The sequence below is a fragment of the Nomascus leucogenys genome, chromosome 13 (genome assembly GCF_006542625.1).
Source record: "Nomascus leucogenys isolate Asia chromosome 13, Asia_NLE_v1, whole genome shotgun sequence".
NCBI classification, from domain to species: domain Eukaryota; kingdom Metazoa; phylum Chordata; class Mammalia; order Primates; family Hylobatidae; genus Nomascus; species Nomascus leucogenys.
The window spans coordinates 28,882,540-29,361,598 of record NC_044393.1 but is presented as its reverse complement, the minus strand read 5'-3'; the positions used below and the strand labels follow the sequence as shown (position 1 = coordinate 29,361,598).

At 45.3% G+C, this 479,059-nt stretch overlaps 8 protein-coding genes, 2 non-coding genes and 1 pseudogene across 29 annotated transcripts; 3 read left to right on the top strand and 8 right to left on the bottom strand.

Moving 5' to 3' along the window:
* The first annotated feature begins 14,907 nt into the window (after nucleotides 1–14,907).
* Nucleotides 14,908–24,060, top strand: TP53INP2 (tumor protein p53 inducible nuclear protein 2). 3 transcript variants are annotated; one of them, XM_003273556.4, is made up of 5 exons: nucleotides 14,908–15,130; nucleotides 15,976–16,092; nucleotides 19,321–19,493; nucleotides 19,861–20,149; nucleotides 20,683–24,060. In XM_003273556.4, the coding sequence occupies exons 3-5, from the start codon at nucleotides 19,370–19,372 to the stop codon at nucleotides 20,930–20,932; spliced, it is 663 nt and encodes a 220-aa protein (XP_003273604.1). In that variant the 5' UTR covers nucleotides 14,908–15,130; nucleotides 15,976–16,092; nucleotides 19,321–19,369; the 3' UTR covers nucleotides 20,933–24,060. The 3 variants fall into 3 exon arrangements, with proteins under 3 accessions (XP_003273604.1, XP_030681068.1, XP_030681067.1); XM_030825208.1 differs by having other exon boundaries at nucleotides 14,926–15,130; nucleotides 19,981–20,149; XM_030825207.1 differs by lacking the exon at nucleotides 14,908–15,130 and adding an exon at nucleotides 15,336–15,396.
* A 1,682-nt stretch (nucleotides 24,061–25,742) lies between these two features.
* NCOA6 (nuclear receptor coactivator 6) lies at nucleotides 25,743–139,681 on the bottom strand. Of its 5 annotated transcripts, none has more exons than XM_030825203.1 (16): nucleotides 139,499–139,681; nucleotides 123,871–123,940; nucleotides 103,597–103,710; nucleotides 93,268–93,551; nucleotides 87,476–87,631; nucleotides 79,627–79,749; nucleotides 69,649–69,777; nucleotides 68,039–68,953; nucleotides 65,545–65,691; nucleotides 60,521–61,637; nucleotides 57,929–58,050; nucleotides 51,475–54,456; nucleotides 47,805–47,873; nucleotides 43,666–43,702; nucleotides 38,388–38,536; nucleotides 25,743–26,307 (listed from the first exon to the last, which is right to left on the bottom strand). In XM_030825203.1, the coding sequence occupies exons 4-16, from the start codon at nucleotides 93,500–93,502 to the stop codon at nucleotides 26,264–26,266; spliced, it is 6,225 nt and encodes a 2,074-aa protein (XP_030681063.1). In that variant the 5' UTR covers nucleotides 93,503–93,551; nucleotides 103,597–103,710; nucleotides 123,871–123,940; nucleotides 139,499–139,681; the 3' UTR covers nucleotides 25,743–26,263. The 5 variants fall into 5 exon arrangements, with proteins under 5 accessions (XP_030681063.1, XP_030681064.1, XP_030681065.1 ...); XM_030825204.1 differs by lacking the exon at nucleotides 139,499–139,681 and adding an exon at nucleotides 133,134–133,149; XM_012511984.2 differs by lacking the exon at nucleotides 123,871–123,940 and having other exon boundaries at nucleotides 25,744–26,307.
* Nucleotides 139,682–147,608: 7,927 nt separating this feature from the next.
* On the bottom strand, nucleotides 147,609–148,497 carry LOC100603815 (annotated as a pseudogene). The gene has a single exon (XR_001116735.2). The product of XR_001116735.2 is annotated as a high mobility group protein B3 pseudogene (transcript).
* A 10,469-nt stretch (nucleotides 148,498–158,966) lies between these two features.
* GGT7 (gamma-glutamyltransferase 7) lies at nucleotides 158,967–187,733 on the bottom strand. Of its 5 annotated transcripts, none has more exons than XR_004032998.1 (15): nucleotides 187,453–187,731; nucleotides 177,608–177,843; nucleotides 177,100–177,251; nucleotides 175,734–175,851; nucleotides 174,755–174,822; nucleotides 174,469–174,542; nucleotides 173,943–174,187; nucleotides 171,285–171,372; nucleotides 169,245–169,372; nucleotides 168,980–169,068; nucleotides 166,504–166,653; nucleotides 166,270–166,387; nucleotides 165,359–165,444; nucleotides 164,146–164,245; nucleotides 158,967–159,704 (listed from the first exon to the last, which is right to left on the bottom strand). XR_004032998.1 is itself a non-coding variant. In XM_030825877.1 (15 exons), the coding sequence occupies exons 1-15, from the start codon at nucleotides 187,619–187,621 to the stop codon at nucleotides 159,541–159,543; spliced, it is 2,037 nt and encodes a 678-aa protein (XP_030681737.1). In that variant the 5' UTR covers nucleotides 187,622–187,726; the 3' UTR covers nucleotides 158,967–159,540. The 5 variants fall into 5 exon arrangements, 3 of the variants coding, with proteins under 3 accessions (XP_030681737.1, XP_030681739.1, XP_012367283.2); XM_030825877.1 differs by having other exon boundaries at nucleotides 165,359–165,496; nucleotides 187,453–187,726; XM_030825879.1 differs by having other exon boundaries at nucleotides 164,153–164,245; nucleotides 165,359–165,496; nucleotides 173,943–174,139; nucleotides 187,453–187,726.
* A 3,555-nt stretch (nucleotides 187,734–191,288) lies between these two features.
* ACSS2 (acyl-CoA synthetase short chain family member 2) lies at nucleotides 191,289–242,476 on the top strand. 2 transcript variants are annotated; one of them, XM_003273560.3, is made up of 19 exons: nucleotides 191,289–191,674; nucleotides 197,305–197,500; nucleotides 227,352–227,443; nucleotides 227,641–227,744; nucleotides 228,002–228,074; nucleotides 228,345–228,420; nucleotides 228,572–228,686; nucleotides 229,467–229,505; nucleotides 233,986–234,123; nucleotides 235,066–235,236; nucleotides 235,533–235,666; nucleotides 235,856–235,988; nucleotides 236,070–236,126; nucleotides 236,312–236,392; nucleotides 237,849–237,957; nucleotides 240,223–240,291; nucleotides 240,630–240,806; nucleotides 241,394–241,468; nucleotides 241,604–242,476. In XM_003273560.3, the coding sequence occupies exons 1-19, from the start codon at nucleotides 191,497–191,499 to the stop codon at nucleotides 241,729–241,731; spliced, it is 2,145 nt and encodes a 714-aa protein (XP_003273608.1). In that variant the 5' UTR covers nucleotides 191,289–191,496; the 3' UTR covers nucleotides 241,732–242,476. The 2 variants fall into 2 exon arrangements, with proteins under 2 accessions (XP_003273608.1, XP_003273607.1); XM_003273559.3 differs by lacking the exon at nucleotides 229,467–229,505.
* Nucleotides 242,477–242,947: 471 nt separating this feature from the next.
* On the bottom strand, nucleotides 242,948–270,617 carry GSS (glutathione synthetase). 4 transcript variants are annotated; one of them, XM_030825880.1, is made up of 13 exons: nucleotides 270,527–270,617; nucleotides 266,549–266,685; nucleotides 260,770–260,915; nucleotides 257,743–257,818; nucleotides 257,301–257,440; nucleotides 256,526–256,642; nucleotides 251,756–251,836; nucleotides 251,576–251,653; nucleotides 250,389–250,455; nucleotides 246,748–246,942; nucleotides 246,164–246,245; nucleotides 244,205–244,394; nucleotides 242,948–243,466 (listed from the first exon to the last, which is right to left on the bottom strand). In XM_030825880.1, exons 2-13 carry the CDS (start codon nucleotides 266,675–266,677, stop codon nucleotides 243,343–243,345), a joined length of 1,425 nt encoding a protein of 474 aa, XP_030681740.1. In that variant the 5' UTR covers nucleotides 266,678–266,685; nucleotides 270,527–270,617; the 3' UTR covers nucleotides 242,948–243,342. The 4 variants fall into 4 exon arrangements, with proteins under 4 accessions (XP_030681740.1, XP_030681741.1, XP_030681743.1 ...); XM_030825881.1 differs by having other exon boundaries at nucleotides 270,523–270,601; XM_030825883.1 differs by lacking the exon at nucleotides 270,527–270,617 and adding an exon at nucleotides 270,403–270,488.
* Nucleotides 270,618–271,019: 402 nt separating this feature from the next.
* Nucleotides 271,020–317,255, top strand: MYH7B (myosin heavy chain 7B). Of its 2 annotated transcripts, XM_030825873.1 has the most exons (45): nucleotides 271,020–271,417; nucleotides 272,896–273,010; nucleotides 276,056–276,123; nucleotides 292,836–292,884; nucleotides 293,138–293,300; nucleotides 294,558–294,664; nucleotides 294,830–294,973; nucleotides 295,806–295,962; nucleotides 296,261–296,288; nucleotides 297,670–297,766; nucleotides 299,873–299,896; nucleotides 300,034–300,126; nucleotides 300,246–300,309; nucleotides 301,299–301,397; nucleotides 302,084–302,187; nucleotides 302,347–302,485; nucleotides 302,753–302,871; nucleotides 302,964–303,113; nucleotides 303,298–303,468; nucleotides 304,935–305,114; nucleotides 305,209–305,341; nucleotides 305,429–305,505; nucleotides 305,933–306,020; nucleotides 306,164–306,281; nucleotides 307,959–308,082; nucleotides 308,191–308,327; nucleotides 308,997–309,252; nucleotides 310,193–310,435; nucleotides 311,201–311,377; nucleotides 311,468–311,613; nucleotides 311,941–312,031; nucleotides 312,109–312,498; nucleotides 313,139–313,265; nucleotides 313,347–313,465; nucleotides 313,555–313,751; nucleotides 313,892–314,241; nucleotides 314,408–314,532; nucleotides 314,627–314,742; nucleotides 315,119–315,515; nucleotides 315,590–315,715; nucleotides 315,810–315,980; nucleotides 316,067–316,171; nucleotides 316,253–316,348; nucleotides 316,770–316,907; nucleotides 316,980–317,255. In XM_030825873.1, exons 2-45 carry the CDS (start codon nucleotides 273,002–273,004, stop codon nucleotides 317,007–317,009), a joined length of 6,042 nt encoding a protein of 2,013 aa, XP_030681733.1. In that variant the 5' UTR covers nucleotides 271,020–271,417; nucleotides 272,896–273,001; the 3' UTR covers nucleotides 317,010–317,255. The 2 variants fall into 2 exon arrangements, with proteins under 2 accessions (XP_030681733.1, XP_030681732.1); XM_030825872.1 differs by lacking the exons at nucleotides 271,020–271,417; nucleotides 272,896–273,010; nucleotides 276,056–276,123; ... (5 more) ...; nucleotides 296,261–296,288; nucleotides 297,670–297,766 and having other exon boundaries at nucleotides 299,130–299,896; nucleotides 316,998–317,250.
* TRPC4AP (transient receptor potential cation channel subfamily C member 4 associated protein) lies at nucleotides 317,217–411,019 on the bottom strand. Of its 3 annotated transcripts, none has more exons than XM_030825875.1 (19): nucleotides 406,217–406,434; nucleotides 391,100–391,228; nucleotides 382,385–382,501; nucleotides 370,911–370,968; nucleotides 368,370–368,425; nucleotides 363,228–363,356; nucleotides 357,857–358,064; nucleotides 348,475–348,660; nucleotides 334,950–335,092; nucleotides 329,638–329,769; nucleotides 327,781–327,839; nucleotides 324,983–325,084; nucleotides 323,451–323,534; nucleotides 322,339–322,429; nucleotides 321,236–321,376; nucleotides 320,500–320,608; nucleotides 319,253–319,365; nucleotides 318,211–318,417; nucleotides 317,217–318,083 (listed from the first exon to the last, which is right to left on the bottom strand). In XM_030825875.1, the coding sequence occupies exons 1-19, from the start codon at nucleotides 406,382–406,384 to the stop codon at nucleotides 317,946–317,948; spliced, it is 2,370 nt and encodes a 789-aa protein (XP_030681735.1). In that variant the 5' UTR covers nucleotides 406,385–406,434; the 3' UTR covers nucleotides 317,217–317,945. The 3 variants fall into 3 exon arrangements, with proteins under 3 accessions (XP_030681735.1, XP_030681734.1, XP_030681736.1); XM_030825874.1 differs by having other exon boundaries at nucleotides 317,220–318,083; nucleotides 334,950–335,116; nucleotides 406,217–406,468; XM_030825876.1 differs by lacking the exon at nucleotides 406,217–406,434 and adding an exon at nucleotides 411,006–411,019 and having other exon boundaries at nucleotides 317,237–318,083; nucleotides 334,950–335,116.
* On the bottom strand, nucleotides 344,114–344,215 carry LOC115838087. Its single transcript, XR_004033139.1, has one exon. It is a non-coding gene; the product is annotated as a U6 spliceosomal RNA (small nuclear RNA).
* Nucleotides 411,020–428,941: 17,922 nt separating the features above from the next.
* Nucleotides 428,942–478,196, bottom strand: LOC100606026 (ER degradation-enhancing alpha-mannosidase-like protein 2). Of its 2 annotated transcripts, none has more exons than XM_030825689.1 (11): nucleotides 478,119–478,196; nucleotides 460,757–460,867; nucleotides 458,604–458,643; nucleotides 455,692–455,797; nucleotides 451,528–451,653; nucleotides 448,391–448,602; nucleotides 445,297–445,438; nucleotides 439,864–439,988; nucleotides 437,472–437,616; nucleotides 432,189–432,310; nucleotides 428,942–429,511 (listed from the first exon to the last, which is right to left on the bottom strand). In XM_030825689.1, exons 2-11 carry the CDS (start codon nucleotides 460,849–460,851, stop codon nucleotides 429,011–429,013), a joined length of 1,614 nt encoding a protein of 537 aa, XP_030681549.1. In that variant the 5' UTR covers nucleotides 460,852–460,867; nucleotides 478,119–478,196; the 3' UTR covers nucleotides 428,942–429,010. The 2 variants fall into 2 exon arrangements, with proteins under 2 accessions (XP_030681549.1, XP_030681548.1); XM_030825688.1 differs by lacking the exon at nucleotides 478,119–478,196 and adding an exon at nucleotides 461,097–461,303.
* LOC115838128 lies at nucleotides 430,723–430,798 on the bottom strand. The gene has a single exon (XR_004033171.1). It is a non-coding gene; the product is annotated as a small nucleolar RNA SNORD56 (small nucleolar RNA).
* Nucleotides 478,197–479,059: the final 863 nt, after the last annotated feature.

Below are 479,059 nucleotides of genomic sequence, written 5' to 3'. Positions count from 1 at the left end.
ATTTATTTCTTCCAGGCATCTGAGAGATCATTTCAGAGTGGGTCGCTTTTTATATTAATTTCTCAGCTTCGAGATTCCCAGCCATGCAGGTGATGCAAATGTGAACGCCAGACTCATGGAGGGTAGGCATGTGGTTTCAAATTCTCAGGAGATTATTTTCCCTCCTACCCAAAGACCAGGTCAAGATGGACACATCCTTTTTGTCTCCCTTCGCTAGTAGGTGTTTGATTTTCCCCTAGTTTGTTCTTTCACTGTGGGTGTAGCCCTTCAAGGGTCCTAGATTTATCAAGGGTCTCAGTTGCAACCTCTAATTTCATATAAGCCCAAAGCTTCAACTCCCCAAATGTTTGTTTAAAAACACAAGCTATTGCAGATTCAGTTGTGCATTTTAAAGGATGTTTGTTGTTTTTATTTCCAGCATCTCCTTGGGTTGTGTAGCAGAAAGTTCCTGATATTGTCAGAAAAGGAAGTCCAACTCAGTATTTAGTACAACTGTCTGTTTACATGTCTATTTTCTCCATGAGTGTCAAGCTCTGGGAGGTCAGGAACTAAGGCTGACTCATCTCTGGGACAAAACACCAGGCCCAAGATCTGGCACAAAGTAAATGCTCAGTGCATTTGTTGATACTGAACCTCCACTTGGTCACTTCTAATGATGGGGAGCTCACTTTTTCCCAAGGTGACCTCTTTCCTTTAGAGAGGGTGTGTGACCTGAGTGACCACCGGGCTAATGGGGGACAGCCTGCCCCTCATTTATGTACAACCTTCCCAAAACTCAGCTTGTCCATCCAGATTCTGCAGAAGGGGGCTCAGGGCTTAGACATCCCAGTGATAACTGAGACTTTGAGCTTTGACTCAGAGGGAAGCACACGGGCCAGTTCCAGATGACACCCTAAGGCTCATCTTCGGGTGGAAGTCTAAAGTGGTACAGCATTTGGGAGAGTAATTTGAAATGTACATACCTATCAATCTTGCAATTCACTTCTCTGAAACTATCCTATATATCCAAGGATAGTCACTGTAGCATTATTTGTGGCAGCAAACAATTGAAAACCACCCAAATGTCTATCAATAAGAAGAACTAAATAAATTCTCTAAAGTCAAGTCATACAGTGGAAAACTGTGAGCCTTTTATTTTTGTTTTTTTGAGACAGGGTCTCACTCTGTTGCCCAGACTAGACTGCAGTGGCTCCATCACGGCTTACTGCAGCTTCAACTTTCTGGGCTCAAATGATCTTCCCACCTTAGCCTCCCAAGTAGCTGGGACTACAGGTGCACACTACCACACTTGGCTAATTACTTTATTTTTATTTTTGTAGAGACGAGGTCTCACTATATTGCCCAGGCTGGTCTCAAACTCCTGGGCTCAAGAGATCCTCCTACCTAGGCCTCCCAGTGTTGGGATTACATGCGTGAGCCACCACACCTGACCTATTTTTTTTTTTTTTTTGAGATGGAGTCTCACTCGGAGTCTCGCTCTTGTCGCCCAGGCTGGAGTGCTGTGGCGCGATCCCGGCTCACTGCAACGTCTGCCTCCCGGGTTCAAGTGATCCTCCTGCCTCAGCCTCCTGAGTAGCTGGGATTGCAGGCGCGCCACCACACCCGGCTAATTTTTGTACTTTTAGTAGAGACGGGGTTTCGCCATGTTCGCCAGGCTTGTCTCAAACCCCTGACCTCAGGTGATCCAGCTGCCTCAGCCTCCCAAAGTGCTGGGATTACAGGTGTGAGCCACCCTGCCCGGCATGTTTTTTTTTTTCAATAAGGTAGATCTATGTATATTGACATAAGTAGAATTCCAAGACATGTTGCTGTGAGTCTGTAAGACAGAGTGTATAATATCAAGAAAACAGAGAAACCTACAAGCAGTGTAAATTGGTACATCATGTAGGCTATTTGGTAATATCAGTCACCTTTTTTTTTTTTGAGATGGAGTCTTGCTCTGTCACCCAGGCTGGAGTGCAGTGGCGTGATCTTGGCTCACTTTAACCTCCACTCCCGGGTTCAAGCAATTCTCCTGCCTTAGCCTCCTGAGTAGCTGGGAATACAGGTATGCGCCACCATGGCCAGCTAATTTTTTTTTTTTTTTTTTTGAGACAGAGTCTTGCTGTCGCCCAAGCTGGAGTGCAATGGCGCGATCTCGGCTCACTGCAGGCTCCGCCCTCCGGGGTTCACGCCATTCTCCTGCCTCAGCCTCCCGAGTAGCTGGGACTACAGGCGCCCGCCACCACGTCCGGCTAATTTTTTGTATTTTTAGTAGAGATGGGGTTTCACCGTGGTCTCGATCTCCTGACCTTGTGATCCGCCCGCCTCGGCCTCCCAAAGTGCTGGGATTACAAGCGTGAGCCACCGTGCCCGGCCGCCAGCTAATTTTCGTATTTTTAATAGAGACGGGGTTTCGCCATGTTGGCCAGGCTGGTCACAAACTCCTGACCTCAGGTGATCTACCTGCCTTGGCCTTCCAAAGTGCTGGGAGGTGTGAGTCACCGTGCCCGGCCTAAGTCAACTTTTAAAATGCTGTTTAAACTTTTAAAATAACCTCAACTGACTAATCCCCACTAATAGATATTTATATTACAAATAAATATGCAAAATAATGGGTAAAAATACTAATTGCCACATTGTTTGTAATAACAAAATATTGGAAACAAACTTTTTCTCCTTTTGAGACTGGATATATAGAGTGCATGTATTTGATGGGATACTATGCAGGTTTGAAATAAAATGAGGCTGCTCTCCATATCGATATGGAAAGGTCTGCAAGATAGAGTATGAAGTGATGAAAAAAACAAGGTGCAGAATAATGTCTATATGCTTATGAAAAATACATTATATTTTTTTATTATACGTTGGATTTTATTATTTTATTTTATTATTAATATTATTTTATTTTATTATTAATTTTTTGAGACAGCATCTCACTGTGTCACCCAGGCCAGAGTGCAGTGGTGTAGTCATGGCTCACTGCAGCCTCAACCTCCTGGGCTCAAGCAATCCTCCCACCTGAGCCTCCTGAGTAGCTGGGACCACAGGGCTACACCACCACGCCCAGCTAATTTTTGTATTTTTTGTAAAAACAGGGTTTCACCATGTTGCCCAGGCTGGTCTCAAACTCCTGGGCTCAAGTGATGCTCTCGCTTTAGCCTCCCAAAGTGCTGGGATTACAGGTATGAGCCAACACGCCCACTCTGCATCGGATTTGAAATGCATAGAATTCCTGTGGAAGGAATCACAGGGAACTGGAATTGGTTACCTCCAGGAATGAGAACAATAATTGGCAACGGGGAAGGGAAGGACACCTGCTTTTCACTGTACTCCCTATTGAAGCTTTGTAATTTTGAACTGTTTCCTTACAATTAAGGAAGTAAAAAATGTTAAACCATAATTGTAAAACTGGAAGCAAAACAAGCTGTACAAAACAAAACACTTTCTATATGTACATATACATGTTGTGTAGAAAAAGAAAAGAAGGATACACTTCAAACTGGTGGCAGTGGCAGAAGTTCTATGGGACTGGATAACGAAGGGTGGGCAAGGGTGACCTTGACTTTATCTTTTTGTTGTTGTTGGGCTTTTTGTTTGTTTGTTTGCTTGTCTTGCTCTGTCGCCAGGCTGGAGTGCAGTGGCACGATCTCAGCTCACTGCAACCTCCGCCTCCTGGGTTCAAGCGATTCCCCTACTTCAGCCTCCCAAGCAGCTGGGACTACAGGCGTGCACCACTACGCCCGGCTAAATTTTTGCATTTTAGTAGAGTTAGAGTTTCACCATGTTGGCCAGGATGGTCTGGATCTCCTGACCTTGTGATCCACCCGCCTCAGCCTCCCAAAGTGCTGGGATTACAGGCGTGAGCCACCGGGCCCGGCCTTGCTCTGCTTTTTTTGCTTGTTTTCTTTGGGGTTTTATTTTTGTTTGTTTTGGAGTTTTTTGTTTATTTGTTTTGAGATGTCATCCAGGCTGCAGTACATGGTGCTGCATGACATTTTGAGATGTCATCCAGGTGCAATCATGGCTCTCTGCAGCCTCAACCTTCCAGGCTCCAGCAATCCTCCTACCTCAGCCTCTGGAATAGCTGGGACTACAAATGCATGTCACCACATGTAGCTTTTATTTTTATTTTTATTTTTTGTAGAGACAGGGGTTTCATCATGTTGCCCAGGCTGGTCTTGAATTCCTGGGCTCAAGCAGTCTTCCTGCCTCAGCCTCCCATAGGGCTGGGATCACAGGTGTGAACCACCATGCCTGGCCTTGCTCAGATTTTTATGTAATATTTCTGTTAATTGTTACTTTTTTTTTTTTTTTGAGATGGAATCTAGCTAGCTCTGTCACCCTGGAGTGCAGTGGCATGATCTCGGCTCGTTGCAACCTCTGCCTCCCGGGTTCAAGTGATTCTCCTGCCTCAGCCTCCTGAGTAGCTGCGATCACAGGCACCTGCCACTACACCTGGCTAATATTTGTATTTTTAGTAGAGGTGGGGTTTTGCCATGTTGGCCAGGCGGCTGGCTGGTCTCAAACTTCTGACCTCAAGTGATTTGCTCACCTCGGCCTCCCAAACTGCTGGGATTACAGGCGTGAGCCACCATGCCCAGCCTGTTACATCATTTAAAATCCATTTTAATCTTTAAAAGTAGGCTTCAGGTGGAAGGAATACAACCACAGTCTGGCAAAGGAATAAGGCTGACTCTCCTCCTTCTGAGGAAAGGATTCATGTTGTGCTCTTTGTCCCACTTGCCTTCCCCAAGGACAGCCTGGCTCAGTGGAGGCATGGGGGCTACTCCTGGCATCATTCCAGAGAGCCTTTCTTGTCACCTCTTACCCACTTGGCTCCCTATCACCAGTGTTCTGGGCTGGGCTGAGAAGCAGCACAGATTGACTATCAGGTTGTATCTCCAGAAGCCCCATCGATGTCAGGTTGGGCAGAGCCAGCCCAGGAAACAAGGAACGTCTGCCTCTGGCCTCTCACCTCTTTGTTCTCCTATGAAGCCCGGCTTTTTTTTTCTTTTTTTTTTTGAGATAGAGTCTTGCTCTGTCGCCCAGGCTGGAGTGCAGTGGTGCGGTCTCGGCTCACTGCAAGCTCCGCCTCCCAGGTTCATCCCATTCTCCTGCCTCAGCCTCCCGAGTAGCAGGGACTACAGGCGCCCGCCACCACACCCAGCTAATTTTTTGTATTTTTAGTAGAGACAGGGTTTCACCGTGTTAGCCAGGATGGGTCTCGATCTCCTGACTTCGTGATCCACCCGCCTCGGCCTCCCAAAGTGCTGGGATTACAGGCGTGAGCCACTGTACCCAGCCCGCTTTTTTTTTTTTTTTTTTTTTTTTTTTTAGATTTTGGCAGTTACTTGGAATATTCTTTCCCTTTGATACTCCACTACCTTTTTCCTCATATCCCAATTTATAGTTCTGTCTCATCTCATTCAGTGGAGAGGAGGCATCTGAAAAACCCATCAACTAGATATGTAGGGATTTAATGTTACTACATTAATTGTATTTTAGGAGGCATCTAAAAAGGACGATGCTTAACTATGAGGAAAGACACAATAATGATGGAATTCCTGGCACTGGTGGAGAAGAGATCCTGAGGTAGAAAGGCCTTGCTATCACTATTCAGTCATGTTGATAGGCAATGCCACAAAGGGCTTAAGAACGTGGCACTGAGGCTGGGCACCGTGGCTCACGCCTGTAATCCTAACACTTTGGGAGGCCCAGGCAGGAGGACTGCTTGAGCCCAGGAGCTCAAGACCAACATGGGCAATATAGGGAGACCCCATCTCTATACACAACAACAACAACAAAAATTAGCCAGGCATGGTGATGCATGCATGTAGTCTCAGCTAATGGGGAGGCAGAGGTGGGAGGATTGCTTGAGCCGAGGAGGTTGAGACTTCAGTGAGCTGTGATTGCACCACTGCACTCCAGCCTGGGCAACAGAGTGAGACCCCATCTTAAAAAAAAAAAGGCCGGGCCCGGTGGCTCACGCTTGTAATCCTAGCACTTTGGGAGGCCAAGGTGGGCAGATCACGAGGTCAGGAGATCGAGACCATCCTGGCTAACATGGTGAAATCCCGTCTCTACTAAAAATACAAAAAAATTAGCCAGGCGTGGCAGTGTGCACCTGTAGTCCCAGCTGCTGGGGAGGCTGAGACAGGAGAATGGCATGAACCCAGGGCCGAGATCGCTCCACTGCACTCCAGCCTGGGTGACAGAGCAAGACTCCGTCTCAAAAAAAAAAAAGAAAGTGGGCACTGGAGCCAGGCCGCAGGCTGAAAGATTCGTATCTGTCACTTAGCAGCTGTTGAACCTTTGACAAATAACCTGTCTGTGCCTCAGTTTCCAAATCTGCAAGATGGAGATAAGAGTAGCTCCTTTATAGGACTGTTGTGAGGCTGTAATGAGATATTACATGAGAAGCCTGTCGTCTCAGCTACTCAAGAGGCTGAGGCCGGAGTACCACTTGAGCCCAGGAGTTCAAGTCCAGCCTGGACAACATAGTGAGACCCTCATCTCCAATTAAAGAAGAAAAAGAGAGAGAGATTTAATCTCTCTGTAATCCCCATCACTTTGGGAGTCTGAGACAATTGGATCTCTGGAGCCTGGGAGTTTGAGACCAGCCTGGGCAACACAGTGAAACCCCATCTCTACTAAAAATACAAAAATTAGCTGGGCATGGTGGCTTATGCCCATAGTCCCATATACTCAGCAGGCTGAGGCACAAAGAATTGCTCCAGCCCAGGAGGCAGAAGTTGCAGTGAGCCGAGATCGCACTTGGGTAACACAGCAAGTCTCTTTCTAAAAAAAAAAAAAAATCAAAGGGCCTCCAATCTATGCCAGCCACTCCTTAAAATCCCTTTGGTTCTCACCAATCTCTCATATCCCACCACTGCCTCTCAGTGGCCTTCACTCACCAAACCTGTTACTCTTCATCAAAAACTGTACCCCTAGGCCTTTCCCTCAGGCCTCGCTTTTTTTCTTTTTTTCCTCTCACCTCTCCATCCTGTCTCTGTGACCCTGTTATCTCAGTTCCATATCTCAAAAGCCTAGAAAGGCAGACAAGACAGAACTCTCCTTAAAAAGCGATGGGCAGGCCAGCTGTGGTGGCTTACGCCTATAATCCTAGCACTTCGGGAGATCAACGCAGGAAGATAACTTGAGACCAGGAATTGGGCAACATAGTGAGACGCGGTCTCTACACAAAATTTTAAAAATTAGCTGGGCATGGCGGTGTGTGCTGTAGTCCCAGCTACTCAGGAGGCTGAGGCAGGAAGATTGCTTGAGCCCAGGAGTTTGAGGCTGCAGTGAGCCATGATTACACCACTGCACTCTAGCCTGGGTGTCAGAGACTCCATCTCTAAAAAATTAAAAAAGTGAAGGCCAGGCGCAGTGGCTCACACCTGTAATCCCAGCACATCAGGAGGCCAAAGTGGGAGGACTGCTTGAGCCCAGGAATTCAAGATCAGCCTGAGCAACAAAGTGAGATCTCATCCAAAAAAAAAAAAAGAAAGAAAGAGAGAGAGAGAGAGAGAAAGGAAGGGAGGGAGGGAGGGGGAGAGCGAGAGAAAAAAAGAAAGAAAAAGAAAAGAAAAGAAAGAAAGAAAAAAGAAAAGAAAAGAGAAAGAAAAATAAATTAGCCCGGCATGGTGGCACAGGCTTGGATAATTTTTTTAAAATTATTTGTATAGAAGGGGTCCCACTGTGTTGTCCAGGCTGGTCTTGAATTCCTGGCCTCAAACAATCCTCCTACCTTGGCTTCCCAAAGTTCTGGGTTTACAGGCGTGAAGCCTGTGTGTATCGATTTTCTATTGCTGTGTAACAAACAAAACCTCCACAGACCTAGGGGCTCATGACAGCACCTGTTTATTAGCTCAAAATTCTCTAAGTCAGAAGTCTGGGCACAGCTCATCTGGGTTCTCTGCTTGGGATCCCACAAGTCTGAAATCAAGGTGTTGGCCAGGTGTGTCCTCATATGGAGGCTTGACTAGAGAAAGATCAACTTCCAAGCTCCCTCTGGATGTTGGAAGAATTCATTTTCTTGTGACCATATTAGTGAGGCCCTGTTTTCTCACTTTCTGTTGGCAGGGGACCACTTTCAACTCTCAGCTTGTAGAGGTCCCTCTTGGGTCCTCCTCTTGTGGCCCTCTCCACACATGGCATTTGGTCCTTAATGGGAGAACCAGCTGCTCGACAAAATGATTCTGTTAGGTAAAAATACTGTACATTTTTGAAACATGCACCAATTGTTTAGCTCTGTGATTGTGGGCAAGTTTCTTCAAGCAGCCTGAGCCTCAATTTCCTTATTTGTAAAGCTGGGAAAACAATGATGCCCATCTTGGAGGGTTACAGGCACATGGAAAAACAATCAATAAATATAAGCTGCTGTTTACATTTGTTCTTTTTTTAAATTTTTAAATTTTATTTATTTATTTTTTTGAGACAGAGTCTTGCTCTGTCACCCAGGCTGGAGTGCAGTGGCATGATCTCGGCTCACTGCAACCTCCGCCTCCCCGGTTCAAGCGATTGTCCTGCCTCAGCCTCCCAAGTAGCTGGGATTACAGGTGCACACCACCATGCCCGGCTAATTTTTGTGTTTTTAGTAGAGACGGGTTTTCACCATGTTGGCCAGGCTAGTCTCAAACTCCTGACCCCAGGGCATCCACTGCCTCCCAAAGTGCTGGGATTACAGGTGTGAGCCACCACACCAAGCCTACATTAGTTCTAACGAATAGACAGGGTCTAGACACAGAGAGATTAGATGAGTGAGGGGCAGGGTTCCCTACATGGAGAAAACTGCAAGAGCCAAATACTGGAAGCAGGAAAGCTGATGGTTTATTTGCGAAGGGTGTGCGTGTGCGTGTGTACAGAGAACGGTGAAAGAGTAGGTGAACACAGTTTTGCTTATCCCTCCAGTCAGAATTTACCGGATGCTTACTGTGTACCCAGTACCATGAAAGGGTGCCCGGCCAGCAGTGTGAATTCAGCCTGGAAGTGGGAGGGAGCCAAGGAAGAGCTCTGAGTTGGAGAGGGAAGTGGTCTGAGCTTCGGGAAGTTTATCTGCTCCTAGCAGAGTGGTTGACTCAGCAGGAGGGAACCCCCTTCTCTTCTGCACCCTCTCCTCCCTAGCCTCAAAGCTTGCTAAGGACCCAGTTCCCAAGCAGAGACCCAGAAGGGAGTTGCAGAATCTGGCCCTGTCTGGTTAAGACAGACAGAGTGCAACTCCAGATGCCAGTTCCTTTCTTTCTGCTCCTGGATGGCCCCAAAGCTATCCCTTCTCACCACGATGGCCAAGGAGGGATACAGCAATTTCTCTTTTAAATGTTACACGTAGGGCTGGGCACGGTGGCCTCTAATCCCAGCACTTCAGGAGGCCTAGGTAGGAGGATTGCTTGAGCCCAGGAGTTCGAGACCAGCCTGGGCAACATAGGAAGACCCCTGTCTCTAAAAACAAAATTAGAAAAATAAAGTTCTAAATGTGGGAAATCATGCTGGGCACTCAACTACAGCAGCTCACTTGGGCACTTGTCCACACTCACAAATATAGCCCTGGGACCCCAAAGTCACTGTCCCACCCTCACACCATGGGCAGATGGACTCAAACTAAGCCAGGCTTTTGGCTTTCTGCCACTCGCCTCTTCTCTCTGAAATGAATCCTGTCCTGATCATCAGTTCCTTGCTCACAGGGCCATTAAGCGCAGTTCACACAAACAAGCCACGATGCCTTGAGGTTGAGACTGGGAGGTATGTTAAGGGAGCATGGAGCCAGCCATTCTGCAGATGGGGAAACTGAGGCAAAGAAAAAGGAAGTGACTTGCCCAGGCTCAGGCAGTGAGCCCAGGACAGACCAAGACTGAAATCTGACAATCATCCCAGGGTTTATACACATACACACACACACACACACACACACACACACACACCCCACAATTTGAGTTACTCTCAAATTCAGACATCTGTGGGTTGAACAAAGCTTTTTTTTTTTGAGCCAGAGTCTTGCTGTGTTGCCCAGGCTGGAGTGCAGTGGTGCGATCTCGGCTCACTGCAACCTCCACCTCCTGGGTTCAAGTGATTCTCCTGCCTCAGCCTCCTGAGTAGCTGGGATTAAAAGCACCCACCACCATTCCTGGCTAATTTTTGTATTTTTAGTAGAGACAGGGTTTCACCATGTTGGCCAAGCTGGTCTTAAACTCCTGAGCTCAAGTTATGTGCTGGCCTTAGCCTCCCAAAGTGCTGGGATTACAAGTGTAAGCCACCACACCTGGGCCACAACAAAGCTTTTTGAATAGAAGTTCTTGGAATATGGCCTCTTGTTAATGTGTAGGCCCATCTGTTGGGGGAATTTGGGGATTATACCTGCTCTAGCTGGCTTTACCAATTAAATGTTTTCCCCTCTCTGTCTCGGTTTTTTCACCGTTAAGATAGGAAGAATTTATTATCTATGTCAGAGGGATTCCTCTCAGCCTCACTGTCTATCTCAGGGCGGGAGGCAGGGGAGAGTGGGGAAGGAAGGGAGTGGTGAGCCAGTTCTCCAGCCAAGCACACAGCTGGCCCATACCCCCAAGTACGCGCAAGGTCCCTTGAGTGACACACCCAGGCTGACACATCACTTTAAGGGGGCAAGGAGGGGGGCAGGCAATGGGAGGTGCAAGCCAGTGGGGAGCCCCCAGGTGAGGGCAAGCCCGAGGAATAGGAGGGTGGCCTCTTTTTTTTTTTTTTTTTGAGATGGAGTCTTGCTCTGTTGCCCAGGCTGTAGTTCAGTGGCGCAATCTCTGCTCACTGCAACCTCTGCCACCCGAGTTCAAGCAATTCTCCTGCCTCAGCCTCCCAAGTAGCTGGGACCAGAAGTGCATGCCACCACGCCTGGCTAGTTTTTTGGTATTTTTTAGTAGAGACAGGGTTTCACTATGTTGGCCAGGCTGGTCTCGAACTCCCGACCTCAGGTGATCTACCTGCCTCGGCCTCCCAAAGTGCTGGGATTACAGGTGTGAGCCACTGCGCCCGGCCTGAAGGGTGGCCTTTTGACTTCCAGTCCTGCAGCCCATGAAATTGGGCAGGTACTCACACCTGGGCATGGGTTAGATGGGCGTGGGTCCCTATTAACTCTGAGTATGAGCTCATGTGCACGTGTGTATATGTTTATATATGGATGCCTTCATTGTATGCACAGATACCCATGATTATCCATGTGTGTACATAGGAATGGCACCCTCTATCTGATTGGAAATGAGACTCCAGAGTTACCCCAGCATGATGTTCACTGCCTCTTTTTTTTTTTTTTTGAGACAGTGTCTCCCTATGTTGCCTAGGCTGAAGTGCAGTGGCATGATCACACCTCACTGCAGCCTCAACCACCCAGGCTCAATTGATCCTCCCACCTCAGCCTCCTAAGTAGCTGGGTTTTCAGGTGCAGGCCACCACACCTAGCTAATTTTTGTATTTTTAATAGAGACAGGATTTTGTCATGTTGGCCAGGCCAGGGCTTAAGCGATCCTCCTGCCTTGGCCTCCCAAAGTGCTATGATTACTGGCCTGCACTGCCGCGCCCAGCTCTGCTGCCTCTTTTTACAGCCTGCCAGCCCAGACCGGGGTCTCAGAATACTAAGCCCACTTTCTGGGGCCAGGGTCAGTACATAGCTTTGCTGCTGTATGATTCTAAGCAAGTATCTTGACCTGCGTGTGCCTCATTGCACCTCAGTTTCCTCACCTATAAAATGAGGGGTTTAGATGAGTTGAGGTCTGAGGCCCCCTCCAGCCCAGGTAATAAATCTTTGTAGTGGACAGGAGGAATGGGTCCTAGGGGTTTCAGGAGGGGACTTCCATGGGTACCTCTGACTCTACAGAGAAATGGAAGACTGAGATCTGACTTAGCAGCCTAGAAAGACTTAGCAGCCTAGAAATGGGGTTCAGCTAATTCTGGGAACAGAGTCCGGTCACTTAGGGTACCAGAGTGTAGCCAAGAGCCCCCTTTACTGGGCTTGGGGAACTAGAACCATGTGCTCAACAGACCATTGCCTGTACACAGGGTAGAGAGTGCAGGTGTATACTCCTGAACCAGCCACCCTTTTTTTTTTTTTTTTTTTTGAGATAGAGTCTCACTCTGTCGCCCAGGCTGGAGTGCAGTGGCGCTATCTCCGCTCACTGCAAGCTGTCTCCTGGGTTCACGCCATTCTCCTGCCTCAGCCTCCCGAGTAGCTGGGACTACAGGTGCCCGCCACCATGCCCAGCTAATTTCTTGTATTTTTAGTAGAGGCGGGGTTTCACCGTGTTAGCCAGAATGGTCTCGATCTCCTGACCTCTTGATTCGCCCGCTTCGGACTCCCAAAGTGCTGGGATTACAGGCGTGAACCACCACGCCCACCCCCCCAGCCACCCTTCTTAAGCTTCAAGCTGTAACTACTGAGCCTTTGATGAAAGTCTACTCTATGCCAGACCCCCACAAGCTGGGTGGGGGCAGTACAGGGACAAAGACTCTGCCCTTGGGATGCCAACCATCCACTTGAGAAGACACATACACATACAATGAGTCATCATCACTTACTGTTTATGGAACAAATAAATGACTGTCCATCAAGGTAGCCATCAGCTCATGGGTAGGGACAAGGAAGGCTACCTAGAGGAAAAAAGGGTGAGTAGCATCTCTCTCTTTCTCTCTCTCTTTTTTCTTTTTTTAAGAGACGGGGTCTGGCTCTGTCATCCAAGCTGGAATGCAGTGGCTTGATCATAGCACATTGTAACCTAAACCCAAGTGATCTTCCTATCTCAGCCTCCCAAGCAGCTGGGACTACAGGTGCATGGCATCTGGCTAGTTTTCTCATTTTTTGCAGATAAGTGGTCTCGCTATGTTGGCCAGGCTGGTCTCAAACTCCTGGCCCCAAGCAATCCTCCTGCCTTGGCCTCCCAAAGTGCTGGGATTATGGGTGTGAGCCACCGCACCTGGCCAAGTAGCATCTTGAAGACAGGAAAGATCTGGATTTCAGAAAGTTCTGAAGAAGGCATTCCAGGCAGGGGAAACAGCTTGAGCAAAAGGGTGGAGGTGGGAGAGCGCTGTAGAGTCAACAAGGAGTTTGACTTTAGCACCAGATGAGTGTAGGAGAAGGGGAGGTGAAGCTGGAGAGAACTGGGGCTGGAGCATGGGGGGCATGAGTGCTGTGTTAGGAGTGTGGGGCTTTAGGAGCCACATCAGGTTTTAGAACAAACAAGTGGCTGGACAGGAGAGACCTGTTAGGGATTATTTAGTTAAAGTCAGCAAGTAAGTCTGAAAGGGTATGAGGTTAGCAGGAAGTGGCTGTGATGGGCAGAGGCTCAGAGTTGCATGGAATGAGGACACTTCGGGTATAACACTCCAAGGGCCACAATGCCACTCCCCTCTCCACCCCTCAGCCTTGGGTTATTTTTTTCTGGCTTCTTCCCCTGTCGCTAGGGTTAAGGAGTCCCTTGGGGGTTTCAGATGAGGTTGGGACAGAGTTTTATCACTAGAGCATTAACCTCTGGGCTAGGTCACCTCCAGCCTCCTTTTGGGCTAGGTGGGCAGTTCTCGGACCCTCCCCCACCAGCGCTGCTCTGCTGACCTAGAACCTCTGGCCCTGGAGATTCTGATATGTGTATTTGTGGTCTCTTCTCAGGCATCTCCCAGGCCACTGGGAGAGCTGGGGCCTAGAGCGTGGGGTGTGCGGAATCCTGAGGGCAGAGACTTTGGAAGAATCTTACAATGGCAGCTCTAGAGGGAAGCCTGGATATGTTGTTTGACGAACTGAGACCCAGAGAGGTAACATGACTTGAAGTCACACAGCAAGTCTAGGGCACAGTCAGGACTGAAAGCCAGGATTCTGGGGAGGCTGAAGCGCCTTGAGGTTTAGACCATCTGGTGCATGTAGAGAATAGAGAGGGTCAGGGCTGGGGACTATGGGTTCAAATCCTGGCTCTGCCATTGACTATACTTTTGTGACCTAAGAAAGTCACTTGAGCTCTCTGAGTCTGTTTCCTCAACTGTAAAACGGAACAATAGCTACCTTTTGGGTTGTTGTGAAGATAAAATAAACACACCCATAGCACAGGTCGTGGCATACAGTAAGTGTTCAATACATGTCAGCTAGTGGTATGATGGTGCAATAGTAGGTGCCTAATAAATGTCGAATGCATTGTTGAACATGAGTTCACATGCTCACAGTGAGATTGTGAGACTCAGCTTTCCCACGTGTAAATCAGGACTCATAATCAGTCCCTGTCCTGCCACTTCTGTACAGCCCCGGTAGCAACGTAGATTAAATAAGGTGTGTAAACGTTCAAGTGCAGAGCCGTCTCAGGTCAATGTCTACTCAGCCCAGGGCAATTCCTCTCCAAGTCCTACTCTGCGAAATTTCACGTCAGCTTCACTAACTTCTCTACATTCCCAGATGCTCCCCCGGAACCGGGGGTGGGGGATGTCCCTCTTCTCTCAAGCCTGCCGAGCTGAGGAAAAACGGGGTGGGAAAGCAGAAAGTGTGTAGGGCTGAGGAGGTGAGCCAGAGGAAGGAGGGAGAGCAGGGAGAAGGGCAGTGGGGAGAATGGAGGTGCACGGACGTGGTGTGGATCGAGAACAGGGTCCGCATCGGGGGACTTGGATATAGGATGCAGGGAAAGGATTTGGGGAGCAGTGGGAGAGGTGAGGGCGCTGCGATCCGGGAAGAGTGAGGAAAACGAGGAGCCGGTAGGAGGGAGTGGAGATCCTCCTCGCGGAGAGCTCACCGCGGCGCAGGGCTCCCAGCTCCCCGCAGCTGCTTCCCCGAACACTCACCCTCCCGGTTCCGAGAACGTTTCCCGGCCAGGGCGCCTGGCCCGCAAACCGGGAGGGGAGGGCAGGGGCGGGGCAGGGGGGGATCCGCAGCCCGGGATTGGCCGCCGCCCGGCCAGCCGGTGACGTGAGGCGGGCGGGCCCCTTTGTGACGTCACAATCAGCTGTTTGAACGTTCCAATTTGTGCAGTGAGCCCCGCCGCAGCGGCCGCACAGACTCAAAGCCCCGCGGGCGAGCTCAGCAGCCCGGAGCGACCGCGGCCCCGCCGCCTCCCCCGCGAGCCCCGGCGATGCGGCCCGGCCTGTGAGCGGCCGGCGACCCTGGGGCGCCCCGCCGCACAACTACCTCAACGTCGCGCCGCCCGCCTCCCGCCCCCAGGTGAGTCCCGACCCGGGTGGGCCTGGGGGCTCCCCCGCCACGGACACGCCCTGCGCCCCCCGCGTCCGGGCCTTTGTCTGTCTCCGCCGGCGGCCGCCGGGGCCGCGTTCCCGGCTCCCGATTGGTTGCCGTACGCCCGGTAGACCATGACGTCGTTCTATTTGCATATGACATTGAGACGTCACCAAGGCCGGCACCGCCCCCACAGGCTCGGGTCGCTTGTCCTCCCGTGACCCGGTAGCCGCTGTGTCGGGGCTGGGCCCTGGGTGAGACGCTGCAATTCAAAGGGGGCTGCAGGGGGGTTGGCGATTTCCTAGGCTAATCCAGGGTCTGGGGTCAGGCCTCTGATCCCCTACTTTCTCTTTGCAACCTGAGAAGGAGTCAGACGGCGCTGCTGGGCCTAGGTTGAGGGGGTCGTCAGGAGTTCAGGGCTGCCTGGGACTCCAGGTGGTTGGGACAGCACCAGATGGTGGTGGGATCCCCTCCCTCTGGCTCCAGACTCCGCCCCCAGGGACTAACAGAATAACATCCTCCTAATCCCTGATTTGTGTGCAGCGCCTTAGCTGATGTCACTCCCAGACCCAAAATGAGGGGTCTTAGACCCCAGTGCACGGAAGGGGCAACAGGCCCAGAGAGGAGGATTAGCTCCCTCGAGGTCACACAACCAATTAGAGTCATGCTCACTGAGTGACAGATGCATTATTAGCCAGGGGCATAGACAGAATAGGGGCTCAATACAAGTGGTAAGATACACATCCTCCTTCCACTGGGAACCCGATCTTGGGCTCAGCCTCATCACGGTTTGACAGGCTCCCAGGTCTCCTTACTGCTGGACCTTTTTCCAGGGAATCTCTGGAGATTGGTTCACCTTTTGTGGTCCTGACCCCTTCTGTCCTCACTGTACCTTGGAGTCCTAGAGTCCAATAAAATCGCTGCCTCCCAGCTGTTTGGATCACAGAGAGGTGAGTCATTGGCTGCCTCGGGGTGTCTCCAGGGCTGATGTTGGGGTGGAGGGTGGGGTGAGAGTTCCCTCTATTGGCCCTTTACCTCCCCAACTTCCTAGGTTGTCAGCTAGGAATGGCCTGACCTGGCCTAGTGCAGACAATTGCAGGTGTTTTGCTGCTCCCTCCTCACCTCTGCCCACAGAGAGTATAGGAGAAGGGACAGGATAAGGAGAGTTTCTGACTTAACAAGCGGATGGGCCTAGAGGCTGAACCAGGAACTCCATTCCTGCTGGGAGTTTGCTCAAGGATGGGCTGGGGGTAGGGGTGGCTTAGGGCACAAATGCTATTCTGGGCAGAGCTGCTGTAGTTATTAAAGGGAATGGTTCTCCCTGGAGCAGAACTGGGAATGTGAGAACCAGGAAGCTGGCAGGGCTGGGAAAGGAAATCTGGGAGGCTCCCCAAGTAGTCAGGAGAGGGGGCAGGCACTGGCTGGCTGGTGCTGCTGTCACTCCTGGCTGTCACTGACTTGCTGTGTGACCTCAGGCAGGGAGCTTTTCCCCTGAGCCTCCCTCCCCTAAACCTATCTGAAATTTGAAGAGGCACAGTGCAGGCTCTGGTACACAGTGGGTCTTTAGTAAATGCATGCTAAATCTTGGTGCCAGTAACCCCAGACCCTTTTGTAGCTAGGTGAGGGGTGGTGTGGCTAGGTCAAGGTCTTTTTCACCTCCCTGTACCCCTGCATCATTGTATTCTTGGGGATTGTTTGCTGAGTCTTTCCTGACTGTGTACACTCTGGACTGGATGCACAGTAACGTGGGACTAGGTCTGCCCTGCCACTATCTAGCCATGTATTTTTGGATAGATTTATGTCTTCTTTCTGATCATCAGATTGTAAAATGGGCTGGGTGAATATGATGGTCCCTGAAACAGCTCTTAACTTCTCTTTCATATTCCATGAAGTACTAGGTTCTTGGAAGGAGGATGTGCCTCATCAAGGCCTCGATATTCCCTTCCTTCAAGAGGGGCCAAACTTTCTGGGCTTTTGGTAATGGAGTCACTAGCTCCCTGTGGCTACAGATGGGTTGGGATATGTGAATTGTGCTGGGTGGACACTAGTTGGGGGTGGCCCCACCTTCTTAATCCCTGTAGATCTCCCACCCCCATCCCACCAGGGAAGCCAGCATCTTAAGCCTACTGTGAGTCTGCAAATGTGGAAATATTCTCAGGGTATGGAAGTGAGGTGATTCTGCAGCAAGTGTGAAAACATTTCCAGGGAATGGGGGAGGTAGCAATAAGCATGGCAATACTGCAGGTGGATTAGTAGAAAGAGGAGAAATGCCTTCAGGGAAGTCTGGACATGCCCCCAGCAAGTTCTACAGGAAGTGTGGAAACACCCTTAGAGAATGGTGACAAGTGTCTCCGCAGCAAAACCATTGAGCATCTTTAGGGAACAGGTGTGGAGAGTCAGTCAGGCTTCACGTACTGGGGGAGTATGGCCAGCAGCCCCCAGCCAAGCTCTAGTCCTGAGGTAGGTTGGCATGGGGAGGGGGTAGATCTAGAGCTACCACCTTGGTGTTTCCATTTCTGCAGTAGGAGGCCTCCCTCTTCATCTTCACCCAGGGAAGGATTGGTTAAGGGCTTACCTGGGTCTGGGTCCAACCCTCAGTGCTCATCCTTAAGGGCCCCTGGAAACTGACAGCTCCCTCCCTCCATCATCACCTCCCACTGACCTGCTGTCTCCCTGAGCCCAAGCAACCTGATCTTCCTCCTACCCTGGGATGCTGCCCTTGAACAGGAGCCCGGGAAAAGGGGGTCAGAGGGGGGAGGGCCTGCCGGCATGCCATCTTTACACCTCATATGACAGACACAACTGAGACGTGCCAAATCACATGGTAAGATGGTAGCAGTTCTATGGGATTTCTGCTGGCCAGTGCTTTTCAAACCACACAGGCTCCAGGAGTGGTTCTTAATCTCTGGGGTCAAAGATTGCTGTTTAGGAAATCATGATGAAAACCAAGGTCCTTTTTCCCAGAAAAATACATATGGACCATGACCCCTGGTCACCAAGTTGAAAATATCAAATTCAGACAGACACCCAGAAAAAGCAATAGAATATAGTGATTCTGGGTGCTGCCTCTGGAATCTGATTGCGTGGATTAAATCCCACCTTTGTCTCTTACTAGCTCTGAGACTTTGGGACAGTTAACTTCTCTGAGCCTCAATTTCTTAACTGTAAAGTAAGGATAGTAATTATCCACTTCCTGTAGTTGTCGTGAGGATTACATGAGGTAATATAGGTAAAGCTGCTTAGTATAGTGCCTGGAACATAAATGTTAGCTATATTATTATTATTATTTTGAGACCGAGTTTCGCTCTGTCGCCCAGGCTGGAGTGCAGTGGCACCTCGCAGGTTCCAGTGATTCTCCTGCCTCAGCCTGGGATTACAGGCACCTGCCACCACGCCCAGCTAATTTTTGTATTATTAGTAGAGACAGGGTTCACCATGTTGGCCAGGCTGGTCTTGAACTCCTGGCCTCAGGTGATTCACCCACTTCTGCCTCCCAAAGTGCTGGGATTACAGGCGTGAGCCACTGTGCCCGGCCTAGCTATATTATGATGATAACAAGCAGACAATATGGGCAATTTCCTCCCTGCCTGGAGAACTCCTATTTACTCCTCAGAGTCCAGCTTGGATGTCCAATTCTCTGGAGACCTTCCCTGGCAGAGCTGTGTCATGTGTCACTCTTTCCATGTTCCTAAAGCACCCTGTAATAATAACTAATTTATTAGTTTTTTGAGTGCTTACCATATGCCCAGACATAGTTCTAAGCACTTTATAAGTGTTTAGCTCATTTAGTTCTTCACCCCCACCTTTTTTTCTCATTCAATAACTTTGGTATAGCTCATTTAATTCTTATTAGAGCCTGGAGGAGGATACTATTATTAGCTTATTTAATTCTTGTAAGAGCCTGGAGGAAGGTACTATTATCATTGTCTTTTGACAGATGAGAAAACTAAGGCACAGATAAGTTAAATAACTTCCTAAAATCGTACAGAAGATAAAAAAAAAAAAACACCTAGATTTGAATGCAGAAAGCACATCTCCCCAAAGCGTCCGCACACATCCCCGTTGTGTGTACCCTTCTCTCTGCTCTGGGGGTGTCATATTTTCTGTCCTCTGCCCCAGGCCAGGAGTGTGGTGAACCTCAATCAGTAGTGGCTCTCACGTCCTTCTATGATTCCCAGGTTTTTGCACTGCCATAGGGCGCCCCCGTGAGGCGCTTCACCCCCCACCATGTTCCAGCGCCTCACCAGCCTCTTCTTCAGCACCCCCTCGCCCCCCGAAGACCTCGACTGCCCCCGCGCCTTCGTGTCGGAGGAGGATGAAGTGGACGGCTGGCTCATCATTGACCTGCCGGGTGAGGCCTGGGTCTGCCTCCTGGGCCTGTGAAGTCGTTCTAAGGGCAGATGGCCAAGCAGCGGAGGGGAAGGGCGCTGCTGGGGGACGGGGGAGTCCCCCAAGCCTACTGGAGGTGGGGTCACGGGGCCCCTTCCCATGAAAGCCGGGGCCCTCTCCTGGCGGCCCAGGAGAGGCCGCACGTCAGGTTCCCTAGGGCAGCAGGGCGAGACTCCTGGCCTGTGGGTGCCCTGGGGCGCTGCGGACGGGCTGCGGGTCTGACTAACGATGCCCTTTCTCTCCCCGCCCCCTTGTCCGGTGTGTGTGTGTGTGTGTGTCCCTCCTCGCTGCTCCCCTCCTCTGCACGGCTCCCATCCCGCGCCCCGTAGACAGCTACGCGGCTCCACCCAGGCCCGGGGCCGCCCCTGCCCCCGCGGGCCGCCCTCCGCCCGCGCCCTCCTTGATGGACGAGAGCTGGTTTGTTACCCCTCCCGCCTGTTTTACTGCAGAGGGGCCTGGACTCGGTCCCGCCCGCCTCCAGAGCAGCCCCCTGGAGGACCTCCTCATCGAGCACCCCAGCATGTCCGTTTACGTCACCGGCAGCACCATAGTGCTAGAGCCCGGGCCCCCTTCCCCGCTCCCGGACGCGGCCCTGCCTGACGGCGACCTCAGCGAAGGGTGAGCAGGCCGGGGGCGTAGCCTGGAGGCCCAGGGAGACGGATCTTGGAGGCCAGGGTCCAGGCTAGGAGGCTGGGGGAGTGGGGCCAGGAGCCCGCCCCGCGTTCGAAGGGGTAGCGGCCTTGGGAGGGTTGCCTTTGAGACAAAGTGGGGGGCCGGTCGGCCTCTGGGAGAGGCTAGAAGCGGGCCTGAGGATGGAGGGGCGGGGCTTGGGAAGGAGGGGCGTGGCAAAGAGGCCGGGGCCGGGGTTGGAGGCTTGAGGAGCGTGGCTGGAGCGCCTAGGGAGCGGGACTTAAACAGAAAGGCCAGGGTGGAATAGGGGGTGGGGGTCCAGTCTTCCCCGAGGTCCAGTTTACGTGTTAAGGGCTAGAACCGAGGAGACACCTCCGGGTTGGTACCCACAAGAAGGGCGTCGGGCACCCCAATGTGAACAGACACAGAACTGCGCCGAAGCAAGGGTGGGAGATGGCAGCGCCCTCTAGCCCCCCCGCCCAGCTTACCCGGCTTGACCGAGCCTGGCTCTGTCCTCACAGGGAATTGACGCCCGCCCGCCGCGAGCCGCGGGCCGCGCGCCACGCCGCTCCTCTCCCAGCGCGGGCGGCGCTGCTGGAGAAGGCGGGCCAGGTGCGGCGGCTTCAGCGGGCCCGGCAGCGGGCAGAGCGCCACGCGCTGAGCGCCAAGGCGGTGCAGCGGCAGAACCGAGCCCGCGAGAGCCGTCCGCGCCGGTCCAAGAACCAGGGCAGCTTCATCTACCAGCCGTGCCAGCGCCAGTTCAACTACTGAGCGTCCACCGGCCGCGCCGCGAACCCCTTGCCGACTCCCGATCCCTGTCGGGCTCCTCCGACTCCTCGGGCTGGACACCGAAACCTCCCTTCTTAAAGCGTGTGAGGTTGGGTGATAGCCGTTCCTTCCCCTACACCCTCAATTTCCCCATCTCTGGTCCTCTAATCTGCCTCTGAACCCATTCACCCTTCACCCTGGCTCCTTCTGGCCCCCATACCCAGCGTCTAATCATCCATGCCCCCTACTCCTGACCCCTCCATCCTTTCTTCTCTGGTCCCCATCCCTGTCTCTCCCCTTCACCCTTGCCCTCCAGTCCTCTACCTCTGGCCTGCCCCTATTTCTGAAAGCTTCTTCTAGTCCCTGATCTGGCTCATTCCCCACCTTCAACTCCCACCTTACATGACTCACACTATCCCATGGTTGGCATTACACTCACTCCTTTTCCCTTATTCTTCATTCCCAGTAATTCCCTACCAAATGGTGGGGACCCTGAGCCCAGCTCTGACCAGGTAGAGCCTGTGCAGCCTGGCCTGCTGTCATTGCCCTCTAGTAAGGGCTCAGGGTTTTGCTTTTAGTCTCCCCCTCCTTCTGCCTTGGGGGCAGTACTCTGTGGAGCTGCTTAGGCCTGGAAAGGTACAGTATGTAGAAGAGGACTGTGAGACGTGAGTTAGAGGGAGAAGATGGAGGGAATCTAGGGAACGAGGCAACCTACTGGAGATGCAGACAGGACAGACACGTTGAGAAGCTGCAGGGAGCAGGGCACCAAAGGAATGCACTGTGCTTGCTCAGAGAGGCCAAACCCTGCTCCCAGGCTGAAGCCTGGAGTCTGCCCCCACTTCCCTTTTCTATAATCCACCCTTCTGCAGGCCCTGAAATCTGAAGGGCTTAGTTAGTACCTTGCCACTCTACCCCCGACATGTCACCCGAGTAGAAGCTGGGCAAGGCCCCACCATCCTGGCCGTCTGTTCACAAGCCCAAGGTGCTAGAACTAGCTTAGGAGACATGCAGGCCACAGGGCTTCTAGGCAGGGAAAGGGCACACACCCTAGGTCAGAGTGCAGAGCAGTGATGCTGGAGGACACACCATGGGGTGAAGCCATCCCAAGGCTGACAGCTCAGCCTTCACCTTGCCTCTGGCCTTGTATTTCACACCCTGCTCAGTATGGCTAGCCAGCAGTCCTGAGTAGGAGTCCAGGACCCCCACTGTCCCAATCTGCAAATTGTTCCTATCCAGGTTCAGGGCCTTCAGGGGGCCTCTTTTCATTTTCTCCCACAGGCCTCTCTTTCTTTCTAGGTTGCTGGGGAGAAATGGGTACCCTATGGTCCCCCTCCCCTTCTCCTCCAGTAAGAGGGAACCTGAATCCCTGGGGGAGACAGAAGGGGCAGGGGCCACCAGCCTCCCCTTCTTGTGGTGAGACTGAATTTTGGGCTCAGACACCAGCAACAACCTCTTGCGATGCCCCGAGTTGCTTCCCATTTCCTCTTTCTAGCCGTTCTTTTCTAGTGTGTGCTCACTCTTCCTTGGAACTTTTAAGACTTCTTGGTACATATGAACATAGGTCCTCCCCTCACCCCAACTCTAGGTTTCCAGGCCTCACAGCCAAGCTGAGGCTTGGAGAAAACTCTGCATTCCCATAAGGGCAAAGGCAGCTGCCCTCCCTGACCCTATAGCCCCAGGCCTCATAGGGGGTATGTGGGGAAGGGATGGGGTATCCCCATGGATGCTGGGATGAGGACAGAGGAAGACCTGATGGGGTCTCCTATTCCAGGGAATAAGCCAAATTAACACTAAAAACAGATCAAAGCTCCCACGCCCGTCCACTAGGGCCCCAGTAGTTGACAGCCTTGCTCCTCTCCCAAGTTCTCCTTCAGAACCTAGTTGCTTTTATTCTTCCAGCTACCACTTGGGCACTTCACAGCCAGCCTAGGGTCTTTGGCACCTCGAAGAGCTGAATCTCCCTCCAACCCTTCTTGCCTACTCCTCACTGCCAGCTGGGACCTAGGCTCAGTCCTGTGTGGTGCCCATGATCCTTCTGGTGGGGGAAGAGTTTAAGTTATAGGGCATTTGGCTCAAATTTTAAAAGGTCTTTTGTTTACCCATATTTCTGGAGGCTCCTGTAGTTCTAGAACCCAATCTCTCACCTGGTTGGTTGCAAGGCTCATATTTTTTTGTACCTTTCCTATAGATTCTGTAGCATTTGGGTGTGGCAATATTTTAATTGTGTATAGATTTCTAAGAACCAACACTACTCAGTCTCCTGCTAGTCTGACTCCTGAAGCATCAGCCCTTGTCATACTGTATTGACTGTGTATGTGCCTTTCACCTTGAGCATGCTTCAGGATTTTTTTTTAAACCACAGAACTTGAATACATGAGGGAACCAGAGTTCAAAGTCCTATGCAACCTTAGGAGGGGGTTAGACAGTCTGTTTTGATTGATGTTTTCTGAGGCCCTAGAGGAGTTTGTACCAATTTGTGAGTATTAATGTCAGTACTACCAGCACTTTGCCAAAACTGTGTCAGAGGGACCCCTGTTTCTAGAGTGAGTCCCAGTTACATCAAAGAGTGACTTCCAGTTATTCCCCAGCAAGTCTGAGTGGTTCCTTCAAGCTGGGTGTCTTTCCAGCCTTTGCCAGTCTAGCCCCAGCAGGGCACCGTGTGTGTATGAATGCAGTTTGGTGCTGTTTTAGAGTATGCCTGCTCCCCAGCCCCCTGCCTGGAACCCTCTGAGCAACTTGCTCTGACCTATAATGTCTTAGGTGCAACACGGACCCCACCAGAGCTCTTGGATACCCCCCTAGATCCATGTGGCTTTACGTGAGGGGACTGAATGCAGACACAGCATAGCCCCCTTCTACTACTTTCCCTCTCGCCCTGCCAGCTAGTTCCACATGGAACCAACAAGTTGAGTGCATCCCTGTTGGGTGTTTTGTGTTGAGACTGGCTGAAATGAGGAGACTTTGACCATGTGACGTGTCAACAGACTCAAGGAAACAACCACCTCAGCTGGGTCATGTGGCATGCCTGTGTGTGTGTGTAACAGAATTTGATTGTCAGACTGTAATGCTATTCCTCTACGGGAGAAAAAATTAATATAAAGAAAAACAAATAAAAATCTATTTAAAGCACATGATCCTTTCTGCCTGAGTTGAGCTTAAGTATGAGAAGCTTGTAATCTTAAGCACAGTAGTGGCATAGGATATTATGATAAAGCTGGCTTTGATTCTGGTGTGTGTGTCATATGGGAGAGGAAGAGGGGAGTAAGCTTACTGGGAACAGAGCCAGACAATGGGGTCTGACTCAAATGACTACTTTTAGAGGATCCTTATAATGCAAGACACATACATGAAGACAGCTGAAATAGAGATGAGAATAAGAGCATGACAGAATGACCAAACTCATCCTTTTGGTCTCAGGCACTGGGTTAGAGCAAGGGCAAGTAGCCACTGGAGGGGAAAGGATGAAGTCTAACCCTGGGGGAGATGCAGCAGAAGGCTGAAACCCACGCTGAGACAAGGCCAGGGCCCCAAGCATCAGAGTCTCCTGAAAGTTGCAGGTAGGGTGGGGCAGAAGCAGCTGGCTTTGGAGACTACACACATTTTGAAGCAGGACAGCCAGAGTGAAATGTAGTGGACATCTCTGAAATACGTAACACAAAATGACCCCTTTAATTTGGGAGCTGCTCTAACCACAGAACTGAAGGTGGAAACCTGACCTAAACAGGACTAGATTTTTTTTTTTTTTTTTTTTTGAGACGGAGTTTCACTCATTGCCCAGGCTGGAGTGCAATAGCGCAATCTTGGCTCACTGCAACCTCCACCTACTGGGTTCTAGCGATTCTCCTGCCTCAGCCTCTCCAGTAGCTGGGATTACACACGCCACCATGCCCAGCTAATTTTGCACTTTTTTTTTTTTTTTTTTTTTGAGACGGAGTCTCACTCTGTCACACAGGCTGGAGTGCAGTGGCGCCATCTCGGCTCACTGCAAGCTCCGCCTCCCGGGTTCACGCCATTCTTCTGCCTCAGCCTCCCGAGTAGCTGGGATTACAGGCGCATGCCACCACGCCCGGCTAATTTTTTGTATTTTTTAGTAGAGACAGGGTTTCACCATGTTAGCCAGGATGGTCTCTATCTCCTGACCTCGTGATCCGCCTGCCTCGGCCTCCCAAAGTGCTGGGATTACAGGCATGAGCCACCCCGCCAGGCCTAATTTTGTATTTTTAGTAGAGACGGGGTTTCTCCATGTTGGTCAGGCTGGTCTCAAACTCCCGACCTCAGGTGATCCGCCCACCTCAGCCTTCCAAAGTGCTGGGATTACAGGTGTGAGCCACCACACCCAGCCCTGGACTAGATTCTTGATGCTGGCACAATCTTACAGGCCAGTTTGGGCTTACCTCCTGCAAGGAGGAGATGTCAGCACAATTGTTTTGGAGCAATCCACCATGCAAATGGAGGAGCAGATGTGTGACATGGTGAAAAAGTGCCATCTCACCTGCTGACAGCTTCCTGTCCCTAGAAAATCCTGGGTGGCCAATGATCTTCTCTAAGTTGGTTTTGTTATTTGCATCAAAAGAAATTTGAGCAATATATATCAAAATACCTGGCACAGTGCTGAACAGGGCTAGTTTCTTCAAAGCCAAGAATGAGGTGAGGGAGCAAGTATGTACATTTTCCTCAACTTGCCAGGCGGGCATCTCAGGTTCAATGAGGACTAGATGGGAATTCCATTCACAAAGAAGGCTGTGTCTGCTTATTTAAGGTCCAAAGAAAGAGCTTATCCCCCAAAAATCCCTTACCAATAACATAACTTTATGTTCTATGACAATGACATTTATTTAACACATTATTTCACATTGTACAAATCCTTAGATTCTCTTTATTCACTGGTCCATTTCTACAACAAATACATCCAAAACACTATATCATAAAATTATTTACAACGTTTCCAAATGAGAAGATTGCTTTTGCCCCCACTACTGCTATTCACACATAGTACTTCCACGGCACAATACATCATTAGGAGATCTAAAAATGCTCACCCTGTACTCTAGGCTGCTTAGGAAATGTGAAAACTAATAACATTTATAATGGCATTAGCTCCTTTCAATACAAGACAACATTTTAGAAACCTTGAACTTCAACTCGCAACACCAAAAGGGCTCAACAATCCTGCTTTCCCCATTGCACTTTATGAAACAGGTTGCAGGGACTAGGAAAAGGGCCACATTATTAAAATTACTAATTGTACATAAATTGATTTAAAAAAGTCACAGCTCAAAATTGCTCTTTGTAAAAGTCACACATTTACAAGTATCAAGTCGCCGTCCTGCTTGTTTACTTGGATTTTCTTCGCTTGGATTGCACCGCACTGGTTATGTCTGTGGGGTAAAGAAAGGACATGTTCAGTGGAGGTAACTCTTTACAGCAGTGCCCTTTAGACAGTCCACAACAAGCAGGGTAGACCTAAGGGGAGCCCTGCTCAACTCGGAATCTGTCTAAGGGGTGCTCTGAAGGGAGAGAGTCACAGGCTTTGCTTATGTGGGAAGAGGGTGTGGTCCTGCATTGGGCAGAACTGGGGGAATGTGACAAAGGTGGTGGGCAATGAAGCACACTGACTAGAGAAAGTGCAGGGTGGAGAGAGCCTGTGTAGCTGGGCAATTCACCCACTGTTTCCCTCACCAGTTCTCATCATAAAACGAAGTGTGAATAGACAGATTGACAATGCTTTTGGTGAGAAATCAACGGGTAATGCCATAAGCAAATGAGTAAATTGTGTTAGAGTGCAAAAAAAAACCCACCTTGGGATCCCTTTTGGAGCCAAGCTATTGTTTCACAGTAAGGAACCATTTTTGTCATGCTATAGTCAAGGTCTAAACAACATGACCATGGGCCTTCGTCAATGAGTGTCCACTATGGCCCAGCCAGTTATATCAAGACTGTGGAAGGCTGGGCGTGGTGGCTCACGCCTGTAATCCCAGCACTTTGGGAGGCTGAGGCGGGCGGATTGCCTGAGGTGAGGAGTTGGAGACTAGTTTGGTCAACGTGGCGAAACCCCGTCTCTACTAAAAATACATGAAAATTAGCCAGGCGTGGTGGCGTGCGCCTTAATCTCAGCTACTCAGGAGGCTGAGGCAGGGGAATTGCTTGAACCAGGGAGGTGAAGGTTGCAGTAAGCCAAGATCCCACCACTGTACTGCAGCCTGGGCGACAGAGCGAGACTCCATCTCAAAAAATAAAAATAAATAAATAAATAGACTGTGGATATATACAGTCATGAATGCAATTCAGAACAAGCAATGGCCTGCTCTGAGCCCAAGTGAGCCTGAAGGCTTCATGGAAGAGGTGGGAACTGAGTGATTTACACACAGAATGACAGTGACATAAAGGGAAATGACTATGTTTTGATTCCTTTAGTTTCTCTTGTACTATCAGTGTCTTGTCTTAATCTTATGCCAGACTTAAACCATGTTTCTTAAAAACGTTTTGGCCAGGTGTGATGGCTCACCCCTGTAATTCCAACACTTTGGAAGACTGAGGCAGGAGGCTCACTTGAGCCCAGAAGTTTTGAGGCCAGCCTGGGCAAGATGGTGAGAACCCATCTCTACAAAAGAAAAGAATTAGCTGGGCGTGGTGGCACATGCCTGTAGTCCCAGCTACTCAGGAGACCAAGGTGGGAGGATCACTTGAGCCCAGGAGTTCGTGGCTGAAGGAGTTCAAGGCTGAAGTGAGCTATGTTCATGCCACTGTACTCCAGCCTGGGTAACAGAGACCCTGTCTCTATTAAAAAAAAAAAAAAATTCTACACAAAGTTATGGCAGAGTACAGTGAATAGCTTGAAGCTCTCCAAAGGTAAACACTTCTTTAGAATCTCACATTGACTTCAAAAGGTCACCTTTATTTCATATTCCGGTTTTAATATGAAAGTAATGTTCTAAAATTACTTCTCATCAAGGAGAAAAAAAATGCTTCTAATATATCAATACAAAAGATGAATCAGATTTACCCATTTCTGGTAACTAGGCTGAATTTTCTGATACTGCATGTTAGGTTGTATTCAAGGCAAATTTTCCTTTGTCTTTTGTATCATAATATTTTGTGAACCCAGACTCTAATAAATATGTAGATTGTAAGGAAAAATTTTACTACTCTGTTAGCTAAGGTGACTGCTAAGAAGTGAGGCCTAGGCCAGGTGCGGTGGCTCATGCCTGTAATCCCAGCACTTTGGGAGGCCGAGGCGGGCAGATCACGAGGTCAGGAGATCGAGACCACGGTGAAATCCCGTCTCTACTAAAAATACAAAAATTAGCCAGGCGTGGTGGCGGGTGCCTGTAGTCCCAGCTACTCAGAGAGGCTGAGGCAGGAGAATGGCGTGAACCCGGGAGGCGGAGCTTGCAGTGAGCCGAGATCGTGCCACTGCACTCCAGCCTGGGCGACAGAGCGAGACTCCGTCTCAAAAAAAAAAAAAAAATAAAAATAAATAAATAAATAAAAAGCACTGAGGTCTAGATGAATTTCCAAGAGGTGCCCAGTACAGTAATTTCATTCAGGCCTCTGTTGGTGGAAATTTCAGTATGTTTGTCTTCTCAAAGGTCATGTTTTTTTTTTGTGCCATGTGGTAGAATCAGTCTTTCTGATTTACTCATTAGTCTTTTACTAATCAGAAGACAGTTAATCTGCTGGGATGTTAATAATGGTATTCTTTATTTTAATTCATGTAAATTAAGAGTCTCACACAGCCCACATAACTCCCTAAAATCAACTCTTTAGGTCCAAATCTCAAGCTTTATTTTCACTGCAGCAGATTTGTCATTTGCAGTAAAAATAGGGTTTTTGTCTTGACAATGTTCATCCTCAGAAAAACATTCATTAATTAGGTCAATTTTGGAAGCTTATCCCTTGTTGTGATATGAAGGATCAAGTGGTATGTCTGAGAAACATATGTGGCTGGGAAAAGAAGTGGGTAGTGGGGTGTGGGGGAGAAGATCCCCCTCCTTCCTTGCTTGTTCCCATTTGTCACTGCTCCGAAGCACCCAATGAACTGGCAGGTTGCCTCTGAGCGTGAATCAATGAGTGGGGTCAGGAATAAACAAATGACTTGTGCTAGAAACTGCAAAAAAACCACAAACACACCATTAAAAACCCTCATCTTTTGGATACTGTGGTTGGTGGGGAGAAGGATGTACTTTCATACTTCCATGAGGAAAAAAATAAATTTTAAACTGAGTTTGAAGTCTCTATCACCTTCCCTGGATAAATCCAGTCAATCTGAGACATAGAGCAAACCTCAGACTCAACATGTCTGAAACCAAACTTGGGATTTTCACCTCCAACAGTGAGGTCCTTTGCCACTGTTCCCCATCATGTCTGAAAAAAAATCTGTCTGAAAAAAACATTTTTTTTTTTTTTTTTTTTTTGAGATGGAGTCTTGCTCTGTCGCCCAGGCTGGAGTGCAGTGGTGCAATCTTGGCTCACTGCAAGCTCCGCCTCCCGGGTTCACGCCATTCTCCTGCCTCAGCCTCTCCGAGTAGTTGGGACTACAGGCACCCGCCACCACGCCCGGCTAATTTTTTTGTATTTTTAGTAGAGATGGGGTTTCACCGTGGTCTCGATCTCCTGACCTCGTGATCCGCCTACGTCGGCCTCCCAAAGTGCTGGGATTACAAGCATGAGCCACCGCGCCCGGCCAGAAAAAAACATTTTTTGATGAGTTATTTTGTTTTGGTAGTCGATTTTATACTCCCTCCAAAATGCTACCACTTTTACTACTCTAATGAATAGGCAAATTACCTTTTTTTTTTTTGAGATGGAGTCTTGCAAATTACTTTTTTTTTTTTTTTTTTTTGAGACAGTCTTGCACTGTCACCCAGGCTGGAGTGCAGTGGTGCGATCTGAACTCACTGCAACCTCCACCCCCTGGGTTCAAGCAATTCTCCTGCCTCAGCCTCCCTAGTAGCTGGGATTACAGGCATGCACTACCACGCCCAGCTAATGCTTGTATTTTTAGTAGAGATGGGGTTTCGCCATGTTGGCCAGGCTGATCTCAAATTCCTCAACTCAACTGATCTGTCCGCCTCGGCCTCCCAGAGCGTTGGGATTACAGAAGTGAGCCACTGAGCCTGGCCACAGATTAAGGTAAGAAATTCTAGGTGAGTGATGTAGAGGCTAATGATCCAGTCAGGGTGTACCTCAGACTGTGATTGGCACACTGTTCCTAAAGGCTGCCTGGCCTGACTGTGAACCTACCTTCAGTTTTTTAACCACCAGGGATTTTACAAAATTAGTGTCTCTTCACAGATAGACAAATAGTTCAAACCCTAGCAGTGTAGTCAGATCATTTATATCCATGTCTTAGAACCAACTGGGTGATAAAGAACTGGGTCAATAATAGTCTTTTAGGTGACTATCCAACTATGTCACTGGGGGAACATTTAAATTTGTAACCTAACAAAGGGATCTGTTTTTCAGCCTGGTTGCCTCATTTTGACCTTAAGCAAATTTGACCAAATCTACAGTACAAGGCTCTACTTAATCCTCTAGTATGTGACCTCTACCATCCAAGGAGCTTTAGAAATGGACTTTGACCTTGCTCACATCATTGTGCCTTTCACTGTACTATTTCTACCCGAGACATCTAACTGTAAAAAATTCTGGAAATCGGCGAGATGTGGTGGCTCACACTTGTAATCCCAGCACTTTGATTAGCAGAGGTGGGCAGATCACTTGAGGTCAGGAGTTCAAGACCAGCCTGGTCAACAAGGCGAATCCCCATCTCTTCTGAAAATACAAAAATTAGCTGGGCGTGGTGGTGCACGCCTGTAGTCCCAGCTATTCGGGAGGCTGAGCCAGGAGAATCACTTGAACCCAGGAGGCAGAGGTTGCAGTGAGCCTAGATCAAGTCACTGCACTCCAGCCTGGGTGACAGAGCAAGACTCTGTCTCAAAACAAACAAACAAACAAACAAAAAAATTCTGGAAATTTTCCTTCACAATTTGCATGGTTGGTTTCTAAATGAAGCTACTAGAGTACAGTTTCAGGTGGTTACTCTTCAGGGTTTTCTCCCACAACATTATCAATGTATGTTCACTTGCATATCTACAATAATACTTCTGTTTTAATTCAGTATATCTTTATACCCTGTGTTTTTTTAGACAGTTGCTTCACTGGCTGTGGGTAGGGTGGGGCTATCACCTACTTTGTTGTCAGAGGGACACCCAGGGCTGCTGATAATTACAGATTGCTCTCAACTTTCCTTAACATATTTTCCTGGTTCCAAACTTATGCTCTGAACTTCATGTTTTTAACTACCTTTTAAAAAAATAATTACCTTTTTCCCAGTGGAAAATATAACAAAAACTATTCTAAATGGACGAGTAAATAATGATAAAGAAAGCTAGAAAAATCATTTGTGTTTTTGTGGCAAATTCACCATGTCAGGAAGGAGAACTACTCATTTGCATGTTTGTAAACCACACATCTGATCAGGTGCAATTTTAAAAAGTGATTTGTGGTAGCTAATTTTTTTGTAATTATAAGTGGCCCAACCAACCAAAACAATGGACCAAAGAATGACCAAAAACCATGTGGGCCTTCCTGAACTTGCCTAGAAATCATCCATCCCACCTGCTCTGATCTGGCAGTCTGGCAGGCCTTGGCCAGCATGATGTAAGCAAACGGCTCTCGCAGCAGGAGCATGATTAATGTCACTGGTTCTCCAACAATACAAAAACAGCAACACTTTTAATTACAAACTGATCATAGTGTTTCTCAGCTTCAGAGATTTTCATGAAAAACACAGAATGTCTCTGATTTTGTTTGCATATGATATATATGACCAAACTCTTATTAAATGCAAAAAGAAGCCCCCTTTCCCCCTCAAAACTTTACAAAGTGCTGATTCTGCAGGAAGATACTTCATTCATATTTCAGGTACCCAGCACTGCATATGTCCCCACATTTGAGGTGCATCCATTTTATAAACCAGCTTGATATTTGGTGATCACATTCTGGGTATGGGTTTAAATACAATCACAGTAAATTATTTTATAACTTGGTTCACATTTTTGGATACAATATACAGGCCAAAAATATGCATAATTATTCTTTAATTTGGCTCCAAGAGCTTTAATACTGAAAAACCAAAAGAGCTACAGTACTCATTTCTGATTTAAAAGGTAACTGTGATACTATGATATATATTTTTTGGTTTTTGTCCCACATTCCTGGCTCATAGCTCCTATAACTCTTGTAATTTCCTAAGTGAGCAATCTTTTGTTAAAATATTTGGCCTTTTGCCCATGGTTCCTGAAACAGCTCTGAGGTTGAGTTGATCACAAATGGCCAACTCTTTTATCAATCATGCCTATGTAATGAAGCCCCACTAAAAACCCAAAAGGGACCTACCTCTCCTTCCCCTTCTTCACACACACACACACACACACACACACACACACACACACACACAAACCGCAAAACCCACAAAAGGACTGAATTTAGGGGCTTCCCAGAAGGTGAACAAGAACACATCTACCTGCTAAGAGGGTGGTGCACCAACTCCACAGGGATGGAAGCTTCTACACTTGGGACCCATCCTGACCTTGCCCTATGTATCTCTTCATCTGGCTGTTCATTTCTATCCTTTAAAACAGTGGTCCCCAACCTTTTTGGCATGGACTGGGGTTTGCGGGGAGACGGTTTCAGGATGAAACTGTTCCACCTCAGATTATCAGGCATTAGTTAGATTCTCATACGGACCACGCAACCTAGATCCCTCGCATGCACAGTTTACAGTAGGGTTCACACTCCTATGAGAATCTAATGTCACCTCTGATTTGACAGGAGATGGAGCTCAGGCAGTAATGCTTGCTTGCCCACCACTCACCTCCTGCTGTGCGGCCCAGTTCCTAACAGGCCACAGACCACTACCAACCAGTCCATGGCCCGGGGATTGGGGACCACTGCTTTAAAATATCAGCAGGGCATAGTGGCTCACGCCTATAATCCCAGCACTTTGGGAGGCGAAGGTGGGAGGATCACTTGAGCCCAGGAGTTCTAGACCAGCCTGGGCAACATGGTGAGTCCTGTTTCTACAAAACATAAAGAATTTAGCTAGCCATGGTGGTATGTGCCTGTAGTCTCAATTACTCAGGAGGCTTGCTTGAGCCCAAGAGTTTGAGGCTGCAGTGAGTGATGATAGTGTCATTGCACTCTAGCCTGGGTGACACAGTGAGACCCTGTCTCAAAAAAAAAAAAAAAAAAAAGAAAAAAAGAAAAAAAAAAAAGCTGGCTGGGCATGGTGGCTCATGCCTGTAATCCCTGCACTTTGGGTGGCCGAGGCAGGTGGATCATTTGAGGTTAGGAGTTCGAGACCAGCCTGGCCAACATGGTGAAACCCTATCTCTACTAAAAATATAAAAATTAGCTGGGTGTGGTGGTACGCGCCTGTAATCTCAGCTACTTGGGAGGCTGAGGCACAAGAATTGCTTGAACCTGGGAGGCGGAGGTTGCAATGACCCAAGATCACACCATTGCACTCCAGTCTAGGCGATGGAGTGAGACTCCGTCTAAAAAATACATAAATAAAAATAAAATAAAATAAAAGTAAAAATTAAAAAAACCCTTTCATATGGGAGGCCAATGTGGGAGGATCACTTGAGGCTAGGAGCTCAAGATCAACCTGGGCACACAGGGAGACTCCATCTCTACAAAAAAATTAAAAAATTAGCCCAGCATGGTGATGCACACCTGTAGTTCCAGCTACTTGGGAAGCTGAGGCAGAAGGATCATTTAAACTCAGGAGTTCAAGGTTGCAGTGAGCCATGATCATGCCACTGTACTCTAGCCTGGGTGACACAGTGAGAACCTGCCTCAAATGAAAAAAAAAAAAAAAAAAAAAAAAGGCCAGGCACAGTGGCTCACACCAGTAATCCCAGCACTTTGGGAGGCCAAGGCAGGTGAATTAGTTGAGGTCAGGACTTCAAGACCAGCCTGGCCAACATGGCGAAACCCCATCTCTACTAAAAAAAATACACACACACCCACACACACAAATCAGCCAGGAATGGTGGTGCAAGCCTCTGTAATGCCAGCAACCTGGGATGTTGAGGCATAAGAATCGCTTGAACCTGGGAGGTGGAGGTTGCAGTGAGCCGAGATTGTGCCACTGCACTCCGGCCTGGGTGACAGAGTGAGACTTTGTCACAAAACAAAACAAAACAAAGCAAGAAAAAAAAGAAAGAAAAAGCTGTATAATAAACTTGTAAACATGTTTCCCTGAGTTCTATGAGCCACTCTAGCAAATTAACTGAACCTGGTTAGGAGGGGTTCATGGAAACTCCAATTTTTAGCCAGCTAGTCAGAAGCACAGGTAAAACAACCTGGGGCTTGTGCCTGGCATTGGAAGTGGGCAGCAGTCTTGTGGGACTGAGCCCTCAAACCTGTGGATCTGATACTTTCTCCAGGCAGATAGTGTCAGAATTGAATTGGAGGACACCCAGCTGGTGTCTGAGGCAGAACTGATGGCTTGCTTGATGTGTGGGGAAAAAAACACCTGACATCTGGTGTCAGAAGTGTGTTGTGAGAGTATAGCAGGAGAAACTGAGTCTGTTTTTCTACTCATACATAGTAACTTAACCAGGGACAGTTAGAGAATGATGGCCTGAGGTCTTGCGACTGGTGCGGATATCTATACATGACTGTGATTCCAGGGGCAGGCCAGAGCTATGCCAGTCTTTAGGGAGACACTTCGCACCCCTCCATGCAAGACCACAAAGCCTGAGAGTCATTATGGCCTCTTCTAAGCCAACTGCTAAGCCTCAAAGCAAGGATGTGCCAGGCATTCCAACATCACCACTGCCACCGTGGACTATCGACAATGTTCAGTTTAAGTGTACAGGCTTACTCCCCATCCCCAACCCCCTTAAAAACAGGTTCTAGCTTTCCATCTCTTCTTGGCTGGTAGTTCTCTACAGAGCAGTTCTAGTTTGAGCATCTCTTCTTAACTGTCCCAGCTGCTGCTTAGATTCTTTCTGGTGCCCTATAAATAACACCTTTAGTACCTTGAGGCTCTCGGCTGAGGTCAAGGTTCCAAAAATCTGCCGTGTGACATCTCTAAAGGTCAATACCTTTTCCCCGCTTTAAAGGTAAGTACATACCATATTCTATAGCCTAGAAGATCTTGCTCTTTTGGGAAAGTGAAAGGCTACAAGAACATGCAGAACTGAGGGGAAGCAGATTTTCCCACAGAACTCTAGGCATGTTCCCTTTTATGCTTTAAGTTTAGTACTTCAATTTACTGAAAAGTGTGCTCCCTTCCAAACTAGTTTCTGCCTAGAGATGATTCCCAGGGAGGAGGAATGAAGTTATTGGCTTCATGTCTCCACCTAAAATGAGGATACCTAAGAGACCCTGACTGTGGCGTATACAGTATTCCTGGAAAAGAAAGAAGGCTCCTCTCACCTTTGCCCCTTAACTCTCCAGCAGGCTGAGTATGGTGACGGTACTTTGTACACCTCAATTTTACCTGTATATGACCTCTGGCCTATTCCCAGAGGCTCTTGTGAGGCATCGTGACATTCTTGCCTAGAGACATAACCTGCCAACAGCAGCTGAGTCCTCAGATCTGCGTCTAGTGTCTAGTGTGGGTGCACCAGAATCTGCCTGGTCTTTAGGCTGGCATCCCAATGATACTTGACCGTTTCTCAGCAGTCCTGCTGATATCAGGTACTCAGCCAGGATCCCAGCTCTTACCTTACCCAAATTGAACTACTTAAGCTCAGCACATTTCCTAAGAGAATGATCTGGTCACTCCCTCCTCATTCTGATTCTTCAGGTCTCAGCATAAATGTCATGTCATTTTTTTCCAGAAAGCATTCTCTGACCTGGCAGAAGAGCAAGGTATCCCAGCTATATGCTCTTATAGTGCCATGTAATTTTGCTATCATAGCATTTAACATTTAACACAGAGTATTAGAATTCGTCTTTCAATGTGGTGAAGACAGAGACTCTTTTTTTTTTTTTTTTTTTTTTTTTGAGATGGAGACTCACTCTGTTGCCCAGGCTAGAACGCAATGACGCAATCTTGGCTCACTGCAACCTCCACCTCCTGGATTCAAGCAATTCTCCTGCCTCAGCCTCCTGAGTAGCTGGGATTACAGGCGCCCACCACCACACCCAGCTAATTTCTGTATTTTGAGTAGAGACGGGGTTTCACCATGTTGGTCAGGCTGGTCTCGAACTCCTGACCTCAGGTGATTTACCTGCCTCGGCCTCCCAAAGTGCTGGGATTACAGGTGTGAGCCACCGCACGTGGCTGAGACTCTGTCTTTTCGCTATTATAACCTCAGGGCCTGACGTAGTAAATATTTAATACATATTTGATAGATGGTTATTCATCTGATAATTACTGATTGGTACATCTCTGTATATGGCACCATACTAGGCACCAGGGATACAGTAGTTAGCAAAATCAGACATAATCTCCTGCCCTAACCAAGTATACATACTAATTACCTATGTCAAAAACTGGCATAAAAAGTTATAGCTGTGGTATTACGAAGAAGAACCTGGTGCTGTGATTCCCCACAGCAGTGGCAACTAAGCTAAGAAAAGTAGGAAGGGTGGGACGTTAAGGAGAAGAGAGGTGGGCAGAGAGAAGAGCACTCCCTGCAGAAGCTGCAACATATGCACAGGCTTGTGATCAGAGGAATGAGGACGGCATGTCCAACTTGCCAAGGGAAGTGGGATGAGGCTGTGAGATGACAGGGCAGAGACCACACAGAAGCTTGTGGGCTAGGTTGAAGCTTTTGGACTTTAATCCTAATTACAATGGTAAATCATTGAAGGGTTTTAAGCTAGTGGGTAGTAGCTTAAAATGGGCAGTTTTTTGTGATGAATTTGATATAAGGGTGAGGGAGAGAGGTATCAAGGAGGACTTGTCTAATGGATAGATGGTGGTGCCTTTTATTGAGATGGGGTACAATGGCAGAGGACCTCATTGTTGGAGGTGAAAAATCACAAGTTTGGTTTTAGATATGTTGAGTCTGAGGTTCCAATAAGGATGTACATGCAGTTGTCTAAGATCTCTAGGGGTCTGTACTAGAAATAGAAACACAAATTTACAAGTCATCTGTGAAAGGCTGTTACTAAAGAAGGGGGGCATGACTGAGATCCATTAGGGAGAAAATATGAATTTGAAGAGAAAAGGTGACTCAGGATCAAAGTCTGAGGAAGGTCACCATCTAACGGCTGGGAAGGGAGACTGAGGAGGAGCAACTGGAGAGGTGGTAGCAGAAGACAACAGAGAGTTCTTGATCACAGAACCCAAGGGAAAAGTTAATTCAAAAAGGAGATAGTAGTCAACAGAGAACACTTACAGGGTAAGGTTCTTAAGAAGGTCAGAGGAGATGGGATCAAAGGCATGGATGGAGAAACTGGCCTTAGACTTGAGGAAGGACAGCTGCTCTATTATAGGAAGCACAAAGGAGGATACTGGTAGATTTATTTCTTGGTAGTGGGAAGCCGAGGGAATTCTATTTTCTCTGTGAAGAGGTTAGGGTCTCTACCAAGAGAGAGGGGGAGAAAGTATGGATCAGAGGTTTAAAAAGAATAGAGAGTAGGGAAGCGAGTTGACCACGGAAACATGGAAAGATAGCTGGGCCATATTCAGGACCTATCTGAAGTGGGTGATCATGAATTTAAAGTGGAATCAGCTGGGCGTGGTGGCTCAGCCTGTAATCCCAGCACTTTAGGAAGCTGAGGTGGGCAGATCACTTGAGGTTAGGAGTTCAAGACCAGCCTGGCCAATGTGATGAATCCCTGTCTCTACTAAAAATAGAAACATTAGCCAGGTGTGGTGGCACACACCTGTAATCCCAGCTACTGGGGACGCTGAGGCAAGAGAATCACTTGAACCTGGGAGGCGGAGGTTACAGTGAGCTGAGATCACGCCACTGCACTCCAGCCTGGGCAACAGAATGAGACTCCATCTCAAAAAAAAAAAAAAAAAAAAGTGGACTCAAGGCCAGGTGTGGTGGCTCATGCCTGCAATTCCAGCTTTGGAAGGCTGAGGCAGGAGGATTACTTGAGCCCAGGAATTCAAGGCTGCAGTGTGCTGTGATTGTGCCACTGCACTCCAGCCCAGGCAATAAAGTGAGACCCTGTTTCAAAAAAACAAACAAACAAAAAGCAACAACGACAACAAAACCAAAACCCAAAAACCAGTGGAATAAATCTGCCCTGTTATGTTCTTTTTTCCAGCAGTGCTTGTTGCTCTTGAGTACACACACAGAAAACATAGCTCAATGAACAAATAAAGGAAGGATCAAACAGGTAGTAGAAGACAAAGACACTTGACACACTTCAGGAATAGAAGCAAAGATGAAGGACAAAGTCTTCTGCTGCTGTGGTAAGGACTCTATTCCTCTATTTGACCCACAAATAGCACCCACATCCCACCGCTAACCTTTAGTAGAGCTGGAGGCTGAAGCAGGTCGAGAAGATCGTTTACGATGTCCATTTTCCACACTTTCAGAAGCCACAGTTGGCTCTTCAGTTCGGGAGTTTCTTCGGCTCGGGATTTTGGACTTTTCAACTATCTCTTTGGGCTCACTGCTGACAGAGGGAAGCAAAAAGTTTCCAAGCAGGTGAGGGAACCAGGCCACACAAAAAACAGGCTCTTCAGATAGTTTCATTCATAAAGTAGGAGACTAAGAACTATATAGTTATTCTGGAGAGAAAGCAGTTCAACCTGGGGCAATAAGCACTATTGCCTTCTATATTACTGGGGGTTTAAAAGTAAGTCTAGCTTATTACATTAGTAAAAATAAAATAGTAAAGCATAATGTTGGTGAAATTGTAGAAAAACTGGTAAAGGACATAAAAAAATTGGAACAAAACTCCCCTAATTCCTCACCCATTTTCTTTTCTCTTTTTTTCAGACAGAATGTCACTCTGTCGCCCAGGCTGGAGTGCAGTGGCGCTGTCTCAGCTCACTGCGACCCCCACCTCCTGGGTTCAGGCAATTCACCTGCCTCAGCCTCCCGAGTAGCTGGGACTACAGCCATGTGCCACCACGCCCTGCTAATTTTTGTCTTTTCAGTAGAGATGGGGGTTTCACCACACTGGCCAGGATGGTCTTAAACTCCTGACCTCAAGTGATCCACCCACCTTGGCCTCCCAAAGTGCTGGGATTACAGATGTGAGCCGTTGCACCAGGCCCCTCACCCATTTTCCTAAGGTAATAGTTCCCTTCAAAAATTAAAACATTTTGGATTTTGTCATTTTTTAGAATCATGAAAACGGTCTTTAATATACGATGTCTGAAAATTGCTATTAACTCAAAATAGTATATAAACCTAGGAAATTATTAACATATACTGGCATTTACTAATGATCCTGGTAGAGTCAGATAACAGCATATTAGAAGCCACAGTATGGGGATAATTCACAATACACTGCTAGGTATAATGAGTGTCCACACCCCAACCCCCTTTTCTTAGTATATGAAGATTTAAAATTGGTAATATTCACTGTTATTGAGGATACAGGAACAAAAACATTTACATACACTCCTAACTGGACTGTAAATTGTGTAACCCAGTGGTTCTTAAAAGGAGGCAATTTTGCGTCTTAGGGGACATTTAGCAACATCTGGAGACATTTTTGATTGTCACAACTTGGGGAGAGGGGTGCTACTGGAATCTTTTGGGTACAGGCCAGGGATGCCACTAAACGTAAGCCCCACACAACAAACAGTTATCTGGCCCCAAAGGTCAATAATGCTGAGGCTGAGAAACTCTGGTGTAACCCTTGACTCAGCAATCCCACTTCTAGGTGCCTAAGGAAACAAATCTTTTTACAGAGCTCCACACATAAGGAAGTTAAAACATTTTATTTGTACTAGTGAAAACAGACCTAAATACCTAACGATAGTAGATTAGTTGGCTAAATCATGGCATATCCATATGGAGTCATGAAAAATCATGTTTTAGATTATTTAATGACAAAAACGATTTATGACACATTACCAAGTAGGAAAAACTTACCAACATAATGAACAGTATAATTCCATTTTCATTGTTATATGTGTTGAGTATATATGTAACTACATATGAATAAATATGAGCTATATACACATAAATCTTTTGTTGTTGTTGTTTGTTTTTGAGATGAAGTCTTGCTCTGTCCCCCAGGCTGGAGTGCAGTGGCACGATCTCAGCCCAGTGCAAACTCTGCCTCCTGTGTTCAAGTGATTCTCCTGTCTCAGCCTCCTGAGTAGCTGGGATTACAGGCATGCACCACCACGCCCGGCTAATTTTTGTATTTTTAGTAAAGATGGGGTTTCACCATGTTGGCCAGGCTGGTCTCAAACTCCTGACCTCAAATGATCCACCTGCCTTGGCCTCCCAAAGTGCTGGGATTACAGGTGTGAGCCACAACGCCTAGCTTTATACACATAAATCTGACACAATATATTTGGGTGCACACTGTGTGAAAAAGACTAGAAGCAGATGAACTAAAATACATGTACAGTGAATACTGTTGAGTTGTAGGAATACTGGTTTACTGGTGAGTTATTTTCTTCTTTGTAATTCTCTGATCTCAATTTCTGGTTTTCTTTAATAAATTTTTACACTTTCATGGTTCAAAAATGCATGTTAAAATGATCAGAAAAAAAATTCTTTAGAAAATTAAATTTGCTTGCAAGACATGTAACAAATAAAAATAATGCAACAAAACAAAACAATACTGGTCAAAAGGCTGCCTCTTCTAGGAAGTCTTCCATGATCTCATTTCCCAAGTAGAGCTGTCTCTTTTGTCTCTTGGGTTCAGTCTTTATCTGGCATTCTAGAGCACCCATCAGATTGTACATCGTGTTCTATTTTAATGTTTTGTGCCTTCAACTAGACTGTGAGCCTCTTAAGGACACAGACCATAACCTGACTGTCAACTATCGCTACCCTTCCACTGTTCACTCCTGCCAGAGGACCCTTTGCTAGTAGCACCGTGGTTGGGAACTGGGACACACTGTTCACTCCCATAGCTTTATGTATAACAGCTGCCCCACACCCAACCATAAGCCAAGGTAAGTCAAAGAGAGGTGAGGCTGGAGCTGGGGTGGAATTACAAGTCAGGGAGATTTATACCTCCTTTGAGAGGCGGTGAAGATGGCTTTCTGGCTAGGAGCTCAGAAAATGGTCAAAGCTTCTGAGGAAAGAAAATCCTTTTTTTAAAAAAAATTTTTGTTTTTTCTTGAGACAGGATGTCACTCTGTCCCCCAGGCTGGGATGTGGGTAGTGCAATCATGGCTCATTGCAGCCCTGACCTCCCAGGCTCAAGTGATCCTCCCACCTTAGCCTCCTGAGCAGCTGGGACTACAGGCAAGTGCCACCATGACCAGCTAATTTTTTATTAATTTTTTATTTTTTATTTTTTTTCATAGAGACGGGGTGTCCCTATGTTGCCCAGGCTGGGCAACTCCTAAGCTCAAGCAATCCTCCCACCTTGGTCTCCCAAAATGCTGGGGTTACAGGCATGAGCCACGGTACCTGGCTAGATGATTCCTAATGAAAGTGCCCGTTTCTCCTGGCAAAACAAAAGCCACAGCAAGACTATCCTGTTTTTTATGGTCAATGCTCAGGTATCTCTGGAAACAAATACCCCAAATGTATTTTTGGTCTGATTAGCTTCTTTCTCTAGACAAATAGCCGGTGCATGCTTGAGAAATGCAGATGAATTCAAACATTAGCCCGATCCAAATAAAACCAGACAGGCAGAGTGGTATAGTAGGAGTAGCAATGAATTTGGAGTGAGATGAACAGGGGTCAAGTCTTAGCTATGCATTTATTGACTATGCTATTTAATGCTCTATGTTCTAGACTTTTTTTTTTTTTTTTTAAGATAGAGTCTTATTCTGTTGCTCATGTTGGAGTGCAGTGGGCACGACCATGGCTCACTGCAACCTCGACCTCCCTGGGCTCAGGTGATCCTCCCACCTCAGCCTCCCAAGTAGCTGGGACTACAGGCACATACCACTATGCCCAGCTAATTTTTTGTATAGACAGGGTTTCACTATGTTACCCAGGCTGGGTAACACCTGGGCTCAAACACCTGGGCTCAAGCCATCTGCCTACCTCGGCCTCCCAGAGTGTTGGGGGTACAGGTGTGAGCCACTGAGCCTGGCCGTTCTAGACTCTTTTTTCTTTTCTTTTCTTTTAGACAGAATTTCACTCTGTCGCCCAGGCTGGAGTGCAGTGGCATGATCTCAGCTCACTGCAACCTCCGCTTCCCAGGTTTAAGTGACTCTCCTGCCTCAGCCTCCCAAATAGCTGGGATTATAGGCATGCGCCACCATGCCTGGCTAATTTTTGTAGTTTTAGTAGAGACGGGGTCTTACCATGTTGGCCAGGTTGGTATCAAACTCCTAACCTCAAATGATCTGCCTGCCTCGGCCTCCCAAAGTGCTGGGATTACAGGAGTGAGCCACTGCGCCTGGCCTCGTTCTAGACTCTCGATCTATAAATCCCATCTTGTCTGTTGCAATACATAGGTTAAATATCAGGGCTCTGAAGTCAGAAGGCTTGGGTTTGAATCTAACCTTCACCATTTACTAACTGTGACCTTGGGCAATTTAGTTAACCTTTCTGAGCTTTAGATTCCTCATCTATAAGACAGAATTTACTTTTCTAATAGATACTGTGAAAATTAGATGAGATAATACATCTAGGGCTCTTGTAGCTCAATCTATTAAGGATGCATGGCATGGAACAACATTCAAATAAATGGTGGCTATTAACCTCCTCACAGGGATGAAATGAAGATTAAATGAAAAAAATATTGTGAAAGTGTCTTATGAAGTTGCTGTACAATTATGAGAAGTTCTTTAAAATATTATCCAGTGCATTCCAACACTAAAAGAGGCAAGACTGTGCGTGGTGGCTCACACCTGTAATCCCAGAGGCTGAGACGGGTGGATCACTTGAGGTTAGGAGTTTACGACCAGCCTGGCCAATGTGGTGAAACCCCGTCTCTACTAAAAATACAAAAATTAGCTAGGTGTGGTGGTGCATACCTGTAATCCCAGCTACTTGGGAGGCTAAGGCAGGAGAATTGCATCAACCCCAGAGAGGGAGGTTGCAGTGTGCTGAGATCGTGCAACTGCACACCAGCCTGGGTGACAGAGCAAGACTCTGTCTCCAAAAAAAGGCATGACTTTTGGAAAATGGTAATATTCCTCTCCATAGAGCTAATGAAGTTGAAGCCATAGATGTATTTCATTTTGTAGGGTTATGTGGAGCAGCACAGTGTAACAGAAAAAAGCATAGGTTTTGGGTCAGATCCTGCCTGGCTTTCTCCTTCTTTTGCCTTGAGGGTCAAACAACTGTTCTTTAGAAGACAGCTGCAAGGACTATTATTAATATTAATATCAATGGTAACAACAGCTTCCATATATTGAACATTTACTATTTCCTCATTATGCTGAGTGCTTAACGTGTTATCTCACTCAGCTTTGAAAACAACCATAAAAGGTAGAAACTTGGCCTCCAGGTTTTATTCAAAGAAATGTTACCTCTGAGGGATCAGGACCCATGACAGCTCTCTACGTTAGCAGTAAAAACAGACTGGCGCAAGAGTGAAGGAAAAGGACAAGGTGAAGGGAGGTTTAAAGACTGAGAAAGCTGATACCTTTCAAAGAGGCTTATGCTGTGTTCATGCTACATCTGCAGAAATGATCATCTTACCTTTGTCCAGAGACTATGGCAGCATTTACCTCCAGCTCTGTAAAAAAATATAAAGGATAGAAATGAAATGTGGGAGCTGCTACAGAGAGAAGCTAGGAGTCTACGAGAATTCTCAATGCCCTATTTAGGCTAAAGTGTCCCTGTGCACAGCAGGATTCTCACCCTACATGGTATGGAGACAAAGCTGGCACAGATACAACTTGGTTTGTTTGGGACATAAGACACTTGGTCTATTTTTATTTCTACTCCACACTGTGAAATAACTTGTTTGGATTAATAGAACTAAGTTCACCCTTCCTTGTTCATATTTCATCCAGTTACAACCAGGTTAGCAAAATAAGTCTCTTCCTCTCATGTGGAAGAGACTGTTTTCATTTTAAAACATCTCCATCCACCTTCTTGGCACTTTTTTTTTAAAAAAAGCAATCTTCAAATATGTCTTGAACATCTATTAAGGATGCATTCTTCTCCAAAGGACTCCCTCACTGAGTTTTAGAGGGCATAGTGTTTTGCTTTCAGATATTTCCTTTAGACCTCATTCTATTCCTTTCTTTCTCAACCTCCCAGCAATGCCCTCCAAGCAAGGAAAATCTTAGTAATTTGTCTAGCAGGGTTTTGCATCAATGAGCACACTCTGGGTTTACTACGCACTTCTTCCTCAGCACCAGCAGAAAAACATTTGCTTTCTCTATTATGTGCCTTTAGGTAGTTCCATATTTTCCAAAAGCCTTCCCTGATGTACCAGATAGCAGTGATCTATCCTGCCTCTGGCCTCCCACAGCCCTATTCCTGTTCCCCCATTGAGGGAATTCAGCACCTCATTACTCAGTGTACATGTCTAACCTACTCTACTAATTACATGGTAACCTTAAAGGCAATGAAGTCAGAGTGCCTGGTTCAAAATTTTGACTTCAATGCTTATTAGCCATGTGATCTTGGGTAAATTATCTGACATCTCTGTGCTCAATGCCTTATCTAAAAAATGGGAATAATCACATTACCCACTTCAAAGTTAAGAAGATGAAATAACGCATGTAGAAATTTTAGTATGGCACCTGACACTTAGTCATAACTCAATGTTATTAGCTATTATTATTGCTATGAAGATCAGATTGATACAGCCTTCCATGTAAGGAGGTTGGACTACTCTGCCTTTAATGCAAGGTGCTAGTAGAAGGGAATCTTTGATGGGAGGCTGAGGCAGAGGAATCCCTTGAACCCAAGAGGTGGAGACTTCAGTGAACCAAGATCACGCCACTGCACTCCAGCCTGGCGACAGAGCAAGACTCCGTCTCAAAAAAAAAAAAAAAGAAGGGAATCTTTGCTTCTCGTTGTTGTTTAGCTTCCTGTATTTGTACCCACAAAGCCTGAAAACCCGTCCACAAAAAATAGATACCAATTCACTGAGTCTCTGCTACTTTGCTGGCTTGGGTGGAACATATAAACTCAGGTAATGTGCGCTCAAAAACGAAAATGACTCAAGTCAAAAGAGGTGCTCATCCTCATTGTTATTTTTTTGAGACAGGGTCTCACTCTGTCCCCCAGGCTGGGGTGCAGTGGCACTCACTGCAACCCCCACCTCCAGGGTTCAAGCGATTCTCCTGCCTCAGCCTCCCGAGTAGCTGGGACTATAGGCACGCGGTACTATGCCCAGCTAATTTTTGTATTTTTAGTAGAAACAGGGTTTCGCCATGTTGGCCAGGCTTGTCTTCAACTCCTGGCCTCAAGTGATCCGCCCGCCTCGGCCTCCCAAAGTGCTGAGATTACAGGCATAAGCCACCGCACCTGGCCTATTTTTACTTTTTGGGGGACGGTCTCACTCTGTCTCCCAGGCTGGAGTGCAATGGGATCACAGCTCACTGCAGCCTCAACCTCCTTGGGGTCAGGTGATCCTCCTACCTCAGCCTCCCAAGTAGCATGCATGCCAAGCCCAACTAATTTTTAAAAATTTTTTGTAGAGATGGGGTTTTACTATGTTCCCAAGGTAGTCTTGAACCCCTGGGCTCAATCAATCCTCTCGTCTCAGCCTCCTAAAGTGCTGGGGTTACAGGCATGAACCATTACACCTGGCCTAGTTTGCTCTTCTTCTTTTTTTTTTTTTTTGAGACGGAGTTTTGCCTGTTGCCCAGGCTGGAGTTCAATGGTGCAATCTCTGGCTCACCACAACCTCTGCGTCCCAGGTTCAAGCGATTCTCCTGCCTCAGCCTCCCAAGTAGCTGGGATTACAGGCATGTGCCACCACACCCAGCTAATTTTGTATTTGTAGTAGAGACGGGGTTTCTCCATGTTGGTCAGGGTGGTCTCAAACTCCCAACCTCAGGTGATCTGACCGCCTCAGCCTCCCAAAGTGTTGGGATTACAGGTGTGAGCCACCGCGCCTGGCCTAGTTTGCTCTTTTAAAACAAGATGCTTTTGAGAATCTTAACACTATCACTGCTGATTCACAAGTAGAGATCAAGAAGGTTTGATGAAGGTAATCAGTGGCTCTGAGGGATGTTAAGGATAAGGAGATTCATTTACGCCAAACTTCAAAATGGAAGAGGATTCTTCAGCCAATTACTGTGAGAAGGGGGAAAAAATGATATGGTAAACCCTATTTTCTAGAGTAGGGTTGGGGCAGGAAATGGAATTCCCTTTCCCTTTATAGTTACTCCTTTTCTTACCAAAAATGAGTTTTGCTGTATGACCCCTCCTTTAAATAATGTGCTCCATTCCTACCCTTCTCAAATATCCAACACGATGTCAGGTATCATGTGGGCAATTGGCAGCAAAGAAAGAATCTGGGTGGCTGGGCCGGGAGCGGTGGCTCATGCCTGTAATCCCAGCACTTTGGGAGGCCGAGGCGGGTGGATCACGAGGTCAGGAGATCGAGACCATCCTGGCTAACACGGTGAAACCCTGTCTCTACTAAATATACAAAAAATTAGCCAGGCGTGGTGGTGGGCACCTGTAGTCCCAGCTACTCGGGAGGCTGAGGCAGGAGAATGGTGTGAACCCAGGAGGCAGAGCTTGCAGTGAGCCGAGATTGCGCCACTGCACTCCAGCCTGGGTGACAAAGCAAACTCCATCTCAAAAAAAAAAAAAAAAAAAAGAAAAAAAGAAAGAAAAAGAAAAAAAGAAAGACTCTAGGTGGCGGAAATATTTTTTGCTTGCACACTATTTTCAGAGGCCTGATTTTACTCAGAGTGTGCAGTAGAAAGTCCTATCCATCACAGAGGATGTAGCATTCTGAAGTAGGTTTTAAAATAATCACAAACTACACCTTACTTTTACTGGCTCAGACTCATAAAATTAAGCATGGCTACTATTGCTTTTTCTAATTTTGTCAAGTGTGTGAATTGTAGTTTCAATGAGATTCTTACCTCTGTGGGGACCAGTCATACTTTTTTTTTTTTTTTTTAACTCCTCAATAATCTACAGTGACAAAGAATCAGGCGAAACTAAACTGTACCATATCTGTGATATTTATCTGCCTCCACAGTCTATAAAGGCAAAACAAGGGCTGTTGCTGCCATCATCCTCATGTATTCTGAGCTGACCCTTATCCCACAGCAGTTATTTGTCAGGTTACCATGGGCTCCTACTTCCAGAAATATCATCCCTTGTGCTATCTACAATATATTGGTCACGGGGAGAAACTTAATGCCACCCAGAGACGACTGAAATGACTCTGCCTCCCTGGAGGAATGGCTATCACATTGTGGCAGAGACTCTATGAACAAGACTCCACTACTGTCATGATAATAAAATTACGAAGTGCATTAATGCTTGCCAGCCCAGTAAGTCACCATATGCCAGCTATTCAGCTGCCAACCATGGGTGCCAGGGTCATAGAACAGGGAAAACTCCGCAACAGAAACCCATGGCTGGGTGGGAGACAGACAATGGGCACGGAGATGCCCTTCTTGAGTTCCCTAGCTGACACTATGAATGCATAAGAGAGCAAGCTGGTCGGGGGGGAAATAATCTCAAGTAGAACTGCACAAGCTCTGTCACTCAACCAAAGTCTGCTCTGAAGCAAACAGATAAAATAGTTCCAGCCACTTCCTGGCATAAGAACACATGACGTTGAGGACAGCAGTAGTTCCTTCACATGTAACCCATCCCACTCCAAGAAGTTTTTCCAAAGTACGCCTTACCTGATCTGGCAACAGAGGCCTGCAGTGCTGTGGTTGAAGTTTCCTTTGAGACTAAATTCTGCGACGGGGCTAAGGCAAGGAAAAAAAAATTATAGACCTTTTACTTTCTTTTCTAAACAAAAAGAAAGCATTAACCTAATCAAGGGCTAAGTAACTGCTGAAACAATATACTCTTAGAGAGCAGTACTCAAAATTGGCCTCGAAATTACAAGTACATTTTAAAACTTACTACAAAAATTAATTACCATAACACCCAGTACCAATGACTACCATTTAGGGGTATAGGCTTTTCCTTTTTGTATGTATAATAATAAGGGAAAGAGATGGCTATAAGAACATTGCACTCATATTTTCTGCTTCTTGGGGTCAGGTCCTGACCACTACTTGAAAAAGCCCCAAAGCATACCTTAGTAGGCAACCCAAACCATAGAGGTACAATTATATCATTCCCCTCAGCATTTAAAAAATCTAGTCTCACTCCCTAAAGACTATACTCTATGAGAGTGGAAATGCTCACATAGTTTTGTACTTTTCTACAGCACTTAGCAAAAGTGATGGGCATAAAGCAGGCATTCAATTCATACATAATAAATAAATAAATTTGACATGTTATTTACTTATCTAACAAATACTTGCAAAGAACTTACTAGGGGCAAGGCACTGTGCCAGGTACCCTGAGAGACCAAACTACATCCTCTTGCACATCAGGAACTCAGTCTAGTATTAAAGATAAGATACATACATGTGGTGCACTTGAGTGCACTCTGATGTCATATGAAGGAGTCACAAAGTATAAAATACTACAAAAGTCCAAAGCAAGGGTTAGCAATTCTAGGCTGAGAAATCTGAAGGCACATTAAAGGGAGAAACATCAGAATCAGGCTTCAAAGGACACAGAGAACTTAGGCCCTTAAGGAATGGAATAAAATACGTAACCATCCTGGAAGATAAAGATTATGGCATGGATATGCCACAGTCACATCTTGACACCTCAGTCTAAAATCCTAGATAAACTCTGCAACAATATGTTTTACTCTCTTGTGGAAACTGTGAATTTTGTATATTTCCCTCCCTGCTTAACAAAGCAGTAAATTACGCATTTGTGTTTAAGAATTTATTTTGGATGCTTATCTGATAAAGCTTAAAACTATATCTTAACTTCTACTTCTAACTTTAGTGTTCATTTCTCAAATTTCCTTTTCTTTTTCTTCTGAGACAGAGCCTTGCTCTGTTGCCCAGGCTGTAGTGCAATGGCAGGATCTAGGCTCACCACAACCTCTGCCTCCTGGGCTCAAGCAATCCTCCCGCCTCAGCCTTCTGAGTAGCTGGGACCACAGGTGCACGCCACCATGCCCGGCTAATTTTTATGTAATTTTTTTGTAGAGACAGGGTTTCGCCTCATTGCCCGGGATGGTCTCAAACTCCTGGGCTCAAGTGATCCACCAGCCTCGGCCTCTCAACATGCTGAGATTACAGGCATGAGCCACCGTGCCTGGCCAATTTCTCATATTTTCAAAGTAAAAGCGCAGAAGCCCCTTGAAAAAGAACAGAAACAATCACTTATAAGCAAAGTGAGTGTTCTTAACTAAAATTGAGAACTTTTCCCAAGTGCTGGTTCATCTCCTCAAGGCCCACATATTTCTCTAGTATAATATATGATCCAGATAAAAATAATTTCTAATTACTTCATCATTTTTCTCTTGATACCAGAGGGAAAAGTCTCCTGAAAGGAGAAATGGAAATACTTAATAGTGAAGGATATACTTAATTTACACCAGGTTCCCTTTTAATTCTTAGGGTTCATCTACACCAACAGAACTAGAACAATATACAATAAGCACCCAGTCTTGTGAAGACTGTCTCCTGTAACAGCAGCAAACTCCTTGAAGGCCTTTATCCTACCCCCATCTCTCTAACACTGAGGTGAAGAGGCAGAGAGAAGGGGAATTAACCTTTCCAGAGCTCTGCGTGAGGCAGTGTGTTGGCCACTTGACAAATCTTCTCATTGAGTCCTCTCTCAGAATCCTAAATTCTGGGAGGTAGAATGTACAATCTCCATTTTACAAGTGAAGTACATGGCTTAGGAGAGGTTAAGGAACGTATCAAATGTAACTGGTAACCAGTGGGCTAGAATTTGAACTCTGATCTTACCCTGAAGTTTGTGTTCTTTCTGCCTCTCCTCCTGGGTGCTTACCACTCAGTGGTAGGCACTTGAAGCATTTTAGCTGCATAAATAAGATAGGCACTTAATTAGCTGGCCTAGGATATCATAAAGGTCTTTCCCAGCTCTAGCAGTGTGTGACTGACTCCACTCTGGGGAAATAGAGCTTCTTCACTTAAGCCTCACAGGAGGAGGAACATGTGGGGGAAGGGAAGAAAGGAAGAAGGGAAGGAGGGGCAGTTGTAAGGACACCTATGCTTCCATCATTAGCCCATCTTAACAGTACATAGGAAATAGCCTGAACTAGATACACAAATGGAATGCACCAATCAACAAAGAGATTACATCAAAAAGAAACTGGGAATAACAATTTTTTGCCATTTATTGAATAATAATTATATGCTAGGTTCTGTGCTAAGAATGTTATATGTACTACCTTATAATTCTTGAATTCTTACAACTATTATTGTTCCATATTACAAAGGAGGAAACCAAAGTCTGGAGTGGTCAAGTAACTTGCCCAAGCCCATACAGCTGGCAAATGCTGGTATTATAATACCAACCCAAGCCTACTGGCTCTTGACCACTTTGTTTCTACTGTGTCCATTATCATGAAACCCGGTTTTCTTCCAGCTCTCCTCTAGAGTAGCCCAGACAAAAAAAGAATGGTTCCTGAGATAGAGTACAATGAGAATGGGGCTATGAAGACCCACTGTTCTGAAATAGACACGAGCAAATCTTCACCCTGGTAAAGAGAATCTGCAGAAGCTGCTGTTCACACTTAAGGCACAGTGTTAAATGGGAGGTTCACGGTATAGACCCTGAACACTGAATGTCTTTGAGCTTCAATCTTCTCACCCATACAATGGGGTTAAGAATATCTGACATGGTTGGTATAAAGATGATGCAAGACAACATATGTAAAAATGCTTCCTTATAAATTGAAAAACTTTTATATAAATGAAAGGTATCATTATTTCAGGAACTCTTTGTTTTGAGAGCCTTAGCTCTCTTTGTTTTGTTTTTTTGAGACAGAGTCTCGCTCTGTTGCCCAGGCTGGAGTGCAGTGGTGTGATCTCAGCTCACTGCAACCTCTGCTCCCAGGTTCAAGCGATTCTCCTGCCTCAGCCTCCTGAGTAGCTGGGATTACAGGTGTGTGCCATCATGCCTGGCTAATTTTTGTATTTTTAGTAGAGATGGAGTTTCACCATGTTGGCCAGGCTGGTCTCGAATTCCTGACCTCAAGTGATCCATCCGCTTCGGCCTCCCAAAGTGCTGGGATTACAGGCGTGAACCACCGCACCCCGCCCTTAGCTCTCTTTAATGAATGCAAACTTAACATGGGATTTAAAAGCATATTTTCCAACGTACTTTCAATAAATAAAACTACTGCTATTGCCATTTAGCCCATTCTCTTTCCTCCAAGTAAAAAAGAAGTCATGCTTTCTCTTGTGGGATTAGGTCATCAAAAAACTGACACAAAGAGATGATGAAGCCCCAAGTACATACCTATGCTGGGTAGAAGTTCTGGATGGGATCCCACCTTCTCCTCCACTAGGCCACCCGCAAGTGGCTCAGATGCTATGCCACCATGATTGCTTTTTGTGGTCGGTACGGCGGAGATGAGCTCGGAGGGTACCAGAGTGGTTACTATCGAGCGTACACTGGTGGGGAGAGCACCGCCAGGTAAGCTGGGTCCTGCTGAGGCAGTGCCCGGGCCCACGGGGCTAGAGGTCATTTTTAGTAGAGTGGGTGCTGGGGGCGTTGGGGTTTTACTGTCCAGCTCTGTGGATAACTGCTCTGTTCCCGTGAGCCCCGGAGCTGTGGTGTCTAGCCCTTGGCCTTCAGTCTCTCCATCTGCACCATATTGTTCTTCCCCTTTCTCAAGAGAGCCTGTAACTTTCTTACACGCCTTGGTCAACAAAATTTGGCCAATTTTGTCCACTTTTCCTTTGCCCTTACTAGACGAGACTGGGCTTCGCCGGTTGACAGAGGACCCTGGACTACTGGTCAAAAGGGGAGAAACCATTGTGGTTGACTGTGAAGAGGGAAGAGTGTTCTGATCTGCTGAGGTGTTCACTTGAGGGCTAGCCTCATCTGGATTCAATTCTTTCACTTGCTGCACAGGGGGATGAGAAGGGACAACTGGAGAAGATGTACAAGGAGGGGAAGGAAGCTGAACAGGGGTGGCTCGTGAGCTAAGGACCAAAGGTCGACCTGTCTGGATGTTTGGAGCAGGACTACTGGAGAGGGCATTAGGCGGTACAGGAGCAGAAGAAAATTTTATGTTCTGAGGTATGTGTAAAGGGCCAACAACTGCAACAGAGGGAGGCATCAGGCCAGAGTTGGTTGTCAGTGGGGCTGCAGGAATTGTGCTTGGCTGTGATCCTTTCATAACCTGAATTATTGAGGATGAATTGATAAAGACAGGTGTAATGAACTGAGGCCGGGCATTAGACTGAGCAGCTGACTGTCCCTCAGAAACCATAACCTTGCTACCCGCATTAGGCATTGTGACAACTGTTGACATCAATGCAGACTGCAAGTGAGTTGGCAAAGCTGCTGATGTGTTAGCTGAAGTTGTGATGGGATTGGAAGTGACAAATACAGTTATTTGATTTGGGGGCAAGGGAGTGGAAATGGAGGAAGAGCTAACAGGTCTTGACATTACTGGAGGGATGCTTGGTGCAACGTTAGAACTGACCTCACTCAATTCGGGATGCACAAGGGATGAACACGGCTCATTACTGTGAGGTAAGTTTAGGGAATTAGAGGGTTCTTTAGAAGAAGACGGATCCTGCAGTGTGGGAATGACAGATGCTTTTTTGTGGTCCTCCCCAGAAACTACTGGAGGTGTTACTTCCAGATCTGCAAGCCCAGGGGGTTTAATCGTCACATTGGGAGCTCCAGAGTTGTCAAGAAGTTGACTTAACGATGTTGGTGCTTCCCTCATAGCAGGAGACACCAAATTTTTGTTCTCTTCGACACTGGGAAGTTTGTCAGGATCCGAAGGCTGCCCATCCTTTTTGGATTGATCTTCAGGGACAACCATTTTAACTTCTTGGGCAGGGACTGCTTTTAGTTCAATGTTTACCTGTTCCTTCCTACTCTGGGAATTCTGGCAATCACTGTCCTGAGGCACATTCAAGCTCTCCTTGTTATCCTCAACAACACCCCCAACTGCAGCCACAGACACAGTAGGATTCTGAGGATTCAGCCCACTATTGTTAGGAAAGCTCCCAGGTACAGGGGCATTGGCCAGAGGAGTGGGACTGACCAATACATTTCTCGGCAACTCCACATTCTGCAACAGGGCTGCATTTGCCTGAGAGGCCAAAGTAAGTTTAGGGGCTTTTGAATTTTGCCTCCCAGGGCTTGGAGTGGTTTTCCTACTGGACCCAGGACTAGACCTGCGACTGTTGCTTGGACTTGCCCGTTTTGTTGCTCCAGAATTAGACTGCTTTCCGGAATTCACTACCACAGAATCTAATTTGTGAGTTTGTGGGGTAGCAAAATTGGAAGGATTCATGGTAAGATTTGAAGGTGCTTGCCCGATGGCCTTCAAAGTTGTTGGATTTAGGCCTTGTTGATCAAAGCCCCTGTTTAAATTTGGCCTAGGAGGTAAAGGAATATTAATCTGTGGAGGGAAGAGTCCTGCTATGGAGGCATTGAGTCTTTCTGGTGACAGACTGATTTCTGAAGGTTCTGTGCTGGGAGGGCGGTTGTTGGGTGTCTGAGGATAATAGGGTCTGGGGCTGGCTCTGTTTGGTGTTTTGGGCCTAGATGTCTGGGTTGGCGCAGCCACATTTGGAAAGTGGTGGCCGTGAGAGCTGGGCAGGGAATTTACAGGGGGTTGCTGGGGAGTTGCACCTTGAGTTGCTGAAAGGGGCGATGGTCCAGGTTTTGGCCCTGTCATCATTAACTGATTCTGGGGAAGTACTACATGTGAAGGCATGTTGTTTGGGCCTCCTGGGACAGATGGTGCTTCACTGCCACTTGCTTCAGGGAGTGAGGCCATCTCCGCCAGTGGCGAGCTGGAAGGATTCTGCGGGCTCTCCTGATAGACCATTTTCCTTGAATTGCTTCCCAAAGGAGTATTCACAGGCATTGGCATTCTTTGTTTATCAGGTGATGGTGGCATGGAGGCAGGTCCTTGCAGACTGACCATGACAGGCACACTGCCACTCTGTTGCATGGGCATTCTCTGGGAGTCGGGGTTCAGGGGGCCCCTTGGAGGATGGACACTTTGAGAGACTGGAAGCCTAACTGATTTGGGATCCTGCTGCATCATGAGCATCATCATCATTTGTTGCTGCTGCTGCTGCTGCTGCTGCTGAGACTGTGGCTGACTGGGAGGTGGTGGCTGCTGCTGCTGAGGCAGTTGTGGCTGTGGCTGCTGCTGTGGTGGCTGTGGTGGGGGTGCCACATGCTGCATGAGTTGAGGAGGCATCTGCTGAAGTGGCCTCTGTTCAACTGGTTGAGAAGGATAACCTAAAACAAGCCCCCCAAATCAGGGAAGTTAGATTTTTCAGCAAGAAAATGTTGCTACCCTTAGAGTATAGCCAAGCAATACTCATCTAGGTGGCACAGACTATGCACAAACAGCTCAGGCATGCCCACTCCTGGGGCAGGGGGCAGCCCCTCATTACTTGATACAAGCAAAAGGGGCACAGTGCTTAAGGAAGCAAAAAGCAAAGCATCAAAAAACCTGGAGCTCCTCGGTGTGTAGGGTCTGAATGAGCCATAACTGTACTAAGAGCCTGATTTTCTGTGCTATGCACTGAAAATGGCTGTGTCTATACCAGTCAAACATTCGGATGAAATGAGAAAAACTCCATCAACAGCAAGTACCTGGCCACCCAAGATTCAGGTCTCATGTAGTCATAATCAATATTTCAATGTACTTGTGAATGAAGTAAAGCATTTAGGATTCACTTCTTCTGTTAGCACAGGAATAATTTTTTTAAGATGTGGTTTTGTTGAAAATAACAGCGTTGAAGACAGCCTTTTTATTCTTTCAACAGAAGTAAAATATAAAATTCTAGGATTCAGTTCCTTAAGAAAGAGGAATTTAAAATTATTCCAATTCATTGGCTCCATACACTACGCCACATCCTTCAGGCTTAATCTTTTGGGGGAAACCGACTGAATTAAACTTGCCCCTCAGGTGTAAATCAGTTTAATAAACAGTAGGAGCTAACGGAAGCTGATATACACATTGAAAATAAAATTAGGGCACTGAAGTTTTTACGGATATTAATTTGCACTTACTTTCTTACATGCAAATCTCTATTTGGAGAAATATTTTCCATGAATCCACAGTTGGAGAATAAGTAAGGCAGAATCACAGCCCTTAGCAATAAAAAATAATTTTGGGAAAAGAACCCTGAAGGACAATGTCTTCTAGATATGCAGAGGGCAACATCTCAAATTATTCTCTTTTTTGTGAAGATTTTACTTGGCATTTTAGAACCAAAACCTTACAATCAGAAAAGATAAAAAGATACGCAAACCAAGAATAACGGTGGTTCTGTGGGAAAAAGTGGGCATACAGCTGGGCATATATGGGATACAATTCCAGTTCCACAAACTAGATTTATTCCATTGTTGCATGAAGAGTACATTAGGGAGGTTTTAAGAAGGTGTAGGAATAAGAACAATGGGCTCTGGCAGTCAGAAGAAATGCTGACTCAACAGTTTCGTAGAGCAGCTACCAAATTTTGTGGGTCAGACTCAGTACTCAATTAACGTCTTCTGGCCAAAGATTTCCACGGTATCAACGAATACAATGTGTAGAATCCAGTTTTGAAGATTTTCTTTTAAATCCTTTTTTATTTTAGGCCCAAGTAACTTCTTGACCTTTATAAAGCCAATAACATATGGCATTTCTATGGTTCAATTGTCCTTTCGACTACATAGTCAAATACAGTGGGTTCCTATTTTTCACATTCAGTCTGGGGTTCCCACGTTAAGAAAATTGTAATTGCTGCAAAAGCCTGTTGATGTCAGGGTTATGACATGGATGCCTTTTATCTTTAAAATCAGCCCACCAGACAGTAAATACCAAAGAGGACAGCATAGACAATACAGCAGCCTCTCAAAAGTAACAGTTAAGGGCATGGCTGCTACAAAGTCCAGAAGCTGGAGGCAGCAGTCCAAAAGGCACTAATGATAAGACAGATTGGGGTTGACGTGACAGAATGGTGAAGAGGGAAAGCCAGGACACACACAGTGCCCATAACACAATCACAAACCGAATTTATTACTCAGGGAATGCAAACTCCTATGCCTTTAGGGGCCAAGCAGGTAGTAGAGAATAGAAGTGGACTGGTATAAGACAGCAGGAGTCCTGTCAACAGTGCCAAACTGCAGAGCAGATGCCCTCTTTAAAGGCATTTAAATTCAGACTTTTGTTTAAGACACTGCATAGCAACTCAAACCCATTATAGGCCAAATTCAGGCTGCAGTCCCCCAGTTTGCAGAAAGAAGGCAATAAATGTATACAAAGACCCCTGGGATTCATATAAGAAGAGTTCAGATGTGTCTGAGGCAAGAAGGCATGTTCCTGCTCTCAATGCCTTCTGGACATACTCCCCAAAGACTGATGACCTCCCAGTCTCAGCTATGCTGCTGCATCTCACTGAACGGAAGTGTGATATGCCCAAATAATTTGTAATAAATAACACAAAGTATTGATATCATGATGGATTTAGCTTTTTGTTTGGATTCACTTTTAAAATACATAAATTAGCGGTAGATTAAAGTTTATTCCTAAAATAATGTCACTCTCATTTTCATGCCAAAAAGGAGTTGAAATAACTAGTGAGGAAGAAACAAAACATACCCTCTGTACACACAGGGGAGAGTAGCCTAAGTGTGAAGGGTTGTGCATCTTCAACCGTGTCGTAGGGGAATAAAGTTACAAGTCATTGCTCAGGCCAAGATAACCAGGTATAGAGATATTGTGGCAGCTGGCCTTGGTTCTATAATATCTAGGTTTGAATGAATTAATTTTAGGAGCTTTTCCATCTTTGACATAGTTTTTCAACATTTAAAGGATAGTATTATTTTATAATCAGAGAGGATACAACAAAGGGGGCTTCCAATATTGGTCCTATTTATTATAAATTATTAACCTATGTGGTAGATACATGGGTCTCTCTTTTATTCTTTATATCTTCTTTATATTTTAAGGACTCATTAATGAAACTTCCATAAAAAAGATCATCTTGTTTTAAACCCTGGTAGTTCCCTGCTTTGAGAAAGCCCCAGGAAGAAACGCTGCAGGAAAGGAAGGCAAGCAGGATTAGAGTGAAATCATCTTTCCATTTAATCTTATCCTGTTCTGATGCCAACTAGAACCTTGACATTGACAAGAATAAAGAGGCACTTCACATTTCAGGGTTTTTTTTTTGTTTGTTTTGTTTTTTTGAGACAGGGTCCCAGGCTGGAGTGCAGTGGCACGATCACGGCTCACTGCAACTTCGACTTCCTGGGCTCAGGTGATGCTCCCACCTCAGCCTCCTGAGTAGCTGGGACTATAGGTGCGTGTCACCATACCTGGCTAATTTTTAAAAAAATTTTAGTAGAGACAAGGTTTCACCATGTTGCCCAGGCTGGTCTTGAACACTTGGGCTCAAGTGATCTGCTCACCTTGGCCTCCCAAAGTGCTGGGATTACAGGTGGATGAGCCATCGTGCCCAACCACATTTCAGTCCGATTTTATGAGGACTTAAAATAACAAAGACAAATCTGAATAGAATGCGTGTGTGTATGTGCCTTCAAAAGTTATATTTGAAATTTTTACTTAATATCAAGGCAAAGCTTCCAAATACCAGACACATTAAATCACTGAAGTAGACTAGTTAGCAGATAAAATACTATTGTTTCCTCGAAGACATGGAAGCCTTGCAATGCCACATGCACATGTAATAAGTATATAATCTAGCTAACATTTTATCACCTGGTGGCCGGTTTGAAAATTCTGGCAGTTTAGGGCCTGAGTTATCCAAGTTAATTCCTTGTTCTCCAGGCAACGGTGGCTGATCAGCCTCTTCCAGACCAGCTGGGCGAGTATCTGGGGTGCTAAAAAAACAAAAACGAAAAACAAAAGTAACATATTTTAGAATAAGTTGTATAGAAAATACACAAAACTAGCTTAACCCTTCCCCTATTTCTGAAGAACTAAAATGTTTGCATTACCATTATTCATATCTCTCTAGTCTAGATAAAATATTAAATATTGGCATAAAAATAATCTGGCAATTTCATTAAATGTTAAAATCCACTTAATCTAACAGCACTGTATTTACTCAGAATGCTTTCCACAAATTCCTGATGCAATAATTTTCACGTAATCACCCATTCCTTAGCTGTTTTAAGACCTGATCATAGGGCTATCAATGTTATAAGGTAATGTTCCTGTGAAACCACACTATCTTCAATGTAGCAATCAAATTCAACTAGGGGGGCTGATTGTTTCTTTTTTGTGGATATAACAGTGGGGGCTCAATTCATAACAACTTGCAAAAGGTTATATAGGTTGGCTGATGGTATTCAGAGAACAAAGAAAGATTGAGACCACCACAACAAAAATTTTGCTGCAGAATGAGAATTTGCAGACATCTCTATTTGCTTTGAGATGCCTTCACTTTTACCTGGGTGTAGCTTAAAATTTTTAGTGGGGAAGAAAAAAATGAAGAAATTGTAGCTACTAACACCCACATTCTCAAAGAACAAGACTGCTCACAGGCCTCATTTTGTTTGTAATCTCAGTACTAATTGTACTTTTCTATCTTTAGTTTCCCTTTGCCCTGACTTTGTTCACCCACTTTTAGGTAGTGTTTTGTCTCATTATACTCTGTACAGTTTCATAAGCCACCAAAATCGATTTTAAAAGCCCCCCAGCACATGGAAACTTAAAACCTGAAGCAGATCTTCAGCACATCCAGACCCCTATAACAATTTGCTCCTTGTAAGACTTCTCTCTCACTTTAAATTACAGGCAAGGATTCAGTGGTAACCTTTACTTTCATAAAATTGTAGAGCTAAGAAATCTCAGATATCTGGTCCAGCCCCATCATGTTATGAATGAGAAAACAAAGGCCCAAAAAGATGTATGAAACAGGCCCAAGATTCCACAGTGAACTAGTAGTAGAGCTGGAAGCAGGTACTTTTCCTGAAAACCCACTGTCTCCCTTTCCTGGGAGTCCTGATGCTATGTAAGGTCCCTTTCACAATTTGTAGACCTAAGTAAGCAATTTCCCTAAGGGCTGGTGAAGATGGCAAAAAATGCACACTAGAGGCAACTGAATAACCTTGCAATTTTACTCCCAGACTACCGAGAGAATAAAATATTTATTAAATAATTATTCCCATAGGTTGATGCTAGTAAAGAATTTAACTGAGAAAGAGCTATCAGAAAAATTAGATAATTAAGTTTGAATTCAGGAAAATATAGGTTATTATTAATAATATACCATGATTAGCTTTTAAAGTATAATATTCAAGAAGAGGCAAGTGAGCATGATATAATACAGTACAAAGAATGTTGTGGGAAGGCTGGGATAAAGGTAGTTGGTTTAATTTTGAACATTTAAGCTTGTCAAAATAAAGTTTCTTGATTCTTTTTCTATAATTCTAACTATTTCAATTAACCTGTTTTACATTCATTAGCCATTATTTCCTCATTTATTATGTTTTTTTATGATTAAAGGCACAAAATATAGCTCAGTGAATATTCCTTCTGGAAACATTTTATCAAACCCAGAAACATAAATTAATACTTAGCTTCAGGAAATGAAATATAAATTGTTAACTGCCTTTCCTGCTATGATCTTGCAAAATAACTCACCTGGAGAACGTTTACTGAAAGGGTAACTGATTTAAAAGGTCCAATCATCTTAGCGTGGGGTTTTAAGCTTCTAGGGATGATAAAGAGCCTTTAAAGGAAAGGCACCTGTGCAAAAAAACCATTTCTATTTGAGAGACAGCAGTAGTTTTAATTTCCAAAACACATTTGGCCTCTCTGGTTCCCCAATAGCCATCATAGGCCTGAAGTCAGTGCTTTGTGGAGTTGCCATATGGTAGCACTGGTTACTTTTCAGGCTCTGATTGCCAAAACCCCCCGACACTGTAAAATTAAGAGATATACCAGCCAATTGCAACATATGAATCTTGTTTGGATCCTTATTTGAACAAATTGTAAGAAAAAAATTTGAGATAATCAGGGAAGTTTGAACACTGAATGAGAGTACTAAGGAAGTATTAGTTTTCTAGGTGTGCTAACAATATTGTGCAGGCATATTAAAAAGTGTCCTTATCTTTTAGAGACACACACTGAAATATTTACCAAGTGAATTTGCTTTGAAATACTCAAGAGGGTAATGGAAGACAGTACAGATGAGGGCAAGATAGACTATGAGTTGATAATTATTGAAGCAGGGGGATTTCATTATACTATTCTAGTTTTATATTATGTAAAACTTTCCATCAAAAAAGTTATCCACACAGAAAACAAATGAATAAAATTTGAGGCAAAACCATCACAACCTACTTTAGATCTTGCTGACTATTTTTCTTCTTCCGAGGGGGTTTCTTCTTCTTCGGTTTATTTGCGTTGGTATTATTTTGCTTATTGTTTACCCCAAAATGGCCTGCAGATATGTCACTCTGCAATAAGTTGACCAACAATGGGCTTGTTAGTGTGACATCCTTATTGACTGGGAAGCCTGGATTTTGACCACAGGACATCTGATTTCCATTGGGAGCTCCACTGAAAGGTGCATTGAAAGACATCCCATGGCCTGAGAAGTGGTTTCCCGAGGCACTGTTTCCCTGCATGGCCTGCACATGAGGGGGGACCATGTTGGTTTGTTGCATGCTAACATCAGGCATCATCTGAGATAAACTGACATCATTATTTGCTGTAGTAGCAGGATCACCATGCTGCTGGGCCATGTGTGGGCTGGGCCCTGGTGGCCGCAGGACCTGCCCCTGAATGCCCATAACCTGAGATGGACTGTTGTTCACAGGCCCTTGCTGGGGCAGCATCTGTCCTGACATCTGTCCTGTAAACTGCACCATATTTCCTTGCATGTTCGGAGTTGGTCCCCTCATTATCTGGGCTGGTCCCGGCATGACATTGGACTGGTTCTGAGTGTTAAACTGCTGCTTATTCCCCGGCATTTGATTGGTCATGATCTGCTCTATCATTGGGTTCTGTTGGAGCAAAACCTGCCCCTGAGGCCCCATCATCTGGTTATGTGGCGCCATCATTTGTGGGCCCTGCTGGGAAAGCATCTGCTTGGGTGGGGTCATCCTTTGGGGTGAGGGCCCAAGATTTTGGCTCGGAGGGTTCACCATCATCTGGCCCTGTGGCATAAGCTGGGCCCTTGAAAGGATCATAGGGTTCTGAGGGTTCAAGGTTCCTTGTTGCTGGACCATCTGGCCCTGGGAGGGCACGATTTGCTGGTGCATGCCCATCAGCTGAGATGGTGGGCCTTGCTGGGGCTGGCCTTGCATGTTGCTGAGGTTCACTTGAGGAACCCCAGAACTACCAGCCTGCTGATTGTTCATGTTGCCATGAATTCCCATGAGGCTGGGCTGCATCATATTTGGTGGCCCGTGGGACACCTGCATCTGATTTTGAGGAGGACCAGCTCCTTGACCACCTTAAAAAAAAAAAAAAAAGTCATAGTTTCAGAAATCAATATTTTTATCTTATTGGTATTAAGATACTCAAGTTACATTACTCAGAAAGACATCCATCACCCATATATCCACTGACCAACATAAATATGCTGTTGACATACTTTCTGTGAGTTTTCTAAACTATGAAGATGTGGCTGTGGGATAACTGCTTACATTCCCAATGACCATATAATAGAGAAGGAGAAGACAGTTTCTATATTCCCATATGGTATCTTAAAGATTTAACATTTCAAAGATCAAGAAAGTTTACTTTCTTTCAGATTAAATAATGAGAAGGGCAGCATCTCATTGTTTTAAAATAACTTGTAGTGGCCGGGCTCGGGTGGTTCATGCCTGTAATCCCAGCACTTTGGGAGGCTGAGGCAGGCAGATTGCTTGAGCCTGGGAGGCGGAGGTTGAAGTGAGCCAAGATCATGCCATTGCACTCCAGCCTGGTGACAGAGTGAAACCCCGTCTCAAAAAATTAAATTAAATTAAATTTAAAAAGCACTATGGGCTAGTGAAAGAACTCTGCTATAAATGAGCCAGAGAAACAAATAATGTGAAGTGTCCTCTTAGGAAAACCTCAACAATGATGAGAAGACATTTAAAAATGCTTCTTGGAAAACTGTAATAATAATGACTCTCACAAGCTATGTGTGTGATATGTGGATGCTGCATTTCAAAGAAAAGAACACCAAGGACAGGTCTCCTCTGCCCTGATGTGGTAAAAAGCAGTTAATCTTGATCTGGAAGCTGAGCCTCTGGTGGGAGCCAACTGACTAGATGACCCATCTGGAAGCTGCAAATAGAGGAATAACAAAACCTCAGTGACCCTCTCCTGCACAGTCCCTGGTGAATCATGTGGCACATGTTTTAGTCTTCTCAGCTATTTCTAACTTAGACAAAAGTTGCTACCCGCCTTGCTGTAGTGCTTATTTATTTACTGGGTCTTTGGGATTTTCCTATAGCTACTTGCATTATCTCCCCGTTTAATTGAATAACTTTGTAGTTAATTTCATCCCTTTTATTTTTCACTTTTTTTGTTGTTTTGTTTTTGAGACAGAATCTGGCTCTGGTGCAACTTCGGCTCACTGCAACCTCCACCTCCTGGGTTCAAGTGATTTTCATGCCTCAGCCTCCCCAGTAGCTGAAACTACAGGCGCACAACAGCACACCCGGCTAATTTTTGTATTTTTAGTAGAGACAGGGTTTCAGCATGTTGGGCAGGCTAGTCTCGAACTCCTGACCTCAGGTGATCCACCCGCCTTGGCCTCCCAAAGTGCTGGGATTACAGGCATGAGCCACCGCACTTGGCCTTATTTTTCACTTTTAAATGGGGACTAGAAAGTCCCCTATAATGAAGTTATGAAGCCAGTCCATGCTCCAACTCTGAAGACAGGGGGTAAACTACCTTGTTCACACTATCCAGACTTTTCCTGAACTCCAAGGAAGATTTTCTAAACCAGCCTTATAAACTCAAAGTGGAACTCCATGACCACTGTATATGCTTGTATACACTAAATATACTGTGTATATTCATTCAACTGACAATTATTCATTAAGTACCTGATACAAAGAAGGCACTTTGGTGCTGAGGTAACATCAATAAACAAGACAGACCAAATCCCTGCATCCTTGGAGCCTACAGTCTAACTGGCAAGAGACACAATTAACAAACAGACAAGTATTTTTTCAGGAAGCAGTGAAAGCTAACAAGAGAAAGTAGGGTGAGAGAAGAGAAAGCAAGAGATAAGAGTGAAGCTACTTGAGATAGGATAAATGGGGAAATCAAAACATGTACATGTGGGCCGGGCACAGTGGCTCAGGCCTGTAATCCCAGCACTTTAGAAGGCCAAGGTGGGTGGATCACCTGAGGTCAGGAGTTCAAGACCAGCCTGGCCAACATGGTGACACCCCATCTCTACTAAAAATTAAAAAAATAGCAGGGCATGTAATCCCAGCTACTTGGGAAGCTGAAACAGAAATATGCTTGAACCTGGGAGGCAGAGGCTGCAGTGAGCAGAGACTGCGCCACTGCACTCCAGCTCGGGCACAAGAGCAAAACTCCATCTTAAAAAAAAAAAACAAAAAAACAAAGAAAACAAACAACATGTACATGTGGAAGGTACCATATAAAAACACAAAATAGCTGTGATAGGGTGCAAGAATGAGAAATGACTTTGTTATTGTTTTAAAACTTACTTTTTTTTTTTTTTTTTTTTTTGAGATGAAGTCTCTCTCTGTTGTCCAGGCTGGAATGCAATGGCGTGATCTCAGCTCACTGCAACCTCTGCCTCCCAGGTTCAAGTGATCCTCCTGCCTCAGCCTCTTAAGTAGCTGGGATTACAAGTGTCCGCCACCACACCCGGCTAATTTTTTTGTATTTTTAGTAGAGACAGGGTTTCACCACGTTGGTCAGGATGGTCTCAAACTCATGATCTCAAGTGATCCGCATGCCTCGGCCTCTCAAAGTGCTGGGATTACAGGCATGAGCCACCGTGCCTGGCCTGTTTTAAAACTTTCTATAAAAAAACATGAATTTGCCGGGTACGGTGGCTCATGCCTGTAATCTCAGCATTTTGGGAGGCCGAGGCAAGTGGATCACGAGGTCAGGAGTTCAAAGACCAGCCTGGCCAACATGGTGAAATCCCGTCTCTACCAAAAATACAAAAATTAGCCAGGCGTGGTGGCGGGCACCTGTAATACAGCTACTCAGGAGGCTGAGGCAGAGAATTGCTTGAACCTGGGAGGTGGAGGCTGCAGTGAGCCAATATAAAGCCACTGCACTCCAGCCTGGGCGATGGAGCGAGACTCCGTCTCAAAAAACAAAACAAAACAAAATTAAAAAAAAAACATGAATTCATGTAACTCAGGAATGCAGTTTTGCATTAGCAGATAGAGAAATTCAAGCAGTTTGCACTACCCTTCTGTTACTCTGCCAGAAACAGTGTGAACTTTTTTTTTGTAAAAGTCAGATTTTTGTCTCATTCCTTAGTGATTTACAATTAAAGTTGGAGTCACATTACTAAATTAACTCCGGGGGGATGGGAATTCAGAAACTAGTTGCACTATCTCAGTCCAAACTGCTTCAATGAGAAAAGGGAAGAGGATTAGTCTTGTGGTCCTTAAGCAACCAGAAACATGAAGTTTGAGCTTATACATTACTGCTTTGCAAATACTTTTTAGCCATTCCCCCGTATCTTATTTCCACTCCAAAATTTCTTCTTTTTGCAGTATACTGTTGGTATTAAACCTGAACTGATGAAGTTTGAAAAATATCACACTGTAAACCAGAATTCAGACACTCAGCATAAACAAAGCTTAACATGTACCACGTAGAGATTTAAAAAGTTGCAGTTGTCCAAACATGCCTCCATGCCTTTGTGTCTGTGGTTTTCATTTGCCAGAAATGCCTTTTTGCCTTTTACTACCTGAGCAAGCTCTAACTCAGGGGTCAGCAAACTATGGCCCTCTGCTGGTTTGTAAATAAACAAGTGTTTGGAATGCTACCATGCTTGTTTGTTTATCTATTGTCTATGGCTACTTTCTGTGCTATCATAACAAAGTTGAGTAGCTCCAACAAGAGACTATATAACCTGAAAAGCCAAGAATATTTACTATCTGCCCCTTCAGAGAAAAAAAATACTGCTGATTCCTGCTCTAACTCAAGTTCCATCTCCTCTTAGATGTTTCTGAGTTCCTGTGACATTTTACCTACTTTTGATATATTGACAAAAGTTACTGCCCTGAAAGAATAATTATTTACGGGCTTGAAACTAAGAGGAGAGACCAAGACTTACTACTTATCTGTATACTCCTGTTGTCTATCAAGTCTACCACACAATGCTCAATAAATGCTGGCTGTACAAATCACAGAAAACAAACCTGCATGCTGGACATTTTGATTTGCTTGCAGCTGAGGGGCTCCTGAATTCCCAGGGGTGGTTGCTGTGGTCGAAGGCACCTGACCTTGCATAAAGTTCGGATTGGCCTGTCCTGCTGAGAAGCCAGGTGGGAGGCGTTTAGGCATTCCTTAATAGAAAACAATGAGTAAGGCAGTTACCTAGCAAATTTATACTCTTGCTTAGATATGGAATGAATAAGGAAGGATGAGCTGCATGAAGTCTCCACTGGCTTAGCTCTCTCTGTCACACTGGTAGGATCTTTAATAATAAGGTTGGGAAAGATGGTTAAAAAAATCAACACAATCTCTTACATGAGGCATTGTCAAAATGAAAAATAAATACTAAAAAATTTACACTTAGAACATGCCAAGGAAAAGATGGCAATCTGCTCCCTAAATGTGATCTGAGGCCACGCCACAGCAAGGTTTGAGGGCTTTTCTCTGTAATTAACAATGGACCCCAAAACTTTAGATATTTTAACACAGGCACCAAAGGAATATGCTAAATTCTCTCATTTCAAACAAATTGATGTGAAATAGTATAAAACAAAGAGATGGGTCTTGATATTAAGGATAGATTGATTATTTTTCCTTTGAGGGAAACTGATGACAATCTCCTTTGCAGAAATTTCCCCCATTATTGCGCTTGTCTCTTTGGAAGAGACAGGAGATTAGAAACAGTTCATGGGAGCTTCAAAGTGATGCTGTAATAAATCATTATGCTTTCCCCTCATATGGTTTGCTGTGATTCTGACAGCTTTGGTACCAAAAACCATACTCTAATGGAATCTTTCTCAAGTATCAGTTCCTTTTTGGAAGGGCTAATTTTAGAAAACTTGTAATAAGGAGAATCTCAGAACCCACTTATCATTTGCAACACAGGCCTTGATGTGGCCAGATCACCTAGGTGAGCATATCATCTGCTCTATGAAAGCATCAAGACCTAAACTCACTTAAAAATGTATTATATTCATTCATTTATTTATTTACTTTCATTTTTATTTTTTGAGACGGAGTCTCGCTCTGTTGCCCAGGCTGGAGTGTGGTGGCGCAATCTCGGCTCACTGCAACCTCCTCCTCCCAGGTTCAAGCAATCCTCCCTGCCTCAGCCTCCCAAGTAGCTGGGATTACAGGTGTGCACCACCACACCCAGCTAATTTTTGTATTTTTAGTAGAGACAGGGTTTCACCATGTTGGCCAGGCTGGTCTCGAACTCCTGACCTCAGGTGATCTGCCTGCCTTGGCCTCCCAAAGTGCTGGGATTACAGGCGTGAGCCACAGCGCCTGGCCATTTATTTTTTTAAGAGCCAAATTTTCAATGTCCTGAAAAACTCTTTGTAGACAAATATGCATTTGTCCTTTCTTTAACAGTGACAAGTCCCATTTGCATGCTCCCACTGTAATTAAATCAGTAATCACATTTGCAGGAGGGACTACCCAGCTTCCACTGATCCAGGGCTAGATACCCAGAACAGTGAAATTTGGAGCTGAAACATTCTTGCATTTTCTAAGAACTTCTTACGATTCAAATATTACAGCCTGCATGTCAGCAAAATTAATTACAAGAGAGTGAAAGGCTGATGAGCAACTTAACTTCATCAGAAACCATGGGAACATGCCTTTGCTATGTTGCACTAAAGATGCAAGGGGTTTTTTCTGGGTAGGCAATGGGTGTCTTTTGGTGGGGAGTATGTTTATCAGATGACAGTATTACTGATACTCTATACCTTACTGAAAAGCTCCAAGCACATTCATGTGCACTAGATCAATGATTAATAAGAATAAATAATAAACATGGAGATGGATAAGTTTTACTGTAATCGTTTTACCTCTCACACATTAAGCTCCATTGCTTTTTCTTCATACAAGAGGCACCTTACAAAATAAATAAATAAATCTCCTTTAGGTATAACTGGTGGAATTCCCTCTCTAAGGAGCAGGCATTGGCATTATAAAACTATAAAAGTCAATGATTTCTGAACTTATTCCCCTTTAATACTTTAACCAAACTTAACAAGAACCATGCTTACTATTTTATTAACTAGGATTATCAAAATTGATAACTAAAAGGGCCTTTTCTTCAATGAGACCCTGTTCTTTTTATTTTTGCTCTATTGCATAATCTTAATTTTTCAGCGACTGAGAAGTTTAAATTGTTAACAAAATGCATTTTTCTTCTGGACATTTTAATTTACTAGTACAAGATCAAGCAAAAATAATTTGAAAAACAAAATGAACATCTCTACATTGAATTTTACCTGAATTTTACTCCAGAGAGCTAGCTTAAATTTAACCAGTAAGATGCTGCATAATGTATCAAGTTAACTTTAAGTTATATCAAATGTCACCACCATATCCACAAAACCGAATAATTACATCCTTATTTCACTCCCTCCATTAACTCTAAAAACTGAAGTTCTACTAAGATCTAGCTTCAGCAAATTTACCAACACAAATAGCTACAGTGTTCCTCACCTCCTAGGCCTGGATATAAACTCTGTGGCCCCTGGTTTGGTGGTTGCTGCTGCATCACCATGAAGTTAGGTGGCACATTTCCCTGTTGAACCATAGGATTCCGACCCGGAGAGCTGACAGGCTGCTGAAATCCCTGGGGAAGTGGGTTATTTTGAGGTGGCCTTGGTCCCATCTGCTGCTGAGTTTGGTTAACCGTTGGGGAGGATGCAGGGGATCCCTGCTGGAAGGAGGAGGGTGAGGAGGCAGGAGACTTGTTGGTGAGGTGGGGCTGCTGCAGGGGAGTTGGGACCCTAGAGGGCCCTCCCTGCAAACTCTTCATCTGAGGAGCTGTGAACTGGCCTGGGTTGCTCATCTGAGGAAAGTTTGTGTGGGCTTGTGAGGCTTGCTGGCTGCCAAAGGGATATGGAGGGGGAGGGTGGGAAGGCGTCTGTACCGTGGCTAAGGATGGTCTTGCCTGGAGTTGCTGTTGCATTGGGCCGGGCAAGGGAGCCTTCTTCCACCCTTGGTTTGCAGTCATTGTGCCCAGAGAAGCCTGGGCTGGAGGAGGTTGAAGGGCTCCAGAAGGCAGCTGGTTCCAGCCTGGAGGAACAGGCACCTGAGTTGGGGCAGTAAACTGGGGTCGAATTCCCTGTGGCTGTTGCTGCTGATGTTGCTGTGGGGGTCTTGCCTGCAACTGTTGTTGCTGCTGCTGCTGCTGCTGTTGCTGCTGCTGCTGTTGCTGCTGCTGCTGCTGCTGCTGCTGCTGCTGTTGTTGCTGCTGCTGCTGCTGCTGCTGCTGCAGCTGGGGAAAATTAGCTGGGTTCATTTGTCTGTTCACAGAGACAGGCTGCATTGGGTGGTGTGGGGGAGCTAAAGATCCTGAGGGATGACTTTGCTGCTGTATATGGAGCCCAGAGAGGAGTGGATCCATTGCATCTGTTTAAAGATAGTCAACAAAGCAATAATTAACCTACTGCAATCTAGATCCTAGAGCAGTGGCCTTTGTAATTCTGGATATACAGAGTAAAATCTGCTGGTACTATTCGATAAAATAAATGCTTGTGAATACCTTCTATGAAGCAACATACCAAGATGATGAATTCTGCCTTAAAAAGAGCTTGGTCAGTAGTGGATATTAAGAGCGAAATGTAAAACATGGAGACCAGTATTTACCAAATCATATTCTGGAGAACTATGTTAATTAGCGTTATAAGAAAACAAAACAATTAGGTTTGGGAAACACTGAACCTAACAAACTTAGATGGGTTTCTTCACTGTAGGACTTTCAGTGCCTCTAATATGTTACTTTTGAATCTCCAGGAGGGAGGGTAAAGAATGATGCATTTACCAAATTTACTTGACTACCGAATTCTATGTAATGAGCATCTTGCAGGACTACGCAGGCCAAGGCACACTTTTAGAAATGTTGGGGTATAATTGATAAGAAAACAATGAGAAATTCTGAAAAGAAAATAATGCCATTTAGCTTGAAGAAATCAGGTCAGATTTTGTAAAGAAGGTGACATTGTGAGTTTGGAAATTAGAAATTCAGCATCAGAGATAACTGAATTTTGTAATGATCTGTGCAGAAAGTTTCAGACTCTTCATCCTCAAAAATTGGGAGTCATTACCTGACTGAGAAGCAGGGCGAGGAGTCCTGGGCTGCAGCTCTGGATTGGGGCCTGGTGCCATCATGGAAGATGACACATTTCCACCCGGGGGTATCATAACAGTGGCAGGGTTGTTCATCCTTATTATTCCTAGAAAAAAGATCCCTAGAATAGAGTACTGGAATTGGCACAATTTTTGTTTTTTAATGAGTTATTTCAAGAATATGAAAAGATATGGAAAATTTCTTTGTTTTTTTTGACAGGGTCTTGCTCTGTTGCCCAGTCTGCCAAGTGGCACAATCACAGCTCACTGCCATCTCGACTTCCCAGGCCCAAGTGATCCTTCCAAGTCAGCCTCCCAAGTAGCTGGGACCATGCGCACATGCCACTGGGACCACAGGCACACACCACTGTGCCCAGCTCATCGTTCTATATTTTATAGAGATGGGGTCGCTATGTTGCCTAGGCTGGTCTCGAATTCCTGGGCTCAAGTGATCCTCCAGCCCAGCCCTCCCAAAGTGCTGGGACTACAGGCATGAGCTACTGCACCGGCCTGGAAGTTTCTACACCCACCATCTACCTTTTATAAACTGAAAAAATTTGCTCTTATGTCCTTCAGATATATATGTAGACAAAGCAGAAGCCCCCTACTCCTTCCATTCCACTTCCTCCCTCTTATTGCAATTGCAGTTAACAGTTCTGTTCATGTTTATTGACCTTTTCTGTATCTGTAGGTAAACTGCACTTTTTCTGTAGATAAACAGCATTTTTTGTATGCTTTTAATCTTTGTATAAATGGCACCTTACTATATGCATTGTCAGCTTCCTTTTTCACTTAATGTTATTTTTTGAGATTCATCTCTCTTGACTGTTATAAAGGCTCCATTGTACAGAACCATATATCAACCCTTCTGCTGATGAATACTAAGGTTTTATTTTTCCTTTATTCTTTTACGTTTGCAATGTTGTGTATTTGTCCTGAATTCTTGTGGACATATGAGAGTGTCTTTAGACTACATACTTAGAATTGCTAGGTTTTAAAGTCTAAGCATCTTTAATTTTACTAGATATTGGTAAACTGCTCTCAAAAGTGGTTATACCAATTTATACTCAAACTAGCAGTTTGAGAACTCCTCTTTCTCCATATCTGAAAATTTCTGATACTGCTAAACTTTTCTGAATTTATCATCTATGCTCCTAAGTGAGAACAGGCCAGGCATGGTAGCTCATGCCTGTAATCCCAGAGCTTTTGGAGGCCAAGGTGGGAGGACTGCTTGAGGCCAGGAGTTTGAGACCAGCCTGGGCAACATAGCAAGACCGAATCTCTACAAAAAATAAAAAAATCAGCCAGTGTGGTGGCAAGCGCCTGGATTCCTAGCTATTTAGGAAGCTGACGCAGGAGGATCACTTGAGCCCAGGAGTTTGAGGCTGCAGTGAGCTATGATCATGCCACTGCTCTCCAGCCTAGGCAACAGGGCAAGAGTCTGTCTTCAAGAAAAAAAAAGTGACAACCGCCTATACTTATTCTCTTTTCCTTTCCTTGGCTACAGAATTCTCTGTCATGGAGCATCTTGCAGGAGTAAGTAGGCCAAAGCATACTTTTAGGAATGTTGAGGTACGAATAAGAGAACAATGAAAAATTCTAAAAAGAAAATGACATTTAGCTTGAAGGGCAGATTTTGTGACATTTTGATTTTTGGCATCGAGGTGAAAATAACCTCAAAATGAGTTGGAAAGCATCTTTCTTCTTTTTCTATGCTCTGGAAGAATGTGTGTATCTGTTCTTTAAATGTTTGATAAAACTTTCCTGTAAAACCATCTGGGCCTATAGGTCATACTAATTATTAACAGGGAAACAGATTTTTATTTCAATTTCTTAAATGGCTATAGACTTTTCAAGTTTTCAATGTCTTATTGTCAATTTTTATTAAATTATAATTTTGCCAACACTAAAATTAGCATAGTTAATTGTGGAATATATTTTTTCTATTCTTTTTAAAAAATGATACATAACTCAAATACTATAATATTCACCTTTTAAAATTTGTATTTTTTTCATTCTTTACATTGTTTGTGCCCTCTTTTTTTCTTTGGTGGTCTTACCACATTCATCAGTTTTAGCTGTACTTTCAAAGAAACATCTTTTAGGCCAGGCACGGTGGCTCACACCTGTAATCCCAGCACTTTGGGAGGCTGAGGCAGGTGGATCACTTGAGATCAGGGGTTTGGGATCAGCCTGGCCAACATGGTGAAACCCCCGTCTCTACTAAAAATACAAAAATTAGCTGGGCGTGGTGGTGGGCGCCTGTAATCCCAGCTACTCAGGAGGCTGAAGCAGGAGAATCTTTTGGTTTTGCTGTTCTGTTGCTTTTTTCATAGTTTACTTATCTCTATTCTTATCTGTATTATTTCCCTCATAACTTACTGCTCTGCTCAATTCTTAAGTCAGATACTTAGCTTGTTAATTTTCAGCTGGTGTTCTTTCTTCATTAATATAAATTTCTGAAGGCTTAAAATTTCTTCGAAGTGTTGAATTGGCTACATCTCACAAATTTCAGTATATATTATTCTCATAATTCCATTCTAAATATTGTCTAATTTCCATCAGGATTGCTTTTTTAAATCACTAAGTATTTATAATGCATTTTTACATTTCCAAAAATATGAGATATTTTGGTTATGCTTTTTTTTTTTGCCACTGACTTGACCTAACAGCACTGTGGTCAGAGAACAGAATCTATGTGATATTAATATTTGGTATTTACTGAAACTTGCTCTTGGAATAATCCCTGGTCAGTTTGTATAAATTTTCCATTTATGCTTGGAAATATTAAGAATTCTTGAATTATGACTGCATGTTTTTTTTTTTTTTTTTTTTCTCCAAGATGGAGTCTCACTCTTTTGCCCAGGCTGGAGTACAGTGGCACGATCTTGGCTCACCACAACCTCTGCCTCCCGGGTTCAAGCGATTCTCCTGCCTCAGCCTCCTGAGTAGCTGGGACTACAGGCACACGACACCATGCCTGGCTAATTTTTGTATTTTTAGTAGAGACGGGGTTTCACTATGTTGACCAGGCTGGTCTCGAACTCCTGACCTCGTGATCTGCCTGCCTCGGCCTCCCAAAGTGCTGGGATTACAGGCGTGAACTACTGTGCCCGGCTGACTGCATGGTTTCTATATATGTCCATTATATAAAAAGTATTTTGTTATTCAAGCTTTCCTTTGTCCTTACTAATTTTTTACAAACTTGGCCATCAATTACTCACAGAGGTGTGTTAAATCTCCCCTAAGGTTTGCTGTTTACATGCAATTCTTAAATGTCTTGAGGCTAGATTGTTAAGTACATAAGAGTTTAGCAACTTCCTGGTGAATTTTTCCTTTTACATTATATAGTGGCCCTATTTACCTTCAGTGATGCTTTTTATTTTAATGTCTGTTTTATCTGATAAAAATATTATTATACTTTTCTTGGTTAATAATCACCTTGTTAATCTTTCTATCTTTCTAACTTTGAATCTTCTGAGTCCTTATATTTTATGTGTTTCCTGTAACAGCACATAGGTAAACCTGAGAATACTATTCTGATTAATCATTTCATCAGTGTTCATAATCCATTTACCTTTATTGTTAATTACTAGTATATTTTGATTTATTTTGTCATTTTATGATTTCTATTTACCCTTTTTTTCTATGCTGTTTTCCTATTTTCCTGAATTAATTTTTTTCATCATGGTCTTCCTCTTTAATCCTCCACTACTAGTTTAGAAGTTATACATTCCATTCATATTATTTTACTGGTATCTTTAAAATGTCAACAGACATACCTGACTTAAAGTTTAAAGACATATATGATCATCATTATTACTAAATAAGTCAATGCTTATTTAGATTTACCCCATGCTTATCAATTATTTAGCTCACCATTCCTTCTTAGATCTTATTTCTTCCATCTTAGGTTCAATTTTCTTCTTCCTGAAGTACATCCTTGAGCAGTTCAATTAGCAAGGGTCTGTTAATGGTAAATTCTCTTAGTCTCTTTGAAAAGCTCTTTATTTCATACTACTCTTGATAGTATAGCTATGTGTAAAATTCTAGGCTGTCAATTATATCCTCAGCACTTTGAAAAAATTATTCCAATGTTTCCTGGCCTCCAATGCTGCTGTTGAGAAATCAAGAAAAGCTGATAGTCTTTCCTTTGTAAATAATCGGTCTTTTCTTTTGGGTTGCTTTTAACATTCTGTTTTTCAATGTTCTGTAGTCTTACAATATTGTGTCTAGATGTAGATTTATTTTTATTTTGTAGTGCTCAGGATTACTGGGCTTCTGAATCTGAGGACTTACATCTTTCATCCATTCTGGAAAAATTTTAGCCATTCTCTCTTTGACTGTCATCCCTCCTCAATTTCTTTGTCTTCTTCAGGAACTCTTTTCAAACATATGTTAAACCTTCTCATTTTATTCTTCTTGTCTCTTGACCTCTTTCATATTTCCATCTCTTTATTTTTCTCTGCGCATCCTGAGTGATTTATTCAAATTCACCTTTCAATCCAGCTATTTCTAATTTGCTGAATAAGTTATCCACTTTGATGATTTTTAAATTTCTGTAAGTTCTGTTCCCCCCATCTCTCCTTATGTTTTGATAGTGTCTTGTTTTCTTATGATTTTCATAATTGTTAATACCTGATATTCCTATTACCTAAAATTCTAGAGGGAGGGAATCTAATCCTAAATTGTATAAATTCAGAATATAAGCTCATTTATATCAGGCTTTAACTAGAAGTATGCAATGACTTGGGTTGAGAAAATATGCCCCTCCACAGCTTCAACAGTTATCACCAGTCTAGACCTACCTAATGTTAATGACTTAGCCTGGCTGTTAATGGGTATTCACTAACATATTAAATGTCCAAAATGCAAGAGGGTAGAGAAGACAATTCCACAACACCCATTCTCCCATCTAACGTCTAGAGCCCCGGCGAACATAGACAAATTTCCCATTAATTTCCTTATGCCAGAGGGTGACATTTTCCTAATCTATCTTTCACTGAAAATTCTGGCTTCATGAGGAATTCTGAATTCTAACTTGCTTCTTCCTGTTGACCCAAGGCTTTATCTTCTATCCCTTCCCGGCCATTAAAACCCAAATGCTGGCCAGGCGCGGGCTCAAGCCTGTAATCCCAGCACTTTGGGAGGCCAAGGCGGGCGGATCATTAGGTCAGGAGATCGCGACCATCCTGGCTAACACGGTGAAACCCTGTCTCTACTAAAAATACAAAAAATTAGCCGGGCGTGGTGGCGGGCGCCTGTAGTCCCAGCTACTCAGGAGGCTGAGGCAGGAGAATGGCGTGAACCCCGGAGGCGGAGCTTGCAGTGAGCCGAGATCGCGCCACTGCACTGCAGCCTGGGCGACAGAGCGAGACTCCGTCTCGGAAAAAAAACAAAAAACAAAAAACAAAAAAACAAAAAAAAAACCCCAAATGCTTTGGACCCTGTAGAATCTCATTTGTTTACTGCCGTTTAAATATTCACCTTTGACATTTTTTTTTTTTGCCCTAGGGAGTTCCTCTACTTTCCCCACCCCTCTGCTTCCAAGCCCAGCTACATTTTTTTTCGTTTGTTTTTTTGAGAGGGAGTTTTGCTATGTCACCCAGGCTGGAGTGCAGTGGCCGGATCTCGGCTCACTGCAAGCTCCGCCTCCCAGGTTCACGCCATTGTCCTGCCTCAGCCTCCCAAGCAGCTGGGACTACAGGCGCCCGCCACCACATCCGGCTAATTTTTTGTATTTTTAGTAGAGACAGGGTTTCACCATGTTAGCCAGGATGGTCTCCATCTCCTGACCTTGTGATCTGCCCACCTCGGCCTCCCAAAGTGCTGGGATTACCGGCGTAAGCCACCGCGCCCAGCCACCCAGCTACATATTAAATGTTATAGGCCGGGCACGGTGGCTCATGCCTGTAATTCCAGCACTTTGGGAGGCTGAGGCGCGTGGATCACTTGAGGTCAGGAGTTCGAGACCAGCCTGGCCAAGACGGTGAAACTACTAAAAGTACAAAAATTAGCCAGACATGGTGGTGGGCACCTGTAATCCCAGCTACTAGGGAGGGTGAGGCAGGCAGAGAATTGCTTGAACTTGGGAGGCAGAGCTTGCAGTGAGCCAAGATTGCGCAACTGCACTCCAGCTTGGGTGACAGAGCAAGACTCTGTCTCAAAAAAAAAAAAAAGTTATATTTTAAGTTTTGTAGTTGCAGAGGACAGTTAGGCTAATGTTTATCTGTTGAAACTGGATTTGTTTCTGAGGAATCGCACCTGGTTTTTTAAAGATGGTAGTTAGACAGTTAAGAAAGCTCTCATGAGGGCTTGGTGCAGTGGCTCACACCTGTAATCCCAGCACTTTGTGAGGCCCAGGCGGGTGGATCACCTGAGAGCAGGAGTTTGAGACCAGCCTGGCCAACATGGTGAAACCCCATCTCTATTAAAAATACAAAAATTAGCCAATTAGCCGGACGTAGTGGCACCTGTCACTCGCGAGGCTGAGGTGAGAGATCGCTTGAACCCAGGAGGTGGAGGTTGCAGTGAGCTGAGATCACGCCACTGCACGCCAGCCTGGGTGATGGAGTGAGACTGCTTCACAAGAAAAAAAAAAAAAAAAGAGAAAAGTCTCATGAGATAAGAAACAGGTTTTTGGCTGGGCGCGATGGCTCACGCCTGTAATCCCAGCACTTTGGGAGGTCGAGGCAGGAGGATCACGAGGTCAGGAGATCAAGACCATCCTGGCTAACATGGTGAAACCTCGTCTCTACTAAAAATACAAAAAAAAAATTAGCCGGGCATGGTGGCGGTCGCCTGTAGTCCCAGCTACTTGGGAGGCTGAGGCAGGAGAATGGCGTGAACCTGGGAGGCAGAGCTTGCAGTGAGCCGAGATCGTGCCACTGCACTCCAGCCTACGTGACAGAGTGAGAGTCCGTCTCAAAAAAAAAAAAAGAAACAGGTTTTCTTGGTCCATCATGAGCTTCCTAATCCCTGAAAATTTCAAGTATATGCTGACTACATGTCCAATAGTGACACTATAACATGCATTCCAGTACTAGATGGGAATCTGCACAAGATCCAAGGTTCTCACCTAGGGGAAATTTTGTCCCCCAGGGGACATTTGGTAATGTCTGGAGACATTTTTAGGTGGCACAAATGCAGGGAAGTAGTGGTGCTACTGGCATCTGGTGGGTAGAAGCCAGGGATGCTACTAAACATCCCACAACACACAGGACAGCCTCCCACAGCAAAAAATTATTGGCCCCAAATATCAATAGTGTTGAAGTTGGGAAACTTGAATTAAATGACTACTATATTATCCCCACAAATCTGGGAATTCTATAAGGCTATGAAAAAAAAAAAAAAAACAGGCTATGGATTTAGTTTCAGTTGCAAAAGACTCTTGCTTATTAGCTAACTTTCTGTTGCCCATGCTAAGGGAAGAAAGTAGTACTAAGAATAATTGAAAAATCAACTGTTGTAGATACACAATTCTAAAGTTACTTATTATTGTTTTAGAGGGGATTTAAGGTCTCTTTCCCTAGAAAAATTTAGCTGTTCAGTTTAACCTAATATTAAACCTTGTTTGCATCCTTCAAGTCTCAATAGACAACAGAGAAAAGCAATCCTAAAATACGCTTGGCAGTAAAGAGAGATATCTTGGGGGTTAAAATGTTACTGTTACTACAGGTCATTACTAATTGATTATTCCTGAAACTTTATACTATATACATTATCACAATCTGAGTCCTTCATTAAATACCAATCTAACCTGATTTCAACCTAAAGCTTCTCAGTTTCCAACTATAGCACCATAATTGGCTGGGTACGGTGGCTCAGTTCATGCCTGTAATCCCAGCACTTTGGGAGGCTGAGGTGGGCAGATCACTTGAGCCCAGGAGTTCAACCAGCCTGGTCAACATGGCAAAACCCTGTCTCTACAAAAAACAAAACAAAACAAAACAAAACAAAACAAAACAAAGCTGGGTGTGGTAGCGCACGCCTGTAGTCCCAGCTACTGCAGGGCTGAGACAGGAGGAACACTTGACCCTGTCTCAAAAAAAAAAGCACTATAATTTACATGTACTTCTTAGAGATACTTAGTAAACATGCTTGCTATTTGCCAGATACTAGCCTAAGAGAGCTTGTAATTAGGGTACTAATAACAATTAAGTGGAGTCTTAACATTTTAAGCCTAGAAAGGATCTCTAGCATTGTTTCCAGAACATAATTAAAGATGTTTATAGGCAACTAGGGTCAGTAAATATTAAGTCCTTTGGCCAAGAGTTGAGACTAGAACCCAGATTTCCTGATGCTCGTCCCAGGTTTATTCATTCTTTCATTAACTATATCTAACTTGGCTAGGCTTTTCCCACTCTGCTTCTGGCCCATGTCCTTCCAGTGGTGGCAACAGTGTCATCTACCATTTCTCATAAAGCTACCTTAACACCAAATGCTCAGACTTCTGTGGGGAACTACATCTATGTAAACAATACCAGGTTGGATATTTTACATCTATTTTATGGTATTCCACAACAGCCCAACAGCACAGGTCCTGACATATATATCTTCCTAAGTCCTAACAAGAACTTAGGAAATGTTTGCTACACTGCTCAGGGCTCTTCTACCTTCAAGCATGAGCTCAAAAGATGGTAGGTATTATTATTTCATTTTATATGTGAAGAAAGTATTGCTTGGGGAAGTACAGTAACTAGCTTGAGGTAACCAGTAAACGGTAGTACCAGAATAAAAACCTAGTTCCAATTCTATGATCAATTCATTAGCTACAGTTCAGAATAGCATTTTGTTTTGTTTTGTTTTGAGACAGAGTCTCACTCTGTTGCCCAGGCTGGAGTGCAGGGTGCGATCTCGGCTCACTGCAACCTCCGCCTCCCAGGTTCAAGTGATTCTCCTGCCTCAGCTTCCCAAGTAGCTGGGATTACAGGCGACTGCCACCACACCTAGCTAATTTTTGTATTTTTAGTAGAGATGGGGTTTCACCATCTTGGCCAGGCTGGTCTCGAACTCCTGACCTCAGGTGATCCACCCGCCTCAGCCTCCCAAAGTGCTGAGACTACATGCATGAGCAATCGTGCCCGGCCAAGACTAGCATCTTATAAATTGAGCTCCTCTATACTGCTGCATTTCTCCAACAGCTACTCTGGTAGAGTGGGAGGGGAATGACTCGGTAAGCAGGTTCTTACTCTGCTTCAACCATAGCAGCTGTGCTTTTATTTTATTTGAATAAAGGGTCCTGCAGCTGAAAAAATTTGAAAGCCACTAGTGCAGCGAAAAAAGCACTGAACTGGGAGTCAGAAGATCTGTGATACTAGTTTATCGCTCCTTGACCCTGGGCAAATCACTTCCTTTATGTGAGGAAGCCACAGCTTCCTCAGCTTTAAATGACAGCCAACTCAATTCTAATATTCTGAGATTCAATCTCAGAATATTGAGTTCAATCTCTGAAGAAGAAATTTCAGGATTACTAGAAAAGGAAGCAATTTATAACTCTCTCAAATTCTAAACACATAAAAACACATATTCTCCCAGATACATCTTCAGATTCTACATAAGCACACAAGAACTCAATTCACAGATATTCTCCGCCTCAGAGAAAGTGGGAGTTGGAAAGCTACATTCTCCATTGTACTATGAAAATAATGAGGGTAGAAAATGTCTCATTCATTTCTATTTCCAACAGCACAGGTCCTGTCACACAACAGGAAGTCAATAAATGTTTGCTGCATGGCTCAGTGTTCATCAACCTTTAAGCATGAAACCAAAAGATTGCAAAGATGCTTCATGCTGTGACCCCTAGCCTCTGGGAATGACTCATGTCTAGTTTTCCTGATTCAGCAAAGAGATGTAAGTATGCCACGAACCCCCACCTATCTTGCAGGGCTCAAATGATCAAATAAGCCAAAAAAGGAAACTAGTAAAATGTCATACAATTGAGTGGGAGGTCTTACCTGGACCACTTGCCACAGGAAATCCCGCCTCCATCCTAACTGAATTTCCAGCTCCCATGGGTCCATTCATTCTCACATCTTGGCTTCGGTTCTGAGCCAAAGCCAGGTTAATAGCACCTTCCCCTGAAAATGACAGTCAAGTGATAAAATGGAAATCATTAGAATAAAATGCAAATTTTGTTTATAGACAGCTATATAAGTGCTTTAGTTTTCTGTGCTTTTGAAGAATTATGGTTAGTTTACCACCAGAAAAATGGTGGGTTCAATGTAGATGGGTCTTTCTTCAACCCATCTAAGCAGGTTTCATGAAGCACAAGGAGATATAACCAATTCTTACTTGTAATAGGGAAGCAGGGTGACCATGAATGATGCTTAGTATCAATAGAGATCCTGGAACTCTGAATATTTATTTTCAACCATCTTACAATTGTGTGTGTGGGGGGTGTGTGTGTGTGTTATGGAAGAAAATGTTCTCAAAAACTCTCAAAATCCTAGACTTCCTTTTGGTAATTTATGATCAGAAGGTAGATATTAAATATAAGTAGGTTTAATGAAGAAAGAACCTATACTGCTGCGGGGACACTAACACTTGTGAACAAAATACCAATTCCATTCAATAACTGCAATATAAACATATTTCCAGCAGGAAAAAAATCATGCAATGAAGAGGAGATAGGTTGCTACAAATCTACTTTCTGAGACACCTAATGACAGGACCAATATTTTTATAGGTTTTTGTTTTTTGAGATGGGGGTCTCACTTTGTCACCCAGGCTGCAGTGCAGTGGCACAGTCATACAGCTCACCACCACCTTAAATTCCTGGGCCCAAGGGGTCCTCCTGCCTCAGCCTCCTGAGTTGCTGGGACCACAGGCGCACATCACTATGTCCAAGTATGTATAGGATTTTTTTTTCTTTTTTTTTTTAGACGGAGTCTTGCTCTGTCGCTCAGGCTAGAGTGCAGTGGCGTGATCTCGGCTCACTGCAACCTTCGTCTCCTGGGTTCAAGGGATTCTCCTACCTCAGCCTCCCGAGTAGCTGGGATTACAGGCACCCACCAGCACGCCCAGCTAATTTTTGCATTTTTAGTAGAGATGGGGTTTCACTACGTTGGCCAGGCTGGTCTCGAACTTCTGACCTCATGTGATCCACCCACCTCGGCCTCCCAAAGTGCTGGGATTACAGGCGTGAGCCACTGCACCCGGCCTGTATAGGATTTTTAATTTTATCTTATTTGAGCTTCACGGTACCCTCATAGGTAATGTTACTAGAAGTGTTCCAATTAAGTAGACTCTAAACTTAGAGGCAACTTAAATCTTACTTGGTCCAATGATAAAAAGGTCTCTGAAACAAGCAACAGAATGTTTCTTGCACTTAACCCAAAATTTTGACTACTGTTATTATAAGAGAGCACCACCTTGTGGAGAGTTAAAATATAGCTAGTCTGTGGCTGCTGAGCTGAAAGGCTGCACTCACCCAAGTCCTTCTATACTGTAGGGTTCTGATTCACAGGGTCAGATGGTAAACAGAAAGTTAATGAGGTATGGCAGTTTCCTCTGTCCTGTCACTGATCTAGGTCAGCCTTCCCTTTTTTTTTTTTTTTTTTTTTGAGATGGAGTCTCGCTCTGTCGCCAGGCTGAAGCGCAGTGGTACGATCTCGGCTCACTGCCATCTCCACCTCCCAGGTTCAAGCGATTCTCCTGCCTCAGTCTCCCGAGTAGCTGGGATTACAGGCGCGTGCCAACACACCCAGCTAATTTTTGTATTTTTAGTAGAGATTGGGTTTCACCATGTTTATCAGGATGGTCTCGATCTCCTGACCTTGTGATCCGCCCAAAGTGCTGGGATTACAGGCGTGAGCCACCGTGCCTGGCCTAGGTCAACCTTCTATGTCTATTTTAACCAGGGAGGTTTACTGGTCACAGGGAACAAACATCCTACCAAAAAGGAAGGAAACACTGGGAGCTACTAGATGCTCTAGCTTGCCTCTAGAAGTCAGGCATAAAAGAGGAGAATACAGGTCATGAGGGTTTCCACTAAAGGAAGGGAACTATTAATATACAAAATTTGTTAAGATATTCTAAGTAGAAAGAATGTTGTTCTGGAAAAGGACATCAGTTCGTATCATTCCTCTGCTTAAAACAGGTCCATTGCTTCCCACTATTTTAGAAATAAAGGCCAAACTTCTTCTTCTTTTTTTTTTTTTTTTTTTTGAGTTGGAGTCTTGCACTGTTGCCTAGGCTGGAGTGCAATGGCACGATCTCAGATCACTGCAACCTCCGCCTCTGGGTTCAAGTGATTCTCCTGCCTCAGCCTCCCGAGTAGCTGGGATTACAGGTGCTTGCCACCATGCCCGGCTAATTTTTGTATTTTTAATAGAGACGGGGCTTCACCATGTTGGGCAGGATGGTCTTGAACTCCTGACCTCACGCAATCCGCCCGTCTTGGCCTCCCAAAGTGCTGGGATTACAGGCATGAGCCACCGTGCCCGGCCAGGCCAAACTTCTTAAAAGCCTATACAAGGCCTCAAATTATCTACCTAGCCAAGTGTTGTTCAACAGAAATATAATATGAGCCACATATGCAATTTAAAATTTTCTAGAAGCCACAGTAAGAAACAGATGAAATTATCATTTATTTCACTTAATACATTCAATGTATTATTTCAACATGTAATTAATGTAAAAATTATTATTATTTTTTGAAACAGGGTCTCTCTGTTGCTCAGGCTGGAGTGCATTGGTGAGATCACAGTTCAGCAATGACCTAACTGGGCTTAAGTGATCCTCCCACATCAGCTTTCCAAGTAGCTGGGACTACAGGAATATGCCAACATGCCTGGCTAATTTTTTTCAGTTTTAAATTTTTTGTAGAGACAGGGTGTCACTATATTGCTCAGGCTGGTCTCAAACTCCTGCGCTCAAGCAATCCTCCTGGCCTCAGCCTTCCAAAGTGCTGGGATTACAGGTGTGAGCCACTCAGCCCGGCCAATATAAGAATTATTGAGATATTTTACATTCCTTTGGGGAATACCAAATCTTCAAAATGCAATATGTATTTTATACTCACAGCGCATGTCAGTTTTAACTAGCCACATTTTCAGTGCCCAAAAGCAACATACAGTCTGTGGCTACCAATATTGGACTGCCCATATTTAGCCCTGTCTACCTCTTTAAACTCATCTCATGCTATTTTTCTCCTTCAATAGCAAGGATTCAGCCCCAGTGTTTCCTTTTAGTTTCTTAGGCACACAAGGCTGCTTCTCACCCCAAGGCCTTTGCTCATGTGGTTTCCTCTGCCTAGAACAGTTCTCTGCACTCTTCGCATAGCTAGCTTCTCAATTTTCATGTAATCTTAAGTGTCACATGCCCAAAAAGGCCTCTACCAACCATCTTATCCAAGGTTAGGTAACTTTTATCTCCGAACATCTTGTTATTTCTGCAGAGCACATTCCATGTAATCATTCACTCACTCGTTTTCTTGCTTGTCTCCCCCATCACTATACAGGGTTAATTACAAGTCTGTCCTTGTTCCTTCACATCTGTTGTTCCAGAATAATTAATAGCATTCTCTTTCACTTTCAGAAGTGTCCTAATTTAGGCTGGGCATGGTGACTCACGTTTGTTAATCCCAGCACTTTGGGAGGCCAAGGTGGGAGGACTGCTTCAGACCAGGAGTTCAAGACTAGCGACATGGTGAGACCCTGTCTCTATGAAAAATTAGTCAGGTCCGTGGTGGCACGCACCTGTGGTCCTAGCTACTCAGGAGGCTGAGGTGGGAGGATTGCTTGAGCCCAGGAGGCTGAGGCTACAGTAAGTTGTGTTTGTACCACTGCACTCCAACCCAGGCAACACAGTGAGACTTTGTCTCAAAAAAAAAAAAAAAGAAAGAAAAGTGTCCTAATTTAGATGATAAATTACATGACCATCTATATCATTTATACATAAAATAGTGCCTGGTACGTGGCAGGTGCTCATTAGCTATTTATTAAATATAAATGGTCATCTTATAACCTTACAAAGAATTATAGACATTTTTCTATATGACAAATTAATTCCTGGAAAACCTCACATTTATCAAATCTCATACTGACAATAACAGGGTTAGGGCAAACTGAAAACCTATGAGACTTTGTAACCAGAGCTCTAATAAAAACAGTAACTGGTGGAGGCAAAATACCAGAAAAAATGAAGCGGAAATGCCTGGTTAAAGGTGCTGAGATAATGCAGATGTAGTGGAGTTCTGAGCCAGTGGGGCTGCCATTAAGGTGGGCACAGGAAGAAATGCAACCTGTCATGAGCTGAGAGCCACACAAGGCTGGAGGATGCACGTCAGGAAGGCACACGAATATACACTCTCATTCTTAATTTTAATAGAGCTGAAAAGACTCCCACACATGCAACAGCTGAGTGAAAAGCTTTTTCTTGTTGATAATTATAATTCTATTTCTACTATTCCAGCTCCTCTTACCTAAGAAAAAGAATCACATATTAATAAACAGAATTTCCACACCATACTGCTATCATTCCCCTATTTGCCAACTGCATATATGCTAATTCGTGTCAAAGAGAACACTACTGGCTCCCAAACTTGCCAATTAGGGGTCCACAAACTACGTCCTGTGGGCCAAATGCAGCCCACTGCATGTTTATTTAAATAAAGTGTTATTGAAATCCTGCCATGTTTACTTGTTTACATATCACCTATGGCTGTTTTTGCCCTACAAGACGGAACTGAGTACTTGTTGAGTTGAGATCTTATGGCCTGCAAAGCCAAAAATATTTATTCTTGGCCCTTTACAGAAAAAGTTAGCAGACTACTGCTTTAGATCACCATAAATTTACAGAGGGGGCACAAAATGTCCTCAAAAAAGATGTTTCCCCAATTCCCTGGCCAAAATTTAAAAAAGGAAGGGTACAGGGAGTATTCGTCAATGGAGAATGGACTGTCAGGAGCACCAGTCCCTCAAGCCTTGCAGCAGACACGATAGTGGCAACATTCCTTCTTTTTTGTTGTTGTTGTTGTTTTGAGACAAAATTTTGCTCTTGTCGCCCAGGCTGGAGTGCAGTGATGTGATCTCGGCTCACCGCAACCTCCACCCAGGAAAATTTTGCTCTTGTCACCCAGGCTGGAGTGCAGTGGTGTGATCTCGGCTCACCGAAACCGCACCTCCTGGGTTCAAGCAATTCTCCTGCCTTAGCCTCCCGAGTAGCTGGGACTATAGGCACACCCCACCATGCTCGGCTAATTTTTATATTTTTAGTAGAGACGGGGTTCACTATGTTGCCCAGGCTGGTCTGAAACTCCTGCCCTCAAGTGATCCACCCACCTCGGCCTCCCAAAGTGTTGGGATTACAGGTGTGAGCCACTGTGGCTGGCCAACATTCCTTCTTACAACTTACAAAATCAACAGCCCAGTTCCACAAAAGCAATAGCTGCTGCCATCACTTTCACTCCTGCTGAATTCCCAGGAGTGTGGGAACAGAGATCATCTGGGACACACATGTAGCCTAAAAGTTAAAGAACTCTTTCTATATTGTGATAATCATTGTCATATGTGAATTTCATAATTTCTTAAAATATGTTATCTATTTGCTTCCTTGCTAGTACTCATGTTTGAATTTATGGCTATAACGTTAAGGGAGAACCAGCATTTTATCCTTTTAGGAAGTAGGTCTGCTTAAGAAATAAAACTGGTACTTCTTTCTCCAGTGAAAAACGCTATCAATTAAGGGTTTGAAGCCTTTAAATAGGTAACAGAGACCACAAAACATGTGGGGTTTTAAAGAAACCACTTATGTATTCCTTAAAGTATAAACAGCCCACATATTGTTATTTTATCCAATAGTTGTTCGACGTCCACTTTTCCTAATAGTTCATCCTACAGATTGCTGTGAATTAATTGTACTTTTCTGGATCCTTTTAGATAGTTCCACATTTTTCAAATTAAAGTGGTATTGCTTAAGCCACTATTTTCTCATTTATCAAATGGTGAAATTTATCCCATTTCTCAATCTACATATAACCCTTTCTAAATAATTTGTTTGTTGGTATTGCCCCTTTGAGGGCACAGCAACCTACAATGCTAGACTGCATAAAATGTGTCTCACTCCTATAAACAAAATGATGACCTCGGCTGCTGAGGTTTCATGGAGCATTTCGGTTCTACGTAAGCACAGGGCCAGGAGGACCTGGACTTCAGTGGAAGGGAAAGCTGGAATTGCTGGTTGTCACCTGGTTGTATCAACACAGGAGGGGAAGAGAGGGTTCTAGTTCACTGAGCTTCCAAAGAGCTCCCCCACACATGGTAGGTACTTACATCTCTCACAGGTTTGTCTTCCTTACTAAAGTTATAAGCTCTTCCGAGTTTATAACAGTAAGGACAATATTTATCATTGTATTCCAAATGCTAAAGCTTATAGTCTACGGGGATAAAACAATAATCAAATAATTGCTCTAATGAAAGTGTGAGATAAATGATCTGAGGGAGAGAAACAAACTTTTGTGAGAGCACACAGCAAAGGACTCTGACTTGCCAAAGGAGTTCAGAAAATACATCCTCAAGATTTAAGCTGATACTTGAAGGCTGAGCAGACATGAACTAGGGGAAGAGGGGCTGGTAGGGAACAGTATTTCACTTAGAGAAGACATCAATGCAAAGGACCTGTGGCAGGAGGAAGAGAAAGCTGAGAAGCTGAAACACAGGGGGCAAGGGAGGAAAGTTATACAAGATAAGGCTGGATGAGGAAGGTAGAGGTGAGACCATGCAAGGCCTGAGGTCATGGTAAGGAGTTTGGTCTTCATTCTTTGAATAATACCAAGAGATAGCAGGATTTTAATCTAGGGGTGTAGGGGTATAGGGGTATAGGGGTGTGTGTGTGTGTGTGTGTGTGCACATGCACGTGCTCATCCAATTCTCATTTTGAAAAAGATCATTCTGGTAAAAATACTGAAAATGAACACTGCGGGCCAGCGTGATGGCCTGTAATCCCAGCACTTTGGGAGGCTGAAGAAGGTGGATCACCTGAGGTCAGAAGTTTGAGACCAGCCTGGCCAAGATGGTGAAATCCCATCTCTACTAAAAATACAAAAATTAGCTGGGCATGGTGGTACGTGCCTGTAATCCCAGCTACTCGGGAGGCTGAGGCAGGAGAATCACTTGAACCTGGGAGATGGAGGTTGCAGTGAGCTGAGATCACGCCACTACACTCCATCCTGGGACTCTGTCTCAAAAAAAAAAAAAAAAAAGAAAAAAAAAAAAGAAAAGAAAATGAACACTGCTACAAAAGGAAAGGACTGTTGAAGGCTTCATAATCTGTTAGATGAATAAAGAAAATACTAAAGTTTATTTGGTGGAAGGAAGGAAGCAAATTAAATTATATGTTAAGCTGGGCGCAGTGGTATAGGTGTAGTCCCAGCTACTCAGGAGGCTGAGATGGGAGGATCATCTGAGGCCAAGAGTTTGAGTCCAGCCTAGGCAACATAGAAAGACACTGTCTCTAAAAACAAAAACAATAACAAAGAAAACCACACAACTAAATAAATAAATAAGACAAATCAATTCCTAGTCAGGATGCCAGTAAAATCAAAGTCTGAAAGACCGATGGTCAAAATTAGCCAAAGGAATGGAGTCCAAGGCTACAGATGCTAAAGACCATCAGGACCCAGCAATAACCTCAGTCAGTCCCTCTTCATCCTAAGGTGCTGCAAAGTAAAATACAAGTTACATGAGTCGCTTGGCATTCTGAAACACAACAGCAGAGGAACAGACAAAGCAGCATAGAAAATCATGCTATATTCTACTGCTGTAATGATTCTGGTCTAGATGGGCACATGGCAAAGTAAAAGACCTTCAATCTGAACGGAGAGAATCCCTAAATCCCGAAGCTGCTGGTTGTTGCTCTGAGCAAGGATCCGTAGCCGCTCTGCTGCTTCCCGGGGGATGTTGAATGTCACACGCACGCTGTTCCAGGGCTCCACCTTCTGTACTTTTAGCTTGCTGGACTCTTGATTGTGAAAGAAAAAGAATTATATTAATAATCTTTTAGCCACCAGAGGAGATGGAATTAAAAAACAAACCAAAAGAGCAAAAGAATAAGGTGGAGCACCAGCTTGGAATAGCTAACAGAGCATAGGCTTTGGACCTACAGACTCAAATCTAATCTTGGCTTTGCCACTTAGCACCTGGGGGACCATGAACGAGCTATTTAACCTTTCTGAAACTTATCTTTTTCTTTTCTAAAACTATGAAAAAACTACTTCATATGATTTTTGAGTGCAAAATTAGATAATATATGCAAAAAATCTAGCATAGTACCTGGCACACCACAGGCAATGAATAAATGGAAAGCAATAAGATGGAGAAGAGAGAGGTTAAGTTTAAATTAATAGAATAGGCTCATGCCTATAATAATAATATAGGATTATAGGCTCATGCCTATAATCCCAGCACTTCGGGAGGCCGAGGCAGGCGGATCACGAGGTCAGGAGTTCAAGACTAGCCCAGCCAACATAATGAAACCCCGTCTCTACTAAAAATATAAAAATTTGCTGGGCATGGTGGCATGCACCTGTAGTCCCAGCTACTCGGGAGGCTGAGGCAGGAGAATTGCTTGAACCTGGGAAGCGGAGGTTGTGGTGAGCCAAGACTGCGTCACTGCACTCCAGCCTGGGCAACAAAGTGAGACTCCGTCTCAAAAAAAAAAAAAAAAAAAAGGTAAAGGACAGTTCTCCAGAAAAGATACACAAATGGTGGCCAATAAGCACATGAAAAAATGCTTGACATAACTAATCATCAGAGAAATGCAAATCATAATGATAAGATACCACCTCACAACCATTACCAGGGCTACTATCAAAACCACAGAAAATAAACATTGGTGAAGATATGGAGAAATAGAACCCGCGGGGCACGGTGGCTCACACCTATAATCCCAGCACTTTGGGAGGCTGAGGCTGGTGGATCACTTGAGGTCAGGAGTTCAAGATCAGCCTGGCCAACATGGCAAAACCCCATCTCTACCAAAAATACAAAAATTAGCCAGGCATGGTGGTGCACGCCTGTAGTCCCAGCTACTCAGGAGAATCGCTTGAACCCAGGAGGTGGAGGTTGCTGTGAGCCAAGATTGCACTACTGCACTCCAGCCTGGGTGACAGAACAAGACTCTGTCTCAAAAAAAAAAAAGAAAAGAAACTGGAACCCTTGTGCACTGTCAGTGGGAATGTAAAACGATACAAGCTGCTGTGGAAAACAAGTTTCTCAAAAAAAATTAAAAATAGAATTACCACATGATGCAGCAATTCTACTTCGGAGTACACACTCAAATGAACTGAAAGCAGAGTCTCAAAGAGATATTTGTACACCATATTCATAGCAGCATTACCCACAATAGCTAAGATGTGGAAGCAACCCAATGTCTACTGACAGAGGAATGAATCAGTAAAATATGGTATATACATACAATGGATTATTATTATTATTATTATTATTATTATTATTTGAGATAGAATCTTGCTCTGTCACCAGGCTGGAGTGCAGTGGCATGATCTTGGCTCACTGCAACCTCCGCCTCCTGGGTTCGAGCAATTATCCTGCCTCAGCATCCTGAGCTGGGACTACAGGTGCATGCCACCACGCCCAGCTAATTTTTGTATTTTTAGTACAGACAGGGTTTCACCATGTTGGCCAGGATGGTCTTGATCTCCTGACCTCATGATCACCCACCTCGGCCTCCCGAAGTGCTGGGATTACAGGCATGAGCCACTGCGCCCGGCCACAGTGGAATATTATTAAGCCTTAAAAAGGAAGGAAATCCTGCCACATTATGCAACATGAATGGGCTTTGAGCATCTTAGGCTAAGCGAAATAAGCCAGTCACAAAAAGGCAAAATTCCACTTATATGAAGGAAGTAGTCAAAAATCTTAGAAACAGATAGTAGAATGGTGGTTTCCAGGGACTAGGAGCAAGGAGGAAATGGGGAGTTGTTATTTAATGGTTAGAGATGTTCAATTTTTTTTTTTTGAGACGGAGTCTCAATCTGTCGCCAGGCTAGAGTGCAGTGGCACAATCTCGGCTCACTGCAACCTCTGCCTCCCGGCTTCAAGCAATTCTCCTGCCTCAGCCTCCCGAGTAGCTGGGACTATAGGCACCCACCACCATGCCCGGCTAATTTTTGTATTTTCAGTAGAGACGGGGTTTCACCATGTTGGCCAGGATGGTCTCGATCTCTTGACCTCATGATCACCCACCTCGGCCTCCCAAAGTGCTGGGATTACAGGTACGAGCCACTGCACCCAGCCAGAGATGTTTAATTTTACAAGATGAAAAGAGTTACATCCTGGCTAACACGGTGAAACCCCATCTCTACTAAAAAATACAAAAAATTAGCCTGGCGTGGTGGCGGGCGCCTGTAGTCCCAGCTACTCAGGAGGCTGAGGCAGGAGAATGGTGTGAACCCGGGAGATGGAGCTTGCAGAGAGCCGAGATCGCGCCACTGCACTCCAGCCTTGGCGACAGAGCAAGACTCCGTTTCAAAAAAAAAAAAAGAGAAAAGAGGGCAACACATGGTGGTGATGGTTGCACAACATTATGAGTACATTTAATTTCCACTAAACTGTATACTTAATAATGGTTAACATGGTAAATTTTATGTTATGTGTATTATACAATAAAAAATACTTTTTTAAAAAGTTAAGTAATTGAAGAGGTACTATTAATTGTAGTTACATTTTACAGGTTGGAAAGCAAATCCCAGGCACAGTTAGCTGATAAAAAAGTTATCTGGCTGGGTGCAGTGGCGCATGTCCGTAATCCCAGCACTTACGGAGGCCGAGACGGGCAGATCACTTGAGCTCAGGAGTTTGAGATCACCCTGGGCAACATAGTGAGACCTCATCTCTACAAAAAACAAACAGAAAATTAGCCAGGTGCAGTGGCGCGCACCTGTAGTCCCAGCTACTGGGGAAGCTGAGGTGGGAGAATTGCTTGAGCCTGGGAGATCAAGGCTGCAGTGAGCTGAGATCATGCCACTGCATTCCAGCCTGGGTGATGGGGTGAGACACTGCCTCAAAAAATAAATAAAAAACAAAAAAAGTTATTTAACAACCTCAGGCAAAACAATTTTCTCTTTTGTTATTAACTCAGCTAAACTGAATCTTCTGTATCCTTCAGTTATACATTCTAATATTAAGATAATGGTCATTCAACACCTGTGAAAAGAAGGAAAAAAGAGATAACGGTCATAGAGGAATATCCTTTCTCAAAATGAGAAATATCTATGGATAGAGGAAAGTGCCTACATGTTGCCTAAAGCCTCTTCCAGCTCTTAAACCATTGTACATTGAATGTTAACTTTTCCAGACATGGAGTTCACTTGTTGTAATGTGGAAAAAAAAAAAGGGAAAACTTGCTAAAAGGAATGAGATAACACAATCACAGGAATTTAGAAAAGATTAGACAATATCTAGTCCAAGACTATTTTACAGGAGAGGAAACCAAGGCCCAGAAAGGCTAAGTGATTTGCTCAGAATCCTGTGGCTAACTAGTAGCATCAGAGATGACATGAAAACCCAGCTCTGATTCTCAGGGCAATTTCCTTTCCATTACACGTAGGCCTCCAAACAGCAAAAGGCAGGAAGTTTGGGGATCCTGGTTCCACCAATCACAGACACTGCAGGACTTCTTCCCACTCTGAAGTGTGTTGGAATCTTGTACATATTCTACACAAACATCAAATTTGCTTATGGTATTAACACTTGTAATATGCTTGCAGAAAAATCCATATTCATAACAGTTATATCTTATCAAAATCTTTTTGAACTTCCATATTTGAGAGATTTGACTTAAAATATTTTTTGGACCAAGAATATAATCTGACAGCATCATAAATCTAGAGTTGGTTATTTTTTATTTATTTTTATTTTTTTGAGACAGAGTCTCACTCTGTCATCCAGGCTGGAGTGCAGTCGCATGATCTCTGCTCACTGCAACCTCTACCTCCCGGGTTCAAGCAATGCCTCAGCCTCCCGAGTAGCTGGGATTACAGGCGCCTGCCAGCACGCCTGGCTAATTTTTGTACTTTTAGTAGGTGAGGTTTCACCATGTTGGCTGGGCTTGTCTCAAACTCCTGGCCTCAAGTGATCCGCCCACCTCGACCTCCCAAAGTGCTGGGATTACAGGCATGAGCCACTGCGCCCACCTTTATTATTTATTTTTTTAGACAGGGTCTCACTCTGTCACACAGGCTGGAGTGCAGGGGCACTATTAGAGCTCACTGCAGCTTTGACCTCCCTGGGCTCAAGTGATCCTCCGACCTCAGTCTCTTGAGTAGCTGGGACTACAGGCGCACGCCAACATGCCCAGCTAATTTTTGTATTTTCTGTAGAGATGAGGTCTCTCTATATTGTCCAGGCTGGTCTTGAACTCCTGGGTTCAAGTGATCCACCCAACTCAATCTCCCAAAGTGCTGGGATTACAGGCATGAACTACTGTGCCTGGCCTAGGTTTGGTAATTTATTTGAAAGCCATAAATAAATTGAGTTAGCAATATGTAAACAACAGAAAAATGTGGTAATTAATGAAGAGCAATGAACAATTTCAGGCCCAGCTAGACCTTTATAATATATAACTATGATTATGGTTACAATAATGTTGATAACTACATGAAAAATTCTTAATTGTATGCTAAATAACGCATAACTATGGAGAACCTTGTACAACAACAGCTTCCGTCCAGATAACAAATCTCAAAAGATAAAACCCCCAAGCCTTAAAAGAAAGCTAATTAGCTCTTGATCAATTTAGGATTTGTGATAAAAGGAATAAATCTAGGCTTTTCATTATGTCTGAAGGGATTAGATAATTGTGCTAACTAGAATAGAGAACATCTAAATCAAGGTTCAAAACCACAAATGCCCGTAAGATATGGACAGGTAATCTAAATGTGTGAAGAAGCCAGATGGGAACTGTGGTGAAGTGGGGCTGCTCTCAGAAGCAGCTGCTACTTAGTACCATCTGGGAAAGAGGGAGAACTCAGTGTTATTAGATCTTCCTATTTTTAAAGACAAATGTAAAAATCTGGATTGTCATGCAATATATCTCAATTTTTAAAGCACTGGCAATGAAACTTAAACACTGAAAACAAACTAAATCTCAAACACTAATGTGGGCCAAATAACAAATGGCTGCAGACTGGATCCAGCAAGCTGTCAGCTAGTGACTTCTGATATAAAAGTTAAAGGAATAAATTTAAAGTACATTATAAGCAGACTCACGGAATAATAAGTTTTCTAAGCTTTAAGGGTCCTTAAGGATTCAGTTTAACCCTTTCAATTTACAGGTAAGGAAAATGAAGACCAGAGAGTTAAAAACAAATAAATTTGGGTCTTGAGAATTACTTTTATCCACTAGAGAAGATTATTCAACAATTTCCATAATAAGCAATACTTTATGTTCAGTTCTTCTATGTACTTAAAAAGAAAGAAAACATGTATATTTTTAAAATCCTAAAATTCCACCTCTGTGCTTAAATTCAGCCTTTGGACCCAATTTAGCAAACTTGCTTTATAAAATTCAAGATAACCATGGAAGGGCAAACATTTCAAAAACAGTAACAGGAAGAAAAAATAATTAAAGCAAATTACCCATGTGTAACAAATTGGGCACATTTTTCAATATTGCATCTAATTTCCATTTGAAGTCTTTATCATCTATATTTCCTTTGAAGGCCACAAAAATTGTGGAATCCTCCAAAATACTATCACTTTTTGTGTCATCATCTTCTAGTCCAGAGTCAAAATCCATCTCCGAGTCTTCCATTGTTGATGAACACAAGGAAGTATAGATGTCTTCTAAGTTTGGAAGGTCATCCAAAACCATGGTGAATATTATTCCAGAAGCATATGCCAAGAGGACAATAAGAAAACTTCTGAAAAGAGAAGATGCAAAAGAGCATTACAATGCATAGTTATGCATTCAACAATGTATAATTCATAGTTCTATGAAAATTGTAATTTATTTGACAATAAGATACTATAAAAATTAAGAAATTATAGAGAAGATAAGCTATTTTAATTATGATATTCTAAAACAATTAGTTCTTACAGTTACCAAAAATAAAAATACACTAGTCTTAAATTTAACATTCTATTTATTATGTTATATACTACTTTTTTATAAGCTAGAATGTCAGGAGAAGGGAACAAAGGATCACAAGAAAATAAAACAAGCACACACTTTTTGAGAATTATAGGTCTTTGGTTGACCCCACGGAGCAAAGGGCTCCCCAAGACTTCCCCTACTTCTGTCTTGACAAAAGCTTAAAAGGAGCCAAGGTTTCTAAAGCCTTCTTCTTTCTCCAAACTACAAAGCACAACCAGACCTGACTAATAGCAACTGGATGATTACCTAAAATTCTGAAGTCTTTCATGAACCATTTTAAACAACTTTTAAAGGGTTATTAACAGTGGAATGGCTTAAAATAATGATTCTGAAATAAACACTTAAAAATTCTTATATGAAAGGGCTGGGCGCAGTGGCTTACATCTGTAATCCCAGCACTTTGGGAGGCCAAGGTGGGCAGATCACTTGAGGTCAGGAGTTTGACACCAGCCTGGCCAACATAATGAAATCCTGTCGCTACTAAAACACAAAAATAAGCTGGACGTGGTGGTGTATGCCTGTAATCCCAGCTACTAGGGAGGCAGAGGCAGGAGAATTGCTTGAATCCAGGAGCGTAGAGGTTGAAGTGAGCCGAGGTCGCATCACTGCACTCTAGCCTGGGCAAGAGAGCAAGACTCCATCTCAAAAAAAAGAACAAACAAAAAAAAAAGGTGGGGGGGTTGATATGGACAGGTAATCTTTATGGAGGTAAAGAACTGTGTTCTGGACAGAATTAAATTGCTTCCTAAATTTTAGATACAAAGAAGTTACATTTTCTGCTATTTTCAGGTATGCTGCTTACCAAAGAGTACATGCATTAAAGATCACACAGTGTGGCCATTTCCTCTGTTAGCTTGGGGATTGAAGATCACATACTTAACCCAAAAGTAAATGAATGAACATTAATTTTCAGCATTTGTGGTAAGCAAAAATGGCATGGAAACCTAAGAACCTCCCACAAATGTTCTAATAAAATAATTCCTTATAATTTTAACTATAATACAACATTGATTGATTGAGACAGTCTCACTTTTTTGCCCAGGCTGCACTGCGGTGGCACAATCTCGGCTCACTGCAACCTTCACCTCCCAGGTTCAAGCAATTCTCCTGCCTCAGCCTCCTGAGTAGCTGGGACTACACACAAGCACCACCATGCCTGGCTAATCTCTTTTAGTTTTAGTAGAGATGGGGTTTTGCCATGTTGCCCAGGCTGGTCTTGAACTTCTGAGCTCAGGCGAGCCACTCACCTTGGCCTCCCAAAGTGCTAGAATTACAGACATGAGCCACCTTTTATTTATTTGTGGCACTTATTTATGGCACGTGTCCAGCCTTTTATTTATGGCACTTATTTATATTATTAAAGTATTACAAATTATTACTTTAAACTTGTAACTATAATTACAAGTTTCTTAAAAAAAGATGGATAAGAAAATTAATCCCCTAAAAAGCAACTATATTAGGTTGGTAGGATCATTGATACATTTTATTTTCTTATTTTCCAAATATGCTGCAAATCATTAGGAAATACAAAACTGCTGTAATATGGTTATATTCCTTGCATAAATGAAAAAAAGTAACTGAAACACTGTTTAACATTTAAAAAAAAATTTTTTTTTGAGACATGGTCTTTCTCTGTTGCTGGAATGCAGTGGCAAAAACGTGGCTCACTGCAGCCTCAACCTCCTGGGCTCAAGTGATCCTCTCGCCTCAGCTTCCCAAGCAGCTGGGATTACAGGCGTGTACCGCCGTGCCCAGCTAATTTTTAAAATTTTTTGTAGAGATTGCATCTTGCCATATTGCCCAGGCTGGTCTCAAACTCTTAGGCTCAGGTGATCCTCCAACCTTGGCCTCCCAAAGTGCTGGGATTACAGACATGAGCTACCATGTCCAACCAATTTTTCTTTTTTAAATAGTGAGGCTGGTGGATGGCTTGAGGGCAGCAATTTAAGACCAGCCTGGGCAACACAGTGATACCTTGTCTCTACAAAAAACAAAAAAATTAACTGGGTGTGGTGGTGCATGCCTATAGCCCCAGCTACTCAGGAGGCTGAGGCGAGAGGATCCCTCAAACCCAGGAGTTTGAGGCAGCAGTGAGCTACGACAGTGCCACTGCATTCCAGTATGGGTGATAGCAACATTTTTGTCTCTAAAAATAAAAATAAAATAGGCTGGGTGAGGTGGCTCACGCCTGTAATCCCAGCACTTTAGGCGGCTGAGGCGGGCAGATCACCTGAGGTCAGGAGTTCAAGACCAGCCTGGCCAACATGGTGAAACCCTGTCTTTACTGAAAATACAAAAATTAGCCGGGCGTGGTAGCAGGTGCCTATAATCCCAGCTACTTGGGAGGCTGAGGCAGGAGAATCACTTGAACCCGGGAGGCGGAGGCTGCAGTGAGCAGAGATTGCGCCATTGCACTCCAGCCTGGGGGACAAGAGCAAGACTTCGTCTCAAAAATAAATAAATAAAATAAAAAAATTACTAGTGACTAAATTTCAGCAGCAAAGGCTTTCCAAAACCAACCTAAGCAATCCTTGGGGGAAAAATTCCTCTGTTATAAGTAAATATGGCAAAAATACTTCCAAATTTGAGCAGAGCACCTTGTGTTCTGGCAATTATATCCTTTTCTAGTGCTATGACTGTTACAATGAAACTGATTTGGGTGATTAAGAAACAACAGCAGGGTCAGTGGCTCATACCTGTATCCCTAGCACTTTGGGAGGCAGAAGCAGGAGGGCTGTTTGAGCCCAGGAGTTCCAGACCAGGTTGGGTAACAGCAAGACCATGTCTCAATTTTTTAAAAAATTAAAAAAAAAAAAGATACAACAGCAGTCAGAAAATATCAAATTAATACCACTGCCCTTATTTGATTGCCATCTGCATTTTACAGATTTTTAATCAACTTTAGAGGTAATTAAACACAACTAATGAAGATTTTTAGGGCTTAAAAGTTGCTGCTTAGCAGGAAAAATGATGACTGCCTAAAAAACTATAACTATTTAGTAGCTATTCCAAAGTTGGAACAACTGCAAGAAAACAATTTAAAATCTAAGAAACATTTTCCAAAAGAATCTTTAACCAGAAAGGAGACTAACTAAAAAGGCTGGACTTTGATAGTCTCCCTAAACAGGTCATTGGTCATGACATGAGGACTATGTATCTAGATCTGGAAAACCTTCTACTGGCAGATACAGGAATTGTCAGTTTAACAATACTATGGGCATTACACAGTACTTAAAAAAAAAAACAGAGAAATTGAAAGTCAGTCTATGAAAAATTGCTGGCCTTCCCTCCAAAAAAAAAAATAATTTTTAAAGAAACTTCTTTGGTTGGTAGGCTATTTATTACTGCCTCAATTTTGGAACTTGTTAATTGGTATATTCAGAGATTCAATTTTTTCCTGATTCAGTCTTCCTGGTTCAGTTCAGAGTGTATGTGTCCAGGAATTTATCCATTTCTTCTAGATTTTCTAGTTTATGTATATAGAGATGTTTATAGTATTCTCTTATGGTTGTTTGTATTTCTGTGGGGTCAGTGGTGATAGCCCCCTTATCATTTCTGATTGTGTTTATTTAATTCTTCTTTCTTCTTTATTAGGCCTGCTAGCAGTCTATTATAGCTAGTGATCTATCAATTTTTTTTCAAAAAACCAGCTTCTGGATTCACTGATTTTTTGAAGGGTTTTTCGTGTCTCTATCTCCTTCAGTTTAGCTCTATTCTTGTTTATTTCTTGATCTTTTGCTAGCTTTGGGGTTTATTTGCTCTTCATTTTCCAATTCTTTTAGTTGAGATGTTAGGTTGTTAACTTGAGATCTCTCTAGCTTTTTGATGTGGGCATTTAGTGCTATAAATTTCCCACTTAACACTGTTTAACACTGTCCCAGAGATTCTGGTATGTTGTCTCTTTGTTCTCATTAGTTTCAAAGAACTTCTTCATTTCTGCCTTAATTTCATTATTTACCCAAAAGTCATTCACGAGCAGGTTGTTCAATTTCCATACAGTTGTGTGGTTATGAGTGAACTTCTTAATCTTGAGTTCTAATTTGATTGTGCTGTGATCTGAGAGACTGTTATGACTAAATAGGATTCCCTGTTTAATAAATGGTGCTGAGAGAACTGGCTAGCCATATGCAGAAAATTGAAACTGGACCCCTTCCTTACACCATCCTTACAAAAATTAACTCAAAATGGATTAAAGACTTAAATGTAAAACCCAAAACTAAAAAACCTCAGAAGAAAATCTAGACAATACCATTCAGGACATGGGCATGGGCAAAGATTTCATGATAAAAACACCAAAAGCAATTGCAACAAAAAAACTGACAAATGGGATCTAATTAAAATAAAGAGCTTCTGCACAGCAAAAGAAACTATCATCGGAGTGAACAGACAACCTACAGAATGGGACAAAATTTTTGCAATCTACCCATCTGACAAAAGTCTAATATCCACAGCCCACAGGAAACTTAAACAAATTTATGAAAAAAACAAAACAACCCCATTAAAAAGTGGGCTTTCAGGTCTCCCCGGCCTCCAATCTTATCGTCCTCCAATCTGTCTCCAGACAGCAGCCAGAGGGATCTTTTGAAAACAGAAAATAGGCCAGGTGTGGTGGTTCAGGCCTGTAATCCCAGCACTTTGGGAGGCTGAGGTTGGAGGATCGTTTGAGCCCAGGATTTTGAGACCACTCCTGCCAACACAGTAAGACCCTGTCTCTACAAAAAAAATTTAAAAATTAACCAGTTGTGGTGATGCACACCTGTAGTCCCAGCTACACGGGAGGCTACGGTGACAGAACTGCTTGAGCCTGGGAGGTCAAGGCTACAGTGAGCTATGATTGTGCCACTACACTCTAGCCTGGGTAAGAGAGCAAGATCCCGCTCTTAAAAAAAAAAAAAAAAATTAAAAGAGTGAGATCAATTTTGGAGATGGCCTAAAAGGCCTAGGAAACAAGTTATTGAGGAAAAACCTCAAAACAAACTTTGCCATTTACAAATTAACCTGTATTTGATGCAGGACAGGCAAGCCTCCAAAGTGGGGCTTAGCCTTCAAGCATTCTTGGCTTCACCCAGGAAAGAACTTAAGGGTGAGCCAGGGTAGGGTAGAAGAAAACAGCTCTATTGAAGCTGCAGTGTTACAACTCTGTGACTGCTCCTGCAGAGCAGGACTACCCCATAGGCAGTGTGCTGAGACTGGCAGCTCAGAGCAGTTTTGCAATTACATTTATACCTAATTTTTTTTTTTTTTTTTTTTTTGGAGATGAAGTCTCGCCCTGTTACCTAGGCTGGAGTGCAGTGGTGTGATCTCAGCTCACAGCAACCGCCGCCTTCCAGGTTCAAGCAGTTTTCCTGCCTCAGCTTCCCAATTAGCTGAGACTACAGGCAGATGCCACCACGCTTGACTAATTTTTTGTATTTTAGTAGAGATGGAGTTTCACCGTGTTGCCCAGGCTGGTCTCGAACTCCTGAGCTCAAGCAATCCGCCCACCTTGGCCTCCTACTGTACCTGGCCAGCAGTTATATTTATATCTACTTTTATGTATTCATTTATTTTAATTTTTTTGAGATGGAGTCTAGCTCTGTCTCGCCCAGGCTGGAGTTAGGTGACACATTTTAGTAGAGATGGGGTTTCACCATGTTGCCCAGGCTGGTCTTGAACTCCTGACCTCAGGTGATCCACCCGCCTCGGCCTCCCAAAGTGTTGGGATTACAGGCATGAGCCATCGTGCCTGGCCTATACCTACTTTTAAGCATGTAGATTAACAGGTGGTTTATGCAGAAATTGCCAGCAAAAGTATGGTAACTTTTGGGTAGTCAGGTCATTGCCACGGAGAGGGGTGGTAAGTCCTGGGTGTTGTCATGGTAATGGTAAACTGACATGGCACACTGGTGGATGTGTCTTATGGAAAGCTGCTCCTGCTCCATCCCTGTTTTAGCTAGTCCTCAATTTGGTCTGGTGTTCACGCCCTGCCTCTGGAGTCGATTTCCACCTCCTATGTCATATTTAGGCTTAACTGAACGACATGTAGGTTTTAAAGTTGAAGATTAAATAAATAGCCTGTAATCCCAGCACTTTGGGAGGCCAAAGCAGGCGGACTGCCTGAGGTCGGGAGTTTAAGACCAGCCTGACCAACATGGAGAAACCCCGTCTCTATTAAAAATACAAAATTAGCCAGCCATGGTGGCGCATGCCTGTAATCCCAGCTACTGGGAGGCTAAGGCAGGAGAATCACTTGAACCTGGGAGGCGGAGGTTGCGGTGAACATAGATAGTGCCATTGCACTCCAGCCTGGGTAACAAGAGTGAAACTCCGTCTCAAAAATAAATAAATAAATAAATATCTTTAGCAGGTTGATGTTTTGCCTTGGTGTGCCAATGAATTGCTAGATTATGTGTCAAGTTCAAAGCATCTGAAAATTTCAAGTTACAACTTACAAAAAAATATATACCATAGGTTACGTGGGGGCCTGATATTAGGAAATCAACAATTCATCTAAGTGCTATATGAAGCAGCATCTAGAAAGCTTTATTCAACAAACTTTGAGGGAACTATGGTAGTGGTAATGAGAAAAGTTAAGTGAATAGCAGTGATCAAATGCAATTTCTTCAAGTTTCAATCTATGGAAGTCAACCAATGACAACAATGGTATCTTTCTTACTCATCTAACAAATAATTTACCTTTAGAAAAATATAAGGATAAAAACGTTATTGTAAAGCCCTATAAGGAGGAAATCCAACAGTTTTTCTGATTACTGACGCATCAAATGCCTGACATTGTATTTACAGGTATCTTGATATTGTGTCACAGGTTTATCAGCAGTTCCCCAAGTTCCTACTCCAACTTTGCATAAAGGCTTACTATGGCTAGGTGTGGTGGCTCACACCTGTAATCCCAGCACTTTGGGAAGCCGAGGTGGGCAGACGGCTTGAGCTCAGGCTTTTGAGACCAGCCTGGGGAACATGGTGAAACCCCATTTCTACAGAAAGTACAAATATTAGCTGGGCCTGGTGGTGTGTGCCTGTAGTCCCAGCAACTCACGAGGCTGAGGTGAGACAATCCCTTGAGCCTGAGGGGAGTGAGGGGAAGGGTGGAGGTTGTGGTGAGCTGAAATTGTGCTACTGCACTATTGCTGCTCTGAGCAAGAGTGAGACTCTGTCTCAAAAAAATTAAAGGACTAAAAATACTCAGTAAATGTCAAAGTGTTATAGTCACACACAGCATAACAATAAAATAATATTCTTCACGGCAATTATTCCTGCCTTAAATGGAAGGATGTTCACTGAAAAACATTAATGTAAAAACAAAATTTAAGAAAGGCTGGGTGGGCACAGTGGCTCACACCTGTAATCCCAGTACTTTGGGAGGCCAAGGAGGGTGGATCACTTGAGGTCAGGAGTTCGAGACCAGCCTGGCCAACGTGGCAAACCCCATTTCTACTAAAAAAAAAATAATAATAATTAAGAATAACTCTAAATTACACATATATTCACAGCAACATTATTCACAATAGCCGAAAACTCAAATGTCCATTAACAGGTGAATGGATAAATGAAGTGTGGTAGATATATATAGATAGAATATTATTTAGATATAATAAGGAATGAAGTGCTGATACATGCTACAATGTAGATAAACCTCAAAAACTATACGCTAAGTAACAGAAGTCAGACATAAAAGGTCATATATTGCATAATTCCATTTATTTATTTTATTATTATTTATTTATTTATTTTGAAACGGAGTCTCGCTGTGTTGCCCAGGCTGGAATGCAGTGGCGTGACCTCGGCTCACTGCAAGCTCCACCTCCCAGGTTCACGCCATTCTCCTGCCTCAACCTCCCGAATAGCTGGGACCACAGGCACCCACCACTGCGCCCGGCTAATTTTTTGCATTTTTAGTAAAGACCGGGTTTCACTGTGTTTGCCAAGATGGTCTTGATCTCCTGACCTCGTGATGTGCCCGCCTCGGCCTCCCAAAGTGCTGGGACCACAGGCGTGAGCCACCGCGCCTGGCCTATTATTATTATTTTTGAGACAGAGTCTGGCTCTGTCACCCAGGCAGGAGTGCAGTGGAGTGATCTTGGCTCACTGCAACCTCTGCCTCCCAGGTTCAAGTGATTCTCCTGCCTCAGCCTCCCAGGTAGCTGGGATTACAGGCACGCACCACCATGCCTGGCTAATTTTGTTTATTTTTAGGAGAGATGAGGTTTCACCATATTGGCCAGGCTAGTCTCAAACTCCTGACCTCAAGTGATCCACCCGCCTCGGCCTCCCAAAGTGTTGGGATATCAGGCGTGAGCCACCGCACCCGGCCTAATTTGTATGAAATATCTAGAATAGGTAAATTCATAGAGACAGACAGACGGATTAGTGGTTGTGAGCGGGAGGTATAGGGGATTGGGAATGGGACATCTTAATGGTTATGAAGTTTCATTTTGGAGTGACAGACATGTTTTGGAACTAGATAGAAGTGGTGGTTGTACAATGTGAATCTACTAAATGCCACTGAACTGTTCACTTTAAAATGGCTAATTTATGTTATGTGCATTTCAACCTGATGCATTTTTAACAACTCAGAACTCAGCCCACTCCACACAGAAAGTAGCACATTTAATTTCTTCTCAAAACATGCTTTTAGAAAAATATTTTCCCTAGGTAATTTTTCTTGTATCTTTTTATTGCTTTAAAATGTCAATTGTGCACCCATCATGAGTATTCTCTAAGTAGGGAGCAGCAGTCTTTGTCAGTCAGATAAAGATTTACACAGAAGAGTAGCTGCTTGTGGCAACAGCTCTACGGTGCTTGCTTCCTTCTTTGTTCCTAATAGCACTCCTTCTTTCCTCCTAGGATCTGGGAGTGAAGGACTGGTCGTACCTCAATGCACTGCTCACCCTGGCAGAAATGACGGCCTTCTGCTCCTGGCACAAAGCTCTTAAGTCTCAGAATGAAAGAAAAAAAAAACTTTCTAGATACAAAAACTACTTCTCAATAACTTGCAAATGTCAGTGTCTTTAAGGAAAACCAGCAATAAACTCTTAAATTACATTTAATGTAAACAATGACTGCTTGCCAGAGTAGTCATTTCAACAAACTGAGATAAAAATCTAAGGATGTTAGGGCACCAAGAAACATACCCAAGCCCCTGTCATAATACTGTACATGAAGGAAATTCTCAAAAGGAAGAGAGAGGGCAGGGAGATGATGCAAAAAATGTTCTAATATTAGCAACTTCTCATGAGGGCTTATGAAGCACTTCTGAAGAGTACCCTGTGCCAATTTAAACCCATTATGACATAGCTCCCAGCAGGGGACTGCCAGGATCTGTTATTGGAGTGCTATACAAAAGCTAGGAGGGAGGGAAACAGAAATTTCAAGATAAAAACAATCTAATTTTTGCTGGGCTTTAGCTCACCTCAGATCTAAATACAGCATCAAACTAGAGTTATGTTGAGTTTGTAACTTTCAACATATATTTATTTCTATTTTTAATCAAAGGTATTTATTTGAAGTACAATATCCTATTATCATTTTAATCAACATAAATTCTAAAAATAAGTATTGTTTACTGGTCTTTCATTGTCTTCTACAGTGAAACCTAAGATTATCATTTATAAAAAAGATGAGAAACTACATAGTTTGTAGTAAAAACCCCATTTAAAAACAGAAGAATAGCATCTGTATTTTATTAAATGTCTCCAAGAATAATAAATGCATTCTAGACAGTTTTTCCAAAAAAGAGAGACAGTATCAGAAAAACCCAAAAGAATACGCATTAAGTTGGCTTTATTAACTCTCTCACATGAGGTTTCACTCACCAAAATCTCTTTCTTAATTTTTATCATTTATCCAGGTCATCTTCTAAGTCCAAAGAAGCTGGCATTTTTAGGGCTTGGATTTCAAGGTAGCAGCCCAGCAGCCAAACCAAAATTCTAAAAACAAACAACAACAACAACAACATAAAGAGAGAGAGAGAGAAAAATAAAGCCATGGTATTACATAGAAATTACAGACATAACCTATCTTTTCAACAAAAGTCAATGTAAATATCACAAGTTATCAAGTCAACATTGGCATCTTTAGAGAATGTTAAAATAGGGTTTTCATCAAGTCTACAAAGATTATCTTTTTTGATTTTTTTTTTTTTGAGACAGGGTCTCGCTCTGTCACCCAGGTTGGAGTGCAGTAACAGATCATAGCTCACTGCAGCTCAACCTCCTGGGCCCAAGCAATCCTCCCACCTCAGGCTCCCAAGTAGCTGGGACCACAGACGCATGCCACCACATCTGGATAATTTTTTTTGTATTTTTTTGGTAGAGACGGGGTTTCACCATGTTGCCCAGGCTAGTCTTGAACTTCTGGGCTCAAGCGATCCACCCGTCTCAGCCTCCCAAAGTGCTGAGATTACAAGTATGAGCCACTGCCCCCAGCCTTTTTTGAGATTTTAGGCCACTCATCAGCAAGCATTCAAAGATAGTAGAAGCAAAACTCACAGACTTATACAAGCTTCACTTAAGAATCATAAAACTGTCACTTTAAGCCTTAGAGCCCTCTCTATACCTTCATTCTTAATTCTGTCAAGATTAATTAACATCAGGTCACACTATCTGCATATGCTTAGAGCCCAAAACATTTTGTACACATACAAAATATAAGACTTGCTTTTCTAACAGGATTTCAAATTTAGCTTTTTTTAAACTTCACAAAGTTTTAGGTATAAATTTTTTTCCTATTTTATCCATAATATCTATACATTATATTTTTCATTAAATTTTCAGTTTAAGTCTTGAAATATTCTTTACTGTAGACATAAAACTTATGCATGGAACTTGCATGGTGGTGCATGCCGGTGGTCCCAGCTATTCAGGTGACTAAAGCAGGAGGATCACTTGAGGTCAAGAGTTTGAGGTTACAGTGAGCTATGATCATGCCACTGCAATCCAGTATGGGCAAGAAAGCTAGATCCTGTCTCTAAAAAAAAATAATAATAAAGCCATAAGAGAAAAGATTGATAAGTTCAAATGCAAAAAAAAATCAATTCTGCAAAGCAAAAAACATTGTAAGTCAAAAAAAAACTAAGAAAAAAATACTTGCAATCATATCAGTGATAAAAGAACAAATCTCCCTATATAGAATGATATAGAAAAAAATATATGCATAGGTACGTGTATGTATATGTGCTTATACAGACACATAAAATAAAAAGATCAATTTGGACAAGTGTATAAAAATGGACACAGAATATGATCAGAAAATTCACAGAAAAAGAAATACAAATGAACATTCAACATATGAAAAGATGTTTACCCTCACGCAAAAGCAAAAAACAATTTTTCACTCATCAGATTAGCAAAACTCCAAAAATTTGATAATTTACTGTTCCTGGCAAGGTTATGGTGAAACAGCCACTCTTATTTATTGCTGGCGGTAGTGCAAATTGGTACAACACCAGCAATTAGGTAATGTCTTAAAAATCACAATTACAAGCTGGGTGTGCTGGCACACACCTGTAATCCTGGGTACTTGAGGGGCTAAGACAGGAGGACTACTTGAGGCCAGGAGTTCAAGGCTGTGGTGAGCTATAATAGCATCTGTAAATAACTACTGCACTCCAGTCTGGGCAACACAGTGAAACTTCATCTCTTAAAAAAAAATTACAATTGCATAAACTATTAACCTAGCAATTCCACTTCTGGATAGCAATCCTACAGATACACTTATCACCATATAAGATGACATATGTATAGTGTTATGTACTACAGCACTGCTTGTAATAGAAAAGTTAGGAAATTACCCAGATGTCCATCAATGGGACTGATTTAAATTCTAGAACATCCATAAAAATGAAATGTGAAAAAAAAAAAAAAGAAACACAGCAAGAAGGAAAATGCTGTCTGTGTAATGACACAAAAAGATCTCCAAGATATATTTTTGAGAGAAAAAAACAGAGTAAACCATTGAGTACCTTGTTCTACTTTTTTCGGAGAAAGGGGAGAAAAAATATTTTATATATGCTAGTGCTAAAATACTCTAGAGAGAAATATGAGACAAATAAAAATGGTTATCTTACAAGGTGAATTTAAAAAATGATGTTATACCAGAGGGAAGGAAGCACTCATACTAATGAGGAGTGTGTTACAAGAACACAGGAGCCAGTTTTAAGGGTTTTCCACTGGGCAAATTTGAGACAATTTGAGTATCAAAAGAGAATAATGACTAAAATTGACATCATGAATAAGAACCCATGAATTTCCAGCAATAACTCAGAGAGTGAAAAAAACAAAAAAACACCTCTTCCCAAAACACCTCTTCCCATCATTGGAGGTAGCTATGACATTAATGACTTATTCTGAAGATTGATAATTAAAGAGAAAGAAATAAGCAATTTACAGCCTTTTTAGAAGGGTTCATCCTCAGTAGAGCGGCAAAGCTCTCTTTTACAGAAGACTACCAGTTAATAAATGTAGAAGGAAAGAAAGAATGTCAAAATAACCATTTTGCAACCCCGAATGAAATAAATGATTCAGGCAAGGAATGATCACAGGTTGCTAAAAATCATTTTTGCATGATCAAAAATTGTTGGAAAACAGGTCACCACAGTGCCAAAGGATCATTCCAGAGATTACTTCCGAATTGCAAAGGGGAAAAACCGAGTACCGTTATAATGGGAAGATGCGACAGTCACCAGCTTAACCTAGTGATCAAACTCAGCAACAATCAGAGTGAGACTCTTCATTTATGCCTCTTGATGTGATGTAACTTTAAGTACACAGCCTAAGTTATGATGTATTATTACCAAAAGTGCCTAACCTAGGTCTAAACAAGTCTTCAACGTAATTTCTCCTTCATAGGAATTCAAGAGATAGAGCAACAAGAAAAATCACAAGAAAACATAATCTGACAGAACTAGAATATGGAACTTGCTACAATAAAACTGGTCTGGTCTCTTCAAAAAGCCAAAATCTTGGGGGAAAAAATAGGGGAAGGATAGAGTTCTAGATTAAAAGAGACTGAGAGTCATAACACCCAAATGCAATGCAGAAAGGTTACTCAGATCTGGTTTGAAGCAAACAGTTATAAAATAATTTTTTAGGCAGCTGGGGGAAACTGAATGTGAACTGAGTAGAAGGTATTAGGGCATTATTTTTAATTTTCTTGGGTGTGGTAATGTTATTTGTAATTAGGTAGAGAATGTTCTTTATTCTTAGAAGATGCATGCTAAAGCACAGGGATAAAGTGTCATTATGTCTGCAGCTTGTTTTCAAATTATTCAACAAAGGTAGGTATTACAAATATGGCAAAATGTTAACACTTGTTTAAACTACATGGTGTTCATGGTATTATTGTTTCAACTTTTCTATATGTTTGAATTTTTTTTTTTTTTTTTTTTGAGACAGAGTCTTGCTTTGTCACCTAGGCTAGAGTGCCATGGCATGATCACAGCTCACAGCAGCTTCAAACTCCTGGGCTCAAGTAACCTCCCACCTCAGCCCCAGAGTAGCTGGGACTACAGGTGCACAACCACCATGCCCAGCTAACTTTTTGATTATTTGTAGAGACAGGGTCTCCCTATGTTGCCCAGGCTTATCTCAAACTCCTAGGCTCAAGCAATCCTCCTGCCTCGGCCTCCCAAAGTGCTGGGATTATAGGGGTGAGCCACTGCAACCGACCTGAAATTTTTCATATTAAAAAAGTTAGAACCAGGTATAGTGGCTCATGCTTGTAATCCCATCACTTTGGGGGTGCTGAGGAGGGTAGACTGCTTGAGCCCAGGAATTTGAGATCAGCCTGGGCAACATGGTGAAATCCTGCCTCTACAAAAAAATACAAAAAATTAGCTAGGTGTGGTAGTGTGTGCCTGTAGTCCCAGCTACTCAGAAGGCTGAGGTGGGAGAATCACTTGAGCCCGTGAGGCAGAGATTACAGTGAGCCGTGATTGTGCCACTGTGCTCCAGCCTGAGCCTATAAGTTCGAGACCAGCCCAGGCAACATAGTGAGATAGTTTCAACTAAAAAAAATAAATAAATAAAAAACGGACTGGGTTTTGTAGTCCCAGCTACTCAGGAGACTGAATTGGGAGGATCACTTGAACTGAGGAGACTGAGGCTGCAGTGTGCCATGATCAGCATTCCAGCATGCCGGAATTCCACTGCTTTCTAGCCTGGGCAACAGAGTGAGCCTCCCGTCTCAAAAAAAAAAAAAAAAAAAGTTGGAAGAAAAAGAGCATGAAGGTCCATGGGAGCTGAGGGTGACATCAAGACTTCTCACTACGTATCTTTTTGAATAATATTTTTCTTTTTGAACCATGTGAATATATTACCTATTGAAAACAAAAGTTAGCTATCAGTAAAACCTACTAAACCGTTAGTATCAATATTTCTACTCTTACCCCATCTCAGATATGCAACAACAAAAATGTCTCCTGCTTTTTATCTCCTTTTTTGAAGGGGGCTCCTCTGGCCACATTTCCCCATGAGTTCATTTGACTCATGATAAGAACTTGGGCCGGGCGTGGTGGCTCACGCTTGTAATCCCAGCACTTTGGGAGGCCGAGGCGGGCAGATCACGAGGTCAGGAGATCGAGACCATGATGAAACCCCGTCTCTACTAAAAATACAAAAAAAAATTAGCCGGGCGTGGTGGCGGGTGCCTGTAGTCCCAGCTACTCAGAGAGGCTGAGGCAGGAGAATGGCGTGAACCCGGGAGGCGGAGCTTGCAGTGAGCCGAGATTGCGCCACTGCACTCCAGCCTGGGCGACAGAGCGAGACTCCGTCTCCAAAAAAAAAAAAAAAAAAAAAAGAACTTGGACCACATCATTACCAGGTGCCAAGCCACTGCCACCATCTCCAACTCTGTATTCCATTAGGCCAGTCTCTCCTACTTATTCCTACTCAATCCCATCTCACCCCCTTACCTCCAGGTAATAAACCTTCTTATTCACACAGTTTCTTTCCTCTTATCCCACTGTTGGCTCCTCTTGCTCACCTATTCTTCAGGCACACAAAGTCCACCTGCCTCTCTCCCATCCCCACTGGCTCACAAACTTGAAGTTTTAGAGCTAGAAAGAAATTTACAGAATATTAGTCTTATTTTCTCCACTCTTTCAGAGAAGGAAAATGGAAACACAGATAGTGTTTTTTTTTATTTATTTCTTTTTTATAGAGACAGGGTTTTGCCATGTTGGCCAGGCTGGTCTTGAACTCCTGACCTCAAGTTATCTTGCCCACCCCGCCTCCTAAAGTGCTGGGATTACAGGCGTGAGCAGCAGCACCCAGCCTGAAGTAAAGAGAGGGGTTTTGTAACTTGACTAAAGTTACAGACTAAGATTGTAGCAGGATCAGGACTAAATCCTGATCTTCCAACCTCAAGTTCAGTGCTTCTTACACCATATACCAAACTTGCTTCTCACCAGGATGATTCTACCCCACTGTATATACACAGCACACTACTAGTAGAAATATGAGAATGAAGGTGATTCAGTCTATCTAGCCAATACCTCCTAATTAGAACTTCCCTAGCTACTCTGAAATGACTAAAGTCAGAATACCCAAGATCAAATGGGTATGTGCTTTGAAAGAACTTCACTGTCGGAAACTTAAAAATAATAATGCCAGGATCCAACCAGGTCTGCACTATAGCCTGAGCTTTGGGTATTTAAACACTACCCAGGCAATTCTAATATGCAACCTAAGTTTATTTTATTATTATTTTTTCAACTTTTACTTTAGGTTCGGGGGTACATGTGCAGGTTTGTTAAATTGGTAAATTGAGTATCACTGGGGTTTGGTGTATGAATGATCCTATCACCCAGGTACCCAACAATTTTTCAATCCTTACCTCTCTCCCTCCCTCCCTCCAATAGTCCCCAGTGTCTATTGTTCTCGTCTTTACGCCCTTGTGTACTCAATGTTTAGCTCCTACTTACAACTGAGAAAATGCGGTATTTGGTTTTCTGTTCCTGCATTAATTTGCTTAGGATTATGGCCTCTAGCTGCATCCACATGGCTGCAAAAGGCATAATTTCATTCTTTTTTTATGGCTGCATAGTAATCCATGGTGTTTATGTACCACATTTTTTTTTTTTTTTTTGAGACGGAGTCCCGCTCAGTCGCCCAGGCTGGAGTGCAGTGGCGCGATTTCCACTCACTGCAAGCTCCGCCTCCCGGGTTCATGCCATTCTCCTGCCTCAGCCTCCCGAGTGGCTGGGACTACAGGCGCCCACCACCACGCCCAGCTAATTTTTTGAATTTTCAGTAGAGACGGGGTTTCACCGTTAGCCAGGATGGTCTTGATCTCCTGACCTCGTGATCCGCCCGCCTCAGCCTCCCAAAGTGCTGGGATTACGGGCGTGAGCCACCGCGCCCAGCACCACATTTTCTTTATCCAGCCCACCGATGGGCATGTAGGTTGATTCCACATCTTTGCTATTGTGAATAGTACAGCCAAAGTTTAGAACTACACTTTCAACATTATTTATTTTCCCTTTAAATGAGGTAACTGAGTAGGTGGGCAATGTAGCTAAAGAATTTGTCCCAAGGAAGGAGGAGGAGGAGCAGGATGGCCAAATAGAAGCATCCACTGATCATCCTTCCCACAGGAACACCAAATTTACCAATTATCCACACAAAAGGCACCTTGAAAACAACCAAAAGTCAGGTAAGCAATCCCAGTACCTGGTTTTAACTCCGTATCACTGGAGGAACAGCAGAGGGTAGGAAAAACTTGAATTGCCAATACCACCCTTCCCCTAACCCCTGGCAGTGGCTATGTGGCATGGAAAGAGAATTTGTGTACTTGAAGCAGGGAGAGCACAGTTACTGTGGAATTTTGCATGGGAACTCAGTACTACTCTGTCACAGCAGAAAGTAACCCCGGGCAAAACTCAGCCGGTACCCACGGAGGGAGCATTTTAGACCAGCCCCAGCCAGAGGGGAATCATTCATTTCAGTGGCTAGAACCTGAGTTCCAGCTAGCCTTGCTGCCATAGGCTAAAGTGCTCTGGGGTCCTAAATACACTTGAAAGGTAGTCTAAGCCTCAAGGACTGCAATTCCTGGGCAAGTCCTGATGCTGTGCTGGGCTCAGAGCCAGTAGACTTCAGGGACACATAACCTAGTGAGACATTAGGCAGCATGGCCAAGGGAGTAATTGTGCCACCTCTTCCCCAAACCCAGGCAGCACAGCTCACAGCTCCGGGAAAGACTCCCTCCCTCTGCTTGAGGAGAGGAGAGGGAAGAGTAAAAGAGGATTTTGTCTTGCAACTTGGATACCAGCTCAGCCACAGTAGGAGAGGGCAGAGTCCTGAAGTCCCCATTCTAGACCCTAGCTCCTAGATGACATTTCTAGACATACCCTGGGCCAGAAGGGAACCCACTGCCTTGAAAGGAAGGACTCAGCCCTGGCAGCATTCATCACCTGCTGACTAAAGACCCATGAGGCCCCAAATAATCATCACTGGTAGCCAGGTCGTATTTGCCATGGGGCCATGGGTGAGACTGAGACATGCTGTCTTCAAGTATGACCCAGCACATTCCCAGCTGTGGTGGCTACAGGGAGAGACTCCTTCTGCTTGAGAAAAGAAAGAGGAGTAAAGGGGCCGGGTATGGTGGTTCATGCCTATAATTCCCAGCACTTTGGGAGGCCGAGGTGGGTAGATCACCTGAGGTCAGGAGTTCGAGACCAGCCTGGCCAACATGGTAAAACCCCATCTCTACTAAAAATGCAAAAATTAGCTGGGCGTGGTGGTGCATGCCCGTAATCCCAGCTACACGGGAGGCTGAGACAGAAGAATTGCTTGAATCTGAACCTGGGAGGCGGCAGCTGCAGTGAGCCAAGATCACACCATTGTACTCCAGTCTGGGAAACAGAGCTTCCAGCTTAGGTACCAGAGACAATAAGCTACAAGACAAAGTTCCCTTTACTATTTGGGCTACGTAGAGCACTAACCAGGCTCTTGGGGTCCCCAATTCCAGGCCTTGGTTCTTGGATGGCATTTTCATACTTTTTTCTTTTGTCTCCTCTGACTGTGTATTTTCAAAGAGGCTCTGGGCCTGCCCTGGGCCAGACAAGAGCCCATTGTTCTGAAGGGAGAGTCCTAGGCCTGGCAGCATTCATCACAACCTAACTCAAGAGCCCTTGGGGCTTGAGTGAACATTTGCAGTAGCCAGATGGTGCTTGCCGCAGGTCTGGGGTGGTGGTGGCCATAGGGAGAGATGCCTCTGTTTGCAGAAAGAGGACGCAAAAACAGGAAGGACTTTGTCTTGTTACTTGGGTGCCAGCTCAGCTGCAGCAGAACAAAGCATTAGATAGATTCCTAAGGTTTCTGACTTCAGGCCCTGGCTTCCGAACATCTCTGGACCCACCCAGGGCTGGAGAGAACTTGCCACCCTGAAGGGAAGGACACAGCATGGCTGGCTTTGCCACTTGCTGACTGTAAAGCCCTGGAGCCTTGAGTGAAGAACACAGGTGGTAGCCAGGTAGTAGTTACTGCAGGCCTTGGGCGAGAGACCCAGTGCTCTGCTGGCTTTAGGTCTGACCCAGTGTAGTCCCAGTGGTGGGGTGGCCACAGGGGTGCTTGTGTAACCTTTTCCCTAGCTCCAGGTAGCTCAGCATAGACAGACAAATTCTAGTTGTTTGGGAGAGAGTAAGAGGAGAGAACAAGAGTCTCTCCCTGGTAATCCAGAGAATTATACTGGATTTTACCTAAGACCACCAAGGTGGTGCCTCTATGAGTCTGCAAGAGCCACAGTTTTACTACACTTGGGGTGCCACCTAATGTAGATTCAAATGCAGTGACAAGAGACTTAGATCACAACACTCAAGTCCCTTTGAATACTCGGAAAGCCTTCGCAAGAAAGATGGGTAAAAACAAGCCCAGACTGTAAAGACTATAATAAATACCTAACTCTCCAATGCCTAGACACCAACAAACATCCACAAACATCAAGGTAATCCAAGAACACATGACCTCACCAAATGAACTAAATATGGTACCAGAGGCTAATTCCAGAGAGACAGAGATATGTGACCTTTCAGAGAGAGAATTCAAAATAGCTGTTTTGAGGAAACTCAATGAAATTCACGATAGCACACGGAAGGAATTCAGAATCCTGTCAGATAAATTTAACAAAGGGACTGAAATAATTAAAAATAATCAAGCAGAAATTCTGGATTGAAAATGCAACTGACATACTAAAGAATGCATCAGTCTCTTACCAGCAGAATTGATCAAGAAGAAGAAAAAAATGGTGAGCTTGAAGACAGCCTCTTTGAAAATACAAAGTCAGAGGAGACAAAAGAATGAAGCACATCTACGAGATCTATTAATACAAAATAGCCTCAAAAGGGCAAATCTAAGAGTTACTGGCCTTAAAGAGGAGGTAGAGTGAAAGAGGGGGGCAGAAAGTTTATTCAAATGAATAATAACAGAGAATTTCCCAAACCTAGAGAAAGATATCAATATTCAAGTATAAGAAAGTTATAGAACACAAGCCAGTTTAACCCAAAGAGTACTACTTCAAGACATTTAATAATCAAACTCCCAAAGGTCAATGATAAAGAAAGGATCCTAAAAGCAGCAAGACAATAGAAACAAATAACAATTTTAAAAAATACAATGGAGCTCCAATACATCTGGCAGCAGACTTTTTAGTGGAAACTCTATAGGCCAGGAGAGAGTGGTATGACATATTCCAAGTGCAAAAGGAAAAAAAATTTACCCTAGAATAGTATATCCAGTGAAAATATCCTACAAACATGAAGGAGAAATAAAGACTTTCCCAAACAAAAGCTGAGGGATTCATCAACATCAGACCTGTCCTACAAGAAACGCTAAAGGGAATTCTTCAATCTGAAAGCAAAGAACGTTAATGAGCAATAAAAATCATCTGAAGGTACAAAACTCACTGGTAATAGTAAGTACACAGAGAAACACAGAATATTATAACACTGTAATTGTAGTGTATAAACTACTCATATCTTAAGTAGAAAGACTAAGAGACCAATTAAAAATAATAACTACATCAACTTTTCCAGACAGTACAGTAAGATAAAAATACAAACAAAAAGTTTAAAAGTGGGGGGAACAAAGTTAGTATGTAGAGTTTTTATTAGTTTTCTCTTTGTTTATGCAATCAGTGTTGTCATCAGTTTAAAATAATGGTTATGAGACATTATTTGCAACCCTCATGATAAACTCATATAAAAAAATACAATAGATAAGAAATAAAAAGTAAATTAAAAAATACCACTAGAGAAAATCATCTTCACTAAAAGGAACACAGGAAGGAAGAGAAGAAGGAAAAGAAGACCACAAAACAACCAGAAAACCAATAACAAAACAGCAGGAATAGGTCCTTACTTATTAATATTAACACTGAATGTTAATGGACTAAATTCTCCAATGAAAAGACATAGAAAGTGGCTGAATGAACAACAACAAAAAACAAGACCCAATGATCTGTTGACTACAAGAAACACACTTCACCTACAAAGACGCATACAGACTGAAAACAAAGGGACAGAAAAAAATATTCCATGCAAACAGAAACCAAAAAAGAGGAGTAGCTATACTTAGATCAGACAAAATAGACTTCAAGACAGAACTATAAAAAAGAGACAAAGAAGGTTATTATATAATGATAAAGGGGTCAATTCAGCAAGAAGATATAACAATTATAAATATAAATGAACACAATCCTGGAGCACCCAGATATATAAATATTATTAGAGCCAAAGAGAAAGACAGACCCCAATACAATAAGAGCTGGAGGGCCGGGCGCGGTGGCTCATGCCTGTAATCCCAGCACTTTGGGAGGCCGAGGTGGGCGGATCACAAGGTCAGGAGATCGAGACCATCCTGGCTAACACGGTGAAACCCCATCTTTACTAAAAATACAAAAAATTAGCCGGGCCTGGTGGCGGGTGCCTGTAGTCCCAGCTACTCAGGAGGCTGAGGCAGGAGAATGGCATGAACCCAGGAGGTGGAGCTGGCAGTGAGCCGAGACCGCACCACTGCACTCCAGCCTGGGTGACAGAGCAAGACTCCATCTCAAAAAAAAAAAAAAAGAGCTGGAGATTTTAACATCCCATTTTCAGCACTGGACAGATGATCTAGACAGAAAAATCAACCAAGAAAAATCAGATGTAATCTGCACTACAGACTACATGAACTTAATAAGATATTTACAGAACATTTAATCCAATGGCTGCAGAATCCACATTCTTCTCCTCAGCACATGGATCATTCTCAAGAACAGACCATATGTTAGGCTACAAAACAAGTATTAACAATTTTTTTAATTGAAATAATATCAAGTACCTTCTATGACCACAATAAAACTAAAAATCAGTAACAAGTGAAATTTTGGAAACTATACAAACACATGGAAATTAAACACTATGCTCCTCAATGACCACTGGGTCCATGAGGAAATTAAGGAGGAAATTGGAAAATTTCTTGAAATAAATGATAATGAAAACACAACATACCAAAACCTATAAAATACAGTGAAAGCAGGATTAAGAGGGAAGTTCATAGCTATAGGCATTTTCATTAAAAAACTGGAAAAATTTCAAATAAACAACCTAACAATGTATCTTAAAGAACTAGAAAAGCAAGAGCAAACCAAACCCAAAATTAGTAGAAGAAATAATAAAGATGAGAGCAGAAATAAATGAAATTGAAACAATACACAAGATCAGTGAAATGAAAAGCTGCCTTTTTGATAAGATAAACAAAATTGACAACCTTTAACCAGACTAACAAAAAAAGAGAGAAGACCCAAATAAATAAAATCAGAGATGAAAAAGGGGACATTACAACTGATACTTCAGAAATTCAAAGGATCGTTAGAGGCTACTATAAGCAACTGTATGCCAATAAATTGGAAAACCTAGAAGAAATGAATTCTTAGACACATACAACCTACCTAGATTAACCATGAAAAAATCCAAAACCTGAGCAGACCAGTAACAAGTAACAAGATCAGGTGAAACCCTGTCTCTACTAAAAATACAAAAATTAGCCAGGCATGGTGGCACGTGCCTGCAGTCCCATCTACTCAGGAGGCTGAGGCAAGAGAATCACTTGAACCCAGGAGGTGGAGGTTGCAATGAGCCGAGATTGTACCAATGCACTCCAGCCTCAGTGACAGAGATTCCGTCTCAAAAACAAAACAAAACAAAACAAAAAACAAGATCAAAGCCATAAGGAAAAGCCACAATAAAAAGAAGCCTGGGATCCAATGGCTTGACTGCTGAATTCTACCAAACATTTAAGGAAGAACTAATACCAATCCTACTCAACCTGTTCCAAAAAATAGTGAAGAGAATAGTTCCAAACTCATTCTACAAGGCCAATATTACCCTGATACCAAAACCAAAGAAACATCAAAAAAGATGATAAACACGGTGATAAACACTAATGCAAAAATTTTCCTCAACAAAATACTGACAAATCAAATCAACAACACATTAAAACATCATTCGTAGGCTGGGTGCGGTGGCTCACACCTATGATCCCAGCACTTTGGGAGGCCAAGGCAGGCAGATCACCTGAGTTCAGGAGTTCAAGACCAGCCTGGCCAACATGGAGAAACCTCATCTCTACTAAAAATACAAAATTAGCCCCGGCACACTAGCTCACACCTGTAATCTCAGCACTTTGGGAGACCGAGGCAGTTGGATCACGAGGTCAGGAAATCGAGACCATCCTGGCCAACATGGTGAAAGCCCATCTCTACTAAAAATACAAAAATTAGCTGGGCATGGTGGTGCATGCCTGTAATCCCAGCTACTTGGCAGGCTGAGGCAGAAGAATCGCTTGAACCAGGGAGTCGGAGGTTGCAGTGAGCCGAGATTGCACCACTGCACTCCAGCCTGGCAACAGAGCAAGACTCCGTCTCAAAAAAAAAAAAAAAAAAAAAAAAATTGGTGAAAATATAAAAATGAAATAATACTATAATCATATATTGGTTACATATTAAAATATATCAGTTCATGAACTGTGAAACAACTAAGCAAAATATAGGTTTAATTATATAATTACATTATTTTAAAATTTTTGCAAGTCAAAATGCACATGAACTGAAAGGCAAAATGCAAGTTGAGAATTATACATTTTTGTTTGTTTTAGTTTTTTCAGTCAGGGTCTCACCCTGCTGCCCAGGTTAAAGGACAGTGGCACAATTCCCAGCTCAATGCAGCCTTGACCCACCAGGCCCAAGTGATCCTCCCACTTCAGTCTCCCGAGTAGCTGGGCCCAAGTGATCCTCCCACCTCAGCCTCCACCATGCCCGACTAATTTTCGTATTTTTTGTAGAGACAGGGTTTTATCATGTTGCCCAGGCTGGTTTCCAACTCCTGGGCTCAAGTGATCCACCCACCTCAGCCTCCAAAAGTGCTGGAATTACATGCATGAGCCACCATGCCCAGCGATTTATAAAATTAGAAATGAAAATAATCAATGATCAAAAAGCTTGCTACACTTTGTAAGTAATCAAAGAAAAACAGGTCAGGCATGATGGCTCACACCTGTAATCCCAGAACTTTGGAAGGCCGAGGCGACTGCATCACTTGAGGTCAGGAGTTGAAGACCAGCCTGGGCAACATGGTGAAACCTCGTCTCTACTAAAAATACAAAAATTAGTGGGGTGTGGTGGCCCGCACCTGTAATCCCAGCTGCTCGGGAGACTGAGGCAGGAGAATCACATGAACTCAGAGGCAGAGGTTGCAGTGAGCCAATATGGCACCACTGTACTCCAGCCTGGGTGACAGAGCAAGACTTGGTCTAAAAAAAAACAGAAAAAAAGAAAAAGAGTGAAATGTGTCTTTTTTCATCAAACTGGAAGATTTAAAAATAAAATAATTGTGGCAATGTACAATGAAACAGATTAACATTTACATTTTGCTTAAATATAAGCAAATAGAATTATCCTTAACATCTTAACCACAAGCTTAACAATCTAGGAATCTAACCTAATGAAATAACTGATTTTGTGGTCAAAGATTTATATTCAAAGAAGTTCATCACTGACGGGTGCAGAGGCTCACACTTGTAATCCCAGCACTATAGGAGGCTGAGGCAGGAGGATCACTTGAGGTGAGGAGTTCGAGAGACCAGCCTGGCCAACACCATGAAACCCCATCTCTACCCAAAATACAAAAAATTAGCTGGGTGTGGTGGCACACACCTGTAATCCCAGCTACTAGGAGGCTGAAGCAGGAGAAATGCCTGAACCCGGGAGGTGGAGGTTGTGCCACTGCACTCCAGCCTGGGTGACAGGGAGAAACACCGTTTAAAAAACAAAAACAAAACAAAACAAAAAAACAAAACCGTCATCACAGCTTGGACAACACAGTGAGATTCCATCTCTACAAAAATAAAATTTAGGCCAAGTGTGGTGGCTCACGCCTGTAATCCTAGCACTTTGGGAGGCTGAGGCAGGCAAATCACCTGAGGTCGGGAGTTGGAGACCAGTCTGACCAATATGGTGAAACCCCACTATACTAAAAATACAAAAATTAGCCGGGTGTGGTGGCAGGTGCCTGTAGTCCCAGCTATTCAGGAGGCTAAGGCAGGAGAATCATTTGAACCCAGGAGGTGGAGGTTGCAGTGAGCCGAGATCGCGCCACTGTACTCCAGCCTGGGTGACAGAGGGAGACCCTGTCATAAATCAGTAAACAAATAAATAAATAAATAAGCTGGGTGTGGTGGCACACCTGTGGTCTCAGCTACTCAACAGGCTGAGGTGGGAGGATCGCTTGGACCTGGGAGGTTGAGGCTGCAGTGAGCCATGACTGCATCACTGTACTCCAGTGTGGGTAACAGAGTGAGACCCTGTCTCAAAAAAAAAAAAAAAGTTCATCAAAATATTCTGTTGATGGTTCAATAACAGAAGTGGTTAAACAATTTAAATATACTCAAATATTGCTTCCCATTGAGACTAATGTTTTTGAGAATATTTAACATCATGAGAAATATTTATATTTTAAATATAAAATATATAAAACATGTTACTTCAGCTTTCTTTTTCAGAAAAATTATTTTAATCACACATAACTGTACATATATATGGCGTACAGTATATTTTGATATATGTATACAATGTGTAATAATCAAATCAGAGTAATTAATTAGCACATCCATCACCTCATTTATTATTTGTGTTGGGAACATTCAAAATCCTCTCTTCTAGCTATTTGGAAATATACGATAAATTATTTTTATCTATCGGCCGGGCACGGTGGCTCACGCCTGTAATCCCAGCACTTTGGGAGGCCGAGATGGGCGGATCACGAGGTCAGGAGATCGAGACCATCCTGGCTAACACGGTGAAACCCCGTCTCTACTAAAAATACAAAAAAAATTGGCCGGGCGCAGTGGCGGGTGCCTGTAGTCCCAGCTACTCGGGAGGCTGAAGGAGAATGGCGTGAACCCGGGAGGCGGGGCTTGCAGTAAGCCGAGATAGCGCCATTGCACTCCAGACTGGGCGACAGAGCAAGACTCCGCCTCAAAAAAAAAAAACAAAAAAAAACAAAAAAAATTATTTTTATCTATAGTCATCCTACAGTGCTAGAGAACACTAGAACTTACTCGTCCTATCCAGCTATAATTTTGTATCCATTAACCAGTCTTTCCTTTTTACCCTTCCCCTGCTCTTCCCAGACTCTAGTAACCACTGTTCTACTCTCTATTTCTTATAACCTTTTCTTTCTTTTTTTTTTTTTGAGACAGTCTCATTCTGTCACCCAGGCTAGAGTGCAGTGGTACAATCTCAGCTTACTGCAACCTCTGCCTCCTGGTTTCAAGCAATTCTTGTGCCTCAGTCTTCCTAGTAGCTGGATTTTCAGGTGCGCACTACCACGCCCAGCTAATTTTCTTGCGTATTTTTAGTAGAGATGAGGTTTTGCCATGTTGCCCAGGCTGATCTCAAACTCCTGGGCTCAAGCGATCCACCCACCTTGGCCTCTCAAAGTGCTAGGATTACAGGTGTGATCCGCCACACCTGGCCTATTCTACTCTCTACTTCTATTGTGATCAACTTTTTTACCTTCCACATATAAGAACATATGGCATTTATCTTTCTGTGCCTGGCTTATTTCACTTAACATAATGTCCTCCAGGCTGATGCATGTTGCTACAAATGACAAATTTCATTCTTTTATGGTATATATGTGTATATATACCACATTTTCTTTATCTAGTCATGTACTGATGGACACAAGTTGATTCTCTATCTTGGCTATTGTGAATAGTGCTGCAATAAACATGAGAATGCAGATGTCTCTTCGACATACTGATTTCCTTTCCTTTGAATATATACCTATTAGCGGGATTGCTGGATCATATGGTAGTTCTCTTCTTAGCTTTTTTTTTTTTTTTTTTTTGAGACGGAGTCTTACTCTGTTGCCCAGGCCCCAGACTAGTATGCAGTGGCGTGATCTCGGCTCACTGCAACCTCCAACTCCCAAGTTCAAGAGATTCTCCTGCCTCAGCCTCCCTAGTAACTGGGATTACAGGTGCCCGCCACTGCGCCCAGCTAATTTTTGTATTTTTAGTAGAGACAGGGTTTCACCATAGTAGCCTGGCTAGTCTTGAACTCTTGACCTCGTGATCCACCCACCTCAGCCTCCCAAAGTGCTACGATTACAGGCATGAGCCACTGCACCCGGCCCTCTTTTTGGCTTTTTAAGGAACCTCCATAACTATTTTCCATAATGGCTGTACTAATTTACATTCCCATCAACAGTATATGATAGTTGCCTCTTCTCCATCTTTTTGGTAATAGCCACTATTTTAACTGGGGTGAAATAATATCTCATTGTGGTTTTGATTTGCATTTCTTGATGACTAGTGATGTTAAGCAGATTTTCATATACTTGTTGACAATTTTACATTTTCTTTGGAGAAATGTCTATTCAGATCAAGTACCCAATTTTAAAATCAGACTGTTTTTCTGCTGTCGAAATATTTCAGTTCCTTTTTTATTCCAGATATTAATCCCTTGTCACCTGAACAGTCTGCAAGTATTTTCTCCCATTCTGCAGGTTATCTCTTCACTCTGTTTCCTTTGCTGTGCAGAAGCTTTCTTAACTGGATATAATCCTATTTGTCAACTTTTGTTTTTGTTGCCTGTGCTTTTAAGGTCTTATCTATAAAATCTTTGCAGACCAACATCCTGAAGTGTTTCCTCTATGTTTTCTTTTAGTGGTTTCATAGTTTCAGGTCTTACATTTAAGTCTTTAGCTCATTTTGAGTTGATTTTTGTATATGGTGAGAAGGGTCTAGTTTCATTCTTCTCCATGTGGATATCCAGTTTTCTCAGCACATTCATTGAAGAGACTGTCTTTTTATCAATGTATGTTTTGGGTGTCTCTGTTGAAAATCAGTTGGCTGTAAATGTGTGGATTTATTTCTAGGTTCTCGATGGTGTTTCATTGGTCTATGTGTCTGTTTTTATGCCAGTGCCATGCTGCTTTGGTTACAATAGTTTTGTATACTTTCAAGTCAAGAAGTGCACTGCCTCCAGCTTTGCTCTTTTTGCTCAGGATTGCTTTGGCTACTCAAGGTCTTTTGTGGTGCCTGCCATACAAATTTTAGGATTGTTTTTTCTAAAGAAATCTGTGGTAGACAGACTTGTAAAATGGCCACCAATTACTCCAGCCTCCTGGTGTTCACGCCTTTATGTAATCTCTTCCTCCTGAGTATGGACTGGCCTGGTGATCTGCTCCTAACTAACAGACTATGGTAAATGTGATAGGATGCCACTCCATGATTATAAAAAATTGTGACTTCCATCTTCCTAGGAGACTTGCTATTCCTTTCTCAGCTTTGTGATGCCGAAGAAGCTACATGGAAAGGAATTCAGAGCAACCTCCAGCCATCAGCCAGTAAGAAACCAAGCCCTTCAATTCAACATCCCTTCAAAAAGAGAATTCTGTCACCAACCAAGTTAGTTTGGAAACAGATTATTCCTCAGCCAAGCGCTAAGATGAGAAACCAGCCCTGGCTGACACCTTGACTACCTCCTGTGAGAGACCCTGAAACAGAAGACCCATCTAGGCTATGCCGATTCCTGACCCATGGAAACCCATGCCATAATAAAAATGTACGTTGTTTTAAACTGCTAAATTTGTGGTAATCTGTTATGCAACAATAACTATTGTACCCTACATGGAAATCCTGCTGAATAAACTGTCTGACAATTTCCTATGTTTTTAATTTTTGAGATGGAGTCTCGCTCTGTCGCTCAGGCTGGAGTGCAGTGGCGTAATCTCAGCTCACTGCAAGCTCCGCCTCCCGGATTCACGCCATCCTCCTGCCTCAGCCTCCCAAGTGGCTGGGACTACAGGTGCCTGCCACCAGGCCTGGCTAATTTTTTGTAGTTTTAATAGAGACGGGGTTTCACCGTGTTAGCCAGGATGGTCTCGATCTCCTGACCTCATGATCCGCCCTCCTTGGCCTCCCAAAGTGCTAGGATTACAGGCGTGAGCCACCACGCCCGGCTTTTTTTTATTTAGTTTTTGTTTTTTTGTAGAAACAGTATCTTGCTGGCGGGGCCTGGTGGCTCATGCCTGTAATCCCAGCACTTTGGGAGGCTGACGAGAGTGGATCACATGAAGTCGGGAGTTCGAGATCATCTTGGCCAACACGGTGAAACCCCGTCTCTACTAAAAATACAAAAATTAGCTGGGTGTGGTGGCAGGCACCTGTAGTTCCAGCTACTCGGGAGGCTGAGGCACCGAGAATCGCTTGAACCCGGGAGGCGGAGGTTGCAGTGAGCCAAGATGGCACCACTGTACTCCAACCTGGTAAGAGAGAGAGACTCTGTCTCAAAAAGAAAAAAAAAAAAGAAACAGTGTCTTGCTATGTTGCCCAGGCTGATCTCCAACTCCTGGCCTCAAACAATCCTCCTGCCCTACCTTCCCTGGAACTGTGCCCAGCCAGGATTCTTAAATCAAAATATTTTTCCCTCTATTTATAAATATTTATCCATCCAAATATTTACGGGTGGAAAAAAGTCACAGGTCACACAGTGGCCAGTTCTGCTTTAGCTAGCAGTGGTTCCTAAACTTGTCTGTGCTTTTTCTTTTTTTTTTTTTGAGCCGGAGTTTCGCTCTTGTTGTTCAGGCTGGAGTGCAATGGTGCGATCTTGGCTCACCGTAACCTCTGCCTCCCGGGTTCAAGCGATTCTTCTGCCTCAGCCTCCCGAGTAGCTGGGAGTAAAGGCATGAACCACTACGCCTGGCTAATTTTGTATTTTTAGTAGAGACAGGGTTTCTCCATGTTAGTCAGCCTGGTCTTGAACCCCCGAACTCAGGTGATCCGCCCGCCTCGACCTCCCAAAGTGCTGGGATTACAGGCGTGAGCCACCGCGCCCGGCCTTGTCTGCACTTTAGATCATCTTGGGATCTTTTAAAAATTCCAAAGTCCAGGCCATACTCTCAGGACAATTAAATCACAATCTGCTGGGGAAGGGAAAGGGACAATGGCATTGGTTTTCCAAGCTCCACAGGTGATTTCAATGTGAAGACAGGTTTGGGAAATCACTGAGCTAGAGTTTTATCTGTGTGATCAAGAAAAAGTTAATTCAAGATGACAGAGGCAGCTGAATGAAACCAATTATATACACCTGCCCTTCTCTGCGATCGTAAGGTAGCCTTGATTTCCCCCTGCAAAGTTATGAATTCTGAAAACATCAGAGAGAAGGCCAAACAAATGCTTACTTTTCTTTTTGGATTTATCCATGCCTCCATTCGCCTCCAGAATTATGGACAAGTGAGAAATTCACCTTTTCATCTTTTCTTGGTACTTTTCATGGAACCAATAAAGAATTCTGCCATATTACATGTATTCAACATAACTAATAAGACATGACTTGAATGCTTTTTTATTAAGCAGACCTTATTTAATTTAGTCAGTTTTGATCCAACCCACATGCCAAATGCAGCTTGCCAAAGTAAAATACCCTATGGACATTAGGATCAAAATGCCTCCCTTTTAAAAAGTAAAGTCTATTTGTAATCCAATCCTTTAAGTTGAAATTAGGCCTTTTATAAATTGAATTTCATGTATTCTACAGAATCAACAGACCTGCTTAAGAACTCTCTGACCACTCTCAGAAAAGTTAGTCAGTAGGACCCCTCTCCATTCCTCCCAGGACCTTGACAAAAAAGAAAAAGGGCAAGAGGAAGAAGAGAAACATCAGAAGAAAAGACTAAATATAAACCCTTATAAACCTATTCAAAATAAATTTTTGTGATTGGCCAAATTCCTTCTCTCTACCACTGTTTCTGCTAATTTTACTTAGAAAGAGTTGTAAAAGGCCAGGTGCTGTGGCTCACGTCTGTAATCCCAGCACTTTGAGGAGCCAAGGTGGGTGAATCACCTGAGGTAAGGAGTTCGAGACCAACCTAACCAACATGGCGAAACCGCATCTCTATTAAAAATAAAAAAAAATAGCCAGGCATGGTGGCGCACTCCTGTAGTCACAGCTACTCGGGAGGCTGAGGCAGGAGAATCGCTTGAACCTGGGAGGCAGAGGTTGCAGTGAGTGGAGATTGCACCACTGCACTCCAGCCTGGGTGACAGAGCTAGACTGTCTCAAAAAAAAAAAAAAAAAAAAAAAAAAAAGAGTTGTAAAAGACAGATGACATATCTACAATCTCTAGTCCAGTGGCTTTTATTAAGGAAAGCTTATAATCATTAAAGAGGCTCAATATACTTTTGAAATACCACAGTAGTGGTTACACAAGTGTGTTAATTTTATAATTCATTAATCTTATAATTTGTGTGCTTTTCTTTGTATGTTACACATCAATTAACACATTTTTACAATAGATACATTTGTCCTGGGCACAATCTCTGAAAGATTCTAAGCAAGCAGGTATCAGAAATAGTCAAGGTTACATGATTTGTTCTAGGTCACAGATATAGTTAGCTACAAATGAAGTCCTTCATATCATTTTCCTACTCTTTCTGTTATAAATTGTAAATATGTTATTATTATACTTTTTAACATTACTTTCCTACTTACACTATGAAAAAAAGTATTACAAGTGACAACTGCAAAAACAAGCAAACAAGTAAATAGAAAACACACGTCCTGGGTTCATAACTGTGCACTATTGAAGCTGTTGTACCATCCATATGAGGAAATTAAATAAAGCCTAACGCCCGTGCAACTATTCCTTTTTTCTTTTTTTTTTTTTTTTTGTTTTTTGTTTTTGAGACGGAGTCTCGCTCTGTCGCCCAGGCTGGAGTGCAGTGGCACAATCTCGGCTCACTGCAAGCTCCGCCTCCCGGGTTGACGCCATTCTCCTGCCTCAGCTTCTGGAGTAGCTGGGACTACTGGCGCCCGCCACCACACCCAGCTAATTTTTTTGTATTTTTAGAAGAGTCGGGGTTTCACCGTGGTCTCGATCTCCTGACCTTGTGATCTGCCCACCTCGGCCTCCCAAAGTGCTGGGATTACAGGCGTGAGCCACCGCGCCCGAACTCTGCGCAACCATTTAACCTCAATATCCTTTTTAAAATGCTTTCAATGTAGACATATGTCAAACTATTAGTAGTAAAATCAACTGTGTACCTATTCAGATAGACTAGCATTATTTTTGATATGAAAATATAGGGTGATAGAATGGAAAAAGGGCTAGGCTGAGCATGGCAGAGTGGGTTTTAGTCATGGCTGTCCCATAAAGTTGTTTTATGATTTAGGGCAGGACATAAATCTCTCTGGTCTAAGAGTATTAAAATGAGAGGATGGAACACCAGAGCTAGGACTAAACAGAATCTCAGGTTCCTTCCAGGTTTAAGAAAACTCAAGGACTATTTAACAACAACAACAACAACAACAACAAATATATATATATACACACATATATATATATGCCTTTAAAATGCATTTTACAAATGATTATCTCTATTCAAATATGTTTAAAGTAGCTTTGTAAAATACTAGAATTCCTCTGGCACCTGCTTCATAAATACAAGCATATTGTTCAGCTTGTATCAAATGCAAACCTCTCATCTGTGGTCTAGGTGCAACAACCTCTCCCTCTCAGTTGGCTAATAATAACATTGTTGATTCTTTATCATCATGAGACTCTTTTGCCTGCATTTAAAAAACTTCATATTATGAATCAATTTCAGATTTACAGAACATGAGTTATTTTTATGAGAAATATGTATCTCTCAATATGTAACAGAAGTCTCTCTTAATTTCTAATCTATTGTAATTTGAAAACTTTCGATGGATGCATTTATTTGACTACCCTTTACCAACTGCCTACTCGCACTCTGCTAGGCACTTTCCTGCTCCTGAAGTTACTATACAAGAAACCAAAAAAACTGTGGAATGGTTAATTGAAACAACATTATTTCATGAATGCCTCAATCTGAATATTACACTTAAGGTACTTAAAAAATTAAGTTGGCCTTGTAACCACATAACCTTAAATGTTTCAGGATAACTTATAAGACATTGTTAAAGTGTCTAAATAAACAGTTAAATGCCCACTGTTAAAGACAATTTGCCTAGGCATAACTATTATAAGATCCAATTTCATCCTCCCTATACCCTTTCACGAGTTCCTTATAAAACTGTTCATGGTGGCCGGGCACAGTGGCTCATGCCTGTAATCCCAGCACTTTGGGAGGCCGAGGCGGGAGGATCACAAGGTCAAGAGATCGAGACCAGCCTGGCCAACATGGTGAAACCCTGTATCTACTAAAAATACAAAAAGAAATTAGCTGAGCGTGGTGGCATGTGCCTGTATTCCCAGCTACTTGGGAGGCTGAGGCAGAAGAATCTGTTGAACCTGGGAGGCAGAGGTTGCAGTGAGCCGAGATCGCGCCACTGCACTCCAGCGTGGCGACAGATGCAGACTCTGGCTTAAAAAAAAAAACTATTTCATGCTTCTTATTCTCAGGTCTGGGGCTCCCAAGGGAAAATTTGTGCAGCTCTCCAGCCAAATCAGAGAAACTTAATGCTCTGAAAGGATCAACAAAATCCCTGTCAAGGCAACTGGCATTTCAGTACAACAACCCTGGTTTGCTCTTGGTAGGGATAATAGATAATTTAAGGGATTAGGGAATATTAACATTAATTTTTAAACTTCAATCCTAACTTCTTAGTACAAGAAACAAAAGATAAATTAGTAAAACATGAAACTTGAGATTTCCAAAACCACTCATCCCAACACATACTATAAACATATTATAAACCATAAGTCAGAGGCTCAATGAGATTTTTCCCATCTTGTTACACACACAAAAAAAGAAATAAATCTGTGCCCAAATTGCAACAAAGAGAAAAAAATTACAAATGAATAATACAAAAGCAGAAATAAAATCTAGAAGAGGCCAGGCATGGTAGCTCGTGCCTGTAATCCCAGCACTTTGGGAGCCCAAGGCAGGAGGACTGCTTGGCCTACGAGTTTGAGACCAGCCTGGGCAACATAGGGAGACCCCACTTCTACAAAAAAAATTTTAAAATTATGGCCGGTCACAGTGACTCATGCCTATAATCCCAGCACATTGGAAGGCCGAGGTAGGTAGACCACCTGAGGTCAGGGGCTGGAGGCCAGCCTGGCCAACATGGTGAAACCCTGTCTCTATTAAAAATATAAAGTTAGCTGAGCATGGTGGAACACCCCTATAATCCCAGCTACTAGGGAGGCTGAGGCAGGAGAATTGCTTGAACCCGGGAGGAGGAGGTTGCAGTGAGCCGAGATCGCACCATTGCACTTCAGCCTGGGAGACAAGAGTGAAACACCGTCTCAGAAAAAAAAAAAAAAAAGGCTGGGCGCAGTGACTCACACCTGTAATCCCAGCACTTTGGGAGGCCGAGGAGGGTGGATCGCTTTAGGTCGGGAGTTCGAGACCATCTTGGCCAACATGGTGAAACCCTGTCTCTACTGAAAATATAAAAATTAGCCAGGCATGGTGGCGGGCACCTGTAATCCCAGCTACTCGGGAGGCTGAGGCAGGAGAAACTCTTGAACCCAATTAGCCAGGCATGGTGGCGGGCACCTGTAATCCCAGCTACTCGGGAGAGGCTGAGGCAGGAGAAACGCTCGAACCCACGGGGCAGAGGTTGCAGTAAGCTGAGACTGCACCACTGCATTCCAGCCTGGGCAACAGAGCAAGACTCTGTCTTAAAAAAAAAAAAAAAAGGGTCATTTTGGAGACAACTGGCAAAACTTACAGACTTAATGTTAGATAATATTAAGAAATTACTGTTTTGTTAGGTGTTAATAACGGTATTGTGTTTATGCAGAAGAATATCCTTACTTGTAGGTGATGTGTGCTAAAATATTAAAGGCATAGTATCATGATATCTTTATTTTTAGAAGGTTTAACGTAATAAACATATTATTAAGCATATGACAACATGTTGAATATAGACGGTGGGTATAAGGGTGGTTCACTGTACTATTATTTCTGGGGCTTTTTGTATGTTTTAAAGTTTTAATAAAACATTTAAAATATCAAAAAAACCCCCACAAAACTGAAGAACTGCTATTATACTAGAAGAAAAAATTTATGAAATTCAATTTTAACTAGCAGCTAGTGGCACTATAAACTGGTAGTTGTTCTAAAGAATAATCTGACAATGTGGCTAAAAAGTGATAGCCTCAGACCTAATCAAATCATTTTAGGGAATATATTCTAAGAAAAAAACTGGAAGAAAAAAAGATTTATAAAAAGATGTTACAGCACTACAATTTAGAATTGTAAAATAGGGCTAGGCATGGTGGCTAACTCCTGTAATCCCAGCACTTTGGGAGGCTGAGGTGGGCGGATCATGAGGTCAGGAGTTCGAGACCAGCCTGGTCAACATGGTGAAATCCCGTCTCTACTGAAAATACAAAAATTAGCCGGCATGGTGGCGTATGCCTGTAATCCTAGCTACTCAGGAGGCTGAGGTAGGAGAATTGCTTGAACCTGAGAGGTGGAGGTTGCAGTGAGCTGAGATCGCGCCACTACACTCCAGCCTGGGTGACAGAGTAAGACTCCATCTCGGGGAAAAAAAAAAATTGTAAAATATAAATAAAAACGAACTGAAAATCACCCAAATGCCAAATAACCAGAGTATTTTAAACTTCGGTTGTTATATATCCATTAAAAATGATAAATATACAGACATGTGGAAAAGTACGTCAATATATTAACAAATGAAAAAAGACTAAAATAACCTTTATATGAATTAAATTTGTAAAGACTGTATGAATATGAAAATGACTCAGATGTTATATATTTGCAGTATTTAAACATAATTTTTTTGTTGTTTTTTGAGACGGAGTCTCGCTCGTCACCCGGGCTGAAGCGCTATGGTATGATCTTGGCTCACCGCAACCTCTGCCTCCCAGGTTCAAGCAATTTTCCTGCCTGAGCCTCCCAAGTAGCTGGGATTACAGGCACATGCCACCACACCAGGCTAATTTTTGTATTTTTAGGAGAGACGGGGTTTCACCATGTTGGCCAGGCTGGTCACGAACTCCTGACCTCAGGTGATCCACCCGCCTTGGCCTTGCAAAGTGCTGGGATTACAGGTGTGAGCCACAGTGTACAGCCTTAAACATAATTTTTAAAATTTCATGGGGATACGTGCTATTAGAGAAAGTATAAACAATGCAAATATAAAATCAGGAAGAACTGCCTAGGCACAAATAAAGAAAGCACCTGAGGGCTATTACTGACCACAATTCGAATGAGTATTCACAATTTAAATACAGTACTATCCTGGGCAAGGCCAACATAGGTACCATTAAAAAGACACAGGCTGAGCACAGTGGCTCACGCCTGTAATCCCAGCACTTTGGGAGGCAGGAGTATCGCTTAAACCCAGGAGGTTGAGACTGGCCTGGGCAACATAGGAAGACCCATTCTCTACCAAAAAAAAAAGCCAGGTGAGGTGGTGAACACCTGGAATCGCACGTGTTCACTCAGGAGACTGAGGTAAGAGGATCACTTGAGCCTGGGAGGTTGAGGCTGCAGTGAGCCATGATCACACCACTGCACTCCAGCCTGGGTGACAAAGCAAGATTCTATTTTTTTTTCTTAAATAATAATTTAAAAATAAAAAGACACAGAAAAAGAGCATATCATTAGCCTGGACAGTACACAGTCTTCCTCAATTCTATTTGTTATTTTAAAACAATACTCAGTTTTCCTCAATTCTTTCCAATATTTTTTAAAATTATGGAAAAACTGAAGAAGTTTCAGAGAAAAACCAAGAAGTAAAGAATAGGATGGAAAAGAGGTAATTTTGAAGAATGGTTTGAAATCAAATGAAGTGTGACATGACTATTAACATTGAAATATCCATGGGGAGGCTTTTGAATGAGACCCTGAAAAGCTGATGTATCTCTCAATGCCCACAGATGACTTACCAAGAAGAGAGGGCTAACAAAACCCTCAAAGTTTGTTGTTTTACAGAAGAGAGATTTCTTTACTGTGCTGGCAAAAGTTACTGTCATAGGCAAATGAGGGAGGCTGGGTGTGTTAAGTCATTGACCATTTGTTTTTCTACAGGGTGTTTACTTATCCATGATCACCTGATCATATTAGAATGTCTCTAAAACTTGACTCAGTTACTCAAAGCTTGAATCAATTATCTACCATTTCAAAATTCTGCAGTGCCATCCTGCTCCCACCCACTGGTCACTCAGCAATATTCAAATGTCTTAGAGCTGGCATCCAGGGCCCCAAGAAAGTACGCTGGCTTCACTTCTCCACAACTCCTCAACACACCAGCAAATCAGATTTCTCACTATTTCATTACCTAAATATTCCTTACATTTTCCTACGTCCATCGTTCCTTTGGTTACTCTCTCCTTAACCCCATTTGTTGCAATCTTACCTTTCCATTTTAATAAATTTTAATTTAATGCCTCTATGTTATCTCAAACACTACCTATTATGTGTTGACTTGTGCCCCCCAATCCCGTCTCTGCCAAATATGTTAGTCCTAACTCTCAGTACTTCAGAACGTGACCTGATTTGGAAACAGAGTCTCTGCAGAGGTAATCAATTAAGATGAAGTTACTCCTACTGGAGTAGGGTGGGACCTACTAGTGACCTTATAAGGGAAATTTGGACACAGAGACACACAGGGAAAACACCATGTGACAACAGAGGCAAAGATTGGAGTGATGCAGCTACAAGCCAAGGAGCACCAAGAATTGATGGAAGCCTCAGCCTCCCGAGTAGCTGGGATTAGACGCACATGCAAGCACACCTGGCTAATTTTTCTATTTTTAGTAGAGATGGGGTTTTACCATGTTGGCCAGGCTGGTCTCAAACTCCTGAACTCAACTGATCCACCCACCTTGGCCTCCTAAAGTGTTGGGATTACAGGCGTGAGCCAGCTACTTGGAAGGCTGAGGCAGGAGAATCACTTGAACCTGGGAGGCAGAGGTTGCAGTGAGCGAAGTTCACGCCACTGCACTCCAGCCTGGGCAAGGGAGTGAGATGCTGTCTCCAAAAAAAAGCAGCTGGGTGCAGTGGCTCACACCTGCAATCCCAGCACTTTGGGAGGCCGAGGCAGGTGGATCACCTAAGGTCAGGAGTTCGAGACCAGCCTGACCAAGATGGTGAAACCCCGTCTCTACCAAAACTACAAAAAAATTAGCTGGGCGTGGTGGCAGGTGCCTGTAGTCCCAACTACTCAGGAGGCTGAGACAGGAGAATCACTTGAACCCAGGAGGCAGAGGTTGCAGTGAGCCAAGATCTCACCACTGCACTCCAGCCTGGGCAACAGAGTGAGACTCCATCACAAAAAAAAAAGCAAAAGAAAAAGAAAATGTACATAAATGGGTACTATGGAACTGACATTCAACAGATTCAATGTCAGTAAAGGAGCTGATTAATGGAAACTTTTGTTGCCTTTGTGTGTGTGTGTGGGAGGGGTTGCAGCTGGTTAATGCTAAATACAAACTGAAATATCTACTTAAAGTATGAATACCCTCTGAATTTGGTGTTAATATTAACTGATAATGAATATTATAACTGACATAGAATACACAATTCATCACAAGGTAAAGGTATGGTCCTGGCCTCCTGCTTTATAGAGTTTGTATATCAAATAAAGCATATGACCAACTCTAGGGATGCATTCCTCCTTCCATAAAAGCCATAGTACTTCACTTGTGTATACATCTAAATATAACTCTAGTTATTTACTAATTAACTCAGAACGTTTATTGAGCTCCTAGGCAGCCACTCTATGTCCTTTTTAGAATAAGGTGAGGTAGAAAAAGATCACATTTAAAAAAATAAATGAATATACCAGACATCAAAATAGGCAGACACTGGAGCTGAAGGGAGGGAAGGGGGAAGGCAGAGACAGACACCAGCCCAGTCCTAAAGGAGCACCCACCCAATCTAGTGAGAAGTAAGAGAGTAAACTAGTTCTATATCTCTCCTTTCTCCCCGTGCTGATCCTACACTTCACAATCAGGCTTCCTTTCCTAACGTACAGCTTTCATCACATCACTGGCAAAAAACATTTGACGACTTCCCACTATCTAGTCAATCAAGTTCAAACTTCCCAGCTTGGAATAGAAGTGGGTATTCAAAGCCTTCCATGATTTGATTATATGGTATGCAGAGATTACGAAGACAGGCTTTGAAATTAGACTACCTGGACTCAAATACTTTCTGTATCAATTGTTAGCTCTCTTCCTCATTTTGTAAGTAAAAAGGGATTTAAAAACTAGTGCCTACCTCATCAGGTTGTTGTAAGGATTAAATAAAATGCTACTTATGAAATGCTTAGCACATTATCTTGCAAATAGTAAGCATGCAACAAATGTGAGCCATTGGCCAGGCATATGGCTTGTGCCTATAATCCTAGCAATTTGGGAGACCAAGGCAGGAGATCACTTGAGCCCGGGAATTAAAGATTGCAATGAGTTATAATCATGCCACTGCACTCCAGCCTGGGCAACAGAGTGAGACCCTGGTTCTATTTAAAAACAAAACAAAACAAAAAACCCTACCCAAAGAACACTGGGGGAAAAAAAAGCCACTACTACTATTAATTTTTTTAAGTTTTATTTATTTTAGGTTTTATTTTATCTATTATTGTTACTGTTGTTCATCTCCATTTCCAGCCTTAATTCCAACAACACCCTTATAATAATCCTGTTCGCCAAGCAAAGTGGACTCTTTACCATCTCCTAAATGTGCTTATGCTTTCACTCAGCCTGGAAAATACAGCACTGTCTCATCTCCAAGTATTAAGATACTAACTATTCTTGGCAGCTTCATTCACAGGCCACCTCTTTCAGGTACCGTTCTCTAGTATCCCAGCTCCATAACACATTACAGACATTCCTCAGCATACAAACCTTGGCTAGATTCATCTTGGTATCTTGCAGAGTTCTAGCCAGTTTCCAGAATACATGGTAGGGCTCAATAAATGTTTGAGAAAATAATGCCTATATTTCCTCTCTCGTCCAACCACTCTCGGACAACAGCTCCACATTACAAGTAAAAAGAGTTCTTCTACAGTATTTCATAAAGCTGGCCAGCTAATTTTCTATCACCAATGTGGTAATTTCTAATACAGTACCTAATACATAGTAGATGCCTAAATATTCAAGGAGCTAAGCTGAATTTCACCTCATCTTTTAATTTCATTTATCATTCTATTCATGATGATCAAGTATGGCTGATCCTTAGAAATAGATTTTAGTATTTACTTGCCCACAAACTCATCTGTCAATTTCTGGCCATCCTCCCCCTATCCCAATATGTCATTTCCTGGTTTGGGGGAGACAATATTCAAAACCTCAGTAAAGTAAGAATCAGAAAATTAAATGTCTACAGGGCCATAAAAATAAAGAGCAAAGCAAGATAGCAGGGCAGACTATGGAGAACTAGGAAACACATCCCACCTGAAAGTTTCAGCTGGTTACTGCTGTAAGTGAATATGGGCTTGCTGTTGACAGATCTTCCAATTTTTCAAGGTTAAGTCAGAAACTCAGACGTCTGTGTACATTTTTAAGACATTAAAAATATTGTGTAAACCAAACAAAATATGTATACAGGTCAAATCCAACCACAGGTTGCCAGTTTGCAACCTCTGCTACAGAAGTTCTCTGCAAAAGTGATGGCGTGAGAAGAGTTCTTTCCCAGCAGATAATCTAAGGCAGTCCCTAAAACTAAGTAGCTCCTTGGAAGCATCTCCTGCAACACTTAGCCCAACTCTCAACCATTCTGATTGACCTGAAAACCAAATTAATTTGGCAATTTAATTGGGCAAAATGAGCCCCTACTCTGTGCCAGGTGCTGAGGAATCAGAAATGAACAGTAGTGCTAAAGAACAGCTAATATTTTTTGAGCATGTTCTAGGTGCCAAGCACTGTTTTACACGTTACGTATATTGACTCATTTAATCCTCACAAAACCCTATGAGATTACTATTATCCTTAAAGACTGAGGCGCAATGAGGTTTTATTTGTCCAAGGTCACACAATCAGCAAGCAGCAGTGCTTAATAAGGACCTCAGACAGACTCCACCAAAAAGAGCTCACAATTTGAAAGCAAGCGCCATTCAATAAATGATGCTGGGGTCACTGGTTATACATAGGGAAAAAAAATGAAACTGGACCCTACCTTACACTACACATAAGAATCCCTTCCAGATACATTAAAGATCTAACCATTGAAAACAACAGTAGGGATTCCAGAATATAAAGAATAATTGCAGGCTGGGCACGGTAGCTCACACCTGTAATCCCAGCACTTTGGGAGGCTGAAGCAGGTGGACTGCTTGAGCTCAGGAGTTCGAGACTAGCCTGGGCAATATGGCGAAACCCCGTCTCTACAAAAAATGCAAAAAGTAGCAGGGCATGGTGGCACATGCCTGTGGTCTCAACTGGCATGGGAGGTGGGAAGGTTGCTTGAGCCCAGGAGGTTGAGGCTGCAGTGAGCCGAGATCGTGCCACTGCACTCCAGCCTTGGCGACAGAGCGAGACCCTGCCTCAGAACAAAGAATAACTGCAAATCTTTAAGGAAAAGATTGATAAGTTGACACTAAAATTCAGAACTTTTTAACAAATGACACCTTAAAACAGATTTTTTAAAATAAGCAACAGGCCAGGCGCAGTGGCTCACGCCTGTAATCCCAGCACTTTAGGAGGCCAAGACAGGTGGATCACTTGAGGTCAGGAGTTTGAGACCAGCCTGGCCAACATGATGAAACCCCATCCCTACTAAAAACACAAAAATTAGCCAGGTGTGGTGGCACATGCCTGTAGTCCCAGCTACTTGGGAGGCTGAGGCAAGAGAATCACTTGAACCTGGGAGGCGGAGGTTACAATGAGCTGAGATGGCATTACTGCACTCCAGCCTGGGCGACAGAGCAAGACTTTATCTCAAAAAAAAAAAAAAAAAAAAAAATTAAAATAAGTAAGAAACTGGGAAATGACATCTGTAATACCTACCAACAACAAAGGATTAATAATCAGAATATATAAAGAAATCTTTTGTAAAAGACAACCCAATAAGAAAAATGGCAAAACAAGCCCGAGCATTATCTAATCTGTGTAAAGCTGGCACTACCACAGTTACCACACAGTACACTCCAGAACAATAGACCTTGCCATCACTGACTGATATAAATATTCAAGGGTCTGTGTTATGCTGCAGGTACACAGAGCATGGGTAATCCAGCCCAAAGGGCAGAGCCAAGATGTTTATTCATTCTCCATCATCATATAGACATTGGATGGCAAATTAGAGGTTGAACATCCAACACTAAGACACATAGATCAGGGGTTGGCAAATGTTTCTGTAAAGAGTATTTCCATCTTTGTGAGCTGACACAACACATCTCTGTCACGACTACTTAACTCTACTATTGGTACCACAAAAGAAGGTATGGACAATATATAAATAAATGAGTGTGGCTGTGTTCCAATAAAACGTTATTTACAAAAACAGATCGTGGGCCAGATTTGACCTACGGACCACAGTTTGTCGACCCCTGACATAGATAGTTGTGTTTTTTCTACACTATAGGTAGGATACTTCCCAGGTTTTCCCGTCTTTTATGTCTGCTGACACCTCTGATTTCCTTAACCAAAAACTACACCACACTTGACAGCTTTGCAATGGTTTCCAAAACTCTATCACTCTGCCAAATAAACCTTTTCGCCCTTATTATCAATGAGAATTCTCTCCTCATTTTCCTTTCACTTTTTTAAACATCTTTGACAGCCACCACCCCAAACCAGAAATCTAAAAAACTCCCCCTAAGCCACTCACAATGTCAATAATCAACACCTGCAAATTCTAACTCCGCTCAAGGCCCACAGCCTCTTAGTTCAGATCCTCATTACTTCTAACTCTGCTCAATGCCCACAGTCTCTGCCTTAGTTCAGATCTTCATTACCTCTCTGGTCTTCGGTCTACCCTCCTTCCAAAGAACATCCATTTATCTCCTAGAAATTAAACCTCCACCACATACTCCCCTTCTTGAAGATCTTGAATGCCTCTCTCAGCTAAGGATTCAGTCCAAACTCCTTAGCAAGGTCCTTCACAACCAGGTTCCTAACATGGTCTTCCTAGTCTCATCTCTGGCCATGCTTTCATACACATTCTATGCTCCAGCCACATTCAGTTATTAATACATTCCCCGAAAACGTGTCTTTACCTGAAAGGCCCTTCTCTCCATTTCACTGGCAAACCTGTATCTTTTAGGACACATCTCAAATGTCACTCCTTCACAACACCTTCCCTGATTCTTTGAGCAGAGACACACCCATCTCCGTGTCCTTATAGCGTTGAATAACTCTTCTTTGGCATTGACCATCCTGAACTATGATTGTTCACATGTCTACTTCACTCATGGGGCTGCATACCCAAAGTGAAGTGACTCTGCCTTAAAAACCTCTGAATCTACACAGCCCAGCATAATGCTTGACATGCAGCAGATGCCTTGAGGCACAGTAAATGTTTGCTGAATGGAAGACATGCCTGGTAGTGGGAGTAGGGTTTCTTTACCTGGGCTTCATAGACAGGAGTCTATAGATAGGACTTCAGTGGGGCTTGTGAACTTGGATAGGGAGAAAAAAATCTCTTTTACTAACTTCTAACTGAAAATTACCATTCTATTCAAATACGAGTGTAGGTAACATACCATTCTAGTATTAGCAGTATCTGTGACTCTGTAACAACAGAAATATCAAATATCTTTATATCATACTACAGTCGTTGCATACAATCTTGAAGTAGCCTTTATGCGCATCATGTCTTTGAAATTATAATTATCGGATCCATCACTAAATCTGATTTCTTAACGTGCTGATAAACAAGTATATGCATATTAGATTTGTATATTTTGGAAACTATATTTTAATATAATTGGTGTTCCTTATAATTCAATGTACTTTATTTTATACAATTAAAAAATATTATTCTGAAAGGGGTCCATGGCATAGATAAGGTCAGGTCTTCCTGCATTAGAAAAACCCAGAATAGGCTGGGCACGGTGGCTCACGCCTGTAATCCAAGCACTTTGGGAGGCCGAGGTGGGCAGATCACTTGAGCTCAGGAGTTCAAGACCAGCCTGGGCAACATGTTGAAACCCATCTCTACAAATAAAAAAGAAAAAAAAGAAAAGAAAAACCCAGAACAAGTGAATCGTGTTGCTGTATATACACATGGTATTGACAGTCTTATTTTATATATGCCCGCATAATCTTTTTGTTCATTAATTCTCTTTGATTATATGGGGCCCTGGACCTATTTTCCATGACTAATTTGCTTATTTCCTTCAGAACACTCCCATAGCCCATGAGAACTTTGAATTCTTCTCTAACACGATCCAACTTCAATTAACAAAATAGAGACTCCGGGTCTCTACAATTTTTCACTTTTCTTTTTTAGGATTTTGTGTTCCTTTGTAGTAAACACCTAGAAGAGAAGGAGCATCTCTTCTTTTTTTTTTCTTTAGACAGTGTCTTGCTCTGTCGCCCAGGCAGGAATGTCATGGAATGACCATAGCATGGCTCATTGCAGCCTTGACCTCCTGGGCTCAAGCGATCCTCCCACCTCAGCCTCCTGAGTAGCTGGGACTACAAGTACAAGCCACATCAGGTGGCTAATTTTTTAAATTTTTTTTGTACAGATGGGGTCTGCCAGCTCCTGGGCTCAAGCAACCCTCCCGCCTTGGCCTCCCAAAGTGTTGGGATTACAGGCGTGAGCCACTGTGGCTGGCCGGAGCATCTCTTAAAACTCTATAAAGTTAGAAGGTCTCAAAGACAACTTCTTTGCACAATTAGAGATGAACCAGGAAATACCAAATAACTGGCTGCCTATACTTTTTTGTATTCCCTTCAGCCTTTGTATTGCCACACTCATTATAGGAACGAAACAAATTTAATAGTTATCTGGTATAGATTGTTATGCTTTATTTCTTGTTGTTTTTGTTTGTTTGCTTTTAGTTTCATCACAAGAATGTTATGCTTCATTTCTTAACACCTTTCTACCAGCCAGCAAATTCCTTTAAGGCAATGTGTTTAGTGAGGAAGCAGCCAACCATTTCCAGCAGCCCCTCTGCCACTAACTTGTAAGATCCTGAAAAGTCAACTTTACCATTCTATGTTTCAGCTAAAATCACTACCTGATTTGAAATCTTTACTTGATCTCTCAGGCTTTTGTAGTTTTTATACATTCACTCTTCTTCACCATTTTACTGGCTTCAATAACGCCTTTCTGATGACCTCTCCAGGTGACTCTGCTCTTAAGCTGTGGGCTGTCCCCTTCCAGGGAAGACACCTTGGGTCACCGCCCCCAAACAGCCAGGTCCCTCCTTTTAAAGACACACACAACTCCCTAAGTTGATAAAGGTTCTCTCCTTTCTTGCCAACCAGTTCCACTCTCTGTGCCTCTTTTGCCGGCCAGCTCCTGCACCCAAACCTCAGTCTCCCTTTGTCCCCCCTTTCTCTCATCAAACACCTCCTTTTTCCTGTTGCTTCCCCCAACAGGGGGTGGAGGATGCTTGGGACATAAGTCTTCAGAGCCTTGGGAGTTATACAGCTTTGCAATTCAGCCCCAGTACCCCAAGGACTGCCCCAATCTGATACCAGCGTCTGTACCCAAAGGGCCCTCATTCCTCATCACCTCCTGCCCTCCCAGCAAAGAACTGCTCCAGCCCTGACAGCCTGAGCTTGACCCCCATGCCTCCACCCCAATCCCCAGGTCCTACCTGCACTAGGGCTCTAACACCGCGTAAGGCCTAACCCAGTTCCACGTCCTGCCATCCTCTCAGCCCACAGACCCCAATCCCGGTTCCTTTCGGACCCAGTGTTCCTTCTCCGCGACCCTGACCACGACCCCACGACCGGCTCCCGCCTGTTCCCCAGGCCTGGAGCGCCACCCCGTGCAGACCCCGGCCAGCCCTGCACTCCCTCAGTACACCGGCCCCCGCGCCCAGCACCCTCCCCACCCAGCCGGGCCGCCGCTCCCTCCAGCGCCCCCGCCCGCAGGCCTGGGGCCCGCTCCCCAACATGGCGACGGGGACACAAGCGCGGCGGGCGGGGCGGCTCCGGGCCGGGCCCGCACTCAGACCGTGCCACTCGGTCGCCCGGCGCCATTTTTCCGCGCCGGGCCCGGGCGGCGCCTCCTCCCCGCGAAGCCAGCCCGACAAGGACCGCGGACGCCCGGCGGGCCCACCCCTTACGGGCCCGCGCCGCCGTCGCCTCACCTGAGCGCGGCCCCGGCCCTCCCGGGCGGGCCTTGGAGCGCCGGCCCGGGCCGTGCGTGCCCGCCGCCCTCCGTGCGTCCGTCCGTCAGTCCTCGCGTGCGCCCGTCTGTCCGGCCGCCCGCGCCCGGCCGCCCGCAGCCCGACCCGGCAGGGCCTCACGGAGCCGGCGGGGAGGGGGATGGGCCGGACCGGGCCGGGGAGGGAGGGGGAGGGAGGGAGAGAGGGAGGGAGCGCGAGAGGGGGCGGGGCGGACTCGAGGGGCGGGGCATTGCCCACATGACCAGATGTCCCCGGGAGCGCGAGGTGGAGCGCGCGCCAGCTCGCTTCGGTGCTGAGTACCTAGTGCTGGGATCTCGTGGGTCTCTGTCGGCTTCCCAGAGCTATTCTCTCGCCAGTGAGTCCCGCTTCGGAAGCACACACTGCACAGCCTTTTGCGAGCGCTCTGAGTATCCTTGGACATGGCAACTCCAAGCCTCAGTTTACCCATCCGAAATATGGGGAAAATCATAGTGCTTGTGAAGAGCAAATGGAGGTAGGCATGGAAAGCACTTGTCACCGTGCCTGACACATACTGTCTAATAATAAGCTTAATGGGATATAGATAAAAGCTTTCATTATTATTTGCCTTTAAATCCCTCTCTTCTTTTTCCCATCATTACCTCCCTAGCAAGCTAAAATGCTCAGTAAATAGAATTATTGATCGAACGAGTGTGGCCCCTCCCCTCTTCCCAAACGTAGAAAGGCCTCCTCAGCACTGGACTTGATGTCTGTCATACAGGCCTGGATTCATATCTGGCTTTCACTCTTTTTTTAAAATTTTTTGTTTTCTTTTTTCCCACACTACACTGATGTATTTTTTAAATTTTTGTAAGTACGTAGTAGGTGAATATATTTATGGGGTACATGAGATTTTGACACAGGCATGCACGGTGTAATAATCACATCGTGGTAAATGGGGTATCTAGCAACTCAAGCATTTATCCTTTGTGTTACAAACACCCCAATTATACTCTAGTTATTTTAAAATGTACAAGTAAATTGTGTGTGTGTGTGTGGTTTTTGTTTTTTTGGTTTTTGTTTTATTTTTTTTTTTTTTTTTGAGACGGAGTCTCACTCTGTCCTCCAGGCTGGAGTGCAGTGGCGCGATCTCAGCTCACTGCAACTTCCGCCTCCCGGGTTCAAGGGATTCTCCTGCCTCAGCCTCCTGAGTAGCCGGTACTACAGGCGCATGCCACCACGCCCAGCTAATTTTTGTATATTTTTTAAGTAGGGATGGGGTTTCACCATATTGGCCAGGCTGGTCAGGAACTCCTGACCTCATGATCCGCCCGCCTCGGCCCCTCAAAGTGCTGGGATTATAGGCGTGAGCCACCGCGCCCGGCCAATTGTTTTTTACTGTAGTCACCTTCTTGTGCTAGCAAATACTAGGTCTTATTCTTTCTAACTATTCTTTTGTACCCGTTAATCATTCCCACTTCCCACCTACCTCCCCGTTAACCTTACCAGCCTCTGGTAACCCTCCTTCTATTCTCTATCTCCATGAGTTCAATTGTTTTAATTTTTCGCTCCTGGCCGGGCACGGTGGCTCACGCCTGTAATACTAGCACTTTGGGAGGCCAAGATGGGCGGATCACCTGAGGTCAGGAGTTCAAGACCAGCCTGGCCAACATGGTGAAACCCTGTCTCTACTAAAATACAAAAGCTAGCTGGGCATGCTGGCGGGTGCCTGTAATCCCAGCTACTCAGGAGGCTGAGACGGGAGAATCTCTTGAACCTGGGAGATGGTGGTTGCGGTGAGCCGAGCTTGTGCCACTGCACTCCAGCCTGGGCAGCTGAGTGAGACTGTCTCTCAAAAAAAATAAAAAATAAAAAGTTTTTTTACTCCCACAAATAAGTGAGAACATGTGAAGTTTGTCTTTCTGTGCCTGGCTTCTTTCACGTAACATAATGACCTCCAGTTCCATCCATATTGTTGCAAATGACAGGATCTCTTTTTTAATGGCGGAATAGTATTCCATTGTGTATATGTACATTTTATTTATCCATTCATCTGTTGATGGACACTTAGGTTGCTTCCAAATCTTGGCTATTGTGAACAGGGCTGCAGTAAACATGAGAGTGCAGATCTCTTCCATACACTGATTTCCTTTCTTTCCGGTGTATACCTAAGAGTGGGATTGCTGGATTGTATGGCAGCTCTCTTTGGCTTTCCCTCTTGATAGCTGTCCTTGCCTCTCTGAACTTGAGCTTGTTCATCTGTAAAATGGGAGTTAGGGGTCTGTTCTGAGTATCACGGGAGATGGAGGATGAGCAGGTGGATTGTAAACTAATTAAACAGATCAGTCCTACTGATCCCATAGAAGAAAGGGAGTCAGGAACCGTTTCATTCCATCAATATTTATTGAGTACACACAGTGTGCTTGGACTGGTGTAGTAGATACCCACCATCTTTTCACATTACCCTGACCGCCCTCTAATCTATTTTCCACCCTGCTGTCAGAGTAGTGTTTCTAATGATCAGAAATACGATCATGTCACTACTCTACTTAAAAGTAGCTGATGATGGCCAGGTGCAATGGCTCACACCTGTAATCCCAACACTTTGGGAGGCTGAGGCAGGTGGATTGTTTGAGCCCAGGAGTTCGAGACCAGGCTGAGCAACATGGCAAACCCTGTCTCAACAAAAAAATACAAAAATGGCTGGGCTCAGTGGCTCACGCCTGTAATTCCATCACTTTGGGAGGTCGAGGTGGGTGGATCATGTCAGCTCAGAAGTTCGAGACTAGTCTGGGCAACATGGCGAAACCCCATCTCTACTAAAAATACAAAAATTAGCTGGGCATGGTGGTGCACACCTGTAGTCCCAGCTACTCAGGAGGCCGAGGCATTAGGCAAGAATCACTTAAGCCGGGAGATGGAGGCTTCAGTGAGCCGAGATAACATCAGTGCCCTCCTGCCTGGGTGGCAAAGGGAGACCGTGTCTCAAAAAAAACAACAAAAGACAAAAACATAGCAGGCATGGTGCTGCACACCTGTGGCCCCAGCTACTTTGGAGGTTGAGGTGGGAGGATTGCTTGACCCTGGGAGGTTGAGGCTGCAGTAAGCTGAGATCATATCATTGCACTCCAGCCTGGGCAATAGAGTGAGACCCTGTCTCAAAAAAAAAAAAAATCTGATGGCTCTACATTGCTCTTAAGATAAAGGCCAAATAAATGTTGGCCTCCCCACATCTCTAGATTTATCTCAGGGCCCTCTTCCCCTTTCTCTGGGTTGCAACTACAGTGATATTTCTTACACATTGTTCTCCCTCCCTTCCGAGAACCCTTGCACATGCTGATCCCCCTGCCTGCAATGCTCTCCCCACTTAGATAACTCTCAGTCTTCAGATCCCAGTTCAAACAGGGCTACTCCAAGGATACCTTCCCTGACCCATTCCCAGACAGGTTTTCTTAGCACAATAAGCTTGTCCTCAATAGAATGCACTAAGTCATTATTACCTGTCTTTGCCACTAGACTATGGACACCATAAGGAAGAAAACCTTATCCATCTTGTTTAACGTTGTTTTCTCAGCACATAGCACAGTGCCTGGCACAGAGTAGGTGCTCAATAAGTATTTGTTGCGTTTGTGAATCCTAAGGACAATACTAGGTATTGGGCCCAAGAGGGCAGAGCGGAGCAAAGAGAACCACAGGCAACCGCAACAGGAGGGCACCTTAGACCTTTGAGCCTATGAAATTAACACCAAAGAAATTAAAATGTCCTGGAAAAAAAAAACTTTTCTGAAGCTTTTTAACTTTTAAAAACTGAAATATAATTTATATACAATAAAATGAAAAAATATTAAGTGTATATCTAATAATTTTTTTGCCTACATTCCTGTGTTACCACCACCTAGATCAAGTTATAGATCTATCAACCCAGAAAGTTCCCTTTTGTTGTCTTTTGTATGTTCTCTTCCAATAAATACCTGCTCCCCCAGATGTAACCATTATTCTCACTTCTAGCACCGTAGATTAACTTTTTTTTTTTTTTTTTTTTTTTTGAGATGGAGTCTTACTCTGTCGCCCAGGCTGGAGTGCAGTGGTGCAATCTCGGCTCACTGCAAGCTCTGCCTCCTGGGTTCATGCCATTCTCCTGCCTCAGCCTCCTGAGTAGCTGGGACTACAGGCGCCCACCACCACGCCCAGCTAATTTTTAGTATTTTTAGTAGAGACAGGGTTTCACCGTGGTCTTGATCTCCTGACCTCGTGATCCGCCCGCCTCGGCCTCCCAAAGTGCTGGGATTACAGGCATGAGCCACTGCGCCCGGCCGTAGATTAACTTTGACAGTTCTTGATCTCCATAGAAACAGAACCATACAGCTTGTACTCTTGTGTTAGCCTGGAAATCTGACATAGCCAAAGGGTGATTTTTTGGATAAAGATACAATTAATGAATGACTTGATTAATTAACCTGAAAGACTGAATGAAAAGCTCTGGCTACGTCATCCTGCAGACACAGAGGTCCTGACAACAGCCAGCCCAGAGGCTGAGAAGACCTCACTGACATATCTCCAAACCCACAAAGACTTCTAGAGATAAGAAAGCTCTCGAAGATTCCAGAAACTCAGCAATAAGACTGGGTGCTATGGCTCACGCCTGTAATTCCAGCACTTTGGGAGGCCAAGGCAGGAGGATTGCTTGAGTCCATGAGTTCGAGACCAGCCTGGGCAACATAGTAAGACTTCATCTCTACAAAAAATTTAAAAATTAGCTGGCCATGGTTGTGTGTGCCCGTAATCCCAACTACTCATGAGGCTGAAGTGGAAGGATCACTTGAGCCTGGGAATTGGAGGCTACAGTAAGCCAAGATCACATCACTGCTTTCCAGCCTGGGTGACAGAGTGAGACCCTGTCTCAAAAAAAAAAGGCAAAGGACATTTCTTCAAAGATATACAAATGGCTAATAAGCATGTGAAAAGATGTTCAATCTCTGTAGTCATTAAGGAAATGCAAATCAAAACCACAATGAGATACCACTTCATACCTTATTTATTTATTTATTGAGACAGAATCTCACTCTGTCACCCAGACTGGAGTGCAGTGTGGTACGATCTCAGCTCACCGCAACCTCCGCCTCCCAGGTTCAAGCAATTCTTGTACCTCAGCCTCTGAAGTAGCTGGAATTACAGGCGTGCACCACCATGGCCAGCTAATTTTTTTGTATTTTTAGTAGAGGTGGGGTTTTGCCATGTTGTCCAGGCTGGTCTCAAACTCCTGAGCTCAGTCATTCTGCCCGCCTCGGCCTCCCAATGTGTTAGGATTACAGGCGTGAGCCACGGCGCCTGGCTGTTGTTATTTTTTTAAAAGGCAGAAAATAACAAGTTTTGGCAAGGATGTGGAGAAATTAGCACTTTTATGCATTGCTGGTGGAAATGTATTTTGTTTTTGTTTTTTGTTTTTCTTTGAGACAGAGTCTCGCTCTGTCCCCCAGGCTGGAGTGCAGTGGTGCAATCTTGGCTCACTGCAACCTCCGCCTCCCAGGTTCAAGCAATTCTCATGCCCCAGCCTCCAGAGTAGCTGGGATTACAGGCATGCACCACCATGCCCGGCTAATCTTTGCATTTTTTGTAGAGACAGGGTTTCACCCTGTTGCCCAGGCTAGTCTCGAACTCCTGGGCTCAAGTGTTCCACCTGCCTTGGCCTCCCAAAATGCTGGGATTACAGGCGTGAGCCACCGCACCCAGCCAGGAATATAAATTGATGCAGCCATGGTGGAAAACAGTTTGGCATTTCCTCAAAAAGTTAAACATAGGCGCCCCTGTAATCCCAGCTACTTGGGAGGCTAGGGCAGGAGGATCACTTGAACCCAGGAGTTTGAGTCCACCCTGGGCAACATAGCAAGACCCAGTCTCAAGGAAAAAATAAGTTAAACATAGGATTACCCTATGAGCCAGTAATTCCACTTCTGGATATTCATCCAAAATAAGTGAAATCACATTAGTACCACTGTACTCCAGCCTGGGTGACAGATGAGATCCTGTCTCAAAGTTTAAAAATAAATGAATAAACAAGCCAGGTGTGGCAGCACATACCTGTGGTCCCAGCTACCCAGGAGGCTAAGGTGGGAGGATCAGTTGAGCCCAGGAGGTTGAGGTTGCAGTGAGCCATGTTTCCATTCCTGCATTCCAGCCTGGGTGATGGAGCAAAACCCTGTTTCAAAATAAAATTTAAAAAATAAAAAAAGAAGTGAAAGCAGAGTTTCAAAGAGATATTTGTGCACCCCTGTTCACAGCAGCATTGTTTACAATAACCAACATGTGGAAGCAACCTACATATCTATAGACAGTTGAATAGATAAGCAAAATATGGTCTATACATACAATGGAGCATTGCTCAGCCTTCATAAAGGAAGGAAATTCTGACACAACGTACAACATGGATGAACCTTGAAGCTATTATGCTAAGTGAAATAAGTCAGTCACAAAAGGACAAATATTGTATGATTCCTCCTATGTGAGGTTCCTAAAGTAGTCACATTCATAAAGACAGAAAGTAAAGTGGTTGCCAAGGGCTGGAGGGAGAGGGAATGGGAAGTTTGTGCTTAATGGGTACAAAGTTTCAGATGGGGAAAACAAAAACGTTCTGGAGGTAGATGGTGGTGATGGTTGCATGTGAATATACTTAATCCACCGAATTATATGCTTAAAAATGGTTAAAATGGCAAATTTTATGTTATATATGTATTTTACCATACACACGCACAAAATATTCCAGAGCCACTATCCTAATTTTTTCTTTTTTTTTCTTTTTTTTTTTTTTTGAGATGGAGTCTCGCTCTGTCGCCCAGGCTGGAGTGCAGTGGCGCAGTCTCGGCTCACTGCAAGCCCCGCCTCCCGGGTTCACGCCATTCTCCTGCCTCAGCCTCTCGGAGTAGCTGGGACTACAGGCGCCCGCCACCACGCCCGGCTAATTTTTTTGTATTTTTTTTAATAGAGACGGGGTTTCACCGTGGTCTCGATCTCCTGACCTCGTGATCCGCCTGCCTCGGCCTCCCAAAGTGCTGGGATTACAAGCGTGAGCCACCGCGCCCGGCCATAATTTTTTCACCTTGTTGTCCATGTCCTTAAGCCAAGGGTCATGGGTGTTCCTGGGATCTGCAAGAATGCAAAGAGCTGAGAAGACAGGGGCCCACTGGGCACCTGCAGATCCTGTAGGTAAAAATAGCAGGAGCCTAGGCAACACAAATACTTGTTGCCTGCAGGCAGGCAGCAAAGGAACAAAAACAGGCCATAAACTAGCAGATAGTATAGCATAATGATTACAATATTGAGCTCTGAAGCCAAAGTGAATCTGAACACCCAAGTTCGGATTCTAGCTCTGCCATTTATTAGCTATGTGAAGAAACTGCAACCAAAAGGAGATAAATGACTTGTCCATCAGGGTCCAAAGTGTTTTCTCCTTTATATTGTTTAAAAATCTTTACATGGCTTTTGTTTCATTCTGTGTCCCCAGTAGACTGTAAGCTCCCCAAGGAAGCTATGTTTGTAACATCTTCACTTGAAATGTAACTTCTTTGTGCTTCAGTTGCCTCACCTGTGCGATGCAGAGAATAAGGGCTCCTACTTCATAAGGTTGTCAATCATATTAATGAATTTATACCTATAAATGTTTAGGAGAAAGCTTAGTGCATATGATAGTCTCAACATGCAATAGATTGAGAGAGGCTTCTGAAGAGGTTATCAGGCTAGTTCATAAAATGTTTTGAGCAAGAAAAACAGTCCTAAAACATCCAGGATTGTTCTAGATTCGGACTAGAGTGAAGAAAAAGCAAATCAATTGTTCTTTGATAATTTGATTTGTATTTATTGGACTTCTACTTTCATGTGTGTCCAAATAGGCTCAAGCTTTGCAGTGATAAGACTGACAGTGAATACTTCAATGATGTCTTTAAGAAAAACAATAACAAAACGGGAAAAAAGAAAGAACAAAACCATCTAGAAAGTGTCAACATTTTACTCTCTGCAGGGTTCGTCACAACAGTGCCAAATGACAAACTTACCACATTTAGTTGGATGAATTTTGCCCTACAGAAGGATATCTCCTTTTTTTTTGACAGGCAAAGTTTATTTATTCATCCTCCTTCTCCTCTTCCTCCTCATCTTCTTCTTCTTCCATCTTTTCCCAGGCAACTTTAGCAGGACCTTTTGCGTTATCCAACTTTCCTTTTGACTTATAGTCAGCAACATCCTTCTCATACTTCTTCAGCTTTGCCACCTTAGTGACATACGGCTGCTTTTCACTGTCATTTAAGTTATTCCACATCTCACCCAGCTTTTTTGCCACATCTCCAATAGAGATGCCAGGGTTTGTGGATTTGATCTCGGGGCAGAATTCTGAACAGAACAGGAAGAATCCAGACAGTGGCCTTTGGGGGGCATTAGGATCCTTCTTCTTCTTGCCTCCCTTAGCTGGTCCATAATCCTTCATTTCTCTATCATAGTGCACTTTATCCGCCTTTGCCATTTAATCGAATTTAGACTCTCTTTCTCTCTTTTCTTCTTTTCCGAGATGGAGTGTTGCTCTTATTGACCAGGCTGGAGTGCAGTGGCACGATCTCAGCTCACTGCAACCTCTGCCTCCTGGGTTCAAGCCATTCTCCTGCCTCAGCCTCCCCAGTAGCTGGGATTACAGGCACCCACCAACACACCCGGCTAATTTTTTGTATTTTTAGTAGAGACGGGGTTTCACCATGTTGGCCAGGCTGGTCTCAAACTCCTTACCTCAGGTGATCCATCCAACTCACCCTCTCAAAGTGCTGAGATTACAGGCAGAAGCCGCCGTGCCCGGCCTAGACTTCTCTTTCCCAGACATTGTCTTCCACCTCTCAGAGCACTTTTTGGAAAATTCTGCAAAATTGACAGGGACCTCTGGGTTTTTCTTATGCTCTTCTCTGCACGTCTGCACAAAGAAGGCAAAAGCAGACATCTTGCCCCTTCGTTTCCTGGGGTCAACCTTTAGCTATCCTGACTGTATTGTTCACTAGTCTTGAAGGATACCACTTTTAAGTGGACACCATCCACATGACATTGTAATTTGCAAATTTATTATGATAATTTACCAGTAGATGGCAGTAAAATGCCTTGTTATTACAGAATCCGTTCATTGCAACAATTTTCAGATATATGGAAATAAAATGCCTTGAGGAGGGGGTCACTCGTGCTTTGCATAAAGACATACTATGGCGAGGCGCAGTGGCTCATGCCTGTAATCCCAGCACTTTGGGAGGTGGAGGTAGGTGGATTGTGTGAGCCCAGGAATTAGAGACCAGCCAGGGCAACATGGTGAAACCCCGTCCCTACATAAAAATTAGCCAATCGTGGTGGCGCATCATGCCTGTAGTCCCAGCTCCATGGGAGGCTGAGATGGGAGGATCACTTGAGCCTGGGAAGCAGAGGTTGCAGTGAGCTGAGACTGCACCACTGCACTCCAGCCTGGATGACAGAGTGAGACTCTATCTCAAAAAAAAAAAGGGCGGGGGGCTTACTATGGGCAAGCCGTGGCTTGCTCTTCAGGAAAAAAATTATTGAAAAAATAGAAGAAATAGAGTAATAATTACACAATTTTAAAAAATAGAAGAATATCAAGTGACCATACACACACAAAAAGGTGGGGGTAGAGGAGAAAAAAACTGTTTTCAAAAATATTCTGAAATTTTAAAGCTTTTTATTAGAGTATAATATAAAGACATAAAAGTACAGAAATCATAAGTGTAAAGCCTGATGAATTTCCACAAAGCCAATACACATGTCTAACAAACACCCAAATCAAGAAATAGAACATTCAGCCCCACAGAAGCCCCTTCCAGTCATTACCCACAGCCCCCAAGGGTAAACAGTATTTTGACTTCTAACTCCATAGATTGGTCTTGCCAGGAGTTAAACTTATAGATTCATCTACATTGTTGCATGTGGTTGTAGCATGTTCATTTTCATTGCTGGGTAGCATTTCATTATTTATTTTTTATTTTTTTGAGACAGAGTCTTACTCTGTCACCCAGGCTGGAGTGCAGTGGTGGGATCACAGGTCACTGCAGCCTTGACCTCCCAGGCTCCAGTAATCCTTCTGCCTCAGCCTCCCTAGTAGCTAGGACCACAGGTGCATGCCACCACACCATGCTAATTTTTGTATTTTTTGTAGAGACGGGGTTTCACCATGTTGCTCAGGTTGGTCTCAAACTCCTGGGCTCAAGTGATCCTCCCATCTCTGCCACCCAGAGTGCTGGGATTACAGATATGAGCCACCACACCTGGCCAGCATTTTATTGTTTGAATACACCATAATTTATCCATTCTACTGTTAATGAGCATGTGGGTTTCCACATAGGAGCTATTTTATTTTATTTTATTTATTTTTTTAGAGACGGAGTCTTGCTATATCACCCAGGCTGGAGTGCAGTAGTGCAATCTCGGCTCACTGCAACCTTCGCATTCCGGGTTCAAGCAATTCTCTGTCCTCAGCCTCCGGAGGAGCTAGGACTACAGGTGCACGCCACTATGCCCGGTTAATTTCTTTTTTATTTTTTAGTAGAGACGGGGGTTTCATTGTGTTGCCCAGGCTGGTCTCGAACTCCTGAACTCAGGCAATCCGCCTGCCTCGGCCTCCCAAAGTGCTAGGATTACAGGCGTGAGCCACCGCGCCTGGCTGGAGCTTTTTTGGTTTTGTTTTGAGACGGAATTTCGCTCTTGTTGCCGAGGCTGGTGTGCAATGGCGTGATCTCGGCTCACCGCAACCTCTACCTCCTGGGTTCAAATGATTCTCCTGCCTCAGCCTCCCGAGTAGCTGGGATCACAGGCGCCCACCACCGTGCCCGGCTAATTTTTTGCATTTTTAGTAGAGACAGGGTTTCTCCATGGTGGTCAGGCTGGTCTCAAACTCCCGATCTCAAGTGATCCACCCACCTCGGCCTCCCAAAGTGCTGGGATTACAGGCATGAGCCACCGCACCCGGGCCGGAGTTATTTTAAATTTTACTACTATGAACATTCTTGTACATGTCTTTGGATGAACATGTGTACAATGTTTTGCTGGATAAAAACCTAGGACTAGGATTGCTGGGTCACAGAGTTTGCATTCAGCTCTTAGCTGATATTACCAAATCCTATGTCTTTTTAGAACAGCTTTATTGACAGGCTGGGCGCAGTGGTTTATGCCTGTAATTCAAGCACCTTTGGAGGCTGAGGCGGATGGATCACCTGAGGTTAGGAGTTTGAGACCAGCCTGGCCAACGTGGTGAAACTCCATCTCTACTAAAAATACAAAAATTAGCTGGGCCTGGTGGCGGGCGCCTGTAATCCCAGCTACTCGGGAGATTGAGGGAGGAGAATTGCTTGAACCTGGGAGGTGGAGGTTACAGTTAGCTGAGATCCCACCATTCCATTCCAGCCTGGGTGACAAGAGTGAAACTCTGTCTCAAAACAAAAATCAAAAACAAACAAAAAACAATTTTCCAAAACAAAACAAAAAAACAGCTTTTGAGATATAATTGACATACTATACAATTTACTCATTTAAAGCGTATAATTCAGCCGGGTGTGTGGCTCAAGCCTGTGATCCCAGCACTTTGGGAGGCTGAGTCGGTCAGATCGCATATGTCCAGGAGTTCGAGACCAGGCTGGGTGACATGGTGAAACCCCATTTCTACCCAAAATACAAAAATTAGCCGGACGTGGTGCTGTATGCCTGCAGTCCCAGCCGTTGTGGAGACTGAGGTGGGAGGATCACTTGAGCCCAGGAGGCGGAGTTTGCAGTGAGTCGAGATTGCACTACTGTGCTCCAGCCTGGGCGACAAAGCCAGACCCTGTCTCAAAAAAAAAAAAAAGTGTATAATTCTATGGTATTTAGTGTAGTCACAGATATGTGCAACCGTCACCACAGTCAATTTTAGAACATTTTCATTGCCTCAGAAGAAACTCCATACTCTAGGTATCTCCCTCTCCCCAACCCCCCCATTCCCTCAGCCCTGAGGAATCACTAATTGACTTTCTGTCTCTATCAGTTTGCTATTATGGATATTTCATATAAATGGAATCATACAATATGTGACATTTTGGCTTCTCTCACTTGGCACAATGTTTTCAAGGTTCATCCATATTGTAGCACGTATCAGTATCAGTACTTCATTCTTTTTCATAGCTGAATAATATAATATGTATTATTATATGAATATACCACATTTTGTTATCTTTTTGTCCGTTGATGGACATTTGGGTTGTTTTTTACCTTTTGGTATTGTGAATAGTGCTGCTATGAACATTGATGTACAAGTTTTTCTTTGAACACCTGTTTTCAGTGATTTGGGGTTTATGCCTGGGAATGGTATTGCTGGGTCGTATGGTAATTTGGTTTGTCTTATTAAAGAAATGCCAAACTGTTTTCCATAGCTGCTGTACCATTTTACATTTCCACCAACAATGTATGAAGATTCCAGTTTTTCACATCCTGAGCAACACTTGTTATTTCCTTTTTTTTTTTTTTTTTTTTTGAGACGTAGTCTCGCTCTGTCACCCAGGCTGGAGTGCAGTGGCGCAATCTCGGCTCACTGCAAGCTCCACCTCCCGGGTTCACGCCATTCTCCTGCCTCAGCCTCTCCGAGTAGCTGGGGGCGCCCGCCACCACGCCCGGCTAATTTTTTTGTATTTTTAGTAGAGACGGGGTTTCACCGTGGTCTCGATCTCCTGACCTCGTGATCCGCCCGCCTCGGCCTCCCAAAGTGCTGGGATTACAAGCGTGAGCCACCGCGCCCGGCCTTTGTTATTTCCTTTTTAAAAAATTATTGTCGTGGGGGCACAGTGACTCACACCTGTAATCCCAACACTTTGGGAGGCTGAGGCAGGAGGATTGCTTGAGGCCAGGAGTTTGAGACCAGCCTGAGCCACATAGTAAAACTCCATCTCTATTTAAATAAAAGATAAAAAATAATATTTAAGTAAATAAAAAATAAAAATAATATTTATGGCCAGTCTAATTGTTGTGAAGTGGTATCTCATGGTGATTTTGACCTGTTTTAATCTACATTTCCCTAGTGATTATGATATTCAGCATCTTATCATAGACTTATCTTTGAAGAAATGTCTGTTGAAGCCCAGGCACGGTGGCTTACACCTGTAATCCTAGCACTTTGGGAGGCCAAGATGGGAGGATTGCTTGAGTCCAGGAGTTCCAGACCAGCCTAGGCCGCATGGCAAAACCCCATCTCTACAAAAAATACAAAAATTAGCTGGGCGTGGTGACATGCACCTGTAGTCCCAGCTACTCAGGGGGCTGAGGTGGGAGAATCTCTTGAGCCTGGGAGGTGGAGGTTGCAGTGAGCCGAGATGGCGCCACTGCACTCCATCCTGGGTGACAGAGTGAGACTCTGTCTCAGAAAAAAAAAAAAAAAAAAAGTGTCTTTTTTGTTTCGTTTTGAAGCAGGGTTTCACTCCTGTCACCCAGGCTGTAGTACAATGGCACGATCTCAACTCAGTGCAGCCTCGATCTCCTGGGTTCAAGGGATCTTCCTGCCTCAGCTTCCCAAGTAGCTGGGACTACAGGCACATGCCACTGCACCCAGCTAATTTTTTATATTTTTGGTATATACGGGGTTTCACCATTTTGCCCAGGCTGGTCTTGAACTCCTGGACTCAAGCGATCTGCCCACCTTGGCCTCCCAAAGTATTGGGATTACAGGCATGAGCCACTGAACCCTGCCAAGAAATGCCTATTGAAGTCCTTTGCCCATATTTTAATTGAGTTGTTTGTCTTTATGTTGTTGAAGTGTTTTTAATATATTCTGGGTACTATATAAAGTACTCAGATCAGATATAAGATTGCAAATATTTTTCACATTTTTTGGACTGTCTTTTCACTCAAGATTGTCCTTTTATGTACAAAACTTTTTAATTTCAATGACATCCAATTATCTATGTTTGCTTTTGTCACTGTGCTTTCGGTGCCACATCTAAGAAACCATTGCCAAACCCAAGGTATGAGGATTTACACCTATGTTTCCTTCTAAGAGTTTTATAGTTTTGGCTCTTATATTTGGGTCTTTGATCCATTTTGAGTTACTTTTTGTATGTGGTGTGAGGCAAGGCTCAAACTTCATTTTGTGTATGTGAATATGTTAAAGAGAATATTCCTTCTTCATCGAATGATCTTGGCACCCTAGTTGAGATCAATTGGCCATAGATATATTGATTTATTTCTGGACTATCAATTATGTTCCATTGATATGTTTATCCTTATACTTACCACACTGTTTTGATTACTTTGTATTAAGTTTTAAAATCAGGAAATGTGTGTCCTCCAACATTGTTCTTTTTCAAGATTGTTTTGGCTATTCTGAGTCCCTTGCAATTAATTCCATATGAATTTTAGGATCATCCATATTCATCTCTGCAATAAAGTGCTGCTGGAATTTCCATACAGATTGCATTGAATCTGTAGATCAATTGGGAAGTATTGTCATCTTAACAAAATTAAATCTTTCGATTCATAAACACAGAATGTCTTTATATTTATTTAGGTCTTCTTTCATTTCTTTCAACAATGTTTTATAGTTTTAATTTTTATACTTCTTTTATAAAATTTATTCCTAAGTATTTTATTCTTTTTGATGCTTCAGTAAACTGAATTGTTTTCTTTCTTTTTTCTTTTTCTTTCTTTTTTTTTTTTAAGTGTCTCACTCTATCGCCCAGGCTGGAGTGCAGTGGCGCCATCAACCCACCTCCCAGCCTCAAGCTGTTCTCCCACCTCAGCCTCCTGAGGAGCTGGGACTACAGGCACATACCACCACTGTCAGTTAATTTTTGTAGAGACAAAGTTTCACCATGTTGCCCAGGCTGGTCTCCAACTCCTAGGCTCCAGCAATCCTCCAGCCTCCCAAAGTGTTGCAATTCCAGGTGGGAGCCACTGTGCCTGGCCAGAATTATTTTCTTAATTTCATTTACAGGTTTTTTTATTGCAAGCGTACAAAAACTTTATACTGATCTTGTATTAGCAATCTTGCTGAACTCCTTTGTTAGCTGTCATTGTTTTCATGGATTTCTTAGGATTTTTCGTATACAAGATCATGCCATCTGCAAATAAAAATAGTTTTACTTTTTACTTTCCAATCTGGAGGCCTTTTTTTCTGTATCTTGCCTAATTGTCCTGACTAGAACATCCTGTACAATATTGAATAGAAGTAGCAAGAATGGGTATGCTCTAATCTTAGTGGGAAAGCATCCAATCTTTAACTATGATGTTAACTGAGGGTTTTTTATATTTGCCTTTTATCATGTTGAGGAAGTTCCCTTCTATTCCTAGTTTGCTGAGTGTTATTTGCTTGTTTGTTATCATGAAGGGGCGTTGGATTTTGTCAGATGCCTTTTCCGCATCTATTGAGATGATCCTGTGTTTTTTGTTTTTTATTCTACCAAAAAAATATAATGCAGTACTTGATTTTTGAATAGTAAACCAAGCTTGAATTCCTGGAATGTATCCCACTGAGGCAGTGTATACTTCTTTTTATATGTTGTTGGCTAGTATTTTGTTGAGTATTTTGCATCCGTATTCATAAAAGAATATTGATCTGTAGTTTTCCTATTATGTCTTATTTCACTGGATTTTAATTTCAAGGTAAAACTAGCCTCACAGAATAAACTAGAAAGCATTTCTTCCTCTTCTATTAATTGAAAGTTTTTTTATAGAATCGGTATTAATTTTTTAAATGTTTTGTAGAAATCACTAGTGAGGCCATCTGAGACCCGGGCTTTTCTTTGTAAGTAGTTTGCTTTTTAGTATATATTACTAATCTCTTTATTTGTTATGTATCTCTTCAGATTGTCTATTTCTTCTTGAGTCAGCTTTGGTATGTGTCTTTCTAGGAAATGTCATGTTTCATCTAAGTTATCTGATATATTAACATACAGTTGTTCATAGTATTTCTTTATGATCCTTTTTTATTTCTGTAAGATTGTAAGTACTGTCCCATCTTTAATTTCTGATTCTAGTAATTTTGAATCTTCTTTTTTTCTTGATCAATCTGGGACAGCTTTGTCAATTTTGTTGATGTTTTCAAAGAGCCAGGGTTTGGTTTTATTGATTTTCTCTATTGTTTTTCTATTCTCTATTTCACTAATCTCTGCTCCAATCTACCCATTTTATGATATTTTGGTATGGCAGCTCAAATGAACTAAGACACTCTGTCGCTTGAAAGACAGCCTGGGAGAGTTGGTGTGACTACAGGCATGGCTCAAGCACCTAAAGATATCAGGACAAGGATCACCCAAACATCCATCAAAAGGAAACTGGTTAAACCCTTCAGTGAACTACGATGCATTATTATAAATAATGAAGTGCATCCATATATATTAACAGGGGAAAATGCCCATGCTATATTGGTAAGTTAAAAAAAAAAGGAAGTTGTAGACAGTGTGAAAATATAGTCCCATTTTTACTTTTTAAACAGAATATATGTTAATGTACAGAAAAAAGTTGGAGGAATGTGTATTAAATTATTGACAGTGAGATTTTTGGAAAGTTTGGATTTTGAAGGGGTGGATTACAGATATACATTATATATCTATAAAGTATTTGATATTTGAAAAACTGTTACATCTGCAATCCAAAAAAATAATTTAAAAATTTTTAAAGAAGTGGCCAGGTACAGTGGCTTATGCCTATAATCCCAGCACTTTGGGAGACCAAAGCAGGAGAATCACTTGAGGCCAGGAGTTCAAGATCAGCCTGGGCAATATAGTGAGACCCTTATTTCTACAAAAAATGAAAATTAGCCAGGTGTGGTGGTATGCACCTGTAGTCCCAGCTACCTGGGAGTCTGAGGCAGGAGGATTGCTTGACCAAGAAAGTTGAGGCTACAGTGAACAGGGATTGCACCACTGCACTCCAGCCTGGGTGGCAGAGTAAGACCCTGTCTCTAAAAAAAAAAAAAATGAAAGGAAGAGGAGGGAAGGGAAGGGAAAGAAAGGGAGGGAAGGAAGGAAGAAAGAGAAAGAAGGAAAGAGAGAGACAGTGAGACAGAGGGGAAGGAAAGGGGAGGGGAACAAGAGAGGAAGGAGGGGGAGGGGAGGGGAGGAGACGGAAGGGAAGGGAAACAGTCTATGGAGAACAGATGGCTTTTGAATCATGGATCTGTGAAAGGAGGGGAAGGAAGGGAGAAAAGAAGAAAAGAGAAAAGAGAAGGTAGGAAGGAAGGAAAGGAAAAGGAGAAAGAAAGAGAGAGACATAGTCTACGGAGTCGAACAGATGGCTTTTGAATCATGCATCTGCCAACTACCAGCTGGGTGATCTCTGGTAAGTTACTTCGTGTCTTTCATGTCACAATTTTCTCATCAATAAAATGGGGAAATACCAGCCTCATAAGAATGATCTACCTATCTCACCAGTTTCATCTCATCATCCCCTCGGGGTGCTCTAGTGTAGGGGTCAGCACACTACTGCCCTTATGGCAGTAAAGGTCTGTTTTTTTTTTGAGACGGAGTCTCGCTCTGTCACCCAGGCTGGAGTGCAATGGCGCAATCTCGGCTCACTGCAAGCTCCGCCTCCCGGGTTCACGCCATTCTCCTGCCTCAGCCTCCGGAGTAGCTGGGACTACAGGCGCCCGCCGCCACGCCCGGCTAAATTTTTGTTTTTAGTAGAGACAGGGTTTCACCGTGTTAGCCAGGATGGTCTCGATCTCCTGACCTCGTGATCCACCCGCCTCGGCCTTCCAAAGTGCTGGGATTACAGGCGTGAAGGGGTCTGTTTTTAGAAAATAAAGTTCTGGCCAGGCGCGGTAGCTCACGCCTGTAGTCCCAGCATTTTGGGAGGCCGAGGTGGACGGATCACGAGGTCAGGATATCAAGACCATCCTGGCTACACAGTGAAACCCTGTCTCTACTAAAAAAATACAAAAAAAAAAAAAAAAAAAAAAAAATTAGCCTAGCGTGGTGGCCGGCGCCTGTAGTCCCAGCTACTGGGGAGGCTGAGGCAGGAGAATGGCGTGAACCTGGGAGGCGGAGCTTGCAGTGAGCTCCACTTGCAGGCAGAGCTTGCAGATCGCACCACTGCACTCCAGCCTGGGCAACAGAGCGAGACTCTGTCTCAAAAAAATAAAAAAAAGAAAAGAAAGTTCTATTGGAACACATCCACAGCCATCAGGATGTTGTCTTACACATTGTCTATCTATGGCTGCTTTTGCACTTCAGCAACAAAGTTGAGTAATTACTACAGGAACCATATAACCTACAAAGTCTGAAATATTTACTCTCTGGTCCTTTGTAGGAAAACTCTGCCAACCCCTGCTCTAGGAAGAATATATAGGCCTTCTTTCACCTCCTAAAACATGACACGTTCCTTCTCACCACAATACCTTTGAACATACTGTTCCCTTTGCCTAGAATGACATCCCCACATCCCATGTCTAATCCTTTCCTGTCAATCCTATTCATTCTCATGAACTTCTCAGGGAGGCTTTTGCGGATCCCCAAACTAGATTAACTTTCTTCATATACATTCTCTTAGTATCCCTCATAGAGCTTATTGTGATGGCAATTACCCGAATTATCTGTGCTCTTATTTCTTTAACGTTTGACTGTCCCGATAGACTGCAAACCCATTAAAAAGTCTGTCTTGGCTAGGCGTGGTGGCTCATGCCTGTAATCCCGGCACTTTGGGAGGCTGAGGTGGGCAGATCACCTGAGGTCGGGAGTTCGAGACTAGCCTGACCAATATGGAGAAACCCTGTCTCTACTAAAAATACAAAATTAGCCAGGTGTGGTGGTGCACGCCTGTAATCCCAGCTACTCGGGAAGCTGAGGCAGGAGAATCGCTTGAACTGGGGAGGCGGAGGTTGCGGTGAGCTGAGATCATGCCATTGCACTCCAGCCTGGGCAACAAGAGCGAAACTGTCTCAAAAAAAAAAAAAAAAAAAGCCTGTCTTGTTCAGTGCTGAATCCCTAGTGCCTAACAAAGTACCTGGAACGTAATGGATAGAAGCATGTATGCATGAATGATATTATCTATAAAAGGTACTTATTGTCTGACATATACTATATGACATATACTTTATAACAAATAGTTCAACTAATAGGTGTGGAATTGGTTAAGAGCACAAATTCCGGAGTTGGACATGATAAGATGAACCCCAGTTCTTCCATTTAATAGATGAAGAACCTTAGACAAGTCCCTTAACCTCTTTTGGCCTGTTTCCCATCTGTAAAATGGCAATAATATTAGTACCTACTTCATGAGGCTTGTAATAAAGATTCGATGCTAGATATTATAGTTATTGTTGTTATGAATTATTATTATTGGTGCATGTCTTAGCTGGACAGATATTATTATGAGTCCTTCAACGTTGACTCCAGGTTACTCTTGAATCGGTTACTGGGACAGGGTGAGCCGAGGTCTCCTCTCCCACTCCCACTGTCAACCCAGTTAAATATAAATTAAACCAGAGGCATGGTTAAGCAACATTCTTTCTTTAATTCCCCTTTGCAAATGGAAGCCCCTGAGCTGGTCCCCACCCCCACCCCTACCCCATAGCCTGGGGACCCCCAGATGCAAGGCCCCCACCTCAACCTGGTGGGAAAAGAGGAGCACCCCCTCCCTATAATGGTCCATTAAAAAATTCCTAGTCATTTAAGAAATGAGGCTGGGAATAGGAGAAAGGAACTGGAAGACAAGGCCTAGGTCAGGCTAGTCTGAAGATGTTGGGGTTGTGAGAGCCTTGAGAAGGGTTTGCAAGCACATCCCTAAGCTCAGGGCCAGCATGGCTGAAGGAGGAGAGGTGACACACAGACAGACAGTCTGATTCCTCAAGGTCCTGCCTGCCTGGTTGTGGATGCTGACACTCACCACCACCACAGGCCTCCTGATGGAGAATTTTCCAGTTACTCTGGGATTGGGTTTGCTAAGCATCCCCTCTCGCCCCTGATCTGGAGCATCCCTGGGGTCCCCCTGAGACCAAACCTGGGAGAAGGAGGGACTCTGGGAACATGCAAAGTGGGGGAGCAGAGACCCCGCCCCACCCTGCTGCTCTACAGGATGGTGGCTCCAGCTGCATCTGGGCTCCGAGGGTCCTTAACAGCGATGATGAAGTTGTTGGTCCTTCGGCTGCCATGGACCCAGGATAAGACATCTACTTTCTCCACGTGGTGACCCCTGGCTTCCAGGAACTCAATCTCTTCCTCTGTGAACTCACCTGAAAACCATCCCCGACATATGCACATTCAGAATGTACAGAGCACTAGTTCAAGAGTCCTACAGTCAGACCTGAGTCCTCGTCCTGGCTGCTCCACCACAGAGCTGTATGACCTTGGACAAATCACTTTACCTTGCTGAGCCTCAGTTTCCTCATGTATAAATAGGGATTATATGAGAACATGAAGTTGCAGGGACTAAAGGAGATAATGCACACACAGCACTGAACCTTGCATACAGTAAGTGATCAATGATATACAGTCATTCTTAATATTGAAAACAGGACAGGCCGGGTGCAGTGGCTCATGCCTGTAATCCCAGCACTTTGGGAGGCTAAGGTGGGAGGATCACTTGAGCCCAGGAGTTTGAGACTAGCTTGGGCAATATAGGGAGACCCCATCTCTACAGAAAATTTAAAAATTAGCTGAGCGTGGTGGTACACACCTGTAGTCCCAACTACTCAGGAGGCTAAGGTAGGAGGATCGCTTGACCCTGGGAGGCACAAGTTGCAGTAAAGTAAGCTGAGATTGCACCACTGCACTCCAGTCTGGGCAACAGAGCAAAACCCTGTCTCCAAAAAAAAAAAAAAAAAAAAAAAAGAAGAAAGAAAGAAAATGGAAGGGAGGGAGGGAGGGAAAAAAAAGAAAAAGAAAAAGGGGCTTTGTGGGTCTTCATCTCCACCTGCCAAAGTCAAGCTGCCATCATTACTTGCCAGGATTTCTGCATAATCCACTAACTGGTCTCCCTGCTTCCAGCCCTCCCTCCCTCCCTCCCTCCCTCCCTCCCTTTCTTTCTTTCTTTCTTTTTTTTTTTTTTTGAGGCGGAGTTTCACTCTTGTTGCCCAGGCTGGACTGCAATGGCATGATTTTGGCTCACTGCAAGCTCTGCCTCCCAGGTTCAAGCGATTCTCCTGCCTCAGCCTCCCCAGTAGCTGGGATAACAGGCATGCGCCACCACGCCCGGCTAATTTTCTTTTTTTTTTTTTTTTTTGTAGAGATGGGGGTTTATCCATGTTGGTCAGGCTGGTCTCGAACTCCTGACCTCAGGTGATCTGCCCACCTCAGCCTCCCAAAGTGCTAGGATTACAGGCATGAGCCACTGTGCCTGGCCCCCTGCCTTTCTTATAGCCTGTTCAAACAGCAGCCAAGGGGATCCTTTTAAACCATTAGTCAGACCTAGTCACTTCCCCTGCTCAAAGCCCTCCAACAGCTTCAACGGAATTTAGAATAAAATCCAAAGTCCTTACCAAGGTGCCTCTAAGCCCAACATTGTTTGGGACCTTGCTACCTCTCTAAATTCCTCCCCTCATTTCCTCCTATTCCTCACCTTGCTTAACTGTATTCCAGCCACATTGACCTCCTTGCTGTCCCTTTAGAAGGCCAAACATGTTTCTACTTCAGTGCCTTTGCACTTACTGTTCTTTCTGCCTGGAATGCTCTCCTGGAAAGTCACACCGCTGGCCCCCCTTACTTCAGTCCAGTCTTTGGCACCTCTTCAAGAATTTCCTCCACCATTACTAAAACAGCAGTCCCTACCATCTTTACCTTGTTTGGTTTTCTTCCAAAGTACTTACTGCTACCTGTATTTGTTTATTTATTTACTGTGTCCCCTCCACTAGATTATAAGCTTTTTGAAGGTAGGAACGTTGTCTTGTCTGCTACTAATCCCCAGTGCAGGGTCAGTACATAGTAAATACTGAGCAGATACTTACTAGATAGATGAACAAATCCCCATCCCATTGGATAAGTTCAGGCCCTCATCATCTCTTGCCTGGGCCATATCCCAGCTGCTTCTCATTTCCCTGACTTAAATTCTCCTCCCCTTAATCTACCTCCCCTAAATAAGACAAATCAGGTCATGTGTCTCCCCTTCTCAACTGGATAATCTTAAGGCTGACCTCTGTGATAAGCCCTGTAACTCCACACCCTACTGCTTCTCAGTAAAGATCTAGTCTTCTTCTTTCCCTAATAGGAAGACTTTTGGTAGCTCTTGAGATGAAGACCCAACCTTGAATAGCATTAAATCACTTAATCGAAAATCTATTTCCTTTGTGGTTCACTTTCAATCCTTCTGATTATGGCAAGGAACAAGTTTCAGTCTGCTCTCTAACGCTTCCTAATCTCCTTCTTTAATGGAGAAAGCAGTCTCAGAGCCTTCCATGGGCAACAATATTTAACTAAAAACTACACATATCTATTTGTGTAGCTAACAAATAGATGATAACTATTTGTCATCTATGTGTGGCAAATGAAGTCATTTTTCCATTTGTGATTATGATATAAGGTCTATTTTAAAAATACATTTAGGGCTGGGCATGGTGGCTCACGCCTGTAAATCCAGCACTTCAGGAGGCCGAGGCAGGCGGATTACTTGAGGTCAGGAGTTTGAGACCAGCCTGGCCAACATGGTGAAACCCCGTCTCTACAAAAAATGCAAAAATTAGCCGGGTGTGGTGGCATGTGCACCTGTATTCTCAGCTACTCGGGAGGCATGAGAATCGCTTGAACCCAGGAGGCGGAGGTTGAAGTGAACTGAGATTGCACCACTGCACTCCAGCCTGGGCGACAGAGTGAGACTCTATCTCAAAAAAATAATAAAATAAAATACATTTAGGCTAAAAAGGAAGTTCATTTATAGAGATATGTTATGTACATAATGGTTTAGATGGTGTGCAAATGTGGCAAAAGTCACAAAGGTGCTGGGTAAATTGAGAACTCTGGGAAATAGCAGCTAGCCTCCTGGCTGCTCTCTGAGCCTTTCATTCTGGTTTTTGCCTAGGCTGTTCCTCCTGTCCAGAATGTCCTTTACCTCTACATTGCCAACTTCCTACTCATACTTCAAAGCCAAGCTACTTGTCACCTTCTCCATAAAGCCTCCCCAGGGCCTCAGGTAGATGAACTTTCTCTTCACCAAGCCCCCACTCCTTATACCTCCATCTTACACTAAGGCCCCGAAGGCAGGACTTGGCTGAGCACAAATAACTTAGCACAGAGCCTCACATTCAACAGAGACCAGCAGATATTTGTTGAACAAAATTCAATTTCAAGGATGTGGCCTTGTCATCTATCAGCTGGGATCCAAGTGTCGCTGGCCAACTACAGGGTGTGATCGTTGAAGATCGCGGTCTCTGCTTCTGATGTGATTCAGTCCAGGAGATCTCAAGAGCTGTGCAGTAAATAACAGTCTTTGGTATCGGCCAGGTGTATGTCCTAATTGAAGCTCTGCCACTTAGTGGTTGATCTTTGACTAGTTTATAACGTCTGTGAGCCTCAGTTTCTTCCTCTATAGAATGGGGATAATAATATTGAACAGGCAAGGACTGTGTCTCAATCAATTCTGTATTCTTTTGGACTAGTGTCATATTAATACATTGTTGCAATAAAAACTCCTCAAAGGTGCACATACCTTCCTGTTTATAAAATTCAGCTGTGCCAAAATTAAGCCCTTTTCTTAGAGGAAAGTCCATCTCCTCACCATAAGGTCCATGATCTGGCGCCTGCCTGCCTCTCTGATCTAATTTCATCCTTGCTTACCTTGGTCTCCTTTTTATTCCTCAAACTCACCAAACCCATTCCTGCCCTGAGTTCTTTCTACTTGCTCCCCTGACCTACAAAGCTCTGCACCAACTCTTTGTATAGTGGGCTCTCTTTTACTTTTTTTTTTTTTAGGAGATAGGATCTCACTCTGTCACCCAGGCTGTAGGGCAGCGGTGTGATCTCGGCTCACTGTAACCTCTGCCTCCCTGGTTCAAGCAATTCTCCTGCCTCAGCCTCCCGAGTAGCTAGAACCACAGGCACGCACCATGCCTGGCTAATTTAAAACAATTTTTTTATAGACGGTGGGGGGGGGGGGTCTCACTATGTTACTGAGGCTGCTCTTGAACTCTTGGCCTCAAGCAATCCTCCCACCTCAGCCTGGGATTATAGGTCTGAGCCATTGCACCGTTTCTTTCTCACTCTTTAGATCTCAGCTTAAATGTCACCAAAGAGAAGTCTTCCTTGATCATTGAGTCAGTCCTATTATATCACTCTGCTTTGACAGTTGGCAGAGCACTTATTTGTCCCATATTTCTTTGATGACTTATTTTCTTGTTTGCCTGTAAATGCAGAATCCCTAGCACTAGGATGATGCCTGGAACACAGTACGTGTTCAATACAAACTGTTGAGTAAATGAAAGTTTGAAGAATGAACAACTGTGTCTTATTTTACAAATGAGAAAACTGAGGCTCAGAGTTGAGACATGGATTTCCCAAGGCCACACAACCAGGAAATGGCAAGACTGGTTCCAATCCCCAGATCGTTCACTGCTCCAATAGGAATTTGCCAAATAACACCAAACTTCACTGGCAGTTGGTGCTGGTTGAGGCATGGGAACCCTTGGGAGGAGACCTTTCTCTACCTGTCCCTGTACCCGCCCCACAAGGTCTCTGCTCTGCACTCACTGTCCACCTGCAGGAGGTTGGACTGCAGGTCTGGGTGTAGGCGGCCGCGGGCCAGGCTGTCACTCAGGTTCCGGTTCAAGGTCAGGACATTCAGCAGAACCTGTGGTAGCCAAGGTACAGAAAAATCAGGGCTGTCCCAGGGTGATGGTCCAGGATTCCTCAGCTCTCACCCTTGGTCTAGGCTCCTTAGTCTTGAGAATTCTTACACCAGGTGTCATCTGAGCCTCCTAACAGCCCTGGAAGACAGGCAGGCCTGTGATGACTGTTCCCATTTCACTGAGAGGGAAAGTGAAGGCCAGCGAGGGAAATGACTTACTCCAGAGTTTAGAGGAAACCAGGGAAGATACACCACTAGAACCAAGTCTCTTTAATCTAGCCCAGGGCTCCCTTCTTTTCTGGTGCCTTTCACTTAGTGGTTAGGAGTATGCGTAGGCTCTGGAACCAACCTGCCTCCCTGCTCCTTCTAGCTGAAAGTACTTGACCTAATGTCTTAACCTCTCTGGGCTTCAGTTTCCTTATCTATAAAATAGAAATAAGGATTCTCCCCAGAACTGGGAAGGTTAACATTGTTAACACACAGAACACGGTGCCCAGCACTTAGTACGAACTCTTTAAATGTTAGCTATTGTTATTATTTCCATTGTAAAGATGAGGAGACTGAGGTTCAGAGCTGTTAAGTGAATGCTCCAGCATCACACAGTTACAAATTGGTAGCACTTGGGCTGGAACCCAGGAGTGTCTGATTCCAGAACTTAAGATCGTTAACTCACCACCTGCCAAAATAGGTGCCTGGCATATATATCAGGTTCTCAAGACACTCATGGAGCCATTCTGAGGTGTTCTGGAGAAAAGCAGGCCCTTCCTTTCAAATCCCACCCTAAAGAGGGCTGGTTGTCTATTCAGATGCTGGGTGGAGGTAGACTTGAGGGTAACAGAACCCAGGCCACCCAGATGCTAACCCCACTTTTCAATCTACTGACCCTACCATTTCCCCTGCAACCAGGAAAGACAGGGAGCATCAGGGCTCCATTTTCACTAAGAAACTCAGCGCAGCCCATGTCCACATTGCCCAGGATGGGCCTGGCACAAAGCAACTTCAGCCCATGTTTGCTGCATGAGGAATGGAAACAAGCCACAGATATGACAGGCATCTGCAGTCTAGGCCACAGCTTGGCTCCCAGCTGAAAAAGGCCAACCATGGCATAAACCTCACCTGTGTCAGGCCGCTGAGGCCCCGCGCAGCTCCATTGGCCCCCAGAGCAAGGTAGGTTCCACAGAGCCCCTCCGCGGGTCGGACCACTGTGGGCAGCAGGAAAGAGAGTGGCCGCTTCCCTGGCTGCACTGAATTCTCCTGTTGTTAGAGGACAGAGACCACAAGGGGCAGGTGGGGTGGGACAAGACCGGGAAAGGGCCCCTCCACAACCCTTCCAACTGCTCTCCCTCTTCCACATCTTCCACAGGCCCAGTTTTCCTGGGAGACTGATCCCTTCCCAGACAACGGTTTGTTATCTGTGAAATGGGTAGGGTGCCTGGATGGAGGAGTGATAAGTGCATCCACTGAGCTATCAGGCTGCTATGGGTCACAGGAGAAAGGACCAAGCCAAGAAAGATGGCAATGGGGAAGAACAGGATAACCCCACCCTGATCGTCTCTATGTGTCTTTGCCCTGCTGGGGCCCCAGATTGCGGGGTGTAAGAGTGCTGATTTTTAACTAGATAAAAATTATTAAATCCTTCCTCCTTGGGTCCCTCTTTGGTGCCCAGCCATAGGGCTGAGCCCCATCAACTCAAGCTCACATAGTCACAGACCACTAGTGCTGGAAAGTGTCCAAAACATCAAATAGGAGCCAAAACCCTCATTGTACAGGTGAAGAAATTGCCCAGAGAGGGCAAGATCTTCACAAGGTCACACAGTAAGACAGTGACAGAATGGGACAAGGGTTCTTCAGACCCACCAGGCTCCACGTCCCAGACTTAGCAGGGCTAGGGATGAGGTGAACATCTTCTTTAGGCTTCCTTATACTAGAAGATTCTGGAGAAAGTAGGGAGAAAGGGGCAGCCATGCCATTGCACCTCCTACCTATAGGCCTCAGGGTCCCCAGGGAAGCAGGGAAGCAAATCCTACCAGGCTGGGTGCAGAGTGGTTAGCTGTCCGGTTGGGCCAGGAGAAGTCCAGCATCTGGCTGTTGAGCAGGATCCCCGAGGGGGTGATAAGGCCACTGCCAAAGGGCTGGTTCAGGGAGCTGGGGGCCGAGGTGGGGTTGGGTGAGCTATAGCCCATCTTCACCTCTACCCAGCCCCCACCCCCTCTTGGTTCACAGGATCCCTTGTTCCAGGTTCTGAGTCTGAGCTGGCATACCTAACCATGGCCACAATGAAGTCATCAGGTCCCATGATCAGCACCTGGGCAGCCGTGGGAGCTCCGTCTAGTTCATAGACAGGCAGGAGTGGGGCAGGGGCTGCCTGGGAGTCATTGATATGGCCCCGGAGGTAGGCAGCCTCCACCTTGCTGAAAAGACAAGGGGTGGGAGATGAGCAAACAACAGGCTTTCAATACATTCCACCTACCTCACTTTTGTGGTGTTTGTGTAATTATTTGATGAAATCTACCTCCCTCACTGGACTACTAGGTCTATGAGTGCAGAAGCTCATTAATTGCACATAAGAAATACCCAGAAAATAGCTGTTGAATGAATTTATTTAGGTATTATTTAGATTATTTTCTGGAACCAACTTTTATTTAATGTTTAAATCAAGAGCCTTTTAGTTATCTGACTTCTTAATCCTTTCTATGGAAATGCCTGGTGCATAACGGATGATCAGAAAATATTTGCTTTGAATTAACAAACTGGATTCATTTAAACTAATGTTTGCAGTCTAAAGTTTTATTAAGAGTTCAGTTGGGGGAGGATTTTGTATATGAGGATTTTTTTTTTTTCTTTCTCATGAGATAGAGTTTTGCTCTGTCACCCAGGCTGGAGTGCAGTGACGCTATCTCAGCTCACTGCAACCTCTGCCTCCCAGGTTCAAGCGATTCTCCTGCCTCAGCCTCCCGATTATCTGGGATTACAGGCACCTGCCACCACACCTGGCTAATTTTTTTTAGTAGAGACGGGATTTCACCATGTTGGCCAGGCTGGTCTTGAACTCCTGACCTCAAATGATCCACTTGCCTCGGCCTCCCAAAGTGCTGGGATTACAGGCATGAGCCACCACATCCAGCTAGGATCTTTACTTTCTTTTAGAATTTTTTCCCAAGGCACAGGGTAAGTGCTCAATAACTATTTACTGGATGAACTGGTTGAATAGATTTCATATAGGCGTGTGTGTGTGTGTGTGTGTGTGTGTGTGTGTGTGTGTGTTTTAGAGCAAAGTTTGCATTGATCTTAGAAACAATATGTAATGCTCCAGACTTTTAAAAATTCAACTGAGGCGGGAGGCTGAAGCAGAAGAATTGCTTGAACCCGGGAGGCAGAGGTTACAGTGAGCCGAGATCATGCCACTGCACTCCAGCCTGGGCGACAGAGCGAGACTCCATCTCAAAAAAACAAAACAAACAAACAAAAAAATTCAACTGAGGGTTTCTTACCTAATAACTATGTGTTGGATTATCCATAGTTGATTAGAGAATAAGTTACCAAAGATTACTTGAAGACATTTATTCAATTTTCAAACAAAAAAAGCTTTACATGTATGATTTTGTTTAGTCCTTACCACAACCTCACAAGGTTGATACCACTGGCCAGGCATGGTGGCTCACGCTTATAATCCCAGCACTTTGGGAGGCCGAGGCGGGCGGATCACGAGGTCAGGAGATCGAGACCACGGTGAAACCCCGTCTCTACTAAAAATACAAAAAAATTAGCCGGGCATAGTGGCAGGCGCCTGTAGTCCCAGCTACTCGGAGAGGCTGAGGCAGGAGGATGGCGTGAACCCAGGAGGCGGAGCTTGCAGTGAGCCGAGATTGCGCCACTGCACTCCAGCCTGGGCAACAAAGCGAGACTCCGTCTCAAAAAAAAAAAAAAAAAAAAAAAAAGGTTGATACCATTATTGTCAAGCCCCCTTGTAGAAACAGATTTAGAGAGTTTAAACCACTTGCCCAAGGCCACACAGCTAGCGAAGTGTCAAGCTGGAATTTGAATGGACGCAGTCTCCCCAGAGCCCACAACCTACTGCTATGTTATGTGGCTAATGAAGCTGTATTCCCACCACCTTCAGTATTTGCTTGGAGACTGTTTGTTTGTTTGTTCGTTTGTTTTTGGGGACAAACTCACTCTGTCACCCAGGCTGGAGTGCAGTGGCATGATCTCAGCTCACTGCAACCTCTGCTTCCCGGATTCAAGTGATTCTCCTGCCTCAGCCTCCTGACTAGCTGGGACTACAGGCACGCGCCACCACGCCCAGCTAATTTTTGTATTTTTAGTAGAGGCAAGGTTTCACTGTGTTGGTCAGGCTGGTCTCAAACTCGTGACCTCAAGTGATCCACGCGCCTTGGCCTCCCAAAGTACTGGGATTACAGGCATGAGCCACCGCGCCCGGCCTTTGTTTGGTATTGAGCTTTCTTTTCCTACTCAAAAGGAGGAGCAGATGGGCTCATATAGGTGCTATGCTAGCCTCAAAAAAATTTAAGAGCCACATGAAGTAGGCCAACTCATTGTGCTGATAGGAAAGGTGAGGTGCAGGGAAAGGCACCCAGTGTCACATTGTGAGTTGGGGTTGAGTTGAAATTGACTTAGGATTTCAGGCCTTTATTGCTACACCAGCTGCTTTTCACCTGACCCTTTCCCCACACCCACCGCAGCCTCTGTAGCCCCCAGGCCCTGCCCAAGACCCACCTGAGCATATCATCCATGCTCTCAGTGATGGTAGAATCATAGACGGGATCTCCCAGTCTGCTGGCCAGGGCTAACGCAATCTTCAGGGTCTGGAAATACAGCAGGGATATGGAAGAGGCTGCCAGGCCCCTCCCAGCACCCACACCCAGTGGATTTTCATGTGTGAGAAAACTTGGAGGTGATTTAGTCCTGCCCTATGGCAGTACCCAATCTCCCCATTCCTAATATCCCTAAATCCAGGGAAAGGTGGAGGGGCCAGCCTTACCTCTGCCACCCAGTGAAGAGCCTGTTCTCGGGATACCAGGCTGGTGAGATTGAAGCCCTCCAGGATGTTGAGAGCACTGATGAGGGCAGGGCCCGTGTGCGGGGGCGGGGGACTAAGAACCAGGTGGCCTGAAAGGACAGGAAGTGACTGATGGCAGGGTAGGGGTCAAGGCACCTTCACATCCCACATCCCATCTCCACATTCCAGCATCACACACACTGAGACCACTGCACTGAACCCCCTCACTAGATGGGGAAACTGAAGCATTGAGAGGCAAAGAGACTCATTCAAGTTCACATGGCAAGCCAAGGGCAGGGCCAGGACTTGAACTCAGAACACTGGTCTTCAGTTTCCTCTGCCATTTGAGAAAACTAAGGCTCAAGAGGGCTGTGGCTTGCCCAGAGTCACACTGCAGGCTATCAGCAGAGCACAGCAGAAACAGGTGACCAGATGTCCATATTCCTGGCCTGTCATGTGTCTCCTTTCAGCTTTCCCACAGGCCAGGATACTATCCATGACTCCTGATGGTCTCATCCAGCCCCAAACTTCTTGGCAGCAGCAACCTTCTCTTCCTATTCAGTTACTAGATGTTTGGACATCAAAGGAATAATAATAGCTGATGCGTAACACTAACATTAACTCATTTAGTCCTCACAGTGGCTACTGTTATCACACATATTTGATAGGCCCAGAAACTGTGGTACAGAGAGACAAGAGGAATCCAGAGCACTCAAGGTACTAGGACTGTTGAGACAACCCAGGCTGGGAAGGGGAAATGGAAAATCTATATTCAGTGCATGCTCTGATCAGGGCAACTTCCTACATCATCTCATCAAATCCTTATGGGCATCCTAAGATGTAGGCACTATCATTATTTCCATTTTAAGGAGGGAACCAAGGCTCAGAGTGGGAAGTAGCTTGTTCAAGGCAAATGGCACAGTTGGTACTCAAACCCAGGTCTTCCTAGCTCCAATGCTATGCTTGGTCCTTTTTTTTCTTTTCTGTGTGTGTGTGTGTATGTGTGTATGTGTGTGTGTGTGTGTTTGAGATAATGGTCTCACTCCGTCACCCAGGCCGTAGTGCAGTGGCACAATCATGCTCACTGCAGCCTTGACCTCCCAGGCTCAAGCAATCCTCCCATCTCAACCTCCTGAGAAGCTAGGACTATAGGCACACCACCACGCCTGGGTAATTTTTAAATTTTTTATAGAGACGGTGTCTCACTATATTGCCCAGGCTGGTCATGAACTCCTGGGCTCAAGCGATCCTCCTGCCTCAGCCTCCCAATGTGCTGGGGTTATAGGCCTGAGCCACTGCACCCAGCTGATATGCTCTTTCCATTGCTTCATGTTCCACTGCCTCTGGCAGAGGAATCAGGTTGGAGATTGAGGCCTGGAAAGTTGAACTCAGAGAAACCCTTTCCTGGGGCTTGATGTGATCTGGCTCTCCTAGAAGGGAAAGAACCTGAGAATCTTCTGAGAAATCCAGCACCTACCACCTTGGGTTCAGCAAACATGGACCCCACCCATGTCATAAGCTTGGTTTTCTGGGTTCCCTGTTGGTTTTCTTGAGTTTGGCCAGTTAAGTTATATTCCCTCCTCGGGCCTCACTTTCTTTTTGGCACAATGAGGAGCTGGGTCTATGACTGTCTTGAAGGGTTCGTTCCACCGTGAAGCTTGGATGGACTTTGTCTTAAAAATTCTTAGGAAGTACAGGGCAGTGACAGCGCTGCTGGGGAAAGGGCGGAGGCAACACAGAGCCCAAATCAAGAAAACCTATGGCCAGAACCCCAACTTCCAGGTCGGACCCTTTGACCAGGTCCACCCCCCAATATCCTAAATACTTGGGGTAACTGACCCCACAGCTACTTTTCAGAAGGTGGGCTGGCTCTGGCTTGCTTCAACAGTTGACTGCCCAGGTAGCTCACTGCCTTAGTTTCTCTCCTGTGAAATGGAGAGGAGTCTCTAGGCCAAAACGATGTGGCCATGGACTGGGAGGCTTCTCCTGAGTGGGGACCCTGGGAGCCGGGGGAGAGGTCACCTCTGTACACGCCACACACAGGCTTCTCCACAAGGGCGCTGTAATTGCTGAAGTCCTCTTCGGTTATGACACCCCCTGCGTGCTGAGCCTGGAGGGAAGAGAATGAGAATGACCTCCCACCACTGTGACATGTGGTTTTGGCCTATAATACATGTTTGGATCACAGACAGATCAGCTGTTTATAACTTCTGTGCCTTCTGCAATGCCCATCGTGGCCTTTAGAGACCCCATTACCCCCTAGACACCTCAGGAAAAAGGAAGGGGGAAAAGCACTGACATTGAGCACCTATTATGTGCCAGGCATTACACCAGGTACATTCCATGAATGGCCTCCTTAGCTTGCCATTCAAGACTTTTTGTGATCTGGCCCCGACCTACCCCTCCCACCTCATGTCCTGCTGTTCCCCAGTGAGCTCTATGCAGCTGCAGAGTGACCTGCAGTTCCTGAACTCATGCCTTTGTGTCTTTGTACCTGCTGCTCTCTCTGCCTGTGTAAAAGGAAGATTTTCCACTTATGGCACACTTGCCTAGGAGATATCAAAACTCAATGCTACATCTCACCACAACCAACTAAAGCCACTAGAAAACCATGACTTTGAGTGATCCTGGAAGGACTGACCCTTATGAGACATAACCAAGCCCTCATTATTGACCAATGAACCAATCTTGTACAAATCAATGGGCTCATTCCATCCTATCCAGTGTGCTGTCAACCCTAAATTAGCATAACCACTCTGAATCCTTTCCTTTTTTGTACTTTATAGTACTTGAAACCCTTGATTTATCTATCCTCAGAGAATTACACATTTTTTTTTTTTTTTTTTTTGAGGCAGGGTCTCATTCTGTCACCCAGGCTGGAATGCAGTGGCATGATCATGGCTCACTGTAGCCTCAACCTTCCCAGGCTCAGATGATCCTCCTGCCTCAGCCTGAGTAGCTGGGACTACAGGCACATGCCACCACACCTGCCTAATGTTTGTATGTTTTGTAGAGATGGGGTCTCACTATATTGCCCAGGCTGGTCTCAAACTCCTGAGCTCAAGTGGCCTCCCAAAGTGCTGGGATTACAGGCGTGAGCCACCATGCCTGGCCCATTTGAATTCTTGAGTTCCTTTTTCTGACAAGTTAATAAACTCAACTTTGGGTTTCTTTTTATCAAAGATCTGATGGTCTTTGTTACAATCTCCTGCATTCCCTTTGCTACCTCCAGGAAAGGGCACACAACCCAGGCCTGGCCAATTGGGGCATTCCCTTCTGTGCCACAGTGAGTGATTTGGGAATAGTCATGAGACCTATGATGAGCTAATAAGACACAACCTGGAGGCTTTTGCTGGAACTACTGGGAAGGAGAAATGCTCTTTCTCTGGGATAGCTTGCTGGAAGGATGGCCTGATATGGGCTGGTGGGGAGCAGGTGGAAAGGATCTGAGAGTGAATCCAAACAAAGGAAAGTAGCGTTGAGAGAGAGAGAAAGAGAAAGAGGGAGAGCAAATCCTAACACAGTGGATTGATAATCTGGACACAGAAGAATCTAAAGCCAGTAATCTCCTGGACTTTCCAGTGAAGTCTGTTTGAGTCTATCGCCACATCCAGTGCCCAGCATAGGGCCTGGCACAGAGCAGGCACTCTGTGAATGTTGAATGAATAACAGACCTATTTAATTCCCACAACCATATGGCAGAGACAGATATAATCATCCCCATTGATCAGATGAGAGAACCACTGAGTTGGTCTATGCATCTTCACCATGAACATAATTTTCCGTTAGGACTTTTGCACTATTAATGACAGTTCTCACACCTGTCACTGCCTGAGACTGGGACTCTTTGGGATTGGATGGTAACCTTCTGTGTCAATCTCCCCAGTCTTGATACTCAACAATGAAAGAGGTGCTTCCCTCAGTCCCTAGAAAACCCAAGAGCAGGGAAGGATTGTGAGCTTAGGGAAGCTGAGGCTGATACTGGGTCTCCACCAGGCCTGGGAGGGACATGACAAGCCCCTGTACAGGTTGGCATCACCCCTGCACCCCTGAGAAGCCCAAAGGTACCTCTGAATCAAGACAGAACACTTCTGGCTAGGCATGCGGGCTCACACCTGTAATCCCAGCACTTTAGGAGGCCAAGACAGATGAATCATTTGAGGTCAGGAGTTCGAGACTAGCCTGGCCAACATGGTGAAACCTCATCTCTACTAAAAATACAAAATTAGCTGGGTGTGGTGGTGCACACCTGCAATCCTGGTTACTCGGGAGGCTGAGGCAGGAGAATCACTTGAAACTGGGAGGCAGAGGTTGCCGTGAGCCAAGATTGCACCACTGCACTCCAGCCTGGGTGACACAGCGGGACTCCGTCACACACACACACACACACACACACACACACACACACACACAAAGACAATACTTCCATCATCCCAGGAGGTTTTTCATATCATATCCCAGTCAGCTCCTCCCAGCCCCACCAACCACTGATCTGATTTCTGTCGCTAGAGGTTAGTTTTGACTATTCTAGAATTTCAAATGAACATAATCCACAGTAAATAATATAGAAAGAAAGGGAGGGAGGGAAGGAAGGAAGGAAGGAAGGAAAAAATGCGGACGAGGATGTCCTGCAATAGGGACCTTGGGGCATGCCCCCACCCGCACAACACGAGCACTTACCTCGGCCACCATCTCCAGTGTGAGGTTGCCACCTGCGTAGAAGGCAGCCGGGCCGGAGGTGCCAAGTACATCCAGCACCTCAGCCAGGTCGGGCCGATGCAGCAGCGAGCCAGGTAGTGGCGGGCGGCCCAATGGCAGGAATGTCTCCCGGAAGCGCTCAGACATGTTGGGTGGCAGCTGTTCAGCCAGGGCACGGGCTAGGGGCAGGGACGGGAGGCTGGGCAGGGCAGGGCGCCAGGACTGGACTGGATGAGACGCGCAATAGGTGGGGTAGATGGGGGCTGAGTGGCCCATCCTAAGTGCCCTGACCCCCAGGAGCCTGTTAAGCGTGAGGCAGGGAGGTCTAAGGGCCCTTCCCAGATCCCCTCGTTTGAGGCTGCCTCCAGGTGAGGGTGGGATAAGGTGGGGAGGGGGTCTGAGGAGCACACTGGAAGAGAGAGCCTCTCTAGCTTGGGCTCCAAATCTCAAAGATTCTACCCTTCTCCGTCAACCTCATGTCTCTCCCAAATCCCCAGGCCCCACTGACCTAGATCATGAGTCACGTTGAAGCCATCTTGGGCCACAGCTGCTGCGAAGGCCAGGACTTGGGACCATGGCAGCCTGGGGGGGCCGGAGAGCAGGGGGTGGAGGAGGTCCTGGGGGAAGGAGGAGGGGTCCTGGGGGGAGGGGGGTTCCTGGGAAGGAGAGTCCTGGCAAGGGAAGGGGATATTAGGAGGGGGAGTTGGGAAAGGAAGAATCCAGGGAAATAGGAGAAGGCCACCCAAGGAGAGATGCAAACAGGGGTCCCTCGTCCCCAGGGGGAGGGTTGTTACCTGCCATAGAGCTGGTGAGCTTCATATAGCCCCTTCACCATTCCGGGAACCCCCACCAAGAGCCCAGGCTGGGCAAGGCGGGTAGGCGAGGGAGAGAGGAGACCAGGTCACTGGAAGGGGGGTGCTGGGCTGAACTCCGCAGAGCCCCAAGCCAGGGATGGCTGGCACAGGGGAGAGACACAGGCCAAGTATCCCAGGGGAGGGACAAGCTTTCCCAAGCAGGCACCCCTCCCATCTCCCTGACTTCCTATCAGCAAATGCAGAAAGGCCTCTTTTAGCTGCCATAGTTGAGGGATTTATAAATTAAGCAAAACTCTTTCAAGAGCCAGGACATAACCAGTTTAGAAAGATGCCTGTCTACATTGGATTTCACCAACCCCTGTTTTGTTTTGTTTTTCTGTTACCCAGGCTGGAATACAGTGGCATGGTCATAGCTCGCTGTGGCCTCCAACTCCTGGGCTCAAGTCAAGTGATCCTTGGTGCATGCTACCATGCCTGGCTAATTTCAAAGCATTTTTTGTAGAGACAAAGTCTCACTATGTTGCTCAGGCTGGTCTCAAACTCCTGGCCTCAAGCAATCCTCCTGCCTTGGCTTCCCAGAGTGTTGGGATTACAAGTGTGAGCCACTGTGCCCAGGCAACCCTGCCTTTTAAAATGGTGGACAAGGGACCTTCATTTAACCTATTCAGTTTCACACCACCATTACTCTGAGTAGCCTTTTTTCTTCCTTCCTACGTGCCAGATAGGTAAGATTCCCAGAGAAGTAAGGTGTTGCAGTATTATCTGGAATCAACCATCCAAATTTGCTAGTTCATTATTTTATTTTGGGGGCTGCCTGACTCTTTCATTGCCCAAGAGAATCCTGCTCAACTCTTTTTCCCACTCCCCTGGTAAATACTTAGCAAATTAATGCTTGGGTTAGCAGAAGGGCAATGAAGAGAGACTCCCCTGAACTCTCTCTTCTCACCAGGGTCCCCACCTTGGTCTCCCAGGATCTTTGCAGGGTCTCTTCCCTGAGGGCCCCTGGTGCGGACTCGCGGAAATCAATTAGGTGGCTCTCATTTCGTCGGATGTCATGTACCAGCATCACGCCCCCACTGGGAGAGACACAGAAGGGGAAGTGTGATGATAACATGCTACCCCTCTGTACAATTAACCTGCTGCCCCTCCACCCCCAGTGGTGAGAGCTGTAGGCTCAGTTTTTCATTTGGGGTCAGGTGTCTGAGCCCCCTCCCCAGCATGGATTCACAGACTCAGCCACCCTAAGAGGATGGGAGAGAAACCAAGAGGGTTGGAGACCCAGGGTCTATGGATCTCTTCTATCCTGTCACTGGAGACTTTAATCCCTGATTAGGAAAAGCCCAGAGACTGGGAGAACAGGATGTTCTGCCCCATGCCCCCACCCTGGATCAGAGCTGGACCCCTGCCAGCTTCCTGCACCTGTCTACTTGGTATGTCCCTTGCCCCTCCCCCAGGGCTGGATTATGTAAGGATAGAACATGCAAAACCAAAAGAGGAATTTCTTTGGTACAGCTTGGAGAGCTGGTCTTACAGGAGCCAAGATAGGAACTTTGTCAGCTTGTTCCTTTTCTGTAGCTTATTTACATCTAAGATGGGGGCTGCAAACTTAAATGCCCACAGCCAAATGACAAAATAAGGCAAGCAGGACAGAGAAACAAGAGGAAGTGGTAGAAACTATGGCAAACTGGACAGTGCATGCCCATCATGGGAAGCAGCTTCTATTCCACTCCAGATAACTTCAGCCATGTGAGAATGTGGGCCCAAGTTGTTACTGGATTTCCCGATTGTTCAAGAGATGTTGGAAATCTGGATTTTTATGAAAATTCTCAACTTTTTAACAAGAGCAAACAAAATTTTAAGACAGTTCAGTGTCCAAACCAGTCTGTGTGCTGGGTGTTGCCCATGGGTGGCCAGCTTGTAACTTCTAAGAATTCTTAGCATGGGGTGTATTTTTGGAGGACAGAGGGTCCAAGGCTTTTCATCAAACCCATAGGGATTTATGATCCTAAAAGTTTAAATATAACTGCCTTAATTGATGACAGTATACCTCCACCTGCGCACCTTAATTTATGGTTTACAAATTTCTTTTTCCAGTTAAAAAAAAAAAAAAAGCTTCTGAAAACACTTTCAGGTTTTCCATAAGGTAGCTTTGCTCTTCTGACTCCATCCAGGGAGAAGGGGGTGAAATTTGGGGTAGAAAGAGAAAATGCAAGGAGTTGGGGCCCAAATGCCCCTCTCCCTAAGTTAGGAGTGCTGCACATGAGGCCTACAGACCTGGAGGCAAGAAGTAGGCCTGGGGGACCCCGACCTCCACTACTCCTTACCCGCCCAGGCCAGAACTGTGTGGAGCCACGATCCCCAAACACAAGGCTGCTGCCACTGCTGCGTCCACAGAAGATCCCTGTTTACTGAGCACCTCGATGCCCAGTGAAGTGCAGCGGGCAGCATCGGTCACCACGGCACCCTGTTGGAAGATCTGGGAGGGGAAAGAGGACTCGGTGGGGACAGGAGGAGCTGTCCGCCTCCCTAGGGCACCTCCACTAGCCCTAGAACTCTACAGGGGATGAAGGTCGAAGCCCTGCCCTCTTGTTGCCTTGACTCTGCCCTCATTACCCCAAGTGCCTTCTAATGGATTGAGTCCCTTCCTTGTTCTGTCCCCTTGTTCTGTCTCCCTCATGCCCTGGAGCTCCTCCCTTTGGGACCTTCCTCTCCCAAGTCACCACCCTCTCTCCCCTTCCACCACTCAGCCATTCCCCAGTTTCCAGGGTTCCTCAAACATTACCCCACTCCCCCCTCCCCAGTTTTCTCCCCCTCCCCATTTGTCCCCCTCACCTGGGGGTCCCCGAAGTAGATCTGCATGACCAGCGCCACGGTGACACCGGTAGCGAAGGTGAGACAGGCCGTGACGATGACCGTGAGCCCATCCTGGCGGCAGGAGCACTCGGCCGCTGCCGCGGAGAACGGGTCTTTGCGCGTCTCGCGTAGCGGCGACCCGTCTTGGCTGCCCATCTCCGACGACGACGATGGCAGCCGCTGCAGCCGTGCCGACTTCAGGAAGGAGTCCGGGTCTGCGGGCAGGCAGCCAGGTCGGTCTGGGCATCTTCTACCTGGCCCTGCCCACCCTCCAGGCGGAACTATTCAGCGCTTTCCCTGCTCCGCCCCTGTCACACAATCCCCGCACTGGCTAGCACTACTCACCTTTCCTCATCTTCGCATGCACCCCAGGACAGGCGGGGGCAACGGTGCCCGGTGCCCGGCTAGGAAGAGACAGGGACCTCCCCAGCTGGGCAGCAGGGAGCCTGGATTCCCGCCCCTCCCTGATACCTAGGCCAAATTTCCTGGCACCCAGGGCCCAGGGCTGAGAACAGTTCCTGGGGGGTGGGGTGGTGGTTCCAGCCCTCAATGGAAATCAGTTCCTGCCCCAGTTGGGGCCCAGCCTTCCGTGCAAGGAGGCAGCTACATAAACAGAGTGGAGGGACCCTGCCTTCCAAACTTACTTCAGTTATCCGTTCACTCATTCCTTAAATATGGAGAGCCCTATGCTAGGTGCCAGGGGACGGGAACAGATAGTTCCTGCCCTCATGTGGTTCATAGAGCCCTGGAAGAAAAAACCAATAAGCAAAGGAGTCTATAATTACAAGTTGGGGCAGGTGCTATGAAGAAAAAGGAGGAAATGACAGAATAATGGTGGTAGGGGAGGGAGGATTCCTTAGCTGCAGAAATCAGGGAAGACCTCTCAGGAAGTGACTTTTAAGCTGAAAACTGAGGGATAAGAAGGAGCCAGCTATAATGTAGAGCAAAGAGTATGTGTGTGGAATGTTCTGGAAAGAGGGAACAGCAGATGCAAAGGCCCTAAGGTGGGAATGAGCTTGGTACATTAGAAAAAAAATAACCAAGGCCTGGGCGGCTCTGGTGTAGCAGGCATGGGGAAAGAGTAGCAAGGGTGGAAGCTAGGCCAGACACACACTGAGCGCAGTGGCTCAATCTTGTAATCCCAGCACTTCGGGAGGCTGAGGCGGGTGGATCACTTGAGGTCAGGAGTTTGAGACCAGCCTGGCCAACATGGTGAAACCCTGGCTCCACTAAATATACAAAAATTAGCCGGGCATGGTGATGTGTGCCTCTAATTCCAGCTACTTGGGAGGCTGAGGCACGACAGTCACTTGAACCCACGAGGTGGAGGTTGCAGTGAGCCGAGATTGCGCCACTGCACTCCAGCCTGGGTGACAGAGTGAGACTCTGTCTCAAAAAAAAAAAAAAAAAAAAAAAGAAGATATGTGGGGCTCTACCAGCCTGGGGAGAAGCTTGGGTTTTACCCTAAGGATTATGGGAGGTCACTACTAGAGAGGCTATTTTTGTTTGTTTTTGAGATGGAGTTTCGCTCTTGTTGCCCAGGCTGGAGTGCAATGGCACAATCCTGGCTCACTGAACCTCCACTTCCTGGGTTCAAGCGACTCTCTTGCCTCAGCCTCTCAAGTAGCTGTGATTACAGGCACATGCCACCATGCCTGAGTAATTTTGTATTTTTAGTAGAAACAGGGTTTCAGCATGTTGGCCAGGCTGGTCTCGAACTCCTGACCCCAGGTGATCTATCCGCCTCAGCCTCCCAAAGTGCTGGGATTACAGGTGTGAGCCACCGCACCTGGCCCACTACTAGAGAGTTTTAAGCAAGAATGTGAAACCATCTGTTCTGTGTGTTGTTGTTTGAGACAGGGTCTGGCTCTGTCACCCCAGCTGGAGTGCAGTGGCACCATCTCAGCTCACTGCAACCTCTGCCTCCCTGCAACCTCTGCCTCCCAGGCTCAAGCCATCCTCCCACCTCAGCTCAGCCTCCCGAGTAGCTGAGACTACAGGCGTGCCTCGCTACACCTGGCTAAGTTTTGTATTTTTTGTAGAGATGGGATTTCTCCATGTTGCCCAGGCTGGTCTCAAACTCCTGACCTCAAGTGATCCACTCACCTCGGCCTCCCAAAGTGCTGGGATTACAGGTGTGAGCCACTGCGCCCAGCCTGTTTTGTGTTTTAAAATGATCCCTCTACTGTCTGGAGACAAACTGGAGGACGCTAAGAGTGGAGGTAGGAGAGAACTGAAAGCCCACTACTTGCTGGTGGCTATGGACAAGTCAGTCAAGTCATGCACCTCACCTTCCTCATTCTAGTAATGGAACTAATCCCTAACTGGTGGGATAGGGGTACAAGGATTCCATGAGGTGATGTGCACCCAGTGCACTACAGGTACTCTAAGTTATTTCTATTCCTTTTCCACCTTTACCAGGGCTGAGACCCTCTTCTATCCCATAGCTCCCTCCTCTGAGTGTTATTAGCTGTGAACCCAGGTCCCTAAATGGCCTAAAGGTCCTAGGTGTCTGTGAACAGTAAAGAAATAGTCTGGTACTTGACCTCATGCTGTACTCACAATACGTTTTTTAAAGTTTATTCATTCAATATTTTTTTAGTACCTGCTACTATGCACTAGGACTATAACCCCTTTAAAAGTCTGTGTGATAATATTAAAAATTGGCCATTTTATTGTTCTGTTTAAAATACGTGGTTCACTGATGCCAACATAATAAACATCCAAGCTCCTTGTGGTGTTTAAAGGCCTACATGATCCACAGTCCCATCTTTTGTGTAAATAAGAAACCAAATAGGGCGGGCGTGGTGGCTCACGCTTGTAATCCCAGCACTTTGGGAGGCCGAGGCGGGTGGATCACGAGGCCAGGAGATCGAGACCACGGTGAAACCCCATCTCTACTAAAAATACAAAAAAATTAGCTGGGTGTGGTGGCGGGCGCCTGTAGTCCCAGCTACTCGGAGAGGCTGAGGCAGGAGAATGGCGTGAACCCAGGAGGTGGAGCTTGCAGTGAGCCGAGATTGAGCCACTGCACTCCAGCCTGGGTGACAGAGCGAGACTCCGTCTCAAAAAAAAAAAAAAAAAAAAAGAAACCAAATATATAGATAAAATGATGATATATGCAAGAAATGTTTATAAATTATTACAGAAGTTACTCTTGGGAAAGGATACTGAAGATGGGAATGAGATGGGATGGGAGTTTTTTTGGTTTGAAATTTTTACCACTTATATGTATTTCCTTTTTAGAAATCAATGCATAAACCGGGAGTGCTTGTGCATGCCTGTAAGCCCAGCTATTCAGAAGGCTGAGGCAGGAGGATCACTTGAGTCCAGAAGTTCAAAGCTGCAGTATGATTGCAATATGAATAGCCACTGCATTCCGGGCTGGGCAACATAGAAAGACCCTGTTTCTAAAAAAAATTAACACATATATTTTGAAATGAAAAGGAAAAATTACCGGGAGATAGGAATGGGAAAGGGGACTTTTTTATTTTTCCTCACTATTGCCTTTTTTTTTTTTTTTTATCATGAACATGTAATTTTTGTTTTTGGTTTTGTTTTTGAGACAGAGTCTCACTCTGTTGCCCAGGCTGGAGTGCAGTGGTGCAATCTCGGCTCACTGCAACCTCCACCTCCCAGGTTCAAGTGATTCTCCTGCCTCAGTCTCCTGAGTAGCTGGGATTACAGGTGCACGCCACCACGCATAGCTAATTTTTTATATTTTTAGTAGAGGTGGGGTCTCACCATGTTGGCCAGTCTGGTCTTGAACTCCTGACCTCAGGTGATCTGCCTGCCTCGGCCTCCCAAAGTGTTGGGATTACAGGCATAAGCCACCGCACCCTGCTGTTTTTAAACTTTATTTTCAAAAAAAGGTTATCTTCTGAGAGTCTCCCTCACTTCATAATGCTTGCCTCTAACCCTCAACATCAGCACCACAGAGTCTGTAAATAAAACTGGAATTTATCCAAACAAACAGATGTTAAACACCTACTGTAGGCACAGAACTCTCCTTGGCCCCTAGAAATGTCTTTTTTTTTTTTTTTTTTGTTAATAGAGACAAGGTCTTGCTATGTTCCCCAGGCTGTTCTCGAACTCCTGAGCTCAAACAATCTTCTCGCCTCAGCCTCCCAAAGTGTTGGGATTACAGGCGTGAGCCACTGCACCCGGAATTAGAAGTTTCAAAAGAAGTGTGGGAAAGGGTTTTGAACTTATATTTATTGATGCTGACTATATATTAAGCATTTTACATATATTCCCTCATTGAAGTGTTCCCAAGACTTTATGAAATAGGTCCCACTGTCCCCACTTTACGGATGAGAAAACTAAGACCGAGAAAGGTGATATTGCCCATCTCAGGTCATAAAATGAGTAAGTGGGCCAGGTTTGGTGGCTCATATCTGTAATCTCAGCACTTTGGGAGGCCGAGGTGGGAGGATTGTTTGAGCCCAGGTGTTCAAGACCAGCCTGGGCAACATAGCGAGACTCCTGTCTCTACAAAAAATTTTTTTTAATTAGCCAGGCATGGTGGTGTGCACCTGTTGTCCCAACTACTCAAAAGGCTGAGGTAAGAGCATCACTTGAGCCTGGGAGTTCGAGGCTGCAGTGAGCCACTGCCCGCCAGCCTGGGCGACAGGGTGAAACCCTATCTCAAAAAATTTAAAGTAAAATACAAAATAAAATAAAATGAATGAGTGGCAGGACCAAGAGTCTGTGTAACTGGAAAGCCTCCTTCCCATTGCTCCACATGGCATCAAGAGCCATTTCTACCCTAAGAAACCAATCTTACAAGCTAATTTTTGTTGCTATTTCTTGGTACTTATTGTTTTGTTTTTGAGAGATAGACTTCCTGCCAGGCTGGAATGCAGTGGCGCAATCTTGGCTCACTGCAACCTCCGCCTTTGGGTTCAAGCATTTCTCGTGCCTCAGCCTCCGAAGAAACTGGGATTATAGGCATGCACCACCATGCCCAGCTAATTTTTGTATTTTTAGTAGAGATGGGGTTTCACCATGTTGGCCATGAGGCTGGTCTCAAACTCCTGGCCTCAAGCAGTCCACCCGCCTTGGCCTCCCAAAGTGCTGGCATTACAGGCGTGAGCCACTGTGCCCGGCCCTAGGTATGGTTTAATTTGTTTTCTCCAGTCAGATATAAGGATCCAGGAGGTAAAGGTGACATGCCCCTATCATAGCTATTCAAGACTCTCTACTCCACTAGTCCATCATAAAGTTATTCATTTATACAATAAAAATATTCACTGAGTACCTACTATGTGCACTGTGGAGCAGCTAGGGCAATAATAATGTTGATTTTACTGATAGGGAAGAGCAACAGCAGGATACTGGGAAAAGATTAATTTGCAACCAGAAGAAATAAGTCTTTTGGGAGAAAGATGACAAGTTCAATTTTGGTTATTATAAATTTGTGGGACACCAGAAGAAGCTGTCTGGAGGCAGCTGGCCTAGTAGATATCTAATTTTTACCTTCAGGGCTCATCCCTGGTATCTGCTTGGATACCACTTCTCATTCAATTTTCCTTTAAGGAACATTCTCTCTCCTCTCTCAGCCAACTCCCTCATCCCTGACCAAAGTATATAACTCAGACTTGGCCAATCAGAACAGGTACCTCTGTGCAGTAACAGGCATGTGAACAAAATCCAGGCCAATAAGACCCAAACTTTGTTATTTTGCTGGAACTATTGGGAACAAGAAAGGCTTCTCTTTCTACTGCGCTTAAGTTGCTAAGTTGGTAGGATGTAAGCCTGTAGCTGCTGGGGGCATCTTGCCCTTAATAAAATGGGAGGCCTTCTGCCAATGAAGCCCACCAAAAGAAGGCAGAGCAAAAGATGGAGAAAAGTCCATTCCTTTTTAGGTACCTTAATCCAGCTATGCCTGAAACCCCATATCCCTGGACTTTTCAGTTATGCTACCCAGTAAAATTCTCTTTTTGGATGTAGCTCAGTTAAGCTGGGTTTATGACAAAATAATCCTGAACAGAATTGATTATACAAGTCCAGAGTTTAGGAGAGTGATCTTGGCTAGAGGCTAGGGTCATCCCTGGCTTGTTGTTTACTCCCTTAAGGAGAGAATCACTAAAATAAATAAATAAATATATATATATATAAATTATATATATAATATAAATTATATATATAATATAAATTATATATATAATATAAATTATATATATAATATAAATTATATATATATAATATAAATTATATATATATATAATATAAATTATATATATATATAAATTATATATATAATATAAATTATATATATATAATGTAAATTATATATATAATATAAATTTTATATATATTGAGACACTGTCTCAAAATATATATATAATATAAATTATATATATATTTTGAGACAGTGTCTCAAAATATATATATATATTTTGAGACAGTGTCTCACTCTGTTGCCCAGGCTGGAGTGCAGTGGTATAATCTCAGCTCACTGCAGCCTCAACCTTCAGGGCTCAAGCCATCTGCCCACCTCAGCCTCCCGAGTAGCTGGGAATACAGGCATGCACCACCACACCTGGCTAATTTTTGTATTTTTTGTAGAGACAGGGTTTCACCATGTTGCCCAGGCTGGTTTTGAATTCCTGAGCTCAAGCAATCTGCCCACCTTAGCCTCCCAAAATGCTGGGATTACAGGTGTGTGCCACCATGCCCGGCAGAATCACCAAAGATGTTTGAACCAGGGAGTGACATGACCAGAAGTGCAGGTCGATGGATTGATTGGGGTAGGGACAGGGGCAAGAGGGAGGAGGCAGGAGGAGTAGCTAGGAGCCTATGAGTAATATTGATAAGAGAAGTTGGTGGCTTAGTCTACGGTGGTGATGACAGGGATGATGAGTAGGAATTTGGAAGATACTTAGGAGGGGTGCAGAGAGCACTTGATCACCATTTGGAAATGAGAAGAAAAGGAGGAGTCCAGCATGGCATTCATTATTGGGAGACTGGGTGAATGGCAGTGTCATTAATGGAGAATGGCAGTGGAGGAAGAGCAGGTGCATGGGGAAGGGATATGATGAGTTCAAAATAGAACATGCTAGAGATGAGGCACTTGCAGGACATCTGAAGACACAGGCCTGGGAGAGAAAGGAACACATGGGCTTGGAGCTCAGAAGAAAGAAAGTATTTCCCAATCTTGGAATGATCACTGTCTAGCTCTCTTTCCCACAGAGCCTGATGTGGGGTGCCTGGCACTTGGGTTTAGGGAATGGCAGGCTAGAGGCTAGCTGGGCACAACCAAGGTCCTGGCTAAGAGGATGGTGCTGTGTCACTAGATGGTACCACTAGGTTGAGAACACAGGAGGCCATGTCAGCCTGCAGTCTGGTCTAGGTGAACCAAGGGAGCCTTGGGGCTTGGAAGTAGGACTGGGAGATATGGCATTCAAATGATTACACTGAAATGATGGCAACACACAAACCTGGCGCATAAATTTGGCATAAGATATAAGCTCCCAGAAGCTCAGATGACTAGGATCTCTGCTGGATTTCCGTACAGGTGAGGGCACAGCCTGTATTGAACTTCCCGAAATACTCCCTGAGGTTTTGGAACTTGCTCTCTCCTACCATTCTTTCATCCTGAGAGCTTCTCTCTCATGCATTTATTCATTCAACAATTATTGAGTGCTCAATAAATAAATAGAGATGAGGTTTTTGTTGTTGTTGTTTGTTTGTTTTTTTGAGATGGAGTCTCACTCTGTTGCCCGGGCTGGAGTGCAATGGTGCGATCTTGGCTCACTGCAACCTCTGCCTCAGCCTCCTGAGTAGCTGGGATTACAGGCACCTGCCACCAGGCCTGGCTAATTTTTTTTTGTTGTTGTTGTATTTTTAGTAGAGATGGGGTTTTGTCATGTTGGCCAGGCTGTTTTCGAACTCCTGACCTCAGGTGATCCACCCGCCTCAGCATCCCAAAGTGCTGGGATTACAGGTGTGAGCCACCACACCCGGCCAGTGTATTTTGTTTTGTTTTGTTTTGTTTTTGAGACTGAGTCTCACTCTGTCACCCAGGCTGGAGTGCAGTGGCGTGATCTCGGCTCACTGTAACCTCTGCCTCCCCAGTTCGAATGATTCTCCTGCCTCAGCCTCCCAAGTAGCTAGGATTACAGGCACCATGCCCAGCTAATTTTTGTATTTTTAGTAGAGATGGGGTTTCACCATGTTGGCCAGACTGGTCTTGAACTCCTGACCTCAAGTGATCCACCCACCTCAGGCGTGAGCCACCGCACCCAGCCTAGGGACAAGGTCCTGATGCTGGATAAAGGAGAATGAACAAAACAATCATGATCCCTGCCCTCATGGGGCTTACAGACAGGGAGTAATCAGATAATTGCACAAATAAATAATCACAGATTTTGGTAAATGCTAAGACATTTACAGAGGGCCAGAAGAAAACATGTCAGGCAGTTCCAATCTCTAGGTCAAGAGAGACAGGCATTCTCTGTTGAGCTGGAAGAGGAAACTAAGGCCAGGACAGGGTAGGTGTGCCCATTGTCGCTTGGTGAGTCAGGGCTGTATTAGGACCAGAAACCTCACTCCCGACTACTGAAGGCCTAGCTTCAGGCTGATATCCATCACGACACATCTTCCCACTCCTCTCCCTGCTACCTCCTGATTCCACTCCCTTTGGAAGATAAGTTTTGATCTGCAGCCCTGACATTTGAGGCCCATAAACCTCTAAACCCCATCTTCATTATCTCCTCACCCCCGCCCCATATAGAGTGCAGTCCAGTCAGGTTGGCAAGGGCTGCTGGTCAGGGCCAGAGGACCAGAAAGTGTAGAGGAGGAGAGAATTTGGGGCTCTCAGACTGGGAGCAGCTACGGAGGGGCCAAGCTGGAAAAGCAATATCTGCCAAGCTGGTAAGAGACAAGGCTCAAGTGCAGGCACTGCGAGGAAGCGAGAGTGAGGTAGAAGGATGCTCTAATGCCAGGAAGTGACGTGCAGGGACACAGGGATGGGGGATGAAGGATGAAGAATGGAGGGGAGGATGGAGCTGGGCCACAGGGCTAGGAGGAAGAGCAGCAGGGAAGGAATGCAAAGAGAGCTCTTTGCCCCCAGGTCTCTTCCAATCCCTGTCTCCTCCCTCTCTTACCCCCACTTCTCACAATTCCAGCAGAGGGCTGAGGGGAACCCAGTAAAATTCTGGAGACTGCTTCCTAGGGAGCAGAGTACCTTACCAATACCCCGGCCAGATCCATGGCTCAGGGAGGGGTGGGGTAATCCACAGGAGAGTGAAGGCGTTCTAGTCCCCAAGGACTTTGAGAGGTCATGCAGTCCATGCCTCCGTCTCCCAATACCCAGCAGAGGGGAATCATATTCTCTTTACCCCTCCCTAGACATGAAGAGATTCTCCGCTTCTCCCAGACCCTCTGCTTCCCACAATCCCTGGCTGTGGGGAACTTCTCTTAAGGCATAGATTGGATCCCTCTTGCTGCAGTCTCTGACTTGGTTTCTCCTATCCTGTCCTCTGTAGCTAGAGAAAGGCCTCTTCTGGGTGATCACAGCGGTTCCTTAGGATCTCCCCTCCAACATTCCTTCATCGTTAGTTGGTTCTTCCCAGAAGGTAAGCCCAATGCCTTCTGCTGCAGTCCCCAGCATCCTCTCCGTTGTCGCATCCTACGCCTCTAAGGCAGAAATGCACCCCCTTCCCCACCAAATAATTAACAGAGACAAGGGAGAAGAACGGAGAGGTCCAAGAAGATGGGGATGAATTAAGGGGATGGAGCTGGAGATGGATGCTCGACACAGAAGAAGGAAGGCCGGGGACTTCCCAAGGCAGGGCAGGGACGGGGTCAGCGGGCCTCACCGGTGTCGGGGTCTCCCAGAAAGGCGTCCTCGTCCTTGCGGCCCCTCAGCGGGGCCGCGGGCGCCGGCTCGTCCTCGGGCAGCCGCGGGAAGCTGGTGATGCTCATGTAGTCCACTGGCGAGTAGGCGCCCAGGGCGCTCTCCTGGCTGGCCTCGTTCTCCGCCGCCATCCTCACCCGCGCCCCCCAGCAGCGCAGCGCCTGCCGGAAGTGGCTGCAGCAGGGGAGTGGGAGGGCGGAGGGCGGGGCCTGAGCTTCGGGACAGCCGGGAGGGGGAGCCTCTCCCCGCCCTCGGCCATGTCCCGGTCTGACTCGCCCCCGCCTGCTCAGCGCTGTCAGCCTGCAGCTGGCACACAGGTGCGCCTAGATGGACAGCCAGGAAGGCAGCACAGGGTCGAGGGGAGAGCGCGGGGCAAGCGAGACTTCAGTGGCTCTGCACTTTACGCAGCTCAGGGACCAAACCCCTTCCCCCTTCCAGTCTGAATCCAGCTAGTGTCCTCCTCAAATCCCAGGCTTCCTTTTCGGGCCCCAGACCCTTTCACTGACCGCAAATCCCTCTCGACCCCAGATCCCGTCTCTGACCCCAAACTCCTCGGACCCCAGACCCCTCCTTAAACTCCGAGATCCTCCTCCTCCGATTTTAGACTCCTCCCCCGACCTTAGACCTCTTTTTCGACTTCAGACTCTGTCTTCACCCCCAAACCCTTTTGAAAACCCCAGCCCATGCTTCATCCCCAGGCCTCTTTGACTGCAGGCCCCTCTTTGGACAACAGATCCCTCCTCTGACCTCAGATCCCTTCCCGCACCCCGATACTTCTAACTCCTCTTTCAACCGCATTCTCAAACTTGAGTGTGTGTTAGAATCTTTGAAAGCGGATCTCCAGATTCCTCTCCAGAGATCATGATTCAGTAGGCTGGGATGAGGTCCTTGGAACCTGAATATTTACCATCATTTTAAGAATTTTTTATGTGGTTCCGGAAAGGACACTTTGAGAAAGAAGGAGTGGTGGTAGTGATGGTAGGGCAGGAGTGGGGCAAGGTGGGGAATAGGTCTCCATAGTCTGGATGTCTGGGTTCTATTCTGCCACCGCTCAAACACTGTGTAATCTTGGGCAAGAAAATTAGTTTCTCTATCAGTTTCCCCATCTGTGAAATGGAAAGAATAATAGTACCCATTTTAGAGGGTTGTCATGAGGATTAAGTAACAGAATGGAAAGCGATTAGTACAGGGCTTGGCACCTACTCAATAAATGGCCTCATCATCATCACCATCATCATCATCATCATCATCATCATCATTGCCTTAATCTGGTAGATTCATTCCCTCCAAACCCATCCATCCTCTCTCCACTCAGAAATTCCAACCACACTACAGCTTGTACTACTTCTCCATATCCAAGGATGAGGGAGGTTCCTTCTCTTACGAGGTCTCTGGTCCAAACTTTCATTGTGAAGTCCACAGGAAGAGAGGGGATGCTGGTGAAGCCTCTATACACACATCCTTTCTCTTCCCAACCCCAGACCAGTCTCAGGGATGGCCTGAAGTGCTTGAAAAATCTACTATATGCACAGCAGCTGCAGTAGCAACTACAGACAGGAGGGGGAAGCAGTGTGTCGGGAACAGCTCTGGGGTTTGGGAGTAGGACTTGGGAGAGAGGATAGGAAGGAGAGGGCTACTCAGAGCTGTGTGGTAAGAGTGCCCAGGGAGGGTAACAGTCTATCACCGAAACGTGTACCCACTGTGTGTGGCTCTCCCCACCCCCAGAGAGTTCTTATCTCCTCAGTGATGTTTGTAGGGTCTATTACACTACCCTGAGGTCTAATCCCTCCAGTGGGACCTTTCCCCACTCGATGAGGTCTGCACCTTATCAGTGATGTCCACTCCCACAGTGTAGCTGGCAGCTCCTCAGTGGAGTTTGAGTCCTCTGGTAGGTTCCGTGTCTCCTTAGTAAAGTCTATATCCTCTCTATCTCCCAGGGGAAATCCGTGTCTCCTCACTAGGGTAAGTGCCCTTCAATGCCATCCTATTAGCAGGGCCCAGGGCCCTTCAGTCAGATCTGAGAACTCCCAGCAACATCTGTGCTCCCTTAGTGGAGTCCATGTACTGTCAGTGAAGTGTGTGTCCCTTCGGTGCAGTGGATATCTCCTTAATGAAAGTATCTGACCCTTTGGTGGGGTCCATGTCCACTCCAAGAGGTCTGTACTCCTTCAGTGGGCCCTGAGATTCCCACCCTCTTCAAGATTGGGCAGACTCTTGGTCTCCCATAGAAAGCTTTTTTTTTTAAGCTTAGGGTGTGCAAGGTTTACGGTCAGCTGGGCAAAGAGCAGGGAAGTAGCTGGGAAGGGAGGCTGGGCTAGATGGGGTCGCAAGGCCTGTGTAGGCTTCAGGAGGTGGGAGCTGCCTGCTTCAGGCCTCAGAATCACTCTCGGAGTTAGATATTTAAGAATCCTTCCTGCCTTGACAGCCAGTCTGTGGAATGATGGTGAGTTGGGCCCTTCGTGGTGAGTGCAGGTGAGAGATGGAGGAGGGTCCTGCCTGACTTCTTTCTGCAGTGGAGGGGCTAGAGGGAAGCTAGAGGTAATTAAGCCCAGGTTGCAGTGGTGGTGGTGGGGGTGTCCCTTGGTGAAGTAAAGAGATTGTGAAGGAAAGAAGAGAATGTGGGCCGGGCATGGTGGCTCATGCCTGTAATCCTAGCACTTTGGGAGCCCAAGGCAGGCAGATCACCTGAGGTCAGGAGTTCAAGACCAGCCTGGACAATATGGTGAAATCCCATCTCGACTAAAAATACAAAAATTAGCTGGGCGTGGTGGTGTGCACCTGTAATTCCAGCTACTTGGGAGGCTGAGGCAGGAGAATTGCTTGACTCCAGGAGGCAGAGGTTGCAGTGAGCTGAGATCGTGCCATTGCACTCCAGCCTGGGCGACAGAGTGAGAGACAGTCTCAAAACAAAAACAACAACAAAAAAAGATAATGTGAATGATTTTTCCTATTTGCACAGACTTTGATATTTTACAAGCCTTAGCTTCAAGCCTGATGAGGAAGTAAAACCAAATTTGGAGTCAAAGAACCTAGCTTTGGCCTTAACTTGGTCGTTATTTGCTCTCTGACTTTGCACCAGTTCCTTCCCTTTCCTGGGTTTGCCATTTGTGCAATTAGGAGGTGGGTTTATTATAAAAAACCTGAAGGTGTCTCCTAGTCTTCACTTATTGAGTCTTGTACTTTAGATCTGGATGGAGATTTGTGAAGGCAAGGAGATTGAAGACATGTCCTCATAAGAGGGAGAAAATCTGAGCTGGTTCCAGGGTGAGCAGAGAGGGGGTACTGTCGCCAGAGCATGCCCTCAAGGTCATGGGAGAAGTTTTTCCGGAGGACGGGAATGTGGGTGTGGCTCAGAGAGGGGGGACCTGGAGGGAAGGGTGTCACCTGGAAGGGACCCTACGCCAGATGGTTTTCCAACTCAATGGGGTGATAGTCAGGACTGTGCAATCAGACCACGGGGCGGCTCTGCGATGAACCTTACTCAACTCCTCTCCTTAGTCCATCCCTTTCCCTTTCGATCCCTGCCCTAACCCAACCCCTTATCTGTCACTGCAAGACCCCACCCCACTCTGGTCACTCCATGGCTGTGCCTCCTCTCCTGTCACAACCAGCCGGGTTACTCCCCATCACTCCATGGGCCCACCTCCTCTCCTGTCCCGCCTGGCCCCGCCCCTCCTTGGCACTCCACGGTTCCACCCTCTCCCTTGTCACACCCGGCCCCGCCCCTTCTGCTTTCACTCGACAGTGTCACTCCTTCCGGCAAGTCAGCTCCGCCCCTATCCCTCGACTTTTCCTTTCAGTATTTCTGTCCTTGCTAACCTCGATCCCTCCCCAACCAGGCTTGGCCCCGCCCCCTCTGGCACCGCCCACCCGCCAGACTAAGCCACGCCCCAACTTGCCCGGCCCCGCCCCTCTCCGGAGGACCCGCCTCTAGTTCGGCCTGTTTTCGCAGTGCCGGCACCCGCCGCGACCGCAAAGGCGGCCACGGTTCTAGGAACTTGAAGTGATGGGGCTTCCTGAGGAGCGGGGCCGGAGCGGCAGCAGGAGCCGGGGCCAGGAGGAAGCTGGAGCCGGAGGCTGGGCGCGGAGTTGGTCTCCACCGCCCGAGGTCAGCCGCTCCGCGCACGTCCCCTCGCTGCAGCGCTACCGCGAGCTGCACCGGCGCTCCGTGGAGGAGCCGCGGGGTGAGGCCCGGCCCGGGCGGGCCTGGGGATGTCAGTGAGGAGAAGAGTGGGGGCTCCCTTGGGAAGCTGAGGGGTCCGTGAGGAGATGGAGGTTCTGTGAAGGAAGAATTGCGGTTCTTTGAAAATGGAAAAGGGATTCCGGGAGGAGACGAAGGTTCCATGGGAGCTGGGGAGTTCCCTGGAGACTTGGAGGGTCCTTGGGGGAGATGTGGGTTTTTGCGAGGAGATGCGGAATTCCTTGAGGGAAGAAGTGAGGTTCCTTGGGATTGGGACGGGGAGGTCGGCCAGGAGAGTGAAAGTTTCATGGGAAGAGAAGGGGAGTTCCTGAGGCGAAAAGAGGGTCTCTGAAGGGCGATGGGAGCCTTGAAGGGAGGAGGGCCACGAATAGATCTTTCTTTGCTTCCCTTTCACACCAGCTCAGCCACTGCCTCCTGAGACCTTTAACCTGTGAACTGTTGAGGGCAATAACGGGTCTGGTTCCCATCTTGGGGTCCTCAGATTAGTAATGGAGCCTCCGATCTATTTTTAGTATATCGGACATCCCAATGGAAATTACGCGGTATAAGACTGAACGAGTTACTACAATGTCAAGTTGTTTTATTTATTTTTTTTAAACTTGGGCTGGGATTGTATTAATAATAATTCAGAAGTTCTGATAGATGGTTCTATGTCTGTTAAAATGGATGAGGAAAATCGGCCAGGAGCAGTGGCTCACGCCTGTAATCCCAGCACTTTGGGAGGCCTAGGCAGGCGGATCACTTGAGGTCAAGAGTTCGAGACCAGCCTGGCCAACATGGTGAAACCCCCGTCTCTACTAAAAATACAAAAATTAGCCGGGTGTGGTGGCGGGCATCTGTAATCCCAGCTACTTGAGAGGCTGAGACAGGAGAATTGCTTGAACCCAGGAGGCAGAGGTTGCAGTGAAACAAGATGGCGCCACTGCACTCCAGCCTGGGCGATAGAGCAAGACTTCGTCTCAAAAAAAAAAAAAAAAAAAAAAAGTATAAGGAAAATCCCCCGACCCTTGCCCTCAGTCTGGGTAAAAGATAGATAGATAGATAGATAGATAGATAGATAGATAGATAGTTTGTTTGTTTTGAGACAAGGTGTTGCTCTGTCACCCATGCTGGAGTGCAGTGGCCCGTTCTAGGCTCACTATAGCCTCCAACTCCTGGGCTCATGCGATCTTTCTGCTTCAGCCTCCTGGGTAGCTGAGACTACAGGCAGACGCCATGACACCCAGCTAATTTTTTGTATGTTTTGGAGAGAAGAGGTTTTGCCACGTTGCCCAGGCTGGTCTTGAACTCCTGGCCTCAGGCTTTCCTCCTGCCTTGGCCTCCCAAATTGCTGGGATTACATGTGCATGAGCTACCATGCCTAGCCAAGGAGTCAAAATTGCACCCCCATTGGGAGGCAGCATGATGTTTGGTTGTGGGACAAGCATGGGCCAGGAATCAAATCCAGAAAAATCTAGATTTAGACCCTGGCTCTGCTGCTCATTTACTGTGGGGTCTTAGGCAAATGTTTAAGCCTGTCTGAGATTCCTTTTCTTCCATCTATAAGATAGGACTAGTAATACTTGCCTAATGGGTTTGTATGAGGTCTAAAGTGTGTAATAAGTGTGCACTATAACATGCCTAATGCACAGTACACATTCAATAAATAGTAGTTAGTCTGATACAATATAAATCAAGCAGTTACCAAGTAATGCAAGACAGGATTCAATCAAGTGTAGAGTGGTGGAGTTGGGATTTGAACCAAGACAGTTTGACTGCAGAATCCATATCCTAATAGCAATGCTATTCCTCTTCCATGACCCCACAGAATGTATTTCACCAAATTCCGTCAAATACAGAATTTCTACCAGGGAAGCAGCCTCCTAATTTGTCCTCTCTTGCCTAGTTTCACCAACTTCAGTCTTTCCAGTAGATTTATTAAGACACCATTAGATTGATATTATGGAAATATGCTTTCATATGTCACTGCAAAAACTTTCAATAGTTCCCTGTTTCTGGCAGTTTCTAATTAAAATTCTGCTTTTCTTTTAAGACCTCCAGATAATCTAGCTCCACCCTGCCTCTCTATCCTTATCTCCCACTACTTGCTACCACTCCCCTCATTCTAGATTGATCATTCTCCTTGATATCCTGGATACACACTTATTCCCACCTTCTTGCCTTTGTTCATTTCCTTCTGCTTCTCTCTACCTAGTCAAACTCCACCAGTTCCAACAGAGCATTCCCTGATCATCCCAATTTATGCTCTCCTTTTTCCTCTTCTGAGTATCTTTAGTACTTAGAATCTATGCCACTCATCCAGATTCTCTCTCACACACACACACACACACACCCTACCCAAAAAAAACCCCAGAAAAACTAAGTGTGCATTAAATTCAGTTTTGTAGCCAAACATGGTGATGCACGTCTGTAATCCTGCTACTCAGGAGGCTAAGACATGAGAATTGCTTGAACCTGGGGGACGGAGGTTGCAGTGAGCCAAGATTGTGCCACTGCACTCCAGCCTGGGCGACACGGCGAGACCTTGTCTCAAAACAAAAACAAAAACACCTCAGCTTTCTTCATTCCTTGTTGATGGACTTAAATGTGGTTTATAAATAGTTTTATATACTATGTGCCTACTATTATCACTTGAAAATATTTTCGAGTATTTGTATTCTCGTTATTAGTGTGTGGTCCTTGGCAGAGTTTCCTGTGCTTCCTGAGCTTCAGTTTTCTCATCTATAAAATTAGGATAATTAATGTATACTTTGTAAGACCATAATATCATAAAGATTAAATGAGATTAGTCCAGTCCCTGATACATGAATGGCATTTACTAAATACTAGCTCTCATTTGCTTTCTCTTTAATGGCCATTTATTATTCTATAGTATTACTACTTGTATTACTAGTTTTCATCAGTTATTGTTGGGCTATTGAGTTGTTTCCAGTTTCACTATTATAGTGTTGCTATAAACATCTCTTTACTAATCACTTTTTTTCTTTGTGATTATTTTCTTGAAGTCTATTCCCTATAGTTGAGATAGCAGAGAAAAGGGTATAAAAAGTTTTATGGGCTAGGCGTGGTGGCCCACACCTGTAATCCCAGCACTTTGGGAGGGCAAGGTGGGCTCCTAAAGCTTGAACTTAGGAGTTTGAGACCAGCCTGGGTTATATGGCCAAACCCGTGGCCAAACCCCGTTTCTACAAAACAAACAATGTGCGCTTGTAGTTCCAGCTACTGGAGGGGGAGGGGGCGCAGCTGAGATGGGGCGATCACTTGAGCCAGGGAGATGGAGGTTACAGTGAGCTGAGATCATGCCACTGCACTCCAGCCTGGGTGACAAAGAGCGAGACACCAAGCTAAAAAAAAAAAAGTTTTATGGCTCTTGTCATGCGTTGCCTTGCTATCTAATAAGACTGTGCCAATTTCTTACAATGCCATTATTGTGTAAGAGTATCTGTTTTCCCAGGGCCACCCAGACATTGGGCTTAATAATTTTTTTAAATTTTTACTAGTTTTCTAGGTATATAATGGCACCTTGGGGTTGATTTAATTTGGATTTCTTTAATACATTACAAGGTTGTATACTATGTGATTTAGCTTTTGATTATATTCTGTCTTGTACATTAAAAAATATTTCATGTGTTAATCTTATCTCTCCAACTAGATTGTATAAACTCTAAATTGTATAACCTGAAACAAATGACTTAGCTTCTGTGAATTTTATTTCTTATGAAATGAAATGAGGGAGTGATAATCTGTAAGGTTACTTCCATTGTTATGGTTCTAATTGCTTCTCTTTCCTCCAACTTTTTTTTTTTTTTTTTTTTTGAGACAGAGTCTTGTTCTGTTGCCTAGGCTGGAGTACCGTGGTGCAATCTCAGCTCACTGCAGCCTCCACCTCCCAGGTTCAAGCGATTCTCCTGCCTCACACTCTTGAGTAGCTGGGATTACAGGCACCTGCTACCACACCTGGCTTTTTTTTTTTTTTTTTTTTTTTTTCTATTTTTAGTAGAGACAGGGTTTCACCATGTTGGCCAGGCTGGTCTCGAACTCCTAATTTCAAGTGATCTGCCCGCCTTGGCCTCCCAAAGTGCTAGGATTACAGGCGTGAGCCACAGTGCCCGGCATCCTCCAACTCTTGATTCAGTACTCAGACTATCCTAAATTCTCTGCATTCATATGTTTTACCTGTTGAGTACATTTTCTGCAGAATAGCCAGGCAGATATTTTAAGGATGTAAATTTGATCCTGTCACTCTTGCTTAAAACCCTTCAATGAATTTTCATTGCTCTTGGGATATATACCAAATTCCTTATTATACACAGAATTGCATGATTTGCCCAGTTTATGCATCAATTCCTGCTATTCTTTCCCTTATTCTCAATGTTTTAGCCTCAAGGAGTTCCTCCTAACATATACCCTTGGTTCTCTCTCATCCCACAGTAGTCTCTTTTTTTCATATGGGAGTGGAGAAAAACTTCTATTCATCTTTCAGATTTTAGCAAAAATGTCTCAAGGAGGTTTAAATCTTGACTTCGTAATTGTGTAACCTTATACAAGTTATTCAACCTCTCTGAGCCTTGATTTTCAAGTTTATAAAATGAGAAAAGGCTCCCTCCTAGAGTTGTGGTAAGGATTAAATGAGATAATACATATGAAAAGCTTAAAGAAACATTTGGCACATAGTGAATAACATTTACACAAGCAGAAGCTGGAGAAGGAGATGCTCAATATATAATTGCTGAGAGAGAATGTACGAATTAAGAGAAGAAAGAGTTGGTCATGGAAGGTTCTGTGGGTAAAGAATTTTTTCCTTTCACTAATTACTTCATTAAAAAATTTACTTTCTAGTTAGATAGATGGTGAAAAAAATTGTACTTGATTTCAGCAGAACTCAGTGGTGTGTACCTATAATCCCAGCTTCTTGGGAGGCTGAGGCAGGAAGATAGCTGAGTCCAGGAGTTCAAGACAAGCCTGGGCAACAGCAACAAAAAATTACTGATTGCCTATTGTGTGCTAGGCATTGTGCTAGTACTAGGTGGCTCTGATTTTAATAGATAGTAAAAAATGAGTAGGCAGTCTTGAGGACAGGAGGAAGAATTTGAGTCAAGATTCAGCCCAAGAGAATAGAAGATGGGTTAGAAGAGTGGTGGCTGCTGGCCAGGAGTGGTGGCTCATGCCTATAATCCCAGCACTTGGGAGGCCGAGGTGGGTGGATCACGAGGTCAGGAGTTCGAGACCAGCCTAGCCAACATAGTGAAACCCTATCTCTACTAAAAATACAAAAATTAGCCAGGCATGGTGGCATGCACCTGTAGTCCCGGCTACTCGGGAGGCTGAGGCAGAAGAATTGCTTGAACCGGGGAGGCAGAGGTTGTGGTGAGACGAGATCATGCCACTGCACTCCAGCCTACGTGTCACAGTGAGACTCCATCTCACTCAAAAAAAAAAAAAAAAAAAGAAAGAGTGGTGGGTGCTAAGATTAGACAGGTAAAGAAGGGACCCAGGTGGTGGGTCCTAGGGCAAGGAAGTTATAATTTGGTCCTGTGTATAGACTGGTAAGCCTTCTGAGGCTAAATATGTCTGAGAAGATTAATGATATCTGGGCTTCCATTTCTGTTGCAGAATTCTGGGGAGACATTGCCAAGGAATTTTACTGGAAGACTCCATGCCCTGGCCCATTCCTTCGGTACAACTTTGATGTGACTAAAGGGAAAATCTTCATTGAGTGGATGAAAGGAGCAACTACCAACATCTGCTATAATGTACTGGATCGAAATGTCCACGAGAAGAAGCTTGGAGATAAAGTTGCTTTTTACTGGTAAAAATATCTATCTTATATTTGGTGGCAGATAAAAACACTCATTTGATACTTACAACAACCCAGTAGAGTAAGCAAAGTGTCATCAATTTAATGTCTCAGTGAGGAAAAATACCTCAAGGAAGTTACATGACTTCCTTCAGATCACGTAACTAGTATGTGACAGAGCTGACGTTCAAAGCCAAGTGTCCTGACTTCTAGTCTAGTGTTCTTGGCTTTGCAGTTGAAGAGGGAGAAAGGGCATTGGCAAATGGAAGAGAACAGGACTGAGTAGCTTTCTTCCTCATTCTTGCTTTGGAAGACAAATAGTGCTGGGTTTTTCACCACCACTACTACCACTACCATTATCATTATCTTTTACAGAGCTGTGTGCCAGAAACTATGCTTAAGTGCTTAACAAATATTATCTCCTTTGATACTTATAATAATTGTGAAAGCACTATTTGTTTTCCTCATTTTACATAGGTGAAAACTGAAATTCTGAGAAGTGACATATCTGAAGTGAAACAACTGGTTAGAAGCAAGGCTGAGATTCAAACCTAGGCAGTATAATTACAGAGCTTACACACAACCATGACACTCTATTACTCCTCTAATTCCTTACCTTGGCCTCTCAACAGCTTTGTAAAATAGGAATTCTTAGTTTCATTTTATAGGTGAACAAATGAAGCATTGAAGGGTTATATAGTGAATAAGGTCATAGAGTGAATAAGTGGTAGAGCCAGGATTCAAATTCAAGTGTGCCTGACTCCTTGCTTGTACCACAAGCCATGCAGCCTCCCCAGCAGGAAATTTCTAAGACTGCTTCTCCCAGGAATTTAGCTGTCTAGGAGATACTACTATACCGAATCCAAATAGGACTTTGAAATTCCAATAATTGGGGTGTTGCTTCTGCCACAATCTATGAGCACTCAGAGTTGATCTATTGTTTTTGTTTTGTTTTGTTTTGTTTTTTGGAGACAGGATCTTCCTCTGTTGCCCAGGCTGGAGTGCAGCGGCATGATCTTGGCTTACTGCAACCTCTGCCCTGCCTCCCCTGCTCAAGCAATCCTCCCACCTCAGCCTCCTAAGTAGGCATGCACCACCACGTTTGGCTAATTTTTGTATTTTGTATTTAGTATTTTTTGTAATGATGGGGTTTCACCATGTTGTCCAGGCTGTTCTCGAACTCCTGAACTCAAGCCATCCACCTGTCTTGGCCTCCCAAAGTGCTGGGATTAGCGTGAGCCACCATGTCTGGCCTGATTAACTAGTTAAGCTAGCCAGTAGGAGCAGCTTGGATGCTTCATGGGAGAGTTAAATTGAAACTGACTCAATATCTTTGCCCAGTATGTGTGATATATTGAGAAGAGCCTTAATCTGAGAGACAAGAAATTTAGGTTCTCCTTTCAACTCTGCCTTAACATGTTGTATAATCACAGACAAGGCATTTAACTAAGAGTCAGTTTCCTCTTCCATAAAATGGGGATAATAATTCTACCCTTGATTTTCTCACTAGATTGTTGTAAGAATCAAATGAGATAACGTTGTAAAAGCACTTATTTGTTTATTGGAAAACACTGTATAGGTGTGAGTGGTCTATTATTATATTACCATTGCTTAGTTGGGGGCCACTTTGTCACTGAAATTCACTGTCCATTGTGTCTGTTGAGACTCTCTTTAGCTTCTGCTCTAGAGCTTTATGCTTGAGCTCCACCCAACACTTGGGCTCATTTCCCAGGCTCTTTAAAGATCAGAAAACCTTTAAAGATCTTCAAAGGAGGCCGGGCTTGGTGGCTCATGCCGGTAATCTCAGCACTTTGGGAGGCTGAGGCAAGAGGGTTGCTTGAGCTTAGGAGTTTGAGACCAGCCTGGGCAACACAGTGAGACCCCATCTCTATTTCACAAAAAAGAAAGAAATAGGCTGGGCATGGTGACTCACGCCTGTAATCCCAGCACTTTGGGAGGCCAAGGCAGGTGGATTGCTCGAGCTCAGGAGTTCGAGACCAGCCTGGGCAACATGGCAAAACTCCCTCTCTACATAAAAGACAAAAATTAGCTGGGCATGGTGGTGCACGCCTGTAGTCCCAGCTACTTGAAAGGCTGTGGTGGGAGGATTGCTTGAGCCCAGGAGGCAGAGGTTGCAGTGAGCAGAGATCACACCACTGTACTCCAGCCTGGGCAACAGAGCAAGACCCTGTCTCAAAAAGTAATAATAATAATAATAAAATAAGAAAAATAAAAAGAGGAAAAAAAAGATCTTAAAAGGAAATGCTTGTATCTGAATTTGTTCCCTGGTTTGAAAGAACTCAGGTGCCTAATGGAAAACAGAATACACAGGCCAGAGTTTTCAATCACTGGAGAGTTTTCCAGAATCCTGAGGCCTTTCTTTCTAGAGCCACCAGTTCACCTACCACCCTTACCTGAACAGGCTCTGGAGAGCCTCTCTTTCCCCATCTGTAAAATGAGAGGAGTAGACTAGATCAGTGTTTTCCAAAGAATGCTTCAGGAACCGCTAATTACTGGAGATATTAGTAGGGGGCTTCTTAATTCATAAAATGATTGAGTCTGAGAAACACTACATAATAAATTGCCTTTGTGTGAGTTTCCCAATGTATATTAGCATAGTAAAATCTCCAAGGTGTCCTACATTAGAGATACCTGGTTAATTTTGTTTAATATAGGATTTCCCGAATTTATTTAAGCCCCAAACACTTTTTGCCAGCATGCTATTGATATCACAAGAAGCAGTGTTCCATGGAACACCCATTGGGGAAGCACTGGATTAAATAATCTCTAAATTTACTTCCAGTGCAAAATTCTGTAACTCAGAAACAAGACATCCTCACTCCATTTTTACATTGGTCACTGCGTCAACAACAATTGTTAAAGATATTGGATACTCAGGGCTGCATTAGGCATTATGGATATAGGGGTAAAAAGGCAGGAGACAAGTACCATATAGGCAATTACTATTTAATTATTTTATGTTTATAGTAAAGCAAAAGCAAAATACAAATAAATTGCATTTTATTATAAGAAAGTAAAGTGCAAACATGCCGGATATGTGGTTACTTCTCTTTGTTACCTCTATATTTTTAAATGATATGCTTATACTGCTATTTTTCATCATTTTTAAAGAAAGTGTTGATTTCTTACTACGATAGATAAGAATTTAGTTCGTATATACCTTTCTAACTTCCTTCTCTCTTCTTCTCAATATAATTATAGCTGTTTTCTAGTTAATTTAAAATCAGTTTACATAAGAATAGCATACTATGGTTATATTTCCTTTTATGTACAGATTTTTATTTACTCTGAAGTTAATTGCTTACTGGGCTGGGCGCAGTGGCTCATGCCTGTAATCCCAACACTTTGGGAGGCCGAGGCAGGCAGATCACCTGAGGTCAGGAGTTCAAGACAAGCCTGGCCAAAATAGTGAAACCTTATCTCTACTAAAAATACAAAAAGAAAATTAGGGCCGGGCGCGGTGGCTCACGCTTGTAATCCCAGCACTTTGGGAGGCCGAGGCGGGCGGATCACGAGGTCAGGAGATCGAGACCACGGTGAAACCCCGTCTCTACTAAAAATACAAAAAATTAGCTGGGCGTGGTGGCGGGCGCCTATAGTCCCAGCTACTCAGAGAGGCTGAGGCAGGAGAATGGCGTGAACCCAGGAGGCGGAGCTTGCAGTGAGCCGAGATTGTGCCACTGCACTCCAGCCTGGGCGACAGAGCGAGACTCCGTCTCAAAAAAAAAAAAAAAAAAAAAAAAAAATTAGCTGGGCATGGTAGTGCACACCTGTAGTCCCAGCTACTTGGGAGGCTGAGACAGAAGAATCGCATGAACCTGGGAGGCAGAGGTTGCAGTGAGCTGAGATCGCACCGCTGCCCTCCAGCCTGGGTGACAGAGCGAGACTCTGTCTCAAAAAACAGTAAAAATAATAATAATAATTGCTTACCATTTTTCTTCTTGCACTATTTAAGCCTTTATCATATATTTAATATTTTCCAAACTCACTATCATATGAAGTCCTCCTTTTCCTCCCAAAGTTCTCCCTCTTGGAGCTCACCTTCTTTCTGCTGTAATTCTTACTAATGCTTTTAAAAATGACATCTTTTCCGTGATTTGCTCCAATTGATATACTTCTTATAGAAATACATTATGGCTTTCTTCTTAACTTTACGTCATTTAGATAGCTATGGTGGCATTAACAAGCCACATTTGTAGCTCGTTTCTTGTTTTGGAACATGCATTGTATAGACCTTGAAATTATCCACAAAGGAAATGGTGCTCTTAGGAAAGTACTCCCATTATCCAAAATAGAACCATATTAAGGAATAATTTGGCCTTTTACTTTTGGCTTGACACATTGCAAGTGTTCATGAAATAGTAGTATTTTTAGAACTTGAAGTGACCGTTAGAGTCCATCCAGGCCAACTCTCTTCAAAGATTGGTAGATTAAGGGACAAAGAAGCTAAGTGATTTGCCTAAGGATCATACACCTGTTTGAAGACAGAACTGAGACTAATCTGCAGATACTGTCACTCCTAGTCAACTATTTTTTTCACTCATGACACTACCTTATTATTCTAGTAGTCCAGCACTTGGCTGTGACAGATAAAAAGAGAAATTAGCCACATTAGCCAAACTGATTTAAATTAACTTTAAAATATCAGATAAAATGTGTTATTAGGTTTAAATGTCCCAGACCCTAGTCTCATGGAATTTACATTCTATTCGGAAAGACCAAATAGATTGGCCGGGCACAGTGGCTCATGCCTGTAATCCCAGCACTTTGGGAAGCCAAGGCAGGGGGATCACCTGAGGTCAGGAGTTCGAGACCAGCCTGGCCAACATGGTGAAACCCTGTCTCTACTAAAAATACAAAAATCAGCTGGGTGTGGTGGCGGGTGCCTGTAATTGCAGCTACTTGGGAGGCTGAGGCAGGAGAATGGCTTGAACCCAGGAGGCAGAGGTTGTAGTGAGCCAAGATCATGCCATTGCACTCCACCCTGGGCGACAAGAGTGAAACTCCATCTCAAAAACAAAACAAAACAAATAGATCTACATAAAAACAGCCTGGGCCAGGCACAGTGGCTCACGCCTGTAATCCCAACACTTTGGGAGGCTGAGGCAGGCGGATCACCTTAGGTCAGGAGTTCAGGATCAGCCTGGCCAACAAGACGAAATCCCATCTCTACTAAAAAAAACTAGCCAGGTGTGGTGACGCACTCCTGTAATCCCAGCTACTTGAGAGGCTGAGACAGGAGAATTGCTTGAACCCAGGAGACAGAGGTTGCAGTGAGCCGAGATCACACCAGTGTACTCTAGCCTGGGCAACAGAGCAAGACTCCATCAAAAAAAAAAAAAAAAAAGCCTGAAAAGAATTATGGGCCAAACTGCAAAGAGCTACTTACACAAATAGTTCACAGAAAGGAGAAAGCCTTATAGGAAGGCAGGATAACATAAAGATTAGGAGAATGGGTGTTTTGGTGTCAGACTCACCCAGTTTGAGTCCTATTTTTGCCACTAATTAGCTGTCTGATCTTGGGCAAGTTACTTAACCTCTTTGAGCCTCAGTTTTCTCAACTGTTAAACATGGATAAAAATAGCTTTTATCTCATGGAGCTGTCAGTTTTGTAAGATTGAATAGGATAAAAAAAAGTGTCAAATTCCTGGCACATTGAATGCACTTAAATATTAGCCACCACAATTATTTATATTGGAACAGTGAGAAGACCAACCACATTTAGAGTAAAAGGTTTATGCAGGGAACAATTTATTCATTCAATAAATGCTTACTAAGAACTTATTAAGCGCCAGGCACTATTCTAAACAAAGTTCTTGCCCTCATGGAGGTTATAGTCCAGCTTGAGGAGACAGACAATAAACACAGAAACCAATAAGTATATGACAAGTAGTGATGGGTACTATAGAAAAATATAGAGCAAAGCGAGGGGAAAGGGAAGTGACAGTGCAGAGTGGGAGCTGATAAGGAAAGAACCTTTTGATAAAGATGACATTTGAGCAGAGATCTGAAGGAAAGTATGGAGTGTGCCACGCAGATAGTTGGGGTAGGGAGGGGAAATGTTCCAGGTAGATGGAGGAACAAATGTGCTGCTGCCTGGTGTGTTTGAAGACTAGCTAGGAAGTTAGTGTAGCTAAAACAGTGTGAGCTAGGGAAGAGAGAGTAGACTTGACACCAGCAGGATATTAGATCATGTCACATCTTGAAAGGCAATGTAGACTCTGGCCTTTTATTCATGGTAAAATGGGAAGCCACTAGACAATCTTTTTTTTTTTGAGACGGAGTCTTGCTCTGTTGCCCAGGCTGGAGTGCAGTGGTACGATCTCAGCTCACTGCACCCACCATCACGCCTGGCTAATTTTTGTATTTTTGTATTTTATTTTATTTTTTGAGATGGAGTCTTGCTCTGTTGCCCAGGCTGGAGTGCAGTGGCACGATCTTCGCTCACTGCAAGCTCTGCCTCCTGGGTTCACGCCATTCTCCTGCCTCGGGATTCTCCTGCCTCAGCCTCCTGAGCAGCTGGGACTACAGGCGCCTGCCACCACGCCCGGCTAATTTTTTGTATTTTTAGTAGAGATGGGGGTTTCACCGTGTTAGCCAGGATGGTCTCGATCTCTTGACTTCGTGATCCACTCGTCTCAGCCTCCCAAAGTGCTGGGATTACAGGTGTGAGCCACTGCGCCTGGCCAATTTTTGTATTTTTAGTAGAGACAGGTTTTCACCATGTTGGCCAGGCTGGTCTCAAACTCCTGACCTTGTGATCCGTCCGCCTCGGCCTCCCAAAGTGCTGGGATTACAGGTGTGAGCCACTGCGCCCGCCCACACCACTAGACAATCTTAAGCACAGATGTGATAATGATTTGGCTTCTATTTAGGCTCTATCTTTTATATTAAGAAGAGACTGTAGAAGGGGAAAAGTAGAAGCAGGGAGACCAATTAGGAGGCTATTGTAGAAATCCAGGTGATAGATTGTGGTGATTTAGACCATAGTAGTAGTCATGAAGATGGTTAGATGTGGTCAAATTCTGGATCTATTTTGAATGAAGAACCCGTGGAATTTGCTGACTTGGATTGGGTATGGGGAGTGAAAGAGGAGTCAAGGTTGTCATCAACAGCGGATGAGGTCCAGGTATGGGAGATCTTGACTATTTTTGGAGATCTGTGAAAGGATTGCATGCAGGGGAATGTAGGAGTCGCAGCAGAGGTTAAGAGGATTCATCTGGATACATATGGAAATCGGAATGTGAAGCCAGAGAACTGAGAGTTTGTTATTCAGTCCTGAACTGGGATGCTGCTGGTGGGAATGGGATGGAACAACGACATATTAGAATAATTTAGTAATTTTACAGTAATTTGATCTGTATAAAGGGCTTGGTGCTTGGCAAAAAGTGTATTAGCTATTTTTTTCATTATGGAAAGAAACCAGCACAGGTAACTAGGTGTGTAGATGGGGAGACAGGGAGAAAGTGACAGGAAAGAGTCGAGGATTCTTAGTCTATATAAACACTGCCTCTTTTGAAGGCACACGTTCATCTGCTCCAAGGGCTAAATTTGCCCTGCAAAATACAGACATTGGTTCTAACTCTCTCGTGCTGTCTTCCCCCTGGTGTGGCAGATAAATATGTTAGTGGGAGTGCATGTGTATATGTATGAGAAAATGATCAGTGACAAAGTATTGGGATAGTCATTTAGGGAGAGAGAGTCAGTGAGGGTGTTAGAGGTAGCTGAAGGAGTGGAAGGGAGTTAGCTAGTTGAAGGAACACTGGAGGACTGTCGGGGATTTGGGGGATTAAGTAAAAGGTTTATAAGGAGAGGGTGGAAAGAGTGGTTGATGATATTCTGGTCATTTATACTAGCTGCTCAATCTCTACTTTTTCTAGGAGAAGTCCTCAGTCACCAAGGCCCAACACATTTGGTATCGTTGATTCCTTCCATTGTTTGCTTTGCTTTGGGTTGCCTAAGGCTGTCGTTATTTCTGAGCCACCTAAATCCTCACCCTCAGCTGAAATCACTGCTGTCTCTTCATGGCTCTCACTATATTTCAATCCTTCAGGAACTGGAGCTTTCGAGAATAAAGCAACTTTAGGAGTGACCCTAGGACAGAAGTTCTACTCTCAGGATCCTTGTATGCTCCTGAATATGAATTCCATAGTATGATATTTGGAGCTCCCCAGATCCTTGTAGGCGTATGTGTGTGTGTGTATTTGAGGCCAAAAAAAAAAAAAGTCCCTACCTCCCCATATCACTGAAGTGAACTCCAGAATGTGGACCTAGATAATTTAGAGTCCCTGGACATAAATGATAGGACAATATACTCTAGGGCTGTGATTTTCCATATCACCTTGACAAATCTCCTTGACAAAACATGGGCTTGCCTCCCCTTCTCAACCATCCCCACCTTCTCAAATACACACATTATATCTGTATCTTCACTAGTTTCACAACAGCGTATCTATTGATTAAGATATACTTGGTAAAGAAAAACACTCATTTTGAGAAAGATGACTTCAGACCATTCTCTTCCTCTCTCTGGGCCTTCTCTTTGTGGGCATGATGGGAAATGAACTACAGATACTCTGCAAGGTCCCTTTCTTCTCTAATCTTCCAGAATTCTATGACTGTTTCTGAAGAGAGGAAGCAGTTTTTAGAAGTTCTGTTGCAACCTGTAGTGACTCTGTGGTGACTCAGTAGGCGGGTTGAATTTCTGTTGAGATGGTAAGAAAGAGGGAGGATTTTGTTTATTTATTTATTTATTTATTTATTTATTTATTTTCTGTATTGATGTTGACACCATAAAGCAAGAATTTTAGAAGGTTTGGAATGAAGGGGCTGAGGAAGGAGTCTGCTCCCCTTGCCTGAGGGTTGTTTGTGGCTGGTAGCATAAATACTCAAAGCTAATGGGAGATACATGGGAAATACCTGTTGTTGGGAACAGTCTTTCTCCACTTGAAATAGGTGAGCAGATTGTGGAGGAGAGCTGGAGGATTTCATATTTAAAGTGGATTTCTAACCTGCTTCTCTCATTTCTCCCTGAGTTTTATGACCCTTGACACTTTATAGAACACCTCCCTAAAGTGGTGAAAATGAGACAAGTAGGTGTGCTTTCCGAGTCACTTTTTTGGAAGTAGGTGGCATATGAATAATAAATGTATTGCTCTGGAGACTCTGTCTTGAAGCCTGTTTCAGTGTCCTGAGCTTCATATCAGCTACCTGAGTTTGTGTGTGGGCCAACTTCTTATACTGGCGTGTTCAGTTAACATTTAATGAAAAGAATGGCTTTAGTTAATGCCCTTTTCTAAGCCTTCTTTTTCCCACTTATAAACTGTTAGGGATGTAAAGGACACTTTTATAAGTTACTTCTGGCACTGACCTTCAGAATTTCTGTCACAAATGCAGGGAACTGCCTGGATAAGTTCCCTGCATTTCTGGGAGAAGTTAGGGGAGAGGAGGAACTGGCCTCCTCTTCTTTGAAGATACTAGGTGGTCAGATGGGAGCAGGGGTTCTTGCCTTATGGCAGCCCCACATTTATAACAATTAACTTAGAAGGCGTGGAGTTGAGGATGGGCCTTCCCCCACTTCCTGGATTTGGTTTGGGAAAGGTTGGGCACTGGTAATGATCCCCAGTGTCTCACACCTTGAACCTCTGAGAATTCAAGACTCTCAATTTCAGTCCTTAGAGGTCATTTGGTCCAATTTCCATACAAATCAGGAACTGTAGTACCAATATCCCAATCCCTAACAATCTCCGTAAGTTATCATTCTGATTCTGGGTCATTCTGATTCAATTCCTACATCTCTACCTTAATACTTACTAGTTGGGCAAGTTACCTCACCTCTTTAAACCTCAATTTTCATGTCTGTAAAATGGAAATAATAATAAGTCCTGTGACATAGATTGTTGTAAGGAAGAATTGGAATAATTGTTGTAAGGAAGAATTGGAATAATCTATATAAAGGGCTTAGTGCTTGGCAAAAAGTGTATTAGCTATTTTTATTATTATGCCAAAACCCTATACCTAAAACAGGTAACAGCAGTGCTGATCTGGTTGGAGCATGCATGGGAGGCCTAGAGCCACATTCTGTAGGCTTCTCCACCCTGTCACTGTGTTCCCTGTGAGGTGTGTGTCTGGAATCCCTAGGGATTTGCAAAGCTCAGTTTGAAAACCCCTGATCTAGTCCAGTGTTCTTGTTTTATAAATGAGGTGACACTGAGTCCACAGTCTCAGGTTCCTCATATGATGTGGCTTCCTAAACAACCATGTCGGTCTCCCCTGGATATACTTTAGTTGGCCAATATCTCTCATTAAGTATTCCAGCTATGGTCTGCCTTGAGCAGGGTACTATTACCGTTCTTTGACTTTACATATCTAATATTACATTAGCCTCATCGACAGCCACACTCTCCACTCAGTTTATAATCTCTCATAATACTTAAGATTTTTCTTTTCTTTCTCTCTTTCTCTCTCCTTTTCCTTTTCCTTTTTCCTTTTTCCTCTTTCTCCTTTCCTTTCCTTCCCTTTCCTTCCCTTTCCTTTCCTTGTTTGTCTCACTCTGTTGCTCAGGCTGGAGTGCAGTGGTGCGATTGTGGCCCACTGTAGCCTCAAACTCCAAGGTTCAAGTGATCCTCCCACCTCAGCCTCCTGAGTAGCTAGGACCACAGGCATGCACCAACACACTCAGCTAATTTTATTTTTATTTTTATTTTGAGACACAGTTTTGCTCTTGTTGCCCAGGCTGGAGTGCAATGGTGTGATCTCGGCTCACTATAAGCTTCGCCTCCCAGGTTCAAGCAATTCTCCTGCTTCAGCCTCCCGAGTAGCTGGGACTACAGGCGTACACTACCATGCCCAGCTAATTTTTTTTTTGTATTTTTAGTGGAGATGGCGTTTTGCCATGTTGGCCAGGCTGGTCCCAAATTCCTGACCTCAGGTGAGCTTCCTGCCTCAGCCTCCCAAAGTGCTGGGATCACAGACGTGAGCCACTGTGCCTGGCCAGGTTGGAATTTTGAATTAGAGAAGGTACAAGAGAAGACTGCAAAATCTCAGATATAGGAGGGCCTTGGACTACCTGTTATCTCTTTTTGGGATATAAAGTTTTTAGAACAGCCCTCTTCTAGGGTTCTAAGGTCTGGTCTACTTACGGTTTTACTATCATGGTTTATTATCATGGTTACCTTACGGTTTTACTATCATGGAGCATCATTATTTTATTTAAATAAAATAAATACAACCCTGAAACTATTCACCCTGGAATACATTACACATAGAGTTGTCCGTACAGAAAACATCTTTAGAGCATATGAACACCTGCATTTCTAAGTGTGATTTTTTGACCAGAGACTAATTTTTGAAACCAACGTTTGCTTCTTTTTGACCATGATATTTTAATACATGAAAATCTATCCAAAGGAGCAGTCACAGAGGGTTCTTGTTGAACTTTAGTTTCTGAGCTGCTTTTGAGGATGGCTATTTGAGGTGTCCTCCAAACTGCCACATATAGTGAGTTAGAGAATCTGCCAGGCACAGTGGCTCATACCTGTAATGCCAGAACTTTGGGGGACTGAGGAGGGAGGATCACTGAGCTCAGGAATTTGAGATCAGCCTGGGCAACACAAGTAGACCCCATCTCTACAAAAAATTTAAAAATTAGGTAAGGCGTGGTGGCTCACACCTGTAATCCCAGCTACTTGGGAGGCTGAGGCAGGAGAATCGATTGAACTTGGGAGGCAGAGGTTGAAGTGAGCCAAGATCATGCCACTGCACTCCGGCCTGGGTGACGGAGTGAGACTCTGTCTCAAAAAAATAATAATAATAAATAAAAAATTAGCTGGGTATGGTCATCCATGCCTGTGGTCCCAGATATTTGGGAGGCTGAGGTGGGAGGATTGCTTGAGCCTGGGAGGTCGAGGCTGCAGTGAGCAGTGATCGTGCCACCGCACTCCAGCCTGGGTGAGACCCTGTCTCAAAAAAAAAGTTAGGGAATCCTAATACAACATCCGGATTTGTTAAAAATCTGTCTAGTTGTTTTCATATGATGGGAAACAAACTGACAGAAATCTAATTTTATTTATATGGATAGCCATGCTCTACTTGCTAAGACCACAAGAATAGGCTCAGAGAGAGGGGAAAGTTTGTGTAAATTATACATTGAATTAGGGGTAAACAATCTAGTCTGGTGACTCCATATTCAGAGCCAGGGTTTCCCAATTTTAGTTTATGTAAATAATTACCTGAGGATGTCGTTAGAAATCCAGATTTCTGGACCCTATCCCAGACTATTGAGTTAGAATCTCCAGAGGTTAAGACCTCTGACTTGTATTTTTGTAACCTCCTCAGGCAATTCTGATGTTGAGGGGAGGGACAAAGTACCATTGAAAAATTATTTAGATTAATAACCTTAAACTCTTAAAATTGTATACCAAAAATAATTTTGAAAAATTATGTAACTCTTGACATAATGTTCATATCTAAAAATTTTACCATAAGATTTAAAAATTGCAAAAAATCGAATATCCAAAATATTTTACATATTATATACACACATATATATATATGCACGTATAGGTTATAGCTCTTTCAAAAAGTTGGCACTACAAATTTAGCTCATATAATTTATAGAAGCCATCTACTATACAACCTATTTTGCATAGCCAGTTATCACTCAACATAATCAGCCAAATCAGATCTACTTTGTTAGAAATTGCCTAACTTTTTTCTTAAGATAAATATGTTAATATATGACTGTGATAACTATTTCACTTCTGAGTTGTAATTCTAAGAGATATAAGGCAAGTAGTCTTGCCATGAGTTTGTAATGTGGATGAATTAAGATGCCAATCCTTTCAATACTGATTTCTCAGAGAAGCTCTCATTGATTTGCTTTCTTGGGGCTCTCCCTCAGAAGTTATGCATTCTCAAATTGTCCGTTTGTTCAGCATTTTGTTCATACCCTGTCATTGTACCATAATAAAGTTTGAGATAAGAGAGAGCTATGACATTTTGTTCAACATGGGAGAAGGGTAATTGTAAAAGAGAGTGAGAAAGAAGAACCAACTCAGACAGATCATTGTTAGGAAATATTACATATGGAAGTTGAGTATCTAGACATTTATTCTCTTCATATTTTTCTGTGCAGGTACTCACAGGAATAGAGTACCTTAGATTGAGGACCAATGATTTAAACTGCCTTTGACCTAGATAATAGAGAACCATTGTAACGAATATTTTTGCATGTGTCTATTATACTTGAGAGACTTGATGTATATATAAAATGATGCCCCTGGATTTTCTTTCCACTTTCTGTTTCTGCTCTAGGCATATTCCTCTTTTGGGCTGCATTCCAAATGCTCTGCCCTCATTCACTTGTTATAGGTAAGGCCAGCATGGGACACAGGATGGTAGGAACAAGTGTGTGATTCCCCTCCTGTAAGGAGGCATGTAGGCAATGGGAAAAGAGAAGAGGTACACAATCCTTCGGGCACCAAAGCCACTATGGCCAAGGGGAACATGCACAAGGTATTTGGATCAAGGCCTGAAAATAGCTGGCAAGAGGACAGGGTACAATAATAGCCCAGACTGCAGGGCAGGAGTCCCATACTCTGAACCTCAGCTCCAGGGGCCTCTTCCGGCCCCTTCACAGAGTCCCAGACTGAGCCCACTGTCAAGCTCAAGAAACACTTCTTGACATGATTCCAAAATCCATTCCATTCTTGTCTTTCCTCTGCCTGTCCAGCATCTATCTTGTTTATCTGTATCCTATCTTATCCCCTCTCCTTCCATACTTTCTCTCTTTGATCATCCTGGATCCAGCTGGTCATATGAGCAGAGATAAATTTGTTCATTTGTTTATTCATTCTTTTATCTATTCATTTTACAATTATGTATTAAGTGCTCACTGTGTATTGGCCTTTGTGGTAAGCACTGAGGAGAAAACATATAAAAAGATATCCTGTCTGCCATTAAGGAACTCATAATCCAGTGAGGGAAACAGATGTCTACATAGGACTGTAGTGCCAGAAAAAAATAAGTGCCCAAGTGTCGTCTTTAGAAATAAACAGAAAGGCTGGGCGTGGTGGCTCACGCCTGCAATCCTAGCACTTTGAGAGGCCAAGGCGGGCAGATCACTTGAAGTCAAGAGCCTGGCCAACATGGTGAAACCCTGTCTCTACTAAAAATATAAAAATTAGCTGGGTGTGGTGGCAGGGGCCTCTAGTCCCAGCTACTCGGGAGGCTGAGACATGAGAATTGCTTGAACCTGGGAGGTGGAGTTTGCAGTGAGCTGAGATAGCACCACTGCACTCCAGCATGGGCAACAGAGCTAGACTCTGTCTCAAAAAAAAAAAAAAGAAAAAGAAATAGAAAGAGGCAAGAATGAATGAATAGGCCAGGCGCGGTGGCTCATGCCTGTAATCCCAGCACTTTGGGAGGCCGAGGTGGGCAGATCATGAGGTCAGGTGATCGAGAGCATCCTGGCTAACACGGTGAAACCCCGTCTCTACTAAAAATACAAAAAATTAGCCGGGCGTGGCGGCGGGCGCCTGTAGTTCCAGCTACTTGGGAGACTGAGGCAGGAGAATAGTGTGAACCTGGGAGGCAGAGCTTGCAGTGAGCCGAGATCGCGCCACTGCACTCCAGCCTGGGCGACAGAGCGAGACTCTGTCTCAAAAAAAAAAGAAAAAGAATGAACGAATGAATAGTGCTAAATCTTTCTGATGAATGAATAGTTACAATCTTTCTGGAAAGGAACGTTTGTAAAGATGTCTGTATTTTCCAGATTAATCTGTACATTTATTGCATTTCCAATCAAAATCGCAATTATATTTTTTATTGAGATATAATTTATACCATATAATTCACCCATTTAAAGTATACAATTCATATTTTTAATGTTTGCAGAGGTGTACAACTTTCAATTTTAGAACATTTTCATCACCCCCAAAAGAAGTGCAATATTCATTAGCATTCATTTTTCATTTTCCCCCAACTTCTTCCCCTGTAGCTCTAGGCAACCACTAATCTACTTTCTGTCTCTAAGGCTCTGCCTTATTCTGGACGTTTCATATAAATGGAATCATATAATATGTGGCCCTTTGTGTCTGGTTTCTTTCACTAAGCATAATGTTTTCAAGGTTCATCTATGTTATAGGCCGGATGCAGTGGCTCATGCCTGTAATCCCAGCACTTTGGGAGGCTGAGGTGGACAGATCACCTGAGGTTGGGAGTTTGAGACCAGCCTGGCCAACATGGTGAAACCCCATCTCTACTAAAAATATAAAAATTAGCCGGGCATGGTGGTACATGCTTGTAATTCCAGGTACTCGGGAGGCTGAGGCAGGAGAATTGCTTGAACCCAGGAGACGGAGGATGCAGTGAGCCAAGATCATGCCACCACACTCCAGCCTGGGCAACAAAGTGAGACTGTCTTAAAAAAAAAAAAAAGTTCAGGCCGGGCGTGGTGGCTCACGCTTGTAATCCCAGCACTTTGGGAGGCCGAGGCGGGCGGATCACGAGGTCAGGAGATCGAAACCACAGTGAAACCCCGTCTCTACTAAAAATACAAAAAAATTAGCCGGGCCTGGTGGCGGGTGCCTGTAGTCCCAGCTACTTGGAGAGGCTGAGGCAGGAGAATGGCGTGAACCCGGGAGGCGGAGCTTGCGGTGAGCCGAGATTGCGCCACTGCACTCCATCCAGCCTGGGCGACAGAGCAAGACTCTGTCTCAAAAAAAAAAAAAAAAAAAAAAAAGTTCATCCATGTTATACCATATGTCAGTACTTCATCCTTTTACATTGCTGAATAATGTTGCGTTGTATAACTGTATCACATTATCACATTTTTCTTTCTTTCTTTCTTTTTTTTTTTTTTTTTGAGATGGAGTCTTGCTCTTGTCGCCCAGGCTAGAGTGCAATGGCATGATCTCGGCTCACTACAACCTCCGCCTCCCAGGTTCAAGCGATTCTCCTGCCTCAGCCTCCCGAGCAGCTGAGGTACAGGCACTGGCCACCACGCCCAGCTAATTTTTGTATTTTTAGTAGAGACGGGGTTTCACCATGTTGGCCAGGCTGGTCTCAAACACCTGACCTCGTGATCCGCCCGCCTCAGCCTCCCAAAGTGCTGGGATTACAGGCATGAGTCACCACGCCCGGCCCTACATTTTTCTTTATTCATTCCTCAATTGGTGGACATTTGGGTTGTTTACACTTTCTGACGTCATGAATAACGCTACTACAAACCTTTGGGTACATGTTTTTGTGTAGATGTATGTTTTCAATTCTCTTGGGTATATTGCTGAGTCATATGGTAACTCTATATTTACCCTATTGAGGAATTGCCAGACTGTTTTCCAAAGTAGCTGAACCATTTTATATTCCCACCGGCAATGTATGAGGTTTCCAATTTCTGCACATGCTTGTCAGCACTTGTTATTGTCTGTTTGATTATGGCCATCTTAGTGAGTGTGAAGTGGGATCTGATTGTTATTTTGATTTGTATCTCCTTGACCATGCCTGACCTTTTTTTTTTTTTTTTGAGACTGAGTCTCGCTCTGTCGCCTAGCCTGGAGTGCAGTGGCACAATTTTGGTTCACCACGACCTCTGCCTCCCAGGTTCAAGAGATTCTCATGTATCAACCTCCCGAGTAGCTGCGACTACAGGTGCGTGTCACCATGCCCGGCTAAATTTTTTTTTTTTTTTTTAGTAGAGATGGGGTTTTGCCATGTTGGCCAGGCTGGTCTCGAACTTCTGACCTCAGGTGATCCTCCCACCTCGGCCTCCCAAAGTGTTGGGATTACAGGCATGAGCTACCGCACCTGGCCCATTAACTGCCTTTTGAAGGCTGGTTGGTACAGACCTGGCTCCCTCAATAGGTGAGGAATCGATGTTTAGGGAGAAATTTCATAAAGGGTCCACTGATTGAGGCTATTTAGTTTCATCAGTTTTGAGTTGGTGGAAAGCCTGTCCAAATTTGGGTGATAGGATGACAGTTGATTCCAGTTTTTGAATCAGGAGCTGAGTGAGGCTGTATTAGGGTCTGCAAGTTGGATATCACTTGAAACCAGAAATCTGTGGTGTTTTCAAAAGGAACTTTTTCTAAGGAACTAAGGGAAAACCAAACAGAATGATGAATTTCTGATAAGTACACTAAAATTCCATCCTTGGTAGTTGTCAGCCTCACAGTTCTCAGAGTTCCTACATTTTTATTTTTTTCCTTATGCTAATTCTGAATTTGGAAACAATACCCCCCTTTTGGAGGCCATGTCATTTAGGAGGAGAGGGCCCTGAACTAGACATTTAGACTCAAGAATTGTGCTATCCAACATGGAAGCCACTAGCTACATGTAACTATTGATATTTATAGTGATTAAAATTAAGTAAAATAAATAATCCAGTTCTTCCACCACATTTCTAGTGTTTGATAGCTATATGTGGCTAGTGACTACCATTTTGGACAACAGTGCTTTAGAATAGTGTTGCTACTAATTTGTAAGTAACCTTGAGGTCATCACTTTCCATTTCTGTGCCATAGGTTTCTCACTGGTAAATAAGAGTGGTGAGTCTCAAAAGTGCCATCCTCCTCTGGGATTCTTTCTTTTTCTCTTTTCTTTTCTTTCTTTTTTTGACAGGATCTTGCTTTGTTGTCCAGTCTCATCTCTAACTCCTGGCCTCAAGTGATCCTCCCACCTCCGCCCCTAAAGTGTTGGGATTACAGGCATGAGCCACCATATCTGCCCTCCTCTGGCATTCTGAGTAATCTGTGGTTCAATTTTTGGGGTGTGCCTCTGTCTACCTCCTCCTTCAGCCCTTCTTGTTACTTACTGCAGCTAGGGCAGAAGCACCCAGAGGGAGCATTAGGCTGCTAATTGGTCAAGGTACATTGCTCCCATTCCCTGGTGAAAGGGAAATTGACTTGTGGGTATACTTATATCTTGAGTGCTCCACAATTGTGCAGTGCTTTATGGATCACAGAACTCTTTCACATTGTTTTTTCATTTTATAGAATCAAAGAATCTCAAAGTTGGAAGGGCCATAAAGGTCATCTCAAACTTCAATAACCATGAATTATATGGGGAGCTTATGCAATGAAAATTTCAAGGCCTCACTCCCTGGAGAATAATCTAGTAGAAGTAGGTCTCAGGGTTACCCTGGCCCAACCTGAACAATCCTATGCTGCATGGGAACTTGGTACTGCATTATTAACACTATCTGACTACTCTTTGAGAAACACTGGTCTTGCTTGGTCCCCAGCCATATTGTGGAGTCTGCTCTTTAGTATCCCTACAAATCCCAGATTCAACATGATATCTCCAGGGTCAGGAAACTCCTGAAGGAGTGCCTTCCATCTTTGGACATCTCTAACAGTTAGAAAGGTTTTCTTTAATATGGAGCTCTCCCGATTGATGTAGGTTTTTCATTTATAATTATACTACATTAGTCTACTTTTTCCCATAATAATCCTTTAGATTCATGCATTCATTCAGCAAAAACTTACTGAACACCTGTTATATACAAGGTTCGGTACAAGACAATGAGGGATTCAGCAGTGAACAAGACCAACTTGGCCTCTGCCTTCAGAAACTGTCTTCTGTCTAGTAGGGAAGGTAGGCAATTAGCAAAAATAATAAAAAGTAAACAATAAGTAATATTATTAATGCTATTGTTAATAATATTAACAACAATAACAATAAGTAAGCAAATCACAAAAGAAGTATAGTTTGAGAAAAATGCTGTGAAGAAAATAAGCAGTGTTATGATGAAGAATAACAAGAAGGGCTGATCTACTTAGGGTGGTCAGGGAAAGCTTCACTAGGAGGTGACATTTAAGCTGAGATTTGAAACACAAGAAGAGTTGGGGAAAGACAGTTAAAGAACATGGCATGTTCTATCAGTCAGAAGGCCAGCATGTTTGGAGCCTAGTAGGCAGAATAGGAGAATGGCACAAGATGAAGTTGGGGAGGATACAAGGCATAGTTGGAGTGTGGATTTTCTTCTATATGCAGTGGAAGGCGTTAAAGGGTTTTAAGCAGGAGGTGATATGATCTGATTTGTGGTTTGTTTTATTGTTGTTTGTTTGTTTGTTTATTTTGAGACAAGGTCTGGCTCTATTGCCCTGGCTGGAGTGCAGTGGCAACATGTCGGCCCACTGCAATCTCCACCTCCTGGGCTCAAGTGATCCTCCCACCTCAGCCTCCTGAGTAGCTGAAACTATAGGCATGCACCACCATACCTGGCTATTTTTTTTTTTTTTTTTTTTTTTTTTCAGTAGAGAGAGCATTTCGCTATGTTGCCCAGTCTGGTCTCAAACTCGGGCTCAAGCAATCCTCCCACCTTGGCTTCCCAAAATGCTGGGATTACAGGCATGAGCCACCATGCCTGGCCAATTTATGTTTTTAATAGATCATTCTGTGGCCAGGTGCAGTGGCTCATGCTTGTAATCCCAGCATTTTGGGAGCCAAGGCAGGCAGATCGCTTGAGGTCAGGAGTTTGAGACCAGACTGGCTAACATGGTAAAACTTCATCTCTACTAAAAATACAAAAATTAGTCAGGTATGGTGGCATGCACCTGTGGTCCCAGCTACTTGGGAGGCTGAGGCAGGAGAATCATTTGAACCTGGCAGGCAGAGGTTGCAGTAAGTTGAGATCACACCACTGCATTCCAGCCTGGATGACAGACTGAGACTCTCTCTCAAAAAAAAAAAAAAAAAAAAAAAGATCACAGATCATGCTGGGTGATGTGTGGACTGGAAGGGGGCAAGAGTGAAGTGGGAGACCAGTTAGGTGGGCATTGTGGTCATCCAGGCAAGAGAAGAAGGTAGCTTGACCAGGGTGGAGGCAATGAAGATACAGATTTTTGAGACTTGCTATCACATCTCTCAATATCTTCTCTTCCACAAGCTAAACATCTCAGTTCAGTGTTCCTCTCATCTCCTCTCATAACAGGTTTGGTGTCTCTTCTCGCCTGGGTGTTTCTTCTCCTGTTTCTCCTCCATCTGATGCCTCTGTAAAGAACTCAGTCTTTCCCTCAGCTGTTTCTTCCTATCCTGTGCCTTACTTGTAGTTCTAGGGAATTAAAATCTTCAATTCAATGACTATCCTTCTCATATAAAGAGGGGAGCTGGGTGCAGTGGTGCATGCCTGTAGTCCCAACTACTCTGGAGGCTGAGGTGGGAGAATCATTTGAGCCTGAGAGTTTAAGACCAGCCTGGGCAACATAGTGAGACGTTGTCTCAAAAAAAAAAAAAAAAAAGGGGGGGGTAGCCCCAGTCTTTCCTGTCATTAGTCAATTACCAGTCTTTTAATTATTCAACCATGACCCTCGAATACCTATTGTGCCAGTTGTGCTTGGAGAAGACAGAGAAGAAGAATACATGATCTCTGCCCTCCAAGAGCTCAGGGTATAATGGGAAAGATAAGGCCCAAATAAATATAATAAAAGCTAGAAAAGCAGATCACAAAGAAAGTGAGATAAAGGGCTTTGGGAGGAAGAAAGAACTTTTAGCTTTTGGGTAGGTGAGAAAAAGGGAAACTAACAAAAATTTCATGGAAAATGTTAATTCAGAGAACCTGGGGCTGGAGAGGGGCGCAGGGAGTATTTTCTTTTTTTATGTGGTGATCAAAGATGACCTTAGTGAGAAGCCAACATTTGAGCAACGACTCAAAGATAGGGAATAAGTCATGTGGCTATCTAGGGAAAGAACACTCCAAGTAGAGGGCAAAGGCTCTGAGGTTAAATGTTCTTGGTGCTTTTGCCAAACACTGGGGAGGCCATTTGGCTGGAGCAGAGGGAGAGGGAGAGGAAGAGAGAATAGTTGTATATGAGGACAGAGAGGAAATGAGGGACTAGATCATGTAGGCCATTGTGAGGACTATGACTTTTACTCAAAATGAAATGGGAAGTGATCTGAGCATTCTGAGCAGAGGGGTAACATAATCTGACCTACCTAATGGTAGTTTTGGACTAGGATGGTAGAAATAGATGTGAAGAGAGGTAGTCTAATTCTAAATGGATTTTGAATCAATAATAGGTTAAAGTAAATTTCGAGAGTGTGAGAATAAAGTAGTTGGAGAAGGCTCCTTGGAGGAGGTTACCTAGGGGAAGAAGATGAGCAGGACTAGTGACTATGTACCGTGGGTTGTCACACCAACCATATGGCCTCCAGATGAAGGAAAAGTAGTTTGGTTTACACCAAGGGTTCCCCATGTTATCCCACCAGCTAAATTTCTCATTAATAGTTTTGTTTGATTCACAGTGTTTAAAACTTTTGTTGTTGTTGTTTTTGGTAGGGAGGAGCGGGACAGGGTCTCTGTTGCTAGGCTAGAGTGCAGTAGTATCAACATGGCTCACTGCAGCCTTGACCTCCCGGGCTTATGTGATCCTCCTGTTTTAGCCTCTCGAGTAGCTGGGACCACAGGCATTAGCTACCATGCTTGGCTAATTATAAAAATTTTATAGAGACAAGTTCTCACTATGTTGCCCAGGCCAGTCTTGAACTCCTGTCCTCAAACAGTCTTCCTGCTTTGCCCTCCCAAAGTGCTGGTATTATGGGCATGAACCACTGCAACTGGCCTTAAAGCTGTAAAAAAATTAGTGGTCAACACTTATATAAATTCAGAAGTTTTTTTTTTTTTTTGAGACGGAGCCTTGCCCCGTCGCCCAGGCTGGAGTGCAGAGTGCAGTGCAGTAGCGTGATCTCGGCTCACTGTAAGCTCCACCTCCCGGGTTCACGCCATTCTCCTGCCTCAGCCTCCCGAGTAGCTGGGACTACAGCGGCCTGCCACCACCCCCGGCTAATTTTTTGTATTTTTAGTAGAGATGGGGTTTCACCGTGGTCTGGATCTCCTGACCTCATGATCCGCCCGCCTTGGCCTCCCAAAGTGCTGGGATTACAGGTGTGAGCCACCGCACCTGGCTAACTCAAAAGTTTTGACAAAAATAGATTCTAGGCTACTATTGAAAAATCAAAAAAATTGACAACATTGAGCCCTGATTCCTAGCAGGCAAAAGCTGACAGGAACCAAGTTTAGGTACTAGATGCCTCCTTTCGCCAGAGCATGCATTTGCCAGTTTTTCAGTCCTTCCCCTTCCCTATTGTTCCCCTGAAACTGAGGCTAAGGTTTATTATACATGTGCTGCTGTTTTCTTATAGGGAAGTGGAAAGGGAACTATTTCTTATCTTTATCATATATTTTCTTTCATGTGGTCCACTTATTTACATCCTGTGCCTAGATCCTGCTGATTTTTGAGCTTGCAGCTCCTGGTGTAGAGGAAAGAGGCCTGGACCTTAAGTCCTGGTCCCTGCTCTGCTGTGGTAACCCACCCTGTGATGCCAAGCATAGCTAATAGCCTCTTTGGATCTCAGGGTTAAGAGACTGAATTGGATGTTCTTTTAAGAGTTCTGATATCCTGGCCGGGCGCGGTGGCTCACGCCTGTAATCCCAGCACTTTGGGAGACCGAGGCGGGCAGATCACAAGGTCAAGAGATCAAGACCATCCTGGCTAACACGGTGAAACCCCGTCTCTACTAAATATACAAAAAATTAGCCGAGCGTGGTGGCGGGCGCCTGTGGTCCCAGCTACTCGTGAGGCTGAGCCAGGAGAATGGCGTGAACCCAGGAGGCGGAGCTTGCAGTGATCCGAGACTGCGCCACTGCACTCCAGCCTGGGCAACAGAGCGAGACTCCATCTCAAAAAAAAAAAAAAGAGTTCTGATATCCTAGAGGGCTTGGGATTTTGCAGTAGGCCAATACCCTGCCCCTCACCTTTCCCAACCAGCCAGGGGCCCCAGCCTGGTGTGTATGTCAGAGAAAGAAGACACTGGAATGTATAAGGTGCCTATATCAATAATGTATAACTTGAGCCCATAGCCGAGGAGAGGAATGCACACTGTAGTGTGTGTGTGTGTGTGTGTGTGTGTGTGTGTGTGTGTGTCAGGGTTGGAAGTGGGCTCAAGTAAGTTGTACTTCCATAGGTTGTGCTTATTTCTTCTTGTGCGCCCTCTATGTACTAGGCTGTACTCGAGGTGCTAGGGATGTAGCAGTGAAGAAAACAAATAAGATCTCTGCTGTCAGCTTGGTGCAGTGGCTCACGCCTGTAATCCCAGCACTTCGGGAGGCCGGGGCAGGGGGATCACCTGAGGTCGGGGGTGAGAGACCAGCCTGGCCAACATGTTGAAACCCGTCTCTACTAAAAATACAAAAATTAGCCAGGTGCGATGGTGGGTGCCTGTAATCCCAGCTACTTGGGAGGCTGAGGCAGGGAGAATTGCTTGAACCTGGGAGGTGGAGGTTGCAGTGAGCCGAGATTGCACCATTGCACTCCAGCCTGGGTGACACAGTGAGACTCCATCTCAAAAAAAAAAAAAAAAAAAAAAAAAAAAGATCTCTGCTGTCATGGAGCTTATATTCCAGTGAAGAAAACAGATAATATATAAGTAATTAACATACATGAGATAATTTCAAATAATGTAACATTTCATGAAAAAAATAAAACAGAATATTTGTTTGTTTTTTTTTTGAGAGAGAGTCTTGCCCTGTCACCCAGGGTGAAGTGCAATGGCGCAATCTCAGCTCACTGCAACCTCCACCTCCGGGGCTTAGGAGATCCTCCCACCACAGCCTCCTGAGTAGCTGGGATTACAGGCATGCGCCACCATGCCCGGCTAATTTTTGTCTTTTTAGTAGAGTTGGGGCTTCGCCATGTTGGCCAGGCCGATCTCAAACTCCTGGTCTCAAGTGATCTACCCACCTCAGCCTCCCAAAGTGTGGGATTACATGTGTGGCACCTGGCAAAACAGAATGATTTGATAGAGAGTTTCTGAAGGGGCACACTGTGCACATAGGTGGGTACATATATGTGGTGGTTGTACTTGCAGATACAGATAAGTCCATGTTTGAATCCTGGGTGCATATATTTATCCTTATTTGTGCCTATGTGTGCAGATGGGCAGCTTTTATGCCTAGAATGTTTGTATGTTTGTATATGTGATTTTATACAAGTGAGCACACATAGGTGAGTTGGTATGTGGTTTGCATATGGGGACACGTATGCTTGGGTGTGTATATGTTGGCATTCAGCCATAACCGGAGACGTTCTGAAGTTCCTGTGGCACTTGTCAGTGAGCCAGTTAAGGAAATGGCTTTTCTGCCTCTGGCATTCAGGGCCGTTTGCCAGCTTCCTCTCTCCCTGTTCTTTCCCACTTTAGTAAGCTCCCTGTGTTTGGCTTCTCTTATCCCTAGGAGGGTTAAAGCCTACTGACTCATCGAGCCAGGAACTGGAAAAAGGCTGATAATCTTCTGTGTGACCTCTGTTAGTAAGAAAAGGCCTGGCTTCCCTGCCAGTCCCCGTCCTTCACACTGTGAGGGAGAGTCCTGACTTGAAATCAGAAGACCTGAGCATCTATTCTTGGCTCTGCCACTTATTATTGTGTGACCTTGGCCAAGCCACTACATCTCTCTAGGTTTCAGTTACCTCCTTCATAAGTGCTCTGTGCAGTAAGGAAGGACAAGGGAAGCAATGGTCTGTGGTGCTAAGGGAGAGCCACATGGTGCTGGTGTCTGAAGGAGGAGGGAGAATATTCTGAGCAGGGGCAATGGCGTGGTCAGAAGTGTGGAGGTGGACCTGAACTTGCCAAGGGAAACCAGGAATCCACTTACAGTAAAATTCAAACTTCTTACTATTGCCTACAAGGCTCTACGTGATTTGGCTGCTGCCTACCTCTCATTCTTACCTAACTTCTTGCTCACTGAAATCTAGCCATATTGTCTTTCTTTCTTTCTTTCTTTCTTTGAAAAGGTCTCAGTGCCTTTCCACTTGATGCTCCCTTTCCCCAGAATACTCTTCCCAAGAATTAGTATGATTGCCTACCTCTCATTATTCAGGTCTTGGCTCAAATATCACCTCTCCAGACAGAGGCCTTCCAGGACCATCTTATTTAAAGTAGTTCTTCCCTAATATTTATCAATATTTAAAATGCACACATTGGCCAGGCATGGTGGCTCACGCCTGTAGTCCCAGTACTTTGGGAGGCCAGGGCGGGTAGATCACCTGACGTCAGGAGTTCAAGACCAACCTGACCAACATGGTGAAACCCCATCTCTACTAAAAATGCAAAAATTAGCCAGGCATGGTGGCGCACGCCTGTAATCCCAGCTATTCAGGAGGCTGAGGCAGAAGAATTGCCTGAACCCAGGAGGCAGAGGTTGCAGTGAGCCAAGATCGCGCCATTTTATTCCAGCCTGGGCAACAAGAGCAAAACTCCGTCTTGGAAAAAAAAAAAAAAAAAAAGCACACATCTCTTGACCCAACAGTTCCACTTCTAGTAATTCATCCTAGAGATATACTTGCAAGTGAGTAAAGCGACATAAAAATAAAAATATTCATTGAAGCATTTATTTGTTAAATAAATTACAGTACATACAAATAGTGGAATATTTTGCAGCTGAGAAAGATAATGAAATAGCTCTTTAAGCTTGGTGCCATGGCTCACACCTGTAATCCCAGCACTTTGGAAGGAAGGCTGAGGCAGGAGGATCAGAGGATCACTTGAGGCCAGGAGTTCCAGACCAGCCTGAGCAACATAGTGGGATCCTGTCTTTGCAAAAAAAAAAAAAAAAAAAAGGAAAGAAAAGAAAAGAAAAAGTAGCCAGGCATGGTGGCTCTGGCCTGTAGTCCCAACTACTCAAGAGGCGGAGGTGGGAGGATCACTTGAGTCTGGGAAGTTGAGGCTGCAGTGAGCTGTGATGGTGCCACTGCACCCCAGCCTGAGTGACAGAGTGAGACCCTGTCTCAAAAACAACAACAACAACAAATAAAAAAGAGAAATAGTTCTTTAAGTCTTGGTGAAGAATGATATCAAGGTATATTGTTAAATTTGAAAAATCAAGATGATCAACTTCTACACATAAGATTTGTACATTTTATTGAATGCATATAATAATTAACAAAACAAGATACAGAATAGGGTGTATTGTATGCCATCATTTGTATAGAAAAAATGAGAATATGTAAACAAATGCATGTAGTATATATGCTTGTCTGACAGACCTGTCCTTTAAGTAGAGCAGTTCTTCCTACCCCTGTTACCCTGTGCTTGACTGGGGACTATGAGGTATTTATCTCTTTTCTGAACAACATTAAAATCCTTTTTTTTTTTTTTTTTTGAGACAAAGTCTTACTCTGTTGCCCAGGCTGGAGTGCAGTGACGTGATCGCCGCTCGCTGTAGCCTTCACCTTCTGGCTTCAAATGATCCTCCTGCCTTAGCCTTCCAAGTAGCTGGGACTACAGGTGTGCACCACCATGCCTGGCTAATTTTTGTATTTTTAGTAGAGATGGGGTTTTGCCATGTTGGCTAGGCTGGTCTCAAACTCCTGACCCCAGGTGATCTGCCTGCCTTGGCCTCCCAAAGTGCTGGGAATACAGGTGTGAGCCTCTCTGCCTGGCCAAATTTTTATTTTTTCTTTTTTTTGAAACAGAGTTTCACTCTTGTCGCCCAGGCTGGAGTGTGATGGCATGATCTCAGCTTGCTGCAACCTCCATCTCCCAGATTCAGACGATTCTCCTGCCTCAGCCTCCTGTAAAATCCAGTTTTTTAACATTCAATTTTCAAATTTCTGTCTTCAGTGATATCTCAAGGGTCTTATTAAAGATCATAATGATACAGACTTCTTGCAAAGTAATTATTTTGGTCATTCCACACTAGTTGAATTACCCTAGCCCTGTGTCCTACTAAGAGTGGTCCTGTCTGAATATTGATTGTTTGTGGAAAGTTACACAGAATATTGGTAACAGTGTTTTGCCCTGGGCATGGTGGCTCACGCCTGTAATCCCAGCACTTTGAGAGGCTGAAGCAGGCTTGCTTGAGGCCAGGAGTTTGGAGACCACCCTGGACAATATATCGAGACTCTGCCTCTACAAAAAATTTTAAAATAAAAGAATTAGCCAGGTGTGGTAGCATGTGCCTGTAGTCCCAGCTACTCAGGAGGCTGAAGTAAGAGGATTGCTTGAGCCCAGGAGTTGGAGGCTGCAGTGAACTATGATTGTGCCGCTGCACTCCAGCCTATGCAATAGAGTGAGACTCTGTCTCTAAAAAACAAATCACAAAACCCAAACTGTGGTTTGCCAGTAGGCAGGGTGATTGGGAGATAAGAGTGGGGAGAACACTTCTTATTATGTATCTTTTTATGTAGTCCCACTTGTATGTATTACTTATTCAAAAAAATCATAAAATTGGAAAAAAAACACTAAGGGAAACATTTATTTATTTATTTTTTGAGACAGGGACTCACTCTGTTGTCCAGGCTGGAGTTCAATGACACGATTACAGCTCACTGCAACCTTGACCTCCAGGGCACAAGCGATCTTCCTGCCTCAGCCTGCTGAGTAGCTGAGACTACCGGTGTGCACCACCATGCTCAGCTAATTGAAAACAATTTTTTTTTTTTTTTTTAGCAATGAGGTTTTGCTGTGTTGCTCAGATTGGTCTTGAACTCCTGGTCTTAGGTGATCCTCCTGCCTTGGCCTCCCAAAATGTTGGGATTACAGGCGTGAGCCAAGAGATTTTCCCATCTCATCTTTCTGAGTGGCTGGGACTACAGGCACATGACACCACACTCAGCTAAATTTTTTGTTTTTTTGAGACAGAGTTTCATTCTTGTTGCCCAGGCTGGAGTGCAGTGGCACAATCTCGGCTCACTGCAACTTCCGCCACCCGGGTTCAAGTGATTCTCCTGCCTCAGCCTCCCGAGTAGCTGGCATTACAAGCATGCACCATCACACCCAGCTGATTTTGGTATTTTTAGTAGAGACAGGTTTCTCCATGTTGGTCAGTCTGGTCTTGAACTCCTGACCTCAGGTGATCCACCCGCCTCGGCCTCCCAAAGTGCTGGGATTACAGGTATGAGCCACCGCGCCTGGCCGGATCCAGCTCAATGTTTTTGGAGATGTGGTCTTGCTATGTTGCCAGGCTGGTCTTGAACTCTTGGCATCAATAGATGGGCCCACTTTGGCCTCCTAAAGTGTTAGAATTACAGGTGTGAGCCACCGTGCCTGACCCAAGATAGTATATTTTTTTAAAGTATTTCTCCCTAGTCACTCATTTTTTTTTTTTTTTTAATTTTTTTTTTTTTGAGACGGAGTCTTGCTCTGTCGCCCAGGCTGGAGTGCAGTGGCGCAATCTTGGTTCACTGCAAGCTCCGCCTCCCGGGTTCACGCCATTCTCCTGCCTCAGCCTCTCTGAGTAGCTGGGACTACAGGCGCCCGCCACTACGCCTGGCTAATTTTTTTGTATTTTTAGTAGAGACGGGGTTTCACCGTGGTCTGGATCTCCTGACCTCGTGATCCGCCCGCCTCGGCCTCCCAAAGTGCTGGGATTACAAGCGTGAGCCACCGCGCCCGGCCTCATTTTTATATCATTCTGCTCTATTTCCTTTATAATGCTTATCATAATCTGAAATTATCCTGGTTATATTTGTTATTTGTTTATTACCCACACTATCATTGGAATATAAGCTCCATGATTTCAGGTATCTTACTTATGTTGTTCATTGGTGCCTTATTTCTTCTTTTGTTGTTTGTTTTAGACGGAGTCTTACTCTGTCGCCCAGGCTGGAGTGCAGTGGCGCGATCTTGGCTCACCACAACCTCCACCTCCCTTCAAGCTATTCTCCTGCCTCAGCCTTCCAAGTAGCTGGGATTACAGGCGTGTGCCACCACATCCAGCTAATTTTTGTATTTTTAGTAGAGGCATGGTTTCACCACATTGGCCAGGCTGGTCTCAAACTCCTGATTTCAGGTCATCCACCTGCCTCGGTCTCCTAGTGTGTTGGGATTACAGGAAAGAGCCACCACGCCCCGCCCATTGGTGCCTTATTTCTATACATGTAGATAGCACATAGTAGTTGTTGAATAAGCAAATGAATGCATGAAGGAATGACTGAAGTAAACCAGGCTAAAGCCTAGGAAGGAGTGGGAGGCAAGGCTGAGGAGGTAGACAGAAATCACCTGATACAGGATGGTGATTCTCAAACTTAATTTATTTATTCAAGACGGAATCTCACTCTGTCATCCAGACTGGAGTGCAGTGGTGTGATCTCAGCTCACTGCAACCTCCGCCTCCTGGGTTCAAGGGATTCTCGTGCCTCAGCCTCCCCAGTAGCTGGGATTACAGGCACACACCACCACACCCAGCTAATTTTTGTATTTTTAGTAGAGACGCGGTTTCACCATGTTGGCCAGGCTGGTCTCAAACTCCTGACCTTTGATCTGTCCACCTTGGCCTTCCAAAGTGCTGGGATTACAGGCATGAGCCAGTGTGCCCGGCCAAGTCTCAAACTTTAAGTGTGCGTCAGAATCCCCTACTAATTCCTTGTACCATCTTGTAATAAAGAAGCAGATCCTTGGACCCTGTGATTCTAATTCAGTATGTCTGAGCTGGGGCCCAGGAATCTACAAATCCTCTAGATGATTTAGGCACAAGTTATCTGGAGACCCTACTCTGAATAATGCAGTCTTGGTGCCTCATCAGAAGGAATCACATCTGTGATATCACTTCTCCTTAATACATTACTAGGATGGAAGAGAAGGGGCCATCACTCCATTTTATCAAGGATCAGAGATGGACAGTGCATTTTCTAATGACATACAACATGTGTATAAAGAATCTTGAATGGCCAAAGTATCTGACCAGTCAGCTCAAGATTGGTGATGGCAAGATTGATGGTGGGCAGATAGCTCACCCTCATAGAACAGTTCCAGGCCTTAGCGTCACTGAATGGATTTTATGACTATGCCTGTTTCTTGTTTGGGGAAGAAGTTATACCCCTAATCACTGATTCTTTCTGGTATGTCTCAGGGAGGGCAATGAGCCAGGGGAGACCACTCAAATCACATACCATCAGCTTCTGATCCAAGTGTGTCAGTTCAGCAATGTTCTCCGAAAACAGGGTGAGTGTGGGGGTGTGGGAAAGGACTGGAGGCCTGGCCTTGGGGTATCTGAGACTTATGGGGAGAGGGCAAGGGATGGAAAGAATTTGGTAACAGGGGAAGAGAACAGGTCAGCTGGGAGGGAGGCCAGCTGGATGGGAGGGAGCAAGTAGCAGCAAGAAGGGTTCATGGTTCATATTCTGTGCTTTTACCTGCAGGCATTCAGAAGGGGGACCGAGTGGCCATCTACATGCCTATGATCCCAGAGCTTGTGGTGGCCATGCTGGCATGTGCCCGCATTGGGGCTTTGCACTCCATTGTGGTAGGAGTTTGGGCTGGTGAAAAGGGGCAGGCGTGGGGGGTGGGGCTCTGGAGAAGTAGGTTGGGCCTAGATGACGGAGGGTCTTAAATAACAAACTAAGGAGCTTAGAAGGTTTGTGCCATAGGTCCATATCAGTTATTCAGTTTCTTCTAGGACCCTGGCTTAGAGATCCTGAAAGTTTCATGAGCAACCCCTTTCCTTATTCACTCAATCCCTGGGGCTTTCTTCTCTCCCTCAGACTTTCTTCCCTTCCCTAGTTTGCAGGCTTCTCTTCAGAGTCTCTATGTGAACGGATCTTGGATTCCAGCTGCAGTCTTCTCATCACTACAGGTGACTAATTCTCTCACCTCTTCTCCAGAACCCCCCATACCTCAAGCCTTGGTCTCCAATCAGCTCATTGGTATTTGGGGATACTCAGCATAGAGGGTAGAGACTGCCTGCTTTTCCTCTCCTGGTCCCACCTCAGCTGACCCTCTGTCAGCTCGAATCAGCTGGAAGAGCCAGAGTTAAGAGGCCCACTCAGGAAGGGCCCTGTGGACATTGTGCCCACTAGGCAACATGGTGCTTACTAAGGCCTGGAATGTCTGTTGCTCCCCAAAGATGCCTTCTACAGGGGGGAAAAGCTTGTGAACCTGAAGGAGCTGGCTGACGAGGCCCTGCAGAAGTGTCAGGAGAAGTAAGTGTGTTTGGCTACTGTCTGAGTTGACTGAGCCTTTCCCCAGTGCCAGGTTCCCTTTGTCCCCTCTACCCTAAATGGACATGGGCAGGTCTTGCCAAGTTCCCTTTGAGCCAACAAGGCTACCACTTTAGGCTTTTCTCTTCTCCAGGGGTTTCCCAGTAAGATGCTGCATTGTGGTCAAGCACCTGGGGCGGGCAGAGCTGGGCATGGGTGACTCCCCCAGCCAGTCCCCCCCAATTAAGAGGTCATGCCCGGATGTGCAGGTGAGTCTGGCACTGCTATGCCTTTCTCCAGGCTCAAATTCCTTCACTTTTCCTGCCTAGAAAATTCCTGATGTCCTTCTTTGCCTGCTCATCAGTATACTGAGGATCCAGGAGCAATTCTAGGAATGCCTCCTCTAGCAGGGCTAGGTGGGAGCTGGAAGACTTTGACCTTAACTGTGGGTAGAAAGACCCTTGGACCTTGAGAACATAGCACAAGCGATTGTAAGGGAGACTCCTATGCTGGTTGGGGTATCCTTGTGGGCACGGGGGATCCTCAGGGCCTAGGCTTGTGTTAGAAATGTCTAACTTGAGTGACAATATATAGTCATTTCCATTACTGGGCTGTGATGTGGGGTGGGCTACCTTTGTGACCTAAGGGATGCCCACCTTGGAAGGACCAGACTCCAGCCCTCACAATATGGCCTTTGTTAGCTTTGGACTCCCAGGCTTCTAGTGGGAATGGTAGAAATGCCCAGTGATGGCCTCCAGGCTGAGGAGCATGAGGGATCAAAGTTCTAGGGTTGAATAAGAGTCTGTGACTTGAGGCTCCCTGAGGGGTCTTGGGGCTAGAGAGGCTTTAGTCTAGTTTAGGGAAGTTGGAAAGCCCAATCAGTGTTAGGGGTTTTACATATATAGGGGCTGGAATCAGGATCAGGAAAATGGAAGCTGGGAGGACCAGTGAGAAGGGAGTATGGGGTTTACGACACACTGACCCTTTCCTCCCACTCCCTGTGTACTTGGACCCTCCTCACTACCCTTTTCATCCTGGGCTCTTAACAGGGTAAGCTGAAAGAGAAATCCAAGCGTGTTCAGCCCCAGGTATCCATTTCTGCACTGCCGTGGGCACCGCTTCCCTGTGTGCTTGTCTGTGTGCTCATCTGCCCTTTGCCTGTTTGCCCCATTGAGGTGGCTGCCAGACCTAACCCCCTTCCCCTTGTCCCTGGCAACTTGCCATCTAAGCCACTGAAGGGTGGTGAAATTAAATGTCTGTTACTGCCTCTGTGAATTGGTATAGAGTATGGATCTTAGAGAGGTAACAGCAGAACCCATTTTATCCTGCTACTCAGGACCTTTGTGGAAGAGGGGACAAGGTAACCTGTCAGAAAACATTTACTGTGCAGGTAGCTGGAGCAGAGCCGAAAGACAGGAGGAGGAGTAGGTGGAGGAGGTTCAGACCCTGACTTTGGGAATTCACTGTCAAGGTGGGGAGTTAGACATGTATTATTAATACAAAGGAAAATCTAAGTTTTATACAGGACAGCAGAGGAGATTCCTAAATACATTTATATAGTACTTTGGGATTTATAAACTGCATATAACTTTGTAATATGATTAAGTGCTAAACTGAACAAAAGTCACATTGTAGGTGGTTCTAAGAAGGGAGGTCCATAAGGGGGTGCTCAAAGCAGATTAGTGTCGAGGAGAGAGTGGGCCTGAAGTCCAGAGACCAATTTTTAGCTGTATGACCTTGAGTAAGTCAATTCTCCCCTCTGGGATTCAGTTTCCTTATTAGTAATGGAGAGATGATAACACATGCTATAAAAGGAAACAGCTTCCCTTCCTAAAACAACACATAAAGCTCACTATTCCTCTGGGTTTTACCATCTTCACAGGGTGTCTTACTCTAAATCTGCTATGATTAACCTCTTAGGCCAATGGTAGATATAAGCCCCTTTTCTCTATTCTCATTAGCATGGTGGAGACAGATCTGATTCCTAGGGGATACTGCTTTCCTTTTAAAACTCAGGCAGGACCTACACCCTTTCTTTTGAAAGAGGTGACAAACTTAGTGGCTTAAATTGTAATCTCTGGAGCCAGATTACTTGGGTTCAAATCCTGGCTTTGCCATCTGTTACTGTGTAAAATTGAACAAATTACTTAAGCTCTCTCGCTTGTTTCTCCATCTGTAAGATAAGGATAATAATTATACCTATGTTATCGGGTTTTGTCAATATATGTAAGGTGTTTGGCACATAGTAACTACTCAATAAATGTTAGCTGTTCTTTCCTTCCCCTTAATGCAACAGACAGATTGGCATTTCTAAAAGAGAGACCAGAAAAGAAATAACAAACTCTTGTAATTCTTAATACCAGAGACCTTCAGGCCAAAGGCTACTGGATTTTTGTTTCTTGGAGGTGAAAACAACCAGTTTCCAAAATACCAAAGAGCATAAAAATAGGCTTAAAAAGTCCAGGTTGTTGGTCTGAGAATTGCAGTCAAAGCTGCAAAAATCTTTCTGACAATGGGCCCCATATTTAAAAATTAAAAAATAATTTTCAAAAGAGCTGCAAAAATCCTGGCAGGGCTCCAAACCCCTTTATCCTTAAACAATCTTCCAGGGAGAGCCTGGCAGGGTTTCCAGGGACCCTCCTCAACCATGTTGTCTATGAGCTCCCTCATATTCCTCTCCCGTACATGGCAGCTGCCCTCCTTGAGACTATCCTGGTCCAAGGACAAAGGCCAACTCCTCAATTCTTTTTATTTATTTATTTATTTTATTTTTATTTTTTTTTGAGACGGAGTCTCACTCTGTCGCCTAGGCTGGAGTGCAGTGGCGTGATCTCGGCTCACTGCAAGCTCCGCCTCCCGGGTTTACACCATTCTCCTGCCTCAGCCTCTCCGAGTAGCTGGGACTACAGGCGCCCGCCACCACGCCCGGCTAATTTTTTGTATTTTTAGTAGAGACAGGGTTTCACCGTGGTCTTGATCTCCTGACCTCGTGATCCGCCCGCCTCGGCCTCCCAAAGTGCTGGGATTACAAGCGTGAGCCACCGCGCCTGGCCCTCAATTCTTATTTTAGAAAATCCAGACCTTTTCCTTGTTCAGAGCCTGGGGCCTCATAGGCACACACCTCATTCACAATCAAAGTTTGCTCTGCTAATTGAGTTCACTGTGCTTCCTGGTGCTAGTTATCAGTTCCACACCTGGAGTACTCTAACCCCTCCACCTCTGTATACACACCCACCCACAAAAGAAATAATATTATAAGATTGTAAGAGTGCCCTCAATGCAGAGCCACAGTTGTAACTATGCCTTGTCCTTACATGTACTTAGTTCCTGTTCTGTGACAGTTCACAGTGCTGTAGACCAGCACCATTTGTCCAAAGCAGTATTGATACTTCTGGTTGAATACCTTAGTGCCCCCATCTCAAGTGATCATTTGGCAGGAAAATAAGTACCCATGTGACAATGTATGTGTAGATGCATATGGATAGACAAAATCAGGCGTGTTCTTATGTTTTCTAACTGTGAGCAGCTTTCTCTCTCTTCCTTTTTCTAGGCTTGTCGTTTTTATGATGTTCATAATCCAGAAATTTCAAATTCTCTCCCATAAGGGGCAGGTGATACAGAAAGAAGGGAGTGGTTAGAGAGTCATTTTCTAATTTATCAAGCTATATATCTAACACTCCAGAAGTTTTTTTAACCAAATATGCACACAACAAATTAGCATATATCCTTATAATGGGAGAATGGCGTTTATCTTACACTATCATGTCTACCTGCCAGCCAGGACCATTGAACATACAAGAATCTAATGAATATGAAAGGACTTTGTGACAGCTAAAGCAAACCCCAAACACTCCCCATTGTCACACTCTTAAGTTGTTGTGTTTTGTTTTTGTTTTTGTTTTTGTTTTGAGACGGAGTCTCACTGTGTCTCTCAGGCTGGAGTACAGTGGTACGATCTCGGCTTACTGCAACTTCTGCCTCCTGGTTTCAAGCAATTCTCCTGCCTCACCCTCCCAAGTAGCTGAGATTACAGGTGCCTACCACCACGCCTGGCTACTTTTTATATTTTTAGTAGAGACGAGGTTTCACCATGTTGGCCAGGCTGGTCTTGAACTCTTCACCTCAGGTGATCTGCCCACTTTGGCTTCCCAAAGTGCTGGGATTACAGGTGTGAGCCACTATGCCCAGCCCCACACTCTTAAGTTTAACTCCCAGTAGTCACTGAACTAACCTCTATCTCTCCTGACATTCATCAGTCTTCCTCATCCCACCCCAACCTCTACCCTTGGGGCAATCCAAGGCTTGATGCTTACTAGATAATACTTTTCTCTTTTGGTGTTTACCACATCCTGTGAGCCCGTTAAGGCAAGAATGACTGTCCTCATTTTTAAAAGGAGAGACTTAAGGTAAAGTGACTTGCCCAAGGTCATATAGCTAGGAAGTGGCAGAACTGGTATTGAAGTACACTGAAGATTTTGGACAAATTCAAGGGATCTAACTTCATTCAGCAGATGGTAGACTCAAAATTGGTGTTCAAAGAGGTGATATAGACAGAAAAGTAAAACAGTTTCAAAGGAGAATTTAGAGAAGTTTCAGGATGACAGATCCAGAAGTAATTATCAAAGGCATAGGGGGACATCCTTCTGCTGGGAGAAGTCCACTTTGGTCCTTCTTCACCAACTTGAAGCAAAGCTTCCTGCTGAATGGAACCTGTCCCCTCAAGCAAAAGTCTCTATGGGAAACCCTGTTGGTACCAGTGGTGTAAAGGCAGGAGCAGAGCTAGGGTAGGAAACCCACAGATGTGGATTGGGTCTGGACATGCAGGCAAAAGTGCTTGGACCAAGATCTGTTGACTTATTTTACTACTAACAGGGTCAGGTGCCCACCTCACCTGTAAGCTCTGACTAATTTTGCATTTTTGAATTGTGTGGTGTCCGCATCCCTGCTAATGAGCCTAGTCCCATAAGTACATATGTATGTATGTAGACCTGTGTGTGCATAGTCATTCATCCAATAAAAATTGACTGAGTGCCAGGCACTTTGCTAGGTGTTGGGAGATATGGCAGGGGTCGGGAGGAAAGACGTTTCACCTCCTTCATAGATGTCACTATCTAGATGGGGAGACAGTAATCAAGTAGACAACTAAATAAAATAACAGGAAATATGTACTGTGTGGGAAAGAAACATGGTGTTGCGATCAATAACAATAGCAGGGTTGGGGGTGGGAATCTATCAGATACTGTTCAGGTAAAGACTTTCCAAGAAGGTGACATTTCAGCTGAGAATTGAAGGATGGGAAGGGACAAGCCAAGGGTTCCTCCTCAGCCTGAGGCCAGGTGAGAGGAGTTCTGGGGTAGAGATGGGGGTAGGATGGCAGGGTGGTTGGAGTACTCAGTAAGCTTGGGTTCTGCTCCTGTTCTTTCTGTTCCATTCCATCCTTGAAGGGCCTTCTCTCCCTTCCTGTACTCCTACCTGCCTGTCCCACCTCATTCCCTCCAGGGGCAAGGTACGGGTGTATCTTGTCCCCCTCTTGAGCTGTTCACAGTTCTTCCTTGCCCATCCCTGCAGATCTTATGGAACCAAGGGATTGACTTGTGGTGGCATGAGCTCATGCAAGAAGCAGGGGATGAGTGTGAGCCCGAGTGGTGTGATGCCGAGGACCCACTCTTCATCCTGTACACCAGTGGCTCCACAGGCAAACCCAAGGCAAGTGTGTGTGTGTGTGTGTGTGTGTATTATGTAGGGGTAAGAAGTAAGTTTCTGAGGAAATAAGTAATGAAATTATTTTTTTCTTATAACCCTGAGTTTTGGAAATGTAGCATTGTCTTTTCTAAATCAAATTAAGACATAAATCCTCAATCTGTAGGTGGTGAGGCCCAGGGTGAGACAATTCAGGTGGAGGGTTTCATACAGCTGACATGGATGTTCTTTCCCTATGCACCCATGGTTTGGTTGAAGGAGAGCTATTCTGTTAACTCAAGGCCAAGGGTGGGCACAGAGATCCCTCTCGGGCTTCTAAGACCGTAACTCTTAGAGTTCACTTCCTTCCACGTGGCACACTATTAACATGTAGTCGTCTGCCAGCACACACTGTGGGAGCCAGAAACACTTAAGAAAACTGTTTCTTCCATTGACTTGAAAGCTATGTCACTCTACCTTCTGCCCACCCCACCCCTAAATTATCTCCATATGCTTTGGAATATCCCTCAGTGAGTCTTTAGAAACACAATTTTGGCCTCTCCTTCATAGAGATGGGGGTAGGGATGGAATAAGCAAAGGAAATTATGTTTTTTTTCCCCACTCACTCTGATGGTGTGTAATTGAGTGTGTGGGCACTATACACAGAGGGACTATTATGAGTGTGCTATGAGTGCTTGTGTGTGAGTGATGTGGGTGGCTCTGAAATACCATCTGAGGGTGCTGGTATGAATGATGGATTGATAGACATATGTGTCATCAGGAGTGTGATAAAGGAGATGAGATGGGAGCATGGAGAAAAGGAAGTGGAAGAGAGATGGATGCTGTGAAAAGGGTGCTGGCAGGGCTGGAATCCCTGAGGAGGATCTTCCTCCAGCTCTGCCCAGCCTCCATTTGGTGGTCAGTAGGGGTGGGCATAAGGCCCTAACCTGTTCCCCATTCTTCCCACAGGGTGTGGTTCACACAGTTGGGGGCTACATGCTCTATGTAGCCACAACCTTCAAGTATGTGTTTGACTTCCACACGGAGGATGTGTTCTGGTGCACGGCAGACATTGGTTGGATCACTGGCCATTCCTACGTCACCTATGGGCCACTGGTCAATGGTGCCACCAGTGTTTTGGTGAGAAGGGAGCCACCTGGCCTAGCTGGGGGATGGACACGATTATCCTGGGTGACTACCTCCCAAGGCTGCTTGGTCTAGAGGGAGGGGGACTTATACAATCATCTGTTTTCTGGAGAAAGAGGAGTCCTGAGGGGGTCGCGTATCCTGACTAGGATGGTATCTTGGCTTTTCTGGTCAGAGAGTGAAGATATGGTTGGTCAGAAAGGGCAAAATACTGAACCTGAGGAAATGGTAGGGGGATGAATAGAAGGACTATTAGGAAAGACTGGGAATGACCAGCCTTCATGGGTCAGTTTGAGGGGATTCCCACATATCCGGACGTGAACCGCCTGTGGAGCATTGTGGACAAATACAAGGTGACCAAGTTCTACACAGCACCCACAGCCATCCGTCTGCTCATGAAGTTTGGAGATGAGCCTGTCACCAAGTGAGACCCCTTCCCAGTTGCTGCCCATGGGTATCCCTCAGAGCTGGGTGCTGGCCTTTGTACAGTCTCTTCTTTTCCATTGTGTCAACTCTCTGACCTGGAATAGAGGACAGGGCAAGAGAAAAGCCTGGGTATGTGTGTCTTCCAGTAATACTCAGAGCCTTCCTCTCTCCCATTCCCCTGCCCCAGGCATAGCCGGGCATCCTTGCAGGTGTTAGGCACAGTGGGTGAACCCATCAACCCTGAGGCCTGGCTATGGTACTACCAGGTGGTAGGTGCCCAGCGCTGCCCCATCGTGGACACCTTCTGGCAAACAGAGACAGTGAGTGAAGGGTTCAGAAGGCTGGGGCCCAGGGACAATGTGGGAAGATTGACTCAAATTTCTCATCTCTGACTTCCCCAGGGTGGCCACATGTTGACTCCCCTTCCTGGTGCCACACCCATGAAACCTGGTTCTGCTGTGAGTGATGCTCCCTTGGCTGGTCTTGGGCTAGGCAGGGATGGTGTCTTGGGGCATTTGGCCTAGCTAGATAGTGGAGAACTGGACTGGTGTGTGTGAAGAATTTGGGGTTCTGGGGCTCCCTGGGAGTTGGGTCAGAGTTGCCTCATTCCTCTTCTTGGGTTCTGTCTCCTGTTTGCTTCTAGACTTTCCCATTCTTTGGTGTAGCTCCTGCAATCCTGAATGAGTCCGGGGAAGAGTTGGAAGGTGAAGCTGAAGGTCATCTGGTGAGGCCCTGGCCCTTGGGAGTCTTTAAGGAGAGAGGGAAAGGGTCTGCCAAGGGTACTTTGCTTTAGAGTTAATAACCTAATCTCTCTTGGTAGCTGCTTAGGACTGAAGCTTTATGGTTGGAGGTTTGCTCACTGAGAGACCCTGGAGGGGACCCTCGATACTTTGCCTGCATCTCTTCCTTTTGGGCCATAAGTCTCCTAAGGGCATTTTAAGAGTTGCTGAGATTCCTGATGGTACCTTTCTGGGTCTGGAAGACTTAGTCCCATCTTCTTTTGACAAAGATTCTAGAGAAAGGAGGCTTTATAACATAGTGGAAAATCATGTAGGATCTGGAGTCACCCTGCCTGGGTTCAAATCCTAGCTCTGCCTCTTCTGTGACCTCAGATAAGTTACTTAACCCCTCTGAATCTAAATTTTCTAATTTGTAAAATAGGGATAAAATGGTGCCTCTGGCTGGGCACGGTGGCTCACACCTGTAATCCTAGCACTTTGGGAGGCTGAGGCGGGTGGATCACCTGAGGCCAGGAGTGCAAGACCAGCCTGGCCAACATGATGAAACCCTGTCTTTACTAAAAATACAAAAAGTAGCTGGGCATGGTGGTGGACACCTGTAATCCCAGCTACATGGGAGGCTGAGACAGGAGAATCACTTGAACCGGGGAGGTGGAGGTTGTATTGAGCCGAAATCGTGCCATTGCACTTCATCCTGGGCAACAAGAGCAAAATTCCGTCTCAAAAAAAAATAATGCCTTTGTCTCCTATGGTTGCTTGCTTGATTGAGTTAGATAATCCACATGAAGGGGTTAGCAGAGAAACTAACAATTAGTACTTGATAAACATTAGCTGTTGTGATTATTGTATTCATACTTGTAGGAGCCTCACCTGTCCCTTCAACCCCACCCCATTTCACTTTCCCAAGAGCAAGTTAGTAACAGGGGCAGGGCTTACATCCAGGCCTTCTGACTCAGCCTAGAATTCCATCCATTCCATCAATCTGCTGCCAAAGAATGTTACTGATTGGGCAATAATTATTTACTTGGTGTGTGGGCACCACTGTTTTTTAAATGACTGTTTTCATTTGTATCAAACTGGACCTGCTTTCCTCAAAGATTGCCCAAAAGGAGACACAAATTTACTAAACATTTATCAATAATAGAACACTGTGCTAGGCAATTTCCACATACTATTAATTTAATCCTCACAATAACTTTGGAAGACAGAAAGTATTTTCTCTGATTTACAGATGAGGATCCTGAAGCTCAGAGGGGTAAAGTTACTTCTCTGAGGTCACCTAGCTAGTAAGTGGTAGAGCTGGGATTCCAAGCCAGGATCATCTGTCTCCAAAGCCTGCACTTCATTCAGGACACTTTCCCCCACATTTAGAAAAGCTGTAATTATCTTCCAGTGAGACAGCATAGCAAATGTGATCACTGTCCCTTCCTCACTCCCCAGGTGTTCAAGCAGCCCTGGCCAGGGATCATGCGCACAGTCTATGGGAACCACGAACGCTTTGAGACAACCTACTTTAAGAAGTTTCCTGGATACTATGTTACAGGAGATGGTAAGCCTTAGCTATCCCCCTCTCGCACCTCCCACTAAGACATGTACCTTCCACTTCCATTTTCAGGAAGAGTTGGTGTGTTGCTATAAAATAATACCTGAGACTGGGTGATTTATAAAGAAAAGAGGTTTATTTTGGATCATCATTCTTCAGGCTGTACAGGAAGCATGGTGCTGGCATCTGCCTATGGTGAGGCCTCAGGTAGCTTCCAATCACGGCAGAAAGCGAAGGGAGAGCCAGGGTTTGACATGGCAAGAGAGGAAGCAAGGGAGAGAGGGAGGAGATGCCAGCCTCTTTTAAACAACCAGATCTTACATGAACTCATAGAGTGAGAACTCACTCATTACTGCAAGTACAGCACCAAGCCGTTCATGAGGGATCTGCCCCCTCGCCCTTGACCAAAACACCTCCCACCAGGCCCCACCTCTAACACGGGGGATCATATTTCAACATGAGATTTGGAAAGGACAAACATCCAAACTATATCAGTTGGTTAGGGGTAAAGAAAATCAGAGAAGAATGTGTCCTACATGTCAGTATCTGGTTTCTAGGCAGAGCTACAAAGACTCTAAGGGCAGGAATGAGTATAGCAGGAGGGGTCTCAGAATGGTGCCATCTGAACTTTGATGTATGAGGAAAGATGGACAATGTATGCTGCTGTGTTGAAAGAGATGGGGCATGTAGCAGTGCATGATTATTATGTCATGTTTGTCTTTATGTTTGGAGTCTGTGTTTGTCCATCTATCCATCTACCAATCCATTCATCCATAAGATCTGAGCACTGTGATCCTGTGCCCAGGCACTGATCATGAATAATGTAGTCAAAGTCTCCTCCCTCATGGGGATTCTAGTAAGGGGAGACAGACAAACCCAACAAACATAAATAAGCTTATCTTAGATAGAGATAAGTGCTATTAAGAAAAATAAACAGGGTAGTGTGATAATGAGTGCGTGCAGGGATGGCTACTGTACACGGGATCGTCGGAGAAGACTTCTCTGAAGTGACATTTGAGCAGAGACCTGAAGGGTGAGAAGGAAACAGACATGAGGAAATCTGGAGTAAGAGTGTTCTGTGCAGAGGCACACAGCTTGAGATGTCTGAGGAATGGACTGAAGCCTGTGTGGCTGGAGCATAGCAAGCAAAGGGAAGAATATTACATGACGTTGGAGACATACATAATACAGGGAGGGTCTTGTGGGCCATGGTGAGGAGTTTGAATTTTATTCAAAGTACAGTGGGAAACCTTTTATTTTTTTTTGTTGTTGTTGTTTGGTTTGTTTTTTTTGAGACAGAATCTCACTCTGTCACCCAGGCTGGAGTGAGGTGGCACGACCTCAGCTCACTGCAACCTCCGCCTCCCGGGTTCAAGCAATTCTCCTGCCTCAGCTTCTCGAGTAGCTGGGATTACAGGCGGGTACCACCACACCTGGCTAATTTTTGTATTTTTAGTAGAGATGGGGTTTCACCATGTTGGCCATGTTGGTCTTGAACTCCTGATCCACCCACCTTGGCCTCCCAAAGTGCTGGGATTACAGGCATGAGCCACCATGCCTGGCCACCTTTTGGGGTTTTAAGCATGGGAGTGCTAAGAATTGATTTACTTTTAGAAAATGACTTTGCCAGATTTATGGAGAATAGAGTTTAGGTGAGTATACTATTGCCATGGAACAAATTATCCCAAAAGTTGGCAGCTTAAAATAACAAATATTATCTCACACAGTTTCTGAGGATCAGGAGTCTGTGAACAGTTTAGCTGGGTAGTTCTCATTCTGGGTCTCTTGAGAGTTTCAGTCAAGCTGTTGGTAGGGGCTGTAGTCATCTGAAGGTTTGACTGAGCCTGGAGGACCTATGTTCATGCTCACTCGCATGGTTGTTAGCAGGAATCCTCAGTTCCTCACCTCACCATAGAACTACTCAAGACATGGCAGCTGGCTTACCCTACAGCAAATGATCTTTGCAATGCAACCAAGACAAGCTAGGTGTCTTCTACAACCTAATCTCAGAAGTGACATCCTATCACTTCTGCCAAATGCTGTTGATGACACAGACTAATCCTAGTACAATGAGAAAGAGGACTGCAGGGCTATGAATACTAAGAGGCAGAGGTCAGTGGTGCCCTCTTGGAGGCTAGCTACCATGGTGGGCAAGAGTGGAAGCAGGAAGACTTGTTAGAAGGCTATTGCAGAAGGTGTAACAGTTTGGTAATGTGGATCAGGTATCCTACTGTAGGGTTTTTATTTATTAGGTTTTGCATTTCTTCCCAGGCTGCCGGCGGGACCAGGATGGCTATTACTGGATCACTGGCAGGATTGATGACATGCTCAATGTATCTGGTGAGGGCCAGGGGCCACCTTCCCATCTTATTAACTCTGCTCCTCTGACAACACCCAGCCGAAGCCTTCCGCAAAAGCCCAGGAGTGTCCTTTGGCCAGACCATGTACTAAGTGTAGCATTCAGTTCTGGGCCCAGGTTTTAGAGGAGTAATGAACACTGGAATGTGCCTAGAGTAGGGGAACTTGGATGGTGGGGTGACTGAGAGCATGTCATCTGAGGAGTGAATGAAGGGCTTTCTCCGTTTGACCAGACCAGGACTGCCCCATGGGTACAGATGGAGCAGGGGCTGGGGCGGAGGCTGGGATCTCTCTCATGGCACTTCCTTTCCCTTGACCAGGACACCTGCTGAGTACAGCGGAGGTGGAGTCAGCACTTGTGGAACATGAGGCTGTTGCAGAGGCAGCTGTGGTGGGCCACCCTCATCCTGTGAAGGGTGAATGCCTCTACTGCTTTGTCACCTTGTGTGATGGCCACACCTTCAGCCCCAAGCTCACCGAGGAGCTCAAGAAGCAGAGTAAGGAGCCTCCCCGGGCAGGGACTATAGGGTCTGTCTTGGAGGCCCAGTTATCACTGCAAGTTGTTGGGGAGGGGCTAGAGCAAGCTGCACCCCAAACCACAGACAGATTCCAGGGGGCCCCATGGGCTGATTGCCCTCTTCCTGTTCAGTCTCCACTAGTCTCCCACTAGGATAATAATAATAGCCAACATTTCTAGAATACTTTGTGCCAGTGCTTTAAATGAATTACCCCACTTAATCCCTAGAGTCACCTCCATGAAACAGATCTTGTTACCTTCATGCTAAAGATGACGAAACTGAGACTCATAGAAGTTAAATCACTTGCCCAAGGCCACACTGCTAGAAAGGTGGCATTTAAACTCTAGCAGGCTCATTCTACAGCCTGAGTTCCATAAGATAAAATGAGAGAGTAAAGAGACAGTGTGTTGAGAGCGAGAGAAGCAGTGAACCAGTGAACCTGAGGCTGTCTCTGTGGGTAGGGACTTGAGGAGGAAACAGGTGGGGAACAAAGCCATCTCTACCTTGATTTTTGAAAAGTCTGGCTAAGGATGCTGAAGAAATGCTTGATGATTTGTTGGTTACAGTTAGAGAAAAGATTGGCCCCATTGCCACACCAGACTACATCCAGAATGCACCTGGCTTGCCTAAAACCCGCTCAGGTATGTTCAGAGGCCTCCATGGATTGGGATGGGCTGAGGCCTGGTGGTGGGGGGGTGTGCGTGGATGAAAGCCTTTGGCAGGGCTGGGGTGGGTCAGTGCTTTCACCAAGTAACTAGAGGTCTGTGGTTCCCCAGGGAAAATCATGAGGCGAGTGCTTCGGAAGATTGCTCAGAATGACCATGACCTGGGGGACACGTCTACTGTGGCTGACCCGTCTGTCATCAGTCACCTCTTCAGCCACCGCTGCCTGACCATCCAGTGAACATGATCCTGACCTTTACCTAGGATTCTCCCTGCTCCAAACTTTGCCCATCCTCTTTGCCCCCTCAGGAGTGCTGAGGGCCAGTGTTGACCCACACTACCCTCCCTTGACCAGCTGTCTGGGACCGGAAACCAGCTTTGTCTCCAGGTGGAGATGACATCCTGTGACTACCAGGCAGAAGGGACAGGGCCCAGGTCAGCCTCAGTCTGCTGTGCCCCCAGACTGCAGAGTTCTCAGAACCCAGAACAGGGACGAAAAGGCTACCTCTCCCACCCAAGTTAAGTGTTCAGAGGGGATGTGAGGGCCTCCACTGAAGCAGGGAGGCAGCTGTGTAATCCTATGTCAGCTCTCTTAGGAAGCACCAGTACTTATACTGGGCATGCACTTGCCCTTAAAAACAGTGATTTGTGAGTCCAGGAACAATTTACTATTTTTAAAATATTTTGCTGCTTCTGTTCTGGGTCTGAATTCCCTTTTGTGCCAGATGCCAGTACTGTCTGCCCATTGGCTCCAGGGGCTGTATGGGCAGATTCAGTCTCCAGAGGGTATTCAGATCATCTGCTTCTTTGAAGGAGTAAATGTTTTGTTCCTAGGGTCAGAGGAGCTTGTCTTCCTTGTCCTCTGTTCCCACCCTCCCCTGAACAGAACCCAGCCCATAAAAGACATTCTCAGATGAAACTCTGTTTTCTTGCCCCTGTCAGGCTCAAGCCCTGTGGTTGTAGGAATAAAGTCTGTGATCTCAAGATGTGGTGACTTGTTTTCTTAGGTATCTGTGCCCTGAGGCTGTATATTCATTAGCGGCTCTGATTTGTGTGGCAGATGGGAAGGGAGGGGTATTTCCTAGGACTACCCCCAATATCTTCCTTCTAGAACTTTTGCGTTGGGCAGAGCCAAGGAGGCTTCACTGACAGGGCCTTTGACAAGCCCCTGAGCTAAGCAGGAAAGTGATTGAAGCCAGTTCACAACTGTTATGTATGTCCCATCTTGGATGCCTTTCCTCCTGGGCTCCTGCCAGGGCCTCTCATTCCTCCCTGTGATCCAGTAAGAGCATTAGTGGGTCGCTAAGGATTGAAACTTCAGGGTTCCACCTGTAGAGTCTGGTCTAGGGGGACCCTGATTACAGACCAGTCACTTCCCTGCTCTAATACATCTAAAGTGGGCTAATGTAGATTACAGCTCCCCCCTCCCCTCTATGCACAAAGTAAGGAATCATCACTGAATCAGCAATGCAGTTTTATTTAAGGCAGAATTAGGGAAAGGCTATGCCCCTCCACTCCCCCTCCTCCTACCACTCAGTCCTATCCCAAGTCGGGCACTGGAACCTGCTGAAAAGGCTGATGAGGGGCTCACAGGAGTGGGGCAGGGTTCATGGACCTTTACTTCAGAGCAGCTTCCCCTCAGCTGTACCCACATCTCAAGGATTTGGGGGCCTCTAGATCTCATCTAAGGGAAACACAACTTTTCTGGTCCTCAGATGGAGAGCTGGGGTAAGGTACCAGTATTTACCCTTCCATAAAAACTTTGGAGGTCTTTAGGAGGATACCCTTCAGGAGGGCTAGGAGAGGAATGACAAATACAGAGGATAGAAGGTCCTGTGGCCTGGTTGTGCCCTCACACAGGGTATGGGTTGTCCAGGACTGCCACTCCCGCTGCCACACCACCATCTGCATGCTCGATGGCTTTGGTTCGAAGTAGATGCCCCACGTGCTTGTTCATCACGAGTGTCTTTTCCTGCCTATAGAAGTCGAGGCAGGGGACGCACATCACCTGGACTCAGCCTCAAACCCAGGACCTTCCCTGGACCCAGCTGAGCAGTACATGGGTAACTGACTATACCCAAGAAAGTGCTAGGATTTTAGAGTCTCTATGCCTCTCTGGAGTCTCCTTCTAGTCCTAGGTTGTCAAACCATGTGTTCTGAGTCCTCTCGGTGCTATTTGGAGTTTCCTTCACGGTTGCAAAGGACTTCTCATCAGGGCTTCATCTGATACCCTGGTGAGGTGGGCAGGTCTTGGGTCCTTGGCCTTATTTTATTTTATTTTTTTTTGAGACGGAGTCTTGCTCTGTCGCCCAGGCTGGAGTGCAGTGGCGCAGTCTCGGCTCACTGCAAGCTCCGCCTCCCAGGTTCACACCATTCTCCTGCCTCAGCCTCCCGAGTAGCTGGGACTACAGGCGCCCGCCACCACGCCCGGCTAATTTTTTGTATTTTTAGTAGAGACGGGGTTTCACTGTGGTCTCGATCTGACCTCGTGATCCGCCCGCCTCGGCCTCCCAAAGTGCTGGGATTACAAGCGTGAGCCACCGCGCCCAGCCGACCTCATTTAATAGATAAAGAAACAGGTAATAAAGCTAGGGATTGGCAGAGCTGGCACCAAAGCCCAGGATTCCTGACTCTTTCCAGTGTTCCCCTCTAGGCTCACTTGGCTGGCACTCTTGCAAGCAGGTAGTAGAAAGAGCTTCTCCTGATTGGCTCACCTGACATAGACCCCAAAGATGCCCAGCTCTGAAATGCACTGGACCACTCGGGCAGGGCTGCCAGGCCGTAGCAGGCAATTCTCAAAAGGTTCAGGTTCAATCTTCTCCATGAGGATGTAGGAGGCCCTCTCCTCACTGTCCTTCAGCTGTTTCAGGGCCTGTACCATTTCCTCCCCATATAGGTTGTTACCTGCAATGAAACTGGCCAGTCACCCTGGACCCTCTGCCTACCTCCTCCATCCCATGCCCTCACTTTTGGGGCCACATGGGCAAGTCAGCAGCCTCAGTTCCTGGCACCCGCTCAGTGAAGCCAGGGCATATCTGGCTCCCCAGGAGGGAAGCTCACTTTGACAGGAGAGCCCTTACGCATGCAGTGAACACATCTTCCACTACACTGTTCCGCCCTGGTTCTCCTCCTACCTACGGCTGTTCCTTCTCAACCTCCATTACTGGCTCCTTCTCGTAAATGCTGGGGTCCCAGGGGAATTGGTCCTCCACGCTTGCTCTCTCCTCCATGTACATTTTCCCAGGGAGATCTATTCCTGAGTCTCCATCTATACCGTAAAAATTGTTAACTTTTGGCCAGGCATGGTGGTTTACACCTGTAATCCCAGCACTTTGGGAGGCCGAGGCAGGCGGATCATGAGGTCAAGAGATTGAGACCATCCTGGCCAACATGGTGAAACTCCATCTCTACTAAAAATACAAAAATTAGCTGGGTGTGGTGGCATGCACCTGTAGTCCCAGCTACTCAGGAGGCTGAGGCAGGAGAATCGCTTGAACCTGGGAGGTGGTGGTTGCAATGAGCCAAGATCGTGCCACTGCACTCCAGCCTGGTGACAGAGCGAGACTCCGTCTCAGAAAAAACAAACAAACAAAAAAACACAAAAAAACCCAAAAAAATTGTTAACTTCCAAATATTTAATGCAGGCTCCCTGCTTAGACATCATGTGACTGGCACCCAAATAAACTCAACTTGTCCAAGCAGAACTTATTACTTCTGCCTGAACCTGCCCCTCCTGGACCTTCCTACTCCCAATCAGGCAAAAGGCACCCCTGAGTCATATTTAACTCCTCCCTTCCACTGCCCTCTCACTGTCTAGGACATGTCTCTCCAGTTGGCCCCACAGTCATAGCCCTAGCCCAGGCCTCTACGTTGCTCTTCTGAACAACTGTATCAGCCTCTTCCATGGTCTTTCTGCTACCAATGTCTGCCCTCATTCCAGGACATCTTCTACAATGCAGAAACTTTGTAAGTTTTGCAAGTTCCCACCACTGCTAACCACTTGAGTCCTGGATCAATGAGTCCCTTCCTGGCTTAAAACTCTCTAATGGCTTCCCACTGCCCTTAAGATAAAATTCAATTTCTCAGTATATATTCAAGCCCCTTTATAATCAGGATGCAAACCATTTTTCCAGCCTAAATCCCTGTCCCCTCCCAGCTCCCCCTCCAGCCTCACCAGTTTCTCATTAACCTCCAAACATCCCACACTTCCATGGCCCAGTGCCTTGGCTTGAGGTTGTCCCTTTTATATGGAACATTCTTCCTCCTTTCCACCTGAGAAATTCCTACCCACCTCTTAAGACAAAACTTTAAAAAATCCTCTCCTCTGGAGAGGCAGACATGACCCCTGACCTCAAGGAGTTTCAAACTAGAAGGAAAACAGACATGTATTCTCTCCAGTCTCCTAATATGACCCTACTCCACTTCCCAACAATCTACCCACAGGCACCTCAGGTAAAACTTGTCCAAACCCTTCAATGCTGGTTAATCAGATTCCCCTGTGCTCCCAGCCTTGGTCACAGGGTCTTAGGGGACACTGTCCAACATGTGGCCTGTGTCAGTTCCAATAGTATCCCCCATGCCCGGGACTGTGCCCAGAGTAAGTGCCAATGAGCACTGGCCACAGCCTGCTAGTCCCTCTCATTGAGGAGTCCTGCAAAGGGGGATCCACCTACCTCCACCCTCTCTCTGGGGCTTTAGCACAAACCGGCTAGGGGCAGCAAGGGCCTCGGCAATGGCCTGGTCCCCTTCTTCACCCTGGCAGGAGGCAGAAAGCAGTTATCAGAAGTTTAAAGGCTAAAGAGGCAAGAAGCTTAGGTCCAGCTGGTTATGCAGAGCAGCATCAGAGGAAGAGCGGGAGGGAGAACGGCCATAGATTCCTTCAGGTGGGATGCTACTATCTGGATCACACTCCCAACAAACCCCCTGCAGAAGCCGATGCAATGAGAACTGGCCTTTCTTTAGCAACAGCTCAGGGCTCTGCAGCAGGCAGCCTGATACGCTTCTCAATTCTTGCCACCTGCCTTAGTCCCTTCCCTCTGGTTGCCATCTTCATCTCTACCTTTGCTGAGGGAGCTTACAAAGGATTCCAGCCCCCATCCTTCCATTATGAGGCTGCCCTTCTGCTCAGAGTTCTGGGGGTTCTCCAGAGCATCACCAACCCTTGTCACAATGCCAGCTCCACCCGCCCCAACACATTGGGCTCTAGGTCTCTGCCACCTAGGAGGCCTGTGGTAGGAGAAACAGGCTGCCCACGTACCACATCCAGTGAGTAGAGGCCAGCAAAAGTGGCGCGGAGGCGGGCCACAGCCTCAGGCTGGCCAGGGAGCAACATCTCCAGCATGCCCGGCCTGCTCAGCTCCTGCTGCACCTTCTTAGTCCCAGCCAGCTGGGTGGCAATATCTGGGCACTTGGCAGCACGTGACCTCTCCAGCAGTAGACGTGCTTCCCAATTCTGCAGAAGGAAGAAGACAAAAGGAATTCGACTTTATTTTACCTCAGCTGATGTTTACTGAACATCCATTAGGTGCCAGGTATCATGATTTGTATCTTCACCCTCATTATCACCCAGGATCATTGTAACATCCTTGTGAGCCAGGTGTGATATGTTATAGTTATGTATCATTGTGCCAGACTGTGAGCCCCCGCAAAGGCAAGAATCCCCCAATCTGTGGGAAACAATAGAAGGTGTAAGGGTGGAACACTTGTCTATGTGCCCAGCTTCCCACTGTGTTCCATACTCCCTACCATGGCCTTCAAGATCCTTCAGGAGCTGGCTCCTGTCTACTTTTTCAACCTTGTACCATCCCTGACTCCTAGTCTCTGCCATTCTAGCCACACAGGCCTGTCATTCCTCAAATCACAAAGCTCTTTCCCTCCTTAGGGCCTGCACTGCTTTTCCCTCAACCTGAAACCCCCTTCCTTTCGGCTTTTCCCATGCATAGCTGGATCCTTACCATCCTTACATCTCAGCTCAATGTCACCTTTTCAGAGAAGGCTTCCCTGTCCACTCTATTTAATGTGGATTTCCCATAATTCTCTATCTTTTTGCCCAGTTGTTTCATTGAAAGCAGTTACCTGAAACTAAAACACACACATGCACACATGCACACACACGCACACAAACATACACAAATCTCAATTTTTTTCTCTATTTTTGTTTACTTTTTTTTTTTTTTTCTTTTGAGATGGGGGTCTTGCTCTGTCACTCAGACTGGAGTGCAATAGTGCAATCTTGGCTCACTGCAACTTCCACCTCCCGGGCTCGAGCGATCCTCCCTCCTCAGCCTCCCAAGTAGCTGGGGCTACAGGTGCACACCTCCACACCCAGCTAATTTTTGTATTTTTTGTAGAGATGGGGTTTTGCCATGTTGCCCAGGCTGGTCTCGAACTCCTGAACTCATGCAATCCATCTACCTAGGCCACCCAAAGTGCTGGGATTACAGGTATGAGCCACAGTAAATGGCCATATTTTTGTTTACTTTCTGATGTCCATTTCTCTGACCAGACTGTGAGCTCCATAGCACAGGGCTCTTATCATTTTCCTCATTTTCTGTTGTATCTCCAGTGCCTAACACAGTTCCTGGCACTTTGCAGTTGCTCAATAAATATTTGTTGTTGTTGCTGAATAAGTTGAAATTTGAGTGGGGTTCTGAAGGACAGGTAGAGCCTGACAAGTGAGACTCGATAGGGAAGGGATACTCAGGCTAAGAGAATAATATGAAGAAAGGTCTCAAGTGGGTGATCACAGGATGAATGGTTTATTACTGCAAGAGCTGAGGGTATAAAAGGCAAGGAAACAGCAGGGGATCACGCCTCCCAACTCCAGTTCCCATTCTCATGCAATGGGGAGACAGTCTGTCTGTGGTTCCAGACCACTGCAAGCTGCACACAGCAGGATCAGGTCTCTCCTGTGGCCCCCACCCAATGCTGTCCTTCCTTTGATACTACTGGTCCACCTGTAGCACCTTCACCCGATCCTCATCAATAACCCCAGGAACCCCACTACTAGTCTGGCATTCCACGCAGAATCACAGGTGACCAGAACATCAGAAATAAACCCAGAGAAATACCCCATTATGTTAGAAGCAGGAAAGCAAAACCAAAGATAAGCAAGGACTCGCCCAGGGTCACCTAGCAAGTCACTAAGCCTTCTAGATCTCTCTCCATGTCTAAACCTGCTCTGAGCTGCTCAGTTCCCTAAAAATGTCTACCTCTTGGCCAGGCGTGGTGGCTAACAGTGCTGTAATCCCAGCACTTCGGGAGGCCAAGGTGGGTGGATCATAAGGTCAGGAGTTCGAGACCAGCCTGGCCAACATGGTGAAATCCTGTCTCTACTAAAAATACAAAAATTAGCTGGGCATGGTGGCGGGTGCCTGTAATCCCAGCTACTCAGGAGGCTGAGGCAGAAGAATTGCTTGAAACTGGAAGTCAAAGGTTGCAGTGAGCCGAGATTGCACCACTGCACTCCAGCCTGGTTGACAAGAGCAAAACTCTGTCTCAAAAAAAAAAAAAAAAAAGTCTATCTCTTTAAACACTACTTTCCTTCCTTGTTCTCTCAAACTCTTCTAAGTTTTCTTTGTCCTGTTTTGAAATCTAGACCTATTTTTCCAATAGACAGTTTATCTCTCCTGTAGTCAGCAAGTTGCCACCACTGCTAACCACCGATCTAAAGAAAAGGATGTTCTATCGAGATGTCACCTCTGTAGAGCTTGCTCATATGGAGCTCTACCCTGGCGGGGAGTCCTAGATGAATTGCAGACCTAGAAGGAGCCCCCTCAGTTTTCTAGTGTAGCTCCCCCAGCTCACAGAAACAGACCTAGAAAGGGTCAGGAACCTGCCCATCATCACACAGAGGCAGTCAAGCTCATGACCTCCAGCTCACTGCCCATGGTATTTCTAAACTGATTTCCTCCTTTATCATCTCCCAGCTGACAGCAGAGCTTCTTAGCCTCTCCATGATGTGGATGTTAGGCGCAGAGAAGAATGGGAATACCATTGGCCTGAAAGTCAGAAAACCTGGAAACTTCCTGTGGGGACTTTGAGAAGCCTCTCCATCTCTCTAAACCTTAGTTTCTCCATCTGTATAATGGGGATAATTATATGCCTCACCGAGTGGTTGTGAGGGTTAAATGAAATAATGGATGTGGACACTAATGAAACTACACGGTAGGATAGCAAAATGAGGTGATATTACTGTCATTAACATGAATGAGGAGATGATAAAACTTTCTTTTTTTTTTTTTTTTTTCTGAGACGGAGTCTTGCTCTGTCGCCCAGGCTGGAGCGCAGTGGCGCGATCTCGGCTCACTGCAAGCTCCGCCTCCCGGGTTCACGCCATTCTCCTGCCTCAGCCTCTCTGAGTAGCTGGGACTACAGGCGCCCGCCACCACGCCCGGCTAATTTTTTGTATTTTTAGTAGAGACGGGGTTTCACCGTGGTCTCGATCTCCTGACCTCGTGATCTGCCCACCTCGGCCTCCCAAAGTGCTGCGATTACAAGCGTGAGCCACCGCGCCCGGCCGATGATAAAACTTTCTGATTCAGATAAAGGAAAGGTAAGAGTTGGCAGAAAAAAAATGGTCAGCAGTATGCTGGAACTGGCTTACATCAGCTAGTGAGAGCTGATTGTTGTTAAACATTTGCCAGCACATCTCTGCAAACGGTGTAAATGGCTGAAGCTCTGTGGCTTCCTGAGGATTCCAATTCTAGAAGACCGTGTTTGTAGAGTGAGAGGTAGCAAAAGGCTTGAGGGAGGATAGGAGGTTCTAGTGGCAAGCTCCCTGAGAAAGAAGTGAAGTGAGGACTCGGAAAACCCAGGTTGTTATAAGCCTGAATTGGATCTCTGTGGAGCTCTTGTGGGTCCCAGGAGGCAAAGAACGGTCTCACAGAAAATACCAACCTGTAGATTGTACTGACGAGGCATGTAGCCATCCCGGAAGTAAACCACAGCAATTTCCTGGCCATCCCTGGAACACAGGATGGAGAAGGCTGCTATGTTAAATTATAACTGATTTGTTCAGTGGTTCAATCTATTTCAGGGTGCATCAAGATGAGCTTGGCTTTTTCAAAATTCAGCCCACAGTGGGAGCCTGGTCAGGGGTTCACTGGAACCAGTGAAAGTAGATATCCACACTACCAGGGCTTCCACTGAAAACAGGGAGGTGTGCCGTACGGTATACTTTAGAATATTCCAGATTTAGAGTCATTCTAAGAAGGCCAGAAGGAACAAGAAGGTCACTAGAATCAAATTTGGTAAATGCATAAAAATGTTGGCTCGAAATTACCGAGCAGCAGAATCATACTGCCATGTGTAGTAAAACAACACTTTACATTTCCACTGCTTAAAGCAGCTGAAACCAGACTGAAAAAGTTTTTAATGGCAGGGGTGAAGGTGGCAATGCAAACATGTAAAATGATGAGTCTGATTAAGACACAGACTTTTTAAACGTCTTTTCCTTTTCTTTGACCTATTTGATATTGTCTAGTTTATCTGAAAAGTAAATTAACTACTTTGTTTTGTTATGATAAAAGCACATTTTGAAAAACAGTGAGTGGTATTGTGAAATTCCATGGACAGTTTTAATTTTAACAATCACAAAGGTCTAGGTCTAAATATATGTGCTGCAATGCTACCCAGATATGTAGCACTAAAGCTACCTGGTGGTGGCCCCTAGAGAGAAGGATAAGGCTTGGCTTGGAACACAAATCCAGGCCCGAGCTCAGACAGTGGCATCCAGACCAATCACAGAATGAGCCAGCTGCTCCTCTTCCTCCCTGACTGCCCAGCTCAGCTTCTCAGGCCTGACCTCACCTTACTAAGAGGGGCAAGAAAACTTTTGGGAACTTAGGGCATATGAAAACTAAGATGATCTCTAAAGAGACCCTGATCCAGAATGTCAACAGCTCTGATAGAAGCACAGCGTGGTGGCTTTCTCCAAAATTTCCTGGGAGGATGAGATATTTCAGAAATTATGAGAGAAGGAAGCAAGCCATCATATCTCCCAGAAGAAAGAAACATTTTGGGGAAGAGGGTGGCAGGATGAGTTTCATAAACCAGCCTTCCACTGGATTCTTGCGAACGCTTACACAAACAGCCTTCGGTCTTGGTCCAGAGACCCCTTTTCAGAGATATCTTCAAATGTTCGTCGGATCACATGGATGTTCCTGGGAAAAATGGGCAAGAGCCACAGGGAATGGAGGCTATGTTCTGAGTGCCCCAACCCCAATCCTGGAGCCACACCTAGAAGTCCCCCTTCCTTTACTCACCTGGCCAGTAGCTCATTCTCTATGGCACGCTGGTCAAATATGTTTCTTTCCTTCTCTTGAGCAATCAGTAGCACCAGAGCACTGGCGAAAGAGCACAGGTGGCCCAAGGCTACTATAGAACTTGTTCTTCCTTTGTTTCTCCCCTCAACCCCCCCACCGCCCCACCTCCTGGAATAAGAATAAGAACACGGCTTCCCTGAAAGAACAGATGTTCCCTCTCTCGGGAACCTTGGGATTACCTCAGGCATAGACACCTGATGCTATCACATATGATTTCCTGAAAATAGAAAACTTCAAAAATGAAGATGCCTCTGACCCTTCTCCAGTGGGCAGATGAACTATTTAATGATGTCATGGGTTGATGAATTTCTGTGCAAATTAAAATTTAGATTTAAAACCATTTCAAAAACCCAAGAGGACTTTTTCTTAGAACTTAACATAATTCTAAAATCTTTCTGGAAGAATAAACAAGTGGGAGTATTGAGGAACATTTTGTAAAAGAACAACGCAGGGGGTCCGGGGCTAATGGCTCTATTACTAGATTGTAAAGGATACAATAAAGGAGTGTGGTTCTTACATGAAATGGAACCCTACAGAAACCCACAGGGCCAACTACAAACAACTACATTATCTCCTGGGCCCTCCCAAGATTCCTGTAATGTACACAGGGCCACGTTTGATCTCATAGTATTAATGAGATCACTAGGGCTTATGGGGCTTCTTCCTCTCTGATTATTCATGTATTTCTTAAAGAGGCAGGGGCTTGAGGACTCAGGGAAAAGCTTATGCCAGGGAACTATCTGTTTGACTGCCAGCTAACATATTTCCGTTGTCAAAGATAGGTCAAATCCCCTAACAGATTCCTAGGGCGAATGCTCAGCAGTACCAAACTCCATTTTTTTTTCTTTTACATTTTATTTTATTTATTTATTTTTTTGAGATGGAGTCTCCCTCTGTCGCCCAGGCTGGAGTGCAGTGGCACAATCTAGGCTCACTGCAACCTCCACCTCCTGGGTTCCAGCGATTCTCCTGCTTCAGCCTCCCGGGTAGCTAGGATTTCAGGTGTGTGCCACCACCCCTGGCTAATTTTTGTAGTTTGAGTAGAGATGGGGTTTCACCATGTTGGCCAGGCTGGTCTCAAACTCCTGACCTCAGGTGATATGCCTGCCTCGGCCTCCCAAAGTGTTAGCATTACAGGTGTGAGCCACTGCGCTCAGCCTCCAAACTCCATTTTTGCTGTGACTGTACTGCTTTGTGTCTGTGGCTTCTTCCTGAGACCCACGGAACCCTAGGCTTTGGCTTAGGATTCTAAGTGTATACTCCCTGACCTCCTCTACTTAGCCTCTTTTGTCTATCTCTGCTTCTTCCCGACCTTGGCTGAACCTCTTGGTCTAAACTCTGTTTGCCTGACTCCTTTCTGCTTAGCCAAAATATAGGTCTTAGTAAGTCCCCTCCCCTGGTTTGCCTGAAATCTCATGAGGTCAGATGTGACATTAAGCTGAGTCTTGGCTTTGAGTTGGGTGCCTGAGAGACAAACTAAAAGTGGTGCTCTCACAAGTCGTCTTGCCCTGAGAGAGTCCTAAGTGCCAATAGCTTTGCTCTTCACTTTGCAGCCTAAACTGTCCCGCTCATGGGTGAGGGCGTGTGTGGGAGGGTGGCAGTTGGCCCAGGCTGGCCCACCTCCAGAAAGAGGTGGAGGAGGAAGGCTGGCAGCTGGAGGTTAAAGAGGAACTGCACGCCCCAGCTAATTAAGTCAGCCTGCCAACTGCTAAACAATCAGAGCTGGGCTCAGAAAACATATGTGACCTCTCCTGCCTTCAGTTCTGAGCAGTTCTCAGCAGTCTGTTTCCTAGTAGGAAAGTTGTCAGCTAAGGAAGCATGCTGGCTGGGGGTGAGGACCCCTGAGTGCTAGTCCTGGCTCTGCCAGTGACTTGTAGTGTGTCTTGGTAATTGACTTGGGTAAGGCAATTTCGTTCCTTGGGCCCTGGTTTTCCCATCTATAAAATAAGGGTGTTATGGCCGGGCGTGGTAGCTCACGCCTATAGTCCCAGCACTTTAAGAGGCCGAGGCGGGCAGATTGCCTGAGGTCGGGAGTTCGAGACCAGTCTGACCAACATGAAGAAACCCCGTCTCTACTAAAAATACAATATTAGCCAGGTGTGGTGGTGGGCGCCTGTAATCCCAGTTACTTGGGAGGCTAAGGCAGGAGAATCCCTTGAACCTGGAAGGCGGAGGATGCAGTGAGCCGAGATCGTGCCATTGCACTCCAGCCTGGGCAACAAAAGCGAAACTCTGTCTCAAAAAAAAAAAAAATGGGGTTAAAAAGATCACAGTTCCCAACCTTTTATCACCAGTAGTCCCCTTTTCTTATTCTACTCATTCTAACCACAGGCCCTATGCTTTGAGAGTTTGTCTAAATTGAAATTGTAAGTCATTTTGCAGGCTTCCATTTTTAAAAAATTTAAAAAATTTTAAAAATCATGAGATAATTGACGAAAATTAATCTGCTCTACCAATGCAGTTTTTCAGTCAATACTGTGGAACCATATCTCTTAGAGGCAGAATAGGGAAGTAGAGAGAACATAGGCTTTAGAGGCAGATGAATTCTACACTTACCGGTTGTGTAACTTTGGGCAAGTTATTCAAACTCTCTTAGCCTCGGTTTGCCGTTGTATGAATTAAAACTAATACTTGTCGAATGATAGCTATTATTATTTGTTTTTGTTTTTGTTTTTTGAGATGGAGTCTTGCTCTGTCGCCCAGGCTGGAGTGCAGTGGGGTGATCTTGGCTCACTGCAACCTCCACCTCCTGGGTTCAAGCGATTCTCCTGCCTCAGCATCCCAAGTAGCTGGGACTACAGGTGCCTGCCACCATGCCTGGCTAATTTTTGTATTTTTTAGTAGAGACAAGGTTTCACCATGTTGGCCAGGCTGGCCTTGAACTCCTGACCTCTGATGATCCACCTGCCTCGGTCTTCCAAAGTGCTGGGATTAGAGGTGTGAGCCACCACACCCAGCCTATTATTATTACTGAAAGTACCACATAATGATCCACACAGATTTTTAAGAACATTTTTCAGATCCATGATCTCATTTAATTCTCACTAACACCCCTTTAGGTATTATTATTACTCCTATTTTACAAATGAGGAAACTGAAGCTCAGAGAAGAAAAGAACTAACTTGCCAAGGTCGTGTGCTAGGTCAGCAGAAGAACCTATCTCACTCTCACAACGGGGGAAGCCAGTTCTGGCTCAGGTGCCACATAACTCCTACCTACTAGTGCCTAATTCTGGACACACGAGTATTTTCTGTCCACCTTATTGACAGGCTGGCAGGCAAAACCCTCTGCAGCATTTGTCTGTCAGCAGTTCCCTAGCTGACCCATCCCCTGGTTTCACTCTCTTAAAATACAACCTAGCCAATACACTTGAAAGAATATTTGTCTGACGACTTCTAAATGCTCACAGTCTGAGGTTTCTTAGGTCTTAGTGAGGCTTAGCAAGGACAGAGAGGCTCCCTTGGAGGTAAGGGCATGATTAAGAGTGGAGGTTTTGGAGGGAGGTAGACTTTGGGATCTGCCACCAACTCATCACTTAGCCTTAACAATTCACTTCGGTTCTCAGAACCTCAGTTTCCTCATCTGTAAAACGAGGGAGTTGAACAGTATTGACCTCAGAGAGCTTATTATGAGAATTCAATGAGATCCTGTACGTACAGAGCTTAGCACAAGGTGTGGCACTAGTAAGTGTACATTAAGGACTATTAATGCTATATTAACATTGCAATAACTGTTAGTATAGAGGCCCCTCGATGATCTGAAAATCACTTACCTAACATCTTCACTTGAGAAATAGGAAGAAAGCAAAAAACGCCTCTAAGCAGTTAAAAAGGATACCATAAAATTCCATAGTCAAAGCTTATGCATTTACTCATCCAAGAGGCCCTCACACTCTTCAGACCCAGTCATAACAATCTGGATCATTTGTTTTCCCAAACCACAGCAAATCAGAAGGGAGCCATGGGCATGGGGGGTGGAGGATTCCAAATTCAAGCACACCAACAGCAGTCAAAAGTAAGAGCTGAGAATTGGGAAACAGACAAGAAAACTATGAAGAAAATGAATGAGAGGCCGGGTGCAGTGGCTCACGCCTGTAATCCCAGCACTTTGGGAGGCCAAGGTGGGCGGATCACGAGGTCAGGAGTTCAAGACCAGCCTGACCAACATGGTGAAACCCCGTCTCTACTAAAAATACAAAAATTAGCCAGGTGTGGTGGCGTGCGCCTGAAATCCCAGCTACTCAGGAGGCTGAGGCAGAAGAATTGCTTGAACTCGGTGGGTGGAGGTTGAAGTAAGCCAAGATTGTACCACTGCACTCCAGCCTGGGCGACAGAGTGAGACTCTGTCTCAAAAAAAAAAAAAAAAAAAGGAAATGACTAAGAACTTAAAGCCTAACAGTCAGAGCTATTAGTGCAGGCAAACAGCCTTGCGTGCCTCTCTAACCCTAGGTAGCACTACTGTATTACAGCAAGCTGCAATTGTTGACAGTCATAATGACGACCTCCAGTCAATAAGAAAAAGTTAAATCATAGTCAGCATCTGTTATTTAAGAAGGAAACCTTAAAATAATTTTGGCATGTAAAGGTGTAAGTTTCTATTCCTAGAAAAATCCCCTTATTCTCTAATGATGGCCGGCAAGAAAAAAAGTTGCTAAACCCATGAATGCTGAAACTAAAGCAGGATCCTCCTGCTACCTTTTCACACCCTTACTTGGGTGAGCCGTAGAGCTCCCAGGCTTTGGCAATTCCCAGGGCCAGTCCCTTGCTGGGATTATTAGAGAGGATCTTGCCAGCTTCTTTGGTCTTACTCAGGACACTGAGAACATGTCTGTTGGAAGAGAGATGGCTGTTCAGTAATTGGATGGACCTGGAAGACCCCTCTGCCCATGACCTCATATATGCAGCAACATGACTCTGAGAATCAGCTGAGCACTAAAAAGCATCCTCCCATCACATTCCTGGAAGATCCACTTTAGGTTGGAATATGCTGGGCTGCCCTAACCTTGGCCCCTGGTGTATATGCCTAGAGGAGACCTGAGAGCCTCTGTCCCCACCCCAACCTACCCTAGCATCCCAGTGAGCTGGAGCCCCTTACTCTGGGCCTCCAGGTTCTGTCTGGAATCCTGCTGCAGACCATCTAAAATCATTGCAACCTGGAGCATCACTGCTTGCTAGAAATGGATGCTACCAGGCCCAGCCTCCAGACAGAAGTCCCTGCATTCCTCTCTCTGGGGCTCTCAAGATATTGTTCCCTCTGCCTGTACAACGGAGGGACAGGACTAGATGAGCTATGAGGTCCCTTTTCTCCCTGACATACCAAGGATCTGATTACAAGTGGAAACTGCTGTCAGGGTGGCCAGGGGCAACATGTGACCCAGGGCCCAGGAAAGCACAGTCATAGCTGGAGTTCCCTGGCCTAGCCAGTGACTGTACACCCATCAACATGTCACCCCACAGGTATGCCTGGGGCTGCCCCGGGGACCCACCGGTGCACAGCTGGGGTCCGGGAGGCCAGGCCCCCAAAGCTGGCAGAGATGGTGTTGATTTCGATCTGTTTCAGGGCTGGGGAGCCATCTGCGCTGCGCTGGAACATGTAGTCTGAGCGATTCAGGCCCAGGAACACGGTCTGTGGGGAAAACTGAAGGCTGAGAGTACCTGCCCAGGGACTGACTCTGAGGACCTAGCCACAGAGCACACAGGTACCATGAACACTACATAGAGATTAGAGGTACCAGCAAACACTCCTGAGCCCAGTGGGATCATTCTTCTGGTCATCCTAGAATTGGTCACTGGGATAAACCCAGTGAGGACCAGTGAGAGGCAGATTCCCATGAGCTGAGGGCCTGGACCAAATTCTTCTAGCAAAACACAAAACAAACAGAGATGGGAGGGAAGGTTACAGACTGGAGTAGGGCTGGGAATGGTTACCTGGGCAATGCCCTCTTTTAGGACTTGCTTGTGGATATCAAAGAGACGAGCGGTAAAGTCATCCTGTTTGATGGTGCTGGAGGAAGAAACAGAGAATATTTTGCAGGCTTAATTGGACCTAAAATTTCAAGGAGTCCCATCCCTACTCATTGACTCCTGAATCCTCTCTGAGTCTACTGGCCAAAACTTGAATGTCCGCCCCAATGTGGTAGAGAACAGTGGCTAAGAATTCAGCTCTAGACCTGGGTTCAAATCCCTAGTAGGCAACCTCAGGGAATCATTGCACCTCTCCGTGTCTCAGTTTGCTGATGTTTAAAATGGAGAAGAATATAGTTATATTTATATCTTAGGGTTGTGGTAAAAAGTCAATAAGATATAACATTCAAAGAGTTGAACATACTGCTCCAAAGAAGAGCTAGAAAATGACATGATATACCTATTCTACTTGAATAGCTCTGATGGTTGGCAAGCCTTCTGGTTGACCTAATACTAACTCTCCATAGCTTTTCCTATACTCTGTGACCTCCCAGAGTGAGCCTTCTCCTCCTCCTCCATGGCAGCCCTCGGAGATTAGAAGACAGCAGTTATGCCCTGTGCACCAGTAAGATTTTTCTGACCCAAACTAAATATCCTGGTTTTTTTGTTTGTTTGTTTGTTTGTTTCTTCTTCAACTAGTCCTCATACGATGTGATTTCCTCAGGGAAGCCTTCCCTATCTGAGTCAGATCCCCCCGCTATGTGTTCTCACAGAACTAAGAACCACTCCTTTATAGCACTGACTACAGTTGCAATTTTACATTTTCTTTGTGTGATGATTAGTGTCATCTCTCCTGTTTGACTATCAACCTCATGAAAGTAGTGGCTGTGTCTATGCAGGCTCATCGTCATAGCCCAGTGTACTGCCATGACGTGTGACATGTGTTAGGGGCCTATCCAGTATGGTTTTCTGGAGCCTCAACAAGAGCCACAGTAAGAAGGAATCCACAGGTAATTAACGTCACACTTACTGCCCTTTGAGATTCAGGGTGGATTCTGCACACATGCTCAAGCCTGGCTCACCTTGTTACAGAAACGTCACAGCAGACCAGTGGGAGAAGCCAAGTAGCCCAGGCCTGCCCTGAAGTTCCTCTGCTCCTCAGCCAGCTCTCTCCCAAGGGTGAGCTCTCTCATGCCAGCCCTTGGTTAGGAGGAGAGTCCCAGCTGGGCTTCAGCCTCCAAGAAAGTTGAGACACATTTTCCTTTTTCTGAAGAGGTGCTCCCCTTCATGTGTTGTAGGGGCTCTTCTCCCTTAGGAACTAGGGTTTATATGTGTATGAGAGGAGAGAGGAACAGAGAAGGCAGGGATTGCAAAGATGAGCTGCAAGTCTCCTTCATAATTGCATCATTAGGGTACATAAGCCAGGCTGCTCATGTTTCCCACAATCCAGGATTACAGGTACAAAGCTGGGCCCATTCCAAGAAACAGCTCAGGGGCAAAGTGGTGGGCAGGTTCATACATTCATGACTCATTGGGTTTTTGGCTACAAGTCAATGGTTTCCAAGCTTCTTACCATTATGACCCCTTCTCATATTCACCCACACATTTTTAAAAGATTTTGTCTCTAACAAAAGTCTAATTTCTGTTGAAAAATTAATCAAAGACATGCAATTACAGGTTGGATATCCCTTATCCGAAATGCTTGGGACCAGAAGTCTTTCGGATTTTGGAAGATTTGCATATACATAAGGAGACATCTTGGGGATGGGACTCAAGTCTAAACACAAAATTCATTTGTTTCATATACACCTTATACTCATAGCCTGAAGATTATTTTATACAATATTTTAATTAATTTTGTGCATGAAACAAACTTTTGACTGTGTTTTGACTGTACCTGTCACATGACATCAGGTGTGGCGTTTTCCACTGGTAGAGTCATGTGGTGTTCAACAAGTTTTGAATTTTGGAGCATTTCAGCTTTTGGATTTTTGGATTAGGGATGCTCAACCTGTACAGTATATACATGTCTAGCATGTATATGTAAATACATAATATTTATAGATATTTAATTCTACAATGAATATATATACATATATATATATATATATATGTATTATTACTTCTTTTTTTTTGAGATGGAGTCTCGCTCTGTTGCCCAGGCTGGAGTACAGTGTCGTGATCTTGGCTCACTGCAGCCTCTGCCTCCTGGGTTCAAGCGATTCTCCTGCCTCAGCCTTCCAAGTAGCTGGGATTATAGGCACCCACCACCAGACCCAGCTAATTTTTTTGTATTTTTAGTAGAGACGGGGTTTCCCCATGTTGGCCAGGCTGGTCTCAAACTCCTGACCTTAAGTGATCCACCCATCTCGGCCTCCCAAGGTGCTGGGATTACAGGCCTGAGCCACCGCGCCCAGCCTATATATATTTAATTCTAAAATAAATAAAGAAATGTTAAGAAATTGCCCCAGAATCTGAAGAAGAAAAAAAAAAAAGATCAAGGGAAAGAGACAGAGAAGGGTGCATGGGCTGAACCATTTCATAGGTTGCTTCCTCATGCCCTGAGTGTGGCCCAGTCTGTACCCCATCCCATCCAAAGATGAGAGGCCTGAGGTGACGAGAAAGGATCGCTGCTTAAGAGAAGTAGAAAATCTGACTTTAACCCAATAACCTTCCCTACCTCTGTTTTCCTCCAAAACTAGGCTGACTTTCCCTAATTCCAAATGGAAATCTCAGTCTTCAAAGTAGGGTGTCACGGATTACAGAATGTCAACAATGAAAGGGATCTTGGACTTAAGCCAATCTCTTCATTTTTCAGATGAAGAAACCTTAGGCCCAGAGAAGGAAAGGGAGTGGCTTGAGGCCATATAAATAACTGGTTGAACCAGAATTAGAAGCCAGCTTTCCTGACTCCTGTGACTTTTTGTTCTTTGGAGGTACCTTTCCTCTACCCTACCAAGTCAGCTGACACAGTAACACCTCACGGCTCAGCAAACTTCCAGTTCTTTGGTTCTGGCAGCTCCTGGCCCCCCATGCTTCACTATCCCCTACCTGGAAAGAGTTTGCTCCAGGAAGGCAGCGTTCTGGCTGACAGCATCCACTAGCAGGTTGAAGTCCATCTGCACAGCATAGGCTTGCTCCAGCAGGGCACTGGGGACCAGTGAGGGGAAGAGCGTGAATGGGGCATAGCTCACCACCTGTGATCAAAAAGAGAGAATGGGACAGGGGTAGGGCATCTGTGAACGGGTTGTCTTCCTGCAAATGGAATCCCATGGAAAGTCTGGCCTACATTTACGGAGGACACACCAACTGTAGATTACTGGTTACCTCGGGAGAGTGGAAGGGGGAGAGTGGAACACAGAGAGCTTCCAGATTCTGTGATAGTTTATCTCTACATATTAAAGAGAGAGAAGCAAAAAAGCAAAAAGCAAATAACAAAAAGAAACCCACAAGTTATTGAGCACTTACTATGTGCAAGGTACTATTTTAAATACTTTACATAGATTCATCATTTAGCCCTGTGAGGAATATACTATTATTATCCACACTTAACAGAGAAGGGACCTGAGAAAGAGAGGTTAACAGATCCAAAATTATATTCAGCTAGGAACCGGTGCTGGGATTTGAACCAGGATGGTTAACAGATCCAAAATTATATTCAGCTAGTAACTGGGGGTGCTGGGATTTGAACCAGGATGGTTACTAAAAACAATACACACATACATACACCGAAGCCTACTCCTTGCTGGTTGGTGTTCAAGCCCAGGACCCTCCATGCATCAAGAGCTCACACTCCAGTCTCCTTGCCTTTTGATTTTGATTTGGTTACTGAGTAGGACAAGTGAACTCTGGTTCCCTTAGTAGAAGCCAGGAGTGTTTTTTCCACCAATGTTAGCGATGGTGACTCAGGTTAACAGGCCTAGAGTTCAGCTGCATTCCGCATTCTTTGGACTTTATCATAGACAAGAAACCCAAACACCATCAGGACACTGATTCTGGAAAGGAAAAGGGCATTCTGAGATCCCTGCCAACAACTGAACTAGAACTTGGATAAGAGATGAAAAGAAAATCTTGTGACTTGTATTATGAAGCATTCCTGAGTTTAATCTTTGAGTTAATATCAGTTTGTCATTATGGTGGTATAAGTTTATAGTGTTAGAACTTGGTATTTATGTATTTATTTTTAAAGTACTATTTTTTTTTTGAGGTGGAGTCTCACTCTGTTGCCCAGGCTGGAGTGCAGTGGTACAATCTCGGCTCACTGCAACCTCCATTTCCTGGGTTCAAGCAATTCTCCTGCCTCAGCCTCCCAAGTAGCTGAGACTACAGGTTCGTGCCACCACACCCGGGTAATTTTTGTATTTTTAGTAGAGATGGGGTTTCACTGTGTTGTCCAGGCTGGTCTCGAACTCCTGGCCTCAAGTGATCCGCCTGCCTCAGCCTCCCAAAGTGTTGGGATTACAGGCATGAGCCACCATGCCCAGCCAAAATATTATTTTTTTAACAGGTAATACAAATACATGATACAAAATTCAAAAGAGACATAAGAATATATAGTGAGAAGTATGTCTCACTCTCATTCTAGTCTCCTGGGGAAAAGGCTGGGCCCCAGCCACCCAGTTCTCCTCCCCAGAGGCAAATGACAGACGAGTGTCTCACACATCCTTCCAGCCATCTTTGTATTGATATATATATAGTATACATATATATTTTCTCTTTTTTTCACCCCCACAGCAAGCTATAGTACATTGTGCTTTTTAAATATTTCCTTATATATTCAAATAGAGCGTTTTCATTATTTTTAATTGCTGTATAGTATTCCACTCTTTGGATATACCATAATTTATTGGATCTAGTATATAGGTGATTTCTTTATTTTCCCATTACCATTAATGTTTCAATGGGTCTCCTAGAATATACATTCTAGATATTTTTGTATATGAGAAAGTCCGTACATTCTAAATTTCTGAAAGTAAAAATATCAAGTAATTCAGGTAAATCTATTTTAAATTTTGGTAGATAATTCCTAAATTACCCTTCTCAGCATCTTGTTGTTTTGTTTTGTTTTTGGAATGGGGTCTTACTATGTTGCCCAGACTGGAATACAGTGGCTATTCATAGGTGCCCTCATAGTGCACTATAGCCTCAAATTCCTGCGCTCAAGCAATCCTCATGCTCAGCCTTCCAAGTAGCTGAGACTACAGGTGTATACCACTGTCCTGGCCTCAGCATCTAAGATAAAACTGAGGAAGGCTATTTGTGAGAACAAGGTTTATTCAGCCTGAAGCCTTTATGAGTTAGAATGGGAATGACTGCAGATTACAGAAGGGGTGACCTAATACCCTGAGTAGCTATGTGATGACCACAGGAGCATTTCCTTGGCTTGAACACATAGACCTCTGCCGCCCTCAACAAGTCTCATCTTGGCCTGAAAAACTCAGAATTTTTCTGCTAAGACAACCCTCTGCCTCTGTCCCAGGACTCATTATGCCCTCCTGAATTTAGGATCAATAGTATATAGCTGTTCTCTGCTATCTACAGGCTAAAGGCTGAAACACACAATCTTCTCACTTTTGATAGAGACATTAACATAAAATAACATTATTGGCAGGGTGCGGTGGCTCACGCCTGTAATCCCAGCACTTTGGGAGGCCGAGGTGGGCAGATCACAAGATCAAGAGAGCGAGACCATCCTGGCCAACGTGGTGAAACCCCATCTCTACTAAAAATACAAAAATTAGCTGGGCGTGGTGGCACACACCCGTAGTCCTAGCTGCTCTGGAGGCTGGGGCAGGAGAATCGCTTGAACCCAGGAGGCAGAGGTTGCAGTGAGCTGAGATCGTGCCACTGCACTCCAGCCTGGCGACAGAGCGAGACTCTGTCTCAAAAAAAATAAAGAAACATTATTCTACTATTTTAAAAAAACTATAGCACGGGGGTACATGACAAAATTCTGCTTTGTAGCCAGGGAAGCAACAGGGAGTTGTGGCAAAAAGAAGGACTTGCATCTTCTCTAAAGGGGGCAGCCAAAACTCTGCTCTAGCCAATTGTTGCCATGTAGGGAAGTAGGCCGGAGCTGCCAGATGATATAATTTTTCAAGACAAGTTGGGTTGCTAGATTGTTTTTTTAATTTCATGATTTTTTTTTTAAATGTTGGCTCTGACTTTTTAAAAATACTCTGGTGAAAAAAACTGTTAAAAATGCTTGCCCCTGGTCAGGGAAATAGTGGCTGGAGGAAGGGGACTTACTCTGTACTGAATACCCTTTTGAATTTTGAGCCCTGTTCAAATGTATTTGAATGTATTACTTATTGTAAAAAACAAATTAACTCCCCAAACACTGCAGGAGCCAAATACTCAGCCTAGATATGGCTAGTTTGCAGCTCTAATCTACAGGATAAAGTTCACAGTCCTCCTCCACCCAGTAGCTAAGGCCCCTTGGCTGTCTGACGCTGGCCTGCCTTCTTTCCCACTATATCCACTTATGCGCCCTGCAAGTCAGCTGCATTCTCTTGAACATTTTTTTTTTTTTTTTTTTTTTTTGCCTTTTCCTACTTTCGGGTCCTTGCTATGCTGTTCCTTTTCCCTGTTTGTCTTTTAAGGTCTAGTTCAAATACCACCTCCCATCTCAATCATCTAATTATAATGAACTACTCTTTCTTCCAGCTGTCCTATATAGTATCTTGGGAGAGGAAAAAAAGCATGGATGTTCAGAGCATGGACTCCGGAGCCAAATTCCTTGGGTTCACATCCTGGCTCTGCCAATTATTTTACCATTTAAATGAACTCAGGTAGGTTACTTAACCTCTCTGGGCTTCGGTTTCCTTATCTCTGTTGTGGTGAGGAGTCAGTGATTCCAAAGTGTTTAGAATAATGCCTGGCACATACTAAATACTCAATAAATGATAGTTAACTTTGTGTAGCAGACTGCCTGTGTCTCCTCATAGGGCTGACATTATTTAGTTTTGTTTTGTGGGATGTTCTCTAACTAGACCAGGAGCTCCAGAGGCTAGGGCTCTGGCTGACTCACCTCTCTGTCCTCAGTGCCTAGAATGGCCCAGCATAGAGCAGGCATTTGGTAAAGATTTGGAGTAAAATCATTCTCTCTCTCTCTCTCTCTCTCTCTCTCTCTCACACACACACACACACACACACGTACATTTTCTGACTTTTTTTCTGGATTAGAAATCTCATTGTGGATTGCACCTTGTCTAGGCTCCATTACCTCCCAGAAAGACCAAGTGTTGGATCTTCACACGGTACCTATTGATTAGCAGAAGAAACAAAAGCTTGGAAGGGAAAATGCTTCATTTTAGATTCATACAAGTAATTCACAAAATCTAGGTTCACAGCTCAAGCAATTCTATTCCATACCATCAGCGAACTTTAGGTGACAAGACATTGTCATTTACTTGGGCCTTAGCAAACAATTACTGAGTATGGACTCCATCAGGCCTGTATTAGGTTCTGGGCACACAGAGACAAAGAAGAATGGGGCTGGCTAAAAAAAGAAAAGATGTTGGCAGCTCTTTAGTCACCAATATGGTCTTAAGGTGTACTGTTAAGTTAAAGAAAAAAAAGTGGGCAAAAGGAGGCTGGGCACGGTGGCTCACACCTGTAATCCCAGCAATTTTGTGGGGGCAGAGGCCAGTGGATTACTTGAAGTCAGGAGTTTTAGACCAGCCTGGACAACATGGTGAAACCCTGTCCTTACCAAAAAAAAAAAAAAAAAAAAAAAAATAGCCAGGCATGGTGGCACATGCCTGTAGTACCAGCTACTTGGGAGGCTGAGGTGGGAGAATTGCTTGAACCCAGGAGGCGGAGGTTGCAGTGAGCTGAGATTTTGCCACTACACTCCAGACTGGGCAACAGAGCGAGGCCCCAAGCAATATATTTACTTGTTATTAGTTACTTTTTATGAATAAGCCATCTGAAAGAATCAACAAGAAACCAAAACACAGGCTGCATTACAGGGTAAACCCTTGTACCCTTTGAATTTGAACCATGAAAATGACTTACCTAGTCACCAAATTAAAAAAGCTTTTTTTTTTTTTTCCTAAGGATGAGGTTTTAAAAAGGTGTGGTTTGGACTCAGCAGTTCTACTTTTACATATTGACCTGGAGAAACACTCACATAGGTGCCCCAACAGACATACGCATGGATGTTCCCTATAATGCTATTTATGGTCATAAAATCATGAGAAATTACCCAAATAGACATGAGTAGAGGGAAGCTAAACTGTGATACACCCACATCTGGAATGCTATGCCTCAGAATGAAGTTGACCCCAATGGAAGGCATTAGAAAGTTCTAAGACAGACTATTAAATAAAAAACCAAAAACATATCATAGAATAATATATATGATACAATTTGTTTTTTAAAAAAGACATATTTCTATATATACATATCTATGTATATAAATGTAAGAGAAAGGCTTGAAAGGATATATCACAAACCAGTTACAGAGAAGGTAGAGTGATTATGGGGTTTTCAGTAATAGCTCACTGGGCAAAGTGCTTCACATGAATCACCCTGTAATTCTCTTACCAAACCAGTGAGGTAGGTCCTATTATTATCCCATTTTTACACCTGAAGAAACTGCAGCTGAGAGGGGTTAAGTAATTTGCCTAAGTCACACTTCAAACCCATATTTAAATTTCATTACTCCAGGACGCTGCTTTTTTACTTTCTACTTCTAGAGATCAATTTTAGTTACTGGAAAAAATAAGGCAAAAGAGATATGGTCCCTGATGCAAAGGAGCGACCCTCAGCCTGGCTGGGGCCAGTGGGCCATGGTGAATGCTGTGGGGAGCAGCTAGGGGCTTACCTCCGAGGAAGTGGGCTCCTGTGAGGTCCTCAGCAATACTCCCTCAGCCAGGGCCCGGTCCACGGCCTGCCGTGCCAGCTCCTCTAGCTGCTGTTTATCTTGCAAGAGGCTCCCCCAGTTGGTGGCCATCCCAACAGCTGCAAAAGATGGAGAGAAAAGAGTTGGTGACAGATGGCCTGAAGCCCAGCAACCACCTAAACTGGCTGGCAGCCACACCCAACACAGCAGGACCTTGACCTCTGTTGGAAGGGAACAGCGTGGTATACAGGAGTGAACACTGGCTGGTTCTAGCTCTTACCAACTTCCATGTGCACAAAATAGAAAGCTTGACAAAGCATTTCCATTGCCACTCTCTCTTTTGATTCCTAACACAATGGCATTATTCTCACCGTAAGGAAGCAGAGGCTCGGAGAGGTGAAATGACTTGCCCGAGGTGATGACTGGTATAGCCTGGACTTGAACCCATGTCTCTGGACTCCCAGCCTAATGCTCTTCATTGGAGAAAGAGGCACTAATATCAGATGTGACTGGGGCAAGCTCCTTCCCCTTCCAGAGCTACAGATTCCCTAACTGTGAAACAAGAAGAATCGGGTAGATCAGTTTCCAAACCTGGCTGAACATTCTGGGGAGCTGGGAAAGAATACAGATTCCTGGGCCCCATCCCAGAGACTCTGATTCAAGAGGCCTGATGGGAAGGATGGGTTGAGGCTTTGTATTTTTTTTCTTTTGATATGGAGTCTCACTCAGTCGCCTAGGCTGGAGTTCAGTGGCTCGATCTTGGCTCACTGCAACCTCTGCCTCCTGGGTTCAAGTAATTCTCCTGCCTCAGCCTCCCCGAGTAGCTGGGATTACAGGCACACACCACCACGCCTGGTTAATTTTTTGTATTTTAGTAGAGACGGGGTTTCACCGTGTTAGCCAGGATGATCTTGATCTTCTGACCTTGTGATCCACATGCTTTGACCTCCCAAAGTACTGGGATTACAGGCGTGAGCCATCACGCCCAGCCGAGGCTTTGTATTTTTAACAAGTTTTCCTGGGATAGGAGTCACTGCAGTACATTATTAGTTCCCTTCAAGCTCCAACAACTCATGTCAGCAGATCTCAAATAAATTACATGCGAAGGGGGAGGGAGCTGTTTGCGGAATACCATGAAATGCGAATAAGGTGAACTCCTCCCTTATATGAACCAGAAGGAATCTTAGTAGCAGGAAATGATTACATTCCATGTATAGACATTTATCATCAAAGCACCAAAAGACAGAAAATATTTTTGAGAAATCACATAAGCAAGATGGAAATCACTGAAACCCAAGTGTCCAGTGTAATAGGAGAAGTTGTCTGATTGGTTGCCCAGAGACATACAGAGGTGTACAAACTCACACCCTGATAACTCATTCATTTTTCAGCAAGCCTCAGGAGTTTAAGATCTGGGTAAAAATCTGGAAACACAGTCATTAATTTTGTTCTGCCCTGTTGCCATTTAATAGAACATGGCTGCCCAACTCAGTGGTCCCCAGGATGGGAGTTAGAGAATAATAGGAAACCTCCATCACATTCAGCTCTGTCCCCCTGTCCCCATGACAGAGCTAGTGCCAGGCCAGTTATGAAAGTCTGCCAGCCTCAGCACAATGCTTTGAAAGAATGCGCATGTGACCTCAAGAGGGTCCTGATGATATCCCTGTTGAGTGAGACATAGATGAGGGCAGTCACAGTAAAGAACAAGGCTCAAGTCAGACAGACAGACCTGGGTTTGAGTCCATAATAATACGACTTCTCCCTTTTCCTTTTTCCCTTCCCTCCCCTCCCCTTCCCTTCCTTTTCTTTCTTTCCTTCCTTCCTTCCTTCCTTTTCTTTCTTTCTCTCTCTCTCTCCCTCCCTCTTTCTTTCTTTTTTTTTTTTTTTGACGGAGTCTGGCTCTGTCGCCCAGGCTGGAATGCGGTGGCGCGATCTCGGCTCACTGCAAGCTCCACCTCCTGGGTTCACGCCATTCTCCTGCCTCAGCCTCCCGAGTAGCTGGGACTAGAGGCACCTGCCACCATGCCTGGCTAATTTTTTGTATTTTTAGTAGAGACGGGGTTTCACCGTGTTAGCTAGGATGGTCTCGATCTCCTGATCTCGTGATCCCCCACTCTCGGCCTCCCAAAGTGCTGGGATTACAGGCGTGAGCCACCGTGCCCAGCCGACTTCCCTTTCAAGTAAGATTGCTGTGTGGATTAAAAGAGAAAAATCAGTGTGAAATTTATCAGCAGTGTTTGAAGCTCTATACATGAGACCATTTTTTGGCTGTACTGTCTTTACAGGTAGGAGGAGACTTGTCAGAGGTCACACAGAAGCCTAGTGGCAGAGCCAGGACAAGAACCCATTACTTTGACATTAGAGTAATGAAACCCTCCATGAGCCCCCATTGTTCCACAACTCTGGAATTCCAACATCTGTTTGCTGTTGGGCGTCTATTTAGTTGGCAAACACTGATTTGCATTTAATGCCACTCCCTTGACAAGGTACTGGGGACATGGAGGAGAAGACGTAAAAATAATCACCATGGGCCAGGTGTGGTGGCTCACACCTGTAATCCCGGCACTTTGTGAGGCCGAGGCAGGTGGATCACCTGAGGTCGGGAGTTCAAGACCAGCCTCACCAACATGGAGAAACCCCATCTCTACTAAAAATACAAAATTAGCCGGGCGTGGTGGCTCATGCCTGTAATACCAGCTACTCGGGAGGCTGAGGCAGGAGAATAGCTTGAACCTGGGAGGTGGAGGTTGTGGTGAGCCGAGATCGTGCCATTGCACTCCAGCCTGGGCAATAAGAGCAAAGCTCTGTCAAAAAAAAAAAAAAAAAATCAGATGAAGGTGCTAAGTGGGCCCTTTGTTTTTCTCATTCTACAGCCTCAACCCTCCTTGGCTTTATTTATGTTTTGCTGATGACATTCAAATCTACATCTTCACAGCAATACTTTCCTACCTTCGAACTGGAATATCCAATTGCTTCCTGCGAGTCTCCGTACAACCAGAATAGAATTTGTTGTTGTCTCCCACAAATCTGCTTCTCCTCTGATGAACCCCACCCAGGTACCCAAGCCTTGAGTACTTCTTTCCTACATCTCACTCTCCTCAAATCCTGTGGATTTTGCTGCCTAAGTATATAGTACTTTGAATTCCTTTATTTATCTCCATTTCCAGTGTCTGTAGCCTAGCCCCGGCCACTGTCATCTCTTCCCTGGGCATGAAACAGATTCACAGTGAGGTATCTTCAGTGACCAGGATATGTCGGCCTCTGTCCCCCTACCAGGACTTGGCAGGTGCTGTCTTCTCTTTGGAACTCTCCCCACCACTCCTGATCAGGGCTCGCGATTTAGTTCCGGAAGCCGTCCCTGTTCTCCGCCCCGGGCTTCTACATTCTACAGCCCATCACTTTTCCCTGTACCGTAGGAACAGTGTTTGTCTTGATCACTTCTCTACCTAGTAATTAGCCGCGCTTAGTACTGTATTCATTCATCACATGAATGAATGAAGAATGAATGACAGACCGGCCAGATCACCGAAAGCCTCAAAACGCCCACAAGGAAATCGGTCGGACTTTATCGCCAGGACTTAGGCCAGTGCCTGGAAAGGCCCCAAGGCAACGACACGGTCGGCTGCCCAGGCTGGCCCAACTTCACTGGCCCGCTCGCTTCCACCCTAGACAAAGTTTGGCCCTAATCGCTCCCCGTTGTAGTTCTAACTGGCTCCGGTCTCACTGGCCCACAGGCCCCGACACCGGCCCGATCTAAAGGCAGGAGATCCGGAAAGTCTGGGATCAACGCGCGCCAGCCCAACCCCCTCACTAGACACTAGTTTCCCCGCGCATACGAAGGGTTTCAGCCACAAGATCTCTGGGCCTCCGGAGTTCCAATCTCTTGCCAGACCCCTCCCTCACATCGTTCCTCCCGAGGAAACGTGACCCGTGCCGGCCGCCGTGGCCGCTCCAACCTACTCGTTCGCCTTGCCTCCGCGCACGGTTCTCTCGGCCCTCGCGCCGCTACCCAGGCTCAGGGGGCGGGGCCTCGATGTGACCCAGTGCGCTTGCGCGGACAGCCCCGGCTAGGCTTAAAGAGCAGGGCGGGGACAGAGACCCATACATTTGGCACTGAGTCGCGGCCAGGAAGGGGCGGTCGATGAGAGGGCGGCCTTGGCGTTAGGAGTGCATCGGCTGCACCCTGGCGGATGGACCTTGGGAAGGAGGGGAGGGGACCATCCGGGTCGGCGGGGAGCTACGGGTATGCATAGCTCATAGAGCGTCAGAGCTGACGGCGACCAGTGGAAGATGGGGAAACTAATTCTCAGAGCGGGACAGTCACTACCTCAGGGGCACACAGTTGATAAGGGTGGGGGGCGGCCGTGGTAATGGAGACCCCAGGGAGGGGCAGGGGCCCATAGTACGTCAGGGGCTAAGCCTGTATTAGAACCCAGGCTTGTTTCCCAGCCCAGCCAAGTCCCAGAAAAATCCCCCTGATTTTATCTATTTTTCTTAACCTGGGATAGCAGCAGGGAAAGCATTGGAGGCAAAAGGAAAGGATTTTCATTTTTCCAGGAATGCTGAAGTCAGGACTGTTTGAGGGGAACCCTGTGTTTCTCAGACTCTCCAGTACCGTTTACATCAGGATCTGGGGCAGTTTTTAAAAATATGCAGATTCATGATTCCTACCCCCCACCTCACCGCTTGGCAGCCCCCAGGTGCCTTCCCTGTTTCTTTCTTCTGGGTTGTGATAGGCTTGTCTGCAGTCCGAAGCACCTGATACAAATTTTAGTTAAATGGAATGTATCAGTCCAGCTTCTAGGGAATTAACCATGAATAAGACACAGCCACTGCTTTCAATCTGCTAAGGTAGGCAATAAACTGCTTTTCTGAAGGAATCAGGGATGGTTTTTGGGGTCTTGAAGGATGGATAGGAAGGTATAGGTAGGGAAGGAGGTAGGGGTAGAGGTGAGAGGCTGGGATGGGGACAGTGTTCCAAATTGCAGGAACAAAAGCAGCAAAGACTGGCTGGGCGCAGTGGCTCAGGCTTATAATCCCAGCACTTTGAGAGGCCGAGGCAGGTGGATCACTTGAGCTCAGGAGTTGGAGACCAGGCTGGGCAACATGGCGAAACCCCGTCTCTACTAGAAATACAAGAATTAGCCGGGTGTGTTGGCCCGTGCCTGTAATCCCAGCTACTCGGGAGGCTGTGGTGTGAGAATTCTTGAGCCCCGGAGGCGGAGGCTGCCGTGAGCTGAGATGGCGCTGCTGCACTCCTGCCTGGGTGAAAGCGTGAGACCCCGTCATAAAATCAAAACAAACGAGGGGCGAAGGCATATAATTCGGAGGGTTGCTTGGCTTGTTTTACAGACACAAGAGTTTGGTGTGGATAATGAGGAAGGGCCTGAGGGTTGCAACAGGACTTAGGCGCTTAGGCTTGGAGAGGTAGCCTCAGACGCCAGTTCCACTGACCAACAGGAGCTAAGGGCTTTAAGCAGGGGAAAGACATGGTCAGTTTTGTGTGTTAGGCACTGGTTACAGCGTGATAAATGGTTTGGAAGTGGGGAGATGGGCCAGAGAAAGAGCAGAGAGAGTTAAGATGTGAGATCATGAGGCCGTAGCCAGTGCAGCAGCTGTGGAGATGGAGTGAAGCGAACAGATCAAAGAAATTTAGGAGTGAGAACTCTTAGCGATCGTAAATCAGTGGCCCAACCCAGGGACCAAGATCCTTTCGACTCTTTTTTTTTTTCTTTTTTGAGACAGAGTTTTCGTTCTTGTTGCCCAGGCTGGAGTACAGTGGCACGATCTCAGCTTACTGCAACCTCCACCTCCCAGGTTCAAGCAATTCTGCTGCCTCAGCCTCCCAAGTAGCTGGGATTACAGGCGTCTACCACCACACCCGGCTAATTTTTGTATTTTTAGTAGAGACAAGGTTTCACCATGTTGGCCGGGCTGGTCTGGAACTCTTGAGCTCAGGTGATCCACCCGCCCCAGCTTCCCAAAGTGCTAGGATTACAGGCGTTAACCACTGTGCCCGGCCCCTTTTGACTCTTTAAATAAACCATGTACGTTATCTGACTACAGGACGGGCTGAGTCCTCCAGTCTCCCGTGTGTGGTCACGGGATGGGAGGAGATGGTGGCAATAGGTGTCTGGTTATTCCCAGAACAATGTTTCCTGATGTCCTTTCCTTGTTGGCTTTTGTACCTGAGGGGATAAGCAGCTGTTAACTAGAATAGGCCCCAGGTGGCAGGAAGAGGTTCCTGGGTCAACCAGGAACAAAAGAAGCTATTTCTAGTGCCGCATGAAATTAAAAATCAAAAGCATGACCCAGGGTTCTCTGTGCAGGTTCCCCTCTTCCAAGATGGGTGCCAAATGACGAGTATCAGGTGTCTATGGTGAGATTTGGGGAGGATCCCAGACCTTAACAGCCCTTTGGTTGAAACCTCTCACAATGTGGCAGGTAAGATGTCTTTATTCCCATTTTGTAGATGTGGCAGCTGAGCCTCAGAAGTTACGTGACTTGTTCAAGGTGACCCAGTTTGTGGTAGGACTGGGAGTGAAGGACTCTTGACTAAGAATCTTTCCAGGGAGCGTTTGCCCTTTCTGCACTCTCTGCCTGGGTGCTTTCCTCCAAAATCCTGGCATGACTGGCTCCTTTGGTCATTCAGATGTTTCATCCCTGGAGGCTGCCCCACCCTATAAGTCTGTATCACATTATCCTTTTCTTTTTTTTGAGATGGAGTCTCACTCTGTTCCCCAGGCTGGAGTGCAGTGGCACGATCTCAGCTCACTGCAACCTCTGTCTCCTGGGTTCAAACAATTCTCCTGCCTCAGTCTCCTAAGTAGCTGGGATTACAGGCATGTGCCACCATGCCCGGCTAATTTTTGTATTTTAGGTAGAGACAGGGTTTCACCATGTTGATCAGCCTGGTCTCGAACTCCTGACCTTGTGATCCGCCCACCTGTGCCTCTCAAAGTGCTGGGATTACAGGCGTGAGCCACCGTGCCCGGTCATGTATTTTCTTCACAGCAGTTATTCATATCTGAAATTGTTGCTTTTATTTGTCTGCTGTTTCCCTCTGCTAGAATGTGAGCCCCATGAAAACGGGCCATGTCTGTCTTGTTCACCTTTACCCCCAGGGCCTGGACTAGTGCCTGCCACATGGCAGATGCTCAATAATATTTGATAACCGATGGAAATAGGTTGGGGAGAGAGAAAGAGAAGGAAACCAACATTTAATGAAAGCTGAGAATGTTTCAAGTACTTCTCACAAATTACCTCATTTAATCCCTTCACGGCCTTTCAAGGTAGAAATCGTATCTCCATTGGGTGAATAAGAAACCATGCTAAGCCAGGTCAAGTCTGTGGTTTGTTACTTTTGAGGCTATAGACTCGTCTGAGATCCATTAGGCATAAAATTTTGCATCAACTACGTGGAGGAATTCGCAGACCTTCTCAGGCTCACTTGGGGATCTCAGATCAAGAAACCTAGGATTGGGGAACTTGCCCAGGGTCTTTTTGGCCCCAGGCCTTTGCTGGATCCTCACTCCTTGGCAAAGATGGAGTCCATGTAGTGGACTGTAGGGAACCTGCTGAAGATTCTGGAGCAGAGGGAGATGATTTGCCCTGAGCCTCTGGTATCTCAGACCTGAATTTGAATCCTGACTGTGGAGAAGTCATCTCACCTCTCTGAATCCCACTTTCCTCATTTTATTTTCTTTCTTTCTTTCTTTCTCTTTCTTTCTTTCTTTCTTTCTCTCTCTCTCTCTCTCTCTCTTTCTTTCTTTTTTTTTTTTTTTTGAGATGGAGTCTCTCTCTGTCACCCAGGCTGGAGTGCAGTGGCACGATCTTGGCTCACTGCAACCTCTGCCTCCTGGGTTCAAGCAATTCTCCTGCCTCAGCCTCCCGAGTAGCTGGGATTACAGGCACACGCCACCATGCCCAGCTAATTTTTTGTATTTTTAGTAGAGACAGGGTTTCACCTTGCTGTCCAGGCTGGTCTCGAACTCCTGACCTCGTGATCTGCCTGCCTCAGCCTCCCAAAGTGCTGGGATTGAGCCACCGCGCCTGGCTTTCCTCACTTTCAAAGTGAAATCTATTTTTTCCTAACAATAACTACCCTTTATTGATCTGGTCGCTAAGCGCCAGATACTTGGCTAATGACTTTACAGTCGTTATCTCACTTTCCCTTATGTCCCTATGACATCAGTATCTTTATAGCCTCCATTTTATAGCCGGGGAAAGGAAGGCTTGAAGAGGTATCCTGACTTGCCAAAGATCACAGCAGCAGTGTCAGCCATGGTGTTCCCACACATGTACCTTGGCACATGCCGTGGGCTCAGACTTCCCAAAGCTAACTGTTGAATCAATTGCATCCTCTGTTCTTGGGGTTTGTGGGAACATTTGAGTCTGAATTAGGTGAAAAAAGGTATGCAGGGATGTACTTTACTGTGAATGGAAGCCAATCCCTCAATTTTGTGTCTTGCCTTTCTTCCTGCGAGGGCCTCTCTCCAAGTCTGGACTGTGCCTTTTTTTTTTTTTTTTTGAGATGGAGTCTTGCTTTGTAGCCCAGGCTGGAGTGCAGTGGCACCATCTCGACTCACTGCAAGCTCTGCCTCCCGGGTTCACGCCATTCTCCTGCCTCAGCCTCCCAAGTAGCTGGGACTACAGGCGCCCGCCACCACGCCCGGCTAATTTTTTGTATTTTTAGTAGAGACGGGGTTTCACCCTGTTAGCCAGGATGGTCTCGATCTCCTGACCTCATGATCCACTCGCCTCAGCCTCCCAAAGTGCTGGGATTACAGGCGTGAGCCACTGCTCCCGGCCACTGGACTGTGCCTTTTGATTGGAACATCTCTGTCAGCCCCAGGGTCTGCATCACACATGGTCTGCATCTGTGCACATGGCTACTGTCTCTTTTTAGCAGTGACATCACCCTGCCTCATACTGTTGTTTATGAGGCCATCTCCCCACCTGGCTGGGGGCCACTGCTTTGGCCATTCAGAGTGGAATTCCTCTGTCTTCCAGCCCCTAGCACAGGCCTGGGCCAGCCTTGCTGCTCAGGAAATGCCTGTGGAATCAAAGTGAGGACTGTCCCAGGTGTTGAGGATTTACTGTGTGCTAGGCCTGTCCCTGACACTTTATATGTGTTACCTCATTTACACCCCCACAGTCATCCTGGGAGGGAGAAGTCACTCTGCCTGTTTTACTGAGAAGAAACAGACTGATTGAAGTTGGGCTTTGCCTTAGGCCCTCTTGCAATGATTGATGGCACGAGGGCCAACTCTAGGGTCTGTGCCCTGGTCGTGTTTGAGGTGTGTGGCCTGAAAAAGGGAAGACACACTTCAAGGCCCCTGGGATCCTCAGAGACCTTCTACTAACAAGTTCCTAGTCTGGCTCTCATTTCATCCATGAGGACACAGAAGCCTAGAAAGGGGAGATAACTTACTCATAGACCCTCTTCTCCACTTGTTATATACTTATGTATCCACTTACTTTTGGCAGGATGGGTCTGTTTTGACTCAACATTGCACCACCCATGTAGCCCAGTGCCTAATCCAGGTTGATGCCCAGTAAATACTTTTACATTTTATTTATTATGAAACCACTGAGAAAGGTATAAAAATTAACAGAACAAATACCTGCGTACCTACCGTCCAGCTTGCAAAATAAAACACTGCTAATATAAAGACGTTTTTGTTTCCCTCCATGACTGACCCCCCAACCCAAGAAGTAAAGACTCTCCTGATTTGGTGTTTATTATTCCTATGCAATGTTTATTGAGATACAATTCATGCACCATAAAATTCCCTCTTTCAAGTGTACAATTCAGTGGTTCTTGGTATATTTACAAGATTGTACAACCATTACCACTGTCTGATTCCAGAATATTTTCATCACTGCAGAAAGAAACCTCATCCCTATTAGTAGTTACTCCCCAGTTCTCCTCCCTAGCCCCTGCCAACCAGTAATTTACTTTCTTTCTTTGTGGATTTGCCTATTCTGAACATTTCGTGTAGATGGAATCCTACAATCTGTGGCCTTTTGTAACTAGCGCCTTTCACTTAGCATAATGTTTGCAAGGTTCATCCATGTTGTAGCATGGATCAGAACTTTATTCCTTCATATGGCTGAATAGTCTTCCATTGTACAGATACACCACACTCTGTTCCTCCACTCATCAGTTGATAGGCATTTGGGTTGTTTCCACTTTTTGCCATTAAGAATAATGCTGCTATGGCCAGGAGTGGTGGCTCATGCCTGTAATCCCAACACTTTGCAAGGTTGAGGTGGGAGGATCACTTGAGCTGAGGAATTCAAGGCCAGCCTGGGCAACATGGGGCTCTCTACAAAAAAAATTTAAAAATTAGCCGAGCGTGCTGGCATGCGCCTGTCGGCCCAGCTACTAGGGAGGCTGAAGTGGGAGGATCACTTGAGCCCAGTAGGTCAAGGCTGCAGGGACCTGTGGTCGCACCACTGCACTCCAGCCTGGGTGACAGAGCGAGACCCTGTCTCAAAAATAATTATAATAATGCTGCTATGAACATTCATGTACAGGTTTTTGTGTGAATGTTTTCTGTACTCGTGGGTAGATACCTAGGAGTGGAATCGCCGGGTCATATGGTAAGTATATGTTTATCTTTTTGAGGAACTGCTGTTTTCCAAAGTGGCAGCAATCGTACGAGAGCTCCAATTTTTACATCCTCACCAATACAGTCGTCCCTCTGTATCTGTGGGGAATTGGTTCCAGGACCTCCCATGGATACCAACATTCAAGGATACTTAAGTCCCTTATATAAAATGATGTAGTGTTTCATATATGCTTAAGTCCCTTATATGAAATGGTGTAGTGTTTCATATAAACTATACGCATCCTCTTGTATACTCTTTAATTTTGTTTTATTTTATTTTAAATTTAAATTTATTTGTATTTGTTTATTTTGAGACAAGGTCTCACTCTGTCAGGCTGGAGTGCAGTGGTGCGATCATAGCTCACTGCAGCCTCGAACTCCTGGGTTCAAGGGATCCTCCTGTCTCAGCTTCCCAAGTAGCTGAGACTACAAGCGAGAGCCACCACACTGTCCTTTCCATGTACTTTAAGTCATCTCGGCCGGGTGCAGTGGCTCACACCTGTCATCCCAGAACCTCAGGATGCCGAGGCTGGCAGATCACCTGAGGTCAGGAGTTCGAGACCAGCCTGGCCAACATGGCGAAAACCCATCTCTACTAAAAATACAAAAATTAGCTGGGCGTGGCGGTGCGCACCTGTAGTCCCAGCTATTCAGGGAGGCTGAGGCAGAGAATTGCTTGAACCCCAGAGGCAGAGGTTACAGTGAGCTGAGATGGCGACACTGCACTCCAGCCTGGGTGACACAGTGAGACTCCATCTCAAAAAAAAAAAAAAGTCGGGCCAGGCGCGGTGGCTCACGCTTGTAATCCCAGCGCTTCGGGAGGCCGAGGTGGGCAGATCACGAGGTCAGGAGATCAAGACCACGGTGAAACCCTGTCTCTACTAAAAATACAAAAAATTAGCCGGGCGTGGTGGCGGGCGCCTGTAGTCCCAGCTACTCGGAGAGGCTGAGGCAGGAGAATGGCGTGAACCCGGGAGGCGGAGCTTGCAGTGAGCCGAGATTGTGCCACTGCACTCCAGCCTGGGTGACAGAGCGAGACTCCGTCTCAAAACAAACAAACAACAAACAAAACAAAACAAAAACAAACAAAAAAAGTCATCTCTATGCTACTGGCAATAACTAATACAATGTAAATGCTATATAAATTGTTATACTGTGTTGTTTAGGGAATAATGACAAGGAAAAAAGTCTGTACATGTTCAGTATAGTTGAAACATTGTTTTCAAATATTTTCAAGCTGCAGTTGGTTGAATCCACAGATGTGGAGCCCATGGATATGGAGGTCCCACTGTACTTGTCTGATTGTGGCCATCCTAGTTGGTCATTGTGGTTTTGATTTGCATTTTCCTAATGACTAATAATGCTGCATATCTTTTCATGTGCTTATTGGTAGTTTGTATATCTTCTTTGGAGAAAGGTCTATTTAAATGTTTCGCTTATTTGCAAGTTATTTGTCCTTTTATTGTTGGGTTGTAGGAATTCTTTATATATTCAGGATAGTAGACCCTTCCTTATACGTGATTTGCCAATAATTTGTCCCATTCTGTGAATGGTCTTTTCTGTTTTTCGATAGTATCTTTTGAAGCACATATTTTAAAATTTTGACAAAGTCCAATTTATTTTTTCCTTTGCTTGTGCTTTGAGTGTCATATCTATGAAACCATTGCCTAATTCGAAGGTCACAAAGATTTACACTTATTTTTTCTAAGAGTTTTAGAGTTTTGGCTCTTACATTTAAGTCTTTGATTCATTTTGAGTTAATTTTTGTAAAGGATGTGAGGTAGGTCTTATGTATTTTTACCCTTTTATTAGGTGTATTTCTGAACAATATATGACACTTTCATGGTATTTGCACTTTTAAGTGGTAAATTATATGATTCTTGTGCAGCTTGCTTTTCTCTTTGAGTGCTATGTCAGGAGATTTATCCATGTTTTAAGGGGAACTAGTTCATTCATTTTCACTGCTCTGTAGGTTTCATTGCATAAAAATACCAAAGTGGCAGCAATTGTATGAGAGTTTTGTTTATTCTCCTGTGAATGGTCACTTGGGTTCTCTAGTATTTTATTACTATATATGGTAAAAAGACTAATAGATGCCTCCTGTGCAGTGTGTTGAAGGTCGTGAGCATATTCAGACTTACAAGGTAATACAAAGTTTCTCTCCCAAATGGTTTTGCAAATGTGCACTCCTACCAGCAATGTATTAGAATTGCCCTCATTCTGCATCCTCACCGAGACAGAATTGTCAAGGTTTCTAGCTTTTGTCAGTCTAGTGATGTGAAACGGTGTCTCATTGTGATTTTCCAGATGAATAGCAAGATTTGTTTTTCAGTAAGTTTTTACATGGTTGGATGGATGAATGCATGAAAGCAGAAGGGGCCCAGAATAACCTTTTACTCTGCCTGTGGTTGGAGGATGGCAGGGCTCTGGGCCTAGACCATGTGGCTCTCTGTAGGGACACCGTGGAGCTAGAGAATGTTGGGGCAGGCTGAGAACTCTAGATGTGGGAGAGGACGGTTGTCGCCTTGAAACTAGTGATGGGAGCTTCTCTCTCCCCAAGGAGAGGCTGTCGTCCTGCTCTTCCATCTCCTCGAATTTTCCAAGACGGGAGGGAGTGGAGAAAGAGTGAAGCCAAAAGAGAATTCCTGGGACTGGGCACGGTGGCTCACACCTGTAATCCCAGTATTTTGGGAGGCCAAGGCAGGAGGATCACTTGAGACCAGGAGACAGAGACCAGCCTGGGCAACATAGTGAGATCCCACCTCTACCAAAAATTTTTGTAAAATTAAAAAACAAGGGAATTGCCTAAGGATGAGAGGTCACAGGGGCCCAAGTGACCCTTAGGAATGACCCTTTTTCTGGGACTTTTTCACGATCTTTATATTGGTGTGACATGAACTTTCCTTGTTTAATCTACTGAGTTTGGAGATGGTCTTAATGATAATAAGAAAATGAATAGTAATAATTATATGTTGAACTCTTATGTGCCAGGCACTTACGCCTTTTCTTTTTAAAAATATATATTATCTCATTCAATTCCTATGGGACAGGTACTATTAGTATTCCCGTTTTATTTTATTTTTAAAATAGGGATGAGTCTCACTGTGTTGTCTAGGCTAGTCTCAAACTCCTGGCCTCAAGTGACCCTCCTGCCTTGGCCTCCCAAAGTACTGGGATTACAGGCATGAGCCACCGCACCTGGCTTATTCCTGTTTTATAGATGAGGAATCAGAAGATCAAAGAAACAGAGCAACTGAGGGTTTGCACATAGGCAGTTGGACTCCAGAACTCTTAGGCATCATGCTGTGTGGTTAAACTGGCTCAGCTGAATCTAGGAGAGCAAAGAAAAGAGATGCTTGCCCAGGCTTGGGTGGGAAACAGGAGTCAGAATATTCACTGGGCCTGGCATGAGGGCGCAGCAGGCAGCAGAGTGAGAGGCTGCTGGGAAAGATGATTCTCAAAAGCAGAAGCCTCACACCAGGGGACATGGCCCATCAGCAAGCACATGGGTGCTCTTCTGGGCATGCTGGCTGCTGGGGACCCAGAATGGGATCTGCCTGCTCCTGGATCTCAAGAAAGACCTGTCTTGTGGGGTAGACAGATGATAATAAGCAGACTTACCCATAAGTGTAATACATTCAGAAATGGGGACATGTGATACAGAGGGTGAAGAGAGAACCTTTATAGAAAGGACCTAGTTTAGCTAATGTAGTCAAAGGAAGCCCCTTTGAGGAGGTGACATTTGAGTGGAGGCTCGAGAAGAAGGAAGCAGCCATGCCCCAGTTTGGGGAAAGAGTAAATGGCAGATGCAGAGTCCCTGAGACAGAAAGGAGCTGGTTTAGTTCTAAACTCTCAGAAGGCCACTGTATCTGGAGTGGTATGAGTGAGAGGGTGGGGCTACTGTAGATGGGGCTGGTCAGTTGGCAGGGCCAGGTCAGGCTGGGTCTCCAGGCCAGGGTCAACATATAGGTCTATAGCCAACATGTTTAAATAAGGCCCATAAGACTGTCTTCTTGCTGTCCCTGAGAACCAGGTGTTGGCATATTTCAGAGGGACTGAATCCTGATGCCTAGGCTGGGAAAGAGGTTGCGAGGGTGGGGAGCATTCTTGGCTTCTGGCCCTAGAAAGCTGGAACAAGAATTTGGAGGCTGCATCCCACTGACTCCCAGGTGGGTTGGAGGGTGGGTGGCCTCAGCTACCAGGGCCCAGGTGATAAGGTGACACCTCACACTGATAGCTGTCCAGATATCCTTCCACAGGTGAACGGTTCATCAAACCATGGCGTATCCATACATACCATGAGTACCACTCAGCAATAAAGACGCAAACATGAAATGAGCAACACCTTGGAAGAATCTCCAGGGACTTATGTGGAGTGAAAAAAGCCAATCTCAAAAGAGTACATACTATATGATTTCATTTATGTAACATTTTGGAATGACAGTTTTAGAAACAGAGGACGGACTGGTGGTTGCCAGGGGTTAAAGATGGGAGGGAAGTTAGTGTGTTTATATAAGGGCTACACCTTTTTATTGTTAGAACTGTTCAGTATCTTGGTGGCAGTGGAAGATCCATGAATTGATACAGGTGATGAAGTTGTATAGAACTTAATACATGCAGATGCGCACGCATACACACACGCTTACAACTAGTATATGTAAAACTGGGAAAATCTGAATAAGATCGGTACATTATATCAATGTCAATACTACAGAGTTACTGTAGTATTGCTTACAATTGCATGTGAATATACGGTTATCTCAATAGAAATTTTAATTAAGAAATGAAATTTGGCTAGGCATGGTGATGCACGCCTATAGTCCCAGCTACTTGGGAGGCTGAGGCAGGGGGATTGCTTGAACCAGGAGTTCAAGGCTGCAGTGAGCCATGGCTATGCCACTGTACTCGAACCTGGGTAACAGTGATACCTTGACTTTAAAAATATTTTTTTTAAAAAGCGGGACTGGGCACGGTGGCTCACACCTGTAATCCCAGCACTTTGGGAGCCCAAGGTGGGTGAATCACGAGGTCAGAAGTTCGAGACCAGCCTGGCCAACATAGTGAAACCCTGTCTCTACTAAAAATACAAAAATTAGCCGGGCATGGTGGTGTGCACCTGTAGTCCCAGCTACTGGGGAGGCTGAGGCAGGAGAATCGCTTGAACTCGGGAGGCGGAGGTTGTAGTGAGCTGAGATCGCGCCACTGCACTCCAGGCTGGGAAACAGAGCAAGAGTCCATCAAAAAAAAAAAAAAGGAAATTTAAAGCCCAAAGCATTAGATAGAATGATAGAGATATTTGTACTAATAAAATTTTCAGCCCATGGAAAAAAAATCTGAAGGCTCTGCTCAAGGAGGTCTCTTGTCCTTGAGTTAGCAAAGTCACAGGGAGGTAGGCAGTGTGCCCCCAGGTGTGGGAGCAAGCAGGGTCACCCTCAGGACTCAGTATAGAGCGGTGGTACCCTCAGACCCTCTGGGTAGGTTTCCGAGCTTAGCCTTTTGGGCCTCCCTCTGCCCCTCACCCCTCAAGCTGATTGACCATGATCACAAGGGTAGAGCAGAGCCACAGCACCCCCTGCCCTGCACCGCTGCTTGGTCTTTTATGGAGAACAGACATTGTCCTGCTCCCCACTTCACCAGATTAGGCTAAGGACCCTTCCTGGGGAGGCCCCTGTGTCAACTGTGATTAACCGTCTGTGCCTGTGTGTCCCCCAGCAGCCTAAGACTCCTCAACCTTCAGAACAAACCTGATGCCAATCCCAACCAGGAGGGCACGGGAGAGTGTTTGTCTGAGGCACTGAACTACATGGGAAACTGACCGAGGCTGGGGCAAGCCCATCCTGAGACCCCAGGCAGGGCCTCGGCTTTGGTCCAGGATTTGTGGGGTGGTTTTACAAGATCCTGGGATTTCACGTGTGGGCCCCGCTAAGACCTCTTTTCCAGAATGTTGGCTGCCTTGGGCACTGTCTCAAATTCCACCAACAGAGTGGCAGACCCAAGGCTTCCCGCCATAGTACCCCAACATCCCCAGAGCCACAGCTGCATCCCCAAATTAATTGACATCTTCCCATGGGCCGAGCACTTCGTTTCATTTATTTCTCTCAACCACATTACAAGGCAGGCCTTCTTTGTGTGTTTATTTTGCAGAGAAGGAACCCAGGGCTCAGAGAGGTTACGTAACTTGCCCAGGGTCACTCAGCTTGTAAATGGCAGAGCAAGGATTTGAAGAGGCAGTCCTGACATGTGGCAGGCCTGAACGAGTCCCTGCAGATGCAAAGCTGAACGAGAAACATTGCCTGCTCTTAAGGAGCTAATGATAGTATCACCAGACATTTACATAGTGCTTATGATGGGTCAGGCACAGGCTAAGCTCTTTGCCTGTGTTATTTCATTGAATCCACACCACAACCCAGTGGAATAAGGTTATGCCTATTTTATGATGGAAATCGAAGTTCCATGAGGAAGAGAGACCTATTCAAGGTCACATAGTGAGTTGGAAAGTCTGACCTCCTCTTGTTGGTTTCCTCCCTCCTCCAGGCTGGCCTCCCAGGCCCCTCCCTGCTCCTGGTCTGTACACCCCTTCTCCCTTCCACTCGGCTAAGCCTTGTCCATGGCCCTTGCCCCTTTCATTTCTATTCTTAGCATAGTTTGGAGCCTGCAGTTGGGCCACACTATCTGGATGGTGACCCCTGGGGGTACACCTTCTACCCCAGTGTGTCCTTTAGCCCTTCCTCTCTCTTCCAGCTGTGCAGCAAGGGGAGTGTTAGAGGGGCCCACTACCCAGGCCCTTACCTGCCTGTGGTGGCCTACCTAAGTATGCGCAGCACACGCAGCGTAGAGGATGGAGCCCGCAGGACACCCTTAATGCCCTTACCTGGCAGGGAGGCCAGCACACAAGGGGCTGGGGGCGGGACTGGGCTTCTTGGGGTTGAGTGGTTCTGGAAGCCGATATGAGCAGCAGCAACTGCTGGCATTATCTAGGCTCTAAGAATAGCTTGGGATGAAGAGTCAGAGGTTGAGGCCAGGGAAGAGGACAGGAGCCTGTTCCTGCTGCCCCCTCCTGCTGCTTGGCCTGGAAGCTGGGAAACCTGCCTCCTGGCTCACCATTTGCTCTGGGATGGTTTTGCCTAGACACATCTTGTCCACCATTGGACTGGAGGAAAGAGGGTACCCCTGGGACTCAGACCTAGGCTGCTTGACCTCAGGCTGAAGGCAGTGGGCCCACTCTCTGAGGACCAGCCCTTACCCAGGCCCCTCCCCACTAGCAGAGTAGGGGTTTGTATTTTTCAAGGATCATGCTGGAAGTGACCCTTATTCATTTAGCAAACACTTTAAAAATAGGTTATACATACACGATTTAAAGTTCAAAGGGTTTACAAGGGAAAAAAAAAATCACTCTCCCTCCCTTCCCTGGCCCCCAGCTACCAAACACTGTTACCAGCTTTCTTGGGTGACTTCCAAAGGCAGTCCATCCATAGATAAGCACACAGATGCACAAATGTCTCTCTCCCCCGATTTTTATGCAGGAGATGGCATAGCCCATACATTCTTCTGCTCCTTTTTTTTTTTTTTTTTTTTTTGAGATGGAGTCTAGCTCTGTCGCCCAGGCTGGAGTGCAGTGGCACGATCCCGGCTCACTGCAACCTCCGTCTCCTGGGTTCAAGCAATCCTCCTGCCTCAGCCTCCCGAGTAGCTGGATTACAGGCATCTGCCACCATGTCCAGCTAGTTTTTTGTATTTTTAGTAGAGACAGGGTTTCACCACATTGGCCAGGCTGGTCTTAAACTCCTGACCTCAGGGAATCCGCCCGCCTTGGCCTCCCAAAGTGCTGGGATTACTGGTGTGAGCCACCGTACCCAGCCACAACTTTTTTTTTTTTTTGGTAACCTAATGATCTATCTTGGAAATAACAGCAATAGTGTATTGAGTCTCCACTAGTGTCAGGTACTATTCTAAGCACTTTAGATGTTTTAACTCATATAATGCTCATCATAGCACTAGAAGGTAGGTCCTGTTTGTGAATCTCCACCATTAAGAGGTTTAGTCATTCTCCACGACTTTGTGCCTGGTAACTGGCAGAGCCAGGACTAAAAGCCAGGCAGCCTCACTTTAGATGAGGTGCTCCTTCCTCACTGCTCTGTGCTGCCTCCCAAGCTTGAGACACAATGAGACTCACGACATGCCCTCCCTCTTCCTAAGGGCCAAGGTAAGTCATGTACAGTGAACACTTACCACATACCAGGCTGAGGCTGGGCTACTGCAGTGTAAGGAAGACCAGGCCCCTGTCCTCATGGAACTGGCATCCCAGTGCCCATGAGTGTCTGCCAGCCAAGGCAGGAGGAGGGAAACCCACTTGTCTCATACCCACGTGCCCTTGTATAGGTCTGCTGTTCAGACACACCCTGGTCCCATGTCCACTAGTCCTGTAGTCACACCGCCTCTGAGCTGGAAGGCCTTAGAACCCAGAGTTACAGATGGGAACATGGGGGCCCAAACAGAGGTGGACACGAGAGAGCATCACGTGGCCCTGGTGAGACTCATCCCCTGCCTCCCGGGATCCATTTCAGCAGGATGGGTGGGGGGTGACTTTAATCCAGGGCCCAACCATTGTTTGAAGTTGGGAACAATTGAAGGACAAGGGAGCTATAGATAGATCCACAGCTGCTGTCACTTGTCCCAGCCTGGGCACTGGGCCTGAACATTGTCTACAGAGGGGCACTCTAAGCAGTGAGGCCCACTCCTGGGGGTGGGAGGTTGGCCCAGCCCAGCTCAGCTCAGCTCGGCTCTAGAGATACAGAGTCAGAGGCCAAGACAGAAATACAGAGTCTTGGAGGGCAGAGAGTGGGACAGGGCAACATCGAAAGAACAAGACCCTTGAGAGATACGATGGACTCCCATCAAATATTGACAATACTCAGACTGGCTGGGGGTAGGAGGGCAGACGCAGGGCCTGAGCCACAGGTTGAACTCAAGGATGTGGCATGTCAGAGACCTGGACCAGAGTGGGTGCTAGGGTCTGGAGCACCTCAGCCCAGCTCAGGTCTTTCTGTCCATCCCTCCAGAACAGCTGTTCATGTTAATCACTCTTGGGGGCAGCCAGTCTGAGATACCCTTATGTGTGCTCGGGGAGGCCTCTAGGTCTTCCGAAGTGAGAGGTTGTGCTGTCAGGCCTGGTCATGGCTTGAATTCACTGTATGACATCAAGCAAGGACCTGCTTCTCTCTTTGCGCCTCAGTTTCCCCAGCTGTCCAATGAGAGAGCTGGTTGGCATGATGGCTGAAGGGCCCCTTCATCCTCCAATGATGTCAGATTTCCTTTTATGTGTCTAACTCCCTCCTCTTGCTGTGGCTGAGGTCGCAGTCCCCTCCTTTCTTTGTCCTTTGTGAGGATGGGGGACAGCTGGTTCCCCACCCCCTCCCCCCAGTAACCTTTCAGCCATAAATCCATGCTGAGGCATCTCTCCTCCGGATAAACAGCCCTGATGCCTTTTGGCTGCCCTCGTCCTATTTTTTGCTTCAAGCCTCAGAGCTGGGGCCCACTTGGGCCCTCTGCAGCTGCCCAGGGCCCCAGGAGGGGAACAAACCTGGGACAAGCAGGGGCCCAACCACCCCCAGGGTGCCAGGGTCATGGGCCCCTTTCTGGGCCTCACCACCTTGCACTGGGACCATTATGGCAGCCTCCTCCTGAGTCCGTCTTCCTGCCACCGGCCTCACCCCTTCAGTACATCCTCCACACCAGCTGCCACAGGGAGCTTAGGAACACATAAATCTGACCACCCTGTCAAATTCTGTTGCTCAGAGCTCTTTGATGCAAAAAATAAATAAATAAAAATGCCTTTGATGGCGCCCCAACTCCTGCGGGATAAAGCTCCAGATCTGAATCTGGCCTTTGAAGCCCTTCACAGTCCAGCCCACGGCCCAGTCCTGCCCCATTCCCCCTTATGCCCCTGGTGGCCCAGTTGCAGCTGGTGGGGCTGCTCGGGCCCGTCTTCACCCCCTACTCTGCCTTGGAGTTCTAGGTCATGCTATCCATTTCCTGTCCCCTCTTGCCACCTCCACGCCAGACCCATCCGCTCTCACCCGGGTGACAGCGGCAGCTCGCCCCGCTGCCTCCCCTGCCCCTTCCAAGCTGTTCGAGTGGTCACTATGAAACTTCAGCTCACTCACATTTCTGCTCTCACAGGCTCCCTTTGCACTTGCAATACAACCCTGGGTCCCTTCCAAGTCCTTCAAGGCTCTGAATGATCTGCCTGTCCACCCTCACCTTGGAAAACTCTTCCCCTTGTTGACCACTAGGACAGCACCTTAAACATCCCAAGCTGTTTTCTGCCTCATGGCTCTTGTATTTGCTGTTTCTTCTGCTTGGAATACTGTTCCAAGGGCTTCCCACCTGACCGGCTTCTTGGCACTCTCTGGTCTCACCTTCAGTGTCGCCTCTTCAGAGAGGCCTTCCCTCACCTACCGGAACAAAGTACACCCCCATTACCCTCCAGGCTATACTTGTTTCATGCTTACCACTTGCCACAATCTTTAATTTCCTTAAAAATGTGTTTGCTTGTTTATTTTTTGCTTCTCCAGGGGAGTGTCAGCTCTATGTGGGAAGGAACCTTGTTGCTATACCCCTCTTCCTGGCAGTCTGGGTGTCACACTTGTTTGTTTAGAGTCAGGGTCTTGTTCCTGTTGCTCAGGCTGGAGTGCAGTGGCATGATCTTGGCTCACTGCAGTCTTGAACTCCTGGGATCAAGCAATCCTCTTGCCTCTCAGCCTCCTGAGTAGCTGAGATTATAGGCGTGTACCATCATGCCCAGCCAATTTTTTAAATTTTGTAGAGACAGGGTCTTGCTATATCAGCCTAGGCTGGTCTTGAACTCCTTGGCTCAAGTGATCCTCCTGCCTCAAGCCTTCCAAGTTACTGGGATTATCATAGGTGTGAGCCATCATGCCTGGTTAATTTTAAAAATATTTTTTTGTAGAGATGTCACAGGGAGCTTATGAACACATAAATCTGAACACACTGTCAAATTCTCTTGCTCAGAGCTCTTTGATGCAAAAAAATAAATAAAAATGCCTTTGATGGCGCCTCAACTCCTGCAGGATAAAGTTCCAGATCTGAATCTGGCCTTTGAAGCCCTTCACACTCCAGTCCCAACTGCTCAGTCCTGCCCCACTCCCCTTTATGCCCCAGTGGCCCAGCTGGTCTCAAACTCCTGGCCTCAAGTGCTTCTCCCACCTTGGCCTCCAAAAGTGCAGGGATTATGGGCATAAGCCACTGTGCCCAGCCTTCAAAGTAGCTTTTATCCTTCAGACTCCTCCATGTTGATGTGTTCCTTGAGTATCTTTCCTAGACAATGAGTGTCTTTTGTTCCAATCCTGGATACGGAACAGAAGCTGTCAGGTGCATGTTGAATTGAATTCATGTGTCCTTCCCAGCTGTAGAAGCATTATTCACAGAGTCCTTTGATGTCTTTACCCAAAGAAGAAATTCCAGGTATTGGGCTACATTGAGGGCAGATACATTTTGGGCTGGGATCTAAAATCCTGGAGTCTCACTCTCCTGAAATCGGAACGAACTTCAAAGGTCATCCAGTTCAGAGGCCTCAGCCCTGGTCAACCTCTGCCTGAGTCTTCCTTGGTGCTGGCAGGCTCACTTTCCTCCAAGGCAGCCTCTCCCGCTGCTGATGGGCTGAGATGGTGAAAAGTCCCCTTTTGTGTGCATCCACATCCTGCTTCCTGTCGCTGCCCATGGGTCTACTTTTGAGGCTACACAAGTCACATCAGCTCCCTCTGCTCCAGGACAGCTCTTCAAGTTTTTTTGATTTTTTGTTTTTTGAGATGGAGTCTTGCTGTGTCGCCCAGGCTGGAGTGCAGTGGCACGATTTCAGCTTACTGCCACTTCCAGCTCTCAGGTTCAAGTGATCCTCTTGCTTCAGCCTCCCCAAGTAGGTGGGATTACAGGCGCACGCCACCATGCCCGGCTAATTTTTTTTTTTTTTTTTTTGAGATGGAGTCTTGTTCTGTTGCCCAGGCTGGGGTGCAATGGTGCGATCTTGGCTCACTGCAACCTCCGCCTCCCAGGTTCAAGTGATTCTCCTGCCTCAGCCTCCCGAGTAGCTGGGATTACAGGCGCCTGCCACCATGCCTGGCTAATTTTTTTGTATTTTTAGTAGAGACGGGGTTTCACCATGTTGACCAGGCTGGTCTCAAACTCCTGACCTCAGGTAATCCACCCACCTTGGCTTCCCAAAGTGTTGGGATGACAGGCATGAGCCACCATGCCCAGCCTTTTTTTTTTTTTTTTAAGTAGAAACGGGGTTTCATCATGTTGGCCAGGCTGGTCTCAAACTCATGAGCTCAGATGATCCACCTGCCTCAGCCTCCCAAAGTGCTGGGATTACAAGCTCTTCAGGTATTGAAAGTCAGTATCTTAAGTCCTTGCAGGTTATAGTATTTGTTGCAAATCACTCAGAGCATTGGGTTTCCTCTTTGCGTTGTCGTGTTTGTGTGTGAGCTTATCTCAGCAGGAAGATGCACCCTGGGTAGTGGAAGGGAACCTATGAGGAAGATCTAGACCCATTTTGAGGCTTGATTTCTCAGCCCCAGGTTCATACACTGAGTAGGTAACTCTAGGACTCAGACCCACATGATAGGTGTAAGTTAGACTTGCTAGAGGTTCTGATTCTCCAAGCTAATTCTGTTGGTTCCTTGGCAAGAAACCCTACCTTCTGAGCATCCTTGAACAATGAAAAGAATTTTTCCCACTTTCTGGGCTTTCTATAAATTGCTCCAGCCCAGCTCTCCAGCCTCTGACGCCATAGGAGATTAAAATCCTATAATCTATCAGGTTTGGTTCGTTCACTTACTAGGTATTTATTGACCTTCTATGATGTGCAGGCACTTGGCAAGGTGCCGGGGACACAGACCAAGCTGCTGCCCTTGTGCAGGTCTTTTCTAGTGGCAGGAGGTAGGCAAGGTACAACCTAAGCTCTACAAAGAGAATTGAAACAGTGAGGTTCTCACAGAGATAATGTGGAGAGAAAGAAGAAAGGAATACATAATGTAGGACTCCATTCAAACAAATTTCGAAAATAGACAACACTAATCTGTGAGGTTAGAAGTCAGTATTATATTGTGGATCAAGCAAGAGTTGGTATTAAAAAAAATAAAAATAAAAAGTCAGTATTGTATTACCCTAGGTGAGGGATGGCCCGAGGGGGATAATTTTTCATAATTTCTGTTTTTGAACAGGGTACGGTTTTGTTTTGTTGTTGCTTTTGAGACTGGGTCTGTTGCCTAGCTGGAGTGCAATGGTGTGATCTCGGCGCACTGTAACCTCTGCCTCCTGGGTTCAAGCTGTCCTCCCACCTCAGCCTCCTGAGTAACTGAGACTACAGGTGCACGCCACCATGCCTGGCTAATTTTTGTTTGTTTTTTTGTTGTAGAGATGGGGTTTTGATGTGTTGCCCAGGCTGGTCTTGAACTCCTAAGCTTAAGTGATCTGTCCGCCTGGGCCTCCCAAAGTGCTGGAATTATAGACATGAGGTACTGTGCCTGGCCCGGGGTATGTTTACTTTGAGAAAATTCATCAGTATAAGATCATTCACTGCAGCCTTGACTGTAATGGCAAAAACTGAAAACAATCGAAATGTCTACCCAGAGGGGACCCACATCATTTCCTAATGGAGACACGTTGTAGGACTGATTCCTAATAGGGTCTGGGCAGCTGTAATTTTGATAAATATTGCCAAGTTTGGCACTGTAATTTTTTTTTTTTTTTTTTTTGAGACAGAGTCTCACACTGTCGCCCAGGCTGGAGTGCAGTGATGCAGTCTCCACTCACTGCAAGCTCTGCCTCCTGGGTTCACGCCATTCTCCTGCCTCAGCCTCCAGAGTAGCTGGGACTACAGGCGCCCGCCACCACCTCTGGCTAATTTTTTTGTATTTTTACTAGAGACAGGGTTTAACTGTGTTAGCCAGGATGGTCTCGATCTCCTGACCTCATGATCTGCCCTCCTCGGCCTCCCAAAGTGCTGGGATTACAGGCGTGAGCCACCGGGCTTGGCCAGCACTGTAATTTTTAAATGTGTTCATGTAATATGCACACAGTAAAGTGCATACATCTTAGATGTGTAGCTTGATTTGTTTTACAAAGTGCATGCACCTGTGTCCCATGGCTCTACTCGGCATATAGAGCATTTCCTACCTCCCAGAGGCTCTCTGGTGTCTCCAGCCATTACCCTCCCTCAGATGACCACTCTGCCACTTCTGTCACCATCGGCGAGTTTTGCCTGTTTTGAATTTATATGGTTGAAAATGTAGCTGGGAAATTATTTCTCTATATTTCATCTAGCACACCTGTGCATTTGGAATGGGAGCGCATCCGTCGGAGGACTTCCTATGTGATTCTGGTCTGGCCTCTGGCTGGAACCCTGGCTCTGGAACTCCATTGTTCCATGTGTCTGGCGTCTAAGGTTCTCAGATCCTTTGATTCTTGATTCTAAAATCCTGTGGCGTCATGGAGCCCTGAATGGGGTGATGGACAGGAGAGCCTGGAGGTGCCCTGACACATTCCGAAGAGTGTATCAGGCAGATGGACTGCCACCGCCCTGAACCCCTGTCAAGAATGGGCCACGGGAAGGTGGCTTCCTGTAAATCTTCAATGTGAGGATCTGAAGGGGCTCCTAACTGGGTTACATTTCCTTGATTTGCTTCCACTTCAGCCAAACAATTCCTTGATTCTATAAGTTCCAGGGCTGGTTTTCTTCATGTTTGATTTCCCCAGGGGGTCACTAGAAAGAGGATGGGGAGGGAGGAAGGGGGAAAGAGGGCATCAATGCACTCCCAATTCCAAATGCACAGGTGTGCCAGATAAAATATAGAGAAATAAGTGCAAAGCTACATTTTCAACCATATACATTCAGAACAGGCAAAGCTCGCCTATGGTGATAGAAGTGGCAGAGTGGGCCTCTGAGGTAGGGTACTGAGTGGAGGCACCAGAGAGACTCTGGGAGGCAGGCAATGCCCTACACCCTGAGTAGAGCCGAGGGGACACAGGTGTTTGCGCTTTGCAGATGCCCGAGAGGGATGTCCCTCTCCCCCTGCCCCTCCCCCCCCTCCTCTTTTTGATCTGTTCTTCTCCTTCTGTTTCCTTCTTTTTTTGATCTGTTCTTCTCCTTCTCTCTCCTCTTTTTGATCTGTTCTTGGCCATTGCTCATCTGTGAGACTTGGCCAATGCTTTCCTTTCTCTGGGCCTCAGTTTCCCTGGATGTATCAAGAGGGTTGGACTAGATGGTCCAACCTCAGTAGGCATTCTGTGGTTTCCCCTCTGAGTGTCCTTGCTCCCTGTATCTGGAGGTGGGGGTATTTTTCTGGGTGTGTCAGACTCTGTGTGACTCGGTTTCTCCCCGTGAGCTCCTCAGTCTCCTGAACCTCTTACTGCCTTGTCCCTGTCCCCGTGAGTCTCTGCACCCAGCCTCCCTGTCTCTCAGTGGAGTGTCTCTCTCTGCCTTTGTGATCCCCTGACAATGGGAGGTAAAAATAGCCCAGGGGCCGTGCTGGTGGAGATAAAAGGGAATTTGCCTTTTGTGTCCTGTGGCCAGGCTGGGGGGGCTGTGACACGTGGAGATTGCTGACATAGCTCTCCTCCTCTGACCTTGACAGTGGCAATAAAAGGGGTAGCAGAGCTTCCTGCCTTCACCGTGGTGCCGAGGTAGGTGATCAGGGCTGGGGTTGGAGCTGAAGGGAGGGCAGGAGGGTGGGCGGGTGGGTGAGGGTGCCCATGGGTGGCCGTGAGTCTTCCGAATCTGGAGCGGAGGAAGCCCTGGTGTTTGAGGGTGTGCATGTACACTGGGCACTCACCCAAGGAGGCTGGATTGGGAGCCAGAGGGAGTCGCCTAGTATCTGGTCTTGTGGGTTGGGGGATCATGCCCTAGTTCAGCTCCCTCGTCACTGCCATCTTCCAGTACCTGCTGCCTTGGGCCGCCTTGAACCTTCAAGGTTTCCAGCTCCTCCCCCTTCACCCCAGTGCTACTGCCATGATGGATGTGAGTGAACTTGGGGAGTCTGCCCGCTACCTCCGCCAGGGCTACCAGGAGATGACGAAGGTGCACGCTATCCCATGGGACGGTAAGTGGAGACAGAGGGGGAGGGGACACAGCCACAGAGATGTCCTTATGGACTCAGACCAGGAATTGGGAGGGGTGGCACCAGCTCAGGGCTGAAAGGGCATTGGGGCCTGACAGCTGGAGCCTTGGACCTTTCCCGCAGAGTCTGGGGCCTGGAAGTTAAAACCCCAGGGACACTGTATATCACTCTGTGAAATGGGATAATAGCACCTGCCTTCCGGAGCTGCAGTTTATGAAGACTCAGGCTGGAGCCCGAGGCCTCTGAGATGAGACTGATCGGCATGTATGCAGGCTGCCTCTGCGTGTCCACAAAACTTGCGCTGGGGTTATTTTTAGTGCTTTCTGCAGAGCCAAAGCCAGCCTTTATTAGGGACAGGAATAAAGGCTGTACTCTATTTATGACCTGGTTTCCTCATAGGACAATACTAACAATAGGCAGTGTGTACCGAATGCTTATTGTGTGTCAGGCCCAGAGCAGATGACTTTCCATGCATCATCTCATCAACCTGGGGAGGTGGGGCCAGCGCCAGACCTAGCTTCACAGGGCGCCAGGCTAAGAGGGACCTTGGGCTGGATTCAACACTCTGCTGTTGCCATCTTGAAAGTTTTAATTGTTTTCAACAAGGGGACCCACATTGTCATTTTGTACTGGGGTCTGTAGGTTATGTAGATGGTCCTAGATGGTCCTGACCCAGGCACTTGGCAGAGCAGGGGACACAAACTCCGGTTTGCAGCCTGAGTCCATGCTTCTAACCACCATGAAATCTGGGCTCCTCAAAGCTCTGGGGACAGCTGGCCAGGCAGGAGAGCACAGGTTACAGAGTTAGGAGGCCTGGATTTGAGTCTTCAGTGAAATAGGGAAGGCAGGACCCCTCCCTAAGAGTCATATGCCTGATATCGAGGGGCTGCTCCATATGGGACCTAAGGAGATCCCCATAACATTTTGCATGTGAGGGAACTGGCCCAGAGAGAATCAGGGATTTTCCTGAGGTCAGAGGGCAAATATGGCGGAAGCAGGGATTGGAACCCAACCATGTAACCCAGACTCATCCTCCAATAAGGGGATCTCTAGGGACCCTCCCAGCTCCGCCCTTCCTGAGCCTGGGTTTGGAGGGTTCTTCACTGGAACTCCTGTGTCCTGGCAGAGGGGCTTTGGGGAGGGTCACAGCTCTATGGATACCATGGCTTGGGAACTTCAGCTAGAACCCTGGAGGTGCCTCAGCCCCTCTCTGAGTCCAGAGCTCTCTCTGCAACCCAGGGAAGAAGCGAGTCTGGGTGCCTGATGAACAGGACGCCTACGTGGAGGCCGAGGTCAAGTCGGAGGCTACCGGGGGCAGAGTCACCGTGGAGACCAAAGACCAGAAGGTTCCGTTCCCCCTTTCCTGAGATTAGCCTCTCTGTCCCTAGGCCTCCTGGCCAACAGGATCTGCACTCTGGTTGAAGGGGGGTCTGGGTATGTGGGTGGGGGTGACAGGTGAGGTCGGTCGGTTCCTCCTGGTCCCCCGACCCCTGACACGATCTCCCTGGTAGGTGCTGATGGTGCGTGAAGCCGAGCTTCAGCCCATGAACCCCCCTCGCTTCGACTTACTGGAGGACATGGCCATGATGACGCACCTGAACGAGGCCTCTGTGCTGCACAACCTGCGCCAGCGCTATGCCCGCTGGATGATCTATGTGAGCCCCAGGCCCGGGCCATGGGCGGGGTGGGGCTTGTATGTGGGGCGGGGCTAGAGATGAGGCTCTGGGGGCGGGCCCATAGCAGTGGGGCGGGGCTGTGAGCGATGGGGCGGGTCCATAGCGGTGGGGCGGGGCTGTGAATGATAGAGCGGGTCCATAGCGGGGGTGGGGCTGTGAGCGATGAGGCGGGGCTGTGAGCAGTGGGGGCGGGGCTGGAGGTTGGGCCTTGGGACCTTAGGGGAGCAGCTGTAGTGGTGGTGGTGGTGGGGGGGGGGGGGGGGGGGGGGGGGTGGGGGGTCTAGAACTCAGCTGCGGACTATAGAGGCCGTGCGCGTGGGCTGGGGCGGCGCTGTGAGCACAAGTCAGGGGTGAGGCCAGGACGGCCACAGTGGGTGTGGTGTGGCAAGTCAAGTGGCTCCTTGAGGAATATCACAGGGGTCTTCTGAAGACTGGGGCCTGGGGCCTGGCGATAGGAACTTGGGTTATCCCTCCCAAAACCCTACCTATATGGGGGGACGTGATGGCCCATGCCTGTAATCCCAGCACTTTGGGAGGCCGAGGCGGGCGGATCACCTGAGGTCAGGAGTTTGAGACCAGCCTGGCCAACATGGTGAAACCCCATCTCTACTAAAAATACAAAAATTAGCCGGTCGTGGTGGCGTGCTCTTGTAGTCCTAGCTACCCTGGGAGGCTGAGGCAGGACCCAGGAGGCGGAGGTTGCAGTGAGCCGAGATCATGCCATTGCACTCCAGCCTGGGAGACAGAGCAGGACTCCATCTCAAAAACAACAACAACAACAACATAAACCCTACCTGTACTCTCTCTTCAGACCTACTCAGGCCTCTTCTGTGTCACCATCAACCCCTACAAATGGCTCCCAGTCTACACGGCCTCCGTGGTGGCCGCTTACAAGGGAAAGCGCCGCTCGGAGGCCCCGCCCCATATATATGCGGTGGCGGACAACGCTTACAACGACATGCTGCGCAGTAAGGGCCGCCTGGACTCCTCCCCAACCCCAAACCCCGACCTCAGTCCCGGGAGGCCTCTGTAAAGGACCCCCTTCCCCCACTGGCACTGCCCCGCTTTTGACGCTGCTGGACATGGTCGCCCAGCCGTTCTGTCCCTCCACATGGGAGCTGACCTCCACTAGGGACATCCCCACCTGCTCCTTCCCATTCCTGGTTCTGGATGGTGGGGTCTGCCCCAGATGGATACCCAGGGTGTTGCACCTGTGGCTGGCTCCACACCTTGGCTGACTTCTCTATCCCCTTCCCTTTCCTCCAGACCGAGACAACCAGTCCATGCTGATCACGTGAGTGTGGGGCTCTGGGGGTGGGGTGGAAAATGCTGGCCATCTGGCAGAAAGAGGGCGGTACCACAGTCATTTCCCAGGATTGAATCCAAAGTGCTTAGGCCAGGACTTTTACCACCTGGAGCTAGTGTCCCAGCTGAAGCTAAATTAGGCCTGAGCACTTTCCCTGCCCCCATTCTGAACAGATGTGTTCTTGATGGGGTATAGGGAGGGGACACCCACAAACGGAGTGACCACCAGCCCCATACCTCCTCTCCCTGGGGCCTGGAATCTCCCATCTTGATCCTTTGGGGTTCTAATTCTGGCTCGGGGCAGCGGGAAGATTCCTCTGCTTTTCTTCCTTTTTACCATCTACTTATGTCTGAATCTTACCTCTGATCTTTCCATTGCCTCTGTGGGAAAATGGTAGAATAATTCTTACATGCCAGGCTCCTGTCCAGTCAGGCCAATACGGACAATGTTTAGTGTGAGTGTGCATGTGCGTATGCAGTTAAGAGCAAGTGCCTTGGCTGGGCACAGTGGCTCATGCCTATAATTTCTGCACTTTGGGAGGCTGAGATGGGTGGATCACTTGAGGTCAGGAGTTTGAGACCAGCCTGGCCAACATGGTGAAACCCCATCTCTACTAAAATATAAAAAATTAGCCGGGCATGGTGGCAGGTGCCTGTAATCCCAGCTACTCAGGAGGCTGAGGCAGGAGAATTGCTTGAACCCAGGAGGCGGAGGTTGCAGTGAGCCGAGATCACGCCACTGCACTCCAGCCTGGGCTACAGAGTGAGACTCCATCTCAAAAAATAATAATAATAATAAGCACGTACCTTTAACCCAGACGGGCCCGGCTGAGTACGGTGGCTCACGCCTGTAATCCCAGCACTTGGGGAGGCTGAGGCAGGAGGATTGCCTGAGGCCAGGGGTTTGAAACCAGCTGGGCAACATAGCGAGATCCCATCTTTACAAAAAAACAATTGAAAAGTTAAATAAAAAATCCTACCTACCACACAGTTATGAGTCTGAGTTGATATATGTGCCTGGCACACAGCAGGGACAGCCACAGAACTCCCGAGGCCCAGTTCCTTGTTCCTAAAATGGCGGTGATAATGGAGCCTGCTTTCCAGGGTTTTCTGAGCCATAACTGAGCCAGTGGAGTGAAGTGTTGGGCACTGAGTTGGTGCCTAGTGGACAGTGGCATCGTCATGTGTTGTCATCTCACAGGGATGGGCTACACTGGCTTGCTTTGTACACCTGTGAGGGTTGGTCCATCCTTGGGGGTTTCAAGTTGGGGGGAAGGAGAGGTGGGGGCTCTGCTTGAGGGGTGAGGCATTGGGGGCGGGGGAGAATTAGGCCAGATGGGCATTGGTGACTCATGTTTGTGTCGTCCAAGCGGAGAGTCGGGGGCCGGTAAGACGGTTAACACCAAGCGGGTCATTCAGTACTTTGCCATCGTCGCTGCCCTGGGAGACGGGCCGGGCAAGAAGGCCGTAAGACTGCCCACTCGGGCACGCTCCCCGTTGCTTCTCGCTGGTTTTCTTTTCTTTCTTCCTCTCCTTTTGTTTTTTTTTCCCTTTTTAAAAATTTTACTCCCCAGAACCCTGAGCCCTGCCTGAGCCTCCCACCCTGGTGGGGGACTCTGGCCTGAGCAAGGCTTGACCAGAAAGGCTGTGGCCACCTGACGTGCCTGCCTTCGCCTTCCCATTCATAAACATGGAGGGGTGGGGCCACGTTGCTCTTTCTAAATTTGTGTACTTTTTATCTTCCATTGTGACCTTCATATATTGAAAGAGTTTACTAGATGGGCTGCTTTACTAAGTGTTGTTGTCTTGGTTTCCCTGACAGTTACCTGCTGCTGACACATTAGATACAGAGGTTGGCTGGCATGCAGGGCACTGGGCATTCCCAGCAGCCGGGTTGGCAGGGCAATTTCGTGCCTTGTGATTTCTGTACAGTTTTTGGAAATTTCTGAAACAATGGGGCCCAGTTTTTTTGTTTTTGTTTTTAAGGCATAACATTTCATCCCTATCCTTGGGGCCAGTTGTTCAGAGCCCTGTGGCTACCCCCAGATGGGCTGCCTTTTCTTTCCAGAAGCCCGAGGCCTCCCTCCCCACCCAGTCCCTGGTCCTGGTCCTGTTGAGCCTTGCTTTATTCTGGGTGTTTTTCTTTTTTTTTCTCCTATTTTCTTTTCTCTCTCTTTTTTTTTTTTTTTTTTTTTTGCCTTTTCCTTTTTACCCGTTTGATGGTCTTGATTTTTGATTTTCATTTCAGTTTTGTTTTGTTTTGTTTTGTTTTTGCTGTTGACTTTTTGGTCCTTTTCCCTCCTTCCCTTTCCTGCCCTGTCTTCCAAATCCCTAAAAAGATCTCTGGGGATGTAACAGACAGTTGGGTTGGTCAAGTGACAGGAAGAGATATCAGGGAGAGGCCAGAGCTGGCAGGGACACAGCTGGAAGGGTAGAGGAGCACCTGGGCAGAAAGGAGCCGGGACAGTAGAGCCCAGGGGAGAGGGTCAGGCAAGGGAGGGGTGGGAGAGGCTGCCCTCAGGAGCCATGGCTGTAGGAACTTAAAAGATTGATCAGCTCCCCTTACCTTGGCCCCAAATTTGGCCAAATGGGCTAGAGAAAGCCCTGCACAAAACACTGGATGGGAGTGTATTGGGGGGTCCCACCTCCCCTGCCCAATGTCCCTGTGGGTATTTTAACTCTTGGGCTCCCTGGAGGTGAATGAATGATCACAAAGTACGTGGTGGTGTATCTGTTCCCTCCAGAATCCATTCCTTCCCTTCTCTCCCTTTCTTCCTTGGCTCCCAGCATCCGGAGTAGGGAAGAGAAGGAAAGGAAAAGGAAGGGAAGGTGAGGATGAGGCTAGGATGGGGAGAGGGAGGATCTGCTCAATTCAGTTAGTCCCCCTGGGTGACACCCAGGACAGCTGTGGCGTCCAGGAGGCAGGATGCTGGGCACCTGCCCTGCCGCTCCTGACTTGCTATGTGGCCTTGAGCAGATCCACTCCCTGCTCGGAGCTTAGTTTCCTCATTTGCAAATTAGGGCTAATAATGGGCACCTGGCAGGGCCGTTGTGCGCACTGGTAGGTATACAGGCAGACATACAATGAAGACACACCCAATTGCATTACAAAGGAGAGGTATGTAAGGTCATAGTGGGAGGTTAGGGCAGGAAGGTTCAGACCAGGAAGAGGTCTATTCCAGCTTTGGAGCAGCCAGGAGGCCTTCCTAGAGGAGGGGGCACTTGGGCTGGGCTCTGGAGGACCCTAGATTTTAGTCGGGAGGCCCCTGGGGCTTGGAGCAGGGCTGCTGCATGCAGACTGGAAAATGAAGGGAGGGCAGAGGCTGGACTGGGGCAGAGGAGGCTGCAGGTGGAGACTCTGGCTGGGGCTGTGCCAATCCCACTTTCGAGCATTTTGCCTCCTAACAGCTGGCGGAGGGTCAGGCTGAGGGGCTGAGGGTGGGGGCCGTGCATTCTGGTGACTAACTCCACCCCCCTGTCCTGCTGCCCGCTGCCTCCCGCTGATACCCCGCTCCACCCCGCCCTGCCCCCCGGAGGCCTGGCCCTCTTATGTTGTCTGTCTTCTCCCCCCAGCAATTTCTGGCAACAAAGACTGGGGTGAGTATGGGGCCAATGTCAATGGGGCAGCCCTGGGGGTACCCCCTTCCTCTGCACAACAGAGGGGCCACGGGTGGCTCTGGCCTCCCGGTGGGTAGGCACCAGAACTGACAGACCCTTCACCCCCGCTGCTCCAGGGCACCCTTGAGGATCAAATCATCGAGGCCAACCCTGCCATGGAGGCCTTTGGCAACGCCAAGACCCTGAGGAATGATAACTCCTCCCGCTTTGTGAGTGGCCGAAGTGGGAGGGGTGGCGGGGATGTGGCAGGCCACCAGCGGCAGGCCGGGCACAAGTGGGGACAGTGCTGGCTGTGCCCCTTGGCTGAGGGCTGCCCCTCTCCCCACAGGGCAAGTTCATCCGCATTCACTTTGGTCCCTCTGGGAAGCTGGCATCCGCGGATATTGACAGCTGTGAGTCAGCCCCCTGCGGGCGGTGCAGGGGAAGGAGGCCTGAGCCCGGTCACCCCAACTCGGCCTCTGTCATCACGACTTCTGGGCTCCCGCCTGCTCTGGGCACTTCTGTCTACCCCCTGGCTGCTGCCCAGCTCAGGCCACCTCACCTATCACCAGAACATCACCCCAGCCTCTGCCTGGTCTCCAGCTTCCTCTCCTCTACGCGGCTATAGTTTTGCTGGTCATATCCTGTTCCTGCTTGAAAGCTTTCTCTAGATCCCCGTCACCTGAGGATGGAGACCCAAATCCTCATTTGGCCAGTCAGGCTCCTGTGACTGCACCCCTAGCCCATCCCCAGTCTTCTCTCGGACCACCAAGAGGGCAGGCCTGGCCCATGGCCCTCCTGCCCCAGCTACACAGCTACACGTAGAGTGCCCCATCCTTCCAGGCACCCCGCTGGGAAGTGCCCCAATGCTACCCAGCCGCACAGACCCCAGGCGCCTAGGCCACACTCAAGGGGGCCAGGGACACAGAGTGGCACCCACGTTGGCCACTCCCCACGTTGGGCTGCATGGCTAGGTCTTGACAGATGAGCACAGGCAGGCAGTGACGGGGACAGGGATAGGCTGTAATTCACACCCTGACCCCTACACACACACACACACACACACACACACACACACACACACACACACACACGGAGGCTCGGCCACACACGCACACACGCTGACACACCAACAGATAACCTGCACATGCAGACACCACACTCACCCCCCCACACACACACAAGGACACACACTGACCCATCTGGCCAGAGACACAGACACACATACACGTACAGACACACAGCTCATGCGATGACACAGGCACAGGAGAGACGCCCTCCCCACACAAGACGCAGCCCCCCTGCACACTCCCTGCCCCCCTCTTTCCCTCCGCATTGTCCCCTTGGGACATCCACTCTGGGGAGGTGCGGGAGATGGCAGGCCAGCTCCCCTTCTCCCCAGATCTCCTGGAGAAGTCACGGGTGATCTTCCAGTTGCCCGGTGAGCGCAGCTACCACGTCTACTACCAGATCCTCTCAGGGAAGAAGCCAGAGCTGCAGGGTGAGGGGCAGTACAATGAAGGGGCTGGGAGTCAGAACCTGGAGGGGCTGCCTGGTGCTTCCTGGCCTCCATCAGGCCAGGCCCTGGTGGTCTTTCCCTCCCTGTCCTGGGGTCTGTGGCCTCTCTTCTTTCTTGGGACTTTTGGTTACTTTCCTGCTAGGGAACAGTCCTCTTAGCTCCAGCAACCTGCCAACGTGTTATCGCTTCCTCCAGGAGCCTAAGCCCTAAACCCCACTTGCTGTCCTGACACTAGAGAGGTTCCATCCAGCACCAAGGCAGACTGATGACTATCTAGGCCCAGCTCTCCTCCCTGGCAAGCCCCTCGAGGGCGGAGTCTGGTCCTCCCTGTGCGCCAGCATCTAGCATGGGATCCGGGCCAGAGGGGGCCGTGAGCAACACTCAAAAGATGAGTGAGACGTGGGGACTGTGGTTCATTCCTCAGAGAACCAGAAAAAGAAGCCAGGGTCAAAGTGAAGGCCAGGTCAGGGCCCCTCACTCTCAGTGCCCTTGGCCTTGGCGGGGGTGAGGATGAGAAACTTGGGCCCCAGACTGGGAGATGAGGTCCTCTGGGAGGGCCCTAGGCTCCTGCTGGGCTTGCCCCCCAGGACCCCCTATGCTGCAATTGTTGGGGGGAGAATAGCTGGTAAGCACCGCCTGACCCGCCCTTCTCTGCCCTGTGTCTCCAGACATGCTGCTTCTGTCTATGAACCCCTATGACTACCACTTCTGCAGCCAGGGCGTCATCACCGTGGACAACATGAATGATGGGGAGGAGCTCATTGCCACCGACGTACGGGCTCTGGTGGGAGGGGAGCTGTGTGGGCGCCCGTGGTGGGATCGGGCAGCACTGCCGGTGCCCCCAGCTGCATGAATGGTCCGGGGGTAGTGCCTGGCTGGACCCTGGCGGAGCCCAGACCTCTCTGAACTCGCTTTCCCCGCCACCCCCCAGCATGCCATGGACATCCTGGGCTTCAGCGTGGATGAGAAGTGCGCCTGCTATAAGATCGTGGGCGCCCTCCTGCACTTTGGCAACATGAAGTTCAAGCAGAAGCAGCGTGAGGAGCAGGCGGAGGCTGATGGCACTGAGAGTGAGGGGCCCTGACCTGGCCTTCACCTTGACCCAGACCTCAGCATCCTGTCCATGATGGTTAACCCCAACTCTTATCCACAACCTTTCACCTCAGTCTTACCTGGCCCTGCCTCCTCAGCTCCAAACCCTTACCCTCCTGAGGCTTTGCTAGCCCTGAACTTGACCTCTCTTAACTTCCCTCTCCTAGCCCCAGGCTGAGACAGTAGAGCCCCTGAGTGCCCATGGTGGTGTCCTCCTCCCTTACCCCACTCGTGTGCCCTGCCAGGTGCCGACAAGGCTGCCTACCTGATGGGGGTCAGCAGTGGGGACCTCCTCAAAGGCCTTTTGCACCCCCGGGTGCGTGTAGGGAACGAGTATGTGACCAAGCTCCAGAGTGTGGAGCAGGTGAGCTGCCTGCAGGCCAAGCCCATGGGGGACAACCTCAAGGCAGGGTCCCCTCCTTGCCAGGTCCCAGCCCAGCCTCCCTGCACCTCCAGGTGGTGTTTGCTGTGGGGGCTCTGGCCAAGGCCACCTACGACCGGCTGTTCAGGTGGCTGGTGTCTCGGATCAACCAGACCCTGGACACAAAGCTGCCCCGGCAGTTCTTCATCGGGGTTCTGGACATCGCTGGGTTTGAGATCTTTGAGGTGAGGACAGGCCCTCACCTTGGGCTCTGTTCTCTCCAAGGTAGAGGACATGGGCCTGTGGGGGCGGGGGGGGCAGAAGCCCTGGCCTTCTGCCTGCAAGTTGTGGGTGAACTCATGCCCCTCTCCAGGCCTCCCTTTCCCCATCTGTGAGAGGTCTGCTGAGCCAGGCTCCTCCCTCTTGTAGTTCAACAGCTTCGAACAGCTGTGCATCAACTTCACCAATGAGAAATTGCAGCAGTTCTTCAACCAGCACATGTTTGTGCTGGAGCAGGAGGAGTACAAGCGTGAGGGCATCGACTGGGTCTTCATCGACTTTGGCCTTGACCTGCAGCCTTGCATCGACCTCATCGAGAAGGTGGGGGCCGTGGCAAGGTCACTTTGAGGAAGGGAGGGTGTGTGTGGTGAGCAAGCAGGGATGGATGACCATGGCTTGCATAGAAGCCTGTGCAAATGTGCATGGAAGCGTGTGACTGCGCTGCAGTAAGTATGCATATGTGAGTGTAGTTGGCAGAGTGTTTATGTGCTTGTGTAAGGGCACGTGTGAGTGGGTGTGTTGGAATTGACCGTGAGTGAGCCTTGGTGAGTGTGTGAGCAGTGTGAATGCATGCATCCCAGTACTGTGGACAACAGCTCCTCCTGGGTGCTCAGAATTCTGCAGCTCACAAGGCCCTATCTGCAGCCACAATTTCACTGGATCCCTACAACTGCCCTGGGTGCAGGGCAGGGTGTGTTTCCTTGTTTTTGTGATTGTGGAACATGGTTTATTTACCCATTGTACAAAGAATGGAAGAAAGAAAATTTGAAAAATTGGCAGGGGAAAAAAATGTTTCTCCCCATTCCTACTACAGCTGGTCACATGTCACTTAGGTTTATTTCCTTGAAATCCTTTATCCTTTTTTTTTTTTTTTTTTTTTTTTTTTTTTTTTTGAGATGGAGTCTCACTCTGTCACCCAGGCTGGAGTACAATGGCACCATCTCAGCTCACTGCAACCTTCACCTCCAGGATTCAAGCAATTCTCCTGCCTCAATCTCCCAAGTAGCTGGGATTACAGGCATGTGCCACCACACCTGGCCAATTTTTGTATTTTTAATAGAGACATGGCTTCGCCATTTTGGCCAGGCTGGTCTCGAACTCCTGACCTCAAGTGATCCACCCGCCTTGGCCTCCCAAAGTGCTGGGATTACAGGCGTGGGCCACCACGCCTGGCCTATCCATTTTCTTTTATAGACACAGATTTCATTTCATATCCTACTTTTTCTCTGAAAATGTATTTTGATGCTGCTGATGGCAAGAGTAGTTCATGCAGTGGATGAGTTTCATACGATGCATTTCTGCAGTCCCCTACGGCTGGGCATTTAGGTGACTGACAGCTTTTTAAATATTATATCAGCACTGAAGACATTCATCTTCCCACTCTGCAGGTTAGAAGACTGAGGCTTAGTGATGTCGGAGGGCCCCACAGGTAGTGAGTGAGGAAGCCAAAATGTGAACTTGATGGCTTTTTTTTTTTACTTACCCCGTGTTTGTGTGTGACAGCCATGGCTGTGGCGGGGGTGAGAGTGGGTACAGAGATGCCAGCTTGGGTTTGCCATTGTTAGAAGTGAAGATGACACCTCGGTGCTGTAGATTTTGCAGGAGGGGACTGGAGCCAAGCCACAAACTTTTCTCTGTTAGGAGATGGGTTCCGACCATCTGGGGAGATGGCTGAGGCTGGGGATCTGGGAAGGCTCCCAGAAGGGACATGGCCTGAGGAACAGGGGTTCAGTCCTCCCAGGATGGACTGGCTTGATGGTGGCTTTTCAAGCTCCTTCTGTTCCCAGCCACTGGGCATCCTGTCCATCCTGGAGGAGGAATGCATGTTCCCCAAGGCCTCAGACGCCAGCTTCCGGGCCAAGCTCTATGACAACCACGCGGGGAAGTCACCCAATTTCCAGCAGCCTCGGCCTGACAAGAAGCGCAAGTACCAGGCCCACTTCGAGGTGGTCCACTACGCAGGCGTGGTAGGTGCTTGCTGGAACCCCAGCCCTCAGCCAGACTCCTCCCTCCCTGCTCCAGGTCTCCCACCCGGGCTCAGCACCTGTCTGGTCTCTCCAGGTGCCTTACAGCATCGTGGGCTGGCTGGAGAAAAACAAGGATCCCCTGAATGAGACCGTGGTCCCCATCTTCCAGAAGTCACAGAATAGGCTCCTGGCGACTCTCTATGAGAACTATGCGGGCTCCTGCTCCAGTGAGTACCGAGGGACGAGATCTCCGCTCTGACAGGGCCCCACAGAGCAACATTCCCTGGAGTGACCAGGCCCCTTGTCTCTATCAGCCGAGCCCCCCAAGTCTGGGGTGAAAGAGAAGCGTAAGAAGGCAGCATCATTCCAGACGGTGTCCCAGCTGCACAAGGTAAGGCCCCATCTGGGAGATAGATCCTCACTCTTGGCAGCCTCCAGCCCTGTCCTTCACCCCCTGCCCTGTCCCCTGTGCCTTGGGCGGGCGGCCGTTAAGACTTGCAGTGATGTTTAACTCCTCTCCACGTGAACATCACAGCAAGTCTGTGCTGCTTCCCGTCCCTACGCTGCCTGGGCAGGTTTTGTGGGGAAGGGGTGGGAGCCCTGGGGCTCTGGGAGGGATGGGGATTTGGCAGGGGAATGAAGACTTTGGTGGTGGTGATGGGAGACAGCGAAGGGTCTCCTATCACCAGAATGAGAGTGAAAGAGCAAAAGTGCAGGGCACTTGGGGCCCTGCTCCCGTCTCAGTCCTGACCACTGCGGCATCCAATTCTGGTTCTCTGCCCCCTTTGTGCCTTTCCCTCACTCTTCCCCGCTGCCAGGAGAACCTCAACAAGCTGATGACCAACCTGCGGGCCACACAGCCCCACTTTGTCCGCTGCATTGTCCCCAACGAGAACAAAACCCCAGGTAGTCACCCAGGGCTGGCCTGGCTGGGGCCGGGAGGCTGAGTACATCTTCCCCCTCGCCTCGCAGGGTCTCCACTGCTGCTTTTTCTCTGGGGCCTGCGGGTGTGCCTGTTGACCTCTGACCTTTTCCCCTCTCACGTCCAGGGGTCATGGATGCCTTCTTGGTGCTACACCAGCTGCGCTGCAATGGGGTCCTGGAGGGGATCCGGATCTGCCGCCAAGGGTTCCCCAACAGGCTGCTCTACACCGACTTCCGGCAGCGGTGGGTGACCCCTTCCCCCTGCCCGCTGCTCCAGGTGGAGGCCTGAGGGGCTGGGCAGGACACACATGTCAGAGCCCAACAGACGGTCCCGTCTGGAGGGGGAAGCAGGGACTGAGGGGCCTGGCCAGGCATGCCAGCAAGAGACGGGGGTGGCTCATACCTGGTCGGGGACTTGGGGAGAAGTGAACAGGCTTGGGGCAAATACTGGAGGTGGAGCCAACAGGCCTCGCTGATGAGCTGGACACGGAATTCTGGATGCAGAAAAGACAAGAGTGATTTCTAGTTTTGGGAGTGAGCAACCTGGGAGCTACCGGTGGTAGATTTACTGAGCTACAAAAACAGGGTTTTTTGATTTGGAGGAGAGGTGAAGGGATACTGGTTTGAGCTCTGTTTTGCATATATCAGGTTTGAAATGCCTCCAAAAGACATCCTAGAAAAGTCATGGGGGAGATTGGGATTATCAGTCTGGAGCTCAGGGCAGCCGGCAGAAAGGATGCAGATTTGGGAGTTGAATGAGAATCACGTGGACGAGGCTTCATGAGACGGCTCGCACATAGCAAGCACCTGGGCAGTGCTGCCAGCTCCTCCCCGTTCCCTCAATGGGCAACAAGCATCCATTGTTCCTTCTCCCTCCAGAAGTCATGGTGCCATCCACACTCTCCTTTGTAAACAGAGGTTCACAGAGATACTGTACACGCACACACACAAATGGTGCTGTGAGCTTGTTTTTTCTAACAGTCTGGCCTGGAGATCATTCCTTATCCACAGGCATACGCCTGCCATCATCATCCGTTTTTCCCGGCTGCAAAACATCTCACAGTCTGGTAGACTGCATGCTTTGTTTAATGAGTCCCCCTCATGAGGGGCCTTCACAGCGTGGCTGCAGCCCACCTGACCCACACAGCCCTGTGCACATGTGTCTGCTTAGAAGTGGGCAGGCTGGGAGCCCTGGCTCTTTTGCATTAGAATTTTCCCCCAAGTGTTTCTTCAGTGATAGGGCATAGCATGTCATCTTCTACTAATATTTTTTGCCTTTAAAAAATTTTTAAAAATAGTGCATGCCTTCTGTAAAAAGCCTCTTTAAAAACTTACTGAATGCATTTAAAATCCCCCCAAGGTTGTGGTTTTTTTTTTTTTTTTTTTGTTTTTTTTTTGAGGCGGAGTCTTGCTCTGTCGCCCAGGCTGGAGTGCAGTGGCAGGATCTTGGCTCACTGCAACCTCTGCCCTCTGAGGTTCAAGCGATTCTGAGATTCTTCTGCCTCAGCCTCCTGAGTAGCTGGGATTACAGGCGCCCGCCACCATGCCCCACTAATTTTTGTGTTTTTAGTAGAGATGGGGTTTCACCATGTTGCCCACGCTGGTCTTGAACTCCTGGGCTCAAGCAATCCACCCGCCTCGGCCTCCCAAAGTGTTGAGATTATGGGCGTGAGCCACCGCGTCCAGCCAACCCCCCAAGGATTTTAAGTGGCGTATCCCTAGCGTCCCAGTGTGGTGACGCATCCCTGGCCCCCTTGTTCGGCATGTGCCCTGCTGGAACCTCCGCACCAGCCTCGGAGAGGCCCAGGAACGGGTCCCCTGCCACCCACACGAGCCTCCTCGGTCCCTGACTTCCCCATTCTCAGTGGCCTGTGCCCCACACCCAGCCCTCTCCTGACCAGCTCTGCCCTCCTTTCCCAGGTACCGTATCCTGAACCCCAGTGCCATCCCGGATGACACCTTCATGGACAGCAGGAAGGCCACAGAGAAACTGCTGGGCTCGCTGGACTTGGATCACACCCAGTACCAGTTTGGCCACACCAAGGTCAGGGCACTGTGGGATCAGGGCTGGCTCTGGCTGTGGCGGTCATACTGGGCAGGGTTCATGCGGATGGTTGGGGGTTACCCTGGCTGTCCACCTCTCCGCCCCCAGGTGTTCTTCAAGGCTGGGCTTCTAGGCGTCCTGGAAGAGCTCCGTGACCAGCGCCTGGCCAAGGTGCTGACGCTGCTGCAGGCGCGGAGCCGCGGCCGCCTCATGCGCCTTGAGTACCAGCGCCTGCTGGGAGGCAGGTGGGTGTGGGAAGGAGGCTGGGGACAGGGTGTGGCCCCTGCCCCTCAGCTCCCAGACCCACTGGCTCTCCCAACCCTGACATGCTGCCCTGTAGTCAGATCAGCCCCTGTGCCTGGTTGGGGCAAGGTTCTGTTCTGTGTCCCCCAGCCTCCATTTCCCCACCTCAAAAAATGGGGTAGAGCACTTGCCTCTCCATTTCTGGCCACCAGTGTGTGGCCCGGAGAGGGGTAGCGATGGCACCAGTGTTTTCCAAGACTTGCGTGTAGGGCCCCAGGCAAGATACTTTCTCTACATTATCCTGGTTAAAGCGCTGACGGTCCTGAGACACAGGCGCTGTGATGGTCTCCACTCAGCAGAGGGGTGCCCGTGTCAGAGATTCAGTGCCAGCTGGCATGTCAGCCCAGGCCGCTGACCCCAGAGCCCCATGGCTTAACAGCCCTGGTGTCTTCTGGGACTTGCAGAGGCGGACGGGGGGGGCTCATGAGCCCCTTCACTGGAGGCAGGCCTGTGGGACTGTGGGCCTCCCCTCAACCTCACCTATGAAGCAGAGGTATTAGGTGCTACTCCATGAGGCTGCTGGGAAGGCAAAACAAGTGAACTGTGCCAAGTGTCACCATTTGTAATGGGCAGCACTGAGCCACCTTTACAGCTCGGCTGCCCCTCCCCAGGGATGCGCTGTTCACCATCCAGTGGAACATCCGTGCCTTCAATGCCGTCAAGAACTGGTCATGGATGAAGCTCTTTTTCAAGATGAAGCCGCTGCTGCGCTCGGCGCAGGCTGAGGAGGAGCTGGCGGCCCTGCGGGCAGAGCTGCGGGGGTTGCGAGGGGCGCTGGCTGCGGCCGAGGCCAAGCGCCAGGAACTGGAGGAGACGCACGTCAGCGTCACCCAGGAGAAGAATGACCTGGCCCTGCAGCTGCAGGCCGTGAGTCGGGGTTCCCCTTGTGACTGGGTGTCCCCAGCCCCGAGTACCCCGAGCTGCTCTGAGGGATAGTACAGCCAGACCCATGGGGCTCAGGCCTTATGTCTTCCTGTTCCAGAGATGCCATGAGATGAGACCTCCATGTCCCAGCCTCCCCACCCCAAGGCCTCGTCTGGCCACGTGTCCTGGCACTCTCCCCTCGTGCCACCTTGGCCTCCCGCTAAAGCAGAGGAACCCCAGCTCTCCCCTCCCTGCCATCCCTGAAACCAAACAGACCCATGCTCTCTTCTCTGGTTAAGGGCCATGGGAACCCAGGCGGCAGGTAACAGGGTGATAGCCAGAGGGCACAGATCAAGGGTCTGGAATCCCCCCAGGTCCACAGAGCAAGCTTTCCTGCCTTCGGCACATGGCCTTGTGTATCAGTTGTGTGCCAGGCTCAGGCTAGTGCAGGAGGAACGTTGGTGGGAAGACAGAGATGGCCCTGTGGTCACAAAACTCACCTGCTAGTGCAGGAGACTGTGACGCAGCTGGGCAGTAAGGAAATGGGGGGTAAGGATACCTGAGCCCTTCCAGGGACTGCCTCCAGGAGCCTGTCCGTGGCCGTGCAGGGGCTGCTGCTGCTCACCCTGCCACCTTGGAAGGCCTCAGCCCAACAGCGGGGCAGTGGGCTTCTCTCTCAGAACCCTTGTTTGGGTCTCACTTTGGGCCACCCCACACATGTCTAACACTCCCTCTTGATGCTCTGGTGTGTCCCTCTGAGCCCTTGCCCCTCCATGCCCAAGAGCAGGTCAAGGCATTCCTGAGTTCTCAGAGCACAGCTGAGCACAGGCTTCAAACCTTTGGATAGACAAACAGGCAGTTTCCTCTCCAGGCCTAGCCTGGTGTCTCTCTGCTGGTTTACCTGGCCCTCCCTCGACCTGGTCCCGTTCTGTGTGCCCTCCAGGAGCAGGACAATCTGGCAGATGCCGAGGAGCGCTGCCACTTGCTGATCAAGTCCAAGGTGCAGCTGGAGGGGAAGGTGAAGGAGCTGAGCGAGCGGCTGGAGGATGAGGAGGAGGTGAACGCTGACCTGGCCGCCCGCCGGCGCAAGCTGGAGGACGAGTGCACGGAGCTGAAGAAGGATATTGATGACCTGGAGCTGACACTGGCCAAAGCTGAGAAGGAGAAGCAAGCCACTGAGAACAAGGTGTGGGCCGGGCCAGCTGTGGGGAAGGGCCCTGAGCCAGGGGCCAGCTTTGGGGCCAGGTGGCTGCAGATCCCACCCCTGCTCTGCTAAGCCTCTGCTTTGTGGCCCTGGGCCTGTCACTGCCTTTCCTGGGCCTCAGTTTCCTTATCTGTCAAGTAGGGTTAGCAGCACTTACCCCATTAGGGTAGGTGGTGATGTGGTGTGTAATTGTCCTTTCCTGAGCACATGCTCCTAGGCCTTGCACACAGTAGGTGTTTAGCACATGCTGGTGATCCTCATCCATCCTGGAGTGCAAGCCCCTTGAGGGCAGGAACTCCATATCCCCAGCTCAGCATCCCGCAGGTGACTTCTGACCTTGAGCCCTCGTGACAGCCCCTGTGGTTCCCAGTGCTGGAGGAGTGACTCCATTACACAGGAGGGAAAGTGAGGCGGGCGTAGGCAGCTTAGGTTCTCACAGGTGCTCACCGAGGAAGCCAGGACTAGGAGGCAGCTGCCCTGAGCACCTGCTAATACTGCACATGGCTGGCATCTGTGGATCTCTCACCGGGCCAGGTGTGGTGCTGAGCACTGCAGGTGCGTCCACTCCTGAATCCTCATTACAGCCCCATGAGGAGGGTCCTTCCCTTAGGCAGAAGCGGTGGAGGCTCAGAGTCAAGTTACTTGCCTGAGTCCCATAGCTGGAAGGGGCACTTGCTCTGACCTGGTATGGTGGCCGCTCAGAGTGCGGGGAAGGACGTCCCCATGGTGGCCCTGGCCCTGGCACAGGTGAAGAACCTGACGGAAGAGATGGCTGCGCTGGACGAGTCAGTGGCCCGGCTGACCAAGGAAAAGAAGGCGTTGCAGGAGGCCCACCAGCAGGCCCTGGGTGACCTGCAGGCCGAGGAGGACCGCGTGAGTGCGCTGACCAAGGCCAAGCTCCGGCTGGAGCAACAGGTGGAGGATGTGAGTCAGGGCCACCCGGAGACTGGGTGGTGGGGCCGGGGTGCTGGCTGGCTTGGGCCATGGCTGACCCCTGCTGTGCCCGCTCTGCAGCTGGAATGCTCCCTGGAGCAGGAGAAGAAGCTGCGCATGGACACAGAACGGGCCAAGCGCAAGCTGGAGGGTGACCTGAAGCTGACGCAGGAGTCGGTGGCCGATGCTGCCCAAGACAAGCAGCAGCTGGAGGAGAAGCTCAAGAAGTAGGTGTGGTGGGGCAGCAGGTGGGGGCCTTCTGAGCCTGCACCCGGCCCTTGTTCCCTTCTGGATTCCTGTGGTTCCTGTGGCATTGCAGAGGTTAAGGGTGGGGGTTGACAGATGGGGCACTGGGGTGCAGGGGTAGCGTCTTGCCCTCCCTGGACTGAGGGCCCTAGCCAGGATCCAGGGCTGAGGCCTCAGGGCCCAGTGCAGCAGGTGCATGGGGGTGAGATCCCTCAGGGCCTGAAGGGGACTTGGGGGCGTTATGGGGGTCCCAGGCAGGTGGGTGGGAGTTAAGGCCTGTGCTGGCTCACCCACCCTGTGGCTCCCAGGAAGGACTCCGAGCTGAGCCAGCTGAGCCTGCGGGTGGAAGACGAGCAGCTCCTGGGGGCCCAGCTGCAGAAGAAGATCAAGGAGCTGCAGGTGCGTGGGGGTCGGGTGGGTGAGGCCTGGCGTCAGAGGCCCACAGAGGTGACAGCTGCCCCATGTGCCCACCCCAGGCTCGGGCGGAGGAGCTGGAAGAGGAGCTGGAGGCAGAGCGGGCAGCCCGGGCCCGCGTGGAGAAGCAGCGTGCGGAGGCGGCGCGGGAGCTGGAGGAGCTGAGCGAGCGGCTGGAGGAGGCAGGTGGCGCGTCCGCGGGGCAGCGCGAGGGCTGCCGCAAGCGCGAGGCGGAGCTGGGGAGGCTGCGGCGGGAGCTGGAGGAGGCGGCGCTGAGGCACGAGGCCACAGTGGCGGCGCTGCGGCGCAAGCAGGCAGAGGGCGCGGCGGAGCTGGGGGAGCAGGTGGACAGCCTGCAGCGGGTGCGGCAGAAGCTGGAGAAGGAGAAGAGCGAGCTGCGCATGGAGGTGGACGACCTGGCTGCCAACGTGGAGACTCTGACCCGTGCCAAGGTGTCCATGCCTTCCTCACCCCATACCTACCCTGACTTTAAACCCGACCCCAGCAGCCAATACTGTCCCCATACCAGCCTCCACCCGGTACCTTATCCTGAGCCCTGACCCGTTCACCTGGCACCCAACCCCCATTTCTCAGCCTCCTACCAGTCCTGACCTTAAGCCGACTCCCAAGCCCTGTTCCCTGACTCCAGGTCATGTCTGACCCAGCATCTACTTCCAGCCTCAGACCCTTGAACCAGCAGTAGTTGTGACCCCAGCCCTTGACTCCTGAACTGACTTAATACCTGTCCTGACTCTCTTCCTGTCCTGAACCCCAGCACCCTAGCGTTGACCCCTGACCTTTCTACCACATAATCCTGACAGCTGACCTCTGACCACTGTCCCCAGCTGACTCCACAGTTTCCATCCCGACTCTCACCCTGACCCACTGCCCTGGGACTGGCCCAGCCCTGTCAGTTCTGACACCTATCTGTTAAGCCCAGCAGTAGAATCTTTCCCTTTGAACTTGGGGCTCTGCTCTCCCTTTGATTCCTGGGCCCACATCTAGCTTACCAGTCTCCAATCCCAGATCCTGCCGTCTGATGCACAGACTTGTTCTGACACCTAACCCCTGACCCCCAACCTGGGATCCTAGGCCAGTGCAGAGAAGCTGTGCCGGACCTATGAGGATCAGCTAAGCGAGGCCAAGATCAAGGTGGAGGAGCTGCAGCGGCAGCTGGTGGACGCAAGCACACAGCGTGGGCGACTACAGACGGAAAGCGGTGAGGCTGGGGCTCAGCTGGCCACACCAGGCAGGGCTTTGGTGCAGCCCTCGCCAGCCTGACCTGTCCGCTCGCCTGCAGGGGAGCTGAGTCGCCTGCTAGAGGAGAAGGAGTGTCTGATCAGTCAGCTGAGCCGTGGAAAGGCCTTGGCCGCCCAAAGCCTGGAAGAGTTGCGGCGCCAGCTAGAGGAAGAAAGCAAGGTGGGCTGGCACCGGTGACCATGGAGTGGGCAGGTGGGTGCCAGAGCCACTGAGCTGCACCAATGCTGAGGTCACTGGTGTCCCTGCAGGCCAAGAGCGCTCTGGCCCACGCCGTGCAGGCTCTGCGGCATGACTGTGACCTCCTGCGGGAGCAACACGAGGAGGAGGCTGAGGCCCAGGCTGAGCTGCAGCGGCTGCTGTCCAAGGCCAATGCCGAGGTGGCCCAGTGGAGGAGCAAGTACGAAGCAGATGCCATCCAGAGGACCGAGGAGCTGGAGGAGGCCAAGTGAGTGCTTTGCTGGCCAGGCCACTGCCATGCAGAGCTTTATGCCTGTGCTTGAGCCCCACTGAGGGTGGGTGAAGGGAACTGCTGGGGCTGTTCTCCCTCCCTCCACGGTCCACACCTTGTCTGGTCCCATGGCCTAGAAAAAAGCTGGCACTGCGGCTGCAGGAGGCAGAGGAGGGCGTGGAGGCTGCCAACGCCAAGTGCTCGTCGTTGGAGAAGGCCAAGCTGCGGCTACAGACAGAGTCAGAGGATGTAACCCTGGAGCTGGAGCGGGCGACCTCAGCAGCTGCTGCGCTGGACAAGAAGCAGCGGCACTTGGAACGGGCACTGGAGGAACGGCGGCGGCAGGAGGAGGAGATGCAGCGGGAGCTGGAGGCGGCACAGAGGGAGGCCCGTGGCCTGGGCACTGAGCTCTTCCGGCTGCGGCACAGCCACGAGGAGGCACTTGAAGCCCTGGAGACGCTCAAGCGGGAGAACAAGAACCTGCAGGGTAGGACCTGCCACACGCCAGGGCCAGGGTGCTGCCCTGGGATCGGAGCACCTTGGAGTCACAGGGGGTGCCCTGGTGGGGCCACCCTGGAATCAGGGGTGAGTGGAGTGACCTGGGTGGGAGTACAAGCCATGGGGGTGGCCCCTCAGCACCCTGTCCACTGCAGAGGAGATCAGCGACCTCACGGACCAGGTGAGTCTCAGTGGGAAGAGCATCCAGGAACTGGAGAAAGCCAAGAAGGCGCTGGAAGGCGAGAAGAGTGAGATCCAGGCTGCACTGGAGGAGGCAGAGGTCAGGGGCTGGCTGCAGGGGTGGGTGGACGCTGACCTGCTGCTCCACTGGCCATCCCCCCCCCCACCCGACCCTGCTTGCTCTGTATCCACAGGGGGCCCTGGAGCTGGAGGAGACCAAGACGCTGCGGATCCAGCTGGAGCTCTCCCAGGTCAAAGCAGAAGTGGACCGGAAGCTGGCAGAGAAAGACGAGGAGTGCGCTAACCTGAGGTGTGTCCATCCCCCCGTCCCCGCCTCCCGAGAGCAGTGTGTACTCTGCTCTCTCTAGTCTGTCCCTCCCATGGGACTTTCTGAGGTCCAGGTTGCTGTCTCCATTCTAGCTGTGAACCTCAGAGATTCTAAAGGACTTGCCCAAAGTCACACATTGGGGGTGGAGCCAGAGTCAGTCCACCTCTGTGTGCCTGGGCCTCACTCTTGTCCATGAACTTGCTCTGATGGGCCACAGGCAGTCACAAGAGACTTTAAATCGGGGAGGGGTGACTCACTTGGGTGACAAAATGGGTTCTTGTTTCCAACGGTCCGTGGGCATTTTTAAGGACAGGTATGCCCCTACTGGACCCCCTTTCATGCCACCCTCCTCCCACAGGCGCAACCACCAGCGAGCTGTGGAGTCCCTGCAGGCCTCCCTGGATGCAGAGACACGGGCCCGCAATGAGGCGCTGCGGCTCAAGAAGAAGATGGAGGGTGACCTCAACGACCTGGAGCTGCAGCTGGGCCATGCCACCCGCCAGGCCACAGAGGCCCAGGCTGCCACGCGGCTGATGCAGGCACAGCTCAAGGAGGAGCAGGCAGGGCGGGACGAGGAGCAACGGCTGGCGGCTGAGCTCCGCGAGCAGGCGCAGGCTCTGGAGCGCCGGGCCTCGCTGCTGGCCGCGGAGCTGGAGGAGCTGCGGGCTGCCCTGGAGCAGGGCGAGCGCAGCCGGCGACTGGCAGAGCAGGAGCTGTTGGAGGCCACCGAGCGCCTCAACCTTCTGCATTCACAGGTGGGGACAGGAGTCCCTGGGGACAGAGCAGGTGCAGGCCTGCTGGCTGGCTCTGAGACTCTGCTTCCCCTCAGAACACAGGCCTCCTAAACCAGAAGAAGAAGCTGGAGGCGGACTTGGCCCAGCTGAGCGGGGAGGTGGAGGAGGCTGCACAGGAGAGGCGGGAGGCCGAGGAGAAGGCCAAAAAGGCCATCACTGATGTGAGGCTGGGCAAGGGCTATGGGGAGCCTGGAACAACATTGCAGAGGGACTTCCCTGAGGCTGGGCACCTGACCAGCCCCTCCTCCCTGACAGGCAGCCATGATGGCCGAGGAGCTGAAGAAGGAGCAGGACACAAGTGCACACCTGGAACGGATGAAGAAGACGCTGGAACAGACGGTGCGTGAGCTCCAGGCCCGCCTTGAGGAGGCGGAACAGGCCGCCCTCCGTGGCGGGAAGAAGCAGGTGCAGAAGCTGGAGGCCAAGGTGTGTGCAGCCCCTCTGGTCCTTGGCGCAGGCAGGGTGGGTGACCCAGGGGTGGGCTTGGCATCAGGCCGTCCCCCTGCCTGCAGGTACGGGAGCTGGAGGCTGAGCTCGACGCAGAGCAGAAGAAGCACGCTGAGGCCCTTAAGGGTGTGCGCAAGCATGAGCGCCGTGTCAAGGAGCTCGCATACCAGGTGGGCGACAGGGTCTCCCTGGGGAGTGGCCCTGGAGCTGGCCCAGCCCAAGCAAGCCCTGAGTCCCCCTTGCCCGCCCAGGCCGAGGAGGACAGGAAGAACCTGGCTCGCATGCAGGACCTGGTGGACAAGCTGCAGAGCAAGGTCAAGAGCTACAAGCGCCAGTTCGAGGAGGCGGTGAGTGCGCTGGGGCCTGGACACCTGGACCAGGCACCCCAGCTCCGCCCCAGGGTCTGTGGCCAGGTGAGGCATCAGCAACAGCTCCACCCTCCCAGCCCAGTGACCCAGAGGGAACAGAGAAGCTTCTAACCTCTCTGGGGAGATCAGATATAGCTCTGTCTCGTGGAACAGACCCCACGTGCTTTCCCCTGGCCAAGGCTGGGGCTGCCTCTGAGGGGTGGGGCAGGCGCAAAAAGGCACATCATTAAGTTGGTGCGTCCCAACTTCCTTATTCCCGCTATGGTATTGGTGAGGATGGACAGTGGCAATAGGAACAAAGTTGAGGACCAGGAGCCAGCTCCCTTCTGGGACTGGGGCAGGGACCAGAATAAGCATCTCAGTCACCCAAGAGGAGCCAAGGCCCTGTGTGTGCCCCCAGGAACAGCAGGCCAACACCAACCTGGCCAAGTATCGCAAGGCCCAGCACGAGCTGGACGATGCAGAGGAGCGGGCAGACATGGCGGAAACCCAGGCCAACAAGCTGCGGGCACGGACCCGGGACGCCCTGGGCCCCAAGGTGAGGAGTGGCGGGGCATTGCTCTCTGTGCAGGGGGACTGTGGGGGATGACAGGTAGTACTGCTCACTCAGCTATCCCTTTCTCCTCAGCACAAGGAGTGACGGCCTGACCCCCTGGGCTCTGAAGAGGAATGTCTGCTGTTGCACATCTGGCTGAGGCCACCTGCCCCGATCCTGCCATCTCCGCATCCCCCCTGCTGCCTTCAGCCTTCCTCAGGCCCTGAATAAACACCACAGCCAGTTTCCTTCTCATTCTTTGGGGTGCAGGAGGGAAAAACAGTCCTAGGGACAAAGCCAGGTCCACAGCAGTCATTTTTAAAATAAAGTTATTTAATAGTCTCCATTTAATTGGTTTATTTGCTGTTAATAAATTGGCAACACAAGGAAGGGCCCCGTGTCCAGGCTCAGGCAGGAGCAGCTGCCCCAGGCAGAGGCAGGCACAGCTGCCCCGTGCCCCAAGGGATGGAGGGAAAGGCCCCTCACTTCTGGGAGAACCCCCTTGGATGAACACAGCGGCCAATGAGCAAACAGAACCAGAGGAGCTAAAGGAAAATGAGGCAGAGGGGCAGGCTTGGGGGAAGACAGCATTCTCTGGTACCCACCACCCCTGCCCAGGGCTCAGAAGCCTTTGCCTGGGTCCAAAGGCCAGGGACAAGGGAGGCTTGGCTCACAGATGGGGGGCGGGGGGGTCACCCATATCTTCCTCCTCACTCCGGGACTGACAGCCAAGAAACTGGCAGGAGCTCACACAGAGCTAATGCTAAATGTCCTCTTACCTCTGGATAGGCCTGGGCCCCAGGGTTCTGAAGGAAAGGTGGGCATGGTACCCTGTCCTCATTATGGGGACTGAGGCTCTCCGTGTCCTAGGGCCCTCAGACCCAGGGCGACCAAGGGCTTCTAGGACTTCCCTCCCACCAAGCCTGTACCCAAAGACCTGGGGCAGGCAGAGAGCAGCAGGGAGGAACAGGGCAGGGCGTGTGGCATCAGACCCACGCTCACCCACACTGGCCCAGCAGCCTCCCGAGGCCTGGCCCAAGGTCACTCCTCAGTGAAGTCCCTGTCTATGTCCATGTAGGGCTCCTCAATGTAGCTAACGAGAGCAGAGGGTGACTGCCGGTCCGGGTTCAACAGGATGGACACTGTCTCCTTCCAGTATGAGAAGCTGATGCAGGAGCTCTGGGCAAAGAGAGAGGGGCTGGGGGGCGCCTGGAGGACCCAGGTCAAGCCCAGCGCTGGGATACCCCTCTGAGAGGCCCTGGGTCCGCAGCCCACCCATCACCCCCTTGAGGGGTGGGGCACTCACGTTCTCTAGGCAGGTGCTGTCCTTGTCCTTGTGCAGGTAGTGCTGCTGCCAGAAGCGCAGCAGGTTGTGGAAGTTGTTGAGCAGGAAGCCGGGGTACTTCTTGCTGTGCTCCATCCGCTGCAGCAGCCGCAGGTACAGGGGCAGCCGCTCTTTCCGTCGGGCCAGCATCAGGATCACCAGGCTGGTGTTGAGGCAGCTGACGTTCTCCTACAAGGCCACAGGCCCACTGGGTTAGGGGCTGGTGGGAGCCCCAGTGGCCCCTGGTGAACTTGGGTAGCCATCAGGCAGGGAGGAGAGTGGCCCCAGGCCTCGGGCCACCCACGGAGCTCTCCCCGCACAGAGGTGAGATAGGACTGGGGGAAGGGGGCCCCCAGCAGCCCCAGTCTCCTGCCTGAGCACCTTCCTCTTCCCCACGCCCACCTCTCACCCCACCTGAGGCAACAACACCTGTCCCTGTCCAGACCTCAGCTCAAGCATCACTCCTCCTGGAAGGTCCGTCCCAGGCAGGGCTGGGTGCATGTGTTGGGGCGGTTATCCCGCTTCAGAAGTGCCATTCAGCACTAGCCTGTGCGCCTCGGTGGGGAAAGAGTTCTGCCCCACTCACCATGCACTCCTACCTGGTGCTTCACCTCAGAACGGAACCAAAGACCACCTCTGAGAGGTGCTAAGATCACCCCCACTCTAGAAAAGAGGGGCATGAGGCTCAGAGAAGGGAAGGCTGCATGCCTATTCAGCGAGGGAGTTGGGCAGCCTCAGGTCCGATTCCAAAGCCCAGCAGGGCAGAAGGTGTGAGGGATGTGGACATGGGGGAGGCGGGGAGAGCGCTGGCCTGCGAATCAGCCTGTGACCTGAGGGGACTTGCGAGCCCTCCTTAGGCCCTGTCTGTACAATGGGACACTGATTCCTCCTGAGCACAGTCCTCGGAAGAGCTGGGTCTCCAGAGACGCACTTCTGGAGTGGGGGACAGAAACCTGCTGGGCACCAGGACAAACGAAGTGGTTTCCAATCAACCTTCCCTGCTGTGTCTGCCGGGGCCTCTCACCTGGGTCAGCGTCTGCACGTGGATGATGTTGATGAGGCGGAAAAGGAAGGACATCTGCGTGGGCACCTGGGATATGTAGGCGAGCAGGCGGCATTCGGACAGGACCTCGGCAACTGTGGAGGGAGGCGGGGGTGCAGCAGGTCAGGCTTAGGCCCAGTGGCTGGGTCGCCCAGACCTCTAGTGGAGCCCCGCTTGGGTCCCAACTCTGAAGCTGGGAACGCATCATCAAAACAGCTTCAACGAAAGCTGACTGCGGCAGGAAGAGGGACCTCCAGCTGTCCTGCTACCAGGCAAAGCCATGTTCTCAGAGCACCCAGGAGTGCCCCACCTCATCCTCCAGCACCAAGCTCAGGGCAGCTCTCCCTCAGCCCTCCCCAGACTGGCTCCAGACCCCTGCCCCCCATATCACACACAGAGGAGTTCCCTCCACAGGAAGATGGATCCATGACGCTGCACTAAGAAAAACAATGCAAAAGTTCGACTCCTGCTGCAGAGGTCCTAGCGCAACTGGTTTTCCACATCAGCTCTCAGGTGAGTCTGACCCAGTGCTGAGACCACAAAGCACAGGTTCTGCTCCACCCGCTAGTGTCGGAGCAACTGCTTCCCGCACAATTGGGAGGCGGGGCAATAACCAAAGCTACCAAAATCTGCGTGGCTGTTCCCCTGAAACAGACCCTCTGGGGCAGAAAAAGGAAGCAAACAGCTAAATTACCAACAACCAGGATACTTCTTGCTATCAATGACAGTGGCCGTGACAAGGAATAAGTGCCTGACTTTTTGGGAGTGTGGTGGGGTCACAAACCCTCAAGAGAATCTGATGGATGCCACAGGCCCTCTCCTAGGAAAAAAAGGAAATGTGTGCACATACACATGGAAGTGCATTAGCAAGTCCAGGAGGGTTCAGATGCCTGCTGCACCGCAGGGCACCTGCAATGCCATGCACAGCACACAGGACGACGGGGCCAACTCATCGTGCCAGGCAATACCAGCCCGGAAGAGGAAGGTCTTTTTCTGTTTTTTTTTTTTTTTTTTTTTGCATCTTGCTAGCAACAATGGATTTTCACCCTGTTAAAGTGTTGAACAAGGTAGCAAAGCGAATTGCCCTGGAAGCTGCCACCTTGAGGCCGGCCACGTGGGCGTCTGGTGCAGCTCCCTCAGTCATTCTTGTCTCCCTGCTGGAGACAGGGTGTCTGATGCCAGCATCCTCACCCTGCATGACTTGCCTTGACAGCCTGCCTTTCATGTACCTTTCATATCCACCTGGTTTTCAAATCGGTCCAGGGACAGAGTGACACAGCGCACCAGCATATTGGAGTCCACCAGGGAGCTGTTGATCTGCTTCAGGAACACCTGGAACTATACAGAAACCAAGCTTACAGCAGGCAGTGGGCTGCTGGCCAGGAATGGCCATGGCCCGGGGGGGACAGTCACTACAAGGGGCATCAGCGACCTCTACCAGCCCCACTGCTTCAGATAGAAAGACAGAGGCTCAGATAAGCTGAGGGACCTCCCCTCACCACCCAGGTACTAAGAGGCACCCCCCGGAGTTCAGCACAGATCCGACACTCTGTCCAGTGGTTTTACACTCAAGGGTGCTGGATTCCTTTCATTTTTACTTTTAATTTTACTTCAGCTAGCCTGAGCTGGGTTTCTGTCACACACACCTGGTGAGCCTAACACACTAGGCTCAGTCCCTCCCTACAGCGGCTCCCAGCGTGGCACCCACCATGCTGTGTCACGGCAGGCGCACAAGCCACCCATTCCCACCCTCACTCCCTACCCACGAGCAGCCCCGGTTTTCATCCCTGCATTCCCAGGGTCTAGAACAAAGCCAGGCAGAGCAGGTTCCAATGAATATTTGCCAAAGACTGCCCAGACTCCCCTGTCATCTCTAAAACCTGTGCCTAAAGCCTGGTAGACCAGGACTCCAAGTGAACTTCTGGACAACCCAGCACACTCCACAGAGCCCTGGGTTAACTTTACCTTTGCATCGGTGTTGATATATTTATTGAATCTCTTGAACGCATCAACGTTGAACTTCATTAGCTCCCCCAGGAGGTCAAAGTAACTCTGGAGCACATCCCTTGACTTGCACTCACTGTCCACAATGCAGTAAAGGATGTGCTGGGTGAGGAGGGACAGGGTGAAGGTGTCAACGTGGCTGCCCCCACCAGGGCCTGGCATGGAGCTCAGACCATGCATTGGCTTTGAGCAAGCATCCTGGGGATGGAACCGGCAACCCTGTCTAGATTCTTGTCTGAGGATGCTGGTGGCTCCAAGGACAGGACCGGGCCTGACAGACCTCACCAGGAGGCGGAGCAGACTGGGAATGTAGCACAATCTCTCCCCTGCCCAGGGCGTACAGCTGAAGCCTGTGATCTGCTCTGTGGTCACCAAGATGGCCGGGGTGCTCAGCTCCTAGGTGAGGGGCAGGTCTAAAACATGGGCCACTGCCTAAGCACTGAGGTCATTCAAGTAAATGAAGGACAGAATTTAAAAGCAAAGGACATATTTTGACCCCATGATTTGTCTTTGTGTTTATGAAAGAAATTGTTTAAATAGAGTTTACACCAAAATACTGAGTTTTCATCAAGAGAATAAAGCCAATTTACTCCTTTATAAAATTTTCTACATTTTCTTGAAGTTACATTGATTTGGATCAATTCTTTTCCACATGGATTTTATAATTCGTGGGTCAGTTTCTTGTCCATATGAAAAAATTTGAAAGACCAATTATAACTTTGGCCATTCTGCTCTAAGTTTTACTTTTTCTGAAGACCATTACTCAATAAAGGAAAATTAACTTTTAGTACAAAATATCTTCAGGGTCAAAATGCCTTGCTGGGTAACTAAACTCTCACCCTCCTGCATGGCCTGGCCACCCCCTAAATCTGTCACCCCTTAAGCACCCATGGGGAACCCACAGTTGGAAACCCAGGGCAAAATCTAGGGCAACCTGCACTGGCATTTGGAAGTCGCAAGATCTGGTCTGCTCCTGATGAACTGTTTGGGGCTCAGGACAGGACGCAGCAATGCGTGGGCTGTGGGGAGATGGAATCCAAGACACTGGCTGCTCCAGACCATACCTCCAAGAGGCCTCGCTTCAGCAGGAACATCTGGTCTGCATAGGAGGTGGTCCCTCGGAGGAAACTCTCCACAGCCCGAGCTTGCCAAAACCTGCGACCCAAATATTGGCTCAGGTGGCTAAGGCTGCCCTCTTCTGGCCCATGTTCAGTTCTCCAAGGGGTTGGGAGATGTTGGTTGCCTTTTCATGTACTCAACATTTACTGAACATCTACCAAGCATCAGGCTTCATCCTGGGCCTAGGGACACAGCAGTGCCCCCATCCTCACAGAGAGCCAGCTCAGTGGAGAAGTCTTCTGTCTGGGTCTGTCTGGAAGGGGCTGTGTCACACAGAGGGTGACATCTGGGATTGAAGGGCTGGCTCCTCCGAGTCCCCCGTGAAACATACTCTAGGCTTTGCCCTTTCACAAGAATGGGAGGACGTGCAATTGAGGGGCCAGGAATGTGTGCGGGAAGCGGACGAACACATGCAGACAGGCCACTGGGCTCACAGACGATGGGCTGGCCTAGGGAAGTAGTGGTTGATGCTGACCGAGGGACCCAGAGGGCACAGTGGGGATCCACGACAGGGAGTTTGGACGAGGCACTGAAGTGACAAAGGCCCATGTGGGCATGAAGTCTCTTGACAGCTCACGCCCGACCCTGATGGAACTCTACCTGTCCACTGACTTCAAGACTCATCTCAGATGTATCTAAGGACCTCAGAGAAGGTCTCCCTGTATTCACCCAGCCCCCAGCCCTAGCAGCGGAAGAGGCTTTCCTTTGCTCCTATAGCTCCTGGGCCAACCTTGGCTCCATTCCTTCCCACGCTGCACTGAAACAGCATAGCTGTAGGGAATTCAGGGCAGGGCCAGTATCCTAGTTCTCTCCCACCCATGCGGCACCAGCACAGAACAGGTGCTTGGTGAATGCTCAGTCACTGTGGGCTGCAGAAGAAGCTCCTACATACCTGTTGAGTCAACACTAGGCAAGATGGCAGTCAAATCACCTCTCCCCAACAGTAAATGTGCTTCAGGCATGGACGCTGGTGACTAAAGGAGGTATTCCTAACCTCCTGAGAAACACCTGGCTCTGCAGCCCCACAGAATTGGCAGGTACTCTTCCCCAGACTCACCTGAAAGATGACTCTGCTGGCTCCTTCTTCATGACCTGCAGCAGACGAGTTAATAAGCCCCTCTTCCCATCACACACCAAACTCCTGAAATAGATGAGAGACATTGGTGACAGATCTGACAGGCTGACAGGGGCCCTGGGGATGGGTCACTCTGCTGGCTTCGGTGGTGAAAAACCATGGGGACATTTCCAAGTCTGCAGGATGCCTTCCTGCTCCAACTGGGTCCAGAGCCCCAGAGACCCCTGCAGCCACAGAATTAAACTGCCAGGTGCATTCCCACCACATCTCAGGCCAGCTTTCCTTCCCAGGCCAGAAACACATCCAGAATCAGACATGGCTTAGAATTGCCAGAGGAGAGCTGTTTATACCAAAAGTGTGATGAAACAGGCCATGCCAGTCTGCCAGATGGGGAAAGACTGTGCCAACAGGGTGAGGCCCAGCGTACTCCTTGCCTGAGGTTCACTTCCAGCTGGCCCTGGGCAAGTGTCCACAACTCCAAGCCTCAGCTTCCCAGTCTATGAAGCAAAGGCAAGAGATGAGGAAATGACTCTGGCCCCACCATGGGGGAAGGAAGATGGCCAGGCACGCAGGGGTCTGGGCCCTTCAAACAGAGCAGCTCTACTGTGATCCACTACAGACATCAGGGCAGGACTGGGTACAATTTTATTTGAATGAAGAGTTCTGCTGCCTTAGAAAAAAAAGATTGGGAGGCCAGGAGTGGCGGTTCACACCTGTAATCACTGGACCTTGGGAGGCTCACTTGAGGCCAGAAGTTCGAGACCAGCCTGGGCAACATAGTGAGACCCCATCTCTACAAAAAAAAAGTAAAAACACTAGCTGGGAATGCTGGCGCACACCTGTAGTCCCACCTACTTGGGTGGCTGAGGCAGGAGAATCACGTAAGCCCAGAAGTTTGTGGCTGCAGTGAGCTATAACACCACTGCTCTGCAGCCTGAGGGAAAGAGCAAGACCTTGTGTCTAAAAAACAAAACAAAACAAACAAACAAACAAAAAAGGTTGGGAAATTATGGCTCTTGTTGGATAAAGTCCACTGTATTCTGACGCCTGTGAGACTAGCCCCCGACTGCCTGGCTCCAGGTGAGGCAAACCTAACCCAGGTAATGCAACTTAACACTTGGCAGCAGGTAAGAGGCTTCTGTCTGTCCTGCTTGGCTGCAGATGCCACCAGGCAAGAAACGAGCACATAAGCAAAGGGGCTGAATGCATGAGACAAGGCGGGGGGGGCAGTGCGAAGCACACATGACTTCTGGCAGGTGACCTCTCTGAGGCTCTGCTCCCTCATCTGTAAAGTGCAGGTACTGATGGGGCTTCCCTCCTACGGCTGCTGTGAGGCTCCAATTAGAAAATGCAGGTGACATGAATACAGTGCCTGGCACACAGGAGCCCTCAGGACACTGTAGCTACATGTGAGAGAGGACACGCATGCATACCTGGATGTGCTCACCGGTGAGCCCCCAGGGAATGTGGGCAGCCGGGATGGGCTGAGGGAAAAGCTGCACCCCTGCACTCACCTATCGGTGTTGAGGACAGCTTCCACCTCAGGGATGTTGGCCTTGAGAGAGATGGCACTGAGTTCGTTCAGCTCCTGGTTGTTGAGTAACAAGTACTTGTTCCTGAAACAAAATGGGTTGGAGGAGGTAAAGGACAGGAACTAGGGCTGCTGGGTCAGCACCGGGCTAGTGCAGGGAGTCTCCTGCCCACTTCCTGCGGACAGAATCCGAGAAGCCACCAGGCACTTTCCTCCAGCACCTCTCACTCCAGCCAGCACTTGCAGGAGGGAACTCTGGGCTCTCAGGTGGTGGAATCTCTCCCTGGCCCCACCCCCATCCCCAACCCCTGCCTGCCACATTCACTGACAAGACCCCTTCCCTCAGCAGCTCTGGACCTTTCTCTTTGCCTACATTTTTACTTGTTTTCTCAAAGGCACCAGCACCTCAACATGTCCAATCACACTCAAGCCTGGCCCTGCTGCAGCAGTCCCACCAAGCACCACGGTCACACATCACACAGAGGCCTGGTTAACTGTGACACTTCCCCCCCACTTGCCATCCAGGCCTGTCACTGCTGGGTCCTGTGTTCCCAGGACACCAGCTCCCTAAAAGGTATCCCACAGGAACTGAGTCATCACACAGTGCCAAAAGTGATCTTCAGAATCAGGACTCTGATCCTGTCACTCCTGGTGAATACACTTCCACAGCTTCCCAATGCATTTAGAACGTACATTTCCTGACTTAGGAGGAGGTTACGTCCTGATAAACTCATCGTATTTGAAAATACCATAAGATGAAAACATATTGAGGCCGGGAGCGGTGGTTCACGTCTGTAATCCCAGCACTTTGGAATGTTGAGGCGGGCGGATCACGAGGTCAGGAGTTTGAGACCAGCCTGGCCAACGTGGCGAAACCCCGTCTCTACTAAAAATATAAAAAATTAGCTGGGTGTGGTGGCACACGCCTATAATCCCAGCTACTCAGGAGGCTGAGGTAGGAGAATCACTTGAACCCAGAAGGTGGAGGTTGCAGTGAGCCAAGATCACGCCACTGCACTCCAGCCTGGGCAACAGAGCAAGATTCCGTCTTGAATAAAAAAAAAAAGAAAACACATTTAATATATCTAACCCACTGAACCTCCTAGCTTAGCCTAGCCTACCTGAAATGTGCTCAGAACACTAACTTCAGCCTACAGTTGGCCATAATCACTGGCAACATGGCAGGCACGACACAGAGTATACTGGTTGTCTACCTTGGTGACCGTGTAGCTGGTCACCATTTTTCTTGAAATACATTCTGAGCTGCAGCTGCAGCTCAGCGCCCAGCATTGCAAGAGTATTGTACTGTTTATCATGAGCCCAGGAAAAGATTAAAATTCAAAATTCTACTTCTGTACCATTTTGAAGTTGAAAAATTCTAAGTGATGGACCATCTGTATATAAAATCCAGGCCTGTGACTGTGACCCACAACATCCTGTGCAGGCCAGCCCAGAACCAAGCCCCCATCACTCCCATCAGCTGGCCACAATGGTCTTCCCTGGTTCAGGGGCTTCTGGCTAGAACACTCACCCTCTCACATGCCTGTTCACTCAGTTCACTACAAGCTGACCCTTCAGGTCTTGGCTTGCAAGCCACTTCTGCAGGGGAGAGTTCCTGAGCATCCTCTGGCCAGTCCTGGACCCTGTCAAATGTCCTCTCACAGACCCCTTTCCTCTCCTGAATACCATCTCCACTTATCACTAATGCTCAACAGTGGAATCCTTAGATGAATGACTATCTCTGTTTTCAGACTCTGCCTTTCATGAGAGCAGCGGCCATGGCTGTTTGCATTCATCCTGATATCCCACAGAGTACTCAGATTGAAGAGTCTGATGAAAGCCAGAGACTCACTTCCTCAGGGAAAACAGCACAGTTCCATAACATATGTGGTGCCATTTTTCAGAAGGTTAACATGCTTCCTGGAGCCCTTCTACGGCTTTCAGCCAGAAAACCTCTCACAGAGGACGGGTGCATATGATGGAGGTGCCCTGGGGCCACAGCTGTCTCCAGGCATGTTTTGTTAGCTCAAATGCAAGGCTTTTAAAAAATTTAAACCAACATTTAAAATCAGGACCTTTCACATGAATCTTAATTTCTGCCTTTCCTTGGCAGAAAAAAATCAGAAGTTATGCAACAGTGGGCCCAGTTTCCTGTGCACACGCAGCTGGCTGGAGCTGAGCTCACTGAAATTCTTGCTCACTAAGGTCCCCACATCACCTCCCCAATGCCGAGGTCAAGGGTCAGCTGCTAGTCACCCCCTTCCTGCACTGTTTTCCTTACAGCAGAGAGTAATTTTCCTTGTACATTCTCCATCGAAGGTTAAAAAATAAATGAGCACAGAATGTCTTTCAAGAAAAATGGGAGCACACCTCCTTGTGGAGGGAAGAATCCCCCAGCTGCTCAGTAAGCAGTCGGCTTTGCCTGTCTGAAGTTCCTGCCGGCCCCTGGGAATAGCCACGCTGTCCACTCTTGCTTCAGAGGGGCAGTAGGTTGAGAGATCCACTGATTCCAAAGGTAGTAAGGGGCCAACGACTTCCATACTCAGTTCCTGGGGTGGCTATGAGGGTTAGAAGAAAGCTCAGGGGCAGTGCCTGCCATAAGGAAGTCTGGAAAGACGGGAGGTCCGACTGCAGTGTCACACCTGCTAACACTGAGGGGACAGTGGGCTTCCACCAGCTCCAGGGCCTCCTCTAGAGCTGAGGTCAGGGACCAGACAAGAAGATCAAGGCCTTCCGAAGATAGCCCAACAACTCTCCTTGCAGGGACACACTTGTACTTACTCGTGGTGGTCGCTGAAGCTCTGAAGAAGCCTCAAAAACTGTATCTTCAAGGTGATGTCCTGAAACACAGGCATAGCCTCAATGTTAGGACCACAGTCACAGGTTCCAAAATAACACAAGCAGACGCTCTGGTGAAAGCCTGCTTCTCTAAGCCTCTGTCCTCCTGTACCATGAGGACTTTTCTTTAGTTAGAAAACCATCTGTTCACTTCCACATCTGATCAACAGCAGATTAAGCTAATGTGGCCCCCTTCCTGCTAAAAACATGCCATCACACTCAATAAAAAATAAGGCGGGGCATGGTGGTTACACCTGTAATCACAGCACTTTGGGAGGCCGAGGCGGGCAGATCGCTTGAGGTCAGGAGCTTGAGACCAGCCTGGGCAACATGACAAACCCCGTCTCTACTAAAAACACAAAAATTAGCCAGGCATAGTTGCTGCGCCTGTAATTCTGGCTACTCAGGAGGCTGAGGCAGGAGAATCACTTGAACCTGGGAGGCGGAGGTTGCAGTGAGCCGAGATCGCACCACTGACTGCACTCCAGTCAGTTTTTTGGGTGATGGAGACTCTGTCCCAAAAAACAAACAAACAAAACAACATGTGTGGGGAGGAGCGGGGGAAGTCCATAGGAGTTAGAAATGAAGAAATGACCGAGGAGTTTGGAGTAGTGAGCCAAGGAACTGATACTCAGCAGCTGTGGGCAGTGTGGAGAGGTGGAGACAAGACCTAGTCACACTAAGGCTTGGGTTTTAATGCCCTGCAGGGACCAGACAGGGTCTCAGGTCCCGGTAAAGCTTGGGGAGCATGTACACTTGGTGAAAGAAGGGTTAGAAAGACCTGACCCAACAGCCCAGGGAGCCTGGCTCTGCCACGGTGCTGCTGGTGAGTGAAGGGGGCCCTCCCAAGAGCAGCAGAAACCCTGGGCTCATACGACTGGGGCAGTATGGCTAAGACATTAAACAAGAAAACTGGCCCTGGGATAGCTGTACCTGACATACCTGGCAGACAAAAGCAAAAGTGCCCTGTAGAAATGCCTCCAGGGCTGAGGCTACACAGGTACCCATGGGGGAAACTAGCCCCACTGACCTCAAGTGATCTGCCCACCTTGGCCTCTCAAAGTGCTGGGATTATGGGTATGAGCCACCACGCCCGGGAGCACGGTTCTATAGATGAATGAAAATTACAATAGGATAAAACAGCAAATAAGGACAAGCAGGCTGCTAGCAGTGGGCAGCCCCCTGCCTGGAGTGAAATGAGATCCCCATCGCAGAGATTACAAGGGGAAGTGGCTAGAGGGCCTCAGGCAGGAACTTTTTTTTTTTTTTTTTTTTTGAGACACAGTCTCACTCTGTTGCCCAGGCTGGAGTGCGTGGCGTGATCTCAGCTTACTGCAACCTCTGCCTCCTGGGTTCAAGCAATTCTGGTGCCTCAGCCTCCCGAAGAGTTGGGATTACAGGCACCCAACACCATACCTGGCCAATTTTTGTATTTTTAGTGAGAGACACAAGTGTCTCACACTAGTGAGACGGGGTTTCACCATGTTGGCCAGCCTGGTCTGTAACTCTTGACCTCAAGTGATCTGCCCGCTCGGCCTCCCAAAGTGCTGGGATTACAGGCATGAGTCAGTGTGCCCAGCCTAGGAACATCTTAAAAGGGATTTCTGCATAGGTTGGGGTGGGGAGTGGGGTTCACTCAGATCCTACTCCAAGATAGCTTCCAATTAGCAGACTATAAAATATGATTTTAGTTTCTGCTCTATTCCCAAAGGAAAAAAGGTCAAAGGGTCAGCAGCAGGTCTTGAAACAACTACTCCAAGCCAGCGAGGCCCCATCTGTCCCCGGGGGTCTCCTGCTTACCGGGCTACAGTCACAGTTCTGGTTGTGACCATGGAGGACAAGGGCAGATGCTGAATGCTTCCTCCAAATCAGTTTGTCAAACAAATTATTAAGTCCGGGGATCAGCTTGAACTCTGCAATCATTCTGTGAACCTGAATGGGATAGGAAGGAAAAAGTATTAAAACAAATGTGCTTGAAAAATCTAGCAAAACCTCGTGCTCAGTACACACGATAATGATATTCAGGACGAGTATCAGTACTGTCAGTAAGTGGGGAAAATATCCGTGTATCCCCTACGCCCACCACACACAAACCCACTTTCTAACTTTGCTCATTAATGCCCACAATAATCCTACAAGTCATAATGTCTGGTAGTTCCTATCATAGGAGCATGAGTTTGGGATTCAGAGAGTCCTGCATATGATTCAAGAGTCCTTTGGGATTCAAGAGTCCTGGGTTTGACTCTTAGCTTTACTATGTGCAAACTTTGTAACCTTAAACAAATTCCTTAAGATTTGTCTCCTCATATTAACATCAAAATGTCCCTCATGCTTTGCACTAGGATAAATTTCAGCTGAAAGTAAGATACAATTATTAAAAAACTCTAAGATCTAGAAAAATCTCTGCAAAGAATTAAAAAAAAAGATCTAAGAGTTGGAAAAGCCTTTCTGAAGGATTATACTAAACCTAGAAGCTCAAAAAGAAGCTTGTTGACATCAACCACCCAAACCTTTTAAAATTCTGTATGGCAAAACTCAAAATAAGCAAAGTCACAAGCCAAATATGACAAACAGCGAACATACACTGGCAATTCATGCCACAGGCAAAGAAATTCCTCTATAAAGAGTCCTACAAATGTCTCTGATTTTTCACCTTTTCAGACTGGGAAAGATGACAAAGCTTTTAAGACCGTGTTGGTGACTTGGGCATTGGGTACATTCACACGCTGTTGGTGGGAGGGCACATTGGTATGACCTGCACAGGGAAGAGGGTTTGGCAGTAGCTCTACAATTGCAAATCCATAATCCCTTTAACCAGCAATTCCACTTTAGGAATTTACACTCAGACAGATCCATATAAATATTAAATGATATATATTTACAACACTACTCATTATAGCATTATTTGTAATACCCCAAAACAAATTATGGTATGCCACTCAGTGGGATACAAGGCACCAGTAAAAAAGAATCAAGGTATTCTATGTCGTGAACTGAACAATTGCCGAGAGATAATATCGGGAAAGCAAGTGTGTTCATGCTATATTACTGACTGTGTAAAAAAAGAGGAATAGAATTCGCCTTTGTAAGCATAAAAATGTCTCTAGAAGGATACACTAATAACTGGTAAAATTAGCTGCTTCATGGAACCATCAGAATGTCAAGGATCAGAGGGTACAGAGGCTTCAGTGATACTAATTTATGTCTTTTAAAACAGAACTACAGGAATGATTTCCCTATTAAAATTTGTTTATATAACATAAGGCTATTACTAACCCTTCTCGGGGCTGTTTTAAGGATCAAGTCAGAAAGCAGATGTAAAGCTCTGCACACAGCGCCAGTGCTCACTTATTGCCATTTTACAAGGGTGGAGAAGTTCAGCAAGACCAGCCTGGGCAAGGTCAGTGATTGCAGTGGCATCTAACTCAGGTGTTCAGATCCTAAGTCTGCCCCTTTCTAGCCCACTACAGGTATGCATTTATCTTGGGAGACCGGAACCTGACAAAGACATCCCTGGCAGCCTCCATTCCCATGGACCTCTTCCTTCAACATATTAGGTTGTGTAAAAGTAATTGCAGTTTTTGCCATTGAAAGTAATAGAGGTGACTATTCTCTTCCTACTAGAAATCACAGCCTCTGGCCAATATTAAGACTCATAAGCAGCCCAGAATCTGTTAGACTGAGGCTGATGTAAAATGACACCTGCTCTGCCGCTCAGGCCTTTACTAAAACCCAGCCTGGGTCTACCTTGCCCTGCTTAACTGGGGGTGGGGAGGTACGGCTGACATCTATGGTGTTCACCAAGCCATGTGCCTTCCTGTCTCACTCCAAAGGGCCCTAAGCCAGGCCCAGGTCACACAGCTACAAAACGTTCCAACAATGGCCCAAAAAAATTCATCCAGTGCAATTGCCTCACCGCACAGACGAGAAACCCAAACTTAAAGAGATTAGGGGTGAGTCACACAGCTGGGAAGAGACGGGCCTTCTGAGGCAGACTTGGACCTGACCGTGGGTCTCCTAAGTTCAGGCCAGTGCTTAGGTTTGAGGTTTCTACTACATCATTTCCCTTTTCTCTTTAACAATACCAGCTTCTCGGCTGGGCATGGTGGCTCAAGCCTGTAATCCCAGCACTTTGGGAGGCCAAGGCGGGCGGATCACTTGAGGCCAGGAGTTTCAGACCAGCCTGGCCAACATGATGAAACCCTGTCTCTACTAAAAATACAAAAATTAGCTGGGTGTGGTGGCGCATGCCTGTAGTCCCAGCTACTCAGCAAGCTGAGGCAGGAGAATTGCTTAAACCTGGGAGGCAGAGGTTGCAGTGAGCAGAAATTGCACCTCAGCCTGAGTGACAGGGAGACTCCGTCTCAAAAACAAAAACAAAAACAAAATACAAAAATTAGCCAGGCATGGTGGTGTGCGCCTGTAACCCCAGCTACTTGGAGGGCTGAGGCAGGAGGATCACTTGAGCCTGGGAGGCAGAGGTTGCAGTGAGCTGAGATCATGCCACCACACCACTCTAGCCTGGGCGGCAGAGCAAGACTGTCTCAAAAAAAGAAAAAAAAAAGAAAGAAAATAGCAGCTTCTTCACGTGTAAAATTTGTAAAACAAATTTTACTTGTAGAATGCATTATTCCTACTCTCAGGTCCAGCCCCGTAGCCTGCTCTATAGCAGGATGGTAGGCAGGTGGGCGAGATGAAGTGCCACTCTACCTGAGGAGGCAGCGGGTACGAGCTCAGGCTTTGCAGTCAGACAGCCCTGGGTTCACAAGATAGCTCTGTGACCCTGGGCAACATTCTTTGAGCCCAAGTCCCTTGATAGAAAAGGCAATGGGGGACGATGGAGCTGTTGAAAAGGCTCAATGAGGTAACGTGGAAGCTACTCAGGGCACTAAAAGAAACGACTGCTATATGGATGATTTTCATTAGCACCAGAGGGATGAAACTTGACAGCATACAGGGAGCCTTTCCAGTCCTGAGATTTCAATTTGGCCAAGATTGGTCAGAAAACTTGGCCCAACTACTCATTAACGAGGAGGCCTCTTTAAGGAGGAAGGCTTCTGTGAGGCCTGGCCAAGGAAACCCTTCCCCTTGCTACCCAGTGTAGGCAGGATCTGGGAATCCAGATCCTCACGGTGCCCAGCACACAGCAGAAACCCAGGAAATGCTGACTGTGCAAATAAGAACATGCTGGTGAAACAGTGGTTTTGAGGGGCCAGGATTTCAAGGTCACTAGTGGTCCCTTCCCAAGGAACCAGCACTGTAACCATACAGTTTAACTCAAGACCGCAACAACTCATAGCAACTTGGCAACAAGAAGGCTCAGGGAACAGAGAAGTGTTGTGAGGGGCAGAAAGAGGAGGCAGGGCAGCAGAGTTTAAATCCTGGCTCTATCCAGGCCTGTCCCCCGAGCGCACAGCCCAGTTTATGCCCTGGCTTTCTCAAGAATCGAGTGTGGGGACACAGAGTCACCACCTGTTGTGTAACTTACTAAATACCTGAAAATTCAAACAACTGTGAAAGTGCCTCGAAAAAGTAATAGCACTCAACGCATAGAAACTGTCCCTACAATTATTTCAAATATAACTGTGAAAGTGCCTCAAAAAAGTAATGGCACTCAACGCATAGAAGCTGTCCCTACAACTACTATTTTTTTATTAAAAACATGTTCTGTATTGAAGGAAGGGACGCCAATGCTGTGGCTATCAGTGTGGGATCTCATCCAGTGTCCTGGTTTTAAATACAACCATATGCTGAGGACTCCCAAAGTGATACCTCCAGCCTTGCCATCTCCCCAACACCAGCTGTAGGTAATCAATCCAAGTGTCAATTCTAACAGACACCTCAAATCTACTTTGTACAAAACGCAACTCCCCATCTTCCTCCCTAAGCCTGCACCTCCACCCCTTACCTGCTAGTCTTAACCATCTCAATACATGGCAAATCCATTCTCCTACTTGCTTGGGCGAAAAACCCTGGGAGTCACCCTTAACTCCTCTCCTCACTCTTAAGTTCACATCCAAACCATCTGCAAATCCTATCTTTCAAAACATATCCAGAATGCAATCACCTCCCACCAGTCCCACTATCAATGTGCTGGTCCTAGCTGCTATCATCTCTTGGCCCTATTATGAGGGCCCCTAATGGTCGCCCTATACCCTTCCTTGCTGTTTCCAGTCTTTCCAAAAGCAGTCAGAAGAATGACTTCTCACTTCACTCAGAGTAAAAACCAGTCTTTAAAATGGCCTGTGACAGCTTGACGTGACCCAGTCCCTGTGAGCCCTCAGCCCTCCTCTCCTGGCTGTTTGCTCCAGGCCGTCCCCTAGCTGCCTCACTATTCCAGCGACTACGCACACTCCTCCCCAGGGCACTGCCCCCTTCCACCTGGTACACTCCTTCATTCTCTTCTGGACGTTTTCATCCTCACTTGTAAAATGGGGGTAACTGCACCTCTGTTGCCCAGACTTGTGACAGTCCAGTGTCTGACTCAGAAAGGTGTGGAAGGACTGCTGAGCCTCCAGCCTCTCCTGCCCCCATGCCTGGTTTCCTCCCTAGGAGAAGGGCACGGTCTGCAGGAAAAGGCTACTTCTCAATAGTCTTGAGGAAGGCCGCACTGTTCCAAGCCCTTTTTCCTCCACTGTAGGTTATGGGCCCTTCTTTCTCCATCTTGCAACTACTTCAAGGCTCAGGGAAACTTGCACATCTGGAGCCCCCCGTACTTGCCCAGTTTTCCTAAGCAGACACAGCCCTGGGCTCTGTCCCACTGCCCTGAGCCCACATCAGGTTGGCAACTCCTCTAGCACGTCCACGGGGCCAGGCTTGCCAGTTTTCAACTCTTTAGGCTTCACCTCACAGAGGCAACTGCCTGCTCCTGCCCTCAGCACCAACCAGGACTGCCTAGAAACGCTCCATACAGTAAGGCACAGTGGAAAAACTCCCGGTTCTGTAATCAGCCTGGTTTCCTTATGGGGAGAACAGAAGGAGAAATACCCCCATGCTTTGGCAGGCTAGAGCGAGAGCCATTCCAACAGAAGGCCCAGTGGAGCACCTGGCATACCACGAGCACCTGGGCAGCACCTGCTCCCTGTGTCCTGAGACGCTGGAGAGGGGCCCACCTGGTTTCGCTGACGCCCCATCAGCAGCACGCAGAGGACATAGAGCACTTCCAGTTTGTACATGATCTCATGCATAATCTTCATTGACTGGGGCAGCTGGGTCCTGGCTGACGTGTGAGGCAGGCCATTCTCCTCAGAAGCCCCTGGAGGAGGGAACACAATGGAGGCTGACACAGCCACCAGAGACAGGATTGAGTCACAGCTTGTGAGGGAACATGTTTCTGCCCCTCGAACCTGCTCTGAACAGACTTGTAGCATAGCCATTCAGCTGGGCCTTGAGCCCAAAACAGAGACTCTGAAAGCTGCAAAACTCCCTCCACACCCCCAGGAGCCAGGTGAGCGCAGAGACTCGGAAAAATGGACTCTGCAATAGTTGTGTCTCATCAACTTTAACATAAAGTAAAAATATTCAGACACAGCCAACACAGTAACATGACCCATCCCTCCCTGCTTATGCCCTTCTCCTGCCACCAACCAGACCCCCAGAAAGTGCCCAGGCAGATGTATGACAGCAAATTATGGGGACCACTCTTCAAGTCACAAATGGCCCTGCTTACTTGGTTCTTCTGCTGAGACTCCATGAGGGACACTGTGGAAGCCCAAGAGGGATTCTTTTTGAAGAATTCTCCATTTTTTAAAAGAAGAACCATCTAAATTTTTCTAAGGTTCAACTTTCTAAAGCAGACTGGGTATCACAACTGATACTATTGATGCAGATGAACATATTATCTACAGGCAGATTTTCATTTTACCCAATGTCATTACTGCTAACATCAACAGCAGCTAAGTGATATTTATAGGACACTTGATATGTGTCACACTTGCTGGCTTTATGACTTTGGGCCAGTCACCTCCTCACTAGGCCTTAGACTGCTCTGTAGCAGACAGCTAGGGTTACTGTGCAAACTAAATGGGAACATAAGAGAAGCCCAGCATCTGATTCTTAGGAAGACCCCATTCACTCCTAGGTCCTTTCTTTACTTATTTACAGAGTCTTGCTCTGTCACCCAGGCTGGAGTGCAGTGGCATGATCTCAGCTCACTGCAACCTCCGCTTCCTGGTTTCAAGCAAGTCTCCTGCCTCAGCCTCCCGAGTAGCTGGGACTACAGGCATGCACTACCACGCCCAGCTAATTTTTCTATTTTTAGTAGAGATGGGGTTTCACCATGTTGGCCGGGCTGGTCTTGAACTCCTGACCTCAAGTGATCTGCCCGCCTCGGCCTCCCAAAGTGCTGGGATTACAGGCGTGAGCCACCGTGCTTGGCACAGATCCCTATTATTTTAAGAGGGCATTGGTCAGAGTCAGGAGAGGCTAGGTGATCTTAGCAGAGTGACTTCCCTTCAGTTTCCTCATTTTAAAGGTGAACAGATGCATCAGTAACTGCCAGGGTCCTCTCAAGCTCCTACAGGAACTGCTTCCCTAGAGGCCTTTCGCAAAGGCCTCTATGTATTATAGAGGAGTGGTTATCAGATATATTCAGGTAAGGCTCATAGAGAAAACACAGGGATACTCTGCAAAGTATCAAGACAGAAGACCCTAACTTATTCCGACTGGGTGTGGTGGCTCATGCCTATGATCCCAGGACTTTGGGAGGCCGAGGCAGGTGGACTGCTTGAGCCTAGGAGTTTGAGACCAGCCTGGACAATACAGTGAGACCTCATCGCTATAAAAAAATTTAAAAAATTATCTGGGCATGGTGGCATGCGCCTGTAGTCCCAGCTACTCTAGAGGGAGAGGTGGGAGGATCACTTGAACCCGGAAGGTGAAGGTTGCAGTGAACCAACAGAGGTCATGCCACTGCACTCCAGCCTGGGCAACAGAGCTAGACTCTGTCTCAAAAAAAAAAAAAAAAAAAAAAAGAGAGAGAGAGAATCTAACTTACTCTATCCTACAGACTTGGAACTATTTTTCCCAGCTATGTTAAAATCACAACCCTGGAAGACAACAAGCTGCTGAATGAAGTGTGACTGAGACACAGCGTGACACGGTCGTTAAGAGCACAGACTCCTGGGTTTGAACCCCATTCACTAGCTGGGTGGTCTTCAGTAAATCAGTGGACCTCTCTGTGCTTCAGTGTCCATCCTCCTTTGTAAAACAGCAATACTGACAACCATACCTACCCCTTAATGTTGTAAGGAGTAGAGGAATATATTGAAGGTTCCTGGAACAAAGCCCCAAGTAAGCAACATACAATTAGAAACTAAATAGAAGTTAAGTTCTCAGAAAACTGAGTTTTTCTGCGAATGCCTGCTTGCTACTTTGTATTCTTTTTCATCTCCAAGCTTTTAATGGGAACTAAACAGGCAGGAGGCAAAGACTTAGGAAAAATTTACTGGAGAAATTTTTAATTTAAGAGATTCTATCTACTCATATTTATTCTCCTGTACCTTGGGCAAAAAACTATAGTTACTCAATTTCCACGTTAGGACTCCTTGGCCCAGCTTCCAGAACAGTTAAGTGTCAGCTAAATCTGTGAAGTGAACCTGAAGAACTATCACACAGAATCCCGCCTCTGTCCTGCACTGCTGCGTGACCTTGTGTGCTTGGCATCCTCGGTACCCAGCCCATGGCGCTCTAGGGAGTCCCGCAGGGAAGGATGTTTATGGAAGCAGTGGGCACCAGTGTGGGGCACACATGTCCTACTGAGAAATGAACGTCTGCGAAGAAAGAGACAGGGCAGCTTGACCCCTCTCCAAGTCACCACCAACTCTTGGTGCCTGGCTTGCACAGGCCTGACAAGACTTTCTGGGATAAATATTTTCAAGAAACAGTCTCCAAAGCAATGGCCAGAGCTTAGCAACAAGGTCAGTCCCAAGGATGAGGATGGGAAAACCAGCTCACGAGGCCTGTGCTTCCCTCCGAGTCTCTTCAGCTCTACCACACCAACTGGAGGGGTCACCACTCTCTCTCTGTCTGCACTGCACTGCTTTCTGTGGGCATGCACACTCAACTCACTTTTTTTTTTTTTTTTTTAAAACAGCTTTGAGGTACAATTCACATACCATGCAATTAATCCATTTAGTTAATCATGGTATCGTGATTTTTAGGATATTCATAGAGTTGTGCAGCTATTACCACAATCAATTTTAGAATATCTTCATCACCCCCCAAAAGCAGCCTTGTACTCACTACCAGTCACTTCCTATTTCCCACCAAACCCCTTAACTCTATGCAACCATGAAACTATTTTCCATCTCTATGCAATTGCCCATTTAGGACACTTCATATTAATGAACTCATGCAATATGCCATCTTTTGTGACTGCTTCTTTCACCTAGTACAATGTTTTCAAGGTTTATCCATGTTGTAGCACCTATCAGCATTCCCTTTTTTTTTTTTTAACTGCTGAATAATATCCGCTAGTATAAATATATCACATTCTGGCTTGGTACAGTGGCTCATGCCTGTAATTCCAGCACTTTGGGAGACCAAGACAGGAAGATCATTTGAGCGCAGGAGTTTGAGACCAGCTTGGGCAACACAGCAAGATCCTGTCTCTTTTTATTACAAAAAATAAAAAAATTAGCTGGGTGTGGTGGCGTGCACCTGTGTTTCCAGCTACTTGGGAGGCTGAGGTAAGAGGATGGCTGAGCCTGGGAGGTCAGGGCTGCAATGAGCTGTGGTCACACCACTGCACTGTAGCCTAGGCGACAGAGCAAGACCCTGTCTCAAAAAAAAAAAAAAAAAATACCCTATTCTGTTTATTCATTAATTAGGTGGCAGTCATTTGCGTTGTTTCCATATTTTGGCTGTTATGAATATGCTGTGAACATACCTGAACAAGTTTTTGTGTAACATATATTTTCATTTCTCTTGGGTATATACCTGGGAGTAGGATTTCTAGGCCCTATGACATAACTGTATGTTAACCTTTTGAGGAACTGCTAGACTCTTTTCTAAAGTGGCTGCACTATTCTACATGCCCACTAATAGTGATTGAGGGCTGTTTTCTCCAGATTCTTGCCAACTCTTATTATCCACCTTTTTTGATGATAACCATTCTAGTGAGTATGAAGTACTATAGCATTGTGGGGTTTGTTTTTCCCTCTATCACCTAGACTACTTAAGTGCAGTGGCAGGATCACAGCTCACTGCAGCATTGAACTCTGGACCCAAACAATCCTCTCACCTCAGCCTCCCAAGTTGCCAGGACTATCGGCACGTGCCATCATGCCTGGCTAACCAAAATTTTTTTTGTAGAGATGAGGTCTTGCTCTGTTGTTCGAGCTGGTCTTGAACAATCCTCCTGCCTTGGCCTCCCAAAGTATTGGGATTACAGGTGCCAGCCACTGTGCCTGGCCTCACTGTGGTTTTGATTTGCATTTCCCTGATGGCTAACAATGGTGAACATCTTTCACATGCTTAATAATTATTTGTATATCTTCTTTGGAGAAACGTCTATTCAGATCCTTTGTCTATGTTTTGAAATGGGTTATCTTCTTATTATTGAGTTATAGTTCTTTATACATTCTAGATACAAATCCCTTATTAGATATATGATTTGCAAAAATGTCCCACCCTGCCTTACCCACAAAAAACGTTCTTCCATTCTGTGGGTTCTCTTTTCACTTTCCTAATAGTGTTTTCTGAAGAACAAAAAATTTTAACTTTGATAAAGTCCAATTTATTATTTACCTGGTTGCTTGTACTTCAGATGTCATTGTGTATGACACCTAAATTGTTAAATCCAAGGTCATGAAGCTTTATCCTTATGTTTTCTTCTAAGGGCTTTATAGGTTTAGCTCTTACATTTAGGTCTTTGACGCTTTTAATTTTGTATATGACATAAGGCAGGGGATCTAACTTCATTCTTTTGCATGTGGACATCAAATGGTCCCAGTACCATTTGTTGAAAAGACTACTACTGTTTCCACCAATGAATGGTCTTGGTACCCGTTGAAAATCAATTGATCATAATAAGCATGAGGGTTTATTTCTGAACTCTCAACAATATTCCATTGATCAATATGTCTATCTTCAGACCAGTGGCACAGTGTCTTGATTGCAGCTTTGTAGTAAGTTTTCAAGTCAGGACGTGAGTTCTCTTAGGTGTTTTTGTTTTTGTTTTTGTTTTTGAGACAGAGTCTCGCTGTCACCCAGGCTGGAGTGCAGTGGTACAATCACAGGTTACAGCAGCCTCAAACTCCTGGGCTCAAGCTACCCTCCCACCTCAGCCTCCTGAGTAGCTGGGACTATAGGTGGGTGCCACGAGGCTTGCCTAATTTTTAAATTTTTTTGTAGAGACAGGCGTCTCACTATGTCACCCAGGCTGGCCTCAAACTCCTGAGGCCAAGTGATCCTCCTGCCTCAGCCTCCCAAAGTGCTGGGATTACAGGCATGAGTCACTGTACCCGGCCTAGTTCAAGACTGTTTTTGTTAATCTGAGTCTCCTGCACTTCCACATGAACTTTAGGATCAGCTACTCCATTTTTGCAAAGCAGTCAGCTGAGAGTTCTGACAGAAATTGTGTTGAATCTGTAAGGCTGATCTGTAGATCAGGATGGGAACATCGTTATCTTAACAATATTAATTTTCTGATTCAAAGACATGGGATGTCTTTACATTTATTTAGGGTTTAATTTCTTTCAACGATGTTTTAGAATTCTCAGAGTATAAGTTTGACACTTAAGTTCCGAAGTATTTTATTTTTTTGATCCTATTATAAATAAAATTGTTTTCTTAGTTTCATTTTTGGTTTGTTGATTGCTACTGTATAGAAACACTACTCATTTTTTAATATTAGCCTTGTATTCTGAACCTTTGTTGAACCTATTAGTTTATTGGTTTTTACAGTAGGTTCCTTAGGTTTTTCTACATATAAGATCATCCCATCTGTGAACAGTTTCACTACTTTTCTAATTTGCATGGCTTTAATTTCTTTTTCTTGCCTAAATGCCCTAGCCAGAACCTCCAATACAATGCTGAAGAGAAGCGGCAACAACACTGCCACTTCCAGAAACTATCAGAGACTCGTCTTGTTCCTGATCTTAGTGGGAGAAGCTTTCAATTTTTTGCCATTAGGTATGATGTTAGCCATGGGTTTTTGTAGATGCCCTTTAACAGGCTGAGGAAGTTCTCTCCTGAGTTTTTGTTTCTACCATGAAGGGGTGTTTGATTTTGTCAAGTGCTTTTTTGCGTCTATGGAAACGATCATGTGTTTTTTGTCCTTTATTCTATTAATACAGTGTATTACATAAACTGATTTTCAAATGTTGAACCAAACTTGTATAAATCCATTTGGTCATGGTATACAATCCTTGTATGTTGCTATACTTGGTGTGCTAGTATTTTGTTAAGGATTTTTGCACCTATAATCGTTAAGAGATACTGGTCTTGTGGTGTCTTTATCTGGTTTTGGTATCATGATAATATGACCTCAAAGAGTAAGCTGGGAACTGTTCCTTCCTCTTTTATTTTCTATTAGAGTCTGGAAAGTATTGGTGTGAATTCTTCTTGAAACATTTGGTAGAATTAACCAGTGAAGCCATGTGGGCCAGGACTTTTCTTTGTGGGCAGTTTTTCATTATTTATTCAATCTCATTGTTACAGTTCTTGCAGGTTTTCTATTTCTTCCTGAGTTAGCTGCAGTAGTTTGTGTCTTTTAACTTGCTCATTCCATCTAGGTTATTTAGTTTATTGGCTTACATTGTTTATAGTACCCTCTTTAGAGTCCTTTTACTTTCTTAAGGTTGGTTGTAACGTACCTTCTTTCATTTCTAATTTAGTAATTTGAGCCTTTCTTTTTTGGTCAGTGTGGCTAAAAGTTTGTCAACTTTGTTGATCTTTTTAAAGATTACCTTTAAAAAAATCACCTTTGGTTTTGTAGATTTTCTCTATTGTTTTTCTATTCTCTATCTCACCAGTTTTCACTCTAATCCTATTACTTGCTTTTCCTCTTGAGATGTTTGTTTTTTTTCCAATGACTTAAGGTTGACGTTTAAGCAATTTAGATTTATTTAAAAATGTAGGCATTTATAGCTCTAAAGTTCCCTCTAAGCACACTTTAGCTGCATCCTATAAGTTTGATATATAGTGTCATTTTCATTTGTCTCAAAATATTTCCTTTTTTTGTTTTTTTTTTTTTGAGACGGAATCTCGCTCTGTCACCCAGGATGTAGTGCGATGTCGGCCCACTGCAACCTCCGCCTCGGGGGTTCACGCGATTTTCCTGCCTGGACCTCCTGACCTTAAGCGACCCGCCTCCTCGGCCTCCCAAAGGGCTGGGATTACAGGTGTGAGCCACCGCACCCGGCCTCAAGATATTTCCTAATTTTGTTTGTGATCTCCTGTTTGACCCATTGGTTATTTAGAAGTATACTGATTAATTTGCATGTATTTATTAATTTCCCAAATTTCTGTTATTTATTTCTAACTCACCCCACTGGGATTTGAGGATACACTTTTGTACAATTTTAATCCTTTTAAATTTGCTGAACTTTTTTAACAGCCTAGCATATGGTCTGTCCTGGAGAATTTTCACGTGCACTTGAGAAGAACGTGCATTCTGCAGTAGTTGGGTGGAGTGTTCTACAGTTCTGTTAGTCCTTGTTGATGTACAGAGTTATTTAAGTCTTCTGTTTCCCTGTTGATCTTCTGCTTGGTTTTATCCACTATTAAAAGTAGTATGTTAAAGTCTCCAGCTGTTGTTTTTGAACTACTGCTCTCTTCCAATCTGTTAGTTTTTGCTTCATGTATTTTTTGGGGGCTGTTTTTGGATGCATACATGTTTATAACTGTTCTTGATGGTTTCACCCTATTATAAAATATCCCTATTTTGCTCTGATGATAGTTTTTGTTTTAAAGTCTCTCCAGCTTTTTTGGCTGGGTGGTGATGGCTCATGCCTGTAATCCCAGCACTTTGGGATGCCAAGGCAGGCGGATCACCTGAGGCCATTTGAGACCAACCTGGCCAACATGGTGAAACCCCATCTCTACTAAAAACACACACAAAAATGAGCCGGGCGTGGGCTGGGGCCTGTAATCCCAACTACTTGGGAGGCTGAGGCACGAGAATTGCTTGAACCCGGGAGGTGGAGGTTGCAGTGAGCTGATCGTGCCACTGCACTCCAGCCTGGCGGACAGAGTGAGACTCTGTCCCTCCAACTTTTGAAAAGTACAGCCTCTCCAGCTTTCTCGTGGATGCTGCCTGCATGATACATCTTTTTCTGTCCTTTACTTTCAACCTATTTTATCTTTGAATTGAAAGTGTGTTTTCTGTAGGCTGCATATAACTGGATCTTGTTCTCTGATCCAATATAACAATCTGTCTTTTGAATGAATTGTTAAATCTATTCACATTTAATGTTATTATTGATAAAGCTGGACTGACTTTTGCCATTTAACTTTTTGTTTTCCGTATGTCTTGTGTGTTTCTTTGTTCCTCTGTACCTCCTTTAATGTTTCTTTTGATTAATATTTTCTAATATAACATTATATCTCCTTCAATTATTTCTTTACTATATTTCCCAAATTACTTTCTTTTTTTTTTTCTTTTTTTTTTTGAGATAGAGTCTTGCTCTGTCACCCAGGCTGGAGTGCAGTGGTGCGATCTTGGCTCACTGCAAGCTCTGCCTCCCAGGTTCACACCATTCTCCTGCCTCAGCCTCCCCAGCAGCTGGGACTACAGGCGCCCGCCACCACGCCCAGCTAATTTTTTTGTATTTTTAGTAGAGACGGGGTTTCACCACGTTAGCCAGGATGGTCTCGATCTCCTGACCTCGTGATCTGCCCACCTCGGCCTCCCAAAGTGCTGGGATTACAGGAGTAAGCCACCACGCCCGGCCCCAAGTTACTTTCTTAGAAGTTGCTGGCTGGGCGCGGTGGCTCAGACCCATAATCCCAGAATTTTGGGAGGCCAAGGTGGGTGGATCACCTGAGGTCGGGAGCTCAAGACCAGCCTGACCGACATGGAGAAACCCCGTCTCTACAAAAAATACAAAATGAGCTGGCCATGGTGGCACATGCCTGTAATCCTAGCTACTTGGGAGGCTGAGGTAGGAGAATCGCTTGAACCCAGGAGGCGGAGGTTGTGGGGAGCCAAGATGGCACCACTGCACTCCAGCCTGAGTAACAAGAGTGAAACTCCATATCAAAAAAAAAAAAAAAAAGAAGTTGCTTACCACATACATCTTAATCTTTTCCAGATTTTTTTTTTTAATTAGAAATAAATATGGGATGCATCACGAATTTGCATGTCGTCTCTGCACAGGGGCCATGCTAATCTCTGTACTGTTCCAATTTTGGAATATGTGTTGCTGAAGCAAGCATTTTCAGATTTATTCTAACTTAGAGCTCCATTCCGTCTTCATTCTTTTTGTGCTGTAATTGTGCATATTGTATCTATGTATGTTAAAAGCCCAACAATACTTGTTCTAATTGTTACTTTAAATAATTTTATGTTAGAGAAACTGACAAAAGGAATGAAGAGCAAGTATACATTTATAGAGTTTTTATATCTACCCTCTTATTACCATTTTGGTTCTCCTCACTGATTCCTACGGATTCAAGTTGCCATTTGGTGTCATGATACTCCAATACAACTTTGGTACCACCCGTTTTCTTTGTACAGTTATTGCAAAATATGTTTCCATATGTTATAGGTTCAACAATATAATTAGATGGTTTGTGTAAGTTTTTTTAACTAACTGAAGAAAAGGAGAAGAAATATGCATTTACACAATCTCTTATAATTACAGAATTACCTTTACTTAAGGTGCTCTTTGTTTTTCATGTGGAGTCAAATTACTGTCTGAAATCACCTGCTTTCAACCTGAAGCACTTCCTTTGGTATTTCTCATAAGTCGGTATGCTGCTTAATCTCCAGATGTTTGTCTGTTACTAATGAGTTCTTTCAGTTTTTCTAAGAATGTTTTTATTTCAACTTCATCTTTGAAACATAGTTTTGTAAAATACAAGATTCTTGGTTGACTTTTTTTTTTCTTTCTGCATTCTGAATATGTCACCCTACTACCTTCTGCCTTCCATTATTCCTGATGAGAAGTCAGCCACTAATCTTATTGGAATATCCTTGGGCATGATGAGCCACTTTTCTCTTACTACTTTCAAGATTTTCTTATCTTTCAGGATTTTTTTTTTCTTTTTGGAGGCAGGGTCTCGCTCTGTCACCCAGGCTGCGATCACAGCTCACTACAGCCTCGTTCTCCTGGGTTGAGGTGATTGTCCCATCTCAGTCTCCTGAGTAGCTGAGATTACAGGTGTGCACTACTACGTACCCCGGTTAACTTTGTTTTTTTATTCCCCCCAAAGAGATGGGGTTTAGCCACATTCCCCAGGCTGGTCTTGAACTCCTGAGCTCAAGCGATCCACCCTTCTTGGCTTCCTAAAGTGCAGGGATTACAGGTGTGCGCCAACATGCCAGGCCTCAGCGTTTTTATTATGATGTGTCTGCATGTGGATCTGAGTATTCCAACTTGGATTCTTTGGGCTTCTTGAATGTGTGCATTAATGATTTACATTACATTTGGGAGGTTTTCAGCATTATTTCTTTGATAATTTTTCTGTTCCTTTATCTCCTCTGGTACTCCCATTATGCATATCTTGGTGTGCTTAATAGTGCCCCACATTATTTTAAGGCCCTGTTCATTTTTCTTTATTCTTTCTTCCCTCTGTTCTTTAGAATGTTTAATCTCTATCAACCTATTTTGCTGAGTCTTTCTTCTGCCAGTTCATATCTACTGTTGAGCCTTTCTAGTGATTTTTTCATCTTGATTATTATACTACTTTAAAAAAATTTTTTTTTTGAGACAAAGTCTCACTCTGTCACCCAGGCGCAACTGCAGTGGCACCACCTCAGCACACTGCAACCTCTGCCCTGGGTTCAAGTGATTCTCATGCCTCAGCAATCCAAGTAGCTGGGATTACAGGTGTGCATCACCATGGCCATCTAACTTTTGTATTTTTAATAGAGATGGGGTTTCGCCACGTTGGCCTGGCTGATGTCAAACTCCTGGCCTCAAGTGCTCCACCCACCTCAGCCTCCCAAAGTGCTGGGATTACAGGTGTGAGCCACCACACCTGGCCTGATTATTATACTACTCTTCAACTCTAGAACTTCCACTAGGCTCTTTTCAAATACTTCCTATCTTTTTATTGTTATTCCCTATTTAACGACACATTATTAAATAGTCCTTTACTTCTTCAAGCAGTTTTAGTTCTTTGATCTTTTCTTTTTTTTTTTTTTTTGAGACAGAGTCTCGCACTGTCGCCCAGGCTAGAATACAGTGGCGGGATCTCGGCTCACTGCAACCTCTGCCTCCTGGGTTCTCGCCATTCTCCTGCCTCAGCCTCCCCAGTAGCTGGGACTACAGGTGCCTGCCACCACGACCAGCTAATTTTTTGTATTTTTAGTAGAGACGGGGTTTCACCGTGTTAGCCAGGATAGTCTCGATCTCCTGACCTCGTGACCCGCCCACCTCGGCCTCCCAAAGTGCTGGGATTACAGGTGTGAGCCACCGCGCCCAGCCCTTTGATCGTATTTTTAATGGCTGCTTTGAAGTCATTGTTAAATCTGATATCTGGACCCTTTCACAGGCAATTTCTGTTGCCTGCTTTTTCTTGTGTATAGGTTGCACTTTCCTGTTTTTTGTGTGTGTCTCAATTTTTGTTAAAAACTGGACATTTTAGGCTGGGCGCGGTGGCTCACGCCTGTAATCCTAGCACTCTGGGAGGCCAAGGTGGGTGGATTGCCTGAGCTCAGGAGTTCAATACCAGCCTGGGCAACTAGGTAAAACCCTTTCTCTACTAAAATACAAAAAATTAGCCAGGTGTGGTGGCATGCGCCTGTAATCCCAGCTACTCGGGAGGCTGAGAGAGAACTGCTTGAATGTGGGAGACAGAGGTTGCAGTGAGCCGAGATTGTGCCATTGCACTCCAACCTGGGCAACAGAGACTCCATCTCAAAAAAGGACATTTAAGTAATATACTGTAGCAACTCTGGATACTGATTCCCCCTCCTTCAGGGCTTGTTGTTTATTTGCTTATTTATTAGCTTAGTGACTTGGCTAGACTATTTTAGTAAAGTCTCCTTCCCCAAAGACTGGTGAAGATTTTCATGTTGTGCCTCAGAGTGCAACCTCTGGCATGTACAGAGTCTCCCTGGGATGACATTCAGCCAGGCTGTCTTTCACTAGCTCTTTCCATGATCTCTCTGTTAAGCTTTCTGCCTCTTCTGGTATCACATCCAGCTGTTAGGCTCTACTACCTGCTGACTGAATTCTCGATTGTTTTTGATAATGCCCTAGAGTATACACTGCTCCAAAGTCTAATTCAATTAAATTCAGGAAGGGGTAATTTTTGAAATTGAGCTTTGTTCTGACCTCAGCAGAGTTCTTCTCAACTGTCTCCTTCCCTGGTTCTCTGGTGAACTAGCTGGCCTGTGGATCACCCTGTTCTTAATTAAGAAGAGGTACCTGGCCAGGCACAGTGGCTCATGCCCACAAACCTTGCACTCTGGGAGGCCAAGGAGGGTGGATCACTTGAGGCCAGGAGTTTGAGACCAGCCTGGCCAACATGGCAAAACCCGTCTCTATTCAAAAAAAGAGAAAATATAAAAAATAAAAGAGTAAAAAAAAAGAAGAGGTACCTGTCTCTTTTTATTTGCTTACCATCAAAATCTCCTCAGGCATGAACTTCCCTGGACTCTGTTCTTATTAACTGCCTCTCTCTGTGGGCAAAATCTCAGAGCAGGGTCAGTAGCCTCTAGTCTTCTGGGCTTGCCTCTCCCAGTGTAAAACCTCTGTATATGAGCAAGCTAGGGCAAAGGTGATCAGAGCCATAGAATTCTTGGCCTGAAGTATGTGGGATAGAGCTTCCATACCATGAGTGCAGTATGGAGCTGGGTGGAGGAAGGAAGCCTCTGACCTCTTTGCTATACTCACCGAGAACTTAGTCTCTTCAACTTGGAGCTGGAGGGAAGAAGAAAAGCTGATGGCCTCCCACTCCCAATGAGATAGCTATTCCTTGTTTGGGAGCTGAGAATTCCTGGGTTTGTGTATTCTGAACCTGCTGGCCAGAGTCAAATGCTTTAGGGGTGGGCACCTAACCAAAGATGGGCCAGAGTTCTTTACGAGGAAGCTGGAGCTGAGACTGGGAGTCTTCTTATTTAACAGGCAGTCTTCTGCCTAGTCCCATCAAGGGGACCAGGAAAAGGCAGGGTACAGTGAGAGAGAAGACTAAGAAACACTGTAGAAAGAAAAAGAGATGAGGAGAGAAGTTTCTAGATTCCTAAGAATGCTCTGGTTACTGGTTCTTGTTAGTCCCTGAGACACAGCTGTCTCAGGTCTGCAACAAAGCTCTTCTCCCTGAAATCAGGTCCACTTTGGGGAGTTCAATGAGGTTTCTGTAACAAGCTGTCAAGAGTCTTAATAGTTATGGTCTAGAATTACCTTGAGGAAAATTCTACTCCGAGCAAATCTCAAACTAATCCTCCTTGGGAAGGAGAGCAAGAATGGTCCCAGGCGCCCAAGGAAAAGCTCCCGATCACTCAGGGGACCCATCCTTCCATACCTTGATTGTGCTCTGACTCCTCATTGGCCACTCGCATCAGGGCATCTAGCACCAAAGCATTGTCTAGCCATGTGTACCACTCCTCCAACTCCTGAAGGAAGCTGGCTGTGCCCGTTGACTCTGACACCTTTCGAGTTGCCAGTTTGCAAAGCCGCTCGACAAAGCCAGGGATGCTGAGAAGGGCCGCTGCCAGGGAAAGAACAAGCAAGGAAATTTTCAAAACAGAGACCAGCAAAACTACCCCTAAAGCCCTAACAAACAATCTGCATGATAGGAATAATTCTTACTCTCACAGTAGCTAGTTAAAGCTACTCTTTTAAAATGAAATGTCAAGCCAAGGTAAATAGTAATTATGTTATAGGCATAAGCTCAATTTTTAGCACATACAGGGAAACAGGCTTTTTATCTACTGGGAATATAAATTAGAATAATCTTTATGCCTTAAATGTGTGTGTCTTTGAGCCAAGAGGTCAATTTCTGGGAATTTACCATAACGAAATAACCAGTCATATTACACGAGAATATCTGTGTAAGGAGGTTCACTGATGTGGTTTCTGTAACAGCAAAAAGGTGAAGATAACTAAATGTTCATCAACAGCTGATTAAATACAATGATACATTTATACAATGGAATACTACATAGACACTAAGAATGATGACACATACATCTTTATATAGTGACTCAAAACAGCTGTTTACTTGTTAGAAAAAGAGTAAATTATTAAACAATACGAATTTAATTTTCTTCAAAAATTTAAGTATTCGCTTCTTCAAAATACACAAGGAATGAAAGCATATATACCAAGGGATTTACTGTGGCTGTTCCTGAGCAGGAGAGAATACAAACATTTCTCTTAAAATTACTCATCTACAGTTTCTAATTTTCCTGTAACATTTACTAGCAGGATGAAAGATAAACATTTTTTTAAGGTAAAGAAAAAAACTGAATAATCACCCAATTTTTCTTTCCACCAATCTCATTTTATTCACAATGAGTGAGGTGGACATTCTGATCGGCATATTAGAACAGCATAAACTTTGGAGGCAGGGAGATCCAGATTCAAATCCTGACTCCATCATTTAACCTTCTTTAAAATGAGACTAATGCCTGATCATGTTTGCCTGTATATGCATTAAATCTCCCTGGAAGGACAGAAAAGAAGCCAAGAGCAGTGGCTGCCACAGTAAACAGCCATAAGATGGAAACAGCCAAAATGTCCGTCAAGTGGAAAAGGGGATTTAGGTCACTGGGAATAACAGTGGAACTGAAACTTTTCAATAAATACCTTTTTGAATCCGCAGATTTTTTGGAGCCATGTGAATGTTACACCAAATTAGAAATTAATAAATAGATATTTCAGGATATCAAGGGATTACTATTAATTTTTGATACAGTGACAGAGTTACATTTCTTAAAAGTCGTTATCGTGTAGAAACACTGAAATATATGCAGGTGATATTAAATAATGTCTGGGGTTTACTTCAAAATAACCCAAGGTGAAGTAGGGTATAGTGAATGGGAATAGAGATAAAGTAAGACAAGCTCGCCGGGCGCGGTGGCTCATGCCTGTAATCCTAGCACTTTGGGAGGCCAAGGTGGGTGGATCACTTGAAGCTAGGAGTTTAAGACCAGCCTGGTCAACATGGCGAACTCTGTCTCTACCAATAATACAAAAATCAGCCAGGCGTGGTATCGTGTGCCTGTAGTCCCAGCTACTCAGGAGGCTGAGGCATGAGAATTGCTTGAACCTGGGATGCAGAGGTTGCAGTGAGCCGAGACTGCACCACTGTACTCCAGCCTGGGCAAGAATGATACTCTGTCTCAACACACAAACACACACACACACACACACACCACACACACACACACACACACACACACATCCTCCCTCCCTCCTTATAAGTTAGTGAGTGGCTATAAGATGATGTTTGACCTTACTTATAAAATAAAACTACATTGAGGTTCCTCAAAAAATTGGCCGGGCACGGTGGCTCACGCCTGTAATCCCAGCACTTTGGGAGGCCGAGGCGGGCGGATCACAAGGTCAGGAGATCGAGACCATCCAGGCTAACACGGTGAAACCCCGTCTCTACTAAAAAGTACAAAAAATTAGCTGGGCGTGGTAGCAGGCGCCTGTAGTCCCAGCTACTCGGGAGGCTGAGGCAGGAGAATGGCGTGAACCCAGGAGGTGGAGTTTGCAGTGAGCCGAGATCGCACCACTGCACTCTGGCCTGGGCGAAAGAGCAAGACTCTGTCTCAAAAAAAAAAGTCAAACATAAAATTACCATATGACCCAGCAATTTCACTCCTACATATATACCCAAAAGAATTGAAAACAGATGCGCACACAAATATGTGTACACACATGTTCATAGCAGCACTATTCCCAACAGCCAAAAGATGAAAATATCCCAAATGTCCATTAACTGAAGGGATAAACAAACTGTGGTATCTACATATGAGTATTATTCAGCCATATAAAGGAATGAAGTATTGACATGCTACAACATGAATGAACCTCAGAAACATTATGCCAAGTGAAAGAAATCAGATTCAGAAGGCCACATGCTATATAATTCCGTTTACAGTTATGCACTGCATTAACGCTGTTGCGGTCAATGACGGACCACATAGAAGATGGTGGTCCCATCAGATTATAATACTGTATTTTTACTATACCTTTTTTCTATGTTTAGATACACAAATACTTACCATTATGGTACAACTGCCTATTGTATTTAGTACAGAAACATGCTGTACAGGTTTGCAGCCTAAGTGTATTATGGGCTATACCAGCTAGGTTTGTGCAAGTACACTCTATGACATTCACACAATGACAAAATCACCTCACTGCATTTCTCAGAAGGATAGAGATTGCTAAGTGACACATGACTGTATATGAAGTAATCTGAATAGGTAAATCCACAGAGGAAAAAGCAGAATGGTGGTTGCCAGCAGTTGGGGAGAAGGGGTAATGGGAAGTAGCTGCTTAATGTGTACGGGGTTTCCTTTTGGGGTGATGAAAACGTGCAACTAGATAGAGGTGGTAGCTGCACAACACTGTAAATGTACTAAATGCCGCTGAGTTGTTCACTTTAAAATGGCTAATTCTATGTTATGTGACTTCCATCTCCATAAAATAATTACACAGAAATAGATTTTTGTTTGAGACACCTTTTTTTGGTTAACACGTCAGCTTGGCAAATATAAAAAAGTTTGATAATGCTCTGTACTGGGAAGGCTACAGACAACACGGTGGGGAAGATGAACAAGTAATTTCTTTGGAGGGTTAATTTGTCAACACTTACCGATTTCCATTAATGGGGGACTAATTAAATTACAGTATGCCTGTATAATAGAATATTATATAATTACAAAAAGGAATCATGTAATTCTATATATACTAGAGTGTAATTTTTGGCAAGATAAGTTTAATAAAAAGAGACCAGCGCTTATTTTATATTACCTATTTACATTACCATCTGTACAAACAGGAAGGAGTCAATCTCTCTCTCTCCCTCCCTCCTTTCCCCATCCCACGATTGGGCATGTATAGAATATCTTTCGAGGGACGTTTAAGAAACTGGTAAAAAGTTACCACAGGGAGGGGAACAAACTCTCTGCTGTACTTTTTGTACCATTTAAAAAAAATTTCTGGTGTATATTATTTTTTCTAAAAACAAATCAATAGGCGGGGCATGGTGGCCCACGGCTATAATCCCAGCACTTTGGGAGGCCGAGGTGGGTGGATCACCTGAGTTTGGGAGTTCAAGACCAGCCTGGCCAATATGGCAAAACCCCATGTCTACTAAAAATACAAAAAAATTAGTCAGGCCTGGTGGCGCATGCCTGTAGTCCCAGCTACTTGGGAGGCTGAGGCACGGGAATTGCTTGAACCAGAAAGTGGAGGTTGCAGTAAGCCGAGATTGTGCCACTACACTCCAGCCTGGGCGACATAGCCAGACTCTGTCTCAAAATAAAACAAAGCAAAAAAACAAAAAACAAAAAAGAAATAAAAAGAATTTGTATTCTACGTGAAAATCTTCACATAGCTGGATTTTTATTCTTATACTTCTGTTCTCAGCAAAAATAGCTCCCACTGCTTGACCTGCTCCTCTCAGGACAGCATGTAAGAGCTAGTCTTCCCCATTCCTGCACACTCAACACACTCCTCCAGATGGGAAGTGCCCGGTACTCAGGGTTGTAAGTCTGACTTCCCACCCGAGATTCTTGAGCTGTTGTGAGTCACTCACCTCTTGAAAAGCTATCGAAAGCTATAGACCTTCTCCCCAGAAAAAAATTCACTGGACCCATCACACCTAGCAACTCATACACAATCTCATGGGCTGACATCCCAGCATATCCAGACCTTGTAATTCTCATAGCTTTATCAGTAGCTACCACACCTGGCTGGTTAATGTTAAACTGATAACTAAATCACTCACAATCCCTGAGAATTTCTGCAGAAGCAGGCCTCTTCTCTCCTCTCACTGTTGAAACATCAGTATTCCCCACACACTCCTGTAGTTTCCCCTCCTGCTTTCCAGCTTCATGTGCTGCATAATTCAGCCCCTCTCAGCTAAGTGTCACTTATAAATTGACAATTATCTAGCCTATAGCTTCATTTACATCTCTGCTAAAAATCTTGAAAGATGTTACTTTCCCCCAGAAGGAAACCAGCTGTTCTCTTATAAATCAACAGAAGAACAACTGGTAGTTCTGAGAATCTCAAAAAGGACTCAAAAAATAATTATTTATTTTAAAATGAATCTCAAAAACTAATGATTACGCTATCTTCCTGGAGCTCAGATAACTTACATTAGATAATTACATGTAAATTATCTGAGCTCCAGGAAGATAGCATAAATCATTATTTTTGCTAGGCAAGAAAATGACCTCACAGCCACAGTTTATTAAAAACAAAACGAAACCTTTTTGGCAACATCCTACTTATTTCAGCTTTCCATACAGTTATGGACTGTGTCCCCGCCACCGTGCCCCCACAAATTCATATGTTGAAGCTCTAGCCCCAAATATGACTGCGTTTTGAGACAGGCCCTTTAGGGAGTATGGTGGTGTGATGGTTAATTTTAGCTGTCATCTTGACTGGACTGTGGGATGCCTACATGGCTGGCATAGCACTGTTTCTGCGTGTGTCTGTGAAGGTGATTCCAGAAGAGCTTGGTGTATGAGTCTGTGAACTAAGGGAAAATCTGCCCTCAATGTGGGCAGGCACCATCCAATTGGCGGGGGAGCAGTGGGAGGCTATGGAGGAAAACAAAAAGGGATTATCCCCCTTCTGGAGCGGGAAGTTTTTCTCCTACTGCTCTTGGATATCAGACTCCAGGATCTTTGGCTTTTGGTCTCTGGGACTTGCACCAGCAGCTTCCGGGGTCCTCCAGCTGGGGAGCCACACCATTAGCTTTCCTGGTTCTAATTTTTCCGGACTTGGACTGAGCCATGCTAATGGGTTCTCAGGTTCTCCAGCTTGCAGACGGCTTATCTTTTATTTATTTATTTTTGGAGACGGAGTTTCACTCGTTGCCCAGGCTGGAGTGCAATGGTGCAATCTCGGCTCAGTGCAACCTCCGCCTCCTGGGTTCAAGCAATTCTCCTGCCTCAGCCTCCCAAGTTGCTGGGATTACAGGCGTGTCACCACACCCGGCTAATTTTTGTCGCAGATGGCTTATCATGGGACTCCTCCGCCTCTGTGATCATGTGAGCCAATTCCCCTAACAAATCCCACCTCATAAATCCTACTGCTTCTGTCTCTCTGGAGACTGCTGCCTAATACAGGGAAGTAATTAAGGTTAAATGAGGTTGCAAGTGTGGGGCCCTAAACCGAGAGGACTGGTGTCCTTCTAAGAAGAGGAAGAGACACCAGAGATCTCTGTCTCTCCACTGACACAGAGGAAAAGTCATATGTGGATACAATAAAAAGGTGGCCTTCTACAAGCCAGGAAGAAAGGCCTCACCAGGAACCAATCCTGACAGCACCTTGATCTTGGACTTCTAGCCTCCAGAACTGTGAGAAAAATAAATGTCTGTTAGTTAAGCCACCTAGTCTACGGTCTCTTGTTATGGCAGCTCAAGCTGACTGATACACACACCTGAGACAAAGGCACTCACTAATGGAGTGCAATTCAAGAATGATAACATTCAGAGGACTAAGACTTTTCTCACCCACTTGTGATTTAATTATGTCCACCAGCTTGGCCTTCCCAGGGCATTCGAATGGAGAAAATCGTGCGAGTAAGGGAATGGAGCAGGAATTATGGTCAGGGTTGGGAAGGGTCAGATCCTGCACAACCTCATGTGTGGAACTACAACTTTTAAGCTTTATCCCAAAAGCTACAAGCAGAATCACACATAGACTGTCTACTAGGCTAGTCACAGAGGTATGAAAGTGAATCTAGATATTTTATAGAGACTTTAAGAAAAAACTCCCAAATAAAAAAACAAAAACAAAAACTGGGCTTTGGGTTCTCAATCAAAAAAGCCCAGCTGACCAGAACAGTTCATTCCTCAAGAATAATGGGTAATGCTGGTTTTATTTATGTCAGTTTACAAATAGGCATATGAAAGCAATCAATACTAACAGGATCAAAATCATCTGCCAAAATAGATTCCTTAAATGGGAAACTAAAAGATGAGTGTTACTTAGTGCCTCGGCATACACAGGTATCCAAAATAGAACCTTTCTAGCCCTCAGTTTCCTCACATGTGCAATGGGGATACTAATCTCTATTCCACAGGGCACTTGAAGGATTAAATAAAATCACTTCCAGGTAAAGCAGTTAGCCCAGTGTTTGCCATATGGCAGGAGCTTAGCAAATACTACCTTTTGTCAATGTATATGGAGGTGTGTACACCAGCTCTGAGGTATAATTTAGTTATATTGAAAGTCACATATTTTTTTTTTATTATACTTTAAGTTCTAGGGTACATGTGCACAATGTGCAGGTCTGTTACATAGGTATACATGTGCCATGTTGGAAAGTCACATATTTTTTAAAAATGTAAATTTCCTAAAATGAGAACTCCCCAAAAATCATAAAGGAGTGGGAAGAAAACCGTACACAGACCAAGGAAGACCTTGTATCTAGGGACACAGGAGGAAAAGCAAATCTGGAGACAGAATAAATAAACTGGGGTTGGAGTCCACAAACTTCTACCTTTACATATGACTACAACATGTAAAATTATATTCCCTAATAACCTACAAAGCATAGTTATGACCACCTCGTGTTCCTAACTAAAACTAGACAATAACAGAGTGAATGGCAGGCTCATAGTCAGCCTCAGGAGAGGAGGCTGCTCTGAAGCACTTGACAACTCTGCAGAGCCAGCCTGGGGAATGCACACAACTGGACTTTAGAAACAAAGAACTGTTTTCAGAGCATGATTAGGGCTACCTCTGGATGGTCGTGGTTTTCTACTGCTGCTTTTTAATGACACATTTGTATTATTTTACCTTGTTTATTTGGTGTACCATAAGGTACACAGTGACAGGTTTTTGTATTAACAATATTTCCTGCCTGTTAACACTGAAAAACTAGCTTTTAAGACACAAGTTTCAGTTCAAATATGAATTATCTATACTCTTATGGCCAAAATACATCTATGCCAGTTTCTCCAAAATCTGTGCAGGCAACAACATTTTAGATAGAACACGGTTCTTTTGCTACTAAACAGAAATAGGTGGGCTAGATTGATTAGAACAGTGTTTTGTTTTTAAAGTAATATATTTACACGGTTCTAAAATCAAACAATCTATGAAAGTATACATAAGGAGTCCCACTCCCACTGCTACTACCTTCCCTTACCAGCTACTTCCTGTTAATAACCACTCTATGTTTCTTGTGTACCCTTTGTTTCTTTAGGCATACCATATATGTGAGCAAACGTATGGTCTTATTCTCCCCCTGACTTAATACAAAAACTATCATATCATACACACTGTTCTGTATTTTCCTCTTTATCATTAATGTATCTTGGAGATTTTTCTATAGCAGTACATAGAGATCTTCATTTTTTCAAAGCTACACAATTTTCCATTATATAAATATTGAAAACATTAAGCAGTCCAGTGTTAATGAACATCTGGGTTTCTAGTCTTTTGTTATTACAAACAATGTTGCAATGAATAATTTTTTTTTTTTTGAGATGGAGTCTAATTATGTCACCCAGGCTGAAGTGCAGTGCTGTAATCTGGGCTCCCAGCAACCTCCGCCTCCTGGGTTCAAGCAATTAACCTGCCTCAGCCTTCCCAGTAACTGGGACTACAGGCGTGCACCACCACACCCAGCTAATTTTTGTATTTTTAGTAGAGACGGGGTTTCGCCATGTTGGCCAGGCTGGTCTCAAACTCTCAACCTCAAGTGATCCTCCTGCCTCGGCCTCCCAAAGTGCTGGGATTACAGGCTCGAGCCACTGTGCCTGGCCTCAATGAATAATCTTGTACAGTAGTCCTCCCTTAGCCAAGACCCCCACAGTGGATATCTGAAATGGCAGATAGCACCAAACCCTACATATACTATGTTTTGTCTTATATACACATATAACTATGATAAAGCTTAATTTATAAATTAGGTACACTAAGAGATTAACAATAAGTAATGATAAAATAGAACAATTATAACAAGATGCTGTAATAAGAGTTATACGAATGTGGTCTCTCTCTGGAATTTTCCAGTTAATATTTTCGGATTGCAGTTGACCACGCGTAACTGAAACCACAGAAAATGAAACTGCAGACAAGAAGAGATTAGTGTCTATACATCAACATCTATAAAATGAAGCCCCAGGAGAGACTTAGTAGATCAAAAAGTATATGCATTTGTAATTCTGATAAAAAGTAGTTCTTAACTTTTTTTGTGGTGCTGAGCCCATTAACAAATCTAATGAAAGGTATGGAACTCAGTTCCCAAAATAATGAACAGATACACAAAATTTACATACTAGGAGCCTTCACATGGATCCATCTCTAGAGATATTTAAAAGGGGTGCCAGGTGTGGCGGCTCACACCTGTAATTCTAGCACTTCGGGAGGATGAGGTGGGTGGATCACTTGAGACCAGGAGGTCAAGACCAGCCTGGGCAAGATGGCAAAACCCCATCTCTACAAAAATTATAAAAATTAGCCCAGTGTGGTGGCACCTGCCTACAGTTTCAGCTACTCAGGTGGCTGAGGTGGGAGGATCACCTGAGCCTGGGGAGGTCAAGGCTGCAGTGAGCCACGGTTGTGCCACTGCACTCCTGCCTGGGTGACATAGTGACGATCCCATCTCAAAAAAAGAAAAGAAAAAGAAAAAAAGCTAGATGATTTAGGAAGGGCCTCAGAGCTATAATCTCAAAATTCTGAGAACTTAGAGACTTTACCTTGATTGATTTCAGCTGCAGAAGGCCCCAAACTCAAGCTCTTCTTCTGTTGAGCATTTTTGGCAAGAAGCGTGTGCTTGTCATCATTCCCTGTATCCATCTCTGAAATGGTGACAGCCAGAATCCGGCAGAAATTAGCGAGCTGCTGCTGATCGAAATTGGATACTAAGGAACTCAGATTGGGGACTTCATCTAGTCGGATCATTTCCTACAGAAGACAAAAATGAAACAATCCCCATGCTCAATTCACTCAAGAGATTGGATGTGCCTCTCTTTTGCATCCCCTGCCTATGGGGCTCAGTGGCTAGATCACTTAGGTTCCTATCCCAGCTCTGTAACTTGCAGCTCTGAAACCTTGGTTAAGCTACAAAAACCTTTCGAGTCTTTGCTTGTTTATCTGTAAAACGGGACTAATCTACCTCACAGGATTAGTGTGAGGACTAAATTTACCTTTTGAGCACACTGTTTTCACTTGTTCTTGTGGTATATTTTGCCTATTAAAAAAAAAAAAAGGAAATGCCTACCACTCAAGTTTTGGAAATCATAAATTAGCATTCTTGCTACAGATTTGCTTTTTAAAAAAATAAAATACTTCAAATATAGCTAAAGGCCTCTGTGTATCCCCCATCCAGTCGCATTTTCTTCTCTCCCCGCAGAAGTAAACATTATTTTCAACTTTGTGTTTATTATTCCTGTGCATATTTTTATACTTACAAATATTTCCATTAAAATACATGGTACTGCTCTGCATGCACAGTGTGAATGATACCATACTATATCTTACTTTTCATCCAACATTTTGAAGTTTATCTACACTGACACAAGCAGCTGATTCAATCACTTCCCACCGTTTTACCCCCCCGTTTAATCATTTCTCTCTTTTAAGAGACAGGGTCTCATTCTGTTGCTCAAGCTGCGGTGCAGTAGTGTCATCACAGCTTACTGCAGACTCAAACTCCTAGGCCCAAGCAATCCTCCTACCTCAGCTTCCCAAGTAGCTAGGACTACAGGTGCGTGCCATTACACCTGGCTAATTTTTTAATACTTTTTTTTTTTTTTTTTTTTTTTGAGATAGTATCTCATTGTCGCCCAGGCTGGAGTGCAGTGGCGCAATCTTGACTCACTGCAAACTCCACCTCCTGGGTTCAAGTGATTCTCCTGCCTCAGCCTCCCAAGTAGCGGGGATTACAGGCGCCCGCCACCATGCCTGGCTAATTTTTGTATTTTTTAGTAGAGATGGGATTTCACCATGTTGGCCAGGCTGGTCTTGAACTCCTGACCTCAGATGATCCATCCACCTTGGCCTCCCAAAGTGCTGGGATTACAGACGTGAGCTACCACGCCTGGCCAATACTTTATTTTTATAGAGACAGGGTCTTGCTATTGTTGCCCAGGCTAGAACTCCTGGACTCAAGCAATCCTCCCATCTTGGCCTCCTAAACTGCTGGGATTACATGTGTGAGCCACTGTGCCTGACTCTTTCTTCTTCTAATACATATTTAGGTAAACTACAGTTTTTCACTATTAAACAATGTTGCAATGAACATTCCTATAGATACTCTCTGTGTACACACATGTGACCATTTATCCAGAGTGACAGCAAGAATTCTTGTCTTTTTCTTGCCTTTACTAGAAATAATTCCAAAACATTAAGTTCAATATTTGCTGTAAATTTTAATAAATATCCTATAACAGTTAAATTTTAATAAATACCCTATATATAGTTTATAAGTTTTCCTTCTATTGCTAGCTTTTATTAAGAATGATAATTTTATGGAATGCCTTGTGCTATTTGGTTCTATTCTCACTCATTACTCCTTAAAATCTGTAAATGTCATGTACTACATGAACTTTTCTCATTTTGAACCATCCCTGTGCTACTCAGATAACACCTGCTATCCTTCATCCCATTAATTTACTTCCACTGGATTGGGTGTTTCTCTTTCATTGCACAGATCACATGAACTTTTAATAATCTGTTCCTGCACCTATTTCCCAAATAATCTGACCATACTTTGATGAAGGCATATATCCTACCCTTTCTCCTGAGACTCAATGCACAGGACCTGGTAGCAAGGGTATCAGTGAATGTGCCTGAAACAAGTGCATGATTCCCAGAAGCTCTCATGAATCCCACTCTCCCCTCTATTTCTAGTAATGGAGGACAGGAATTTGCTGTGCAGGGGGCATTGGGGAACAACTGCTTCCACCTTTCCTTTTCCGTAGTACAAAACAAATGTTAGCTACTACTACTATTGGCAACTGTAAATTTCAGCTCACCAGTTCCTCTAGCCCTGTCTAACTCAGTATATGGGTCCCAAAACAGGTCCCACCACCCCCAGCCCACTTCTTATGGTTTTTGGTTTTGTTTTAAATTTTAAGATTTTTTTTTTAAGGCAGAGTCTCACTGTGATGCCCAGGCTGGAGTGCAATGGCACAATCTCTGCTCACTGCAACCTCTGCCTCCTGGGTTCAAGCAATTTTTCTGTCCCAGCCTCCCAAGTAGCTGGGACTACAGGTACGCACCACCATGCCTGGCTAATTTTTATATTTTTAGTAGAGATAGGGTTTCACCATATTGGCCAGGCTGGTGTCCTGACCTCAAGTGATCTGCCCACCTCGGCCTCCCAAAGTGCTGGGATTGTACAGGCATGAGCCACCGTGGCCAGCCAAGAATTTAATTCTTATGTTTTAATTTTTGATACATACAATACATATTATGCAGCATAACAAAATGACTAGCTGTGTGTGCCTTTCCTATTGCATCTCTCTGCCTCTGGGAACCACTATCATTAATTATTATTGCCTTGCCATTCAAAAACTAGTTTTATCAATAAATAATTTGCTTTTTTGAGCTTTATGAAAATGATATACTACCTACAGTGTTCTGCAACTGGCTTCTACCACTCGATTATTTCAATTACTCAGCTATGTTGTTGCCTATGGCAACAGTTCATTCACTTCTACTATATAATATTCCACTGTGTGAAGAAAGTACATTCATCCCTTCTCCTATTCATGGATCAGAGACTTGGTTTCAGTTTTTTGTTCTCAAACAACGAAGCCACAAATGTTCTTATGTGTTTCTTGATGCACAGGTGGAGAAGTTTTTGCTGGGGCAGTGGCTTCTAAACTTTTTAGCCATCACCAAGAACGACCATCAGTAAACATACATATGGGAATGTATATATAAATGTCAAACAAAAACTTATTCAAATAATACCCTTACACAATACAGTTTGATCTTTTCTATTTGGCTGGTAGACCCGATGGACTGATTTCACAACCTTCTGGGTTTCAATCCTAAGAATCACTGTTGTAGGACTGAGCTTCCCCACAAGTGTATCCAGGCACAGGTTATAGGTGACCCATGGCAAAATACTGATGCCTCAGCCCTCAGGGTAAAGCTTCCCTAGGTGCTGGGGCACAAGGTATGTGCCTGTTCAAATACAAAAAAAAAAAAAGAGGATATTCTGCTGATAAACATTTATCAGTAGTATACAAGTGTTTCCACTGATACACATACTCAGCAACATTTGCCCACTCTACCCCTCACTATGGTATTGATTTGCATTTCCTTGACTGCCAATGAAGTTAAGCATCTTCTCTATTTATGGACCATTTCTTTCTTGTCTATGAAATGCTTGTTCATAACATTGCCCATCTGTCTAATGGGCTATTTGTCTTTTTCATGCTGATTTGTAAGAATTCTTTTTTTTTTTTTTTTTTTTTTTTTTGAGAGGGAGTCTTGCTCTGTTGCCCAGGCTGGAGTGCAGTGACATAATCTTGGCTCACTGCAACCTCTGCCTCCCGGGTTCAAGCAATTCTCGTGCCTTCGGCTCCCAAGTAGCTGGGACTACAGGTGTGTGCCACCATGCCCGGCTAATTTTTGTATTTTTCAGTAGAGACTGAGACTGGGTTTCGCCATGATGGCCAGGCTGTTCTCAAACTCCTGACCTCAAGTGATCCACCTGCCTCAGCCTCCCAAAGTGTTGGAATTACAGGCATGAGCCACCACACCTGGCCTGTAAGAATTCTTGATAAATTCTGAATACAAATCCTTTGTTGGTTACCTGAATTCAAATGTCTTTTCCCTGTTTATGGTGTTTCCACTTTCTTTATGGTGTCTATCCTCCTTTCAAACTGCACCAAGATACCCATAATGTTTGGTGGAACACCTCGCCATTTTGGGGTACACAAAAAGGAATGAGAGGGAGTGAGAGGCAAGTGGGAAAAGTTGTGAAGGAGCACTTCTAGACTCCTATGCTGAGGACTGCTAAGGAGTCTGGAGTTTCCACTCTGGAGGCCCTCTTTCACACACTGGCTGGAACACACAATTACTGGAGTAACAACAAAGCCTTTTTATCAAAGGGCACAAAGGGTCTGTCTGGGGCCTGCACACATCTCCAATGTGTTCCTACAGACAATAGGCCACTTGTGCTGGGCAATGAGAAGCAAGGCCTGGGGAAAGCACAGCAAGAAGAAATGAAAGCTGGGGTCACCACAGTACATGTGAACATCCACCTCCCTGCAACAGCAACCTCTAGGAGGCTGCTCAACAGGAAGCAAAAGAAATCTGCCAACCAGCAACCAACATACAGGCTCAGGACAGATTAAGACTGGGGAGGTGAGCTCCAGGTCCTAACAAGCATTACACCAAAAATGTAACACAGTGAGTCTCTAACAGAGGTCTATGAACGTATTTTTGGGTATCTGTGAATTCTTGAAATTTTTAATTGAGTTTTCATTTCGATCATAGTTTTTTTTTTTTAAGTTATGGGTCATCTGAATATTAACCTTATGACCAAGTGGCAGGATTTCAGAGCTCCCATTTGTCTCCTACTGCGCTGGTGCCAATTAACCAACTTTAACTGTTGAAGACTAATGAGAAAAAATAGAGGCGGATTTCATAAGTGAAAGCCAAACATTACTACCAAGGAGAACATATCCTAATGAATGAAGGCTTCACACCAGTTCAGATAGCGGTAGAGAAAAGTGGTAAGAGAATGGAGTCACTGCATAGCATACAATAGCACATACATGCTACAAAGAACTTGCCCCATGGTAATGAGTGAGGGGCAATTTGATTTCAGCAAAGTAACATGAGGCATCACACTGCATTCACAGAGTCAATCTGCAGTTCTGAGTTTTACAATTAGTTTGATTTCAATGTATGTTTGTTTAGGTTTTACAGTCATGTAAGAACCACTAGTATAAGGGGTAATCAAGTTTTATACTTGAATACATCTGAGTAACACAAGACATAATTTAACACTTTCTTTTAAAAAAAGCTTTGTATATTATTCAGGTTTGAGAATCCAATGGTCTGAGACACCCTTCCCCATCTGGTCAGCTGGAGGACACAGCTCACCTTTTTAACACCCAAAATATCTTCAATGAGGGTTGCTGTTTGTAAGAATGTCTTCTTACTTGTCATCAGTGTAAACAGGAAGATCACAAAGTCATTCTTTTCTGCCAAACGCTTTGTAACTCCCTCTGTCTGTCACAAGAAGAAAAGGCAGAATAGGTTGTAAGTACAAAATAAATTATGAAGAGCAAGGCATCCTTTACAGACACTGAAAAGCAATTTCACCTCTGAAAACTGGCACGAGTCAACAAAACAGGAATGGCATGACTAAACCATGGGAAACACTCGTTAATTCCCCAGCCACAGAAGAAAAAAGTCTCCTGACATGCAGGCTACACAAGTGGGAGCTCACTTGTGAGAACATAACACAATGAGATGGTATTTCCTAAAAGAACTTATCTAAGAGTTCTGAAGGCCATTCTTAAATCTGAAATCAAACAGTGCTGAAGCATGGACTTAAGAGTCAGACCCAAGTTCTAATTCCAGCTGTGTGATCCTGAGCAAATCATTTCTCACCTTTGGAACTCCATTTTTTCATCAGTAAAATGATTATCTTAAAAGTCTTTGAGGCCAGGCGTGGTGGCTCACACCTGTAATCCCAGCACTTTGGGAGGCCAAGGTTGACAGATCACTTGAGGCCAGGAGTTCAAGACCAGCCTGGCCAACGTGGCAAAACCCTGTCTCTACTAAAAATATAAATATTAGCTGGGTGTGGTGGTGCACGCCTGTAGTCCTCGCTACTTGGGAGGCTGAGGTAAAAGGATCACTTGAGCCCAGGAGGTGGAAGTTGCAGTGAGCCTAGACTGGGCAAATACACTCTAGCCTGGGCAACAGAGGGAGACCCTGACTCAAAACAAAACAAAACAAAACAAAACAAAAAAAACCAACAACAAAAAACAAAACCCCCAAAGGGTATGAAGGAAGTCAGGAAACTAGCTGGTAAAAGACCTTAAAACTTAGGTTCAAGAGTTCGGATTTACAACTGCAGTATTGTCAAATGCAGTGGCTCACACCTGTAATCCCAGCTACCCCGGAGGCTGAGGTGACAGGACCGCCTGAGGCCAGGAGTGTGAGGCCGCAGTGAGCTACAATCTCACCACTGCATTCCAGCATGGGGACAGAGTGAAACCCTATCTCTAAAAAGAAACTGCAGTACTGCTATAGCTTACACACACACACACACACACACACACACACACACACACACACCCCATCCCTACTGCCTTAAGGCAACTAGAGCTTAGTAGCTTTAATATTTTTTTTTCAGCCTCTAAGCTGAAAAAATTCCAAGGTTTACTGTGATAAACTTGACTTCTCCATAAAAAGTATAATCAAGGGTGCAGACACACACAGTTTGGTAAATGGGAATCCCAAGCTAGGAAGCATTTCAGAATCAGTGAAATGAGATATGTTGCAACAAATTTAATTTTATTTTAATTTTAGAGACAGGGTCTCACTCTGTTGCCCACGCTGAGGCCATGACTATTCACAAGTACGAATATAGCTCACTACAGCCTCAATCACCTGGGCTCAAGAGATCCCCCCACCTCAGTGTCCCGAAATGCCAGATCCCCTGACCTCAGCCTCCTGAATCACTGGGACTACAGGCGTGCACCACCACACCTGGCAAATTTAATTTTCAAAGTGAAGGCATCAATAAAGATGTGCCAAGTATATAAATCTTTGACGACCACATTAAATAGGACACTAAAGAAAGCAATCTCTGTCTGTATTAATACATTTCGGTTCATTGGTTGCAGCACTGACACATTTAAAAAAAAAAAAAAAAAAAAAAAAAAAAGGTTGTATTCCCGAACTACATACAGTACCTACACCGGCTACGATATGTGAAACAGGACTGACTCTAGTTTTACTCAGACAAGCAAAAGTTCTGGAAGTTCCAAAGAAACAGAACAAAAAGAGAAATAAATTTACCACTTTCTCAAAGCTTAAAAATCTATCTCCAGGCTGTCAAATACACAATCCTGCTGCTCTAACTAGCTACCCTTGACTACCCACCTTTTTCCTCTCTTCAGTTTATCAAAGCGCTACTCCTTTTACAGACTGGCTAAAATGACTCCTCTTGGAAAACCTTCCCAAGTCAAGACTGGCCACCCAAAAGGCCATCACAATCCTTCCTTTCCTCTACATCACAAGTTCTTAACTGAGGCCAAAAAGCACTAAAACAATATATAAAATGTTGTATGCAACTACATTTTTCGGGGGAGAGTTTTTTCCATATAATATTCATCATAGGTTTTTTTTTTTTTTTTTTTTTGGAGACAGGGTCTCACTCTATAGCCCAGGCTGAGTGAGTGCACTGGCACAATCATGGCTTACTGCATCCTTGACCTCTCAGGCTCAACCAACCCTCCCACCTCAGCCTCCTGAGGAGCTGGAACTATAGGTATATAACACCACGTCCGGCCAGTTTTTTATTTTTTGTAGAGACAGGTTCTCGCTATGTTGCCCAGGCTGGTCTTGAACTCCTGGACACACACAATTCTCCTGCCTCGGCCTATCAAAGTGTTGAGATTATAGGTATGAGCCACTGCGCCCAGCCTAATCATAAGCTCTTGACCTAGTATCTGTCAAGTATCTAAATGAGGAGCTACAAACTAGCATCCAGTAGGCCAAGCTTTTTCTGGTAAGCAGTACTGTTTATTTTTTTATCTTTTATTTTTTGAGACAGTCTCACTCTGTCACCCACGCTGGAGTGCAGTGGTGCAATCTCAGCTCACTGCAACCTCTGCCTCCTGGGTTCAAGTGATTCTCCTGCCTCAGCCTCCCGAGTAGCTGGGACTATAGGCACGCACCACCACGTCCGGCTAATTTTTGTGTTTTTAGTACAGACGGGGTTTCACCACGTTGGCCAGGCTGGTCTGGAACTCCTGACCTCAAGTGATCCACCTGCCTCAGCTTCCCAAATTGCTGGGATTACAGGTGATAGCCACCGTGCGCAGCCAACAGTACTTTTTAAACTTTTGAATTCAAACTTCTTTAGACAGGACATACTTGCTCCAGTTTAGTCACAGTTTACACAAGTCCCCACTCCAACACCAGCAATTCCAAACATATCCTGTTTTCTGCCTGATCCCTGGAGGCATTGGTGTTTGCAACCCTAAGAGCCCCAGGTTCTCTACATAACGTGGAATTCAGCCAGATAGCACATAATTGGACCATATCATCCTATGTTCCTTAAAATTTTTTAAAAAATTTTATTTAAAAATACTTTTAGTTGACGTATAATAAAGGTACATAATTTCAGGGAGCATATAATTTAATACATTCATATAATTTATAAAAATCAAATCAATGTACTTGGGATAGCCATCAGCTTACTTGTCTTTTCTTTATGCTAAGAACCATTCACTCTCTTCTAGCTATTTTGAAATGTAAAACAGAACAGATTATTATAAACTAAGTCACCCTTACTGATTTATCTAACACTAGGTCTTATTTATCATCCCATATATTTGTACCCATTAATCAACTTCTCTTCATACATTTCATTTTTTTAACTTAACTGTTTTATTGGAATGTCACTGATTAACATTAGGTATCACGATTTTAAAACAGCCTCAAAACTAGTGACTATATGGATTTGCCAATAATGGAGTCATTATATTATACACTGTCTTCTTCTATAAGGACAATTTCTTATTGGCCTTAGTTGCAAGAACTGTGCATTTCCTGAACAATTTTTTATCTTATAGATCTCCCTGTGCCTATCTCTGTCATTAGCTATACATGGCTACTGAGCACTTGAAAGGTGGCCAGGCCAAACAAGAGGAAAGAAAACACACACATACACACACACACTGGATTTTGAGAGCTCAATACCAAAAACAAGTAAATATCTCATTAATAATTAATTATACTGATTACATGTTAGAATGACAATAATCTTGATATACTCTGTTAAATAGAATTTATCACTAAAATTAACTTCACTATTTCTTCCTATTTTTTTCTTTAAAAAAAATGTGGCTACAAGGAAATTTAAAATAACCCAAGTGGCTTGCATTATATTTCAATTGCACAGCACTATTATAGATGCTGAATTATATAAGTGTTCAAACATATTCCGCTATTTGTGTTGGCTGCTAAGAAGCTTGAAGCCAAATTTGTGCCCATCCATAATACAGATGATTTTATGGTCTTCAGTTTTATATCAGCCCAATTCCTGGCTATACGTTATGTCCCCACCTTTGTTTTATCTTCTTCTTTCTTACCTGCTTCTAAGTTCGTGATCCTGGTAGATTTTGCATACACCCACAAGATGCCAGAAATCTTACTTCGAATGAGGCAAGAAATGAAATGGAGCTAAATGTTTTTTTTTTTTTAATTTCCACAGCATACAGGGTTCACATCTATAATAACACTCATCTCATTCTGCCATGTATTATGATTCACGGTTTACTTAGTTTATCATAAGTTTCTAAAAGACAGGTACTGTATCTTTTAAAAACTAACATTTATATATTGTTTTACAAAGTGTTTTCACATCTACTATCTCAGTTCTCACAATAAATCTATGATGTCAATACAACTGCTAACTGCATTCTATTGGTGAGAAACTACGGCTTGGGAGGTGTACTACGCCAAGGGCCAGAACACAAAATCAGGTCCTAACACTAAGTGCCATCCTCTTTTGTTTCTACCAAATTGCTTTCTTTATTCACCGTTCTTCCTAACTCAGTGGTCAACCTAGTAGAGAGTCCTGCTCAATATATGGGCGGGGCTTCTGGTTCTCATTTTGTTTTCTAAAAGGAAAATGAAGAAACAGGCATAATGGAGTTAAAATGAGTCTTAAAGGTCACAGTCTGCCAACACTTGTCACCTTTTGACAAGTGTCCAGTTTCTACTTGGACAGCTCTAAGGCCAAAGGAGTTTACTACCTGCTGCAGCAGTCCTGGCTCTTAACTACTACTACAAACTAACTCTTAACTACTGCTACAAAATTCTGCCTCCCCATAATTTCTACCAGTTAGTCCTGATTTTCAGGCACACATAAAATAAGCCCGATTCCCCTACTGTCTGAAAACAGCTCTCATGTCTGCCACTCTACTCGAATATTCCCATCTTAAACATTGCAGACCTGGTAGGGGAGATAAACAGAGCCCCAGTGGCAGGGGTACTTACACAGACACAGGTATTATACAGGATACTCAAGCAGTCCTTGGACATTTCATCACTTACTGAAAGTGAAAGGGTAATGACTGGTTATTTTTCTCATTGAAAAGATAGTACAACGGTTACCACATTTTTTTTTTCAGCATAAGAACTGTTATAATCCCCTTCAAGATGATTATTTTTCTTTTAATACACTTCTTCCAGTCCCTGTCTACCAAAGGTTTTCATAGTGCCCATCAGAACCTACAAGTCCATTTGCATATTGCTTTTGGTTTGATACAGCAGCTATATTCTTATTATGCTCCACAGTCTTCATAATTTCAACCTGTTGTTGTGCCATCATTTAATAAAGCCGTTTTCCCTTAATCTTAATGTCTTGCTTAGGCTATATCTACCATTTGTTTTTTTTGTTTTGTTTTTTTTTTGGCTAAATAGACCACAAATAAGCAACTTAATATATATGTGTATCCTTTCAATGCCTGTATTAAACTGGTTCCTCGAGATACATTTTCAAAAGCAGAACTACTAGAATCTAAAGTATAAGCATCTTTTTTTTGTTCGTTTGTTTTAGTTTTTTAAATGAGGTCTTACTCTGTCACTCAGGGGCATGATCACTGCTCACTGTGGTCTCGAACTCCTTGGCTCAAGCAATTTTCCCTCCTCACCCTCCCGAGTGGCTAGGACTGCATGCGCATGTACCACGCCTGGCTAAAAGTTAAAAGTATAAGCATCTCAATTGCTCTTGTTATAAATTTCCATTGAAAGTTCTACTAGCAGCAAACAAAGATATCATTTTTATCAGACTCATTAACTGAGGATTTCTTTTTTTGTTGTTGTTATCTGTGTTGGGCAAATGGCTCTTAATGTCTGATCTATTACTAATTCTTATAAAGAATCTACTACTTCCCTGTGAGCAGGAACAGGAAAGTAGCATAAAAAGGAAACTTAATTTTCATGAGCCCAAAACCAAAAGATGATGAAACTGAGTATGAACCATGGACAAAGTATTTTATTTGGCACTGCTTCTATTTTTTAAAACTGTTTCCATTCACTCCTAAGCTGCTAGGAATGCTAAAATGCTAGGTCTCCTTCTCAGATCCCAATGGGCAGACCTGCCAAGCTAGCTTGACTAGATGGGTTGTCTCATAATCCTGAGACAATGCAGATGCTCTGCATCCCTTATCACCGCCTTTCACAGATGCTCTGTGATTGATTTATTTAACGACTTCAGAGCACGGTGAAACACTGCTCTGTATGTCTCACGATATATCTATTTCTAGATCCTCCATTTTTAAAAGGAATTGGGATTCACTCATTCATCAGGTATTGTTCAGCATCTACTCTAGAGCAGATCCAGTGGTGACGGAAAAAAAGTCTCAGCTTTCATGGAACCTATAAATCTAGTGGGAGGAAGAGACTAAACAAGTGCACCAACAAATAATTACAATATGCTACTTGCTATGAGGGTACACAGAGAACATGAAAGATCAAGTTAGACAGAATACACAGCTGAGACATTAAAAATGAATATAAATCCTCTTAACCACTACTGCATGCACAAATGAGGCCTTATATAGTATGTCCTATGGGGGTAAAAAAAAAAAAAATCTTTTAAATTAAAAAAATGCAGTTAGTAGAAGGGCATTCACCAAACATTAACTGAAGTCATCTCTGGCTTTTAACGCCAAAGTGCATTCACTTTTTTATTTTAAATTAAATACTGAAGCTGGGTGCGGTGGCTCATGCCTGTAATCCCAGCACTTGGGAGGCTGAGGTGGGCAGATCACTTGAGGTCAGGAGTTCGAGACCAGCCTGGCCAACATGGTGAAACCTCATCTCTACTAAAAAAAAATACAAAAATTAGCCGGGTATGGTGGTGGGCGCCTGTAATCCCAGCTACTTGAGAGGGTGAGGCAGGAAAATCACTTGAGCTCAGGAGGTGGAGGTGGCAGTGAGCCAAGATCATACCACTGCACTCCAGCCTGGGCAACAGAGCAAGACTCTGTCTCAAAAAAAAAAAAAAAAAAAATTGAATACCTAAAAAGAATATTTGTAACGTGTAAGTTATAAAAAATAATAATATTACCCATATATCTACCACCCAGCTTAAGAAATAGTGCATACCAAAACACTGACTTTTTACCATTCACACCCTGGTAATGCCTGAACTTTTTACAAAGAGCATATATCATCTTTCTAACAAAAAATAGTTTTAAAAAAATAAAAAAGTGATCTTACCAGGATATTCCTTACTCTCTCAGCTAGTTATATGTGAGAAATAAGAATTTCCCAAGGAAACATAGAAGCTGGATCACAGGACTATCAAAAGTACAAAGATGCATTCTTTTAACCCAGATCTGAATTTCTACGCAGTACATAATGAATACAGACAGCTGCTTAGCTGGGGGAGGAGAGAGCAACCTGTAGCTGAATGTAAGACATGTCCTCACTATTAAGAGTTAGGAAGGGAAGGAAGAAGGCAGGTGCTGGGAACTGCCACCGTACTGGCAGGTTGGAAAACAAGGACCAGCAGCTAACAAGTATACTTACTTTTCAGTTTCTGTCCCCGGATAGAGATCGTAGGCCTCATAAGAATTTCTACAAGAAGCTATAAAAAAAATTAGATAAAATCTTCAAAATTAATTCAAAGTATAACTTATAAAATGATTTTGCCATAACCATTCATGGCCCATATATCTGTCACAGTATTACAAGACCCTTTTGTTCCAGGAGGCAGTAAGGTTCAGTAAAAGGAACACTGCAGCAAGTCAGGAGACCCAGGTTCTAGTCCCACCTTGGCCACCTACTTGCCCTTCTCTGGGCCTCAGCTTTCTCATTTTTGAAAAGAAGTATTTTAGATTAGGTAATCTCTGGGATCTAGTGTGGCTTTAATTTCTGAAAAGCTGCAGAACATTATTACTATGATTCTTCTGTTTAAAGAACATTTGTAAGTTTACTTAAAAAGGACTCAAAAGATACACCATAAATTGTTAACACTGATTTCTACAGGTTTGGGGGTTATATGTATTTTTTATTTTACATACTTTTAATACAATTTTGCACAAACTGTTTAAAGTAAATATGTACTTAAAAATTCATTCTATGGAGAGAAAGGATAGTTGATAAAAGGGTCAATCCATTAGAAAGATATAACAACTACAAATATATACGTACCTAACAATAGAGCCCAAAAATACATGAACCAAAAGCTGGCAGAAATGAAGGAAATAGGTAATTTAAAAATAAAAGTTGGACACGTTAATAACTCTGCTTTCAATAATAGACAACTAGGCAGACGAGCAAGGAAATAGAAGACTTGAACACAACGAACACATACATTCTAACAGACGTCTACAGAACACTCTATGCAACAAGAACAGAGTATACATTCTACTCAAGTGCACATGAAACTTTCTCCAGGACAGATCATATTTCAAGCCACTAAACAAGCCTCAATAAATTTAAAAGCACTTAAATTATATACAGTATGTTGTCTGGCCACAATGGAATGAAATTAAAATCAGAAAGAAATTTGGGGAATTCATGAATTATGTGGATAATTTAAAAAACCCATCCTAAATAATAATGGGCCAAAGAAGAAACCATAAGGGGAAGTATAAAGTATCCAAGAAGGATGAAGATACCAAAACTTATGATGTAGCTAATGGAGTGCTCAGAGGCAAATTTATAGCTGTAAATGTGTATATTAAAAGAAAATTCCTATTTTTTTTTTTTTTTTGAGACAGAGTCTTGCTCTGTCTCCCAGGCTGGAGTGCAACAGCCCGATCTTGGCTCACTGCAACCTCCGCCTCCTGGGTTCAAGCGATTCTCCTTCCTCAGCCTCCAGAGTAGCAGGGATTACAGGTGCCTGCCACCACTCCTGGCTACTTTGTGTATTTTTAGTAGAAACGAGGTCTTGCCATGTTGGCCAGGCTGGTCTCGAACTCCTGACCTCAGGTGATCTGCCCACCTTGACCTCCCAAAGTGCTGGGATTACAGGCATGAGCCACCACGCCTGGCCAAAGAAAATTGTTTCAAATCAATAACCTAATCTTCTACCTTAAGACACTGGAAAAAGAGCAGACTAAACCCAAAGCAAGCAAAAGGGAGAATAACAGTTGAAACAAATGAAACAGAGAACAGAAAATGAACAAAACCAAAAGCTGGCTCTTTGAAAAGACTGGCAAATTATTAGCTAGACTGACCAAGAAAAAAGGAGAGAGGATATAGATTACTATACTCAGAAATAAAGGAGACGGCATTACCACCAACCTTATGGCAACAAAAGTTATTATAAGGAACTACTATGAACAACTGTATGCCAACAAATTAGATGACCTAGAGGAAATGGATACATTCCTAGAAAGACATAAAACTAAAAACTGACTTAAGAAGAAACAGAGGCTGAGCATGGTTGTTCATGCCTGTAATCCCAACACTTTGGGCGGTTGAGGTGGGAGGACTGAATGAAGCCGGAAGATTGAGACCACCTTGGCCAACACAGCAAGACCCCATGTCTCTACAAATAAAATAAATTAGCTGGACGTGGTGGTTTGCCTATAGTTCCAGCTACTCAGGAGACTGAGGCAGGAGGATTACTTGAGCCCAGAAGGTTGAGGCTGCAGTGAGCGATGATCATGCCAATGCACTCCAGCCTGGATGGCAGGGCGAGACTCCATCTCTAAAAAAAAAAAAAAAAAAAAAAAAAAAGAAGAAGAAGAAGAAAGAAGAAGAAAAAGAAGAACATCTGAATAGCCCTATAACAAGTAAAGAGACTGACTTAGTGATTTAAACAAAAACAACAATAACAAAAAACTACCCATAAAGAAAAACCTTGGACATGATGGCTCCATTGGTGAACAATACAAGACATTTAAAGAATGATCAATTCTTCACAAACTCTTCCAAAAAACAAAAGAGAAGAAAACATTTCCCAACTCATTCTTTGAGGCCAGTATTACCCTGATACCAAAACCAAACAAAGACATCACAAGAAAACTACAGATGAGTATCTCTTATGCATATACACATACAAACCCTGAAAACCCTAGCAAACAAAATCCAGACACATATAAAAAGGATTATAGTCCACGCATGATGGCTTATGCCTGTAATCCCAGCACTTTGAGACATCAAGGCAGGAGGACTACTTAAGCCCAAGAGTATGCAACCAGCCTGGGCAACATAGTGAGACTCTGTCTCTACAAAAATTAAAACAAAAAATTAGCCAAGCATGGTAGCATGCACCTGTAGTCCCAGCTACTCAGGAGGCTGAGATGGGAGGATCGCTTGAGCCCAGGAGAGGCTGCAGTGAGCTGTGATCACACCACTGCATTCCAGCCTGGGTGACAGAGAGACCCTGTCTCCAAAAAAAAAAAAAAAAAAAAAAAAAAAAAAAACCCCAAGAAAAGATTATACACCATGACAAAGTGGAATTTATCCCAGGAATGTCAGGTTGGTTCAACATATGAAAATCAATATAATACACCATATCAATAGAATAAAGGACAAAAGCCAAAAAAGCCACACAGTCATCTCCACAGATGCAGAAAAAGCATTTGAAAAAAAACCCAACACGCTTTCATGATAAAACAATCAACAAGGAATAGAAGGAAACTTCTTTAGCCTGATAAAGGGCTTTTATTAAAAAACCCACAGCTAGCATCATGCTTAACAGTGAAGACTAAATGCTTTCCCATTAAGATGAGGAAAAAGACAAAGATGTCCACTCTCGCTACTTCAATTTAACATTGTACTGAGTGTTCTAGAGCAATTAGGGAAAAATAAAAAAAGAAATTAAAGGCACCCAAATTGGAAAGGAATAAGTAAAACTAACTATTTATAGATGTCACAATTTAGAATATAGAAAATTCCTAAAGAATCCACTAAAAAAACTATTAGAGCCAGTAAGCAAGAGTTCAGCAAGATTTCACGATATGTGATCAATATACATAAATCAACTGTATTTCTACAATTGTAGTAAGAAGCAAAAAAAACTGGAATTAAGAAAACAATTCCATTTAAAGGAGCATCAAAAACAGTAAAGACACTTAGAAATAAGTTTAACAAGTGCAAGACTTGTACAACAAAACATTTTTGAAAGAAATTAAAGACAATCTAAAAAAATGGAAAGCTATCTTGTAGTTCATGGATCAGAATATTTAATATTGTTAAGATGATAATACTCCCTAAACTGACCTACGAATTCAATGCAATCACTATCAAAATCTCAGCTGGCTTCTTTGCAGAAACTGGCAAGCTGATCCTGAAATTCACATGCAAATATAAGGGATGCATAACAGCCAAAACAATCTTGATCTGTAAATACAAAAATAAACCCGTGTCTATGATCAGTTGATTTTTGACAAGGTTGCCAAGACAATTCAATGATGAAAGAGCAGTTTTTTCAATAAGTGGTGCTGTGACAACTGGATAGTCACATGCAAAAGAATGAAACTGGACCCCTGCCTCACATGATAAACAAAAATCAATGCAAATGGATCAAAGACCTAAATGTAAGATAAAAAACATAAAATTCTCAGAAGAATACATAGGTAAATCTTTGTGACCTTGGATTAGGAAATGGTTTCTTAGATGCACACCAATACCCAAGCAACAAAAGATAAAATGAACTTCATCAAAATTAAAGACTTTGTGTTCCAAAGGACACCATCAAGAGAGTGAAAAGACAGCTACTTAATGGGGGAAAATATTTGCAAATTACAAGGAATTAGTATCCAGAAACTAATACAACTCAATAATAAAAAGACAACCCAATCAAGAAATGGAGAAAGCAGATGCACAGACATTTCTCCAAAAGTCCAATAAACAGATGATCAACATTAGTCATCAGGGAAATGCAAATCAAAACCACAATGAGACACCTCTTCATACCTACCATGATGGCTATAATGAAAAAGACAAATAGTAACTATTGGAAAAGATGTGGAGAAATTAGAACCTTCATACACTGCTGGTAGGCATGTAAAATGGTGCAGCTGCTTCAGAAAGCAGTCTGGCAGATCCTTAAAAATTAAACAGAGTTACCAGCAACTCCACTCCTAGGTAATACCAAGGGAAAATTTTTAGTAAGACAATCTAATAGAAAATGAAAACACGTCCATATAAAAATTTATATGCCAATGTTCATGGCAGCATTATTAATCATAGCAGATTATTAATAATAGCCAAAAGTGGGAACAACCCAAAAGTCCATCAACTGATGAATGGATAAATAAGATGTGGTCTATCCATACAGTGGAATATTTCTTGACAATAAAAAGGAATGGAGTATTGATACATGTTATGACACAGATTAACCTTGAGAACATTATGTTAAGCAAAAGAAGCCAGTCACAAAAGACCACGTATTGTATGACTCCATTTATGTGAAATGTCCAGAATAATTAAATCTATAAAGACAGAAAGTAGATTAGTGGTTGCCTAAGGATGTGGGAGGGAGGCCTTGGGAGGAAATGGGGAGTGGCTACTGAAGAATATGGTGTCTCTTTTTTGGAGTGATGAAAATGTTTTAAAATCAATTGTGGTGATAGTGGTATATAACTCCGATTATACTAAAAAACTGAATTATATCTTTTAATATATCTTTTAAATGGGTGACTTGTATGACATGAATTATATCTCAATAAAGCTATTATTTAAAACAATAAAACACCTCATGCTCAGTTACAGAAGCTAGACATAAAAAGCCACACAGTGGACGATTCTGTTGATATGAAATATCCATAACAGGTGATATGGTTTGGCTGTGTGCCCTCACCCAAATCTCACCTTGAATTGTAATAATCCTCATGTGTCAAGGGTGGGACCAGGTGGAGGTGACTGGATCATGGAGGCAGTTCCCCCATGCTGTTCTCGTGATAACGAAGGAGTCTCATGAGATCTGATTATTTTATAAGTGGCATTTCCCCTGCTTGCACTCACTCTGTCCTGCTGCCCTGTGAAGAAGGTGCCTGCTTCTCCTTTGCCTTCTGCCATGATTGTGAGTTTCCTGAGGCCTCCCGGGCCATATGGAACTGTGAGTCAATTAAACCTCTTTCCTTTATAAACTACCCAGTCTCAGGCATTTCTTCATTGCAGCATGAGAACGGACTGATACAACAGGCATATTATGGACATTATGGATATTTCACAATAGGCATAATACAGACATAAAATAGATTAATGGCTGCCAGAGCTGGTGAGAAGGGGAGATGGGGAGTGACTGCTAATTGGTACAAGATTTCTTTTCGGCATGATAAAAATGTTCTGGTTATCACTGCACAATACTGATGGATGGTTACAAGAGTTAACTTTATGTAAATTATATTTCAATAAAGCTGTTATTGCTGGGCAGGCAGGGTGGCTCGTGCCTATAATCCCAGCTACTCAAGAAGGTGAGGCAGGAAGATCATTTGAGACCAGGGGTTGGAGACTGCCTGAGGAACAAAGCAAGACCCCCATATCTCTAACAAATATTTAAAAATTAGCCAGGTGTGGTGGTATGAACCTGTAGTCCCAGCTACTCGAGAGACTGAGGTAGGAGGATCACTAGAGCCCAGGGGTTCAAGGCGGCAGTGAGCTGGGATCGTACCACTGCACTCCAGCCTGTGACACAGTGCAACTCTATCTCTAAAATCATCATAACAATTTTTAAAAGCTGTTATTTAAAAAAATTCTGTTAAAAAAATTCTAGGTTAACATAAACAGAAAAAAATAAATGTTAGAAAGTAATACTCCCAAATCTTAACAGTGGCTGAATTTTGGTGACAAGTCCTAAGACAGTTTATCACATTTTCCTTCACAAACACCTTTTCCTTTTAAAATGAGAAAAATTAGGACCTTTGTTTTCCAAAAAAGTCCAATTTCCACTTAAAGCATTTAAAAATAATCTATATGCTGAGAATATGACTAAGCCCATATGTTTAAAGACATTCCCTATATACATATTTTATTTATTTTTTATTATTGTTTAAATCAAGCTAGGAGCTACCCTAGAACAAAAAGAAATTCTTCCTTAGCCCCTTCTAGCTATAGGCCAATACTTAGGCAGCATGTCCAAGACACCTCAAGCCAAATGAAGAAAGAAGATTCCATAGCATTTTTTAAATTAAAAAGCCAGCAGGCAAATCTTTAATACTAGATAGTTCAGCTTGAGGGTCTGAGAAAGCCTCTGCTCATCTCAAGCCAGCAACAAATCTTTAGAAAGTAATCCACATGCCATGAGATTGCTCCTGGCATGAATGTGACACTATAATTCAACATCCTGAATTAAGAGAGATGTGTTATTTTAGCTTGAAGCAGCAGATTAAAAATAAAAATCCTAAACTACTACACTACAAATTGTCAATTCTAGAGAAGCACTGGGCTCAGCTTTCTGCACATCTGTATTTATTGTTAATTGCATTTGTAGGAGGGAAAAGAAAGAAGTCTCATGACTTGGGGCAACAATGAAAATTGCCGTGAACGTAGGCCTGCTTTGCTTTGTATAATAGAGACCTAAGGTCACCCTCTAGAAAAGGTGGAATAATTATTATACAGTATATAACCATTTTATAGCCTTTTCATCACGAATTTTCCCATATTACTATAACTTTAACATTACATTAACAACTTCATAAAATTCAACAAAATAGAATAACCATTATCTTCTCCTGGTAGATAGTCATTACAAATAACGTTACACCTAATGGTCTTGGTATACAAGCTTTATCTCATTTTGACTTATGTCTTCAGGAGAGTCACAGAGATGGAAACAACAGGGCAAAATGAGTAGTAATGTTTAAAGCTCTGAAGTATACTACACCAATTCTTCTCAAAAGAGATCACATTCATCCAAGTAAGATGTAAGATGCTCAAGTGCATAGAATGTATTTAAAATAAATTAACTTCAAATGGAAGATAGACTATGTCAATGAATAAAAGTTCCTGAATGGCAAGCAATGGTTTACACCTGGCCCACAAGTACTGAAGAGCTGGAAGATTTTTACCTACAAATCCAGATTTCCCATAACCTCTCAGGGAAACAGTCAATGGGAGAGGAAGAGTCATTTCCTCCATAAAAGCAGGCACACACTCTCTAGCTCACCACAGTCCCCATACTCATTTAATTTATGCGGATGAGCTTGCTCTGGGTCTGCTTCACTCCACTTAGTTACATACTTCACATCTGCTTTGTAAACTCTAAGATACACTTTTCACAGTCATGTTACAGATAGGGTCAGGCTGACAAGGAGTGATCCCAATGAGCTTTGGGCAGCATGACCAAGAGAGGCTTACTTTGGGTTCTTGCTAGTTATTAGCAGAGGAAGAAATAACAAGCTGTTTGGAAAATACTACCAGCAAGAGAGTTCACTAACAAATGCACCCAAACTGAAGGTCAGTGAGGTGCATAATGACTTAAGCAGGAGCCCATGTTTACGAAATGACTGGGATTCCTGGAGAAGCTGCCCTAACTCAAAGCAGGAAAGAAAAATCCCCACAAAATCAAGAACAGTTGATCCAAAGATGTCTGAAGATGGGATAGGCTCTTACTAGAGAGCCACATTTTCACTGCAAATAGACACCAGGCTAGAGACCTACATTATTATTTTTCCTCCCATAAATACATCAGTTCTTACTAAGCAGATTTCCTGATGAAACAATTCAAAAGTAAAGGGTCTCTTGATCTGGCCAAGTAAGTAAATGCCCTAGGACCACCGACACTGCTGTGGAGAGGGAATGCGGAGCAGCAGTTAAAGAAGAAAGGCTGTGGCTGATGACATGCATGCAGATGTCATACTCAATCGTTAGTGGAAAATGGTAGCTTTAAACAAAAGGAAACTTTAATAATTGAAGTATAATGTGATATCGCATAAAGAGTACAATTTTTTCTTTTGAGATGGGGTCTTGCTCTGTCACCCAGGCTGCAGTTCATGGTGCGATCTCGGCTCACTGTAGCCTCAACCTCCCGGATTCAACCAATCCTCCCACCCAGCCCCTCAAGCAACTGGGACTGCAGGCATGTGCTACCACAGTTGGCTAATTTTTTGCATTTTTAGTAGTGATGGGGTTTTGCCATGTTGCCCAGGCTGGTCTCTAACTCCTCAACTCATGCAATCCGCCTGCTTCGGCCTCCCAAAGTGCTTGGATTACAGGCATGAGTCACTGCACCTGGCCATGAGTATAAATTGTACATGTACAGTTTTACACACTCAACACCATTCCTGTACAATCACCACACAGATCAAGATAAAGACTAACCATAATACCCAGAAATGCCCTCCCCCTCACGTTCACTTCAGGTAATGGGGTTAAGCGCAAATATCTATGGGAGAAAAGTCAGATCCTAACCCCTCACTCATTACACCAAAATAAACTTCAAATGGTGCAAAAATTTAAACATACACAATAAAAACTAAAATATTAGAAGGAAATAGGTGTGGTTTAAATCCAACAGTGGGAAAGGCATGAACCAAAACTCTGAAGTCATTAAAGATTGGTCAATCTGACAATCTAAAAATTAAACATTTCTAATTTTAAAATAACATCAAAATTTAATTCTCAAAATAAGAAAAAACACAAATGACAAAGGCCTTTAAAAAAATCAAAAGCACCTACAAATCAGTAAGAAAAAGGACAAATAATCAAATCGAAAAAGGTGCAAAACGGACAACTGGCAGAAAAGGAACTACTTATAAACACAAGAAAAAATATCCAATCTCAGTCATAGAAGAATGAATTTTTAAAACTATGCAGAGAATTCATAAAGAACTCTTACAACAGAATATTCAAAAGAGATATATCTCAACTAAGAAATTGAAAAAGGAGACAGACATTTCTCCAAGGAAGATTTACAAATGACAAACTCAAGAATAAGATGGTCATCATTGGCAATCAAGACCACAATGAGATGTCTCTTCACACTCACTAGAATGTCTGTAATCATTACAGGGCTGGAGCAGGGGCTCATGCTTGTAATCCCAGCACTTTGGGAGGCCAAGGCTGGGGGACTGTTGGAGCCCAAGAGTTTGAGACCAGTCTGGGCAACACAGCAAAACGCCATCTCAGTATTTTTTTTTAATTTTAAAACACTTTCAAAATGACAGATAATAACAAGTGTTGGCAAGGATACAGAAAAACGGAAACCCTTATACACTGCTGGTGGCAATGTAAAATGGTAGGGCCTCTTGGAAAACATTCTGGCAGTTCCTCAAACAATTAAACATAGAGTTACCCCATATGACCCAGCAACTCTATTCCTAGGTATGTATATGCCTGAGAGAAATGAAAACATGTCCACAAAGAACCTGTACAAGAATGTTTATAGCACTGTTATTCGCAATTGCAAAAAGATGGAGGCAATCCAAATGCCTCTCAACAAATAAAAAATGTGGCATATCCACACAATGAAAGATCACTTGGCCATAAAAATGAATGTTGATACATGCTACAATACGGATGAACCTAGAAATCATTACGCTAAGTGAAAAGGAGCCAGTCACAAAAGACCACATATTATATAACTGAATTTATACAAATCGCCCACGACAGAGAAATCTATAGAGACAAAAAGTATACTAGTGTGGGGAGAGGGGGAGGAGGTGGTAGAGGCATGGGAGTGCTAGATAAAATACATGGAGTTTCTTTTTTGGGGTGATGAAAATGCTCTAAAGTTGACTGTGGTGATGGTTGCACATATCTGCAAATATACTAAGAACCACTGAATTGTGTACTTCAAATGGATGAAATGTATGGTATGTGAACTATATTTTAATAAAGCAGGTTAAAAAAACTATGGAAAAATACCATTTTTCTCACATCTGCTTAGTAAATACTTAAAATACACTGTTTGCTGAAGGGGGCTTCTGGGTACTGGTAATGTTCTATTTCCTAATTTGGGTGGTAGTGCAAAAGTGAATGTACTTTGTGGTAATTATTGGTGTACTTTTCTGTATGAAGGTTATACTTCGGTAACAAAGTCCATAAAACATACACATAAACACGGTATGTTGGTGATGGTATGGGTAAACAGACGCTCATACTTTGTTACTGGGGATATAAACTGACAAAACTTCTTAGGTAGGTAAGCTTCAGATTTATAAACAATAAAAAACGTATGTTCTTGTTCCAAAGGTATATACTCACATGTATACAAAAACATGTACAAGATCTTTACTGCAATCTTGTAAGAGAAATGGTGGGGAAAAATTATAAATGCCAGTCAACCGGGGCCTGGGTAAATAAATTATGGCACAATCCCACCAGGGAACACTAGCCATTTACTTTTTTTTTGAGAGCCCATCACCCAGGCTAGAGTGCAGTGGTATGATCTTGGCTCATGGCAACCTCCGCCTCCCAGCTTCAAGCAATTCTCCTGCCTCAGCCTCCTGAGTAGCTGGGATTACAAGCGCCCGCCACCACGCCAAGCTAATTTTTGTACTTTTAGTAGAGACAGGGTTTCACCATCTTGGACAGGTTGGTCTCGAACTCCTGACCTCATGATCCACCTGCCTTGGCCTCCCAAAGTTCTGGGATTACAGGCGTAAGCCACGGCGCCCGGCCTAAAATTTTTTTAATTAAAAAAAAAAAAAAAAAAAAAGAACAAAGAAGGTACAGAATAGTGTAGCTGTGTATATGGTATATCACTCTGTGGGGAGAAAATAAACTAAGGTGGAGGTGGTGGGGAATATTTATACACACACACACACACACACACACACAAACACACAAAACAGCAGAACATCTTAAGTAGGACACACAAGAAACTAGTAATCACAACTGGTTCTGAGGAGGGGACACTGGGAAATTAAGAGATATACTTTTCACTTTGTATTTTTTAAAAAAAGTATACACCAATTTAAATAAATGAATTCTTCTAAAGTAAAAACTATGCTGCTTCAACATGTAAATGTCACTAAGCTTCTAAAAGTTAAAATCTGAAATGTTATAAATTCTGGAATCTTTCCTATCTCCCATTTCAAAAGTTAAATTCTCAAACCATTAAGCAGTAGTAACAGTAGTAGTAACAATAAATAGCTACTTACATCAACACCTCCAAACAAGTCAAAAATATAAGTATTTGGATAAGTGGTTTCTTGGGTAAGTTTCCTCTCTTCAGTAACAAATGCCATAGCCTCCATGGAGAGAAGAGGAGAAATCTCCTAGTATTTTTTTAAAAAAAGTACATACATTGTTTTAGTAACCAACACAGACCAGACACTAAAGCATCAGTTTGAGCTTTAGTCCCAACTTGAGTTCCCATGAACACAAAGACAGTCCCCAATGAACCACACTTCCTAGTATTCAGGCCTCTGTAAAGCCCTTTCTCACACTGAAACTGGGCTGGTATGACACACCTCAACTAACAGCATGTGGTAGAAGTGACACTAGGCCACTTCCAGCTTAAGCCTTAAGAAAGCCGGGCTCACACCTGTAATCCCAGCACTTTGGGAGGCTAAGGTGGGCAGATTACTTGAGGCTAGGAGTTTGAGACCAGCCTGGCCAACATGGCAAAACCCCATCTCTACTAAAAGTACAAAAATTAGCCAGATGTAGTGTTACACACCTGTAATCCCAGCTACTCGGCAATTTGAAGTACAAGAAGCACTTGAGCCAGGGAGGCAGAGGCTGCAGTGAGCCAACATAGAGCCACTGCACTCCAGCCTCGGCAACAGAGGGAGACTCTGTCATTAAAAAAAATAAAAAGCCTGACAGATTTCGCTCTTGCCATCCTGGAACCCAAACATCATGCTGTGAGAACACAGCCAACTGGGGAGGCCATGAGGAGAAGAAATGAGGCCAAGACCAATATCCTTAGCCGATCTCCAGCTGACAGGCAGCACCAACCTGCCAGGGATGTGAGAGAGACCATTTTGGACATTCCAGATATCTCAGTACCACCCTACCCAACAGCACATGAAGCAGAGGAGCCACTCAATCAACCAAGAATTGTTGAGAGATAAATGATTCTTGTTACTTCTGGCTGCTAGGTTTCGGGGTGAATAGTTCTGTAGCAATAACCAAATCACTGCTCAAATATCATCTCCTGCAGGAAGTCTTGATTTCCCCCAACCAGAAGCATGCTCTTCAGACCCCCAAAACAATCTACAACTCATTTGTAACATTTAGCACTTTTACTTTGCACCTATTTACAAACCTATGTGTTTCTTTTTTTGTTGTTGTTGTTGTTGTTTTTGAGAAGGAATCTCGCTCTGCCACCCAGGCTGGAGTACAGTGGCGTGATCTCGGCTCACTGCAAGCTCCACCTCCCAGGTTCACGCCATTCTCCTGCCTCAGCCTCCCGAGTAGCTGGGACTACAGGCATCCGCCAATGTGCCTGGCTAATTTTTTGTATTTTTAGTAGAGACGGGGTTTCACCGTGGTCTCGATCTCCTGACCTTGTGATCCGCCCGCCTCGGCCTCCCAGAGTGCTGGGATTACAGGCGTGAGCCACCGCGCCCAGCCAAACCTATGTTATTTCTTCCCTAGACTAAATGTTCCTTGAAGACAACACAAACAGATCCCACTCTGTATTCCCCACAGGTTCCAAGACACAGTATTTGATACAGTACACATAGGGTAGTAGTTCTCAAACTCTGAGGGCCACAGAATCCTTTGTTCATATGGAACAAAGCCAAGAGGAAAAAAAATCTTACAAGAAAACCTAAAACATAGTAAGTTGCAGATAAGTATTTACTTAATGAATAAAGAAATGATGATCACATAGCAAAGATATACAAATATTAATTTCCCTCCCCTTTAACTTCACCTCAATCTCCTGAGATTTTGCAAGAAGCAAATAATGTGCAACTCTTTGAAAAGCATTTTTAAACAAGTTTAAGAAGCTATAATTATTTCTATCAGACTGTGAGAAGATTAAAAATATGAAAATGTCTCTTCTTAAAGGTAAAGACTAAGTTTAATTAGTTTCTATTACATTTTAAAATAACTTACTATGTGATATAATAATCAAAACTTCACCTCTGAAGAACATTGTCATTCAGTTTCATTACATTCAATATAACTTACACGGGTTTTATTTATTTTTGCCATTTTTTATTTTATTATACTTTAAGTTCTAGGGTACATGTGCACAACGTGCATGTTTGTTACATATGTATACATGTGCCATGTTGGTGTGCTGCACCCATTAACTCACCATTTACATTAGGTAGATCTCCTAATGCTATCCCTCCCCCCTCCCCCTACCCCATGACAGGCCCTGGTGTGTGACGTTCCCCACCCTGTGTCCAAGTGTTCTAATTGCTCAATTCCCACCTATGAGTGAGAACATGCGGTATTTGGTTTTCTGTCCTTACGACAGTTTGCTCAGAATGATAGTTTCCAGATTCATCCATGTCCCTACAAAGGACATGAACTCATCCTTTTTTATGGCTGCATAGTACTCCATGGTGTGTATGTGCCACATTTTCTTAATCCAGCCTACCATTAAATGGACATTTGGGTTGGTTCCAAGTCTTTGCTATTGTGAATAGTGCCGCAATAAACATACGTGTGCATGTGTCTTTATAGCAGCATGATTTCTAATCCTTTGGGTAAATACCCAGTAATGGGATGGCTGGGTCAAATGGTATTTCTAGTTCTAGATCCTTGAGGAATCGCCACACTGTCTTCCACAATGGTTGAACTAGTTTACAGTCCCACCAACAGTATAAAAGTGTTCCTATTTCTCCACAGCCTCTCCAGCACCTGTTGTTTCCTGACTTTTTAATAATCGTCATTCTAACTAGTGAGATGGTATCTCATTGTGGTTTTGATTTGCATTTCTCTGATGGCCAATGATGATGAGCATTTTTTCATGTGTCTGTTGGCTGCATAAACGTCTTCTTTTAAAAAATGTCTGTTCATATCCTTCACCCAGTTTTTGATGGGGTTGTTTGCTTTTTTCTTGTAAATTTAAGTTCTTTGTAGATTCTGGATATTGCCCTTTGTCAAATGGATAGATTGCAAGAATTTTCTCCCATTCTGTAGGTTGCCTGTTCACTCTGATGGTAGTTTCTTTTGCTGTGCAGAAGCTCTTTAATTAGATCCCATTTGCCAATTTTGGCTTTTGTTGCCATTGCTTTTGGTGTTTTCTCATGAAGTCCTTGCCCATGCCTATGGCCTGAATGATATTGCCTAGATTTTCTTCTAGGGTTTTTATGGTTTTAGGTCTAACATTTAAGTCTTTAATCCATCTTGAATTAATTTTTGTATACAGTGTAAAGAAAGGATCCAGTTTCAGCTTTCTACATGTGGCTAGCTAGTTTTTCCCAACACTATTTATTAAACAGGGAATCCTTTCCCCATTTCTTGCTTCTGTCAGGTTTGTCAAAGATCAGATGGTTGTAGATATGCGGCATTATTTCATCACTGGTCTATATCTCTGTTTTGGTACCAGTACCGTGCTGTTTTGGTTACTGTAGCCTTGTAGTATAGTTTGAAGTCAGGTAGCGTGATGCCTCCAGCTTTGGTTCTTTTGGCTTAGGATTGTCTTGGCAATGTGGGCTCTTTTTTGGTTCCATATGAACTTTAAAGTAGTTTTTTCCAATTCTGTGAAGAAAGTAATTGGTAGCTTGATGGGGATGGCACTGAATCTATAAATTACCTTGGGCAGTATGGCCATTTTCACAATATTGATTCTTCCTATCCATGAGCATGGGATGTTCTTCCATTTGTTTGTGTCCTCTTTTATTTCACTGAGCAGTGGTTTGTAGTTCTCCTTGAAGAGGTCCTTCACATCCCTTGTGAATTGAATTCCTAAGTATTTTATTCTCTTTGAAGCAATTGTGAATGGGAGTTCACTCGTGATTTGGCTCTCTGTCTGTTACTGGTGTATAGGAATGCTTGTGACTTTTGCACATTGATTTTGTATCCTGAGACTTTGCTGAAGTTGCTTATCAGCTTAAGGGGATTTTGGGCTGAGACAATGGGGTTTTCTAGATATACAATCATGTCATCTGCAAACAGGGACAATCTGACTTCCTCTTTTCTTAACTGAATACCCTTTATTTCTTTCTCCTGCCTGACTTCCCTGGCCAGAACTGCCAACACTATGTTGAATAGGAGTGGTGAGAGAGGGCATCCCTGTCTTGTGCCAGTTTTCAAAGGGAATGCTTCCAGTTTTTGCCCACTCAGTATGATATTGGCTGTGGGTCTGTCATAAACAGCTCTTATTATTTTAAGATACGTCCCATCAATACCTAGTTTATTGAGAGTTTTTAGCATGAACGGCTGTTGAATTTTGTTGAAGGCCTTTTCTGCACCTATTGAGATAATCATGTGGTTTTTGTCTTTGGTTCTGTTTACATGATGGATTACGTTTATTGATTTGCATATGTTGAACCAGCCTTGCATCCCAGGGATGAAGCCAACTTGATCGTGGTGAATAAGCTTTTTGATGTGCTGCTGGATTTGGTTTGCCAGTATTTTATTGAGGATTTTTGCATCAGTGTTCATCAGGTCTAAAATTCTCTTTGTTATGTCTCTGCCAGGCTTTGGTATCAGGATGATGCTGGCCTCATAAAATGAGTTAGGGAGGATTCCCTCTTTTTCTATTGATTGGAATAATTTCAGAAGGAATGGTACCGGCTCCTCTTTGTACCTCTGGTAGAATTCGGCTGTGAATCCGTCTGGTCCTGGACTTTTTTGGTTGGTAGGCTATTAATTATTACCTCAATTTCAGAGCCTGTTACTGGTCTATTCAGGGATTCATTCAACTTCTTCCCAGTTTAGTCTTGGGAGGGTGTATGTGTCCAGAAATTTATCCATTTCTTCTAGATTTTCTAGTTTATTTGCGTAGAGGTGTTTATAGTATTCTCTGGTGGTATTTTGTATTTCTGTGGGATTGGTGGTAATATCCCCTTTATCATTTTTTTACTGCATCTATTTGATTCTTCTCTCTTTTCTTATTAGTCCTGCTAGCGGTCTATCAATTTTGTTGATCTTTTCAAAAAACCAGCTTCTGGATTCACTGATTTTTTGAAGGGTTTTTTGTGTCTCTATATCCTTCAGTTCTGCTCTGATCTTAGTTATTTCTTGCCTTCTGCTAGCTTTTGAATGTGTTTGCTCTTGCTTTTCTAGTTCTTTTAATTGTGATGTTAGGGTGTCAATTTTAGATCTTTCCAGCTTTCTCCTGTGGGCGTTTAGTGCTATAAATTTCCCTCTACACACTGCTTTAAATGTGTCCCAGAGATCCTGGTATGTTATGTCTCTGTTCTCAATGGTTTCAAAGAACATCTTTATTTCTGCCTTCATTTCGTTATGTACCCACTAGTCATTCAGGAGCAGGTTGTTCCGTTTCCATGTAGTTGAGTGGTTTTGAGTGAGTTTCTTAATCCTGAGTTCTAGTTTGATTGCACTACGGTCTGAGAGACAGTTTGCTATAATTTCTGTTCTTTTACATTTGCTAAGGAGTGCTTTACTTCCAACTATGTGGTCAATTTTGGAATAAGTGCGATGTGGCGCTGAGAAGAATGTATATTCTGTTGATTTGGGGTGGAGAGTTCTGTAGATGTCTATTAGGTCCGCTTGGTGCAGAGCTGAGTTCAAGTCCTGGATATCCTTGTTAACTTTCTGTCTCCCAAAATTAAGCAATGTTGATCTGTCTAATGTTGACAGTGGGGTGTTAAAGTCTCCCATTATTATTGTGTGGGAGTCTAAGTCTCTTTGTAGGACTTGCTTTATGAATCTGGGTGCTCCTGTATTGGGTATATATATATTTAGGATAGTTAACTCTTCTTGTTGAATTGATCCCTTTACCATTAAGTAATGGCCTTCTTCGTCTCTTTTGATCTTTGTTGGTTTAAAGTCTGTTTTATCAGAGACTAAGATTGCAACCCCTGCTTTTTCTTGTTTTCCACTTGTTTGGTAGATCTTCCTCCATCCCTTTATTTTGCACCTATGTGTGTCTCTGCACATGAGATGGGTCTCCTGAATACAGCACACTGATGGGTCTAGACTCTTTATCCAATCTGCCAGTCTGTCTTTTAACTGGAGCATTTAGCCCATTTACATTTAAAGTTAATTTTGTTATGTGTGAATTTGATCCTGTCATTATGATGTTAGTGGGTTATTTTGCTCGTTAGTTGATGCAGTTTCTTCCTAGCATCAATGGTCTTTACAATTTGGCATATTTTTGAGTAGCTGGTACCAGCTGTTCCTTTCCATGTTTAGTGCTTCCTTCAGCAGCTCTTGTAAGGCAGGCCTGGTGGTGACAAAATCTCTCAGCATTTGCTTGTCTGTAAAGGATTTTACTTCTCCTTCACTTATGAAGGTTAGTTTTGCTGGATATGAAACACCGGGTTGAAAATTCTTTTATTTAAGAATGTTGAATATTGGCCCCCACTCTCTACTGGCTTGTAGAGTTTCTGCCAAGAGAACCGCTGTTAGTCTGATGGGCTCCCCTTTGTGGGTAACCCGACCTTCTCTCTGGATGCCCTTAATATTTTTTCCTTCATTTCAACTTTGGTGAATCTGACAATTATGTGTCTTGGAGTTCCTCTCCTCAAGGAGTATCTTCGTGGTGTTCTCTGTATTTCCTGAATTTGAATGTTGACCTGCCTTGCTAGGTTGGGGAAGTTCTCCTGGATAATATCCTGAAGAGTGTTTTCCAACTTGGTTCCATTCACCCCGTCACTTTCAGGTACACCAATCAGACGTAGATGTGGCCGTTTCATTCAGTCCCATATTTCTTGGAGGCTTTGTTCGTTTCTTTTTATTCTTTTTTCTCTAAACTTCTTTTCTCGCTTCATTTCATTCATTTGATCTTCAATCACTGATACCCTTTCTTCCACTTGATCCAATCGGCTACTGAAGCTTGTGCATGTGTCACGTAGTTCTCGAGCCATGGTTTTCAGCTCCATCCGGTCATTTAAGGTCTTTTCTATGCTGTTTATTCTAGTTAGCCATTCGCCTAATCTTTTTTCAAGGTTTTTAGCATCTTTGCAATAGGTTCAAACATCCTCCTTTAGCTCCGAGAAGTTTGTTATTACCGATCATCTGAAGCCTTCTTCTCTCAACTCGTCAAAGTCATTCTCCATCCAGCTTTGTTCCATTGCTGGTGAGGAGCTGTGTTCCTTTGGAGGAGAAGAGGCGCTCTGATTTTTAGAATTTTCAGCTTTTCTGCTCTGGTTTCTCCCTATCTTTGTGGTTTTATCTACCTTTGGTCTTTGATGATGGTGACATACAGATGGGGTTTTGGCATGGATGTCCTTTCTGTTTGTTAGTTTTCCTTCTAACAGTCAGGACCCTCAGCTGCAGGTCTGTCAGAGTTTGCTAGAGGTCCATTCCAGACCCTGTTTGCCTGGGTATCACCAGCAGAGGCTGCAGAACAGCAAATATTGCAGAACGACAAATGCTGCTGCCTGATCCTTCCTCTGGAAGCTTCATCTCAGAGGGGCACCCGGCTGTATGAGGTGTCAGTTGGCCCCTACTGGGAGGCGTCTCTCAGTTAGGCTACTCGGGGGTCAGGGACCCACTTGAGGAGGCAGTCTGTCCATTCTCAGATCTCAAACTCCGTGCTGGGAGAACCACTACTCTCTTCAAAGCTGTCAGACAGGGACGTTTAAATCTGCAGAAGTTTCTGCTGCCTTTTGTTCAGCTACGCCCTGCCCCCAGAGGTGGAGTCTACAGAGGCAGGCAGGCCTGCTTGAGCTGCGGTGGGCTCCACTCAGTTCAAGCTTCCCGGCCGCTTTGTTTACCTACTCAAGTCCCAGCAATTGTGGACACCCCTCCCCCTGCTTCGCTGCTGCCTTGCAGCTTGATCTCAGACTGCTGTGCTAGCAGTGAGTGAGGCTCCGTGGGCGTGGGACCCCCCAAGCCAGGTGCAGGATATAATCTCCTGGTGTGCCATTTGCTAAGGCCGTTGGAAAAGCGCAGTATTAGGGTGGGAGTGTCCCGATTTTCTGGGTACCATCATGGCTTCCCAGGTGAGGCAATGCCCCGCCCTGCTTCGGCTCACACTCCGTGGACTGCACCCACTATCTGACAAGCCCCAGTGAGATGAACCTGGTACCTCAGTTGGAAATGCAAAAATCACCTGTCTTATGCATCGCTCACGCTGGGTACTGTAGACTGGAGCTGTTCCTATTTGGCCATCTTGGAACCAGACCCCCACTTACATGGGTTTTAACCGCATTAGAGCTGGTGCTCTAAATTCAAATTTAGATCCAAACTACAGCTAAAGTGTAGATACTCCAGCCTTACTGAATCAGAATTTCAGGGGTGGGGCCCAGAACTATGTGTTTTAATACACTCTTCAGGTGATTCATAAACACACTCCAGTTTGAGAACAATTATCCTAGCATAATGTCTCTGTGCTCTTCCCACTCATTTCCCAATCATCAAACCTGGCCCCTTCAATCTTCTTATGTTAGTAATAATACTCAACAACCATTAGGCCTCTTCCACGAGCCTTCAGCAATATGTAATCTTCTAAACCCTTTTCAAAAAGAATGTCATCCCAATCACAGGATAGTGTTGACCTCCCAAAATTAAGCAAGCACTGCCACAAAATAAACACACATAGAGCCCAAAAGGATAACACAGGGAACCTAATGGTGATTATCTTGGGATGATGGGATTATAGGTGATGTTTATTTTCTTCTTTGTACTTTTTCTGAATTTCTCAAATTTTCTATTAGCTCACACAGTAAAAACAGGCTATTTTTAAAAGCCAACAGAAAGGAAAAAAAAAAAAGCAGACAGCTTGTGTCACCTAGAGGCCCTGAATATGCCCCTCCAAGGTCCTTAACAGTTACCTTGAGGATGTTTTGGCACTCAACAAAGTCACTGTGGAGGTGGCTGGTGGTGTGCAGTTTGAGGAGCAGCTGAGGAATTCCACTCCACTTGGATTGTTTGTCCCTCTCCGTCAAAAAAGTCTCAGTGAACTGTGAGTCAAAAAAAAAGAGAATATATTATTGTATTATTGATGATAATAGCTGATACGGCAAAGGAGAGCAGCCGACTTCCAAACCCACCCAGGACGGTTACAGATTTCTCTCTAAGCACTACTATAAAAGGCCTCTTTCTAGAAATCTTCAAAACCTCCCCAACAGCCTATTACTATGTTATAAGCAGTAAGGAGGAGGGATTGGAAATACTCTTGTACCACTCACAAACAGCACAGTATCATTGAGAGTGGACTTAGACTCATTGTAAACATATACTGGAAATTCTAGGGCAACTGCTAAAAGTATTTTTACAAGAAGAATAATTGATATGCTAAGAGATGAAAAATAATGGAACCATATAAACTGCTCAGTTAAGCCCATAAAAGGCAGGAAAAGAGGGGAAGATAAACAAAGAACAAGTATAATAAAACAAACACGGCCAGGCGCGGTGGCTCACGCTTGTAATCCCAGCACTTTGGGAGGCCGAGGCAGGTGGATCACAAGGTCAGGAGATCGAGACCACGGTGAAACCCCGTCTCTACTAAAAATACAAAAAAATTAGCTGGGCGTGGTGGCGGGCGCCTGTAGTCCCAGCTACTCGGAAAGGCTGAGGCAGGAGAATGGCGTGAACCTGGGAGGCGGAGCTTGCAGTGAGCCGAGATTGCGCCACTGCACTCCAGCCTGGGCGACAGGGCGAGACTCCGTCTCAAAAAAAAATAATAATAAAACAAACATGGTATACATTAATCCAACTATATCACTGTAAATATCTATGATTATTTACAGTGTAAATAATCACTGTAAATATCTATGAATGGTCTAAACTTACCAAAGGAAAGAGGCTAAAAGAATGGATTTAAAAAACCAAGATCCAACAACATGCTGTCTACAAGAAACTCATTTAAATATACATACAGATAGGTTAAAAGTAAGGGAAAAGGCCAGGCACAGTGGCTCACACCTGTAATCCCAACACTTTGGGAAGCCGAGGCAGGTGCATCACCTGAAGTCAGGAGTTTGAGACCAGCCTGGCTAACATGATAAAACCCCGTCTCTACTAAAAATACAAAAATTAGCCAAGTGTGTTGGCAAGTGCCTGTAATCCCAGTTCCTCGGGAGGCTGAGGCAGGAGAACCGCTTGAACTCAGGAGGTGGAGGGTACAGTGAGCCAAGATCATGCCATTGCACTCCAGCCTGGGTGACAGACCAAAACTCTGTCTCAAAAAATAAAAAAGGGGATGGAGAAAGATAAATCACGTAAAAAGAAAGATGGAGTAGTTATATTAATTTCAGACAAAGCAGGCTTCATAAAACAATTATCAGAAATAAAGTGGGTCATTTCATAATGACAAAGGGGTCAATTCTCCAAGAAGACATAACAATCCTTATCATATATGCACCTAACAACAGCATGTCAAAATATGAGGCAAAAACTGCCTAAAAGAACTGCCAGACAAAAAAAATGACAAATCAACTCTTACAGTTAAAATATTTTAAACTAAATGAAAATATAACTTATCAAAATTTGTGGGATGCAGCAAAAGCAGTAATAAGCCAGAAGTGTATATCATTGAATGCATATAATAGAAAAGAAGAAATATCTATAGTCAATAATCTAAGCTTCTACCTTAGTAAACTACAGAAAGAGCAGTTTAAGCCTACAGCAAACAGAAGAAAAAAATAAAAATGAGAGCAAACATCACTGAAATTGAAAACAAAAAATCAAGAGAGAAAACAAAACCAAAAGTTAGTTCTTTAAAAAGATCAATGCAATTGATAAACTCTAACCAGGCTTATCAAGAAAAAAAGACAGAAACACAAATTACCAATATGTGATACGTAAGAGGAGTTATTATTACTGACTCCATGGACTTTGAAGGATGATAAAGGAATATTATGAACTCTTTGCCCCAGTATTTGCCTAGCACTTTGGGATGCTAAGGCAGGAGGATTGCTTGAGCTCAGGAGTTCAAGACCAGCCTGAGCAACATAGCAAGAGCTCGCCTCTACTAAAAATCAAAAAAAATAAGCCAAGGGTGGTGGTGCACACCTCTGGTCTCAGCTACTCAGAAGGATGAGGTGAGAAGATCACTTGAGCTTGGGAGAATGAGGCTGCAGTGAGCTATGACAGCACCACTGCACTCCAGCCTGGGTGACAGAGCAAGACAAAAAAAAAAAAGACATCATTATAACCAAAGAGTTGAAACAACTCAAATGTCCATCAACTGATGAATAAATAAAATATAGTATATCCATCCAATGGAATATTATTCAGCAAGAAAAAGTAATGATGTACTGATACTACAACAAGGATAGATCTTGAGACTATTATGCTAAATCAAAGAAGCCAGTGTCTAGCTGGGCACAGTGTCTCATGTCTGTGATGCCAAAGTAATCCCAGCACTTTGGGAGGCCAAGGTGGACAGATCACTTGAGCTCACAAGTACAAGACCAGCCTGAACAACATGGCGAAACCCCATCTCTACAAAAAAAAAAAAAAAAAAAAAAAAAAAAAAAAATTAGCCGGGTGTGGTGGCACATGCCTGTAGTCCCAGCTACTCGGGAGGCTGAGGTGGGAGAATGGCTTGAGCCCAGGAGGCAGAGGTTGCAGTAAGCCAAGACTGCGCCACTGCACTCCAGCCTGGGCAATAAAGCCAGACCTTGTCTCGAAACAGAAACAAAAACAAAGCGAGACTCCATCTTAAAAAAAAAAAAACAAAAAAACTAAACTAAAAGAAGCCAGTCTCAAAAGGCCACATATTGTCTGATTCTATTAATTTAAAATGTCCAGAATAAGTATATCCAGAGACAGAAAGATTACTGGTTGGCAAAGGCTGTGGGGATGGGGAAACTGGGGAGAAACTGCTACTGAATACAAGGTTTCTTTTTTGGGTGATAAAATGTTCTAAAATTGATCGTGATGATAGATGCATAACTTTGTGCATACAGTAAAAACCACTGACTTGCACACTTCATTTTTCTTTTTTTTTTTTTTTTTACCCTTTTATCTCCTTGGTTTACCAACTTGTACACTTTAAAAGGGTGACTTGTGCAATATGTGAATTACATCTCAAGCTGCTATAAAAACTAAATAAATAAATGAACATAAGTGAACTTTTTAGGGTGACAATGTTCTAAAACCAGATTGTGGTGATGGTTGCATAACTTCATCAATTTGCTGAAAATCACTGAACTGTACACTTACAATGGGTAAATTTTATTGTATATAAATCATGCCTCAATAAAGTTGTTTAAGAAATACATAAAAGAAGAAAGAAGAGAAAAGGAAACAAAGAATAGATAGGACATTAAAAAAGGAAATATTGTATTAAGTAAGTATAAACACCAAAGTGTCAGTTATTACATTAAATCTAAATGTGCTAAATGCTCCAATTAAAAACAAAGTTTTGGCCAGTTGCAGGGGCTCATGCATGTTGCTGCAGCACTTTGGGAGGCAGAGACAGACAGATCGCTTGAGCCCAGGAGTTAAAGACCAGCCTGGGCGATACAGCAAAACCCTGTCTTTACCAAAGGAAAAAAAAAAAAAAATTAGGCATGGCAGCATGTGCCTGTAATCCCAGTTACTCAGGTAGCTAAGGCAGGAGGATCCCTTGATGCTAGGAGGCCGAGACTGCAGTGACCTGTGATCTGGTACCATACTCTAGCCCGGGCAACAGAATGCGACCTTGTCTCAAAAAATAAAGAAAAAATAAAATAAAATAAAAACAAAGTTTGTTATGCCACCTACCAGAGAAACAGAAAGGCTAAAAGTAAAAGAATGGGAAATAATACGCAATGTAAACATATACCAAAAGGTAGTATAACTATATTAAAATCAGCAAATGCAAAGAAAAAGCACTACCAAGCCAGGCGTGGTGGCTCACGCCTCTAATCCCAGCACTCTGGGAGACAGAGACAGGTAGATCACTTAGGTCAGGAGTTCGAGACCAGACTGGCCAACATGGTGAAACCCTGTCTCCACTAAAAATGCAAAATTAGCTGGGCGTGGTACAGGCCTGTAATCCCAGTTACTCCAGAGGCTGAGGCAGAATTGCTTGAACGCAGGAAGTGGAGGTTGCAGTGAGCCGAGAATGCACCATTGCACTCCAGCCTGGGTGACAGAGCGAGACTCCGTCTCAAAACAAAACAAAACAAAAAAGTACTACCAGAGATAGGAACTTTAATAAGGATAAAAATGGCAACCTGGATAATGTTAATAGTCCTAAATTTGAAAATATCTAATAAAAACTTCAACATACATAAAGCAAAAACTGACAAGGCTAAAAGGAGAAATAGGGAAATCTATAATCATAATGGGAGATTTACACATCTCTTTCAAAAACTGATATATGCAGACAAAAATCAGTGAGAATATAGAATATTTTAACACAATTAAACAAAATGGACACACTTCGAGCAGTATATCTAGTAAATGCACTCTACATGTCCTTTACAAATACAAATAGAACATTTGCAAAACAACCAGCTGCTAGGCCATACTGCAAATGTCATACTTAATGAACTGAAATACAGACTATGTTCCACATCAGAAAGATAGTTATAAAATCCCCATGTTTGGAAAATAATATACTTCTCAAAAATGCATGGGTCAAAGAAGAAATCAAAGTGGATATATGAAAATATCCTGAAAGATAATGAAAATACTACACATACAAACTGATGAGGTACAACTAAAGCCATGCTTACTGACCATTATAACCCTGATACCAAAACCTGTCAAAAGGAAAACTGCAGGCCAGTTTCACTAATGACAATGTAAGAGAAAAACTCTAATTCAAAAATTGAATTAAATTTAAAATTGTATCAGAAATTAAAAGTTGGTTTAATATTTGAAAATTTTGGCCGGGCGCGGTGGCTCATGCCTGTAATCCCAGCACTTTGGGAGGCCGAGGCGGGTGGATCACCTGAGGTCAGGAGTTCGAGACCAGCCTGGCCAACATGGTGAGACCCCCCTCTCTACTAAAAATACAAAAATTAGCCAGGCGTGGTGGTGGGCACCTGTAATCCCAGCTACTTGGGAGGCTGAGGCAGGAGAATCACTTAAACCTGGAAGGCGGAGGTTGCAGTGAGCCGAGATCATGCCATTGCACTCCAGCCTGGGCAACAAGAATTAGACTCCATCTCAAAAAAAAAAAAAAAAAAAAAAGAAAGAAAATTTTATTCAATGCAATTCACCACATTGATAACATAAAGGAGAACAATGATATGAATACCTCAATTGATACAGAAAAAGCATTTGATAAAATTCAACATCCATTCAGGATAAACTCAAACTAAAAAAAAATGAATTTCTAGTAACAGGTATCCACAGAAAACCCACTGCAAACATCATACTTAATGGCAAAATGTTTAAGGTTTTTTCCCTCTTAGATCAGGAACATGCTACTTCTGTTCATCATACTGGAGGTCTCAGGCAGCAGAGTAAGGCAAGATATATAGAAGACTTAAGATTGGTAAGGATAAGTTAAAAGATTCATTTGCAGATGATATAATATTCACAGATGACTGTACAGGTATACAATCCAAAAGAATCTAAATGTAAATTATCAACTATTATAGCAATATACATGAATAATATAAAAATCTATCTTATTTTTATATTACAGCTACAATTTTTAAATGCAGTTTTAAAAACACTAATTACAATACCACTTTTAAAAATGCTAAGGAATAAATCTAACAAAGTTATGCAAGATGGCTACATAGAAAACTGTAACACACTCTTGGCCAGGCACAGTGGCTCACACCTGTAATCCCAGCACTTTGGGAGGCTGATGTGGGCAGATCACCTGAGATCAAGGGTTCCAGTCTAGCCTGACCAACATGGTGAAACCCCATCTCTACTAAAAATACCAAAAAAAAAATTAGCTGGGCATGATGGTGGGCACCTGTAATCCCAGCTACTAGGGGAGGCTGAGGCAGGAGAATCGCTTGAACCTGGGAGGCGGAGGTTGCAGAAAGCTGAGATGGTGCCACCGCACTCCAGTCTGGGAGACAGAGTGGGACTCCATCTCAAAAAAAAAAAAAAAAAAAAATTACAGGAAAATAACTTCCAATTCATAATCCTATACCCAGACAAACTAAATATACAAGTGTCAGAATAAGACATTTTCTGATCTACAAGCTTTAAAAAAAAAAAAAAAAAAAGTTACCTCCCACGTACTCTTTCTTGGGAGGCTACCAGAGAGTGTGCCCCAGGAAAAAGGAAGACAATTGAGGAAACAAGGTCTAAAACATGAGAAAAGAAAGAAAAATGCTCTGGATTTGGTGAAGAGAAGTCCCAAGAACTCAGCTATATAGCAGACCTAGTAAGTAGCTAAACTAAACTGCTAAACTGCAGTAGGAGAATGAAGTGCTTCAAATGATTTCTTTAAAAAAAAAAAAAAAAAAGTTTTACAATCTAGGAACAAATTACAAGTATACAGAAAGCAGGCCGGGCGCGGTGGCTCACACCTGTAACCCCGGCACTTTGGGAAGCTGAGGCGGGTGGATCACCTGAGGTCAGGAGTTCAAGACCAGCCTGGCCAACACAGTGAAACCCCATCTCTACTAAAAATACAAAAAAAATTAGCCAGACTTGGTGGCAGGCACCTGTAATCCAAGCTACTCGGGAGGCACAGGTTGCAGGGAGCCGAGATTGCGCCATTGCACTCCAGACAGGCAACAGTGCAAGACTCCGTCCCCCCCAAAAAAAAGGGGGCATACAGAAAGCAAAACAATTTAAAAGGATGCATTATTCCTGACTTCACCACCATGCGATACACCAATGTAGCAAAATTTCACTTGTACCCCATTAATACAAATTTAAAAACAGTAAAATAAATTAAAGGATGCACTATTATGCTAATGAAAGTCAAAAGGCTATACAGGGTATATGTATATTTATCCTTCAATTTAAAAAATGGAAGAGGGCTGTTTTTAACACTACAAAAAAATTATATAAAACAAATATAATTGTACAATATATGGCCCTGCTGTAAATAACAATGCTAACACCATAATGTAAATACTTAACGACAGCCAAAACTGTGATATAACTACATTGCTAGACTAGTGGAGACGAGTAAGAAGGAATCAAATGTGTGAATTAAATCCTAGTCTTTTTCAAGAGCGAAGAAAATAGATAGTATCTAAAAGTGAAAAGAAACAGCTTTATAACCATGTTATTTAGAAATACCGGCTCTCCTGTTTCCTGGATCCTTCTCTTGCAAAAGAAATAGCTAAGTATGGACACTGAACAGCACTAGGAGTATGGAACTCAGAGGTGCAAAGCAGGCAGGGCACTGCTGTTTTTTTGTTACAAGCCCCATGATACGCAGAGATCTAATCACAAGCAATTTCTTTACTATTTCTACATTGTCTTACAAGGCATGTACTCTCATTTAAAAATAATAATTTGGGGCTGGGCACAGTGGCTTACGCTCATATCCTAGCACTCGGGAGGCCAAGGTGGGCCCATTGCTTGATTCCAGGAGTTTAAGACCAGCCTGGGCAACATGGCAGAACCTCATCTCTACAAAAAAATACAAAAATGAGCTGCGTATAGTGGCAAGCGCCTATAGTCCCAGATACTCGGGAGGCTGAGGTGGGAGGATTGCTTGAGCCCAGGAGGTGGAAGTTTCAGTAGTTTTTTGCACCACTACACTCCAGCCTGGGCAACAGAGCAAGACCCTGTCTAAAAAAAAAAAAAATCATTAGAATTTTGTTTTCCTTGTGAACAGCTCAGCACTGTGATAAAAGTGCCACCATTCAGTCATCTTCCCAGTTGAATTACTGGCAGGTATCACATGGGTTTTCTCTTGAAGTACTTGTGGTTTAACAGTTTACAGCAGTGATAATCTCTTACATCATACCCTCTAAACTGTCAAGCTGTTTAGCAAATGTGACATTTCTAGACATTTACAGTTTCCACTGATTTTATTGTTTTTAAAAATAACTAAAGGCTAAATTCCATGAAGATAAACGTGCATCTTATTTGTTTCTTTAATCCTAAGTGTAAGATATCTAATGCCTTAAAATATCATACTAAATGCAAGGGTCTCTCGCAATCTCACCGCAACCTCCGTCTCCTAGGCTCAAGTGATCCTCCCGCCTCAGCCCTGCTCCCTTTTGCCTCCCAGCCCCCCACACCACCACCACCACCAAGTAGCTGGGATTACAGGCACGCACCACCATGCCTGGATAATTTTTTGTATTTTTAGTAAAGATGGGGTTTCACCCATCTTGCCCAGGTTGGTCTTGAACTCCTGAGCTTAAAGGATCCGTCTAGCTCGGCCTCCCAAAGTGCTAGAATTACAGGTGTGAGCCACCACACCCCGCCTAAATAGATACCTTAAAGGATAATGAAGATAAAATACCTTGTTGGGTTATTCTGACAATACATGTTAACCACTGAATACTTTTGTGTCCTTTAATGGGGTATGATTCAGTAAAATTAGGAGCAAATTTAAGGGCCTGTGAATACAAAAACTTCCCATTGAAATGAATGGCATATATATATATATATATATATATATATATATATGAATGAGACTTTATTCTAATCAGGAGTTTTTCAGTATCAAATTACCTTTGAAAAGCAAGGTAAGATTTATTTGACTTAAATGCCTAGGTTTCATAAGTACTAATGCTTAGAGTGAGGCTAAAACAAGTAGTGCCTAATGAAATTTTTTTTAAAAGTTAGTGAATCTGCCTGGGCACAGCGGCTCACATCTGTAATCCCAGCACTTTGGGAGGCTGAGGTGGGTGGATCACGAGGTCAAGAGTTTGAGACCAGACTGGCCAGCATGGTGAGAGTTTGAGACCAGCCTGGCCAGCATGGTGAAACCCTGTCTCTACTAAAAATACAAAAAGTAGCCGGGCATGGTGGCACACGCCTACAGTCCCAGCTACTCAGGAGGCTGAGGCAGGGGAATTGCTTGAACCCGGGAAGCGGAGGTTGCAGTGAGCCGAGATTGTGCACTGCACTCCAGCCTGGACGACAGAGTAAGACTCCATCTCACCAAAAAAAATAGTCAGGCAGGCGCAGTGGCTCACACCCGTAATCCCAGCACTTTGGGAGGCCGAGGCGGGCGGATCATGAGGTCAGGAGATCAAGACCATTCTGGCTAACACGGTGAAACTGTCTCCACTAAAAATACAAAAAAAAAAAAAAAAAAATTAGCCAGGCATGGTGGCGGGCACCTGTAATCCCAGCTACTTGGGAGGCTGAGGCAGAAGAATGGCATGAACTCAGGAGGTGGAGCTTGCAGTGAGCCGAGATCGCACCATTGCACTCCAGCCTGGGCAACAGAGCAAGACTCCATCTCAAAAAAAAAAAAAAAAAAAAAAAAAAAAGTCAGTGAATCTAAAGAAAAAATATAAAGTAAGGAACACTCAGGTGCATTTAGATATGCCAATAATCATAAAGGAAGCAATGACTGCCATGTGGGGAATATAACAGCATCCCACAACCCAGTCTGTCACCAAATTGCCAAACTGAAGGGCATCCAGGGATGGCGGGTCATGACCTGTAATGTGAGCTGCATTATCCTAGAGCCCAGGGTTTACTTAGTCTATCCTTTCCTTCAACTCCTACTGATCATTTGGGGCCTTGTATGCCCATGGTAAGGAAGCCAGAATTGATTCTATCAACCACAATGAGATGACGCTGGAGAGTTTTAAGCAAAGGATTTATAAGATCTGATTTGCATTAAGCATCAAATGTACTGATGAATATGAACAGGCTCAGTAAACTCCAAAGTATCACCCCAGCATATTTTATTGCCTTGACAGAGGGCAGAACAAAACGAAGGGAAGAAAATAAGGCAAACTAAAATACAAGTAGAATTGACCCATTATAGGCCGGGCGCGGTGGCTCACGCCTGTAATCCCAGCACTTTGGAAGGCCGAGGAGGGTGGATCACAAGGTCAGGAGATCGAGACCATCTTGGCTAACACGGTGAAACCCCGTCTCTACTAAAAATACAAAAAATTAGCCAGGCGCGGTGGCGGGCGCCTGTAGTCCCAGCTACTCAGGAGGCTGAGGCAGGAGAATGGTGTGAACCCGGGAGGCAGAGCTTGCAGTGAGCCGAGATCCCGCCACTGCACTCCAGCCTAGGCGACAGAGCGAAACTCCGTCTCAAAAAAAAAAAAAAGAATTGACCCATTATAAATTATGTGGCCAGTAGTCATGACCCAGGCTTCCCTTATGCCCCATTTAGGGAGATGGAGAAGATCAGGTCTGGTGGAAAAGGGAGAGGATTTTGGCTTTCAACATACTAAGTTTGAGATGCCCATTAGACATCAAAGTGGAAATGCTGAGAAGGCAACTGAATATACCTACCCATCCGGAGCTAAAAGGAGAAACACGAATGGAAACAGAAACTTAGGATCCATCAGAGTATAGAGCAGTTATTAATAACAATACAAGCTAATCTTTATAGCAGTAAGCTATGTACTTATAGCTGAGAAAGTACGTTTCAGTCACTATTTTAAGTGCTTTATATGTATAACTCACTTGGCCCTCACCACAACCTTGGAAGGTCAGGTCCTATGATACTTACTTTACAAATGAATAAACTGAGGCATAAACAGATTAAATAACTTGCCTAAAGACACATAGTAAGTACATACCAGAGCCAGGTTTCAAACCTAGGCAATCCAACTCTGGCTCTTTAAAGCCATGAGATTGCTTGGCAAGTACAGACAGAAATTAGACTGAGGACACAGTATTTCAATTTAAGCAATTTCCTGAATATCAAATGGCTGGCAAGGTTTCAGGCTCTGCAGATACAATGAAAAATAAGACACAGTCTCTTCAAGAAGCCCAGTCTAATTAGCTACTAGCTGAGAGCAACTATTTACTAAACAACTATTACTGTATGCCACACTGGCTACGCTTTTACAACACATTATTTCCCTTAATCCTCCTAACAACTTTATGGGATAGATGTTATCATCACCTCTTTAGAAATAAGGAAACTGAAGTTCAGAGAGGTTAAGTAACTTAACCTTGCCATCCTGCTAGGATTCAATTCAGGTCCACCTTACTTTAAAATCTGATTTTTTTTTCCAAGGAAATTCCATCACATGCTATACCACAGATGATCCTTGAGGACATTATGTTAAGTAAAATAAGCCAGTCACAAAAAGACAAATACTGTATTATTATACTGGGGTTATCTAAACTAGTCAAACTCATAAAAACAGAAAGGAGAAGAATGGTTACCAGGGACTGGGAGGGAGAAATGCGGAGTTGTTCAATGGTAGTTTCAGATTTGCAAGACGAAAAAGTTCTGGAAATCTGTTTCACAACAATGGGAATATACTTCACATTACTTAACTATACATCTTTTTTTTTTTTTTTTTTTTTTTTTAAATACAGGGTTTCACCATGTTGCCCAGGCTGGTCTCAAATTCCTGGGCTCAAGCAATCCGCCCACCTCAGCTTCCCAAAGTGTTGGGATTACAGGCATAAGCCACCACACTGGGCCTGACCTATACACTTATAAATGGTTAAGATGGTAAATTTTATGTTTACATATATATATTTACATATGTATATAGTTTGAGGCAGGGTCTCATTCTGTTGCCCAGGCTGCAGTGTAATGGTGTGATCATGGCTCACTGCAGCCCTGACTTGCCAGGCTCTAGTGATCTTCCCACCTCAGCAGCTCCTCCTGAGCAGCTGGGACTACAGGCATGCATTCCCACACATGGTTAATTTTTTTTTTTTTTTTTTTTTTTTTTTGTAGTAGAGATGGGGCTCCACTACACTGCCCAGGCTTGACTGAAACTGGCTCAGGTGATCCTCCCATCTTGGTCTCCCGAAGTGCTGGGATTACAGACATGAGCCAATGTACCTGGCCTATATTATATATTTGTTTACTACAATGAAAAAATTTTGGCTAGGCGCAGTGGCTCACACCTGTAATCCCAGCACTTTGGGAGGCCAAGGCAGGTAGATCATTATGTCAGGAGTTCGAGACCAGCCTGACTGACATGGTGAAACCCCATCTCTACTAAAAATACAAAAAATTGCCAGGTGTGGTGGCATGCGCCTGTAATCCCAGCTACTCAAGAGGCTGAGGCAGAATTGCTTGAATCTGGGAGGTGGAAGTTGCAGTGAACTGAGATTGTGCCACTGCACTCCAGCCTGGGCAACAGAGCGAGACTCCGTCTAAAAAATAAAAAATTTTTAAATCTAGTCTTTTCCTACTATACCACATGCCATAACGGTATAAAAATATGGGTAATCTGGGCAACACAGTGAAACCCTGTCTCTACCAAAGACACAAAAATTAATGGGGTGTGGTGGCACACGCCTGTAGTCCCAGCTACTAGGGAGGCTAAGGTGGGAGGATCACTTGAGCCCAGGAAGTTGGGCATGCCACTGCACTCCAGCCTGGGTGACAGAGCAAGATCCTGTCTCAAAAAAAAAAAAAAAAAAAGGTAAGCAAATAATTTATTCTGTAGGATGGGAGAGAAGAGAGGAAGGGCACAGCATGGAATAAATTAAAAAAAAAAAAAAACTAAGAAAAGAAATATTTGAAAGATGAAGGTCCCCATTTTATCCTCACTATAGTTCCAGGCAGGAGGTCTCTATCTCAACCTCTGAAATAGCTCCCATACCTACATACAACCATCAGTTACCACAATAACCTGCCTAAACCAGGCTCCAGAATATATTCCAGTAGCCTTGTATCTCGTGAGTTTTTTTTTTTTTTTTTTTTTTTTTTTTTTTTTTTTTTTTTTTTTTTTGAGATGAAGTCTCACTCTGTCACCCAGCCTGGAGTGCAGTGTGTGATCTCAGCTCACAACCTCCACCTCCCAGGTTCAAGCAATTCTCCTGCCTCAGCCTCCAGAGTAGCTGGGATTACAGGTGCGTACCACCACGCCCAGCTAATTTTTGTGTTTTTAGTAGAGACGGGGCTTCACCATGTTGGCCTGGCTGGTCTCAAACTCCCGACCTCAGATGATCCACCCGCCTCGACCTCCCAAAGTACTGGGATTACAGGAATGAGCCACTGTGCCCAGCCTCTGGTGAGCTTTTCTAGGCTCCTCCCATTCTAAGTCATTCAGCACTGGAAACAAATTAAGTTGCCTAAACTGCCTCATTTATCATACTAAAGAACTTCTGTGGCTCCCTATTACTCTCAGAACACTGATTATCAGGATGGGTGTTTAGGAACATATCACCTAACCTCTCTGAGCCTCAGTTTCCTCATCTATATTAAGAAATAAGTCTTGAAGCATAACTCAAAAGCTTGAGGATTAAATAAAGATAACATATGCCTTGCACCATACTTTTTCTAAAGTTATGTGCTCACTAAAAGTTAGTCCTCTTTCTGCCTGTCTCTACACACCCAGCTCGGTAAGGTATCTTCTTAGCTTAAGAAAGACCAAGTATTTCTAGGATTTTTTTTTTTTTTTTTTTTGAGACAGGGTCTCACTCTGTCAATCTCCGCCTCCCAGGCCCAGGTAATCCTCCCACCTCAGCCTCCCACAGGCACACACCACCACCACGCCCGGCTAAATTTTTGAAGACACAGGATTTTGCGGTGTTGCTTGGGCTGGTCTCGAATTCCTGGATTCAAGAGATCTGCCTGCCTCGGCCTCCCAAAGTGCTGGGATTACAGGGTCTTAAGTCAGGTCCTAAGAACACAAGGGGGAAAAAGGTTGCTCATCTATGGTTGTGTGATGGCCAGGAAAACATTTCTCACTTACAACTGCTCCTTTCGTCCACAATCCTCCATACACACAGACCACCTAGCCTTTATTTTATTCTATCCTATTCCTCATTTGAGGAAGTGATATTCAAATTAAATTTAAATAAAGTTATACTGTGAAAAGTCTCACTCCCATTTTCTCCCCCTTTAGCCCAATTCCCACCTCACTCCCACCAACCACTTTATTAGTTTCTTGAGTATCCTTCAAACTTCCTTTATGAAAAAGCTGTCTTTAAATAAAGCTAATGTTTTACAGGTGTTAGCAAGGTTTGGGGTAGGGGAGGGTGGAAGAAGTAGTGGACTAGGTCCTATTCAACATGGTTTACCCTAAAGCAGTGTCCTTCGCTCACTCAAAAATAATAATCATGTGATGGGCACCTGTTATAAGTCAGATGCTTAATATTAACTACCTTCAGCCCTTACTATGCACCAGAAATGGACCAATGCTTTACACAATTGCCCCCTTTGATCTCCACAACAATCTTAAAAGGTAGGTTACTAGTTCTCATCTTCAACTTACAAGTGAGGAAACTGAGGCACAGAAAGGTCACCTGCCCAAGCGAGAGAGAGGAGCAGGGCTTTGAACCCAGGCCTGACTCCAGAGTCCCTCTTAACCATGACGCTCTACACTAGCAAACCAGATATAGTCTCTGCACCCGCTGGAACTCAGCCTAATGTGGGAGACAGGCGAGAAAAAGGCAGACAACAAAGAAATACGAAATTATAGACTAAGAAAGTAATGTAAACGAAACGAATTCGCGGCTGTGACAGAATAACCATGGGGACCTACTTTAGAAAGGGGAAGGAAAGAGTGTCAAGGAAAAGCCTGAGAAAATGACATTTATGAAACGCTTGGGAACCATTTGGGGGCTGCAATGATGACCCCCTCCCCCACGCCCAATACACGGGAGAAACTCGAGGCCCACAGAGGCTAAAACAAACTCGCCAGGGTCCCCCAGACGTGTAGACGTGGCGCAAGGAAGGGAGGATCCAGAAACTGAGCCCAGGGTTCGTACACGCCATCAGTGCCCACAGCAGCCCAGCCCCGCTCGGCCCCTGACAAGGGACATCAAGCCAGCTGCTTCCCATGGCCCCGCTGCGGCTGAGAGCGTCTGGGCAGCTCACAGGGAGGCCCTGCGGCCAGCCAAAAGGGCTCTGGCCCGTCCAGCGGCGGCCTGGAAAGGCCTCTTCCCCGGCCCCCAGCCAGCTCCCGCCTGGTCCGCCCCGCCCCGCCCCTCCTGGTCCAGCCTCGTACCTGCACCGCCCGGACCAGGCCCCGGCCGGTCAGCTGGCCCTGCCGCAGCTGCAGCAGAATGTTACCGGGCCGCGGCCGGCCGCCCCATCCGCCCCAAGCCGCCACTGTGGCTGCCGACCGTCTCCCTCGGCCGGCTCCGGACCCAGCCGCTGCCGGCGCCGCCGCCATGTCTCCTCGTCGGACAAACAGGAAGCAAGCGGCCCCGGGGCCGCGGAGATTTCTACGGGGCGGCGGAGGGGTCGCCGCAGCGCCCCCAGTGGGCCGTCGGCGGAGGCGCAAGCCGCGTGTCAGGAACCGTGCGCGGCGTGGCGGCTGCTGGGAAATGTAGTCCTGTGCGGCAGCGGGGCAGATGGGAAAAGAGATGTGGCCTTTCCTGCATTGCCGGTTTCTCTGGCCCCCGGGCCCAGCATTTCGGCGAAATCTCCCGAGGTCCACAGTCTCCCATTTCTCTCGCCGATTTGGGGAGAATGCAGGCAGCTGGCCAAGAAATGATCCTGGGCTTCAGGTCAGGAGTCAGGCCCTCGAGTCCGCTTCCTGCCTGCTTCTCTCTACACGTGACTCGCCGCGGACGTCGACCAAGTCATCGCACTCTGCCCCTGCGCCTGTGTCCTCGTCAGGTCACTCCATCTACAGATTCTGGGAGCCTGATCAATCGTAGTTCCTGGGGCTTTCTCTGCGCCCGACACCAAACTATGTCTGGGGGAAAGGGAGGGTGTCTGGGATACAGTGGTGAGCAGAACGGCCTAGGACCCTTTATCACGAAATGCAGGTTACATGGGAAGACAGCAGGTCCATACACAAAGAAACGCAGTCTCAAACTGGATAAGTTGTGTAACTGGATAGGTTGTTGTGAAATTAAATAATGGAAGGGAAAGGGATTAGTAAATTGTGACATCATATTCTCTGTCAGATGAAAACCCTGTGCTAATTTCTATCCACCAGATAGCATGTTGTCTCTACCATGAGCCCAAATACTCATTTTTTCAGCTAACTTCTGTGGCAGGATGGCACTGAATCCCACCACCCAACACACACATTCTTTTTCCCTTCCTAGCAGGGGGCTTGTAATAAAAATGAAAGAGGAGAGCTAAGTGTGATATAACAGGGAATGGTGAAGATTGTGACTCATAACTAAGATGACTGTAACTTACTGCTCAAACCAGAACACTTTAAAGAATGAAAAGACACAATAAATAATTACACTGGGACAGTAGGCATAAAAGTGACTCTCCCAGGTGAACTGGCACTATGGTTACCATCCTCACACCCCATCTAAAAGGAGTAGACTCACCATCCATCCTCATAGAACCAGAAAAAAAAATCCTAAAATTCCTATGGAACCAAAAAAGAGCCTGCATATCCAAAGCAAGACTAAGCAAAAAGTATAAATCTGGAGGCATCACATTACCTGACTTCAAACTATACTATAAGGCCATAGTCACCCAAACAGCATGGTACTGGTATAAAAATAGGCACGTAGACCAATGGAACAGAATAGAGGACACAGAATAAAGCCAAATAGTTATAGCCAACTGATCTTCGATAAAGCAAACAGAAACATAAAGTGGGGAAAGGACACCCCATTCAACAGCTGGTGATAACTGGCAAGCCACATGTAGAAGAATGAAACTGGATCCTCATCTCTCACATTATACAAAAATAAACTCAGACGGGTGCAGTGGCTCACACCTGTAATCTCAGCACTTTGGGAGGCTGAGGTGATAAGATCACGAGGTCAAGAGTTCGAGACCAGCCTGGCCAACATGGTGAAACCCCATCTCTACTAAAAATGCAAAAATTAGCTGGGCATGGTGGCATGCACCTGTAGTCCCAGCTACTTGGGAGGCTGAGGCAGGAGAATCACTTGAACCCGGGAGACAGAGGTCACAGTGAGCCAAGATCATGCCACTGCACTCCAGTTTGATGACAGGATGAGACTCCATCTCAAAAAAAAAAAAAATAGCCAAAGAAGTTACAGTCAGGAGATATGTTGTTCCCTATAGAAACTGAATATAACGTCTTAAAATTTGTCCCTGAGTGTTGTTTCTTAGAAACTCGAACCCCCACCAAATGGATCTGCTGATAGGCAAACCTCAGATAAGGGAGAGCTGAGGACTAAACTTTGACTTCTATTTTTTGTTCTAAATTTCTTCCTAGGGGGCCTGGAGGAGGGCACGACCATAAGTCAGAGCTAACACTCTTTCTGCGGATCCCAAATTTTTAGACAAAGCTTTGCCTCCTTAACCAATCACAGGTCAGAAAATCTTTGAATCCACTTGTGGGCCCCTGGTTGGAGACGTCTTGTCTTTTTAGGTGGAACCAATATGCAGCCCCTATGTATTGATTTATGACTTTGCCTGTAGCCTCTGCCCTCCTGCCATTAAAAACCTGTAAGCCGGCTGGGCGCGGTGGCTCACACCTATAATCCCAGCACTCTGGGTGGCTGAGGCAGGTGGATCACCTGAGGTCAGGAGTTCGAGACCAGCCTGACCAAAATGGCAAAACCCCATCTCTACTAAAGATACAAAAATTAGCCAGGCATGGTGGCACGTGCCTGTAATCCCAGCTACTCTGGAAGCTGAGGCAGGAGAATCGCTTGAACCCAGGAGGCAGAGGTTGCAGTGAGCTGAGATTGCACCACTGCACTCCAGCCTGGGCGACAGAGCAAGACTCTGTCTCAAAAAATAAATAAATAAATAAATAAAATAAAATAAAATAAAAATAAATAAAACCCCTGTAAGCCATAAGGGAGTTCAGGTCTTAAGCATGAGCTATCTGATTCTCCTCGCTTGGCACCCTGCAGTAAGTGCAATAATAAATGCCTCACTTTTTCTTGCTGTAATCCCAATGTCAGTGGCTTTGCTGCACCAGGTAAGCAGCTCCCACTTTGGTTCAATAACAATACTTTTCATAACTTTTTGCACCAGCTATGTATCATTTTTAGATTCAAGAAAAAAAAGTCTTCTAATATGTGAAATTAACTTTAAATTAAAGACATAAAAAGAAAAGGCATTTCCAGGGATACAGACAGGGCATTGGTGAGCTGTCCTGGGAGCAGCCAGCCTTACCAGGGAATCCACAGCCCGGGGATTCCCCCCAGAGCTCTTCCCGAGGCATATGGCGATGGATATTCTCATGCTTGTCGCGGTGAGGAGACAGGATCCTGACTAATTTCACAGTTCACATTGCCCTCCAGGTTTCCCTTGGTACTCATCATGCTAAGGACAAATCTTCCCACCTCAGCTTTGACCCAACTACAAATGTCACTTTCCATTCCTCAGTTCCTATCTTTGTCAGTCTGGCCTGGCCCAGGCATTCACCAAAGCTGGGTATTCACTAGGTCAAAAATGACCACCTCAAATTCAGTCTTTACAGATACCATGTGACCATGAAGTAAGGGGACATGTTTCCAGAAACCTCTGTGGAAAGACACTCTTTTCCACTTCACCTCTGCTCTGCTGGCCTTTTCCATAGAAACCAGCTGAGGCCAGGCACGGTGGCTCAGGCCTGTAATCCCAGCACTTTTGGAGGCCAAGGCGGGCAGATCATGAGGTCAGGAGTTCGAGACCAGCCTGGCCAATATGGTGAAACCCCATCTCTACCAAAAACACAAAAATTAGCTGGGCGGGGTGGAGCGCGCCTGTAGTCCCAGCTGCCCTGGAGGCAGAGGCAGGAGAATTGCTTGAACCCGGGAGGCGGAGGTTGGAGTGAGCCGAGATCGCGCCACTGCACTCCAGCCTGGGCCACAGAGCGAGACACTGTCTCAAAAAAAAAAAAAAAAAAAAAAAGCTGAGTGTCTCTCACCACCAGAGGGCGAAGTACCCCTCCCACCAGAGGCCTGTTGATGTCAATTTTAATCAGCACTAGAAAAAAAAAGAAGCTCCCAAACTGGCTAATTTTTTTCCACCGTAATCCCAAATGGCTTAACCAAACATGATGATGCTATTCAGAGAACATTAACTCTTGTAAATAAATTGCCAAACTCATCTCAATTGGGCAGACAGATTTTCTGGGACTTTTTTTTTTTTTTTTTTTTTTTGAAGTCTTGCTCTGTGGCCCAGCCTGGAGTACAGTGGTGTGATTATAGCTCACTGCAGCCTCCAAGCCCCTGGGCTCAAGCAATCCTCCCGCTTCAGCCTCCCAAAGTGCTGGGATTACAGGCATGAGTCATGGCACCCTGCCAAGAAGTCATTTTAATCAAAGCAACTGGCACAGTTATATCAGGCCATGGTAACAGCTGTCCCATGCAACCATGCATCGTCCTGTGGTGTCTTTTTTTTTTTTTTTTTGAGACAGTGTCTCACTCTCTCGCCCAGGCTGGAGTGCAGTGGCACGATCTCGGTTCACTGCAAGCTCTGCCTCCTGGGTTCGTGCCATTCTCCTGCCTCAGCCTCCCAAGTAGCTGGGACTGCAGGCACCCACCACCGTGCCTGGCTAATTTTTTGTATTTTTAGTAGAGACGGGGTTTCACCGTGTTAGCCAGGATGGTCTCGATCTCCTGACCTCGTGATCTACCCACCTCAGCCTCCCAAAGTGCTGGGATTACAGGTGTGAGCCACCGCACCCAGCCGTGGTGTCATTTTTTTACAGCGATTTTTTTTTTTTTACATTACATTTCTAATGTACAACCTCTCAATTATTTGTCTTTTAAATGTTTGTTAAGCACTACCTTATGTGCCAGGCACTGTTATAGGTGCTGTGGATATTGTGCTAAATAAAAGAAACAAAATTCCCTGCCCTCATGGGGCTTATACTTCTGGGTAAGATCTACCCTTTATTGAGCACTTACCATTGGCCAAGCACTTTCTTTGCACTATCTTATTCTTCTCACAGCTTTTTTGGGGAAGTTTTTCAAATCTACAGAAAAGTTAAAAGATACACCATTAACACTCATATACCCTTTGCTTAGACTTGTCAGCTACTAAAACTATATCTTTCTCTCTGTATGTATGTGTGTATATATATATATATATATATATATATATATATACAGCTCTTTCCATATATGTATCTCTCTCTATCTTTATACTTCATTTATACGTAGAGAGGGTTTTTGTTTGTTTTGCTAAACATTTTTTTTTTAGACAGGGTCTTGCTCTGTTGCCCAGGCTGGAGTGCAGTGGCACGATCATAGCTCACTGTAGCCTTGGGCTCCTGGGCTCAAGGGATCCTCCTATCTCAGCCTCTCAAAGTATTGGGATTACAGATGTGAGCCACTGCACCCATCCTGCTAAGCCATTTTTTGCTAAACCATTTGAAAGTAAATTGTAGGTATTATGACACTTCACCTGCATATTTTAGAATGTATCTCCTAAGATCAAGGACCTGCTCCTAAAAACTATGATACATCACACCAAAGAAATTTAATATTGATATAATTTATCTTTTTTAAAAATTTATTTATTTAAGACGGGGTTTCACTCTTTTTGCCCAGGTTGGAGTGCAATGGCGTGATCTCGGCTCACCACAACCTCTGCCTCCTGGGTTCAAGCTATTGTCCTGCCTCAGCCTCCCAAGTAGCTGGGATTACAGGCATGCGCCACCACACCTGGCTAATTTTGTATTTTCAGTAGAGATGGAGTTTCTCCATGTTGGTCAGGCTGGTCTCAAACTCCTGACCTCAGGTGATCCGCCTGCCTTGGCCTCCCAAAGTGCTGGGATTACAGGCATGAACCACCATGCCCAGCCTTTTTTTCTTTTTGAGATGGAGTCTTGCTTTGTAGTCCAGGCTGGAACACAGTGGTGTGATCTCGGCTTACCACAACCTCTGCCTCCCGGGTTCAAGCGATTCTCTTGCCTCAGCCTCATGAATAGCTGAGATTACAGGCACCCACCACCACACCCAGCTGACTTTTGTATTTTTAGTAGAGATGGGGTTTCACCATGTTGGCCAGGCTGGTCTCGAACTCCTGACCTCAAGTGATCTGCCCACCTTGGCCTCTCAAACCGCTGGGATTACAGGCATGAGCCACCGTGCCTGGCCATTATTTATCTTATGATCCATATTCAGATATCTGCAATTACCCCCCCAAATGTCCCTTACAGTCTCTTTCCCCCAGTCCAGAGTTCAATAAAGGATCATGCATGCATTTGAAAGCTATGTCTTGTTACTGTCTTTTAATCTAGAAGAGTCCCTCATCTCTTTTGTCCTTTCAGGATATTGACAGTTTTGGGGTCCAGGCCAGTTGTACCGAATACCCTGCCATCTGGATCTGCTTTATTGTTTTCTCATGATTCGGTTAGGATTAAGCTTTTATGGCTAGAATATTAAACGGGTGATGGTGTGTCTTTCCCATTGCTTCATATCAGAAAGACATAATGTAACTGTGCCCCATTATTGATGATGCTAAGTTTGATCTGTTGGGTAACATGTCTTCATTGGAAAAGTATATTTTGGGGTTAATAAGTAATCTGTGGCCTTCAAGACTACGAGACTGTCTTGTTCTCCACCCACCTTTCACCCAGTAATGTTTGTGTCTGTTTTGAGACGAAGTCTTGCTCTGTTGCCCAGGCTGGAGTGCAGTGGCGCAATCTCGACTCACTGTAACCTTCTTTTCTTCTTCTCTTGCCTCAGCCTCCCTCCCGAGTAGCTGGGACTACAGGCACGAGCCACTTCACATGGCAAGTTTTGTTTGTTTGTTTGTTTTTAGTAGAGACGGGGTTTCACCATGTTGGCCAGGCTAGTCTGGAACTCCCAACCTCAGGTGATCCACCCACCTCAGCTTCCGAAAGTACTGGGATTACAAGCGTGAGCCACCATGCCCAGTCCTCACCCAGTAGTTTTTTTTTTGTTTTGTTTTGGGGTTTTTTTGTATTTTTAGTAGAGATGGGGTTTCACCATGTTAGCCAAGATGGTCTCGATCTCCTGACCTCGTGATCCACCCGCCTTGGCGTCCCAAAGTGCTAGGATTACAGATGTGAGCCACCGCACTCGGCCAACCCAGTATCCCTTGATGATCCCTCCCTGGATTATTATGCTGGTGGTTGCAAAATGGTAACTTTCTAATTCTACCATTGCTTCCTCTTTTATTAGGTAATATTCCCTCCCAAAAGGAGCTCCTGCTCTTTTTCTGGGGTATCACTATGGACTCATAAACTTTTTTTTATTTTATGTGTTATAATCCATTACTATGGTTATTCTATTTTCCTTTGGTTTTATTAGGGTATCATTTACATAAAATGAAATGCATAGATATTAGGTAATATCTAATCTGATGAATTTTGACATACGTATATACTTGTGTAACCAACACCTTCATTTAACCAATACTCCCAATGAATATAGAAATTTCCATTAGTCCAGAAAGTTCTCATGCACTTGTTACTTACTAACACCAAAGGAGAAAAATGTACCTTTCCACTGTTCTAATTTTGATCATCATAGATTAATTTTGACTGTTCCATAACTTCCTATAAATGGAACCATCTAATATGTAGTCTTTTGTGTTTAGCTTTTTTCACTAAGGATGATGTTTTCGAGATTCATCCATGTTGATCTGTATGTCAGTGGTTCATTCCTTTTTAACACTGGGAAGTGTACGGTCTCAGGAAATGATAGTCCAGGGCTGGGTGCAGTGCCTCACATCTAGAATTCCAGCACTTTGGAAAGCCGAGGTACAAGAATCGCTTGAAACTAGGAGTCTCTACAAAAAATTTAAAAATGAGCTGGGCTTGGTGGCACACACTTGTAGTTCTAGATACTTGGGAGGCTGAGGTGAGAAGGACTGCTTGAGCCCAGGAGTTGGGGTCTGTAGTGAGCTATGATCCCACCACTGCACTCCAGCCTGGGTGACAGTGTGAGACCCTGTCTCTGAAAAAATAAAAAAGAAAATGATACCCTAAGATAAAGGCTTCAGAAGCAGCTCTCTCTGACCTTCTCCTGCCCTTCTGTCTCTGGCCTCTTACTCTCTCCTGAGGCTAGTCATAGAAACTAGAATCCCTCTTCCCCAAGGCAGGGCTTAGAAACCAGAAACTGGCAGGGCGCAGTGACTTACTCCTGTAATCCCAGCACTTTGGGAGGTTGATGCAGGCGGATCACCTGAGGTCAGGAGTTCGAGACCAGCCTGGCCAACATGGTGAAACCCCCCATCTCTACTAAAAATACAAAATTAGCCGGGCGTGGTGGTGCATGCCTGTAATCCCAGGTACTCTGGAGACTGAGGCAGGAGAATCCCTTGAATGCGGGAGGTGGAGGTTGCAGTGAGCCGAGATTGTGACACTGCACTCCAGCCTGGGCACAAGAGCAAAACTCTGTCTCAAAAATAAAATAAAATAAAGAAACCAGAAACCTTCCTCCTTCCCCTTGCCAGCGGTGAAACCAAACCTAAAAATATTACTCTAACTCCCCCCCCCTCAAACCACCACACCTTTCTGTGCATAAACTGGCCATAAAGAAATTATCCGACCTACCTAGTTTGACTGTAGGTCATAAGACCCCCATTCCAGAGAGGGTCCTGCTGCACACCTGGAAGGAAGGACAAGAGCAAAACTCTGTCTCAAAAAAAAGAAAATAAATTTTGTGTGTGTGTGTGTGTGTGTGTGTGTATTTCTCATTATTCTTTTTGATGCTCAAATTGTCCCAAATTTGACCATTGGTAGTCCTTTCAAATTAATTCCTGTGTCGTCCTTGGGACAATCTTGATTTTAAATGGCCCCTGTGGGACTTAAACTTGTCCAACTCTATGATCGGTTCTGAGTTCAGAAAATACAGTCTAAATTTTTGTTCCAATCTCCACAGATGTAGATTCTTACCTCATTCCCAAAGCTAGTCACTCCTTAATCTACAACAGCCATTCTTCAGCAACACTGAAGACTCTTATGACGTAAACTTGAAACTTCTTTCCCCAAATGATGCATGCATCTGACACACAGGCAGACACACACGTGCGCGTGCGGACACACAGGCAGACACACGTGCGCGCATGGACACACAGGCAGACACACGTGCGTGCACATACACAAACATTTTGCCAGTGGTTCTTGGATTGTTTACAGTGATCTCTAAATCGCTAAACACCTACTATGTATCAGAGATTGTGCTAGATGCAAAGAAATGCAAAGGGAAAAAAATAAGAAAATTAACATTTAAAAAAGACCTAGGCCCCCATGTGGTGGCTCACACCTGAAATCCCAGCATCTTGGGAGGCCGAGGCAGGAGGGTCACGTGAGCCCAGGAGTTGGACACAAGCCTGGGCAACATAGTGAGATCTCATCTCTACAAATAATTTTTTTTTTTTTTTAATTAGCCTGGCATGGTGGTGCATGCCTGTGGTCCCAGCTAGTTGGGAGGCTGAGGTGGGAGAATTGCTTGAGCCCTGGGGGCCAAGGCTGCAGTGAGCAGAGATTGCACAGTCCAGCCTGGGCAACAGAACGAGACCCCGTCTCAAAAAGAAAAAGAAGGCTGGGTGCGGTGGCTCACGCTTGTAATCCCAGCACTTTGGGAGGCCGAGGCGGGTGGATCACGAGGTCAGGAGATCGAGACCACGGTGAAACCCCGTCTCTACTAAAAATACAAAAAAAATTAGCCGGGCGTGGTGGCGGGCGCCTGTAGTCCCAGCTACTCGGAGAGGCTGAGGCAGGAGAATGGCGTGAACCCGGGAGGCGGAGCTTGCAGTGAGCCGAGATCGCGCCACTGCACTCCAGCCTGGGCGACCGAGCGAGACTCCATCTCAAAAAAAAAAAAAGAAAAAGAAAATACCTACCATGTATGTTCCAGACACTGTACTAAGTGTTTGATACATGTCGTCTTAACAAAGATGCATAAAATAGAGATTTCATAAACTAACAAATTATCACAGCACATTAGAATACATACTATTATAAATAAAGGCATGTAGTCACTGAATTACATTCATTCACCAGATATTTCTTGAAAACTTCCTATGAACAAGCTCGGTCCCAGGCGTGGGGGATACATCTGTGAATAAGACAAATGCAGCCTGTGCCTTCTAGGGCCCAAGTCTAGTGGAGGAAGGCAGACACATAAGCAATTACCATCAGGGCTCCAACTCACACAAGCATTTTTAAAAAAATATTATTGTAGAGACAGGTTCTCACTATGTTGCCCAGGCTTGTCTCAAACTCCTGGCCTCCAGCAATCCTCTCACCTCTGCCTTTCAAAACATTGGGATTGCAGGCGTGAGCCACTGCATCTAACCCAAAAATATGTTTCAAAAAGAAAAACAAAATCTAAAACCCACTGCCTCTGAATCTGTACTATATTCTTTGGAAGCTCCTCACAGGTGACAAATTTGCATTGTCTTGTACACAACCCAAAGCCCTCTGAGCAGAGCTTGATGAATAAGTGGATAAGTAATACCATTTTTTTTTTTTTTTGAGACAGAATTTCACTCTGTTGCCAGACTGGAGTGCAGTGGCATGATCTCGGCTCACTGCAACCTCCGACTCCCCGGTTCAAGCGATTCTCCTGCCTCAGCCTCCCGAGTAGCTGGGATTACAGGCGTGCGCCACCATGCCATGCCCAGCTAATTTTTGTATTTTTGGTAGAGACACGGTTTCACCATGTTGGTCAGGATCACAAGCTCCTGACCTTGTGATCCGCAGCTGCAGATGGAAAAGAAATTCCAGATTGAGTGTTGTGCTGTAATCCTAGAAAACAATCGATCAAATTAGGACAGACTCCATGAATAAAAAGAAGAGACTCCAACCAGAAATTAATGTCAGAAATTTGAAAAGGGAATATCATTTCAGATTCTTCAGCACCAAAAGATCATAAGAAGACATGATGAATAACTTTATGCCTATGTATTTGAAAATTTATGTGGAACAGAAATATTTCTAGAAAAAAGTCTTACCTAAATGGACACAAAACATAATAGAAAATTGGAATCATCCTATAACTATTAAAGACATTTCATCTCTAATTTAAAAGCTTCCCACAAAGAAAACTCCAGTCCCTAATGCCTTTGAAATCTACCACACTTTTAAGGAAGAAATGATGCCAACGTCACATAATTTCTTTCAAAGACCAGGAAAAAAGGTCACCAACCGACATGAAAGCAACATAACATTGACACCAACATAGCAGATAAGGTGCAAAAATATCTCTAATTTCATTTCATTCAGTTCAAACTGTGATACAGTTTGCCTGTGTCCCCACCTGAATCTCATTTTGAATTGTGGTTCCCATAATCCCCACACGTCGTGGGAGGGACCGGGTGGGAGGTAATTGAATCATGCAGGCAGTTACCCCCATGCTGTTCTGATCATGAGTGAGTTCTCACGAAATTTGATGGTTTTAGAAGGGGCTTTCCCCCCATTCGCGCTTCACTTCTTGCTGCTGCCAGGTGAAGAAGAACTTGTTTGCTTCCCCTTCCACCATGATCGTAAGTTTCCTGAGGCTTCCCCAGCTATACGGAACTGCGAGTCAATTAAACCTCTTTCCTTTATAAATTACCCAGTTTTGAGTATGTCTTTATGGGCAGCATGAGAATGGATTAATACAAACTGCTTTCATTAATAAAATTGCATCTGTTTGTTGCAGCAATGTTGGGAACATCTGGTACCCTTGTTCTCAGTCTTGGGCTTGCATTAGAATCACCTGGAGGGATTGGCTTTGTTAAACCAGGTTGCTGGCCCATCTGTGGTCAGGGATGGGGCCCAAGAGTTTTACATATAACAAGATCCCTGGTAATGCTGTTGCCTCTGCACCAGGGACCACTTTTGACAATCACTGACCCAGTGGCACATACTATTTTGAAATCTTGCTTGCCATAGAAGTAATGTCATTTGGAATGCTTGGACAGGCTCATTATGTTGGAACAACTTCTAATTTAATTCTCTAAGGATGTAAAAAAAATATATTGGTTAGATTGGCCAACATTGATATGATTGGCCAATTTCAATATGCTAAAGTAATGATATGGTCAGCTGTAATCCCTAAAAATTTATTTTCAAGAAGTTGATTATCACTGTTTTTCCCCCAACATATATATGAATTTTAGCAGGATCCCTTTGTTTTCCTAAGATTTACAGCATATAAAAGAGTATTCCAAATAGCATTGCTTTCAGATTCTTCTAACAATTTTATTATAACTGTATTATATTTTCATTCATATTTGCTACTCTCATACAATGTCTTTACATTTGTCTGGACTAATATGTACTGGCCAAGGTTACAATTGTCAATTCTCTGAATGCTTTTAATACAGTTTTGTGGGAGAAGATTAACCAAACAAGAAGACCCTCCTTAAAATATTCTTACCACTCATATAAGATATAAGCTAAGTGTTGTGCAACTTTCAATTTGACTTTCTCTGGTTGGATTACAAAATCTATACGAGATTGTAACAGCATAATAAGCATTGTTTCCAACATTCTGCAACAGTATAGATTCAAGGAGAAACTCTATTATTGCTAAGGTATATTTTTATCGCTTGCTACACCGTAAAAACTGTACACACCAAAATACATGCCAGAGAATAAATTTTTTTTTTTTCAGGAACCATGTGAGCAATTTTTTTCTTTTGGCACATAATATGCAACCCAATACAATGAAAACAAGGCTTTCTCACTGACAGTCACAACACGAATCATAAAATTTGCCTATCACATTATATATGTTTTTCTTTCTTTGGAAATATCCAAGAGACTGACTAATTCAACATGTCATGTTTCCAAGCATCTTTTAAGTTTTGATGGTTTTAAGTTCTCATGTGCAAGAACATCATTATAATGCATTGGTGTACATGTCATTTTGTTGGTTTTACACATTTGATAAAATAATACATATATATATGCATATATATAGAGAGAGAGACAGAGTTTTGTAATTATCACCCAGACTAGAGAGTATGATCTCAGCTCACTGCAACCTCCGCTTCCCGGGTTCAAGTGATTCTTCTGCCTCAGTCTCCAGAGTAGCTGGGATTACAGGTGCCTGCCACCACACCTAGCTAATTTTTGTATTTTTAGTAGAGATGGAGTTTCACCATGTTGGGCAGGCTGGTCTCAAACTCCTGACCTCAGGTGATCTGCCTGCCTTGGCCTCCCAAATTGCTGGGATTACAGGTGTGAGCTGGCCGGGAATGGTGGCTGAGATGGGAGGATTGCTCAGGTCTAAGGGTTTGAGACCAGCCTGGTCAACATAGTGAGACCCCCGTCTCTATTAAAATAAATAAACAAATACATAAATAAGGCAAATCTTGCATTTACCCTTTTTAACAAGATGCAAATGATGTCAGTCTGTTGATTAGAGTTGATATTTTCTCCAATATTTCCATTTACTCTTCCCATGTTTTTCACATTATTCTTGTTCTTTGTAGCATTAAAACAGTCAACTTAACAGCAATTTGGACTAGTTCAATTAAAATGCTACAATTATTGCACATCCAAAATTTTTTATCTGATTATAAACTTTCTGAAAAACTGCACTGCAAATTCCTAACCAAAACCCAGTTGAAAGTCATGGCAATATTGCCCCCAAAAAAAAAAAAAATTCCACTCTTCAATTCACAACTAACTACAAACTATTTTGATATAAAATTAAATAATACACAGCTGGGCGTGGTGGCTCACGCCTGTAATCCCAGCACTTTGTGAGGCCAAGGCGGGTGGATCATGAGATTACAAGTTCAAGACCAGCCTGGCCAAAATGGTGAAACCCCCATCTCTACTAAAAATACAAAAATTAGCCAGGCGTGATGGCGGTTGCCTGTAATCTCAACTACTCAGGAGGCTGAGGCAGAGAGTTGCTTGAACCCGGGAGGCGGAGGTTGCAGTGAGCCGAGATCGCAACACTGCACTCCAGCCTGGGCAACAAGAGCAAAACTCCATCTCAAAAAAATAATAAAAAATAAATAAATAAATAAATAAATAAATAAATACTATACTATTCTGTCATTATAACTTGATGGTCATATTGCCAGTCATGTACCAGAAAATCAAATGAGATGACAATTCACCAAATAAAACAAACTGGTTTTAGCCAGTGTGTACATTTTTCACATCCCCTCCTCTGTCTCTCCCACAATGTAATGCAATTAGCCTTGTGCGATTAGTAATGTGCTCCTGTCCTCAGTTCTTGTCAAGAATCCATACGAGGCACTCTAATATTTTCGAATCCATTCTATTTCATTATTTAAAAAGTTAGTGGGACACATTAAATTTATTTCTTGACCCACTAAAGGTTCATGAGCAAAGTCTCAAAAACACTACTCTAAGGCACTAAACTATTAACTATTGCAAGGGAGTTTGTAAAAAATACAATAAACAGAATAGCTTACCTCTCTGCATGCACAATGTTTTCTTTGATAACTTTATTTTTCAAGGCTGGATTTATACCACACCAGGCTTGCAAACTACTGCTGCTTCATGGGTTGGTGGGGAGGGGTAGGAGATGGGTGTGTGGGGTATATATGTTTTCTTTATTTTATGGTCTTTTTAAAAAATTGAGATATAATTCATATACCATAAAATTCACACTATTAAAGTACAATTCAGTGGTTTTTAGTATATTCCCAATATTGTGTAACTATCATCACTATCTAATTCCAGAACATGTTAATCACCCATCAAAAAAATCCATACCCATGAAGATTAACTCCCCATTTTCCCTGCCCCTGGTCCCTGCCAACCACTTGGTTACTTCCTGTCTCCATAGATTAATCTATTCTAGATATTTTATATAAAAGGAATCACATAGTATGTGGCCTCTTGTGTCTGGCTTCTTCCACTTAGCATATATTTTTAAAGGTTTATCCACGTTGCAGCATTTATCAGTAGTTCATTCCATTTAGTTGTCGAGTAGTATGCCATTGTATGAATATTCCATATTTTAACCATTTGTAAGTTGATGAACGCTAGGGTTGTTTCCACTTTTAGCTATTATGAATAATGCTGTTACAAACTGATGTATAAACTTTTGTGTAGACATAATTCATTTTAGTTTTCTCTTGGGTGAGTGGAATTGCTGGGTCACGTGGTAACTTAATCTTTAATTTTAATTAATTTATTTATAGGCTGAAATGCAGTGGCATGACCTTGGCTCACTGCAACCTCCACCCCCCAGGTTCAAGCAATTCTTCTGCCTCAGCCTCCCGAGTAGCTGCGATTACAGGAGTGCGCCACCATGCCCGGCTAATTTTTTGTATTTTTAGTAGAGACGGGGTTTCGCCATGCTGGCCAGGCTGGGCAATGTTTAATTTTTGATAAGCCAACAAAGCATTTTCCAAACCAGCTGCCCCATTTTACATCCCACCAGCAATGGATGAAAATTCCAGGGCTGGGCACGGTGGCTCACGCCTGTAATCCAGCACTTTGGGAGGCTGAGGCAGGCAGATCACTTGAGCGCAGTAGTTCGAGACCAGCTGGGGCAATGTGGCAAAACCCTGTCTCTACAAAAAATAAAAAATTAGCCAGGCGTGGTGGCATGCGTCTGTGGTCCCAGCTACTTGGGAGGCTGAGGTAGGAGAATCACTTGAGCCCCAGAAGTCGAGGCTTCAGTGAGCTTTGACTGCGGCACTGCACTCCAGCCTGGGCAACAGAGTGAGAACCCGTCTCAAAAAATAATAAATAAATAAATAAATATATATAAATAAATAAAAGTTTTAAAAACAAAATTCCAAATTCTCCACATCCTCACTAACATCTTCCACCTCAGCCTCCGTAAAAGCTGGGACTACAAGTGCGAGCCACCATGCTCAGCTAATTTTTGTATTTTTGGTAGAGACAGGGTTTCGCCATGTTACCCAGGTCTTAAACTCCTGGACTCGAACTATCCACCCACCTTGGCCTCCCGAAGTGCTGGGATTACAGGCTTAAACCATTGCTCCTGGCCTTTTTTTTTTTTTAAATAAATGATTTAAAAAATTTTTTATATTGACAAGGCTGGGCTTGGTGGCTCACACCTGTAATCCCCAGCACTTTGGGAGGCTGAGGCAGGCAGATCACGAGGTCAGGAGATCGAGACCATTCTGGCCAACATGGTGAAACCCCGGCTCTCCTAAAAATAGAAAACTTAGCTGGGCGTGGTGGTGGCGGGTGCCTGTAATCCCAGGTACTCAGGAGGCTTAGGCAGGAGAATCACTTGAACTGGGGAGTTGGAGGTTGCAGTGAGCCGGGATCATGCCACTGCACTCCAGCCTGGCGACAGAGAGAGACTCCGTCTCAAAAAAAAAAAAATTTATATTGACAAATAAAATTAGTATATATTTATCAAGTACATGTTGTTTTGAAATATATATACATTGTAGAATGGCTAAATTGAGGTAATTAGCATATGTGATTAACTTTAGACTTTAAGGATATGTACCAGTCATAATGGTCTCTAAGTATATTAGCCAGGAACCTGACAGGAAACAGATGGCTCATCCAAATTAGAAAGATGAGTGGAAGGTTTAATAAAGAGACTACTTACAAAGGTGTGGGCAGAGTGTTAGAGAACCACAAGGGAAAATACGGTAATCCTATACAGCCAATCCTATCCCTACCCTGAAGGGAATAAGAATGGTTACTCTATTAGTCAGAGTTACAAAACAGAACTAATATAATATGTTTGTGTAAGGCGGGCGAGGTGGCTCATGCCTGTAATCCCAGCGCTTTGGGAGGCCAAGGTGGGTGGATCACCTGATGTCAGGAGTTCAACACCAGCCTAACATGGTGAAACCTCGTCTCTACTAAATACAAAAAATTAGCCAGGCGTGATGGCAGGCGTCTGTTATCCCAGCTACTTGGGAGGCTGAGGCAGGAGAATCACTTGAACCTGGGAGGCAGAGGTTGCAGTGAGCCGAGATCGTGCCACTGCATTCCAGCTTGGGCAACAAGAGTGAAACTCCATCTCAAAAAAAAAAAATAAATAAATAAAGAATATGTGTGTGTATAGAAAGAGGTTTATCATAAGGAATTGGCTCACACAGTTGCAGAGATTGGCAAGTCCAAATGTGCAGTGTGGGCTGGCAGGTTTGAAACCCAGGAGAGCCAGTGGCACAGATGAAGTCCCAGAGCGGGCTGCTGGAGAATTCCCTCTCATGTAAGGGAGAGGCCGTCTCTTCATTCTCTTCAGGCTCCAGCTGATTGAATGAGGCCCACCCACATTATGGAGGGTAATCTTCACCAATTAAAATGTTCATCTCATCCAAAAACACCCTTGCAGAAATACTCAGAATAATGTTTGACCAAATATTGGAGTACCCAGTGGTCCAGCAAGGTTGACACATAAAATTCACCACCACCTGAAAATAAAAAGTTGTGTAGAGATGGGATAAAATGATACTTTTTTAAATTATTGTACTTTAAGTTCTAGGGTACATGTGCACAACGGGCAGGTTTGTTACATATGTATACATGGGCCATGTTGGTTTGCTGTCCCCATTAACTTGTCATTTACATTAGGTATTTATCCTAATGCTATCCCTCCCCCATCCCCCACCCCACATCACAGGTGTGTGATGTTCCCTGCCGTGTCCAAGTGTTCTCATTGTTCAATTCCCACGTATGAGTGAGAATATGCAGTGTTTGGTTTTCTGTCCTTGCGATAATTTGTTCAGAATGATGGTTTCCAGCTTCATCCATGTCCCTACAAAGGACATGAACTCATCAAAAGGATATTCTTTTTATACACATATATAGAGAGATAGGGTCTCACTATGTTGCCTAGGCTGGTCTTGAACTCCTGGGTTCAAGCAATCCTCCCATCTCTGCCTCCCAGAGTGCTGGGATTACAGGTGTGAGCCACTACGCACAGTCAGAAATGATACTTTTCGATTGAGAGATGTAGCCAGGCTAAAGCAAACCCTGCAAGAAGGAAGCCAGAGGCATAAACGCTCTTGAACTCACTCCACTCCCTTTCACCAATCTCCTGTCTGGGTTCCCCATTGGATGGACCCAACTGGAAGCCAGGAAGAATGAGCCCATTAATGTAGCTCATACCGGACCACAAGAACAGAGGATAATGAATTTCTTGGGGCAAAGAATAGGGTGAAAAAGGGTGAAAAGTACATCCACAGGGGGAAATAGAAGATATCCTACACACTAGATTATGCCACAGTAATAAGCAATTCCAGCAGACTCAAAGAAAGTAGAAGGAAGGAGATAAGATCAAAGCAGAAATTAGCGCAATAGACAAACATACACTTGACAGCAACAAGTCAGTCCCAAGTTTGTTCTTCAAAAAACAGAAACAAAATAAGAAATCTCTGGCAAGACTAATCAAGAAAAAGAGAAGGCATAGATAGTTAATATTAAAAAACAGGCCAGGCATGGTGGCTCACACCTGTAATCCCAGCACTTTGGGAGGCTAAGTCAGGAGGATTATTTGGATGCCAGGAGTTTGAGACCACTCTGGGCAACATGGCAAAACCATGTCGCCACAAAAAATTTTTTTAATTAGCCAGGTGTGATGGTGCATACCTGGAGTTCCAGCTACTTGGAAGGCTGAGGCAAGAGGATTGCTTGAGTGTGGGAGGTCAAGGCTGCAGTGAGTCGTGATCACGCCACTGCACTCCGGCCTGGGCAACAGAGCAAGACCTTTTCTCAAAAAAAAAAAAAAAAAAAAAAAAAAGAACCAAACAGATAGGACAACTTCATGCCAATGAATTCATAGAAAAGTACAACTTTCTAAGTTAGGGAAGAGCGGGGTTTAGGAAAGGACTTTCTTTCCTCTCTCTGGTCTGGCCTGGAATCTGGGGTTTGACTGATGATCAAGGGTATCCCTGGGTGTGGGGATGAGCTGGCCTTGGCCACAAAGAAGCCTGAATAATGAAGTGGACTGTGGTTCTAAGAGTAGTCATAGTTAACAGTAGCTGTTAGCTAGTAGATGATGTTATTTCCTTCCATTATGCCTCAGCTTTCAGTCAAGACTTCTTCAGTTATAGCCGTTCTCGTCTATGTTATGGGGAATTATGTGTAGGCCTGAGTCTCTATTTGAGGCAAAGTAATAGAAGAGAGAGGGCAGGAGGTATATCCCTGCCTATCAAGGTAGCCAGAGGTTTGCCATGGTACTGAAGAAAATGATCAGCAGCTGAATTAGCCAAGGTTCATGGGCAAAGATGAGGTTGGCAAAAAAAGCCAGACAAATTCCTGGTTAAAAGTCACCTCCTGAGCTATTTAGAGAAACAGTTGATTCAGGGCTGGGATAGGAACGGGATCAGCTGAGCTTGGAACATCCTGTAATACCAGAAAGCAGGACACTATCAAAGACTATTGGGGTTGTGTTAACAGGACTCAGGGCTAACTTGAAGAGAGGCTTCCACTGGCCAGAAATGGGACAATTTGAGCTTTGATAAGAAAAATAATTTCAATGAACTGAAAACCATCAAATGAGTTTAAATCCAGGAGTTCACAATACTTAAAAAACAAAACTTCATTGTCATCATTGGAAGATGCTAGGAAAATGATGCATTATTCTGGAAAATAAAAAATAAAAGTTAAGAATCAAATATTTATCCTGGCTTTCCTGAATGAACTCTGCCCCAAGGAACCCAAATAGTTGACGAGAGGATTTCTTTCTTTAGAGAAGTAGTCTAGCCTCGGCTGGGCGCGGTGGCTCACGGCTATAATCCCAGCACTTTGGGAGGCCAAGGTAGGTGTATCACCTGAGGTCAGGAGGTCGAGACCAGCCTGACTAACATGGTGAAAACTTGTCCCTACTAAAAATACAAAATTAGCTGGGTGTGGTGGCGCATGCCTGTAATCCCAGCTACTTGGGAGGCTGAGGCAGGAGAATTGCTTGAACCCAGGAGGCAGAGGTTGCAGTGAGCTGAGATCAAGCCATTGCACTCCAGCCTGGGCAACAAGAGCAAAACTTCATCTCAAAAAAAAAAAAAAAAAAAAAAAAAAGAGTAGTCTAGACTAATTAAAATCTCACTATTTTGAAACCCCTGTTGAAATAATGGATCCAAGCAATGACCAACAAATGGCTGTTAGTAATAGACAAGCAGACATCACGTGTCTCTTGACCAAAAGAAACAACAGTGCTTATTCTTGAAAAATAAAAACACCAGCCTAGACAACATAGCGAGACCCCATCTAAACAAAAAATTTAAAAATTAGCCAGGTGTGGTGGTGTGGGCCTGTAATCCCAGCTATTCAGGAGGCTGAGGCAGGAGAATCACTTGTGCCTGTGAGGCTGCAGTGAACTGTGATCACCCCACTGGGTGACAGGGTGAGACGCTGTCTCAAAATACATAAATACACAAATAAAAATAAAAACAAAAGTAAAAATCCAAATCTGATGATGCCTCTAGATCTTAATATCAACTTTAAAAAACAGTTATATAATAAATTCCTCAGAGATGCAATTAACAAAATCCATAATATGGGAAATGTACAGGACATACAACTGCTGTCTTCAACAAACAAACTGCAATGAAAATAGACGAGGAGTGGGAAGGGAGGGAGGGAGGGAGAGGGAAAGAATTCCTGTAAATTAAAAGATACTTCAGAGATATATCATCTAATTTCAAATATATAAATCAACTCTATGTGGGTCCTGATGCAAACAAACTATAATACAAAGTTATGAAACAAAACATTTTGAACATTGGAAAGGATATCAAGGAATAATGATTTATTTTTATAGGCATGCTTTGGGGATGCATTCTGAAACACTTGTAGGAATAAAATGTTTAGAATCCTAAATAATCTAGTGTGGATATAAATGAAATAAGGTTAGCCATGAATTCATCATCTTTGAAGCTAGTTTGTTGAAACTGGGTGATGAGCATACAAGGGATGGATGTCCTGTTCGCTCCATTTTTGTTTATTTAAAATTTTACTTAGCCAGGCATGGTGGCATGCATCTGTGGTCCCAGCTACTTGGGAGGCTGGGGTGGGATGACCGCTTGAGCCTAGGAGGTGGAGGCTTCAGTGAGCTCAGAACATGCCACTGCATTCCAGCCAGGGCATGAGTGAGATCCTGTCTCCAAATAAATAAGAAAATAAATTAAAAAAATAAAAATAAAAATAAAATAAAATAAATAAAAAATAAAATAAAATAAAATAAAATAATAAAAAATAAAAATAAAAAATAAAAAAATAAAATAAATAAAAAAATAAAAAATAAAATAAAATAGTACATTCTGGCCAGGCACAGTGGCTCATGCCTCCCAGCACTTTGGGAGGCCAAGGCGGGCAGACTGCTTGAGCTCAGGAGTTTGAGACCAGCCTGAGCAACGTGGCAAAACCCCATCTCAACAAAAAATACAAAATTAGGAAAATTAGCCAGGCATGGTGGCATGCTCCTGTTGTCCCAGCTACTCAGGAGGCTGAGGTGTGAGGATCGCTTGAGCCCAGGAGGTTAGGGATTGCAAGGCTTGCAGTGAGCCGTGATTGCACCACTGCACTCCAGGCTGGGCAACAGGGTGAGACCGTCTCAAAAAAAAAAAAAAAAACCTTTACGGCCAGGCACAGTGGCTCATGCCTATAATCTCAGCACTTTGGGAGGCTGAGGTGGGAGGACTGCTTGAGCCCAGGAATTGGAGACCACCCTGGGCAACAAAGCAAGATCCCATCTCTAATGTTTATAAAAATATAAAAAGAAAAAATTAAAGTTACAAGAAAATAAAATTTTAAAAAGCAATAAAATTTTACATAATTAAAAGCTCACCTCCTCAGGGAGGCTTTTTCCACCCACCCTATCTAAAGCAGCTTATCTTTCTCCATTATTTTCTAGCACAGCCCCCTGTTTTCTTCATGGAACTGATCACAATGTTACTTTATCTATTTACTAGGTTATTTCTTTCTGCTAGAAATTTAGTTTCACAAGAATAAAAACTGTTTGCCTTGTCTGCTGCTGAACCTCTGGGGCTGGGGCTGGCACACAAAGGTGCCTGCCCAGCCCCATGGCTCACGCCTGAAATCCCAGTTACTCAGGAGGCTGAGGCAGGGGATTGTTTGAGCCCAGGAGTTTGAGATCAACCTGGGCAACATAGGGAGACACCGTCTCTTCAAAAAAATTGTTAAAAATCAGGCAAATTATAGTGGTGTGTGCCTGTGGTCCCAGCTACTCCAGAGGCTGAGATGGGAGGATCACTTGAGCCTGGGAGGTCAAGGCTGCAGTGAGCCGTGATCATGCCACTACATTCCAACCTGGGTCACAGAGGGAGACCCTGTCTCAAAAGAAAAAAGGTGCTTAATAAATCTTTGTTGCTTGGAAGGACAGGTGGATAGATGAATCAACTAAAGAGTAAGAAGCAGCCGGGCATGGTGGCTCATGCCCATAATCCCAGCACTTTGGGAGGCCGAGGCGGGTGGATCACCTGACGTCAGGAGTTCGAGACCAGCCTAGGCAACATGGTGAAACCCCCATCTCTGCTAAAAATACAAAAAAAAAAAAATTATAGCCAGATGCAGTGTAGCCAGATGCACGCCTGTAGTCCCAGTTACTCAGGAGGCTGAGGCTGGAGAATCACTTGAACCTGGAAGGCAGAGGTTGCAGTGAGCCGAGATCATACCACTGCACGCCAGCCTGGGCGACTGAGCGAGACTCTGTCTCAAAAAAAAAAAAAAAAAAAAAAAGTAAGAAGCACATGTTGGAGCAAGAACGAACAAAGAAATATATTTATGACAACACTTTCCGCAAAGACACCAGAAAAGGAAGGGAGATTCAACTATCGACCCCTAGGATCTTTGGAGCCAGCTAACTACATTTAGCCGTCTCTCCAGCTGCATGAGAAAATTAACTAGATTCACAATTGCCCATAGCCACCAATCCTTTCTTTGAATGAAATCTCATGAAATAGCCCAATATGTAAAACATGATAACTAAAATATGATAGCCAAAAGCAATTTATTATAGTTTAGTCTCAAAAAAATAAAAATAAAAAAATTATCCAGTGGTTATGAGGAGTCTAGGAAAACCTGTCCCAGTAATGCCAACTTGGAGGTGAAGGGCTGACTGGGGCAGCTGAGAAGAGGGACCTTCTGTTTGGCAGGCTTCCTCTCCCTTGCCTGGTCATGGTTTTCAGGTGAGAAGAGTGTTCCTGGCCTTGCTGGGGGTTCCCATGGCCCCGAACTCACAGTCTTTTTCTGAAATTTCGACCTGTTCCGTTTGAGAGAGTAGAATTCCCTCATCAGGTCCTCCACCTCCCACTGCTCTTCCTTCAGCCTCTGGCAGCAGTGCAGGGCGGCAGGGTCGATGGGGTGAGCTTCTGTGTTGAAGATGTACCCCCCAGCACCCAGGATACACTCCCCATAGGGGGTGATCACCGCGTCGAAGGTGGACCCATTGTTGTGGATGAAGTTGGTTGGGTCAAATAGGAGGTAGAGGTATTTCACAGTCTCGGCCAGGAAGAACGACTCCATGCGGTTGTCCAGCTTGTGGTCTCGCAGATCTTTGATCTGACACGTGGGAGAAGGAAGCAAGTTGGAATACCATCACAATTTGGTAGTAAGGGTCAGGCAATCCCTTAAGAATGCCTGTTCTGCCACAAAGCAGCTGAGGGCCTGTGAGCAAATCACTGAACTTTTCAGAACTTCACTCTTTCCCAAGCCACCATCATCTCTCACCCGGATTATCACATCAGCTTCCAAATGGGCTTCCAGCTTCCATCCTTAGCCCTGCAGTTTATATATACACATTATTTTTAAAAAATAGGGACAGGGTCTCACACCATGTTGCCCAGGCTGGTCTCAAATCCCTGGGCTCAAGCAATTCCTCCTACCTTGGCCTCCCAAAGTGCCAGGATGACAGGCGTTGAGACACACACCCAGCCCCTACAGTATCTGTATAACATTAAGTCTTCCTGTCAATTCTCTACTCACAACTTTCTGTGAACCCTCCATTTCATGCAGGATAAAAATGGAAGTCATGACCTGGCCCCTGCTCCCTCCCTGCCCTCACCTCTTACCACTCTAAGAGCTCCAGCTGCTGCCTTTCTGTCCTGAGCTAGCACAGCACCCTCCTGCCTCTGGCTCTTTGCATCTGTGGTTCTTTCAGCCTGGAGCACTCTGCCTCCAGTTTTCCTCATAGCTTGTTCCCTCCCTTCCTTCAGGTCTCTGCTCAAATGCTTCTTCACCAGAAAGGTCTCCGCTAACCTTACTCTATGACATGACAATCTCCTATCCCCTTTGTCCCACCTTTTTGTGACTATAAACATAGAGCTAATCATCCCTTTTAATGATGGCATAGTATTCCATCGTGAAAATGGATCACGATTTACTTAGCTAATCCTCCTTGGAAGGGCATTCAGATGATTACCAAGTTTTTTTTTTTTTTTTTTTAGAGATGGAGTTTCACTCTGTTACCCAGGCTGGAGTGCAATGGCACGGTCTCGGCTCACTGCAACCTCTGCCTCCCGGGTTCAAGCAATTCTCCTGCCTCAGCCTCCAGAGTAGCTGGGACTACAGGCGCATGCCACCACACCCGGTTAATTTTTTTTGTATTTTTAGTAGATACAGGGTTTCACCATGTTGGCCAGGCTGGTCTTGAACTCCTGACCTCGTGATCCACCCGCCTTGGCCTCCCAAAGTGCTGGGATTACAGGCCTGAGCCACTGCGCCTGGCCAATTACCAAGTTTTTGTAAGCAACTAATAAGGGGTCTTTTTTTCTCCACTCAGACCCAAAGTATCGACACTTACTAGGTTCAACTGCTGTTGATGAAAACTATTGAAATACATTGTTTTAGTAAGCAGTCTTCTTTAGAGAATTTCAACTGAGTTTCCAGGCATGGATGACTAAGATTACTTGCTACAAACATTTATTTTAGCTTCTCAGAATTAGTAATACTTCTAAACAAAACATTCTCAGTGGACTCTATCTTACATTTAAAAATATGACTCAAATATGGTTTTGATGTATCAAGATTATTATTTCCTTGCCCTATTTGACAAAGGTCAGATGCCTGTTCCCATCATTCACCATGGAAGACCTCCAAAGGGCTTCACATTCATGGAAATGAGCCCAGCATTCCTAGGAAGGGCCCAGTGGGTTTATCATTTTTGTTTTTCACACAATACAGCATATTAGAAACTAAATCATATCAGGGGTTTATTTTTTCCCTTTCACATGTAGGTCTTCTCTCTTCCCCTACACATATCTATATTCTACTTACAGAATATAATCACATTACAAAATTTTACAAAATAAGTGTTTTGTTGTTGTTTTGAATTCCATACCCCAACACCAACTCTGTAGGCTTTCTGGGGAATTTTCTTCCAGACTATTTTCTTCTACATTCGTATTTATATCTTGCTTTTGGTTCCTGTATGGATGTGAGATGGCTCTCACCTTTGACCCTTTCAATCTATCCTCCACAGAGCAGCCAGAGCGACCTTTCTAAAATACAAATCAGGTCATGTCACTACTCTGCCGTAAATCCTACCAAGGCTTCACATTCCAAGTAAAAAAAAATCCAAACTCTTTCCTGTGGCTTACACAAAACCCTATGTGATCTAGCCCCTGCCTACCTCTGGGACCTTATCTCTTCCCACTTTTCTCCTTGCTTGCTCCGCTCCAGCCACACTGGCCTTCTGTCTACCAGATACACATTCATGGTTTTTTTCTCATTAAAATGTAAGCTCCATGAGAGCAAGGCCACTGCTGTGACCCTTGGGCCTAGCAGAGTTCCTGGCATGTGAAAGACATTCAATAAATACCTGAGACTAAGTAGGACTGCTTTGTTAAGGAGTCCCAGGTTTGAATACAGGGCTGTGGGACTCTGGATTCCCCTTAAAATCTATTTTAGTGTCTCACAAAACTTTTCGCTAAACTCACCTTTTCAAAGTCACCTATTCAAACAGATCAAAGATCTCCGCTGTGAGAAGAATGCCAAGGGCCTGGGTCAAGATCCCAAGGAACTGATCCTAGCTCTACCTCTACTAGCTGTGAGATCTTTAGCAAGGCACTTAGCTTCTCTGTCCTTTGGTTTCCCCATCTATAAAATACGAGCATTATGTATATCTCCAAGGTCCCTTCTAGTGCTGATATGTCAGAACTCCCAAAGCTCTACCCTTAAAGAGGCTTTTTAGCAGCAAGGGGAGACTCTTCCCAGTTCTTGGGGCCATGGAAACACTTACTGTTGCAAATCCGCACTCCACCTTGCTGATTTTTTCAATGGATTCCACGGCATCTCTTCCGAGTTCTAGGAGGGTGGGATCCCCCGTGGCACGGTAGAGGTACATTGCGCTTTCAATAAGTTCTGCAAAGTCCAAAGCAGACCCTCCTCACTCAGTGGCTGCACAGAGATGGCCTGGGGCCTCTTAGGGCAGTGAGGGACTACTCCCTTCCGTATCTTGTCCATAAGGCCCCAACAAGCAGGAACACAGGATACCTCACCCAATGCTGAGTTTCAGAGCCAGTATACCCAAAGCTTGAAGCTCAGTGGAGACCAGCATTAAGGCTGACCAGTGACTCCCACCCCAAGGGAGAGAAAAGTGGCCAGGTTCTAGGGTAGAGAAGGTGGCGGAGGTTGTTGCCTATTTCCCAATATCTGTTCCCCCCTTCCTTCTTAGTAGCAGGATTCCTAACTTTAGCTAAGCACAGGCTGCCTGGCTGCCAACACTAACAACTATCGTAACAGCTAGGTGGGATTAAGGACACCATGGCGAGCCATATAAGCCCAGAACATGAGAGAGAAATACATTTCTATCCTAATTAAGCTACTATTTTTTTTTCCTGTCACTCAGAGTCTAACCTAATTCTAAAATCAAAAGAAGAGTAAGAGCCTGGCATCATAAGGCTCTTTCTAAGATAGGATAGGCCAAAAGAAAAGGCTGAGATATCTAAGAGCAGGCCAGGCCAGGCTCATGCCTGTAATCCCAGCGCTTTGGGAGGCCAAGGTGAGAGGATCGTTTGAGCCCAGGAGTTTGAGACCAGCCTGGGCAACATGGCAAGATCTTGTCTCTACAAAAATTAAAAATGATTAGCTGGGTGTGGCATGCACCTGTAGTCCTAGCTACTCAGGAGGCTGAGGTAGGAGGATCACTTGAGCCCAGGAGTTTGAGACTGCAGTGAGCCATGATTAAGCCACTGCGGCACTCCAGCCTGGGTGACAAGAGTGAGACCTTATCTCAAAAAATTAAAATTAAAAAAATAAAATAAAATAAACCACCAAACCATCAATCTAACAAAGATGTAGTCATCAGTTCACTGTGCCCAGAAAAAGTGATGTTTTGTCTTGCCCAATTCTATGCCACAACTGGAACTTGATGTTAAGACATGAGCTCTACCTTAAGATGAATATTAGCCAACAGGAGTGGGTCCAGATGAAAATATTTATTCTAGAGAAAAGGAAATCCAAAAAACATGTGTTTATTGCTTTCAAATACCTGAAGAACTGTTGAAGAGTTGACTTCAAGGGTGGCCTCAGCTCAATATGTTTTTCTACTTCATCCATCTTTTCTAAGAGAGAGAAGAACCCCTGTCCCCTTTCTATACCATCATCTCCCCCGACCTTCTCCTGTCCTGTTTCCTCCTGGGCTTGATCAGTGCTTCTGTCCCTTTTAGCTTATTGCTGCAAACTCTAGTTCTTATTTTATTTAGTTAATTTTTTGTGTGTGACAGAGTCTCACTCTGTCACCCAGGCTGGAGTGCCATGGCGCGATCTCCGCTCACTGCAACTCTGCCTCCTGGGTTCAAGGGATTCTCATGCCTCAACCTCCCGAGTAGCTGGAATTACAGGCATGTGCCACCAGTCCTGACTAATTTTTGTATTTTTAGTGAAGACAGGGTTTCGCCATGTTGGCCAGGCTGGTCTCAAACTCCTGACCTCAAGTCATCCACCCGCCTTGGCTTCCTGAAGTGTTGAGATAACAGGCATGAGTCACTGCACCCAGCCTCTAGTTCTTATTTTAGAGAAAAGGTCTCTGCCTATCTCCCCAGTTCTCTCTTACTTCCTCCTCCTCTCTCCTCACAGGCCTCTAGACAATTGCTAATCTAATTGCTCATATTCTAAGGCACAGACTAGGGTACACTCATTACTAGATGAACACATTCTGTGTGTTCAAAGGCATAAAAGACAGTGCTCTCAGGGGAGGCCTCCTCTTCTGCTTCTTTTTTCTGCTGCTTCTTCTTCTTCTTTTTTTTTTTTTTTTTTTGAGAGGGAGTTTTGCTCTGTTACCCAGGCTAGAGTGCAATGGTAGGATCTTGGCTCACTGCAACCTCCGCCTCCCAGGTTCAAGCAATTCTCCTGTCTCAGCCTCCTGAGTAGCTGGGACTACAGGCACGTGCCACCACTCCTGGCTAATTTTTGTATTTTTAGTAGAGACGGGGTTTCGCCATATTGGTCAGGCTGGTCTCAAACTCCTGACCTCAGCTGATCCACCCGCCTTGGCCTCCCAAAGTGCTGGGATTACAGGCGTGAGCCACTGCACCCGGCCCTCTTCTGCTTCTAGCAGCTGGTGGGCCAGTGCCCTCATGACCAGGCGTCGCGCTTCTCTCCTCACAAGTGGGCCTCCTAAGCATGTTAGTTATTGCTTTACTTTCCTGTGCATCTGACCAACTCTGTCGAGCAGTGGTCCCCAACCCTTTGGCACCAGGGCCCAGTTTCATGGAAGACAATTTTTCCATGAACTGGGGTTGTAGGAGATGGTTTTGGGATAATTCATGCGCATTACATTTATTGTGCACTTTATTTATATTATTATTACATTGTAATATATAATGAAATAATTACACAATCCACCATAATGTAGAATCAGTGGGAGCCCTGAGCTTATTTTCCTGCAACTAGACAGCCCCATCTGGGGTTGATGGGAGACAGTGACAGAACATCAGGCATCAGCTTCTCATAAGGAGCGCACAACCTAGATCCCTCACATACACAGTTCACAGTAGGGTTTGTGCTCCCATGAACGTCTAATGCCACCACGGATCTGACAGGAGGCGGAGCTCAGGCAGCAATGTGAGTGATGAGGAGCAGCTATAAATACAGATGAAGCTTTGCTTGCTCACACGCCGCTCACCTCCTGCTGTGTGGCCTGGTTTCTAACAGACCACGGACTTGTACCGGTCCATGGCCTGGGGGTTGGGGAATCCCTGCTCTAGAGGAAGGAGACAGCCCAAAGTTCAGATTTGGACTTAGAGGGAGGTAAAAGCCTGCAGAGGCCTTTAGGCTAGGCTCTGTGCTCCAGCACTGCTGATCAGAGACATATACGAAAGTATAGGGCTCTGGCCAATTTAGTGAAAGAGTAGTCCTTATCTCCTATTTGCCATTGTTTTGGGGTAGGAGGGATGACTGGATTAACGCACTGCTGGATTCCTGACAGTGGTGCCTTATGTTTTTTTTTTTGGAGACAGGGTCTCACTCCATTGCCCAGGCTGGCTTGTAGTGGCGCAGTCATGGCTCACTGCAGCTACGACCTACTGGGCTCAAGTGATCCTCCTAGGTAGCTGGGATGGGACTACAGGCATGCAACACCACTCTCGGCTAATTTATTTATATTTCTTTTAGAGACAAGGTCTTGCTATGTCACCCGGGCTGATCTTGAACCCCTGGACCTAAATGATCCTCCTGCCTCAGCCTTCCAGAGTGCTGGGATTTTAGGCATGAGCCACTGCGTCTGGCCAGTAGTGTCTTACTTTCCATGAATGCCTTCCTGCCGGCCTGTCCTACAAATGGAACAGGTTGCCTCTGTTAAGTAGCAAGCTTCTTGTCACTTGTAGTAACTAAGCAAAAACTAGATAACCACTTGACAGGGCCCTATTAGGAAAATTCCGATTAGAACCTCTCGGGTTCCCTCTAACCCTAAGATTGTGCAAGCCTATGTCTTACATTGAGTCCCAAACCCTGATCTTTACCTGTTGGTAACACTAGATATGATACCTTCTCAGAGCTTCTTATTTTTAAAATTTATTTATTTATTTTTTTGAGATGGAGTTTCGCTCTTTTTTGCCCAGGCTGGAGTGCAATGGAGTGATATCAGCTCACTGCAACTTCCACCTCCCGGGTTCAAGCGATTCTACTGTCTCAGCCTCCCAAGTAGCTGAGATTATAGGCACGTGCCACCATGCCCAGCTAATTTTGTATTTTTAGTAGAGATGGGGTTTCACCATGTTGGCCAGGCTGGTCTCAAACTCCTGACTTCAGGTGATCCACCTGCCTTGGCCTCCCAAAGTGCTGGGATCACAGGCATGAGCCACCATGCCCGGCCAAGTTTCTTGTTTTAAAAACATGCCATGAGAACAAATGCATGGGAAACATCAATAACAGTGGCCTCTAAGGAGTCAAAAGTTGACTAATTTGCTCTTTATTCCCTCTCCTGGTCCCCTCTACACCTCCTACGATAATCACTTGAGTTAGAAGAGGAAGGAAATGGGGTAGAGGAAGGCAGGATAACCAGAAGGCCTGTCCCATGGCTAAAAGGCAATTCAGGTGGGAAAGTGGGAAGTGTCTAAGACAATGGGCTCATAGCCTGTTTTAGGGTGGGGGATGACTGTGTACTGACTAAGCTTCCTTCCTTTGTCCCCCTTTTTCTTCCCCTCCTCACAATTTTCAGCTTCCCTGAAGTGAATCAAATGACACCAGGGCTAGAAAGGAACATATGAGAGTGTCTCAAATATAGTCCTTTGCTTGATTCTGAGCTGCAAATGGGGAGGTGGAAGAGACTAGGTAATTCCTAAGGTCTGTCCCAAAGTTCTAACATTCCATACACGTAAGCATAATTTATCTGACCCATGGACTTAGGAAGTTTGCCTACACTTCTGAAATCCTGATGGCAGGAGCTCAAAAGGAGTCAACCTTGGCTTTTTCCTTCTCACTCATTTCCTGATTTGAAAGAGCATATGGGGCCAGTCGCGGTGGCTCACATCTGTAATCCCAGCACTTTGGGAGGCCAAGGTGGGCGGATCACCTGAGGCTGGGAGTTCAAGACCAGCCTGACCAACATGGAGAAACCCCGTCTCTAATAAAAATACAAAATTAGCTAGGCATGGTGGCTCATGCCTCTAATCCCAGCTACTCGGGAGGCTGAGGCAGGAGAATCGCTTGAACCCAGGAGGTGGAGGTTGCAGTGAGCCGAGATCACGCCATTGCACTTCAGTCTGGGCAACAATAGCGAAACTCCATCTCAAAAAATAAAAATAAAAAAGAGCATGCAATTTAGTTAGGAGCCCTGGGTTCCAGGCCTAGCTCCTGCATTTAAGAGCCAGAGGCGAGCCATTTCATCCCACTAGGCCTCAGTTTCCATATCTGAAAACATGGGGATAATTAACTCCTAGTAAGAAAACCAGAGCCACTGAAAGGAACAGACGGAAAAAAATGAACTTGTGGGCAGTTGTGGAGCATGGAGCCTTGTAGAGAAGATTTGGGGTTTCAGGAACCAGAGCCTGTGGGCAGATGACAAGCCAGAGATGCTACTCACCTGGCCGAAGCGGGTAGCCCTCTCGCTTCTCCACTGTGTATCCCTGAGGAATGTTGTAGAATTCCGGGAGCCCCCCAAACTGCTTCCATACAGTGTAGTAGTTGAGGAAGGTCCTCATGGCATTGTCAATGTCTCCAATGAGGCTCTGTGGGAGAAAGTGGCTGTCAGGCAGGTAGACACCAGGCATAAAACCCCACAGACAACCTTAAGAAAAGACAAAGTAAAATCTGTGGGGTCAAAAAGGCCTTGAATCAATCCCTGAGTCTGCCAGTTACTCAGTGTGGTGCTGAGCCAGGCACTGGACTTCTCTGAGCCTCATCTATAAGACGTAAAATACACCACCTATCTCATACATTGTTGGAAGGAACAGAGATTGTATATTAAGTCCCTAAATCTTCAGAGTCAATGTCAGCTAACAGTTTTGGAATCCAGCCAGCCAGTTAAAAATTCTAAGAATAGAGAAAAGTTTGTGCTAAGTCTCACTCCCACACCACAACCCCAAAAGATAACCATTTTTGTTTTTGTTTTTGAGACAGGGTCTCACTCTGTCACCCAGGCTGGAGTGCAGTGGCACAATCATGGTTCATTACAGCCTTGACCTCCTGGGCTCAAGAGATCCTCTCACCTCAGCCTCCCATGTAGCTGGGACCACAGGTGCACACCACAACTCCTGGCTAATTTTTTTATTTTCTGTAGAGATGGGTGTCTCATTTTGTTGCCCAGGCTGGTCTCAATCTCCTGGGCTCAAGTGATCCTCCTACCTCAGCCTCCCAAAGTGCTGGGATTACAACCACGACCCATCTTGCCTGGCCTCAGATAAACATTACTGGTTTCTTGTATAATCTTCCAGAGTTTCTTTATGAATGAGTATATGTTATTTTCCCCATGCTAAAAAATAGCCTTTGGTTCCTTATTAATAGGGATATTAATTATCTCCATATTTTCAGATATGGAAATTTGGCTTTCAGATATTTTTATTTGAATTGGTTCCAACAACTAATGTGGCAATAAATAATTCTGTATATATGTCACATCAAATAGATGTAAAATGTTATGTGTAAGATACATTTTCAGAATTAGGATCACTGGGTCAAAGGATATATGCATTTATAATTTTACCAGCTATTGCTAAGTAGCCATTACTATTAATGTAATCTCACAGGGAAGCAGCTGACCCTGACATCTTCATTGGATGTCTCATGGACAGAGCAAACTTGGCATTTCCTAAACAAAATTCTTGGTTCCCTTACTTTTCCACAAAGCTGTCTCCCTACTCTGGCCTTTTTACCTTCTTGGTAAATGACACAATATCTACCTGGTTATTCTGGATAGAAACGCGGTGGTTTTTGTTTTTTTTTTTTTTGAGACAGGGTCTCACTCTGTCACCCAGGCTACAGTGGCATGATCATGGCTCACTGCAGCCTTGATCTTCTAGGTTCAAGCAATCCTTCCACTGCAGTCTCCTGAGTAGCTGGGACTACAGGCATGTGCCACCACACTCGGCTAATTTTTTATTTTTATTTTTACGTATTTATTTATTTTGAGATGGAGTCTTGCTCTGTCGCCCAGGCTGGAGTGCAGTGGCGTGATCTCAGCTCACTGCAAGCTCCGCCTCCTGGGTTCACGCCATTCTCCTGCCTCAGCATCCCGAGCAGCTGGGACTACAGGCGCCCGCCACCACGCCCGGCTAATTTTTTGTATTTTTAGTAGAGACAGAGTTTCACCATGTTAGCCAGGATGGTCTCAATCTCCTGACCTCGTGATCCGACGACTGCCTCGGCCTCCCAAAGTGCTGGGATTATAGGCGTGAGCCACCGTGCCCAGCCTAATTTTTTATTTTTTGTAGAGATGAGGTCTCGCTATGTTGCCCAGGTGGGACTACTTTTTCTTAAAACTTTTAAAACGTAGACTATAAAAACATTTTGGTACATGCACTATTTTGGAACACCAAAGTGGGGTAGATTACATAAGCTCTAAGATCCTTCCAGCTGCAACTCTACCAGACCATGTAATGGGAAAACAACAAGATGGCACAGTGGCACGAGCTGCTTCCTGCCCTTCCTGAGGCCCACTGTCAAGAATGAGATTGGACAGAAACGCCCAGTGGAGAAACAGCTGTCGCCAATGGCCATTCCTGCCCAGACTGGAAATGCACTGTCAACTTTAAGTGCTACAACATTCCATGGCAAACTGGAAGCTCAGTTCCTGACACTCAATTTGGCAGAACTCTAAATCTATCTAATTCACTCTAGGTCTCTCTTCCATCCTCAACCTGTCCCTCCAAAAAAAGTACTCAAGCAACTAACAAAGTACCTTATTTGACTTATACATCAGAATGAGCTTGCTTTGCCAGACCCATAGAAAGATGATCACATTCTTTGATCATTCCTACCTGAAGACCAGGCCAGTAGGCCTCCAAGGACTGGAAGACTGGCATGGACACAGTCCCCTTGTACATCTGCACCCACAGGTACCAGTCATCGAAGCGGGTGTAGTTCCGGATGGCTTTGTTATACTCTGCAGTGGGGGAGATGGGATAATGGACATATGAGTGATTAGGAAGACAGAAGGCAGGCTTGGACAGCAGAAGCGAGGACTTACACTTTGGAAAGGGCACCAGGCAGCTTGCAATGAGGCAAGCAGGCTAGAAAAGAGCATGGATTCTGGAGTCAAACTTCTAGCTCAAATTCCAGCTCCAGCTCTACCACTTGCTAAGGGTGACATGGGGTGGGTTTTTCCCTTTTAAGCCTCAGCCTTATGATCTATAAAATGAGGAGGCCAGGCACGGTGGCTCACACCTATAATCCCAGCACTTTGGGAAGCCGAGGCGGGCGGATCACCTGAGGTCGGGAGTTCGAGACCAGCCTGACCAACGTGGAGAAACCCTGCCTCTACTAAAAATACAAAATTAGCTGGGTGTGGTGGTGCGTGCCTGTAATCTCAGCTACTTGGGAGGCTGAGGCAGGAGAATTGCTTGAACCCAGGAGGCGGAGGTAGCTGTGAGCCGAGATCGCACCACTGCACTCCAGCCTGGGCAACAAGAGTGAAACTCCATCTCAAAAAGAAAAAAGCAGAAAATAATTGATGTGGTTTGGCTGTGTCCCCACCTAAATCTCATCTTGAATTGTAGCTCCCATAATTCTCACGTGTTGTGGGAGGGACCTGGTGGGAGATAATTGAATCATGGGGGCCGTTTCCCCCATACTGTTCTCATGGTAGTGAATAAGTCTCGCAAGATCTGATAGTTTTATAAGAGGTTTCCCCTTTCACTTAGCTCTCGTTCTTTCTTGCCTGCACCACGTAAGATGTGCCTTTCGCCTTCCGCCACGATTGTGAGGCCTCCCCAGCCATGTGGAACTGTGAGTCCATTAAACCTTTTTCTTTATACATTACCCAGTCTTGAGCATGTCTTTATCAGCAGTGAAAATGGTCTAATACAGTAATGTTAGGTATTTGTGGAACTTTTCAGTCATTTATTTATACCACAAACATTCGCTGAGCACCTACTAGGTTCCAGGCTCCTATGAGTTTGTAAACAAGACAAAATCCAGCCTTCAGAGAACTTACATTCTAGTGGGAACTTGAATTTATCCCTCATATCTCTCCCCTAGATTGTAAATCCATGAGGTCTGGGACTTTGTTTTGTTTACTGCAGAATCCCCCACACTAGTACAACGAGCAATAAATATTTTCTGAATGAACAAAGTACCAAATATACATGCAAATAAATAAGATAATCTCAAACAGGAGTTGTAAGGATTATATGAAACAGTCCATGTTCAGAGCTTGGCATAATGCTTGGCACATCCATGGTATTCAATAAATAATTGTTGAATAAATGAGTACAGTAGTCCCCCCTTATTTGAAGAGAATATGTTCCAAGACCCTCAGTGGATGTCTGAAACCATGGATGGTAGTACTAAATAAACTCTATATACAGTCTTGTGCCATATAACATGTCACTCAACACTGAACTGTAGAGACAGTGGTCCTATAAGATTATAATAGAGGTTAAAAATTACCACAGCCTAAAGATATCACAGCTGTTGTAATTTTATAACGCAATGCATTACTCACTTGTTTGTGGTGATACTGGTGTAAACACACCTACTGTGCTGCCAGTCATAAAAGTATAATACATACAATTATGTACAGTACATATTTAATAAACAACTATACGTTTATGTATTTGCTATACTATTATCATTAGATAACTCCTTCCTCTTATATAAAAAAGGTCAGCTGGGCATGGTGGCTCATGCCTGTAATCCTAGCACTTTGGGAGGGCGAGGTGGGTGGATCACGAGGTCAGGAGATCGAGACCATCCTGCCTAACATGGTGAAACCCCATCTCTACTAAAAATATAAAAAGATTAGCTGGGTGTGGTGGTGGGCGCCTGTAGTCCCAGCTACTCGGGAGGCTGAGGCAGGAGAATGGCGTGAACCCGGGAGGCAGAGCTTGCAGTGAGCCAAGATCACGCCACTGCACTCCAGCCTGGGCAACAGAGCAAGACTCCGTCTCCAAAAAAAAACCACAAAAAAACAAAAATTAGCTGGGTGTAGCGGTGGGTGCCTGTAATCCCAGCTGCTCAGGAGGCTGAGACAGGAAAATCACAGGAGAATTGAACCTGGGAGACAGAGGTTGCAGTGAGCCGAGATTGCGCCACTGCACTCCAGCCTGGGCAACAGAAGAGAAACTCCATCTCAAAAAAAAAAAAAAAAAAAAAGTCAACCGTGAAACAGCTTCAGGCAGGTCCTTCAAGGAATTCCAGAAGGCATTGTTATCATCTGAGATAACAGCTCTGTGAGTGTTACTGCCCCAGAAGACCTTCTAGCAGGATAACACGGGGAAGTGGAAGACAGTGATATTGATGATCCTGACCCTAGGCCTAGGCTAATGTGTGTTTGTAGCTTAGTTTTTAACAAAAAAGTGGAAAAGGTAAAAACAAAATAAAAAACTAAAAATAGAAAAAAACTTAAGAGAATAAGGATATAAAGAAAATATTTCTGTATAGCTGTACAATGTGTTTTAAGCTAAGCGTTATTACAAATGAGTCAAAAAGTTTTTTAAAATTTTAAAGTTTATAAAGTAAAAAAAGTTACAGTAAGCTAACGTTAATTTATTATTGGAGGCCAGGCATGGTGGCTCACGCCTGTAATCCCAGCACTTTGGGAGGCCGAGGCAGGTGGAGATCACCTGAGGTCAGGAGTTTGAGACCGGCCTGGCCAACATGGTGAAAACCCATCTGTCTCTACTAAAAATACAAAAATTAGGCCGGGCATGGTTGGCTCACGCCTGTAATCCTAGCACTTTGGGAGGCCAAGGCGGGTGGATTGTCTGAGCTCAGGAGTTCAAGACCAGCCTGGGCAACACAGTGAAACCCCATCTCTACTAAAATACAAAAAATTAGCTGGGCGTGGCAGCGTGCACCTGTAATCCCACCTACTCGGGAGGCTGAGGAAGGAGAATTGCTAGAACCCGGGAGGTGGAGGTTGCAGTGAGCCGATATCACGCCACTGTACTCCAGCCTGGGCAACAGAGTGAGACTCTGTCTCTAAAAGAACAAAAAAATTAGCCAGGCGTGGTGGTGGGCGCCTGTAATCCCAGCTACTCAGGAGGCTGAGGCAGGAGAATCACTTGAACTGGGGAAGCAGAGGTTGCAGTAAACCAAGATCATGCCACTGCACTCCAGCCTGGGCAACAGAGCGAGACTCCATCTCAAAAAAAAAAAATTACTATTGGAGAAAGAAAAACAAATTTAAATAAATTTAGAGTAGCCTAAGTGTACAGTATTTATAAAGTTTACAATAGTGTCATGTCCTAGACCTTGACATTCACTCACCACTCACTGACTCACCCAGAGCAACTTCCTGTCCTGTAAACTTCATTCATGGTAAGTGCCCTATACAGGTGTACCATTTTTTATCTTTTATACTGTATTTGTACTGTACTTTTTCTATGTTTAGATACATACTTACCATTCTATTACAACTGTCTATAGTATTCAGTAGAGTAACATGCTGTACAGGTTTGTAGCCTAGGAGCAATAGGCTACACCATATAGCCTAGATGTGTAGTTGGCTATACCATCTAGGTTTGCTTAAGTACACCCTATGATGTTTGCACAATGATGAAATCACCTAACGATGCAATTCTCAAAATATATCCCTGTCATTAAGCAATGCATGACTACTGCTTTCCTATACATACACATCTATGAGAATGCTTAATTCATTAAATTTTTAAAAATTTTTATTTTTGAGACAGGGTCTTACTCTGTCACCCAGGCTGAAGTGCAGTGGTATGATCACAGCTCACTGCACCCTTGACCTCCCAGGGTCAAGCAATCCTTCACCTCAGCCTCCCAAGTAGCTGGGACTACAGGCACGCACCATCATGCCCAGCTAATTTTTTTTTTTTTTTTTGTAGAGACGAGGTCTCACCATGCTGCCCAGGCTGATCTCGAACTTCTGGAGTCAAGCAATTCTCTCGCCTCAGCCTCCCAAAGCACTGGGATTAAAGGCATGAGCCACTGTGCCTAGCCGAAAAAGTTTAATTTATAAATTAGGCATGGGAAGAGATTAACAACAATAACTAATAAGAAAACAGAACGAGTATAACAATATATTGTATAGAAGTTATGTGAATTTGTCTTTTTGGTAAGAGACAGAAAAAAAGAAATTATGTAAATCTGGTGTCTCAAAATATCTTTTTTTTTTTTTTTTTTTTTAAAGAGGGGGTCTTGCTGTATTGCCCAGGCTGGTCTCAAACTCCTGGCCTCAAGCAATCCTCACTTCCAAACAACTGGGACTACAGGCCTGAGCCACTGCACCCAGCCTCAAAATATCTTATCTGACTGTACTCACCTATTTTCAGACTGCAGTTGACCGTGGATAACTGAAACCACGGAAATGAAAACTGTGGATAATGGGGGACTACCATAGCTATAATAATAATAGTAATTAGGTGCTCAACAATTCCTCAATATTGCTAGTGTGTCTAAGGGCCTGGAGGGTAAGATGTATTTATTCAACAGGCATTAATCTATTACCTACCACATGGAAAGCACTGTGGGAAACATAAGATGAATAAGGCATGGATTCTGCATTCAATTGGTAGAGCTATAACTGTTGATGAGAGCTAACTGCAAGAAAGATACTGAAGGTCCTAAATTCTGAAGAAGGATCAAGCTACTTCCTGGGCAAGGTAACATTTAAGTTAGGCTTTGAAGGGTGAAAAGAATTTGGACACAGGAAGACAGGAAAAAAGACATTCTAGGCAAAGAAGACACCATGTGCACTGGCCAGGAGATAAGAAATCCAGGGCTACATACACAGAATGCAGCATGCTTCAGTTGGTTTTTGCAAGAAGGAATGAAGTGGTGTAGTGGGCATGAAGTGGGCAGTGTAAGTCCATAGTGACTCTGAATTCAGAACTGATTCTGCAGGTACTCAGGCCGGGCGTGGTGGCTCACACCTGTAATCCCAGCACTTTGGGAGGCCAAGGCGGGCAGATCACCTGAGGTCCGGAGTTAGAGACCGGCCTGGCCAACACAGTGAAACCCCATTTCTACTAAACATACAAAAATTAGCTGGGTGTGATGGTGTGCGCCTGTAGTCCCAGCTACTCAGGAGGCTGAGGCATGAGAATCACCTGAACCTGGGAGGCAGAGGTTGCAGTGAGCCTAGATTGTGCCACTGCACTCCAGCCTAGGAGACGGAGCAAGACTCTGTCTCAAAAAAAAAAAAAAAAAAAAGTTTTTAAACAAATCACACATCAACAAGAAAAATGAGGGGAAAAGCTCCCTTACTCTGCCCTTTTTACCTAGGAACATGGCCATGAGCTTCTTATCCTGAAGCAGGATGGCTCCTTTCACCAAGTACTCAAAGTAGGAGTCCACGCCAGCCCCGATGCCTGCGTCCTGGGCCACCCACTTGCCAGTGAGCACATCAATGTGGTTGCCGACCTGAGAGAGAGAAAGACACACGGTCCCAAGGGGAAGGCCAATGGCCAAAGAAGGATCTACTCACCCCCAACCCTGACTGCCCAGGGAGATGCAAGGCAGGCACCCCAGTGCTTTTTGGGAAACATGCAGACCATGAGAGGGAAGGGCAAGGCTGGATCATGGCCAGCCTTCCTATACATCTGCATAGTAGAGATGCATCTCATGCACATTTATGAGGACTTAATTATACACATTGAGCAAAGAATGAAAAAGAAAAATGATTTGGAGTGTTTATGTCCTGCCTAGAGTGAGTGTGACATGGGAGATTAGAATTTGCTGTTCCCACAATCTGTCGGATTTCTCAGCACTCAGCATGTGATTCCAGTATCTGAAGACACAGACGTGCTTTAGGTATTTCCATAAATTAATTCAAGAAGAACATCCACCAAGAAGCTGACAGAGTGGTTCTAAGGAGAGAAACCGAATAGCTGCAGATAGGGGCAAAAGGGGACTTCACCAATGTCACTGAGTACCCTTTTTTGTATCCTTTGACCTTTTTTTTTTAATTGTTCAGTCTCTGTAGAGACTGTTAAAAATTGCCAATGCTGGCCAGGCACGATGGCTCATGCCTATAATCCTAGCACTTTGGGAGACTGAGGCAGACGAATCACTTGAGGTCAGAAGTCCAAGACCAACTTGGCCAACATGGTAAAACCCTGTCTCTAATAAAAACACAAAAATTAGCCAGGCATGGTGGTGTGTGCCTGTAATCCCAGCTACTCAGGAGGCAGAGGCACGAGAATCACTTGAACCCAAGAGGAGGACGTTGCAGTGAGCTGAGATCGTGCCACTGCACTCCAGCCTGGGCGACAGCGGGAGACTCTGTCTCAAAAAAATAAACAAAGATACGTATTTTTCTATTTTATTGTATTTTTTTTTATTTTTATTTTTAGTAGAGACATGGTTTCTCCATGTTGGTCAGGCTGGTCTCAAACTCCCAACCTCACGTGATCCGCCTGCCTCGGCCTCCCAAAGTGCTGGGATTACAGGCGTGAGCACGCGCCCAGCCAAAGATATGTATTTTTCATATGGCTTAGACCCTCATGGAAGCTGGTAACTTCATCTGGTACTCAAAGAAATAGCTAACTGTTCTGTGTTGGTTTGGATTCCCCTGAGGAGCACAACCTCATTCTGACTGAAAGTAGTTGATTTGGAAGGCGAGTCCTTGTAAACACCAGTAGAGGAGGGGGAAAGTGAGGCAGGGCAAGGGAGGTGGCATTTAAGGGGTATGCCATCAGGCAGGTTTCCACCGTGGGAACTGGAGTTCAATCCTGCTGGGGAGCTCAGGAATTCAGTGTAGAGCTCGAGCTTCGGAGTGATCTCACCCAAGGGGCAGGGAACTGGAATGTTTATCCACCAACTCCCATCAGTATCAGTTACCGGCTTGAGAGCTACTCATGGGTAGCATTAAATCCTGGTACCCTCAGCCAAAGGCAAGCAGAGTGGCTCCAGGCACCAGAGGAGACCCACAGGCAAAGAGGCGCAGGTGATGGCAGTTGGAAGACTGGCCAGTGTGTATGGAAATGATAAGAGTTGAGAGGATATGGGCATGGCACCAACAGAGTCTACTATGGTCCCACTGCTGGAGCAAAGCCTGCCTGAGATGGACTAAGGGATTTACTACAGGTCTCCAGAGGGGCACCTTTCTTTTCTTTTGAGATGGAGTTTTGCTCTTGTTGCCCAGGCTGGAGTGCAATGGCGTGATCTCGGCTCATCGCAACCTCCGCCTCCCAGGTTCAGGTAATTCTCCTGCCTCAGCCTCCCAAGGAGCTGGGATTACAGGCATGCACCACCACGCCCGGCTAATTTTGTATTTTTTAGTAGAGATGGGGTTTCTCCATGTTGGTCAGGCTGGTCTTGAACTCCCAATCTCAGGTGATTCGCCCACCTCAGTCTCCCAAAGTGCTGGAATTACAGGCGTGAGCCATTGCGCCCAGCCTTAGGGGGGCACCTTCTTAAGGGACTTTCAAGGAGTCCTCACACAAGCTTTACTTTTCAAGCTGAATTAGCACTAGACTGCATAAAATGTGCCTAGACCTGAACGCAGTCTTCCTGAGTCAGAGTGACTCGGCAAAGTTGGTATTAATATATTAACGTTACTGCTGAAGTAACTGAGGACCAGAAAGGTTGAGTGACTTGCTCAGGGTCACACAGTTTCGATGCAGCAAGGCCAGGGCTTGAATCCAGTTCTGACTAAATCCAGTGTTATATCCTGGATGGCTTTGGCTCAATTACTGTTAATCTTATTGGATTATCCCATTTAGAAGCTGAAACTGACCTTAGAGATCATCTGGTCCAAAGTGTGTTCAATTTCCATGGGTTAATAGTACTGGAAGATAAAGGGAAGCTCTGGTGTTAAATAAGTTTGGCAAATGTTAAATTAAACAAAGTTGAATAGACTTCTTTACTAGAGGACTTTTATTCTGCTCATGTGCATTCTGACTCTCCAAAAAAGTGGGGGATATTATATGTAATATTCCCCTAACTTAATTGGCCAAGACTCATTTTTTCATGCAACAGCCATTCAGTATCTCTCAGAACCGGTATCCTAAGAAACACAGCAAATACAGATAGACACTAAAAATGAAGGCCGGACGAGCTGATGATCTGAAGTCATCAAGTGAGTCAGGGGCATGAAACATACGACCCTATTCCTAGAAATCAGAGAATCTCAAGTGGTCAAAGCTTAATGCAGCCCCTGCTGCCTGCCAGAAAAATGTGCTTTCCCACTCTCCTCCCCGCTCCAAGCCAAACCTGAATTGGAGGCTCGGTCTATTTTTGGTGTCCTGAGCCCAAATCCTGGACCACTCCCAAGGTCACCCTAAGTTTTCCTTGGCTTGACTGCAACTTACTGCTCAGAGCCCTGGGCCTCGTAAGCAGGGACTCAAACAGGAAGGGCAACAGCGAACATACCAGCCCGATATCTGACCGGCTCTCCCAGAGGCGCATCAAAGCCACTCTGGCCACATCTTCGAACACTGGGTCACCAGTGAGGCTGCTCAGGGTAGCAAATTCAACAATGAAGGTCCCAATCCCTGCCGTACAGGTGACAGGGGTCTCTCCTGGGTTCACGCCATGAAGTAAGTTCACCGTTCCATATGGCATGCCAGTGGGGGTCTGAAAGGCTGAACAATCGACAAATTATGACCCCGGACAGGAGCAGGGGGATAGGGATAGTTCTGATACACGCCCAAAGCCTGGGACCTTAGCCAGCACTTCCCTCTTTCTCCTGGGTGTCCTGCTAGAGTCTGAGCCACAGAAAGATAAATGTCATAACTGGAGGGCCCTGAGCAGCCACCCAGCCCAGATGCTGTCAAACGCTGCTCTGCACAACCCTTGGGTTCCTGCTTATGATGAGGGGGCAGGGAGCAGGCTGTGCTCCACACACACTCGCTTTAGCTAGAGAGCTTTAGCTATTTTTATTTATTTTACACTACGCCTTCAAAGCCCAGGCAGGTAACTTATTGTGATGCAGGCAGGATTTAAGCCACAGAAAGTGGTGGGGCTTGTGGCACAATGACAAGAGTAAGTCCCGTTCAAAGCCATTCATAGACTTTTGGCTCACGCCTAAAATCCCAGCAGTTTGGATGGCCAAGGCAGGCAGACCACTTGAGGCCAGGAGTTCGAGACCACCCTGGCCAACATGGTGAAACCCTGTTTCTACTAAAAATACAAAAATTAGACAAGCATGGTGGTGCACGCCTGTAATTCTGGCTATCTGGGAGGTTGAGGCATGAGAATCGTTTGAACCCAAGAGGCGGGGGCTGCAGTGAGCTGAGATTGCACCACTGCACTCCAGCCTGGGCGACAGAGGGAGACCCTGTCTCAAAATAATAATAATAATAATAATAAACAAAGCCATTCATAGACTTTAAATAAAGATCTCTGCTTTAAATAAAGAGTATAGGGGTTAAATTATTTTTAAAGGGAAGCAAAATAGGATATAAACCACTAAACCATGGATATAGTATGACCCTCGATTTATAGGTAGGGAAAACCATGCCTGTAAAGCAGTGATTCAGCCACAGGTCACACAGAGAGAATCAAACAGAGCTGGGATGGGAACGCCTCCCCTGTGCCCACCGCTAGTCCCAGTCCAGTTCTCTGCCTGCCCCACCCAAGTGCCTTCTGGTTCAAGACGAGAAATGGACAACCAGCCAGAGGCAGAGATTTCCTCTCTGGGCCTAAAGGTCAAACAACTCCAGAGCAGCCTATGCGTCACCAAACTGTGAACAAAGGTGTCGACACTTCCAAGAACCACAGGGTCTAGCAACTCTGTCTGCCACAGACAAGAAACTTGCTATCTGGCAGGCACCAGCGGGAGAGCAAGTCACAACCAGGAAGAGCTCTAAGCAATATTTCAGAAAAAGTCAGGCTGTAATAAGAAGAAGAGGAGTGACAAAATCCTGTTTCTTGACCTTTTTTTATAAAATGACCAATGACCAAAAATAATTAAATAATAAAGGAGGAGCAGCTAGGCAGAGTTTCCAGAGTTTCCTCCAGGGATGAATCACACAGGACACAATGTCTGCAAGGAGACGCTCAAGCCATGAGCCATGAGCCATGAGTGAGACCTGAACCCAGCTCACCCACTATCCTCAGCTCTCCCGCAAAGGAGAGGCAAGTGCTATGTGAGAGGGATAAAGAGGCCAGGTGTGGTGGCTCACACCTGTAATCCCAACACTTTGGGAGGCCAAGGCAGGTGGATCACTTGATCCCAGGAGTTCAAGACCAGCCTGGGCAACATGGTGAAACCCCATCTCTACAAAAAAAATTTAGCCATGCGTGGTGGCGTCTGCCTGTAATCCCAGCTACTCAGGAGGCTGAGGTGGGAGAATCAGCTGAGCCCAGAAGTTTGAGAGGCTGCAGTGAGCCATGATCACGCCACTGCACTCCAGCCTGGGCAATAGAGCGAGACCCTGTCTCAACAAAAAAAAAAAAAAAAAAAAATTAAGAAAGAAAAGGGATAAATAAGTGAGATGGCCAAGAGGCTGGTGGAAAACACAGTGTGACGTGTCTGGGTGTGAACAGTCCTCAGAGCCTCCACCACACCCTGAAGGGAACACAGTGTACAGTTGATGCTACTGAGCCTGGCATTACTGCCCCACTAGACAAAAACACGGAGGCTTGGCCTGCAGCCCTGGACACAGCTTAGCCACAAAACAAATCCCTCTCGTTTTAAAAGTGTTGGAGGTTCTCTAAGCAGTTTCTCCTTCCTGACCTCATTTTAGCCTCCCCAAAACCCGATGTTGTAGGGAGGTGGAAATTATGATTCTCATTTGATAGATGGAGAAATTAAACTGTGGAGAGAGGCCAGACACAGTGGCTCATGCCTGTAATCCCAGCACTTTGGGAGGCCGAGGCAGGCAGATCACTTGAGGTCAGGAGTTTGAGACCAGCCTGATCAACATGGTGAAACTTCATCTCTACTAAAAAATACAAAAATTAGCTGGGCATGGTGGCAGGCGCCTGTAATCCCAGCTACTCAAGAGGCTGAGGCAAAAGAATTGCTTGAACCCAGGAGGCGGTGGTTACAGTGACCTGAGACTGAGCCACTGCACTCCAGCCTGGGCGACAGAGCAAGACTCCATCACAAACAAACAACAAACTGTGAAGAGAAAGAGTGGCTTGGTCAAGATGTTGGCTGGCAGAGCTGAGTCTAGAATCCAGGTCTGCTAATGCTCACACCAACACCCTTCCCTGGGCCCCTGTTACTCCAGCAGTGTGTGGAATAACTGTAGTACCTGGGAGGGGACAAATGGGCTCATTCAAAATAAGGGCAATGGTCTTCCACCCACCAGGCTGGCCACCTTCAACCATCCCCTGCAAACAATAATGAGGTCAACTCATCCATCCGGGTCAGGGCCCCAGCAGGCCCTTAAAATGCCCAGGACACTCCTGATTTCCACGGTGGGGCCTGGTGGGTAGAAAGACCAAATACACCTGGTGAGAAATACCAGGAATTAATTCAGCACTGCCACTCTCATCTTCAGCAAGGGAAGCAGGGCCTACTGGACTTCATCTCTGCCCCATCTCTGTGTGGGTCTTACCTGGGAGGAGTTTTCGGGCCGCCTCCTCAGCCATTCTCAGCAGAGGCCCGGAACAGGGCCATCCAGCCTCCACTTCCACCCCAGCCTTCTTGGAGAGCAGATGAGCAGACAGGAGTCCTCCTACCACTACAGATGGCACAGAAAGCAAATGGCACAGTCCAAAGGGAAAGACCAAGGGACCACGGATCTTTCCCCTGGGCAAGTTAAACATAAACGCTCTATTGTGGGGCGCATGTTCTCAGGACCTCCTGAGGCTATTTCATGGGTAAAAACAAATAAACAAACAAAAAAAACCTCACTCTATTGGGGTGGCTCACTGGGAAGGAGCTAGAGCCACCTAGCGAAAAAAGAGTCCCTTAATCCCACATATTTATACAGTGTTAAGTTTATGGGGTTTTTTTCTCTTGCTGCATCACAGGAACAGTGGCTATTTTTTGTAAGTCCCTACTGTGTACCAAGCACTAAGTACTACTGCCCCCTCTTCATATGAAGACACTGAGGTTCCGTGAGATAAAGTGACTTGCCCCAGGTCACCCATCTAGTAGGTGGTAGGGATGAGTATCTTTGATTCCAAAGCCCATGCTCATTCCATTTGTCACTCTGTCTGTCTCCCAGTCACCTGTCATACCTGGGGGGAAGTGGTAATGGTGGTTATTACCTTTATTTTACTAATTTATCTATTTCAACTTACTATGCAATATTTAGAACTTTTTTTTGAGACGGAGTCTCGCTCTGTCGCCCAGGCTGGAGTGCAGCGGCGCAATTTCGGCTCACGCAAGCTCCACCTCCCAGGTTCACAACATTCTCCTGCCTCAGCCTCCCGAGTAGCTAGGACTACAGGTGCTCACCACCATGCCTGGCTAATTTTTTTGTATTTTTTTTTGTAGAGACAGTGTTTCACTGTGCTAGCCAGGATGGTCTCGATCTCCTGACCTCGTGATCTGCCCGCCTCAGCCTCCCAACGTGCTGGGATTACAGGCGTGAGCCACCGCACCCGGCCTATTTAGAACTTTTAAAAAGACACAAAGGTTCTTGGAAATACAGCTAAATAGATATCCTGAGTGGCCCTCTCACTGAAAATAACTGGTGACCCTAAGCTTCAAAATTCCCCTCCTCCCTGCAGAGGGGGGAATAGGAGACCAAGGCCAGACCTGCCCCAAGTGGAAGTCTGATAAAAAGTCCCTATGTAGGCCAGGCATGGTGGATCACGTCTGTAATCCCAGCACTTTGGTAGCCAAGGTGGGCAGATCACGAGGTCAGGAGATGGAGACCATCCTGGCTAACATGGTGAAACCCTGTCTCTACTAAAAATACAAAAAATTAGCCGGGCGTGGTGGTGTGCGCCTGTAGTCCCAGCTACTCGGGAGGCTGAGGCAGAAGAATTGCTTGAACCCAGGAGGCGGAGGTTGCAGTGAACTGAGATCACGCCACTGCACTCCAGCATGGGTGACAGAGCGAGACTCCATCTCAAAAAAAAAAAAAAAAAGAAAAAGAAAAGAAAGAAAAGAAATCTACATGTATGTACATTATGGTAAAACTGCAGAACACCAAAGGGAAAAATGATCTCGAATGCAGCCAGAATCCATGTAATAATAATTATTAATGCTGGGTGATGGGCACATCTGGTTCATTATGCTGTTTTCTCTACTTTTATGTTTCAAGTTTCCCATAATAAAAAGTTTTTAAAAGGAGGAGACAGCCAAAGTGAAAACCAAAACAAGATTCTCTACAAAGAAATAATAATTAAATTGACAGATTACTTCTTAACAATAATGAAACCAGAAGATAATGGAAAAATTTTTCAACACAGTAAGAGAAAGTAATCATCAACCTAGAACCATACACTCAGCAAAAATATCACCCAAAGGCCAACCAAAGACAGTGGAATAAAGACATTTTCATATAAACAAAAGCTGGGAATGTTTACTAAGCATACACCTGCATTAAAGGAAATTCTAAAGGAAATGCTTTAGAGAAAAGGTCTGAGACATGAAAAGAAAAGATAGTCAAAAAAGTGGTAAATAGGCCGGGCACAGTGGCTCACGCCTGTAATTCCAGCACTTTGGGAAGCCAAGGCAGGTGGATCACTCAAGATCAGGAGTTTGAGACCAGCCTGGCCAATGTGGTGAAACACCATCTCTACTAAAAATACAAAAATTAGCCTGGCGTGGTGGTGCACACCTGTAATCCCAGCTACTCTGGAGGCTGAGGCAGGAGAATCGTTTAAACCCAGGAGGTGGAGGTGAGCCAAGATCGCGCCACTGTACTCCAGCCTGGGTGACGGAGTGAGACTCTATTTCAAACCAACAACAAAAAAAAAGTGGCAAATATACGTGCAAATGCAAAACTTCAACAGTATAGAACAAAAATTATAATGTGTGGAAGGTTTAAAACAAATAACTAAAATATATAACTGTAGCATATAGGTCAGGATGTTCTCTAAGCCAGGTTTTGCATTATTCAGGAGGAGAACAAAGATTTTCATTAAATTTAGACTTTGATAAGTTATGTTTGTTAAATTTGCTTGGAAAACTACGTAAAAAGCTAGATATTGTGCATAATTTCCATATTAGTAAGAGGAAAATGGAATGGGGGGAAAAACAATCTAAAGAAGGCACGAAAAAGGACAGAATAAAGGAACATAAAGAAGATGGCAAAGGGCTGGGTGCAGTGGCTCACACCTATAATCCCAGCACTTTGGGAGGCTGAGGCGGGCGGATCACCTGAGGTCAGGAGTTCGAGACTAGCCTGGCCAACATGGTGAAACCCCATCTCTACTAAAAATACAAAAATCAGCAGGGCGTGGTAGCAGGCACCTGCAATCCCAGCTACACGGGAGGCTGAGACAGGAGAATCACTTGAACCCAGGAGGCAGAGGTTGCAGTAAGCCGAGATCGCACCACTACACTCCCGCCTGGGTGACAGAGCAAGACTCCATCTCAAAAAAAAAAAAAGAAGATGGCACAGAGAGCACAATGCTGTAGAAATGAGTGCAAATATATCAGTAATTACAGTAAATGTAAATGGATTAAATGTGTCAGTTAAAGACTGTCAGAATGGATAAACAAAATATAATACACTATTTGTAAAAGATGTATCTAATCATAAAACTACAGAAAGATGGAAAGGATAGAAAAAGATACATGGGAAAATGTCAACCAAAAGAAAGCTGGTATCAATTATATTCATATCAGAAATGAAGGTATAAGAATGACTTTCATTCACAGATGACAAACTGGGCTCAGAAGCTGGGAGACACAGCAACAAGCACAGCCTCAAACTCAGGCCAGATTCCTAAACCAGGATTTTAGACCATGTTGTCCCTCTGTACTCTTCTCTGTTTTAAACTTTTATGGATCGTATGTCTGGAATATAAGTTTCATTGCAGAAAACATACAAAATAATGGGGAAAAATAGAACTCTGCCATTCAGAGGTGACAGCTGTTAAGTGGTCTAGAGGTTCAATGCAAATAAGGGCTGTGGTAGCTTCACAAGAATCATTGGAAGTCTGCTAAAAATACTGATTCTAGGACCCAACCCAGAGATTCCAATTCATTAGGTTTAGGGTGGAGCCTCAACATCTGAATTTTTTAAAAGGTCCCAAGTGGTTCCTATAGGCAGCCAAGTTTGGAAGATTAATGCCCTGGATTTGCACTGTCCAATACAATAATCACTAACCACATGTGACTGCTTAAATTTAATATCATTAAAATTAAATGAAATTAAAAATTCAGTTCCATAGTTGTAGTAGATACATTTCAAATGCTCAATAGCTCGTGTGGTTTGTGGCTACCATACTAGACAAAATACAGATATAAAACATTTCCATCATTGCAGAAAATTGGATTGGACAGACAGTAAGTTCCAAGAAGGCAAGGATCATATCTTTCTTGTTCATAGCTGTGTGCCTAGTATCAAATACATATTAAAGAGGTGAGCAATCTGATGTATTTCTTTCTCCTGCTCACTTTCATATCTGAAACTGATGGGGAAATCCTGAGACTTCCCCACCTCACCGTCCAGGAGGGAAGAAGAGCTCTGTCGGTCAGAGGTTTTGGCCAAGGGTCCTGGCATGGTCCTTAAAATCCTATTTACCACTTCTTGGTTTACAGAGGCAACTTCACACTCTTTTTTCTTTTAAAGGTCCTAGAGAGCAGCCCTCACCTCGAATGTTGGTTTCAAACACAGAGGCGTTCACATCAATATCAAAGTCCACATTGTCCTGGAGCACTTCAACCACTCTTCGGAATTCTGAGACATTCCCCAAAATCTGGAAATAAAAAAGAGACCTGACAATGAGGCTCTTACATGCGTGGAGGCAGATTCGGAGTCTGGGATCCTATGTTGATGTGGCCCTCACTAATTCCACTTAATCTCCAGTTTCTGTCCTAGGATTGGTGACAGCAGAAGAAAACACTGAGAGCTAGAAATCATCTAGAGACTTCATACTGAGAGACTGGTTAAGTAAATTCATAGGTCCCAATTAAGAGTCACGATGTCGTCATTTAAATGGACACAATATAAAGAATGCAAACTACACATAGAAGTCTTAGGTTTTTTGTTTTGTTTTTTTGAGACAGAGTCTCGCTCTGTCACCCAGGGTGGAGTGCAGTGGCGCGATCTCGGCTCACTTCAAACTCCGCCTCCCGGGTTCAAGCGATTCTCCTGCCTCAGCCCCCTGAGTAGCTGGGATTATGCACCACCATGCCCGGCTAATTTTTGTATTTTTAGTAGAGACGGGGTTTCACCATGTTGGCCAGGCTGGTCTCAAACTCCTGACCTCGTGATCCACCCGCCTTGGCTTCCCAAAGTGCTGGGATTACAGGTGTGAGCCACCGCACCTGGCCAAAAGTCTTAGCTTGACATTTGCAGTAGATATCAGTTGTCACTTTAAACCTTGTGGAAAACAGAACAGGTTGGTTGGCCCAAAACTAATTCATTCCTACCCTCTTTTCCTCATGGCCTCCCACCACTGGTTAGAAATCCAGAAGCTTTCTCAGCCTCCTTTGCTGCTGCAGTTGATTGTGTTACCCAGTCAATTGTGACCCTTGAGAGGTCTACTGGGGGCACTTCTGGGAAGGCTTCTGTTTTCTTAATACCAAGGGACAAACACAGCTAACACGGCTTTTAGTCTCTCTCTGCCTTGAACTCAGACTCGATTTCTGAAGCGATGGCAGCTATGTGAGACCGTGAGGTACTAAGCATTAGAATAAAAGCCAAAACACTAACGATACTAGAATGCAAAGCTACAAAGAGCCTGGTCTCTGATGACACGGTTGAGTAGCTGACCCAATGCTAGAAATTACCTCTAGACTTTCTTTAACTTGAGAAAATAAACCCTCTTTATTTAAACCGTTAGCCAAATGCAATCTCAATTTCTCTTCTTTTGATAGTAACATCTCAATTTACCCTCGAGGAATCACTCTTCCCCGCTAGTCACTCCTGTGGTTTGGGAGAAGCTGATCCCATCCCTCTAGCTGTGGAGTGGGTACTTGGCCTGGACCAGTCCAAGTCTTTTTTTTTTGAGACAGGATCTTGCTCTGTTACACAGGTTGGAGTGCAGTGCTGTGATCATAGCTCATCACAGCCTCGAACTCCAGGGCTTGAGCAATGTTGGCCTCCCAAAATGCTGGGATTACAGGCATGAGCCACCACACCTGGCCCTTTTTACCTTTCTAAGCATCAGGTTTCTTTTATATCCTTTTTTTGTTTGTCTGAGACAGGGTTTTACTCTGTTACCCAGACCGGAGTGCAGTGGTGCAATCTCGGCTCACTGCAACCTCTGCCTCCCTGACTCAAACAATCCTCCCACCTCCCCCTCCTTCCAAACAGATAGAGCCACAGACATGTGCCATCATGCCTAATTTTTTATATTTTTGGTAGAGACGGGGTTTCACCATATTGTCCAGGCTGGTCTTGAACTCCTGTGCTCAAGCAATCCTCCCGCCTTGGCCTCCCAAAGTGCTGGGATTACAGGCATGAGCCACTGTGCCCAGCCCTAAGCATCAGGTTTCTTAGCTATAAGAAGGAGTAAAGGTACTTACCTCAAGAAGTTGTTGGAAGAATTAATACATGTCTGTACTAAGCCCTACAGAAACATACTAACTAGTCACTGATTTTTTTTTTTTTTTTTTTTTTTTTTTTTTTTTTTTTGAGACGGAGTCTAGCTCTGTCGCCCCGGCTGGAGTGCAGTGGCGCAATCTCGGCTCACTGAAAGCTCCGCCTCCCGGGTTCACGCCATTCTCCTGCCTCAGCCTCTCCGAGTAGCTGGGACTACAGGCGCCCACCACCACGCCCGGCTAATTTTTTTGTATTTTTAGTAGAGACAGGGTTTCACCGTGGTCTCGATCTCCTGACCTCGTGATCCGCCCCCTCGGCCTCCCAAAGTGCTGGGATTACAAACGTGAGCCACCACGCCCGGCCCGATTTTTTTTTTAATAATTTTTTTTGAGATGAAGTTTCACTCTTGTCACCCAGGCTGGAGTGCAATGGTGCAATCTCGGCTCACTGCAACCTCCGCCTCCCGGGTTCAAGCAATCCTCCTGCCTCAGCCTCTCCAGTAGCTGGGATAACAGACATGTGCCACTATGCTGGGCTAATTTTTTGTATTTTAATAGAGACGGGGTTTCACCATATTGGCCAGGCTGGTCTCGAACCCTGACCTCAGGTGATCTGCCTGCCTCGGCCTTCCAAAGTGCTGGGATTACAGGTGTGAGCCACCGTGCTCAGCCTGATATCCTTTTATCATCATTGAACATGGCCCCTAGAATGTAAGCCTCTGAAAACAGGAGGATGTCAAAGTCTCTGTATCCTCCATAGAGCTATGCAAGCCTATCACAATTCTCCGTACCTAACAGGTCCTCTATAAACGTTTGCTAAATAAATGAATCTGCATAAGTTGTAGTTCGTTTTTCCCTATCTAGCTAGGCAACCACAGCTGGACGCTTCAGAATCATAAGATGCAAATAAAAGGCCTAGGAAAGGAATTCATTTTTCACCCACAGTCATGCTGCCAAAAGAGGAAGGATGTTGGTTATGTAACAGTGGAAAGGAAAAGAAACAGATGAGATACTTACCAGCAAGGTGTCCAGTGCATCAATTAGAGTCAGAGAAAAACTGCAAAAGGACAGAAATCCCAGCCGCTTAGTAAGAAAATCAAATACCAGATATTATGGCTGCCCTAGATCTGATCCCCCTAAAACTAAATGAGGCAAAGTAATGCCTCTGCCTGTCCCACTTACAGTCACAACAGAGAAATCACAGTGAAAATCGCAGGGATCCTCTGACCCACTTAATGCACCTGGGAGGGTTGGCTGATGTAGCTCAAATGTAATTAAATACATCACCTATGTTCTGGCATTCTCCTCTACCATTGGGAGGCAGTATAAGATTGTAGCTTAAAGCACAGGCCTTTCACCAGTTTTCACGTCTAGGAATTTACCTCACAGTGAACAGCTGTTTGAGAGTGTTCAGGGCAGTATTGCTTAGAACAGCAAGAGGCTGGAAAGAACCCAACTGTCCACCCATTAATGGGTGATTAAACTGTGTTATAAACGGTGCAAAACTATGAAGTTATCAAAAAGATTGTTATCAAGACTTCTACATGCTGATGGAAAGATATTCGAATTGTTTTTAATGAAAAAGACAGGGTGGTTTAGTATGTTTCCATCTATATTTCAAAAAGACATACTGACAGAAAGCAGATCAGCAATTGTTAGGGTCAGTTGTGGTGCAGGGATGAACCATAAAGGGCCACAAGGGAACTTTTTAAAGTGACAGAAGTGTTTCATATCTTGACTGTGATGGTGGTCACTTCAAACGAGTGTAGGCTGTGCGCGGTGGCTCATGCCTGTAATCCCCCAGCACTTTGGGAGGCCGAGATGGGTGGATCACCTGAGGTCAGGAGTTCAAGACCAGCCTGGCCAAATGGCAAAACCCCGTCTCCACAAAAAAATTAGCCGGGTGTAGGCCGGGCGCGGTGGCTCACGCTTGTAATCCCAGCACTTTGGGAGGCCGAGGCGGGCAGATCACGAGGTCAGGAGATCGATACCACGGTGAAACCCCGTCTCTACTAAAAACACAAAAAAATTAGCCGGGCGTGGTGGCGGGCGCCTGTACTCCCAGCTACTCAGAGAGGCTGAGGCAGGAGAATGGCGTGAACTCGGGAGGCGGAGCTTGCAGTGAGCCGAGATTGCGCCACTGCACTCCAGCCGGGGCGACAGAGCGAGACTCCGTCTCAAAAAAAAAAAAAAAAAAAAAATTAGCCGGGTGTGGTGGTGGGCTCCTGTAATCCCAACTACTTGGGACGCTGAGGCAGGAGAATCGCTTGAAGCCAGGAGGCGGAGGTTGTAGTGAGCCAAGATCACGCCATTGCACTCCAGCCTGGGTAACGAGCGAAACTCCATCTCAAAAAAAAAAAAAAAAAGTGTATTTTATTATATGTAAATTATGCCTTTAAGACGTTCATTTTAAAAAGATACACATACACACATCTATATATATATAATGGTATAAACCAAGAATATTTCTGGAGAGATACAAAGGAAAGTTAATAGTTGGAATTCTAGGGTATGGGAGATATTTATTGTATATAATTTTTTACCATTTGAATTTGCCATTTGTATTTACTTTGTTTCAACTTAAAAAAATAAAAACCATCACAAGTTTTGAGTTTACTTAATTTCTCCCGACCTTAGCACATTCATGTGTAAAACAGGGATAATGGCACCTAACTCGTAGACGTATTAAGATACTGAGCTGAGATCTGAATGACAAGCAACAGCCAGTGATGGGAGGAAAACGGGGAGAGTGTATTTCAGGCACGGGGGACACCAACTACAAAGACTTAAGTTTTAGGAGTGTCACACTCCTTCCTGGATCTGAATGCCCACCTACACAATGAAAGGGTTGGGTTTTCTAATTCTTGGAGCCCTTCCACGGTATCTTGTTACTCCAGAAAGTGCCTATGTCCCCACAGCTGATGCCTGTTACTGCTGGGGCTGAGCCCAGCGATCCAGCGCACCCGGCTAATCCAGGACTTATTTTCACTGCGAGAGGCTAAGTGGATCCTGGAGGTGATATCAAGAATTGGGGGGAGCGCGGCTCTAGCTCAGCTGGGAGCTTTCTGGTGCCGGTGAGGAGACCATGAAGCCACCAGCCCCAGCGGACCCGCCCGTCTAGGCCCAGAGAGTCAGACCCTGGCCGCCCCTTGCCCCTCCGCTCGCACTACCTGCCCCAGGTGTCGTGCCCGTCACAGGTGAGAGGTCGCAGCTCATCGAAGGGAAAGGCATTCTCCAGGTAGCTGTCGTAGGCGTGGTAGAACATGGCCTTGACTCGCTCCCTGGACGGGGGACGAGAAATCAGGCATGGGGCAAGAACACAAAAACAAGCGGGGGAAGAACAAGATACAGGGCAGAAAGTGGGAATCACTAGCTGATTTCTGCCTGGGACCTAGCGGCGGGGTCGGAGCAAGTAGGGGTAGGTGTCCTGGGATGGACCGAAAGGGAAAGGACCCGGTTCGCGCTTCCCATTCCCCAGCTGCGAAAGGGCGGGAACCTGGCCTCCTTCACCTGTAGTGGGCGGGATCTGGCGCGGAGCCGTCGGGACCTGGCGCACCATGGTGCAGAGGCAGCAGCGCGCACAGGAGGCCGAGCGGGATGAGCAGCCGGAAAGGCATAGAGCTCGTGTCCTCTCAGCGCCCCCGCAGCAGCAGCAGCCACTGCAACCAGCTCATCCTGGGAGCTGCTGCGGGTTCTTCCGGGGATCCGCGCCACTGCGCCCGCGCGCTGAGAAATCAGCCTCTCACTTCCGGACTACAAGCCCCGGAATGCAATGGGCAGCGAAACGCGGCGGAAGAGCAACTTGGGATATACGGTTTCGGAAACTCTGATCAACGTGTCTTAAAGATAGTGGCTGCTGTTACTACTGTTATTAATTAATGTTTTAATAATAACAGCTAGCATGTATTGAGCACTTATTGCGTACTAATACTGTACGGAGCATTTAAAATGCATTCTCTCGTTCATTTTTTTCAACAACCTTATTAAGCATGAAGGCAGGGTAAGCATGAGAAATGTTCAGCCTTTACCATTATTATCTAGCAGGAGGAGCCGCAGACAAAACTCCTCAGACACCGGGTTAAAGAAGGAAGGAGCTTTATTCGGCCGGGAGCGTCGGCTGACTCACGTCTCAAAAACCGAGCTCCCGGAGTGAGCAATTCCTGTCCCTTTTAAGAGCTTACAACTCTTAAGGGGGTCCGCGTGAGAGGGTCGTGATTGAGCAAGCAGAGGGTACGTGACTGGGGGCTGCATGCACTGGTAATCAGAACGGAACAGAACAGGACAGGGATTTTCACAATGTTTTTCCATACAATGTCTGGAATCTATAGATAATATAACCGGTTAGGTCAGGGGTTGATCTTTAATTACCAGGCCTGAAATGCAGTGCTGGGCTGTCTGACTACTGATTTCACTTCTGTCTTTCCTTTAACTCCTACTTTTTCTTTGAGGCAGAAATTGGGCGTAAGACAATATGAGGGGTGGTCTGCTCCCTTATTTAGGGATATTGAGTTTCCGAAACCAGTTACTTGTTGATTGTATAAGATACAACTCACATTTATTTGTCCAAATCTTCCACTCTTTTTTTTTTTAAAACCTCTTGCATTTTCTGATGCTGTCACTCTTGAGGTTTCCTGAAATCCCTTCAGTTCTAGGAAGTCATGACACTTGTCTCCTCCCAATTTGGGATGTGGTTACACAATCATGGTACCTTCAGTCTCCATCTCAAACCGGAAGCTTACCCCTATCAGCCCTGTAGAATGTCTTAAGTAAGAATGAATACCCTGGTCGGGCGCGGTGGCTCACGCCTGTAATCCCGACACTTTGGGAGGCCGAGGTGGGTGGATCACCTGAGGTCAAGAGATAGAGACCAGCCTGGCCAACATGGTGAAACCCCGTCTTTACTAAAAATACAAAAATTAGCCAGGGGTGGTGGTGGGTGCCTGTAATCCCAGCTACTCGGGAGGCTGAGGCAGGAGAATCGCTTGAAACAGGAAGGCGGAGGTTGCAGTGAGCCAGGATCGTGCCACTGCACTCCAGCCTGGGCAAAAGAGCAAAACTCCATATAAAAAAAAAAAAAAAAAAAAAAAAAAGATGAATGACTACCCTGGGGCACTATAGCTTTCAGGAGGTTTGTGATCCATTTCTCCATTTCCCTTACTCCCAAGTTTCTAAAATTTGGTCAGCACCTTAGACCACAGCAACACCCATGACTTTGGTCAGTGTGACATGCGGTAGAACCAAACCTGGATTTGAAGTCAGATCTAGGATCCAGTTAATTACAACTCTGTCACTCATCTATAACCTGTGTATGTGACCCTCTCCTTCTCTGGGGCTAGCATCCTTGTCTATAAATAATGAGGAGTTTGAACAAATGGATCTTTGAGATCCTTTTAGGTCGAGCTTTCTATGATTCTAGGATTGGCTATCTCCTATTTGCTGAAAAAGTCAGATGGAAGTGGTAGCTCAGTTTGTTGAGCCGGAGTGCAGCCAGGCTTGGTCTCCTTTGGTCCCACATCCCTGAAAACATCCCCCAAGTAAGTGTCTCAAAATGCTATCCGTTGATAGAATTAAATCGCTGACAACCCAGAGAGATTGAGATGATATAGCCTAGAGGCTAAAAGTATGGGCTTTATATTTGGGCAGACCTGAGTTGGAGTACTAGCTTCATCACCTGTTAGGATGTGACCCTGCCAGTTTTTCTCTGAGCCTCAGTTATCTCATCTGTATAATAGGAATAATATTAGTACCTACTTAATAGGATTGTGAGGATTCGGTGAGCTATTGCATGTAAAGTGCCTGGCATAGTGTCTGGCAGAAGAGACACTCAGTAAATATTAGGATGTTTTTATTTATTTATTTATTTATTTATTTATTTTTTTGAGATGGAGTTTCATTCTTGTCACCCAGGCTGGAGTGGTGCTATCTCAGCTCACTGCAACCTCCGCCTTCTGGGTTCAAGTGATTCTCCTGCCTCAGCTTCCCAAGTAGCTGGGATTACGGGCGCCTGCCACTACGCCCAGCTAATTTTTATAGTTTTAGTAGAGATGGGGTTTCGCTATGTTGGCCAGGCTGGTCTCGAACTCCTGACCTCAGGTGATCCACCCACCTCGGCCTCCCAAAGTGTTGGGATTACAGGCATGAGCCACCGTGCCCAGCCTGGGATGTTTTTAGAAACTCTTCTTGGGGCTTCCAAATGGAAGGGAAAGGAGATGACAGTAAGCTGAGACCTGGATAACAACACAGGAGCACTGTATTCGTTTCCTGTGATTCTTGCAACAAATTATCACAAACCAAGTGGCTTAAAGCAACAGAAATTTATTCTCTCCCAGTTTGGGAGGTCAGGAGCCTGAAATCAATTTCACTGGGCTAAAATTAAGTTATTGACAGGGCCACACCCACTCCAAAGGCTCTAAGGGATAATCCGTTCCTTGCCTCTCTGGATTCTCCTGACTGCTGGCATTCCTTGGCTTATGGTTGTATCACTCCAGTATCTGCCCGTGTCTTCATATCACCTTCTCTGTGGATGTGTCACATCTCCTTCTGCTTTTCTCTTATAAGGACATTTATAATTGCATTTAGGACCCCCCCTCCCCAGATAATACAGGATAAACTCCCATTCCAAGATTTTTAACTTAATCACGTCTGGGAAAAACAAAACAAAAAAACCCAACATTTTTCCAAATAGAGAAACATTTACAGTTTCCAGAGATTAGGACCTGGACTTTAAGAGGCTGTTTCCAGCCTAGCACAGGGACTAAATATTCTTCAGACCTGGGCCTTTCCCTGTTATGAAACTCACATTCTCCATATTATAAATCCTATAGCTTATCTTTTTGTCTCCCATTCAAAATTCTAGTGTGGATAAAACTTTTGCAGGAAGGGTGGGTTCAGGTTGCCTGGATTTGGTAACGATAGGTCTCTCTTTATGAGCAAGATGGAAACACTCAAGATTTTCCTTTATATTCTTTTTCTAGCTTGATGTCATTTTCCACACTGTCACTGAACAAATAAAACCATGACTTACGTTTTCACAATTCATGTGACTAATTTCATAGTTCTCTAATGAGAATAAAAAAATTGTTTTACCCTCTGGAAAGTATCAGGACTCTTCTTTCTCTCACTCTGTGTTTATGATACTGGATTCTAGAAGGTTATGACCCAGCAGTGAAATGGCATACTTGAGCATTTAGTTGTAAAGAGACTCAGGGTAAGTTGCCTACCTCTCTGAGCCTCAATTTCCTATTGTAAAATACAGAAATTGATGATGCCATAAAGGAATTCTGGGAATTAAATGGGATAATGAAAGTGAACATTCTCAGCACAGTGACTGGTATATATTAAGTTCTTGATACATATTAATTCTCTTCCCTGCCTCCCCAACTCTTCTTTTTTTTTTAAGGCAGGGCAGTTGTTTCCATTTACTGAGCATTGGCCCCGAGTCATCCAAGGTGTTATAGGCAATAGTTCCTACCCTCAAAAGTTTGAGGCACGGTGCTGAGCATATAACTAAGATTCCAAAATACTCAAGTCATAGTCCTTTCCGTTGAAGTGCTTGCAATTTTGGTAGAAGGGGAAGATGTCAGTTGGAGAATACTTGGAATCATAGGGTGTTCAAGTCTTCCCTATGGGTGAATAGAGTTTGGAGGGAGCTCAGATCACATCAGTATCTGAGGCCAATGTCCTTGGACTCTGTGTTCAGTGGAACAAGACTAGGACTGGTTGTCGGAAACCCTTGGTCTTGTTACTTGTTTATCCACTGTCTCTGTGTGATCTCGGGCAAGTCATTTTCCCTTTTGGGGACTCAGTTTCCATATCTGGAAGATGAAAGAGTGAGACTATCTCTCAGCACAAGGAAAATATTAACAGATCCATACAGAGTTATTGCAAAAAATCAGAAAACAGAATTCAACACACCTAACTGCACAAATTTCCCCCCAGAAACATCCATGAAGCAGAATAAAACAGTAAGACAGCATTCCAAATGAAATTTGACTATTTGCCAACTAAACAAGGAAGAGGAGGGGGATGGGGAGGGGGACAAGAAGAAGGAGAAGGAGAAAATAGTCACGTATTGATAATAGCGAACATTTACATAGCAATTAATGTTCTTTGTACTTTACATCCATCAACACCATTAATCCTTACCACGACCCTCTGAGAAAGTGTCATTATCACCATTTTATAAACCAAAAACCTGAAGCACAGATTCTAAGAATTGAAGAGAGATTTAGCAACTTAATCAATGTCTCATACCGAGTAAGTAGAAGAGTCAAGATTTGGACCCAAACAGCCTATAATCTAACGTATTAATGAAAATAATGACAAATATATAAATAAAAGGCCAATACAGAATTTAACAATGGAGATCTGGTGAACTGCTACAGTGTCCTCTAGCTTTAGCTTCATGTGGTTTTAGGGTCAACATTTCCTTCCCTTTTGCTGGAAAGTTAGAGGGAAAAGCTCAGTTCCCTGAAGTTGGAAGCCAAGGCATTTTAGATCCCCTTTGGCCAAGTACGCTCGACCTCTTTTAGCAGGGAAGAATCCTTTTTCTAGCATCTGGAGGTCATTTGGTTCTCCCAACTCCCAAAGCAGGGCTTGCACACTACATACTTTTGACTTGCCAAAAAATAAGTTTATCCCTGGGAAATTTCCTATCTGTTGCTTTGTAGAAATGCTTGAACTTTTGTGTGCAGTATGTCCAAACACTTAGATCAACGACTCCCTGGTTAGAGTCTCAGACCTCGTTATTATTATTTTTTTTTTTGAGATGAGAGTTTTACTCTTATCACTCAGGCCGGAGTGCAGTGGCGCGATCTTGGCTCATCGCAACCTCCGCCTCCTGGGTTCAAGCGATTCTCCTGCCTCAGCCTCCCGAGTAGCTGGGATTACAGGCATGCGCCACCATGCCCGGCTAATTTTTATATTTTTGGTAGAGACAGGGTTTCGCCATGTTGGCCAGGCTGGTCTCGAACTCCTGACCTCAGGTGATCTGCCCGCCTCGGCCTCCCAAGGTGTTGAGATTACAGGCATGAGCCACCGCGCCTGACCTTACACTTTTATTCTATTTTATTTTTCTTCTTTTTGAGATAGAGTCTCGCTCTGTCACCTAGGCACGATCACCACTCACTTCAGCCTCGACCTCCCAGGCTCAAGTGATCTTTCCACCTCAGCCTCCCAAGCAGCTGGGACCACAGATGCGTGACACTATGCCCAGCTAATTTTTAATTTTTTGTAGAGACAAAGTCTCGCTGTATTGCCCAGGTCGGTCTTGAACTCCTGGGCTCAAGCCATGTTACTGCCTTGGTCTCCCAAAGTGTTGAGATTACAGGCATGAGCCACCACACCAGGCCTCAGACCTCGTTTTTATTATGCTCATGTTCCAAGTGAACTCAGACCTGTAGCTAAATCTGCCACAGAATTGTGCACTTTAAAATGGTTAAGATGGTAAGTTGTGTCACATGTATTTTGTCACAATTTCTTAAAAATTAAAAAGTGAGGCTGGACACAGTGCCTCAAGCCTGTAATTCCAGCACTTTGGGAGGCTGAGGTGGGTGAATTGCTTGAGCCCAGGAATTTGAGACCAGCTTGGGCAACATGGCAAAACCCTGTCACTACAAAAAAAAAAAAAAAATTAGCAGGGTGTGGTGGCATGTGTCCATAATCCCAGCTACTCAGGAGGCTGAGGTGGGAGAGTGGAATAAATGGAATGTGATCCAACAAAATTATTATTATTATTATTTTTATGATGTCCACTGCCCTTCTGAAATACCCAATTCTGGCAGGGTGCAGTGGTTCACACCTGTAATCCCAGCACTTTGGGAGGCCGAGGTGGGCAGATCACCTGAGGTCAGGAGTTGGAGAGCAGCCTGGCCAACAAACCCCATCTCTACTAAAAATACAAAAATTAGCCAGGTGTGTTGGCAAGCGCCTGTAATCCCAGCTACTTGGGAGGCTGAGGCATGAGAATTGCTTGAACCTGGGAGGTGGAGGTTGCAGTGAGCCGAGATCATGCCACTGCACTCCAGCCAGGGCGACAGAGGGAGACTCTGTCTCAAAAAAAAAAAAAAAAAAGAAAAGAAAAAAGAAAAAAAGAAATACCCAATTCTTTCACAGAAAATATGTTCTCATTGGCTGGTGGGGAGAGGGGTGGTTGGTAGATGGGAAAAGGGTGCTTCCTTTGCTGATATCCAAAGCAGATACTTTCTCTGCCTATTTGATGATACAAAACTAGCCCTACCACACCAGGCTAAGGGAGAGAAGAGGATCCGTGTCCCACGGAATTCCCCCTATTAGCCTACCTGCCCCATAGCCCCCAAACTCTGCTGCTAATCAATTGTGCCAGGTCAGGAAGAAAGAAACTGGAGGGAAAGAAGAAGCCTAACAGATTGAAAATCTCTTCAGCAAACATTTATTGAGAGCCTTATAACTGTTAGTGTCTACTGAATTAAACTTACTAGTGTTAAGAAAAATTATCTGAAACATGTTATTAAAGTAAAAAGATGATTGTGTGACTTTTTGCTGTCATGATAAAGCATTGACTAGCAAGTCTACTTGTCATCTGTCCCTGAAGAGAAATGTGACACTATTTTCATATTAATTAGGGCCCAGACATTGTACAATTCTGTAAAGTAATAAGATGTGACAATTTCCTTTCCTGTCTGGTAGAGAAGATAATCCCAAAGGTTATGATATTATTACTCTGTAGGACATTGACCCATTTAGTATTTAATTTAGCAATCTTACTTCAATATTTTTCTTTTCCATTGACTATAAAAACTCAAGTTCTTTTTTCTTTTTTTTAAGACAGGGTCTCACATTGTTGCCCAGGCTGGAGTGCAGTGGTTCGAACACGGCTCACTACAGTCTTGACCTCCCACATCCTACGCTCAAGTGATCTTGCCTCAGTCCCTCAAGTAGCTGGGACTACAGGCATGTGCCACCATGCCCAGCTAATTTTTGTATCTTTTCGTATAGATGGGGTTTTGCCATGTTGCATAGGCTGGTCTCGAACTCCTGGCTAAGCGATCCACCTACCTTGGCCTCCCAAAGTGCTGGGATTACAGATGTAATCCCACGGTGCCCAGCCAAAACAATATAGTTCTTATATTCTATTTTGAACTGGCTTTGTCGTCCTGCTTGTCCCTTCATCAATGAGTTAAATGAAACTCTGACCCATGCTCACTGTCTATTTCAATGAGAATTATGGTTGGCTTTTTTTGTTTTTTTTGAGACAGAGTCTCACTCCGTTGCCCAGGCTGGAGTGCAGTGGTGTGATCTTGGCTCACTGCAACCCCCACCTCCCAGGTTCAAATGATTCTTTTGCCTCAGCCTCCCAAGTAGCTGGGATTACAGGCACCTGCCACCACTCCCAGCTAATTTTTGTATTTTTAGTAGAGACGGGGTTTCATCATGTTGGCTGGACTGGTCTCGAACTCGTGACTTCAAGTGATCCACCCACTTCGGCCTCCTGAAGTGCTGCGATTTACAGGAGTGAGCCACTGCGCCTGGCCAAGAATTACGTTTTTAACATGCTGATAATTACCCTTGATACTAAGTGTCAGACCCTGGATTAAGTAATTATAGACCCATGATACTCCTTTGAGATAGTTTTTTTGTCCCCATTTTCCAGATAGAAAGTGAAGGCACAAAAAGATAAAATAATTTTTCTCAGTGCCAGTTTTGTGCCAGGAGCTTTACTAAGTTACAGTTTTTTTCTCCTTTCCTGGAAGTCCTGTTATCTATTCACTGATTTAAAAAAAAAAAAAAATCTATTGAGCATTTACGATGTGCCAAATACTCTGCTAAGCTGGTAATACAGAACTTTAAAACACATTCTCTGCCCTCTTATGGCTTTTGGTGTGGAAGACAGATGCATAAATAGACAATTATCATTTAAAGAAGTAAAGGAGGAAAACTCTCTGAACCGATTCTGGTTTGGGGGCTGCCTGAAAAAAATTAATTAATTAATTAATTAATTAAAAATTAAAAATATAAAAAGAACTAAGGGAAAGAGAGGGCTCCAGTAGAACAGAGGGAGCATCTAACCCTGGCTTGTGGACATGAAGTCAGGGAAGGCTTCCTGTAGTAGGTGACACCTGAGTATTCTAATAGGAATTAGTAGGGCTGAAGAAGGTGGTGGGAAGCACCTCAATTCAAAATTTTGATTCCTTTGTGTATTATGAAAGGCTCTTCTTCTGACTCCTGCTTACCTCCTCATATCACTTCTTCCTTCCTATCACCTACTCCTATTTGGCCATACTTAAGTATTACTGCTTTCTCAAGTATGTTATATTCTTTCTCCTTTCGTATTATATTCTTTTGTACCTTCTTCACCTTGTACTTGAAACAATTCTTCCTCACCCCCACTTGCCCCTTAGGCATTATCCGGCTTTTTTGTTTTTGTTTTTTTGTTTGTTTGTTTGTTTTTGAGACAGGGTCTTGCTCTGTCACCCAGGCTGCAGTGCAGTGGTGCGATCTCAGCTCACTGCAGCCTCAGCCTCAGCCTTCTGGGCTCAAGTGATCCTCCCACCTCAGCCTCCCGAGTTGCTGGGACTACAGGCACGCATCACCATGCCTGGCTAATTTTTGTATTTTTTGCAGAGCCCAGACGAACTCCTGGGCTCAAGCAATCCTCCCGCCTCAGCCTCCCAAAGTGCTGGGATTACAGGTATGAGCCATGGCACCCAGCCTGGAAAGCATTCCTTTTTAAACCAGGAAAATGGCAAGAATATTCTCTTATATTCTCTATCACTTTTTTTTTTTTTTTTTTGGAGACAGAGTCTTGCTCTGTTGCCCAGGCTAGAGTGCAGTGGCATGATCTCGGCTCACTGCAGCCTCCGCCTCCTGGGTTCAAGCGATTCTCCTGCCTCAGCCTCCTGAGTAGCTGGGATTACAGGCATGCACCACCACACCCGGCTAATTTTTGTATTTTTAGTAGAGATGGGGTTTCACCATATTGGCCAGGCTGGTCTCAAACTCCCGGCCTCAAGTGATCCACCCACCTCGGCCTCTCAAAATGCTGGGATTACAGGCGTGAGCCACTGTGCCTGGCCTTCTATTACTATCTCTGTTAAACATTGTACTAGAGGTTATAGCCAGAACAATAAGCTAAAAAGAAACAAACATTATACAAATTAAAAAAGAAGAAATAATCTGTCATTATCTATTGGTGCTATGATTATGCATGTAGAAAATCCAAAAGAGTCTAAAAATAATTATTATAACAAACAAAATAATTTATTAAGGTTGCTAGACACAAAACTAATGCAACAAAATCATCAGTACTTCTATATGCTGAGAATAAGCAGTTAGACCATGAGATTTAAAAAAAAATTATTTGCAATAATATTTTTAAAATATGAAGAACTTGACTGGGTGCAGTGGCTCATGCCTCTAATCCCAGCACTTTGGGAGGCCAAGGTGGGCAGATCACTTGAGGTCGGAGTTCGAGACCAGCCTGGCCAACATGGTGAAACCCTGTCTCTACTAAAAATACAATTAGCCTGGTATGGTGGTGTGTGCCTGTAACCCCAGCTACTCTGGAGGCTGAGGCAGGAAAATCGCTTGAATCTGGGAGGTGGAGGTTGCAGTGAGCCAAGACTGTGCCATTGCACTCCAGCCTGGGCAACAGAGCGAGACTCTGTCTCAAAAAATATATATATGAAGAACTTATACAGGAAAATTTAACAGAGGATGGGCCATATGTTCAGAGAGAAAATTATAAAACTCTGAGAGATACCGAAGAAGACGTAAACAAATGAAAAAAATACACCCTATCATGCACTGGATGATTCAATATTGTGAAGATGTCAATTCTTCCCAGTCATTTACATGCTAAATGCAATACCAACCAAAATTTCATCAACGTGATAAAAAAGATTCCAAAATTTAGGTGTAGACGTTCAAATATTCAAAAATAGCTAAGACACTCTTGAAGAACAAAGAGGGAAGACTTGATCTACAAGATATAAAGACATTATGAAATAACACTAATTGAGGGCCAGGCACTGTGGCTCACGCCTGTAATCCCAGCACTTTGGGAGGCCAAGGCAGGAGGATCACGTGAGGTCAGGAGTTCGCGACCAGCCTGACCAATATGGAGAAACCCCGTCTCTACTAAAAACACAAAATTAGCCAGGTGTGGTGGCGCGTGCCTGTAATCCCAGCTACTCGGGAGACTGAGGCAGGAGAATCGCTTGAACCTGGGAGGCGGAGGTTGCGGTGAGCTGAGATCCCGCCATTGCACTCCAGCCTGGGCAACAAGAGTGAAACTTGTCTCAAAAAACAAAAAAAACAGAAAAAAAATTTTTTTAAAAAAGAAATAATACTAATTGAGATAATGAGCATTGGTGCCAGGTGAGACAACTGGGCCACTGAAACAGAATAGACATATTTACTGTAAGTCAGAGATGCCACTGCAGATCAGTAAGGAAAGGCCAACTTTTGATAACTGGTTCTGTCTGGGACAGTGAATATCCATGAAAAGAAACGAATCTTGACCTCTACTTCATACCATACCTCAAGGTGAAGACAAAACTAAAAAGCTTTGAACATAAACAGAATATCTTCATGACCTTGGGGTTTAGGGAAGGGTTGCTCAAATAAGGCACAAAAAGTACAAATTGTAAAGGAATAGGTTGATAAATAGAACCACTTTAAAATTAGGAACTTTTGTTTATCTAAAGACATGATAAAGAAAGTGCAAAGCGGCTGGGCACGGTGGAGCCGCTCATGCCTGTAATCCCAGCACTTTGGGAGGCTAAGGTGGGAGGATCACTTGAGCCCAGAAGTTTGAGACCAGCCTGGGCAGCATAGCAAGACCTCATCTCTACAAAAATAAGGTTTCTTTTGTTTGTTTGTTTGTTTGTTTTTTGAGACGGAGTCTCGCTCTGTCGCCCAGGCTAGAGTTCAGTGGCGCGATTTCGGCTCACTGCAAGCTCCGCCCGCTGGGTTCACGCCATTCTCCTGCCTCAGCCTCCCGAGTAGCTGGGACTACAGGCGCCCGCCACTACACCCGGCTACTTTTTTGTATATTTAGTAGAGACAGGGTTTCACCATGTTAGCCAGGATGGTCTCGATCTCCTGATCTTGTGATCCGCCCGCCTCGGCCTCCCAAAGTGCTGGGATTACAAGCGTGAGCCACCGCGCCCAGCATAATAAGGTTGTTTTTTGTTTGTTTGTTTTAAAAACCTGTGAGGGTAAAACCATCTACTCAAGACTCAGCAATGGCGGATGCCCTACGACACCTCGGTGGCGTAGCCTGCTACACCCCTAGGCTCCTTGGTATAGCTTATTGCTCCTAGGCTACAAACCTGTAGAACATGTTATGATACTGAATACTTTAGGCAATTGTAACACAACGGAAGTATTTGTGTATCTTAAGAAATCTAGGATTTGCTGGCAAGATGGCCGAATAGGAAGAGCTCCGGTCTGCAGCTCCCAGTGAGATCGACGCAGAAGGCGGGTGATTTCTGCATTTCCAACTGAGGTACCCGGTTTATCTCATTGGGACTGGATGGGCAATGGGTGCAGCCCACGGAGGGCAAGCCGGAGCAGGGTGGGGTGTCACCTCACCCAGGAAGTGCAAGGGGTCAGGGGATATCCCCCCAGCCAAGGGAAGCGATGAGGGACTGTGCCCTGGGGAACGGTGCACTCCGGCCCAGATACTGCGCTTTCCCCAAGGTCTTCGCAACCTGTAGACCAGGAGATTCCCTCCGGTGCCTATGCCACCAGGGCCCTGGGTTTCAAGCACAAAACTGGGCGGTCATTTGGGCAGACACCAAGCTAGCTGCAGTTTTTTTTTTTTTTTTTTTTCATACCCCAGTGGTGCCTGGAACGCCAGCGAGACAGAATTGTTCACTCTGCAGGCTAGGTGCGGTGGCTCATGCCTGTAATCCCAGCACTTTAGGAGGCCGAGGTGGGCGGATCATGAGGTCAGAAGTTCAAGACCAGCCTGGCCAACATGGTGAAACCCCGTCTCTACTCAAAATACAAAAATTAGCTGGGCGTGGTGGTGGGGACCTGTAATCCCAGCTACTCGGGAGGCTGGGGCAGGAGAATCGCTTGAACCCAGGAGGCAGAGGTTGCAGTGAGCGGAGATCGCACCACTGCACTCCAGCCTGGGTGACAGGACGAGTCTCCGTCTCAAAAAAAAAAAAAACAGAATTGTTCACTCTGCTGGAAAGGGGGCTGAAGCCAGGGAGCCAAGTGGTTTGGCTCCGTGGGTCCCACCCCCACAGGGCTCAGCAAGCTAAGATCCACTGGCTTGAAATTCCCGCTGCCAACACAGCAGTCTGAGGTCGACCTGGGAAGCTTGAGCTTGGTGGTAGGAGGGGTGTCCGCCATTGCTGAGGCTTGAGTAGGTGGTTTTACCCTCACAGTGTAAACAAAGCCACAGGAAAGTTCAAACTGGGCAGAGCCCACCGCTGCTCAGCAAGGCTGCTATGACCAGACTGCCTCTCTAGATTCCTCTTCTCTAGGCAGGGCATCTCTGAAAAAAAGGCGGCAGCCCCAGTCAGGGACTTATAGATAAAACCCCTGGCTAGCACGGTGGCTCACGCCTGTAATCCCAGCAGTTTGGGAGGCCGAGACGGGTGGATAATTTGAGGTCAGGAGTTCAAGACTAGCCTGACTAAAATGGTGAAACCCCATCTCTACTAAAATACAAAAAAAATTAGCCAGGCGTGGTGGCAGGGGCCTGTAATCCCAGCTACTCGGGAGGCTGAGGCAGGAGAATTGTTTGTACCCAGGAGGTGGAGGTTGCAGTGAGCCGAGATTGTGCCACTGCACTCTCTAGCCTAGGTGACAGAGTGAGACTCTATCTCAAAAAAAAAAAAAAAAATCTCCCTGGGACACAGCACCTGGAGGAAGGGGTGGCTTGGGCACAGCTTCAGCAGACTTAAATGTCCCTGCCTGATGGCTCTGAAGAGAACTCCCAGGACAACATTCGAGCTCTGATAAGGGTCAGACTGCCTCCTCAAGTGGGTCCCTGACCCCTATGTATCCTGACTGGGAGACACCTCCCATAGGGGCCAACAGACACCTCATACAGGAGAGCTCTGGCTGGCATCTGGTGGGTGCCCCTCTGGGACAAAGCTTCCAGAGGAGGGAACAGGCAGCAATCTTTGCTGTTCTGCAGCCTCCAGTGGTGATACCCAGGCAAACAGGGTCTGGAGTGGACCTCCAGCAAACTCCAGGAGACCTGGAGCAGAGGGGCCTGACTGTTAGAAGGAAAACTAACAAACAGAAAGGAATACCATCAACATCAACAAGAAGGACGTCCACTCAGAGACCCCATCCGAAGGTCACCAACATCAGAGACCAAAGGTAGATAAATCCATGAAGATGGGGAGAAACCAGCACAAAAAGGCTGAAAATTCCAAAAACCAGAATGCCTCTTCTCGTCCATAGGATCACAACTCCTTTCCAGCAAGGGAACAAAACTAGAAACAGAATGAGTTTGAAGAGTTGACAGAAGTAGGCTTCAGAAGGTGGGTAATAACAAACTCCTCCGAGCTAAAGGAGCATGTTCTAACCCAATGCAAGGAAGCTAAGAACCTTGAAAAAAGGTTAGATGAATTGCTGACTAGAATAACAGTTTAGAGAAGAACATAAATGACCTGATGGAGCTGAAAAACACAGCACAAGAACTCGTGAAGCATACACAAGTATCAATAGCCGAATTGTCAAGCAGAAGAAAGGATAACAGAGATTGAAGATCAGCTTAATGAAATCAAGCAAGAAGACAAGATTAGAGAAAAAAGAATGAAAAGAAACAAACAAAGCCTCCAAGAAATATGGGACTATGTGAAAAGACCAAATCTACATTTGATTGGTGTACCTGAAAGTGACAGGGAGAATGGAACCAAGTTGGAAAACACTCTTCAGGATATTGTCTAGGAGAACTTCCCCAACCTAGCAAGACAGGCTAACATTCAACTTCAGGAAATACAGAGATCACCACAAAATCAATGTGCAAAAATCACAAGCATTCCTATACACCAATAACAGACAGAGCCAAATCATGAGTGAACTCCCATTCACAATTGCTACAAAGAGAATAAAATACCTAGGAATACAACTTACAATGGATATGAAGGACCTCTTCAAGGAGAACTACAAACCACTGCTCAAGGAAATAAGAGAGGACACAAATAAATGGAAAAACATTCCATGCTTATGTATAGGAAGAATCAATATTGTGAAAATGGCCATACTGCCCAAAGTAATTTATAGATTCAATGCTATTCCCATCAAGCTACCATTGACTTCCTTCACAGAATTGGAAAAAACTACTTTAAATTTCATATGGAACAAAAAAGAGCCTGCATATCCAAGACCATCCTAAGCAAAAAGAACAAAGCTGGAGGCATCACGCTACCTGACTTCAAACTATACTACAAGGCTACAGTATACAAAACAGCATGATATACCAAACAGATATATAGACCAATGGAACAGAACAAAGGCCTCAGAAGTAACACCACACATCTACAACCATCTGATCTTTGACAAATCTGACAAAAACAAGCAATGGGGAAAGGATTCCCTGTTTAATAAATGGTGTTGGAAAAACTAGCTAGCCATATGCAGAAAACTGAAACTGGACCCCTTCCTTACACCTTATACAAAAATTAACTCCAGATGGATTAAAGACTTAAACATAAAACCTAAAACCATAAAAACCCTAGAAGAAAACCTAGGCAATACCATTCAGGACATAGGCATGGGCAAAGATTTCATGACTAAAAAACCAAAAGCAATGGTGACAAAAGCCAAAATTGGCAAATGGGATCTAATTAAACTAAAGAGCTTCTGCACAGCAAAAGAAAGTATCATCAGAGTGAATAGACAACCTACAGAATGGAAGGAAATTTTTGCAATCTATCCACCTGACAAAGGGCTAATATCCAGAATCTACAAAGAACTTAAACAAATTTACAAGAAAAAAAAACAATCAAAAAGTGAGCAAAGGATATGAACAGACACTTCTCAAAAGAAGGCATTTATGTGGCCAAAAAATATATGAAAAACAGCTCATCATCACTGGTCATTAGAGAAATGCAAATCAAAACCACAATGAGATACCATCTCATGCCAGTTAGAATGATGATCATTAAAAAGTCAGGAAACAACAGATGCTGGAGAGGATGTGGAGAAATAGGAATGCTTTTACACTGTTGGTGGGAGAGTAAATTAGTTCAAACATTGTGGAAGACAGTGTGGCGATTCCTCAAGGATCTAGAACCAGAAATACCAGTTGACCCAGCAATCCCATTACTGGGTATATACCCAAAGGATTATAAATCATTCTACTATAAAGAATACACGTAGAGGTATGTTTATTGTGGCACTGTTCACAACAGCAAAGACTTAGAACCAACCCAAATGCCCATCAATGATAGACTGGATAAAGAAAATGTGGCACATATATACCATGGAATACTATGCAGCCATAAAAAAGGATGAGTTCATGTCCTTTGCAGGGACATGGATGAAGCTGAAAACCATCATTCTCAGCAAACTAACACAAAAACAGAAAACCAAACACTGCATGTTCTCACTCATAAGTGGGAGCTAAACAATGAGAACACATGGACACAGGGAGGGGAACATCACACACCGGGGCCTGTCAGGGGGTGTGGGGCTAGGGGAGGGATAGCATTAGGAGAAATACCTAATGTAGATGACGGGTTGATGGGTGCAGCAAACCACCATGACAAGTGTATACCTGCCTAACAAACCTGCACATTCTGCACATGTACCCCAGAACTTAAAGTATAATAAAAATTTAAAAAAGAAATTTAAACATAGAAAAGGTACAGTAAAAATATGGTATAGTCGATTTTAAAAGGTACACACCTGTAGAGTGTGTACTTCATGAATGGAGCTTGAAGGAGTTGGTGTTGCTCTGAGTGGGTCAGTGAGTGAGTGGTGAGCAAATGTGACGGCCTAGGACATTACTGTACACTACTGTAGAATTTATCAACACTGTTCACTTAGGCTGCACTAAATTTATGCAAAAATATTGTTCTTTCTTCAATAATAACCTTAGCTTATTGTAAAAAAAAAAAAAGTGAAAAGGTAATATTTATGTGTTCTGTGTTCAGGAAACCAGGAGGAATGGATTTGGCTGAAACTGGAATACATGGATAGATAACGCTAGAGAGATAGGCAGGAGCCAAGCCAACAATACTAGGCTCCCACCAATTGCTGGGGCAGGCAAGAGCAGGCATCATCCTGAGTGTTTGGAGCTTCTTTTCATGTTCCCTAAGTTGGGGTGTGTTGGGGGGATGATACAGGGGGAAATTCTGATTAAGACTTAACATCTATTCCTTTGCCTTCTCTTCAAGAAGTCATACTTGATGTCCATCCCTCCTAGACAGGGTCCGTTCTGTTTGCTGCTAAGCTCCTTTCTTATCTCTCCCACCTACTGAACATGTACTGTGTTCTGGGAGCTTTGAATGCATCATCTTGTTTATCCTCATGAGATGGTCTAATAATGAAGAAAGCATGTTTTGGCATCCAACTCACCTGGGTTTGAGTCCCAGCTCTGACTTTTACTAGCTGGATGTCTTTGAGCAGCTCAGTTCACTGTTCTGTGCTTCTGTGTCCTCATCTGTAAAATGGGAATGATGGCTATTTCTTCAGACTGCCCTCCCTCCCTTTTTTCTTTCTCCCTCCCTCCCTTCCTTCCTCCCTCTTTCCCCCACTTCTTTTCTTTTCTTTTTTCTCTTTCTTTCTTTCTTTCTTTCTTTCTTTCTTTCTTTCTTTCTTTCTTTCTTTCCTCTTTCTTTCTTCTCTTTCTTTTCTTTCCTTCTTTCTTTTTTCTTTCTTCCTTTCTTCCTTCCTTCCTTCCTTCCTTCCTTCCTTCCTTCCTTCCTTCCTTTCTCTCTCTCTCTCTCTCTCTCTCTCTCTATTTCTGTCTGTCTGTCTTTCAACAGGGTCTTGCTATATTACCCAGGCTGGTCTCAAACTCCTGGACTCAAGCAATCCTCCCAGCTTGGCCTCCCAAAGTGCTAGGATTACAGGCCTGAGCACCTGGCCTGGACTTTGTTCAGACTTTTCACAGGGTACTAGTGAGAAAAAAACACGTGGACTCTGCTTACTTAATACTGTGCCTGGCACATTGTAAGCTCTTCGCACATGTTATGGTTATTATTCTGCATCCTAAGGGGGAAGTACCTTTGAAGGGTCCACACTCCTTTGTTACCCAAATTGGGCCAGGTTGCTTAAACTGCCGCTCTTCAATAGCTAACAACAGGGGTGGGAGAGCCTGGTCCTCTGAAGTCCAGCTGGGCACACGGCCAGTCCCTGGCCCGTCCCTGCTCCTGCTGCCCTGGCAAGGCCTCCCTCACCCACTGGGGCTGCACCAGCACTGGCCCCAGCTCAGCTTCCTGTCTCCCTTATCTTCCTCCAGCATGTGCTCTCTGGAGTAGGAAACACTACCACTTGCTTCCTTCATTTCTATTTGC

What these genes read in the sequence shown, in the direction of transcription:
- TP53INP2 (XM_003273556.4), top strand. Translation starts at nt 19,370, where the DNA reads ATGTTCCAGCGCCTCACCAGCCTCTTCTTCAGCACCCCCTCGCCCCCC. An exon ending in GCTCATCATTGACCTGCCGG is followed by an intron (nt 19,494 to 19,860) that starts GTGAGGCCTGGG and finishes CGCGCCCCGTAG; the next exon opens with ACAGCTACGCGGCTCCACCC. An exon ending in GACGGCGACCTCAGCGAAGG is followed by an intron (nt 20,150 to 20,682) that starts GTGAGCAGGCCG and finishes CTGTCCTCACAG; the next exon opens with GGAATTGACGCCCGCCCGCC.
- NCOA6 (XM_030825203.1), bottom strand. Translation starts at nt 93,502, where the DNA reads ATGGTTTTGGATGACCTTCCAAACTTAGAAGACATCTATACTTCCTTG. An exon ending in TCCTGTGGCAAGTGGTCCAG is followed by an intron (nt 69,778 to 79,626) that starts GTAAGACCTCCC and finishes TCTTTTTTCTAG; the next exon opens with GAATAATAAGGATGAACAAC. An exon ending in GGCCTCTGTTGCCAGATCAG is followed by an intron (nt 43,703 to 47,804) that starts GTAAGGCGTACT and finishes ATTTTTTTACAG; the next exon opens with AGCTGGAGGTAAATGCTGCC.
- ACSS2 (XM_003273560.3), top strand. Translation starts at nt 191,497, where the DNA reads ATGGGGCTTCCTGAGGAGCGGGGCCGGAGCGGCAGCAGGAGCCGGGGC. An exon ending in GATAAAGTTGCTTTTTACTG is followed by an intron (nt 197,501 to 227,351) that starts GTAAAAATATCT and finishes GGTATGTCTCAG; the next exon opens with GGAGGGCAATGAGCCAGGGG. An exon ending in GTGAAGCTGAAGGTCATCTG is followed by an intron (nt 236,393 to 237,848) that starts GTGAGGCCCTGG and finishes CTCACTCCCCAG; the next exon opens with GTGTTCAAGCAGCCCTGGCC.
- TRPC4AP (XM_030825874.1), bottom strand. Translation starts at nt 406,384, where the DNA reads ATGGCGGCGGCGCCGGCAGCGGCTGGGTCCGGAGCCGGCCGAGGGAGA. An exon ending in TGTATAATACCTGTGTCTGT is followed by an intron (nt 363,357 to 368,369) that starts GTAAGTACCCCT and finishes TTCTTGTGACAG; the next exon opens with ACAGAGGGAGTTACAAAGCG. An exon ending in AGCTTCAGCGACCACCACGA is followed by an intron (nt 325,085 to 327,780) that starts GTAAGTACAAGT and finishes ATTTTGTTTCAG; the next exon opens with GAACAAGTACTTGTTACTCA.
- GGT7 (XM_030825877.1), bottom strand. Translation starts at nt 187,621, where the DNA reads ATGGCGGCGGAGAACGAGGCCAGCCAGGAGAGCGCCCTGGGCGCCTAC. An exon ending in CTCTTCACTGGGTGGCAGAG is followed by an intron (nt 169,069 to 169,244) that starts GTAAGGCTGGCC and finishes CTGTATTTCCAG; the next exon opens with ACCCTGAAGATTGCGTTAGC. An exon ending in GCCTCAGCGGCCTGACACAG is followed by an intron (nt 164,246 to 165,358) that starts GTGAGGTTTATG and finishes TGGCTACCACAG; the next exon opens with GTTCTGCTGAATGTCCTGAC.
- MYH7B (XM_030825873.1), top strand. An exon ending in GAAGAAGCCAGAGCTGCAGG is followed by an intron (nt 301,398 to 302,083) that starts GTGAGGGGCAGT and finishes CTGTGTCTCCAG; the next exon opens with ACATGCTGCTTCTGTCTATG. An exon ending in CTGGGTTTGAGATCTTTGAG is followed by an intron (nt 303,114 to 303,297) that starts GTGAGGACAGGC and finishes TCCCTCTTGTAG; the next exon opens with TTCAACAGCTTCGAACAGCT.
- GSS (XM_030825880.1), bottom strand. Translation starts at nt 266,677, where the DNA reads ATGGCCACCAACTGGGGGAGCCTCTTGCAAGATAAACAGCAGCTAGAG. An exon ending in TAAAAGAGGGCATTGCCCAG is followed by an intron (nt 257,441 to 257,742) that starts GTAACCATTCCC and finishes TTTTCCCCACAG; the next exon opens with ACCGTGTTCCTGGGCCTGAA. An exon ending in ATCTTTGGGGTCTATGTCAG is followed by an intron (nt 243,467 to 244,204) that starts GTGAGCCAATCA and finishes CGACTTCTATAG; the next exon opens with GCAGGAAAAGACACTCGTGA.
- LOC100606026 (XM_030825688.1), bottom strand. Translation starts at nt 461,203, where the DNA reads ATGCCTTTCCGGCTGCTCATCCCGCTCGGCCTCCTGTGCGCGCTGCTG. An exon ending in ATGCACTGGACACCTTGCTG is followed by an intron (nt 455,798 to 458,603) that starts GTAAGTATCTCA and finishes TTTTATTTCCAG; the next exon opens with ATTTTGGGGAATGTCTCAGA. An exon ending in GCCGGTCAGATATCGGGCTG is followed by an intron (nt 445,439 to 448,390) that starts GTATGTTCGCTG and finishes TCTCTCTCTCAG; the next exon opens with GTCGGCAACCACATTGATGT.